Here is a 575,063-nt window from a genome sequence, read left to right as displayed (position 1 = left end):
TGCTCAGGCACAAAAAGGCACTGTTTCAGAGGTTTTCCAGAGTTTCAAGAGGTCACTGCACAGTGTTTGCCAATCAAACTGTTGTTCTGAAAACCCAAGCAATTGCTTCCACAGCAGTTTAGGTTGTTAAGTTGAAGTACACCCGTATTCCTAACTATGCCTACATGTCCAGCGACCATTGAAAGCAGGGCGGGCTTTAGGAGACTTTGGGGCTTCTTCAGTAAAATAAATTTGTCAAAGCAGTTTGTTTAGGTTTGTAAAATTCTCCTTGTGCTCACTGTACCTGGTACACTTGGGGTGCTCTGATCTATAGCAGCCTTGAAGATACACTTATTATTTGAGGCACTTAATTCCATGGAATAGCTTTGTCTGAAATGTTGAGGTGCAGTTCTATGGTGCTGCTTCTTCCCCCATGTGGTCCCCGTGTCTCACCTCATTTGCCTTGTGAAGCTGCTGCCTGTGTTGGCTTACTCACCGCAGGGTGGTTTTTTATTGCTCTGAATTCAGTGAAATTCCTTTGAGATCCTTCTCAGACCTCCCTTTGTTTCTCTCCCCAGAGGGCAGGTAATGCACCAGAGCCAGCTCAATGTTTAACTAACATCTCATAGGTGGGAAGAAAGTGAGAAAGAAGGGATGGGAGCATACGTCACAGTGGAGGAGGAGGATCACGGAGAAAAATGAGCTCTCCTCAGCTCCAGGCGTGCACAGGAACGGGCTGCCAGGGCCTGGGTGCTTCAAGGCAGGACGAAGATCTGCTCTTTGTGGACCATGATGGAGGAGACCACTGGAGTCCTGAAGGAGGGCTTCCTTGTCAAGCGGGTAGGTGCTGTGACCTTCTTTGCACTGTTCCCTCCATAGAGAAAAGCCGCCTCTGAAGGGCCTGTTGGTGTGGGTTTGAGGGCTCCCCTAGGCTCCTATAGGGGAGCTGCAGGACCCGCAGGCCCTGACTGCCCTCCTGCGAGTTCCTTGTGCTAGGTTAGACCAGAGGGGAGGGAGCTATCAGCATGGCTCAGTTATCAGAAAATTGGGCACACCTCTGCAAAGAGCACACAGAAATATTGCCTGGCAAAGGCTACGTGGCAGCAGGGAAGTGGCCATGGGAAGGCTGGACGGAGGCGTTGGACAGTCTCCTCACACAGCATGTGCCTTCTTTAGTGGGCGCTGAGCAGGGTTTGCTGTTCTGTATGGGAGGATGGGGAACAGAATGTCCCAGGATGAGAGCAATACGAATATAGAAATGCGTCCTAAGCAGCTGCTTTCTTCTGCAACTCCAAGTTCCAGTGTAAGAGATGAGAAAACAACTGGACAGCGTGACAGGTTTCAGCCTTCCCCACTACTTCACAGAACCGAGTCAGCCATGGCAGGGACACCAGGGGGCACTGAGCAGCCTTCAGAACAAAGGCTCAGTGACTAATACGGTCTTTGCACAATCCAAGTGCAATTCAAAGGTTTGTTCAAAGCTTTGCCACGCCTTAGGAAATGCTTTTCTGCACTACGTGTCAGCACTTCTGGTGCTAACTCGATGGTAATCCTTGCCAGGATCTGTGCTGCTGGGGCTGCTGCGGGCCACGTGCGGTCTGAGCTGCTCCTCAATACCCCTTCCATGGAGCAGGAGGAGTAATCCCAGCTCCTGCTCTTGTGTCCAAGCTATGGTCATGCTCTGTGGCTCTTACATGCCTATTGGATTTGGGATGGGAAAGAAAGGCACTGTATCTGTGAGAGGAACAGGGCATTGTCAGTATGCTGAGCTGAAACTACCAAAAGTCTGTGAAATTGGATAGCAAAGAGACCAGAGAGAGGATGAATAAGGGAAACTGAGGGAGGAGGGAACAAGAATGGGAAGAGATTTGGAGAAAAATAAGAAAAAAAGGGATGTGATCAGGTAAAGGAAGATTTCTTAAGGAGAATGGAGTTGATACAAGGAGAAAGGTTCAATGAGTTAAAAATGACTGAATTAAGTATTGTAATGTTCTGTACTTCCAAAGTAAAATATGTGAGAGTCAGATAAGGTTAAAGAAAAAGAGAAATACTACCTCCTGAAAAAGAGGAAATCTCCAGAAAGGAAAGAGTGATAAAAAAGGAAAGACAGCCAAGGGTATTTGCAACAGATGAGAAAGACTATGAAGAAGGTGAAGGGAAGAACAAAACCAAGCTTGATAGTCTGTGTTTAATACAGACTCAAAAGCATTAGATCTAATGTGCTTTGGATTTTAGAGACTTTTATGCTTCCTTTATTGGAAATTGCTGAGCTTCTCTTTCACTCATAGCAAGTTAAAGGGGTCTGATTCCTGTCACGTCCGAACCTTGCATATTCCTTCCTCCTGGCAGTGCCTACTTCTCCCAGCCTCAGAGCTTCCTATGCCCAGCACTTTGCCTGCAGTCCAGGATGCTCCCTCACTCACAGAAAGGCAGCCAGCTCCTGACTGGGCCTGACCTGCAGAGAGAACTGAGCCTGCCAGTACCCCACCTCACTCATCATGCTCTCCTATGTACTATTTTACTTGCGCAAAAGGCAGCTGGGGGCTGTTTACAGTGAGGAAAAAGGAGGTATTTTATTCTGTATAACCTAGAATGCATCTGACAGCAGCCTTCATTCAGTCTTTTGCCAGTAAAGAGAAAAGCTCCTTTGCAGGAAATGGTAGCACAGGGAGTGTTTCAGCCCAGGAGGCTGAGGTAGGCAGCCTCCCAGTAGCAACACGAAGGGATGCAAGGACCAGGCAAGCCACATTTCTACACTCACTCTGTGATTTTGTGTAGATGGAGCTGTGTTATTTCGTTACTAAATATATGTATTTTAGGGAGAACAGGACTCACAACAACTTCTCATGGTTCTTTTCAGTTTGTTGTTGATTTATGGTATTTCACAAAAAAGAAGGAAAAAAAAACATTTTTCCGATGCTTGTGTTAATATGTGAATTTCTTCCCCTCTAGGGACATATTGTTCATAACTGGAAAGTAAGATGGTTCGTTCTGCTACAGGATAAGCTGCTGTATTATAAACTGGAAGGAGGCAAGAAGGAGTCTTCTCCAAAAGGCAGGATCCTTTTGGATGGCTGCACTATTACTTGTCCATGTCTGGAATACGAGAACAGACCGGTATGGCTGGAAACATGTATCCCTCCTCCTGACACTCACTTTCTAATTTCTCCCTTACCTTTCCCCTCCTCTTGATTTCTTTCACTTTTGCAACCATATCACTGAGGTATGTATTTCCAGGAGTAGGTGCAGCCAAAAGCAAACAGCCATTTGCAATGTAACCAGGACTAGAAATTAACTCTTTCCTTGTGTCTTTGTCATCCCTTCTGCTCAAATCTGGGGAACATTCATAAAAACAAAGTCTCTCCCATGCACACTGGAACAAATGCATCAACCTAAGAGTGTGCAAACAGTGGACACAAGCAGCTCAACAAAACCTGAGGAGGACTGGGAAAAAATGGCAGCTCATCACCTCAGTAATTGCCCTAAACCCAGCTGTCTTCATGGAGTGCTCCTGGCCATTTCAGATTCCCTTTTCCACTCAGTGGGACTTCAGTGCTGTGGAAAGTTTCCAGCAGAAAGGCTGTGAAAGGGAAAGTGCTTCCCGTGTTTCTCTGCTCACCAGTGGGTGACACAGACCTCTCTGGAGCGGGGCCAGAAGGAAATGACTCTGTAAATTGTTTGCTATTTCAGCCTTTCTCATGGCAGAATGATCCTAGAGAGAGCCTGTAGTTGCTCAGAAAGCAGAGATCTGGATGTGAAGGCTCTGGGGTCAACAGAATGCTGCTATGTACTCTGGAATCTGGGTGATGTGTTCTCTTCCAAACTTGTGCTCCATGCATGAAAACCATGCTTATAACTGAAAACTCAGGGCTTTAGGGGGAAAAAAAAAAGTTCTCTCTCCCCAAAACAGAGCTGTGCCCAGCATCTTTCAGGTCAATAGTTTCTTGCTACCACCCAGCTGGGATGCCGTAACACAGCAATTTCTTTTACTTGGACCAGTGGTGAAAGAAGCAAAATGCAAGTGAAGAGCAAAAGCTAAACATTGTTACTGCTTTGCACTTCTGTCTTTGCAGTTACTTATCAAACTAAAGACAAAAACCAACACAGACTATTTCCTTGAATGTTGCTCTAGAGAAGAGCGAGACTCTTGGGCTTTGGACATCACTGGAGCTATTCATGCTGGTCACCCAGTACAGGTGCAAGAGCTTCACAGAATGAAGAACTCTTTCAAACTGCTAGAGAACATCAGCCTCCAGTAAGTGTTCATGGTTTCTTCTTCCATTGTTGCTGTACTCTGCAAAGCACCTGAGCCGCTGGATGGGATGGTGAAGGGAGGCTTCTCTCAGCACAGATCTGCTCCTTCATCACCAGGAGTGTCTACATTGGCTGCTCCCTCTGGGTTTGCACACACTATAGCTGAGGCATGGGAATGCACTTTTTCCTGACCCTGATATTTGGATGTATGGTGGTTCTGCACAGGCATGTCACTGCTGGCTTGAGGGCTACTCAGCTGCAGAGATATTTACGCTGGGGTGATCTGTTATCTTGGAAGTTGTAATGTCACAGAAAGACTGAGAGATGACTTTGTACATGCCATGGTGGTAAGCTTACAGAGCTGACAGCCACCAGAATCCAGGCTAGGATTTTTAGGGTACACCATGTTAAACAAGAGTTTCTATTAGGGTATAGAAAACTGGCATTAATTTAATTTAATTTGTGTTGAGAAAGTATATGAAATCTGGCTGTGGCTCAGTTTGAAGTGTTTTAAAATGAAGGACACATTATAAGGCATCCTGCTTAGTGTTCTGCATTGGGAGAATAAAGTTTTGCTACACCACACTTAGCACTAAGGGTCAGAGAGGTATGTAGGTTGTTTCACAGCTTTGTGCTGGTAATCTTCAGGGCAGCCTAAGCACAGAGAGAAGCATGTGACAATTTCTGCCCATCTTTCTACTTATGCAACTTTGTCCTATGTACTGTTTTACAGCCACATAGTGGATAAAATGCGTGACAGCAGTACTGGAATTAAGCTGACCCTCAATGTGGAACAAGGCAATAGATACAAAGAGACCTTCACAGGTATGCCTGCTGCCTCACCTCTGACATGTTGCAGGGACAAGGGAGACGCGGCACTGCTTTTGTGGTGGGATCAGTTATGGCCCAGTTGAAGGTACTGATGCAGCTGAATTGTCCAACGTCTCTGTTCTCTTGCTCATTGGATATATGGAAGCACAGCACACAGAGGACCCCTCACTTTTGCCCCCCCTACCCTTCCCTGACAGCCTTTGTGACGATCCCAAAGTGTTTCAGCAAAGGAAGGCTTGTAAGGCAGAAGACCATTTATCTGCCCTTGGAAGAGCGTGTTCCCTTGGTCTGAGAGCTGCCTTTCTCCCCGCAGGTTCCGCTCTGGTGGACTGGCTCATCTCCAACAGCTTTGCCGTGTCCCGGTTTGAGGCTGTCACCCTGGCCTCCATGCTGATGGAGGAGAACTTCACCAAGCCCGTGGGGGCACGCAGCACCGGGGCCACGCGCTACAGTGACCTCTCTGAGCAGTTCCTCGATGACTCCACCGCACTGTACATGTTCGTAAGTGATGGGCTGCCAAGTGGCAGCTCCTCTGCCCTTTGTCACGTGCTTGATCTGAGGCAGCGGTAAAGGGGACATGCACAGCATGCACCCGTAGGCAAAATATGCAGGTGTGAAAATAAACAGAAGCAGAAGCTTCAGGCTTTCAGACATTTAGTACTGGAACTTTTGCTGGAAACAACTGCAGGGATACAGAGAAATCTACAAATCAAGTAATTTGGTATTAAAAAAGGTGTAGAGCAGAATTTGCTTGGGAAATAGTAGCTAAAAGTAGATCAAATGCAGAATCTTGTACTTAAGAGTGTATTTAGATGAAAAACAAACATGAAACCATCTATTCTGTGCTTGCAGGCTGAGACTGGTAAGAAAATGCTCAATTCCAAAGAAGAGCTACAATTTAACATCTCCGAATTAAGTGGCACAATTGTGAAGCAAGGATACTTAGTGAAACAGGTAAATACAGTCTTTGAACTATCACTTGGAAGCAAGAAAAAGGACAGCTGTTACAGCTCAGTGGAGAATGAATGTGTTTCAGGAGCACAGCAGTGGAGTTGTGTCCCACAGAGTGGATCTTGCTTACCATCATGAAGTGGAGAGTATCTGGTTATAAATATATAAGTTATGGAACTTGCTGCTCTGGCAGGATTAATTGGATATTCCGTACGTGCTGAGTATATACTGAAAGGCATAAAGCAACAATCAAGAGTCCAACGCAAATTCCACCAGAGCTGTTACAGTCACACCAGGTGGATTCACTGTTCCTCTTTTTTAACCCATCCTGTGGGGATTTTCCAAGCAGCCACAGTATTCTGGGGACCATGACTGAATTCCAAAGCTGAGCAATTCGATTTTAGCATGAAGGGGACATTAACTTATGAGCAGTCACACAGACACTCACACAGATGCTCTAGTGGGGGTGAGTCCTATTTTTTTTCCAGACACAACTACCTGTCTGTGGTAATTGCTTATGTGATCCCACACTTAGAGGTGAGCAAGATGAGGACCAATCCCTCTGGTTCACGGCAGAACACAGCCAGACACAGAGGGATCCCCACCTGCACTGCACAGTCACATCAAATTTGAAGTTAAGAGCAGAGCTGTTATGTAATCTCTTGGTCCTTTCACTCTTCTTTCTCAATTCTCAGCACAAGAAAGGAATAAGAAAACATTAAAGAGGAATATGAATAAGGAATAAGAAGGAGGTTAAGCAGAAAACCCTGGGAGTTATTAAGATGTCAAAAAGGCTTTTTTCTCTGTTGGCTGCAAAACATCTGTTTTTCAGCACCCTATTAAGGCTGCCCAAACAGCCTGCAGGAAAATGGCCATTGCAGGTTGTATGTCCTGTCAGTAACATTAATTCTTCCATTTTGTAGGGACACAAGAGGAAAAACTGGAAGGTGAGGAAATTTGTTCTGAGAGCTGATCCTGCTTTCCTGCACTACTATGACCCCACCAAGGTATGTGAGCGGGGAGCTGATACCCTCAGAAATCCTCTTGCAGACCTAAATATCATCATGAAAATACAACACAATTATGTTGTAAATATTTCTCTCTCCCAGATCTCCTCCTGGATTCTTCTGTTGATTTCCTGAGGAATAAGGCCTCACTGGCCTTACCTATGGAGTTGCCCCTGTATGATTCTCTGTCCCTGAGTCCCCTGCCTACCTTTTCTCCATTGAGATTCCTTTTCCTTAGATGTAGGGCAGCAACCTTGGGGTTACTCTTTTGCTGTACACACAGTCTGTGACAATGCTCCTGCAGGGATTCTTCCTGGGCTGTAGTCTTTTTGAACTGGCATTCCATCACTTGAGAGCAACACTGGGATTTCCTCTGTTCTTTTTACATCCTTGAATAGGGTTCCCTTGATCTCAAGGTATTTACAAGAATTTCTGCCACTCAGATTTAAATTTGCTCGAGGTATAGGGAAGTTTATTATTTTATCTTCATGGATGTTACATCCATGTTACATGGAAGAGAGAGAGTGAGCTAGAAGGGCATGTGGATCCATCAGTCCCAGTCACACAGGGTACCACAAAGCCCATCAGAATACTAAGATGAACATGTACAGGAATGTTTTATGTGATTTATAAAGGAAACAAATGGAATAACAGTTTTAGATTTTATGGATCTGGTTCACCTTTTTTTTCCCCTCCCTCCCCCTCCCTGTTCTTTTGAAGTGTGTGTAGGGGGTTGTTTTTTGTTTCTTTTGGTTGCTTTTTTTTCTTGTCATTCATTTGTTTGCTTACATTGCAGCTTGCCCTTGCAATGCTATACAATCAGACTGCAGAGTCAGAAGTTCAGGCATAAGATCCTTTCATCTTACAAAGGAAAACAGATTTTTTTTCCATACAAGCTCAGTGAAAAGCTGCAAGCTAAAAACTTGCAGATATTTTTTGTTTGTTTTAATATGGGTTGTTACTGATAAAAGTGCCTAAGTTTGAAATGTGATTGTTGACTTGCTTTTAGTGCTTTTAAATTAGTCTCCACCATTCTCAGCTATAGCAGAGAAATGTCTGAGGCTGAAACAAAATAGCAATGCACCGAATTACATGTTCAGATTTTTGTGACTTGAACGTTTTATATCCAGAAAGACCGGTGTTGCATCCCTACCTCCATAAAATAATTGGTGTACTCTGGGAAATGATTCTAATGATGGTACTTTGCAGCTCAGTCTCATCTCCTTTGTGTTGTGTTTTTATTTGTGTTTTTGTTTGTTTGATTAATTATTATCAGGAAGAGAACAGACCAGTAGGTGGATTTTCTCTTCGCGGCTGTCTTGTCTCCGCTCTGGAGGACAATGGAGTCCCAGCAGGTAAAGAGTGAGCCTCTAGACTTTGCTACATATGTGCTTATGTGATAGCATTACAGTTGCTGGGAGTGGTCTGTTGTTTGGCTGGCTGTACAAACACGGGCTAGCCTTTCTCCTCCCCTTGCAAGGGAGAGAAACTGTGCCATCAGGAGTCCCCACACTGCTGGGCTGGGCAGAGGGGATGTTATTTGTTTTGGTTTGGTTTGGTTTTAATTGTTTCTGCATATCTTGAGTGTTCCTTTTTTAATGAACTTTTCTTATTGAGGTGATGCATGAGAGAGCTCAAGGAACGCATTATTATTCCAGAGTTAACAGCTAAAGAGGAAATGTCTTTTTGGATGTTACTGAACTCAAAATCTTGAGAAAAACCCTGATGCTGTCTTTTTTTTTTTTTTTTTTTAATGTCCTCTCATTTGGATCTGCTAGAATCCAGATTTAGAAGAGACAGAATGGCCTTAGCTGTCTTATCTGTAATGAAATGGAGAGATCTGACACCTTAATTCACTAAATTAAAATTCTTCCATATCAGGAATTTTCACCTGCTGCAAAGCTGTTCTCTGCATTTTCCTAACCTGTCACTTTTTTTTTTTTCTGTAGGTGTGAAGGGCAATGTGCAAGGCAACCTCTTCAAAATAATCACCAAGAAAGACATTCATTATTATATCCAGGCCAGCTCCAAGGCAGAGCGAACAGAATGGATTGAGGCAATCAAACCACTGACATGAGTAAGATGGACTCCATGCCAAACAGTGTCACATTTGTGACCAAGTTCCCTGCTCTCTTTGTCTGGGAGTGATGGTTGTTTGTTTTTTTTTCCTTAGACATTATATTTTTGTTATGTGTGTTGTCATAGCACCTGGCAATTCCTGACAGATCAGAATCCCAGGTGGCTAGGATCACACAGATCTGGAAGAATTTATGGTCTAACCAAGAGACAAAGAACAACAAGTGGTTACAAATAAATCACACTTTACAAGGACTTTACATCCTTCAAGATGGAAGAAAAAGAATCTCTTGTCTGAGTATTCAGTCTACATGTGACAGATTCAGACTGTGCTTTATTCTAAAGCAAAAAATGTCTTGCTCCTTTCTCCTTTATAAAGGGGCTTATAAACTTAACTAGTTCAGACAGACTGAATCAAGGTGAATGAACTGAGTCACAGTCATGAAAGACCCTGGTGTCTGAGTCTGTCTTTCTTGATACACCGTTATAAAACCTTGCTCAAGCTTCGCTCTGGAATCATTAAACATACACCACAAAAAAAAAGTTCATTTGATTCTCTTGTGCTCTTTAGATACCATGTTTCTCAGAGATCAGTAGGAATAAGTGAAAACAATGGTTTCATAGACCTTAAACTCATAGTACTATGGAAAGTGAGAAACAGTCTGTAGTGGCAGAATAGAACTGAATATTTGAGATGATTGAAACATCCAACCAAACTGCTGATATGCTATTTTTATAAGATTTCTGCTATCTGAGTAGCTGTATCTGACAGATTCCGCAGAGTCACTAAATCACTCTAAAGACAGAACGCTATAGATTGTCCCTAAAGTCACAAAGTCTCTATCCACAAAACCACCTCTTTCTTATTTGTATATTTATTATAATAGCCATATATTTGGGATTCTCTTCTAAACCTACAGCAATGAAATAGCAGCACAGCATATGCATGCATTCAAATATTTACAAAAGCTGGTAAAGAAGTTTGCTAGCAAAGACAGTTTTAATCATATGCAAAAATGGATGACACAGTTTCAGCTACAGATACAATTACATAGGGTTGGTCCAGAGAAGGCTGTGAAATCCACAGCTGTTGAAACCTTTCAGTTCCTGAGAACTCTACCTGCAACAGATAGGGATGGTGCTAAGGCATCTACTACTGTGTACTGTGAAACACATATAGGTTTGTGCTGACTGATTGGAGATTCCTGGGCAAGCAGTTCCCTCCTGATAACATGAGCCTTGCTGGGAGCCTCCAGACTGTCTTATTGACTTCCAAAGATATTTCCCACTTCTCCTTTCTTAATCCCACTGCTTGACCGCCACTCAGTTCTAGTCATTAACAAGACTAACAGCTGCCACAAAAGACTGGGCTCCATTAGCTGGCTTGCCTGAGGGGTTAGGGAACCAAGAGGATATGAGACACTGCCTAGCATCAATAGTATTCTAATCTGGGAGACCAAGAAAGTATTTCAGTATAGGCCTTCTGACTTAGCTGGACCAGCCATATCTCTGCAATTTTTGAACATGGATGAGAAAAAAAAGTGTATTTCATCAGCAAATGAAAAAAGACAGTTCCCGTTCTCCAACATTAATGAGGAGAAAAAGATAAAACATTTCTCAGACAGAAGAAAGTGCATTTGTTTCCGTCCCCTGGTAATATTATGAACTCTTTTTTTTAAGCCACTTTGGTAAGCTTGACATCGCCTGTGATCTGCAAAGCTTTCACCAGGTTCAGGGGCTGAATGCGGTGAGTGAAGTCACAGAGCTGCCGTCCATCTAGCAAGACCTTTATTTGCTGATGTTCACATAACAGCTCCATCTGCAATGGAAAAGGACAGGGGAGGGTGCTAGAGGTTGGCAGCTGAGCTTATTTCACCACTGTGAACTTAGAACCCCTGTGTAATAGGTATGGTGAAGCACAAAGTCTATCAGCTCCTCTGAAATGCCTCTAATAAATAATCTACTCTATGCTGAAATAATACAGTAAAACTCTTTATAAAGAGCTCTTTCAGTAGAACTAGAGGAATAAATGAATCTCTCCTGCAAGGGCTTGAACTGTTGCTCTGTGCTATATGAGAATATATCAGTGTTGTTAACCCAGCAATTTCAGTAGTTAGTCATACAGCTCTCAGCCCTTCTCCCCTCCACCCTATTTATAGTACTCCCAAAATTACCTTAAATGTGTCCCCTGCTATAAATGGGAAGTAGGGTATATTCTTCTCTTCTATCCCCCACTTCCCATCAATTCGTGCATTTCGTGTGATGGACTTCTCGCTAAAGTTAACTGTGAATATCATCCCAACATCTTTGTTTGCATCCACTGGATCACAGAGCAGAGTCACTGAAAAGCTGGAAAACAATTAAATGGCAGTGTAAAAGGGAGTGTGGAGCACAGCAGACATTAACTGTTTAATTATTGAAAGACGGGTCTGCTAAAGAGACTGCTCACAGGCTTAGGAGCTGCAGAGAAGGCTGAGGGTAGGCCATGCTTTCTTTCTCCTCCAGTTTCTAGAAGGACAATAATAAGTTCTGATTTTGTCTTCTGTCTCTTGTGAGTGAAGTAAAACAAGTATTGGTGAGTGACTGAATTCCAACATTTCCCCAATAGAAGTGCTGGAACTGATTGCCAAATATGAAAAAAAAAAAAGGTAAGGATAGCATAATTGCTGTCATCTAGATTAAACAAAGCAATACACATTCACTCCCTGTGCCAAAACTGCTATTTTTCAAGTGGTTTTGATTTCAGTCACCAGCAGACAGACTAGATACAGGTCCTATGTTGAACCTGTTCCTAGGAGAGAAATGTCATTTGTTCACCCCCTCTAGTTCATGTCAGATAAAGGCAAGGAGTAGAAAACGGTGGTAGAGCAGTCAGAAAGTTCTAACAGTGAATTGTTGCTCCACTTTCTCATCTCAACCTAGGGGCAGGAAAATTAAATAGAGATATAAACTGTGAATCTGTATTCCTTCCTTCCTTCCAAAGACACAAAAAAAATCTTTTGAATTTAATACAGATAAGAGTATATGACATGGATGACTTCTCCATCAGCCTCTTTACCTACCTCTTGGGGTTGGAAGGTACCATTCCTATGACAGTGAGTCTCATGGCAGGTCTCAGTCCGCCTTTAATTTCACCAACATACTGCTCCACCTACAGGGAAGAGGGGATATGAGCTGCAGTTGGTCACCTCTGATAGTTTTATTGTATTTTTATATGTAAAAGGGGATTTGGGTGGAACTGCCTTTTCCTCATTCACTCTAGTTGCAAACTCCTCTGGCAAACCAGAGCTACATGTACTTGTTTCAAGTAATTCTCTGGCTGCTTCAAGGATCATTGGAGAAACTAACAGAGGCACTGGTTGGCAAGGAAAACTAAGATACACCTTGCAAAATAAAGTAATGGGGGCATTTGGAGTATTATGCTGTAGCATGTAATCATTCTGTGTACATCGCAGTCAGAGAGAAGCTGCTGTGAAACACAAGTGTTATTAGCAGTTTGTGTAACACTGATAATTTTCCAAGCCAATGCACAACAGACACTCTTCCAGATAACAATGCATTTCGTTATTCCGGTGTTCCAAAGAAAAAGTTCATTTTCTTCTAGAAGACTTGCACAATATATGTATGATTTAGTAGTTTGGCTATCAGAACCTCTACATTTGCATGGAAACACATGGGCTTCCATTCAAGTGTACATTGCCATGGGTATTTCATACATGTTTTCAAATTCAGATGATTGGAAAATATGTCCAGTGTTAGAACTTTGAATTACTGAATGCTAGCTTACTTAATGGGAACACAAATTCAAGATAGAAAGCATTTCACCTATACTGTATTTCCTAATTTCAGTATACTAGCTATACCTTTTGCTAAGATGACCTTAAGCAGTTCTTTTTCCCTTCTTGATATTTACATCCAGCCAACATTTACCACACTTCAGATGCATTAATAAACCCCTAGCTCCTAACAGTGCCACTGTTGGAAAAAATGAATGAAAAAAATGACACCACTACCACTACTGATGATTGTTAACAATGTACATTTACCCTTGAGAGCTGGGCAGGTGACTCAGTAGGTGTGTTATGAATCCTCATAACAAAAGCAAAGTATCAGCCTCCTCATATTTTTAGGTCGGGAGCAGCTCCTCAAGTAAGGAGACTGGCTTTAAGGAGATACTTAAAATCAAATTGGAGAAAGTAGCTAGTAGAGGCTAAATGAACTTCATCATCGCACAGGTCCTGTGTCACATCACAGCTCCTTTCCTGCCTGTGCAAGATGTTACCCCCAAATTGAAAGTACAGGTTGAAAAATAGTTGGCACACTGGTGCCCCATAGGAAGAAGAGTCAGTAAAGGCATATGGGATCAAACTAGAATAGATCAAACCATAACCATAAGGTCTTAACATTTCCAGCTCTTCCAGCATGACTGAAATCAGCTCAGGAGCACAGCTGTCCACATGCAGTCACTCAGCCAAAGCTGAGTTGTTAGTACAGGTGAGAAATACTCAAGATGCCATATAGCCAGCAGCAGTACAAGCCCCTGCAGCACCTTGCAGAGTGTGCAGGTGTGTGTGCAGGGACATGGCCCCCTTCCCCTATTTTCCATTCAGGAGCCCTGGGGACCCCTTTGCTCACTTACTTTGGGACACCTCTCCTTCTCTGTCATCACTGCTGTGTCGCACACACTGCTCTGCTGTAGGAGTTCCTGGAGGAGCTTTTCTCTTGTGATGACAAAAACAAACAAAAAGCCCAGAATAAAGGGAGGATGTCAGGAGAGGGGGCGAGTTATCTCTGCTGAGCAGTATCTGGGCACCACCCAGCCAAGCAGCTGAGTCACAGCCCACACGCCTGGGCGCACCACAGCCAAGGGAGTGAGCAGCAGCATGAAGCACCCTGCCACCCGCCTGGAGGGCCAGGCATATCCTTTGTGTCTGCGTGTACATATTGAAGTAGATATTGGTGTGTGTGTATATTGCAAGACACTGCATTTGTTTATACAAATATACGAGGGCTGCTCTGAAATAAATCCCTCCTGTTTGTGATGTTGGCCCACCATGTCAGAAGCAGATGGTGGTAGGGCAGTAGAGGCTGAAACTTCCCACCAGTATTCTGTTACATTTTATCACCATGTGACAGACGGCAGCAGAGGGGCAGCCTGTCAAAATGGCATTTGACATGGAAGAGCATATGAACCAAAGGTGTGGCATTGAATGCAGAAAAAAAATGGCACCCATTGGCATTCATTAGCATTTGCTGAACATTTATGGAGACCAAAGAGCGGATGTGAGCACAGTAAGGTGGTGAGTTGTGCTTTTCAGCAGTGGTGACAGCGATGTGATGGACAAACTGTGTTCCAGATGGCCATGCAGATTTTTACACATGCGGCATGCTGGCTCTTGTTCATCACTGGTGAAAATGCACAGTGAATGGCGGTGAGTGTGTTGAAATATAGTGTTTTGTAGCTGAGAATTTGCTTGATCAAATGGTGTTATTGTGCTTTATACCCGCTGGAGTTTCCATGGAAATAAATAGGAGGCGTTACTTTTGGAGTGGCCTACACAGTACACACAAGCATTGTGTCTTCTTGTAAAATACATTTTTTTTCTTCCACTCCGGCCCTTTCAAAGGAGAACACGTGCTCTGCGTCCTTACAGAGGGCGGCAGAGAGCCGTACACACGGCGGTACGCACACACACACCTACGAACGTACCCCTCAGTGCACGCCTTTCTCACACCCTGTAACGACGTATCATATATTTACTCCCTTGAGTAAGGACAGAAACGGCATCAAAACGTAGAGTTGCTTCTACCCGTGTATGTTTACCCATAAATATTCCCCTCTGTGTACACGTACATACACACCCAGCCACAGCTGTGCCTGTCAGCCCCCTCCATCGCTAGCTGTAACTTTTGCTTAGCCCTGAGGCAGCGCGTTGGAACACGAGATACTTAAAGGCCCCTTCCAACCGAACAGCTCTAACCCCGAACCCTCCCACACACGCCCGCCTACAGGCACGCACACCGTACGTTAACCGCACGCACCGCGCATCACCGCCCACCCGCCGGGAAGCTCAGCAGAACAGGGCGCTGAGGGGGCGGAGCTTCCCGCGGAAGCCAATCGGAGTGGCTGTCAGAGAGGGGCGCTGGGCGTGCCGGTGGATGGGGATGGGAGTGGTTACGGGGAGGGCGGGGCTAGCGCTGCCCGGAGCCCTTAGGCACCGCCCGGCTCCCCAAAGAAAGATGGCGGCTTGTTTACCTTCTGCCCCGACCCGGCCAATGGGCGCGCGCCTCCCCATGCCCGCCCGGCGGCGCGATCAGCTGAGGCCCCTCCCAAGATGGCGGCGGCGGTGGCGGTGGCGGTGCTTCGGTAGAGCCGGTGCCGCCGCAGCGCCCGCCCCGTCAGGTAACGCTAAGCGCTGAGGAGGGGGGGGTGGCGGGAGCGTCCCGCGGGGCTCTGTAGCGTTTAACGCCCCGTCGGCGCGGCGGGAGGCCCCGAGGGCTGGCGTCGGCTCCGTGTGAAGCGAAGACCTGGGGCCTCCCAGCCTCCCGGCATCGCTCCGCGTGTCCCCTGGCCAGGTGCCGGGAGAATGCATCCCTTCGGCGAGGAAGAAGCGGCCTCTCTGGAACGGCTCTTCGGGTTCTTCTGTGAGTGCGTGCGAAGCGGGCGCTGGGAGCTGGCGCAGGCCTGCGTGCCACAGCTGGGCCGGTGGCGGGGCGACGGCCCCGGGAAGGTGGAGGCCATCCTGGAGGCGCTGGTGGCCTGTCCGCGGGCGGCCAGGTAAGGAGTGCCGCTCTGCGTCCGATGGCTGCTGGCTGCGGGAGGCCGGCGGGCTTCTGCGCTGAGACGTGTCGGATGTGTCCAGGCGTTTGGTTCGTAGGAACGGTGCCTTTCCAGCGCTGCAGGGTGTGCTGCTATCCGGGGAGGGTTAAAGCTTTGTGTGGTCATACTTCAGTTAAGGTTTGTGCAACGGTAAATGTTCTGGGAAAGGCTGCTATGCTATCTTTTTTCTTTCTGTTTTCTTTTCTTTTCTTAGTTCTTTTCTTAGTTCCTTTGATGGTGCTGGCTTTGAATACCAACTTTGAAATGTCTGTATAAGTGGAGCTTATGAAAAGCTGATACAAGTTAGAAGGTTTTTTGTTTGTTTGATCAGTGTAGTAGGTTAAGTTTAATTTGGACAGAGAGCTACGCTTGTGCTGTTGTGATGTAAGAGTTTGCTTCATTTGGGGGGATAGAACTAGACGGGACAGGAAATAGCAGCTTGACAAGCAGTCAGATTTCAGAGAAATCTGCTGAAGCACTGAAAGTGGATTCTATAGCCTGAACTTTAGACCAGAAACACATTTCATTGTTTTGAAGAAGAGAACTATGACAACAGTATTGGTTTCTCACAGACTCAAAAGCTGTTATTTGCACAGCAGAAATAATTGAGCAAGCGTGTAAATAATGTTAATGTTCTGTGTTCTCTGTATTCTTTTCCTGCTAGACTCTTCAAAAATTTAGTCATTATATGGCATAAAGAAATGAAAATAAATAAATAAAAGTAAGCTCTAACTAACTGATTTGCACAATCTAAGGAAAGGGAATGTCATTGTATAATCCGATATATCCACGTTTATTGCTTTTACAGATGTGAACAGAATTGCAGCCCATGGAGAGCTGCCTGGCTTTGGCTTCTTGTGCTGGAAAAATGGCTTGCAAGGAATCAGGTACAGAAGTTAGTTCTAGCTGTCTTCCAGATGTGGAATATTTTCCTTGTTACTTGTTTGTAACAGTAGGTTTTCCTGCTGTTCATGAAATCAGGCTTTCAGGGTAGCTGATCTATTGGTTTTTCTTTTACCAAACTTCTCAAGAAACAGCTGTTAGTCTTTGAAAGTGACTTTCTCTTCTGCATGTTGGAGATTAAAAACTAATGTTTTTTTTGTTGTTTCCTTGGGTAATAGAATTTTTTTTTTTATCACCGAGTATTTCTGTAACCAGAAAGGCTTGAGTTTATCAAGCTCTGCATTTGTGTAGCACCTTTCTTACCTGAATGAAGAAATAGTTCAGGAATCAGATAATTCTTTATTAGCTTTTGATGCCATGGGAGTTTAACATGTGCTTCCTGTGTCGCTCTTTTCAGAATGACAGATGTGTCCTGCTTCATGAGTGAAAGAGAAACTAGTCTTTTTCCTTATTTGTCTTTGTTTTATTTGTATGCTGGGTACTGTCATCATGTATGTGTGTGTGGGGTTTTTGTTTTTTTGTTTTTCCATTTTAAATTCACTTGTTCTTGACACTGCTGAAAACTTTAAATTTCTTCACTATTTTAATGGAAGATGCCTTAAATTGATGATATTATAATTCCTGAGGAAGTGATATTTTATCTCCTATTCCAGTGGAATCTACTGGTGCAGCAGCACGTTCTAGATGTGGAATAGTCTTCAGTTGAGAGTTAAGTTTCTTCAGAGAGATATTTGTCTGCCTTAAAAAGTTAATGAAATAGCTAAGATTCAGTTATGATAGTACAGATAAATAAAGCTTATGTTGGTTAATATTTTCCCCATTCTCTTTTATTGTTTCAGAAAACTGTACCTGTTGTTCTTCAGAGAGAAACAGAATTTTTATTGTTCTTGGAAGAATTGCAGAAAGATGTCTCTGAAGAAGTCCTCAAGGTGAGCTGCTTAGCATATCTGGCTTCTTGTTAGTTACGTGGATTGTGCAACCTTAACAGTTTTGTGTATGTTTCCATCTAACCTCCAAGATTGTAGTAGATTGCTCGCTTGTCTGTATTGTTGCACAGAAATATGATATTCATCAACTTCATCATTGTAATTTCTTTCAGGGGTGTAATAATAGATAGTTATCTTTTGAGCCAGCCAAAAGAAAATAAAAAATAAGGGCATTGCAGACTTGTCTTCTAGCGTTTTGCTAAGAGATAGAAGAGGGTAGCACATCTGCCATCCTGTAGGAGCTGCTGGTGTGAACTAAGACATTGATGTAAACTTATTTGTGAGCATATGACCAGTGAGTGTAGTGTAGTTGTGTGTTATAGGTTTAGTTATATTTTGGTATGTACTTAAGCATATCCACTCTTCTAGGGAGACTGCTGGATGATGTAGACTCCAATTAGTGAATTAGCTAGTGAATTTCATGTTTCCAAATTGATTTATCTTCTTGCTTTCAAGTTTATCCTATTTGGATTAAAAAAAAATAATCGTATATATGGAGTCCAGAAGGTGTAATCTTCTATTCTTTCCCTGTCAGGAGCTGTTGGAAGCATATGTGTGCACCCAGAACAGACGTGCTGCAGACACAAAAAGAAGAGATGGCTGCTCTCAGAGATTCAGTTTGGATGTTGTTTCTGCTCTCCGAAAACTTTTGTTACGAGCTCCACAGAGGGTACAAGTCCTGCTGGAGTTCTTCCAGGAGGAACAAGACACACACAGCCCTTCAAGCCAGCAGTACTGCTCTCTGCAAAACATCTTTGTTGAATTTCTTCGTGACTCCTTGAAATCTCTGCAGAGATTTCAGTGTGGTTCTGAGATTTCAGAGCTAGATCAACGAGAACTAGTAGATATAATTTATTCTGTTCTCAGTATGGTGACTTTTGAGGTGGAACACCAGGCTGATGAACTGCAACACCTATTCAGGGAGCTCTTGGATGTATGCTGGGCTGAGGGAAGCCCACTGAGGGAGGAGAAGCTACTAAGCTGTATGCTGAGGAAGCGGAGCCGTGGCCTGTTAAACCTATATAGCAGTGTTCTTGTAGATAAAACAAGAGAAAAATTTCTGGTATCAAGATCAGTAGGAAAAGGTTCGTTTTTCTTCTTTCATTGTTGTGGTTTCTTGTTTAACAATCCTGTTTAGGCATTAAACAGACAAGGAATCAGGCAGTGCTCTTGCTGAGGTGCCTTAACTTACAAGCTGTGGAGTCCTGTAAAAGATGATGCTAAAATGACTTAAAGCAAGGATCTGACATAGGAATACTGGATCTCTTCCTACATTTCTGCAATCTGTATGGCTCTTCTGTCTGAGCATTTCCTTCACCACCCCATACTGTGCTCCATTTTAATTTCTTGAGTGTTTCTCTGCTGAAGTTCTTTCTTGGGGGAGAGGGGAAATTGCTTGTAGAAAATTGGCATTCCATGTGTATGTAAAATTCTTATTGGTTCAATTCCAGCTCGTGGTGAGCAGTGTTGGAAGGTGTTTTATTTCAGGCCAATTAGTTTTTTTTCAATAATAGAGATTGCTGAAGGGAAGTTCAGGCTGGTATGATGTGACAGATTGGCGGTGTCTGGTAATAACTACAGGTAGGGCTTCCTTGTAGGACAGAGGAATAGATATGTGATCCCTTTCCTTCTTAGTGGAAGCATTTGAATTTTCACTTTGCACAGATCTAAGACAAGGCTTTGCTAGGCCCTGCGAGCAGCACAGTGTCTCAAGACAGAAGTGGGAATTCATGCACGAAATAGATAAGGAGAAAGAAATGCATTATGACCTGAGCTAATGCGAGCAACCTGCGTGCTGTACAGGCTTCTGCTATGTTCTCAACTGTCCAGTATCCTGTTTTCCTATCAGTCCTATTTCTTGTTTACCATACTACTTCTTTCCTTGGTTTTCTCGTGATCCAGTAACAGCATCTGAGCATCTTAACAGTTAACATATAACAGCATTCAAGGAAATGTTGAAGGGTCATCAGTTTAAATTAGCAGCAACTATGCTTCATTTAAAGATACTGCTCTATCTGTACTGGAAGGTAATCCTGTGATATTTTTTAGGATCGTCTGAGCAACTGGATGCAGAGCGAACCATGATGAATTTGTTTTCAGATCACAGAGAGGCTTCTTCATGGAAGACAGTGTATTTCTACTGCTTGAGCAGTAGCAAGCACTTTCTGGAACAGATTCTGGTATGGCCAAAAACACACTTAGGGAGAACTCCAGTGGCAACTTAAGTCAGTCCTTGTATCTGGTGTTGCCCAGAGGAGTTTTTTCAAATGGTGTTTATTAGGATTCACAACTTATAAGAACACAGAGGTGACTGATGATAACTCCCTTACTTCTAGCTGTGTGATGTGATGAACTCAAAGCCTTCAATGAGATTTTTTGGAAAAGCACTTCTGCATGAGATCAAATCTTAGATCTTCAGATTTTAAGAAGTCACATTTTGCATTTTTGTTTGTTATGCCTGTTGATTTACTCTGTGGCCTGGGTCTGGTTGGTTAGCTTTTCTGATGCTGGTAGCTGGGGCGGTGAAACTCAGGAGTTGGCAAGGTAAAACTTTGTGTTTTAAAGAGCGTTAAGTTCTGGCAAAAGATGCTGTGGGAAGATTTAAGTTATTTGAGCATATTTACATTGAAGCAATAGCATCCGGGTTGGTGATAACTGTTTGAATGTAGATTTAAGTTTTTTGACTTGAATGTAGTTGTATTTCTAGATGGCCTGCTCACTCAAGTTTCTTACGTGGTGCTCTTGACAGAGACATAATCCACAGAAAGCAAGCATTTGAAATGATGGTTTTTTTCCTCCAGTTTTATGGAAAAGTAACTTGATGGCTTGTGAAATACAACTTCAGGAAAGTTTCAGGTGCAGAGCTTCTCTGTTTTAGTGAAGATAATGTTGAAATGCCTTCTTACTTACATAACCCATTAAGTATTATGAATCTTTGCATCTTGGAAAGATAAATGCTTCTTCCTTTTGTTTTCTAGGTGACAGCATTAGCTTTGCTGAAAAGAGAAGACTTCTCAGGCCTGAGCAGCTTACTGAGGAGAGAATTCAATCCTCTCAGCCGCCTCTTGGTGTTGCTAGGATGGACTCACTGTCAAAGCTTGGAATCAGCAAAAACATTGCTGTGGACTCTTCACAAAACTCAGGTAGTCAACAGAAAGCAAGGGACAGTGTTCCAGTCTGAATCCAATGAATTCAGTTTGTATTCTTAGGTTGTTAGTTGAATTTCTGTGTTTGTTTGTTTTTAAATTTTCCTGTAATTTGAAAGAAAAATTTTCAGCCTCAAATTGTGAGAATCTGAATTGCAGATTTTCTTTAAACAAAGCAAAATAAAGAGTTTCCAATCTTTCTCAAAAGGGAAGTTGAGTAAAAATTAAGATGCTACAGTTGTGTTAGGTAATGCAGTTGGATGCTTTTCTTGTTACTCCTTAGCTGTGATATGTGTATATGGTGACTATGAAAGTTTATCTTACAGAAGCTGTTCAGCCCTTTGCTGTTAACATAAGAGGAAGACAGATGGTGACAGTTGTTGTCTAGTTTTGAGAAGAGCCAGAGGACGTTTGATCAGTGTCATTTAATCTAGTAAATAGTTTCTGGATGGAGACTGATTGTAGTCGGAAGTAAAGTGAGATCTAACCTGTAACAAGGGAGCTTGGAAACTTCCCATACCCCTTCTCAAAATAAGGGAAAATCACTCACTGGATCTGTGACTGAAATAACCTCTTCGTTTGATAGTCTTCCTCTTTGATGAAGACTGACAGTTCTAAATCTGAGGATGTGGTGCTGCTCAGGTGATGTTTGCTTTGCAGACAAGTGGCTTGAATGACAGAGGTGATGGAACAGGAGCCCTGCAGTGCTGGATCTTAGGGGCAGGTCTAGTATGATACTGCCTCAAGGAGGTTACAATCTAACATGTATTCAGTAGCCTCTGAAAAATGAATGCCTTGAATCTGGTTTTAACAGGCAGGCATCTGCAGTAGAAGAGCATGTGGAAAAGGAGAGTGAGTGCTATGTAATTAATTCTAGAGGTCAAAGCATTAGTTTTGTTTTTAAAAGCTAACCTTGAAAAGCAGTGAATTCATGTTTACATGGTCTGTAAGTGAATTGTGTGGAGGCTGATGGATTTTAATGTTCCTTCAGAGAAGCTCTTTTTTTTTTTTTGCTGCCTTTGTAATAAAACTGGCAATTTTCTGCACTTAAAAGCTACCCCTGGGTAGAAGTCTTATGAACCCCCATAAGTGACACGAGCTTGTTCCTGCAGTTGAATTAGAGGATTTATAAAGGGATTCTTTTGTTTGTCTTTCCATTTAGGATTTGTGCAATGATTCAGTACTAAAAGATTTCTGTGATGGGCTCTGGGCTCAAGTGGAAGTTCTTGAATGGTGCATACAGCAAAACAGGTAAAGTAGAACTTTTTCCAAACTGTCTTGCTAAAGCTGCCTGCCTGTTAGTCACTGTTATGTACAGGTAGAAATTGTGCTCTCTTTTGTGAATACTGGCTGCTCATCTCCTGGTATCTGCATAAGCCAAGCTCTTGAAAATACTCTGTGGGCGCTACTTACGTTATTTGTTTAACTTCCTAACTGCTGTAATTGGGTTGAATGCAAATTAGAGGGGGAAGTGTATCTTTAAACATGGTAGAAGGAAAGACCTGAATGTATGTCACCTCTTTGTTTGTTCTCTCTTGCAGTATTACTATCCCAAGAAAGGTTCTCTTGCAACACTTGCACAGTCTAGATTGCCATACTGCGATCTACTCTCTTCACCATCTCACTAATCTTCTGACTCTAAATGAAGAGGATGTTATTGAGCTGCTTCAGAAGGTTCCTCCTAGAGACCGACAGTTGCAGGGTAAATGAGTAGAATAGAAATAACTCAGGAAAACCCCTGGTCCTGCTCAGTATTTCTGCCAGGAAGAGTCTGTTCTTATGACCTATTTCTGTAAATGAGGAAGATATTATTTATTGATTCTTTTGGAGAATAAAACTAGAGATCATGTGGAAATTAGCTTAGAATCCTTTAGGAGACTAAACTGTCTCCTAGGAAGGAGCTGTGAGGTCTCATTAATCTCACAAGGACACACCTTTGTACAAGTTTTTTGAAGGCAGTAGGATTTTGCACATGCTTGGAAATTTACATGCACTTTTTACTTCTTGTTTCAGAAAAACTATATAATGGTCTTCCTCTTTTGTTGCTTGAAGCGGAGTGAATTCTGAAACTATTTTTTTTATTCACTGTTTCTTACATGTTGTATAACAAACGTGGCTTGAATTGTGTGTTTTGAATTTCAGCTATCTCTGCACTTCAATTTAAAACCAAAGGACAAAACCATATGAAATTGGCAGTGTCTCATGCTGTAACATCTTCACTTGTAGAAGATATGAAATATTGTTGGTTTTTTTTTCCTCCTTTTACAATTAAATCTTACTAAATTTAAGATTTACCTATTTACCTTCAGGCTGCGTTTATGTCCCTCTTTCCTCTATTCTATCATTGTCCCACGTCCCAGTTTGGTGCCTAGAATTACCTGATACTGCTGGTTACGTCAGTTATCTTAGATGTGACTGTCCTTACACACTTGTTTGTGTGCAGCTTGTGTCCAGTTTTGACCACTGTAACTTTAATACTGTTTTCTGACAGGGCCTCTTAACAATGGTACAGAAGCTCAGTCTTTCCAAGTATACCAGAAACTAAGAAGTTGCAACATTTTGTCTTGTTCCTTCTTTGCACATTTATGAATTCCCCCCAGTTTCAACTCCAGTTACATGGAGAGCTCTCAGTGATGGAGCTTTTGATGATTGCTATCCAATATCATGTTATTAAGATGTCAACTTCTAGTCCTGTATTTATTGACCTTGTTAATGTTGCCATGACTGTTATCCTGAATAAGTCTTAAAAACAAACAAACAAAAAACCCCGAAGAAAACAGCCTTCATGATTGAGACCTCTATATAGACTCCATATCCAGAGTTCTTGCTTTTTGAAAATAATTGTTTTGGTCAGTGTTAATAATAGATTGTTAATCACTGGTAACATTTCAATTATTTTCTCTTTGACTTCTGTTATATATCCTTCAAAGTCAGGAAGGGGCAGTCCTGTCAGTCCTGTCTTCTGGGAGCTGCGTGACTGTAGCAAATGAACTCTAGCTGTAGTTTTTCTTCTTTCAGATCCCCTTAATTTGCGGAACTAGTTAATGAAGGCAAAATTTCAGTGTTCAAAATTTACAGTATAATTTAGATAATTGCATAAGCGCAGTTTTATAGAAACTCCTTTAAAATAATGTTTTGAATTTTTAAGGGAGGATTAGAGTAATAAAGTTCTAAGTTCTGATTTTATAATGTTAACAGGTATTTTTCTCTCCTCATCCTACTCTCTTCCCCTTCTTCCTTCTGTTGCTGACACATCTGTCAGCTGCAGTGGTGAAACTGAAATAGCAGTAGTGGTTGACAGTTGGAAGGTACCCTTCAGATCAGTGCATTACTAGTTTGTGTGTCATCAGTCTCGGTAACAAAGAATTCCCGATGTGTGAAAGAATTCAACAGTAAGGTATTAATGTTTCTAGGGTAGGAAAGTCAAACGCTTATGGTTATAGGTTGTTTTTTCAGTACTGATGCAAGGAAAAGGGTTGGTGTAGATGCAGATACTAACACAGGTACTCTCCATCTGAGTCTTTCTACGAGCATATGTGGAAGGCAAAACTAAACTTCATTGGATTACCACTGTATATCTTACAGTGACTCTGGCTTGCATCTTGCTTGTCATTGCACTGTATCAGACCTCTGTCTCCACATGCCTGAAGTTCTCTTAACACAGTGGTGTTGAGAGCTTTTCAGGTGCTATATAGCAGTGGAGATCTGGTGCACTGTAGTGGTACTCTGTGTGAATTCTGAGAAGGATTCATGCTTGAGTGTTTTCTCATTTGTCTGTTGCTGATGCTACTGTTTTCAGCAGTACTGCTGCTGTTCAGAATTGCATTGATAGAGAATAGTGGATTTTCAACTGTATCAGCTCTCAGGGCTGTGTTTTGGCTGTTCTGCAGTTTTTGGGAGGGTTTGGGCTGTTTTTGGGCTGGTGTTGTTTTTCTTTGAAACCGTGTCTGAACCTTGTGGAGGACAGTACCAGAACACTTTCTAGGTAGTGCTCTTCAGTCTCAGCATTTGGATGGACACCTTACCAGTGGATGGAACCAGTCTCTGTTTAAAATGCTTTGTGAGTGCTTTCTCTGCATGACAGTAGGCTGGCAATCTACCCCTTGTATAAGAATGGAAAACAGTGGACTCCAACACTAATTTATTGCTGATTTTTTTGTTTTCCATTTTTCACTTTTGCATAGTAGGTTAATAACTCATTTAAAACTTATAACAGAATATATGACTGTACATTTCCTTCCTATTTTAAGGAGATGCTGACAGTACTTTTGAGTAACTGCAGCAGAATATCAGAGTTGTAAAGGGACCATGTCTCTGGCATGTGACAATGATACCTCCTTGCCTTTGAAAATAGCAAAAGGGGAAGGAGTGAGAGTAGTACTTTAAGCTGCTCTAAGTCTCACTCAAACTGTGGGACTGTACTTTTTGTTGCAGATCACATGCGGTAAGTGTGACCAGTGGATAGAATCAAAAGGCAGCATTTATTAGTACAAATCTGTAGAAGTGGTGATATTCCAATCTCACAAGTCATAGCCAGTCTACACTGTCTTCTGTGTTGTCTCTCTACTTACCTATTGTGTGATAGAGTATGAAACTATAAGATGTTGGAACAGTGTGTTGTAAATGCAAAAGTGCAGCTTAACCACTTTTCTCTAGTGAGACTTTTCCTGAGAAGACTTTGATCGTTCTTGCTGTAGCCATATCTTGTAACACAAACTTGCAGAATATATTATTTTAAAATGCTGTGAGGTAACAGTGAGGTAGAGCAAAGCTGGCAGGGAGGTGACACTGGAGGAGAAGTTCTTTATAGAGAGTGGTGAGGTGCTGGAACAGGCTGCCCAGAGAGTTTGTCCCATCCCTGGAGGTGTTCAAGGCTAGATTGGACAGGGCCCTGGGCAACCTGGTCTAGTATTAAATGGGGAGGTTGGTGGCCCTGCCTGTGGCAGGGGGGTTGGAGATTCATGATCCTTGGCATCCCTTTCAACCCTGGCCGTTCTGTGAGAAAGACCAGAAAGTGTGGGAACTGCAAAAGACAATTCACTTTTTTTTTTTTTTTTTTTTTTTTTTTTCCCCAAAGCTTGCTACCCTCTTACCAACCTTGTTTTCTTCCACAGCAGCACCACTCCCTAATGCTCTCAGCCAGCAACGCAGTCTGGTGCTGTTCAGAGCATTTTGCGCCATGAAGTATGCTATCTATGCTCTCTGTGTGAATTCCCATAAGCATTCCAAGTGCAAAGATTGCATACGCAGCCTTCTTTGTGATATCCCTGAAGAAACAGCTTCTGGAGATCCAGCAGGTGAACTGGCTTGCTTTCTCAGTTTCAGTATCTTATACTTTTGCATTTGTTGAGCTCTGAATTATCATGTAATTGTACACACAGTGTGTATTCAGTGGGCTATGCGTGTTTTGCAGACGCGTATGATGGCACTTCTGAGAGATCCTGTTACCTTTGGTAATGATGGATATGGATAGAACAAGGATCTGTCTTGATCTAATAAATGCTTTACAACAAAATATAGCGCAGAAAGGAAATAATGGAATGTTTGTGGCAGGGATGCTTTCCTAAGAGCACACAATTTCCAGGAAATCCCAGTTTCCTAAAATCTGGGATTTTTTTTTTTATTATGACTAGAATGCCTGTAATCTGAGTTTGCACATTGTTGCACAGGGTGGTGATTGATGCTGCTGAGAGGAAAGAGGGAAGTCACTGTTTTGCATTTAAAAAGGTAAACATATGTACTTGATTGTGAAGAAATGATCACCCCTGAGCTACTGGGAGAGTTATCTTGGGGATTTCCTTAGAGGGCAGATATGGGAGGAAAGAACTCCTGGAAAACATTGTAAGTGATCTTTATTTTTGTTTTTACATGTACAGATTGCTCTCCTGTCTTTTCTCAATATCTTGTGAAGTGTCACCAGTTCTTAAGGAGCATTCCTGTCCCGCTACGCCTGGAGGTTCTGGAGAACATCTTCTCCTTGCTTTTTGTTTCCTACAGTGACCTCCACAGTGACAATCTTCTACCTGAGGACTATGCAGAGGATGATGATCTTGACAAAAAGAGTTCTGCTGTGAGTGTAGAAGGCAGTGCCAGTCGGCGGTCTTCTGCATCAGAAAGTCCACAGCACCTAATAAAGGCTGGAAAGAAGTTAGAGAAGTATCCGTTAGCTGCTCGGACAGATCACTTGGACGCTCAAAATCTTCCTGACTTGGAGCAGTGTGGCAAAAGCCGTGAATCCTCTAGGCTAAGCTACCCAGATTTGAAACACTTCACCAGTGGTGTCACTGGATTTTTAGTGGATGATGTGGCCATGGATGCCTTCCTCTCATTGCTCCTCAACCATCTGGAAGAAATTCAGAGTTCTCTCCCATGGGACTCCAGTAATGTTCTTCGTGAAGAGCTGGAGCTTGTTGAGTGCTTGAACCTTTCTGCAAGCAGAGATGGCTTTGGAAGTCGTGTATTACAGTTCTCCAAATACCTTTCTGAAGCTCACTGGCGTTACAAGGTAGTGATGAGCAACAGAAATGCAGGTAGGCTTTGTGTTTGGCACTTTCTGGTATATGAACACTGTACAGTTACAGCTCTTCAGGCAATGCCCTTGAGACTAAGTTCCCTGAGCATCTTGGTGAAGGAGAGTGCATTTTGGCAGGTATTAGGAGAGTGACCTAGTTAGAGATCACCTGGTTCCTGCACCATTCTCTAAAAAGAATTCTCTATTTTAATCAGGAAGTTCAGATTTTCATTTCCCTCTCCTCCCCTCATCCCCTCCATTGCTGTCAGATTTTTGCCTGAATCGGAGTGTTGCTTATTGCATATCTTAGACTGTGCAAAGTCTGGGCAGTATGGACCTCAAATGCTCCAAGCACACAAGTGTGGTTGTTGGAAAGAAAGGGCAGTTATATTTTGGAAATCTGTTTGAAGTGCTTGGGCACAAGTGTGGCACTGATTTCAGTTGCGTAAGATTGTGTTCTGTAATCACAGCTGTTTGATTGTAATTAGACCACCTCAACCCTGTTGATAGCAGTTGCTTCACAACAGTGCTACTGAAGCAGGGCTGCTGGTGTCTGCTGGTTTTTACTGCACTGTTAGGGAAGGATATTCTGTTAGTGTTTCCAGCATGGAGTTTAAAATGCATAATATGCAGATTTTTTTTCCGCAGAGATGAAAGCTGGTAAGGAAATCCCAGTGTGTGTTATGCTACCGCTTTGCTTTTCTGGGAGCAGCTTTCCTTGGAACAACTGTGTTCAAGTCTTAATAGCAAATCTAACTATTTGTTTTGCTATTTTTTTTTTTTTTTTTTTTTTTTTTTTGCCTTGTTTCTAGCTGCTTGCGTGCTTGGATAATACCTATTTTTCTGTATAGTTGCACACATTTGGAGTGTATGGAAGGTAGAGTTCGTTCCAAGAAACATCAAATGCATACATTTGAAAAAATGCATGCGTTGTTGAATCGTATCAAAATTGCTTCAAGCTACTGATTTCAACTCTACAGCAGAAGAGCTCTTTAGCTGACACCAACTGTGTTTCCTTTATTTGGAGATCTGCTACCATAGCTCTACCGGTGTAGATGTGCTGATAGATTCCTCAAGGTAGACGATCACTGTGATAGTGGGCTGTCTAGCTATTTGGTAATTATTTGTTTAAATGTCTCTTTTACAGAACATCAGCCTGCAGTTTCTCGGAGATGCAGCTCTTTAGTTAGGTGCACCAGTTTTAGGAAACGAGGTAGATCTCAAAGATACAGAACAGGTGAGTTGAAAAATGGCTTGGAGAGGGCATCTCTGAAACATGCTGTGCTGAGTTCACAGCTGAATGCAATTAGATTTAATGGACTAAAACCAGAGAACTAGACTTGTTTTTTCAACTAGTTTTCCAGCTAGTTTGAAGTGTCTTAGTCCAGTTCCACTTGGGTTGAGGCTATTTCCCTAAAGCTCACCTGCAGAAATAAAAGATCACTTATTTCAAATTCAGCTAAGGAAGTAAATTCTTTAACGTGTATTCTGATTAGGGGTGGGGGAAGAACATTACAACTTCTTTCCTCCTATAAGAATTCTTTCTTTCCTCCATTATATCCAATGACTGCTATATTTTCGTTCATATCAAATTAGTATTTAGTCTATGAATTCACGGTACCTTTGTGACTTACATTGACAGCCAAGATAAAGATATTGACAAGATAAAATTTTCTGTTTAGACCTTAAAAGGTAAGCCTGGTTTTGGTTTAAGACATTGCTGATAATTTATCACTGATGGGCTACACCACCTTACTATCTCTTGCCTAGCGTTTACTTTTTGTTAGTAGACATTTTGGTTTTTTTGGTGTGGTTTTTTTTTTTTTTTTTTTTTTTTTTTTTTACATTAAACGTGGGTAGTCAGAGACATCTCATTTGTGAAATAATTTTGAAGATCTTTTGCAGTTGCTTGCCTGTTATCTGCAATAAATTTTAATTACCTTTTCTAGAAAAAATGTGTTTCACATTCTTGTTTTGATTTGTTTTTATTTTAGATGGGAAAGAGGAAACTTCCAGTCCATCATGGGAAAGTACAAGTAGTGAGCTAAGTGCCAGTACCTCAGGTATTAAGCCACAAAAGTGGTATTTCTTTGTCTTGCCATGGTATTTCTTTGTCTTGCCAGTGTGCCACGATGAAATACTTGTCTGACTGATTAATGTAAATTACTTCTCTGTACAGGACAGAGTTAGAACTGTTCAATGTCAGGATTTCCATTTTTGGATGACATTTTTTTTTTTCTGATTAGAGTAATACGCATCTCTTCTTCTAGAATAAGAAAATAGCATTTTTTTTCTGGGTATGTTTGGCTTGCAGGAAACTATGTTCTGACCAAACAGTGTAATCTTAGGAGAATCTTCAACAAGGAGCTTATGTTTCTCTCTTTACCTTAAAATTTCTATGTGATTCTGCTCCTGTGTTTCTGTTTTAAATATGTATAGTGCTGCTATCTGGTAGCTGGCTGCTAACTAGTGAAATGTTTTTTTTTTCTATAACGGTGTACTGATTCATTCTCTGTCTTGCAGAGGGAAGTACCAGTAATGTGTCTGGGTCGGGTGATTTGGAAAGTAGAGCCAGACCACAGCAGCAAAATCCCTTAATTCCTATGATGCTTTCCCCACCAGAATCACTGTTGGTTTCTTGTGTTTTGAGAGGAAACTTTGTGGAAGCCCATCAGGTAAATAGTGTGTGTACCTTGTGCAATTTAGAAAATAGCTTGGTGTTGGCATTTGTGCTTATGGTGGCTGATGAAGTTCCTGCTCCTCCTCCATTAGCAAACACAGAGCTGAAGCATCTGCATTCCGAGTGAAAGGGTCTCTGCAGAAATAGGTGCGAGCAAGATGAGCAAAGGTAATCCAAATATAAGGATGCCTTTTTTTTTTTTTTTTTTTTTTAAACCTATTTTATGAAAACTACTCTTCTAAGACTGGTTTCTCAAAGCCAGTGACAGTGTTTAATCAGAGCTGGCCAAGCTTAGTATTTCAGCAAAATGAAAAAAGTCAAGAGGTCATGTGAAGCCAGATGAGGAAGCAACACTTGAACAGCTTGCTTCAGTCCAATGAATCAAAATCATGGCTATGCTTCTTTTAAGTGGGGTTAAAAAAAAAATTAAAATATAAAATGGAGCCAAAATGATGACTGAATTTATTTGTCAGGAGGTATGTTTTGAGACTGAAACTTAGAGTACTGAAAATAGACTTGGAACTAACAACCTACTCATCTGTAGTTATGGTTGGTTGTTTTCTTTTTTTTCACTCCCTCAAGGTTAGTTTTCTTTATGTGACTTTTGGATTTATGCTCTGAAAAATATCTTGAGGTGCATTTTGAGCTATTAGATCAAGTGCAAAAAGCAGGGACCTGGCTGATTTTTCAAATAGCAATATTGAGGCAGTTAATATTGTTTCAGTTACTGCACCAGCAGCAAGCTGCTACTCTGCTCATTAGTCCTGTTTGATGTCAAGCATGCCGCTTCATCTTTCCTATACTTAGATGGGCCAAAAAGCATTTCATTTGTTTTGTTACTCTGAATGTCAATATTGCTGATGGTAAAGAATTAAAGGTTGGTTTGCATTCTGTTGATGGTTAACTAATAGGATCTTGCACATCCATGCTCATCTACTGTGTTAAAATTTCTAGAAAGTATTCGTTGCTGAATAAGAATTTGTTTAAATAGCTTAGTTTGGAGGTCTGACTTGCTACATAGCAAGTATTGCCATGTAGTAAACTGAAATCCTTGCTACATAATAATCTGAAATCACAAAGATGCAATTATGAAAATTAATTCAACTCCAGTCTTGCTGCAAATAGTAGATGAACTTTGTGTTTAAAAAAAAAACAAACAAACAAAAAACACATGTATGAAGTCTGAAAGTGTCTTTAAGGCTGTTTTTCAGGCACTTTAAACTTGGAGGGGGAAAATAAATACTATTTTTGCCTGCAGAGTGCATGGTTTTCAGCTGAAGTACCAGTCTCATTTTATTCCCTCAACTCCTGTAGAAAACTCAGTTCTTTGACCCTTGAGAACTTCTTTTGATATGCCCTGTAATAGCATTTATTGTTAATTTGAAAGGTGGCTTTGATGTTCAACCTGGATACTTCACCTTGCTATGGTGAGTTGGTTTTCATGGAGCGCTACCAGGAGGCAGTACGAGAAATGGCCAGAGTGGAGCACAATATTGAGAATCAAGTGTCAGATGGTACTGGAGGCATCAGGAGGTCCGGCAGCGGCCGCTCAACGTTGCAGGCTATTGGGAATGCAGCAGCAGCTGGTAAGAACTGTGGGTTTTTTTTTGGTTTTTTTTTGTTTGTTTGTTTGTTTTGAGTACTTCAAAAAGATGAGGGAGAAATAGAAAACAGAAGAAAACAATTCAAGTACTGTCATAATTAGTGGAATAATTGTTCAGAAAGGTAAGTATCTCTTCTTTGACATAAAAGGAAATCCAGAATACTGAAGCTTACTGTTGGTGCTCTGTTAGTTTTATCAATTCCACAGTAAAAATTTTGTAAAGCAGGCCATCTAATGAACTACTTTCATAAAAGACTGGAAGATAATTATCCTTGCCAGGATATCTGAGATAAAAATCGTGTATAATTAGTGATTGTTTGTTTTGCTGACTTATGTAGGTATGGTGTTTTATTCCATCTCGGATGTTACTGATAAATTGCTTGCAACTTCTGGAAGTCTTGCTCCTACTCTCCAAGAAAATTTCTGGGTCAGCAACATCCAGCTGGAGCACACTGATCCTCTCTGGGAAGTCCTTGAGGACCTCAGTCCCTCAGCAATGGCAGCGTTTGATCTAGCTTGTACGCAGTGCCGTCTTTGGAAGACATGCAGACAGCTTTTGGAGACAGCAGAAAGAAAGCTGTACAGCAGCCTTGAAACTCGGGGTAGGCTTTTGACTTGTAGAAAAAGCCTTCATTTGAGCTGGTGTTTGTGTTAGCACCAGTGTTATAATCATACAGACAATATGAAAATAGATTTTTTTCTCCTTTTTTTTCATTCCTAACTTTTATTTTGCCCTGTTTGTCCAGTGACTTCTCCAGGTCACCGACCTGATTTTGTTTTGCTGCGTTCTGAAAGTATAAAGGGTTTCCCAGCGTTTCTTCAGCAAATAAGTAAAATTCTCAACTATTCCTGCACATCGCAAGGGCAGTCCAAATCAGGTAGTTTACTTTGCTTATACAACTTTATGTTGGAATTCTGTTGAATATTTCAGATTCTTGCCTTCTGTTGCAATGAGAAGTTAAGAAATTTTTCAGTACATTACTTAGTATTTAATGAAAAGGGAGGGGAAGAACAACAAAAAACATTCAAGCTCGGTTTTGAATTTACTGAGTCACTCTAAATCTGGCAAACTAGTGGTATTCCACTGTAGTTTTGGTTCTGTAGGAATTTTTCTGTGCAATGTTATTTCTTTATTTGTTGGTGGTTCTTTCTATTTCTTTGTAGAGCTCTCAGAGGAGAAAATAAGCAGTTATTTTCGATGCAGTATTGTAGAACTTCTGCAAGCTTGTTATCCTGCCTTGACTGAAGAAAGTATTACTAATGAGATTATTTTATCACAACATTTGGATCAAATTCTAAAAGCACTGACACATGTTGAACGTTCTGTAGGTGAGTTATTTTTGTGGTCATGAAGACTGACAGATGGATCTAGATGTTTATTGCGTCCCGAAAACTATAAATCTAGTAGCGATGCTTTTTGACGCATGCATAAATGGGTAATTAGCTCTGAAAGTAATGCCTCCTATTTATTTCTCTGGAAACTACAGATTCAAAGAGCACAGTAACACTATTTCATGGAGCAAATTCTTGGCTACAGAATGATTTTTTTTTCAACATAGTCACTACCATTAGCTCTGCTTTTTTGCCGACTGTGAGTAAGAGCCCCTTGCCATGCTTCTAAAAATCTTCACCAGCAGAGGTACCACTGTTGCTGTTGCCACTGCTGAAATGCACAACTCACCACCTCAGTGTGCTCACAGTCTCTATTTGGTCTCCATAAATGTTCAGCAAGTAGTGATGTCAGTAGGTGCCGTTTTTTTCCACTTGGAGCAATTCACTGACACATTTGCTTCATACACAGTTCTGTGTCAGACTGTCTCTCTGGTGCCATCTGTTGAACAGCAGCAAAATGAATATTGGTGGGAAGGTTCAACCTCTACTGCCAACAACATCCACTTCTGACATCATGGGACAACATAATAAAATAGGAGGCATTACTATTGGAGCAGCCTTGTATATTATCTTTAAAATTATGAATACAAAATATGAGACTTTGTCTGTAATTCTTACTGTTCAAGCATTTCTTTTCAAAACTAAAATTGTGATCTTGCCAGAGAAGAATGGAAAATGTAAATTTGAGTTGCTATTTTATTTATACTATTTTCTTCAATCATAGCAAAGAAATCTTCTAAGTATGTTTTAATCTGGCTGCTTATACTTAATTAGATGTATTCTTATTGCTGCTTTTTCTGTAGCTTTTAGAAAAAGAAGGTAAACATGTAAAATGACTGTAATATAACATACCTTCTGGTTTTCTTAGGCCTAACAAAAAAGGGTTCATCCTTTTCTGAAGGAGTCTTCTAGGATTGTGTTTTTTCTGTCTTTTCTCAGAGTTCACTTTATTTAATTGTACTAGAACCATTTATTTGTTTGTTTTTTTCCATTTTTCTGAACTTTCAAACGACATGCTTATGTTTAATGTTTATAAAATATTTCAATTATTTTATGTTTGGGCAAACATTAGGAGAATTGTAAGGGCTGAATGTTTTGGAACATAGTGAGTGGTCAACAGTTGTGTTTTGGAATAAGCTTATCTATAATGATTCAACCAGATATATTTTCTGGGATGCTGTTTGCAAGGATACCAATTTAGATGAATCATGTTCATCAACACTAAACCACTTCTCTCTTTTTTTTTTTTTTTTTTTTTTTTAATGTACTTTCTCCAGTTCCACAACCACGCTTTTTTGACATTTAGTGCTTGCTTAGTCTTGGATCTGTGTTTTCTTTTTTCATTAAACCAGACTCTAAAGGGAGCCTGCTTGGCACCTTGGTGGAACAGGCCTCTCTGAAACCTGTGGAACTGGAGAAACACCTAGTTTGGAATCAAACGCAGCTCTTGCTGAGAACTCTTGATCAACAGTTCCAAACCTCACCAGAGAGCAACACGACGACAAACTTTGTGAAGATCTTCTTTGACTACATTACTACACTGGCTGCTGTTGTGTTACGAAGTCTGAATACAGAGCTAGGTAAGGTGTTTCTGCCTAAAGCCTAAGTATAGGTGAAATAGCTAGGCTGTGTTGTTTGTCTGACTCTAAGAGCTAACTATATAAAATATCTCTTTCCTAAAAAAGCCTACAACCTGTACGTAGGTCTTTTGATTTCTACTTATTATTGTACTACTTTATTTCTTAGTATCTACACCACCTACAGCTAAGGTAAAAGTAGCGGATGGCAGTGGATAAATCAGAACAGTGATGTTAACTGCTGGTGCAGGTTCTGCACTTTGTTTGAATGAAACAAATGACTCCTGCCCTTCCAAGGTTGCTGCCCTACAAAGCAAGAATGATTTTTGCATCCTGTGGGGGTCAGTGTGCTGTGTACTTCTTGGCTCTCTTAGCAGTAACCAGTGCCTTGCTGCCTTATAGGATAGGAAGGGAATGTGCAGACAGCTGCACAGAGGTAAGCAGGCAGAATTTTTTCTTGTGAAATCGGTTGATCATAGTAGTAAATGAAAAGAATTGCATCATCAGCATATAAAGCTGTCGGAAGAACAGAACTATTCACTGAGAGGGGACAAATACTGCTTTGTTTTTAACATTGACTCTAATTGAGCTGCACTAATGTGAAATTTCACAACATTGCTTTCTGAGAATACTTTCCTAAGAGGATAAATGTGGAGGATAAAGATCCATTTCCAAACATGCTGATTCAGCTGAGGCAGCTGCCATACTTGTAGCCTCTATATAGACATAATTCAGTCCTCATGGGCTAACTGCCAAAGCCAAAAAATGTGTACTATTTAAAGGCTGAGTGAGTTTCTGGGGAACTTTCTTTTACTAGAAGGTGAATGGAAATGGTGAACTTGTATGCCGAGTCTCTGTAAGCAGACTCTCCTAACTTAGTATGAAGGTATTTCAGCAATACCAGCTAGACTTTCACTCCTTCTGTAGAGGCAGCTGTATTTCTGTAAATCCCCCTACCACCTTTGCTCACTTTGACTTGGACAAGACACAAATTTACTAATCTATATCCACAGACTCCTCAGACAGCAATATTACGTATTTTTGTGTCTCACTACAAAGGCATAGTATGGTTCAAGTATACAGTCAAGTGGAAAAACTGTTGGAATGTAGATTTTACTTAAAAGCAAAAGATGCTCCACTCTGCTAGTTCTGGTAACTGATCTGAGAAAATGTGAGCCAGAGGTGCCAGGTTTGTGAGGGGTATTGTAGTTACAAATCCCTTGCAGTTCACTCTGGGTTTACTTCACTAATGTGAACGTGGACCTTTGTAAACTTAGGAAAAGAGATTTCAGATGCAGGCTGTTAAAATTTGTGTTCCTAATACGAGACCTGGTCATTCTGTTGAGCTGATGAGTATTGTAATAAATGTTCTATATTGCCCTGATTTTTTTTTTTATTTTTTTTTTTAAAGACTTAGCTGCTGAAGTGAAAGTGGGGAATCCTTTCATATTGTTACAGCAGAGTCCATCTCAGATACTTTCTCAGCTCCTGTTCGAAAGGCAGGTTCAACCTGACAGGTTGGTGCTTTTCAGATATTCTTCTCTAGTTGTTTTGATACTTGTGATTTTGGACCTTAGCCAAGTTTGAAGTTCTCTCTGGCTTCTCAGCACAGCTCCCCTTTGTTACCTCCCATTTGTAGGTCAGTTAATGCTGCAAGGATGTACCTGGTAGTAGTTTCACTGCCATCATGAAAATTTTTGCTAGGGAGCACTAAAACTCCATATTTTGGACAACTGCCATTTGTTTGGAAGAGGCAGTGTCTTTATATAGATTGGTTTTTTAATCAAATGTATGACAATTCAGAACACTGGACTTGCATCTTAAATCTGTAGTGCAAAATGAAAGATACCAGTAAAACTACTTAGGAAGCATTAATAGCAAAATGTTTTAGTATTGTCACACTTAGGTGAAAGTCAGTGCTTGAGTATTAAGTTTGATTTCTTTCAAGGAATGGCTGCATAAGCTCTGAGTTATCAATGTTGTGTTGTATAAATTTTGTTGTGCTGCGTAGATAAAAGATGTGTACTCTTGCCATAGGAAAAGAATCTAGGACTGGGCAATTTGAAAGATTTATGAAAATCTGTAACTGTAAAGTACTGCTTGTGTATGTTGGGTAAGCTGGTTCTGTTTTCTATCCTTGCAGGCTTTCTTCGCTCTTGGCTAGAGAAGAGTTGAGCTTGAATGTGCAGCAAGTTATTGTTAACTGTTGCTGTGAAAGGCTGTCCTTGTGCGATTCAAGGCAAAAGAGCCAAGCAAAATGCCTTCTGATAAACATCAACAACCTAGCACACCAATGTACCAAATGCTGTCTGCCAGATGTTGAAATACCTTTCTCCAATCGCTCAGTGACCTCTGAGGATGTCTACACTCAGGCCTCATCCTCTGTGGCTGACTTGAGCCAGAACACGCTCACTGCCTCCTGTCTGGATTTCCTTAAGTCTCAGTCGAAGCTAACAGCCACAGTGGCATGTCTAAGTACATCTAATGTACAGAAAATTCCCAAATCAAGTTTATCCTGGATGGAATTCTGGGACAAACGGGAATTGCCATTAGGTTTGGAACAGATTTCCAGGGAGTGTGAGGCATTGCTGAAGGAGTTCCCAATACTGGAAAGATTTCTGCTTGCTATGTTTGAGCCACTTCAGAATCAACAGGAAGAAGGTGGCGGTTTGGCTGGTGTCCTTTCTGGCAGGGCATACATACCTTTGGTTCTCCTAGGATTGCATTCCTCCACAGCTGTTAAGGTATTAATGGAAGTCTTTGAACAAGCACTTGCTGCAAAGGATTGGACAAGAGCTTTGAAGGTCTTGGATCTGTACAGTCAAGATGTGGAGGAGGTGGTTGATGTGAAGGATGCTGTGCTGAGCTGTGCAGCTGCTGAAGGTAAGGATGAAGTTCAGCGTTCCGCTGCCTTTCTCCTCCTTTTTCATTTATGGAGAATGCATCCTGAAACAAGGGAAAGAAATGGAGGTAGTGGTTCTTGAGCAAATCTGAAGACAGAAGCAGATCCCTCCCTGTCTTTCGTGCTAAATTTGCTTTCTCTGATGTAGTTTGTTTTGCAAATTTGCAAATCTTGATAGTAAACTTGCCCCAAATCAATGTAGTATGAGAGAACTGGAAAGCATCTCATGGAACCTGTATGTGAAGACCTGAATATGTCAAGAAATTCTGATCATAGTACTATTCTTACTGCTATAAGAGCTGATCCGTTGTAATTGTCACACTTGGATGATGAATCTTGTGGAAGGAGAGGCCTTTTAAGAGTCTAAAGGTAGTAAATGTTCTATGTTGCCTTTGGGTACTTTATGAGAATCTGGCACTTAGCATCGGTCTTTTACTGGTTATTCCACTATTCACCGTTTCTCTTGGTGGTGCCATCCAGTGCAGATAAGGGTTTTTTTGTCCTGTTTCTTTTATCTCTGCCAAATTACACAAACTGAGCTTTAAACTGAAGTGTTTTTGTTTTTGTTTTTTTTGCAGGTAAGGAAGGTTGGCAGTACTTATTCCCAGTAAAAAATGCAACGCTGAGAAGTGTGCTGGCGCTGCGCTGTTTGGACAAATGGCCACTCGATGCCTGTTTGGAAATTCTAGCTTATTGTAGTTCTGATTTGGACATAACTGATGAACTGAAAGCAAATCTGCAGAGCAGGAAGAAAGAACTTCAGGTTTATCAAAAGGTACAAAGCCATTCTTAAAGTAACCAGTTTCTTTAAGAAACGCAGCAGGGAAAAAGTATGCTTGCCCTTTGAAAAAAGTTTTAGCCCTTGGATCTATTTCAGTTGTGATGTGTTCTTGTGGGTTTTTGTGGTGTGTGGTTTTTTTTTTTTTTTTTTTTTTTTTTTTTTTTTTTTTTTAAGTCTTTTGTTTGAAACAGCTCATGTGTTTTCAGTACTATAATATCCAACTAAAACTCTCTGCAATCTTTTGTAACTTCTCCACTCTGCTATGATAATGCACGTCTGAGAATAGTATTTTGTATTGTTTTTGTGATGCCATTAGTTCATTTCAACTTTTAAAAAGTTTTTGTTTCTCCATTCTGTGCCACTGTGAGGACCTTTAGAAGCTTTCCATGGAAAGTCATGGCTTTTATTTGCTTGAGAGATGTAGATATGTATGGTGTACAGAATTACTGGTCCAATAAGCATGCTTATATTGCAGGTAGCTTTTCTAACTATGGGATAGTTTAGATAACCAAGTGAAGTCAGACTAGCTGGTCTGGAGTTCAGCACAGGTTGAAAAGGCAGATGGAGTGTAGAGGAGTCATAAATCCCTGCTGAGCTCTGTGTGGTGGTGATTCTGCTGGCAATTAGTTTGGCTTTCACACTCTTAGCACCAGCAATGTCTGTGGTATATGTGTACTTTTCCATCCATAGTTATTGCCCTGTAGTCTTTTGGAAACTTTCCCTTACAAACCTGCTTTACAGGAACAATGATAGATAAATACAAAGGAAATTACAGTCTTTTTCCAGTTGGAAGTGCATTCACATAAAGGGCTAGAGATAAACAATGTTGACTTTTTGACTTTTTATTGGTACAAAGTAACTCCTGCTATGAGGCACTCAACCTGTTTTCCTAAATTTGATGATTGTTGTAAATAAAACTTTAAAATGTGTACTGCAATAATATCAAACTTTTTCAGATTTTGAATTTGCAAAATGAACCACTGTGGAGTGACTGGCAGGATCTGAAAAAAGCCTGCACTGACGATCCCCAGGCCATCATGAATATCATTCTGAAAGCAAAGGTTAGGCATTGTCACATGAATGTTGTTAAGCTGGAACCATTAGACTTTGGATAAAATGCCAGTTCAACACATTTGAAACAGCAATCAGCAAATAGTACCTCTAGAAGGATTCTTTTACTCAATTCTTTACTACAGAAACAAATCTGTGCTTAATGTCAAGCCTTATGCACAGTTAATAAATCCTTTAACTCTTATTCTGAGCCATCTTTTCTGTTAAAATTTTGAAGATTTTAACAGTAAGACTTTTGGTGTAATAATATCTTGATTATTATGTAAGTGCTAATACAGTAGATCTGGTTAGCTTGAAAAGTGTCTTCCTAGAAAGTCAGTTTGCTTTCTGTGAGATGGGAAAGTATTCTCAATGCCGATTGTGACTCTTGCAAATTGAGTCATCGTTTTCCCTTGTCATTTTAATTATTTGTGTTTGCATGAGAGAGGGGAGTCTGAGCTATAGAATTTCTTGAAGCTGATCAGATCTTTGGAGGAACTGCTGTATTGGGCAGAAGAGGAGAAGAGGGTTGGACTGTTTTTTTTTTTTTCCAATTTGCTTAGTTGCTTTTGTTTGTTTTGTTTTATTCTTTAGGATTATGAGTTATGTGAAGAATGGGGACACTTGTATCCTGTCCCAAGAGAAGACTTGATCAATCTTCACCGTGAGCACCTTCTCCATTTACTGGAGATGGGAGACATGGAAAAAGCATCACAGGTAACAGCAGGACTCTCTCAACCTTACATTTCAAGGTCAAGTAAGTTGAGAATATGGTATCCAAACTGTTGACTTTATTTCTTCCTTTAGGGAAAGTTATTTTCTTAGGTATTCTTTCAAAGTCCTGGCTTTTACCTGGTCAGCTTTAAATGAAAATCCCATTGGTGGACCTAGAGTTTCTATGTCTTCACAGCTATTTTGATTAAATGGGAATATAGGGCCCCTTTTACTTGAAAAATCATAATGAAGTATTTTGTGCTGCTTAAACAGAAGAACCAGAAATTAAACTACAACGCAAATTGTTCAGTTGAGCTTCAATGCCCAAATCAGCAAAGTGTGAATTCTTCTGGTTTTAATAATTATGAAGCTGTTGATAATAACAGATTAAAAATAATATGCACTCACTTTATGTGTACTCTGAAAGAGTTTTAGAAGCAAGGAAGAGTCTTTTCAGTACTATATTGTGTATCTTGTTTCTTAATTTTTTTTGTTTTGATTTTAAAACGGTTTTGTTTGTTAAATGGAGCAAATAGGCAGTGAGTAGTCTGTAAGTGGATGATCTCAATCACCACTGTGTGTGTAAGATACTTGTGGAGGTTCATTTGCTTGCTGGACCATTGTATGGTCCAATCTGTTATTCACTGACTGGTATAAAAAAATCTTCTCCGGGAACATAGTAAGGATTTATTGTATTTTGTATGTTTCTAGCTGTTACAAAGAATAGAAGATCCTGGTATTTGCCTTGCCATCAGTGAACAGTCCCTTGACCAGCATCCTAGCTTGGCAGCATCTCACTTTTTAGCTGATTACCTCACAACCCACTTCTACAGGAATCTGACAACAGCACGTCGTAATGAAATTCGAGCACTTTACATGGGATCAAAAGTAAGTAAAACTTCTGTGTTGTAGGATTAACAGCAATATAGCTGTTGAAGTATCTGCCTGTAGATTTTACCAGGGAATTCTCACCCTATGAGGCTCAAAATTCCAAGTCTTAGAATCCCAAGAAAGGTTAGAGATGACCTAAAACCTTTCTCTTATAGTTCTTGTATTCTAAGGTGGTTACAGCTTCCAGTTTAAACAGAGCATTCTTCTGTCTGAGCTGTGAGGAGGTAGGTACCATACAGACTAAAAGAAGGAAAAAAACCAGCCAGGTATTTATCAGGGCAGTTGCTAAGTTTGTCTTAACGGAAAAGAAGCATCCTCAACTTAGTCTCTGATGTATCAGAAATGCCATGCTTCCTTCCTATGTGTAAACTAATACATAGATTACATTAGAAATGTGATCACTTGTATGGTGGTCTTTAATACTTTCACAGCATGTTTCTTCCAGATGTGCTTCCAAAGGCAGTCAGTATCACTCCATTACTCCAGTTTCTGTAGGACTGTTGCCTTGCAAGTGTTCTGTGCTCATCCTGAAAACGCAAATTTAAACCAGTAGATTATCATAATAAAATACAGCATATCTGAAGAAAATGCAGATGTTTCTGCAATATACTCTTTTTTTTCAGGACTACACACGGCAGCTTGCTCCAGTACTTTGCACAACAGTATCAGCATTTGTTTCTTTATTCTTGAAAACATGATTTAATTTGTAAAGAGTTTATATGAACTTCCCATCTTCACAGGGAACTGCTCATATTTTCATCATCTCATTTTTTTCTCAAAGGATGGAAAGATAAGGATAATGCTTTAGGTTTTTTTTTTTTTTTAATAGTTGTATTTTAATAGGATAATGTACTTTACCCCACTACAATATGTCATTAAATGCTTTCCTGTTTTCAGCTTCCTCTGAAATGAGACAGTGTTTGATAGAATCTGAAAACAGAAGCAAAGTAAACTGCTCACTAATTCTGCACAGAGCTACAAATAGGCCCAATAAGTCCTATCTCCATTTTTTTTGCCTCTGTGTGTTATTTTTATTCCTCATGTAAGCTGCTTGGTTAGTTTCTTGTCTTAGACTCACATTAAATCAAATTTGGAGGTTGAAAAACTTCAACTTTTTTTTAATCTACTTCCCAGGTACTGCTGACTCTGCCTGAACTCTCTCGTGTTAACTACTTCCACCTCTCATCCAAGCCACTGCTTATGGTGGAACAGCTGCTCATGAATATGAAAGTGGACTGGGTATCTGTGGCTGTGCAGACACTGCACCAGCTCTTAGATAGACAGGAAGTTGGCTTTGCTGTAGAAGATATTGACAATTTGCTCTCAAAATATGCAGAGAAAGCTCTTGACTTCCCCTTCTCATTGAAAGAAAGGAGATCAGGTGACTATTCTTGAGAATGCTATTTTCTTTTTGGGCAAGAAGGGCAAGTTTTCACCAGCAATTGCTTTTCCGTTTCTGCTGTAACACTTTTAGATACTTGCCTTTAGTTTCCTCTTAGTCCAGAATATGTTCCGAAACTCCTTGTATTTCTTGTAGGACCCAAGGGCTTTAAAACTTTCTTAGTTCCTTCTGTTGCTCCTTTCCTTCCTTCTTTTGTTTAATGCTCTTGGCATAGCTCTCTTCTGATGTGTTAACCAGTTCTCATCCATGTTGTCTTCAGTTCTGCATTTTGCTGTGCGTTTGAGGGTTTTGCGACTGGAGCACCAGAGGGTGCTGCAGATTGAATCTAGTGGTTTCACTACATTAAAAATGCATGATGAGCATACTTGTTTCTATTTGTTTACCTGTTTCTACATATATAGTACCATCTTGCTTTATGCTAGTTTCAAAATGTTGATGTCATTTCATGATTTAAGGATAAGGCTTCTGCTATTACAAATGCATCAGACTTCGCACGCCCCTTCATGCAAAATGGCATTTGAAGTTGCTCGTGTATTCCTTCTGCCATGTGAAACACTTAATATTGTTGACACAATTTGTATCTTGTGTCAACTGATGGTTTTCACAAGTGATACTTCTTCTCTGCTGAATTATTTCTGAGCCTGTCAGTAATCCATTGCTTTAAGGATCCCTTTCTCTGTGTTTTATATAGTATTGCTGAGGGATAATTTTCTTGCAAGATAATAGTTTGTAATTATACAGCTAATCCAGTTTGTACTAGCATTGTTATATATTGCTCTGAGTGAATTCTTGTAATGTCTGTTAAAAAAAAAAAAAAAAAAAAAGGCAGGTTTATCACCAATATTGTTCTGTTTTTTCAATTTTTTCCTGACCTAGATTCTGTGATACGTATCCAAGAAAGTCTCTGTCAAGTACTGGAGTGTGAAGCAATGTCTAAATCAGGATCATCAGAACTGTCTCTTGCCAGCCTTACGGGTAAACTCTTAACGCCACTTTTTTGTGTGCTCTCTGGAGCACAGAGAAAGACAGAATTTTTCTTTGAGTCCATTACTGTGGTAGTGCTTCCTGTTCTTTGCTTAGTATCTTTTTCTTTTCCATATTAACTTTTGGTTTTACAGTTGAAATCTCATTCTTGTGTCTATTTCCTTCTTTCTTTTGGTCCTTGAATTTAGTTTAGTAAATCCTGCTTGCGACCATAGGAAAAATAGTATATCTTATTGTCTGAGGGGGCTCTACTTCCAATATAATGAAAACAATGTAGCTTAAGCCAAAAGAACTGAAGAACATTTGTTCCTTTAAAAGAAAGCACAAGTTCTTCTATAGTTTCCATTCTGCATCTAATGCAACAGATGGGCACTCATAGGGCGCGTGTTGTAAAAGACGCAAGGCCAGTGCTCTCAGGAAATGACTAGCAAGGGTTATCCTCAGCCTGGTGATTCTCAGCAAGTAGTGGACCTGAACTAGGGCTTATCAGTGATATCCTGACCTCCAGGTCAGAGTTTATTGTCCTGTATCCTGAACTGGAAATTCTATTATTTGCTCTGCAAACATAAGACAATAGCAATGTCTTGGATTTAGCTGTGCAGCCCTTCACTTTCTCTCCTAATAATATCACCACATTGTTGCAAAACCTGATTGCATTGTTCCCTAATGTTCCTTGGCAATTCAGGTTCCATCTGCGTCAATTAGCTTCACTGGAATGGAGTTTTTCTCTTTTTTTTCTGTTTATTATCCTGCTATGTGGAATGTGGCTTGTAGGGCTTCAAAGAGTCGTGGAAACTTTTAGTTAGCCTGAAGTGTAACTGGATTACACCATATAGTAGCAGACAGACTTTTAGTTTATAAATTGGATTAAATGAATTCTTCTTTGGCTCCAAGGATAATAAAGGCCAAAGATTAAAATTGTGGCAGCTTTGAATTGATTTACCAGCAGCAGATTGTAAAGCAGACCAGATCAAGGAGGCGTACAGTATTGCTTGCTACGCCATACTTCTCTTCTGATAATAAAGAGAAGTTTAAATCTTCAGGAATGTCAACTTGAGGATTGTATTTTATGGTGTATCCACTTAGTGTACATACACCTGTGTGTTTTTTTTTTTTTCATTCCTCCTCCAAGTCTCTGTTTGTGATATAAGAATAGATGTTGATAAGTATGGTAAAGGTCTATTAGTAACTAAGCAATCTTGGTCATTAGTATCGAAGTCTTATAGTTTTAGCTCAAAAACATTAATATTCCTTACACTATGTTAATCTGCCATGCCTTGTTGAAGGATAGCAATAGTCTTGTTGCAAGTCTCAGTAAGCCTATAGTGTTTTCTGGTATTCAGAATACCATTAAATGTCTTGCCCTGGCTTCTTTGAAGGTGTCACCGTGTCTGCAAGTCCCAGAGAAAGAAGCCTGCAGCAGAATTTTTCGGAGGAATTTGTGCCACCTGAGAAGCCACCTCCGAAGCAACAGTGGATACCTGATGACACTGAAACAATATGTATGGTTTGCAAAACTGAGCGCTTTACTATGGTAAGGAGCAAAAATTAAGTTCTCAGAATGGTGACCACTGAATGTGAATTGTTGCTCATAGTGTGCTTCTAAAATTTGTTTTTGCACAGTGTACTTAAGTAACTACATTGGCGCTCTGAGGGAGAAGATTAATTTGAGTTTTGAAAATGTACTGGCAGTCTGTTACATTGGCTAGAAAAAAACAGAATTTATTCACAATGTTGCTTTTGAATTTGGAAGTGGCTAAGGTTATGTCAGAAAAACAGTTTACTGTTTCTGACTTTTTCAAGAGGTAATTTAAGTATCTTGGTGATCAAAGCTGGGACAACATCAGCTGTAAAAAGTCCAAGGCTGCAGCAAGTATATTTAAACCCCAGTTGTTCTGTGTGTTTTTGCTGTTTATTTTTTTTCCCCTCCCTTCTTCCCTTGCCATAACCTCCCTGGTAGGGAATTCTGTCAGTGAGAATAGACCACTTTATAGTTCCGAAAAGTCTTATGACGTGCTGTTTCCTCTTGTCAAGTGAAGTAAGTTTACTCATGAGTGGAGGCAGACAGATGTAGGAGGATGCAGTGGAGGCATGTACGGCGGAGGACTTGAGTAAATCCTTTCATTTGCCTACCCATGACCTTGTGTGCTCAGTTTAACAGACGTCATCACTGCAGGCGCTGTGGCAGGCTGGTGTGCAGTTCTTGCTCTACCAAGAAAATGACAGTAGAAGCTTGTAGAGAAAATCCAGCTCGTGTGTGTGATCAGTGCTATAGTTACTACAACAGAGAACATCTGCCTGGCTTGGTACAAGACACAAGCATGTAAGTCTTTCCATTCTAGCTCTTCTCAATGGAATGAGAAAAACTCAAATCCTGGTTCTATCTGGATATTATGATAACATCAGGTTTTGTGGCAGACAGCTGTTGTGTGTTGAAGGGACTACTGTACCTCAGTTTACTTCTCATACTGGCACATTAAAGAGCCAGTCAACAAAGTTCTTTATTTCTTTCTTTAAGCATCAGTTCATCATTAGACATAAAAGTTGAATGCTTTTTTGGAAAATGTATTCAACAAAAGCTGCTACGGTAAGTCACTAAGTTGCTTACAGTTTATTCAGCTCTGGATTATTACTGCATGGTGACTGGTTCTGCTGCACATATCATTGTTTTAATGCTACTCCGTAGTCTCTTGATTATGGCTTCTTAAACCCAGGGAGATTCAGAATCAAATTCACAATTAGGTAAATTTTGAAACTGTGCCCTTAATGAAAGGGCTGCCAGCTGTGATGACAGATTTTTATGATATAGTTGCTTTCAGCTGACAAGTACATTGAGATTCGTAGGCCAACTGATGAAAAATGTGAGTTTTACTAATCATGACCTCATCAAGCTGGCTACTTAGAAGTCTGGCAGTATCAGCAATCTTGCTAGAAAAAGCAGATCTGAGAAAATGAGCAGTCACCTGTAGGTAGATTAGCTAGAGTTGGAATGGTTGTTTATGCTACGAGATCAGGTCAGCAGTCAGCAGAGCCTAGCTGTGAGCTTGGTTACATCTTAAGTGCTTAAGAGTTTGGTTTTTTGAAACCACCTTATTTGTATTTTAAAAAAGAAATATATAATAAAATCAAAAACAACAACAAAAAAACCCCCCACACACCTAAATCTTAAGGACAGAGACCTGCATCCCAGAGAATTCATTTGAGCTCTGATGTATTCTGATATTGGGCAGTTTTTGTTCCCAATGTTGTCTTTGCTATGATAGGTGCAACAGAAGGTTATATTCCTACAGAAGGATATAAGAACTAATTACTTGGTGTAGTAGTGTAGTTGAAACACGTTATTTAGAGGCAGAATCATATATTTCCAGACAGTAGAGGGTAGGGACAAGGAATAGGTTGGGAAGGGTAAGGAGAGAAATACTAGATTTTTACAGTACATTGTTCTGAAAAGGCTAGCCATGTTGATCCTTTTCAATTTTTTTTTTAACATATGTTTTCTTGTGTGTGCTGGACTAGGCCTGATGTTCCTTCTTTCTATTGCAGCACAAAGGAAGACCAGGATGAAGTGGAAGGTAAGTAGTGGAGTGGTATTAAAATTCAATGTTTTCTGAGCCTGATTGCCAGTGGAGTTAGAGGAGGCAAGCTGACACATCTAGCTGTAGCTAAAGGTTGATCAAAACTTCAGTTGCAAAAATTTCAATGGTGTTTTGTATGAGCAGGCTGAAATTAAGTATTCCAAACTTCCATTAATGGGAATACAGTCATGGGGAGATTGCATTAAGAGTAGGAATTGTTAGCTGAGTACTGAGCTGTGGCACCCTCCAAACAATTGCCAGGAGAAGGGTCAGTAGGTGATGAACCATGTCTCACTTCAGAGATGGTCAGTGTCTTGGAATATGAAGTCAGTGAGGTGTCCGTACTGAGGATCCGACCTATCCAGATCTTGTGTAGACAAGTTCATGCAAGGTGAGTTCTCAGAGAGAAGCTGCACTTTGGGTAGAATGCAAGTCACTTGAGATATCTGTCATTAGAGGCATGAGGGGATGTAGGACAGTACCACTTGGAGCACCCAGTAGATGTTGCTAATTTCTTTTTCACCTGGAATGGCCGATAGATGATGGTGTTTCTTGTGTTCTAAGATCAATTTTTTACTTTCTCAGGCGTTTTTGCTATTTTTCCAGCTACAGCAGTCATTATCTGCTGCAGATTCCTACTTTGTCAGGCTGTTTTCCACCATGCCAGGTTTTTTGGTTTGTTTTTTTTTTTTTTTTTTTTTTTAGCTTTCTAGATAAGTTTGTTGTTGCTTTTTCTTTTGCTTTTATTGAGGATATCTTGGAATGTCTCTGGTTCTCAGCTATCCAGGTGCACTTAAAAGATACTAGCTGCACTTCTCAAGGATGTTCTGGGTTCCCAGGCTTGCAGAGATTTCCTTCTGTATTTCAGTAGGTGTCATCTTCTGTCAGTAATTTTCCGGTTATGGCAAGGTTGCCTTTACGGCTGCTCTCATCACATATTACTGGCAGTAGTTTTTGGTGAAAGGATGCTGATGATAGTGAAAGTGGGCCTAGGTACAGTTTGGTTGCTTTCTGAGGAATGGAAATGTTTCTGTAATGTGTGTGGTGGACAGATGATACTGACAGGAACTGATAAAACTTGAGGGATCACTGTTGACCCTGAAAAGGACCCTGGAAAGGCTGTGGGAGTACTCTGCATCATGAGTCTTCAGCCTTTTTTGTTGTTGTTGTTGTTGCTTATATAGTGATACCGTGTACTTTTTTTCTTCCTGGCTGCAGAAACTCCTAATAATGAATATTCCACAGTGGTGCGAATACCGAAGGCAACTGCCCTTGAATGGCTTCTTTCCCTGAACGAAGAGGAGAACGAAATTGTACGCAGTGAATTTTACTATGAACAGGTGAGGCCTGGAGAAGGAGAGTACAGTATAAGCAGTTTGCTGGAGAACTGCCTTAACAATTGTGTTTGTCTTTCTTTCCTCCAACTGTCAGGCTCCCAGCTCTTCCTTATGTATTGCCATTCTTAGCCTGCACAGCAACAGCATAGTGTGTGGCCACCAGCTGATTGAGCACTGCTGCAAATTGTCCCAAGGGCTCACTAATCCTGAGGTAGATGCTGGACTCCTTATGGACATCATGAAACAGTTACTCTTCAGTGCCAAAATGATGTTTGTAAAAGCTGGAAGGAGCCAGGACCTAGCTCTCTGTGACAGGTGATTTATCAGATGTTCACTAGGATGTATTATCTTCAGTGGGGAGTAGAGAGTGGGAGAGTTCCTTCAGTTGTGCCGTGGGCATTTCAAACAGGAAGGGAAGTTCATAATGTAAGAATAAGTGCTCAAGTGACAGAACTTCAAGTATTTTAACTGTGTAATAATTACTAAGAAAATGCTCAGAGTAGGAGAAATAATTTGCAATGATTGGGGTAAAAATTTCACTTCTGTATTTTCTGCTTTCGGTTTGTATTTCCATTTACGATTCTAAAGCTGTGCTTGCTGAGAACTAGCATATTAATCTTTCCTCAGTTTTTGCCCTGGAGGGCTTAAAGTGGCAGGTGCAGTGTATGAATTTCACACACACCACTTTGATTTTTATAATGTTCGTTGAGGTCTGCAATTACCCTCTTCCAGTGCACCACTGCATGTTAGGAAGTAAAAAAAAAAAATAACCTGAATGAGAAAATATGATGGATAGAGAAACCTCATATACTGGGGATTTAGAACTACTGTTCAAAGAGCTGTCTTTGACACAAAGTTTTCCTTTAAAATTCTTTGTGTGTATGTCAATAGTGAAAGCATATGCATTTGTTTAACTTGTTTTCCCCTAGTTACATCAGCAAAGTGGATGTGCTGAATATTTTGGTTGCTGCTGCCTACCGCCCAGTACCATCTTTAGATCAGATTCTTCTCCCAGCAGCAGTTACGAGATTAAGAAATCGGCTCTTGGAAGCAGAGTACTATCAGCTAGCTATAGAGGTAATGACAGTAGGAAGATATGAATGTTAATCATCTTTCTCTGGTGATTTTTTTTTTTTTTTTTTTTTTTTCTCTCAGATGGATGGGATATGTGTGAAACAGACAACATTTAAACTGTTACAGACTGGGAATAAAGTTTTTAAACAACAAAGAATCTTTTCTGAGTGCTGGAAAAAAGGTTTTTTTGAGAAGGAGCATGTCTTCTGCTGTGGAGCAGGCTCCAAAAGGGAAAGATAGGGGCTTTGTTTCCTGGTACAATTAAAATTGGAATGGGCTAACTACATGGAGGAGTCTTACATCCAGTAGAAGGGCTGAGGCATCCTTTGTGGCAGGATTTTATCTGAAGTTTGTGTGTTTGATCTCATTTGTCTGTAATAACACAACAGATATTAGTAAGGCACCTTTTACAAGAGTTTACTTAGAAATTGGCAATAATGGCAAATCTGTCTATTGGAGCTCATTGGGTGTGGTTTATCTTACCCTGCTCCCAGTATTTTCTAAGTCTCTTTATGGCATTGCAATTTCTTAGGAAGAGAATTATAATTTTTAACGGATGATTTTAAAAAACCAAACAGAAATAAATAACATATTTGAATAAAAAGATTTCATGTTTAAAGTCAGACGATTGACTAAAAAACATCAGGAATAAATTTGATCAGCAGACTTAGAAGTAAAAATTTCCTAGCAGTTCATGAGGCATCTGCTACTGTTTTGCTTTTAAACCACAAACTCACAGTTCTTTATGCAGTTTTTCTATGTAAAGAAAAACAATTGCTTCTTATGACATTTTCCCATCAGAAACAGATTGTCTTCTAAGTTTTAAAACTGCTGAATTGAAGTTTTCCAGACATGTGATTACTTAACCTTGTATGATTGAAAACATTGATTTGGACATTACGGATGTTTCAGTAGATGACATTTCATGCAATAACCTAGAAATAATCAGCATGTGATGTTTATGTTTGTTCTAATGGGAAGTACACTTTAGGAAGGACATCTATATCACAGTCACAGACTGCAATAAGCCAGCTTTCCTATTTTCTGTATTGCAGTATTAACAAATTGTTTTGAATTAAGGTTTCTACAAAATCTGGGTTGGATCCAAGCGGAGCATGGCATGCCTGGGGCATGGCTTGTCTTAAAGCTGGAAATTTAAGTTCAGCAAGAGAGAAGTTTAACCGATGTTTAAAGCCACCAGTGGATCTAAACCAGCTGAACCATGGTTCGAGGCTAGTCCAGGATGTGATACAGTACCTGGAGTCCACGGTGAAGCCGGTACTCATTGCGGTGAGGATCTTCTGTCTGCTCTTAGAGCATATAGCAAAAATAGTTTGCTTTAATACACATTTTGCAGCAATGCATGATACAATATCGGGTACTGGTTTCTTCCCCTCTTTTGTTACCTGCTGTAAGCTAAATATCGTTGAGAAATTCATGAGCTGCTACCTCACAATGAATTGATGACTGAGCAGCAGATGATAGGATTTTTTTTTAGTAACTGGGGACATACTTGGTACATGTGAAAGAAGCTATAGTGGTTGAAATATTATTACTAGAGTCTCAGAAAACTAAACTTCATCCCACCAATATTTTGTTCTGCTGCAGTAATGGTATTTCTCTGCTAAAGCAGTGATGTAGCAGGAGTTCAAAGCCGAAGGTACAGATTTGAACTCGCTTGCTTCTTCATTGACAGGGAGCACTATTATATGATTTGGGATGAGCTCTGGAAGTTCTAACTAGGTGCATTAAAAAGCCTTTGAGTATTAAGTAACTACAGAATCATAATGATGAAAGACCTTGAAAGTAGTATTTTCAAAAAATAAAAAAGCCTATTTGAACTAGGTTATTGAAGCAGCTGCTGTGGAGTGCTGTGTTGTGTTTAATAAACAAGCTTCCTGTGCATCCCTGGAAAGAGAGTTGTGCTAGCTGCCACAACTTTCAACATGTCTGTTGGTAGCATGGCTCCAATCTAGTGTTTATGAAAAACATTACTGGAGATTAACCCCTCCAAAATGATGACTGTTTTAAGGACAACAACAGAATAACTTGGTCTGGTTCACAGTTGAAAAGAAAATTTTCCTATTAGTTGTCACCTATCACTGATTCTGTTCTGACAGCAGGACGATGATTACTTTGCTACACTGAGGGAACTTGAAGCAACGTTGAGAACGAGAAGTCTATCCCTGGAGATGATGTCTGAAGGGAAGGTTCAGTGTAACAGCTACTATCAAGAGTGCTTGTTCTATTTACATAGTTATGGCACTAATCTGGCAATAATAAGCTTTTACATGAGGCATGACTGTATGAGAGAAGCACTGCTTCACTTGTTAAATAAGGTGAGTAATCCAGTGTTCCATCACTTAAAATGAAATTCAGAAAGTAGTTGAGAGGTCTTCAAGACCAGTTGAAAATGACATGGAGTATCACAGCATTCTGGGTGCTTTTATGCACAGGCGTTTTTTCAGTATCCTGAATGTTATCTCTCAGGCTATTTAGTGACTATCTATAATTCAGTGATATAAGAAAATAACACAGATCTTTAGGCCTTGTGTTTAATCTCTCTTCCTCATTGTGTTGAAACAGTGACTTCTATAGAGAAGAAAAGTGCTCTGGTTTTCCTTTGTAGAGTCACTATTATCAACAGTGCTTTTTTTTTTTTTCCTGCAAAGCTGAAAATTTGTACCCATTGTTAATACAGTTTAGAATAAGGAAGACTTTGAATTCCAACATGCTGATAACTTGAGACACTTTATCACAGTGGCTCTGTCTGTTGGTACTGCTTGTTTCATCAGACGCCTGTGTTTGCACTTCTGGGTGTACTGGAAGTATGAGTAAAGGACAGAAATCTAGAAAAGCCAAAAAATGGTTTCTGATTCTGACTGCAGAAAACTGTATATAATAGGAGGGCTTAAGAACAACTGGATAATACAGTTTGGTTGGTATTTAATGACATTTAAGTTAGGAAACTACTCCAATGAAATTCTAGCTTCGTTTAGGCTGCTTCTTAGGATGTGTGTTGATATGAGTTCATTACATTTCCCCACTTTGAAAACTCCTGAGTGTGTGGGTGACTGGGGAAGGAGGAATGATTAGTTTGTATTTGTATGTTTCTGTGATTGTTTCATTTAATATTTTTTATTAATTCTTGTTGACGATGTACAACTGTAAATACTGAATTCCATTATCTTCAATTTGCTTATAAGCTTTGTAATAAGTTGTTGTATAGGCTTTGCTTTTTCATTATGTCGTCAATCATTCTGAGCTTCTATTCCAATCTGCATGTTAAAATTGTTTTCCAAATGTGTCTTTTATATCACTTTAAAGAAAAGTTGCATGTTTTGCTGGTGACACAGTTTTGTGAGTTAGGGAGCAGACATTGAAACTGCTCTTGACTGACAGTGGGGGCTTTGGGCATGGATGCCAGTAGTGATCATGTGAACTAGAGAGCAAGAGTTATTACCTTAAGACCATAAGGTACTGAGTTTCTGGCAAAACATTTTGCATTTGAGTGTTATTGAATCTTGTTATAAGAAAAAAAAAAAAAAAAAAGTAATAAATCCAAATCATGCCTTTAAAAAGTTTATGTGGGAGCCAAGAAATAACTCATGCTTCTTTCCATTGTAACGTTAACATACAGGTCTGGATGATGATCAGGGCCAAGAAGCACAAGGCATATAGGAGGAGAGTGGTGGAGATAGTTTTCTTATTTGTTTGTGGTGGTTGTTTTAAGTTTGATGAAGAGCAAGCGAGAAAATATCTTGAGTGCTGATTTCAACCATTTCATGGGTGATGGTGGAAATGGAGTCAGGCTTGTCTCGCATGCATGGTACGAGAAGCAATGAACACAATTTGGAGCAAGGGAAGCTCCAGTTGAATACATGGAAAATGGGAATTTTTAATTTTTAATTTGCAATGAGGATATTTAGACATGGGAGCGGGGGCCCAAGAGGCTGCTGAATCGCCCCACTTGGTGATGCTCAGAATCTGACTGGACAGGTTGAGAAACCACTGTTTTGAGCAGGGATTTGAGCCACATGACCTCCAGAGATCCCTTCCAGCATGAATTATCTGCTGATTCTGTGATCTGTCACTTGATACTTCTTTTGTATAAGGAAGATCTATGTGTGACAGCTGCTTTGCTTCAAGCCAGATTTCTGATGTTTATGTAGGAATCCCCATCTGAAGTATTCATTGAAGGGATCTTCATTCCAAGCTACCAAAGTGGAAAGCTGCATATGTTGGAGAACTTGCTGGAAACCATTGATCCAGGGCTGGAGAGCTGGGGGATGTATTTGATTGCAGCCTGCAAATACTTGCAGAAAAAGAACTACTACCACATTCTGTATGAGTTACAACAATTTATGAAGGTAAGTTGAGTGTTTGCACATCTCTTCCAGAGAGATGCTGAATGTTTTCAATCTGTTGTTTATTTACTGTGTCTGCTTTGTTTGAGCACTTCAGTAGAGACAAGGATTAGAGAACGTGGTTTCCTCTGATCCATCTTAGCACACAGTATATGTCTTCTAGGATCATGTTCGTGCTGCCATGACCTGCATTAGATTTTTTACTCATGGAGCAAAATCCTACACCGAACTGGGAGGCAAACAGACATGGCTCATAAAGATCAAGGACCATCTCAAAGTCTACCTGCAGGAGGTCTCAAGAAGTTCAGGAAGAAAAAAAATGGTATACACTTTCCGGAAGAAAATGTCTGCTACAGATGTGTCAAGGTATCTATAAGCAGCAAGCTACATTTTGGTTAAGGGGAAATTCAGACTTTTTGTCTTAATGATTCTGTTTGGGTTGACTTCAGCTAATGCATCCCAGTTGAGCTTGACCCAAATTTGGCTAGCTAGTTGCAATTATAAGATTCCCATTACTTTTATATTACTAATAATCCTGTAATTTAAAAGAGCGAAACGTAATGCACAGGCAGATATATTTTACTAGCTATATTTAAATTTTAATTCAACTAACAGGTGTCAGACTTGACTGAATTCTTAAGTTATGAGTGTCAGACTTGGCTGAATCCCTGTGTTCAAAAATCAGATTGTAAATTCAGCCATATATCTCTTGCAGTTGGTTTTCTTAGAATTTGCTTTCCTTTCATGTTTTTCAGGCTAGACATTAAGCTTAAAGTTGGTGAGGGAGTGAGTGTGAAGACATCAAAAAGAGGTAGTGGTTACTGATTTGGGATCCACTTTCTGGATTCCAGATTAAATGGTCTGGTGGCAATGTGACAAGGGGAAACAGTTCTAACCTAAGAGGGGAGATTCAGGTTAGATTTTAGATTGAAATTTTTTATGCAGAGGGCATTGAGATCCTGGAACAACGGGTTATCTGGATGAGTTGTCACAGCTTGATGGAGTGGATGGCAAGCCTACTCACAGCAGAGGTGTTGGAACAGGATGGGCTTTAAGGTCCAATCCAGTCTGTGATTCTCTGAATCACTCTTTAGAATAATACAAACAGAGCTTCCCTGCAGCTTTCATGTCTTGAGTGCGCAAATCTATGAAGAATTTATTGCTGTAGATTTGGCTACAAAAGTGAGATAGTCCAAGGGTAACTAAAAAAATTAGTAATTACTGTTCAGAAATAAATATGGTATTTTGAAATGTGTTGATGGAAGTAGTAAGTTTAAAAATGATAATGAACACTTTCTCTGTTACAAAATCAAGTGAGATTTGTTTTTTCCTTTGTTCTAGACACATCAATACAGTTGATCTGCAGATGGAAGTAACTAAGTTTTTGCATCGATGTGAGACCTCAGGAAGCTCTCAAATGGCAGCTTCTTCCTTGCCAACACTGTTTGGAAATAACAACATGAAAATGGATGTTGCTTGCAAGGTATGTGCCACTATTTCAAACAGAGCATTATTTTTTACCTTTGGTGCCAATGTGATACACAAGTTTAAACATTTGATGGTTGGAGCAGCTTCATGAGCAGATTCCTTGTGCATGTACACAACCTACAGTTAATTAAGAATGGATGCTTTTTTTTTCTCCATGTGGCAGGGAATACTTTAAACACTTAAGCACTGTTGCTCAAAATTCAAGCTCTCAGAAGAGGAGGATCCCAAATGCTGATAGAAATGTGCCTTTTGATTGTATATCGTACTTGTTTTGAGGCAAGGCAAATAATGCTGCTGCTGTTACTTTCCTTAACGTCAGCTCAGCTTCATCTGTTGCTTACCTAGCATTCCACAATGAATCAGTATAGAGCAATAGACCTTACATTTCCTGCACTTCTTGTTGGGATGGTGCAGTTCTCTGTTGAAGTAATTTCATGTCTTTTGTCCTCTAGACAGTATCTATAAATGTGAGCATTATTATTTAACTGTAGATTGCAAGAGGGATGTGCATCCTCAGAGTTGTCTGATGCCTTTCTTTTCAGGTCATATTGGAAGGCAAAAATGTTGAGGAGGGATTTGGGATTGCATTCAGAGTCCTTCAGGTATGGTAGAACAGGTACTACTATTAAAAAATAACTTCCTGCAAACAGCAGCTGTTTAAGCAAAAGACTTTTTTTTTTTTTTTTGCCAGTTGCCTTCTAATCCACAGAAAGGGAAAATCTCTTAGGAGAAAAGTCAATAGTTCAAGTCTTAAACGTGCATGTATTTGGAAGAAGTTTGGTAAAGAAAGGAAGGTTCTGCTACAGTAGGACACCTCCAAGTTAATTGGCTTCTACAAATGAATTATGTAGAGCTTTCCCTTTGTCTTGCACCTTGTTCAGTGACTTGATGCTGGCAGACCACAATTACTGTGTGAGTAGAGAGCTCTGACATGTTAGGTCTTTGCAGTTTGGATAGCCTCACAAACACACCAAATATCTCTCATTGTTCTCTGAACTGTAAGAGAGCAAAGCTGAATAACTGATCACTGTCTCTGGGGACCTCACCTACTTCGTGTCTGGGTAGAAGTTGAGATGCTTGCAAATATCAGTGTAGAACGTTAGCTCCTGAACTTTTCTGTTTTGCTCATTCCTTTGTTGGTAAAGCAGTCTGCTAATTGGGGTAGTGGTGGGTTGGGTAGAAAAGGTCTTTTATCAGAAGAAATAAAACTGACTTGCTGCCCTGGAAAAGGTGACAGTGCCCTTGTTGAGCAGAAGAGGTGCTAAAGGATATTGCTTCATGTTGTGCAGTCTTGTTATTGTCTCCCATACGGGACGAAGGATATAGCATGGCTGCTTCTGGACAGAGGTGGCCCACTGAAGCAGTATCTGTGGCCTTGTTGCCTGTTACGTTTGTGACCAGTGCATGGTGGTAGGGCCTGCTTCTTTCACAACAAGAAAGGCAGAACAAGGTAAAGCACCTGTCTGGACTGAGGAAAAAAAACAAAACAACAACAAAAAAAAACCACAGCAGCAGCTGTTGCTACTTTCCAGTAAGAGATGGAGCAGTAAGTCCAACTGCTTACCATCTCTTCTATTTTCTTTCCTTTTTTTTTTTTTTTTCTTTATTCTTTGTCTTCATAGCAGGATCAGTCTTCAGCTTATATTTCTTTCTTCATATGAGAGAGATGTAATCAGATGCCTTTAGTTTTCCAGGGTGGCTGCTGTCAAGGGATATAATGGGAGCCTGCTAAGTGAGGTAGAGGTGGGTTGGGTAAGAAAGATCTGTCAGAAGTAGTAAGTAAAATTGACTATGCCACCCCAGGAAAGGAGATGACAGTGTTCTTGAGCAAAGCTGAATTTTGGCCAGCTGATTATAAAGAAACTTTGATTCAGTCCTGAGCAGTGGTGACTTGAAAATCAGAGGCTTTTTTTTTTTCTTTTTCTTTTTTTTTTTTTTTTTTTTTTTTTGAGCATGCTATGATATTTTGTCCTCAACGGAGATTGTCTTATTTGTATAGGGTTGCTGAGACTATACTGGGAAAACCTGCTGACAGTATTTAACATGTTCCTCTGGTGTTCAACCTACCTCTAGGATTTCCAGCTGGAGGCTACAGAAGTGTACAGCAAAGTAGCCAAACAGCTGGTGAAGCAGCAAAAGTACAGTGAGATTCGGCAGCTACTCAAGTGTGTCAGCGAGTCTGGAGTTGCAGCCAGGAATGATGGGGATACCATTATCTTAAATTGTCTAAGTGAATTCAAGAACATACCTGCTGAGGTAATTCTGTCCTGCCTGATACTCCTTTTGAAGTACAATGGGTTGTATACAACATAGGTTACAGGGACTACTCTGTAGTGCCTGTGTTGCCCTTCTAGTGATTCTGATATTCTGGCGTGTATTGTTTGAAGGTGGGAGTGTGTTTTCCTTCCTTACGCTGACTTGTCTGAGAGAAAAAGATAGATAGCTTAGTGTGCTCCTATGCAGCGCTTCCCAGGTGTTTGTGATAGAGAGAGAACCTTTGTCTGACAGCACCCTGCCAAATGCTCTAAACTGGAGTGGGAGGGGTGGCCTTCAGTGAAGCTTCCCTGGCTAATACAGAGTATGTATGGAAACAGAAACATTCTGCCTTCATAGGAAGCCATTTTAGGATTCCTTTTACCTACCACAGCATGTTTTCTGTCCCAGTGAAGGAAGCATAAGTCACAGAATCTCAGGGTGAAAGAGACTTTGAGAGATCATAGAGACCAACCATCCACTAAACAGTTACCCTACAATAGGTTGCACTGGTAGGTGTTCACAAGTCTTGAATATCTCCAAAGAAGGAGGCTCCACAACGTCTCTGAGCAACCTGTTCTTATGCTCTGTCTTACTGTAAAGTTCTTGTGCATGTTGGTATGGAACTTCCTGTGCTCAAGTTTTGGGCCATTATTTCTTGTCTTATTGCTGCACACCCCTAACTTGAATGATAGAACTTCTTAGGGGACAAGATGTTGACCTCATAGTGTTCTCTAGGGAGGCCCCTGAGACTTGGGAGGCAGAAGAAGCTGTGGTAAAGGGAATAATTTATTTTATAAATAAATTATTAATATATAAAAGGATTTTATATTTTCTACATGTGTGGCGTTGGTTGGGATAAATGTAAACATCTAGCTGTCATCTCAGCAGCTATTTCTCTAGGCAGAGCTTTGGTTCCTTAAGGAATAAAAGTTTGCAAACCATTGTCGCTTAAATGTGAACACCTTTTCCCTTTTTGGCTACAGGACCTCGATAATCTGATTCAGGATATGGACAGTGATGAAAACAAGGTAAGTAAAATCACAGTAAGAAGAATTCCTTTAGCAAGAGCTGAACAGGCCAGTCTTGAACCCCAGGATACGTGCTCTCTTCCAGCATTTTCTCTCTCATCTTCATTCAAATAAAGGTTTTGAAGGCTACTTTCTAGACTGTAGAAATCAAAGAGCTGCTTAAGGCTGCGGTGTTTTCAAGTGTAGAACTGCGAGATGAAAGAACTGATCGATCTTTATCCTCATAGTTCTTTGAATGAGGATTCCTTGGAATGAGGAATGAGGATTCCTTGGAATGAGAGCTAGGCATTAGTAAGACTGGAGGGAAAGTATTTCCATGTTAGCTCTGAGATGGCCATTTCAGCTTATCATTCTTTCAACATTTAAACTGCTTTCATTGTGGTAAGGAGTTAAATGATAAAATGTATATCAGAATTGAAGGTTTTTTTTTTTTCTTAGAGGAAATGAGGCCTGCACTAATTGATTTCTTCCTTAGCTTAAATACCAGCCTGCCAAGCTTCTGGAAAGTTGCATATAAATAAGGAAACTCTGAGTGCATATTTGTAGATGAAGTGGCTGTGGATCAGAGTTACAAACTTCTGTAGATCCCAAGTGGCATAATTAAGGATAAAATGTTAAAATTTCTGACTTTACTCTGTCCTTTTCCAACTGACAAACTTGGTGTTTCATGTAGACTGAAAAATGGGCTTTTAATTCATTTTATGAATGATTTATTATTGAAATATTCATGTATTAGCTGCTCCAGAAGAACAACAGAAGAGCAGTAGAAGGCAATGACTATTTTATAATCTTTGCCGTGGGGTTATGGAAACAATGCACAAAATAAAATTACTAATCTATATTTCTTGGTGATGCTTTAGAAGAGTTTCCATAAGAGACAAATTTAATGAAATATATACATCTGTTTATCTTTTATATTGGGATCTACACCATGCGATACTCTGCCTCATGTTATGCTTATGTTGCCTTCTATGACAGGCTCTTGAGCAAGATAGTAATCCAGCGAATCCTTGCTTATTTTGTTAGCTTACCTTAACTTTCTAATGGAGTTCTGCCTGCCCTTTTCCCTCCAGATTCAAGCCTACCTGATGTGCAACAAGTTGCGTTCTGCATATCTGGTCTCGGTGAGACAAGAGAAGAGCAGAGCAGTGCAGCTTGTCCAGCACGTGCGCCAGCTGGCCGAGAGTAGTGGAGAAGATGTTGTGCACGCCATCTGTACCCAGTGGCTCACAGTGCACCAGCCCAAAATGAGAAATCGGCTTGGCCAGGGCAGCAGGAAATAACATTCACCATCATGCAGAAGGGGAAGACTTCAAAACACCTTAAAGGCACGTGGTGCAGCAATCACTTGGTAAAAGGGAAGTCTTCTAACTTGTGTCAGTAGCAAATGGAAGCTGCCAGTGTGCCTCTGGTTAAAAGGAAGGGAACTAAATTACAAGTGCCAGTAATCTCACAAATAGTCACTACCTCAGGGTGTCTTTTGGCCCTCTTTAATTTGGGTAGGGGGAAGGGTGGCAATTTCAAACAGAACAAGCAGGATTTTTTTAGGTCTGTGAAAGAGAGCGCTTGCGTTTTTTAGAAAGGCACTGATCTTTTCCCCCCTTTTTTTTTTATTTCTAATCCAGACAACCTGCATAGAAAGAACAGGAAAATCTCAACAGCTCAGTGTAGCCTAGAGTATAACACTTTCTGTGATTATAGGTTTCCTTTAGGATTTTTTTGAAGATTTCAGAGATCTTTTACAAAGACTGAAATTCAGAGATGGTTGTTTTTAAAATCTCTACACAAACTATTGCTAACTTCTTTCCCCCACTCCTACCCACTGCAATGTGTTCAACGTCTTTCTTAGTTTGTTGGACAAAGTACAAACTGATTCTTCATGGCAGGTTTCTACTTCCCAGTTGCACTGTCTGAAATACATATTGCACGTGAGTCCTTACAAAATGGATAAAATTGTAAGTGGCATATCCTGCAAAGGGCCTACAAAGGGAAAAATCCTTTAAAATAGTTTTTAAAAAATCACCTACCTCTTTCTTTGCTATAATATCCAATAAAATGTTGTGATGCAGCTTTATCACTGAGCAGATGCCAGTGAACTTTAGGTATGGCAGAAAATATGGAAAGATAGAGCTGTGGCAAAATTCAGCAGTCTGTATTCCTGTCACACAGGAATTTTAGTTTTTTTCTTATGAGAATAACCTGTCCCTGTCAGGTACAGCAGAATGCATTGACTAGACATACTGTGTATATTATAATGTCAGGCCGGAGTGTGTTAGGACGTGTGAAAAGGCAGTATTTTATAGTGCAAGGAATGGAACATTGGCTCCTGTGCTAAACTTTTGTGTGTGGTAAGGTGCTTACTGTGACAAGAAACAGAGCAGAGTTCTTAGGTTTAATCAGCAAACTTTGTGTCATTTCTGCATTGAAGGATGCTGAAACAAGCAGCTGTTGCTCTGCAATGATGACTTGGACACGTGAAATGAGCAGAAGACAGACAGCAGTAGGACCTTCTAAAAGAAACAAAACTTAGCCACAAGAGTATGTTTGCAGTTAATTTTTCCTTCAGCACAAGATGGGAAAACTAGTTCACTTTTGTTGTTAACTGTTTAGCATTTGACTGACTTTTGAGGAAACAGAACAGTTTCTGCAAGTAGTTTTAGTACATAGAATAACTGAGACTGTCAAGTATGGGTTTTGTAATGTCTCCAGACTCGGTGCAGTGACAGAACAGACTTTGATAGCATTGGGAAGGACTTGCTCCATCCCCTCTGGGTGCTCCACTGCTACCACCATCTCTCCCAGAGGCGCAGTATTCACTAGAGCAGGGCTAGAAATGTCTCTCAGCCAAGTCGTCAGAAATGACTGCATTTAGATGTTAGAATCTCCCAATCACAGATTTGCATGATCTCATTAGTGAGCAGTACCGATGAAAGCTGCTTCTGTTTTCCTGGCCAGACTGACCCAGCTTGCCATCAGCTTAGAGCTGTTAGGCTAATCCTAAAACGTGACACTATCCATCTATTTGATGACTTCTAGCTCTCTAATTATGGGGGAGGTTCTACTGTTCATGGGTATCCAGTTATGCTTTGCTGTAACACTGTTCTGCTCCAGTTCCTTACAGCTATATAGAGCACAGAGAGGGGAGTTCGCCATGCAGACCAGTCAGTTCTGTACCTGCCTTTCCTCTCGACTTCTTTGCACTGTACTTTATGCACTTTATAGTGTTTGTTGTAATTTAATGTTCTTAACCTGGAATTGTAGGGAATGTTTCTCTTACCAGCAGAACTGGAATTCTGATCCTGACCAACTGCCTTTTGTCATGAATAGTGCAATTATCAATGGTTTGAATTTTTGAGCTTCAGAAATGGATTGAGTACTGCCAATTTAAAAACTCTATAGAAATGACCATGGGCTGTTTACAATGGGGGGGTGTGTGTGAAAAGGAGAATAAAGTGTTATGACTGAAAGTTTCAATGTATCTTGTTTGCTTTTCACCTCAGCATAGCAGAGTCTTTTATTCTAGATCTGTATATTTTTATGTGGTTATGTTCACCAGATGAACATGGGGAAGAGTTGCTGTCATACCAAAGTATGCCTTTGCTATAACATTCTCCATATTTAAGAGCAACTGTGCTATCATCACCTCTTCAGAGGTCACCTCGGTAGCCAGCTTGGCTTATATGTGTACTCTGGCAGACTAGTAATTCTCTTCAGGCAGCTTTGCAAGTTAATGCAACTCTCCCTTACAATACTCCCTTTAAGGCAGCCAAATGAGCTTAAGCACTCATTTTACAGATTAACCTATAAGCTATAAATGACTTAGCCAAGGTCAGAGAGTGAGGAGACGTCCCTCTATGGTAATATGTGGTTAGGTCTTACAGTGACTCTAGGATCTGATTCATTTGTTTGAGAAAGACACTGACCTAAAAGGGGAAAATATGGCCTAGAGATGCTTTCTGCTTTTTTTTTTTTTTTTTTTTTTTTTTTTTTTTAAATTTTTTATTATTTTTTTTTTTTTAATGGCTTGTTCCTGAAATCCCCTTTGATCAGAGCCTGCATGGTAGGTAAACAATCCACTGCTACAGTGTTGAGGGAGGAAAAAAGTTCAAAAAAAGCACAGGGAGAAACAGAAAGGGACTTCAGAATATCAGCTAAAATTATTATTTTTTTACATTAGTAAGGCAGTGCAGATACCAGCAAAAACAAGTGAATTGCATCATTTCTGAAATTTTCTTCAAAAAATTGCTGTAAAAAGGAAATGGCTTTATTTAGTATTGATCGGAGGTAGCATGGGACTGATGTATGTGGATAGCTTCCAGACATCATGAATCATAACATGAGCATTTGCTTCCCAACACTGGCAGTTGGTCAGAGGAGTGTTCAAACATGGGTCTAAATACTTCTGGATTTTTTTTTTTCCAGAAAAAGATAATCCTGTGAGCTATGGCACTTGTTGAGTTAAGCAGCTAAAAAAAACCTATTTTTCAGAAACAATCTTGGATGATCCCATTATATCAATTTTCACTAGAGCTCCAAGGGAGTAAGCTCATGAGGACATGGATTGACTGAGCTGCCTTTTGACCATGCAGGCTGTATGGTACAGTGAGGTCAGGCTGGTAGCCATGGCTAGCTGTGGCCTATAGCTGCTCGGATTTGTTTTCTTTTTCTGTCCTGTGACTAAACTGACCATAATATCAGGTTAGCACTGGCCCCTGCTTCAGCTATTTAGCTCAAGGTAGTTTGCTGTCAGAGCAAATTCAATGCTAAAGCCTCAGTGGAAATTAATTGTTGTTTTTCAGCGCAGTTAACTTTTAATTAAATCTGCTTTTTTCCAGGTTTGTAAATCACTTAAGTACAGCTTAGATTTTTATTAGGACAAGTTTTATACCATCTTTGCTTAGTGTTTCCACAGCACAGACTGTTAACTGTTTTGAATAAAATAACTAGCCACTGCCCAATTTCACCATTCCTGCAGGTTTTAACCTTCCAGCTAGCTGCATTGACAGCTGTGTTCCCAAAAGATGAACCAGTCTTACTTCACAGGCTAGAGGTGTTTAGAGAACATGGAAAATAATGCTTGATCCTAGTTAGGCCAGCACTTGTTTCTGAGTGTTTGTAGCATTTATATTACATGTAATTGCCAGAAATATGACAACTTGTACTCCGCCCTGTCAAATATTAGGAACAAAAAATGACCTTGTAAATCTAGTTTTTAACGTTTTACTATTGCTAGTGTGGAAAAAGAGACTAAAGCAAAAAGCAACTTTCAATACAGGTGATCTAAAGCTAAGATGATAACCTCCATTTCTATTCTAAAGCCACAGGACAACAGCCTCTAACTGTTGTGAGTTACCAATGATTGCTCACAGTATTGGTGCTCTAATTTTCCAGCTACAAAAAGGGATGCTTTGCTTTCTAATCTCAATCATTAAGTGTAGCATTCCAGAAAATCATACTGGACTGCATCCACAGAACCATCACAAGGGCAGCTGAAGTACCAGTGTTCTTGGCAGCAGTGCTCTTCCCAAGAGTAGCATCACTGTGCTCAGCCACATACACACAGATGGCTGCACTGCTCAGTCCCACTGGATGCCGAGGAGCTCACAGCTCACATTCCAGAGCTTCTTTGCTGTCTCATCATCCCGACCCCGTGGAGATACATACGCTGGCCGGCAATCACTGTAAGAGGAATATTATTATTATTTTTAAAATCAAAAATCTCTAGCTGTACACTGAAATGGCTATGATAAAGTGAGGGAATTGCTTTTAATCCATGAAGCTTCAAGACCACGTAAAGAAGGGTAGGGAGGGTGGGAGTTAGATTGGGAAGAATCTTTCCCGGTGGCACCAAAAACTAGCAACTGAGTATAGCTCTATCTGCCACCTTGATGTTTACAGAACTTTATTTATATTCTGCTGTATACTCATCACTGTGAGTTCTCATTAGCATTACTAAAAAAGATTATAAATGCTAACCAGGCTGCGCAGGAGTACTTCTCTAGCAAATTATAACTAAGTTCCTCAAACAGACCTTTCGAAACTGGTTATCCCGTCCTATTCATCCCACTATATTGCCACTGCATGAAAGATAAAGCTGCCTCTGAATATAATACTGTAATAACTATATATGGTTTCACATTAATGCCATTTTCATTATCCTCTGAACTACAGCCCCTTTCTTCTCAGCTCCTGCAATCTGGCAGTACATTGTCTGGACTAGGGATTGTGTGTTCTCATCTGTAATGCTAGATGCTACATGTTACATAGAAATTTAAGAGAACAAATGAAATTGCATCTAATGAAATGTAAGATTTCTATCCTTTCTAGTGTTCTTATATCCCAAAACACACAGTCTCTAATGCTCCTGAAGACTGGCAGGCTGCTTGTTTAATATACATACATTGCCTGGAAAGTCGAAAGGCTTTCAGGCCAATCCAGTGTAAAACCAGGCCTGTGTGAGATTTACTGTGAAGGCTATTACTTTCCTATCAAGTTCAAAACTCTGCTTTTTTATGACTTTAAAATCTACCAAAGCTTTCTGTACTCTAGTGCAGTACCCCACTTCTATTCTCAGAAAAACAGTGAGTCTTGCACAGAAGGTTAAGGCATCTATTTATATATTCAAGTCCGATTAAGATAAACAAATACCCAAGTGAAGATCAAAGTCATTACAGAGACTAATCTGCTTGCTTATCACAAGAAAGGAGAGCTCTGAAAAGAAACTAAGATTTCAGTGTTGCTGTTGCAAAGGCAACAGTATTTTGGGGGGGAAAAAAAAACACCAACTATATTAATTTCCTAAATACAGTATTGTTGTACTGCTCTACACCCAGCAAGAAACTGACATACACAGCTAAAGGAAACTGTTGAAATTGTAGTTTCCAAATTTAGGATGATGACGACGTAGAACTGTATGGAGCTGTAGATTTTTAAGAGAAAAGACATGATTATGCAGTGTCCTGGAGTAGGTGAAAGGAAATTAAGAAACAATCAGGTTTGTAGAGAGAGCTACAACTAATGGTTTAATACTTTGCAGGCAAGAGTGATAAGCATCCCAGCAGGCATCTCTTGTAGCTGATGGTCTGTCACACTGGAGAATCAAGTTATTTTTGTCATGTGCCAGTCCTGAAAATCTTACCTTTTAGCTCTGCAGCACCACCAGACCTCCCCTCTCTTTGGGTGTACAGGCCCTTTTTGCTCCAACAGGGTAAAACTAAACTGATCTCTCCCTGACTGCCTTAGGTGACCTCATTAACTAAACAGCTCTACTGCAATCTAAGGATTAGAGCGCTACAATCGTGACAGCCTTTCCTGCACTTGGAGTCCACTAATACTGCTGGCATGAAATAAAGTGTTGCATAGGTCAGAGATCCCTTCTAATGCAGTATCATCTTCAAGAAATCTAGAAAGGATAGTGCTCTAGTATTTCTCTCACCCTCATTCCAGTAAGATTGAGTTATACCAACCACTTATGTAGTCTCTTCTTAATAATGACAGTAATACTCATTTTTTCTGCCAGTGAGGCTTCACGGTATATCACTCCATCAGCTTGTACCCACCTGAAATATTGTCCTGTCACAGATTCTAGCTCCTCTGCTACTGCACAGTACACACTGGTCTGAGCTCCTTCCCATGGAGTCTTCAAGAAGAATGAAAATATCCTCCACAGCCATGACATTACAAATGAGTGCCGGACCAGCTCAGAATGGACAGAGCCAGGATGCAGAGAGTTTGCTGTGACTTTAGTGCCTATGGTAAAAGAAAGTAGCCCAGGACAAAATTAATGTGTTAGATTGCCTTTAAACAGTGGACTAATATCTTCCTCAATTCCACCTGCAACTATTCTGCAACTTACAGAAGAACTGCTGTGGATAAAGGGAGTGTTAATGAAATTTTTAGTGCTACTGCTTTCTGGAGCACTCCCTTGTCCCTTCCAAACAGTGCTGTCACTATATGTCTTCTGCACAACAGTGTACCAGGGAGCCTGATATTCAAACAGCAGCAATTTCTAGTGGGCTTTAGACAGCAAGAGATTTCTTTGACTTACTGTACTACAATTAGAGAAGATACTGCTTAAGTTTACAAAAAGGACTGAATAACAAGGCCAATACATATGTTGTGACTTAAGAGATACTGTCTAGCCCTGTGCTTCTATTTTACGGCCCTTCACCACTGGAAGGCGGCTACAACTGCCTTAGTTTGTCCACAAGAGATTGCAGTTCGACACAAGTTCCTTTGTTGTTGTTTTTCCCTCTTCAAATTCTACTCACATAGCACAATTGTGTGCTTAGATGCAGCCAGTTTTTGACAAGTGCCAAATTAAAATCAAATCCATTCAACTGTGTCAGGCCACTGACCTCCCATGCCCTGTTGCTGTTAAGATAATTAGTGCTTTAAGTTTCCTACTTCCATGGATGAGATACTTTTTCCCTTCCAACAGAGAGCTCTCAGTGACCCTTGTCTCAAACCATTTCATTTTTGCACAGGCTTTTTTTTTTCCGTCCTCTTCACCCACACTGCTCAAGAGCCAAGGAAACCACTCTCTGCTGGGACTTGCCTTGCAGCCGCCTTGCCAGCTCTCGGGTGAAAAGGACATTGGCCAACTTGCTGTGACAGTAGGCAAGGCCACGATTGTAGCTCTTTTCACCATTGAGGTCATGGAAGCGGATTCGGCCTCCGTGATGAGCCAGTGAGGACACGTTCACAATGCGGGATGGTGCAGACTGCTTCAGACGCTCCAGTAATAAGAAGGTTAAAAGAAAATGACCTGGGGGTGAGAAGAAATTCAGTTCTTCTCTGAAGGGTTTCCCCACTGGAATCACAAAGTACTTTCAATGTGCTTATTATGAGCTATAGCTTTCCTCCTTCCATTCTAACCACAAGAAGGAAAAATGAAAGCACCTGGAAGCAGGATTTCCCACTGGCTTTTTCCAGAGATATGAAATGAAAACCTGACTCCACTGGCCTTACCAAGATGATTCACTCCCAGGTGCATCTCAAAGCCATCGGCTGTTTTGGAGTAAGGGCATAACATTACCCCAGCATTATTAATGAGGATATGAAGTTCCTTCTCTTCTGCAAGAAAGAAAAAAGACATCAATAATTAAATACAGAGATGGAATACAGACAGACACAAGTCAGACAAAAAAGAGAACCCATGCCCAAGTGGCAGCCACACTGCTTCTGTAAAATAAGGATAACTCTCCTACCATCAACTCGCCCACGGCCTCCGGCAAGCTCCTGCTGTAAACCACAACAGCCAGCATGGCACAGAGATGCATGGGTCAGGAATCTGATGTTAGCTAAAAATCCCTGGCACCATAACAGAACTCCCTTCTTGCCTGAAGACACCAACAATAACGGAGGGTGGGGCTGCCTTCTCATTTTTCTGCCTTTGCTCAGAATAGATATTGTTGCACAGAACAATTCCAGATACTACAAATGAAATCCATACAACAAAGGGGAAGATGCTTTCATAGTCACATCAGCAGTATGTGGCATTGTACAACACCCTCAATTTCTGCTTTAAAACCCATGGTATGCATGTGGTCACACAGGAAGTCAACAGCAGCGTAGGAATAGAGCAGGGCAATAGTCCTCCCGAGGTACGCTCTGTTGTACCCCTTCCTTAGCTCCAGAAAGCAGATAGCAGTTGCTGGGAAAATACGCACACTGAAAACAAGGATCCAGAGGTCATACCTGCTAGAAAGCTGTTTGCAAACTCCCGGATGGACTTTGTATCAGCCAAGTCCAACTTTTTCACAATGACTTCCTGATTGTTTGTTTCAGCTCGGATTTCGCGTGCTGCAGCTTCTGCCTTTGCTATGTCTCTGCAGGCAATAATCACCCTTGCGCCTGCAAGGAGGAAAAAGCAGAACACAAACGGATGTCACTGGGAGCACAATGCATGGCCAAAGATGGGACAAGGGCCGACCACTCAACGCTTACAATGTATTGTTTCCTATGGAACTGACTTCAGTTCAGGGGAGAAGCTAACAAGCACAAAAACTCTTCTCATAGATTGTTAGCTCCAAGCCAGCCCAGAACCTCTTTTCAGACAAGGAAAATGCACATCTAAAGTGCCTCTGTCCAGCTTCTCCCAGTCAGGTGAGTGCACTGCTGCCCTGGTATGGCCAGTTTGTACATGTGGCACTAAGGCCTACAGCACACAGAGATGCCTGGACTCCAGCCAGCGCAATTTCTAACATGGGTAGTTTCGCTGCCTTGATAGGTTAAGCCAGGAGAACGGATTAACAGCCGCTGCGGGACACCGACTGCGCAGAGAGAATCACGCAGCGATCCTGTCTTGGGCGCAGAGAGGAGAGCCGCACCCGCTCGCAGCGTGACGCTGACTTGCCTCTCCGGGCGAGCTCCCTGGCGGTCTCTTTCCCGATGCCGGTGTTGGCGCCCGTGATCACCGCCACCTTCCCGTCCAGCCTGGCCGCGGACCCGCACCGCCCTCCGGCCACGTACCGCCTGCAAGAGAGCGGCGGGACTCGAGGGCGGCTTCGACTTCGCCAACCGCTCGGGCACCGCGGCACGGCCGGCCCGGGCCCGCCGCAACGCCCCGCTCCGTCCGCGCCGGTGGGGCCACGGCTCCCATTGGCTGTCAGCGGGGCTCCGAGCGCCGCGGCCAATGGGCTCCGCGCGGCGCCGTGGGGCGAACCCGGGCCACCGGCGCCAGACCGCCCCGTGCCGCGGCTGCCACCGGCCCCTCGACGGGAACGGCGCGAGCAGTCGGCTGCCGCCACTCAGACACCGCCGCCGGAGCGGCGTTAACAAAAAAGCCCTTTGTTATTTCTCCTCCCCCCAACAAAGAATCGAGAGAAGCAGCCCAAACGCGAACCCCGACGGCACGGAGCCCCCGCGCGGCTCCCCCCAGCGCCCCGCACCTGACATAGGGCGCCGCCGCCAGCATCAGGAGGGGCACGGACACGGCAGCGCCCAGCACCGCGCACCAGCAGCTCGGCATCGCCGCCGCCGGCTCCATCCACGCCGCGTCCGCACCGATCGCGCCCGGAAGAGCAGAGTCCGCCCCGCCCGGGAACATGGGCGGTGGCCGCGCGTGGGGCGGGCAGGGGGCGGGCTGGAGCACCCAGAGGCGGGGCCGTCCCGAGACTGTGTGCGGCCCTGCGACTACAGCTCCCGGCGGGCAGCGCGCTGCGAGGCCCTCCCTCCGCTGCGGCTGCCTCGGTGCCGCTCGGAGCCGGCCGCCGTCAGGCGTGGGGACGCCGCGTTGCGCAGGCGCGGGACCCCGCGGTCGATGGCGGAAGCGCGGCCGGGTAGCTGCGCGTAGCCCCGAATCGGCGGGAGGCGGCCGCTCGCTATGGCGATCCGCGGCCCCGCGTCCTCGGAGCACCTGGAGCGGCTGCACGAGATCTTCCGCGGGCTGCACGGGGAGCTGCGGGTCGTGCCGGAGCGGCTGCGGGGCGGCGCGGCGGGTGAGGCGGGGCGGCTCCGTCTCGTCGCTTTTGTCGGCTTCGCGGAGGCTTCGTCCTCGGCGCGCGGGAGGACCGCGGTGCGGTGAGGCTCCGAGGCCCGGCCCGGCGCCGTCCGAACCGCGGGGCTCGTCTGGGCCCGTTCCTAGCGCCCGGGCTTCGCTTACGCTCTCGGCTGCGGGCTTGGCGGAGAAGGGGAAGTGGCCGCGGAGGGCTGCCCCACTGCGGGAAGCACCGCCTGGGTGTGAGTGAGGAGCGAGGGCGGCGGCGTTGCAGCAGCGCGGCCCTCGGGCCTCCCAGTGTCCGGGCCGGCCTTCCTCTGCGCCTCGAGTGGGTCCGTACCGCATTTGGGCGTAAAGTCATAAACCCGAGAAACAACGGTGTGCTCAGAGTACGGCAGTCTGTGTGCTCAGTGACGCCAGGCTATGAGTAGTGCAACGTTTCACTTCTTTTCCCAGCTTCAGTCTAATACCACTTGAAGTTCGGGGTCGCCATCCTTGTCATTTCCAGAAAGTACAGCAGGAGAAAGACTTAAAACTGTGAGCCACAGCTTTCAAGAAGAGTGTAGATGGGAGGAAGAAGAGGTTGCCCGAAGAAGGTGTGGAGTCTCCTTCTCTAGGGATATTTAAGACCCTCTTGAATGCTTTCCTTTGCGACCTGCAGGGAACCTGCTTTAGCAGGGGGTTGAACAGGGTGATCCCCAGAAGTTCTTTCTGAACCGTACAGTTCTATGATTAAGAACTGCCTTTATTTTGCTGGCAGTCACCAAGAAGGAAAAGCATAAAGGAAGGAATACCCTTTTGTGGAGAAGTTTGATCTGGGCATCATTTCCGTAAAATTAGTGGGAGGTGGTTTGCAGGGAAGGGTGAGATTTTGTGCTGCTTGAAATCCAAACTCAGCCCATTGTTGGGAAAAGAATGGGGAGAGCCCACCCTCACACACATTGAAAAAATGCCCCAGAACACTCGAGTTTCAAAGAACAGAGATTTCTGGTAGAAAATTCTCATTTCCTTGCAGAAAAGACAGTTATCAGTTTTATGGAAAAAAGTAAACCTTTGCCAATTCCCAAACAAGGAATTCTGAGCAGTGGCTTTAAACAGAATATTGACAGGCAGCAATTTCTTCCGTGCTTGAAGATCATAAGCAGACTACAAACATTTTTCAGACATGCTTTGAAATGTTAATATGATGGATTTATTCCTCAAATTTGTTGCTGAAAAAAAGAACACTGCTGTTTTTGGGAAGTATTGACAAGGGTGTTAAGTGAAGTCAGGAATTTGTCTCTGGTGAAGGCATTTGTAAGGCATTGTTTGCTGCCTGTGCACACATGGGTGTTCATTTTTCGCACTGTCATGAAGTCTGTGGGACAATAAATGGTGTCCTGTGTACTCTGAGATGACTGGTACCTTCCCAGACTGCAGGGAAGACAGAATGTGTCATTGTTGAACTATCAGGGGCAGAAGTGTGGAAATGTTCTCTCACTCTCCGTGAACAAGAAAATAAATTCTCAGATCTGGAACCAAGCATTTTCTTCCTTCCTAACTTACAAGAAGGCATTTTAAACAGCATCAATCAGTTTCAACTGTAGATACGGTCCTCTGAGCAAATGGTTAGTTGTCTTTTTCAACTGGTTCTGTTTCGATTGATTGAAAGTGAAGTCTCACAGATGTTCATGGACACGTGGGTGATGTTTCTGTGGCTGAAGTGCAGTGCTGTACTGATCCGACACCCAAAGAGGGTAAAATACTGCTTTAGGTCTCAATTGGTTTGAGACAGCAGCAGTTGTTCAAGAGGACAGTGTGTTCACCAAGGGAGTAAAGTGACCTGCACGAACAGAATAGTGACTTTAGAAAGTTGTCTGTTGTTGCTGTGTGCCCATGTCCTCGCTAGCAGCCTGGCCATTCAAGCAGTTGCATCAGCACAAACCTACATGGCAGAAAAGCAGGGGAGGAGCTGAGGGCAGTCAATTTACGAACCCCCTAAGTCAGCATTTCCTGCAATGTGAAACTTATTCTGTCTTAAGTGCACTACAGGTCAAGCTCAGGAGCTTAATGGGGATTTGAACTGAAAGGGAAGGGCCGTGATGTGGGCATGGCGCATCCACAGGATGAGCTGTTTTTAAGTGTTTTGATCAAACAACCAATGTCATCCCTGAAAAGAGAAGTATTTGGACAACCTGATCTGGTGTATTGATGTTGGCTTTAATCTCAGAGCACTCTGTAAGGTGCTTGTCTTGTTTGAGTGGTTGTTTTTAAAGGACTGCAAGGATGCAAAAACCCAATTTGCTGGAAATCAAGCTTTCAAGTTCTGCTCTGATTTTGCCTGGGCTTATCTCACATGTTGCTTTCTCTTCTGCAGAGGAGAAGAAAAAGCTAATTCGGGAGTTTGATGAGAAACAGCGCGAAGCAAATGAAACGGTAAGCTGAAGTCTGGAATTGCGGCCTTTCTGGACAGTTAAAATGTTGATTGCCTTAAGATGGACAGTATCCCAAGTTTTACTTTAATGTTCTTATGTTGGCAGACAAATGTATTTTTTAATTTCTTTGAGTCATTGGTGTGATTAATATGTCTGTGTTTGTTATATAGAGAGATGCAGACAAGGATGCTTTTTCTGTCCGGTGCTCTGGATATTGCCTTCCCTTTGTTGAACAAAGGAGAGTGGTAAAGCTGCAGTTAGAATTGCTGGAGATCACAGACAGGACACACAGGGAATCTGCTTTATGTTTTTTTTAATTGCTGTTTGGTGTTTCTTTTTTTTTTGCTGCCTTACCTTCACATTAGTATTAACCACATCTTTCTGCAATAATCTGGTGAATGGCCAAATGTCAGGGACCTTAAATGTTTGCAGCCTCTGTTGTATGGGCTTCCTGGGCAGCAGGTGACATGGGACAGAGCAAAAAACCCGAGGACTTGTCTTTCTAGGCAAAACTGCGTCACGCTTTGTTTTCTTACTGATGTGCTCCTATGCTGACTTATAACTCGATGTGTGTTGTTTGCTTGTTTTGTTTTACCACAACAGTTGCAACTGAAATCTCCTCTGGCTCTGCTGGGAGAACTGTTTCTGAATTCTTTTTGTTGAGGCACTGTACAGCTGAAACCCCAGGCGGGTTGAACTACGTTGCGGGAGTGGTGTAGTTGATAACAGATGAGGGGCATGGGGTTAATCGTTCCCCCCTACACCCTGTATCACATAAGAACATGTGAATTTCTTCATCTAGTGATGAGTACTGGATACAACTGCTCATAAGAATAAATTTGATGCTGTAAAATAAATTTTCTTTCCTTTAAGCTCCGGGAAATGGAAGAAGAACTGAAGTATGCACCTCTACCGTTCCGCAATCAAATGATGAGCAAAATCCGGGCATACAGAAGGGACCTCTCCATGTTCCAGAGGGAGATAAGAAGCACAGATTTGGGATTGGGCCCCGGAAGTCAAGGGGATATGAAATATGGAATCTTTTCCACAGAAAATGAACAGAGTGTGAGCATCTGATAGAAACTGTATTTAAACCTTCTGTGATTGTTTACAGTAATGTTTCAGATATATTGCTTACAGTGTTTCTGGTTTTAATCCACTTGCTTTCTTGTATAACTGTCTGTGTATCTCTTTGTGTGTAACAAGAGTATCTTGGGAAGGGGAAGAAAGGCCTAGAACTCATAAGAGAGCTTTTCTGTTCTAAAACACAGATACAAGTGTAATCAAAATGGTAACATGTGGTTGATTGCCTACCCAATGTGTGTTTAAGAGACTTGTTAAGGGTACTGAAATACTTTATTTAATCACTACCCTGATGAGAAGAATGGTAAGCTGATCTTGATTTTAACTCCAAAATGGGATGAAAGTCACATACACTGTATAGGTTCTTCGGTAGTGTCTTCTCTAAAGCAATCTCAGTTTTTTTATACTTTCTGGAAACTATTTAGTCTTCCTGTATATTGCACAGTATGGCTGTGTTGCTGCAGAGCAAGAAATACAGTGGTTTACCACATCTTTTTAGGAATGTCCAAGAGCAGAGAGACTGAATTTGCTTACTGTATTCAGAGAGGTGTCTGTATAGAAAATTTGTGGAAATGCTTTTTTTGTTTCTCTGCCTCAGTTAAGAAAGGTTTGAGGGAATTTCCATAATACAGTAGCTAGGTGCATTTTTGCATTTGATTCTTCTTGATTGCATCTGGGAGCAGGATGGTGGGTCAGACTTTTGAAGCTTAAGAAAACACTCTATGTTGAGCTACCTCTTCACCCTGAGATCAGCAAACATTTCTTGCTCTCTATCTGTGGCTACTGGCTTGCAAAGAGGAGCTTTGTTACTTAGCAGTCCATCTGCTAGTGCTTTTTGTCTGTGACTGAGTAATCTCTTAATCTCCCTGGCAACTACCTGTAGTGTCAGAAATGAGACTGACATTAAATCTGAACAAAAGGGAAGCATCAGTATGAGCCCAGATACTATTTGCATACAGATGTTACTTGATGGAACAGTGAATTATTACAAAGATTGTAGCTAAATGTCTTAACTCTTTAGCTGCGTACCCTTCTTTCTGAATATGTCAGAAGCCTGGTGTTTAATGGTTAAACATATGTTATTTTTCAGACTAATCTGCAGTCACAGAGAGTGCTGCTTCTCCAGGGAACAGATAGTCTGAACCGAGCCAGTGAGAGCATTGAGCGCTCACACCGGATTGCTGCTGAAACAGATCGGATTGGCACTGATATCATTGAAGAACTTGGGGAGCAGCGAGAGCAACTGGAACGCACCAAGAGCAGAGTAAGTGGAGAACCTGTGGGCCGTGCGCTCACACAGCCCAGGGTTTGATTAGGGGGAAATGTATGCCAGTCATTGTACTCGGAGATCCCCAGATGTGGTGAGCCGGTTGACGCTTGAACATACCAAAGGCTGCCACATTGCTGTGTTGTGCTCTTAAAAGGAACATCTTCCTCTAGACTGACCCAAAGCATCTGCTACTCTGTCTGTGCAAGGCCGGGTGATTAAACCCATCTACTGCTGCTTTAAAAATTTAGCATTGTTAAAAAAACTACTGATCTAAAAAGTGCTAGGGAGTTGCCCACCACGTAAGATTAACAGTAAAGGTTTAGATTTGGGAGACATAATTTCCTTTAATTAAGTGAAATTTAATGGCAGCAGCTAACACTAACCTTGCAATATTTGTATGTTAGCTGAGGCAACAGTTTGGTTCATTTCTGAGCGTTACCAAGCTGAAATGGATCATCCATTAACAGTTCAGTGGTCAAATACATTGGGTCACACAGGCCTGTCAGGGCAACATGTTTATTTTCTTTGCTGGAAACTTAATTGCTTTTCAAACAGTTCTAGATACGCACTAGAGGAGAATATGATAACAGATGGCAATTGTATTGACAACTAGATTAATTAAGCCAATTTAATAAAAGGGCCTCATACCAACTTTGTAATAATTGTAGATAGGGTGTTTGTAAATTTCTTGGAATCTTTGTGTGCACTTAAAGGAATATATCCCTGTCAGCCTAATTTCTGCCTTATTAAGGAGACAGCTGCTCCCTTTGTACTGTGCCCGCAGAGCAGTGTTGTCTCTGAATTTTGAGACTATATAGTTAACACTGATCACATTTGTTGGTGTTTAAATGTTACAATTAAGAATTGCATTTGCATGTTTAGAACTGTATGTTTTTTCAAGTGGCAAATAACTTTTGTTTCTTCTTAGTTGGTGAATACGAGTGAAAACTTGAGCAGGAGTCGTAAGATTCTGCGTTCCATGTCCAGGAGGTGAGTAGCACCTGACTTAGAATGGTGCAGTATTCAGAAGGTCATGTTGTTGCTTACCAGTTTATGGAAAAAAATACTATAGTGTTAACTGGAACTTTGGGGAGATTTTAGGGCATGTGCAAACAGATTGTGTGGTGTGATGATGCTAATTTGTATTTTTTTCTTTCTGGTAATTACTTAATGGAATTGTAGGTGAGTGAACACTACTGAATTTGTGCTGCAAATTATTTGTATCCAGTTTTATTAAGATAATACTGGAGTTACAACAGTCAGGCATGATAGATTGTAGTGATGGGAGGGATTTTGTCTAAATTACTGTCTGTTTCTAAAGGTAACTTTTGAATAGTGTTTATTCAGATTGGCAGACACTGTGCCATAAATCACTGCAGCATTAAGTGATTTAGATGTCTGATGACAGAGACAAATCTGTTTAGCCCACAGGAATGCCTTAGCATAGCTAGACTGTTATTTGAGAAACACTGAGCTTGACCCTACCCTGCGTTGATGACTAAAGCCTTGGTTGCTTAAGTGTATTTACGGTTTAATTGTGTGGTTTAATTATTCTCATAAACCAGTTCATGGAATATTTTTTCAGTAGGTACTTATGGTCTAACAAGCTTTTTCCTTTATACTTACCCTAATTTCCGTTAGCAACGATTTTCAAAGAGAAAAGTACATTAAATTGAGATTTCTAATCTTAATTCAACTGTGTAGTTTCAAATAAAATTAGCACAATATAAGGTTTAAAGCTGCAGCAGTTCAACTTAAATGTTCCTTTGTGCTTAATTGAATAAACAGGCACACACAGAGCAGGATGCTCTGCCCTACTGGGGAATGGGGGCGGAGGAAAAGAACAGAACTACAGTTATTGAAATAAAAGATGGAATACAAAATTTCAGGAAAAATTAAATGGGCAAACACTAAGCTTGCCTTCTTGCTTGTTAAGTTCTATTTAAAATAGTACTAGCTGAAACAGGGAAGCTACTTTCTGAAGGTAAGAATCAGCTTTTTTATTGTAAAAACAACCTTGGATTATTTGTGTTTTTTATTATTTTTTAACTCTAGAATAGCCACTAATAAGTTGTTGCTGTCGATCATCATCATCCTGGAACTAGCCATCCTAGGAGGTGTGGTCTACTACAAGTTCTTTCGCAGTAGATGAACCTTTGTGACTTTGTTTTCCACTGCTGAGGAGTAGGATGGGATGTCTTCCCTGTGATTGTCTAAAACTGAACTATCTCATAAGACAGCATGCACCGCTGAAACTGTCCTGACACGGAAAGAGAGTGAAAGGAGGTAAAAGGAAAATACAGAGACAGACTAGCAGACTACTGGTGAGATTACAGAGAAGGTAATAAATATTTTATTGCCTCAATTTGTATATACTTAACTAAATGAATAAATCTTCATATGTAATACAGTAGCCACTGATCAAGTGGAAAAACTACTTTTATTTAAAAATTGACAAGTTAACAGTATTTGCCGAGTGTTGACAGTCTATTCGCTCGCGTGTCTCAGCAGAGCTCTTTCATGTCTAGCGTACCCAGCATTGCGGGTTCTTAAATCCTCACTTGCTCTTCACTGTCAGATTCATCTGGAGAACTGGGTGTTGGGAGTTCATCAAAAGCGGTGTGCGCCCCTTCTCTTGTCTGTCCAAAGCACGTTGCTATCACATCAACTGCAAGACTAGCAGTTGCATTCACTTCCTCTTGAGAAGCTCCAAGCAGCGGATTGACTTCAACCATGTCTACAGCTGAAAGCATTCCTGTAAAAATTACGTACAGCTTTGTTACTATGTGTAGTAGAAATGCTAAGTTGCTGTTTGAACCAGTGATCGATCACCTGGTGGGAAGGCAGGGCCAACCTAGGGGAGCTCGGCTGCATGCAGTGTGCCTGAGTGACCAGAAGGGGCAGAGCCTGGATCCACCCCTTCCATTTAAGTGTTGGCAGTGGAGGTGGGGGCATCTCATCTGGAGATCCCTTCCTCCTTCAGGACCTTACAGACCTTCCAAAGGTAAGCAGTTTTTCTTTCTCTTGTTTCTGTGCCTGCTGCTGTCCCGTCTAGGCAGATACTCACTCACTGTAGCATAAGACATTGCTGCTTTGGTATGTTGTTATGCTTTGTATCACATTACACTAAGAAAAAAGGTTAAAGCTGTAATAGGGTTTATTTGCAGCCCATCGTTCTTTGCAATGAGTCTGATGTTTGAACTTCTGACTTATTCTGTCCATTGGACAAGTAAAATTGGCTCAAGTGAGGGAAGAGGTCATTGCTTTTAGATGCAAGTTTTTTTCTTTGGTTCCTTTTGTTGTTGCTACCTCTCTTCATCCATGCTTTTAGCATTTGGGAAAAATTCAGGAGTTTGATCTTTCACTTACAGTTCTGAGGTGTGCTTTGTTACATAAAACCATTTTATATTCTCTAGCTAATTTTTGTCATCCTGTTCATGATTCTGTGGAGGTTTCTGCTTTTTTTTTTTTTTTGTTTTTCTCACAACAGTTTTTATTGTAAATAACTCATCACTTACACTAAATGAAGTCTCTGTGTCACAAGGAGAAAACTCTTAAGTTAGTTGCTGTGTATAATTGGTGAAAACTTGATTTTTTTTTTTAGTTTTGCATCCTAGAATAGGATCTCCAAATTATTTAAGATGGTTTGCATCCTTTTTCCCCACGTGTATCTGGTCTCGTGTGAGTAGGTATAGGGGACAGTAATTGTAGGATGACAAAACCACTTTTTGCACTAGTTGTTAATGTTTCTATTTACTTTTGAGAATGTTGATGGTAGAGCTGTTTTCAACCCTCAAGTACTGCTCAGTGGGAGGAAACTGTTCTTCCATTATGAAGGTTGAACTGACTTCTCAAGCACCTCGATTTTGGCTATATTCATCTTATTTGGTTACACACGAAAAATACAACTGGTACAGGCTTTATGTAGTCTGTCCTTTCTGGCTTAGTGCAAAAAAGCTTGTGAGCTCTTACCTGTGTTGTGTATTTCTTCTGCAATGTACATGCCTTCTCTGTAAGTTAATCCTCCCAGAACGGGAGTCCCAGTTGCCGGAGCCAGTGAGGGATCAAAAGCATCGATGTCAAAACTCAGGTGAATTGGTCTCTGTCTCCTATAGACGACAGGATAAGAAAAGTGATCTCAAAAACTTAATACTTTTTCTACATGTATTTTGTCACTGTCCCAGCCGATCAGCAAAGTAGCATCCTCTTGCAAGATCTCTGCACAAAGTCCTCCACCATGTCATATTGTATGGGAACTGCTGAGTCATGGCCTGAACCTCTGATTGATCACCTGAGGCGAGCCATGAGTCAGCCAGAGGAGCACAGCTGAAGGCAATTCACCTGTGCTGCAGGAAGGGATGGAGCTTGGCTGCACCTCTCCTAGACCCATTTAAGAGCTGACTGCCAGTGGGGAAGGATCTCTTCTGGAGATCTGCTCTGCTGGTGTTTTGTGGGTGAGCCCAGGATAAGGGTAAGCCTCCCATTCTCTTTTGTTATCATAGTCTACTTTGCCTAACTCTCTTGTTTAGTTTGTGATTATAACATCCTAATATTCTTTGATTATACACATATGTATTTGGAAACATGTATATTTTTAATCTTTTGGTTTTCTGAAACATCTCTTACCTCAAACTTTTTTCTAATATACCTTGGGAAAATAGAAGTTTGTCTTTCTAGTTTCACTGGGCATCTGTTTCAGTCTAAGGAAGAAGCTGTTAAATGCTTCTTCCTCATTCACTGCAGCTGAATTCAGTTACTAATATATATAATTTTGAAAGGGATACTCAAGGCTCAGAGTTGATTCAACAACAGCAAAATACAGGATTCCTCAAGAAACAGGACCCATAATATACAGCAGGCTTTATTAATTGCTACTGCTGTAATTCCTCTCGATTTTTGCCAAACACTGTGAAATGGTTCTGTTCTAAAATGTTCAAGTCAAGGATTCAAGTCAATGCTACGGCTTAATGTTTACTGGACACTTTAACGCTTTGCTTAGGCCACCTTACATAATCAGTGACCTTCACTTACATAATTCTTGGGAAAGTAAGTACTGGGCCAGTTGATAGAGTAGTTAAGCCCATAGTTTGTTACCTGCCCATCAGTTGTTCAAATGTCCTTTCCATAACTTTCTGGATCCCAAGGCGATCAACATCCCTCATGGAAAAATACTGGATGTCGTAGTTTTTCAAAATATAGCTGTTAGAATAAGATTTTAAAAATAATTGCAATTATTAGTGGCCTAAACGTAAACTGTACAATTCTTGTGAACAGCCAGGTGTGTGATTTCAGTTTACGAAAATCCTTTAAATCAACTTACTATTCAGCAGGATCCACATCCCTCAACCCAATGTACACAATATCAGATGCTGAAAGACAGGGCTTTAGCCAGGAAAAGCCAGGAAGTTGCGGGACCTGCAGGCAAAGTTTTGGTGTTAGATTAGTTTAATGAATTATATAACAAACCTATATTTAATTCTTCCATCAAAACTTTACTTATAGCATCTTCTCTCTGCCTATAGAGAAGAGTTCACTACTTGAGTGTCTTGTTTCCTGATGTAATCAGTCCCTGCCAACGTCACATCATCTCACTTGAGCTGAATACATTAATGGATTAAATTTTTTATTCAGTCTGAAAAGGAGGAGAAAAAAGCTCAAATCCATAAGCAATTGGTAATTAGTATTGGTGAATATATTAGGAGATTAGAAGAAGCAGGAAACCCAGTGTACATAATGGCAGTGTGAGGTGACTTAGCCAGTACGTCCTACTACAGTAGGATAAAACCCAAGGTATCTTTACATTTTTAGGAAAGTCATCAAGAAGTCAGGCAAACTCTTGCAAAAACAGGGTTAAAGAGCAGGTTTCTAGGTGGGGCAGGGAAGGAGAGTCTGTGTTAGGCTTTATTGTGAGGTAAAACTCCAGAGAACAGGTCTAGAGCAGCAAGGCTGCGAATGGAAAGATGAGATCCCACTAAAGGTCAGCTTTGATAGTGAAACAGGTATACTGTGCAATTTTGTTAAAAATTTAGTCAGTAACTTCTGTTAATTTCAAGAGTGCTTTAAATTATCACACGCTACTCTTCCTCCTCTCCTAGCTCTGAATGTGTCTAGAGCCAACATAGCAAGAAGGTTTTGCTTCCCTTATATACTTCTCAATTACTAATTATATCCCAGCAACAGCATTTGAAGTCATAACGCACTTACAGCCACACGCAGTGCTTTATGTAAGTATTGCTTTCTGATAAGACATACAACATTGTTCACCTTAGGTGAGCTTCAAAATTTTTTTTTTTGCTCTATTTCTCCTGCAAAAGCAGGCACAACTGCCAAATAAAAGTCATCCCCTTTAACTTAAAGAAGAAAAGACAAGAAATACAGTAGCCTTCTGTAATATCTTTCTCATGTTGTGGAACTATTTCACAAAGCCCTATTCATTATGCATTACTTAAGGAATTCTAGCAAGTTTGAAGTGACCATGCAAGAATTATTAGCAAGAGGAAAGTATTTGAAAGAACCAAATAGTTATTCACTTGCAGATGGAATTCATTCAAATGAACTTGCAGGAGAAAGGCAGAAGCACTTCACCAGCTGAGAGCAGTCTTTCTATGCCAGACAGGTACTAATGTTACAATCTCTTCAACAACCATAAAGACATTCAGTTACTCTTGATGTTACTTGGAAGAAGCATTTTATCAACACAGCAGCCAAGAGATTTATCAGGGAATAAACAAAATTCAAGGAATGACTAGCACTGCAAAGTTCCAAAATAAAATCAAGAGTCAGCTTTTGTGCAGATCCAGTGTCTGTTCCCAATATGCAGTTGCCAGTCCTGCTCCTCTCTCTAGCCTGATCCTTAACAGAAACTTGTTACTTTTTCTAAGTTCTGACCCTAAAGGCTTCTGCTCCTGACAAGTGCACAGGACGCCACTCTTGTGTCTCCAGTAGATCCTACAGGGTCCTTGTAGCATCATAGAACGGTTTGGGTGGGAATGGAACTTAAAGACAATCTAGTTCCAACCCCCCTGCGTGGCAGGGACACGTGGCAGTTAAGAAAGCACTCAATGCCAGAAAAAGTAAAATATGTAAAGGATTTCAATGTAGGCTGAATGTCTAAGCAAGATACTTACTTTATCTTGAAGTTCTCTCAAGAGAAATGAGAGAGGCTGTCCATGGAGGTTTCCAGACTGAGTGGTAAGAGGAGTGTTAATATCAGCATGTGCATCCACCCAGATCACACCGAGATGTGGGCACTGTCGTGCGTGGCCACTGATGGAACCAAGTGCCAAGCTGCAAGTACAGTAGCAAAGTCTTTACTCAACTGTGCAAAACATTGTCCTTGTAGTTGTTCTGAAGGGGAAATAGGAAGTCTCCAAATTCAGACAGCATCATTGTCATGTTTCAATATATTGAACATCCCTGTGATGAACAAAGGGTGTGTGTTGTACAAACTACTACTGGCATGCCACTTCTAAATAACTCTGCAGGACAGTACTTGTAATGAAAGATTAAAGAGAGCTCTTCTCTCTCCATTGCCAGCCTTCCCAAGCTAAATTTTGCATGTTTTAGCTCCAAATGCTCTTAGGAAATCTGGTACGCTCACTCAGTAATTTGCTGTGTGCCAATTTTGCCATCTTACCTTCACCTCAAATTCATTCTTATGTGCCTAACCTTGTTCAATCACTTCTTACACTGAAGGTTAGTGAAAAAGAATGGAAAGACAGTCTTATGTATTAAAACATTCAGTCAAAAGTAGCCAGTGTGTGGGCATTGCAGATCCTTTCTAAGAGATGACATCCTGAGAGCTAAGGGGTCAAAACAGACATGTCACTAAACATTCACCAATAAAGAAACTGCAACAATTCTTGAAGGGACCTGATCACACAACTTTCCCAAATTAGAAAATCTCATTTGTATGTTTACAGATTAAGAACAATCTGGAATTAAGCAATACTACCTTTAGGAGACCAGGTTTTTATAAATGGCTTTTATGTCACGTCCCAGAAGCCTCAGAAATCAAATCAAGATGCTGCTGTGGTACTGTCAGGGAATGACCCCCTTCTCACTGCCTTTTTTTTTTTTTAATTTAAATTCTTATACTCTCCTCTAAGTATTAGCCTGTAAGCATGCAACACAAATAGCCTCTGGCTTGTGAGCATACCTGTGATCACCTCCTATAGTGACACAGCTGTGTCCAGCAGCTACTGCTCTGCTTACGGCATCAGCCAGTACCTGGCTGGCTAACCCCACTGACCGTGGGTAATAAATCAGGTTGTTGTACAATTCATCATTGGGAACTTGAGTGAAATTCAAATCTCCAAAGTCATACAGTTGGCATCCTGGAAACAAAACAACAAAAAGAGAAAGGGAAGTTATTAAACAAGCATCCAACGGAAAACACAGTCTGAATTGAAAATATGGTCTCTTCAAAAAACTAGTTGGGCAAATATGTAAGGAACAATGGGAATGGAACCAATTCACTAGACTGTTTGTATGCCCTGCCAACAATCATCTCAGAAATCAGAAAGCTCAGGATAATGTCACTTTGATTTATCAATGATATAAGAGGCCAAGCATAGAATGGGCTTTGTTTTGATTACTGACAATTTATAGCACGAAAAGGTATAGTTTCTATTGCTCTCTTTCTAATTAGCCAAGTTGCATACAGTCTTAAATTAGTTGCTGAAAGATGCCTAGAACTGTATTTCATCAAGTTTGAGTCCTAATAGTTACTTACCATTCCCAGACTCACAGAAACCCAGGCATAAAGCATGGCAAGTTAACTATAATGGAGGTGGTGGAATTTTTTTGTTTGTTTGTTTGTTTTAGAAGAATACTTCCCGTGCAACTGGTATCTTGTAAGGGAACCTGACCATTTTCTCAAAACAAGATGTCATAGGAGATAGTTTAATTCTGGGACTTTGACCCCAGCCCTCTTTGAGATCCTGTCATTGCCAGTTACAACTTAAACAGCTGTTGAAACATGACAGTGTTATGAATCTAAGACTTATCCTAAAAGATCTTTCTGTTTATTTAACAAAAAGAAGTCCCTTCATAGACTAGGAAACAAGGGAATATTTTTGGGTGTCATCTCCCTTCTCTCACCCAAATGAAAAAAGCTTATTAACTGGCTGCTTCTAAATTCTCTTCCATCTCACTGCTTCACCTTTGAAGTTCTGCTGTCTGATACCACGTGCTTTCATAACAGTCTCTCAGATCTTGCAGTCACAGTCTTTCAGTTTCAGATAGGCCAGCTGCTGCAGGCACTGATGAGTACTGTAAAAAGTATTTACAGCTATGCGAAGAGTCGCTTAAGACTACCCTAAATACCACTCATGCCTCTCCAATTTGTTCCTCAGAATCACTAGTTGGTAAACAGTTCAAAGCATCCAGGCTGGAGCTTGACATTTTGCCTTTTGCCATTCAGTGACTAACAGGGAACTTTGAAAAACTAAGGCAAGCAAATCAACATGTAGGAATGTCCCACTTGGGACTCTGTGGTTCCTGCCTAACTCCCATGAAACCATTAGCTGTGAGAAAGGCTCTGAATTTGGTTGAAATAAGGTTGTATAAGTTGTATTGAGGAAAATATGAGTTCATTATCATTTCAAAGGGTTTTTGGACTGATGAATGGAATGAAGGAAAGAGTTTGAGTCTTGTGAGAATTAGGCTGCTGGGAAATAGGCGAGCATACTTCGTATATCAAGGACATATACAAATGTAAATCTGCTAGGAGAAGATATGGCAGCTGAGCACAGCTATTTGCTAAAGCATTCAGTAAATACAGCATCAGCTACTCTGCGAGAATGCTCATTAGGGTATGAGTCTCTACAGAGACTTAAAGTAGTAGCTGGACCTACTACTATTCCATAGATCTCAAAAGACAGCAGAGGCATACAGCAGCATTTTTCTCCTCCCTTACACAATTCCTAAGTTCTCAGCAGAACAACAGCTTTGGAATTTTGAGCTTTTTTTTTTCCCCAGGTTTCAGTGCATTATCTGATCTCTAGTGCAAACATTTCCCCCCACTGTTTCATTCTGTTTCCACACAGAATCAGGAAAGCATCACAACGTTCACTGTACCTTAAAGAATTTTTTTTTCATCTGTATCATTCTGCAAAACTACTTCTCAGGTACATGCACACTATTCCACTATTATGTATAGATTCAATGAAGGTATTCGAGTGTGGTTGAAGATGAGCTTTATAATAAAACTTCAAGGTACCACCATCAGCCAGTTGGTACCAAGAGCTTTGGAAGACTACAAATTAAGTCTTCCACATTCCTTTGATCTGATGCCTCTGACATGCACAGGGAGTAGATCTGCAGTTGAGCAGCCATGTTTAGTGATTTGCACAGCGAGAGCACGTTGTACAATGTAATGGAGGAAAGGACTGCCACTTAAGACTTGTTCTCTCTGCCAGGATTTTTACCCACTGAAGGACCAAAAAGAACGGAAGGCAATTATACCATGGTGCCCCATCTTTAGATCAGTATAAAACAAAGAACTGACTGTGCCTTTTTTCATAGTAATTCAAGGAGTCTTTTAAGATCCCTGAGGTTATCATCAAAGCAGGGCAAACAGCAGATTCTAGAAGTGATAGCTAAAGGACTATCAACTTATGCCTGAGATCTTCTTTTTTGTTTGTTGGTGTTTTTTTTTTTCCTGTTTTCTTCTAAACCCCTGAAGTATATTCAAGTTCTTGAAAATGGAAAAAGATGTGAGCAAATAGGAAAACTGGATTCTTTGGACTCATTAGAAGGCACAGCATGCACACCATTTGCTGGTGCAGCAGGTCACATCTACTCAGGAACAGCAGGGGACATGCCTTGGCATTCACTGATTCATTCTGCTAGGTGAAGCTTTGTTTTCCAAAAATTAAAGAGAAAAACGCACAAAAGGACAACACACCAGACACTTGGCGGCTGTGACCAGCAAGTTCATTGCACCTGTGACCTAATTGGAAGGCTATGTAGAATGAAAGCAGTTTTCCCCCTCCCCAGCTCTAAAGATTTGCCTGCATGTGTTTTTATTTCAGACAGTCACATTCTTATGTGCCAAAAATATTCAGTAGGATAGATGAGAATTCTTAACTGCTCAGATTTCCTTTAATGTATTCATCAATGTTACCTCATGTCTATAAGCATTTAGATTATTAGATTTTTTCTGACTCAAGAAAATGCAGTAAAAATCTCACAGTTCCTTTCTTTAGCTTACTTTTACAGTAAAAAGCATCAGGTTATGTTTGTTTAAAAAAAAAAAAAAAAAACTCCAACCAAGTAGAATTATTTTCAACAGCAGATTCTTTCAAATTTAGGCTTTCATTTTAAATCAGATAGTACCAGTCTGTACTTAGAAACTAAAAGCCACAGATGTTTTGCTAGTAACTAAAGAATGTGAAGTTAAATATAATAAATGAATTTTTTTTTTGCTCTCCTTCAGATCTCTTCACAAAAAATTATGTTAAAATGAAGAAATAGGTTCTGTTCTAGTAATTAGCGACTGATCAATGCAATATACACACACGCACACACACCCCCCTAAATCAATACAACTCAGCTTTATCAACACTGACTCACTGCCTATTTTAAGCGATCACTGTTTCAAGTGAAAGGGTAGGGGGTGGGATTCAGCTGTTGTAGGAGCTTGAAAGGGGTATCAGGAAAATGAAGGTGTCAGTCTGAATACAAACACACAGTGTAAGTACATAAACAATACATACATTTATGTACAACAGTTCTTCTGTTAGTATGCATGATTAATGTAAAGCCACTTTGGGTGCACAATTCAGCCAAAAAGGAGTAAGTTAACTTGGAACGTTTTGCACAGTTGATCTTTCCTAGCTGCAGGGGAATTGGCAGGTCACAGCCTGAGCCGATGGTGGAGCACCAGGTGAGAAGCTGTGGTTATCTCAGGGGGCTCAGCTGCATGCAGTGCAACAGAACCACGGAAAGGGGTGGAATCTGAGTCCGCCCCATCTCAACCTCATTTGAGGGTTGGCAGCCAAGGGAAGCAGTCTCTCTCTAGATAGAGACTGCATTCCTCTTGAGCCATTACCAGTCATTGGAAAGGGTGAGCCCGTATTCCTTTCTTTTTTCAATCTGCTCTTGTTCTGTAGGGTTTGTATCCTACTAGAAGGCACTGTGATAACCTTCTTTGGCCAGAACAGGTTAGAAGGCCAAACAAGTATCCAACCAGCAGATGAGGGGATGTGGAAGCTTCTTTAGCTTGCAGAGCCCAAAACAGAAATCTACATATATCTAGTAAAGGAAATCAGCATTTTTCATCATGAGGAGCTTAACTTGTACTTAGGAAAAAAAATAGAAATACAAATTAAGAATGTATTTAAGAAAATAAAGTTTCCTGTATGCCTTTTCAGATGAACTGCTAACATCATAATGGGGCTCAACCCAATGCAAAAGCAGGTGGCATTTAATTGAAAAACTACCTGGGCACCAGCAGCAAGGAAAGCTTCCCCATCCTTCTCTGCTAGGATGCTGCACCCCACACAGAAGCAAGGATTTGACAGAAAGAGATTCAGCCTTCCAAGTCCAGGCTATCTGCTGACATTGCTGAAAGGCACATTGCTGTAATACAGTTATAACAAGTCTCCTAGGCAGCAAATGGGATTTGAAACAAAAGCAGATGAAAAATGAGATTGTTTTTATCTCTTGACAAATCCTAAATTAAAATGGGAAATTCCTCTTACGGGTTTATAAATCTGCCTGGGCTAATTTAAAAAGAATCTGGAAGTGCCACTGTTAGTGTATCTCACTTTGTGCTATGCATTATATAAAACTGCTCTTATGAAAGCATCACTCTTGCTTACATAACCGAGTTGTTTGCTCAGATTACAGCCTCCTTAGTACAGAGAGGCTTTTCAGGATGTGATGAGTATTATGAACAGTGTTTATAGATAACGTTTTACTTCCTGGGAACAAAGGGCTACAAGCTGTTACCACTATAAGCTTATTGACTAGTATCAACTTAATTTTGTAATGCTTTCTCAGAGACACAGGCAGTGTGTTACACAACAAATTAAGGACTCATTCAGTGTGAACAGGGCATTCTGAAGCCTCTTTTAAGACAGTTTTAACCCCCCTTATTCATCTCAGGAGGGGAGCGTAAGCAAGGGCTTATTTTTGTTTTATAGGAATAGGATAGTAGGCTAGCAAAGTTGCAGCTGCAAGGGTCTAAAACTTCAGCAGCCTAGTTTAATCAAATCTTTTTGCTTTGAAGTTCATTACATAGAGTTTGAGTTTCTTTAAATAAATGTTGACTTCTAATAGGAGATTTCTTCCAGTAAGTATTTGATGGTTCCCTAGTGAAAACAAAGTTTCACTAAGAAGGAAGTTTACATCTCAGGAAGTTCCATCCTGCCATCCTGCTTTTTGATGTTCAGATAGGTCTGGCTTAAGGCAAAGTAAAAGGCTTCTGCTCAAACAGCAACAACTGCTTCCCCACATCTCTAGTCTGCAGGTGTCTCCTTTGCTTACTATTAGTCAAGAAATATTTTTTTTCAGCCACAAATCAAGAAGCTACCTAAATTCCCCTTTGTAACTTTAATCTTGCGAAACCCAGTGCACTTGACCTGAAAGAGGTCTCCAAAAACGTCAGCATCAGGTGTTGGGAAACATTTGCACTGTGGCTTGCATCAGAGACAAGACAAGGGGGCAGTTGTGATGGTCTGTCACTCCGCTGACCAGCCCAGCACAAGTTCCATTTTCCTTCCAATATACTTAACCCAGAAACAGTTCCTGACAGCAAGTAAGCACTTAGGGCTGTAGGAAGTTAATACCAAAACAGCTTTCAACGATGAAATACTTGAGAATGTTAGAGAAGTGGTTATTATGTTAGTTAACCATCCAGGCAGTAACAAGGAAGGAAGAGCAGAAGTAGATAGAGCTCACTGATTCTCTTGTTTCTCCTTATCTGCTGCAATGAACTAGTATCAGACCAGCTCACTTATTCATGTTAAAATGACCAGGTATTGTGGTGTGTTTTTTTTTTTGTTTTTTTTTTTTTTTTTTGGTGCCTTAAACCCAGCTTTTCACCAGCTGGGGTTACAACTTCTATCCAAAAGTAATCTTTCATACCATGTCCACTGAAGTCCTTACCTGCCATAGGTACCTTATTCTTGCAAGTCTACAACAACAGTTAGAAGTTTCAAAAGAAATAATATGAGATTACACACAGCCAACATAAAGCAGACCAAAAACTAATTCACTGTCCAGATTTTTCAGTCATCTCCCTGTGCCTCTCCCTAATAACTTCTCTCCTTCAACACCATTCGTAATGAAAAATTGAGTAGTATCTGACTTGAATTTATTCCAATCCGGATAATTTTGTGGCTGAAGCAAATCAGCTAAGCCATGTATTAAAATGATTTTTGTAATAAGATGTCAAGATTGAAACACATTGTTCATAAAACTAAATGAAATACAAGACAAAGAACACCATTCTTTGATCCTTTTATCTCATCTTCCTTTTCTGAAGATCAGAAATAATTCAGTTTCCTGATCTGCACCAGTTTAGCTGAGTATTTTTAAAGGTTTATTTAAAGTAATTGTTTGTCGTATCAGTTTACAATTTAAGCAACCAGTGTGCTTTATTCTAAGTTAAGTTTCTTTTAAAGCTTATTTTGTAGCTAATTCATAGCCTGGAATCTGCACCTAAGGTGGTGGAGGGGGGGAAATAACCTGGAATCTGCACCAAAAAGGGGGAAAAAAAACCACATATACATAAAATCAAAGAGTGACACATAGAGCTTTTCAGACTGAAGAAACAAGCAGATGGTATCTTCCAGCAGCATGAAAAAGGAAAGAAAATCAGCACTGACCTATCAGAAGGAATGCCTGAACTCCATGTACATCCACTGCTGTTATTTCTCCAGAAATTTCTAAGCCTCGTGATAATCATGCAGACATCAAAGTGTCCAACTTTGAAAAGGATAACCCATAACTGGCGTCACAACATATTCACCTACTTCTAGCTTAGCTTTCTGGGCTGAGAGCCAGCTGTGAAAAAGCAACCATGAAGCAGCTTCCCTGGAGATGCTCCCAATGCAGCTCTCCTGCAAAGCCTCCGTGGGGTTCCTTCTGCCTGCATGGTTATCAGTCAACTCCTGGCAGTCTGCTGTCACCGAGCAGAGCCGCACCTGCCCTCAGTGCATTCTTACAGCTGTCCAGATGTTAGAGGCATGCTGCGGGTGCCAGTTAGGACCATGGCATTTAACTTTTCCTTGACTTTGGCCATACAGGTATCAGCAGTCTGTGAAATTAACCATTTGTGGCTTAACAACATTTGAAAGCTATAATTTTAAAGAAGGGTCTCTTGAATCTCTGTGTAAGTAAGAGGAGGCAATTTATTCCAGTTCTAGAAATAAGCTGTAGTGCTTCATAAGCATGTTATACTGGTGTTAAATAGGGGTTTTTGTGCATGCTTTTGTCTATGAGAAGCAAAGGAAAAGGAAAGAAGGCTCCCATTTACCTGCTTTGTTGGGCATGGAGAGGAAGTGTGCCTGGGTTTAAAAAAAAAAAAAAAAAGTTCCCAATTCTGCTTGGTAGGGCAGATGTCTTAGCTATTACTGTTTACAACCTTATGCTGTATCCTAACCAGTTTTTAACTTGAGAAAGTACATAGCAAATTAATAGACAGCTTTGACAGTATTGACAGTAGATGTGATTAGAAAGCACCCATGAACAATAGTATTTTTCATCTTGGCAACACAGGAATTTAACAAAGCATTCTACTTAAATTTTGAGCAGTAGTTTACTATTTTGTCTGCCTCCATTTTAGCCTCATCAACAGTGAAAATGTGAATAACAACACTAAAATAAAAGGGACGGATCTTGAGTTTACCTAGGGAGGAAATTTAGACTTTGGAATTCCACAGATTAAGGAGACTTGACTGGCTCTACTAACCTAGAATGCCTTAAAGGATATAAAATACTGAGTTTTGAAGAGGAAAAATAGAGACAAAACAGTACAGATCTAAACTAGATTAGAACACCAAAATACTGAATTCCTGACAAAATCTGTTGTTTTTAAATACAAACATGTATTTTTATTTTAATTTTTTTTTAAAAAAAAGGCCAAACTATCATATTGACTTAAATTTAAGGAAAGCAGAAAGGAACAGTGTAGCCAAGTCTTAAGGGACACAGGCGATTCTTTAATTTAATTTTTATCATAGTTACTAGATGTGCTGATGAAAATTCTTTTCCTAACATGGCAGCTGTAGATGTTACCAGTCACCTCTGCTGAACTCCAGCACCAGTGCTTATTCCCTGTATACAATTAAAAAGCTATCTTCTTAAGAATCTTCACCCGAGGAGATGATGGTGGATATGTCAAAGTAGCTGCTTTGTTATTTATTTTTCATCAATCCAGAAACTAGTCTTCATCTGAAATTATAACTTCATCCGTTGGTGAGACAGGAAAACTGAATTACTATTTTAAGGAGCTGATGTCAGCAGGGATCCAGTGGTTTTAGGCAAAGCAGGAGCATCTATCTCCAGTCACATGGGGATTAGCACCTCCTTTCCTCTTTTGATGAGGTATCTCCTTAAATTTTCTGATTCACTGCACTGACCTCTTGCATACTATAACAGGAAATAAGCTCTTTAGTAAAACAGAAGAGCAGCAACATGATGGTCATTCTTTTGGACAAGTCTAGCTCTGCTAGCGTTGTAGGCTTCGTGACTGCAGTCTATCAACTTGTCAAGCAAGCAACTCTGTTCCAGTGTTTTTAAATGCATTCTAGAGTAGTAGAAACCCAACTGTGACTAAACACAGCAATCCAGCCACATTTGGCTCATTAAATAAAACAAAAATTAGCAATAGTCAACATATCAAAGTTCTTCCAAAGTCTTCGTTCTTGTACCAGCATTATTTCCATGCTAGCAAAACTAATGGTGCTCTAGCTCACAACAGCCTTTGAAGTGACTGAGAGCTACTTACTGCTTACAAAAACAAACAAACAAAAAAACCACCACAGCCTGAGAATGGTCCTTTTCTCTTTCAGGTAAGGGGACTAAGCAACACAGAATTTAAGGTTAATCAGATTCTCTGTATAAGGTACAGCAGAAAGGAGGTGTCAAAAAACAAACCTCTGAAAAGAGTACTTTCCAGTGGAAGTCCAAGAACCTCCTATTTGTGCCTATTTCTATTAACTGCTAGAACAATACACAGCCCTCCAAGTTTTTGTGTTGTCTCCTCCACACCACAGAGTTAAGAATCCCTATTTTCATGTGATATTTTTTTCTTTTCTGGAGAGATTGTAGAATCCTTTAAGGTGTTAATATTTTAGTTTCCCTTTGGAAAAGAAACAATGCCAAAAGACAAACATCACTAAAGTGATTAAGAAGCCCACAGGCTTAGTCAGTTGTGTTTTAATTATGCTTGCTACAGACTTGCACACCCACTGTTTTTGGCTTGAGAGCTGGACTCCTGCTACCTTAGCTCTCTCTCTTCCTGAGTATACCTTAAGGTAATACCAGAAGGTAACAGTGTTCTCACTCTAAGGAGAGCATAAAAGACAAGTTAGTGGCTCAGATTTGTCTCTGACAGGCTAGTGATTCCATCTGCCTCTCAGCTCCCTCTTTGTATTTCAGCCTAAGCATAAACAAGCTGCTCAGCAGCAATGATCATTGTAGACAGCCCAAAAGATACCATGCCATATGCCTACAGTCAGTATCTTTCAAGGGAAAGATTCAAGAAGGCAGAAAATAGAGCAGCAGCTCAGGAGACTGCAATGGAACTATAAAAGTATATCTGTTAAAATAGAATGAGGGGAACAGAGAATTCCCTTCCAAACAGGAGAGTGCCAAAAGGAAGAACCTAAGATGTGGTGTTCTCACTTTCTCTGACATACCTCAAGCATTATCTACCAAAGTTATTCAGTTAGATATACACACATGCAGAAAGCCATGCAGTCCTTGATATTCAAAGTAATCAAGTATAATACCTGTGACTTAAACAGCGCATGGATCTTACTATCCAAGTGCTACAGTTCTCAAGTGAACTTAAGAGCATCTGCATTTTATGCAGGTCAAATTGAACATGTGGATGGAAAATGAGAAAGACACTTTACAATTTCAGGCAAACAGCAGGTTTTAGCAGTCTCTTCTATTTGAAACAAATGAGTGAAGTTTTCCCTATAGAAATGACATTTCCTCTTCCCATTTATGTTTCTTTTGACTTCTGTGAATCCACCTCGCTTTCTTGCTGGGAAGCATCACCCCACAGCTCCAAGTTTGTAATGACAAGGGCAAACTGCAGTCATGTCTATAGCCATCTCCAACAACCCTGCTGGAAGGGGAAGCAGTGGGAACAAAACAAAACAGTACCTGCAACTTATTCATGTGAACGTTTCAGAAATAAACAATATATATAGGAAAATAGAAACCTCGTATCTTAGACATTTTTAAGGAGAAATCTTTTCTGCTGCAATTATCTACCTGCTCCTGGAAAACGAGAAGCAAGGACCCATGAGAACAACCAATTCTTTTAGCAGAACAGATAGATAGAAGACTCCAGTTAATAAGAGCAGCACTGGTTTTTTTTTTTTGGTTTTTTTTTTTTTTTGCCTTCTTCAATCTTAAGAAGAAAATATAGTGTGCTAGGAAGGTGAAAACAAAGGAAGAAGTTTTAATGCCAGTTCAGCATACCACAGGAGGCCAAGCAACGGCACTATCACATTACTCCAGGCAAAGCTATCCTGCCAGCTCCCACACAAAAACTGATCATTAGTTAAGTTTCCACAAATAGATGTGCACAGTTTAAAAGGCTGCATTGTAGTTCTCTCCTCAGCCTATCACCCAGTCCTCCAGCAGATGGTCTCTGCACACTTAACAGTTCCTCAGTCCATGCCAGGGACCTGCCCTCACACAGAACATGTTACAACGTTTGTGCCATGTGAGCCAGATCAGGGGAGAGGTGCAGAGATTCAAGAAGCAATAAACATCAATGCCAAATGGAAAGGAGCACTACGCCAGTGGAAGAATGCTACAGAAAACTAAAACTGTAGGAAGAAAAAATGCCAGAGCCATTAAAAACTTTAAAAGGAAGAGCAAGAAAGCATCTCCATTTACATTACTAACAAATTAGCAAGCAGTCCATATGCAACTGAGTAGTGAGAGTACTCTTCATCTTCTGTTTATTTCCAAATTTAGTTTGCTTCATTTCTATCCTTACTGTTTGTTGTTGTTACTGAAGTCCTGAAAGGGATCCTCCTTTCTCCTCATCTTCAAGTTTCTAGTGAAGCGAGCATGTGTCATGCAGAGGAGATTTTATTTCAAAATAAGGATTTCTATAAAATGCGAAGTATTATATCTGAACTACTTGAAAGAGAGCTTTCCAATGGGGAGTTCTGCTGTCATTTATGTCAAACCACTGCCTGCCTTCTCACGAACGATAACATATCCTTTCAAAGCTGCTAACTTGTTATTCTCAATAACTTTAAGGTCAGCAATATCTTGACCTGTGTTTATTTCAGCAGCTCTTCTATTTTTGTTGTGGCTATCGATCATGATTGCTAACAAGTCAAATATTGCCAAGGGTATGCAGGAGATGAGCAAGACTTCCAACTCCACTTGGCATAGGACAGGACAGAAAAAGAGCATCTATTCATTTGCCGGCAAATTGGGACTTTCCAGCTTGTGAATCACAAAACGCACACAGTGAGCCCATAGGGCTGTACAGAACAATAGCCCTAGAACAACAGGTATAAAGTGGTTTCATAATTCAGATTAAATTTGCTAGAAGGCTGTTAAGCGATTATCTTTCCTCTGCACACATCTGAATTTCATTATCTACAGTGCATGCGATTAGTGTTAATGTGGTTCTTACTGTTGTTGGTCCACCCCTGTGTTTCATCTCTGATAGTTTTCAGCACTACCTAAAGATTCTCCAAGACCGCTTTAAAGATTTCTGTCCCTTACATCACGTTTTGAATGCTGTGTCACAGTTATTAACGAGTTCTCGGCTTTTAGAAACAATAGGTGCAAGAAACTGAAAGACAGACATGCTAAGCCTTCAGACAGATGCAGACCTGAACGTTTCTCCAGAAAGTTCCGAGTTTCATTACTTGAAAGTATACAACCGTTGTGGGAACAAGCGGAGTTCCTAGCAACGAATATGGACAGGGACAAAAAAACCGAGGGGCGCGGTCAAGGGCATCCTTTGACTGCGTACACGGAACGCTTCCTACGCGGCCCGATGCTTCTCCGGCTTTTGGGAGCAGCACACGCTCGCAGCCGAGCGCAGAGCGGATGCGGTTCCCAGGAGCCGGGAAGGCGGGCTGGCTGCGGCAGTGAGCCCTTTGTTCCGGGCATCCCGCGAGCTTAGCGCTGCGGCTCCGGCTGTTCGGTACGGGAGATCGGCGGCCGGCAGCCCCTCGCGCAGCCTCTCCCGGCCCCGGCGCAGCGGAACGCGGGGCGAACGATCGCTCCAACCCCCCACCCCCGCGCGGCGGTGCCTCACCGAGCCCGGCCAGCCGCTCCACCAGCCCTGCGGCGCGGAGAGTAGCGGGGCCGCGGTCCACTCCGCGTCGTTTCTGCCAGACAAAGAAGAAGAGACGCGTTAGCGAGCACCGCCCGCCACCGGGCTGCGGCCCCCCGGCCCAGCTATACGCCCACCTGTCCCCTGGACAACGGGGCGCCCACCAGCGCCACCGAATGCGCTCGCCGGGCCGGCCGCAGCCCCGCATCCGCCCGCTTGAGGAAGAGCCGCACGAAGCCACCGCGCAAAGCCATGGCGCAGGAGATGCCGAGCCGGCAGATGATGCCCGCCGCCGCCGCGCCGCTCCTTTTAGCCGGCTCCAGCTCCGCGCGCGCCGCCCGGCCCCGCCCCCGCCCGCACACCCCCGGGCCGCCCGGCCAATGGCGGCGCGCGCGCGCGGAGGTGTGTCCCGCCCACAGAGCGGAGCGGGGCCCTTCGCGCGACGCGGGCGGGCGGCGGCTCCTCGTCACGCGCCCGCGGCGCTGGTGTTTTTCCACTCCCGCGGCGAGGGGCTCGCGCACCTGCCCCGGGCGCTGTGCTCCAGCCCGTGGCGCTGGGCGCGGATGCGGTGTCCTAAGAGCGGGAGCCGGCACTTTGGTATTGCCGAAGCTCAAGTTTCTATGCGCGTATGCACGTGCTTTGAGGAGAGCCGAACGAGCGGCGGTGGCACGGGGCGGCTCCCCGCCTCTCATCGACGGGTCGCTCCGCTCCGTCGCCTCGCACGGCGCCAGCTCCTGCCCCGCGCCCACCTCCTCGGCCGTCGCTTTTAGCACCTGCTCTCCTCGTAACAACGCGCAGGCCCCGTCTCTAATGTTAGCGTCCCATTTCAGCCTACGCAGGCTTTTTTTCCCACCGGTTCTGCCCTCACCCCTTCGGCCCCAATTTTCGCCGCTCCTTTGTTTACACGGCACCCACGCAGGGACTCTGCAGCCGCCACGAAGGCAGGCAGTTGCACACGGAAAGTTGGTACCGGAGGGAGACAAGCGGGGGAAAACGCCTGCCCCGCTCCGTCACGGTGAGAGCCACACAGGAGAACAACGCAACCGTAGCCCTTAAAGCCAGGCGGCACACAGGCTCCCGCAGCTCCGCGCACGCGCCGCCCGCCTCTTCCTTTCCCCTCTTTTTCCTTCCCGGCGGAAGCGGGGCGCTGTGCGGATGGAGGAGAGGCGCTATCAGTCGGCGTCGGGGGCGCCGCTGGCGCTGCGGTGCCGCCAGCATAGCGCTTCCTGCCGGGAGCTGGCCGTGCGCTGCCCCCGCCTGCAGCTCCGCTCGCTCAGCGCCGTCACCTCCGCCGTCTGGCTGGCGGCCTACGGGCTCTTCGCGCTCTGCCAGGTACCCTCGCCCCGCCCCCCTCGGCTCCTCGTGGGGACCCCGGCGGAGAAGGGCGGCGGGCGCCTCCAGGTGGGCCCTGCGCGTCGCTGCGCTCGGGTCCCGGAGGGCGCCTGCTGGGGCTGCCCGCGGATCCGAGCGAGCCGCACCGTGCCCTGCCCTGCTGGTGCGGGGTGGGAGCTGCGGCCGCACTGCGGCTGTTGCGCTTCCGTTTTGGCCTCAGCGGTCTTTTCCGTGAAACGAAGGCAGGAAGGATAGCGGGAGTCAGTTGGCAGTGGTTCGCTATGCGGTAGCTACTGCCCGCTGTCGTCCAGCTCAGTTTTACATATGCTCTTGCGGCCCGCGTGTGGCTGCAGTCATTCCTTTCTGCCAGCAAACCGGGTCTGAATGGCTGTCTTCGTGGATTTCAATTCCTGTAACTCATGACTGCCTTTCCATGACAACAAACTGTGGGAAAAGCTGTGTTTCCATTCTCTTTGTATGTTGCCACGGCTTCTTTCTTATCACCTCACATGGTGATAGAGTCTACTGTGCGCTGCTTGCATGGCAGAGCTGTGCCGTTCTGTTAGAGCCTTGCAGTTCTAGCCCTTAGGAAGTGTTAGGTTTAACTCGGGCTGATGAGTGTGTGGCCTGGTACTCTCTGAAACAGATCCCAAAAAGCAGCTATAGGTTGAAAGCCTTCAGGCTTCATTACCAGGTCCTTCATTGATGCTGCTGATTTACTGAGAAAAGATGACTTGTGGAACATATATTTGTAAACTTATGTATTGTTTTATGTAGCAACAAGCCCAAGGTTGCAGCATGCAAAAAACAGTTTGTCCTCAGGTGAAGCACAGGAGGAAGCAGACATTCTCAAGCTTGATGTTTAAGGCAAGAAGAGAGGCAAAGTTTGAATGAATTTAGACTTCCCATGGTAAGAAGAAAACTTGTATCTCCTAAATAGGCCCAGGCCAGTGTTTTTTGCTGAAAGATTTTTCTTCGAATCACCAAGCTTAGTTCAAGTAAACATTTAACAGCATTTCTGTATCCCTACAGATACCTGTATAATACACTGTCAATGATGTATACAACTGCATTTGGATGGGATTTATCCAGTAACTTTACAAGGGAATACAGTGTTCTTGCTGATTTCATTTTCAGTCGTTCTTTCAGACCATCCTATGAAGGGTGATGTTTGGTGACTTAAATCCATCATGCTCATATCAGCCAGCCTTTTGAATGAATGGACTCCATCTATGTAAAATCACCTTGTAAACGTAGCCATTATATTATGATTAACTGTTCAGTATTTACTTATATACTTACATACTTATACTCTACGTTCAATTAATTTTAAGACTAGAGCCCTGTCTTTGCTTGGTTTGTGTTACAGAATAGTATGGTGCTTTCTGCTGCTATATTCCTCACGCTGATCGGCTTCATCATCTACCTGCACTTTGTGAAAATTGACCAGGAATCCCTACTGGTCATCGGCTCACTTGGCATTCAGGTGACTTCATCTTACGCTTCAGGGAAGGAGAGCACAACCTTCATTGAGATGAGCCAAGTGAAGGATGTGGTTATCAATGAAGCCATCCATATGGTAATCATATTGTCTTTCTTGTACCCACCTTTCTTGAAGGTGCGCTCATCACACGTATTTTCACAGGACTGGTTTGGCATTGCAATTGAATACAGCTGCATAAATACAAATATGTAGACTTGACTGTGCTTTGGAGTGACTGGGAGATGGCAGACGTACTGCACCAAGCTGCTTGCATCAAGGGGGGGGTTGAAAGCTGTAACTTCCACAGAAGGCTGAAGCAGGCAGTTGTGATAGCTCTTTAAAGTGACACCCATAAATCCAACAGATTAATGTATGTGAGTCTGAAGTCATCTTCTGCTAGACTTACCCAAAAGAGAGTTGTTTTGCCTGAAGAGCACTCTGGGAAGACATGGAGATTTGCATAGGTCTGTATAAAGTTTTCTAGCAAAAGGAAACAAAGGTTTCTCATTATATGCAAGGAGGCAGAAAAGCCTTTGCACTTGCTTGTCAGTTTTATGTAAGACTTGGTGTGCTGTGCCACCATCACTGTTGAGTTCAAACGGTTACAGAGAACTGAGGTTGTACACAATGTCACTGACGTGTGTGAAATCATCACAGATGAAAACAAATTCTTAGTAAGTCTCCACAATCTTCAACATGGTCCAGCATTGTATAACTTCTTAGAAAGGCAAAACAGGTAATTAGTAAAATGGTCTGTATAAAAAAAAAAAAAAAAAAATAAGAGAAAGGCATTGTCAGCAGGAATGTTTAAATCCTATGCTGCTTGTTGTTTTTTTCCTGTGTTTTTTGTTGTTATATGTTTAGTAATATCTTGAACTTCAGTAACTTGAGTAGACTTGGGTGAAGAATGGCTTTACAGAAAGGATGGGTTTTCTGAAAATCCCCCTGCAACCTTTTCAATTCAAAATGAGAAGTTCATGGAGCAAAACCATCTTGATATTTTTAAGGCTGAACACAAACAGGAAAAAAGAGAAAGGGACTGATTTCAAGCTGCTTTATTCATAACCTTGTAGCAAGAATTTTTACCCTCTTGAAACACTGATGTTTCTGCTGTTTTATCTTTAGAAAATGTCACACATTTTGTTCAGCCCGGTGAGCTGAAGCAATTGCTCTTTCTGTGATGACTCCAGGCACTTTGATAGCATTTTCAAACTTCAATTATTTGTTCTGTTTGTCTTGTAGCAAAAAGTTATCTATTACCTGTGCATCCTCCTGCGCGACCCTCAGGATCCTCAGGGAGTGTCTGAGGTTGTGCCACTCTTTCAGGTGAGTGTGACTGAATAACGAGGCAGTACAAAGCTGTGTTTTGTGTGTGTGTCAGATGCCTTGGCGTACCTTTGTTCCGCCACATGTGGGACAAAGGGTTACAGCTGCCTTTCTCTGACTGCGCATTCAAGTTGGATCTTACAGCAGTGTGCTGTGAGCAATACTCGAGTCTCACAGAATTAAGTACCAGGGAAGTTTTGTTTGTTGGTCCTCCATGCTAGGAATAGGGCGCTATGTAGTTTTGAATCTGACCAGTAGATTGCATGAACTGGAAGTCTTTGGCTCACTGATGGTAATGAGGACTTGCACAGCTTTCTGTGTAATCTCTTGCTCAGTGTTACCTTTGTAATTGTATTGCCATAGTTGATTTATCTCTCGGCAGTCTGTGCCAAAAAGATTTCATTAAAATCTCTTTGGCTTACAATGATAGCTTCCCCTACAACCGCTGACAAAGATCACAGTACAAGCTGTGAGCAATTTGCTTAATGTGTAATAACTTGTTTGTTTTAGTCACACCCTGTCTATCTCATACCCTGCTTTACTCATACTCTGTCCTTTCTCTTCTCTCGCTAACCTGTTTTGGCTGTTCATAATCCTGTTTTGGGGATGGAATTTCTTTCTCTCTCTGTGTGTACTTCACTCAACAATACACTGATCCTTGAGTGTAAGTAAGGAGTACAGATGTACCTCATATTGTAGACTGCTGATGTTGTGTTTATCTTCCTCTCTGTTCACCAGCTGCTCATGAATATCAGTTTGTAGTCAAATGCATTTATGACTGGATACAGTTAAGTCTTCAGCTAAATACTTAGAGGAATAAGTGCACTAATCCATAGATATTTACAACTGACTCAGTCCCACAATTGTGAAGACATTTACTAACAGTAAAATAAATGAAGTATTTCATGTATGTCCAAGGAATTCACAGTAAGTGTATTCCAGGCAGCTGCACTCAGGATTTGTGTTCCTTTCCAGCTTCCTGGCATTAGTGTGTTAGGTTTTTTTCCCTGTTTTTTTTTCTTTTTTTTCCTCCTTAACTCAAGTCTGAACGGTGTTATTTCTTTGGAAATATCTTAATGTTGGCAGTGTTGATTCCACCAGCAAAGGATTAACAGAAAGAGCTATGTCAGTTTGCAGTTTGTTACCTGCCAGTAATTCTCACTTTAAAGTTACTTAGTTTTGAAGGAGCAGTAATTAGTAACTTTCTTGCATCTCCTTCAGTGGGTCTTTGCTCCTCTAAGGCATGTCAGCCCTCAGAAACACAACTTAACATGTCACTGCACCCAGGAGTACTTCTGTGCTGAGTTGACCTATTGTTCTCTTAAGCAATGGTTGCAAAGAAAGGCATTAAATGGACTTTACACGGTAATACTGTTTTGAGATCTCAATAGTCATGGAGCCATAGGGATCCCAGAACTGGGAAACTTTCACCTTCCTGCTGATCCAGGTTAGGAATGATGAAAAATCATTATTCTCTGACTATCATTCCTCTATTAGTGTGAAATTAATTGATGTTTTCAGTTAACCTTCAGTTGTCCTCTTGTTGACAGTAATAACTGTGGCTAAGGGCCAAGCATGTAAGCTCCTTGTTCTGAAGGTCATTTTTTCAGGGTGGAGATCATTGAGGGAATATTGTCTCACAGATAGGCTAATGGTTTGGAAGATGTGGATTTTCTTCTGTATTTTCACTGTACATTGTGAGTTGAAAGGAGAGGATCTCTGATTTGGTGAGAGATTCAGGCTGATTGGAGAGTGGTGCTGTGTGTTTTAACCTGACAGCTCTGGGGACTGGTGCTTTTCATCCCTGAGCTGATGTGGCTGATTCTTTTGTCGCAACTTACATTAAAAAGCTCCTGGAATTTGATGAATTCTAGATGAGCATGTAAAAAGGAAATCTATTCTCAGTTGAGTTAATGTGAGATAGTAACTAGAGATATCTTACTGTTGCATTCCTTATACGTGTATGCTTCTATCCATCAGCTTTGTGTCAGCTGCCTCCACATTCCTTTCTCTGTCCGACAAATCTCCTTTTTACAACTGGTTAACAGTGTGATTCTCTGTTGTTTGGCTTGACTTCTAGAGTTCCAAACCACGTCTGGACTGCTTGATAGAAGTGTACAAAAGTTGTCATGAAATCCTGGATCAGAGAAAAACAGCTTCGCAACCAGATGGAGTAAAATAATAAATACTCAAGATGGATAACTTGCAGCAGGACTTGGAGAGATGTATGGAAAAGCAAGCAAATCTGATCTATGGCTCTTTAAAATTAAATGTTTAGAATGTGATGCAGTTGTAAGAATGACATTATAGATAACAGCCCACACAGACTCACAGAGCTGTTATAGAAGATGTCAGCTGAAGTGCACAAGTGAACCTAGAAATTGACTGTTATGAAAAACAGGTGAGCAACACTTATAAAAGAGTCAAACAGAAGAGGTTTTTCCATGCATCTCTGGAAGAAGTTATTGGAAGGGGAGACAAAAATATGCAGCAAATGTTTATTCTTTCATGGATCCGAGATTTCTGACAAAAACAAATTGTAACCTTGGGAAGACAGAAAAAAATACCTTTTTTTACTTTACTTTTTTTTTCTTTTTCTTTTTTTAAGTTTCTTTGTAATCCTTTCTTGGAAAGAGTATCAAAACAAAGGTGGGCTGGCTCAGTAAGTTTTCCTGATCCAATGGGGAATTTCAGATAGAGAATGACAGAAAATGAGAATATACTGTTGCTTTGATTTATATTTATGGAATTAAGCATAGCAGAGGATACTTTAGTTTCTTCAGCAATCTGCTTGAAAAAAAGTCCCGTGGTATGGGACCCTAGGGAGAAGAGTGTCCAAGATTGACACTCAGGAATCACTTCCTCCAAGCACATGAGTAGCTCATGCCAACAAGTAAAAAGTTGAGCAAAAATGGCTGGAGGCCTGCATGAATAGGCAATTTATTCCTGGCAAAATTAAAATACCGAAAGGTAGAAGTGAGGACAGGTAGCCTGGGATCAATATAGAGACTGCCTCACCATGTGAGGTATGTGGTTAGGAAAGCCAAAGCCTATCTGCAATTGAATTTTTCTAGAAATGCCAAGGGCAACAGAAAGGCCTTCTGTGAGTACTTGAGTAACAAAAAGGCAAGGAAAATGTGAGGCCACCTCTGAATGGTGTAGAGGTGTGGTAACACCAAGACCTGAAAAAGAATGGGGTACTGAATGCCTTCATCATTTCAGTCTTTACTAGAAAGACTAGACTTCAGGAATTCCAGGTTGCAGATAGCAAGGGAAAGTTCTGGAGCAAGGAAGACCCTTGATGGAAGGTGATCAGGCTAGAAAATACTTAAGCAAACTGCATGTTTGTAAGTCCATGGAACCTGGTGGGATGCACCTACAAGTGCTGATGAATTTTGCTAATGACACAATCTCAGAGGAATGGCTGATATGTCAGAGAAGTGTGCTGCCAGCCAAAGGGACCCAGACAGGCTGGAGAGATGGGTATGCAGGAACCTCTTGTAGCTCAACAAACGGTCCTGGAGAGGAATTACTCTGTGCTGTTCCTTCCAGTACATGCTGGTTCTTTTTCAGAAAAGGATGCGGAGGTCACAGTGGACACCAAGTTGAAGAGGTGCCAGCTGTGTGTCCTTAGTACAAAAAGGCTAAGAGTGTCCTGGATTGCGTGGGAGATGTAGCAGTTCAAGGGATGGGATCCCTCCCCCTTCCTCAGCACTGGTAGGACCACAGCTGAAGTGCTGCATCCATTTCTGGGCTCTCCAGTATGTGGGCATGTCAGGTGCTAGAATGGGCTGCCCAGGTAGGTGGTGGAATCACCGACTCTGGAGGTGTTCAAGGAACGTTTGGACGCTGTGCTGAGGGACGTGGTTTAGTGAGAACTATTGGTGATAGGTGGATGGTTGGACTGGATGATCTTGTAGGTCTTTTCCAACCTTGGTGATTCTGTGGACAGTGAGGGGCTGCTTACATTGGCGTGGAGCTGGAGCCTGAAGAAAGACTGGAAGAGCTAGGGCTTTAAGCCTAGAGAAAAGAGGGTGTGGGGGCAATCGTATATAAGTACCTAAAGGGAGGTTATAAAGAAGATGGAGTCAAGCTTTCTGGGGGCTGGAGCAGAGCTCACTTCCAACCTCATTCAAAAGAGCCAGATCAATTACTATGAGAATATGAGAAAAATATGTTATAAATTAAAATTATAATAATGACTGTGTGAATAAAGTAAGTTAATGTAGAGAAGTTCTTAGTTGATTATTTAAAAGTTACTGTAACTTTTAACTGGTATTTTTCTGTTCTTTTTTTTTTTTTTTTCCTCCATGACTTCTTATTAAAGTAATTAAGGCAATTGAGATATTGGGAAAAGCAAAAGCTAAACTAGCAAGCTGGCAGAAGCCTTGGTCTCAATCTCCATACAACACTGTGCTATTGTTTTGTACATTCCCTAGAATTAAGACATGGCAGCACATCATCATCATCAACATGTAATGTGGGGTTTTTTTGTTTGTTTTTTTGCACTGTGCTGCAACGTTCAGGTTAACTCAATTGACAGGAGTACTCTGGCTGTTGAAGCGAAGGGCAGTGGCTTGGGGATGCATGGTGGCATTTGGGCAACCTTGTCTGGGTGTTCAGTTTCTCCTGTGGTTTCATTACTCACAGATGCTTTAAATGATGGAGTTGGCTGGATTTTTAAGTCTGGTTCAGTTGCAGTGCAAGTTGGTAGGTCAGCCTCTGAGGTTAAGGATGCTGTACCTGATGTTTGGTGGCAAGTCCAGGTAAAGCTGGGGTATTGGGGAAGAGGCAGAAATTGGCTGTTGACAGCAGAAGCAGGCTCCAGAGATGTGGCTGCGGTGGAGGTCCTTTGGCTGAACCTTGTGGCGCACTTAGAGCTGGGTACAGAGCTGCCTATAGACCTGCTTTGGGCAGGGTATGTTTCTTCATGGGAATTAGAAATGATTGAGAACACTGAAGAGCATTTATAGCAGTGGGAAGATTTGCTGATCTGTGGGAAGAATTTGTCAGAGGAGAAGTTATCTCAGCAGAGTGGGCAGACTTGGACCTAACAGTTTGCTGGGAACTCTGGCTATGCTGTAAAAATGTCATAGAGTCTGGAGAATGTGAACTGAAGAAATGAAAGAGAAACTGTATCGCAGGAAGAAGTCTGGAAAATCTTTTTAGCTATCTTTGGGACGTCCCATGCATGTGGCATTGCACTTCAGTGATCTGCTCAAGCCAAGTTAAAAGACAGAATCAAAGAGTGGGAGACGGGGAGCTTTGCTCCAGGTATGTCTATGGAAACTAACACAGTCTTTGACCACATACATTTACTTCAGGGTTATTCTGGCTTTTGAGATAAATAGTTTCTTTCACTCTGTGAAAACATACGAGTTCATTCAGGATAATTTCATTTTATTAAGATCAGAAATCTCACATATCTCCAAGACAGCCTTTCACATACACACAGCAGTTAGGGAAACAAAGGCTGTTGTCTCATTCCATACTGTTGGAATTATCATCACCAAAAGCATTGATTAAAATAAAAACTTTATCAAGGAATCATACAAAATAGGTATCTACATAGGGCTTTTTTTTTTTTTTTTTTAATTTGTTTGCTTTATTTTAAAATCAAGTAACCTATAAATAAGAGGTATATGTGCATCCATCAGAGTGGAGTGGTCTCTGAAATACTCAAGTATTAATATTTGGAAAAAGGAAAAGTCACATTTGCCATGTTTGTGAATTTAGAATGAATTTATGGCAGAAAACAATGAGCTTCATGACAGCTCTTGCTTATTAACATTTCTGCTTCCCATTTCCCCAGTACAAGGATGTAGGTGTTAGCAGTGCAAGGTAAGCACAGTCTCAGAACAGTGAACTGGAGACTTTCATGCCTTGAGCATCCTTATGACAGATGACAATGAGCGGAGCTCATTTCGTTCTGAGGCAGCTTTGTTACTGGTGGGGCACAAGAAGCATGCTGCCAAACAGACCTCCAGATCCTTACTAAGATCAGAGAGAGAATGTGTACTTCTGATATATTTTCAATAGAGTGATCAGTAGTATACAAGGAGATTACATAAAGAGACTAAAACAATACCTTAACATTATTGTTGACTCAGAAAACTACTTTTTCAATAAGTTCAAGGGGTGGATCTTAAATTCATGACAAGTGGGTAAATTGCAGAGTGGACAAATCAGGTCTCTGTGTATATATAATCTCCTACTTCAAGTCTATTGTATAATTTCCACAGGCCACTTTTTTTTTTTAAGTGTTAAAAATATGCTGACAAGTGATTGATTAGAATGATTGTTGTCCCATGTAGTTTTGATTTTTGGCTTTGTACACACAATAAGCTTGAAACAAAAACTTCTTGTAGTTTTTGCAGTACTTCTTGCAGTATCAGCTTCACTGTGTATTGGATATTTCAAGGTTGGTGACAGATACTAGGAAGTAAAAAAAAAAAACACTGGTATGGTTGGTTGATTCATTGGTGAATCACTTTAGTTTGTTATTGCTGAATTCTTTATGATGGTTGGATTCACACTGTTTTAATTTGAGAAAGCTGCCCATGGATGCATTATTATGAAGTTACTCAGGTACTTTTGAAAGGACTATTCTTTACTTCTTAAAAGGTTTCTCAAAATAGCTTAACTCAAGCCAGATAGATAGCGAGTTCTTAAGAAGAATGTCTGGGTTTTTTTGTTTTTTTTTTTTTGTTTGATTTTGCTTCCCAATCAGAACGAAATCCCTTTGAAACCAATCAGAAAAGCACTCTTTAGGAAAATCTGAAGAACAATATTAGAGTATATGTTTGCTAACAACCTCCTCATTGAGACAGTAGCATGAAGAAAGGAGGAGATCTAAAGGAACAGCTTCTGTGAAGGACAGAGCTGGTTTGGGAAGGTCTGTTCCAATTACTGAAAGACGTAAAAATTGAAAGGTTTGCTTGCCTTGTCTTCCTTTGTCTGAGGTGACATGCACATCGTGAAACATGTATCAGTGATTAATGAAAAGAGTCTGTATGTGGTGGTGGGGCATGTGACACTTTCAGCCCTGCAGCAGGGATCTGGTGTTCATCAGTTGTATAGAGCAGCATCAAGTGTCAAAAGCCATCCATTCTACAGGAGCCAGGGCACTGTCTGACACTGGTCCAATCCCAGCTGCTCTGAGTCCTCAACATGGAAGGACATCAGGTTTAATCTTCATAAAATTAAAGTTGAAAAGATTCTCACGTACCGCTGAATTCTTATTCTATACTCCCTATTCCAGGTCTTAAAAATCACCCCTGACATGGCATCAGAAGTCTTGTCAGTTCAGTTCCCATTCCCTTTCAACAGCTGTATCTCTTTTTCTTTCATGTCTGGGGCAGAGACTTGGAAAGTTTCTGTCTTTGAATTTTGGAATCAGTTTTAGGGAGGAATCAGTGCAGCTTCAGGAAAAAATAAATTATCTTTTTTGTGTTAATTAGTGGCAAAAATACAAAAAACTATCTTAGTCTCTTCAAAAGGACTATCTTGATAGCAAGAGTAGCAGCAGTGAATTTAAACACAGGTCAAAACTTTAATGCAATGGCTATTCATAACCAGAGCACAGAGCTGAAGCTATGTCTAAACTACCTGATCAAACTACATCATATTAATCTTCACACTCTGGAATAGCCTGCCAGTGTCTATCTAGTTTATGAGGAAGTAATATGCTGCTCCTTATGCAGGCAGTATTCACCAAGGTGCATCCTTATGCTTGGCTTGTGGCACAGTATCCAGAACCACCTGTCTTTAATTTTATTGAGGCTGTGTCCTCAGTCCATTTCTGTCAAATTCAAGCTTACGCACCACTCAAACCTGCCTTGCAGAAGCTGCAGTCTGTTTCAGGTAAAGAGTGAGCGAGTCAGTGACTGATGTAAACAGAAGATTATTGGAAATAATGGGAATAATACAAAGTTACTGATGAGGACAAGAGATCACAAGGAGTTCAAGAACTGGGCTGAGGTCCCAGGCGTAGGGTGCAGTGCAGTGATTTAAATGCAGGTGCAAAGCTGAAAATGGGAAGCATTAAAGAAAATGTTGCTTGTAAACAAAGCTGTAAGCTTGGGAGATGGAAGAATACTTGCAGCAAACAGAACCAGAGCCCGCATTAAAACAAGGTGTGTAACTGGCAGAATTGTAGCAGTCTGCAATTTGGTACAGAGCAATGGGGAAAGCAACAGCACACTGCAACCCCACAAATGAAAAATTCCCAAATCGGAATGAGCCCTCAGAGCAGGGTGGGCCCCTTAGTGCTTCGGGGCACGGAAGGGAAAAAACACCGACTTTCAGTCTCCCAGAGCCTGTTGGCAGGTGTTGTGCTTCCAGAGGGCTGTGCGGAGGGTAGGAGGGGAGTTGTCAACCGGGAGTTAATGTAGGTGGCAATAAGAAGTGTTGCTTCAACAATCTGGGGGAGAAAAAGAAAATGATTAACTGTAAGTCAAGGAGAGGGAAAAGTGCCCTTTGAATTTATTTATTTTTTTAAGAACCTATTGACCATGTAACATTTGCAAAAGATTTCTTTCTCACATAGAGTTGTTAAGTTCTGAATCGAAGGACTGTCTGTAAGAGGTAGAACAAGTCTCTCAATTAAATGAAACAATTTACACGGAACTTCTTGACTGTACATAGCTAGTGCAGCAGCCAGAAGTACCAGACCCAGGGCTTGTTCAAAATGCCTGGCTTAGATACTGCCAGCTGGAAAGATACTCACTGTTCATTTTGTAATTACCTTTGGAATTGCCATTGTGAAAAGGAGCTTTTCTGTGCTGCTTTTTCCAGAACTCCTTTCTTTTATTTGATTGACTACAATCATGAAGTCGTCTCGACAGCCTCCAAAGGTCAACACAGAAGAGTATGTGTAAGAGAATTTCAGGTGCTGCAGACAACAGAGAGATGAAGTCATACTTCTGTAAAAGACAAAATGGCCACCTCAAACTAGTGTGTTTGCTATTTACTGCAAGCAGTAATAGGCAATTGGCTGTACAGATAACAGCTGGTAGAGAAATCTCAAAAGAGAATTGCATTTGTAGGATTTTTCTAGCTTGCTCCATGCCCTGATGCTTCAGAGCCAAGGTGCAAACTTTGTTAACTGGATGGTAGTAGTAAAGCACATAGCACTTAGATCTTGCAAGGTGCCTATACTTGTTTGTTGCCCATCATCAAGGCAGTTAGCTGTTACATGAAACTTTACCTTACACAGAAGCTGTAATTTTCCTTTGTTTATGTAGCTCTAAAACATAGCCCTCACTTCTTCATCTCTGACTTCTACAAATTAACTTCTGGATCCATTTGAAGTTAAACACAAACTTCTACTGACTTTAAGTGGATTCAAGGGAGGTCTTCCTGTGGGAGATGTTTTTTTGTTTTTTTTTTTTAAACAGTGTTCCTCACCATACCATAGTGTTATAATCCAGTACGCTGATACCATCTTCATTCACAGCTATCCAGACTGGACAGTCTTCTAATGAGGAAGGCAAAATAGGCTAGAGAAAAAGAAAATTTGATTTGAGTCATTTATTGAATACTGTAAATAGGCAGTTTCTGATACAAAACTTGAGTTTTAAGGATAAAGTGGAGGTGAAAGAATCCTCTAGACTTACTGATCTAACCTGATTTGACTTTTAAGAGATTTTTTCCAAAATCTGGAAAAATATTTTCAGATTGACATAGAATTTGGGAGACTAGCAGTACATGAGATGGAATTGAATCTCAAAATCTTTCTCATTGTTGCATCAGTGTAGTTAAAAGTGAGGATGATGCTGGGACAATAACAGAATGGTAGTTCCACTTTGTTCTGGTTCTTGCGCTACTGCCTTCCATCAAGCAGTAAAGCCCATTGGCTTCAATAGTAGTAACGCTCAGAGCCATCATATCAATGCAGTTTTCTTTCTTACTGATTTTGGCAAATGTGTCAATTATCTGTTCTGTCTAATAACATGTATCTTTTCTGGAAATTTGCTGGTGTATGGCTGTTTAACTATTGAAAAGTTACATAATATAGTAATCAGTTATCAGTAGGTAGTTATCAGAAATACCAACGTTATTTAACCCATTCTTATTCTACACTCTCAAGTAACCTTAAATACCAATAATATTTCTGCTCTAATGCTGAAAGTGGAAAACATGATCTTTATTTTAAAAAATAAATTTTTGCGTATTTACTTGGATTCTCTTTTCATCATTAGATGTAACTATCACAACTTTCTCTTCAAAGTAAGAGACATTAACCATGGGCAAGACACTCTCAGACTTTCAATGGAGCAGAGTTCTGTTGGGTTGGAGAGGATGGTTAATGCCAAAACAAGACTTCTCAGCATGACTGTGTTAGGACATTAGTTATGGCAAGGGTAATAGGTACAGAGCTCAACTCTTGGCTGGGCTGAGGAATGGTACAAGCTTCTGGAAGAACTATTCCCACCTATGATTTTTTGCTCTCCTGCCGATGCCCACGGGCTGGCAGATTACCCAATATATGCTTAATTTTTTACATTTCTGCTACAGGACATTATCATTGCTTGCCTGTCCCATGTGGCAAGAAAAGCAGCCTGCTCTTGGATAGAGAGCAGGACTGAAATACTCACACTTTAGCTAGCATCAGCTGCATGGTGTGATTTATGGGGGACTCTTCCTTTTTTCCACATGGGGGTATGTAAAGACTACTCTTTAAACTATTATTGCAGCTTTATGACCAAGAAAATGCCTTTGGTAAAAGCTGTGGTAAGGATTCAGAGGTAGTATTTTGTATTGTGTTGAAAGGATAGTCAGAAAAGTTTCAATGTCTTATTTAGTGAACGCTAGCAACCCCTAGTGTCTAGAATGTATGTCTTCCTTCTTTCTGAACAAATGTGGCACTAGAACTTGTTCAGAACAGAGCATTTTTAGTTTTTTCCACTTCCTGTAGGAGCATTTTCAATCTTTCAAGGGTTAACAGAAAATAGATATGGCTCTGCTCATAGACTTCATTCTTAGGAGGAAAAAAATGTGCACTCCTGTTACCTTAGCAGTAAATAGTTTGCTTCCAAAGAGAGGCCATTTGCGGGCCACTGTCAAATAAATTCGAACACATTCCGGTGGAGAGCATCCCTGCAGCACCATCCACTTTGTTGCCAGCCTGTCAGCCAGTTGCCTTTCAGAGTCCAAGAAAAAAGACAGCACTATTTAATAAAGTCTTTCAAGGGAACATGAGTAAAATTATACTAATAACTAAACCTACCTCTCATTCCAAAGGGCTGCTCTATACAAGCATTGTGGACAAGGCTGTTAGCACTGTTGCTTAGGGTGTGTTGTACAAACTGAGTTTATTTTAGCAGTTTCTCTACTTTGCCAGTTATTTTGCTACTAGTTATACTGTAATATCCAGGAATCCCAGTTGCATGCTGGTTGTTCATTGGTGTATGTACTCAACAACTCCAACAGCAAACACTTTACTGCAGCTGTTGCAGTAAAATCCTGCCCAGCTTCACATTCAATTATACTCTCACCTTCATCTTAACCTGTCTATAGTGTGCTCTAGATGCTCTGACAACACACTTCTGCTCCCTCTTGATTTGTCTCTCCTAGGTAACTTAGTTCCACCTTTGCATCCCTAAGTATGTATTCACAAATAGAATTCATCCTAGGCTTAAACTTCTTGACTTGGGGAAAGTTAGTCTATGATTTGGCTGTTTTTGTATGAGTTAACTACTGTTCTTTTTTTAAAGGAATCTTTTTTATGATTCTGGTGTTCTGTTAAAGCTTCTACATTGAAATAAGCTTGACAGGGCTCCTCTAAACTTCTTAAGTATGAAGAGGGCAAATGTACCAAATTGTGTTAAGAGAACAAACAACTTACTTGAGCTGTTCATGAGCAATATTTTTCTTGTAATGTTTAGGGTAGAATTTATCCAAGACCTGATGGAGAAGATGCTGCATTTTGGAGTGTGATGTTCCCCCAGGACTTGAAGATGCTGTCCGATCCAAATCCCCATATTCTACCTGTATGGGAACAGTTAGGTCATGGCCTGAACCAGTGATTGAGCACCTGGTGAAGGGGCACAGCCAGCCCTGAGAGCACAGGTGGAAGCAATTCACCTGTGCAGCCAGAACCTCCCTCACCTCATATAAGGGCTGGCAGCCACCAGGGAACCATTTTTTCCTTTGGAGTATTCAGCAAGCCCTGATCTTTGGAAAGGGGTAAGTTCCTCTTTTATTACTAGCTAGTGACCTCTGCTTTTCTTGGGTGATCCAAAATTGGTTTACAGTAACTGTATCTGTTACTGCCTATCCATTCACCACTTAAAATAATGTTGGGGTTTGTAGCGTAACAAAGTGATGAGGTATTTTAGTGTAATAGAATGTTGCATGGATTCCCACGCTGATATCTGCTGTGTTTACTAGTCCTGCAAAACAGCACCATCAGGATGGGGAATTTTTGTCTGTAGCATTTACTACAATAAGCGTACAACAAAACAGCAATAGGGGACATGACTGCTCAAGGAATTCTTTGTTGCTCTGAAAAAAAACAACAAAACAACATCTGGGCCAGCACCTGTATGAGGATGCTTCTGCCTAACTGCTAAACTTTTGAGTTTTGTTTTCAACTGGCCAATTAAAACAGCAGCCTGTTCGTAAATAGGATGGATAGTGTTTCCAAGCTTCTTCGCCTCAGTTTACGTTGCTTTAGCAAATGCAACAGTTTCAGCTTAAGGAGAAATGATTATCCTGTTCATCATGCCCACAACTCATGCTTTGTGTTTCATGTGGTAAAATGCGAAATGTAAGCCTGGAGTTTTAATGAAGAATCCTGGAAAACTCTGTTTCTGAGTGCAATGGTGAAAGCTTTTACTGTTAGGAAGACTTTTTAGTAGAGGTAATATTTCAATATCCCCAGTATGGCCATAATCAAAGCACTCTGGGGGACAGTCCAGCCTCACTGTGTTTTGTAGTATTTTTTGCAGAACGAAAGGAGACTTTGTCCTGTAGTAAATTTCCCTACAGCAAAAGCTGATCTGTCAGTATAGGTTTGCTGGTGCACTGAGTCTGGCGCAGTACTCCTCAGAATACATATTTAATAAGAAATATCACTTTTGGTGCAAAACATAGCTGCTTCCTCAAGATGTTCAGTGTACAGGTGTACTCCCTAGAGGACAAAAACAAGGATTTCTGCCCACATTTATGCTCACCTGAGCCATCAGAGCAACCATTTCCAGAGCTAATTCTTTATTAACTGGGAACCTTCCACTGGCTATTTCATTGCTGACTTGGAAGGCCAGCAGCAGCCGCTCCCGGTCTGTCTCACCCTTGGCTTGGCTCCGAAAATACAGCCTAAAATGCAGAAGATTGTAAAGGTAAAAACATGTTGTGAACTGAGAATAGAGTTGTGAATTTTAGTCAAGGTGAGTAAAAATGAACGTTTTGTTTGTTTTTGGTCTAAAGTGACTTTTGTGTCTTAGAGGGTGATTGGAGAAAAGTTCAGAAGCTAAGGTGTTTCCCTTATGATGAATATTTAGGCCAGGAGTCTCAAATCGTGTTGTCTACTTTGGCAGCTATTTGAATTCTGTGAGCCAACCAAGTCAAGATAGCAAAGCGTTATTATACACAGGTAGACGAGCATCGTTCCTATTAACCATTGAGGCAAAACTTAAGAGATGTCATTCTCTGCTTATCACAGATTACAGAGTTAGAGTTTTCTCTGCTGTGAGGCAAGAACTGTGTGACCTTCTACATGCCAGCCTTGAAGACTTGTTACATTTGCCAACTTTGTTTTGACTGCTTACATTGAAATTGTTATTGAAAATTCTTCAGTTTGCTTCAGAAGGAAATAAGAAACCCAATTATCAGGCATTACTGCAAAAATGAAAGAAGCATTCTTGCAATACTACTAAGAAGCTTTGATTTATTCTTTTTACACTTAATTCTTTGACCTGGTACAGCAATATGACTAATGGGGGTTGAAGATACAAGTATGGGGAATGCTTCCTAGAACGATTTCTCATATGAGTTGTAAATAGGCATGCATCATCTAACTCAAATACTAATTTAAAGTTACAGCAATGACTGTATATTCCACGATACCACACAAGATATTCATTCCAGTGGATCATTGTATCAATTTTTATGACAATTTAAGACAACACCATTAGGACCATAGTGGCCTTACATGTCTTATCATGGTCCTTCAGTTTTGGAACAGTCCAACCTTGGAAAAGACCTTATCAAAATACTATTTCTACCCAGTCTAGCCACATTCCAGTCTTAACAAAATAATACTGCAAAGAGTTACTCCTTAAAAAAAAATACTTCTTGGTCAAAAGTAATAACTTCTGCTTCTATTACTGTTAAGCCAGCTAATAGAGTTCCCAGAAATGTATTTCCATCATTATCACCAAAATCACCAAAATCTTTGTGTTCAATACAAAACTTCGACTTTTCTAATTTAGGTGAGGCTTAATTTCCCTGAAAATGGAATTAATGCGCAGAAGGTCATTACTTGTTCCTATCCACAGATTTCTATTCATTTTAATTCAGAATTCCTCTCTTTGTTATAAATGATGAACTTGTTCCAGCTTTGTTTTGATCTGTGTTTCATAGTTTTCTTCTCTATCTTTCATCGTCTAGCTTTTAACATTTCTGTCTTTATGAAGTCTGGGCATTGCTACTACATGTCTTCCCTACAGTCCCTGCCATGTATAATGTTGTTCTTGTATGCTTTTCAACTTCATGATTCCTCACTTAATTGCAAGTTTCATTTATAGTGGTGATATTTTCCCCCCAGGTTTCTCATCCTCTCACCTAATGTTATTTAATTACATTTTAGGATCTAGGCAAACAAAATTTTGCCAAGTTTGTTTTTTTGTATTATAGCTAGTTCTTTAACCCATTTTAAGACTATCTCACCATTGCAAAGTGTTTTTAGATTTACTCCTAGATTGTGTACTCTTTTGTACATGCATACTGCACACATATAAAAGAAATTGCATCACATGTAGGAGTTGACATCGTATTTGCTAAAATAGCTTTGGTGTTAACAGTATTGTACTTCACTGGCTTTCTGCACAAATACAGGCATTCTAGAAATGTTTAATTAACAAGAGGCCGACCTCTTGTGAGGCCAACCAAGAAAACACAGTACCTGCTCTTATAGGTCAATTTCACGATTCTTGTGCCACCTTCATATTTACCAGGATGCAATTCTTTTAAGGCTTGTTCCCATTTAGAAATGACGTCACAGATCTTTTAAAGATATTAAGGAGAGAGAAAAGACAAGCATGAAGCGTATAGTCAAGGCTTGATGGGAAAGTAGGGGGGAAAAAAGTGCTGTGGAACACAGATTATACAGAAATAGACAGGTTCATTATAAAGACAGCCAAAAGTGATAAATTGATTCCTTTTTCTATTACACGTATGTTGAAAAAATAAAATAGTTGCAACTAAAAACTCCGTCTCTGAATCTGCAGAGGGACACTGTGAATTCTGGCCTAGTATCAGGCTGTTATGTCTATGTTAGCAAGTTATGTAGATCGGGGAATGGATGTACACAACAATGTGCTATTGTTAAGACTTTGAGCCCACACTATGGTGTTTTCCTCTGCACTAACTTTAGTTTGGTCAAAAGACTTGGAAGTCCACTAGATTGGATCACATTTTTCACCTTGTTTCATATGAAAAGAATCTAGTTCCTGCTAAGATAGCTTCACAATGTGAACCAAAGCATAGTTCATAGGAAAGATTGGTAGGATTGCTTCCAAAGTGCATTCCTGAGCTTACCAAAAGCTGTAATGTATTTTCTGAATGGCAGTCACGTGCATGGTTGGCTAAACCACAGCCCTGTGAACGTTCAAACTCTGGGAACATTTGGATCTGGATTCCAGCTTCATACCTCACATATATTCTTAATAACAACATGGTTAACTATTTTGGTTCAGTTCAGATTCCAGTCCTTTCACAAGTGGTTTAATAAAGGTCCGTAAGTTCTCTTTTGATAGCATTCCAGTAAAAGGAATGTGAACATAAGAAACCATGTGAAATACATAACCAGATACTCCTATCTTCTCTTAAGAAGGTATTGAAGTTGCCTTGGTCACTAAGTAATAACTTGTTAATAAGGACTAAGAGCAATGCCTTTGGTTGTCTCAGTCTCCTTCTCTTAGTCTAATGCTTTATCTCTCTGAACAGCAATTTGATTTCCAGCAAAGCTTCAGATTATCTGATCTGCATCAGGCCACAAAGCAAAGTTTGTTATTTGGCACTGTGTTGTAGTTTCCTTTTTAAATTGTCAAATTTAAAGTTATTGGCCTCTACTCCCTATCTTGGAAGTAGATGCCTTTATTGGCGTCTACTTGCCCAAGTGAAATTTTACACTGTGTGTAAGTGAATTTTGATATTCCTTTACAGATGTCAGGGGTTCTTTGAAGTTGTCACTGCCACTAGATCCTGCATCAGTACTGCATAGCAAATTTCTCTCATAAGTTAATACAAAAACTTGATGTCTTTCATTTATAGCCACTAGTCTACACAATTCAGGTAGCTGTCCAGCTGCAGCGTGAGTAAAAATCTCTGTATGAAAGACGTGTAAGTTAATACTTGAACTGTTTTCCCTTGGTCTAGGCACTCCTCTCTTAAAGTGAAGGTATGCTCAGCAGAGCTTTCTTCTCCTAAGAATACTCCTCAAGCAAAGTTATCTGGAGGAAGCAAAGAGAGAGATACTTCATAATCCAGTGTTTAAGATTTGTATAAGCATGCCATGAAAATCATAGCCTGATCTAAATTTGTCTCCACTGGGAGTATTATACTTGATGCTAGTTATGATATCATGTCAGCTAACTCAATCTTGTTTTAATTCTGTAGTTGAGACAAACTAAACTTTAGTATGAGCTAAAATCTGTCTTAAAGCCTTTTTTTAACCAATTTATCACCCACCAAAACAACATGCTTTGTCTTAACTCTGTAGCTTTGATGATATATTAGTATTTAATCTCTGAATACTAATCAAGGGAGGCAAGATCCACATGTATTTGATCTTCTTGCATTAAGAAAAATTTATTAGCCAATTAGCAGCTCTACAAAGCAGAGGGGGAAAAAGAATTACCTTCATGTTGCCCTGCAGACAGTGTTCCAAATCCCTGCCAGAAGGATCATCTGTGAACAGAGAAAATCCCATGTGGGATGGTTTCCGCATTCCTGTCTCCTGGTTCAACCGGTGGATGAATTCATCAACTGTTGAGGAACCATCAAAACCTACAACCTGTGATGCAATAGGAGCTAATTTAGTATAACTTTCAAAAAGGATGACGCTGAGTATCACAACTAATGAAACCTAATTTTCTACAGATCAGTGTATCATGATTGATTGTGAGCTGCAGTGACTGCATTTATATTATCTGTCTTAACATTGCATTCTTTCTCAGACTGAGACACTTTCCACATCTCATCCCAGATACCTTTTCTTTCTAAGTTTTAAAGGAAAGGTACTGGATTCCTTTCCTGGCTAAAATAGCAAGGAAGAGAAATAGTATCTCTAAATGCCTGACATGTATAAACACCATGGTGCTACCCAGAAAAGCAACCATAGTGACTCACCTGGTAGGTTCCATTCATGAAGTGCACTGGGATGCTGAAGGGGAGTGAGTGATGGTAGGGATTCCTCAGCAGGATGGACACAATCTCCATTCTTGAGGGCTTGGCTTCCCGTTCACCAGTCTGCACAGTGCGGTCCACTGATCTCAGGCAGTAGATGGCATACTTGCCTATTTCACTCCTAGGCAGGGAGAGAGAAATAAATAAATCACAAACATGCTTTAAATATGTCACTTCCTTCCCCTATGCTGTAGCAAAGCATTTCTCAAGATTCACCTTCGAGTTACATCTCTATGTAGATATCCTATCTGATCTCAACTGAGTAGCTCAGGTGAAAAGTTACAACACAAACCTGAGCTCTGCAGCTCTGTGAAATTCAAGTATACAGTAAGCTCTCTGGAAAGCACATGAGCATTCCCTGCTCCTGGCTGGACTGGACACAGCATAGGAATGCCCTCTTTTGTACCTTGTTGACATAATAGTATTTGTTGAACCAAGACCAGGTAGTTCACCCTTAAACTTGCTATCATGCCCGAAGAACTTGGTTACTATCACTGATAGGAACTATCAGTTCCTGATAGGAACTAATCATAAACTACAATAAATTAGCTTTAGTGAGGGAATTATATAAACTTTGTTCATTAATTTGCATGACTATATAAACTACAGGTTTTCATTTATGAAGACTATCTGTCAGTCAACAGGGATTGTTCATTTATGGCAGCTCAGATTTGTTGCTAGTTGAATACAGTTCAGGGACAGTTAGTAACGTGATCAGTTTATTGCATAGCAAAGAATTGCTCCACTGACTTGGACCAAAAGGATTTAAGTGTCTCTAAAGCCAGGAAAAAATGGTCAATTACCTGTCGGAAAAATGTTTAAAATGTATACAGGGAATAACTTCTGAAACTGAATGCAACCCAAGGATTTATAACTTCATAAGTTCATAAACTCCCACCATTTTGTAGGTGAAGAGGGAGGAGAGCAGTTCCATTCAAGATGACTTCAGGAGCTCGCTCTGTACATGATTAAAACTGTAGTTAAACCCTTGCAAGCAACGTGAAAGTCAGGAGATCCAGGTTTTCTCTAAGATGCTACTCACTTCCCCAATAATGTGTTTTTCATGAGGAAGAATCTTGCTTCTATGAGAAGCTGCTGTTTCTGACTCCCAGATGATCCTGAGCCATCTTCTTGCCTAGAACTGTGCACAACTTTTCTTCCACTTGTAGAGCATTAGATACAAACTTAAATGTCACCTTTTATGGAAAGTAATACTTAGAATAAAGGTCTTGGCTAAATCTAAATCATAGGAATTATGCAGCGTAATTTGGGAGATGATAATGCACGTAGCTGAAGAAGTGGTTTCTGGTACTAAGCAGAAGAGCCCTAATGTATTATCTTAGACAGTGAGAGTGTGAATTCTGATGAAATCTTGACATCTGTTTTTTACAACAACAACAAAAAAAAAAACAAATAAAAAAACACTTGGTAGGAGTACATAGATTCCCTTTCCAATGCCAGGAAATGCTAGACTTAGGTCAGAAGTTTTTGTGAGCATTTGTCTGAAATGAAACACTGTTTTACTGATTTCTGAACAAATACTGTTAAAACCAGACAAAGTGACATCTCTACTCATGACTGTGCCAATGACGCAGTCAGACATGCTGAAGACCAGATCACCGTGAAAACACACAAAGACCACAGCATGAACACCAGAGAAAAGCTTAGCCCTGCTACAGTATATATTATCCTGTGTAACATGCTAAAAAGGTAATAAAAACCAATAGAAGAATGTATTTCAGGTTTGGTTTTTTTTATAGCTTTCTATGGTTCCCCAAGTTGTTATCTTTTTGTACCATCAGTTAGCTAACATGACATAAGAATATCATCACCTAAAATTCATTCTGAGTTTAGTCTGTAACTATGAATAAAAGGAATCAGTTGCATCAGCAAAAACAAGGAACAAACAAAAAAAAACGCTGGGTAGCTCCAATTATATTTGGAGAAAGTTCTGCTGGTTTTGTGAACTAGTTTAATGTAATCGATAAAATGAATGTGGATGGCTGACAAGGAACAGCTTGATATCTTTAGGAACCTTCCATCCCTTTCCTCAACTTGTTTTGCAGGTAGGATTACAAAGCAATTCCCATCTATTTCTGTAGCAGATGCGATTATCTTAGCAAAACAAAACAAGAAAATGCTGTTGAAGCCTTTACCTGGGGTCGGTGTGGCGCTGCAAGTGCTGCTTGACGTACCAAAGGAAGTGATGCTGGGGCAGGAACAGAGGAGCACATAAAGCCAGGAGCTGCCAGCACTGCAACACAAAGCTTGGTCATAATTGTTGCTCTGTACTTCCTGTCTATTGCCTTTCACAGAATACTGTAAGCAAAATGTTGGATGGTGAGTAGTGCTTTCGGGAGTGACCATTTTTAGACATGCAGTTCATGTATCAAAATTCTCTTTCCTCCAGCACACCTTTTGCATTTTATTAATATTATCAATAGCATTAATATTTACAGATTTGGATTAACAAAGAAGAGTTCACCTGAATGACTGAGTGGTTCTGGGGCTGTCTGCAATTCGTCTGTTTAACAAGCTGACAGAAGATTTCATTCTGCAGCTCAGTATGTGTCAAGCAGACCTGCAGTGCTGTCTGGGCGAGTGACACGTGGTAATCAATAGAGGATGCTTCCACAGGGACATTGATGAACAGCTGGCAGGACTGTAAAGTGTGGAAGTTAATCAGTGCTGTTAATACAGTGACTCTTTGGTACTTTCCAGCCCAGATTCCCCAAACATGTTATAGACAATTCTTCTAAATAAACCTGAAAGGAAACATATAATATTAGATATTTTTATCCCTACCTCTCTTACATCCCTTACAGATGTGGCAACTGGAAAATTCACGTAGCCTTCTCCAATCAGAGAAGCTCACAGTTCAGCAGAAGGATCAGGAAATTGTGCTTCCCACCTTTCGTGTCCACACTTTACTTTGCTATGATTATTTACTCTTAGTGCTGATCTTACACTTTTGAAGTGCAAGCTAGAAGTGCAGGCTCTGAGCACCGTGATCTAGCTGTAGGTGTCCCTGTTCATTGCAGGGCTGTTGGACTAGACAATCTTTAAAAGTCCCAACTCAAACAATTCTATAATTCTGTGAATCAGATCTCCTTCATGGCTTCACCACTGATGTTACTGCCACAGCTGAGTTTGCCAGAACAATGTTTTCTTCAGTCCAGCTGACAGAGAGGAAAGAGGAAGGTATGGCTAAGTTTGAAGTACAAAGCCTGCGTGGAACATTGCTCCTAGCTTCAGATTCTCTACAAGGAAAAGTTAAACTTCTAAAAAATGAATGACACCTGATGTAATTGAATGACCCAGTAGGCCTGTCTAAAGCAACCAACTATGATGGTAAATGTTAACTAACAACATGACCAATGCTGTGTCCCAGCAACTGAGCAAAATGGCTGAAAAATATTATGTCCCTTTACCTTGAAAAGTTTCAGAGCTTCAGTCTGCAGAGCCTCAGAAGGCAGAGTGGTGAGGGACATGTGCAGCCCATCTTTACTGTAGCACAACATAGGGTGTTTCCACAGTGGAGAATCTGAAGTACCAGATAGGCAAAAACATGCATTGTCAGAACCAGAAGATAGGTAACAGTCCTCATATTGAAAAGGAGCCTTGTTGAGGAAGCAAAACATACTGGGAAGCAGCACTGTGCTATGCTATATTTATCTTTGAGGCAACTTGGCTGATCATGGCAATGCCTCCTGTGAGAGAGAGTCCACCATCAGTGTTAGGCATCAGCAGAAAGAAGCACTTCCATCCATGACACAGAGCTCCTTGTCAGTTAGTTTCTGGTGAGAAAGTGCTCAGTTATCTATTCAAACAGGAGATACAAACTGCCAGGACACTTATGTGCTATGAGAATCTTTATTAATGCAAGTTACAATTCTACAGTAAGCAAGATAGGTGTAGGAATATGTGAGTGTGCAAGATAGAGTATAAAGAACAAACATACTTGTTAATATGCATGCAACCTACTCTAGGGAACCTGCTTTAGCAATGGGGTTGGACTTGATCGTCCACGGAGTCCCTTCCAACCCCTGCAATTCTGTGATTTGAGAACGTGGTGCACAAGTGTACGTGAATGAGCAAGTGCCAGAGACGAGGAGGAAAAGATGAGCATGGAGGTAGATGTTAGGGTTTATACATGTGGACAAAAAAACAGATCTGAAGGCAAGTGTGTGTGTGCGTGTATTTAGAGTAGAAAAGAGAGAATGTGTTTGTACTGTCAAGATTCCCATGAAAGGGATACCAGGACCAACAAATATAGAAGCAAAAAAAAAAACAACAAAGCCCCAGTTATTTGAATTTGAGTAAATATTACAGAAGTTTCATATGCTTTGATAAAAGACGTAACGCTGTTACAGACTTGCTATGTCATTACAATGCCTATACTCTCCCAAGATGTTATTGTGCTAGTAGGAGGGAAATGCACTGTATCATATGCTATTCTACTGAGAATCTCCTTTCTTCATCTCTGACTGAATTAAAATTGAGGATTTAAATTACTTTTCTGTATGTTTTGCTACTGTACAAAAAGAGTTTGCTGTTTCTACTTACTAGGGTCTCCCTCTGCATCCAACAGTTTTCCAATGAGTTGCTCGTATGATGTGCCCACTGTGGCATTCCTGCTACCAGCTGCTACTGTCAGATGGTACAGCCAGGTATCCTAGGCATGAGGATGAAAACAATATGGAACAACTTCAGTCTTGTTTTCTACACATAGCTTTATTCCCCATACATTGTTTGATGACAAAAACTCTCTTGCTCTCCAAAAAAAAACCATCATTCATACCTTCTCCTGTTTTGTGCGAATGAGTAAGTATGTGGGACTCTGGTCTTGTGGGTGAATGACCAAAGTGCAGTGGGATGAGAGAAGTCCTCCACCGGTGGTTTCATAATCTTCATCAGAGTCACAGGAACGGTCTACTTCTTCCACTTTGGACTCACGCATAGGTAGATGCCCTAAGGGACACTAGAAAGATGAAGCAAGCTAGGTAACTCCAGCTAATGATCTGCTATGGATAAGGAACATTGGGAAAGAAGCTCTATCTCAAATTGTTAGCAGTTCTGTAATATGTGAGTAATTAATTATAATTCAGTCCTTAACAATAAAGTTAAATCATCTCACACTTGTACAGAAGCTTCTCCATGAACTAAAGTATTTTCAAACTCTGGTATTACTTCTACTATATTTCTTTTGGGGGGCATTTACAGGTCAGAATGAGCATATGAAAATAAAAAGATGATTTTCCTTTAAGCTACTGCTTTCCTCTCATTAGCTCTTTTTGTACCATTAGTTTTGCAGTGTAGGATGTGAGTTCTGATGGTCAGCTGCCCAATATCTTGAGCCATTGGGTTCTAATTGTGGTCAGACTTTTTGGATACTACTGGAAAATAAATACTTTTAAATTACATAAATTGGTAGATTCAGACAGACAGAGGATATCTATTGTGTTAACTCTAGAAGTTGATCTCAAGTATGAATCACAGTGTTCCTCGATAAGCTAAAACTTGGGTTTAGACATTGTTTAGAAAAATAATGGAGCACTGGGCCAAGTTTTCTAGAAACAGAAGAACATTACGCTGATTAAATGACTTTCCTCATTCCATCTTGTTGTCACTACTTCATTACAATATGCAAAATTTATCAGCTACTGTACAACATAGCTTGCACTAAAGTTTTCACTAGACCTAATGTAGCAATTGAGAAACAAGACCCATGGTGATCTCAGAAGCAGCAGTCACTTGCCTTTCAAGACTTTTGTAATTTTACATGATGTGGGTTTTTCCTTTAGCTACTTCTGGAAATCATGTAGAAGAGACTATTAGAAGGGGAGAAGTACAAGCAAGGAAGAGTTAGAAATGTGAGAGCCAGAAGCAATAAAAGGAAAGAAAATTTCGTAAGTGGGAATGGAGGGCTCAAGAAGAGTTACCTTATCCTCATGATTTCGGTAGTAGTAAAAAGTTTTTCCAATCAGTGCACACCAGACCAGCTTAGAATGACCATGCTTGACCTATATGGAGGAGAAAGAAATGCACAATGTTTTTAACATCAGCAATGCTGTTGCCACAGTTTTATAGAAGTTCCATTTTCAATGAATTATTGCTTATAGTACAGTATAGTATGTACAGTATAGTATGTACAATATAGTATATGGCAATATACTATATTGCTTATAGTATAGTATAGTATGTTAATATAAGCTCCTCCCAAAGCACACAGGGCACCATTTCCAAAAGCAAGTAGGTAGATCCCAGTTAAGTGTCTGGGACATAGGTGTTTGTGGAAATGTCATAGAGGAGAATAATTTCCAGAAACTGTACTTTGTACCAATGCGGTTGCAGTCTGTTACCGTGGAAGCAAATCTTCTGCTAAAACTATACAAGACGTGTCCTTAAAACTCTCCTACATCACCAATTTCAGATCAGTTAAATGAGAAGCTTTACACTTTCTTGGTATTTGTTTATTAAACTATGAAATGTTGTGATTTATGTTGAAGGAAAGCCTACATAAACTATGTCTGTTACTACTTTATTATCCGACAAAGTCAGTATCTCTTCATAGCCTTGTTTGTCCCATTCCTTATCATTAATGTAAACCTTCATCTCTGACAATCCTAAGTTTACTGCCAATTTTCTTTGTTTCACGTTCTTCTAGGAAATATTAAAATGCTAACTTCTTGCTGACATTTACTGTACAAACCAAGAAGCTGGTACTCTGTCGATACTGAACCAAGCTGAATAAAGTCAAAAGTAGTATTTTACCTTAGTGAGCCAACCTTTCACAGTGGGTTTAGTATCACTGTGAGGAACTCCAACAGGACTGGTCACTTGCACTCTAAGAATACTCTGTAGGACATGAATCCATTCCTCCAGGATGTTGGGAGAGTCTGCTGTCAGGAAGTAGGTTCTTTTCTCTGTCATGAGCTGGAAGGAGAAGGAATGAGGAAGTGTAAATCTGTACACCTTCATTCTTGTCATTATCTGATGAATTTCATTATCCCATTAGATTTTTTCCTGGTAGTTGAGGAGGGATATTTTTGCGTAAGAAAAAAAGTGCTAAAACTCCAAGCCTGAATGAAATATATGAAACTCAGATAGATAGCAAATTCCTGTGGGCGCTCTTGCTGTTACTCTTAGATACTGCAGCTTTACCTGTCTCTCATCCTGTTTTGTTTTCAGTGCTGATTACAGAATTAGTTGGAAGGGACTCTTAAAGGTCGTCTAGTCCAACTCCTCTGCAATGAATAGAGACTCGTACAGCTGGATCAGGTTGTACTTCTCCCTCTCTGCCCTTACTATGTGGCATTTCTGAGATAGCAGCTACTTTCTTAGGTCAGTGAGTACCCGGACACAACGACCCCACTGATGTTGACAAGTATTCATTTTAAAAGTTGCTGCAGAAATATTTTTTGTTGCTTTAACTTTGTATTAAATAGTTTGGCAATCCAAGAAGAAAGACGCCATGAATTTAAGAGTATTAAGCCTTAGCAACTTCAATTTTGTAAACGCGGAAGGTAGTTTCCAGGCCAGGCAGTGTGGCTTTCAGTCCAAGTATGACAGAAATTTTAATGTCTCCATTATAGTGAACTCCTTTAAAAATAAGGGCTTAAAAACCCAGTGAAGAACTGACTTGTAATGTTTGGAAACTGAATTCTAGTAGAAATCCAAAGCTTTAGGTATTTCTTCAGATTCTCCATACATAACCTTAGCATAGTTTGGGTAGGAAAGAACCATTAAAGAACATCTGATCCAGCTTCTGCCATGGGCAGAGACATCTGTCACTACATTACACACGTAAAGTCAGTGAGAGGAGTCTTGCAGAGGAGATCCTATGTACTCTCTGGCTTTAGTTGTTGTAAGAATTGCTTTTCTCTGTAGTTTACAAGTTCTCAAGTTGCAAAAAGGAAAGTGCTATAGTCTAAAATCAAATAAGGGAGAATTTCTTTCAACATCAAAAAAGCTGCATTTGGGTTACAATTTCTCCATTATTATTAAAACTTGTCTTGTGCCAGGAAACAGGAGCCAAAGTTAGCTCTTATCAGTTGAGATGTACAGTACCATTCTGCCTGAAATAAGTGCTCACTCACCCAGACATCAAGTGTATTGTTACCTGCAGGATGAAAAAGGAGTGCTTACCTGGAATGTTTGGGACCCTTCACCTCTGACAATTTGGCATGAGGAATTTAGCTCCATCTGCCCTTGTGGTTTGCGGATAACATCACTCTGGGGAAAGAAAAGCAAATAACATTTTAAGTAGGAAGAAATTATATGTATAATTTATATGTATAATCTCAAAGTAGTTAAATACAGCATTAAATAAATCCTTGCGCAGGTTGAAATCTGAAAAGGACAGAGGTTGAAGATTGCCAGGTAAAATAAGACAACAATGTGATCCCTTTACAGTACTGAAATAAGTCTCCTTAGCAGTGACAGACAATACAGCAAGGGTAAAAGCAACAAGTAGCATCTTAGGAAGCTCATATTGGACATTAGGAAAAAAGAATCAACAGCAATAAAACTTTCTTACTAGGAAGGCAAGACAACTCAAAATAGGTGCCCAGATTTAACGACTTTCCACCTTTGGAACTTTTTAAGACTCAGCTAAAGAAAGCCATGGCTGATCTGGTCTATAGCTGGTGATAGTTCGCTCTCAGTGCGCATCTTCCAGAATTCCCTTGCAAACAACAGTCTGGATTCTTTGCATGTATTAAGTTATGTATGTATGTTCTATATGTACAATTTACTTGTAAATCATGATAGATAAACATAGTAGCAGAAATAAAGATGCATTGTGCGCTAAGGTGTATTTTTGTATTGTCAGGATATGATGAAGAAAAAAAGTTGGAAATATATTTTATCAGTGTTTCTGACTGTCTGGGAACTGTTTGAGCACAGCCTGAACCAGTGATTGGGCATCTGGTGAAGAGAGTGGTGAGCCCTGGGAGCACAGCTGAAAGCAATTCACCTCTGTGACCACAAGAGGTGAACCCAGGGTCCACCCCTCCATAACCTCATTTAAGGACTGGTAGTCAAGGGGAATACATTTCTGAGAAAATTTCCTTCTGGGAGCTTTTCACTGTGTTCTTGCCCTTGGGACAGGGTAAGCTATTTTTATTTATTTATTTATTTATTTTTTTAGTAGCTTCTTATTCCTATCTTACGTGTAGCTTTGTTCAAGAGGAGAAAAAAAAATAAGGAAGGTGAATATTCCTAAACTAAGGTAACTTCACTTAGGATGCTTCCAAGTTATTAAAATATTTGGAAGAGTTTGAATGCACGTGCTCTCTTGATATTGTTTCATTAATCATTGTAAGGGAAAACATTCCATATGAAAACCTTTTTTAAATTGTATCCTACTTTCCTAATGCTTCCTTATCAGTTTGGAAGGCTCTGTGAAATTAGACAGCTTGGCTTTCCCTTCAGTGATAGGGTTTGGTTTTTTTTTGTTTTTTTTTTTTTTTTTCTTCTCCCTCTCTTCAAAGCACCCTATATTGGCTTGGCAAGTACTGTGCTCTCCTGGTATTTTCCTTTATTGTCATCTTAAACCTTACCAAACAGTATGCCTTCTTTAGTAATCTATATGGAGTCAACTAGAGGCATCAAACACCTGCATCTGTGAACAGCCCTCCATCTCCCAGAAGCTACATCTCCAAGAAGATTTCCTGCCTGAGCAAACAATCCATGGTTGAACGTGTGGGTGAAACACATAACTCTCTGACAGGGTGCTTGGTGATAAGCTTAGCCACAGCTGCACATTGTGCCAGTGCTGTCTGGAAGCAATTTAGCAGCCAGCCTTCCTTCTATGCTTCCTCACACAGGTAAATATCTCTGTGACTCACCGGAGATTTATAGTACATGATTTGTCTGTTTCTTAGTACAAACCATCGTCTCTTCCACATCTTCACCTGGCTGCCCATTTTCAGCAAGTAACCTGATTTCTCCATGGGTTCCTGGAGGTAAGAGAGCAAAGTAGGATTAGCATGAACCTTTCAAAATGCAAAGAAAAGCATGAAATTGAGCTGAGACATTTACTGTATCTTCTTCACATTCCTCTTTACTCTGCCAGATGGAATTAGCAGCCATTCAATGACAGTGATCTTCACTTAGTTCGAAAAAAAGCCCTACACCACGTGTCCAACTGTTTGATTTGCCTGAGCCACATATAAAATATATAATTTATATATATATACATAATAAACTACTTCTAATTTTTAATTAAAACATTAAAAGAAGGCAACAAAAATGTAAAACTAGTGGGGTATTTGATTTAGTTTTGTGAAACTAATGCACAGATCAGCTGTTTGTTTTGGGGTTTTTTTCCACATTGAAGACATTTATTTAACTCTTTTAAATGGCCAGTCAAGTTCACTAGAACTGCTAAAGCTGTGAGCCATTTTAATCACAGAACAGTAGAGGCTGGGAGGGTCTTCAAGACATCATTGAATCCAGCCCCCTGCTAACTCAGATCCCTCGAATAGGTTGCATAGATAGGTATCAAGATGGATCTTGAATATTTCCATAGAAGGAGGCTCCACAACTTCTCTAAGTAACCTGTTCTGGTGCTCCATCACTCATACCATTAATAAGTTCTTCTATGTGTTTGCATGGAACTTCCTGTATTTTAGGCCATTTCTATTTGTCTTATCACTACGCACTACTGAGAAGAGCCTGGCCACATCCAACTCCCAACTCCCTTTAGATATTTATAAATATCTAATCATCACAGCATGATGTTTAAGTGAAGAAGTCACTATCCTTTCTTCTTCCTTTGAATTTCCAAACTTGCTTAGTCATAATGGTATAAGGCTGTCACTTAAGGAAAATATGTCTTCAAAAATACAATATAGATCATCAGGAAGGAATACAGTCCTCAGTGCTTATACTTTTCTCTTACAGTGCAAATTCCACCATCAGTGGAATATGATGATGTCCGTTGTAGCTTGTGCTCTGGCTCTGAGTAATCACCATCCAAGGAATAGGCATCAGGAGGGACAGCATAGTCACTTTCAGAGCTCACTGAGGACATAGAAACACCTGTTGAAAACAAAGGAAAAAATTATAGCTAGATAGAAGCAGGCACAGGTGTAGCATGTATTTGATACTGCATACTTTTAAAAAATTCTTGAGTTCAACATTGAAGTTTCTTTGCTCAATAACATGTTATATCAGAAGATGGAAATTCAAAGCACACTAACCAAACTTCGGAGACTATTCTTTATGTAGGGAAAAAAAGATTTCTGTGAATGTTTCACCATTGGTGGGCATTGCTTACTCATCACAACAGATGTTAAGACCACACGTAATGAGGTTATACTTTATTGACTGCAAATTGTAAAGAATTTTCTACTCTAGGATCCAGTTTAATCTCTCCAGAAAACTGCCCTAGCCAGGACACAAATTACTTGGTGCCTCTCAAAGGTAAGAAACTTTTCAATTAATTATCAGTAAATGGCAGATTTAAAAAACAAAGCAAAACAACCAAACAAAAAAAAATTTTAACATGTCAATATAAGCTTGCTTACAAGGAGAAGTCATAAAAGGGAGGGGTCTAGAGGGCAAGACTTATGAGGAGCAGCTGAGGGAACTGAGATTGTTTAGCCTGGAGAAGGCTCAGAGGAAACCTTGTCGCACTCTACAACTATTTAAAGGGAGGTTGTAGCAAGATAGTGGTTGGCCTTTTCTAGCAGGTAACAGTGACCAGATGAGAAGGGATGGCCTCAGGTTGTGCCAGGGGAGGTTCAGGTTGGATACAAGGAAAAGTTTCTCAAAAACAGTGGTTAGGCACTGGAATGGGCTGCCCAGGAAGATGGTTGAGTCACTGTTCTGGTAGGTGTTCAATAAGCACTTAGGTATTGTACTAGGGGACATGGTTTAGTAGGGAAATGTTGATGGTATGTGGATAGTTGGACTAGGTGGTCTTGGAGGTCTCTTCCAACTTTGGTGATTCTGTGAAAAGCTATCAATGCTCCACTGTATGATGAATTTGAGGAATAATCCTTATCATCATCTTAGTTTAGCAACTGTCTGGATAGAAAGCTGCTAGCAGCAAAATCCATCTAAGAGGACAGGTTTCTGTTGAGTATCTGTTCATGTCTTCATGCATGCTGTGAGAACTTGCATTTGCCTGTGTGCCACTGATGTTGTTCAGGACAATTTGTAGGGAGAACACATGTGCTGCTCAGTAGCAAAACTCCCACTTTACCTCTTTTTGTTGCACGAGGGCTGCCTGGCACACTAGTTTTCCTGTTTTCGGATCCAGCAGCAGAATTCCTGAAGCTGGCATGGGAGCCACAATCATCATCGGAGCCTGAAGACTCATCTAAGAAAGGCACGTTGCTGATCTGTGTGGCTTTCTGGAAAACAGGCCTATATGGTCAGCATGTAAGGGAGGAGTTTCTCCAAGACAATCCCTGTTCACATTGCTTTGACTAATACTGTTCCAGGACTCCTCATTTTTCACCCTTTCACTTTCTAGGCTACAACCACTATCGCTGATAGGTTTCTACAATCTCATGGTGCAGGTTGCAACTTCCTGTACCAAAACTTGCTGCAGCATTCTCTATTTCCTTATAAATTTATCATTTCCTGTTCCTTCTACATTCTTTTGATCTCCACTCCTTAGCATTCTTTGATTTTCTTTTCTTCTCTGCGCAGCTTCAATCCATTCTGTCTCAAACTAGTGGTAGCCCTGGCCCATGCTTTTCGTAAGAGGGAAAACTGAAATAACTCCTTACCCCCTTCAATGTAGTGTAGACTGGAACTGTGATGTTTTTGTAGATGAGACAGGTAAATGGCCCAGAAGCTGAATATGAGAAATTTGAAACTGGAAAATTCAGAGAGAGAGAGAGGGGGGGGAAAAAAAAGAGAGAGAAAAAATACAATCTGGTGAAATGAAACAGATTTTAATGAAGAGGTACATATGTTTTGAAACACAATGGAGGACTGCCATCCTGGACTGTTTGGCCTCGGAAAGCCTAGAGGTTGCATTACTTGTTACATACTGCTATCAGAGACAGCTGCAATGTTCCTTTCATTTAGCCTGTAAGACATCTTTCCCCCCCCCCTCTCCCCCCATGCTCTCCATGATGTGATGGCAGTTGAGCAGACCAATTCTGAAAAGGTTAAAGCCAAAAGGGGCAACTTGTTCTCTGCTTCACTGGGAACTTTTTCATAGCTACCTTCCCTGGCTCACCAACAGGGAAAAGTAACAGTGAAATCACATGGCCAAAAGCATTTCACTGGCACACAGGGCCAGAACAGTTTCAGTAAAACAGAGATAACAGAATCCTGTGGAGATGTTACTGAATACATGGGCTTAAAAAATTCAGCAACAGTCACTGCCCTTTCTTTCGCTGTTATGGTTATCTGACAAATCAAATTTACTTTGAAAACAGGCAAGTAAATGAAGAAGTATAAATAGCCTATGCTGTCACTGTAATTGCTCTCTAAGAATGGATCTTGTCTAGAACTTACAGCAGCTGGGAGTGTCATTCACAGTGGCCACTTCAGACATCCTCATGCCAGACTTGGCCACGGCATAGATTCGGCTCTCCTGGAACAATACAATACCATGAACAGCAATGGTCAGACAAAAACACCAGTCCTGCAAAAAAGAAGTGCTCTTGGATCACATATCCCTTTTGGTCAGGAAGGAATGGCTCTCCAAGAAAAATTGTTCCATTCCACCAGATGTTGGATAAATGACTGTTAGTGGAAATGTGCATACATGTAATTCCCTGAACCACAACAGACTTGGTGGACAAGAGTGCTAGAGATGACAATTGCAAAATGGAGCACATACATAAAATTGTAAATAAGTAACTAAGTCTCAGCTTAGAATAGTTTTTTTTTCCTCTTCTTTTGTAAACAATGCATTGAAATAATCAAGAACAGCTCTAAAACAGGATAATTTATTGAAGCACCACCTGCAGAGGATTTCCCTTCTCTGATAAGGGAATGAGGGAAACACTTAAAATGATCTTTATGAGCTTGTGACTTAGCTACATCAGCATACAGAGTTTCATTTCTAAAGAAAGAAAAACTTTCATTTCTAAAGATCTCCAAGCTCTTCACAAATTATTTTCAATGGAGGAAACTTAAACCTGTAACTAAAAGCAGTGTTCCAATTAAGACAGTGTAAATTTGATAGAATCAAAGCTGGAAATCTGGATCCTCCTGCTGCTCCTTATAATGTACAGTCACTATCAAGTGTCAGGCAACACACGTGCATATACCTTACAGTACCTGATGACTGAGAAGTCAAGCATGCCAAAAACAAAAGTAACCGGCTTAGTATTATTTCTATATTTATGCAGTGTTATTCAGCCTCTAGTGAAATGCGTGCACTTTTTTCCCTACATACTTCCTATTCGGGATACAAAATCACAGAGAGTGGCTGAGACTGCAAGAACCTCTGGGTTCATCAGGCTCAACTCCTGTTCCAGCAGGAACATCCAGAATGCAGTTCTCAAACCCAAGTCTAGGTGGCTTCTGAACATCTCCAAGGAGGAGACCCCACAACCTCTGGGCAGCCTGTGCCAGTGCTCCATCACCTGCACAGAAAAGAGCTGCTTCTCAGTGTTCAGACAATCTTTGAATCTTCTGTGTTCCAGTTTGTGCCCACTGCCTCGTGTCCTATCACAAAAGAGCACCAAAGAGCTTGGATCCACCTTATTTGCGCTCTCTTTTCAGGTATTTATGCACACTGGAAAATCCTCCAAGCCTTCTCCCTCAGCCTTTTCTCATAGGAGGGACGTTCCTGTCCCTTAAGCATTTTATTAGTTCTTTACTGGACTTGCTTCAACAGCACAGTACTCCAGGTAGGTATCATCTGCCTCAGCCTGCTGTCAGTGCTTTTCCTAATGCATCCTAGGATACTACTGACCTTCTTGGCCACAAGGGCACGCTGCTGGCTCACGGCAGTCTGGTGTCCTGGTCCATATCTGCAGAGCTGCTTTCCAGGTCAGCCCCAGCTTTTTTATTCCTTCCTGGGAGCAGGATTCTACACTTGCATTTGTTGAATTTCAAGAGGTTCCTCTCAGCCTAGCTGTTTAGTCTGTCAAGATCCTTCTGAATGGCAGCACAGCACCCTGTGGCACCACCCACTCCACTCAGTCTCAGCAGTAAACTAGCCGAGGAGAAGCTTTATCACTTCAACCAAGTCACTTAATGATCAGTCTGCTATTTAATAATGATACTAAAATACACTTCCCTGACTCTGTTCTGAAGAGAAAATAATGGATTTTCTCATTAACTTTTCTTCGACTATGTTGTCAAGTTTCGTTCCCAACATGGTTCCATATGGACTGAATACAGGGAAGTTCTTTCAGAAAAACAGCTGCCATTATACTGGGATTTAAACTGATATCATAAAGGACACATCCAAAGATCAAAAATTAAGATTTCATAGTAAAAATATTATAAAACATGAGAAATAACACTGCGCCTTCAATTTGCACCTTCAATAAGCCACTTGTTTGCCAACACCTTTAAAAAAGCAAATTGAAAAGAATGGAATTATCTCCTAGGATATTGTATTGTTTTTTACCAAGTGTATCAGTTGGATTGACAGATTAGGAAGAGGACAGCCATTTGAACTAAATACTAAGAACATGACAACAGAACTAAGGATTAAGTTTTGATGACTCATAAGGATGAAACACAATGCAACACTTCTTGACTTTCATTTTTTTTCCTGTCTGTGTCTTGAGAATTATTTTTCTTTGACTGTTTTTTTCTTATAAAGGAAAAAGAATAAGAAAACTATCAATGGAAGTAACATGCCCCATGATTGAAACTATCAGAATAAGTGGTTCAGAAATGAAATCTATATCACCAGGAAACAGTTGTCTGATATCAAAAGCTGCTCTAGTTAGCCACTGGGCACTTCTCAAAGATGAACAACACCTCTTGGACTGTTGTCCCTGCATTTCTTACCCAGGAAGGAAATCTGTGCAGAGGTGGTGTGGGAGGTTTACCTCCTGGTTCAAGGACACCAGCCTTAGAACGCACAACTTCTCTCTGTTCTGTAGGTAAGTGGTTAATCTCACACATTCCAGCTTCTTCCCTCACCAAGTCACCTTCTGTCTCCATCTTCTCCAGCAGTGCGTCATCGTCAATGTCTGTCTCCTCCACTGGCCTGTGACAGACTGGGGAATCTTTTATGGGCTGGAAGGTGCTAGCCTCGAAGCTCATTACACGAGAGGAAGAACTAGTACCTGACTGTGGTTGACTGTAATGTCTTTTGGCTAGTTGGATACTGTCTCTTGGTGTACTGGGAGTTCGTATTTTTGGAAAGGTCATACTTGTGCTAAGTCCATGTTCTCTCTCTGGACGGGTGGAACATGCTGTAATGGCAGATGCTGACACAACTAGGGGTGGCTCAGCAGTTTGAAGATGGCCCTCAAAGATGCTCATTATTTCTCCTGAGAAAGAAGAATCCAAACAGTGGGAGTGGAACCTGGCATTCAAATCATCAGGGAAGCTGGCTCTGTCCAAAGTCACTTGTTTCAAGGTGCTCACAGTGCTATGGTTACTTGCTAAAGATGATGGGAAAGTCAAAGCCCCTAGGAGTTTTGTAGGCTCGACTGGAGGGTCCAGTGATGTGGGATCAGAGCACCCTAGCCTGTGTTTTGAGCTTATGGCTGAGAACGTGTCTTTCTCTGTGGAGAGATTCCAGCTTGTTGGGTCAGTCAAGAGCTTCAGTGTGTTCTGGGAAAGCAGAGATTTATCCTCTTCTTCCTCAGTAAAGTTATCACTGGCCAGGACTATGTTTGTTGTTGAAAGGACACGTTTGGTCAATCCTGTCTGACACACCTCTCTGAAAACAGGTGCAAGGAGCCCAGATTTCTGGTCAATCTTCTCAGGATAAGAGACCTGTGGTGCTCTGGGCTTCAGAGAATTACAGCTCCAAAGAGATTCCAAAGGAGGAATGCTGGTCATATCTATGATGAAGCAGAATACATGGTTAGGGCATTCAAATTCTTTACCGTCAAAAATGTTTCTTGCTAATGTAATTTCTTCCAGTTGTATTTCAGCAGCAGCCAAATCAAGACAGGCTAGAGGAGAGGCTCTGACCTAATCAGAACTATAGCCATCTCTCTTCCACAGGGACAGTTACAAGAGAAGTGTTAAATATTTAGAATGGTACAGAAAAGATGAATAGGAAATGATTAAATGATTAATCACAGTTTCTTACAGAAATGGAACTGAGAGACACCTAATGAAATTAGAAGGCAGTGTGTTTGAAATTCACAAAAGAAAGGATTTTTGTTTGTTTGCTTGCTTTTTATTGTTGTTTATTTTTTCTCCCTGGTCAACCAGAAGACAAGATACTGACCTAGACAAGCTTTCAGTTTAACCCAATAGAGTAGTTGTTTATTTCCTACTTTTATCCATATTCATGTCTCTTCTGTTAGAATTGCTCAGGTTGGAAAAGACCTTCAAGATCATGAAGTCCAACCACAACCTAACCATACCACCCTAACTAATAACCCTCTGCATAATCATGTCCCTGAGCACCACATCCAAACAATTTTTAAACACATCCAGTAATGGTGACTCAACTACCTCCCTGGGGTGTCTACTCCAGTCTTAACAGCCCTTTCAAAAAATAAGTTTTTCCTGATATCGAACCTAAACTTACCCTGGCACAACTTGAATCCATTTCCCCTCATCCTATCACCTGTCACAGTGAGAAGAGACCAACCCCGCTCTTAAGACAGGCATAAGAAGGAAATGCACCTGTCTACACAATGTTCTGTCAAAAACCACCTAGGTGGTCCAGAATACTGGTTAATGTGGATCTTTCATCTTCAATCCTTCCATTCATTTCTACTGAATGAGAACTTTAGAGGATGGGAAAGTGTGGATACAACTTTGAGTAGCAGAGGATATTATTTATCCAAGAAACCTACGCTAAAGCCCTGCAAATTTTCTGTGGCTCTTGCTCACCATAGCAAGCTCCTGTGGTATTCCACCGGATACTATAAACTCAGACCTTTATTTTCTAGCACTAAGCTTAAGAAAGAACACCACAAACAACCATGTTGTAGGTTCAGTCTTTCTTCTGTACTGTTAGAACAGGGACAACAAACCTCAAGGAGCAGCCATGCCTGAAGAGGAGATGAGGGGAGGCTTCATGGCGGCTTACAGCTTTCTCATGATGGGAGTGGAAGGGCAGGTGCTGATTTCTTCTCTCTGGTGACAGCAACAGGACCCAAGAGAACAGCATGGAGCTGTGTTAGGGGAGGCTCAGGTGGGGACAAGGTTCTTCACCAAAGTGTGTTCAGGCACTGGAACATGCTCCCCAGTGCAATGATCTAAAGCCTGCCAGAGTTCAAGCAGCATTTGGACAGCACTCTCAGACAGAGGGTTTGGGTGGTCCTACGAGGAATCACGAGAGGGACCCAGTGATCCTTGTGGGTCTCTTCAACTCGAGACGAATTCTGGTATTCTGTATTCTGCACTGCATCTGTGCCAACACTCCTGCAAGGCTGAAAGAAGATTGGGAAGAAAAACTCCCCAGATCTCCCTGGACCAGGCTCATCCGTGTTTTGGTGGTGGTTTTTTTGGTTTTTTTTTTTTTGGTTGGTTGGTTGATTGGTTTGGTTTCTGTTAATCTAGAAGTCTAGAGCTTTGACAATTTAATCTTTGGTTGTGATAAAACCCTATTTCATTTTTTTCATGTCTAATCTTCTCAACTACTCTTTTCTAGACCACTAGAAATTTCTGGAAGTCTAGCTAAGTTACATACATAATTTCCTGCAAGACGGGATGTGGTCACTTAATCACTTAGTGATTTTCACTAACCTTAGCATTTATATTCTGCCTTATTGAAAAGCAGCAAACCACAACATGCTGTATAATTTGCGTAAAGCTGTGCAGAGTCACATTCACCACATATTACTAAAAGCGCTGCCTGACCAAACTCCACAGGAATTATTTAAACTCCAGAGAGATTTAAGAGGAAGTAGAAATACACTGAAGACACAAAGTAACAAAGGGAAACACAAACAGCAGAATAAATCACAGTTAATTGTGGAGAGGCCAAAGCCCACTTTCAGAAATACAGCTGAGAAAAAGACAATCAGAGCTGCTCTGACCTTGGCAACTGATCCCAAGAAACTGGATGCTAACAAAGCTATTCCTAACACACAGGCCTGACATGCATTTTTGTTAGACTGAAAAAAGGCCATTCATTTTAAGTAAAATTGATAATTTTGCAGCTTGCTAGATGTGACAGTAGTTGAAGCAGAAAAGCTCTTAGTATTAGCATGGCAAGCAAAAAGATTTGTCCCTCTGCAGGGGCCTCTGAATTTAGCCTGGCATGGCGAGACCAGTGGGGAATAGAGCAGAACTATTTACTGCCCAGAGCACTGGGCTACAGGGAACACTTAATACCAGATTATTAACGCAGCTTACCAGCCATTCACTTTTTGTAAACAGCTAGAGCCAGAGGGAATGAGAAAAACCCAGCCAATAAAGCATTTAGCTAGAAACATGGTGGGATTTAGAAGGAATCTTGCCCTATTATTTGTGGAGTAACAGGAATGCCAGAAAAAGATTTCTGCAGGAAAGAAGTACCCCCTGCCTGCATGCGCCATGAAGTTCTGAAAATCAGCTCATCTTAGGTGATCAAACCAAGCACAGTGAAAAAGGGAAAGAAAAAAGTGAGAAAATGGTAAATATTTTCCTCTTTAAAATGTGTTGCAACAAAATATGCTGATTTCAAATTCTGGAGACCAAAGATCTCCATCTATCCTCCCTTCAGGAATCACAAAAGTGCAAGCAATATAAACTGCTTATTTCACCCCAACCTGATAGCAAAAAAGAACCGAGCTTAGAAAGGCAGATAGGACAGCTGCTGCCTTGGCCCATTCAGTATTCAGTTACTCAATTCAAATGTCAGCAGAGGAGGCTGGCCTCTGAAGATGAGGATGCTTCACATGAGAAAATGAAGTGAAATACCTCAGAGGTTTCTATTCTGCACCACTGATGTTTTCCTACAGAGTGCTTTTAATTCAGGATCTCAGTGGTTTACTTCATTGGCAAAATGGGGAGTCTACATTCAATCCTTCACAGAAAACCAATGAAGAATATTTTAAGACAGCTAAACAATGTTATTCCCATTTTAAAAACAGACCCTTTGAAAAACAGAACAACTATACTTCTTGCTCAGTGATGTGTTTGTTTCTGACAAAGTGAAGAATGTAACTCAGGAAGGCTGACTTCTACTCTTGAGATGGTTAATAGGCTACAACACCAGGTGAATGTAATTACCTTGCAACGTGTCCTGAAGGGCTTCAATTTGCTCAGTCAGTCTCTGATTACAGTTTTTCAGGTGGTAATTTTCTAGCTCAAGCTATGAAACAACAATAACAAAAACTGAAAATTAATGCATAATGTGTATGTGCTTGTGTTCCTATACACAGAACAAGTCTTCAACTTCACTTACATTCAAGTATCTGAACAGGAAAATGGAAAAAATTAGGTGAATTCTACCAGTCACCTCCTCCTCAGCAGCACTACTTACACTTACCTGCACTTTCTTAAATCACCTGTCTATTCTATTTGTACCCCTCAGATAGATCTTTTAGTTTTGTTTTCTGCTGTTGTTTATCACTTATTCCCATTTCAGAAATAACTGTTATGAAAGAGACAATCAACAGCACTTTTCCTCTATGTGTAAACATAGATCCCCATCTGCTGTAGAAGACCAAGGAAAAAAAAACGTTATACATTTGCAGTTTTGCCTTATGTCTGTAAAGGAATCGTTAGATCATGGCCTTAACTGGTAATTGAGCACCTGGTGATGGAGTATGGCTGGCCCAGGAAGCGCAGGTGCAAATAATTTATGTGTGCTTCCCACATGACCAGAAGGGCTTTCCTGGGTTCCTTTAAGGGCTAGCCTGTAAAGGGAGAACATCTCCTAGATGAAGGCTGTTTCCTTAAAAAGGATGTTTCATAGCCAGAGAGTTTTATCACTGCCTGGGTGAGTCATTTATTTATTTATTTATTTTTGTGTTTATGTCTATTGATATTTCTAATGATGCTTTGCCTGGTATTGTAGAGAATTTGTCAGAGGCAGTTTCATTGCTTCATAGAGCAAACAATGTCTTTGCTTGAAGCATATCAGTGTGCAATCTTGAGCACAATAGTGCACCCAACGAGGCTTTATTTTTTTGATTATTTTTGAATTAAGGTTGAAACCGTACTTGTGTTGCTTTCTAGAGTACTTCATTTGCAATGTAGATATTAAGTCCTTCAGTCACCTATCATTTACACACGTATGGTGTGCACCTAGGATCATCACACGGCATGATCTTATTGCTAATAAAGACACAAGGTGAATTAATAGTTCTGGATTCTCAGCAGTTCACTCTAAGTCAACCACTTTGTTTCCCTTAGGTTGTATCAGTCAGTAGTGTAGGTGCCCCTTAAGTTACCTCATATAGGAGAATTAAAAAAGCAGCAAAGTTCTCAAGCACACAACTGCAGAGGTAATCTAATGAGTTTACGGAATCATATCTCAGCATAACTAGTGTCCACAAAGACTACTACTTTCAGCTCCAACAAGGTGTTTGTTTTTTTTGTTTTTTTTTTTTTTGTTGTTGTTGTTGTTGTTTTTTTAAATTTTTTTTTTTTTTTAATGTATTTCTGGTGTAAGTTCTGAAATGGCTTTCCATTAGAATGAAAAAGAAAGGCTGGGTAGAATCAACTAAGGCATATTTAAACCTGAGCAATGACCCATTGTTACCTTTTCATTGCTCTGAAGAGTATTGAATTGCACCTAAATGAAGGTGTATGTCCGCAGGATGGTTAAATATGAGAGCATAGGTATGAAAGAATGTTAGGTAGGACAACAGGGATGTAGTGTGTCATTGAATGGCAAACTACGAAAGAACAAATGATAATGATTGTGTTACAGCTGCTTTGTCAGGAAGAAACACAGAAACTGCAACCTCAGAGAAGAAGGGAGGTAGAGGAAAACTGTGGAAAAGCCATTTGTGTTTAGTTGGTGTAATAACATTCTACAGAGCCTGTTTGGGCACTAGTAACTTAGCAGTCATTCATAGTTTGTCTAAATCAGTAAAGTAACCCTGAGGGGTGACTCTATTCCTGTAGTTGAATGTGTGCACTGGGGAGAAAAAAGGCTGAAAGACTCTGGCAGACTGACTGTCTTCAGACTATTGTTCCTATAGAAGAGCATACAGGCAATGCAGCCACTGCATTTACCCATAGCCTTGAAACTTGGTAGCAGGCTGCAGACTCACCTCTTTCAGCTTAAATGTTACCCACTCTTTAATCTTGGCAGCTTTCTCTTGAATGATTTTGGCTTCCTCAGTCCTCAGCTGTTTCTGTGTAAAAAAGAATTCTATGCATTAGGATGTTACAACTGACAGTTTTCTCAGTGGTTTACTGCATGAGTTGTTCACTGACAATCCTATTATAAACGTAAAACTTTAAAACTCTGTTTGGACATTGCTGTCTAGCTAACCATTGAAAATCAAGTTCTTTAAGTCACCTTATGTAGTCCCTGGAGTCAAATTCACAAGATTATTTTAAGAGCCTGTTGTGGAATAGCAAGCCTAGCTTAGGTAATGATTGCCCCTCTCCCATGGTTTTAAGTAGTCTCCAAGTTTTCCTGTTTTAGGTGGTTTTGCTGTGTTGAGCATCTGTAGTGTCCTTCCTCTCACCACCCCACCCTGCAAAATACACCTGCTGGCTGTGGTTAATGAAGAATTAAGCAGTGCCAGTACGTGATTCATAAAACAGTGTAATTCTTGCAAGCAAAAGCAATTCATTTGCTGCAAGTACTTGTGTACAGTACAGATTAAAGACATGAGATGGAAACTAACACACAAACAAATTGTTAGTAACGTGCAGTATTAGTAATTTTCTTTGAGAATGTAGAGAAAATGAGTGAACAGATCTAAAAGCTTAAGAATCTGATCTTGAAACAGTGAGATCTGCCAGGATGTTTTTTGTTGGTAGAAGTAGTTGTATGTTTACATATTGATGAAAGCAGTTTTTATTCTACAAAGCAGTGCTATGGAAATACAGTTGACTTGTACAATGAACGTTTTTCTCCCGAGTAGCTGATTGAGCAGCATTGCTACGTTATTTCTGCAGGTGTGTTTTCTCAGCTGCATTTTTCTCCTTTTCTGAGAATTTCTTCGGCAAGGCACTAGATAGGCACTATTGTCACCTGAAGCCTTCTGTTTATCTCCTCTATGGGTTCATCAGGAGCACTGTCGTAGAAAGGCCTCCTATCTACATTGTGGTTTAAATGACTACAAGGAGAAACTAGTACTAGAGGCATGGTAGGGAGGGGGAATATAATCTATGTGATATATTCAGCCTTTAATTTCTTTCCTTAAAGGGACAAAAAGTAATAGTTACTGGTAGCAGTTGGTGTTGTCAGCTTTTCTTTTATTTGCTGATGTGTACAAATATCACTAATTGTGAAAACAGAAGTGAATGTATTTTTTTTTTTCTGTTTTCTGAAGAACATAAGTTCAGTTACTGGAACTACTGTATTTATGTGGAGTTCATTAAGTTGCCACATCTTAGCATCACTCTCAATCACTGCATGTTTTTAGTCACCGTAGCTGCACATTTAAATGCTTTTATTCAAATGAGCTTCCTGACCTTAAAACAGACCCTGGCAACACTATGGGCAGCAATAAAATTTGTAGTAGAGCACAATGAAATAAAAGTAATCTAATCACGTGCTTCAAGAGGAGGATTTATTTAGTTTTTTTTCTCTCTGAACATAGCTGTGTGTGTTCCTAATTATCAGGTGCCAGTCTTTGCTAGAGTCATAATATTATACGTGACTGTTGATCTGAAATGATCAAATAAATATAGTGGATTTAACTATAGTCCTCTGAATAAACATCATATAGTTATGCTTTTGAATCCCTAATAATTCAGGAAGCAAGTGACAAGTGATTCAGAATATTGCTATACTACACAGTGAAGTACAAAACCATTATTTCAGTTAGGGTCCTAAACCAGACTAGCAACATTACGACAGCATTGTGACAGAGCTTACTAAGCCCAGTCTCCAAGCAGAACCAATTTGCTCAGGCACAGCACCCACAAATGTAGTTATTGTGCCTAAATATCCAGGAGCAGTTAGGGATTCATTATGTCCCATGCTATTGTGTGGTGCAGACATGACCTCAGTGTCCTTTTATTAATACTGTGAACTCTACAGCTTTCCCCAACCTGGTGAAAGCAAATAGAATGGCAACATTACAGCACTAAATGAACTTCCAGAACTCCCACTATCTCATTCCACTTTGAAATTAAACCAGTGACCCAGAGAGAGTGCTACTTGTCTGAAATTGTCCTCTTTTTGCTGGAATAAAAAGATTTCTGCTAAAAGAAATGCTTTTCCAACTTCTGTTTATTTATTTTAATTTAATCACACCTTGTATTTATGGGTAAATCAAAATTTCTTTCATCTTTGATTGCAATGACTGCTTCTAGACTTTAATCGCTCTTATAGCTCCTTCTCAATGTCTTGTTTTTCTTCCAGAAGAAAAACTTCATCTACGTTGTTTCTGAGTAAGATGGACCAGGGAAGTGACCTGAAACCAGAGACCTGGTGCCTGACCTCCACGCACTATACTTGATCTCAGTAAGTACCAACAGCTTACCAATCTACTTTGATTTTGAATTATTTATCAATTAGTTAAATTGAAAGTGCAATTCAAACAACAAAATTTTCCAAGTAAATTTCTGATAAGGAGTTTCCATTAAAAAGAAAGTGATTTACATAGTAATATAAGATTATCTCATTCCTCATATTCTAAAACAGACTACAGGGCCAAGGCCTTTACAAGAGCTGAAATTTCTGCTGTCAGTTTAGCTCCTGTCATCCACCAAATAAGAATGGAAAAGGCTAAGAGGTTGTCTTTTATACTGAAGGCATCTGGCAAGATAAGAACTGTGTCAAAGAATCCCTGAAGACTAGGAAAAGCCCCTTCCCAAGATGCAGCCCACACTGAGTCAGAGATGAGCCCTGCAATGAATCTGTAGAGCAATCTATATGCTAGGAAGCCAGACAAATACCTAGATTTGAGCATTACAATTTAGGGTCTCACCACTGATTCAACAGTACTGTAAGCCCTTGAATGATATCTATTAATCTTTTGTAATGAAGAGACAAGTGCTACTGGGGCTGAATGAAGGGTTTGTCTGAAAAGAGAAAGGAAGGAGAAAAATCTCACTGAGGAAGACATCATTTGAGTTACCTTCAGATCCTCTGCAAGAGGCTAATGTGTAATGCAGACAAGCTGTACCTTTGAACCATATGTTACAAAGTCCCTCTAGCTCACGAAGTCTACAAATCTGCGTGCAGAAGAGGCCTTTACCTGTTTTGCTAACTGTGTCTCCAGTCTGCTAATCACATCTTCCTTTCTTTGCACTGTACTCATCAGCTCTTGATATTTCCTGTACAGAGTGCTGTTTGATTCACTAGTCTTCATGTTGGCTAGTTTTATCTCCTCTCCCATAACTCTGACCTGTAAGGACAATAAGAGGGAGAACAAAATAAAATAAAAAAATAAAAAAAAAGCAAATGAAGGAGCTGCTTGTTTAGTGGTAAGACCCTTACTCGCAGAATATTTATTATTTCATATTTTTGTAGTCAGAATAGGAAGGAAAAACCTTAACTAGTGTTTACAATAAGGATATTGTCCATTTGTTTGCACTGCAGAAGGTGTAACAGCTGCAAACTGAAAAATGAGCACAAACGCACTGTGAATTGTTACATACTTACATGTTATCAGTCAGAGAGACTGTGCAGGCACTAAAGTCCGTACAGATATTTAAGCAAGGTACACCACGTTTTCCTCCTTTGCAATACTACATCCAGCTTTTTAACCCCATTCAGCACTGAAGTATACACCAGAACAACTTTTCTCTATGATCTCCAGCTTAAGATACTGTTTTGGTAACTTCTGACAATTTGGTAAGCATATTTTTATAGATCTGCCTACTCTTGAGCTCCTGTGAGTGCCAACACTTGGTGATTCTCCTGCTGAGATAAACAATGTAGTGCCCCCTCACTACTGACAGGTTTCAATGCTTTAAAATTTAGTTGCTGCTGGAGCCTTCTAAATTTTTAATTAATTTTGTAAACTTCACTTTCTTCAAAATCAGTATCTCTCAATATCCAGTCTTTTTTTAATCTCTACTTCATCGTAATGCAGTGGATTATAAATCTTCCATTCCTAAAGTGGATTTCTGCTAGCTTAATTCAAATGTTAAATGCAGTATTTAACAACAAGAAGATATCTGACTCCAGTGCATTCCAGACAGACTGAATCTGCAAAATAACCAGTTCCAAGTACTGTTAATTTGCCCTGAGTTTGGAACCAGAAAGGCAGGCACTTCACAGGGCCCGTGCAAGTGAGTTATTCATGCTCTGTTGAACAGACTGCACCTCGTACTGGCAGCTGCGTTTTGTTCTTCTGTCTATGTTAAGCAGAGAAGCACAATGCCTCTTACTCATTCTGAGTAAGAAAGGTAGGCACTCAATATCTGAGCCAGAAAACTGACCCTGCTGAGTCAGATGTTTTCATTAGAGTTTAGGGTGATTATAGTTTTTTTTTTTTTTTTTTTTTAAAAAAAAGGCTCCTTCTTTCTCTATGATGCCCAAATGTTGACTCTGTGCTAAAGGCACAGAGTGGGGACTGCAAATACATGATTTCTTTAATTGAGGTTGGCAGCTTCAGGGAGCCCATTGAATTAACAAATCCAATCCCTCAGAATCCTGGAGTGAAAGAAAACAAGGGATTTTACACTTGATGCAGAGCCCTCTCATTTGTAAGCTGCTTCTCATTCATTAGAAATACATTTGTTAGCTGAAAGGAATGGCCCTACTCTATTCTGTTGTATCTTCCGGCTCTTAGGTAGCAGCAAGGAATGCCTCTAGCAACATTTCTCTAGGTGGGGTCAAAGTGCTAGAAAGGCAGACTATATAGCTTTGAAGGTTGCTGGTCTTTGGGACGTACCCTATACAAAGCTGCAGAACCTTCATTTGCCTTAGGGTGCTCCTTCTACTCCTTCCCAGTCAAGTACTGTTTTGCTCATTCCCTGGCTTGGATTTGACTTTCCCTACATCTGCCTCTTGGTATCATTGCATCTTCCTATATCACGGATGCTATTCCTGATGCAGTAACAGTCAACATTACCTTTGTTCATCTGTTTTTGTGTGAACTTATTGATATTACTCTCATGAACAATTCTTGTTCTTGGTTGACAATTGACTGATCTTGCCTAGAGGCCAACAGCATGCAGCTAGTATCCTTCCTAAATTTAAATTGGTCAGAATAAAGAAATCTCACCAATACAGAACTGATGGAGGTTTGCAAAACTACATTTTACAGATGGAAGTTCCTAATTCTGAGGTGGTGTTTTCCAGTGCTTGTAACAGTCTGTTCAGTCCTTCACTGCCAAAATGCTTGACAGCCATTCCCAACCATCTTGGATAGTTCTTAGTTCCATGCTTTAATCTCTGACGCTATGCTCAGTTCTGTAGTTTTTGACCAGCTGGAGGGAGCTGGTTCAATTCAAAGCCTCCATTTAGCTGTTGCTTGCAGTGATGCAGGAGCCCAAGCCACCTGGCCCTTCCTGGCTTGTGTTACAATACAATTGTGTTTTACAGTGCAGACTGTGTAATAATATGCTTCCTAAAGTTACGTTATTCTTTGTCCACAAGTATGAAGCCTTTCTGTCTACATAGCCATTACTCAAGGAACACAGAAGTACTAGCTTAGAAAACACACCTAATTTTCCAATGGCTATAGTACAGTGCATCATATCTTGCTCTTACTGCTTTTCTCTGTCTCATTTAGTGCAATTACTGATGAGAAGAAAGACTAAAATAACTGATTGGTTTTGCAGAGATGCAATGGTTCTTCTGCAGAATTTTTCTACTTCTAGACATTTCTCTACCAGTACTGCTTATATATTTATTTTCTGAGGACCTGCCAGACAGCTTTATCTCTGCAGTTTAATCCTGAGGTACTACATCCCCTAGCTTTTCCTAAAATTAGTGTGCCTGTCATAAGTGAGGAGGTAAAGGCTGTAAAGTAGAGTGACATATATAAAGAACTGGTTTTCACTTCATGTGGATGCATTTGGGAAGCTGTTCATACTTTAGACTCAAAGACCAGGAAATATGACCTGAATATCCATTTAGTGTGGTAAATCAATGTTCCCTAGTATAGTACAAGGTGCTGTCTGTATGCTAAACTGGAGGGAGTTTAGAGTAAGTTCCTACTTGGCTTGCACCAGAGCAACATAAGAGAACATCTTACCTGTTTCTCTGCATCCTCAGCTCTTTGTTCTGCTTCTATCACTCTCTGTTCCAATTCTTGCATCTTCAGAGCCAGAAAAGAAGTAGGGAAGAGGAGGGGGAAAAGAAATAATAATCACCTGGAGATTTATTTGTTAGAATTCAAACCTTCCATTCCTTAGGTAGGCCACAGCTTTTTGGCATCTCTTGGGTTAACTGGTCAACTCTGGACTGCGGAAAAAAGCCTTTGACCTTTCTCAGTCATCTGCCCCAGTCTGAATTTACTGGAAATGTTTCCTCGTTAGTGAGCTTCATCATTCATTACATGGGTCAAGAAAATAGTTTCAAATCCTTGACCTCATCTCTACAATTTATGTGCGATAGGCTGTTCCTGCAAGAAGCCTGCCTACAGTTCACAGTTTTTTCCTGTTTTCATTTCATCTCAAATTTATGATGGTGAAGAAAATAATCACACCTTGGAAGTCCCTCAGAAGGTTCTCTATTATGTCCCTTTATAATCAATGAATATTTTGGTTTAGCTTCAGAAGTATCCTAGACTTGTATCTGATAGGATTATGAATGTTCTTAGTTTTCATTTTAAAGAACTTTGCAAACTAATGGTACTTAATCTGAGCATTGCTTCTACTGAAACATGATCTACAGGTAAACAAATAGCTTCATTACTTGTGAAATACAGATGCATTCAGTGTTCTTCTAACAACTTAACAATAATCTCCCCCACACCTCTGTTTTCATGTTTTTATTTTTAAATAGCAGTAGGATTTCATTTGATGTTTGCAAGGTCATCTTCCATCCTCACCCCTATTTAATGGGTCTCAGGTTTTAGTCCAGTAATATCTATGTCACTAAGTTTCAGCCATTGAGCTACACTGAATTTTCAGCATTTACTAGTGTTTTACTCATGAAAGAATGAGAAAGAAATAGCTTCAGTAAATTAAAAGAATCATGCCTCAAGCAGGAAACTTGACTATAAGGGATACTGAACTTCTCTTTGATACATTTTATGACTCTGGATAAAAGTCAAGTTGGACACTATTGGAACAGTATCAACGCTTTTGGAAAGGGAACTTCATTCATCTTGAGTTGATTACCCTGAAGGCAGATGTCAGTATTCCTATGTTTTCATTTACCATCCTTTAGATGGCAACAAGACTCCTCTTCATATGTTAATCATGTTAATCAAAAAGAGCAAATTGATACCTACTGAAAAACTTAGAATTATATGCACATAGACACATCAGTGATCATGTAACTAAAAAAAGCCATGACAAAGGAATGCACACCATGGAAGTTAGAAAGTGCCACATGTAGATACCTATCAGATACCTATCTGATTATTATTATTATTATTTTCAGTATAGCAGTCAAGGACAGCACAGTTCATGGAGCTTAATCTCCAAATAATTGAGGGCACTTCCTTGGCAGAGAAGAGAGATGCTACGAAAGATTACCCAGACAGCTGAAGTCATAGAAAAGACAGAGTATTTGAGAAACTTAAGAGACTGAGGTCTAGGCAGTTAACGTTACAGCAGTTGTATGGGCACAAGCCTTTGTCCATTAGGAATAGTGGTCTCCTCAGGCATTTTTCTGTCAGTCTTGGAATAGCAATCACCATAGACAGGTAATAGCAATTGTGCCTGCAAGAGACATGCAAACTGGAAACGTAATACACTTTAGAAAGCAAAGGCTGTTTCTAACAGTAGATTCTAAGTCAGTTTCTTTTAGTTTTCTCATGAAATGATGGGAGCTACATTCTCAGCGCAGTTTGGATGAATCTGTAGACTTTTCCCCAAAGGCTATTCTCTTAGATGTACAACTGGATTCTTCACAATGGGAGATCTCCATGAAAGACTCAAGTTATTTTAAAAAGGCAGCATTGTTCTGGCTGAAAGAAAAATACTTTATTGTTCCAGCCTCAAGACAATTTGTTTTTTATTAGTAGTTGTCCTGGTTCTTGATCAGGATAAAATGAATTATGTTGGGACCATTCCTGATCACTAAAGGGTTATGAAACTTCTTGTGCAATCAAAATGATCTGGCTAAGTTCCAGGCAAATCAATTACATCCTGTCACCCTAATCCCCTCTGTAACCTTAAATGAACTTGCACTTTTCTTAACTTCCTCTACTACTTTGTTGGGTTGCCCTACTATGAACTGTTAAGTAACCACTGCATTTCTTGTAGACGAAAATGATTACTTCACCCATCCCTGGTGCCAACTATCTCACTGGAGAACATTAAATTTTAATACATCCATGCTTGTAACGCTCTTTCAAATCCCTCAATGAACTAATAGTAATATTTGGTATTTACATGGGTCCTTTCATTCAAAATGCTTTATAATTTGACAAATGCTACTAAATAACTTGACCCAGTTCACATAGAAAAAAATTAGTGGCAAAGCAAATCCAAGTAACTCTTCTCCCATACACTAGCTTGTATGAAGAGAGAAACAGGCCCAGTTGTACAGCCCTCTTTGCATGAGACAAAAGAGGCTTTTTTAAGTGTTCATTTTTATCGAATTAGTACAGAAACTGGTAAAAGCTAGACAGATGGCCCTTAAAAGCTGCAAAAGATCCTTCTATTTGCCATTCAGATAGGCTTTCTCTCTCCTGACTGCTCAGAACATGCAAAATAAAACTAAGTAGAAAAAAGTTCATGCATGTTTCAGCCTCAATTTCCTCTTGTTCTCTTCAAGACCTCACTTGTAACCAGGTCGTTGTGCTGCCAAGACAACAGCTTGCAGTGTCACTCACCAGCAGAGCAGCCAGAATGGAAATAACTGGCTGATTCCAGAGACAACGGGCCCCTGCTGATGGCTGAACCAAGTAGGCATTCATGGCTATTGCATGCTAGGGGAGTGCAGGAGGACAGCAGAGTGCTGCCTGGGGCATTGTGCTGAGGCACCTTGGCATGCTCACCTGCAGCCAGGCGTGAGCCAACCCAAGCAGTGCTGCTGGAAAGCTGAGCCCAGGTTACTGACGTGGCAACTCACGCCATGTGAACTGCGGTGCTGGCAGTTAAACTGCTGGGTTTAAAATTCTTCTTGTTCTGAACAGTGATCTAGATTATTTTGTCTAAGCGGATTTTAAGAATCTGAAGGATTTAAAATGTTAGCATGCATTGTACTATGAGTGATTTTTTATTTATTTTTTAATTTAGTTTTTTGAGTTAAAATAGTAAAATATGCTTTTAAATCCAAAAATCAGTTGAAGAATGATTTAAAGTTGAGAACCAGGTTTCCAAGCCTTCAATCAGTAGCTTTCCCTGACAAAGCCATGTTTGATTTAAAAAAAAAAAAATAAATAAAATAAAATAAAATCCCATTGCTAAAACCATATCAGGGGTTCTCAGGAGCACCACAGGTTGGCCTCACAGTTTCAAATGGTGTCCATTTCTCGAGATTCTCTATCTTCCCTCAAAACTCGTAAGAAATGCAGTATAATTTCAAAAATGTCTGTATTTCTTCATTCTCACAGATGGACCCAATTATAAACAGAATCACAGTTGCTATAGAATAAAAATATAGATAATATCTCTAGATATTATGCTATAGATAAAAATCCCTGGAATTGGCATTATAAGGCATAATACATGCATCTTTTTTGGTTCTGCATCACTGCCTATCTGAGTAGAAGGAGGCGCTGTGGACAGGAACCTTGACATACTATGGGGCCTGTAGGGAAGAGAAATAAACCTCTGAGGCAGTAATTGCAGAACAGTTGGGAACCTGAGACAGAGGAGACTTGCCATCAACTGTGCAGTGGGAACATCACATGCTTGAGCGCCTTCTCTAGGTTCTTGAGTCCACCTGTGTCAGGAGAGGACACGAACTGACCCACATTCGCTGGTGCTCTGCCCTTCCTGTATGACATTCAGAGTAGGAAATTGCAAGCCTGATAGCTCTTTGACCCTCCAAGTGAGCCTACAGAGTGCTGTACACGTAGTTACAGAGTAACCTGACCACTGAACCAAGCAGATCCTTAATTTTAACAGAGAGAATGTTGCTTTGACCAAATGGATGGGTGAATTGTCATAGGGCCCTTTCCTTGAGCAGCCCCACACAGCTGATTACAATTTTGTTCTCTGCTGTGGCTTACAGACATCCCTAAACAGACAGTCCGAGAGGTGCCTGCCAAATTTGCTCTCCGAAATATTGATAGATGGGTTTCTCTGTTCTGGAGAATAGTCAAGAGTTAACAAAGCACATGGCTACTTCTCCTGCATTATGGAGTCTGTGGAGTGCTGCACATCACAGTTGTTGTTACCAGACTTGCACCGCATGCATACATGATTCTTACACTCTTTTGTCTAAATCAACTTTATGACTACTTTTAACATTCTCAAAGGCAAACAATATCTAAGGTCCACCTCCAAATCTGCCTTCAAAAGATGAACAGGGTACTAGAATTGCATTATTTCTTAAAACAACACGAGAGGCGGAGTCACTGTCTCATATAAAGTGTAAAGCATTATTGGAAATGTAATTAGACTGAAAGCAACAATAAAAATCACTCCCCTCTGAAGTTGTTGTCATTTAAAAACACAACAAATAAAACCAGGCAGGCTTAAACACACAGAGGTTACGTAAGCCAAAATGGAGCACATCTATCATCAGGTATAGCTTAAAAGCATTCAGAGTAAACTGCATTCAGTCACAAAGATTTCAACTTTTATTTTTATTAGCAAAGCACGACTGAAAGGAATTGTACTCACTTTAATAACAGCGATTGAATGGCTGAATAATCTTTAACTGGACTGAAATATTGTAAGTCACATTTTGAAACAAGGAACTCCACAGTGAATTACAAACTTGGATAATGTGCAAATTAGAGCTTAATGAAAAAGCTTGAATTCAAATTGAAACGTAAACTATTTTGAGATAAAGAAAATGTACACCATGGTGGAAACAAACAATCAGACAAAAACAAATAAAACAAACAAAATCCCCACCAAAAATACCTATATCAAAATCTCTAATCTTTGCTACTCCTCTCCCCTAAGATTGCAGGCAAGTTCATATAAAGCACTTCAAAGAGTTTGGTAGGAGTTGCCTCAAAACGAGATACTCTGCAAATTTCTAACATTGTGATCTTGAAAAGCATCTTAGTTCTAATCTTCAGCATCTCCAGAATGTTTTGACTGGTTATGCAATATTATTCTAACATTATGGCAATACATGTACCACTGCCCAGTCTTACAGTATAATTTCTCATCTTATAAACTTTTCTATTGCCAAGCCTACTACTATAATTACAAGAATCCACCTTTGCTTTGTAGCTGCCTCACACATTAGAGGTCCAGAATCTTGCTATGGTGTTTTCCAGTAGTCAGAATATCTGCTGATTTTCCAACAAACAAATCCAAGTACTTATTTTCACTAACACCATTTTATACCACTATGGCAACATCCCTGTACCTCAAGAGATATAAGAAAAGTGAAATGACTTAGTGTAAATCAGAAAGAGATCCCTACTGCAGGTAGGACTTTGCCTGATGGGCCAGTATTTAGAGAACTTTTGCTTTCCTGCTATCATTCAGAATGAAGCCGAAGTCACCGCTGTCTCACCTTCTCAGCTAACAGCTCTCGGATCTTGCTTGCCTGCAAGCGGAATTTGAAGAGCTGGGACTCCAATGCAAGGCATCGCTTTTGCCAGTCCATACAGCTGCCACTCTCCTCTGTGAGTTCAGCCATTGTGAAGTTATTTGTTCACCTGGGATACCTTCTCTGGTGCTCTAAAAATCCTAGAGAAAAGAAGGGGAAAAAAACCAGCATTTTAAACTGGCAAACTTTTCATTCCTTAGGCCTAGTCTTCCTCAGTTTAGTCAATAGGACCGGGAACAAAGGCGATTTCTTCCACAAGCCGACTATGAAGTGGTGCTATCCCAAGTTATAGACATGCCCTCTGCCAGAAGTTTCTCTTTCTAGTGCTGTTATGGATAAACTGATCATACAACAGTAAACCAACTTGCGCTGACCTTGCTAATGGTCAGGATGTGGGTAATTATGTGAACTCAGGAGAACTTGCCCTCATCACCCTCTCAGTGGGGAGAGAATGATGGTTTCTAGCTGATGAGCAGGGATGAACTCTAGTGAGCAGTGATATCTTCCACAGACACATGCATTTGGAAGAGGGTGGAAATCTAGAAAATGAAAGAGCACAGCTGCATGCAGCTACAGATATTACAGATGAGCATAGTGAAGCATTTAATCATACAAAAGACAGTCATCAATGGGTAACAGATAAATATTCAAATAAACTTTTACCTTTAGACTAAATAATTTGCTAGTGCATCACACTGCAAATTTCACAGCCATTTTGCCATCCTTTCAGCCCTGCTCAGCCTTTTCCTATGAACTAGAAGTGTTTTTTCCCCCACCTTCTTCATACCAGTGTGGTTGCAAACTCTCAAGTCAATAAAACTTTTAAAATATAACTCACTCATTACCAATTTGAGACACCAGTGTCTTACATCATGTAGACTGCTAAGAGAAAGTGACATATGAAGTAACACTGTCCACAAATTGCATCCAATTCTTAGTTAATCTCAAGAATTCCTCTTCCCATCTGAAAAAGACAGTGAGCTGTCCTATCAGCTCTAAGTCTCAGAATGACTTTTCAAGTCCTGCTCTCTGGAAAATGTAAGGCAATGCACATGCTGCTCAGCACTGACAGCAGAGCTGGACACAAGGCCTAAGGAGGAGCTAGAGATTCTCTTGTGCTTTGTAAGGTCTGTGCTCTCCTTACCAGCCAGCTGGCATCCAGGTTTTGTCATATCATAAAATAAACTTTTCTAGCCTTGAACAGCCCCAAGTCTGGGCAGGACTCCTCTCCACCATTTTGGCATATTTGATGTTGCAATAGGACCTGCCTACAGACAGGGATAAACAAAAAATCAGAAGAAACAAAGTTACACAACATGAAACCCTGAAAGCTTGTACATTTTCTCATTCAAGACTCAGGTTAAAAACACAAACCTTTACAACACGACCATGCCTCTAACGTTATCGAGCACTGCAGAGAGTACAAGAGAAAGCCTTGAACATTGGAAGAACTAGACACAGTTACTCAAGACACATTCAACGCAGATTATTCTTCTACACACATCGTGTTCCTGTTTAACTCTCCAGGTACACATTTAATGCTGAATTCCAGAAATAAGAGATGGAAAGAACCTACTGGGTTGAGTAGACAAATCTTTTAAAGTTAACCACGGTCAAAAACCAGGAATTTGTTTTTTCCTATGTTTACAGACCTTTTATATTATTTTCCAATAAATACATTTCTAGACCTTTTTTTTTTTTTTTTTTTTTTTTAACAGTATATCTGAAAACTATGAATATGCAAAAAGTGCACTCGCATTAGAAACCTGATGTATTCCATGCTTTCAGTCAGACTCTGAAATAATATCAGAAGACCTTATCCAACAAAAAGACCTAGGAAGCAAAAAGCACTGTAAGTCCTTATTCACACTTGCTGACTAAAATGAAGCTTGCAGAAGAATGGAAATGCAAACTGCTGGACAGTACTGCTTATGAAAAAGATACAAAGAAGCATACACAGAGAATCCATGCACTGAAAGCCTGTTTGCTGCTCTGTGTACAGGCTACCAAGAAAAGAAGTTGCAGCTTTTTAAACCAAAACCTACTTCAGGTGACCTGAGCATCTCTATATACAAGCTTGCAGGAAAAAAGCTAACAAGGAGAAAGAATATGATGTGGATTTCCAAGATGCAGATAGGAAAGCATCAGTGCAGCTTTGGGACATAGAGCTCTTTTTCCTTGCCTCCCCCCATCCCCCACTGCAGCACCATTCAATCCCTCATTTCCTCCATGTCAACAGCAGCAAGAGGAATCACGTATTCCTGCTCACACATGCTGCTGTGACAGATGGTCCATCTCTTCAGCACAGACAAGCAAGCAGCTTGTGGTCAGTTTGCCCAAAGTTCCTTGTCCAAAGGCAGCCTGTCTCCATATCACTGCTGGAAATGACATCCATCTTGACAAGGAGTCAAGAGACTTGAATGCTCTACTATTGTCAGTTCTGTTGCTGACCTCTTTATTTCTGTGTTTCATCCTTCCCAGTCTGAGGAAGGTCAGTGACAACAAGTCCATTATCTTGAACATTTTGAACAATCTAAGCTAAGATTTAAAGCACTCCAAAAGCTCCACCTTTACTATATCTGTTCCTGTGCCACTAAGCAGGCTTTAGTGACTACAAGCATCATATGGGTGTCTTCAGACTGAAACATCATATGCAGAGCATTTCGTTTCCACATTTGTTTTACATTACTGTAACAGAACACAGGCAGTGAGAGACAGAAAACACAGCCTCTATGCTCTGAACATCGTTTTTACTGCAGCTTAAAGATTTCACTTTGACCAATCTCTGCAGCCATCAGACATCCTGTGAACATGACAGATAGTGGAAGATTATCTAAACAAGCACTTCATTTAAACAAAGAGATAGACCTAGCTAGGAACAAGCGATGTCTGAAGACAAAACTAAAGATGCTGAAGACATCAAGAGCTGTAATTCCACAAAGTGGAGAAAGCTGTGGTTTAATTTTGTTACTTGGTAACTGTTTAGAAGTTTTGTTTTGCTTTAAAATGGGCACAGATTATGTAAGATGTGCATAATGATAGTGCCTTTAATCAAAATGAGAAGTGGCTGAGCATTAACAGACATTATAATACCAAATGAAGGTGTACAGTCCAGCAACAAGCTGTGCAACACTACGAGAACAAACATTTGCAAAGCCAAAATAGTTATTAGTTCATCAGCTTCATTAAAACAATGAATCTCAAACTTAAAGGGACTTCTCACCTGCTCACGGGCAAACTCGGAGCTTCCCTGAGTTGGAGCCAAAGCAACAGGCCAAGACTTGGGAAAGAGCAGTGAAGTCACTCAGCCTTACTGCTTGTACATCTGACTTTGTAAGGTGAGAATGCTTAAGATGTCCCTCTGGTTGTATCTGCTCTTCAGCACAGCTGGCTCATATTTTGCAGGTAGGAGAGCTTGAAGTTACCAAGTATATGTAATAGTGTAAGCACACATAACACAGCAGGCCACTTAATTCAGAACAGCAGGTACGTAGATGAATAAAGGAAGGCACATTTTATCCCCTTTAGCTACATACAGCAGCTGTTAGTTATTTTGTAGGCAGGTAGTTTTCTTCAGTAGTAGGAAGTTTTCCAGACAATGTGCTGGGAGGTGGAAAAGGGGACGAGGAGCAAATAAACAAAAATTTTAGGAAGGAAAGCCAGCATTCTTCAGCAAGCACCAGTACAGCTTATAGAAATACAGTCTTTTCCACAGTCCAGCCCAGCAAATTACTAGAATCTCTAGCCCCAGTTCCTTGCCAGGCATTTAACTAGGCTTTCACACACTTCACAAGAGTGTAGGATTTCAATCTCAATTACAGGTATCAGCCATTCTCAAGCCAAAAGAAATGCACTAGTTGTGGAAGGATCCTACAACACTAATTCTTTTTACTGGCACCTCTGCTCTGGATGTAATACTTCAGCTCTCAAATGAATTTTTTCATATAGGCACAAAGATATTTTAGTCTTTTTTCATACAGTTTAAGTCCACTGATATTCAATGAACCTGATTTACTGCACAGTTTATGTCAGAGCAAAAGTAACTTCCTCAGCTAGACCAAAACTGCTGGCTGATCTAAAATACCCAGATCTAAGTCTGAGACTAGGAGAGGTGTCCCAGGTCTGTAAGACTCATTCCCTCTAAACTGTGGACAATGGCATCATGTAATCCCTTTTGTAAATAAACATAGCCATTCCCTAGAACCACACAGGCATTTTTGCTCCCACTATTCCTGTTCTAAAACCTCACCCCTCTAATGAGCCGCCTTGTAATTACCAGCATAAATGTAATCATAACTAGCTTGTATCTGTTCATTCTTGCAAAATATTGTCCTTCAGCCTAACTCGTTTTTTCCCCTCCCCTCCCTCGTATTTGCCCCTTGGTACATTCATAGATAGCAAAAGCGTCTCCTTAGAAAATTCATTTTACAAGGCCAGAGATAAGGAGCTCTTGCAGTCTTCTAAAAAGCTTACCACCTCCTTCTGCACCTGTTCCAACTTCAGTGCATATAAGAGGTGGCTTTTGTCTTTCTCACTCCCCTTCATGTACAGGTGACCACAACTGCAGCTGGAAGGCGGTGTGTCACCAAAGCTTTCTGTGAAGACAATAATTCTCCTAGAGAATACCACACCTGACCACATTTGCCTTTTTATGACCATATTGCACTGGTGGTCAACACCCACAGACAAGGCAACACTGTCAGAGCAGAGGAATCGGAGCTTGCCTTCCTTCACAAGTGCCAGATGTAAGAATGTGGGGGGTCTCATTACAGAGATCCTGGAATAGATTAATAAAACACAGGTCTACACCAGATTTCTGCAAGGTCAAGGATCTCCGTACTGCAGTCTATTTCAAATTTTAGCAGGCCCATTTTTATCCTGTGATCAATAGGTATATTCACACATTTTCCTCCTCTGCTGTTTCTAACCAATGACCTCCCAGGCTTTCTATACATTTTGTTACTACAGCTAATGCACAATTTTATTTTGTTCCATTAGCATTCACTTCATTCTTTACTAAACCCCATTCAACTCTTCCAATAAAATGCCTTTCAACATCCCCTCTTCAGCACAGTGTCACATTCTCTTCCATCATTTCTTCGCACACCTTATCATTCTTCTATTAATCCCCATTTTCTCAGCATTTGCTAATCATTTTCCCAAGTGTCATCCTATCAAATGATTTCAGAAGACCAGAGATTGGGTTTAAATCTTCTTCTCTCTAGTAAAAGCTGCACCTTTTCAGAGAAATAAATCATTTAAGGCTGAGTGAGCAGAGTCTGTTCAGCCTTGAGAAAAGAAGACTGAGAGGGCACCTGATCCAGGTCTGTGAGTATCTGAGGTGTGGGGGGCAGAATGGCGAGGCTGGACTCTTTTCAGTGGTGAGTGGAGACAGGACAAGGGGAAACGGCTGGAAACTGCAGCATAGGAAGTTCTGCACAAATATGCACAAGAACTTCTTTACAGTGAGGTGATGGAGCACTGGAACAGGCTGCCCAGGGAGGTGGTGGAGTCTCCTTCTCTGGAGATGTTCAAGACCTGCCTGGATGCCTACCTGTGTGACCTGCTGTAGGGAACCTGCTTTGGCAGGGGGGTTGGACTCGATGATCTCTGGAGGTCCCTTCCAACCCCTACGATTCTGTGATTCTGTGATTCTGTGATCATATCACTCTGGAACAACATCTACTACCTCACTCTTATCTTCATCTGCTAAATTACAACTGTCCTTCAAACTTCTGAATTCTCAGTTGCTGTTGAATACACTGCTCCTCCCCACCTTGTCTCTGGAACAGAAGCATTCAATTTGTGCTTTGTGAATTACAGTATCAACTTTAATCTAGCAGACTGACATGAAATCCTTTCTATTGAACATGAGAGTTCATATGATTTTTTTTTTTTTTTTTTGAACTCTTAACTATGTTGATCCACTAAGTTTCTGGATATGATTTTTGTTCAGATATTGGTAATTTTCAAATCAGATAGATAATTTATACAGTTTTATGAACAATATTTATATGCTTATATAAAATTGATTCTACATTTTTTCCTCTGGCATGTGAAGAAGTCAGGAAACATACTTTCAGGTGCAATATGCTTTCTATGGGGAGGTGGGAAACAGAAAGCAGCCACATTGTTCAGAAAAGCTGAGATCATCAAAACTTGATTCTTAAATGCAGGCATCTCTTGAAGAGCATCTGCATCTTCAGAGTGTTGAGTGTAAACAACTTACAGTGAAAATAAAAGGAGACTCTCAGTTCTTAGAATCTTGCAGGAAACGAAGTCAACTGAACCTGAATGCAGATGTGAAACTTCTAGTTCGGACTTCCATATATAAAAGTTTTGATGATCATCAGGGACAGTTTTATTCCAAATGCTATAACCAAAACAAATGCAATTGGATTTACATTGAGTGCCCAAGGTTTGATCCTGATGAAGCTAAAATGTCTAGCAGAAACTAATGTTTTCTTCTCTAGACTGGATTCAATCAGTATCCTAGAAGTTCTGAATTCTACATTGGATCCAGCAGCACTTCAGACTTTATATATTTTCACCTGAAAAACCTCCTGAGAATCCAAGGTCACTGATTACAATGAACATTTTCAGATATACAATATTTACATGTGAAGTGTTTGCAGCTCGTTCAGTCCATGCAAACAATGAGAGAAGCAAAGCACCATTTCCACATTGCGGACGCAAGTGCTTGGGCAGCTAAGGAAATAGCTTCCTTGGGCTGCCACGGGGAACCCAGTGCAGAAGGAACACAGTTCTTAGCACTTGCTGGAAAAAAGCACCCGCATCTGCATGAACATCAGAGCCAAACCGTGGTCTGCTACCACCTTGGTACAAAAAGGAATCGTCAGAAACATGACAGAGGTAACACCGAACGGAGAAATTTCCTCCTATGTTGCTGCTCTAGACAGGCAGCAGGCAGTGGTATGGGCAGCGGGCAAAACCCAGCTCTTCTTGTTTTCCATCTCACAGCCAACTTCACCCCCACGTTTTTAACCCCGAGGCCACTGGATCTGTTCAGCCACAGACTCTTTGTCCACTCGCTAAAGTGCCCTGGAATGCACGGAGAAAGCACGGTGACAAAATACAGATAGGGCTTGCTGTACACCGGGAAACATTTGGCAAAGGGGAAAAAATAAAATCTCTCTCTGTGAGTGCAAGGTGGCTTGAACAGAAATGTCACAAGGCAGGAAGAGGGCTCACGGCTCTCGCATTCTGCTGCCGAGATCTCGCCCTGCACACCGGGGCTTACCATAAAGTCCGAGCAGACGGCAGGACGCAGATATAGCTTACCTCGGGCTGCATCTCCCCCCAGAGCCGCTGTTCCTGACCGCAGCCCCGCTCCGCTCAACTGCAAGCGGGCAGCTCCGCCAGCTCCGCACGGACCGACGCGTTGGACCTCCACCGCCCTCTTCCCACCCGAGGGCTGCCCTTCGGCAGCGACGGAGCCCAAGCTGCTCCTTCCAGAGCTCACCTTGCCTGGCGCGGGGCTCGCTCGAGCGCAGGGCAGCGTCGGGGCCGCCGTGGGGTGCAGGCAGGTGTCCGGCGCGACTTCTGTCCCATTCGGCACTTCGCCGTTCTCCTTCGAGCGGGAGAGATGGGCTCAAATATCAGAGCCAGCCCTCCAGAGGAGCGCAGGAACTGACATCACCCGCCACGGGCTTTAACCCCTTCTCGGGTTCGGCAGTGGGGCAGGTGGGACGGGCAGCCTGCCTCGGGGGACGGGGCGGACCCGGGGAGAGGAGCCGCAGCAGCGCTCTGCTCCTGACGGGACCGACCGCCCTTCCCGCTACCCTCGGGAGCTGCCTCTGAGATAGAACGTGCTGAGAGCGTGCCGGTACCGGCGGGGCATCCCGGGCTGGGCTCCCCGCGGCCATCCGCTCGGGGCTGCCCAGGCTGGACGGCCATCTTGTTGTGCTGTAGGACAACGGCAAAAGTTGCTGGAACCCACCCAGGGCAGAACTCCTGGCGGCTGAGAGCGTCCTTTTCGGCACCTGGAATTCCCCTTGTAGTCATCCCTCTGCTTTCAAAGCCAGTGCTCCCAAACCGTCCGCAGCCCCGAGGCGCTGCAGCGTTCTGTGGGCGAGGCGAGCCCCGTCTCCCGCTGCTGCCCTAAGCTCCTCACGCAGCAGTGACCAAAAGGTGTGCGGGCACCGAGGCCTCCGCAGCGCCTAGCTGTCCTCCTCTGCTGCGTGGCCGAATCACCCACTGGAGCTCCTCCATGAGCTGCAGGCATCCCCAGGGCATGGGTTCATACTGGGAGAGATGAAAACCAAATAAGTGTCCTAAAAGCTCTCCTGGCCAGTAGATGTTGTCCTTCCCATGTACTCGGCCACTTCACATATGATGGCAAAAACACACCAGCCTGCAGCTACAAACATTTCTATTGGGAGCTGGCAGTGCACAGAATATTCTCTTCAAGGTTAGGGACATCACTTAGGGAGCTGCTTTGCCCATAGCATGCACTTACGTGGATACATATTGACATGTGAATACATATACCTGTTACATCAAGCTGGCAAACTGCTGGGGAGTGCCAGTTGCTGCCCGTTGCTGCTCTCTGCTATACACTGCCCATTGCCTCCCCTCCCCAAACTGGCATAGCTGAACAAATTCTTGAATGCAGCTACCTGGCTTACAGGTATCACCTGGTCCAAGATCCGCTGCTTATTAAAGTGTTTAGGTTAGATATTAGGAAGAAGTTTTTCACACACAGGTTGGTGACACACTGGAACAGGTTGCCCAAGGAGGTTGTGGATGCCCCATCCCTGAAGGCATTCAAAGCCAAGCTGGATGTGGATCTGGGCAGCCTGGTCTGGTGGTTGGTTACCCTGCACCCTACAGGGAGGTTGAGATTAGATGACTGTCATTGTCCTTTTCAACCCAGGGCATCATGTGATTCTATGATTCTATATGATTTGTTGTAAACAACTGGTAGTATGTTTTCTCTGGTGTCTCAGCAGAAGACTGGTGAAATCACTTATGTGACTATGTAATCAAAGATTTAAAATATAACTAAAACCATTAGGTCTAGATTTGGACACTGAAGTGACTGAAGGCAGACTCTGAAATCTATGCCTCACTATTCAAATAGACAGTCAGATTTCCAAAGACTCTGTGGGCCTTGCAGTTCTCTCAAGATTATCTTGCTTTGATTTCTCATCCGTTTCCAGTTTCTCAGGGTTTTAGCTGAATGCAGCTGCCTGTTCCTTTCTAGCTACTAGACAAAGCATGCATTTCTGAGCTGGTTCAGGCAGAGAGCAGGATAGAACTACACAGAGATGGCCAGTGAGCCAAGAGAAGACAAGGATAAGGCTGAAAAGAAACAGGCATCTGGCAAGGAGTTCTTCCATTTGGCCAGCAGGGACAAGCAGGACTAGAAGATGAGATGTCTGCTGTGACAGTAGATTTCTCCAGCAATTTGCAGCACCAAGGACTCCAATTGCCTGCAATGTGTATGTTTCATGCATGCCTGTATTGACTGGTACTCCCAGTGAATGAGGAGTTGTAATAAATAACCAGAATCAATGTCTCTTGAGGCTCCCTACAGGTGTTTCAGCAGGGCAAAAGGTAGCTTCATGCTTCACAAAGTTTTCTTCTGAACTGAGACTGGCCAAAGACTAAATGGGAAAAGGAGTTATTCCCTGCATCCTTTCTATACAGTTTCTGATTTCTTTTGGCCACAGCATGCAACCGCAATGTTCCTTACTCTGAATTTTATGAAGTATTCTTATTCTTCCTTTAAAATTACTGGTCAAATTCTCTCCCTTGCATCAGCAAAGCCAACATGGCTGTATCACTAGCTAAAACATCTGGCCTTGTGTTTTTCCCAGGCATTGAAGCTTGACTGCCAGGACATTCCTCAGCCAGTGAACTTTATACAAAGTACCTCCCCAGGAACTGCCTGCACACACCTTACTTTAACCCTTGGAGGCCCAGACCCGCATCAGCGCTCACAGAACCACGTGCTTCCATTTCTTTAATGCAGATATTCTATAAAGCTGTACCTCTTTATATCTGCTGACCCTTCAATTAAATAATTTTACACAATAATTATTTAAAAAAAAAATTAAGTGCTTTCTATGATACAAAGCAGATAGAAAAACTGTTTTAACTTCAGAGGGAGGACATCATAAGAACAGCCAGTAGTATGGCACAGTTCCCAAGGGACTTCCCTTGGCAGTTATCTTTAATATGTCTGCTCCAGCATTTTATGTCAGTTCTTCATAATTTGCAGACAAATCATTCAGCAAAAACCCCAAAATTTACTATAAACAGCAAGTATCTTATTGACAAAACAAACTCTCCAACAGTTCCAAGAGAACTAGCTTGGCACTGTTAGGCTATTGTTATCACAACACAAGCACAGACTGCTTTGTTAAGAGCACCTTATCTGAGATACCTAAATAGAAGGGCAAGAAGATACAAGAGAACAAGGTGTCAGTAGATGAGAGCAGAAAAACCCTAGTAAGCAAAGTTGTTGCAATGCTGCAGATGGGAGAGAGAATAACGTTCCAGACATGGCACTGCTGAAAACTTACCAAAAGGGCAGGAACTCCAATCAGACCTAGTCTGTGTGCGGTAGCCCCACTGAGGGCTCAGTCCTATGTGGGAAAAGACTTGTTCAGTAACAAGACACTGCCTTGAAACATCTATTCAAGGTACTTGTCTCTCTCCAACAAGAACTTAGGCTTCAGACTGTAGCTTTCTAAATTCCAACCAAGTTGTGATTTAGGGGCTTAAAGAAGTTTAAAATGGCCTTTGTGCTCTTCTCATGCTCTGTTTCTTGTGGGCTTGCAGTGTGCTGACAGATGCAACACAGACTTGCAAACTCCCGCCTTGCTTATCTTCTAATTAGCAAACACAAGTTCATGCAGCAGAAAATGAGACAGTCAGCTGTGGATCACTGCACTGCATAAACCAGTTGCTTGTGGGAGGACCCAGTGGGAATGCCAGGAAGACATTGCCCTCCAGTAGGTACTATATCAGCTGGATTTGATTGTATTATGGTCATTTCATCACACATGATACACTGGACATAAAGGTCCTTGTGTGTTCTAGTCACACTAGAGCTCCTGCTTGAGCAAGAGTGTATGTTTTGTATGCACAGTCTTGACTGGCAGAGAGCAAAACAAATGAGAATTCCCATTATCCTCAGGGAGTCAGTCCAGGGGTAACTGCATTATTACTACCAGCATTAATAGGTTATGCCTTGTTCCATCTCTGTATTTCTCCTATTTCAGCCTCCAAGAATCAGATTTCATTAGATCTTTTTCTGTTAGATTAAGAAGACATCAACTATCACGTATAGACTGTGACAGAGCAATCGAACAACAATCCCAAATAAACAAAAATCCAAACAACAAACCCTTAACTTTCTCTTCTATAAAACACAAACTTAAAATCTTCATAAAAACTGTTTTCTTTTGCCTATACCCTCATAGTTTTACCTAGATCATAGATTAAACAGCTCATTAGGTTCTCACAAACAACAGTGCTCTTTGAATCTTTTTCAGAGTCCACATGCTATAGAATTAAATACTGTGCTAGTGATACCATAGATTATGTATCTCACAAGAAAACTGTATCAAGCCCAGATGCTGCAACTAATCAGAGCTTGCTCAACAGCACTTAACAAAACACTGCAGCCCCGAGGATGGGAGTCCTGAATGCTCCTGCCAATGAGAAGGAGGCATGGAAAGAAGGGGGAATGGAGATGGAATGAGATGCTAGGGAGAATCAGAAAAGTTGGACCTGCTACTCCTGCAGCCCCAGTGATCTGAAGATGGTCACAGTTCTGCCGCTGCAAAAGGGAGTATGTATCCCTTGCCCTCTACTTCCAGAAGCAGCAGCAGGTCTGCCAACCTAGGAGTGTAGCATAGGCAAAGTAGGCAGCAGTTAATGACTATTTTGCTTCTCCAGGTTTCGTGTGAAATGCCAGACTGGTTCTGGAAGCGCAGTGCAAAAAGCTACACTAGAGAAAAACTCAAACCTTGTTGGGAAAAAAAGTACAAGTTGGGAAAAAGAGTACAAGTTTGCACTTGGGCCAAGTATTAGAAATAAAATACTGCTACCCTCTGACAAGCAGCAGCAGAGATGGCTTTGTGGTCAAACTAGTGTTCTCAGCCCAATTCTTAAATATCAGATCTCTGTAGGACATATTCACTAGGGCTGAGCACTGAAGAGGCAATAGTGTGTGCTGCAGGTCACTGGACAGCAGAGCTCCACTGTATTGCAAAGAACTCCACTACTACTATGGTTGATCACAGCTCATCATCCATTTCAACATGGCAAACAGCTTCTCGACACATTCAGACAGGATCATGAGGAGTGAATTGATGTCTGAACCCCATTGGTGCTGTGAGAAGAATTGCAATTGGATGGGAGAGAGTTAGCTAGGCCAGCTAGAATCCTTGTCCTTGCCACATCTGTGTGGCAGCACTGGATGGAAATTCCATTTCATCAATACTTTCTGTTAGGAGGAAGGTAGGTCCCAGCTCACTTTCCTTTTGGGTGCAGATCTGAGAACTCTGGCAAAGGCATTGGGGCAGCTCTGTGGCCAAAGCAGGAGATGCTGCACAGAGCATGACAGAGGATCCCCGCCTGCCCAAAACTGGTTTACTTGCTGAGAGTGGGGCAAAGAAGACTAGTAAGAGATGGAGCTAGTCTGTGGGAAGGGTTTGGCTGTTTTCCCAGTTTTGCATTGAAGTCAGGCCTACAGCTACCAGATGTCAGGATGGGGTGTGGAGAGGAATGTGGTTTCCCACTGTAGTACTCCTACTTGAAAGAGCCTCTGCTGCTGAACCAGTGGGCAGGCTGTTCTACAGCAAGTGCAGGAGGGAGGCTACATTTCTGGAAAGGCTTTTGGCTCCTTTCCTGGTCTCACACTGGAGCCAGGCACACAGTTCTTCCCAGATGTTTGTGATCTCTGCTCTGCGATTTTTCAGACTTGTCAAGGAGTTGTGTAAAGGGAGGAAATATTTCACTCCTATGCAGAGGGCAGATATGCCAAGAGCCCCCATGGAGGTCCCTCCGCCTGCTTCTCCTAGGAGGGGTCACCCACAGGTGAGCAGCCTTGGAAAATGCTTCACCTCTCAGCAGGCAAGATCTCAAGACAAAGTGCTTTGACAGCAGCAGTTGCTGAGCCTCCCTGGCATGGCTCTGTTCCTGACAGTTTCCATGGTGATTCACAAAAACGGCAGAAAAGCACTGATCTCTTTTGGAAGGCAAATAGTAGGATGTTATAGTGCTTGTGGCTGCAGAGGTGGGGACAACTCTGCCTTTATGCCATTAACTGAGCGCCTCAGGGTCAATCCTGGGGCTTACCCCACCAAATTGGCAGGAGAATCATTGCTGTACTATTCCCAAAGGGTGAGCAGCAGCTCAAAGCAATAACTCCTGCTTACAAGCTGCCATAGGCAGGTTCAAAACATATTTCAGACTGGTTTTTATTTACAGCGTTGGCAAATAATGTCAGCAGGCACCTTGAGCAAGCAGTATTTGATAGTACTTTGACTGGAGAGGTTTAATAGGAAGTGCTGGTGGAGAGCCCATGATGTGCCAGCACGTGCCACAGCATGCAAGCACAGATGCAGGTGTTGCATGCAGAGAAAACACACACATTGCCCTCTCTTCTGTCATGTCTGTAAGAACATGTACAGAATCTCAAACCTTTCGTCTTAGTCATAGAAGGAAATTAACCATGTGCAAAATACAGATACATAATTCTTACAGCACAGTATCATTTCACCAGGGCTTCACCCACTGCCCTGAAGATCTTGCCATGATGTCCTCTCTGCATTTCGAATGCAGCAAGTGTTACACAACTCACTCTTCCCCACGCAGTCCGTAGGTGTGTGCTTGCTTGATACCCACCCATTCTCTTGCACACAGCAACTGCCAAACAGCACAGCCTCCAGGAAGAAATGACATGGAGGAGATGGTGGAGGAGTGGCTTTTCTGATCTGCACCATTTTTGTGATACAGTTGAATATTTCCAAAAAATTCTAGGACAGAGTAGTAGTTGTGAAATTGTTAAAGGGCAAGATGACTTTCAAACACAGTTAACAACTATCTTAAAAAGTAAATCTAGTTTTGTGTGCCACAACCTTTGGAGAAAATGTTCTTGGCTCAGTTCCAGAAGTGCTGGGAACCTCTGAAAACAGGCCTCAGGGTGCCTGCAACAAGGTGACCACAAAAAAAAGGGTCAGTTTTGAAAATGTCCTACCAATAAGCATCCACTGGCATGCTCAGGGACTGGACCGGACCATTCCACTTGCCTGAGGTCAAATTCCTGTCATCTTGGAGGTAGATTTCAACAGTGTTCAGATCTCACTGCCTGGCTGCAGCCATACCAATGACTCCTGCTCACCTCATGCTGTGCTTCCTTGTCCAGAGCCATGCCAGCCTGCAGAGGAGCCTCTGGAAAGCAGGTCGCTGTGCAGCCTCTCCCTGTCAGTGTGCTTCCCTCACCTCAGCCCCAGCATGACAGTATGCTCGCGCCCTCAGAAACCCAGACCAGCACACAGAACAACAGCTAATTAAAACGATCAACACAAAGTAGAGCTGGGATCTTCTGCAAAGGACATCACGGGGTAGTTTTTAATTATTTGTTTAATTAGTGTTAATTGCACACAGCAGGAGAACAGAGCTCAGTCTGCAGTGCCCAGTCAGCTGGCAAGCACAAGGTCTGGCCGCTCTGGTAACTCCAGCCAAAGGCAGTGCAGGAGGGAGGTGCACGCTCTGCTGCCATGACGGAGACGGCAGTCGGTGAGTGAAATTCAGGGGATTTTTTTCTGGAGCAGAGAGAGACCACGCTATCTGTTTAATTGCATAATGTCCGCTTTGCTATGATAATAAGCGTATCATATACAGTAATCTGGAAAAACCACACAGCTCTCTTCGGACGCTCGTTGCTGCCTGAGGACCATCGCCCCACGGCGAGCGCAGCCCGCGCGGCCCCGGCGGCGGCGGTTGGGAACGGTCGGACTGCTGGCGCCGCGCTGTCCGCAGGCTGCGTGCTCTGGCGCCACCTGCTGTCCAGTAGCGGCGCTGCGGGAGGGTGGCGCCCGGCGGGAAACCGGGGTGGGATTGAGGGTGTTTAGGTCTGTTTGAACAGATATTGCGGAGCGAAGCTGTGCGGTAGCCTCATTCGGCATTGAAAGGTTTCAGCGTGCGACGTTTGACTGGATCCCAGTGCTTTTATAAGCTACGGAACCTCTGTTGAGCTGTGCTTCCTTTGTTTTGCATTTCTCCACGAGCCTGAACTTCGCAACGGTCAGTTTAGACCCCCTGCTAATTACAGATAAGAGAGCCAGAATTCAAAGCCTGATGTTTCCATACAAGATTCTTGTCTCCTCTCGGCCATGGACTGTTTTCTCATGCGGACAAATAGCATTAGAGTTTTTAGCATTTGTTGTTTTCCCAAAGGTTATTTGGGAAGACACCACAGAAATTAAATGCCTTATATAAAAACTTCTAAAATTTAAGATCCTTAGCAAAACTGTGCTGGAGCAAAATTATAGTGTGATTTTTCTAGTGATAAAAGTAGTGCCACCATTCCCACAAGAAAGAGTTTCTTTTAGATCTGAGAGAGATTTTCTTGTGATTTCTAGGTTTAACTTCCCTCTACAGATAAACAGCAGTGCAGAGTACTCTATCCAGATCTCCATAGTCTTTGCATGAAACCAGTTCCCACATTTTACAATCCTGGCTTTGATTTACTAGATCTATATGGAAGGTAAACCTACTGTCATAGTAAATATTCTGAATGGTAGGCGTGCAAGCAAAAAAGGAGAGAAGAGTCAGCATTTATCTTCCTTCACAGGACCAGGCAAAATCCCCCATGGATCTGTGACTGGGCCGTATCTCTCAACCTCTGCAGAGGAGGCAGTAGGTTTTGGATAGCAGCAGCCATATGCGTCTTGCAAGCTCATATTCATTCCTCCCAGAGACCAAAATCTCTGTCCTGATTTTCCAGTAGCTGTTTATTCTGTTATCATAAAACTGGTCATAGATGGTGCTTTTGATCTGGCAGTTTGGAAAAATAATATCTTGTCTTATATTCTGAGCACATCTGATTTAGACTCACTGAGTGGAGTCGTGACTGTCCATCATGTTGTCATTGATAGGGAAACATTTTCCTGACTGCAGCTAAATTTTGGGCCAGTATGAACATTTTCAATTAAATAGCAAACTTGAACCTTAAATAGTTACACTTTGCCCTTGCTGTTTGGCTCTCTTGCATACCAAAGACTTAGCTCTTAGCAACATGAAATCCCATCCTAATTAGCTTCTGTTTAACAATACCACTTTGTACCATGCTCAGAATGTCAAACTCCTTCCATTCTGGGGCTTTAGGAGAGGAGAATATTTCATTTCAAGCCTGATGCAGTTTAAGACTCTTCCTACAATTTTTTGAAGTTTGAAGTAGTCCTTAAGTTAAACCTCAACCACTCTGTGTGAGTAAAAATCACATTTGAGAAATAAAATACTTTTAACCAAACATAATTCAGTATAAGAACACAAATGAGAAATTCTGGAATATTCAGCCAGAGAATAAAACACATGTATGATTCACTCTCTGAGGAGACAGTGAATATTTATGAAATGGAACAATTCTCAAATGTACAAGTAAGCCATCCTTTGCATTTGAACCAAACCTTCCACCACTTCCCAAACACTTCAGTACCAAAGGTACCTCTGTTTAAGACAACTCTTCAAAAAGAAATAAGGTCTTGGCACATATAACCCTATATCACAGTCACAGTTTCATGTCCCCATGCAAGATGACAAAATTTCCACCATCAGTTGTGGAACTGCTTATTCAGTCTGTTGGCAAGACGTGTTCATGAAAATATAAGCAAACACACAAATGTTGAAGAGAAAAAAGATAAAATAATTATGAAGATCCCGTGATGGCCTCAAATAGGTCTATTTGCTTTGAATTTTTGTATTTGGTGATTATACAGATTTCTGTCATTTTCTGTGTATTGTGAAGCTGTACAAGCAACATATTGCATTCCTTAAAATAAGGCTTTTTATCTTACAAAGTAAATAAAAATACTCCTTTAAATGATTTTGATGCCTATTTTAAAGGAAAAACTCCACTATCATATGACACATTCCTGTCTCTGTAGGTAAATATAGAGAAACATGGAAAAGAAAAAAAAACAAAAACAAAACAAAACAAAACAACAAAAAAAACACAACAAAAAAACAGCTCAAAAATCTTTGCGTAGATACATTTAAGGTTGCAGGTTTGAATGATCCATTCAAGTCATTGAAAATTGGCATGATCTTAGTCTTGAAATATAATATCCAGCAAATCTTTATTTTTTAGACCTTTCTGCCCATAAAGTTTTGGAGGCAGTGATTGCATTTTGTTGGGATAGTTTCAGCATGTTTTGTCTTTTACACTCAATGGCATGAAAACTGCAGACAGGAATCATGCACCAGTGGAACCTTTGACCTCTTGCTCTGTGTGGGTGACAGACAGCTGTGTAGAGCCACTATATTTTACTCAAATGACAGAGCTAAGAGACTGTGTGTGTAGTCAGGTCTGGGCTCTGAGGAAAGGCCAGCTGGTGGAAGTTGCAGATAAAGCTGCTAGAAATTATCCAGTCACAGAGAAGCCTGTATTAGCCCCAGTGAGTGACAGTTTCCATTTGTTACTCTGCCTAATAATTTGTACTTCTTTGTCATTACTGCTTTTGGATACCCAGAAATCAGCATGGGCAAACGTCTGTTCTGAGGCTGTGAGAAGAGCTTTTTGCAGATTATTCTCTTTCCCTCTGTCATCCAGCAGGTGGGAGGAGATAGACGCAAATAGTGAAACGTAGGGTTGCTGAATGGATTGCTTCCCAAAGACACCTTGTTTCCCTGTGCACAAGTCCTCTGGGCAGATTCAGTTGCCCTAATTTTCATACAACTATGCACCAGCCCCAGGAAACATAACAGCACTAATTTTTACTCTTTTGGAAAGAAAGTATTTAGGTATCGCAGTGTTAATTTTAATTAATAACAACAAAAAGACCCTACTCTGGCCCTAGCAACATCCCAGCAATACCTACACTAAGGAACTGCCAGTTGATGTTACAGGACTGGTGTAAGCAGACGGGATATCAACTCATCTATCTGCATCCTTTCATTAGTAGTTTTCTACATTGTTTTTAGATGTTTCTACATTTATTTCTGCAAGTATAACATTCTGGGATGTCTTCTTGGGGGGGAAGTGAGGGACAGCATAATCTAATTATGGAAGCAGGGCTTGTGAATTCCTAATTTCATTGTGTTTTATTTATGCCACAGGGATGTTTGCAGATAATTAATAGCTAAATGTTCACACAGAATTATGAGCACATAAATGTTTTATACTCAGCGCAATATAGCTAGTAGTGGCAATTCAAATCTGGGATCATGCTGGACAAATAGTTCATTTGGAGAAGATATAACATATACAAGGATAGCTCTGGAAGTAATGCTGTCTATTTTGTTACGTTGTCCCAAGACATCAGAGGCAGATGTTGATGGTATAGCAGTAGAGGTTTGTAGCAGAAATGCTAAGTTACAGCATGAAACTGACTGAGCATCTGGTGAGAAGGCAGGGCCAACCCAGAGGAGCTCACCTGCATGCAATGTGTCTGAGTGACCAGAAGGGGTGAAGCCAGGATCCTCCCCTTCCCAGACCTCATTTAAGGGTTGGCAATGGAGGCCAAGGTGCCTTACTGGAGTTTCTTGTCTATCTGATGTCATTTGCAGGTAAGAAGCTCCTTTGCTTTATTTTTGTGCCCGTGGCTGTTGCATTTGAGTAAACTCTCACTCCCTGCAGCCTGGGACTTTGCTACCCTGTTGTCATTGCTGTGCTTTCCATTGCATTCCAAGATCAAACCTTACCACTAATATTCCTTTATGTTTTGTTGCTGTGTGACAAATGGCAACAAAAGGGCAGTCAGACAAACTTGCATCTGATATGGAAGTGTGTATAAAGCTGAGGTGTTTCATTGAGTTTCTCCTTATGGGAAAAATTTTACTCACTGATGCTAAGTGAGTGCTTATGTAATCCAAGCAGTGGATTTGAGCAGTGGGATAATGGGTGGTGCTCTCCAGTAGTTGTGACATTGGAGTGAAAAACAAATTACCTTCTGGATGGGCACATGCAGCTGTCACACCAAAAAATAAAGAATGTTGTGGTCAGCTTACCCATGTGAGTTGGTGGATTACTACCAGCAAACTGTGCATGGAGCTGAATATCATCTTCAGCACATTGGAAATGATGCTGATAATGTTGAAACATTGCAGTTTGTGTCAGCTTGGTCCCATGTAGGCTTACAGAGGGATGGAAAGAGCACCCTATGCAAGTTTGTTGGGACCTACTGATCTGAGTCTGGAGGTGACAGGCTCCTGGATCATGTTGTTACTGGTGATTGTAAGTGGTGTCACCACTACAAGCTGGAGCCAAAACAACAGCTTATGGGATGATGACATCTGAAACCCCCTTCTAGGAAAAAGTTCAAGACACAGCCCTTAGTGAGTAAAGTGATGAGCTGCCTTTTGGAATAGTAAAGGGGTGATTCTACTGGATTTCCTGGAAGTCAGACAAACCATCAACTCTGACTGCTGTGTTGTGACACTGGCTAAGCTGAAGGCTCAAACTTCCAGAGTCAGGCTAGAAGGGAAGACAACTTTTCTCTTACAACCCAATAATGCCAGGCCCCATACCAATTTGAGCACCATGGAGAACATTGCCAGTCTTGTCTGCATTGTCCTACTGCACTCGTCTATAGTTTAGATTTGGTGCCTTCTGGTTTCCAACTGCTCAGGCTAATGAAAGATGAACTGTGTAAACAATGTTTTCCAAGTGACAGTGCTATCATAGCATCTAACAGTTAACAGCTAACATAATAGCTAGCATAGCAGCTATCATAGCAGTGAAACAGTGGGTCACCTCTACTGGTGCAGATTTTGGGTGCGACATGCAGGCCCTTGTTCATCATCTGTGAAAATGCAAGCTAATTGTGATGACTATATTGAAAAACAGTCTTTTACAGCTGAGAACTTTCTCTATCAAATATTGTTAATATGTTATTTGTATCTATCATAGTTTCCATGAAATAAATAGGAGGCAAAACTTTTGGGATGACCTATGTAGTTCATACTCTCATCAGAATAGATGATTTGTGGTTGTGCTTGTACCTAAGAGACTGATGAATAGAGCATCCTTAGCTGCTTGCATCTCTATAGACGTCCCTTAAGGAAAAAAAAGCCTGCTGAAAATACAGCAGACTCCAGAAGTATCTTATATGCTGATATCATCTTTGGCTGTGCTGAACTATAGTTGAATATTTCTCTCTAATAGCATGCCCACTGCTAAAACATAACTTCAAATGTTTTTGAATTGAGAAGCAATTATGATTTATTTATTTATTTGTTTTGCTGAAGCACTATTCAGTACTGGTACCTTTATTCTCAAATTTGCCTCCTATTGTAATTTTCCTTTGGAAGGATATAAAAGAGGCAAATTAGTTTGTTTACAAAGTCAATTATGCAAAAAGTGGTATAGGAGTGAAAGAGGTCAAATTATGGAACAAGTACTATTTACTTATGCCTAATTGGGCTTCTTTCTAATCTTCATTTAACCTGTTTAGGATATCTCATGCATTTAGGCAGGGTGTTATGGGACAGAAGTTATCCAGTTTGACCATCAGTGTGGGATTAGATTTCCTGTAGTCGAGCAACTTGTCTGAACTTCTCATCTGGCACTACCTATCATCAGTGGAGAAAGGGGAGCTTGTTCCATCCACTTAGGATTGGAGTGAATCCAGCCAGACGCATCCACCTCTCATGATTGAGTATACAGGGAGTTACAGGAGTTGGAGGGCAGCAAATTATAATATTCTTGTAGGCAAGTGACTTTCACAGCTGGGGAGACAAAAAAAAATACATAGATATCTTTGCTCAAGTTTTACTTCACTTAATCTACTTTTGTGCTTGCTTTTCTGAGGTTGACTTCTCGTTATCAACATTAGTTACACAAGCTGTAACTGAAACTTCTGTAGGGTTACTGATTGGGATTATTGGTATCTGAAGGATAATTTCTAGTCTCTATTAGAATTGCAGTTTTTCAAAAGTAGAGTTTTAAGTATCACTGCACTTGATGTTGTTGAGCCAGCATTATTAGGCAGTGTAGAAACATCTGATAGTTGTATATTACAACATGATAAAGTCTCATAATACTTATTTTGAAAATGTCTTGAACTAAATGATCTTTGGGGTAGACATATACTTAATCCTATTATGTTCTTCACAAGAAGTCTCCTTAAAAACTTTCAAAAATACATTCTTTAGACAGCATGACCATTCCTATGCAGTCTATGCTGGGGTGATGCCTATTGATGGGAAGTTTTGTTATATTAGATAAAGATGATTTTTTGATGAAGTAGTTATTTATTAATTGTATCTTAGAGGCAGAAAGACTTCCTCGTGTGATTCTTCCTAGTCATCAAATGATTTGGGACCATTTGGCTCCTATTCCACCTGACCTGTTAACATTTGTTGGGATCATGTGTCTGTTGTGGGACTACTGCTGAGATGATGACAACACCTGGAAGGAAAAGAAGGAAAGGAAGAAGCCACCTTCTCACAAATGCAGAATAATCTCATGGGTTATCACTTTGATGCATTATTTACCCTAAAAATGTATACAGGTAAGGTTAGGTGGCTGCTCATCCAGGCCTCTGGGTATTCTTTCCAGCTTTTTGTGATGAGCTTCAGAAAAACTTCTCTGCACTTGAGGTGACCTGCTTGAGCTCTTAATGCAAATACACTGTAGCAGCTCAAAACCAGAAGTATTTGTTGCTAAGAAGAAAATTAATTTAATCAACATTCTGAAAGCTGCTGAAATGATTTTATATATATAATCTCCTGATTTAGTTTCTCTCCAAGGAGAGAATGAGTAGAAGAGGAAGAGACAGAATAAGGAGGATATGCCTTATGTTAAGGACAGTGATTACTTATTTTAGAGTTTTAATAACCAATAATCATATGCTCCTGAATGTACTAAATAATACCAAAGCATAAAGTACCACTGGGGGAAAGGAATCTCTCAGAGGCCATCAAATCAAATTAAAGGGCAGGATGAGGCACTCTATAAGCACATCAAAACTGATGAAGAGAAGCTTGGGCAGAAAAGTCTGAAAGATAACTCTTTTTAAACAGCTTTCAGTTACTAGATGAAAAGAAAGAAGTGCCTGAATTTCATAAGCATAATAAGCATTGTTTAAAATTCCATCCTGGGTTAATGTGTGAACTGAAGACATACTTAGAAAATAAAAAGCCTACATAGTAAATGGATAAAATGGAAATTCTAATTTATATTGATTAATATATAAATTATACAGTGTAAAAATAGACAGAAAAAGACAACACAAAAATTACTGTCTGTCAGGACTTGAAATGAGTTAAGAGTATATTCAGAATAAAAAGCCCTAACGAGGGTACATACAGTTGCTTGACGGGGATGATAAGATGATAATGCAGCAGAAAATGCAAAAATATTCAATAAGTATTTCTCTTCTCCATTTGGAAGTAATAAAAATGATGATGCACTTACATCATATGGGCTGATGGAAAAACTTTCCACTCCATTAGTGACCGGGAGGAATGTAAAGTATGTACTGGGGGTAAATATTTTAAAATCAGCAGGCCTAGAGAGCTTACAGAAGAATACCAATAGAGCTTATTTAACTGATTTCTAGCCTGCTGGTATTGATATTTAATAAATTCTGTAATAGGGAAGTAATATTAGAACAGTAGAGGAGTGTTTATTCTGTGCCAGTATTAAAAATGACAAAGTCCATAATCACAGAAGATGTGTGCCAGCAAGGTTAGCAGCAGTTTGGGGGGGGGAAGTATTAACTGATAAAGAATCATCTCTCAAAGAATGAGAAAACTTAAAGATACGTATTTCCAACAATGGAATAATCTTGGTTAGAAAAAATGTCAAGAATTAGCATTAAAATTATTGCCCTGGTAAGGACAATGATTAGGATGTTCATAAAGTGCTTTCCAGCCCCATTTTTCTGTGGTCCCATGGTGAAATAACTTGATTACCAACAGAGTCCTCACTTGATAGGAGTCAGTGTATGTAGGCAGCACTGGATCTTTGTACCCTATGAATTCCACTCATTGAGAGAAACGTGACAACAGGATTGTTGTTATTAAAAAGTTCTAGCTGCAGTTTTATTCAACACTTTATTCATTACAGTAAATAATAATTACAAGCTCACTGGTGACAAAATATGCAGATATATAAAGCCTCGTTAAATGGTAATGATGAAGGGAAAGCATTGCTATAAAGCAGGCTCAATCACTTGACAGATCAGACATATTGGATTAAAGAGCCTTTTGCTACTGCCAAATGCAAAGTTATGCATGTGGGAACCAGATAGGAGGCTAGGAGATGTGTAATCAGAAACTCTACCCTAGAAAACAACGGTCTGAAAGGGATCAGGGTCATAAGGAGCAGTTTCACTCCAGCAAGATACTGTGGCGAAAAGGGTGAAATCAATCCGTGCATGCATAAACAGGGAAATGATGAGTAAAAGTACCAGGATGCTTTATTTTGCCTCTGTGGTACTGGTGAGGCTAATCATATGCAGGATATTTATTTTCAAAGGCTGCTGAGAAACTGGGGAAGGTGTGGAAGAAGCTTTGCTATTATTCAAGATCTAAAGAAATTGATTTACTGTATTAAAAAAAAAAACCCAAAACTTGCAGTGCCCAACTTATCTTCCTAACTGAAAAGGAGATGCCTTGATTTATGGTTTGATTAATGAATTGGTATGGTTGGAGGAGTAAAACATGAGAAGGAAAGGCCTCTGAGCAGAGTAAATCTTAGTGAGGTCTTAGTGCAGGGGTTATAAAGCCAGACAAATTCAAGTGAAGAATGAGATAGAAAATGATTAACCACCAGGACAAGCTCATGTGGTGAATCCTTGATCTCCTTATGTCTTCATCTCGAGATTAGATGTCTTCCTTACTAGCCGACAGCCAGATACAAATTGTCAAGCATGATTTATAGTGTTTAAACTGGAATATCTCTGTGAAAATTAATGGTCTATGATATCTAAGAGGTCACTGTAGGTGATACTGATAACTGGGATCCATAATGCCGCAGGAGAGCGTGTATTTGTTATGATGATTATGTCAATAAGCTGTACCTAAACATGTGACTTTTCTCATGTTCTGTCCTTTTAAGTGCTGTCACTTAATGATAGCAAGATGAGTCAAGGTAGTCGAGGTAACTAGTGGAAGAAAACTAGTGAAAGAAACTGGAGGACTGTATAGAGAAAAATCAGTCAGGGACTTTTGTTCTAATATTCCTGTAGGTGGCCACTTTGCCAGGTGGACTGCTATTATACATGTGAAATAGAATGTTGAGCGATTGCCTTCTCCCTTCCTTGCTCTGTCTAGAAACTTCTTTCTTTAGCTGTGATGTGCACCAATGGCAAGTAAGTAACTCAGCCTCCTGCACACATCATATTAACAAAAACAGATGAAGTATTTCTAAAAGACGTGAATGGAAGTTGGGATGCAGAGGAAAAAAACAACAGTGGGTCATTGGACGTGCTTTTCAACATTATTTAGGTGCTTGAACACAGGAACCTTATTTTCCAAAATGTTACTTGATATTTGGATCACCAAAATGAATAATCATGAATTGCTGCTGAATTGCTTTTGAGATTCCCTATAGTAGTGACCTGAGTATCTGGGTGCCTAAATACTTTTGTGATTCAAGTCCCTAAAAACTTCCCTCCTCCCAAGCTCTTGGGAGGCATTCATGGCTTGAGGACAAAGCATGGATGCTGCTGATATTGTGCAGCCATTCCAAATAACAATTTAGGAAAGAAACTGAAGAATCTCATCACTAATGGAACTTTAAAGGAAATTCAGGCAATGCAGGATGGAAAAGGGAAGAGCTGATAATGTATTTATAGTAGACAGCTTATCTGACAGATTTAGCTCCTCTTGCTGCTTCAGCCCTACTTGTGAACAGCTTTCATTCACCCCAGATGTTTTCATTATTCAAAACCCTTGGCCTGTAGAATGTTCTCAAACAGCTCCTTGTAAGTATCTGATACATGAAAGTAAAGAGTCAAACTGATTCTTTGCTCTGAATAATTCCTATGTATTCCTTTGACTGATTCACTTTGCACATCGTTTCAGATCTCAGAGGAACATTTTTTCTATTTCTTTCATACAGTTTAGTTGCTCCCAACATTCTTTATTGATCTTTTTTTATATTGTAATTCAAGTCTTTTCCATCATTTTCCCCCATCCACTCCCCTCCTCTTCCTGGTTTATTATTATTACTTGACTAATTTTTTCGAATTGTACTGTAATTACTTAGAGCAAGCACTTGTCATTTTACCGTTGTGCAGAGCACTTTGCAAACAATGTCGTGTTGTATAAATAAGAATTACAGCTACAGAAATGCTTAGTCTCTCAACCATTTTGCAGTATAATGCATACCAGAGGCACTCTATGAAATAGAATTATTTATTATAATTATCCCATCTCTGGTACTGACATTCAAAAGTATTTTAGGTGAATCACGCTCCTTCTCTTTTCTCTTTGTTTTTTAGCTGGCTCAGACTTGCAAGATATGTTGGAAGTGATAGCACTGGGTTGCTTCTAGACACTCTAGAAATCTTTGAATATAACATCTCCTTTCTTTTCCTGCTTTCTACTGGCATACTTCTCAGCCTTTGAGAGAAGGAAATAAGTTCTGGTTTACAGCTGGGGAAGCAAACACAGAGAAGTGAATCTGGGGCCCTTGGGGATGCTTGAAGCATGTCTGTGAGCAGAGACCAAGTCTCCAATGCTCCTATCACCTGACACTTTTTAATGGACAATGCTTTCCCACAAAATAAGTTATTGGGCTGAGAAGGGCTGTGCATGTGCAGTGTTGTATGGTTGCTTTCTCTTCTCCAAAGTGATGTTTGAAATTTGTTAAACCTGGGAAAATAATGGAAAACAGAGATCCCTCTAAACTCTTCTGGATCTGCAGTTTTCACATATGTGGTATTTACTTCTGCCTGGCAATGAAGCCAAAATAGAAACTGTAAGGGCTTATTTATTTTTCCAAAAAAGGTAAACAGAATCTTACTTTGTGAGGCATCGGTCGTGATGCACCTTGCCTGCTGCTGGCTCTGCAGCTCTTGCTGGTCTGTTCTGGCTGATATCTACTCAGTCCACCTGAAAGGATGATGGCAGCAGTGGAGGATACCAGCACCAAACAATTTATCTGTCAGTCCAAAGTGGTCCCTAAACAATACCTGAGAGGAAACTCAAAAGCTTTGGTTTCTGTGGAAATGTTCTGCTGCAACATTCCTTCCCATGCACATATTGAAGTGGAACACTTGTATTTCCTAAGCAGGCTGCCTGGACAGGAGGAATGCTCTGCTGTGTGTCACTTTGGTAGGATCTCTTCCCTACCCATCCTGCATAGTGAGAGTTCAGCTCTGAAACTAAACCATAAGGTATTGTAGGTATCTACAGCAGAAAGTATGCCTTTTTTAAAAGCATGTAGCCCAAAGCATGCGAACTTTACTATTACAATTAATACCCAGAGCAAAGAGCATGCTCCTGGAAGGGAATTATTTTAACAGTTTCAGAGAGGAAGGAAGCATTTTTAAAAACATCTGTCTTTTCTGAAGTTTGCTGCCTAGCCTCCAGCATTTTGAGGCAACCCCAAGGGCTGTACCTTACTGGCGGAGTGCAGCATATGGTCCCACTGCAGAACCTGGCATGCAAGTGGTTAAATTAATAGGTGTATAAATGCCTTGAATTTGGGGCAGAGATATGATAAGAACTTGTGTGGACCTAAGTCCTACTTCAGTCCCTTTGTAGGCCATGGATCTTGTCAGGAATGGTATGATGTTAGTGCCTGAAGTCAGGAGAAGAAAGCAAATGTGCTTTGATAGGGCCTACAGTGGAAAAAAAGAAGTCCAGCTACACAGAAAAAAATAAAAAATAAAAAAAAACACATTGCATGAGGAAATCTCCACTTTGAAGGTTTCATATTTGAAAAACTACATTTTCTTCCATGAACTCCCTGGAAGTGTGAAGGTAGTGAAAATCCTTGGCTTATGGCTTTCTCTACCTTCAATGAAAAGATAGAGGGAGCAATTTCCATGTTAACGCATTAAAATCTGTTCAAGCAACACAAAAAGTAGTTTAGTCTGCTCTGAAACCGCATGTGACTTGTGGTAGTCTTAAAAACACTTCCTCTTTCTGTCTGGAGAACATGTGGCAACACAGTGATAGGGGACCCCTCAGAAAAAGGGGGGGGTGGGGGGAAGGAGAAATTCTTCAATTTCTTTGTAAGCTTCAGGATTGTTTCTCAGTTTTCTGATAGAGAAGCCTGTACATCTGTGAGGGATTTATTACATAGAATAGAAAGGAGATGCTCTCTGTTTATTTACCCAGAGAGATGAAATTCTCAATTCCCAGTTGCAGGACATCCTCAGGTATGCAGGAGGGGGGAAGAGTAATTTCATGAGCCAGGTGGTTAAAGTTCTCACTGGAAAAGTTTTTTCTCTGGCAAGTCCCATCCTCCATTAATTCCAAAGTAATAAAAGTAGAAGTCATGGAATTAAAGTGGAAGAAAAATAGGAGTTCCTGATTTCCCAGGTGCTTTTCTTTTTTTTCTTTTTTTTTTCTTTTTTTTTTTTTTTTTCCCCTCTCTCCACACTGAGGCTGGATTTACAGAAGGGATGAGTGTTCACAAATGAAATGTAAATATAAGAAGCCGTAAGAAGCAAAAATCTCTGGAGGAAAAGAGAAGGCTCAAATTTATGATTCCTTTTGACTGTGACATGTCTGGGCTTCAAACCCCAGTCTGCAGAGTGAGATCTGATTTCACTAGGGATGACTGTGCTCACAGTGGTATTTGTGATGCACTCAGACACTGCTGTAATGACCGCATTAAGAGTCCCTGAAGAAATAAGTCATCCTTTTTTTTCAGTCTGACAACTTTGCCATAAATAAAACACAATTTAGAGTGGGAGAATAGGCTCTGCTAGTCTGGGGTGGATGACTGAGGAACAAGCCTGAGTATGTCCATGCTGTACTCTGAGTGTGCTCAAAGACTAGACTGCGGTACCAAGCAGATGTGATTATGCCAGTTTTTGGGATGTTTATGTATGTTCAGGTGTGATACTGCACCAAATGAATAAATCCTTCCAGAACTGGTGTAGTGCAGAGACCTCTGGCTCTGGATGCACATATAGAGGATCTAGGCCTGGTGCTGCGTATGATCTCCCTTTTTCCAGATAAAGACAAAGCAGTTGTGGTGCGGTTATAAGACAGTTAATAGGATCAGCTGCATCTCTGCTGCCTGTTTATAGATGGCTGCAGAGGTGCTGGGGCATCTGTAGGTCACTGCAAATTTCCATCTCAGAGCCAGCATCCTGCACACACTTGAGTGTTCTGCAGAGATCAGTGCTCGTTCCTGGCTGGCCCTCAAGGAGCACACAAGTGGGCAATTCTGGGGATCCTTATGCCTCTAGGCTCATCTTACTCCATATTTCAGCATTTTATAATTTTGGTTCCATTAGCTTTTCCATTACTAGCTCAGGCTAAAAGAAGGGAAGCTGGATGGAGACACAATAGCTTTTCTGGACCAGCGAACACAGGCAGGGGCCTGACCAGCCTGAGGGACACAGCACCACCCCAGGTGCTCTCTGGCTGTCTCCCTCCTACCTGTCACTCAGCACAGAGCAGCCCTAGTCTCCATCCCCCTGACCCCTGCCTTGCTGCCACTTCCTTCCTTACTCTTGGAGCCCTCTCCTTTCTCCTCACCTCCTCCTTCCTCCCTGCTTACTGTGACTAGGGAGGAGAATGCAGATTTATATGTTCCCTACGTGTGCTTCTCATTTATTTTGGTCTGTCTCTGGCTGTTGATTTCTCCTTCTTGTAGGTATCTCTTAGCTCTCCTCTTCCTTTCTCTTTGACCTTTCCTCTGCTCCTCGTAAGGCATTCTCTGCTCTCATGCTGTGAAATATTCGTGCTGCCTCATGCTGTGAAATGATCTCTCTCATGCTCTCTCTCTGGCACAATGCTCAGCACTTTCTGGAGGATGCTGTTTCACAGAAAATACAACAGCATAGCATCTGACTGCTGTCTTCTGCATCTGTTTGATCAGATACAGTATTTTAGAGGTGCTTCTACAACATCAGAGATACCTTATCTATCTTAGCATTTTCCTTCCTGGCTCTGTTGAAATATACATCAAACAGTTTATTTTTTTAAGCCAGCCTGAGGTCACTGGCATGCGCTACCATCCCAGCTGGCACACCTTGACTGGGATAGGGCTGGTCGTGTTATTCTCCATTTCCCCTTTAAAACACTCCATCTTTCTGACACTCCAGCTCTCGCAGAGAGATTGTGTGGTCAGGTGACACTCTGACAGGCGCTTTGCTGCAGTGTGGCATCCTCGGAGCAGCTACAGCTCTACGCACAGTGTGTGGGCCCATGGAGCATCGGGGCCACGATGGGGCCGTGCATCCATGCAGCACCTGTGGTACCAGTCTGTGGGCAGGCTTTTTGGGAACCCATTCCTGTGAGTGCTTCAGGCCTGAGCTGATCTGGTGCTGCCTCATCACAGTGATTGGTTTTTATTGATCTCTAAACCGCTGAATCATTAAACAGAGGTCATGAAAGCATCTTTATTCTGCTGAAAACATGAGCTCATCCTTCCTGGTATTGCAGGGGACAGGGGAGAGAGAGAGACATGGGGGCTGGGAGAAACAAGGTGCAACAGTGACCTGGGCAGAGTGGGGAACTCAGAGATGTGGTGGCTGAAACGCAGGGCCAGGAGCTGGGCCATTTCCCATCCCAGGAAGGAGGTAGTCTCCTACCCCATGACACACTGGGTTCTCTCCGTAAAGTAACAGACACAGAAATCTCTTTCCCTTCTGGAAGAAGGTAACACATTAACCTGCTGCTGCCCACCGCAGCCCTCCCAAGTGGCGGCACGTGGCTGTGTTGCCTACCCTGCCACAGGGCACTGAGATGTCCACTCCTCAGCTCTGGCTTGAAGTTGCAGTCTCCTGGTTTCTAACCCTAGAGAAACGCACTTCACTCTCCCATGTTCTCGTGCTGCAGAAGAGTTAATGCGGAAGGAGAGAGGAATTTAATCTGCTCTACTATTTATGCCTTAAATTTATTTTCTTACTCTCCTTCTTTAGGCCATTTTTTTTCAATCTGGAGAGGTCCTTCTGGGTAGAAAAACACTTCTTGAGGGGATTATGTTTCACTCTTTACCAGCTAAGCTACAGACAAATATTTCCCCTGATAGTGGTGTTAGACGTCCCTCTGCTCCCGGCTCCAGCAGCAGGCGGTTCAGTCTGAGCCCCACGGCCACCCGGGCTCTGCGGGCGTGGATTCCTTCGGAAGGGTAAATACGAAGGACCGCACCTCAGGTACCGCGCACCCGCAGAGCAACCGCTCGGGAGGGCTCCCGGAGGGCTCGGAAGACGGGTTCTGCGGCACGCACCCACCGCGCCGTGCGGGGAACTCCGGGCCCAGACCCCGCAGCCCCTCTGCGGTGCGGGAGGGGCGGAAGGCGATGCGAGGCAGTTGGGAAAGAGTTAAGGGAAGGTGGCGGGGAAGGCCGGCTGTCGGAAGCGAGCATGTGCAGATTGCAACCGCATCCACACTACGGGCGAGTGTCACGGGCGCGTTTCGCCTCTCGCCGTCGCCGGTCGCAGGGCACCCATGGACCCCGGTGAGGCGAGGGCCCGCGGCGGGGGGGGACGCGACGGCCGCCCGGCACCTGCCCGGGAGGCGCGCCGGCGCCTGGCGGCCTCCCGTCAGCCGGAGATGCGCCGCCCGGGGCGGAGGGCGGGCGCCTGGCTCTACCGCTTTCGGTTTGGCGGCAGGGGCCGCCTGCACCGCCGGGCCGCGGCCGCGCCTCCCGTTCGGCGGGCGGTCGTAGGGTAACCGGGCGGGCGCCGGTCTCGGGCAGACAAAGGCGGCGGCGGCGGCGGGATCCGCAGTCGCCCCCTCCCGGGAGCAGCCGTGGGGAGCCGCGACCCCGAGCGTAGCTGTCGAGGGGTGCGGCGGTACGGGGGTGCGGAGGGAGAAGCGGGGATGGGGAGGCTGGGGCTGCTTTTCTTCTGAGTTGTGACGTGTTTTGAACAAAGCGAGATGTTGTGAAATGTCTCGGTTGTACTGGTTTCACTAACTCATTGTGCTGGGAAAGGACAAATCCGTGTTCAGCCCCCCAGGACAGGGCGGGGGGTGGGGGGCCGACAGCCCCCTCAGTGATTCCTCCGCAGCCCTGGGAACTGCTCGCGCTGCGGTGCCGGGAGGTCAGGAACCCGGATATCAGCACCACTGAAACGAGGATATCCTTCTGCCGCTGCTTTTACATTTAAATCGGTCTTGGGATGTTTGTTCTTGTTCCATTTTTGGTATGGAAAACATCCAGAACAGCTGAATTTTTGCGAAATGGAAAATGTGCTTCCTCCCGCCCATCCCCTGCAGCAGGGTTCTGGCTACTATCCCCTGGTTGTGCGGCGCGGGGACGCAAGGAGGATCGCCCTTCCCCTGTCCCCTCTCCGTCTGCCGCTGTGCAACGCGGGGCTTCCCGGGGAGCTCCGCATCGCCGGCCCGGGGGGAGCGCCGACGTGCAAAGTCCCCCAAATCATGCAGCATAGGCGGCGCATCTCTGTCAGATGAAATGTTTGGTATTGTTCTCTGGTATCATGTGCTTGGCAGGTTTGTTCCAATTCCCTCCCAATTCCCAGGAAGAATATTACCTGCAGGGGATGGGGATATTTGCAAGCGAGGTGTTGGCAGTTCCACGATGGAGCCTTATGTTGGGATTTGCAAAGGGACCGGATTGCCCAGAGTGTTGTTCGTGGCTTGTGAGTACACTGATGCATCAATACATGAGCTGCATCAGCTGAAAACGGGGCTCGCTGCTGCTTGGGGATAAATAGAAAGCCCTGAAAAGATGAAACGTCTACAGGAAATAGCAAAAGAGGAGGGACTGAGATGCAGGTGTGAGCCTCTGTGGCCACTTTTGCAGGTGCTGGGGAATGCACGGCAGGAAATCTGCCCACAGGGCACCGCCATGCTCACGGTGTACCCTGAGGGCTCCCAAACTGTGGTGCCCCTCTGTACATGTGGTTTTCTGTGCCTCTGAGGCATGATCCTGCTGCAGGGCAGGAGGCTGAAGCAGCTTCCTCTGGGGAGGTCTGATTTTGGAACTCTGGGTGCTGGGTCCCACGGCAGGCTGCAGGACAGAACCAGGGGCCACAGTGTGAGTTGTGGGCAGTGGTGGATGGGGGCTGAGGGCAGCACAGGGCCCTGCACAGGTATGGAAGGTGCCTGGCCATGGGGCTCTGCAGTTCTACTGGCAGTGTCATAGCGCGAGGTTAAAATGAACTTAACCTTGAAGCGAGGGGGGAAGGGTTCTTTAGGTGAGGTGGTGGATCTGGCAGTGTTTGGAGCCTTCAGACTGAGGTATCTTTTTAAGATCTGTACTTCAGTTCAGCAGCTTGAAGAAGTTCTAAGGAGTGCAGATGCAGGATCCCCTTGGCCTTTTAATTTGTTAGTCTGCTTATTCCTTCACATCAAGAGGGTGAGTTGTGCTGCAGTGTCCTGAGATATGCACATCACTCATTCATTTGGGTACAGTGATGGCTGCACCCAATTCTCACACTACAGGGCTGTGGGTGGTCCCTTGTGCTGTGCAGGAACAGTGCTCTCTCTCAGTGCGCAATTCACCCAACAACTGCAGTTCTTGTTTTCCTCTGCAGCACCAGCAATGAGCCAGGTGAGGCTGATTGCAGTGGGAGGTCTGGGGAGGTGGGAGGTGATGGCCCTACCAAGAGCCATCTAAACCCCAAGAGGAGTTTCTGGTCATGGAAGATGAAGGAGAAGCAATTGGGAGAGCATCCAGAGAAGAGAAGCCCAATGCAGTGATATGAAGGAGTCCTGATGGCTGGCCTGGGAATTGCAGAATAAATGGGAAATTTTATTGTTGGCATTTGTGCATTAAGACTCTTTGTTTCTGGGTTGCATTTAAGGATGTTGTATTTAAGGAAATGAAATCAAGTTGTTTGTTTGTTTGTTTTGTGGATTTTTTTTCCTTAGTCTCTGGCTGCTATTATTACAAGGTAAAACAAGAGAGCTACTAACATGACTAATTAAAGGGCAGTAGTGTGTCGTTCCCCTGGGCTAATTATTCTGTAGAAAATGGGTCAATTACTTGGATAAATTGTTTGCCAGCAGGAGGCAGGAAAAGGCCCCGCTGCTCCCTGTAGAATGCTGCCTATCTCCAGGTGAAGGCTTTGGAGAGTTGCTGGAGGCCAGGGTGTTCAGATGCTTAGTGCAGACCAGGCAGGGAGTGGAAATGTCTCACACTGTACAGCAGAAATAATGGTCCTTGCGTTTCTGTGACAACACATGAAACAGGAGCATCCAGATGGTATCTGAGCTCTTGGTGAAAAGACTGTGCAGGCAGCCAGAACAAGGCTAGTGAAGGCTTAGGCTTTCTGGACAGATGACCAACATCTCTGCTCATTTCTGATTAGTCAGAGGTCAGAGTTCCTGGTGGGAAATGGTGCTTCCAATAAGATGTGGTGCAAGATAGAGCCTGGACACTTGATGGGCTGTTTAAAACAAACCTGAAGGGCATCTACCTGCAGGTATATACTGCTCTTTAACGTGTCCCCGTAGGCTAAGTAAAAGTTCAGCTGCTTTAGAAATTTATTTGTAGCCACATCTGAATGAGATTGTCGTGTGTGTATGAGTTCAGAGGCCTCTAATTGGTCTGTATAAAAGAAAGTAGCATGTTTGTTACCTTTGTTTTGTTCTAGATTTTTATTGTTGCCAGCACAGAAGTTTGCCACAACCTTATCTCAATCCCCTCCGCCCTCGCAGGCTTCTGTCAAAGCTGGATTAGATTACAGAGAGAATCTTCTCTACCACAAATATGTGCCGTCTTGCTTTCATTGCATAAGATCCAAGCATTAGGAGTCATTGGATAAGTGCTGATAGCACGAACAACAAAACAGGGAGGGCTCCTTCCCAGCTGCCCCATGCTCAGGTGCGCTGGTGCTGAGCCTGCACCGGGGCTGCTGCCAGGCACTGTGTTGTGCTTCTCGACTCATGTGGGAGAAAACGAGGTATTTCTGATGGGGGAAGCTCTCTTCTAGTACGGACAGCTGTGACACAGCATGCTCTCAACTGCCTGTTTTCCTTGGTTTGTTTTTGCCCGGAATATATGAGTGGGAGATGGTCAGACTCACCCAGCTCCACCAGCTTAATTTGGCTAAGAACTTTTGGCTGAACTGCATCCATACGCAGCTCTAGGTGGGGTGGGTTCTTGCTGCAATTGGTGGTGTTGGCAGAGCTGGGTGTGCACAGCCTGCAGGATGCTCTTCAGCCCAGGGGTCCTCCTTGGATCTCGGATTGGCTGAGGCTCACGGTAAGATGTTTCCAGCATGTCCCAGGAGAGAAATGATTTCTTTTTGTGAGAAATGATTTCTTTTTGTGATGCCTGGTGTTTTCAAAATGTGCATGTGGTTCCCACTAGCGGCATGATAGGTGCCATGTGATTGGGTTTATTTTGATCCAGCAGGTCTTTCCAAGGCAGGTCTCTCTATTAAGCTTTTAATTGGTTGTGGACTTGCACAAGAGCTGCAGGATGTAGGGCAGAGTTTATAAAATTGCTCTAATGTCTACTAGCAAGAGAGGAGCTGCGGTGAAAGTAAGATAATTACTTGGTAGCAGTATAGAGCTTGGCTGTCCTTGCTTGGGGTTTCTCACTGCGGGTTAATGCTTTGCCATGGGGATGAGATACTTGGTTTCCAAAACTTTACCTTTGGTTACTTCAGCTGACAGGAACTATGTGCTGTAAGTGGAGCTCCAGGCAGCTGAGCTGCTTTCTGTGCAGTTGAAGACAGAGGTGCATATATAAAGTAGACACTTTATGTTTTAATGGAATATATCTCATGGATATGCAAAAGATCTATCTCTATGGTGCAAGTTCTTTTTAGAGCTGATTATAACCTTTTGGAAACAGTGCCTAGTTTTGATATTTGTGTTGTTAGCTATTACTGCTCACTGCAAAGGCAGCTGAAGATTCAATTCTTTCATGGATTAGCTACAGTGTAATTAGGTTTTCAAAGAGCAGATCGATAGGTACAACATGTTCTTTTCTAAAAATGCCATGTATGCACATGTTCTGATTTACCTCTGCTTTTTCATAGTAGCAGCTCCAGGAGCTGCAGCAGTGCTTAGTACTGCAGCCTCAGGTTGGGGTATGTACTGTGGAGTGGGGGGGAATTTTGGATTTTGTTTTCTTTTTTCTTTCCTAGGTGGTGAAAGTAGATTCTCGTGTTAGAATTGTAATTTGCATGGTGTGAGACTGGACAGTCCTTGTTTCCCTAACAATGTTATGACCATGACTAGAATTTGCTGCTCTTTGGACCAGGGCTTAACAATGTTTGGAGTACTAAATAAGCTGTAAGTGCTAACAACAATGCTTCCTCAGCATCTTTCATCTGAAAATCTTACTGTTCTTAATGAATTTTGGTGCCTCTCTGTGAGGAAGAAATTACTACTGTCATTTCGCAGACAAGTGGATAAAATAAAATGCTTTCATAGAGACATTCTGAAAGCCATTTATATTCAGGAATATTAATGCTTCAACTCGCTTTTGAGCTGCTATATTGTCTTTTCTCTTTTGCCAGATACAGCTATAGGTATTAATTTTGGTAGAAGTTTGGTAGATTTTTTTTTTTTTAATTGGGTTAGGAAACATGAAAGTGAGACATTATTATGCAACATCTCTAAGTGTGCATGTGATACTTGAAAAATGGTAATCAGATAAATTGCTAAGCAACTGTACCCTGCCTTCAGTTACCAAAAAGCCAGTGACTTTGCTTTCATGATGTAACATGCTCTATACTTCTCCATGAAGCACGTGTAGGTGGAGTTCTGTGAGAGTTGCTCCTTTTAACTCCCCTCCTGCTTGACTGCCATATTGTGAGGTCAGGTTTGACCGTGGTTTTACAGAAATGTATTCACAGAACCTGAAAGCGACAGAACAAATGTTAGATGAGCTGTTCAAAATAATGAAGTGTAAGTAAGTGTGTATATAAGGAAACAGCCATTCTCTCCCACGGGCCTTCACCAGCTTGTAAAGAGCAGGCCATAGCTCATCCCTGGGAACGCGAGAGGTAAGAAAATGAGTGAGAGGCTGATGTTAAAAGGCACGCATCAGGGAAATGTGGTGAGCTGTGGGGAACCTTGAACACCACTGCAACCCATTTGACCCAAGTGTTGAGAGATGCAGTAATGCACAAGAACCTGTATGTAGAGCCAGCTGGTTCGTTCTCATTGTCTTAGCAAGAAGGGAATAGCAGGAACATCAGCAGTGAAGTGTGCATGGAGAAACAGTAAGTAGGACTCCGATAACATAAGGCAGATTTAGGGGATTTTGTTTGAAACCTGACTACCTGATAGATTACAGGATCTGTCTTAGAAATTCTGCAGGGTAACTGCAACAACAACAGAATAGACTCTTGTTGGTTATTCTAACATTCTGCTTCTTGTTGGTGACCATCCACAGCAGCATTTGCAGCTCCTGTGGCTTGTGAAGCACCTGCCCAAGGTTCTCCAGTTCTCGCTGGTGTCAGCGCTTTTAGGAGCACTCTGAGATTGTAGGCCTTCCAGAAGCCACAGTGTGCTGATGTGGAGGTGTTTGGGAAAGGATGCTCCTAATCTTGAAGGTGCTTTGTTTTTTTGCAGGTGGCCGAAAGCTACTTTTTATGGAGTTTTGCAATCTTGTTGCTGTGCTCCTCTTCCAGCCCAGATGTCATCTCATGGGATGGTGCAGCCCTACCTCCTGCCTTTGGGAGGGAGTGCCATGTTCTGTGCTCTAAGTACCTTGAGTCTAGGGATCCCAGGGCCTGGCTGCTCCATGCGCAGCTGGAAACCCCAACCAAAGGACAGAGGAAGGGGCGTGCTGGGTTCATTTGGGTGACATCTGCATCACCCTCCGTGGAGGTCTTGCAGGGGTTAGAGGGTGGGGGTGCATTGCTGAGAAGTTGTTTGCTTTCTGCTTTAGATAAACTGAGCCTGGGTGCTGCTCAAGGGCTTCACTGTTGGTGGAACATCTCAGTTTAATTACCAGGTAGTGGCATGGACAGGAGTTTCCTTCTCAAGTGCACTTTGCAAATCATGAAAAAGCATAAGCAAACAGGTGAAGGAACACGCAAGTAGCCACTTGGCAGCCAAGAATTTCATTTCCATCCAGTTCTCACTGGATGAGTGCTGCTCCTTCGCTTACTGACGTGCAGCACTTGCCTGCTGGTGTTGGCATCTGAGAGGAGCCCAAGTCTTGCATAACAGTGGGCTTCAGATTCTTTCTTCCTTTTTTTATTGAATGGCTGCACTACTGCTGAATATTTGTTGTAGTTGTTGATTTTTGCTAATACAAACATTACACCTTTTTAATCATTAGCATTTCAGTACAAAAAGTTCACTTATCATTTATGTGACCTTTTCTGACCAGCCAAAGTGCTGTGAACTCCAAGGTCAAGCCTTTATCTTCAATGCTGCATTTCTGCTCTTATGTTACCGCACAGTCTTTGCTAACAAAGAGTTTCTTTTTCTTTCAAGTGTAGATACACGTGCGACTGAAGCGATGGTTTCTCAAACATTTTGAGCTCATAGAAATGAAGGAGGCTTTTTTGTTTGCTTTTCTTACTGAAAAAAAGGATCTCTTTCCTGCTGGGTGGAGGCCTGAAAGCCAGATCTGGGAGGTGATATGGCTGAGTACAGGGAGGTTTTTGGTAGCAGCGTTCAGATGAATGGCAAATCCCTTGATTGGAGTTTCTGTGACACTGTGGGCGGCCGTGGGGCTGGTGCTAGCAAAAGGGCTGAGCTGCACAGCAATGTGCAGGACAGGACAGAGCTGTCCCAGTGTTGTCCCCCTGCCAGGAGAATTTCTCAGCTCCGCTCTGTCCTCACTCCCATGCCAAACCTTTGAGTAAGGAACGGAGCGCTCGCACCGAGATATGTGGAACTCACCTGGCAATAAATATACCCTTTTGAAAATGTTGTACTTTGTTTTTTTTCCAGGGTGTGCCCAGCCTTGTGGCAAACAGTGGGTGTATGTGTTTATTAGCTGGCTTCAGAGATGGGAAGCAAAACAAGTGACCCAGAGCACAGCTTCTGGTTTAAAAGCAGTGGTGTGTTTTTTGGTTTTCAGGTTTGTGCCTTGAAGGAGTCAAGAGTGTTACAGCTGCTTATTTTGTATCATTTTGTTCTTCTCTCTTTTATAGAACAAATTATAGTCAAATAGATCTGAGCATGTAAAAAGAGTTCTCAGTGTTATTTAAAATGCATTTCTAGGAAATACTTTTTGAAGTTTTGTGTGCAAGCATCTGATAAATAGCTCAGTAGAAACCTATACTCTACTGTTACAAAATGCATACAGTGAAAATAGCATACGTGTGAATAACTTACAGGAACATCAAGTTTAGAGCAATTTAAATGAGAGCTAATAAACAACAGCCGCTCTTTCCAGTGTGACGTATAAGTACCTGGCTGTTAAAATAGCAGCTATTCCTCATGGTAAGAGAGGTTCCAAAGCAGACGTTAACATCAATGCACGTGCAGGAAGTGCTTGGTGTGTCTCATGATACTCAGGTTACATTGATTTAATTAGTAGTTTTATGCTATTCATCACTCTGCTGATCTTGGTGGGAAGGTTTTGTTGGGGGAGGATTAGTTATTTAATCTGCATTTTTTTTAATTGGAATATGTTTGTAGATCAGTGTGATCTAAAGGCAAATGGTGTATTTCTTCTATTGTTTGTATTGTATTTCTTTGTTTTTAAGAGAAAATGTTTCTCTTGAATTACTGTTGGATTTGTGCACAAAATTTTACGTTCATTGGGATCTGATAAATGTTTATAATATCTAAAGGAGGTGGGGTGCAGATGGATGAGGCCAGGCTGCTCTTGGTGCAGCAACAGGACAAGAAGAATAGCCTAAACTTTTATGTAACAATCTCCATAATAACATGTGGAATAACTTTTTTATGGTAAGGGTGATGGAGTGCTGGAACAGGCTGCCCAGAGAGGTTGTGGAGTCTCCTTTTGTGGAGGTATTCAAGACCCATTTGGATGCCTACCTGTGTGATCTATTGTAGGGTACTTGTTTTAGCAGAGAAGTGGGACTTGATGATCTCTTGAGGTTCCTTCCAACCCTTGCAATTCTGTGATAACGTGAAGATCCTGTTTGTTATGCAATCTGGCACATAGTTGTTCTTGCTCTGTAACTTCGTCACATGCCATTAATCTAGAAAATTGCTGTGTGTAGACAAGCCCTCAGAGTGTGAGATCTGTGAGACTGAAGTGGTTATGTGCTGGATATTTTTGTGTTGGAACTGGCACTTCAATGTGCGACTTCTGCACAAAGCAGCACAGTGGCACCCTGAGCGACAGTGCCTGAGAAGTGGAGGGCAGCTCAGGCATGCGGCTCTGCTCACGGCCTGGGTCTGATGTAGGGGCAGGTGGCAGCCGCCTCACCAGGGCATAGGGGAAACAGGCTGGGGGCTGAAAAGGGCCTGCCTGTGTGAAGGTGTGGAGCAGAAAAGGGAGGGGAAGGAATATGTGGTTGGAGGGGGTATAGGGAGGCAGTGTTAGAAGGAGGATTGGGATGAAACTTAAAAAAGTAAATTAACATATTTAAAATGGTTGATGGGCAGGAAAAAAAGACTGAGCGGACACTTTCTGGTAGATCCTCTATGGTTAACTGAGCCCTTGTCTGAGATGGCAGTGGTGAGGAACCTTTGGTCGTTGGCTCTAGCGCTATGCTCCTAATGTTTGTCATGGCAGGGATCCAGAAGGACAGTATGGAGCAGAAGGACCCAGCCCAGCTTGGGGAGTGGCTGCCAGCCCGGGACTGGGGCAGGGGCAGCACTCATCCGCACTTGGTAGAGGTTGGCCATCCACACAGCCAGGTGCCAGGGCTGAGATAGATATGTTGTATTTTGGGTGTTGGAAGGTTCTCTCGCATTGTGCCGCATTAACATTAACCTGTGCTGCTTTGCTTTATGAAGGCTGCCTGGTCGCCACACTAGCTGCTGGTTGCACGCTCCTGTCTCGAAGACAGCAGCTGTCTGAAGCGGCTCGGACCTGCGGGGACAGCCTGGCCTCACCACGGATGCTGTGAACTGGGAGCTGGCCAAAGTGGGAGAGCTGCTGGATCCCTCCCAACAGGTAGGGTTGGGGGGTAGAAGGCAGGAGTGGGCTGCAGCACAGCAGATATGTAGAGTGGGTGAGTGTGGACAGGAGGTGAAATTATTTCCACGAGTTCAACCTGCAGATTGCTTTTTGGAAGCATGAGTAAGGTTGCAGTTTGCATGCATTGTCATTGGTTTCTGTCTGCTTCATGTCATGCTGTTCTGATCGCTCGTAATTTATATTGCCGAGCTTATTCCAGCATTATTGTCACTTTAAGACCTCACCCAGAGATAGTCTGAAGAAGTCACAGCAATCAGGACAGTGGAGCACTGCCTGAGCTAAAGAAGAGCAGTAGGTAAGGAGCAGGGGCTGCTCTCCGCACAGGTGTGAGTCAGATGATGCAGAGTCTATTCCTGCCCCTGAGGAACTGCAATCTCTGCACTCAACAGTGCTACTCTGCTGATCACAGGCTCCTCTTGCCTGTACCTATTGCAGCCTGCTACAATTGCGCAGAGTAAAACGCTACCAAAGTGAGAGGTTTTACATTTGAGTGAAGAGTTGCATTGATCCTAGTAGACAGGCTAGGCATTGTGGGATATCAGCAACAATCCCTGGACCCTGCAGAGTTCTCATAGTACTCCGCAGCACAGTGCCCTAGCAAGAGGCAAAGTCAGGTGCTCTGGTGCAGCTTTCAGCAGTTTAGAGTACAGTTTCTGTTTTCTAGATTGTGGCTAAGGCCCTCATGGTAGGTCATGCACAGTACTTCTCTGACATGGAAATCACTTTGAGTTCTCCATGTGTAGCACCTACATGTTCAGATTCACATAGCACCTCCACCATAGTCTGCTCTCTGTCTCAGGAGTCTCGTGGCCCTCTCCTTGTGGTGGTGTCCAAGGGATCCCTTGTGGTACTGTCCCAGTCACACAGGTTGCCTTGCTTGATCCCTGCCCCTCTTCTGGGAATGGGCAGCAGTTCTGGACAGCTACTGAATAAAAGCAGTGGGCTGAACAATGACAATGCAGACGATGTGGGTAAGCAGGGTCAACAACTGCTTCAGGCTCTGCGTATGATCTTGTTGCTGGTTGTGCAGTTATACACATGCCCTCAATTGGTCAGAATGTCATCTCTTGAGCAGCAAGGTTCATGCCAGTTCTGCAGGTTATGACAAAGCAAGAGTCAGCAGCTTCTCAGGAAGTTTGCTGCTGCTGGACCGTGCCTTGGAGTGCACCCAGACATTCTGTCAATGATGCAGCCATGGGTTCTTCTGGAGAAAGCTGTGTCTGGCATGTGCCCTGAGGTATAGTACTGTTGCTGTGAGCGGAGCAAATGCCGCTAATCGCCTTCCCTCAAGAGCCATCAAAGGAGGTGCAGACATCTCCTGTTACTGTTAAAACAAAAACTGAGCACTGTGTGGGCACAAGAAAACATAGATCCATTGGCAGCAGAACAAGACTATGAATAATTAATTCCTCCAATGCCTCCTGTATGTGCCATCTACTTGGGCTGCTTGGAATGCCATCTGCTGGAGATGCAGACAGATTTGCTCCCAGAGCCACAGGGACACGACCCTGCACACTGCATCACTCTTCCACTCAGTCTGCCCTTCTCCAAGAACCTGTCATATGCACTGTTGTGACATGTTGAGGACACAGAAGTAACCTTTGCTCATTCTGTGGGCTGTTGGTAGGAACTCCCATAGCACCAATGGAACTGGAATGTGTCTGATCACTGATAGAATCCTGGAATGTCTGTGGGAGGGAAATGAGGATCAAGAAGGAAGCACTGACTGCTCCCTTTTGTGAAAGCTGGTAGGGGGTAGCACCTTTAGTGTGGCTGCACCTTGTTTTTGTAAGAGAATTTATGCTATGTTAGGTTGTTTCTATCTATGTCCTACTGAAAAGCCAGACTCTTGTCTGCCGAAAGTCCTCTGAGCATAGCTGGACTTTTCTTTCTTTACAGAGTACCTTAGCATAGAAGAGGGTGCTTATGTGCTGTAAAAATATATACCTTTTCTCAACTCATTTACCAGTGGGCATTTGCTCCATAATGATTGGAAAACTTGGCAGCTGAAGCTGAGAGGTGCCAAGGAGTTGAGGAACTACATAGGCTAAATTCTGAACTGCTGTGAGCTCTTGGGATAGATGAGCTGGGAGGTCAGAGGGAACTTGCTGAAGACGTTTTCAAAGGCTCACCACAAAATTCACAGACACAGGGGAGAATTTACCCTCTCTGACATGTTAGTATGAAGATTCTATCAGCCATTTCACATACCTGGGCTGCAGAATGCACACCTTATTTCAGACTTCTAAGTATTGTCCCCTATATTAATTCTGCGTCTTCCAGATTTGCTCTTGGCTTCAGGCTTTTGATGAGAGATTTAGACTTTTAGTGTGGGAAAAGTTACCATTAACCAGCAACTTCTGCAGAAGTAATGGGCTTCTTTGGCAACAGTTCAGCCCTTGTGTTTGCAGCTGCCTAGCAATGTCATCTACCTTGATTTTAGGGCAATTCAAATGTTCTTCCACAAAAATGAGCTTTGAGGAAAGAAACTGGATGTTTCGATCTAGGAAAGACACTATAGCTCACATCCAGAACAGTTTTCAGCTTTCAATTTAACCTTCTCACTGAATTTGCCCTAAAAGTCACTCACCTCTGGGGCTGTCCTAGTCCAGAAGCTGAGGGAAGTTGTAGATGGGAAACAAAAGTGAAATCCCAGCCTGGGTTTTGAGAGTGCTTTTTGAAAGAAGTGGAGTAAGTGTGCTGGTGAAAGTCTGCCCAGCTAGGTGGAGAGGTGGGGCCTTTCACAGAGTGGCTCTGAAGGAAGAAGGTATTTTTCCTGAGGCAGGTAAAAAGTGTTTGTCTTCCTGTGGTCTGGATAGAATTGTGGAGATTGGAAAAATAGGGGGTTTTCTTTTTTTTTCTTTTTTTTTTTTTCTTTTTTTTTTAATCAGATAAGGAAGCAGACAAACAGAGCAGGAGGTGGATGTGTGGTTTCCATAGTGATGTAACTGTGGAAGCTTTTGCATGCTGAGCTTTGCCTCACTGTAATCACACTTAAAGGCTACGAGTATTCAACTCTTCTACAAGGGGAATGTAAATGTACGAACACAGAAATGAGAAAAATGCAACTACATGGCCAAGAATATATGGATGTTGGGAACCTTATTTTTGTCATGGCTTGTTTCTCCTTTATCTGTTGTTCTGTGCTGAGTCAACACATGTGATAATACTGTTATAACACCACATTTCTTGCTGTACCAGTCCGTGATATGCTGACTTGTGTCCTTAGTTTTCTTCTCATCTGTACATGCAAGCATTCCACAGCACTGATAGCTGTCACTCTGTTCACCCACAACAATTTCAAACAGGTACTGATTGAGAAACATGTTCCAAACTCTTTCAACATACCAGCTGATCAGAGCACCACCCTCTACAGCTGGGGGGAAGGTACTTGATGCTGCTCCTAACCATCACCTCAGCTGTTCCTGTAGGCTGTGGAAATGAACTGCACGTGACATTAAACTGTAGTTTATTTGGGAATTTTTGAAGTGTTTTACTATTAAAAACAAACAAACAAACAAAAAAAACTTTGGGGGATTTTTTTTGTTTTTTGCATTTGGAGAGAGATGGTTATGAGCTTAAGTGGCTGAATTTGAAAGCATTCAAAAAAAAGATGGGGTGCCAAATTTTTCAGCATCTCAGTTGATGGAATATCAGCAGGTCATAGAGGCAGATAAAGAACATATCTGTGTGCAAATGCTACACATTTACACATCTGACAACTAGACACACCAATCCTGCGTACCCACCTGCATAGTCTTCATGAGTCACAGGCATCTGTGCCTCCTCAGCTTCCTCTTTTAATGGCGTTGCTGGATGCTTCCCATGCTCTTCCTCTGAAAAAAAGTTGCTTACCTAGGGCATTTGTTTTGCTTGTCTAATGGATGTAATGGGTCATCTGTTCTCTTTATAGAAAGGAATGTTAATTATTTTCAGAAAGCTAATTAGGTTGCTAATGAGAAGCTCTACTACAGTAATATTTCCTTTAATTATTCACTCTTAAGTGCTGTACAGAAGAGAAGAAGCTTATTGAACATGCTGTTAAATATGAATATGTGAATCCACTCAGAGATGCACCCCCGGGCACCCTGGAATAAAAAAATGCCTTGGTGAACTCCAGCATCCATGTGACACAGATGACTGAGTAGACAAGGGTGATGCTGGAGCCTTCCAATCCTGCAGCCTTTCTGATTCTATCTGGATCTAGTACTGCTGCAAGTGGCTGATTGCAGTTGCTCTCTGTGTTCCACTGGTGCTGGATGGTTTTTGGCAGTATCAGTAACCAATTGTGCAACCTGCCAAACCTATCTGTAACTAAATGCAGTTCTTGTGGCAGCCAGAGGCATAGCAAGGTGGGGTGATTAATCCACAGCTGTATCTCAGAGTGCTGTGAACCTCAGCAAAATGGAGGTTTCATGAGTCCTTTGTTACTGTGCAGTACAGTTTAGCCCGTCACATCTCTCTTGTGGCCACTGCATCTTTGGTTTTGCACCAGTTTGCACATTGTTTTGTGAGGCAGCACAGCTTTAAGATACCCAATCCATGTGTTCACTTTGGCTCTGACTTAGGAATATCATTTTACTTCTCCATTTGAGACCTGGGTGCTACTCATCTAATTTTTTTTTTTTTCTTTCCACACCCTTCATTGTAGAAATCTCAATGGCTTTTAGAATTAATCTGGAAGAGCTATGGTATTGCAGATTTAGGTGTACCTCCACAATGAGAGACGTTGGGTAGATCTCCAGTATCTCCTGATCTGTAAGTGCTGAGCCTTCATGCCGCATCACATCTTTGCAGCATTCTCTGATGTGTAGTCCAATTCCTGAGGCTTCATCCCAGCCTTCTAACACCTCTGCCACTTGATTTCTCCTATGCTCTCCGTCAGACTCCTGGAGTCCTTTGTGTGCTATAGCTCTGTCAGGAGGGGAGCAGTACTCTGTTAAAAGGGGACACGTCCAGGCAGCAGCAGGAGCTCCCTGTGCCTGTGTGCTGATCATCGCAGAGCCTGTCACAGAATGAAGGGAGGTTCTGCCGGTGTTGTGGCTGCAGTGTAGAACTTTGTACGTTATAATGTGCTGTCAGTGTCTAAATTCAGATGAGTGGGAGTGACCTAAGGCCTAAATAGCTCAGAAAACTGTTACTAACATAAGGTTTTAGAAGTCACCCTTCAATTCTAGAGTGTTTTCAGGTACAGATGTACTCTGTTCTGTGTTACACATGCACTTGTTTAAAAGTTGCTTTTACATATGCAAAGTGTAAGTTAACTTTGTATATTGTTACAGCTATGGGAACTCTGAGAAACAAGGAAAATAGAGTGAAGCAATCTGGTTAGGTGCAGGATAGGTTCTAAGTTAGGACAGGTTTAAGCACAAGGAGCACACTTGAAAAGTGCCTCAGTAGCCATTCTAAACACCTTGGTTTCGCTAGATGCTGCCATGCAAAGTCGTGGCACTAGCATGAGTTGTCATGAGTGCAGTGTGACAGGTCTTTTGTTGTATGGATTGAGACTGCTCATATAATGGAAGCACATTCAGTCTGATTTAGCCACGGTAGGTGATAAGAACTTAAATTCTTATTCATCCTACCAATAGTGTATGCTCAAATACCTGCTGATTGACATAGAAGCCCTCGCACACTGCTTGGTATAAGTGCCTCCTGAGAGGAACGGACAGGGTGACCAGTGTGTGTGCCTCCAGGGCTGCCAACAGCAGATGTGTGATTGAAATGACAGCTCTTAAGCATTTTACATAAGCAGAGACAACATATGCTGCTGCTCTGGTTCCATTTGCTGTGGATCATCTGATGCTCTGTTTGTTGAACACATGTTAAAGATGATTCTAAAGGAATTTAGGTATGCTTTTTTTTGTTTTGGAGAGGTTTTTTTTTTCTTTCTTATGTTTTTGGTGGCTGATGTGAGTAGGATTGCATTGAAGAATTCTGTATTACTCTTATCACAAGATCATTCCTGACACGCAGAGGAGAGCTGTCCCTTTGCCCAGAGGCATGAGGTGCCTATTGTTGCCCCAAGGAAAATAAGGTAAAGAAAAATATCTTTGTGTTTGATAAGACCTGAAATTATCCCACTTAATCTTGGGTAAACTGGGGTAAATAAGTGATGATTCTACAAGCTTCAAGTGCCTGTAGGGAGGTATTGGGAAGGTGCAGGAATAGTACCCTGGTGATACCAATGCGCAGGCTCCACTTTTGTTTCCACTATGTCCACTTGTGGCTGCCATCACAGCTTGGGTTGACTGCTAGCGAGAGGCTGCAGAGACAAAGCTTGTAGCCAAGGTACCTGGAAGTGTCTGAAGTTTTTGAGTCCATCCTGGTCTGTATGTGGTGAGAAAGTTTATATGAAATTCAAAAGCTAGTAAAACTGCCATTCAAATAATTTGCCAGAATCGTGTTCTGCTGTAGTAATGGTGTAAAGCAGGTGACTGCAGCCTGAATCTCAAGGAAGGTTCTTTTCAGTTAATATTAACAAGAGCTCTGTGCCCGCACAAAGGAGAGGTCAGTTCCTCACTGCTAAACTAACAGCTGTGTCTCCTAAATAACATGTGGGTTGTTTTGGTTTTTTTTTAGAATATGTCTTTATCTTTTATCTTCAGGAAATTGCAAAATAAAAGCTGAAAACATAAGCCAGGTATTAGGGGCACTCCAAACAAAGAGCTGAACAGAAAGTCCCAAACAGAAAATAGCCTGGCTCTGGAAAAGCCCTGTTCTGCTCTGGAGCCAGTGATGGGTTGCCACTTGGGCAGGATGCTTCTGTCACCTCTTGCCAAGGCCATTCTGTCTGAACACAAAGGGACAATTACACAGTAGCTGGATGAAGCATTAGGTTACAGCAGGATAAAACGAAGTCAGGTGAATTGCTGTTCAGTGACAAGGTAGGGACCACACCATGGGCTCCGGAGGGGCAGTTTGCCTTCATTTTGCCCTCCTGCTGCACTGTGGTGTGGCCATGGTGTTTTTCTTTTCTGAGTGTTCCCCCCAGGGGGAAACTGAGTCCTTTTTACCAGGTGCAGAGCACAGTAGGCTTCCTCTGGCAATGTCACTGAAATTAAGGGACGGCTTGGTCATTGTGAGAAACTGGTTATGGGAGGTATTAAGAAAGAATTGAACTCTGTGGGTGGAAGCAGTGATCTGACCACTTCCTCTTGCACATACGAGTGGAATGTAAATGTCTCTGTGGAGCGCAGCCTGGTAGGGAGCATCTTTTCTCATCTTGCAGCTGACAGTGTCCTTGTACATCACAGGATTTGGTCACTAGGCTTTGTGAAACTTTCAGAATTCTACTCTTGGGAACTGGGTGAGGTATTTTCTACTCAGAACTCCTTTTCCTTCAAAGATTAAGTGCCATAGGGTTTCCTAAGGAGTGGTAATATGTTTGACAGCAGCTGATGCTGGTGGGGTGCTAGAGCAGGGGTGAACAGTAAGATTCGGGTACTCGGCTGTGTTTGGGCTTGGAGCTATTTGTTGTGTCAGGTTTCTGTCTCTGATCTGATCAAAGTAATAACATCAAAAAGTTGCTGAAAATATGTCTGGGTCTTCGGTGGGTCTGATCTTCTCTGGCACAAGCATTAAGCATCTTGCCTGTGCAACCCAGCAGTGAAGACAAGCCACGTGCATTGCAGAGCTGAAACCAGGCAGACATTGACTGCCAATTGCTCCTCCATAGTCATGTCCCTGTGTGTTCTGGAGGGCCCTGTATGCCCATCAAAGTGTTTTTGTGAGTGTAGTTTGGTGTTAGTGAAAGGTAGTGACTGGACTGTTCAGAAATTCTGAGACTGAGAATGTGAGTTTTATCTGTTATACATCAATATGAGAGGCAAGTAAATGAATACAGAGTCAGCTGGTGTCTGGTCTCTCTTTTGACATGGCCAAGGTTCCTGGCTAATTAGTGCCTGTGGTTGGATTATGAAAAATCTTTGTCAATCATTTGAAATATAAGAAAACATAAGAGCTTTGTGTCTTGGAACATCTTATTTTTGAAGCCCAAATAGCAAAATAAATAGGATTCTAGTTTTTAAATCTCGGTCTTCCTGCAGCAACAGGGAATTAAGAAAGATGATGTAGTTTGACATGTTATTTTAGGTACATACTGTTTGTGTGTTTGTACAGGCCTTTGTTACTTGAGTTTACTAATACCTGTTTGTATCCTGTGATGGAAATACTGGGGGGGGGGGGGATGAAGTATTCTGATACGAGCTGGAAAGCAAGGAGTTCATCTGTCTTAACAAACTTCTATTCTAGAAAGGTGTTTTTTCTCTCCTTTCTTTCATTTCATCCTCAATGTTGGCATCTGAGACAGGCAGATGCAAGGCAGGATCTGGCATTTGGCAATTTCAGTTGTGATGTGTGCTGCTAGCCCCGGGCTGAGGCTGCAGGAGATTATGACAACAAAAGCCCCCTCCTGCTGCTGATCTTTCTGCTGGGCATTAGACAAATGATAGCCATGCCCCACTGCAGCACCAGGTTGGTGGAGATGGGATTTAAACAATTGACTTCTCTGTTTCATAAGGCCAAAACAGGTCAGTGCACACAGTCTGGCTATACTTAGTCATTTTCTGTTCTTCCTGCATACAGCAGCTTTTTCAGACAGAAGGGAATGCTGAACTAGAGAAGCACAAACAATCTCCTGCCTGCAGAGCAGAGCAGAACTTAGTTTTCTGAAACAGTGTCTAATACCAAGGGAAACTGTTCTAGAGGCTGTTGACTTAAGGTTGATAGTCAGAAGTAGGGTAGAACATGTATGCAGATTTTATCTCATCACTGCAGCAGCTGTGAAGAGCTATGGATCTTCATTATTATCTGTGCAGGTGAGGTTAGTGGTTATGAAACAAGTGATTTGTTTTCCCAAAATCTGGCCCCTGCAAGGATTCTGCTTTAATACACTTGTAAATTTACTTCTGTGTGTGCACTCTTCCTCATTTCCTTCAATTCTACAAATTATCCTGAGTCTTTCCAACTATCTTTTTTTGAGCCAGATTTTGTTCCCAAGGCAAAGTTCTCATGAGGTTTTTTCCCACATTATTTCACCAAATCACTGAATGGCTTATGTTGGAGGAGACCTTAAAGATCATCTATTTCCAACCTCTCCCATCTGGGCAGGGTTGCCAACCACTAGATTGGGCACTAGATCAGGTTGCCCAGGGCCCCATCCAACCTGGTCTTGAACATTTCCAGGGATGAGGCATCCACAACTTCTCACCAGCTTTCCCTCCCTTTCTATGCTTTAACTCTTGGGTCTTAAAGGAGACAACACAAATATGGTAGCAGTTTCAAGCAAGAAAATTGTTCTGCCTTTTATTGTGACAGCTGTGTGTATGAACTCAAATCCAAATCTCCCTTTGTCTTTGTGTGTTGACCTTTTGTATCTGTGCCATCTTTCTCCAGCTGAGAGAGGAAGATATTTTCTGTGTGAATTGGCAACCAATAGGAGTGAAGAGGTGAGTATTATTTTGACCTCCTTGCTGAGTTTAGGATTAGAGTTAGTAGTTCTTAAGGATCTTCTGTTGTAAGGTGGAGGCTTACTAAGGTGGAGGCTTAATTCCTTTCTCAGGTATTTATCAAGTAAGCTGTATTTACATGACACAAGTAGTTTTCAAGTAGTTCCAAAGAAAATGTTTGTTAGGTACTATTCACTAGACATGGTTTTGAATTCTTCTGAAGACTAAATGTGTACATCAGATCCAGGATAAGGGACGAATACGAGTAGGCTTTCAGCACATGTCGCAGCCACAAATGGCCAGATCTTCAAAGCAGAGGTATTGCATTATTTTATGATTTGGGCCACCCAGATAATGAAATCTATGAATGATTAATTCCTGGCCTTGTCATACGGCAGTGTTCAAAGCATCCCTGTGCACATCCTTATCAACACGTCTTGTGTCTTATTTCAAGAAGCCTAAAGGCCGATACTGATGTTGACTAATAAATATAGGCCATTTTTGGAAATGCTATACTGCATCAGAGTGATGAATCCATTCACAGGTTTTATCAGGAATACCGTTCAATAAAGCACAGTCATCTGGGCATGCTGCAGTCAAAAAAGGAAATCTGAAAGAAAGACGTAGATCTAGCATTAAATGTACCTGCTTTCATATGGGATCCTCCCTAAAGGATGGAACTGGGCATTCCCTGCGGAGCTGTAATATGTGGTTGGCAAACTGCAGGCAGGAATCCTGAATCTAGCATTTTTATATATCTGTACATCTGTAGGTAGATTTAAAAATTGTGTAAGCATAGTGGGTTGATTTGCTTTAATTAAAACAAATCAAGATGTCTGTGGTTCAGTCCCAATTAGAGCGTGAGAGAACAGTTCAGGTCTGTGATTTGGGAGTGAGGCAGCATGAAGCTCAAAAAAAACTGGAAAGGAACCAAGGTGAGGTCAGCTGCAGACAGAAGAGAGGCAGGGCATCCTTCTGACCCAGCTCCCTGGCTCACAAGCTGGAGTTTGTGAAACTGCAGCTGGAAGCACACTTTTCTGCCTGGAAGAACAGTACTGGGAAACATTTCTGGGACTGTGCTTTCATGAGGTGAGTGACTTGAAAAGGAGATAGATGTAGGGTGAGGCAGTAAAAGCTTGAGGGCCAATGCTGAGTTAAGAAACTGATGACTAAAGAGGTAACAGGTTTCTCTGAATAGCAGGAAGAAGCAGATGCCCAGTTCCACATGAAGCACAAATGTTTAGTTACTCTTCTATTTGAAAAAGGCTGTGAGTGCTTGGCCAACCACTTCTTGGAAGGTTGATGATTTCAGTTAGTTTTTCCAGTGGGAAAGTGCCACCTTCTTGAGGCACAAATCAGACGGGTGACTTTGATCTGAGAAGAAATACGAACCTGTGAATTTGAGGTTTGTAACAGATCTGTTTCTTCATTGTTACAAAAGAAAAAAGTGGCAAGAGTGCATAAAAAGTGAAGATGGTATGAATGTATTTGTAACCCAGACAGAACAGAATCATAGAATCGTTAAGTTTGGAAAAGGCCACTGAGATCATCTAGTCCAACCATCATCCCACCCCTACCATGCCCATTAACCACGTTCCTCAGTGCCATGTCCACTTGGTTCTTGAACATCTCCAGGGATGGTGTCTCCACCACCTCCCTGGGCAGCCTGTGCCAGTGCCCAACCACTCTTTCTCAGAAGAAATTTTTCCTGATATCCAACCTGAAGATAATAAGCTTCCTGATACTTTGAGGAAATAACAGCGCTGAAAATGTAAGTGTTCTTTTTGCAAAGATGTAAATGGCAACTACCCAATGCAGCAGGGGGATATGTTTGCTGTGTAGGAATTTGGCCTAGAACCTAAGACTTCTTTTTGTTGTTTTTTTTCTTTAATTTCTTATTAAGGACAGAAAAATTTGAGTAGTCTCTGAAGACAAATATCCTCAGTGATAGCACTTACAGGATGCTTGCAGCTTTTTCTGAATTGAGCTAAACCTGAACAGTAGAGGCTAAAATTCACTAATTTATTTGCTCCTACAATGTATTTCAACTGCTGATTTTTGTGCTCTGCAAGCCAGTTATGGCATGATTCACCCCTAAGGTAAAATGGAAGCTGTTTCAGAGGAGCTGCCTTCCCCAGCTGTAGGCAGGGGTGCCTACCTGAGGATTTTGTTTGACACGGTGGTCAGTAGGACTCTGAGACTTAGCCTCTGCTGCCCATCCTTCCCAGATCATTTGCTGCCTCTCAGGATCTGCATGAACTTGAGATGAAGATGAGACAGCCACCGTCTTGGGGGCTCCACTAAGATTTCTTCCTTAAAAGAGAACAATTTAGCAATGTGAAATCTGTGAAGCTTCCTCCTGCAAGGCTGTTAGCAGGAAATCTCAGGCTTTGCAGCATGGCAAAAGCAGAGAGCACTTTGAGGTTCTCATTACTTCACATTTCAGTGGTAGTTTGATATTAGGAAAAGTGTGTAAGTAAATAAGAAAAATACGTATTCGCAGAATATTAAAGGAGGAACAGTTAGGAAGGAAAAAAAATGTAGAACTGCCATCAACAGAACTTCAAGAAGTTTTCTTCTCTCTTTCCCCTTTTGATGGCAGTCTAAGGTCCCACTTCTGCAGGTGCTTGAAAGTGTTCTCTCTTTTATTTCATCCATCTCCATGCAGCACTTTCTGCCTGTGAGGCTTGAATCTATCTCAGCATAAGCCCAGATGCTGCATGTCTTCATGGTTTGCTGCAGATGCTGTTCCTCTCAGGTGAGGAGTGGCCACAGCTGCTTGCTGTGGGTGCTTGCACTGCCCAGTTACCCACTACCATCACTTGAATAGTAGGGATTTATAAAGGTTTGTGTGCTGGAGAAGAGAAATGCAAGGAGAAGGAAAAAGTTTTTTGCAGCTGTGTATGTAGCAAGAATTTTTTGAGGCTGCTCTCTTCTTCTGCAGTAAAAGAAGTACCAGACTTCTGAAATGCTGCATTTAGTTTCTTCTGCAGCAAACCAGGAGACGCTGCCTCGGATCTTCCGATAGATCTAATGTTTGGGGTTTTTTTTGGTCTTTTTACACACGCAGTTTTTCTTCACGGTTTTAGGGGACTTGGATTATCTCACGGTATTAGCAGGCAAGGATTTTACATACTTTTACTTCAGTGCCTTGATCACAAGATTCTTTTCTGCCAAGCTTCATTTTCGATGCAAAGTGAGTTTGAATTTCTTGATGTTCTAATTGCCAAACCTGGCTTTCTTCCACTGCATACTGATTCTGGCTTGTAAGTGAAAATTGTTCTGAAGAGCTGGGCTAAGTGCTTGTTTGTTAGGACTGGTATTGATCTCAGAGTTGTCTAAATCAATTTATTATTGTGAGGTTGTTTATCAGGAGTAGAGTGGTGTGTATGCTTTTCATTTTGCTTTGGAAAGAAGACGAGAGGGCATTTACTAAGAAGAAAAAGAAAACTGCAAAAGAAGAGTTGCCTTAGATTTCCTTAAGAAATCATGTAAGTTAGGCAATATGCCTTGATCTTAATGTTTTTTCTATCTTGTGTTTGCTGGCTCTTTAGTGGCAGAGGAAATGATATTGGCTGTGGCTTGTAAATTCTCAGCATGTTTTCAGGATAAATTCTCTCTCCACTCATCACTCTGTTTTGGTTGCTTTTCCTTGTAAGCCATGATGTGCATTATGTTCTCTGAATGTCAGATTTGCTTCAGTCAGCTAATGCAACATGTTAAGCCCAAGCTTTCAAAAACAGCCGTGAATTTTGATTGCTACTGTGCGTGAGCACACCGTTGGAAGTGCATGTCCGTGGCCGCAAGCAGTGAGCTGACAGCTGCCCACCAAGAGCTACCAATGCTCAGTCCTGAAGTTACGGACTGTAAACTTGCAGCAGCTTTGGAAAAATCACTTCTGGAACTCAGTTCTGCCCTCACCACAGAGAATAAAGTAAATTTATGCTACTGTTAAGACTGAGAAACCTCTGCAGGCTGATAGATGCTCTGCCTACTCCTACAGCTGTGCCCTGGCTTCCAAGTGTTCTATGTGCTGGGGCTTTGGTGGACACTTTCCTCTAGTGCCAGTGCATGTCCTGAGGACTCAGGGCAGCTTTTTCACATGGGAGTGAGGCAGGTGAGGCGGTGTTCTAGCAACTAGCTAGACAGGGACTTGATTTTTGCCTGAAAAGATTTGGACAGACTCAATGATAATAATTCTACGTGTTGAGTGTGATCTCAGCCATTTTTCACAAATTTGCCTTGTGAGCACCCTACTTGCTTGACTCTAAAGGAGCTTTTTGTCTGGAACATAAGAAGCATTCCACTTGGTCACTGGATGTGAAGAGCTGCTGCCTTAGCTTGCTCTCAGGTTAGGGTGGTTGCTGTGGGCAAAGGTCCATTCCGGTAACATGAGGCAATGCATGGTGCAGGGATGGCAAGTCTCATCTTCCTGAGCTTTTTTTTCAAGAGATCACATTTGTCAGAAAAATCTTTAAACTAGTAATGCCTTCTTGTTTTCTATTTGTTCCTTGAAAAGCTCCCTCCAAAGAAACCCCCATCTTTCTCCTTATTATGAAATGGTGCCTTCTGGGCATCCCACATAGGCATTACTGGTAACAGCTACACTTCTCCACCCCTTTAGCTTAGTCTGGTAATTGGATTCATTTAATCTTCTTTTGTCGTCATTCCTTTTTACTGAATCCCAGTTCTCTTCTGAACAGATTTGAAAGATAGGCAGGGTCAGAGGCTGCCAGCAAGTATAAGAATGTACAGGGTGAAGGACCCAGAAGATGATGTACCTTGTAAGGAGAAGGAGCTAGAAACAAAAAATGAGGGGGAAAAGCAGAAAATTGTCTTTCTTCCTTGCAATATAGTAGACCTCAGAAGAATGGAGACAACAAACATCCCAATGGAGTGGAGTCCAGAGAGAGAAGGAACAAAAACAGATCAATATATTTAGAAGTAACCAAAATCCCAGAGCTCCAGATCCATCCTGAAAGTGCTAAGAGTAAGGAAGGGCCATCAAATCTGTCAAGACACATATGTCTGTGGCTCTCTTCTAGCACTCATTATGAGGCTTGATTAATCGATTTGCTGGAACTGTTCCACACTTTAGAAGAGCTAAAATTCGATTTTCTGAGATGCAGTTAATTGAGGCTCTCAGTTACCTGGAGGATGGCTATCTCCTCAGACTTATGACTTCAATGCATAAGTACTGCTGAGACTTTGCTGCATAAATCTTTAAACACTAATGAACTAATGTCTTGGGGCCAAATCCAGCACTAGTGTTCCGTAAATCTTTACTTCTAATGATCTGTGTGAGATTTATACAAAAACACTGAAGATAGATACAGTTGCAGCACGTTAATGGTGTCCCTGGTTGCACAAGCATTCTGATTTGGAGCTTACTCAGAGGGAAAGAAGAAAGAGTAAGAGATACGCATTTAAAAAGGTATTGCCTCTAAAATGTGTGTTGCTTTTCATCAACGTGTCCTCGTTGACCTACTCTTTGTTAAAGCAAAAAGGCTTTATTTGATTCTCCCAGCCTTAATGAGTAGCAAAGTATCTTCAAAGATGTCCCAGTGAAAATCATCGATAAACTCATTAAGAACAGTTACTTTTATGTAAATACTACTTGGGTAAGAAGGAGCATGTCATAAACGGAAGGGTTTATAATAAGGGAGTGGCAGGTGCCACTGTTTCAGAGTTATCTACTCACAGTTGTCTCATTTGGAAAAAGGGGGAAAAAAAGGACAACTGGAAGGGAGGATGAAAGTCTTCCTCTTGCACAAAGGATCTTGCACTGATATTTACATCCTTTCTGCTTATGTGGCCTCATGCAGCAGGTTTGACTGCATCTTGCACACCCTAAGCAATGATGGATATCCCATTTGGAGTTGATATACTGAAGTGTGGAAATATGATCTTATTGCTGTTACAGTATTGTTTTCTTACAGCCCTAAACCAGAATTCTGCCCTAATTCTTCTGAACCAGGTCTCTGTAAAGAATCACAGCCCTTCACAGTCTTCCCCTGTTCGACCTGTCCTTCCTTGTTGTAGGCAGAGGAGCTCTTGTCCTCTGTGTTACCTGCACAGGCAGCACGTTCCTCTAAGGCCTGGGTGTGGTTTCCATAGATCTCCCATTTTTCTTGTAATTCTATCATCAAGTTGGAAAAGAAGGTCCTACTTGAGAAAAACACAGTGCTTCTGAAATGTTTTTGCTCAGTCTTAATAATGACATTGTATTTGAGTGAACCATTTCTCTAGCTGCTTGAAATATACTTTTCTGGTGGAAGATACTTCCATCATCTCGAGCTGCTGTCAGTGTGCAGTCTCCATGACTTGCTCTGCTGAGACAATTGCACAGATGGCAACTGTGTTTCTTGTTTTCTGGAAGCTGCTGCTCATTCCACCAGAGCTACCTCACTGATGAATGCCATTTGTTTTTCTCAGGGGACTGAACAACTATCGTATACTCAGAGTTTTTTAATCTGTATTACTGTCACTCCATTAAAAGTATTGTATCACCAAGATCAATTATCTATTTCAAGCTTTTCATAAATGTGCATCAGTTACAGTCTTGGCCCTCTGTCTGGACGCTTGTGCCACTAACAGCCTGCAATTATTTTGAACATGGTCCTTGGGCATTAACTGCTATCCAATAAGACAGCACCATTTTCCCTCATTTCCCTTTTAAGACTGTCTTTTTCTGTACTATCTGCCAAGCATGAGCCACTTTGGTATGGCTGAGAGACAAGATACTTGGGAATGGCTGCATTGTCAATTACTTTTGTAATTGCTCAAGCAACTTGTCATCATGATGCTGTACAATACGCAACTTGTGCAAGGATGTAGCTTCTTGTATACGCTCTTGGCATTGCCCGTTCTGTTATATTTTTTAACGTATACTTTGGTGTCACCTTGAATTGAATGTTGTACAGGAGAAACTGCGTTGACTGAAGGACTTACTGCCTAGCGCAGTGGAACCAGATTACATCTGGGCTTCCCCAGTTCAGCAACTGCCCTGTCTACAGGTGCTTTTCATCAACAGGCCGTCTGTGAGGATTGTCCTTCAAGGACATCAAGAGCAGGAAGTTCCCATCAAGCTTGTGCTGACTTGGCACTTGACAGTTGAAGGGAAGTGCTGAGACAGTGTCAGCACTTTGATGCTTTACTTCTTGCAGTTACAGTGAAAGGCTCGGGATTCATAATACATCAGTGGTGGTTATAAATGGGATCATTTGTACTGTAGAGGTTGTCTCAGACCTGCTTTCAGTTCAGCTATTAGCCAAAAATTTCAGTATCAGGAATTGATACTTAGCAGAGTCTTTCACCCACTAGTTCAAAATGTGCTGTTGACCCAAATGTGTAGCATTTGATGATAGTTCAGTACCATATGTGAAACAGATTGTGCTGTTAGGAAAAGAGTCTTTGTTCATTCACATCATGTGAGCTGACAAGTCTATGGTTGTTTATAGGTGATTACTTAAGACAGGAGTGAATTCATGGATACAGTTCTGTCCTTTCCACTTTCAATATTCCCCATTGGTTTTCATTGCTAAGAAACATACCACAGTTCATCTTTCCTCCCATAGGTACTTTTTCAGTGAATATTCTCTTTTGTGCTCTCCATTTTCATTATTCCACTTCCATTTTCCTGATGATTTCCTGGCAGTTTCAGTCACACTGCATGTTAATATTTTGTCCAGAGAGGCAGTGATTACAAAGCAGGGCAGGAACAATCCACTTGGAATTGCACACAGGACATAATGTAGTCCTTACTTAGCACACTGTACCATGGGGTGACAAGTGCAGAGCCAGTGAATTAAATAATGCCTGATGAAGTTGAGAAACTCAGCCTGGAATAAAAAGTTTTTTAAAATCCAGAAGATGTCAAATTCACCCTAGAGCATAGGTCTCCCTTCAATAAAACTGTATCTAATTAGCTTCTGCCAGTGAATATAGTGTGGGAAAGCAATGCTTAGGACCTTGTGAATCTCTACAAAGAAGCATGAAAATCAACTGTGTTTAAACTGCTCAGCGATAAGCAAATTATGCCCTCTCACAAATCACTTCACCAAGTTTCCTCCTGTAGAGACAAATAGAGTTTGTTCTCATTTCCTATTTATCATGACTAACTACCTCTCTCTATGCTCAGCTGTTCTTTTTATTCTCATTCTTTGTGCTTTGCTGTCCTGAAGCGAAATCTGTATGGATTTCAATGGCTCTCTTGTCTTTTTTTGACTTGGTACTGGGCAGTTCGATAGCATAAGAGATGATTCTTTAAATCCTAGGTATGATGCCAAAATTCTCTAACTGAAAGAATTAAGAAGAGATAACAGTTCAGCTGAATGGATGCAAGGTGTATATGGGGAAGTGTAAAACCTCTGAGACTTTCTCTTCTGGTTTCCTTTCTGTAGCTCCCATCAAATCTCAGTCTTTCTCTGCAGTAAACTTTCTGGGTATGGAGACTGTAGGAGACAGATTAAAAAGGCTCAGATTTTCAATGCTGTGCTCAGCTAGTCTTCATTTTAGAGACAGAAATAAAAGCAAAGGACAGTACTGTTTCTTGAAGAGAGCAAAAAGATGATGTGAGCTCCTTCTGAGAAGCCTGTATTTTTCTGCTGATGATCATCCAGTAAGTTCTTTAGTAGCCTCACTCCTGGCAAAGTCCTTGAAACTTTCAGTTCCCTCTTTACCATGAGTGCAGTAACAGCTACATCCCAGTCTTCATTCAGAGTAGTCCAGATGCATTCTGAGACTTAGAGGCTGATAAGGTGCCACCTTTCCCCAGGGCTTAAATTTGCTGTAGTAAAAATGATACAAAAATGCACTTTTCTTATTAGAATTTTCCCTTTGTGGATGTTACTGATCTGTGCATGTTGCAACGTAGGTGGTAAAGACTTGAATTCCTCATTGACTCCTCTCTCTGTCTTTGTTTCAGAGTGCCTACCGGGGCGCGTGCGGAAGGATGGCTGCGGCAGAACCTCTGACCGCTTTCTCCCGATGGTACCTCTATGCCATTCATGGCTATTTCTGTGAGGTCATGTTCACAGCTGCCTGGGAGTTTGTGGTCAACTTCAACTGGAAGTTCCCAGGTGTTACCAGTGTGTGGGCACTCTTCATCTATGGCACCTCCATCCTCATTGTGGAGAAGATGTATCTGTATCTCAAAGACAAGTGTCACATTTTAGTTCGCTGCTTTATTTACACCCTCTGGACGTATCTCTGGGAGTTCACCACTGGCCTCATCCTACGCCAGTTCAATGCCTGCCCGTGGGACTATTCCCAATTTGATTTTGACTTCATGGGCCTGATCACCCTGGAGTATGCCATCCCATGGTTTTGTGCTTCTTTCATCATGGAACAGCTGGTGATCAGGAACACCCTGCGCTTGAGATTTGATGAGACTGCCGAGCCAGGGGCTCCTACTGTTCCCATTGCCTTGGCCAATGGCCACGTGAAGACGGATTGAACCATGACTCGGAGCCACCCTTAGCAATCTGAGAGAGCCCAGACTCTACCACAGGCTGTTAGCTCTGGCTTCGAGGTACTGCTCCTTGCTGTATGATAAGATTCATAAACCCCATTTTTCTAATGGGGGTGTGCATGGGATATACCAGAAAAAAAAATGGAACCAATAGATTTTGTAAGGATTTTACTCTTTGGGTTCCAAGGACCAATATCAGTTACTTGTTAGTTAGGTCATTTCTGATTTTAACTTATTACAGATGAAAGCAGTCCTTTTGCTTACACTTCTGTGTGGAGAAAGAAGGAGGGAAAAAATACTAAGGTGGAAAAGTATTCAACAAGGAAAAATGGAATCATTGGAGGATGGTCATGGACACGCCAGCAAAGTCAGTGATCGGCTTACTCCATTAGGCAATATTCAGGTGCTTGCTTGCAACCAATACCTCCTGTGGGACCTGAGATGCTGCAGGAACAAGGAAAATCCGTCTGCTATGGAGAAGAACCTAAGGCTGGCAGTCTGCTGGGGAGGTAGATGGTGTTCCCCTCATGAGGTCCCACTGGCCTACCCCAAGGTTCTTTTTTTGCACCAGAATATAATATGGTGCTGGACATCTTGCTGAATTTATACAAATCTTGTACTTTTTGAAATCTCGGTCCTGATAATAGATTTTTTTCTTTTTTTTTCTTTTTTTTTTTCTCCTTTTTTTTTTTTTTTTTTTTTAAGAAAAAGCCTTTTTTGCTGAGTGAATTTTACCATAATCTGTGCAATCTGAATCTTGGCAAAAGGCACAATAAATATGTAAGTCTTCCCATCTCCTCTGTCCCCCCAAAGCAGAACTTGTCTGAAGGGCTGCTGCAGATTCCAGCTCTCATCCCAACCATGCAAACTTTGTAGAGACTATACATGCCACAAGAGTCTTCTGCCTTCCTTCCCAGGGATTCCTCTGTTTCTGGTGATGTTGATGACTTAATCTGGCTGCAACTCATTGTATTTGACCAAAGGTCAAAATTTTTTTGTGGCTGAAGTGGTACCCAGCATTCAGTCCTCTAGCACTGATGGTCACCCTCCGTCAGCACTGGCAGCCCAGTGGTCTCCTCAGTGTTCCAAGAGGATTTGCTCTTCTTTCCCAAATTCTATTCTAAATAACTACAGCAAACCTTTCCCATGAGAATAACTGCAGGCAGCAAGAGATATACCATGCTGTCTGATATAGGGAGACACATTACTTCCAAAAACAAACACAATTCTCCCTGAGGAGCTCTTCTTCACAGTTTGAGCAAGTTTTTGGGTTCTAGTGTGAGAGAAGCAATAGAGAGCTGTAGGAGCAGGGAGTGCTGTGGCTCCATTTTGGAGCTGCTTGCATGGGGGCAGTTTGAAATTTAACCTCCTGGGAACACTTGTAGAGTCCGGGAAAAGCTGTAGAACAGGAAAGGTGCCTGATACTGGCAACCACAGGTTAAATAATGTGCTTTGGTAAGCCTTGGCTGTCAGAGCCACAAAAGTGGAATTTCCTGTTGTCAGAAATATCGTGCTCGTGACAGCTTTACCAGGCAGGTTTGCTGTAATTGTCTCATAGGACAGATTAATTTTGAGTGTTCCTATACTGTAATCAGCAGAGCTGCAGCAGGGATGAATTTGGCTTGAAACACACGTGTTTGTCTGGTTGTGGGTTTCCACTCTTGCACTGTAAGCAGCCAGGTTATTTTTGTGCTGCTCCTCTGTCTCAGGTAGAGCTCAGCTGTGAACGTTGTCCCTGCGGAATCTTCTCCCAAGGGGAGAAGCACTTCTAGCCCTGTGAAGGGAATCATTGTCTGGTTCTGCCCCTAGAAAGCCAGTGTTAATCCTTTCTGTGTTGCACAGTGTGCAATTATTTTATTTCTCTCCTTCCCCCTTCTCACATGACATCCATTGCTGGCAATGGACACAAATCAATGGTGTCAAGGAGTTAATCACATCTGCCCTAGGATACACAGTGTCTCTTAAAGCACTCTGAATGTTTAGATGGGTATTTAGGGTTTCCTTTTTATAGACCATTAAGTTAAAAGAGAGCAAATACTGAGTAGATGTATATACTTTTTCCTTGCTGTGATGGCAGTATTATAAAACCAGAGAAGCACTATGTTGTTTGTCCGTCCTGATGGTCTCGCGTGTACACACCCAGGCAAAACAGTCACCTCATGTAGTGCAGGGGGCAAAAAGAGATGAGCTCTGCTGAATTAGAACAAGAACTGCAAGGTATAGATAAGAGCTGGGATTTCATCCCATACCTGGAGGTGTTCAGGGCCAGGCTCGATGGGCCCTGGGCAGCCCTATATGGTGGGTGGCAGCCCGGCCCATGGCAGGGGGTAGGAACTAGATGTTCTATGAGGTCCCTTCCAACCTAAGCCATTCTATGATTCTGTGATGTCCCCGCTTTGGCCCTAATTCTGTCAGGGTCATGCAGTACCTGGAGCCGGGCTGTTCTCTCACAGCACAGCATGGCTGTGGTGTGATGCTGCCTCTTATCTCCCCATACCATCTGAAACCCTCAGTTTCATAGAAGCATTCCTAGGATCTCTGCTTTCTCCTTAGCAGCTACAAAACTCTCAGAAGTGTTAGAAGGAGCTAGTAGCATCATTTGGTGACTCTATACCAGCTGCAGGTGGGACTAAGGGAGGAAGAGTTCACAGAGCTAACTTGGTACACAGCCATGTGTTGTGACTGCAGAAGTTTCCACCAAATGGTACAGTTCTTGCACAGTGATGTAATATTTGGGTGCTCAGGCTATGGAGGCGTCTCCCAGCAGCTACAACATCTTATTCTATTATCCCTATTGCCTATGCCATTGTAACCACTACTCTGGTTTGCTTTCTAGCGATGTCTGATGCGTACCACCTAGATATTGCATCCTTAGAGACTTGTAACTTACACCCAGAAGTGCACTTCTCTTGCAGTTTGCACACCAGAAACAGGAAAGGACCCAACAAATTATTAAATAATTTCAAATAATTCCCTGGACAACAAACATTATTGCAGGGTTTTGCTTTAATACCATGTACCTAACAAAGCAGGGTTAGCTAGACTTCTTGCTAAGCAATGTGGCTTTGTCTCTTCTGCAAAATCTCTCTTTTTAATACGTGTGATGCTTCTTACAACATCTTACAGGAGAAGTGCCCAGAGCACGTTACTGAGGTCTTGGTGGCAGCTCAGCATGAGCTCAGGAGCTGGACTGAAGTGATACAGACACTTACATTGTGAAGGAAAGAAAAAAAAAACAACGCACAAGGCCTAACCGTTTGTTTGTATGTGTATCTTCCTTGGTAGATTAAAGTTGCCTGTTTTGAGTTCACCAGCAATAAAAAAAAAACTTGTGATTTATCCACCTCGTCCTAACTCTGCAGCAGGAAGGAGACAGGGGCCCTGTGCTGCTTTTTGAGGAGGGTGGGGAATGGGAGTGGTGGATTTTGGGCTCAAAGTACCCCAGGGTTCTACTTTTGACTCCCTGGTATTGCTTATCCCTCTCTCTGTCCATCCTAAGGGGTGCACACGTACATGATAAAATACAGTTCTGCATCCTCGGCACACGGAGCAGTTCAAGCATTGTTGTGATGATGTCTGTGCACATTGCAGTGATCTTGCCAGAGGGAAACAGTTGGTTCAAAGCAGGACGAGACCACATTTTGATATTGGCGTTATAATTGAGAGAAATGTGTACATATGTACCAGGTATAATTATGCCTTTGGTCTGAGTGCATTTTCTGATTAAAGCAGAATAATCCAATCAACCTTTTGCTTGACTAGTCCTGTGACTAAAAGGTAAAAAGTGGCTGAAGGATTCAAGCTTCTGGAGAATTAGGAAGCTGGTGGCAGAAGTTCTCCTGCGGCCAGTAGTGTTGCACTGCTACTGACTTTTTGTAAGCAGCACTGAAAGAAAGGGGATTTCTTCATTCACAGGAACGCCTGACCTCTGACTACTATGAATAAAACATGAACCACCACCAAGACGTGAACTGAAACCAAACAGATTTCTGTTTTATTTTTTTGCTGGGCCATGAATATGTGCACTATACCCTGAATTCAGGGGGACCTGCTCTCTTTGCTTCAGGCTTTTTGCTTGCAAACTGCAGCTGAACCACCAGACAAGGAAACCGCTCTCTTCCCCTTCCTTCCTGTGTGTTTGCAGCTACCGCCTCCCCCTGTAGAAAGAAATTCTTCCCTGGTGCATCCCTGCTCAGTCAGAAGTCATTCCCACTGTGACACCTCACCCAGCTGCTTTGGCACCCATGCACAAGTAGGCTTATGGAGCTAGGGAGGCATGAGGAGTGCTGTCAAATGGCCACCTCTCATGCCTGCCTTCCTGCACACCCCTGATGCGTCTGCTCGCAGCCCCAGACGTCCGACACAGGTGCTGGAGGAAGAAGTGCTGTCTGGAAGTAAGTCCAAGGGAGGCATGGGTTTGTTGGTGTCCAGCCCACCATTTCTTTAAAGACAAAGCTGCCCTTGCCCAATGAGTTCTTTACTATAGGTTGCCCAAACCTCCTCTGAGGAGGAAAGGAGCTTCAAAATCTCATCTTTTTTTTTTTTCTCAAGGAGATTCTCTCCTACAGCTCCATGGAAAAATAGTGATATGCGAGCTGTTGCTCATTCAACTCACAGAGGTACTGAAATGCCCCCAGCTCTGCGCTCAATCTTGGTAAGGTAGCCGTGCTGAGACATAGGACACTTCAGCGCTCAGGGTGCTGCCTGTGGCACTCTCAGCACCTGGATTAACCTATGGGCCTACTCAGGAATGCATTTTGCTGTATAAGTTGTACTCTTAATTCCATGGGTTCCGAAGGAAATGTTTTTCATGTGAAAGCAGGAGGTTAAAAGAGAAAGACTGAGATACAATACATCTTCGTTACCAGTTTTGATCTCACTTGAAAGCATTTTGTTTAAAGTTCCAGATACTTACTTGAGCCTCTAGATACCAAATGTGGGAAGGTGTTTGCCAAGGCCATGGAAGATATCACTGGTACCACTTAATGCAGGTGTGCTGTGCATGGTGTGCTGCACTGCCCCAACGCAGCCTGGGAGAGCTTCCAGTGCACGAGGACTACAACCAGAACTGCTGATGTAAGTGCTGGGTAATGGCAGCCCTGCAAGGCCTGCTGGTGACATCTACATTCCCAAATCTTCAGGATCTGGACGGGCTGGAAGCAGCTATTTCCTGTTCTCCGTGTCTGGGACTTCTTGCAGGTGGAAAGCAGTGTGGCAGGGTTTGTTCTGGCAGAAGCAGAGCATTTCCTTGACTCCTTCCTCTAGAGCCCAGGCTGCTCACTGCTGTTGCAGCTATTGGATTTCAGATGTGAATGGCCTTTGTCAGCTCCTCAGAAAAGAGCAGTTTTGGAATGGTAGTTACAAATGCTTGATGTTAGTTTGTAGAATGGTTTGTCAATTAAGGAGCTAACGACACGTATGTATCTGCAAGTTCTTATTTATATGACTGAGTGGCATGCTGTCCTGCTTTGATGCTATAAAGAAGGAGAAAGAAATATACTCTCTTTGTTTTTTAATAATTAAAAAAAAAAAAGAGTAAACATGCAGTTGAAACAATATTTGTTATATAAGTGAACACTATAAGCGTGGTGATTGTAGATATCTGGCCTTTCAAACTCAGGACATTTTCCAGTACAGAATGTGTGATTAGCTCCCATTGCAACATATCTGTACTGCTACTTTGGCATGGCTCTTCTCATTGTGTTTTGGGGGATGAGGGGAGGGAAGGAAGGGAAGGGAGCTCCCTGTATTGGACAGAAACTCATCTAAGAAGCTGGGCAATCCCTGGTTATGGCATGACACAGGGACCCTGGGCACAGGGTTGCTGTAGAGAAACCTCTCTTTACCAAGGGTTTGGACTAGATGATCTCCAGAGGTCCTTTCAACACCTCTGATTCTGTAATTCTGTGGTTCTGTTGTGACGCATTTAGTTGGAATTTGGGAACCAGTTTAGTGCACCGCATTAGGGGAGTCTTTTTTTGTAAGACATGTTTATTCTGCTAGCCTGGAGCACAGAGATTTTCCTTCTTTTCAGAAGGCTGTTATGTTTTTTACTGCTTGGTAAATGGGCTTTTGATAAACACAGCAGTCTGCCTTCAAAGTTACCATTCCTGTATTTGAATCAGCACCTTCTACTCTTATCCACAGCAACTTCTATCTCTACTTTTCCTATTTCAAAGCCAAATTTGGCTTGCTTTAAACCCTATGTCTCCTCCATTGGTGTGCACAATTTTGGTTCCAGACTGCCCTGTGTGTTACAGCCCTGGGAGCAGCAGGATGCCCACAGGTCAGAGGCTTGTAACTGAAAAAATTCCTTCCGCTTTTCACTGGAGAGAAGTTGCCAGCAGCCACCTGCACGCAGTCTGCCCAAATGCACATGAAGGGGCTATGAATCAGAGCTGATACATAGCATGGGTCTATTATGTTCAGAATAGAACTGCTCTCCCTCCCTTTACTACATTATCCCATCTTCATCAGCAGAGTACTTTGGGGTATGTATTGCTAAGGGCAATAAACTATGTTAGAGACTAAGAGATGACCATCTGCTCTATCAGCTCTAGTTGTTGCAGTTACTGCAGAGCTTATCTACACTGCTCCTTCTGCTGACATCTTATGCCACAGCTCTTCCTTGTGCCATTTCTCCATCAGCAATTTTGGCAACCTGTCACTTTCTATGCCTTACATCCATTTTGCAAACACAGGTACTCTAAGCTTCCTTTCAGGAGCTTTCCTTTGACAATTTAACATAAATGTGCTGATTATTGATGAGCTGTAGCATCCACTGAAGCCCACAAGAGCTGCAGTTGTCAGAGCTTTGGAAGCTCAGATCAGAAAGCACTTTACACGCCTGTCTTCAGGCACTGGGATAGCTGCAAGCTTGCAATTAATTTTCAGTGCCTTTGCTATCACATCCCACAATGGCATAAAATAGGCTTTCAGGCCTAAATTCAGCTAAAAGGTTGCCTTGTCTGTCTCTGAATTTCAATGTGTGCAGAATAATATGCAATTTCAAATGATCCTTCTCACAAATGCCTATACACATAGTGAGTGCATGTGTGTTTAGATGCACAAACACAGCCAAGGGCCTCTGTACTGCACCACTGACTGCATCAGAGCTTGTACTGGTGAGGAAGAACTGTAACTGCTTAGTGCAAGCAGCACTCTGGCCCATTTCCTCTGCTCCTCCCTGAACATCTAAGAACCAGAGAAGAGTCAGGATGAAGATCTGTGTGCTCATGGAGCAGGCTAGGAGAAGTGCTGTGTCTGCATGTTTTACATGGGGCTTTAAAATCAGATTAATATCTAAGACAGACATGCCACACCCCTTTAAAAAGAGGTAGTTACTGCTATGTGGACATCCTCATAGAAGGACATTTTTTACTTAATTCGAACTCATGACAAATCCCCCATTGAGGTAGAACAGGTCATTTCCCCATGTGCTTTGTGTCAGTGGGTTGAGGACACTGAGGGCCTGGGACATGCCCCAATGGGCTGCATGGCTCCCTCAGGTCACTTCAGGCAAATCTAGGAGGGTTTGCAACTCCTCCGCATGTGGCTTCTCAGCTACACGTTCTTGCTGTATGAACACCACCTCCTCAGGCCCGTTGGTGCTCTCCATTCCTCTGTATTAGATCTGAGCATTCTGTGATCCTCTGAGAAGCTCTTCCATGCTTTCTATTTCATCATCTTGTCCTCACCCCTGCAGTCCTCTTGCTGTATTGGTGCTGCTGTTACTGTGCCTGTTTCTTGTTCCCCATCCCCTATGCAGTTCAGCTGACCTGTCAGAATATACCCTTCTCCCCATTCCTGTCTGTCATGCCAGCCCTACAAACCCCAGCAAATTAGATCATCTACGTATCTATTTCACATATTTATGAGTGAGATGCTAATCCCCACATAGTGGAAGGGTCATATGTACAAAAGGGGAAGCAAGGACAGCAATATTACAGGGAGAAGTGGGGGAAGGGAGGCAATGGTGAGGGAAGGGCAGATGTCAAGGATAGGAGTATTGGAAAAAAATGCATAAAAATGAAATGTACAAAGAAGAAAGCAGCAGACAGCACTCATCACTGTGTCTTTTTGATACAGACACCCCTCGTTCTCTTTCACTGTGCCATTAGAGCTGCTCTGCCACACAGACCCACACTGCAGGGTGTCCTTGCAGAGCCCTTGCCTAACACCTGCCAATTCCTTGGCTCCCAGTGCAGCCACAAGCCACTGCCGGGCTCCCTGCAGGCACAGGATCCACAGCTCCATCTCCCATCTGTTCTTCCTGGAGTACAGAGCAGGTGAAATGGCTGTTGGAAACCATAGGCACCTCTTGGGCTGCAGGAGGGGTAAAACAGCAATTCTTAAAGAAATATAAAGCTCTTCTATGGTGGAGCTCCTTGCAGGAGGGACTGGATTTTACTGCCCTTTAAGTGATTCTGCAGCCAGTGATCTGGGGATTTGACAGTTGGGTCTCAGTCATATTTAATATGATGCAGACAACAGATGCTTCAGGAAGATTATATTTCTTCATGTACATCAGGTCTCTGAGGAGATTACATGTTCAGGATCGAGGGCTTTAGGGGCAGCCCCAGAGGAGGATTTTTCTGTTTCCAGCAAAAATATCTGTAAGTACAGGGTGTTCTGCCAAGCCTTCTACATGGAGTCAGCAGGAAATGCTGCTCCTGAGGAAGATTTCACCTGCAGCTCTGGCAGAGATAGCATTTATTATAAACAGAGCAACTGATCAGGTATCTTACAGAGTGACAACACCTTGCAGCCTGAGCATCAGGGCTGATCCTGATCCGAGGAGCAGCATGATCAGGCTGCAGAGAGGTTATTTATGTGGGTAGAAACTGTCTCACTCTAAAGGCAGGCCGTAGCAGGCACTTTGTAAGATGCTGTGGCTTTGAACTGCAGATATCTTGGCTGAGACAATCAGCTGTCCAGCACAGATTTTGCAGGGGAAATAACGATGCCCAAAGAGGCAACTAAAGTCTTCCCAGTGTCTTTGCAGTAGACACTGACAAGCCAGAGATGATCTATATCTCTAAGAAGCTTCACAAAGAGCTTGCCTCCCCCTCCTCCCAGTCCTGCACCACAGTTAATTGATCTGCTCCAGATATTGAGGGATTAAGGACTGAGCCAGCCCTACCAGAGGGGGAATTTCAGATTCCACATGTCCTAGAAACACAGGGAACAAGTCCCTCCAAAAGCCACTCCTGAGAACACCCACAGCTATCAGTAACATCCAAGCACAGTGACAGGCGCCCTTCATCCCACAGCAGCTGCCATGTGCTATGGCCCACTGCCTTGCAGGGGAGTAAATTTAGCCTTGAAAAAGGATGGCTCAGGCTGTCTGTTTAGATATGTTTTCCTGGCTCCTAGCCCACTCCTTGCATAGTAGCAGCAAGACAGTGATACCTATCTTTGAGAGTTGGGGTACCAGGACATCCGTGTGACATCTTTAGGAACAAGGGATCTGCAGTCATTCACTGAGCTCTCCCAGTCAGCAAACCCAACATAAACATCACTTCTGGCCATGGTATTTGGATCCAGATCTGGCCTTTTTCAGTCTTGGGAGAGAACGTGTTCCTGAGGGGTACACGTGGAACAGTTATTCAAAAGCAATATCATAATACCTTTCATTTTACTCATGTCATTACTCCTCCTACCTTGGTGTATTAGATCACAGTCTTGCTCCTGCTGAACTTCCTTGGTGTCTACAGTTTTGCTCTTTTTTTTCCCCCTCCCTATTCTGAGCAGGCAGAAGGAGGAACAGTGGTGCTGATAAGCAGGTGGAGGTTGTAAAGCGGAGGAAAGATTGAAGGAATTCTTGTTCATTCTAAACTATTTTTTTTCATTTCTTCTAAAATAATGAATTTAATGTTATATGTTGCCTTAGATTTTTGACAGATTGCAGGAAAAGAGCCTATATGCTACGCTAGGCATTTTTGGCAGATATGCAGGAAAGCTATCAAGATCAGCAGCTAACCCACAAAGCTTAATCTCCAGCCAAAAGCTTAATCCAACAGAAACCAAACATCTGCCCTTCTTGAGCATGCTGGGATGGAGACAGCAGCCTTGGCTTCTGGGGCTGCCCCAGAATTGTTCCTCTCCTGTCTGTCTGGCTGCAGAGCAGAGCACGTGTACTCACTTTGTGGATTAGGTAAGAGATGGTGATGTGGAGTGGCAGATGCCAGGCTCTCAGAAAAGCAGCCACAAAATCCCAGAATGAACCATGCAGAAATAGATTGAGTACAATAACAGTACCTCTCCCTTGCCCTGTAAAACCTTATGCTATTTCTGTCTTTCCTCTCCAAGAGTCTCTTTTCATATACAACAAATCAAGTCCATTATCCCAGAAAAAAAGAAAAAAAGAGTGTTCATGCTGCTTTTCTTTGCAGTATCTCATTTCTGACCTCTGCTGCTTTTTTTTTACTATTCTAGTCCTTATCATACAGAATAGGAAGCCCAAAGATTTTTCTTCACATCTGACGTTCATTCATCCTCACCACTTCTTTATCTCCCCATGAGATTAAAAGCAGGGAGAAAGAAACAGCAATAGTATTGTGGCCCATATTTTTATACCCAAAAGCCTGATTATGTTCTTAGTCTCATTTTATCCTTGTGTAACTATTCATTTCACCGATGTAGTTCTGGATCCTTCCAATGTAAGATGGAAGTAGGGTGATATATTTAAAGCGTATTCATTTCAAATACAAAATCAAGAATTAAGACAAACAAGTCTCATGCTCATCTGCCCTTTCTCTAGTCCTGATGACTGATGTATATTCCTGAGCTTATAATTCAAGCCAGATATATGAAAAGTGACCACAGATTTAGAGTGACTCAAGTTTTACCAGTTTGGGACATCTCTATCCTGATTTTCAGAAGGCTCCAGTTAAAATCATGGCAACTGTGTACTCCTGGGGCTGAACGTATTTCAAGTTGGAAGCACAAAAATCAAGACAGCTTCAATCAGAGGCTTTTAAAAATCCTTTGGCCTTGGTGTATGAGTTGGTGGTAGATGCAAGCAGGTCCCAGTGCAAGCTGAATGAAAGCCAGATGAGTTAAACCTTTGGCTTAACTGTAAGGCCACTGGTCACACAGCCCAGGATTCACCTGTCCCCACTGGTGCCATGACAGCACAGCTGTAATGAAAGTCAGACATGCATGCAGAATGGCTCCAGCTTCCGTCATCTCAGGAGCACTTTCCTTGTGGTGCACCTTATTTAGCTGGGGTGGGAGTACTGTCATTTCAAGTTTTGATTCCTCTTGGACATGAAAACTCCAAAGACTTAGGAAAAATATGCCTTCAAATGCTGAAATAGATTGGGCTGACTGTGATGCTACTAGCAGATTTATAAGTCTACATTTGAAGGACCATCTAAAACATAAGTTTAATTATCTAAGAATTAATAGGACCTTAGTTCAGCAAAACAGTTACTGTTGCATTCATCCTCTGCTGTACAAATGTCCTATTTTATTTCAATTAAGTATATGCTTAATTTGCTACATCTTTCATTTAAATCACTGTCACATGCTGCATTGATTTAAAAAATAGCTGTGACACTGTAAAATCAATTTGTTATGGGTAGTCAATGTAGGGGGATGATAATATGATCACAGTGATGGCATCATGCCCAAACAGTGAACAGCAGACATGCTTGCCTAGATGCTCTACAGTAGTTGAGTTTGGGGTACTGCTGTCCTGGGGTGATACTCAAATTATTGCTGTGTGCTCATCCCAGTAAAATGGCTAAGAATTGCCATTATCCAAGGTAAAAAAGTCCGCATAGAATTAATTTAATTTCTACTTTCCTCTGTAAATTCTTCTGTAATTATCCTTTAAAAAGTCTCTCATATCTGTTCCTCAGCACTGGTGAGACTCAGGATATCAGGTCCCTAGGTCCCTGCACGAAGATGAGTGTCTGGAAGTTGATTTTCTCTGCTGCTGTTATCAGCAAAAGCTCCTCCCTCTGCAGTGCCCACCTGCTTCTGTTTGTTATAGCCACTGCAGATCTCCGTGGAAGGAGTGAGGGTCAACCTGAAAGGAACATATGTCCTAACGGAGCCACGAAAGCTCTGCAGGTACTAATTGCAGTGGTGTCTGATTCTCTGTGTACAAGGGGTACATGGTGCCATTTCTCTGCTCATCCCCATGAAATGGTTGGATCATCTCAGTCTAATTGCTGCTACTCAATGGAGACTGGATGCTGTGAAGGATCACAGGGTGACTTGCTGGATGCACACATCTACAGAGAAGTGAATCGATCAAAGGAGAACCACTGAACTACTAAACACTACTGAATATCCTTCTGTATCTGGTCACTGTGAAACAAGTCTGCTTCATAGGACATAAACCCTATGTTCAAGTTTCTGAGTAATTGGAAATGTTGCACTTTTCTGTGGTTTAGCAGAAAAAAGCTACCGTGGACACCAAAAGATTGCCTTGGTTTTCTTTGTGCAATGCTCCTAAAGCTCTACTGCTGCAATATTTGTCATTTCTTAGCAACTCAGGGAAGGATGCAGGAAATGTTGTGGTATGAACAGCAAGGTTGGTAACTGCAGACACTGCAATTGCAGCAAGCCTAGTTCTTCAGTACATGGAACTTCAAGACAAGACAGTAAAAGGGGTGATGATAAGGCAGAGATAAAAGGGAGGATTGTCTTATGTAGGATAAATTGGGTTTAGCTATAAAGATAGCAACAACTTCACCTGTATTATTATTCTGCTACTTTGTTAGTTCATAGATTTCTCATCCAATTTAAAAGGGAAATGTGAAAAGCCCAAAGACTTGAATGAATCCTGCTGTCCCTTAAACCAGAAAATGCTAAATGAAGTAGGAAGCTGATCTTGGAGAGCAATCTGCTTAGATGAGTACAATCTAAAAGTGGAATAATCCCTGAGGTCTCTCATTTTGCTTGCTATAATTTGGGCAGAAAGCAATCACGTGTGAATTTTTCAGAGCTATAATGCGCAAGTGGTTCTGTCCTTCTGCCTGCAGTGGCAGTGAAGGTGGCTGTTCTGCTGTTCAGCAAAAGAGTGGGAGGTACAGAAGCTCTTTCAAAAACTCTACATTGCTGCTGAATATTTCTGAAATTGTTTTAGGATGATGGATAATTCTGAATACTTCCTCACAGCAGCATCTATGAAGAGGTAGAAATTGGAGAAATGTCTTCTGATTGTCCTGAGAGATAAGCTTCTTTTTCCTGTGTGTAAATGCGTATGGTTGGACAAGTCCTCACTAATACCTGAGGAGGATTCATTATAACTGGTTTTAATCCTTCCTGAGGCAGGAGGAAAAAGGTTAATTGCCTGGTGAGAGGCATTTAACTGGACTACAGACTGCTCAGAGCAATGGGGGAGGGAGGAATGGTCAGAATGGTCAGAATGGTCAGAATGAGAAGATGGGCTGATATTTCACAGCTCTATTGTTCTTAGTCTGCTTATTATAGCCACTGATAACAGCAAGGTTGTGCTGAGCAGTTTGTAGAAACAATAGAAGGATGTTTTCCTTTCCCTCTGCTCCATCTCTGCAGCATGTGCAGCTGGGAAAGTCTCAAGTGAGGTGAGGTGGCTTTGGTAAAACTTTGCCAAAGTGTGTGTGTGGAAAACGAAGTGTTTTTAATCAGGGTGTGCCTCCTTGTGATATCACTTCAGTTCTCTCTTTTGAGATGAGGAGAACACCAAAGAGTTGGAAGTAAATCTCCATCTCCTTCAGGGAGACAGTAATGGACAGAATATTTCATTGGCGGTTCCTCTCTATGTCATTATTGAGAAACCTCTTGGGACATTAATATCGGGAAAGAGTGAGATGGTCTCATAACTGCTTTCCAGTCTCAAGAGCACATTAGTTGCTTTTAAGAATGTGCTAGGCATTAAGTAGATATCACCAAGAAATAAGAATACATTAGATTAATTAGGCACTATTCAGCAAACGTAAGGTAGGGAATTGCTCTGAATGTCTCTCTCTCTGACTCTCACTCTGACTCATAGAATACAGTGTATTCTCATGCACTGTACTTTGGTAGGGAGCTGTTTTCCTTTCACACAGGTAGTAGAGCACTGCCACTGCAGTTTTAAAGGAGCAACTGATAGTTGGAAAACTGTAATTAATCTGAAGAATATAGTCAATATCAGCAGGCTGATGCTGTTTTAGAAGTTAAGTGAATAAGTGAATAATGTGAAACTTTCCAGCACGCAAAACTATTGTCTGAAGTTACTTATAAAAGTCTGTCTTAGGTTACATAAAGACAACTTTTTTTTTTTTTTTATTCTTTTCGAGGAAGGAAATATTTTGCCATTATCTTTTGGATTCTGGAGCATAGCAGAACTGCTTAACTCCTGAGAATTTATTTGGATAAGGATTGATAAGCATTTCTTTTCATTCTGTATCCTTCAAATCAGGTTCTTGCCCCCTTTATTTAATTGTAATTTTATTGTTATTGCTGTGTTTGTTGATAGACAACTCTGGTTCTATGAATTTAATAATTGCTGCTGTTACGCTTTCCCTTTCTGTAACATTCTTAGTCCACCGCTGCCAATTTAGTGGACCATCTTAAATCAATGTGGTGAGGCTCAGTCTTACAAAGTAATCATCTTCTCTTAGCTTTTTTAATCCCTTCTTATTATGAGTTCCAGAGGCTGCTAAAGGCTTAGACTGGAGCTGTGCCACAACCAGCACATAATTCTGTTGGGCCAGCAGTGCTCACTGTGTTTACAGTCTAAATAGGTAAAACCAAAAATGAAAAAGAAAACAGATACCCTATCATTACAGAACTTGACCAAGGTCACAGAGCAGAGGCAGAGCTGTTAGTTGAGTGCCCCAATTCCCCAGTGACCAGCGATGCCCCTGCCAAACACGAGTGTGATGGTCACTGCTCTGTTGCTGCTTGGGAGCTTTGATACATGTAGGTGCATACTTGTCTGAGTATCCTCAGGATGTGTAAGACTGAATTTCTCAAGTCCGATGGAGAAGACAACGCATGATTATTTCCCACTAGATCTGGAGGTGTAGCAGAGCAGTCAAGAGTGGAACAGCTGTGACTCCATTGAGAAACAAAGAACTCACAAGAGAGACAACAGGGTGCCTGGGTTTTGCTTACAGATCCTCCAGAGGAGCTATATGGCGAGATGTGTTCTGGTTTAATACAGATATCTGTTTTTGTGGAAGATAGGAAGGAATCTGTAGCCCTTGTGGTAAATGGAAAGACCTGCTCCAACTGAGGGAGAACATCACCAAGGCAGTGTTACTTTTTCTTCCATTTCTGATATAGAGTTTGAGGGTCCCGATGGCATTAGTAACAAGCTGTAAATAAAGACCGTAGCAGAGTTATGCTGCAGTCACGGCCCCTCTTTCCACAGAAACGAACACGCAGTCACAGCCAGCCTTTCTTCTAGCACGCTTTTTTTATGCTGAATTGCGACTTCCCGTTCGGAAGCCAATTTTTACAGAGAGTGTCCAGCAGGAGGAGCTCTTTCTCCATTTCTCTTCTCCGCGCTCAGCCCGCTGTTCCCCGTACCCCGCGTTGCTTTGTGGGCTCTGCGCTTCCCTGGGCGGTGAATCCAGGGGATCCGTCCAGGGTACGAACGAAACACCGATTCTAGGGAATCTCTGCTACTACCGCTACCGGGCGCACAGCCCACGGGCCGCTGCCCCAGCACTGTCAGTCCCGACATGCCCCGCGCGCCGCCGGCCGTCAGGGCTGCGCGCCATCGCAGGGAGCGCAGCCAATGGCGCGCGCGGGCCTCGCCGGGCGACTCCGCCTCAGCGCGGCGGCCGCGGGGGGACTTTGAAAAGTTGCGAGCCGGGGCCCGGCGCTGTCGGACGCCTCGGGCTTGTGGTGTGGTTGCGTGCCGGCGCGGCTCGCTCCGGCAGGGCCGAGCCTCCGGTTGCCGCTGGAGCTCGGGTGTCGGAGGGCGTAAAGCCGCGTTAGGCGCTCCAGATGAGGCGGTAGTTTCAGGCTCTCCTGCGGCACCCGTGTCGTTCGGTGTAAGTCCGTACCGCTCCGTATGGTGGGGTTTCTCCCGGCCCGGGCGCCATCTGCGTGGCCGCCTGTTGCCCTCAAGCGGGGGCTGCGATGCACGGCTGGGTGCGGCCGTCCCTGTAAGGGCTGTTAGCGGGGCTCCCCCGGCGCTCGGCCTTCCGCCTCTGCTCCGAAGGGGGCTGTGGAGGGCGGGCGCCTTGTCTCCATCTCGCGAACGAGCGAAGGTCTGCGAGTCTGCAAAGATGTAGGCGGTGTAGGCTGCTTAGAAAGCTTTTGGTTTCGCGTGAACTTCTGTGTGAACGAGTAGTAGGAATATCGCCTAATAAATATGTGTAGGATGTACTTGAAAGCCTGCTGGCGGAGTTGAGTGCAACCACGTGTGGCTCTGCTAGCAGGATGGTACAACTCTCCCCTCAGAAAATGCACACGGCTGGGGGTCAGGGAGGCTTCACAGAGCAAACACAATCGCATAAGTTAGTCCTTAAGGCTTATCCAAACTAAGCTACTCTTTAAAAAGAAGTCTCAAAACAATAAATAAACCTGAAGTGGCTTGTCTACATCACAATACCTCATTCCAGTGATGCGGGTTGTTTTCTTGGGTTTTTTTTCTTCGCTGTTTTTAATTCAGTAATATTTACATTGTAGTTCCAGAGTTCACAAACTTAGCTTTGACCTCTAGTTTCTTTTATGCCATTGGTTAAGTAGAAGAGCCCCCTTTTAAGCAGTATTTTCTATAAACTTACCTAGAAGGTTATGAAATGGCTCTGAACAGTTTGTCTGTCTTGAATCTTGCATGCTAAAGCGTGTTTCCAAACCTCTGGTTATTCTTTTGCCTCCATCCTGCATCCTTCCCATCCTTTGACATCTCTGTTGCATACCTGGTCACCACAAGTGTGTTGTATTTTAGCAGTTCTAGGTCTAAGTAAATCCTGTCATTATTGTTCAATTTTAGCACCTTGGGAGAATCTTCTTTCCTTCTGGTGCCATTTAGCACAAGGAATTCCTTTTCAACTCATTGCTGAGTGGTTTTGGGCTTGCTTTTTTCTCAGAAATCCGTGTCATACAAGCAAGCACTGTGGTTTCTTTGTTCTTATTGCTGTGATCTCCTAATGATCAAATATTAGGAGATGTAATTAAACAGAACTGTTTTCTCTGTGGTAAGATTATTTTCTTGTGACTTAGGCTTTCTATACATGTATATCTTCTTTCCTACTCTTTAGTGAGGAAAGGGTGTAATTGTTTGCACAGGCGTGTTCCAAGCAGCCTTCAAAAACTGTTTTATTTGCCTTGTAGACCAAGTGAGTATGGCTGCTAAGAAGCTGAGAAGAGCAAAGTTGTCTCAGGAGCTGTGTGAAAGACTAAGCCGCTATCAGATCACTACCTGCCAGGTTAAAGGGTTTCTCTATGGCTTTGGATTATTGAATTTCTATGTTTAATTTACATGAAACTATACCATCTAATAAAATTTCTGGCTCAGTCTGCTTACCTTGTAAAAATGTTGCTTTAAGATGAGGGATAGCTAGGGCATTTAAATGTTGGATATACTTAGTATCTTTCCTTCTGGAAAAAAAAAAAAAAATATTTTAAGAGAGGTGTGTAGCTACTTCCCGTATGAAGTCAGCCTGCATGATCCCTCTGCAAAAACACATGTACATTACATAATCTAGCATCTATGAATGTGTTATGAAGCTATTCTATCAGTTATGGGTTGATTCGTCAATAAACTCAGAAGTTATTGTGTATGTTTCTTTAAAGAGAGGAGAGACTCTGTGCATTTCAACAGCACGTATGGTAGATGCAAGATCTATTCCTAGAATTACAACCTAAAAAGTGCAATGCAATTTGAATGTTTTTTGGGTAGACACCTCTGTGGGGGGAAAAAAGATGATAACTCATTAGAACTTCATCACAGTACTTACATTTTTAGTTTATGCTTTGTCTTTTAAAATATAAATACAATTTCTTCTGTGATAACCTTATGATCTTTGAGGTCCCTTCCAACCCAAACCGTTCTATCACTGTCTTATTGGCATAAGAGAAGGGTAAAAGAGGTATGAGAAAATACTACGTAACGTGGCACAGTTGGTAAATCTGGCCTTTGGAATGTATCCTAGTAATGTATAAATTGTATTAGTTTAGTCCTTAGTCTTGATCTCCCGGTTAAGCTCTCTGAACTGTTTTATCTTCTTTCAGGACTTCTTATGTCTTTCACTCTTGGAGCTAATGAAAGTGACAGGACAGAGTTACAGAAATGTGCAGAAGCTTCTTCGGAAGGTCAGCCTCGCTTGTGCTCCCAAAATGCAGACAGTAAGTATGCTTGTGTTGGTTATATTTTTAACTTTTTGTTTGAGAAAAAGCTAAACAGTTTTGCTTGTGTATTTATCAGAGAGTGGGGTAATCTAGCTTTGTGGTGTCTCAGTTTGATTGTATAATGAGATAATAGTTTTATGTCTAAATTTAGATCCATGAGTGACTTCAGTTTGAGACGGCTGCTTCTATTAGACATTTCAGCTTAAGGAGATTGTTTAGTCTTACAGAATTGGTCCTGAGTCCCATAGGGTAGTTTACCATTCTCTCTTACATTCCAGTGTATAAAAATTGCTTCATTTAAAGGAAGCATTTACTAATGGAAGCATGGAATAAGAATCACTGAATGAAGTCTTAGAGTCTGTGTTATTCAGGAAAATGAGACTGGAAGATTGTTTAATGTAGAAAAGAAAAAAAAATACACACACATATATATTTATATAAATATAGCTTTGCAAATCCTCCTTCATCAGTGTCTGTATTCACTCTTGAGTGCTTCAGAACATAAACTCTTAATGAGGTAAAATGTATTATTTGTTTTGGCATGTTCTGTGTCTTGAAAGCTATATTATTGTATTTGTCTTTAATAGAATAACAGCATGTATGGAAGATTTTGGAGTATTATCTAATGTGCTCACTCATAAAATAAAAATTCAGGCTGTTCTACTCTGCTGGTAGAACTAGCTGAGAATTCTTCGGATGAATGTTGTAGAAAAATTGCTCACTCTTTACTCAACAAGTGCGGACTAAAACATCTATGATTCAGTGGCATGGTGGTTTGTTGATGATTCCTGTGGAGATGCACCACAGTGCACTGTATTTCTAGCCGGCTGATGACATCATTGGGTTAAAACTGATGCTAGTATTTCTCTTGGGGATAGAGAAGCCTCTTGGAATTTTAGGGACTGAAAGCAAGCCTCACAGAATAGGAGTACTTTTGAAACATTGTTACAAAACTTAATGTTTAATGTTGTGGTGAATGAGGCACAAGAAACAAACTTACTCTGTGAATTGTAAATAGGATATAAGTCTAAAGAAGGCTAATGGGATGGGATAGGGAGGAGAGGACACTGTAACTGAAAATTGGAATGGTTAGCTTACTTGCAAGTACTGAATCAATCTAGGCTGATGAAAGCAAATGTGCGAATTTCACAGCCTGAACCACTGATTGAGCACCTGGGGATAGGACCCCGTCAGCCCTGGGAGCACAGGTGAAGGCAATTCAGCTGTGACCAGAAGGGGTGGAACCTGGTTGCACCTCTCTTAGACTCCATTTCAGGGCTGAGTGCCACTGGGGTAAGGATCTCTTTCTGGAGATCTCTCCTCTGTGGAGTCTTTCCTGTGAACCTATATCTTTGGATACAGGTGAGCATTCCTTCTCTGTTTGTTCCTTTTCCCATTTTCATCATGGTAATCTTTCCAGCTGTAACACCATCAAAAAAAGCATCTTATAACCTGTGTTTTTTTATTTTTTATTTTTTTATTTTTTTATTTTTTTTCCCCCCTGTTGTAGGCTTATGAAATGAAAATGAGGAGGGCTGTCAATCCCTCTGTAGCCTTTTTACCCACCTCACTGCATAGTCTGGATAAAGTCTTGCATGGTGGAATACCTTGTGGATCCCTCACAGAGGTAACTTCTTAATGTATTTTAATGCAGTTGCACACCACACCTAAAAATCACAAGTCACTGGTTGGCCTGTCTTGTATCAGACCATTTAAACACACAATGAACAAACAAATTTGCATGAGAAGCACTTTTCGGGGTATTTCTTCTGCAGCCTGTCAAGTAAGTAAGTAAATGGAAACAAATAGGTGATTTGGTGACTCTATTTTCTTATGAAAAAGATGCTAAATTTTCCCAGGAAGACTGGGAGAATTGTTGTTTGGATTTTATGGTGAGAAGGGTACAGTGTGGTTTAGTGGTCAGAACATGAGGTGCTGAGTCAGAAGCCCATCTGTTTAGTACCTTCTTACTGATTTACTAAGTCTTCAGGTGTTGGGAAGGAGAAACAAGCAATTAAAACAAAAATGTGAAGGATACAGGAGTAGAAATTATAGATTTTTATGTGTAAATGTAACTGATTTTCACAATAAATATGTAATGAGTAATTTTTTTGAAAAGATGTTGCAATTAAGGCTTGTATCATATGTGTATCTATTATATAACACTACAAGTAGCATATTTACAGCTATTACTGTCACTGCCTTTGAATGCAGTGCTACTTTTTTTTTTTTTTTGCTTGGCATTGTCCTTTAAGAATAAAGTAGTGTTTCATCATTTAGTACTTGAAAGCTGTATGGCCTTGCTTGTACAGTTTCTATAATCCAGAAATGCAGAATTTACTTAAATGCTTGTGGGGGACATTGAGTTTTATAAAACTGGACCTGGTCTCTGGCTTAGGAAGTTTCTCAGCCACAGATGAAGGTAGAGAAATGTATTTTTTGGAGGAAGTGTCTATGTATGCCCTGTTCTTACTGTGTTTTCTAGCTATTTGTTGTAGGCCTTTGTTAGAGACAGAATCCGGAGCTGGGTGGACATTGTTACTCTGCAGCGTGGTCATACTTGCCTTCTCAGAGTGGAGTTCTGAATAGACATGTCTCCTATGCTCTAAATTCAAATAGATTGAAATACCTTTTCCTTGAACACTTTAATAGTTTCTCTAAAGTGGTTTTCTTTGTCAAATTTCAACTTGGAAATTGCTGTGGCAGAGGAGTAGAAGTGAAAAGATATAAAAAAATATACATTCTTTTTTCCATAATCAGTGTAGATTGCTTTTGATCACGGAGTAAAATTGCCTACAAAATCTAATGATGACTTCAAAAATGCTGAAATTTAAGCAATGCTGCGTTTAAACTATGACAGTTGGTGCCAGAAGTTACAAGGTTTTTTTTGTTTTGTTTTTTTTTAAAAAAAGTATTTTGTTTTTCTCTTAAGTACTAGCTTTGTAAATTGATTTAGGTACATGTTAGGGGTTTCTCTGCAAGTGAGGGAGCAATTCACTGCACAGACTCTGGTTTCTGTCATTTAAAATCTGATTCTGGAGTAAAAGCATTTTTGTGAAAGTCATGAGATCAGAATTAGTTTCAAAGCTGGCAGCACTGCAAGTATTTTTCAACGTGATTGTTAGATGAAATTGCATTAGGAAGCTATCAAATGTCAGTTGGTGCTGCTGTGATGCTTTGCAGTAGCTTGTGAACATTTCACAGGTTGTGTTTTGCTTGGACTCATGATTTTGGAGCTTCTGATTTGCACTTCTATAACTTCCTGGAGGTAGCTGCCCAGCAGATTATCCTCTGGTATTTTTGTTGTTTGGCAGATGTTCCATGTCTGAGAGAAGTTCTCTCCCAAAGTGTGTTGTGTGCAGCACTTAATTCCTGACTGATGTGGCTTAATCTTGCCTTCCTTTTACTTTACCCAGCAGTGAGGGTGGCTGGGAACTTTAAAACTTGGAATTTGAATGGTTGAGCCACAGAGTCGAGTTCTGGTGGTTTCTTCTAAGCCAAACCTACTCACTTTTTGAGTGCCAGAGGGATTTGATTTGCATTTCACTGTCTCGGATCACTTTTTCCCAAACCTCTTGTAGATTTTGAGTTGGAAATTAAATCATAACTGAAATTTTGTGGTTAAGCGTCAGAACTTGTTGCCAACTCCTCTGAGAGAAAATTAATGACTTTATGAATACTGAGGGTTTGATTCCTGGATAGCTGAAGGAGAATTAGCTCCTTGTGACTTTATCCAAGCCCTTCATGAGTGCCAGGGAAAATAATATATAACCTATTGAAAAACAGAGTGTATTTTATTAGACAGAGGTAAATAAGCTGTTGTATGCTTCACATTTCTGCCTGGGTGTATTTTTGGTTTTCAAAATAAATTTAGTGTAGCAAACTGAGCAAGTTTTTTGCAGTCATTCACTTTAAATTAAACCAGAGGCAGCTTAGGTGTGTTTGTGGTGTTTTGTTTTCTTTTTTTTTTAAGAATGATGATTGTATTGATCAAAATGCTTGCTGAATTGATGCTAACCATAATAAAATGTGATATCTGTATGTAATTGTTTATTGTGGATTATTTTAAATCCCACACTAATGCACTTACGAAGAATGATTATAAAAGATGAATCGTTTGGGGAAAATTCTCTATTGCTCCACTGGATTGCTTTCTCATACTACCTATTACTGCTGTGCTCCCTGTCTTCCTTTGATCTGATGCACATATTCTCAGACGTGCTTACAGCATCTCTGCTGCGTTAATGAGCAGTGAAATAAATGTTGATTCCGAGGCACCTCCCGGGCAGGCCTCAAACTACAACCTGTCTGAAGTTTCCTCACAGCTGATATTTTAATATCCAGATATTTTAATTCAGCACCTGGATTGATGCCCTTCTCTCATTCATTTCAAATCTTGTTAACTGGAAGCAGCTGGTGAGACTCCTTGGCTCTTACAGTCTGAGAAATGTGTATGGTTTCTTCAAATCTTATACACATTTTGGGGTCACGTGAAAATGTGGCAAATACTGTGGAGATGGTATCTTGTAATTTAAATCCAGTGGATGGATGACGGATAATTGCTTAAGTACAGCTCATTCCTGGTCTTTAATTCACTGAATGAAGTATGTGTTTCTAAACAAATGCTAATGCTTCTCTTGTGTTGAAGTTTGAAGTGGATTGACTGATATAACTTGGTTTTCAAGCCTTGTTTCAGCTGAAAGCAATGCAAGAGATTTTAATTAAGAACAAAAACTTAGTTCCTATTCAACTGTGCAGGTGCAGTCACTGGGGCTCCTAAAATCTTTCTGATGTGTGGTTCATAGTGCACGTTCAGACTACTTGGAATACAAGCTATTGTCTTTGTGATTTCCAGGTTAATCTTGATTTTAACAGAGGTAATCATAATAGCATGTTGTACTTTGCATCTGTGGATTCAATGGCTTTTGACTGACTTAGAGCTGTAAGGGTAATTTGATGTCAAGTGAATGTCAGCTGTGTATCTTTTAATTGTGCTCTATTATAGAGGATAGCACACAAGAGGAGGTAGAAGGTAACAGGGGATGGCTCTGGGGAAGATCTTGTAAGAAGAGGGGGAGAAGACTTCAAATATGGGAGAGCAAAGTAGGGAAAGAAGGATGGGAAAGTACAAGCAGAATGCTGCATGTGAAGAGTTATTCTTCAATGATGACGATTTTGACTGCAAGGCACAGATCCAAGGCTAACTGCAAGTTGCTCTTTGCGGGCTGCATTTTATCTTTCTTGTGACTGTTGTCTTTGATACCTAGATGAACAGAAGAAGAGGCATTCTTGCTGATAGGCCTTTTTAAAAATTAAAATTAGGGTGAAATGGATGTGACATCTCTTGGTTATGATGTTACCAATCTTTTTTCTTCTAGTTAACAAGCCCACCGGGTTGTGGCAAAACTCAGTTTTGTATTACAATGAGTGTTCTGGCTACGCTGCCTGTAAGCATGGGAGGACTAGATGGGTCTGTTATATACATTGACACAGAGTCTGCATTCAGTGCTGAAAGGTAAGATGCAAAACTGTAAAATACACACTTTGAACTTCTCTAGCACTTTTTATCTTTGAACCTTCATTTATTTTCTGAGCATCTATAAAATAAATACTGTGGCTATTAAGCATTCATCTGATATATGCAGTTACTCTGTAACTTATGAAATTGTTTGAATAGGATGGTTTGCTTACCTTCCTGATTTGCAAGGTGTTCCAGGTTCCCGCTGTGCAACAAGCTGGATAGCACTCTTTCTAATTTAAAAATGGTCTTAGCAGTCCCAAACTGAAACATGTTGCAGTTTAGTTTGTGAAATTAGCAAGATTTTGAAGGGGTAAAGGCCCAGCATTTTGAGCAGCAGTAATTTGTATGTTGTCTGTAATTTATGTATTTTTCTATTGCAAAAAAGCTGTAACGTTGTAGGTGGTGTCTGTTGTTCAGCTTTGTCAGAACATGGGCACTGGAGCAGTAGATGGAATGGCCATAGTGATTCTAGAAATCAGAATTGTTTTCATCAGTTTTGTAGTAGTTCAAGTCACCTCTTCCTACCTAGCTATTAACTGGAAATGCACCATACTTCTGTAGAAAGTCTGAAAATGCTCACTTTTCTAGCTATGCCTGTTGTCTGTGGGTAAAAACACAGGATTCAAACTCCTGTGAACTAAAGCTGAGAGCAGCGATGGATTTTTCTATCCTGTGAATCTCTGCTCTCGTAGCAGGGAATGTGTTCTGTGCAGTTTTTAGTTTCATCGTGACAAGTAGGATTTATCTTTTAAAGATCTTTGCACCTACATGGTACTGTGTAGATAATACTGTGATCACAGCAAAATTTGTGTGTCACTCAAAGGCAATTCGTGTAATATTGTTTTCTTATATGTATGCCTGTTAGAAACTGTAATGAAGTTTCATTTCTTATGGACCACTGAATGACTTTCAAATTGAATGATTGTCACCCAAAAGGTTTACATAATTAACTGTGCAAGCATAAGGAAAAGATTCCGTCCTTGGAAGTTCAGGACAAGTTTATATATATATATATATATATATGTATATATATATTTATATAAGCAATGTATTGAATGAGTTTCAAGTTACACTGAAAGTGCTTGTTCAGAACAGATATATTAACATTCAAGCCTAATTGTTTTAAAACTCAAAAAATTATTAAGAGGTTGATGTTTTTTTTTTTTTTTTTTTTTTTTTTTTCCCTGAAGTGGCTTTTATTGAAAGAGGCTTAAATAAAAAGATGTCTGTAGACATAACTTTCTGGTTATCCGCTAGGTGTCATTCTTCTCAAGCATGTGGGCTGCAGAGTAAGGCAGCTTAAAATACAACTAAGTATTTTTTGTTTCTGTTCTCAAATCTTCATATAGTTGGAAGGGGAAATGTACAGTGCTCTGGATTGTAAAATGTGTCTAAAATCTTGGATTCATCTGTAAGGACCTAGATAAAATTGCCTTGTGTTCACAGGTGTGGGACTTCTACTAACTAATAGGAAATTAGCAGACATGATAAAATGTGTGCTTTTTGGGACTTTGATTTTATGTATACAAGTTGATTGGAAATGTGGACCTCTCATCTCAACTTCTTGTGTAGACTCTGTGCAGGGACTTATTACGTCTTTCCTAAATGTACCCTTGACTTTAGCATCATTTGGAGGAGAATCTAAGTGTTCTGTTTTCCAGTATTTCAGTCTGCTGCTCAAGTAAATTTCCCCTTTGAAAAAGATTTCCCATACTACATGGTATCTACTTATCTTTCAGAGCTTTCGTTTGTTTACTTTGTGAAAGCTTGATGTCTCATTACCTGCACATGATTTTTTTTTTTGTTATGCCTTTTGTATCTTTGATAGGTTGATAGAGATAGCAGGAAACAGATTCCCTACTTATTTTGACTCCGATGAAAAGCTATTTTGCATGACCCGTAGCATTCATCTGTATCGAGAGCTGACCTGTGACAGTGTACTGAAGAGGTATCCTTTTCTAGATCTTCAAGGGAATGGTGGGAATGGATTTTGGCTGGGTTGTCTATGATAATATATCAAAGCTCTATGAAGAGTAATTCATTACTTGGAAGCTTTTATGTTGATAACAGTGTGGTCCCCAAAAAGGAAAATTGCTACTAAAAGACTGGCATTGCTTTTCTCATTTTGTAGTGCTCCACTAATCTGCTTGATGTTTTACAGTTTCTGAGAGAATTTCTATAGAATTTGAACATCGTAAGCTTTTAAAGAGGAATGTTTGCCTGACAGATCTGGTCTTGGTTTGTGGAGATATCGTAGTGTTAAGAGTTATGTTTGCTGTGAAACAGAAAGGAGGTATTGGTCTTTCAGAGTGCTGCTTAGTTTCAGAAAGACCTGGACCACTCCAGCAGTTGAAGGAAGGAATTGCTTAGAAGTCATCATCCTGAAGGCAATGTTGTATTGTTGTCTTGTTAATTTATGTTGGTTTTTGAGCACATACTGTAATGAAAATGAAAGTTGAGCATCAGAATCTTCTTGTGTATTTTGTTAGAGGGAGTATTGTAAGAATAGTTTCTTCTAGTACGACTTTATCACAGAGGAACTATTAGCATATTACATATTAAGTTTGCCTTACCATCTTTGGCATATAGAAGCAGATCTGACTTTCTGCGTATGTAGGCAGCAGTTATTTTGCTGCTACTGTATGCGAAAGGCACTGTCTCAATTCTCACTTAACTTGCTGTCTGTGCCATTCAGAGTTTAGGGAGCAGAGTGTTGCTAAGCAGAGTGTCTTCTGAATTTCTCTTGGAGGGGCTTGCCCTGGGTTATGTGGCTGTTGGAGCCTGAGATTCCTTTCTAGACCTCTTCGATGTTTGCAGATGTTAGTGGGGGCAAGTTATGAGGGAGAAAGAACGGTTGACTTAAGATTATTAAAGCAAACCTTGCTTTTAAAATAATTCCAGGATTATTAAACAGTTATATTGTATAATTAATGTTATTGATGGCTTTATTTTATTTTATTTTATTTTATTTATTTATTTTTTTTTTTTAGAATTAAGTCTTTAGAAGAAGAAATTATTTCAAAGAAGATTAAGCTCATAATAATTGACTCTGTAGCTTCAGTTGTCAGAAAGGAATTTGACACAAAACTCCAAGGCAATCTGGCAGAGAGAAGTAACTTTCTGGCTAGAGGAGCATCACTGTTGAAGTATTTGGCAGAGGAGTTCTCAATACCAGTAAGTTCTTCCTTTTTAAGTTTCTGCTTTATGGTTTCAAATAATAAAATGCAGGAAGAATGGAAATGACAAGATGGTGAAAGATAGGTAAAGCTCCTGCTACAAATCTTCAGGCTGAAAAACAGTACTGGAACAGGAAATAAATTGGTGTTGCCTGTATTGCCTTTTTCTCAATATTGACTTTAGTCTTCAAAATAGGCTTTACTGATTGTCTTTCCAGCTGTTGTTTTTCAGTGCTTTGTTGCTCAGTTTTCTTTTTAAATATCATGTTTTATTCTATTGGTATTAAATATCATTTACCCTGATGGTTCCCATCCTTTGCCTCTTCTACTGAAGCTGATAGAATCTTAAAAGTTCTGATACCCTGAAGTTTTGCAACTAATAATGCATGCCAGCTGATGTGGGAAGGAAAGTAACAACTCAATAAATCTGTGTGGATTTGCCCATAAACTGCTATGGAAGGATTTATTGTATCACAGACACACAGTGAGAGGACTGATTAAATCATTAAAGAGCACATTAGCAGATGCAAGCTCCATAAATGTAGGTGTCTTTTTGGGGCTGAGGTTTTTCTCTGTGATGTGATCTGTGGGTAATCAGAAGCAGCAGATGAAATGTGATTGACATTCAGCTGTAGGAAATATCTCCTAGCATAAGTAAACTTTGAGTCAGAGAGAAAGTGTTGAGATCCTGATTTAAACTGATGAGGTCTCTTCCTTTTGCTGCTTTTGAGAAATATACATGTCAGAGTTGTGGAACTGACTTGGCTGAAGATGAATGGATTTCCTTCTGCCATGTTCTCTTTTTGTGGAGAGAATTAAACCTTGCTTAAGTTCCTTTAAGTTCTGATACAAAAGATAGTGTCCTAGTTAGAACAACTAATGAATATACTGCTTACAAAGCCAGGGAAGATGTGCCACATTAAGAGTGTACACTTCTGTATTTTGGGAAATAAGATGCAATCCTATGAAAAAGGAGATGGGTTTTATGGGTAGATACTGTTTTTGTCTGATTTTTTCTTTTGGAAACCCCTGTCCTCCTCACCTGCCTACCTCAATTAAAATGGTAAAGCTGAGCTGGATTGCAGCCTCTTGACGCTTCAGGCTGCTGCTCTGCTTACATTCAAACAGTGTTAATATTTACAAAGGTCTTAGAATTGGACAACAGTAAGTAGTGTAAGACTGATTTTTATTTCATCCTACATAGAGAGGAAATGAAGGTTGAACATTTAAAGGTTTCAGTTACATTAAATCTTGTCTGTTTGCTTCAGGACACTTGTAATGACTGGTGTGCTGGTTCTCTTTTTGTTTCCCATTGTGAATGCTCTGGTAAGGAGTCTGGAAATCTTGGCCAAGAATACGTGCTTCTGACCACAACTATCCTGTATTGCTGTATGAGATGTTTTACCTTTTGAGTAAAATCTTTAAAGTCCTGTGTACTGTTCTAGGAAGGCCTTGGCTCAAGATGGAGGTTACCACAAATGCAGGTCCCTAGGCAGTGCTGAGTATGTGAAAGATGTGAAATGCAACAACAGTGTTATGTATCTACAAGTGTTTGTACATACGTAGAAGTAAGTCTATCTTGTGCTAACCTCTGCTATTTCAGATCAGGGACTATCTGAGGTTTTTACTGTAAACAGCTGTGGTGGAAATGTTCTTAGATGTTCTTCCATATCAGGAGGGTTATAGATGTAAACTTGAGACTAAAAACATTAGGAAGGGTTGCAAATGATTTGGATCATTAATAAGTTGGACATGTGAAATATGTGAAATATGTGACACTTTATGGCGGTGCTAGTACACCTAAATATTGAGTTGAATGGCAAATAGTTGTCTGAATTGAGGGCTCTGAAAAAGATGTGGAGGTAATAAATGATAGGACTTGAGGTCAATTCTTTAGATTGGTGAAAAATTGAGTAGGTGAGCCAGGGAATTTGAAATGATGACAAATAAGGGTCCATAGACTAGCCTTGAAAAAATTAGGGATTAGGGGAGAGGAATTTCAGTAACGAAGATGTAAGAATCTTAGTTTGTTTAGCTTGGCTAAGTGTTAAGGGTTTGTTTTCTGTAGTTAATATGTACTTGAGAAAATGTATTTGATAGAAAAAACCTTGTCAGCTGACAAAGGTATTCTACAGTTCTGTGGTTGGAAGCTGAATCAAGCAAGTTCAGAGTTCAAGAAAGGGATGTGTTCTTCATAAAATAATTAATCACTGTAATATGTTACTAAACTGAAATAGGTTCTCGTCACCAAGTATTTTTAAGTGGATTTCCCCCTTCCCCATTTCCTGAAAAAGAAATTGATTTAGAAAGGCTTTGATTTGGGAAACCCTGTACTACCATGTTATGCTGGAATTCAAATGAATTTTATGTAGCTCTTAATGTTGTAAATGCTCTAGCTAATAATGATTATGTACCCATGTTGGGCATGTGCTGTACTTCATTAGCAAAAATCATAGGTTTTACTGAATTCAAAGGGACCTGTTTCATACCCAGGTAGCTTTATGTGTTATGAAGTATTCCGGGGGGAGGAATAAAAACCAAAACATATCTTACTGCCTCAAAACTTATGGTCATCATTCAGTAATTTGTCTGCACTTCTTTTTTTGGTTTTTGAAATAGGAGTTTGGTTGTGAGCGTGCTGAGGAAGGTTATTGTTACTAGTTGCTCCAAAAGCAGACTGTATTGTTGAGCAACATATAGGCTGCCACTGGGAAGTAATACTTCCCAAGTTCACTTGAAAATTTTAAATAATCTGTAGCAAATGAAATTCTAATTCACTTCAGAAAGTGAGGAAAAAATATTAAACATGTTAATTGAAAGGCTTTAGCACTGAACTAAACAAAATGAGAGTATTGTTGAGTGTGAATTTTTGCGTAGTGAGATTTCTTTTTTAATGCATAGACAGCATAAATTAGCTCTTGAGAAATGAAATATGATGCCCTGTTTCCTGTTTTCATTCCTACTTCTTCTGAACATTGTAGTAAATTTGGTTCCATTCTAGGTGCTTTGAGTGGTGCCAGGAAGAGAGGCAGCATGCAAGCAAGGTTTTGAGGGCTGCTGGGCTATTGACAGCCTGCCAGCAAGCTGTGCTGATGACTGAACAGTCACTGAGTCTATTCCCTGTGGGAGTTTATGTAGTGGTGTCCCTTTCCATCCTTCCCTGCACATTGCAATGACTGAGAACTGTTCTGCCTGGATTGGTTGAAACAAGTCAGTCAGCCCAAAAGTGATTGCTGGAAACGAAGGAAGACAGTTTGACTGTAAATCAAATAAAAAGCCCCTCTATTTTGAAATCTAGTGAAGATGTAAACGTATGTGAAAGACTTTTGTTTTAGAGTGTTGTGTATTTGAAGCATTTAGATCTGAATGTTTTCTGTGACAAAAATTCTGGATTGATGCTGTCTGCCAGATGGCATGTTTAAGCAGCAATCATCAGTCCTATATCTCTAGTTGTTTCCCAAAATCCTTAGCCCTCCTAAAAGGAATAGGAAGCAAAATGTGTTCTGGGTATTACTTCTTTTCTTTTTCTTCCATATTCATAGGAAAATATTTATTCAGGAAAAAATAGGTCAGTGTTCATGCTGTTTGGAGAAAAAAAAAATGGTTCTTCCATCTCAGTGAAGAGCTAAAACTGAATAACAGTATGACTAGAATTGCTCCTGAGTTTTAGCTGCTCAGCTCATAAGTTATTATAGAATCTGGTCGTCCTGTTAGTAGATGACAAAATGTGTGAAGCTGACTAGAGATCTCTGTGGAAAAGCACTCAAAAAGCAACACTTGCAAAACCGAACTGCCTTAAGTATTCTTTTAAATGTCAAATTGAGACCAGAGATTAAACTTGCTTTGCAAATCCCTAAGGCTGATCAAAAATTACTGCACTGTCTGTACTTTATTCTTTTGTCTGGGTTTTGTCCTTAGATCCATGAAGAGAAACTGTTATTGTGATAAACATAGTGGCTATCATTACCAGTAGCAAATGTATAATGGTATTTATCTTTATGCTGTTTTGAAGAACATGAAATAGCTTAAGAGGAACAGCTTTCTCTTCTCATTTGGAATTTTACAGTGCAAATGGAAAGCGAACTTCGATTAATTTGTGATGGTTTTTAATTGCTATGTGAAGTTAACAGTAATGAAGGCCTTTATTTCCACAGGTAGTACTTGGTTCCTTTAGATGCAGTGTGCTCCATCTGAAAACAATGAAATTATCACTTTATCAGTATTAATAGTGGCAGCAATTAAAGCTGACAGTTTCTTTTGCTATTCTCAATTCTCGCACTTCTCATTTCAATACTTCCTGCTCAATCATGTATTTTGTCAACTTTAGACACAAGGTTTTCATTTGGTATGGAAAGCTGAATGTTCTGTATGCTTGGTTTTAGCCTGTGAGTTTTTCTTCTCAAAATCAATGCACTGAAATGCACAAACTACTTGACTTCTGCAATGCCTTTTCTGCTGTCTGCTGTTAAGTGTGTTTAAGTGTATCAACTGAGCTTCCTGCAGTAAGGTTTCTCAAGATTTGAAGTGCTTCTGTTGTCAAAAAGAAGTGATGTTGGAGCTGTTAATTTTCATTCTTTATAAGCAGGTATTTCCATTGGGTGCCATCCTTGGTTCTTCTTTGCTTTGGCTGCTTGCATCTCTGCACCTTTATCTCTGTTGTGCTAATTGAAACTACTGGTTCATGGAGAGCTAAAGGGATTCCAGAAGGGAAGGTTTGTGGAGAGAAGTTGTTTACCAGTTCAAGCAAGAAAAATTGTATTAATGAAATTAATGAATGTTGAGGAAAAATTTATAGAATTAGTTTTCATGTTGTTGTATGTAACAGTGCTGTATGCAGATGTTTCCAAAGCTGTGGAGATGCATTAGATTTCTAGATTCATTTGTCTGCATCTGGATCATAAGCTGCTGAATTGCAGACTTTGTATTTCTACTTAGCTGTGAAGTGTTCTTTGCATTACGCTGTCAGGACTATGGGAATGTTAATTGGGTTGTCTTTGCGAATTTAAACCTAAAATAAGCAGAACTTTACAAGCATAAAGAGGTGGCTCTGTTCTGAAGTTTTCAAGAAAGAAATATTTTTAAATAAGTTGCACCACATCAAAACACGGGTTTCTTAAATGAGGAGCTAATCTTATCAGGAGAAAGCCTTCTACAACTGAGTTACTGAAATGTTGCTAGCCATTTGTAGGCCAGATGTGGTTCAACCGGTTTTCACTGGTTAGAATTCACTGAGAAGTATGGATTCTTGTCTTTGAGCTGCTAATGCACATGAAAGTGTCTTGACCCTCAGCTTCCAAGCGTAACTTGTGTTGGTGCCCATATGCGAATACCCCTCCCAGAACGATGCTTAACTGCTGCTTGCAGTGCTGGTAGTTGCTCTGCTGTTTGCTTACTGCAAAATATTGAGGTTTACCCAGTAATGTAATCCTGCTTTCTGTGTGAGGCTGTTTTGTTTGTTTGTTTTGCTTTTATGCTTTTATTTCCAGATGAGTAGCTTTGGTAGCTTCATGAAGTCTGTATTTGTTTTTAAGGAGCAGCATGAAAGTTAAAACAGTTTAATTCCTTAGACTGAGAAAGCACTTGTGAATCTGCATTTTTAAATATCCATTAACTTCTGGGAGAAAACTACGTGTTCTTCTGTGACTTTGATAGGGTGAAAATGAAACAATCATGTTTCATGCTGACCATGTTTTGAAAGTTATCTGTAGAATAAAAACTTAGAATTGGATAGATAATGCAAATAGCATGTTCTGCTGTGTTCTGTATGAATTAAACATTCAACAGCCTCATATGAGTGGCAGGAGAGAATTGTGTTCATGCTAGCTATGCCTTTTGTAACTTCCTTAATATTGATTTAAAACATTCTCTTTGCTATAGAGGAAAATACATAATCTAATTAGTCATGTTACTTCAGTCTGAGTAACAAATGGTTGTGAAACAAAGCATTTTATATTAAGGTTTCCTTCTCTGTTGTACCTAGCTGTATTTTCATGCCCACAGCTAAGTCTGAGCTTTGTTCTTTTACCAAGTATTGTAGTGTTTCCCCCCTGCGTTATTTTTCCCTTGCAAAAGCCTGCTAAAAATAGAACCATCAGTTTCACATATATATTAACCGTGTTCTTTGTAAAATGTGGTTTGGAATGAATTTTAATTTGTTGTGCTTAATTAGGAAAACAAAATGGCTAAAAGCGAATTACAGACTACAAGTCTTTCTTTAGCTATAACTTAAGAACAGTTCTTGTTGTTGGCATACTGTTCAAATAGTGCATGGTACTGAGCAAAAAGTAGATTAGAAAGGAGTTAATCTGACTGCAGTGCTGGTACAGTGGCCGAGTTAGATGGTTTTGTTTTCTAGTGTGCCTGTTCAAAAGAAAAAAGTATATATTCTAAGAAGGTGCAGTTTTGGTTTAAAATGGTTGTTGGAAATGTAATTATAACTATCTGTCTTCAGTACTGCTGCCGTCTGTGTACTCTTTTGTACATGTCTGGAGAATATACATTTCTGCAGTTTTGGGCCTGTCAGTCCTTTTGGGCTGTCTACACTCTTAAATGTTCAGTATTGCTGAGAAAAGGAACAAGTAGTAGTAGAGCAGTGTTTCCTGTTCTTGTGAGGTGGTGAAGTACAGAGAAGGCAGTTTTAAATTAGGCTGGGATTAAGATATCTTTTTCTTTTAAAGTAATCCCTCCATTATTTTTTTCCCACTTCATGTTACACATGACTTTGTTAAAGGTGTGGTTTTCCTCTAAATTTTGCGTCTGGTCTGTAATAGCTTAATCTAGGTTATACTACTCTGGTTTTCAAGTAATAGACATATAAGAGATGCTCTGCTACTGAACTAAGATCTACAGTATTTGTTTCTGGCCTGCCGTGTTTTTGACAACTTGGAGACTGACAACAACAGTAACTGTGCTGGAGTCCTTCATGCCTTTTATTGGGAGGTCAGTATTTGCCAATATGAATGGTTTTCACTGTTTAAAAAAAAAAGCCAGAATCTTTAGGCCAATTGCCTGCTTGACACTGCAGAGAAGTACTTCGCTTTTGAGTAGTCCATTTAAGTTTTCTAGGAATGTTTCCCTTTAGTTTCACACAAACTGTAAGTTTTTTGAGGAATATTTGTGTTTGCATAATATGTAAAAGAAGGGATGCTGGTCTCTCAATAGGATAACAATGCAAGTTCACTAGGTTAGAAGTTGTTGGATAAACCTTACTTATGTAAGCCCAGTGTAGATTAATTAGTGGTTTGGTTTCTAGATATCCTGAGTTTGTTTACTTTGTGGTTACTTGGCCCCAGGGCTCCTGTGAGTAAATAGGACCTGCTCTCCAATCATTGCTCTTAAATCAAATTGTGCCAGCCTCCTGAGGTGAGAAGGGAAGTGGGATGAGATGAAACAGAGCAATGCACGTGATGTTAAAATTACCAATGTGCTCACTGACCAGAAGTTAAAGTGGTATTTGTTTGAAAACAGTAGCAGATGTCTGATAGGCTCAAGAAGGAAAAAGTTATCTTGGAAATTGTTTGTATGGAGCTGGGTGTGCTGCTGGTTTTTCATTAAAAATGTTCTGAAAGCTTCGTGATGCAGTCATGCTGCTGTTAACTAGAGAACGTGTCTTTTTAAGCTTCTGCAGAGCTTCCTCACTTTCACTGAAGACTTGGATGGTAATAATGGACAATCAGACCAAACTATTGCAGATAGTTATAGACATTATATGGTCCTGGGCTGGCTTGGAAATAGGAGCATCTAGGCTAATAGGATAGGCTTTTCAGCCTGCACTTTCTCTTCTGTTTTTGAGGCTCCTGTGATCTATAAGTGGATTTTGCTCTGATTTTCCTCCTCTGTTTTGTGGTTGAATTGGAATCTGTCTCCTGAGTAAGTTCTATGATTTTTCTGCAAGAAGACTCCATCTTTTCTATTGAGAATATCTGTGTTTTGCATCATTGCTCATTGTTGAATAATGGAATTCCTTTTTTAACTAAAAAAATGGGGCAAATCCATTGAAGTATCTGCCAGTTTGGTGTATACTTTAATTGTCAAAAGTTCACTGTAATCAAACTAAGGGAGACTCTTCCAAATATGGCTTCCACTGAGAATCTACATGATTTTTGTAACTTCTTCAAAACTGGCATATTAGCTCTCTCTAAAATGCATAGCAGCATCTCATTTGAGAATGTAGTAGCTTTGTTGTAATATTCTAAGAATGCTGTGGTTAGAAGCTTTTGTTAGACAAGCCTGGAAAGTCCAACTTCAGAGTTTTAATTAAAAAGGGATAAATGACATGAATGAGCAGAATGAAATGTTTTGTTGTTGTTGTTAGGACTAAATCTGAATTGCAGTAAGACGAGCTCTTTTTCCCTCCCCCAGTACTCTAACTTCTTTGATGCTGTGATTTGGATGAACTGCCTTCTCCCTCTCAGAATGCAAATGACTTTTGTCTTTGGATTCCAGTATTTTCTTTACTTCTGTACTTACCCTATCTCGTACCTTTGACCTGAGGCAGAGTGTACTTTGCTCTTCAATGATATCCCTGGGGTCTTGACTAAATTCTTGGCAGACTTCAGTGTCATGTTTTTCTATGGTGGGCTGGTTGATAATGCATGAACTAATTGCTACTTTTTCATAAAATGGAAACTTATACTACTTATAGAGTAATGCTTACTGCTTAAAGTGGTTTTTTGTAGCTTCATTTTGGTCCACCTTGGGATAATGACGGCTTGCTTATGGATGCAAAAACATACTGGTTCTACAAGTATATTATTTCTCAAGATCCTTAGTTTAAACAAAGCAAGTTGAGACGCTGACAGTCTTGGAAATGCCAAACTGAACGGAATAATGGAATTCCTTTTTTAACTAAAAAAGGAAGGAGGCTTAAGTCTCCACAAATGAAGTATTGTGAACTATTCTAGCAAGCTCTAGTTGGATAATGAGAAGTTTGATGCAGGGTTATGTGTCTGTTTCTCTTTCACTCTTAGTTTTATGCATTGTCAAATGTGTGTTTTTTTTCCCTTCAGCACTTATAAGAGATCACAGTGAAAGATAAGCTGGGTATGACACACTGATGTGGCTTTAATGCAATTTTTGCCTTCTGCTGTTGTGTGATTTCCTGAATTGATGTCTTACTCCACAAAGCCTCAAGTCTGCTGGAGAGGTTTTGGAATATGTTTAAGAACTGTTCCCCCTTGTCTTCAGCAAATTCTCTCTGGGAATGGTAGAGAAGCCTGCTGTTTGTTTCTCTTACTTTTAGTGATGTTCTTTCTTACATCATTTTCAAACTGAGGACAGTAAAGGCTCTTGTTTGAAAAAGGATTTTACTGGTGTAACATCAGTTTATCAAAAAATGTTTCTGGGGAAAATTTGTGAGGGGGGGAAAAAAAAAACCAAAACAACTTTCTGAATGTGCATTGTGATAGAATTTCTTGGCGGTTACACAGCAGTTGCCAAAGGCTAATTTGTGTCTGGATTGCTTACTTTTCTCTACTTATATGGAAGAACTCTGCTGTGGCCTTATTTATCGTGATAGAAACGGTCGTGCCTGGGCAGACTTGACAGTGAGTACAAAGTTTCTGAGGAGGCCTTGGTACAGAATGTGTGTGCAGAACTAGTATGCTGTGGATTAGAACAGATATGCCTTGTTTTGTTTCTGTTATACCTGTAAAAACGGGGCTATTGCAAGCAGGCAGATGCTGATGAAACAGTGCCAAGTCTGCTTCTAATTGTCCTGCTTTCAAGGAGCAGGTTGGCAATAGTAAAGGATGTTGTTACTGGCTGGAGATGCTGTTGTAGGGTTGACAGCAGAACTTATTTCTGGGCTTCCTTTTTCAGTTGGCTGAAGGATGTGTGATAGGTAGGAGCTGGCAACAGGTTGAAGCTGCTGCCTGGAAAATTCACTGACCAGCAGCCCTTTTTGAAGCTTCCTCTGGGAAAGGCCAGCAGATAAAAAGCTGCAAGCAAAATATCTGTGGAAGTCACAAAATTGCATGTGGCACACGGGTAGCAAGTTAACTGAGCTGGTGTTACGGAAAGTGTAATCCGAAATGAAGAGCCGTCAGCCACTGTCAGGTTAAACAGTGGAAACAAAATGTGCATTTTTTTTCTTGCCTACCTACATTGTAACTCAGTGCAGTGTTGAGTTTGCAACTGTCTCGCACCTGCTGATGAGCAAAACAAGGGTAGAATGTAGCTGGAAAGTAACCAGGAGGAAAACATTAGTGGAGAATTGTTGCACAGCTGGACAGGTGCTGATATAGGCAGAAAGAAGGGGGGGGGTGTGTGTGGGTTCTGGGCAACTGCGTAGATTTTGACTGTGAAGTTGCACCTTCAGTTTTTGTGTTTTAGTCTTTTTTAAAAAAAAAAAAAAAAAGTACTAACCAGCTGATTATGAGAACAAGAAAAACATTTGGTGCTTAACAGCATCTTTTTTAGCTTTAGACAGTTTTAGAAAAGATTTTGCTGCATATTATGATGTTTTGTATTTTGGAAGTGAGCACCTAATCCTTATATTGCTTATGTTTTTGGTTTTTTTCATCATTAGGTCAGCTTGCTGATTTTAGTCTGTGTTCTGGTTTTAAAATATGCTGTAATATGGTGTATTTGGAGTTGTAACGTATACATAATGAATTTTAGCTGAGGTCAGAAACCATGCTGAGTAGTAGATTTTCAAACCACTATATTTCTCCTTATACTGAAATTCAGCATGAAGTGTATAGCAATCCATAAAATAGCTGGTAGGATTCATGACATGCTTGTATTCTTTCATTATTGATAGTTTCATATCTATTTGTCAGCATGCTATTGCTAAACCATTACCCAAATTTTTGCAGATGTTGTTACACAAGTGTGTAAACGTAGTTATTTCCAGCTCCTGTTTTTTGTCTATCGGTAGGAGGAGTCTTTATGGAGAATTTACTAAATTGTGTAAGACTAAGTTCACTTCTAGGCAAAATTCTGTGGTCTTGATTTGAACTTGGTCTGCAGCATTTTCCTCTTGCTTCTCTTGTTTTAATGACCTTCATTGCAACAGTTGTTTCGAGTACTGGTGTTTTGTTTAATCTTGTTAAAATTCTGCACATAGTTGTAGTTCTGTGTGTTTGTAGTTGTGATTTTAAGAACATCCTTGTGAAAATTAGTTGCAGATTTCATCTGAAAGTAAGACCCTTAGAGATGAATCGTCTGTTCTGAGATGAATGGGTCTGCAGATAGTGTGTTTTGGTGTGGTTGGTTTTTGTTTTTTTTTCTTTTTGCTTCTCCAATCAAAATGTGGGTAAATCCTGTTTGTACTGTTTGAAAATACCTGTGTGGAGTAGGAACCATGTAGAATGCTGCACTACTTGGTGTGTGAGACTGAGCAGCTGCTGAATTACAGCAATTACAATTATTTCTCTATTGGTATTGTTTCATACTAGTTACTTGGAAATGCAGATTTCTAGAAGTACCTGTGTGATGTCCAATATCCCTGTGTGTGTGTGTGTGTGCACTTTTAAGACTTTCACTTCTGTCACATTCCCAAGGCCGCAATTCACAGCTCATGATTCATATCTGTTTTCTCTCCCATTTTCGGTGCCAGATTAAAATATATATATATGTTAAGATAAATGTGAAATTTCTAAATGATTAAGTAAAACTTATGTATGTGTACAAGGTTGTGTGACCAAGAATAGCATTATTTATGCTGATAGAATGTAATGAGATCTTTGCTGTCTTATAAAACGCTGTGCCGGGAGGTAAATTGCATTTTGAATCTTTGACTGTCCCATCTGAATTCAGTCCAATTCACTTTCCTCTGACTGGACTACTAACATGTCAAACTTCTCACCAGGTTAATACAGTGGCTGTTAAAATAACAGGCTATGCTTCCATTAATTTCCAAAGATTAAAGCTTGTTATTTTCATACCTAGACTTAACTGTTATTGCACATGGTTTGAGTGAAGGTGCACCAGTCCATTACTAGACTTGTAATTCAAATGCCTTAATATTTTATTTTTCTAGTATTCCTCAGTGGGGATTCTGATGTTCAGTGGGCTCATGTGGAAGAATATTTTTTCAGTTACTTTCATACTTATTATTTTTTTTTTTTAACTTCAGGTGCCCTTATAATAAGAATAAGACATACTGCTATTTTTAATATAATCTGAACCTGGCTTCACAGCTAAAGATATAATTGACTAGCTTTAATAGTGATTTATTTCTCCTCTTGAGAACAATTTGTGCAGAAGACTGTAATGTTTCTACTGCAATTGAGACCTTCCTCTGGATGGTAGAGGTAGGATTTGCGTTTCAGTAAACACGCTATGAAGTTTTGGAATTATGACCCAATTACTGCGTTTTTTAATATGGCCTTGCAAGTGTAAGGAGAAGTTAAGCAGTGATCTGTGAATAACTAGGAGAGGAGAGCTTAGCTAGCAATACCATTTTCAAAAGTTAATTTGCTCTTTCTGAAGTACAATCTCTGCAAATGGCAATAGTATGTTTGAAATTAGCAGTGCAGCCTGAATGTTAGGTGCTGCTTAAACATGGGAAACTGGCTGCAGTAAACCTGTAGAACTTCCTGGAGTTTAGGGCAGAAAACATAAGATCTGAAGCCATCTGCACATTAAACAGATGCTCTTACGGATTCTCTTGATTGTAACATCCATCTTTAAGTAAGATTGGGTTTTTATAGCTGTAATGTTCCCCAGATGTTTTTACCAATGCCAAGGTTTACAATAATGCATGGACCAGCACAGTCTAGCACCTCAGAATTTTAATTACCCCAGCTTTTCCACTCAGCTTCAGTAGGTCTGCTGCTTGTTCTAGAGTTGTTGTAACTGGAGGAGGCAAAGAGAAAGTGAAGAAAGATTGTTAGGGAGTGGCGTGGAAATCTTTTCCTAGCTGTTACCAATTTAATGAATAAAAGGGAGAGTTTTTTCACTAGAAACCTGAGGAGGAACCTGGAAAAGCCTGTCTGTCAGTTAATATGATTAAAAAAATAATAATACTTCTCCCTGTGAAGGCTATGTAGTCTGATTGAGAGTCTTTAGAGTTACTGATGGACAGAGGCATTCGACTTCCATAGCTTCCCTAATAGAAGTGTCATTTACAAAAAAAAAAAAAAAAAATTCTTTTAAATTGCATTTTTGTAATATTCTGGAAGATAGCGAATGTTTGTGGGCATTTGCATCCTTTGCATTTGAGTAATCCAGTATGGTATGCTGTGCCAATATGCTGATCGTTTAGCATCGATGATGTTAAATCATCAGTGATATTCTTTTTCCTTTGGAATCCATTCTTGTGGAGAAGGCTTGTGGAAGTTCTAATGGAAGGATGAGGTCAACAGTGTTTGGTTGTTTGTTTGTTTTGAAAGCATTGGGAAGTAAGAATCTGTGTAGTGGACTTTTGATGGTACTAAAATGAAATCAGAAAGCTACCTCACTTTCCCTTCCTGCATCAAATTTTTTAGCAACTGGAGGTGAAAACTGACACTTAAAAACCTCTCATTCTTAGCAGTGATCACTATGGTTGTAATGTATGCTTGGTGTTCCATCTGTTGTATGAAGCAGCTGAGAACATCTGTATTACACATAAGGGTTTTCTTTCTTTTTCCTTTGCTTCAGTTTGTACTCCAGGAGCAATTAAAGATATCTCCAAATTGAGTCCTGTTATGAGAGTGGCTGTTATTTTTTCCTTCATTGATTTTTTTATTTTTTTTTCTCCTTCTTGCCTCCAGTAAGGTGATAAGAATCTGCTTTTTAAATCTAATGTTTGTTGTATCAGTTACAGCATTAGATCTACTTGTAACATCAGGACTCAGTTGGCCTTGGAAATGGCAAAGACAGTAGCAGAACAACTTGAACTCCTGTGTTTTACTTGTCTTTTCTTTTTAATTCCTTAATACTACTTTTTGTCTCATCTGTTGAAGGCTGAGGAGCTGTTAGCCATGTACTTTGCAACAGCAGTCTGAATATGCAGTAAATGTACAGCGCTTATTGAATTTCTCAGACTAAGTTTTCTGAAGCAAACAGGATTGTGTTGTCTGAGTTGGTTGGAATGACAATGTGGATGGCTGACATTCAGACTGTATTAATCAGATTTAAATTCACTGATTTTTTTTTTTTTTTGTATTTTAGAGTAAAGGTGAAACTTCATTTTAAACTCTTTGACACTTCAAACTCTTTTCTCCCCTCAAGTATCTATCTGGTCTTCTGAGATGTTTGAGGCTAATCTTATTCTGTCATATTCATTTCATTTTTGGTGCTGATGCACGAGCCTTCTGTTGGAATGGTGCAGGGGACTCTGTTGTGGAAGGAACAAATAACCAAGAAGGTTCAGAAGAAAGAGGAGGTATTGATTGAGCCTGTATGCGGAGTACTGCTGCTGAACATCAGGCAGGAGTTTGTTCATCTCTCTAACTGGAATATACTAATTGGACAACAAATGTTTTTCAGTGATGTGGATAAAAACTAAACTTAAATGTACTAATTCTTCTCAGATGTGTTTTCTGTGTGAACATAATGGAATGTAAGTATGGCAGGTGATTTACGAACAAGTAATTTCATCCATGATCTTTAATTAGACTGAAGAGAGCTGACTATACAAGAGCTGGCTTTGAGTAATCGGAACATGAGGACTGAATTAATGCCCTGTGCTGTAAGTTTTTCAGATTTTCTCCATTTGTAGGCCTTTGGGGGGAAAAAAAAAAAAAAAAAAGCCACAAGAAACTATGGTAACATTATCAAGAACTGTAAGCAGATTTCATGTTCTTGGGTGATTTTCTTTTTTGCTCATTCTATACAATCTGTATACACATTTTGGCAATGATGGTGGAATGCGAAGATGAAGAAAGAGCCTGACGAACTTTTAGAAGAGTAACTGCAAACATTTTTTTGCTTTCTGTTCTTTCTGAATTTTGACTAGACAGATCTTCTGAAGTGTATGCTGTTATTGTGTTTTCTATTGGTATATTCATTTTTATTGCATTAACCTTAGAATGTGGCTGCAGCATTTTAATTGGGTGCACAGACACTGAACATTTGGTTTACTTTCCTAGGTGTGTTATCTGTTATCCCACCTGGCCCAATTGATTATGCAAAGGAGAAAAGTTTTAATGGAGAAATCCACAAATGAAAGATTGTTTGTGGCAAAAACCTTTTGCTGTCTAAATGAAGTACAGTTTTCTTATTCTAACTTCCAGTGTACTGTACCATAAGTGCTGTGTGTATTTTGGACAAAAATAATGGGCTGTGTTTGCACTGTGCCTAACAGAGCTCACTTTTGATGCTAGTTGGCTATCGCTTATGAAAAATTATCAGATAACAAATAGAAGTAATGTGCAATAAACTTCTTATTTATAGCACAAGTTAAATTCCTTACTTCAGAAAACTAGTCAACTTTAGTTGACTTAATTTTAGAAGAACTTCAGTACTTGCTTTGAGTCTAAATATAATAGAGCTTTCATTATCCACTTTTGTTGGACAGACTGCCTTGTTAAAATATGCTCTGAGTTTTTTTTAATTAGTAATTTTTTTCATCATAACAACCTTTGGAATTTCTGTTGACAAAGATGGGAAATGGCTGTACTGGATTTTTTTTTTTTTCTTTCAGCCTTTCTCCCTGAAAGGGAGCAGCCACAAGGTGGTGCCTTTTCATCACTGGAAAGGGAAAAATATTTCATTTTTTAAACGAATTTATGTTGGCTTTGGGCCTGTTACTTGGCAGAAAGGGGAAGCTCAGGTACTGAAGTGACAGCTTTGATCTGTTTTGATCCTTTTCTCCCTGAGTGCATGGGCACTATTGTGCGGTGTTTTTGCCAGCCTTTAGGATTAAAAACTGTTAGATTGTGATGCTTGAATGTTCAAAACTGGAAGTGAAAGGTAGTGGCTTGTAAGTCAGAATCAAACAAAATCATGAAAAGATTGGCCTGAGAATACTGAAGTTGTGTAGGTCAGGGAGGATGTAGGCTGCTGCCCTGTGAAATAAGGCTCAGAACTGCAACAACTTTTACATGTCATGTTTAGGCCACCTTGGTGGGACTGTGTAAGAGCCTGTAAGTGGAAGAAGTGCTTTATGCAAGTCCTACACAGTTCAGGGTAGTGTGGGTAAAGGGTAACTGGCACAGCACTGACGATTCATGTGGTTGTGTCATAGCTGGTCTTTGCAAATCAAATTCAGTTAAAGGGGGAGACAGTTGGAAAATGACCTGAAATATTATTCTTTATTGCTGAATAAGAGCTCGCAACAGAAGTATATGAAGTCTTCCACATGACCTGTATGTAATTCCCAGCTGTGAGCCCACTGGCAGTGAGTGTGAAATCCAAAACACAGCTGATAAGGGAAAAGGTTGTTGTCAGCCTGGGCTGAGCACTTGAATATTCATAGTGCGGTGCTTTTACAACCACACGCTGAAATACATTACAGTAATTAGCTTTGAGATGTGAGCAGAATGTCCTCCTAGCTTAGTGCCTTTCCACACACAGTGATGATCAGTGCTGAAGGAGAACCAGGTGTGCACCACATTATACTCATTTTCCTCCAAACTAGCAAGTCCTCGACCTCCCCACTCCCCCCTTCATACCTTTTTGCCAAATTTCCTGCTGTAAATTGGTATTACAAATTCTTATATGTACCCTATGACCCCTTCAGAATATTTGTGGTATTTTTAAACCCTGCATTGTGTGCATGACACAGTGTTTAGTTTGGAAATGAAGTTTAGTTTAATCGTACATGCTGATTGTGGTATTTATTTTGGAACCAGTAAGTGGGAGGCACTGTTTTGTGTTTTTATTAGTCTGGATGAATTCTCTCTGTTACTTGATAACTGTGTATAAGCTTGAACTAAAAATTGATGTTCAAAGATGGCATTTGAATACATTCTCTTATCTGCTTTGGGTTAGGATTCTGATGGAAAACTTCTTGGATATCTGTGATTCACTGTGGTGATAGCGATAGTGTCCATTCTGTTTTAGAGGATCACAAATGGTTTCTCTCTGCGCCAGCTGAGCTGTTCTGGAAAGAGCAACATCTGCATTGGAGGAGAGACCTTTGCTGTTTGCCTTGTGCATCTGCTGCAGACAAATGGGGCTGTGTTTGCTGAGGGAGGTTATAGATTTGTGACCTTGGCCTCGTTTCATTTGTATCCCATGTGGCTGCATTTGCAGCAGAGTTAAGCAGCTATTAGAAACTGATTTTCTGCCTTTCTCCCCCCCACACTGTCCCTATGACTTCCCAGCAAAACTGCTCCCATGGTCTGTAGTTAATAATGCACGTGGTGGTGATTCTGGCCCAAAATCTTATCTGTTGATGAGTGTTGAGGGGTTTGGAGGGGAAAAAAAGAAAAGAAAAAGTAATGAGTTTCCATGAGTCCTCTTTAATAACACGTAATAGAAAAAGAAATTTAACAAAGCACGAAGGAATACCAGCAAATTTTACGATATTGAGAGGACGCTTCTCTCTTCAATGTTTTTGACTGCTAAAGCACAGCGATTTTGATGCACAGCTCAGTATGCCGTGAAACAGCAGATGTTGTATGAGAAAGTTGGAGCTGTGTTATGCAACTAACTTCCAAGCTGTATTTTTCCTGTAATTGTTGTCTTGTGATCTTCTGTTAGAAACTTCCCTTCAGGAGGAGTGTTGGAACTCTCTCCTGACTTGACAATGCAATTAAAAGGCAAGATATACTAATTGAGGGTTTTTTGAGATAGCATGTGTTTTTAATTCCAAACTCCAATGTATCAGAGTAACAGTGTTATTTCCACTACGGTTTTCTGGTGGCTACTGGAAAAGGCTGTTGGTTCTTTTGTTAGCTGTAAGTTTTTCCATGTCTGCTTTCCTTGTTAAAGTAAGCTGGGTTTTATAGAAGCATGACTGACATGAGAAAGAGGCTCGCTTTTGCTTTTACTTAAATTTAACTCTGAAGATCTCCTTTTCATTGTTATGTTAACTTGGATTGCATGCATCAGAGGTGACTGTGTAGTCCTCTTAGCATAGGATGTGTGCTAATGTTCAAGGAGGGCAGTATTTGAAGGCATACTATCAAATTTGTCATAAAATTGATGACTTATTTCTGTATAGTTTTTCTAGTAATGACTTTCATTTGTTGTCTGTAGAAATGCTGCACTTGAGTGCAGACACAGTAGATGGCACTTGAGTCATTAGTTTTGCTATGCTGGAAATAAAGCCAAGCTTGGTTATGAACTTAGCTGTTTGTAGAAACGGGCGTATTTTACTGGAAGATGAAAGCAGAAATTTTGAAGCTTCAGTTACGTAAACATAGAAAACAGTAAAAGAAGCATAGAAAACAGTAAAAGAAGCATCCTTTTTCTTCAATGAAAGCATCTGTTCTCTCAAACTTTTTTAAATAAATGGACAGGACATGATCAGCATGAATCATAAATAAGAAATGACAGATTCCCCTTAAACACATTGCAAATGTTCCTTTTTGGCTTGATAATTCATTATTTACAACATTCTCTAAAAAAATTCATTTCTTTCTAGTCTTGCTTATGTCATCTGGTCATTTGTGATATGACCATGAGAGCAGGGGAAGGGTAAAACCAGCCAACGAAGTGGAGATTTTCTAACAATATCAACTTATTCAGAGTAGCTTAAGTCCTGCATTCCTTCCTCTGGCAGTGTCTTACAACCAAGTCTAAGAGTGTGTCAGTAGTTCTGCTAATCAAAATGTAAACAAATGCTTGACAGTATTCTGAAGTAGCTGCTTTGTGGTGTTCATACTGTCTGCTGGGATGGTACTACTTGGTCATTTACTTATTCTCAGTGTTTTCCATGCTGGCCAGCAGCAGGCAGTGGATTGATGGTCCTGTAAGCTAAAGCAGCAGTGCAGACTTTGTAATATCCTGTCAGTATGATTCAGCAATCATGTTTAGTGCTGAGTTAAGAAGGTGTAGTTAGACTTGGGTCATGATTCATTCTTTGGCCTTTGTGCTGATGCTCTCCTTTTAATAAGAGCGCAGTTGGACTTCAACCTTGGAACTAGCTTCGCTTATGTTCTCTTCTCTAAGTCATTTTACCACTGTCAATTGCAGATTCGTAGAAATGCTCGAAAGCCAAAACAGGATGTTTACTTGCTAGAGGACAGAGGATTTTAATTTCATTTTGTTCAACTACTTTTTGTAACACAGAGGTATTTATATGTACTTTTGTGATGTTTATGGTATTGCAACTACCTTTGGCGAAGTGTTGCAAATCAAACAGGTGTTACTTGAAATTTTTTGGTCAGTGTAACTTCGTAGAGAGTGTAGGAAGCTTACCCTTGGAACTCACTGTCTCAAGTCAAAACAAGCCATCCCTCAGTACAGTTTTCTGACTGTTTCTGATTACATAGATATGTACTGGACAGAAAACTTAAACTGAAAGAATTGTTAACTTCATTTGAAGGCTTAAGTGATTGTGGAGAAGTGGGGGTTTGCCTCTTCGAGGTAACCAGCAGTAGGACAAAAGGGAATGGCCTCACGTTGCACCAGAGGAGGTTTAGGTTGGATATCAGGAGAATTTTCTGCTCAGAAAGAGTAGTAAGGCTTGGAGCAGATTGTGCAGGGAAGCAATGGGGTCACTGTCCCTGGAGGTGTTTAAGGAAAGGGTAGATGTAGGATTTAGGGACATGGTTTAGTGGGCAGTATTGGTGGCAGGAAGACAGTTGGACTAAATGATCTTAAAGATCTTTTCCACCCATACTGATTCTATGATTATAATTCCCTGCTCACGTGGTCTTTGTGCTATGATTAGGACATCTCTAGGTACTGTAGCTGCAGCTGTCCCTAACTCAGAATGTTCTCTTCAGGTTAGAGAGTATTGAAGTCTTTCTGGCAGCTAGCTGGTTCTGTTAATGCATTTTTTTCTTCCGAAAGTCCAGCTTTTTTTCCTCTTTGATTGAGACTCCCCAGCAGGAGGTACCTTTTTGCTTTGCCAGCTGGAGAAAGCCCACATACATTTACATAGACTATACTGGAACTCGGAGGCATTTCATTTTAGTTCCAGGCAGCCAACCCTTTGCTGCTGCCTTTGGAACAGCTCAGCTGTGGAAGAAGTGAGCTAATCTGGAAATTTGAAAGTGAAGTACTTAGTGAAGCCCTGGGGTTTGCAGTTGAAGTAATTAAGGAGAGGAATTGCACATGCTGTACTTGATTTTTGTTTTAATTAGTGTTCCTTTGATCTCTCAATTCAAATTTGAAGTTTTAAATCATCAACCTGCCCCAATATATTGCTCAACACTTCTCCTTTTTAGCCTGTAGAGGAGATGTAGAGTCTTGTTTATACTTTGTGTTGTATTTTGTTGCAGGAAGGTTTTGGCTGTCACTCCTGCTTTTTTTTTTTTTTCCTTGTTTTACTGGGATTCTTCCCCCCTCTCCCAACCAGACTCTTCTCCATTTTCTCTCCCTGCCTTCCAACCCACTTTCTTTGTCCTCAAGCATTTCCACCAACTTTCTATTCAGTTCATGATCCAGCTGAGAATTGTTGTAGCTTTTAGAAATCTGCTTCAGGTGTCCTTGTATTATCTCCTTCACTATGAATCAATCCTACTCTTTGTTCTTTCAAGTGACTTCTCATTTGTTGGAAGAGTTAACTTCTTTGTGGCTGTTGCCATTTGGAATTAGGCTTGCTGCACTTCTCCACCTTGCTGAATACGCTCTCTATTTTTCTTTTATTCCAAAAGGCCCTCAAAGTCAACCTTGTTATCTGAACATCTGTTTCTGACACTTGAAGCTTATGTTTATTTCACATCGCTTTTGTGATACCGTTTGTATTTACTTGTGCATTTGCAAAATATGTGTTGAACTATGTCTAAATCTACAGTGATTATGCTATTGATGAGCCGTTTCTGTTTTTGTAGCAGATTTTGGTGGTACACTCTATGTCACTGAGCAGGTTTCTCGGATGGAAAGAAAGAAGCTACCAGCTTGTAAGGAGAATGCAATTTAAATTGGTAGCACCAGGCCAACCATCATTTCTTGGAGAAAGGTTGAAGAAAAAATTGATATCAACGTGAAACAAATAAGCCTTTATTTTTTTTTTAAAATATTATTGAGAACTCTTTCCTGCCAAAAAGCTGCTGGGCAAATGTGGTACATGGCATAGTAACCTGGTCTATCTACTTTGGAAAAGTAAAATGTTATATTGACACTACTGGTATTTGAGCTTTGTTTCTAGGAGTAGGCTTTTTTCTATAGTTAATCTAAGCTTTGTTACTATGAAATTTCTGTTACCTCTGAGTGCATACATGCTCTTTTCCATTTTGTAAATAAGCAGAAGATATTTGGAACTTCTGTTACAGCAAAACAAACAAACAAAAGAAATATTTAGGGATAGATGCTGTAGTTGTGATTTGTTTTTGGCAACCATTTTTCAAGACAGTTCTACTGACTTTTCTGGGGCTTTGATCACTGATACAGTTACCCTCTTTTCCCATCTAAACTGCCACGTGTATATTTTCCTGCTAGCTTTTAAATGTTCCCTTGTTTAAGGATTCTCTTTTGCCACAGGCGGTGAGAATCCACACTGCAGCCATGCCATGGCTGGGGGAGGTGCTGCCTGGAGAATGGAAGGGCTTTCCTGTATGGTAGTGGACTCTGACTACTGCTTGCTTTTAAGAGCAGCATTGCAAGGTTGATGTGAGTCTTCTGGCTTTCTTATCTTTCTCATCTGCTTTTCTAATTACGTCTGTCCCACTTTGAATTGACAAATCAGGATGAGAATGTGTAGAATTTTTTTCGGAATGTAGCAGACTCTGTCATACCTGGCATTTCTCTTGGCTTCAATAATGTAGAGTCTGATACAGTTTTAGTTGCATGTGATTTCATTGTAGCAATATGCTTGGTTGAAATACGCCAAGTATATTTTTCCCCTTTAGATGGTGAAACTGCATGTTCTTATGGCCCTAAGGCAAGCAAGTAAAAACATGATGGTGTGCTTCAGAAGCAACTGTGGAGAGCCATTTTGTTGGCTTGTCATAGGATATTTCAGGCTATTGCTTCCCAGGGGTTGTCATAGTCTCTACCTGGTAATGCCAGCGAAGCTTTGCTGCTGCTGTCAAAGACTTTCAGTCCTGCAGGTTGTAGGAGAACTAGGAGAGAAGTAATTGAATCTTAGTGGGCTGAGGTTTTCCCCTTACCTGTAGCTGGTAATTTGAAATACAGATTGTAGTGTGTGTAGCTGGTTGTGATGGTGTCTGAGTTGACTGGGTAAGGATTACAAGAGGAGGAAGACAAGTGGGAAGTCTCCCAGTTTTTCATTGTGCAACACAGAGCAGAAACTTACTGTATCTTATCTTTTGAATAAAAGCTGGTTAGATGACTATAGTTACTGTCATAAAGCGTAAAAAAAAAAAAAAAAAAAAAAAAAAGAAAATACATTTTCTTAAGCCAGAGGTCTTTGGAGGCAGTGCTGAACAAGGAGATAAAATATGTCCGTACTATATTGACTCTATTTTAACTTGGAAACAAGAAGTTCAGGCAGTAATCTGATGAACTGTTTCAGCTCTGATAGAGAAAAACAGTATTCTTTTCTGCTTTTCCTTTTGCTTTAGGTTGTTGGTTCCGTCACAGAAGGAACTTGAAAACCTCACGCATGCACTCATGCTTTGCACTCCAGAAGCATTCTGTACTGTTTTCTCTTCTGATCTTGCAGTTTGCCACAGGTTTCTCCTCAAGTACTTGAAGTACATTTGCTTTCTTTGAGTAGGGCTTTGATTGTTTGTTACAAGTTTTCTAGAAAAAAAGCAATGAGATGAGAGGCTTGGAAGTGGAAAAATAGAGGCTAAAAAGAGGAGCTTTTCCAAGGTTTTCATTTCTGCCAGAAATAAAGATTAACAATTCTAATCAGTCATAATATAATACAAGAACTATACAGTTAGTTACAATTAATTTTCACAAAAATACAGATAATTATTTTGAGTACTCTTTAAAAGTCTCTTGCATGCACATTTCTACATGCTAAACATTAAAAAAAACATAACGTGTGAATTAAATGAATTATTCCAAAATGTGGAAAATGTAGGAAAAGTTTCTGCCAATTTAAACTCAGTGAATTTGATGAAGTACCACACTGTGAATTAAACACATTATCTTCATTGCTTGATTTTACTACAAAATGCAAGATAATGCTTTTCTGATATTGACCTTTTAAATGAAACTTAAATGGAAGTATTGCAACACTGAGTGAGTCAGTTTAATTCCAGGTTTTGAAAAAGCAAAGGTGAGGGGCAGTTACAGCTGTTTGTTGTTTTGCCTTAACATCAGATCAAAATAAGCTGAACTCTGAAGAGATCATGGAGGTTTAGGATCCAAATTACAAGGAAGTCTCAGACTATTTGGGTATGATGGTCAAACCAGTCGCTCCCATGCATAAAATATCAATATCTCTTGTATCTCTCATTTAAGTCCATTGCAGAATAAATAAGAAGGAAATAATGTAAAATTGTCATTTAAGGAGTAAGCTGTTTTCCCTGTAACCTGTCTATCTTTGTTTAATCTTGGAATGCTATTAGCTTGAGTATTCCATAGTACAGGATTTAATGGGAAGGAGCATCTTAAAGTAGAGCTTTCAATAACATGATATGGAATTGTGTGTTTATATCAGCAAAACAGATGTTCTTCGTAAAGGGCATCAGATCTTTTGACCTATAATTAGTTTTCTTGTGCTTTTCCAAAATAACATCACCTGGTAACGTGACCCTGGAGCTTAGGTTGTAGTGATTGTGCTTTACATTGAGATTTTTGTTCTATCATAATTTTATTTTACTTCGGGTTTTTCTGTTGCTTTTTAAAGACACTTTCCCTTTTCTGACTTGCTAAGAATGATAGCAGTGTGCTACTCTGTATGACATCGAGCATTTTGCTTTGAAACTAATTACTTTTAGTTTAGTTTCCATAGCTTTTCTTAGATCTATGCAAATGAGGTGCCAAGACTATTTAATTTGTGGAGGACACAGCAACTAATTTAAGGAAGCTATAGGGAGGAGGTCATTCACAACTGATAGAACAAACCTATCAGTTCACAGAGCTTTAAACCCACTTCAACTGAATAATTTGAAGGTTGTGAGTATGAAAATGAGAGCTACTTGAGTAGGTATAGTGGGAGAGTTGGCATGTGGAAGCGGGAATTGCTCATTGGCTCCGTTTTCATGGTAGCAAAGCTTCGTGGTATTTCATGTGCATTTCTTGTGCTTTTTCCCAAACCTGGTTTGCCCCATGCTCCATACTGATAGCACAGTTTTCCACCCTTCGCTTTTGCTGATTTCATTCCCTTTGGAATTAATTCTGTGCTATTTAACAAAATGTATTAGCTTAGATTCTGTGATATACTTTTCCTTCTTAAAGGGGTGTGTATCATTAGTGAGGATGTGTTGGTGGGGAATTGGATGTTTAAGTGAGTCTTCAGAAGGGTGATATCTGGGGAAAAGGAGTACTGTTTTTTCCCTTCAGTTAAATTCTTAGTGTCTTTGAATGGATTTGCTTTGTACTACAACAGTAGAAACACTATTTGCAACAGACAAATTGCACTTATTTTTGTAATAGTGTCAAACCTAGCATGTGTACCTCAGTAAATCTCATTTAAGGAGGAATCTTTCTACTAATGAAACATGCTTCATGAGGTGACAAATATTATTAACTTGTTGAAAACAACTGGCAAGAATAAGCAGACTTTCTCCACCAGTTTGATCTTATATATGGATATATATGGAACTGCTATGCTGTTGCAGTAGCAGTCATCTCTGAGTTGAGACAGCAGTCAAATGATGTGGACAAAAATGTGACTGATTTTGGTCATGTCTATTGGTTTCATTAGAAATGCATTGAGGTTTTTCAAGTCTCATGTGAAAGATGACAAATTGAATTAAACTCTGTTTACTTTCATCTGCGTTCTGCGCATATTGAAGCTGTGGTTCCAGGATGTTTAAGCATTTGAAACCTAAGGCAGAGAGTTGTTAGTGATTTACTGTAACATTTAATGGAGTGGCAGTGCTTTGCTGTAAATCTAGTTAGACATCAGCTAGTAAATGGAGAGATGGAATGCAAGAAAATGAAAATACTGTTTCATTTTAAAACATTTATGCTTTTGTTTTCAAATGCAAATGCTGAAGGGAGATTTAAGAACAATAATAAAATGACCCTATATTCCCCCTTCCCCATTTTCACTGAAGAGCAGATCTTTTTAACTGGTTGTCAGGTGCTCTGATCCTTTAATATTCAGCCCAGAAAGATTGGCTGACAGTTGGGAAGGTTTGGGAAGGGAACATAAAAAGGGGGAAAGTAGAGTGAGTGTGGTACAACTTTACTTGTCAGAGATGAAACTATAGATACTAATGCAGAACTGGGTAAGAATTAAAACTTCAAGGAATGTACAGAAGTTGTGCTGCTTTGAGTAGAAGCTGTTTTCCCTGTAGGCATTTGAATCTGAGTGAGGCTTGTTTTTGTGTAGCTGAAGATTTGATTTCAACATGTCCAGTGGGCTAAACCCTGGAAGCATTTCATAACAAAGATAACCAGAATATATGGTGTATGGATTCCATATTCATTTGAAGGTGAACCTCAAAGTAAACATCACTGGCTTCCTGAATGTTTAAGTGGTACTCTGCTATGTTTGACTACTGGGTGTTGCAGGGCTGAGAATCTCACGTAGCAGAATGGAATTCATAAAGAATAACAGCAAGCGAAACAGTCCAGTGAGATCTTCTTAGTATACTTTTCTTGTCCTACTTGTGAATTACAAGAAGATTGTAAGTGATCATTGTGTAAGAAAATCTTTGAAATTTAAAATAAGTGTTTGGATGCTTGACACAAGTATTTAATCTCTTAAAAACACTGTTCTGTTTGAGACAGAACTTGGTGATAGCCCACATACTTATTTTAATATGAAATACTTTGAAGATTGTAGGAATGGAAAAATGCCTGTCCAGCACAAATGTGTGGCCTTGATTCTATATAAAGGTAGGCTATTAAGAAGAAAAATGGGACCATTGCACGGAGTTTTGAAAGGGGAACAGGCTGAAGTATCATGACCTGTTGTACACCTTTTCTTCAGCTGAGCACAATTTGCACATTTCAGCAGCAAAGCAAAAGAGCAAGAATATTAAGGCTTTGCTGTAGATGATACCTGATCCTTCATTTTATTACTTTCCTTGTTAGAAAAGCTTATTTATTGCAAAAGGCTTACGTTCAACTGACAGTGATATATTTTATGACAACTATTTTAGGAAAACTATTTTTAAATCCATCCATTTAATGTGGATAGTTTGGTTGTAAGATACACATCAGTTGTCAGATTATAAGGATAACACAGGTCCTGTTCACCCCTCAGTGCCTGAGATTCAGGTCTCAATAATATTGCAGATAAGCTCCAGATGTTGCTGATTTCTGATTCATGAGAGGAAAGTCTTACAGTTATGCCTGTGAATTGTTTTTCAATATCTTTCTCTTAACTTTTTTTTAAGAAATCAATTTATCAGCTACAACAGCAGTATCATAGAGAACCCCTCAGCTATGATAGTGTTCAGTTGACCCAGTTTGTGCTGAATTTTGCCAGTTTGGATACTATTCCTGTTCTTAATCTCCATTGAAATGTGGTTATGATGGCTGCCTGTTACTTTTCATCCTTCAGTGGCTGTGTGTACTGCACATAATTTTTTAAAAGACATAGGGATGGTTCTTTCATATCAGAAACTCAGTGGACTTCAGTACTGAAATCTCAGCTAAGAGAAAATTGGCTGGTGGAAATCTGGTATAAATTTGTTTTAGATCCTTTTGTGGAAATTTTAAACTAAAGAAGTAAGATCTTAGGGCTGGAAGAATGGTGTGAGCAGTTTACAGCATGTTTAGTTTACATGGACTTGCTCTCAGTACACAGCTCTTAAAGCTACCTTTGTGTGCCCTTATGCACTACTGCTAGAGTGCAGAATTTACTAGCCTTGCAGAACTTGCTGGGCTTGTTTGGAACTTGAAGTGAAAAAATGATTATGGAACTTGTACAGCACAGTTGGGCGCTTTCTGTAGGTGCTGCATAGGGTGTGATGTTCTCTTTACCAACTGTACCTGTATTAATGGCGTTACCTTGCTTTCCAGATCTGATTTTTATTGGGAAGCACCACTGACTTGATATGTCGTGTGTTAGTGACACAGGTACATCCATGTTTGTAGGAACACATCTTAGTTTCCTTCAGCTGAAGGTAAACGTTTTAATGCATCTGTACTTGATACCTATGGACTGTAAATTGCCAAATCTCTTGGATTAAATTAGCGGAATAAAAATAAATGATACATAGTAAACACATTGTTTTACATGTGTGTATAACCATGTATTACTGGACTACTTCCTGCCATGCTGAGCATATGTATTCATTTCTGGACTTGTACTTGAGGTACCAGTAGTATCAATTCTCAACATAGAGTTACCAAAGTTGGAAACTAATGTAATTTGAGAAAGTACTTAATTTTCAAATGTTACTAGCATCTCAACAGCTTTGCAGTAGCTTTCTACAAGATCTTTCTGTGTAAAAATTATGATAAAAGAGCAAAATACATGCCTGCTAAAAGGAATAGAGAACAGAATCCAGCTGCTTGAATTTAGCAGTGGTAAAGAGGCTTCTAAGTATCTTGCACTGAGTTTGTACCTTCTAATGGAAATTCCAAAGGGTAACTACTATGTACAGATGTCTGAGGTGATTGTTGCATGTTCTCCTTTCAGTTTGATTTAAATATTGTGACTCTGTGTTCTGTTATTCAGCACTATGAGGTTAGGAGCTACAGTCATCAGCTACTTCAAGATTTATAATTGTTTGCTGCGGTAATGAAGTACGAGGTCACCCTGACTGATTTGTTTTCACTCACCATCATTAAATCTTGTTTTTCAAGTTTTATACATATATAAAATCTTTTTTCCCTTTGTCTCAAGGCTTTTGGTGTCATATTTGCATCTGGCTTTGCTTTTCTTGGTTTTGTTTTCATAAAAAGAAATCTATAATCAGGTAACAAACATTTAGATGGTTTGGGGGAGACCTGAGAGGCAGATGTTCTTTCAATTTGAACTGGCAGAAATGTTTGAGTCATCTTTTAAGTTCTTTTTTAATCTTTACTGTTCCCTCCAAAAAAACAACTATTTCTTCAGCAAGGATGTGTTAATATATGGAAAAGGACATAAGAAAACCTTGTTTTCAGATTTTGTGGCCCACTTAGACCAGCAAGTTGTTTTATCTGGTTCAGAATAGATAAAGCAGATTAATACAGTAGTATAGGAACTGGCATTTGTTAGATATAAGTTGAGTTACTGTTCTGGTACTGCTATGCTAAATACAGGGTCTATAAATGAAAGTAAGATTTTGGAAAGCATAATTAAGGCAGGGCTTGGACTTTGTTTTTATTAAGGCATTAACAGCAACCAGCTTAATGTTCTGTATTTCAAAATATGTCTAAATATAAGCATGTTAGATTTCTACTGGTGGTGCTCATGAAAGTGTTGGTGTGTGCTATGGAATGTGATAGTGATGCTTGCTTTTCTGTGCATTTTTTTAATTATAAAGTCTATGTCATGGCATGTATGATGAGCAAACAATTTCAATTAAACAGCACAAGCAATCTTTCAGTACAGTAATCTTTTGTGACTGACAAGGGTCTTCTGAAAAGGATGGGGGCAATGTGTGTAGTTTTTGTTGACCATATGCATCTCAGGTTTTGCGAAAACTGCACTATCACATATTAAACATGAACTTAAAATATATTCTGTTACTTTTTCCAGTGGATGCTATTTATCTGAGTTACATGCGCTTTGCTCAGCCCTTGTTAGGCAATAGAGTGAAGATAAAGATCATGACTGTAGGTACCTGGTCTGAGATGTGGAACAGCATAGGCAGACACATGAAGTAAAATGATTGTATGATGTTTTTACTGATCCTAACAAAAAAACCCTCCATTAACAACTGATCCTCTATAGCAACCTTATTTGTGATCCTTTTAGGCTGTCTTACAGCTACCTCAGAACTCCTTTTGGAGCTGCTGTATTTGCACTTCTGTAAAGTGAACGTGGAAAGCCTTTGGATGTAGAAATTACTTTTGGAGTATGGTACATTTTTTTTTTTTTTTGACAGAATGTTAACCTGTTTTCAATTTTCCTGAAATAAAGCTCACCTTCCTATTTATTCCAATGTGTCCTGATGCCAGTATAATATGTTATTTGATGGTTTACTTTGTCTAAAAGCGCATTAGAATTTGGAATTTACAGGTTTTTGTTCTAGATGTCTTACGAATACTGATACTTTGGAAGATATTGAAGCAGTTCTGAAAGAACTTCTCTTCATAATGACCATTAACATCTAACTAACAATGAGGGAAAAATAATAACCAACTCTAACAGGTTAATTAGTGTTTTTGTAGGCTTTCCCTTACCTGACTATTGTTTGGAGCAAGATGTGGTTATTTTGATGCGAGTCCAAAGCTGAATGCTTTACCAGCTTTCTTCATTTAAATCTAGATCAAAATCAATGCTTAACTTTAAAGTTTTTTAAAGTTAAAAACTTTAAAAAAGTTTTAAATTTATTGGTTTTTCTTGGTGCAAATGGTGTGGTTTTTTTTGTTTTTGTTTTTTTTTTTTCTTCAAAGACGCAGAGCTTAAAGTAAAATTTGCTATTTCCAGTGTTGGTTGTTTTTTTTTTTTTTTTTTTTTTCTGGTATCTAGGAAGTGTTTTTGATGCACTTATCTGTCAGAATTTAGTGAGAAGCATTCATTAACTGAGAGTTGGTTCTGCAATCTGAGCTTGGGCTGCAGACAGAACAATCCTCATCTGTGTTAAGGGCACAGTTCTGTCGTATGCCTCTGAAAATTTATATAGGGGTATGTTATTTCAGTCCAGAATAGCTTACTGCTGCTTCTGCTTCATGTTAGCAGCCTGCCTGAAAGATATTCTTTGTCCTAAAATGGTGTTTCAAGTTCATTGGCATTCAAGTATTACCTCACGAGTGTGAAGCTGTTTCAGGAAATGATGAGTCTCTTGGATCCCCTACAGAGTTGGGTAACTTAACATCCAAAGAAGATGTCTGCAAGTCCTTAATCCATGAAATGTGTGAAGAATCATGTTTAATGCACCTCCCAGTTTCCCAAAAGTGAGAAGGTGAGCTCATTCTTTCAAATGTTTAGTGCCAACAAAATCATGGAATAAAGTGCTGTTCACATAAAAGCAGGAAACAGCTCTGGGAAATGCCTCTCTTTGAGGAGGTCTGTACGACTTTGTGGCACCCCTATGTTCTCTATAGTATTAAGGATTTAATCTGACTAAAATGTATTTATGCTAGTATAAAATGAAATATCTGTCTGTCTGCAGTTTTAATGGGTTAGCTTCTTGAGCCAGTGTCCTTACTACCGTCTGCAGTCCCCGGCAAGTATGCCTGGCTGCCATGACCTTACATAGAGAGGTAGGAGTAATGCAATACCTGCTCTCCCTTACACACTTTCTACTTGAGGGTATCAGTAGATGGTAATATCTAGATGTTTTGAATATGGAAAATTGTTTCTGAACATCTTGCCTTAACCAAAACTTCATTCACCCAGATTCTCATGTATCCTTCTATTTTAAATGGCAGAACAACTCATATCGCTATCTTACTGTAGATGCAATAAATAGAGAGAAAGCTCTGGTGATCTTTCCTGAAGGTCTGCTAAATCCTGAATGTTCTAATAACATGAGTGAACTAAGGTAGTGTAGCTGTGTTTTACTGCTGTGTTGCATTTATCTGTTCCTTTTAAGGTGATTTTTGTTCTCCCCTCCTTCCCGGCCCGCACACACAGTTCAAACACTGGCAATATCCTGAACATCTGTAACACGGCTGGCTGGAACTCCTTGCATCCTCCCAAGGTGACATTATGCAATTTCTGGGGCAGCCAGAGACTGTTTTCACTTTATTGTTTTGAGATCTCTTAAGTCTAATTCCATACGAAGTGGCAGCTATCTTAATATTTGTCAGAGGGGAGCATGTGATACAGACAGTAACTTGGAGAAGGAAATGGCACATTTCTCAATTGCTGGGATTCTTTGAGTTGTGGTTCATGTATCCAGTCTTAAATGCAATTTTTCGTTACTGCTTTGCAGTGTATGGAGAGTGGTAGCTGAGCAAAAACCTCTCTCCTCTGTTGTCATGAAGATAGACAAATCATATGCATGTCATTCAAATACTGAGGTTCCATATAAAGTCTAGGTATCTCTACCCTTTTGCAAATGGCTTTGCTATGAATTTCTTATTGTTCAAAATGGTTCCCAGAAGCCCTTTTATATTAGCAGTGGATTTTACCCGGAGTATCTAATGTGATAAATGTCATTGAGTGGGCAGAGTCAGCATTCAATGTGCACTGAAATGTCTGTAATTGACTCAGAACCACCTGAGAGCTGAGCTCTGATCTTGCTCTTTGAAATGTTGTGGTGCAAATCACTGTGGTGCTTTCTCTCTTTTTGTGTACTTATTTTGTCTGCTGTTTACAGTTACCTGTTTAAATGCTTCTACATAGGCTTTTTGTGTGTGGTAATAGGTGTAGGTCAATTTTGGAAGAGGAATCATTGACACCTTCTAATTATTACTATGATTGGAAGGAAAAAATAAAGCCCTCCTAAAGCTATTAATTGAGGATGAAGTTTTCAAACTCTGAATTTCCTGGGCAATTGTCAGTTGGTTACACAGCCTTAACATAAATGTAGTTTATTTGATGCTTAAGTTGTCTTTAATGATAGGAGAAAGGAGATTTGACAGATCTTTGTATACTGCTGTGTGCTCAGGAAATGCTTTGTCTTCCTAAATGTGGTATTTGGCCACATATGTAACAGAAATAGCTGCTCTTACTTGCTGGATATTCAGGAGGGACTTAAAAGGAAAATACTCAGTCTCCAGGAAACTGGTTGCTCTATTCATGTACACCTTTGGCCCACTGTAAAGGATTTGAATGCTAGTTGAGGGGGCTGTCTCAGAAGGCTGTGTTGTATTGTGCTTCTCTTTCTGGAAACTTGTGAGATCCTATCTGGTATCTATATCCTCATGTTCCATAACAAAACCACAGGTGATGGGGAGGGGAGGATTACTTGGATCAGTAGTTTCTAAAACCAAACGAACCTACAGCGACTCTTGGTGATAGAAGTAAAGGAGATTAGCAGTAGAATTCCTGTGGTGACCTGGAAATTCAGTTGGAAAGTCAGTTTCTATTGCAGAGCACTACTCTTAATATGTACTAGAAAAAGAACAATTGTGTTCTTACTCTTTATATGGGTGGAAAAAGAATGATGGTGGTCTAGGTGTACTTGTGAGGACAAAGATTTGAGTTCATTTACTGAGTTTAAGTACTTCAGGCTAGACAGAAGCAGTCTCTTGAATTAATCTGCTATTAGGCTTTGTGAACTCTGTAAGAATCACAATGTAAATGTAATTCTGATAGACAAAAAGTAAGGTGGTGCAGTAAGGTTTATTTATTTTAAAGCTGCCCGCTTAGTTAATAACACTTGCAAAATGTGGTGGCTTGCAACTGTATTCTAAATAACTAAGTATTTAGCTTGAAAAAAACACAGAATAAAAAATACACATGTAGGGAATTGATTTTTTTGTTTTTGGTTCTTTTTTTTTTTTTGCAGCCATTCATAGTTCCATTGAAATCTCTGCAGGTGTTCAAGGATTACATGTTTGAACAAAAGATGATCTCCATATCTCTGATCTGTCTTTAAGTTGGTAATCTTATTTTTCTGGAAGAATTATTCTTTGCTCTGTTAAGTCTTGCTTCTTTGTGTGTTGGCAAGTTGTCAATGTCCTTTTCAAGAGCTGATGCACTTAAGTGTTGTTTATAAAATTATTTGTTTACTTACTAATGTAATGAAATACTAAACTCATTTTTCCATTAAATTGGAAAGCCATTTTTAAGTTTCAGATAAGTTGCACTGCTTGACCTTATCTGGAAGTAGATTAAGTTTTTCTAAAAGGGAGTGGATTTTAGTTTGAGTTGAAATTTACAAAGAAGGAACTTATAAAGCCAAAAATATGGATTCTTGCAGATTGATACATATGAGGAAAAAGGTGATAGAGACATGTCTTGTGATGGTTTCCTTCTTACTTATGAATGGTGTACCAAGTTTCCCTTGTCCGAGTGCCAGAAGAATAACAGACCAAGTTTCTTTTCCAGTATTTCACAGCCGCTTTCAGTCAGTACTTAACCCAAAAATTCTCTGTAGCACTTTCAAACTCCCTGCAACTTCCTTTTCCATTTATTTCCATCTGCTGCTTTATTTATTTTCCACCATGGAGAACACTGAAACATCTATTCCAAACAGTTATCAGCAAATGGCTTTTTTCTGGACTCTCACAAATCTTTAGTTTTCAGCAATGCTTGTAAGTCATTTTAGACTTCCTTTGCATAAAACTTCTGTCATTACAGTAACTTCAGTGCAAAGTATGATCTCAAACTTGAATAATGTTTGATTGCAATTAAACTACTATTTTGCAATTTTTTTTATATTGTGAAGGCAGATTAAGATGAAAGACTTTTTTTCCCCCCAAAGTACTGCTGTAGAGTCTGAATATACAGGATTTAATTACATCTTACCTTTTTGGTAACAGTGTGACTTCAGAAAGTAGAGCAAAGGATTCTTCCATTATGTGCAAACTGGAATAGTAACTGTGCCACTTTCCCAAGAACCAACTGTCTATAGTTGTGGTGTTGAAAAGAATAGTTTTTTAACAAGGTGACTTGCAGGAAGAAATAATGGATCTTCATTATCTTACTAAAAATATCAGGTGTGAAACAGCATTTTTCTTACTTTTGAACAGTTACAAGAATAGCTTTCAGATTTCTCCTACAGGAGGAAATTACAGTTGAAATAACCCTCTTAAAGTTCCTTTTGACATCTGGATTGTTCACAATTTACATTGTGCTTTGACAGTTCTGTGGCAAAGCAGGAAAGGTGTTTAAAAAACAAAAACAAACAAAAAACAACAAACAACCAAACAAAAAAAACTTGCTTAAAATCTAAGAAGATCAAGTTTTGTGTAGAACTACTCTTCTTTGCAATGCAAACCAAAACTTGTCTTTGTGTGTGGACTTCGCTATGAACTTCAGATTCTAGAGGACCTGGTTCAAAATCTGGTTCTCAAATTTCCATTTGAAGCAACTTTGGGTTAAGCTTGGAAGCAGTGTAGTAGAATGATTTGGGTTGGAAGGGATCTCTAAAAATCATCCAGTTTCAACTCCATGTTCAGGCTGGCATGTAAGTAAATATACAGTGTCTTCAAGCTGAGAAATAACTTATTTCTTTGTATTCAATTGACCTTGAGAGACTAAGGGTCTTTTATTTTCTGTAACACTGATGAGCCAATAAAATGTACTTATTCTTTGTCTTCTCCTGGTGGGTTGGCCCTGGTCAGCAGCACATAATAGCTACTCACTTGCTCTTCTTTCCCCTTCAGTGGGATAGGGCAGAGAACTAGAAGACTAAAACAGAAGTCCTCAGTGGTCCAGACAAAGGCAGTTTAATGGGTGGGGAACAAGAAAATGTAAGTAATGCAGAAGCAGTTGCTCACTACATCTCATCAGCAGGCTAAAAAGCCAGCCAGCTTCTGATCAATAGCTATGTCCACTGCCATCCAAGCATTATTGCTAAGCCTGTTTGATGTTATCTATTGTTGAATACATCTTTTTGATCAATTCAAAGCAGTTGTCTCAGCTGTGCCCCCTCCTGGCCTACTGACTGTGAGAGTAGACTGTCAAGCAGAGAAGGCTTTGCTGTCTGAGCACTGCTCAGCAAATAGCAAAAACACCAGTGTGTTATAAACACTATTCTGGTCACAAGTCTAAGCAGCTCATATGGTGTTATGCTTGTAAAGTTTGCTCCAGCCCAGCCAGATATGGTATGTGTGCTGATGAAGCTCAGAATCATCTTAATAGGATATTAGGGAAGTAATCTTCCTTCTCTGGTCATAGGATATGCAAATAATGAGAGCTACTGTCAGCAGGGCTAAGATGTGGTGCTGTGGAGCAATTTCTTGTTTTAATAGTATTGCTGTACTGTCTAGCTTTTAATTTTATCTGTGTGGAATTTTAGAGAAAGAACGTCAGGAGTGGACTCTACTGCCTCTATATAGGGTGCAGTGGAGGGGGACTGGCCAGCAGTTCTGTTTAAAAACAGGCCCTTAAAAAAAGGACCAATGTAATTTGTCATCTGAGTGTTGAGTCATTTCAATATTTTGGGTAATTTTCAGACCGGTTTGTTTTAGGTTAGTGTGCACATTACAGAGGAATTTCTCATCTGCCATTAAGAACAGTACTTGTTGCTAGGATGAAGCAAAGATGACTTCTTTTGGGTATTTTTACATTTTTACTGAGGTACATCAGTGGGACACCTGTCTGCATTATCTGTTCTGCTTCTGCCTGCTGTTCATTGCTTTAGGAGTGTCAGTCATGAATTTATATGCACTTCAGTGAGGCTGGTATTTTTTAAGTTTAAATATTTAAGGTCAGTTGTTGAATTAAGAGACGGAGTTTGTGCTCCACTTGAAGTTTGTATGTTCTCTGCTCAGGAAGTCGTGGCACTGATATTTATGTATCTACTGCTTTTCTTTTTTTGTAACATGACTTCTAAACAGAACAGCTCCTCTTTATTTTTGCTGAACTGTCCATGTGCTTTGTAAGATATTTTATAAGATAAAGCAATGCTCTAATAATTGTTTTCGTTAAAATATTTTATCTTGATCTCAAAATGTTTTGCAAATGCTGATGAATAAAATCTCCATTCATTTCTGTGAAGCAGATGATAGTATTCCCATTTAATGTATGGAATGGAACTCAGATGTATTAAATTACAATCCTGTGCCACAAGTAGCAAATCATCTCCTCCCCTCTATTTTTACACAAATCGTCTCTGCTTTCCAACTCTTCACTTTATGAGATTTTTAAATGCACAGAACAGTGATTTACTGTTGATTATTTTTCTAACATTTTATTCTAAATGAAACAACCCTGTACATTACGAGTTGCCAAATGACAGAAAACAGGAGCTCCCCCAAGTTCAAGCTGTTTTAAAGACTGAAGACTTACAAAAAAGAAAATAATTAAGTGAATGGTGTTAGAGAGATCTGGGTTTTGGTGTTAAGCTGTCACCGACTCAGCTGTTAATATCTTTGTATTGACAAGTTTGTGGTGCTTCTCTTATTAAAACTTGGTGAACTCCCAACTGATGTGGAAGTCTGTCCTCTCTGATTTTGTAAACTATCTTTCAGTCGCTGTGCCTAATGATGTAGCCATTTTGTCTGATGGCTATAGCATCGTTCTAGAATTGCTGACACAATTTTGAATAAACTTAGCACATCTGTGTTGTCCTTTAAAGCTTCTAAGGAGGAGACAAATATCTGTTCCTGGGAATGTTCTTAATGTGTGAAAGACATGAAGAAAAAAAAAAAAGACATTGTTTTGAAGTAATTGTGTCTTGTGGAAAGGTCTTTTACTGGTCACACTGCTGAGCATCTACTTGACTTGAGTTTGAAGAAATAATGGGAGATGCAGGCATTTGGGAAGATTCATCCTTAATCTACAGAGCAGCAGTTGTACTTGAATATAGTCTAAGGAGTTAGTCCCTACCTAGTGCTTCACTAATAAAGTTTAGATTCTGCACTTCAGCGTTATTGTAGAGCAGGGGTTTGGAAGGCTGTAGCACTGGGGTACTGGAAAAACTTATAGATGCCTCAGTAAGCAATTGCATTACATTCTGTTAGCGTAATCTCAAGGTGACTGAGCTAGCTAAAACTGACCTTGATTTTTTTTTTTCAGGTTAATAGATTTGTTTGTCTTTCACCTAAATGGATATTTTTAATTGTTGTTAAACGATCATCAGCAAGGCTGAAGTGGAGGACAACTTATACAAAGCTCTTGAAAAATGTAAAGCTGGTGTATAGAGACCTTTTCTCCTCCTCAGCACGTTGTACTTTTTCCAAAATAAAGCATTAGGAAGGATGAGGAAAACTCTACCCCTACAACAAGCCTTAATTCAATCACTGCAAGTACTGGTCAGTGGGTTTGTGCCCTCTGACAAGCATGAGTGGGGAGGGGGGGGGAAAGATGCCAAAAGTTAAGGGAGGGAATGAAAAGCAGAACTTTTCTGTAAAGGCAATGCTTGAGAGAGAGCAATCATTAGGGAATTTACTCTGGAAACCAGTCTGATTTCTTCAGATTTCTGCTAATACCTTATAAAAAAATATATAAATAAAAAATTACCTGATGATGAGAATATTCTGCAAACACTGGCTATGTTTAGGGGAAGACCTCAATGCATTGTAAGTAGACTTTGTAGTTGCTACTGTGTTTCCTGGCACATGGATCTTTGTTTCTTACTTTGCCTTACCTTATGCTTGTTAGGAAACAAAAAGTTAGTGTGGTCAAGGGGATCAAGTTCAAAGGGATTTACTTTTAATATGCTCTTTTGTTTTGTTTTCTCCCCACTGGAAACAGGATTAAAAAGCAGGCAAAAAAAATTCAAAACAGTCAGATTCTGTGCCTGCTTGCAGAAAACTAATGGTTATGTGTAACAGGCCTTATACTTTTTAATTGATGATGTGAAGAAAGATCTGGAGTGGTTGAAGTTTGAGGAAATATTTTTGAAGTAAGAATTGTTTTAGAGTTTGTTAGTAGGCAAGCCAACCTTCAGCCTGGCCATGTTTATCTGTACTGAGGGAAATTACTATTGTTATGTTAAATCCAAACACTTGTGTAGAAAATGAGGTGTTGATAGTGGTGATATTATAGCTAGGCTAGACTGATTCTAGATCCAGGGTTTGGAGGCACGTAAAACATCTTAATGATGTTTTACACCTCATGAGGCTGTTCCAGATCTCTCTTTTTCAGATTGTACCAGATGTACCTCCACCAGGGAGGTGGTGGAGTCACCGATCCTGGAGGTGTTCAAGGAATGTTTGGACATTGTGCTGAGGAAAATGGTTTAGTGAGAACTATTGGTGATATGTGAATGGTTGGATTGGGTGATCCTGTGGGTCTTTTCCAACCTTGGTGTTTGTATGATTCTATGACAAGTCACTTCAGGAAAACAGGGAATGACTTTGCATTGAGAAAGCATGAAGTCTAGCTGTAAATGCTTACCAGGAATTGCAATATTTCTGTCTGAGGTTTGTAATGGGGAGCTGTGTGCATACTCTCCGGGGAGAAGCTGGGGGAAGGAACTGAAGAGAGTATCAGAAAAGGTGAGAATGAGCTACAAGAATATGCTGCAAGATTCTCAGTACTTCGTATCCCTTTAATCCACTTTCAAGACTGTAAATAAGCTCCTTAAGAGTTTTTTAAAAGTTGATTTTGTTGACCAGCCAATAGTACTTGAATGCTAATAACTGATTGCTGAGAATGCACATTCAATGGCCGTTGGCTGGGAGTTGGTATAAGTAGCTCCACCATGTTGGTCGTAGCAGATGACCTGAGAATGCAGATGTGTAATTCCACGTCTTGCTGCAACCCTAGCTTTCACCTTTTCTGTCTATTGATTTCCTATCTATTGAATTTCAGCATTAGGGTTAGGAAGCTGGCAGCTTTGTCGTTTTTACTTTGATGGGCACTGATTAAGAGTACAGTTTTTCTTTTTCTTCTAAATACTACTGAAATACATATTGTTAGTTTAAAAAAGCAAAATATTTAATACAAATTCTTCCATAATGACAAAACTTCTTGTTGCTAATAATGTTCTGTGTTTACAACCTTTCGTATTCCTCAGAGACGGATGGTGTCACAGATGAGGTCAGTTTTCAGCAATATTGTCAGTGCTGGCAGAGCTTAGTGATGCCGATGTTAACTGGAAACCTTTTACATTCCCTGTTAAAAATGTCAAAGGTCTTACCAATTAGGGAATGCCCCCTAGTATGTCTTTTTGCAGAGCTTGTTCATTGTTCTAGTTGATGTGAAATAACAATAAATACAATGTAGAAAACTAACAAAAACTCACAGTAGAGTCCCATGTTCCCTCCCTGCATCTAATTAATCTAGACAACTGAAAGAAACAGGACAAATGAAGCAGGCCTCCAACAAAAGTATCTTCTGAAAAGTTAGGTAATTCTTCCAGGCAAGTTTCTTCCTCTCCCTGTTCTGAAAGAGAGAAGGGGAGAGGTCGCAGGAAATGAGAAATGTGAATAACAGCAAATGAAGTTTCCAAAATAATTCAAAGCAAGCTTGTTGAAATAATATCCTTTCAAAAAAATGTTTTGTAGCTTGTAGAGTATTCCAATATGGTCACAACAATTACCTCAAGTTGTGCTGAAAGTATCTTTAGTGCGCTCCACCCAGCATCAGCTCAATTAGTTGGCTCTAAGTGAGGCGAAGTATCTTGCTATTGAGATTAAGAAGCCTGAACTACAGCTGTTGTCTTTGCTGTGGCTGGGAGCAATGCAGTGCGACCTCTGCCCTTGTGCTTATATTCTTAAGTTAGAGGAAAGCAGCTTTTCTGTAACTTCCACTTGATTGCTCCTTTTTTGGTGATCAGCTTGAATAGTTATACTTTTCCTTATATCAAGTCCAATTAAGGCAGAAGGACTCTGCACCAGCTTCTATCTTGATTAAACAGACTTTATATGGGATAGAACACGAAGCACAACCTGATAACAGCTGTAGGTTCTGTTGATTAAACTAGGTGCAGACAAATTTACAAGGGAAACCATTCTATGAAAAAAAAATCCAGCTCTGGCATAAAAAGGTGTCCTGACTATTTTCTCTCTCATTTCCTTGGTGTTGGTTTTTTTTGTTTGGTTTTTTTTTTTGACCAAGAAAAACATACGATTTCTAGCAAACTGTTGACACTGAAGGTTCTAAATTCTGAATATTTTATAAATCATTTGGGTTTTCTTGAATCTTGATAAACAAACATATGTATCCATGCAGACACCTGGAATTACTCTTAGCTCTTGAAGACTGCATTCTTTTCGAGTGAGTGTTCAGATCCCTGTGTGGCCATAGCAGATTATCTTTGCATCATCTACTGAGAAACACCACAAGGTAATGCAAGTTGCAGGATACTGTGGCCTGACTTTTGATCGTTTAGTGAAATTTCTGGGGTAACGATATATGCAAATAATTTGGACAGAAATGCCATGTGTGTCTTGACCTTGTTAAGCAAGACTTTAAACATTCTGAAAGTTTAAGATATTTTATATTAGTGTCTTAAATCACACTGTAAACAAACATTCCTTTGGAAACTTGTTTGATTAAAAAATAGATTATTCTACAGATAAACTGAAGTATGGAGTGAAAAAAATGCCTACTTCAAAGGTCACTGAATCAGTGGCAGACCCAGCATTATTTGCAGATGTCAGATGCTTTGAACATAAAGTCAACAGTGAGACCAAATGCAATTTGAAGTGATAGTGTCAAATATGTCATGTATAAAATGAGATCAGTATTTTTTTTTACTTGTGTGTAAGGACCCACACTCATCTGTCATGTTTGAGTTTTGGGCAAAGATAAATACATAAAACCACTTTGAATTGCTGTTGCTGTTTGAGCTTCATAATCTGCTTTATTGGTCTGATGTGTGCTTGCAGTATTCAAACTGCAAGTTAGGTGACTAACTTCCACCTGCATTTGCTTTGATCTGATATGCCAACCTGAAGGAAAAAATTGTGTTGAAGATCAGTGGTAGGGAAGGAAGGCAAATTATTAAGAGTTGCAGTTTTTATTTCTCAAGTTATGACTTTATATATACACACTGGAGCTGAAAAAAAAAATCCATACTCTCAAGAACCTAATGGAGTATTTGGTACTGATTCAAGTAATTATGTCCACACAAATTTAAACAAATCATGCCAATGCAAGATTACCTCGCTGTTTGTAAAAGCTGATTTTCTGAAGTGAATAATACGTAATCAGAACAGCTGAATTCTTCCTTGGAGAATCACATATGCCTTTGGTTGTGTAACTGTGCAGAAGCATGCTTAAGTATTGCTAAATATTCCAAGCAGATTTTTCATAGCTGATCATTGATAATGCATCTCATTTTCTGGATATTAGATTTGTGGGATTAGAAGTAAAGTGCTCACACCTACGATTACATTCAGTAGAAGCCATTTTTTAACAAGTCTAATGTTTGAACATGGCATATTAAATTGGATAGTCGTGTCTTGAGTGGCTCAAAGCAGGCAGCCAAAACTCTAACTTAATCTGTCCGTGGCTCCGTTCCCTATCTGTAAACTGAGTTAATCCCCTTCTCAGTACAGAGGTATTCTGAATGCAAAGCAGCTATGAAGCACTTAATGTTGCTTTCAGAAGGAAAAGAATGATTTGGTCTTCATGACAGAACTTTAGTGTGTAGCATGAGCTTAGATTACAAGCTTTGGAACGAAGAGGAAAAACTGAGTAATTTCTCCTTGAGAGCTATCCTGCACACACGTAATTGTCTTTTTATAGCCTTGCTTTAAACTTGATCTTTGAAAATTAAAACAAGATGACTTTGGTCTTGCAGAACGTTACTGAACTTTAAAATCTTACAGTGGGAAGTTCTAGCTAGCAGGTACTAACTGTACTAACTCTCAGGTATAGGAGCCTAATGTATATACGTATATTTTCTCTTAGACTTCATTTTCTTAAGTGGAAGCCTTGTTCAGTAAACAGTGTTATAATTCTGGCATCTTCTTGTTTGAGTACCCAAAGGAGAAAAAAAAAGAGTTGTCCTCTTTTCTGAAAATTTTCTTCATGTAATGAATTTCCTGTGAAAGAAGATCATTATAACTCTTTCTTCATTTCACTGTCTCCCACTGCATTAAGTGTAAACTAGTGGTGTTTTATAGTAGCTGATAGTGTTAGGATTATATTGGTATGCCATTTGAACTTTTGTTAAATCAGCTGTGATGGACATAGCATTGTCATATTGGGAACAGGAGAGCTTGATTTAGATGGATGCTCCTGCAGGCAGTGCTCAGGAGATGCGGCTTAAATGTCTAAATGAATCTCTATCTTCTGCAACACAAAGGGCAACTATTTAGGACTGAAAAGAGAAACCAACATGTTACTTCAATCTGTTTTGAATAGTCTTACATTTTTCAGTTGTTCTCCTGCTGTGGTGCTTGTGAAGCCTGGGATTGACATCATTGTAATTTTCTCCTCCTTGAATTGTTAAAATACTTCAGAAATGCTCATTAGTTTTTATTACAGCGTTCTACTTAAGAATGCAAAAGTTTTTAACGTTGCTAATAATTATACAATACAAAAGAAATACCCTTTTTGAGAGCACCTCATGTCACTGGTCCGTGAGTCACATAATGTAGCTTAAAGCTGAGGCTTATAGCGTATGTGAAGCGATTTTGTTATTTATGAGAAATGAAGCACGTGTTTTCTAAAACAAAATAATTTTGTAACGCAAGTTAATTTGTAAAGGCCTTTAACCTATTTTCTCCAGGTGATAGTGACATTGAAATAAAGTAGACTTTTCAAACTTTCTTCTCATTAAAGTTCTTTGAAATAGTTCAATGAAAACCATGTGAATTACTCTGCTATTGACCTAAATTTACTACCGAATTTGTCTAAATCTGTTCTTATGTATCTTTCACTGCAGATACTGCTGCTTGTGTTAGCCAAGGCGAATTCAGCGGCAGTTAAATGCCTGTGCTTAATTTACATTTGACAGTATTTTTGGGGAGAATAACTCATGTTTTTAGCTTGGAATTGTTCTTTGAGTTGTTTTGCAGTATAATAGGGGAAACTTTGCAGCCCATTCTGAGCCTTATATAGAACTTCACCATCCTGCCAAGTCTGTAAAGAAAAATATTTTGAAGGAGGCGTGTACCTCACTGGCTGCACTTGCTCTGCTGGTCAGCCAAGTAAATCAAGCATAGTGTGTTGTCCACACATAGTAAACCTCAGGACAATGACTCAAATCCTTTCTTCTTTCTGAAATAGTTGTTGTGGAAAGTAAGGGTCCAGGATATGAGGTGTGATAAGGTATAATGTAATGGCATTCTATCTTGAGATGCCAGTGTCATGAAAGCTGTATGAATGCATTTTGATGTAGAGAAAGTAGATTGTGACGTTGATATTCCAGTAGCAATAGATGGGATAGAACTCAAATGGGGCCGTACTCTGTGTGCTGGGACCGCGTCACACTGGATGAGGAGAGATTTCCTGTGTTTGGCGATGTCATCAGTCATGGGAGCTTGCTCTGATGTTTCATGTCAGGTTGTAACAAATAATATGAGAGCTGTTCAAAAGCAGCTTTTTAGAGCCATCTGGAATTCAGCTGCTGCAGGTCAGAGACTAACTGATCTCATGTTGGCAGGTAATGTAGCGGTGGAAGCCTAATAGGAAAGAATCACTTTTGTTTGATCTTCCTGTACTTTTTTCATAGGCATTCATATACCACTTAATAACCAAGAGCATGGTTAAGTGCTAAGGGAAAGGAAGTAGTCCAGCTGCAATTGCAGTCATCAACATACACTAGGAACTCATTATCAGCTGTATAAACAGCCATCACAATAATCCAATCAATGCAGTTTCACGGGAAGTGGCATTTCGTACCAACTATACCACTTCTTTCCCTCCGAGCATGTAGGGAAGTATTACCCTAATGAACATATTTGTGCATCTTTGTGTTACAGAAATGATAACCATGTAGAAGTCCACCAGCAATTGCAGTTGCTAAGATGTGCTGCTTCTGTCTGTCAGTCTGAAGTATTAGCTTGAAAAGTTCATCTCAGTCCTACTGATCAAACTCAGCTTGTTTTGCAGAGTATTCAGCAAATCAGCTACTTCTCGTTTTCTCATTTTTCCCACTCAGCTTCAACGTATCAGGAGGTCACTTGTATCTGAAAAAATGCAGTGGACTGTTTTGTATTCAATTGTGTTTCCCTGTGTGTGACAAGGATTGTAGCATGTGTGAATGTAAGGCTCTTACTCTTGCAGCAGAAGCTCTGTTGTGCTGTCTGTATAGCTTGGCCCTTCCTAATCTGGGAATTTTTAGTCTCATCCTTGTCTTCCCATGCTCTGTATTTTCCTCTGTTTTGGCCTCTCTTGTTCATTTAGAAATATGTTTGCTTTGTATTTGCATGCAGACTGTTCATGAATACTTAAATTGGTGGTTTCTGGGAAACAATGCATTCATGAAAAGGGTTTCTGCTTTGTAAGTGAAGTAGATGTATCTACATTCATAATGTAATCCTCTGCTTTTTGTAGTATAAATGTAAAATAGTTTTTTAGAGTGTCTATATGTTTGGTTGTGTTTTCTATGTTTTCTATATTTATATAGGTGCCACATGGAATAGCTCAGGTTGGGTAAGACCTTAATGTGGCACCTTGGTCTTGGTTTGCCCTGTAATTTTTTTTTCCTCTGGCTTTTAAACTTTACCTCTTTATTCCCTGCATGTTTATTTTTATTTAACTATGCTGTTTTGCAATGTTTGTTCTCTTCTCTGGGACTTTTGCTTGTTTGCATTTCCTTATGTCCTGCTGGTTGGCATGTGAGTGCCTTTCAAAATGTGGTATGTGTTGCTGAATAAATGTTCATATATCTTTTAGTTAGTATTTAGGTTAGTAATCGTATTCATTGGAGTCCAGTGTCATACCTGTCGTAGACTGCTTCTACAAATTTAACAGTAATTTATGGTTCATTTAAAGCTATTGTTATCAGTTCTGTTCAGCTCCATAATAGCAGTGTCATTCAATATATAACAACTTATTCTCCTATGTAATTTTTTTAAAAAAATCTTAAATATTGAAAAAAATTTGTGCACTGTGGCAGACAAGGCTACATGTATGGGTAAATTTTGCATGTCTTGATGAGATGGCTGAAGTAGAGTTTGACAGTTTACCACTGTCACCTGGCTAAAGGCATTAGAGATTTTAGTTTATAATTTCTAATGTAACGCATTAAAGCTAACACATACAACCACAGTTGTCATGACTGACAGATATATAGGTGCTGGGGTGATATGCAGGGTCGATTAAGAAGTTTTTCACAAATGAGAGAAGAAGCCACCGTTGTTCAAACTCAGTTAAAATATTTTTCAGATGTTGACTGCAGAAGTGACTGGATTATAATCTTTGAATGTAATCATGCCTTATGGAAACAATTTTCCATTTATAAACATTGTGAATGCATTATATCCTTTCAAAAGCATCTAATCTGTAAGTGTCAGTAATATATTTTCTCTCTCAAGAAGGGCAGCTGAAAGCTTGGCTGACACAATCAACAGTTTTGACACTTGTGAAAAACCAATTAGTTTGCAGAGCTTGCATTAATGTGTTGCTGCTTTTTCTCCCCAAAATAATTAGTAATCAGTAGTACTTAAGCACCGAGTTCTCTCCCACACATTTTATATGACTACGTTTTATTCTTGTTACTGAAGCTATCTACTTTCTTTTACTGTTAGAAAAAGAAAATCAGATGTGGCAAGGTAAAAGATACTATACAATATGTGTTGTAAGCTGTCTGTTGACCACGTCTTGTTAATAGTCATATGTACTGACAGCTACTGAATTACACAAAAGAGTAAAAAATGCTAATAGCTAAGTTCAATAATGCTGGTTTCTTTAAGCTAATACAGTATTTTTCACCAGTTTATGTAGGTGAGTGATACTCTTTAGAGGTTAGTGTTCCATGAAACCGAAAGACATCTCAATCTTGTTTGTTTTTTAAAGAATGAGTCATTCAGATTTTAATTTTTTTTAATCTTCTATGCTTGTATACATATACCTATAGATTTTTCTCTTGCTTTGACGTCTGCTTTCATGAGAGAGCTGCTTTACTCTGAGTTGAATAAACAGTTTAATAAGTGTGACTTTGTTCTACTCTTGGGGAAACTCAGACTTATCAGCATGGGTCTATTGAGAAAGGTGAGCAAAGGTCTTCTGGGAGTGCCAAGTCAGCAGTCTGTACATGCTTGGGCCAAGAAATTTAATAAGGAGGCTGCAAGTTTAACAAGTCAGGACATTTTAACTATTTCCGTATTTATCAAAACTGTCAAGGAATCTGCTCACAAGGCCTTTTAGGGATTAACTACTCTGCTCTATTAGTTTGATTGTTTTGTGTTTTTGCTCTTAACGGTGACAAAAGCCAAGTTTTCAATGTGTAGCAGCACTTTCATATCCATGAATGTGATGAAAGATTGTCTAATCTTGGAGATCTGTTCTGAATGGCAGGCAGCAGACTCTAAATGTCTAATAGCAACCTGCAGCTGATGGGGAATTGTGCTTTGAGAGGTGACTTGTATTTTGGCACATTTCCTGTGACCAAAAGACTAGAATAAATTTTTAGTGGTGTCTGTAAGTATAGATCAATCAATCAATAATACTTTAAAGCATACATGAAATCAATCTAAGCAGTAAATTTAATCCCTTTAGGCTTGCAAGTGTTATTAAGGTGTTTTGAATACTTTGGTTTAGTAGTGTGCACAAGATTGCAGATATCAAAATGGAAAGGTTCTCTTTCTACCAGTTCTGAGAGCTAACTAGGAAAGAAGAACAAGGAAGCCCAGTCATGTGGGAGAGATGTGTCTGTGAGCACACGTAGGTAGTGTGCTTGCAAAATGAGTTTGATTCCATGATTAGCTTGCTCACCTCTAACTCTAGGGGTTAGTCAGCAGATTGATTTGTCTCTATGTACTTTTGCATTAATTCTGAACAGGATGATGGTAAATGAAGTAAAAATTGTATATCAACTGTTTAAAGGTGAAAAATACATAAGTAAGTATTGGAGCATGTGGAAAAATTTTTACTGGTGCTTTATCTTTTGTTTTCCAAAAGCTATATTCTCCATGCTTGAACTTTACAATGTGAATGATGTTCCTATAAGTAGAGGTATAGGTATGCTTGCAGAGTTTTGTTAGTTTTCTTTGGCCGATTTAAGACAAATCTGACAGATGATGTGAAAATTAATAATTTTAAAAATTATCTAAAATGTTATGAAAGTAGGTGGCCAACTTGAGAAGATGAAAGAAGTTGTAAATGCCCATAACTGAGAGAAAAGAGCCGAGAAGTTCTCAAGGGTCTTAGCCTGTAACAAACAAACAAGGAAAATGGGAAGGACGTGCTTAGATACTTCTTTTTCAAATATGAGAATGAGACTCATGAGTGTGGTGTATCGTGTTTTGGCTTTTAAACTTTTGTAAGTATGAGGATGACTTCAGTTTGAAGAAGTGTTATGTTCTGTTTAAAAGCTGTGAAGTAACTGGAGCCCATCCAACTTGTGTGGGAAGATACCATAAAACAGTCATTTTTATGTTAATGATGTGAGTAAATTATTGCATATTATTTTCATCCACAGTGGTTAAAATATTAGCTTCAATTAGAATCATGAGGTTTTTTTGCCTTTTTTTGTGTGTGTGACTTAGAAGTTTGCTGGAGATCTAATGTGAGCAGTCATTGGCATTGGGTACGATGCCTTTCTCTTTTCCTTCTGATCTTTTCTTGTTATTTTAGCATTTTGAGGCATGTTTGTGTTTTTTCTTCAAACTGTTGCATTTATGACCATGTATTCTGGCTGGTAGTTCAAGGGCTTGTTCTGTGTTGCACTTAGTACCCGTTGCCTTTTCCTGGAAGGGAAAGGGAGTCTCTATTAATGCTGTGCTTGCAATTCTGAGACCTGTGTGTGGGCAACAGCTGTAGCCCAAGTCACCTCCTTATCAGCATGTAAGAGGAAGGTAGAGGTGACCCTCCTGGCTGCACATTTATGATTGCTCTTTCAGCTGGCCTGCTTCTGCTGTGAGGTGGGGCAAGTGTAACTAGAGGGCAGAGGAGATGTTTTGAGCTTTGTTGAGTCGTTGTTTATGAAGCAGCGTAACAGTGTGCATGAGTTTAAATAGTGAGTTTGGAAATACTGTTTGGGTGAGTCCTTGGTAAAGTTGTCTTTTGTTTGTGTTTTCCTGTAACAATTTTAGATGAAGAACAAATGTGGCCAGTGTTGGTCATAACTCTGACTATTAACAAAATCATCAACCATGGTGGTTCAGTGATTTTATATTTATAAATATCCAGAAGGTGCTCACATAGCTTTCCTAGTTAGTATAGGAAGGGGAATGTAAGCATGCTACAGATTTGCAGCAGTTAGCACGCGTGTTGGTTGTACTGAATTTCAAGGCAGGAACTGATGATGTACAGCAGTGTCTGCCTGCACTGGTTAAGAAAAGTATTTTAGCATCTTCTGGTTGCAGCCTGTAGCTATATATGGTTCTTGCTGAGACAGATCTCTGATACGTACTGGGCGCAAGGATGAAGTAAACATTTGCTATTAAAATCAGGGAGAGAAATGAAAACAGTATTACTTCTACTGTTACACAGCACTCTTCATCCAAACAATTTCAAAGCACTTCAATGCAATTTAACCAAGCTTTAAGATAGCTCTCTGTTATAGACCGATTTTTATTCCTTGTTCACAGAGAGGAAGAATATAAGTCCAGTGCAAGAAGTTGCAAAGGGAGTTTTTAATAACAGTCAGGAATGAAACCCCAGGAATCTTAACTCTGTTTCCTATTTTGGGCTTGATTCTTGCAAACACTTCTGTAGGTGTTTTAATTCCTGTACTGCTCACAGGGTTGAAGTTAAATACTAGAACAAGTACTTGAAGGAATGGGGAGCTAACAATTAGGATTCTTGTCTTTTTCAATCTGGGAAGGGTAAAATGCCAGACATTTCAAGCTGTTCTTGGATTTTACACTCAAAAAGTATGCATTTAACAATAATCCAGTGAAAATTTATACTACTGAGGTGATTATTTTCTTTCAAAAGGGGAAAACCAACAACAACAACAATCCAGCTTCTTACTGAATATAAATTAAAATGCAGAAATTTTAAGTACCCCCATGTGAAGTCAGGATGCATTCAGATAGAGAAGTGTTCTTAGGTCCTGCAGCTAAGAGATGCTGAGTGTTCTAAAGGCTCGCATTTCTCATGTCTCCTGTGCCCAACAATTTGCACACCACTTATGCACAAGGCTTTAAATATCTAGGAGTTGGCATTGTGCAATGTCGGATGTATTTTCAGCCCTTCTTTTTTCTTGTTCGTTATGTTGTCAGTTTGAAAGTGTGGGGCTGTTGAATTTGCACCACCACTGTGGTTTAACTCTCCCATCAGAAACCAGGACAACCACTTCTGTAAACTTAGAGATATGCCTCTGATACTTGGAAACTGTGGTAAGAATCTGAATCACGTGGTATGATAGCAGAAGTAGGGAATGTAGATGGCTGAGTAAGGTTCAGGCAGAGCAGGGTCACAGAGCCGCGTCTAACTTTTCACTTCAGTGCCCCTGTCTCTGCTTCCTGTCCCTTTTATGCAGAAAATTCTTTTGCAGGATCCCATGTTTGTTTGTAATTCTTTTTGGATGTAACTGGTTCCTGCCATCTCTTCTGAGAAATTCAGAGAATCAGATGCTGTCTCACTAATACCTGTACTTGGAAGAAATAACGTTATCACTGGTGAGAAATAGAATGCATGGAGTTGTGTTGCAGTGGGCAGGTATGCGCAGTGTTTTTTTTACAAAAGGTAATTTTTTGTTTTGTTTCCTTTTTTTTAAAAGAAAAAAAACAGTAATGAAAACAACTACTCATTTCACCAAATCTGCTCTCAGCCAAGGTTAGTTATTAGTGTTTACTATTATTATTACTATTAGTGTTAAATTAATAGTAGGAGAAAAAAATTTGAATAGCAGCTGTACTCTCACCATTGATGACTTGGTGAGAAAGCATGGATCCAACTGAAGTAGGGGAATAAACATCCACAAACAGAAGCAGGAGGGGGAGAAATGATAAGTGCATCACACATGAATTGGAGCCAACAAAAAGCCCTCTGATTTCCTTTTTCTTCCCTAGGGTAAAATGAGTGGAAACAAGCAGCTGAAGTAAAGGCAAGTATAGAGAAGGCATGAAGGTGGCTAGCTGAGTCGGCTGAGTCTGTAGTTACCTGTGCAGTCAAGCCAGTCACACATTTCTCTGCCTCACCCCCCTCTGTCAGCTCCTGTGCAACTCCAGGCACTGGGTTTGCAGTAGCAGCCATGTTCCTGACCAGGAGCATCATGGCCCCAAGGTGTAGCAGATCCTCTCCTAGGATGCTGACAGCAAATCTGTTTGCCAGCAGCGACCAAGGAAAACAGTGAATGGAAGCAAGTTAGATTTTATGTCTGAATGAGTGAATGAAGTGTTGAGATGGGATGGATCTTGTTCACAGGCAATTATAAAACATATGATTGTCTTGTACTGTATTAAAATTTACACTATTATTTGTCTTGGAGGAAAAAAAAAAAGTCATGCCAAGTAGGCTGGCTGTACTTAGTTTTGTAATATTTAAATCTTTTTTTTTTTTTTTTTTTTTTTTGCTCCAGAAGTAGGTAGGATTGCATAATGTGCCTAAGCCTGGGAGCCCATTAGGCATGTACAGTGTGTGTGTAGTGGGTGAGATGGTTTAGCCACAAAATTCTTACAGTCAAAGTGAACGATGCAGTTTGGGTTTGTTTTGAAATCTTAGTTCATGCAGATGAAAAGAGAAAAGTACTCAAAACGCAATTTAGAAATCCTTACAGCTTGGTGTCATGTGTTTCAATGGCTTTCATTTCTCAAGAAAAAGATCAATTAATTGAACCTATTGCTCCATAACTGTTACCTGTGTAATTTCTTCACAAAATCCTCTTGTACAAATAATTGCAGACGCACAACACTGGACAAGACTGAAGAGAGCAGTTTAGTTCAGTTCAAGAAGTCTCTCTTCATTCTTTGCTTGGACTGGAATCCAATCTCTGGGATAATTCATAACAATGTGGGATGTGCAATCCCCACAGAGCCTCTGACCATTGTTTTCTCATTCTTCATTTTACTTCAGCTCATCCAGACAAATTCAAAATCAAGCTTGCTGACTGTTTTGAGGCTCCTGTTAATGTTTTGCAAATATTCAGAAAGAAAATACAGTGCTTCTATGTAAATTGTATACTTGAGAGAGATTTGACTTTCTCAGCATTTCAACTATTCTGAAACTTTTTTCTCAGTTTAAAGCAGACAGGCCATTTTCAGTGGTATGTTTTCCTTTGTGTGTGAATTGCTTTTTTGTTTTCAGAAGCCACTTTCAATTATGCATTAACTGTAATTTCCATATCTGTTCTCTGAGCATTCCCAACTCTTGGTGTGGTGAACACACCAACTGTTTGGTGCCTACTGTGTACTGCAGGCATAGTATTGATCACAACAGCTGTTGAGATGTCCTTGGCTAAAAACCTTTCTATTTGGTTTAAGTGAGGGGAAAGGGATATCTTGTGCTTGATTTTTGGGGCATAATAGACAAATTCTGTCCTAAATAATGATTATTGTTGCACTGGCTTTTGAAAATACACGAAATGAATCAGATGTGAATGTTGGTTCAGACTTTCTTGGCTTTGTTGTGTGGGGAAGGTAACCAAACAAAATGGTGTATTCAGAGGGGTTTCTTCTGAGTTCCTGGTTAGTTCTGGTCGAATACTATACTGTTATATTTAATACAGTTTACTATGCATTGACAAAAATCTGCCTATTCATTCTCAAATTCTGCCACAAAAAAGGAAGATTTGAAAATATTTTTTTTAAGAAAGTTATTTAGACTTTGTGTCTTATGGTGATGTTTTTTGTATTCATTCACTGGAGAATATGTCATGAAAACCAGCTTCTTAACTAATATTTTCCTGTAGTAGACCCTTTTGAAGGCACATTTCTGATACTGGAAGCACTCAAAAGACTGATCCTCTAACTTTCATTAGTTCATAAGAGTAGTTCATGAGAAGCAAAAAGAAGTTAGAAGATTAACCTGCTAACACAACTCTGCTTTCAGAAATTTAAAATGGAGTCATGGCCAAAATTTCTAATATGACTTTTGCTGGTATTTAATTAAAATACAGCTCAAAAAATATTCTACCAAGATTTGTGATATGTTTAGATGAAAATACATGCTATTGCCTTTTCTTAATCTATACTTAAATCGATGATTAAAATTCTGCTTCTAATTTGTGCCAGAGTTCATCTCTCCATTCTGTCCTTCATATTCTGTCTTTATATTGGAAATGTTTGTTTATAGGGAACAGTGACAGGAAGGCAATAGGACCAAAATGCATGGATTGCTCAACCTGAATGTTAACTCATGGTTTCTGTTCCTCTCAGATATGGGAGAATGAGGATCTGTGTATCATTTGTTGGTGAAAACCATGTTTGAACCATGTTCCTGTAATATAGTACTGAAGTAAAGAGTTGGACAGGATGGAGTGGTGTTGCTGTCACCAGGCTGTAAGCAGAGTTTGTCCATGTCGGGACACACTTCTGTCTGTGAAGCAGATTCTTATTATAAATTCCTGTCAATAATAAGCTGCCTTCTTAATGGAACAAATATACACACACAAAAAAAAATCACTAGTTTTCCTATCTTCACATCTTGGAATCTTTTAAAAATGAGGTAGTTAACAACCACTTTCTGCTAATTCAATCTGAAATGACTTTCAGGCATTTAAAGCAGTCTTCATCTTTAGAAATTCAAATCTTATTTGTTGCTTGATTTCACTTCATCTAGGCAGAAGGAATTTTGTTTTTTAGGATTCGTCTGTTCAAAATGCTTTCTTGCAGACTACAGATTAATGCTAAATTTTATATAGGCCAGGCAGTTTTAGTTTTCCTGTTACATGTTAAAAAAGAACCCTGCCAAATACTGTAACCTCAGAAGCAAACATAAAATACAAATATTTGCCTGGAAGATATAGACACATAGGAGGGGAAAAATAATTGCTGAAGCTTCCCAGCGTTCTAGAATGCTTTAGTCAATCTTAAGATTAGATTTATTTCTTTAGGCCAGTTTCTTTTTTCTGACAAACCCAAAGCTGCACTGGAAATGCACTGCAATAGAGACAGAAGACACTTTAATAATAAATATCTAAATTTCCATTTGAGTGGAAACTCAGCTGGGAAAGAGGCTTCACTGCAGTTTGAGTGATTGCAAAAAGGGCTTTCGAAAATTAACTTTATCTATAGATGTTTCACATGCCACCTCATTAACATTGCAATCTGATGAGTCTTTCTATTTGTGACTTCCAGAGCTGGAATTTCTAGGGATAAGGCTGCAGCTATCAAAAATACAATTAGATCTAATTGTTGTGAAATAAGTATTTTATTGGCACAGAGGACGGAGTTGAGAAATATACATTCTTTCATCTTTGCATTTTAAATCACTTTCCAGCTGAGCTAATTAGGCCCTATAGATAATCAGATGCAATTTATCAATAAATAATGGGAAGTGACTTGTCTAGTATCACGTAGCAAATCAAAAACAGTCCAAAATAAAACCTAGGAGACCTGGCTTGAAATTTCCTGCTATCAGCATGCAGTCAAGCTGCAGTTCCTGATGTTGCGCCTAAATAAGAAATATTTGCACGGGACTGTGAAAGTTGAGGGCAGGAATTCTCATGCCTGTGCTGCAGCTTGTTCTTCAATGTACAGTGTATCTCAGGATTGCTGTGCAAAAAGAGGGGAGCTCCTTTGTCAAACGAAGTCGTGCGTATTTAAAAAGGCAGGCTTTGTCAAACCTATGGAGAACGCCACTATATTTCTGCAACAAGGTGGAACCTTTGATGTTATTGCTTTGAATCCTGCTTTGGGAACAGTTTCTAGGTTAAATAAACAGTGTATTGAGGTTCCTCTAGCGCAGTGGGTTTAGTCTAGCTTTACTTGAGGCACTACCTATCCTGATTTTTTTTTTTTTCAAGCAAAAGATAACACTGAAGTTTTGGTTTTCCTCTGGTATGTCAGTAGATTACCCTCTTTTTTTTTTTTTTTCTGTGAACATTCTCTTGGAATCCAGAGTCTGAATTATTATTGCTGGAATACTGATGATATTGGCAGACTTTTTATACTGTTTGTAGCAAAGACAGTGAAGATCAACCTTCCCCTGTGCAACTGCATGCCTATAGTTTGGGATTTATTGAGGCTCCAGTGCCTCGTATGTAAGAGATTAGCATACCTGGAGCTCTTGTTCAGAGCTTCTAAGTGTGAAAAGCAAGCTAGTGATTGTGCAAAACTCAGTGGTGTACTGTAGTATGTAATGATATTCAAAAGCAGAATACGTCACTGTGGGTATCTCTTCTACTTTTTGAAATAAACTTTATAAAGGCTTAAAACATATGTTAGGCTTTGGCTTATTTTTTGTTGTTTGTTTGTTTTCTTGTTTGTTTTTGTGTGTGGTTGTTTTTTTTTCCTAGCTGGCTGGTCTTTTGCTTTGGTGCTTGTGCACCCTCTGGAGTACCCACATGGGATGAGAAGGGATAATGTGTTGTGTTGAGCCTCTTGAAGACAGGAAGAGTTTGGACTTCAGAAAGGCTTCTAGCTTGTGAAATTGTATCCAGCTTATTTGAAGTTTTGGTGGGAGTCAGTGGGGGGAGCGGTTTCAGGAACTTGATTACGTTTCTTAATCAGGAATCAGTCTGGATTCTTATGGAAGGACAGAATTTGTGTTTTCACATTATGTGGATCACAGATTATTTTTAGATGGTGTTTTTCCGTATAACTAAACTTTGAACTTCGTAATGTTCATGTTTTTGAGGATGGTATTTTGGCATAGCCTGATCTTCTAGATCAATAAATAAACATACAAGTTGTCTCTCTAACTAAGAATACAGCTTATATTTTTTTCCTTTCCGTGAAGACAAATACCCTGAAATTAAATAATATGAGAGAGTCTTTCAAACTGTAACTCAGCATTGATAACTTTATTTTTAATTAATAGGAGTTGTGTTTTGCATAGAGGGGTAAGTGTTACTTGGCAAGGATTACTTCTTACCACATAGCTTTTAAGGTACACCAGTAGAAGAGCAAACAAATTTCTCATGGGAAAAGTGTTGTTGATGAGTGTAAGCAGCAAATCAGGATATTAATTTAAATAACGTTCATAAACAGACTGAGCAAAGAAGCAGTGTGAACTGTAAGGAACAGTGATAAATTAGTTTACCCCACAGAGAAGGCAATTAAGTTACAGACACCGTAAGAAAAAGAACACTCTAAGTAGCTACTGGTAACCAGGCAGCTCTGCTGTCTGTGCATTCTCTGCATGGGAATGTTTATGTAGAGGAGTTAAAATAGTTGTGTTAGAGCATTGATTGTTGAATCTGGGACTTCTTATACTAGCAGTCTACATTTCCATTGCCCTTCCAGAAAATTATATTGTATTCTGAAATACATTTCTGTTAGCTTCGTTGGTGCTACTTTGCACAAAGAAAGCTACTGCTTAATGTGAGTAAGGCTTGCTGGCTTTGAATATGTTGCGATGTTTTCAAATTTACAGAACTAGTACAGTTGCAAGAAAAATTAAGGCATTTGAAGAATTTCTAGCTCAGTTCTGATTTAGGATGGAACCCTTCTAGGTGCCAAAATAACCAGTAACTCAGTGACTCATTATGAAGGCTGAATTCTGTCCTCTCACATTCATGGCAGATGAGGAAAACAGAGATCAGATCTGAGGAGTCAGCCAAGCCGAATTAGCATTTTGTTGCTGCTGAGAGCAGCCCTGCTGCTTTTTCTTTCTCCCTAATTTTGATGCGATCTGTGCCCTTGGGCAGCTGATGGAGGTACTGACTTGCTGAAGGTTTTCAGAATGCCAGGCTGTCACTGCTCTTATATCCAGACTTTGAATTGGGACTACCTAAGGAAACCAGTGCCTAGACAGTAATTCTGTCCTACCGGCCTTGAGTTATTCATATAGCTGGAGATAATAGACATTCTGCTAGTACACTGGATGACATGGGGGTTTTGCAAGAAATCTTATTTGTGAACAGGAGACACATACTGCATCTCAAAGCCCTTGTTTCTTGTTTGCAGGTATTCTACCATCCCTAAAATTACTGTGGTTGTTTTGGGCAGAGATATGCAAACATCATGTAATATTGCAGTGTTTATGCTGAGGCATTGGTCCTGCAGTCAGCGTTTCTGGGCTGGGTTAAACAGCCAAGTTTTGCTGTGTGTGCTGTAAGTGTACCAATGATATGTGCAGTGCCCATCTCCTTAGCCCAGAACTCTTTCATGAACTGACACCATAGCAGCATTCCCCTGTCTTTATGGTTCCAGGACTACGTCTGCATTATTACTGTGTTGAAGCCTTGAGGATGTGACACTGTCTTCTTGCTGCCATGTTACTGATTTCCTTGTATGTCTAAGTGTAAAGTACTACTCCAGTTGCGTGCTTCTCAGTAAGCATTTACAAAGTGAGAAGGCAGGATGGACGATCTTTTGGGGCCAGTATTTAAACTTAATAGGCTTACATATGTGATTATAAACATAAGCATATTAAATTAGCCGTTATGTATGACTTCTGTTAGAAGCTTCTTTCAAATAAAACCTGAAACAAATCACAGGTTTGCTGAAGTACCACAAAACAGGACAAGGAATTAGCTATGTAGCATTAATTGCACATTACATCAGTACAACATTTCTCCTTCCTGAGGCAGGCATCTTACTGATACTGAATTAGGGATTATTCTTTCTTTCTTTTCAGGAGCTGTCAATTGTAGCTTGCTAAAGCTTTTCTGTAGGAGTGCTCATACCTCCTGCCTACACAAGTTCCACAAACAGTTAAGCATCTGCCCTGTGAAGTTATTCTCAGTTTTCTGAATCTTTGGTTAGAGACTCATTTATAAATTTCAAGGTAAATTCAGGTATTACCACAGATCAGCCAGCCCCCTGGGGGGGATTCCACATACAATAGGTGCGTTTATAGTAAGCAGAGGTAGTCTTGTGGTGACAGTCTAGGAGGAGATATCATAAGCTTTGTTTCTGCTTTGTTTCTGGTCTTAATTCTTAGTTTAGAGAAGTCACAGCTCATCTCCCCTGTGAATTAGGGGTTATACCATTAGTTTGTTAGAAAGGAAGGAATGTTGTAAAAAGTGCAAAGTGCCATTTCAACTCTGTGTTTCATCAGGACTCCAGATATCCAGGGTGAGGGAAAATGAGTATCTGTTTTATTGCCTCCGACACCTTTGGATCCAAAAGTACTGCAACTGGGAAAAGACTTCTCATCTAAAGTATCTATTTTTTTCTTCCTCCTCGCTTGTCTTGAAAGTGTTCTCAAGTTGCTGCATCTGCCTCTATCAGTTATACTGATGAACTGTTTGTATGCTGCTGCTCTCTTGACTAACATGTTTTTCTGTTTCAGACATGCCATACTTTTTTCAGTGCTTGGTCTTAATGCACTGCTCTTCATGTGCTACAGCAGAAGCTGTGAGACACTTTATTAATGGCAACTGGCTTTTTGCTATTTCAAATTAAAACACAGAAATAAGAGGAATGCATATATTAGTGATACCTTTCTCTTTGTGTTTCTGTCCCATGGGGACTTTTGACTACAGAGCTAAATGTTTGTGTAATTTTTTGGTATTAGTAAGGAGATTTTGAAGCCACTGAGTTTTGGGATTTTTTGTTTTGTTGAATTGCTCCTTGGTTTGGCTTGTACGAACTTTCCCACTCAACTTCGTTTTGTCCAGTGCTTTATTGCTTCCTTGCTTTGCTTTTTGTAAGGAAGTGAAGAAAATGAATAAAACAGTTTTTAAAACATAGAAGGTATTGCCCATGTATTTGATGCATATTGGAACATTCAACACTGTGCTGTTGGCATTGGAAACTTTCATGACTCACTGGTACATGAATTTGGAAAAGGCTGCTCCTGTTAGTCCAAGGGAAAGGTAGAGGAAGGTGGCAAATTCCTCTTCAGCCTTCTCACGTGTTCAGTTTTAGTGCTCAGTACTTATAAATGGTCTGATTCTATGGCTAGCGCCTTCCTGTGAGTGCTACTAAACCTCCCTCATTGCACTGAAAACTTGAATTTAATCTTATACTTTGTGAAAGAGAGATAAAGCAACTAACAAGGCTGTAACAGCCTCTTGACAGATCAAATCTGTTCAGACGGCTTTACATGGTGTTTGTAAGTTGCTGCAAGTTTGCTTTCAATGCACTGTATTTTCCACTTTCTTTGAACTATTTTGATAACTCTTTCTGGAGTAACAAACAGATTAACAGGTTGTATAAATATCAAAAATAGCATATTGTTCCTTTTTTCTTTTCTTTTCTTTTTTTTTTTTTGAAATTCGGATTGTTGCTTGTGTGCCTGGTAGGAGTTTAGAATAACAAACATCCATCAGTGTTGTGCTGGTTCAAATGCAGAAGTGCATAGCGGTACATGGAGGTGGATGCGTTATTAGGAGGAGCATATCTAGAGAATTGTATCTGAGCCAGTGTGATTTCATTTATTTACAACAAGCCACATGGGAATTCTTTCCTTAGAACCTGAGCTTTTGGCTGGTGTTCCTCAACCTCTAAGCGTGTAATTGGGCTTAGGGAGATATTCTATTATTTGACACTTGTGCAGCTTGTAGGTGTATAAAGAGCTGTGAACTCAGAGTAGCACGTCATACTAACCCAGCTGTTTCTGAGCTATGCTTATTGCTATTGATCTCAGTGTGAAGATCAATCAGCTCTGAACACTCTGAAATCTTGGCTATGACTGCCTTAGAAGTGTGAGTTAAATACAAGTGTTAAATACAATGTGAGTGAAATACAAACATTAATCTGGTTTCTAGCAGCTTTGTTTATACTTTTTCCCCTACCTCCTCTGTTGCTGTATTTGTAAAAATTACTGTAACTTACTTGAAGGAAATGGATGATTAACTAATGTTAGGGCTTGTAACCTTTTTTCCCCCTAATTTGTTTTGCTTAGGCAATGAAAGATCGCATTGCAAAAAGGAGAGGTAGTTCTTAAGAATCCATTTATCCTTTAAAGGGAAAGGAAATAGCAACATGCAGAAACACTGTGATGGCCAATTTCAACAACAGATACAAAGTTTTTGGAGTTTGGTGTAGCAAACAGTGAGCTGTAATCTGTAGAGAATCAGGTTTATATACATGAGCTAACTGAACTATTAAGAATAAGAAGTCTCTGTCCAATAAATGTTCATAATGTTTTAATTGGGAAGAGGTATATAAATATTTGTGGTTCTGAGGAGCTTTGTGTTCATCAGAGGGGTGAAATCAAATAATGGGGTCTTTTATTTGCTTCTTAGTAATTTTGAAGAACCACTGACACATAAGTGTTCATTGTAGTCAAACACAAGACAACATCCCACTTTTTCACTGAAATCAGGATCAGTCACAATAGGAGTGCAGTGGTAAAATGCTTTGGAGCTTAAATAGCAATAAAAAAATATACACCAACAAAAATAAATGCTAACAGAACAGGGTTTTTCTGTGTTTTTTTGTTTTTTTTTTGGGGGGGGGGAGTGCAATGTTTGTCACCATGCTTTTTCCCTCAGTAATTGTTAAGCTGAGATTTTTCCTTTATGTTAAAGGAGTCATACCTTCAGATTTCCTTTTTATAGAGACATGCCAGCAGTGGTTTTTGTTTTTGTTTTTTGGGATTATTTTCTTCCTCCAGGTTTTTTAATTATGAACATTCCACTTTTTAAATAAACTTTTTCATTTATCATTTAAATATATTAGTTATTTATTTCTTGCTCACATTTTTGAAACTTTTATTGTTGTTTGAATTTTCTAATTTCCAAAGATTGGGAACTTGGCTTGAATCTCAGGAAATTTGAAGTACTTTCTTGTATCTTTGAGAGCTGTTGCTGACTCCTTTTGATGAGCTTTGAGAAAGGAGGGGTGGCTCTGACCAGAGCCTGTGAGAGGTTGGAGAAGAGTTGGGGCTGAAGCTTTTTTGCAGTGTGTGTGTAGAGACTCAGCTGTGTTTTTGGTTTGTGCATGATCCTGTCCTGGCTGAAAGAGGGACTTGTAGAACCACAGTTCAACCTCATTACTTACAAAAGTAGTTATCCTCAAGGATATCCCTAATATAAGCAGTAGCCTTTAGGTATTTTTCAGGAAAAAAGCTACCTTTGAAGGCAAATAATGTCCTTCCTACACTGTTGCAGTTGGCCACAGCAGGCAGCTCCATTGCTTTCTCCACAGAAGGACAAAGGAGAAAATTTGAAGGGCAAAAGCAAGAGAGAAATACTTGTGGGTTGAGATAAAGATGGTTTAATAACTGGATGGAGGAAAAAAACAAAGCCATTATACCAAGTGATACAAACTCATTACTCATCACCAGGTGAGTGGTGGACGGATTCCCACCCAGGATCTGAACAGTAGCTATTTTGAAAAAACTCTCCTGCCCCTTCATTTTATGGCTGAGCACAGCATTATATGATACGAACTATCTTTTTGTCAATTCAGGTCAGCTGTCCTAGCTGTGTCTTCTTCCAACCTTTTGCCTATGCCCTATGACCATAGATAGAAAAAGGCTGTAGAGGCCTGTCTTCTCACTTTGCCACCCTAGTAAGTAACAGACAGGGAAGTGATGCTGGACTGATGTTCAGCAATGGCTAAACCACTGATGTGTTAACAGCCCTGTTCTGGTCACCAGTCTACTGCACAACACCATCATGGTTGCTGTGGAGAGATTTACTCTGTCAGCCAAACCCAGTACAACTGTGCACTGTTATTATCAATGAGTTTGCTTCGTGCTTCATCTTAGAATTTGTCTTATAGCCAGTGCATATGAACATGTTTCTGGTTGATACTGAAGGTTCAAGCACTGCTTACATATTGTAGTATATCCAGTCCAGTAGCTGAAATCAGACTAAATTCTTGAATTAAATGGATGAGTTTCTAGCATAATGAAGTGGAAAAGACCTGGAAACTGAGATTCTCCATTTCTGCTTCGCTTGTAGCGCTTAATCATTATTCAAACCTGACTTAAATATTTATCCTCTTGGATTCAATATCCTCAACCATAAAATGATAGTAATGATAACGCTGAATTCCTAAGTGCATGGTAGTAGAAAGGTAGCAGTGCTAAAGGTAGTATTTCTAAGGATCCTTTATCTCTCGGGAATAGCAATCATTTTAAAGTCACTATGTTATTACCATCCTTGGATTTTCTTCTTCTGAAGAAAACATTCTTGGGAAATCGCCATAAATTCTCAAGTTTGCCTTTATCTTGAGACATTTGAAAGCAATGCCAAACAACATTGGAGCTATTGTTAGAAGGGAACCTGATCTTGTTATTGTTCCACTTAGATGGAGTTGTGTGAGGAAATGCCAGCTCCCCTATTGAGGGAACTCAATCAACTGGAAGAGTTTTTGGTTTCTTGCAATAGTAGCTGCCAAACAAATAAGAACAACTGATTTAATTCAGGTATGACAGCCTACTTAACAAGCATCTCTTGGAGTCACATGTCTCCTCTGCAGAGATTTCTGGACTGTAAATCACAAGCAGGAAACAAGTAGGTTTTAAGCTGGTATGTGCATAGATGAAACTCTGTATCTTTTAAGATGTGATGAAATTAACATAAAATGAGTCAACACAGTGTTTCATTTAGAGTATTAGCAGGAAAAAATGTTAGTTGGGATCAGTTGCATTTCATGGAATTCAAAGTGAATTTATTCTTCTCTAGAATCTTATTTCTCAGTGTTGCAGTAGGTAGTATGTGTCTTAATTCACTCTCAAATCAGGGGAATAAACATCTTCAACTGACTTCAGTGACAAATTAATTGTCCTGAAATTGCATTGCGTTTTTTTTCCTTCTAATTTGGATTTTGCTAATTTGGACCTACCTGTTTTTTTTGAGAAAGCTCCCGTAATATTAGGAGAGCTGTGTGGAGTCCTGGAGCTGCAGGCAAAACAACATTGTTTTAAGAAAATTTGGCAGGCTGTAGTTTTCTAAGATTCTTTTCTATGCAGAAACTATTATGGAAAATACTGCTAGCACTAGGGCTTCGATTTCTTTTGGGTTTACTCTCTGCTTATCTTCAACTTCTAAAAGATGCACATGGAGTGTTGAACAGAAGTTTGAATGCCTTCAGCTTTCTGCTTTCTGCTACTAGAAGCAGCACCAGCGGCCAAATCAGCACGAGGTCCCTCTGCTTCAACTGCTCCTGTCTACTGTCTGTTCCCAGTGCCTTCTACTGATTTCAGGTCTATAGTTTTCAGTGGTGGAAGATACCTAGGGAATACTGTATTAAGCTGCAGTAAGTATTTATCTAGTATAATGAAGACTATGAATTAATTTTACTTACATTCCTACTTGTGGTACTTAAAGGAAGATTCAGCTGCTTCTACAGAAGAGATTTTTTTCTTTTTGTTTTAAGACATGCGTTAACTTTGAATTTTGTCTTTTGAATCAATGAATATATTATCTTTATTCTCCAAGCTGTCGTCATGAACCTGCCTGCTAGCTTTTTACTAAAAGCTTGTTTATTTTACTTTCATATATTTCAGAAGTAGATAAACTCTGTCAACGGTGACCTACTGCTCCCCAGATTTTTTTAGAACTGTTGGTTTCACTTGTATCATTCAGCTGCTTCAATTGAATTTGGTATTTAAGCCAAGATCTTAAAGCAAAAACAACAACAACAAAAAGGTGGTGTTAGTGAAAAACTCCCACAAATTGCCGCATTCTGCAGGTTCTGAAGATTTTCTGCAGTTGGGTAAAGTTGAACAATTCCTTCTGTAGGTTGCAGTAACATAGTTTTTAAGATGCATTTTTATTTACTTCTGTGGCAAGTGTGAGGTGTCTGTTCTTCCACGGCGTTAACAGAGAGCCTATGAATGTTTCAAGTCAGCAGTGTTAAAAGTTCCCTCTTTAGCTTCAATATGCATACTATCTTCTCTTTGAAGTCCTGTATCCTAAAGTACAAGCTAGAACTGTTTGTAAACAAAGAGTTTAGGGGTGTGTTGTTACAAGCAGTGCCATACAAGTAGAGCTACTGTTTGGTTTAGACTGTTGGGAAACACGCTCAGATAATGTTCAGCACAGCTAGAAGTTTCAGTGCTGCTTTTCATGCATGCTAACTAGTCATAATATAGCAAGTACAAGGAAGCAACCAAACTTAGTAATCTTAATTATTATTAACTTTGTAACAGCATTCACTTCGGTGCGGCAGATTCCCTGAAGGTAAGAAGGAGATGCTGTTAATGGGGCCCTCCCAGTCCTTCAGGGGCTGTGCAAGGGCAAGAGTGCTTGCATTGCAACTGCCACAGTTCATTTATAATTTTGTCTTATTTTCCTGAGCCTGGAATTGGTTTTCAGTTTTTTGGGCTTGGATTCAGTGCATACGCCTTGTTTCACAGGATTCTGTGGATATGTATTCTGTGTATAAGAAAGAAGAATGAACACAATCTTGGCAGAATTTCAGTAATGTCTGTGACAATCTCCAAATGTCAGCATTCCAGTATGAACAACTAGTTAAACAAATGTGTGTCCCTTTCTCTCCTGTTGTAGCCATGAGCTGTGCTTAGTGGTGTGGCTGCGTTTCTCTGCAGATAGTGGCTCACATGGGTGGGGCTCCCACTGGCAGCTCATGGAGGAGAATAATGGTCATGCATTTCCAAAAATGTCAATTGCACTATGTGCTATTTGTTGTTGTCCACACTACAGACCAGATTCCTCACTGACCTGTCAAAGCAGAATGGGCTGAGCAAGGCTTCCTGACTTCCTGGCCATCATCAGCTTGCTGGACAACTGGTTCATTGCAACCAGGACAAGTGATCCATTAACACAGACAAGTCCCAGAAGCACAAGGCAGTGATGTCAGATGAATGAGTCCATGCATTTTTTTTAATTTGGTATTTTTAAGGTCATGAAGTGCAGAAGTTCCAGCATTTCTTGCCAAGCCCTATTTAAAGGGCAGCCTCAATTTCTGTGTGAATGGAAGTTCTGGTGGGTCAGCAGTACTTAGGAGTAGATAGTGTGAGCTTTATGCTGTATTGTGGTCCTTTGATGCCCTGATTGGAGGGTGGGAGCTTCACCCAAGGGAAGTTTAGTCTATGGTTTCTTCATAATTCAGATGATTATATAGATGTGGTATGCAAAAAAATGTTTTAAAATGAAATCTAACTACGAAAAAAACTCAGATATTTGAGTAGTAGAGAAAATATGGAGATGCAGTGAGTATAATGATAGTTACAGAATACTGAAGAACGCAACTGGATGTGGTGATGTGGATTTTATAATATTCTTATATATGAATTTCTGGGTGGTTTTTCTTGCATATGAGAAAGGCAGCATTGGGGAGAAACTTCAGACGCTGAGCAAAGAAGAAAAGCTTTTTACTGAGCTTGGAAGAGCTAGGAATGGTACAGTTGAAAAAGGGAGTCTGAAGGGAGAAGACTTGTGAATGGCTGGCAGTGGAAATGAGCCTGGTTTGTCTCTGATCTCTTTCCCTCTCTTTTCCTCTCCTTTTCCTAGTTAGCAGTGGTTTCCCTTCCATCTCGCTGACTGCTCAGCAGTTAGAGCGATGCCTGAGAACAGGCAGACAGGCTCGTATCCCTTTCTTGCCTGGTGGTTATCTGCTGAGCCAAGCCTCCCTCAGCCCTGGGAAGAGGAAGGGGCTGTGGTGGCAGGAGACGGCTCTCACCCTACCCCTCCCCCCACCCTCCCCAGCCTGCAATGGAGTTGCCTGGAAAAAGGGGAATGCAGGGTGGGCTCACTTTTCTGCGTGGTTGCTGGCCCCCAGAAGCCTTCATCTGATGGAAGTTATTCTAAAGCTGTCCTTTTATGGGAAGGATTTGCAAAGGACTTGACACATTTTCAAGTGCTTATTTTTCTGACAAAGCAGGAACTGCTTTATCTCTAGGCAGTATCACTGTTGACATCACAGGCAGGCTTCGGTGCGGGTATAAGCAGGTGCAACTTATTGGCTTGGGAAAAGTTGCACACATTTTTGCCAGAGGTGAACATCTCCTGTTTCCACCCACATAACAGTTGGGTAAATAATGATGCACAGAGTTCTCATAAGGGGATTATAGCAAAGCCACAATGGGGTTTATTTAGTTTTGATATGATCAAGTGACTTCACTTCATATGCTGATAATGCGATTTACTGCTGTAGCAAGGATTCAGGTCTGAACCAGGTACAACTCGTTTCGCTTGTGCATACCAAGCATTTAGCTGAGTTTGAGATGTGTTTTCTGCCAGCTCATTTGAGTTATTTAGTGCAAGCATGTTTAGGATTAACTATCCAAGGTTCCCTTGTGTCTAAAATGGACTAAATTAAGAGCTTGTGATGCAGCAGTTTTTACTGGCATCAAATGTATACAGGGGTAGAAATAAAATAATAAACTTTTCTCCAGTCATGTCTTAAGTCACATTGGTGTGTTTATTTGGGATTCGACATGCCCCTGCTTGTCTTTCCCAGGCTCTGTACACACTTCATTAGGGTTTCTTTATTTATATTGCAAGGTCAAATGTGACCTCGGTGCGCAGGCCTTCTACTTAAACAGAAATCCCCTTGATTGTCAGTGAGATTTTTTTGTTTTCCCCAAGTCACTTTCTGATGTTTAGCCTGATTGAAAACAGGCAGAAACTGGCATGGAACAATATTATGTCATCCTTTGCTTATATTTCCTACCCACTCATTCTTTATTTTAATGTTATATGAGGTCTTCAGCAGAGTGTGACATATTGTTATAATTACATCATTTGGAAATGTGTTTATCCCCAAGAGTCGTAATTTGATTTAGGAACTGTTTTCCCTTCTTTCAGTCTGTTATTCATAGCATGGCATGAGCAGCAGGCTTCTGCAGCAGGACTTGACACACCACTTTAAATATTTGCAGACCAAAACACAAGAGCCTATTGATGCATGTGGGGAGGAGAGAAGGAAGGGGGACATGATTTAAGAGTCGATAAAATTCTTGCAGGTTGAATAAACTCTAATAATATTGTGGTAGTTTCTGTCTAGGGTATTAATTCATTCATATCTCTGCCATATAAACAAATGCATTTTTATGAGTGTTTTTATATGTTTCTGTAGGGTGCTTGTAATGGAACTGAATGTCTGGCCCTTGGCCTTGTGCAATGGGAAGCAATAGCTCTTTAACATGTTTGTTAAGAAAACTACTGTGACTTTTAGCCATGGCTTTTGATGCCTACGGAAAAGAAATATATTTTATTAGAACAGAGAAGCACGGAAATTTCAGAGTAGTGTTCAAAAACATTTCAAGATCTGCCTTCTGAATGGGACAGCTGTGTAAATGTGGGAAAATGCCATTTTAACGATGATAAGAACTGGAGTCCCCTGGCGCCTGCCAGGGTGGAAGAGCTGCCACCAGGGGGATATCGAGACCCTCCAGAGAGGTGAAGTTACAGCTCAGCCCATGTCTTTGGGGTTGCTGTTACATGAAATGTTTATATCATGAGAATATATCCAAAGGTCCAGGAAAAAAAATGAAGTGTGCCTTCAGTAGGAAACTCTAGCTGTTCCTGCAGCGTTATTATGCTGTCTCTGGTAATCGTTAAGGTTCATTGAACTGCTTGCTTTTAATCTTCTTGCTTAATAAATAGTTATGGGGGCCTTTTTATATTTATATACACAACATGAGAGAGAGAGAGAGGGAGCATTGAAACAAACAAATGATTTAAGGCCCACTTCGCCGATCTCTTTTGTGAATAGTTTGTGATTACTCATATGAAAGGAACTCTATAGTTCTTTTCTTTACTGTACTCATAACTGTTTTGTTTTGTATCAAGTTATTAGAGCATAACACTGTATTTTAGTAATGCTCTCCTATTTACCACATTTTACCACATTCGGATCAAAGCCCATGGTTCATATGCAGAAGGAAGAGGTGTAGTTCATCTTTGCACTTGATTCTGAACTGTGTCTGCATGTATTTGTCTCAGTGCTGGGCCTGAGAAGGTAGCAGGCATCAACTCCTGATGTACTGTTTTTCCAAGATCCCCAGCCCAACACAAAGCAAGCAATTTAGGCGTTCTGCGCAGTGCTGTTATACAGATCCCTCTTGGGGAATTTAGGCTGCTCTCAGTCTGTGAGACTCTCAGTGAGAACCTATCTCAGCTTTACAAAAATGTGTTGCTAACATCTAAGAGTTTATTCAAAAGGCAGTGTTACGACTGCTGCCTTTTTCCCACTATCCTCAGGGAATCTAGAGAATGCAGGTATATACAGGCCACTGAGAGAGAAATGAAGATCACTGATTTTGTGTATGCTCATCTTCCAGATCTGCTTTTTCCTCTCCTAAGTGCTAATTTTAATCATAGACTTGGGCTGCTGAAGGAATGCAGCTGACGTGGTGTCTTGCACCATCCTTTTCATCTCCACTGTTGCTGGGTGTCCAGAATTGAGGTGTGAGGGAGGCTTTATTCTGCAGGCCGTGCAGTCGAGATCTGAACTGCTGTTATCCCATGAGCATATAAGCATGTACCTTGGAGAAATTTAAGTGGATAAACTTAATTTCTGACTTGTGTCAGTCTATTAGACTATGAACAAACATTTTTTATAATCCACTTGCCAGAAACTATGAGTTTTATATCTGAACTGTTGGACTCATCATCAGCTCAGGCATGTGTCAAACTTCTTGCAATGCTATGTCAAGCTCCTCTTAGAAGGTTTTGGTTTTGTAGCGTAGGTTTGTTTTATATTTAAGCACGGGAAACAAACTCAGGCACTTTCCTTCTCATTTGTTTTTCAGTCTACGCTTGCTCACGCTACTTTTCCACTGGTTTCCAGGATCATCTTTGCAAGATTTCCAAGTCATAAACCCACTAAAGAAATAAGTTTTATATCTGCATGGAGAAACCTCCATGTTATCGTGCTATTTGTAACATCACGTTGTTCTTTTATCCAAGCTTTGCAGTTAGGTGCATGTGTATGAATGTGCCTTGCTTTTTGCACTTCTTGGAAAATGGACAAGAGGTGTTACAGTAATTTTTATTTTATTGTACTGATTGCTTCTAGATGTTTTTTGTACTTCCTTCTGCCTTGCAGTGTTGCATTTCTTCATTGACCATTATCTGTTCATCACTGTCATTTCAAAGTAGTGGTGCAAAGTACCTATCTTTCTTTAACTAGGATTTTGCCTTTTTATTTATCACTTGGGAGGCTGCTGTGACTGGTTTCAGACTAAAGCATGACATGCTTGTAATAAAGCTTGGCTGTATCTCTAAAGCCAACAAGGATCACTTATTTGGTCATTCACACGCAGAACTTGAAATGATTTTGAGAGTTACATAACAATGAAGTGCAGCACAGCTGCTGGAAAAGGACTGGCTGGAGATTGGTGTTAATAACTCAGAAGTTATGCTGGGTGGGAGCAACTGGAGTCCTTAATCAAGAAGTCTGTTTTGACATTGCAGGATAACATTGGTGGATAAGAATTTTTTAAAGCGAAAGTGTAACTTTCAGTATTGTGGACTGTTTTCTTTAAAATTCAAATAATAAAGTAAAAAAATAACATCATAGTCATTGAAGCTAATGGAATCCTACTGTACTCGAGTACTTTTTTTATGTGAAAAAGTCTTTTTTATTTTTTTTAATACCATCATCTCCCCCATCTCCAGTGTTGTCTTCCCCCCTTCATGCCTCCCCCCAGCTTTGTGATAACATCTGCTGTAAAAGGATGAATATTCAGGATTGATGAAGTGACCTCTTACATATTTTGATGTTTTAAAGGGATATCTCAACATACTTGTTTGATTAATGATTGACTTTCAAATGAAAATTATAGTAGCTTGGATCCTAGGCCTTAAACTGTCTATCAAAAGTTAATTTTTAAAGGTTAAGGAACCAGCAAAACAGTTTCTTTGAGGCTCATTTTTGTCTTAGGTAAAATGGGACCCTGTCCTCCTCTCCAGAAAGTTAAGTATTAAATAGCTGTTAGCTGAATGTACTCTGTAATGTGATAGTGTATTTGCTATGAGGTCATCAAACTTGTCTTGCTCCTTTGCATATCAGTCTGAAGTTTATTCTGCGTGGATCTGAAGTCTGCCAAAAATGTTTCATCTTGAAATATTTTTTCTAAATGATTTTTATTCTATGAAGTGGTGGTTTATGTTAAGATAAGCTGAATTTGTCATTGTCACCTCATTTCTGCTGTGCTTACTTGTGATAGAGTATTTAAAAATTACTTGATACAGATATTTCATGAATGTCATGGTCAGAGTGGGTCAGCGAAGAGTGGTTGTGTTTTTTCTTGTCCAGTTTCTGGTATTAGATTCACATTTATAAGTTGCTGGATAAGATATGCTTACAGGAAAAAATTCTGAAGAACAGGAAGAAATGTTCACCTCACAAAATGAGTTACAAATCTCACTTCCTTTTGAGGTAGATGTTGATATACTTTTGCTACAGTTGGTTACTATGTATTGACCAAATTAATCTGCTGTGAAATATTTCTAAAACAAATATTACTGCTAAAACAAGTAGGGTTATATGAAACTAAATTTGATCTCTTCTGTGTGGTTGATTAAATAATTAATGCATTTCTCTGGGCAGAAAGAGTAGGTGGAATTAATGAAACTGTTCTTTTTTTCACTAAGTTATCTTACAGTTAACCTTTGTGTTTGTCCAGCTCAACATATTTTCCATACTTTTCACTAAGACAGTGTTTTCATTACATAGCGAAGTGAGGGAGAGTAACTGCTTTCTGTTTATTAGTTACCTGTGAAACCTGCAGTTCGTAAGCATAAAATGGCTAGCCACTAGATGGTGACTTTTATTACCTCTCAAAATTAAGTCCAAGGTCCCTTCAGCCTCATATTATCAATTTTTGTGTACAGAAGTACAAGCGTTTGTTGGGTGTTTTTTCAGCCCCGTGTTTTGGAAGCACTCAGGAAGAGCAACACATTGATGTTGTTACTGAGATACTCATGAAAGAATGCACTGAACAAACAAATGCTTAAAAGAAATATGTCCAAAACCCAAGGTTTTCAGCCTTGTGTTTATTGTCATCCTCAGGCTCTTGGCTAATTTCTAATTGTGTGTAATGTCTCAAACCCAGGGCTCTAATTCAGAAGTAATCATCATATGATCAAGCTGTAGTTGTTATTTTAGTGCAGACTTGGGAAATAAAAGCCTACAGCTGTGTTCCAGCTGCATTTCAGCTGCACTCCATTAAAAAAAAAATAGACAGGAGAAGCAGCTGTGACAGCTTTGCAATGTTTTCCATCATTGCAGAGCTCAGTGCAGTTGCCTTATCGGGTTGTCCTGTGAAATACTTGTGATGCATCTCTAGAGCTTAAGTAAATAAAACAAGAAAAGAAAGTTCAATAAATAGATGGAAAGTCTGTAAGATGTAGGCAGGACACACAAATGCACGTACATGCATTTGACTGTGCTGGATGCACGAGATCGGCTATCGGTTCCTGCTAAACTTTTGAGTAGGGTGGATCAGAGGGGTCACTTCCCTTAAATAAACCCAGTTCAAGACACATTCAGTGACTTCCTCTACACGACTTAATAAAAGCTGTCATATAATAGATATTTAGAAAACATATTTGAAGCTTTTACTAGTCTGTTTTTTCTAGAAGAATAGTGTTGGGTTGCTAATGTCTGAAGTCAGATATACAATTTCCTAGTCAAAAATGAAGTTCTTGATATGTTTAATGTCCTTGGATGCATGTGTATTCACTCTTGATGCAGAGTTCTGAGGAACAGATCATGTTAAAAGTAAAAGCAAAGCTGAAAGTTGGAACTGTAACTGATCACTCTGTAAAAATGAAGAATGCTCAGGTTCTGCAGATCAGAGATGAGATGCTGACAAGCAACCCAGGCCACTTGACTTGCTTCAAATTAGAAATATTTGACCATCATGGGGATAAACCTTTTCAAAACCTGTTGATACAGGAGCTAAAATTGCTGTGCGGGATTGTATGTTAAGGCAATGTCCTGTATGTTGTGGTTGCTTTGATACAAAGTTTTCTAATGCTCTCTGTTATGGTTTGCTGTGTTTTTCGTTAGGTCACTTAAAAATTCTCAATGTGCATTTGTATTTCAACTGGAGAAAAAAAAAAAAAAAGATTGTCATATCCTTTATCCACTAATGAAACCTGAATCCAGATACACTGTGTAATTGAAAGCTCTTTTGCTTTGAGAACTGGATAAAGCATCTGTGGTTTGAGTATTTGAGAAGTATCAGATGTTTGATTTCAGAATTATGAACTGAAGTACTTGTGAGTTGATATTACAGAACTGCTGTTTCTCAATTTTCTCTCCAGTGAAAATAATCTGTCTTCTAGTGAAAATAAAGATGGCATTCCTTTGTGCTGCTATCATGTAGGAGAAGAGATCTGTCTGGAAGAAGTAGGAACACTGTGGTTCAGCTCTGGAATGTGAATCATTGTGCATCTGATTTTTCTTTTCGTACCTTGTAATTTGTCATCAAAACTGCGAAGGCTTGACTCAGTGAATGGCATAGCTAGTCATTTAATCTTGTAGTGCCAACTAGAACTGGTGTACTGTTGCGCTGTGTGAACACTGGGCTTCTATAAAGAAATGTTACCCATTGAAATCCAAGCACAATAACATGAGCATGTGCTTTCAGGTTATGGAACAAGTGAACTATGTTGGTAAGGAAGTATTTGGTTGATACTCTTGAGCAACTTTGAACTTTGAGTGAGGTTGATGAATAACATCCACAAGCAGTGTGTGCAATATCCTGACAAGGTTCATGGCAGCTGCACTGGCCATCTCTGCACCTTCTTTTGCTGGGTGTTGCAAGATGCATCTTCTCTGGTGCTCATGGGTGGAAAAAAAACACAGTACAGCCAAAGTTGTCCCTTCGTTTCTTTGCTAGGTGCCCCAACTCCTGCTTGTTAACACAGAATAGTGTGACACCAAGCAATATCTTGTGTCAAGCAAGGGAAGTATTGGACTCTAACTTATGATTGACCTATCTGTCTTTTTCATACTAATTATTTCCAGTCTAAAAGCCTAATTATTATACACACTGTGCTGAATTCTAGTTTATTTCCACAAGGACAGACATGTAGATCTGTGCTAGAAAAATATTTTTCTGCTGGATTTTCTTTATTTATAGTATCAGCTGTTTTATTGCAAGAGAATAGGGTGTGTTTGGTTTTTTTTTCAATTGCTTTCTCTATGAGAGCAATGCCATGCCTTTTCTGCTCAATAAGCTGAATTTTGAATGTTACCCAAAAAAGAGAGTTAGCGAGGGAGGGAGCTTCCTGGTCCAGCTATTATCAAACCAACCAGGGGTGAAGCGTTACTAGACCTGTCACTCACCAATGCAGGAGGAGATCATTAAAGAGGCTAAGATTGGAAGCAGACTAGGCTGTAGTGACTCTGCCTTGGTTGAGTTCATGATCTCAAGTAATATGAGCCTAGCAAAGAGCAGAGTACTGATCTTCATCTCTTTAAGGAATTACTGAATGTGCTCTCCTGGGAAACTGTTCTTAAGGACAAAGGAGTGGAGAAGATCTAGTGGCTCTTTAAAGATATCTTTTTGAGGGTGTAAGAGCTCTCCATCTTCCAGTGTAAGAAATCAAGCAAAAGAGGCACAGGAAACTGGTATGGCTCAACAGGGACCTGCTGGTTAAACTGAGGGATAAAAAGGAAATGTACAGGCAGTGGAAGCATGTGTGTGCCTGGGAAGAATATAGAGATATCTTCTGCTTGTGCAGAGAGGGTCAAGAAAGCCAAGATGCAGATGGAACTGAACTTAATGAGGGTTGTGAAAAATGACAAGAAAGGATTCCACAGGTACACTGGTCAAAAGAGATGGACCAAGGAGACTGTAATCCCTCTGATAAACAAGAGTGTAAAGGCTGAGGTACTCAGCGAGTTCTTAACCTTGGTCTTTACTGGCTGTCAGACTTCTCATGCCACTCACATCCCTGAACCTTCAGACAGGGGCCTGGGGAACAAAATCTCTTCCAGTGTAGGAGTGGAAAAGTCAGAGACTGTTTCACGAGGCTGAATGTGTACAAGTCTATGGAGCCAGACAGCATGCATCCTAGGGTCATGAAGGAACTGTGGCTGATGTTCCACTCCATCATATTTGAAATGTCATGGCTATCAGGCAGGTGGTCTTCTGGTGACTGGAAATATGAAACATCATTCCCATTTTCAAGAAAGGATGAAAGGCAGACTCACAGAACTACAGGCTGGTGAACCTCACCTCTGTGCCTGGGAAGATCTGGAAGCAGATCTGGAAGCAAAGTTGGTGCATATGTGAGATGAGGAAACAATTGAGGCAAACAGCTCAGCTTCACCAAGTGCCAGATCATGCCTGGCCAACCTTGTGGTCTTCTATGATGGACAAAGGAAGGGCAACTGATGTTGTCTGACAGGACTTGTGCAAGGCCTTTGACGTGGTCCCACACCACATCCTTATTTCTGAATTGGAGATACACGGATTTGAAGGCTGGAATATTTAGTGAATAAAGATCGGAGGGATGGTTGCAGCCCCTAAAGGGTTGTGGTCAATGGGTCTGTGTCCAGGTGGAGGCTGGCCATGAATGATATCCACCAGGGATTTGTCTTGGGACTGCTGTTCTTCAGTATCTTTGTCAGTGACATAGGCAGTGGGATCAAGTGCGCCCTCAGCTTGCACAACAGCAAGTTTGCTGATGGTGCAGCAGACACAATAGAAGAGAAGGATGACACTCAGAGGGACCTGGATGGGCTTGAAAAGTGGGCCCATCTGAACCTAATGAGATTCAACTAGGTTAAGTTCAGGGTACTATGCTTGGGTTGTACAATCTAGGAGAAGAGCTCATTGAGAGCAGCCTCTTGCTGAGGGAACGCTTGGGAGTTCTGGTGCATGAGAAGCTTCACGTGAAGCAGGAACGAGCTCTTGCAGCCTGGCAGGCCAACAGTGTCCTGGGCTCCATCAACAAAGGGGTTGCAAGCAGAGCAAGAGAGGTGATTGTTCCCTCTACTCTGCCCTCATGAGGCCTCAACTGGGTAAAGGGGACAGCTGAAGATTCTTTAAAGAAGTTTGGTGCTGTGTTTTTTGATAGCATAGTCTAGATATGTCTTTCAAATGTGATTCAGGTCAAGAACGTCAAACCTTTTTAAGTCAGTGGGACGTTGCAAATTGATGCATAGGCAAGTTTTTAAGAGTTGAATTCTTCAGTTACTTGTGTTTCTGAGTAGCACAATGTTTGTGTTACCTCAAGAAATTTCTTCTAAAAAGCCTGGGAATTTAGGCCAAGTTTATCAGTCTCATGGCAGTCTGTTGTAGAAAACATATGTTTAGTGACAAACTAATGCTGGAATTATAGTATGGACTTTAAAATCTGGTCTGAAGTTCATACTTGTTAGATGCAATGCCTTTCATCATTTGTGGTGGTTTCTCCTTTTTGTGGCTCATGCATATTTCATGACAGGTTAGCTGAAAAGCAGGAGTGGCCTGTTTGACTTGATAGAACACATCTTGCTGTTTGGGGACTTCAATGAATACGTTGTGGAACATTTTCCAGCTGCTACTCACAAAAGGAAAATTATCAGAGCCTATTAAGAAGGCAGTTATTTTCTAAACCTGTACTGAACTCTGTGCTGTGAAACCTAGTAAATAATTAAACAGCCTGTGTAATCCATGTAGTCTTGTCAATACACTTCATCCTAATTTCTCATCTTGCATTGTCATCTTTATGTTTTGCATTTCATTTCTTATTAGAATGGGAACTTGTGGATGGCTCCCTGTTGACAGAAATGTTTAAAAATAGGTAACAGAAGAAAGCGATCTTTCCTTCACCTCTAGATAATTACATTTTTCATTTCAGATCACATGAGCTCCAATGAAGTTTTTCCCTTTTGTCTGAGCACACATCCAGGCCTACAAAACTATTCTTTGATACCAGTGCACATAGCAGGTGGAGTGTAAGGTCCTGCCTGCAAAAGTCAAATGAACATTTGGGAAGGAATCCAATTCCTAAAAGATTGTTCCTTATTATCACATGACAATATCCGATTTTGCACCAAATGCATTTGAAATGAATGAGCAAGTATCACAAAAGAAGATAGAATTCAAATTATCCAGATAAGCAAGGTGGAAAAAAAACAGTAAAGCTCCACGTGCTACTTAATAATCTTGTATTGCTGAAGTAGCTGCTTTTACTCAGAAAAGCCCTTGTCACGTTGGATGTATTGGATGTTGGTGCTGTTGTTGGAGGGTTAAAACAATGTCTAAGCTGTCTTTTTTCACAGCCTTTTACTTGGTTCAGCACTGATTCACTTTAAAAGATACTTATATGCGTGTGACTGGACATTGATAGCTAACAGATTTTTTGTTGTTGTTGGTAACATTGGATAATTTTTTTTAAGTCAATGCAGCTTAAAAACCAAAATTTTTCAAGAGATTACTGTTGGCTGGAATGATTTTGAGACAAGTCCACTAGGACTGAGACTACTATCAAGGAATACTTCAGACTTCTGTGCAGTACCAGTGTCAGGCACTATTCTGCACAAAAAAGATGTGTGAGCTTGACGCTTAATAGCGGGAGGTGACTTGATTTAAAAGCAGAGATGGGCTTGGCAGATATCTAAAGCTGAAATATGAAGGAGTGAGCCAGAATATAAATTAGCACTAGGGTATATTTTCAGGGCACATATTCAAGAAAAGGGATTTTGGAGTCCGGTTTGGCAGAGCTAGGAAGAAAAAAGAGTCAAAAGAGAGAAAAAGATGCAGATGCTTCTCTATCCACTGCAGTCTATTTCATGTGTTCTATCCTTCAGTTGCTGTTTAAAAAAAATCAAAAAAGCCACCGGATAATTTTTTTTCCTTCCAGTGTCATTGGGCTAGATGACATAGTATCCTAGCTGTGATTTTTTTCTTTGTGTGAAAGAATCTCAAAAATTAAAAGCAAAGATTTTTTTCTTTAAACAAACGAACAAGAAGCTGTTTTAAACTGTGTGTGGTATGTGAAATAAGTTCTGGGGAATGAAGTTTTCAGTTAAGATGTTTTCCATTTAACTGCTTTTCTTTAATACCCTTTTTAAAGAGTGACAGGCTTCATTATCACAGGGGTGGAAATTAGAATTGTGAATGCTTTGTGAGGCAGATGACATAAAATGATTTGTTTTGTAAATCCGCTGTTAAGTTTTATTGCATCTTGAAAGTTTATGACAGCAGTGGATGGATAACTAAGAAAGAACAGCCGAGCTCTGTGAGTGTTGTTTTGCTTAGTCTGCAATAATTCCACACTTGTGGGAGGAACCCGGTACTCTCTGTCCCTTCTCCCAGTTGGGAGAAAGGTGCCTTTATCACGTAGCAAGAGGGTTTGCTCACATAGCAAATATTGCACAATGTCAACTCAACTTTTTGTCTTACTGAAAAGTGCTGAGGAAAAAAACTGGAGTAGTTGCTCTAGAAATCTCTGGTAAACTTTAACACTCTCTGTGCACTGTACAACACTGAATAGTGAAGGAACAACAGTCAGTGAGGCACTCAATTCTGGGCCATCTTAAGGAGGCGTTGCTTGACCCCTGCCCCGGACCTTGCAGAAATCTAGTCTGCTTCTAGGCATGTGTTTTCGTGTGCAGTTTGTAATAGTTTAGTCCTTGAAGAGCTCTTTACTTGTCTGCCTTTCTGAAAAGATGACTTAACAGGAGAACTGAAGTCCTTATACTCTTAGGATGCGTAATCTTGAAGGTTTGGGTGTAAGCTGCTGTATTACCCAGTGCTCATCCTACAGAGTTTCATGGCTTTCCTCAGATATTGCTTCCCTTCTCTTTGTTTCCTTGAGATCCTGACGGGAGAGGCAGACCTCTGTAGCATTTTGAGGTGGAATAGCACAAGAAATTGCCCCCAGTGTTGCTTGATATGCAATTTGTTTGCCAAGTTAATGATAATAAGTAGCCTTTAAACTATTCATCAGAAAGTTGTCTGGATTGGCTTAAGACAGCTAGCACGTGTGAGTTTGCACTGAAGCAGACAAGGAGTTCTTAGACCACCTGATCTGTTAAATTCACTGTAGAGGTATAATGACCACTGGCAGAGGTCAAACTGCTTTCCTTTTTCAAAGGAAATTTGAAAGGATTTGTCTTTGTCCTAAATTAACACTGACCTGTACTATTTCTGTCTTGTGAGTGGGGTGTAAAATAGTGCAGTGAAAACTAATTCTGCTGTCATTCATTTCTTGGCACCCATCATGTGAAGAAGACTCTTTTTCTGAGTTGTTGGGTAACTCATTACATAAGGAGTTTACTCTGAGTATTGAAAGCTACGTTACGTTTTTAATTGCAGACTGTATTTTTATGGATTAGTAGAATTTAAAAGGCACAGTTTATTTGTCTGTAGATATTCGGAAGAGGATTACTGCTTACGTAGCTGAAATTGAACTGTGATCTGCCCTGGGGAGAAATTGGGTACAAACCAAATATTTCTTGGGATTTTGTAAGAGATTGGGATGACCTCAGCCTGCTGCACAGGACGGAGTTGTTGTGCCAGGTGATGTTACTGACTGCTCTTCACAGAGCTGCTAGTTCAACTCTGTGTTTGTTTGAAGTATTTGCGCAGCATCTTCCATCCCATCTAACAGACTGATTTGACAACTAATGAGGAATTAAAATTAACTTCTTTTTTTTTTTTTTATCACCACTTGCTTTGTTCTTTGATTCTGTCTGGTGCTCTTCTTGAATTAATGATGAGTGTACATGTTATTGTATAGTTTGGCAGCAAGCTTTTTCTCCTGTAACATTTCGCTCACAAAATTAAAATAAGATTGCATTTAAAGAATTCAGATCATTTTCCACCATTGCGTGCCTAGCAGTGGCTCTGCAACACTAACAATGTATTACTTCTTTTCCCCCTTAGTGCCTTTTTGTCTTCTTTCTTGCCAGCTATCCTTTCTGATGCTGAAAAGCTCAGTTCTGGAAGCTGGCTGGTGATGATTAGCTTGCAAAATTTGTTTCTCTTGGAGGAAAGAATGCAATGCAAAGCACAGTGGTCATTTCCAAACTGAATCTGTTAGAATGTATGATACAAGGAAATAACCATTTAAAGAATTTTGAGCACCCTTAACTTTGTTACCTCACAAATACGCTTCCTTTGATATATTCAGGACACTTGGGTTGGATGTTACTGTTATATGCAGTGTGGATAATCTCCATGAGAGCAGTTGCAGTCCTCTTCTGAGAATTTTCCTGTCTCCCCTCCTTAGTACTTGTTTAAAATGTTCTACTGTCACATTTTAATTGCTCTATTTTGAGCAGTGTGTTTGAAAGAGTCTCTTTTTGACTTTTTCTTTAGGATGTTATCTTTGGTTCTGCCTTCTTGCATTAAGTATTCATGTCTTTTAAGGCTCTATCCTTTCCACTGCCTATTTTTGTGATCCTGTGATACTTTCCTCTTAAAAGAGGAGCTGCTCTTTTAAGACTGAAAGCTTTTAGGCCTGCCATGATCTATTTCAACTTGAATCTGAAACCGTTCCTGAATCTTGTGCTTAGATGTGGTATAGTCTCTAAATCCTTGTATCTTCTCCTTTCCACAGTTTCATGTGTAGAAGGTGAAAGCCTGACAGCAGTTGGGAGGTTCTTTTTGAGAAAGAGTCTGTTTGTGATTCTCAGCTGAAAAATGAACATCTGAAATGCATGACAAGTGAGGATTGAACTGGCTCCTTCCCAACATTACAACTATGCTGAATGAAACTGGGAAACTAAAAAGGTACATAAGGGTTACCTTAGTTATTTCTGATCAGAAGTTCAATGTTGAAGAGCTACTCCATCAAATATGTGTGGAGAGTCCTGATATTGATATATTGGTCTTAGTTGTTGTTAGCCCTTCCTTCACATATAGCGTGTTTCCCTCTGATAGGGATTTACTTTCAACCATAAGCTTGTTGTTCTGCAAGACATTGTGAAATAAAACAGTTCAGATCAATATTTACAGTTCTGTTACTTCTGCAACACGTTGCCCAGTTTCATTGCAACAGTGCAGCTTCTTGTGTTTCAGAAAGTGATTCACAAGCATTGTAATCTGTCAAGGAGCCTTCAAGAATGGTTTGTTTTGTTTCTTTCTAGAGTTCTAAATTCTTTCAGTTAAGACTTGTATAACTTGCCATGCTATTGGTTGTGCCTAGACTTCTGTACTCTTTTTCAGAAACCTTCCAGTGGGAGTATTATGTTATAATTCTGAATTTTAATAGCAGTATCATAACGATGTTTCCCCATCAAGTTGTTTATACCATGGAATGCATATACATGACAGCTTTTGGTGCAGTTTTTAGGCCTTTGTAGTTGAGCGTGTGATCTTAGCTCTCAGTAATTTTATACATAGGATTCAGTTACTATTCTGTACGTCCATCTCCTGTGTCCATGCATGCCCGTTTTAAAAGCTGTACTTGCAAATAGATGTTTTGTGTGCAAATGTTAGTAATTCAACAAGGACTGTTCTGAAACCTTTTTCTCCCCTTCCTTTGTTTAATTCTATTTTTTTCTTATTATTTCTATCAATTGCTTCTTTGTTTAATATTATTTTAAACCTCTGCAAAGCTGGTATTGTTTGAATCCTGAGGTTTATGAATTCTGACAGAGTTTAAAGATTGGATTTTCATGTGGTCTCTGTAAGGCAATGCAGACACATGTAGTGTAAAAACAAACAGAGGCTGAACCTTGCTTTATCATAAATACAGGATGGAATAAGAAGTTGTCACACACAGCTGGTTTTTTTTGTTTTGTTTTTCATTTTCTATCCAGACTGCTTTGTGTTTTAACCATAAACTGCGGTGTTCTGTGAAATTCAGTGTTCAGCCCCAGAGCCAGAGGGAGGTAGTGTGTGTTTTCAGATCATTGGACATGAAAGGCATGGTGGAAAACTGCTATTGCTGCTTTCAACCCATGTAATTAACTTCTCTTTAGGGAAGCAGAGCAAGATAAGAAAATAGTTTGACCTCAACAGAACTTAGGCACAGGAACGTATGTCTCATTGAACAGCACGACCCCAACACAAATATTTCAAGGTGGGGTGAGCAGCCCAATAGCAACTGAACCGTGCTATTCACTCCTCTGCTTGAGAGGGGCAGTGTATTTATTAAAGGAAATGACTCTGCCGAACTAGTGCTGGTGCTGTTCCAAGTCCAGTGGTGATTACGTTTTCCATGGGGATTGAAATGAATGCGTTATATTTTAAAATAAGCTTATTAACTGCTGCTGCTATTCAGAATTTCTGTCTGTTAGTTGTTTGTTCAGCTGGACATAACAGCTTCTCTCTTAACTGCACAGAGAGGCACTAGCTCAGGTTTAAGTTGGCTTAGGTTCTCCTCCCCTTTTTCCCCTTCATATTAGTGAGCTTATTTTCTTTCTAATCTTCAGCTCTGTAGTGCATAAAGATGTCTGTAAATACTAACCCTAAATATAAAGTGAATCGACATTTATTCTGTATGACTGGAAAGAAATAATGTGCTAATTACTGAGATCCAGGAAGTTCTCCTACATTTCTGACTATTTAACCCAGACCTCAAAAAGCTGCTGGGCTGGAGCCAGCTACTGTGTATTTGGAGAGGATAGGGAGCAGCAGGGAGTAGAAGATCAAAAAGGGGAAGTTGTCTACAGGGTCAAAGTCACCCATGCTGGATCTGGAGTCTGATTCAAATCTAACTTTCCTCAAACTATTTGGGGAATGACCTAAGACTGCATTTCAAATGAGCAAGCTTGGACTTCTAAAGGAGAGACCATTGTTCTAAGGTTCAATTCTGAAATCAGAAATACATCAAAGAGGGTACAGATAGAAACTAACTTTTACATTTTGGTTCATGAGAATCTCTTATTTCATCATTCTTTACTGCATCAAGATAGTAATAATCAATAGTAATGTCCACACCGTGTTGCAGGCTGCTTGAGCTTTGCTAGTATGTGAATGCAGATGATTTTGTCAAAGAACTGTGTTTATAAGTACATGGCATGTTTCATTTCATGTCTCATGGAGGAAGAAGTTGCTATCTGTAATAAGTAATAAATTGCTGTCAGTTGTTTAATTGGTCTTCATGTAGAAGAGGTTTGCTTTTTTTTTTTTTTTCCCCTGACTATTTAATCTCAGCTGTTTGTAAAGGAGAAGACAACCCTAGTAAAAAGTTTTGATTAGGCTACAAATAAAGAAAGCTTTTGCATTGTCCTATGTTGTCAATACTTTGTGTCCTTGTTGTTGGTTAGACACAAATTTTTCTTTCAATTTGCATAGTCTAGATAACACGGATCTCCTTCCGGGCACGTGTGTTAAAGGTGCTGCAGTGGTATTTTTTAAAGTAAATATTTGGGTTTGATGAACTCTTCCGAGGCACCAACCTCAGTGATGAATAGCTTGTAGGTAGGGCTCTATATATTCAACCCTGTTTCTTCTAGCTTCTCTCTGTCCCCTGGTTTCAGACAAAGGGGTAGGATTCTTTGGTGATGGTATGTGATGAATAAATCACAGAAATAGTAAGAAGGATGGAGAAGGTCTGAAGTGAACACAAACTAGTTCAAGTTCCTGTTTAAAATAAATTTGCAACTCTGGAGATACCTAGTGTAAACTAAGTCAAGTAGATATAATGTGAACCATTCCTTTCTGAACATACTGTAGAGGCAGCTAATAAAAACTCTAGTTACAGGAATTTTACAGTATTTGCACCTTATTGTATTGTGCTGGGGATAGTATATAGGATCTGTTTCTTAAAGAAAGGGAATCTCGTTGCTACACCTTTCTCAGCAGATGATCGTGGTTAATTAGATACTGTTAAAAACTGTTATTTGGCAATGCTAGATACTTGTTCTTCTGTGTTCTGGTGAACTGATTTATGAAGAGACTGGATAGTTGTTAAAGTTGAATTGCATATAAGTATGCAGTATAAGTATGCATGCAAGTATGTAGGAAGAATGCTAATAACACAGCAGCACTTTCAGTGTATTTATATGTTTTGTTATTGGAGTACCATTAAATACAATAAAACAATATTGTTTATTCGTGGGGTGTCATGACAATTGAGGAGAGTACCACCATTTTCTGAAAGGCCATTTTATAAAGTATAATAGTTGTGAAATACAGTAAATACTCTATGAAAAACTAGTGAATTTTTGCCTGCAGATCACTGATTTCTTCACTACTCCTCAAAGTCCGCTGGGTCTTCAATGTTCTTCAAATATTTCCAGATTCTGGGAAGAGCCATCAGTTTCTCCTCTGATTCGATTTTCTATTTTCTTTTCAACTGTCTTCATTTTAATGGCAGTTGTCTTTACCTTAATAACTTTATGGTCCCTTACAACTTGTAAGATAACTGTATTTTAATAACAATTTTTCTCTATCCCCCAGCAGCAACTCTCAGAGCCTGTATTCTTATTACTGATGGCCAAGCATTGACCTTTTTCTTGTCTTCCAGCATTTGTAACTTTGCACAACTACCACATCCTGGTCACATAGGTAGAGATTTAATAAACTGACCTGATTGATAACTATTACTAAAAATATACTTTGTTTATTCTTCTGCCTATTTTTACAGTTAAGGAAACAAAAGACAGAGAAACATAATGGATGACTGGCTTGCAAGTGAGAAAATTCTCTTTTATTAGAAAACGATGATTTATATTAATAAGTATGTAAGAGCTTTTGGCACAATTTTTTAACCCAAGTACTGCTTTTTTAATTGGCAATAAGTTAAATTAAGTTCCTCATTTTGATTTGTGTTTTGTCTGTGACGGTAACTCATGAGCTGTCTTCCTGCCCTTACCACAAGCTTTTTCATCCCACAAGACTTTTCATCTTTCTTACTCCCCTGTCCGGTTGAGAAGAGGGGGTGAAAGTGTGAGTGGAGAAGCACCTGAAGACCAACCAAGGTTAACTTGCCACACTGGGGTATTGCACTGGTGTTTAACATGGGCCAAAATTTTATAGGTAATTACTCAATTGTCTAAACAAGATGCATGCACCAGGTTGGACTACATTATAGGTGAATGTGAAGCGTTGTTACAAAGCTGACACTATCATCATCTGTTTCTGGAAATATGAGATTTAAAGGAAATTACCTCTTTGTTAATGTAAGGTATGATTTTTCTTATAGGACAAGTAATTGGTACCTGAGCATCTTGAGGAGGGAATGCTCAAACTGGCTGTGAACAGTCCAAAAATAAAAGCTGGAGCAGAGGATGATGATTGGACTGGGATGTAACAGGGCAGAGGGAAGGGGCAGACTAAGTGCAAAGGAAAAGCAGGTCTGGAAAAAGGCCTGAAAGATACTCAGCTTTTATGGTAGCTAATGTTTGTAATCTTTAGGCACTACTTAATAATTAATTGAGGTTAGTAGCATACATAGAACATGAGTTCAAAACTGTTGTTCTACTTTTCTGCTACTAAGTATTTCCATGGGTAACACTTGCAAGCTTTATTGCTGTGTGTATAGGGGATGATATATATTACAGTGCTCTGGTTTTCCTTCAGACTTTAGGGTGTAGCTCCAAACTTTGTTTCCCACAAACAGTATGGCACCTGCTCTGAAGATTTTTCCCACCCTCGTAGGGTTTATTCAAGGCTATAGAATACGTTTCTCTAACAGTTGACTTTTCGTGGTGTCTTAATGGGAGTGGAATATTTTAATCAGCATTTTAGGAAAAAAAAAAAAAAAGAAAAAAAAAACTGATGAGAGAGAGACATAAGGCAGGTAAGACATACTAATTTTGAAAAATTAGTTCATTCTGTTTTGAAATACCTCAGCCTGTGGATTAATGAAGATGAGGAAATTTGTGGACAGGAAAGAGAAAAAATAACGAAGCACATTGCGTTGGGTACAGGGATGATGGAATCAGAGCTTCACACGTAATCCAGACATTCCTGAACTTTTATATTTGACTCTTAAGGAGTGTGAACACTGCTATGATAGTACTGAATATTTTCAAATAGGAAATCAAGCATTATGATATTTGTTTTAAAGCTTCAGTGATGATACTTTTTGGAGGTATTATATACCATCAACATATCGGAACTGAATTTAACTGTTATGTAGTACTTTTGAAACTGGATATATTAGTATCAAACATTGAAGTATCTCATCTGTATCCTTAAAAGACTTAAAGAATTGTTTTCATTGTGTTCTCACAACTCCAGCTTCCATCAAGAGAGCTGAGGAACAAAAATAATAACTTCTAACTTGCAGGGAACCAAGTCAGAAATTCCAGGTAAATTCTTCTTAAAATTAATTTTACTCAGCTGCTCTGCAGGTGTAGAGAATTTTGGCCAGAGCTGCAGTTCTTGCAGACTACAGTCGTTACTGAAGCTCCTGAGCACACGTTTCTGTTGGAATGCAACTGATGTCATGGAAAAACAGGACCTTCCTGGTAACACTTAACAACCAGAAGTATAGTAAACAGTAAATGTTACCTCCTCCAAGATACTGGACTTTAAAGAGGCTTAATGGGATGGTTTCCGTGTGCCAAGAAACATAAACTTTTACTGATTTAACTACAGTTTTCCTAAAAGCACTAGCCTGCTGCTGAGGTTTAGCTATGATTCTGATATGCCTAATAAAACTAGAAATAGTTCTATTTAAATCTTCAAATAGCCTGAATTTACCGTTCTTTCCACCACCAAACAGTTTTATGGTCTTTCACATTAGAAATCAGTAATGGTATGTTAGTTACAAGGGAAATAGCACTGTAATTTTCATGATTTGCAAAACACTGTTTCTTTCCAAGGTATATTTTTCCTCTAATTAAATGAATGAGCTGACTTTTTTTCATATGCAGCTGTATAGAAGTGGACAACAGTTCAACTCCATTTTTTGTTTTTAAAAAATTTGTTCCCAGCTTAAAACGGTTTTGCACCTGTAGCGTTGCTTATGACTTATGGGACAATTTAGGGCTTTGCCATTGGGGAAGCATTCATTTATTTACAATGTCTGTGCGGTTTACCTTTTTATCTGTAGATAGAAAACCACACCACTTTGACCACTTTGACAACTTCTCTTTTTAAACAGACGTAATGGAGTAGAGAAAGTTGAATAGCCCAGAACATACCAGCACATTCTTTTTCAGAGCACCAGTATAGCTCTTAGTGAACTTTCTAATGACCAAATTGACTATGAGATACCATATGCTCATCTGGTACCTTTTGGCTTAAATCTTGAGATTGTTGTCAGTTCCTCTGTGGTTCTAGAGAAGATATACAATAAGTATTGTTACTCAAAGATACTTTTGGAGGACAGAGCTAACGCTCTTTTTGTTGACTTCAAGCCATGCTTTCCTTGTACATAGATGACAACCTGAAACAACTTCCCATAGTGTAACAGTGCTATAGATTTTGCACTGCATACTTCAAAAACTTCATTTGCACTGGAGTTGGTATTCCTTAAGATAACTGCAAATAGGACTTTGAATGTAGGAGCAGAAGACTTATAAATAAAAATGCAGGGAAACACTTGGAAATATCCAGACACTGTGCATAAGGTTTGATCGTGCTTTAGAATAGTAAGAGAAATGAGGGTTTTCTTCTCTAGTTTTCAGAGTTTCTTTATTTACATTTGAATGTCCAGCTCTTTTTTGAAAAAGGATGTTGCAATGCGTTCACTGGTATCTTAATGATCGGCTTTGTGAGTCAGCTTATGTTTGTCAACATTTATCTGGCAAGATCAGATCTGCTGTCTGTGATAAGGTCAAAATACTGCTGATTCGGTGATCTGGTATCTTGAGTCTCCCCAGCACCTTGGAAGAAAATGTTCTATGTTCCACTGCAAAGCTGTGTGCCTCCTCTTTTTATTAGAATTAAGTTACCTGATTCTAGTAGTGACAAAGTAAATGTCTATTTCTAGCTGTTGTGACTTACCCGAATATTAGGAATCCATTCTGCAACTTTTTTTTTTTTTTTGTCACTGCTATATGCTGTAATAACTTGTATGTTATAATAATGTAGTTCTTCCTGCTTACCCCGTTGGAGTTTAAAGCACAGTAATTTTTGAAGTTAATGGAAAACTGACATTTTGAGGCAGAAGAAGGAGAATGAGGAAACACTTTTTGGTAAATTTATTTATTTTTAAATAGCAACAGTTCAAGTTGTTTGAAAGTTAGAAATATTAGAACTAGACCTAATATTATTGAGCAATCTATGAGCAGATCAGTGAAATGACACAAATAGGAAAAAAAAGCCATTTCTTCCTCAAAGTCTAGTAGAGTTCAAACTGCATGGATATCCCTCACTTGTGTAGGCCTGTGTCACATTCAGTTCTGGACAGACACAAAAGTTGGATATTTTATGATCTAGGCAAGAGAGAGAAAAATATGTTTTAGATCTTCTGATCATCTGAACAGCATTCTTCTTTTAAATCATTGGGAAAAGGAGAACAGGGAAATCCAGGAAGAATCTTAAGAGTCAGCTGGGCTTTCCAAAGGTGCCTTCTATGCTAGCAGTCAGTACAGTGGGTCTCTCTTTATTTAACCTCTGATAGACAGGGTCTACAATATCTCTTTTTGCTTAGTGTTTTTTTCTGAAGTTCAGATGCTTTCTGGGCAGTTTGAGGAGCTTGTTGGTTATTGTATCCTTACATTTTTGTTTGCTTAAATACCTGCAAAGGGTTGTGCTCATAGAGTCAAAGTTGATTATCAGTGGCTGTAAAAACTTAAGAGTATTCCAAAACTTCTTGATTTAGAGTAGGAATCGTACCAAATACTATTCTCTTTTTTTATTTTTTTTCTGGAAAGTTTGAAAGTACATTCGGGTGAACAGGAGGCTTTTTTTAGTGGTATTACTGAAAACTGAAAATTGCTGCTGATCTCTTGGCCAGAGCCTGTAAAAGCTTCTGTACAAATAAACTTTCTTTCTTGGAATATCCAGCTGTCCCCTTCTTCTGATATTGCAAATTTCCCATGCTTTTTTCTTAATGAACACTACAATTAATAACTTTCCAGTTCACATAAGAATATGCCAGATTGTTTCCTAGGTAACCACCATGTTTGTGTTTCAGTACTCCCTCGTGCTTGACTAAGGGAGGAAAACTTGGAATGGGTGAGGGGAACGTTATACTCCAGAGTGGGGGGCACAGTTTCTCCAAAGATGACTTTTCTGACTGCTAGGGATTCCTTTGTGCAGTTTATCTCATGCGTACTTCTAATGCAAATTACACATTAAAGGTTAGTGAGAGAGTTGCATAGACAAAAACCCTAGGAGGATCTTTAACTCCAATTTCCATCAACTTCTCATCATCTTTAAAAAAAAAAAATAAATAAATAAATTGCTAACAAAATGTCTATTTTTCCTGTTAAGAGCAGAGATTCCACTGACCTCGCCCCACCTGGGGGATGAGTAGAAGGGATTCTGATGAAGTTGAGCTGGTTTGAAAACACATTTTTAAAGACTAGGATTTGTTTCCTGTGTAGAAGTATAGCAGAAAGTTTTTGGGAACATTTCACATGTCTCTCTCATTTCGTCCTCCTTCTACCACATTTGTGAAATTTACTTTTTGTCCTTCTGTTAGGAGCTGAGAGACTACAGCTGGCAGAGAATGAAACTTTTTTTAGACATAAAATATCAGAGGCAAAATAAACTTAAGTGAGTCAGAAATTTGAGCACTTTACTCTGTCTTTATTTTTGTCTTGCACAATAAAGTGAACTCCTTAAAAACCCACAGCAATTTAAAGTCTGTGAACCTGCTCTATCTTTAGTAATGAAAATAATGATCAGTTACATTAAAAATTTCAGTCAATTGCTTCCTCTAGATCTAGAGTTTTCTCAGAATTGGAAGCATCTCTGGTCATTGCTGTGCTGAGAACAGTATCTTGCACTTCATGTAAAATGAACAGCTGCTACCCTCATATAACAGCTTAGAAGAGACTAAGCCTGTTGTTCACACACTAATGAAAATTTATCTTTCTTAAGCAATTTGCAGAGGTTCTGACCAAAAAAATTCACCAAATAGAAGATTTAAAAGATTTACTAAATCAATCCTTGGGAAGATGGTACAGCACCATCTGCAGTTACCTGTTGCTTTCTCCAGTATTAAATAAGCCAAATAGTGGCCCCTCTACAGCTTTTCCTCAGTCAAATTCACAGTTTATTAGCTTTATAGTTGTGGAGTTTTTCCCAGTGCATGCTACACTGCTATTGTCCTTCACTGTAAATGACCTCTTGGGTCTTTGTGGTTTGAACAGCAGCACACTACAAGTCTTAAGCATTCTGAAGCTGAGGCAGCAACCTCAAAATGTAATAATGGCTTAAAAATAATTTGAAAATCTGCGATATCCTGACGTTCTTTATCTTGCTACCTTTTTGTGAGTTTTTCATTTATGTAATTGAGGTCAAAAATGCTTATAACAGTAACAAATGTATTACTAAGTAATACACAGAATTTAAATATCAAGAGAAATACCAAGCATCTGAGACTGGCAGAATCCCCAGGTGTTATCCTCTGCCACAAACAATGTGTTCTGCGCAGAAGCCAGCAGTTATGAAGCAGAACAGCCGTATCCCAAGGAACAGGCTGCTGGCATCTGCTGGCTGTGCTACCCGTGTTCTGCCCCAGCATCCCTGAAAGAATGGGGTTCTGTCTGTTGTTAGGGGGCTGCTGTAAAGTGAGCATTAAATACAGAGAATCCCCTTGCCTGTTCCGAGTTTTACTGACTCGTGCAGGTGCCCTCAACTTACTCTTGTAAAGTCTTTGATGTTTATCATTAGGATGTTCCTCTTAAATTTATGTGAGGTCAGGCAGAGGTCAGAATGTCCTGTCCAAATACCTGGTTTGCACACCTCTAGCAGTTCAATAAAATTCTTGCAGGGTCACGTGGTGGTTTGCCCTTGCAACTTTATGTGACAGGCTAGGGAGCATTGAAATGCATACTTTTTTTGACATTTGAATTATCTTGTGTGCACCATGACTTTGAGTAGGTGCATTGTTGTTCCCATTTATTCCTGGGGCTATTTATACATTTTGTTTACTTGTAGTTAGGATTTTAAGCACCGTTATGAATGTGACTACAGGCAGAGCCATTGCTTCAGTGCCTCTCGTGAAATTAAGCAGTGTATGAAAGTGTTCCAGTCTTTCAAGATCACGTGGTCTCCAAAATAATGTACTCTAACTTTGGAATCAATGAATGAATATTCTCATATCTGGCTTAAATATCTAGAGAGATTTTATTAGAAGAGCACTGGTTAAGTAGTTTAGTTCAGGGAACAGAAGCAGGAATTGCTAAGTCTGCATTGTGATGATGGGAGGGAATTTGTGCCTCAAATCTCCAGGGCAGGCAGAAGGCCAGTGCTTGAGATTTGTAGCAATGCCTTCTGAAAGGTTATAACCAAAACTGTAAGATCAAGGGAATTAAATGGAGGCAACTGCTGGAAAAAAAATGCCTAATTTATACTGCCAACCTGTAGTGGAGTGGTTTAAATAAGAATGGTTGTGTTCACTGGGGAAAGGAAAAAATAGCTTAATTCTCTATTTTACTTCTATGGATCCAAAAAAGAAACGAAGACAATTTTGTCAACTCTTATCGCCTGGCAGATTGCAAAATGTTGAACATAGGACAGCCAACTACTTGTCTGTGCATGGAACATTGTATAAGAAGCTGTAGGTCACTGCAAACTTTCTGTCCTTTCTGTGAAGTTTTGGGCATTGGTCATGGCTAGAAGCAAGATTGCAGATAAGGTAGTCAATGGCCTTGGTTATCCAGTTGCTATGGTCATAAGGGTCATGAAGAAATATTAGTCAGGAAAACCAGAATTTGTCTCTGCTCTACATGTCAAAGTTTGATATATGTCTGTTATTGTTTGACTTCAAAATCATCTGCACTGTCTTTAGTGTGCACTGGAACTTAGATGATGCATTAGAAATTAAAACCTGCTGCCTTGCTTCTTTTTAAAACTGAAAACAAACACATTTCAAATTTAGATTTCCTTTTGTAGATTGTTTACTGCAAGCTGAATGGAACATTTTTACATACTAGCAGAGGAATTCACATTAGACAACTTATTTTAAAATCTTCTCACATACTTGTTTAGATTAGAAGGGAGGTCCTTGTGATCATCTAGTCCAGCCTCACACATCATCTAAACATTGAGCTATAAATAAACTGATATTATCAGTCAGTGTTGTATGCATTTTTTTCTCCCTGTGTTTGCAGCAGATTTTTGAGGAGATAACAAAGAAAACAGTTAACAAAAAAGCAGTAATCCTAATGATTATACGAGTCCTCAGGAATCCATTTGATATGAATCATGACTTCTTGATAGCGTTCTATTTCATTTACTTTCCTATATACCTAGGTTGTTTTAACGAAGAAAAGAAGGATAGTGTTATCACTGGCGAGCACTTTGTATGGCGTTTTGTACTGTGAATGTGGTGCTCACAAAGCAGGCTTTTCCATCTGAATTGTGATGGTGTGTCTGAGCTTATGGATGTAAAACCCCCTGATATTTCAGTCCTGGGCTCTTTGTTGTGCCTTTGAGCCTCCCATCTCTTTCTGCATTTGTTAAAAACTTAAACACAATGACACTGTGTTATTTTCCATCAACGTATCTACCTGAATGCTGACACAAAGGAGGACCAGGTAATACAAACGACAGGGGAAGCAAGGTGTTGCTCCTTTTGATCACAGCGGGCTGATCAATTTAGGCAAACTCAGTAAGAATGCAGCCAAATGAAAATATCCTTCTATGGAAATAAAAGTAAAAGTATATGAATGTGTCTTAAGTGCTGGATTTCTTCCTCCCATTCTCAGATTACAAAGAAATTGTCACTTGTGAACGAACTTCTTGGTTTGAGCTATGGACTCCTTTTTCTGGTACCTTCTGGTATACAGACGTTTATACAGCATGTAGTACTTTCACCCCTGCATTTAAGTTAACTGGAAATATCTGCTGGAGATTTACTACTTGCTTTATTGCAGTCTCTCCTTTAGACCATCAGGTATAATTCCAGCTAGGAAATAATAAATTGGAGAACATTTAGTTTGCACATGATGTCTGATTGTTCACCAGTTGGGCTGATGAGTACAGTAGTAATTTAGTTAATAGGCAATATAGGCAATATAATTTCAATAAAGCACGTAAAGAAATCTATATTGCAGTGAGGCAGACTTTAAGATGGTGTTATGGCTGATGTTCAAAGATTAACCACAAACTTTGTGTGCAGGCAACTTATCACTTCCTGTGATTGTTTTAATGTGTATTAAATAATACCAAAAGCGGTGGTTTTTACCACAAGAACACTGTGAACTCTCAGACTTTATTGCAGGCTGTGCATAAGAAACAAATTTAGCGTTTTCTCTTAATTGTGGTTCCTGGTGCTTGCTGCCAAAGCCAACAGTTTCCAGACCGTGGTTTGGGAATCAACTCTGCAGGTAGTGGTTGGAAAAATGATGTTAGAGAGATGGTGAGCCAGAGTGTGTGATGTGGAAATAGGAAAACAAGTACACTCTTCAGGGTGTTTGACCTAGAGAGTCCATGTGGATAAAGATCAGAGGCACCAGGAGATGGCCAAGGGATGCGATGGGGTGGCTGACCTGTGGCTGTGGCAGCCCTGTGACGTGAGAGCTGTAGGCCTGTGCAGCACTGTGACACCTGGCCTGCCTGCACGTGGGTGGCCCTGTTCTGTCATGCCCAAGGAGGGTCTCTATCAGCTGCCCCTTGGGTTTATTCTTCTCTGGAATAAAGTGGAACACCTTGGCAGGAACCCAGTGGAAGTGTCAAAACTGGTGATCTTCTTCACTGCCACCACCTACTGCTCCTGTCCTTCAGGCTGTGGTTCATTGTCTAACACCAGAAGCTGCTTCCTCTCTACTGGCCTGCCCACTTCTCCGTTACCTGATGGGAAAGAAGCGGAAAGTGGCACGTATGTTTGTACCCACCCTTGTTCAGATTGGTCCTTGAGCTGAAACAAAGGATTTGAGAGGCTTAAGATCTTGTGGATGCCTCCTGGATTCCTTCCTGCTGGGCCATTTCCTTGCAGCCCTGTCTGGTTCTTTAAGCTCGCCTGGCAGCATGTGCAGGCAGTCAAACCTGTATTGTGAAAGAGAAATAACACACTTTACATTGGTAATAATTAACTTCCATTGCCTTGTTTGCTACCTCTTTGTCATGTTTTTATTGTAGCTTGTTTGCTCAACTCTGAGGAAATTCCTTTTGGCATTTTATCAGTTTTTATGAACCTGAGTAAATGAAGAATTAAACCGTGGGGCTCAGGTGCAGAGGAAGGTTTTCTTTCTTTGGCAATTCACCTGTATAAACACATATCAGGGATGGGTGGAGTTCAATGACAGCAACAGTGGAGTGGAAACATAAGTTTCCCATAGTGTTTCTTGCTAATAGCCTGCTTGAGAAAGGCCTGATCATATATTCCAGACTGATAACCTCCTTGTCCTCAGCTGGGCGAGAAGGACTGGGTGAATTGCTGTGCTGTTTGTGTGATCAGTGCTGAGCTCTGTGGAAAGGTACCTGTGATCTGCCCTTGCTTATGTGGACACGTCATGGCAAATAACTGCTGGAACAGAAAGGCTGGGTATTGAACTGCTGGGCTCATTGGCAGGAAATGCTGAAAACCGTCAGCTTGAATGTGTGAACACTCTGTTATCTTCAACTTCCATGGGGACTTTTTAATGCAGTCTGAGTTTGAATGTCTCTTCTGTATACACGTGGTGCTTTGCAAAACATTGGTGCACTCCTAGCAAAGTGTTGCTTGGCAGCTGAGAGAAAGGAGTAGTTCGCAGTGTTTGAGGCATACTTACTTCAGTGTGTGAGCATGTGGGTTTGGCAAGGAGGAGAATTTGATCTTTTGTGATTTTTTTTCTATTTATTTTTAAGAGGAATGTAATATGTCTGGGAATTTGGTGTAAACAATATTTTTTTTATTTTGCTACAGACTATATAAAAAACTGGACTTGTTTCTGTGTTGAAGCACTCTAAACAGACTTTTGTATGCAATCGCATTCTTCTTATCTACCGCTACATGTACAGTGGTGAATTGTTTCTCTATGACTTCCCATAAAAATGTTTCAGAAAAATTCAAGAGACTTGCTTAGGCTGTGACTCCAAGGACGACATGAGCTGATGTAGCAGTCCATTCACCCAGCCTTTTGCTCCTGTGGCACACCTTGCCCTAGTTTCCACATTCATTGCACCCAGCAGAACCAATCCTGGACAGCTTTTTAATCTGCCCTTGCACTGGCTTGGATGCTGTTAGCTCTTCTTCATGTGCAAGAGCACAGAAAAAAATACAGGCAGCAGAACAATGCAGGGTTATCAGGCTGAAATGCCTTAATGTAGGGTTCAGTGAAATGAGAGGTCAACAGGAGTAGAGTGGAAAACACTTGAGGTAGAGATCATGGTATGAAAATGTCCAGAATTTGAAGTACCCTGGAAGCTAAAAATGATTCTTTGTGTGCCCGTTGCTGCTGCTAGCACAGATGCTATTTTGCGATTTCATTTCCTGTGTGAACTTTGTGGATTTGCTGGAACCATTCTGCTTTCACAGGCAACTATGATAATCATCCCCTTTTCACAAGCTAGCAAAATTCTGTCTCAAAGCTTGTTAGGAGGTTTCTTCATGTTTCTCCGGGGAGGAGAGGAGGTTTTAGAGCCCTAATTCTTAGATGATTACACATTTCTTCTGTGTTTTCTAATTTACACGCTTTTGTTCTGCCTAGTTTGTACCTTTAGGAATGTATTGAACATGTTCTCTTGTGTATGACATACTTTGTGCCAGTGTAATTTGTTTTCCTCTTCTGAGATTACTCCCTGGAAGTATGTGTTAGTGTTTCAGTGTGGTTAAGTGAGGTGGGCTGTTCTTTCTGCATTCAATTCAAATTCTAATTCAGATTAAATTAATTCCTTGTGAGCTAGACTCTCCATTCCACTTTCCAGCTATCCTCTTCTGTTTTAAAGTGCGTATTATTCCAGGTGGTATCTTGTTGATGTCTTGCATAATACTACAATACTTTCTCAAACAAATAGGAATTGCAGAAACAAAATAACCTGAGATACATCCAGAGTGAAACTGAAGGATCACATACTTGGTATGGATTTCAGATGGTAATAGGTGGTAAGACCAGAATATATGCCAGTCTAATACATGCAATAGCGTACTTACAGTAATGATCAATTGACTAAACAGATGATATCTAACTTTCTAAGAATCATTTAATGTTTTATGTGTCGTTTTCTTATTTACATTACCAAAGAAGAATTGATTTTGGAGCTTGAAAATGTTTTTCTTATTACAGAAGACTGTATTCAAAATATTATTTTTCTTCCTTCATTTCTCATCCTGTACCTGTAAACAGGAATAGAGCTGTTAATAAAAATTTAAGCCAACTGATGAGGAACTTGTTGAAAAGGCTTTTTTGTTTTCTAATAACTTGTGCCAGCTGATCTCATAAAAACAGAATTACTGCTCTCTACAAAATTTGCTTGCTTTAATTGTTGATAAAATGTTGGCATTTTCTTTTATTTGTGCACTTGATTTATCAGAGGTTTAGAGATGAATACAGCTATTGGTTTGGGATTTAAAAAGAAATAAAAAAGGCAAACTCCCTTATAATGAAAGCTGAACTTTAAGGTCTACTGACTTCAATGCATCTATTTAAGCTTCTGCCTGAACTGTGGTAGTGAGGTGTAGTACAGGTAAGTTGTTTCTTTTTTTGTATTTTTTTTTAATGGGGCTAGTTAGAAAGGTGAATATTTGTTCCTTTCTTGTGTTTGGGTTCAGCATTGGTTTAAGTGTTTATTATTTCACTGTGTGGCACAGTTTGGGGAAGAAATCCAGGCTAAAAATAACCTTCTGGAAAAACATGCCAAGAGACATTAATAACTAGGTGAAGGTAAGCAAGGATGGTGCTTTTTAAAGTCTGCCTTGCTGCCAAAACAGAATTCTCATGTAACTCCCTCCCATCCACAAGCAGTGCAGATATGGCTGTGACAGTCTTTGTGGCATCCCTGTGCCCTGCTCACCAGTGACCTCTGAAATGTCACTTCTGGCCTGTACTTCTCCCCTCCTCCGGACTGCAGGGCTGGCACAGGACTTCCTGAGGCCACCAGTGGGCTGGGTCAGAAACGGAAGGCAACTAGAAGGAACTGATCAAAAAGGTGGAAAGCTGGGGTTAGTTGGATAAAGTTGGAAATACAATTGATGCAAGCTGCTCAGGTTGTCACTGCCACATGGGGAGGGAAACAGCTGTGGGAGCCCTGCCTGAACTGGCTGCTGTGCTTGGTAGATGAGAAGGACTTAAATAGCTGGAAGAAGCATTAACTCTCAAATTTTAAAAGCATACATGTAAAAAAAATGGTATATCTGACTGCAAATCTGCCATTTCCTGTGTACAATGTATAAAATAAGGTTTTCCTGGCAGTTAGAATGTAGTAAACCCAGTCCAGCATAAGTTGCATGCTTAAGAATGTTTATACATGATGAAGAGAAAGCACGAAGTATCTCCTAACCTGCATTGTGCAGCTCAGGCTGTAATCTTTTACACCATCTTTCAGTACGGACACTTTCATTACTTCAAAATTCATATGCTGGATATAGTAAAAATGAGTAGTGAATTTCACAGTTCAGAAGTGAAAAGGCAGCCAATAACACAAAGGGAGAACTTCAAGCACTTCAGTTGTTACACGGGGGAAAGATTCTTCGTTAGAACTCTTCTTTCGTATCTGAAACATTTCTGTGAGATGTTGTAATTGTTCTTCAGTATTTCCTAAAGTATTGCAATTATTCTGTGTCCATGTGCTATGCTCAGTATAAGTAACGTTTTCCACACTCATGGGTGTTCTTTGCCTTATGCTGACATCTCAGTGCATCTTGCCTATTGCTTCTTGGAGTTTCGTGGCTAGGACACTCCTAATTTTTGCCCAAAACTTCCCTGTAGTGTTTGGAACTGTAAATACACTGTGCTTCAGCTTTGTTATGCAACTATTTCTATGGATTTACGTTTGTTTAAAATGATAAAAATAGACTTAACATACTGCTCTGAAAATTATTACTGATTTTCCTGTATGTAGGCCATTACATCGTAAGGAAACCAAAGTATGCTATAAGAGCATTTTATTTTTTTTCCCCCTCTTCTCTCGAGGTGGTAATATACCAAAGGCAGCTGTTGAACAGTGCTCATAACACGAGTAGAGGAGAAATGAAATATTGAGAAAAGCTTCATCCATATCCACCAATACAGTGTAGTAAAAATTAATAGTATTAGTAGTAGGAAAACTGTGCATCGGGGCTGTGTGATCTGCACCCAACCTGTCAGTATGACTGTTTTCTAGTGCCTTCCTTGTAATAATTACTAATATCTTGAGTGAGCTGCTGTATGTCACCATAGAACTGTGCTTAATACTTACATATTTTACTGTGCAGTGCTCAGTTTATGCACAGAATGCACATTTCTTCTCAGTGAAGAAATATTGCTTTGGTATTAATAGACGTCTGGAGAAGATTATGAACTGTACCTCTCTTCCATCACTTTCTACTCCCACAGTGGCCTCATCTGTGCCCAGGTGAGCACATGGGGTGCTGCATGTGGGAGCTTCCTTTGTGGCCGTCTATGTACTCTTGGTGAATGAATATAGGAACTGAAATTGCTTTTATTCAGAACAATTTCTTCAGAGGCCAGTGGATAAGTAGATAGCTTATAATCTCCTTTAATTGTAGTATATAAAATGCCTTAAGCCACCAGATGCTCAGTTTTTTTCAGAGGATTGCCATTATTACTATTGCAGGTCCACTGTGATGTGTGTTTTGAGTAATTGTCTGTGGAAGACGAAGGTCAGCTGAAGTTAGAAATAATGTATTCTCTTCTATACTAAATGCTTTCTGCTTGCGAGAGGCACAACTCAAAACCAAAACTCACCCAACCCACAGAGAGTTAAAATATTTTCGTCCTAAGTCATCACGTCTGGCTGAGGAGCGACCTCAACCTTCTCCTGCTCTGAATCACTGCTAAGATAGCCACGTGCTCTAAATAGACCGCAGTGGATTGCAGTGCCAGAAACTGTTTGTCTTTTCACGTGTCTCGGATGGCTAAACGAATACAGCCTTGACATTGTTAGAAAGGGTGCAGCTACGCCCAGTTACTGTAGGTGTAGTAGCAGATTAACCACTCTAACTGCTTTCATGTGCGTAATCTTTCTAATCTTGATCTGGTGGCCATGTTGCTCTTCTCTTATGGCACGTAGGCAGTGCTTGGCTTGGTTTTAATCCTGAAGTTTTCACAGCCATAGGTGCAGACAAAAAACTCCATTTCAAGGAGTTGCAAAAAACGTTACGTTGACAAGAGTAAGTTACATTTATTTGAGCCTCTCTGCCCCCAGATTATATATTTGAACTGAAGAAAGCTATTGAAGTGATCCTTCAACTAATGTCTGAAAGTGATGCTTTTCATACTTACCCATTACTGTGAACTCAAATTCATGTAAGCAAACCAGCAAGCAGTTTCTGGCAGTAGCCGAAACTAGTACTTCAGAGGGACGAGAGATGCTGGAAACAAAGAAATTCTTTCTTGATTATTGTATTCTTGCACTTACAATTAAAACCATAACTTGCACAATTACAAAGCTTACTGTGAGAAAGCTATCAAAGCCTTCCCTTACTATCACCCACTTAGGCATGAATGAGAACTTGCTGTCTTTTAAAAACAGATGGGAGAGCTGTCTCTCATCTCATACTCATAGTTCTGTCTAGGCTCTTTTGAACACACAAGGTGAATATCCTTTGGTTTTTATCAGTTTAGTTTTCACTTCTGACAATAAAGAAAAAAATTTTAGAAATTTGTTGGTACTTTCTTAGTAGCTTCCAGCTTTTTGTTTTCTCCTACAAGTTTGTGAGATGGTGTCTGAAGTTTTGATTGTGTCTCTGAAAGAGAAGAGCAGTTAACCTAAATGGCATTGTTTTCTTTAGACAGATTTCCTGAGCTTGCAGTTTTTTGGAATGACGTTGTCCTCTCCTGTCCTCACTTTGTATATTTGCCCTCTTTGTGACCAATTCAAAACATATCAAGAACTGCAAAGGTACAGCCTAGACTGCGGTGAAAAGCTCTAGTGAAGAACATGTTGTAATTAAAACAGGAATACATTAATTGAGTAGCTAAGTGCTTTGTTAACTATGGCAATAAAACTGTAGTTATACTATTCTTGTAGTTTGGAAGAATAAACAAGAAGCATTCAATTTAGAAAATGTGCAGGATCAAATAAAGCAGCAGTTGCCATTGGAGTTGCATTCATAAACTTCTCAGTCATGGGGAACGGTGCCTTATATTCTTCTGCTTTGCGTACATTCTAATGCTACTTTGACACTTGTCATATCTGAAGATGAAATTATGTTAATATCAGTAAGGCATTAAATGCTTTTATTAACAACTGTTTTATGCAATTTATTCTCTTTTGTATGTCATGTACTGAAATGTGTTTTCCAACGTCATTTGGAGACAATTAATAAATTGTTTATATTAGATGATGTCTGGGAGGTACTCCTAATGCATGTTCAAGTATAAGACATTCCTTTGCCTAAAACTGAAGAAGAAATTTCCACAGGAACTTTAGCCATTTGTTGCCCTTGTGTCCCTGAATAGAAGGGACAGTAAGGAGCTGTGAAAGAGAAATAAAAGACATCAGGATAGAGGGTATCTTTGCATAAGCATGCTTTTTTGATTTAGAAAGGCCTGCAAGAAAACTGTGCCAGGCGGCAAAGCAGCTGTGCTAAATGCTGGGGCAGAAGCAGCTAATGTCCTCTGACACAGTCCAATGGCTTCAAGGTATTTGCAGTGTAGAGTGGGTGTTTCTGGACAGAGTCTGCACAAAGTATGGTTGTGTGAGGTATAAGATGTTTTCACTGCCCCTTGTGTAACCAAATCAAACATGTTGGAGATGGTAAAGATAGATCTGTGTATAAATAGAAGAACTGGCTTTTTCTTGCACTTTTTGGAAAATAATCACTGTAATTAACGTTTTAACAACATTGTGGTGGGCATAGACTGTTAAATAAGAGAGTGCTGAGAGCAGGGGACTGGAACAGGTGAAATTTCGTCTTTTTGCTTTCAAATGGCACATCTCTTTAATGCAGTCCATGTGTTCAGCCTTGCTTGACTTAACGTGGTAGAGTTTTGTCATAGGGGGAGGTAATATTTGCAAGTAACTGTTCTGCAATTTGTAACTAAGATAGCTAGGCAGGTCCCTTTGCCTTACACAGGGAACAGAAAATGCTGTTATTTGAGGGTTTACTATTTGGCTTGATTCCAGTGCTCTTAGTCACTCAGACTAAGACCGTGGCAAAAAATACCGATTGTGTATGCGTTGTGTGAATAAAAATATGAACAAGACTGAAAGCAGGTGTTTGTTTTACAGAGGGGAATGTTAGAACAATATTTATCAGTTATTTGTTGAGTGGCTTTTTTTGTTCTTTATTTTGTTGTTTGGTTTTTTTTTGCTTGTTGTTGTTTTATTCAGGTTGTTTGTTGTTTTCTACTTCAGCATCTATCTAAAGCAGTAATTCAAAGTCCAGTTTTATTTGGAGGGCCAGTTTCAGCCCTGCTACAAACCCACACTACTAAATGATCGTTCACGTAAGATGTATTAGTTCTTCCTTACCTCTTAATTTTTAGCTTATTTTGGATTCTGCCAATGGTACCTAATTCAGGTGTTAAAACCAACTGTGGGTACTCATGATCAGTCTCATTGGTGTATAATGGAAATACTCAGCTTTCATCAGAATTGTGAGATTGGTCCACTGGTGTCTTTGTCAAGGAGGATCAGTGGTTGAGTATGTTTAGCCAGTAAATGGATTTGTTGTGCTTGTTTGTCCTATACTGACTGCCCTGTATGAGAGTACAAGGCCTGAGAGATGCTTCTGTTAGTTCTGTGACTATAAATTGCTTGACATGCTCATTCATGTTGTTTTGTGAAAGCAAGTGGAGGGTGAACCTCTTCAGCTGGAAGGATGCTGATAGAAGATAGGACGAATAGGTGAGTTAAAGTTTAACTAATACGTATGGGCACAACATGGATAGGAACTTAATTAGAAACAATAGTCTTTATCAACTGACAAGATCAATTGCACTTTTTTTGTTTTGTTTTCAAACCCTGTGAGGGATGTATTTCATGCGTTGGCTTAGTTACAGATATAAGTTTTATAGATTTCAGGAGGGCTTGTATGACTTCAAGAAAACAATAAAACAAGGCTGTAGTTTTTTCATGAATAAATCATTAATTTAGCAGTGAAAAAAAGTGATTTATTACTGGCTTGATATCAGAGACGTGACTGTGTAGAATGTGTAGGTGTGTATTATTTTAATAAAGCTCACCTGGGTATGTTAGACTGGAATCAACAAGGAAAAATGGCATTGGAGCCTTGTCATGTCATTTACCTATTTGGTTTTCTGGTAGAAATTGTAAGATGCAGCCATGTTCAAGAAGGGAAGAATTAGCTATGTGAAGAGAAAATGTATTATAACTTTATACATTTAATATCTGAGTATAGGATTACTCTTAAAGGGTTGTTTGGAAAGCTAGTTAGCAGTGCAGCATGTAATTTTTAAAATCCTGATCCTGTGTGCTGAGATTTCCATGACACCATTCTTCAGGTACAGTACATTTGTTATTGGTGCTAAATTGTTTCCCTTTGCAAAAATTTGCAGTCTTTGAATCTCCCAGTGGCTGCTATCCAGAAAGAGTTGTTGGTTCTGCCCAGTGTCTGCAGATGTGTGATGATATTTATATCCACTGAGGTGTTCTGACTTCAGCTAGATCTGGTAAAACACTTGTAGCAATGACTGAGACCTTTGAAATCAAGTTCTGTCTTTGAAGGCAGGCTCTGACTTCCACTGCATCCCTAGTTACAAGATGGGAAAGAAGGTCATTCTAGCTGGGTTGGAATCAGCAAAGATTTGAAGAAAGAAGTAAAATTCAAGGCAAAATGGTGTTTAAACATCAACAAAAAGAATATTGATAACTTAAAGGCAAAACTAAGACTTAAAAGACACAGTCCTTTTTAAGTGGTAAAGTCTTTATAACAAACTTTATTCTACCTAGCAGCAGAATCATGCCAAAAGTTTTCATTGATGAGACTTCTAAAATCAAAGGCTACCTTTCTAATATTCTTCTAAGCTGGCGACAACAAAGAGACAGATCACAGAATCAGCAAGATTGGAAAAAACTTCCAAGATCATCCAGTCAAACCATCCACCTACCACCAATATTTCCCCAGTAAAACACGTCCCTCAGTGCAACGTCTAAATGTTTCTTGAACACAAGATTTTTCACTTCTTGGGGCATTTCCAGACCTTCCTCTTTTCCCTCTTCAAGAAGCTTCCACATAGAAGAAAATGGGAATTGTGTCAAAAACTCCTTGTTTTGGGAAGCATTTCCAAATATGAAAAGAATACCATGTTAATGTTTTTGAAGAGCAATTTTTACTTAAATCAACAACGATTCACTTGATCTTCCGCTGACATTTCTTAGAGCTGTTCACTGCTTCCTTCAGATGTGATTTAATAAAATAACAATCTTGAGTTTTTCTGTATGGTGTTCCATTTATTTTCAAAAAAAAAAAAAAAAAACAGTGAAGTTTTGGCTCTATACTTGAGAAATCATGAAGAAAAGAATTGTCATTTCTCCTTAAAACTTTCTGACCTTTGAGTTGGACAATCTGCAGTCTGATTGGTAGATTAAGGTATCTTGCAGATTTAGCCCCATTCTTAGCTTAGCTGTGTATTTTCTGTATAGTCTTCAGTAATGCAAGTGGTCAGTCCGACTGAAGATTTTCCAATATCTGAAAAAAGACTCACAGCTGCCTTAGAATGGAAATCAAGAAATAGGCACTGAAGTCAATGAAAACTGACTTGGAGATTCTTAGAAAGATGTTGGTGCATGGAAGTAATTTTCCTTGAATATGCATTCTCTTTTAACTTACACTTTTCAAATAGCTTTTATGGCATTAGATGTAGAAATAATTTGTACTGGATGAAACATACGTTGCATAAAACTTTTTGGCTTAGTTCTGTACATGTGATTGTCACTGGCTGAAAATCCAAGTACCACTGAAAGGATGTGGTAAATTTTCCTTACAGCTGGCAAACGTTTCTGTATTTGGAACTTTTAAAAGCAGACTAGATTGATATACTGGAAAATATACTGCAAAAACAGTGCTTTATTTGTAGGAAAATAGGGTAGATAGTCTTGTAGGCCTCTCTGTGTATGGCCAATGAAGTTGTAAATGATTGTTATTTTAATCCACCTTCATTCTCCTGGTGTTGTTAGATGTTGCCAACAGAATGACTGAAGTCCTGAGTCTCATGCCAATGAAAATGGCAATTGGCATTTCCTAGTTTAGTTCCTCTTGTTCAGTGCAGAGTGAAACTGCAAGGGTGTAGCGAAGAAAATTTTTTTTTTTTTTTTTTTTTTTTTTCCATCCAGATGAAAACTTGCAAGCATTTGCCCAGTGTGGTAGGGTAGAGAAGTTATCTTGATTGTGTAACTTCAGTCTTTGGCTCTGCAGCCTTGAGAACACTTGAGCAATAGCTGACTGCCATTTGCTGCAGGCTAGATAATATTGTTGTTTCTAGGCTGTGGACTGCAGACTGACTCTCTCATGAGCCAATGGCATGGGGCTTTCCCACACTTACAACATCCCTGGTTTTCCAACGGTGTGACATGACTTGTGTACAGAAGTTAAACTTCAACTGAAATGCCTTCTGCTCAGGTCAATCATCAGTTGGGCAAAGCTGTGCTCCTTACCTAAGTCAGCAGTGTGTGTCAGCACAAGTTCACAGTGTACAACAAAATCATTTTGAAATACTACACCATAGGGTTAAGGCTATTATGTTTTTTCAGCCTCAGTTTCTTAACCAGCTCATCCCCAACATGAGTTTCTGGAACATCTCCCTACAGCTGAAATGACATATTGCTCAGGGACTAGAGAGCCTGATACAGTCTGCAGGAATGATTTCACTGAGTTTGGGTCAGAGCTTTACAGAGAATTGGGCGTGCAGGTGCAGGTGGACAATGTTGTGTCCAGCAGGAGATGGATTCCTGGGCACACAGGCTGCTTGAAGCTGCTGAGAGACCTATTGCAGAGGTCCATGTGCATGCATGGAGTACCTGTAGCGAGGGTTTGGAAGTCTGTGTTTTTGTTCAGCTCTGATGCTAGAGGGTACTTGGTCTTCTTTTTGTTCGTGGTCTCTGACCCTTGGAAATGGCAGATGCAAGTCTGGGTGGTCTGGAGTTAACACTGATTTAATCCATCTAAATCCCCCAGGAAGTTTGTCCTGTGGTTAGAACTACCTACTTGTGCTCAATAGCATGGAATTAAGGAAAGGAATTTGGAAAGGAGGAAATGGAATTTGGAAAGGAAAGGAATTTAAGATCTGAACTGCTGGACACTGAAGTCAGCGGGAGTCATACACTGATTTTTGTTGTTCTGCCTTAGGAGAACTTTTTCAATACAGTAGCTAACATTTCAATTGTCAGCCTAACTTCATAATTTCGAGGGATTTTATGCAATAATAAATGGTCAAGAAAAACTTTCTGGTTTTATCAAGAGCACATAACTGTGGGGTATTGGTTGATGCTTGGCTGAGCATGAGCCAACAGTGTGCCCAGGTGGCCAAGAAGGCCTGCGGCATCCTGCCTTGTGTCAGAAATAGTGATGCTAGAGGAACAAGGAAGTGATCATCCTCTGTACTCAGCACTGGTGAGGCTGCACCTTGAGTGCTGATTTCCATTTTGGGCCCCTCACTGCAGGGAAGACATCAAGGCCCTAGAGTGTGTCTGCAGAAGACAAAACTGTCGAGGGGTGTGGAGCATAAGTCTTATGGGGAGCAACTGATGGAACTGAGATTGTTTAGTCTGGAGAAGAGGAGGCTCAGGCGGGACCTTATCCCGCTTTTCAATGACTTGAAAGGAGGTTATAGTGAGGTGGGATTAGACTTTTCTCCCAGGTAATAGTGATAGATGACAGGTAATGGCCTCAAGTTGCCCCAGGGGAAATTCAGGCTGCACATAAGGAAAAATTTATTCTCCAAAAGAGTGCTTGGGCACTAGAATGAACTGTGCTGCCCAGTGGAGTCATCATCCTTGGAGGTGTTCAAGAAATATTTAAATGCTGTGCATGGGCCGTGGTTTAGAGGGGAGATATTCATGGTAGGTGGATGGTTGCACTTGGATGATCTTGGAGGTCTTTTACAACCTTAGTGATTCTATGATTCTGTGATACTGTTCATGTTAGCAACATTGTCTTTGTTTTCACCTGTGAGGAAGCTGGCAATTAACATGAGTAGTAGACAACTATTTTGATGAGATAACTCAGCAGGATTTGTTGTCTGTGCCAGGACTAGAAATAAAGGTGACGGTTTTGGAACACCCTTATTGTTATTTGAAGTAGAATAAATTAAGTAGAATGAATTTATGGTACGTGTGCCTGTGGAGATATGGTTACAAAGGATTGGAAGAGAAAGGAAGAAGTAATGGGCTGATGTTTTCATTGGAGGATAATTTGGATCTTCTGTACTCTCCAGCCATGGTTGCAGTCTTCTCCCCAAATTTTGTGCATGTAAATATGGCCTTTTGGGTAGTGCTTACATTAGGTGAGGTTTTGTACACACTTTTGTCAAGGGATCAGAAAGTTCACTGATCCTTTTTTATCTGCAGCTTTGAAAAATACTCTGGTTTCCCAGAAGGCAATAATGTCGGCTCTTTGATGTTTATTGTAGCTGTTTTTTCCTTTTTAATAATCATAGCAGGAGGAAATGTGTTGGACTAGCTGCATGACAGAAGCAGAGGAATTCATTAAAGAAAGTAAAAGGAATTCTACTCAAATTTCAGGCTTCGTGGTTGGAGTTACAAACTAGTCATCAGTCTGGTTGTTTTTCATGTTTCTTCTGTGGCACTTTCCTTGTCCACGAAACTGATATTTACCATTCGTGTGGGTGAGCCTGAGAAAATGAGCAGTGTTGTTGAGACTTTGAGCGGTGTAAACATTAACCAGCACCTTTCTTTTGTAGTCTCTGATGTGTTTGTCAAGGCTTAGGGAAAGAAACTGAATGAATCAGAAGATTATGCAACCTTCCCCTGTAGTTTGCCATTTCAATTACATCCCAGCTTGGTAGTGGCTGGAATACTTTACCAACCAATGGCGGTTTTATATTCTAGGTGATGAAAATCAGTAAACATTTGCCTTCATGCAGGGTGTTAGAGAAAAACTCTGAGTCTTGGAACAAGATGAATCTGTGGGCCCTTTTATCTGTTTTGAAGTTAGAGCAAGGCGTCAAATCTGTACCGTGGCAACACATGCAGTTTCTTATTTGTAGCTAATTTACTTGCCAGTCTCAGATCCAGGGAGCACATCTTTTTATAACCAGCTTTACACACATTGTAAAGCACACATATACATGTTAGCCCCTGGTTTCTGTTTATCCTGAAGAAATAATGCTCCCTTGGAAGTATTTCCATCCAGCTTTGAAGGAATCCTGAGGAAGTATGGATTCCAAACCTGCATCCGTAACTTGTTGGTGGAGCTGGATCTGAGTTTTCCCCACATTTTCTTCCCTCTCTACAAGGGGTAGTAATGTTTTATTACTGTAAAGGCAAAGATGATTGATTACTTGGTAGGCATTTATGCAGTTCCTTACTATCACAACATGTATGTGACTAAGACTGATAAATAACAAGCTTACCTTGAAAAGGTAGCTGTGTAAACATGAGGAAGTGCATTAGCTGAGCATCTCGTGCATTTGAGCCATGAATTCAGCAGGGTGACTGATAGGACTGCAGACCTTATTGCTGCACGGTGTAGTGCCCCTTAGTCTGAGCCACTGATGCAAAGAGAGTAAAATATGTGTTCAAGTCTGTGTCAGTACATAGTTTTAAATTTTTTGTTTCAACTATCACAAGGAAATTGTATTTTGTATGTAGATTCTCTTCTGCTTTTGTTAAATTAAGCAAGTACCAAAGGCACAGTACAATAAGATGTGGTAGCTGAACCGTAGAGCTGACTTGTCCCATGTCAACTTTTCTGACTTTGGCATATCCATCCTGGCCTTCATATCTGTACAAGCTTTAATCACTCAGGGAATATGTTTAAATCTGATGATGAGTAGTTCCTGTGTCTTATTACAGAGGAAGCATGTATGTGCAAGTCTTTTAAGTTAAAGAACTGGACAAACGATGTTTTACCCAAGAGTAGCTTGGAAATTTGCAAATAGGAGGCTGGAAACAGGGGAGTAGTTGTGTTATTTATGGCTAAAGAATGTGTTTCTGTTAATTCCAGCAGCAGTGGTCAGAAGAGCTTTAAAATCAGATTATTTTTTTTCCAGTATTGAAAATGAAAAAGCCTAAGGAGCCGCCATCCATAAATCAGGTGATGCAAATGGGATTAGGCAAGTTCATGAATACATGGCTCTCTGGGTCGCACTCATGGGGCAATGACCGTGGGTGAGTCTCTGGACTGTTGGCCAAAGGCTGCAGGCAGCAGCCTGAACCTGGGTCTGTGAACCACTGTCTGACTGCATACTGTTCTGGTGTTAAATTTGATCACAGTGGTGGTGGTGCGTATGGTTATTATAGAAGCAATTATTTGAAAACTGTAATTGAGTTATATGATGTATTGTGAGATGTTAACTGAAGTGTTGATAAATACGTGATGTTTTCTAAAGTGTTCCTGAGGACATCAGTGATTCTGCAAATTTGGTGGTTTTGATAGCTGTTGGTTTTAACAGTTCCTGTAGGACAATACTTTATATTTCACATCAGTCACTTTTTAGCAGGCAAATAGGCCTTTCTTAAGGTTGGTGTTGAGCCACAGCAACATCCTAAGCATATCATAGGGTGTTAGAGCTGATGGAACTGGATGCTAAGGAAGTTTTCCTATTCAAAATGGAAACATGCATGAACAGCTCTAAATAGTTTTTTTGTTAATATCCTCACAGAAATTGGGATTAAAAAGCAACAAAGGAAAACATTTCAACTGCTAGTAAATATTTCTTGCCCCCTACTCGCTTCCAAAATTCCAAGCTTTTTATTATAGCTTGATGTAATTCACTGTTAGAGGGATATGTCAGCATGTCCAGCATGGTGTGGTGTGGACTGAATGCTTCTGTGGTCCGTAACATGCTTTGCAGTTCCTCTGGTTTTTTTGGGACAACAAAATCAGATCCTGGCAGTGTTAACCCTTTGTCTTTCCATAGCAGGGATGAGTATTCCAGGGCTCTGAGTATCTGCTGGTCTTCCTCCTCTGTTTATTTTTCTTCACCTTGGTATTCCATTACTGCAAGGTTAATGAAAAAAGTCATCTGGTAAACCTCACTCAGGCAAACAATGCATGTGAGGCACCTTTCTCTGAGGGAAGTATAAACAAGGAAATGAATCCCGCCACAAGTGCAATTCATTGTAGAAGAATAAATAATTTGTCACTGACAAATTTTTTATAAATTTGCTTTCTGATCTCCTTTCTGACACTTTGAATTACTATTTAAAGAGGCCATGCACGGTTGCTTCTTTAAATTTCTCCCTAAACTCTTTCAGTCATTAAAACTGACATTTTTTTTTTGTCTTTCTTCTGGAACTTTTTTGCATCCCTATCTTTCTCAGAACAGAATAGAACATGGTGTGCTGTCTGCTTTAAAAACAACTAACTTTGTGCTAGGTCTCATCTGCCTGCCTTGCCTGCTCTAATTATGAATTTGCCAAACAGCCTAGGATAGGAAGAATGGGGCTAGGACACGACTTGAAAGAGAATTCTGGTCTCCACAGAATCTTTAGCGTATAGGAGATCCCCATCATAGTGGGACAGTAGATGTTGGAGTATGGTTTTGGAGAATTCTAGTTTTAAAGGTTTTTGTGATAAAGAATGAAGCCAGGACCCAGGCTAGTTGATATAATTAAAGCATTTCTTTTAGGTTTTCACATAATTTGTTACTGTTTTTTGCCTACCTCTGTTGTTCTTGCTGTAAAATTTGGCTTCTGCCCTTCTGTGCTGAACCTTCGGATAACGTGTAGAGGCTTTCTACCAACCCCAGGTGTGGCTATACTTTAAAGACAGTGGAGAACTTAGGTTTACACACAGGGCTCATCCTGTAACATCCAGGCCTTAAAGATACTTAAATGTCTATTTATGTTGCACACAGTTTTTGAGGTTAAAGCGGACAGTGTTACTGGAAAAATCAGTGCCATCCTCTCCATCAATTGGTCATGTATTTTCTCCCTGTTTTCAAGGGAACAGCACTATTGGTCTAAAACAGGTTAAAGTCTTCCTTTTGGCATCAGTGTCACCCTAGGCTTGTGTAAAATGTGAGTGGAAACCCAGCCTACAGAAAGGCTGTGGAAGTAGCTCTGTATAGTTTTGTATTTTGAGATGAAGGGTCTGAAGAAATTAAGATACTCGTGTAACAGCTCTTGGCGTGCTGTGTGTTATAATCCAAACCTGTTTACTTAGATGAGCAGCTTCAGATCTTAAACCAATTTTAAAAGTATTTTCTCTGCAGCTGCTGACAGTGATTACCTTGGAGTTCAGGGGGATTTGGAACAACCTTGGAGGATATGATTTGTTTCTTAAAATTCAGGAATACTCATACTTAATTTATGTAGATATACCTTAAGGGACTCACAGAACAGGGTAGACAGCAGAGAACCATTCCACTGAACTTAATTTCCCCTTCTTTCACTGAGTACTGCTGGATATGTATACATACATATTTTGTTGTGGTTTTTGTTTGGCTGGTTTGGTTTTGGTTTGTTTTTTTTGTTTGTTTGTTTGTTTTGTTTTTGTTTTTGTTTTGCTATTGCTCAAAACCCGATCAAGCTTTGTGCTGCAGTGCTACATTTTTCACTGGTTGAAAAATTGTGCACCAACTTTAATGCAGGACTTCAGGAACACCACATATGCCATAACAAATTACGTTTTGTAGCACTCCGTTATTATTTGGCTTATTTAGTTAAAAGTATTTTAAGTTTGGAAGAATCTATTTTGATGTTTAGGGAAAATCCTCAGACAAACGTGAATATTGGTTGTTTCCTTTCCCTTCTTTATTTATTTATTTTTTTAAATTCAAATAAATATCTCTTGAGATAAATATATTTTCCCTGATCCTCTAATTTCATCTCTCCATTAGGATTCCTAGCTTCAAAAGATAAGGTGCTACTTTTGGAATATGGGACCATAACAGATTGATTTCTTGTTTATTACATTTACGATATATCTATAGTACTGCTTCAGGCAGAATTGCAGCATGTGTAGGCACACCTGGACCAGCAAACTGACTAGGTACCCCTTTTTCCCAGCAGCCTGAGGAGAATGCCCTGGAGCCTCTGCACCCTCTCCACCTTGCCCTGGCTGATGCTGGGGTGGTGCAGCTACCAGGGTGGCTGCTTCTGATGCAGTCATCCATTTGCAACAAAAATGGACCTTTACAGTATGCTTAATGCAGTATACCCATTGTATTTTTTTGAACAACTTTTTTGTTGTTGTTCAGAAAGCTTGCTCCTTAAACAAAAAGCCCAAAGAAAGAGAGTAGTTTAGGATTTTCTTGCTACTGATCAGGCCGAGGCAGGTTTCAACCAGCTTTGCCAGGGATTCCAGTTGTCTACGCTTCCTTGACTAATACCGGTTAAGAAGATGGATTGTTAAAATGTCAACATACTTTAAGCACCTAGAATATGGCATGTCCCCTGAAAGGCTTCATCCCTGATACACATCATCAGATGAAAGAGGTTTCCTGTTTATTCAAGGCTGTATACAGCTGTGCCTAAACATAAGGAATTGTAGCTGAGCAAACGACAGTAATCCTGCCATAATGCATCCTTACCTTTGCTAATGTTGCATAAAGGATACTGTCAATTAGGTGCTTGTACATGATGTCTCCATGCAGGTTTATCTGTTTTGCCATGTTACTAATCTTTCTAACAATCCAGGAAATTCTTAATTTCATATTTACTGCAGTGATTTTAAGTCTATGCTTATATAATGGAAAATGATCACAAAAATCGTGATCTCCAAGACACATCGGCTGTCTGAACTTCTGTATCAAACATGCACAGTCACCTATGCAGAAAATGCACTTTATTTGACTGGTGTTACAAATCCAGTGTTGGTGATTCCTTGATTCTACAACTCTGTGCCTTTGGGGATCCTGAGAAGCCAGATGTATCCCTGAAAACTGGGAAGGGGAGGGGTACCGTGAAAAAAAAACAAACTATGGCCTAAAAATATTTATTCCACAGTCATTGCAAATGACATCTAAAGTGATAAAGAGATTAGAGAAAAAATAATGTTTTTCTTTCTTTATTAGCCATATTCTGTTTTCTTTAATAATCTTATACGTTAAGCCATTATTTTTGTCTGGATAGTTAGGCAGCATTCCCACAAAAGTTTTGGTTGGTGAAAGGAAAGCTGCTGAGAACTTGAAAGATTATTTGTTTAAATCCGTTATTAAAATTACAAGCTACCAAGCAAATCCTTAAAATATGTGTGTGAGCATGTATAATTTTAGTATTCATTCCCTGATGCTTGAAACAATACAGTCCAGCTTGCCTTTCTGTAACTGCTTTGATGCTGTTTGAACAAACTGAATTACTATATTGAGTTAAAAATATTTACTGATGGCATTTCACACTATAGCTCAATGAATGTTCTTCTTTGAAATATAAGGAATCATAGAATGGCTTGGATTGGAACAAACCTTTTTAAAGATGATTCAAATTCCAACCCCATGCTGTGAGCAGGGCTGCCACCCAGCAGCTCAGGCTGTCCAGGACCCCATCCAATCTGCTCTTGAGTGCCTTCAGGGATGGGGCATCCACAGCTTCTCCGTGGAAAAAGTTCCTAATATCCAATCTAAATTATTACGCTTTTAGTTTGAAACCATTGCCTTTTGTCCTATCACTATCTGCCCACATATAAATTTTGTCTCCCTCTTATAAGCTCTCTGTAAATATTGGAAGGCTACAGTGAGGTTTCCTGTGTGCCTTCTATTCTCCAAGCTAGACAAGCCCATCTCCCTCAACCTTTTTTCATAGAAGAGGTGCTCCAGCCTTCTGAGAATATTTTGTGCATCCAGTCCTGAGCCCTCTTCACATTTAAGATCAGAATGAAAACATTCAAGGTTGTTAAGGAAAAGCAAGTCTGCCTTTACCATATGGTTTCCTTTAAAGGTATTTTTGCTTGAAAAGTCTGTGTTGTATTAAATTTGAAACTGAACTTAAATGCAGTAGTGTTTGGCTCTCTTTCAGAAGGATAACCTTTGTAACATAATTCTCTAATGTAGAAAACCTGCTGTTAAGCATTGTTGTTCATCTATAAATAAAGTTATATAAAAGAGATTTTGCTTTTCACAGCTTTTGTTGGAACAAATTAAAACCTAGCAAGAGAGCCATGGGTTGGGTCATGCCCGTCCTTCTGTTCAGCCTGATGCACTAAGAGAAGAAATATTTTAAATTTGTACGGATTACAACTTTATATAATATCAGAGTAAGACTTTAGGATCAGAACTACCTATCGATCAGAGCCATAAATTTCATGTGCCTTTCAACTTTGATATTTGTAGTCAGGGAAATTATCAGAGTGGAGAAAGTACGTCACTGTCCTAAGGGCTAAAATTTCTGCTTTCACTGCCTGCCAAACAGAATGACAGAGCAGAGGCATTGCAAACTTTGCCTCTTAAATAGGCTAGCTATTATCTCGTCCTGAAATTGTGTCCAGTTCTGCAGGAGGGAAAGGTTTAGACATTCAATTTTGTTTGGTCCTTCGCCTGTTGAAAGCTGCTAACAAGGGCAGTGCTTGGTGCCAATTGCAATGTTTTGCTTTATTTTTCCATGATCCTGAAAAATGTCTAGTACAAACTGAACTGTGACCACCCACTCATTTCACATGAGCCACAGACCACTTGCCAGTTGGCACAGAGTAAGAAACATGAGATTTACTACAGCAGATCAGTCTGTCGTCCTGTCTGCTGCTTTCTGCTGTTGAGCTCAGAGTAAGGCTGAACTTAGTTCCTCTCCTGGCTTAGTAAGCATCTGGTAATGGAGGGGAATGGGGAAATATCCCCTGGTGTCTGGAGCAACTGTTTATGTTTAGAGGCAAGGCATTTCATTGGACTTATCTGAGTTTGCATGAATATGAAGTTAGCTTTGGTTACAGTCAATCAGCTCTTTTCCTAAATCAACACTGCATTGTAATTTTGTCCCAAGCTGCATTATAGAAAATATAAACCTGTAAGGGCCTACCCCTACCCCCCCCAAAACTCGAGGATTGAAGTTGTGAGAAATATTTCTGTTGTATAAAATCTCTATTGCAAAAGGTGTTTTTGAGTAATGCTCCTTGACAACTTGCCACACAAATGTTGCTTTATTAATGATTATGTTCCATTGTGAACTGACTCAAATGAAAATTCATCAAAATTCAACTGCTCACCCTGCTTTTGTCCAAGCTGACTGAAATGCCTACAGTAAGGATTGAAATTAACTGAGTTAAAATGGAAACTGTAATATGCTGAATGATATCTCTTTTAGTAGACTACATTTCTGGTCCAGGAAAATTCAGATTTTTAATTCATTGAGCATCAATACGTGGTCAAAGCCTATACTTTTTAGGTTTTTTTGAGTCATGCTCTCTGGAGAGGCCAGTATTTTTGTTTTGCATCTGGAGAAGTGGAGTTAACACAAAACAAGTGCATTATAAACTTTATACTTTTCAGACATTCTAATTTTTGCAGTTCAGATGTCTGGAGATGTTTACATGTTTCTACTCTTGAAGAAAAAAAAAATTCTAAAAATTATTCCAAAGACCCTTATTTTATGTTTTGTCTTAGCTACTGCAGATGAAGGATTGTGTGCTAGAAGAACAAAACAGAAGTGCATATCCTTTCCTCCCATTTTGAGAAAGGATGCTTTTAGGAGAAGGCGGGTGGGCCATGTGTTGCATGCAGTTTGTGCTGAGATCACTCTGATCTTGGTGTACTCAGAGTCCTGTGTCGTTATTTCTTCGCTATAGTGCAGCTTCATCATGGGTAATGCTCTGGGGATATCCATGTCTCAGTGATCAGAGAATATTATTGGCTTAAAGCAAAGCTTTAAAATGTTCTGGAGAGAGGGAAGTGTAGCAGGTAGCTTCTTTTGTGGTGGTTTCTTGTTAGTTGATCTTGCCTTATAAATAGGCCATCTGATAATTACGGCTATTGGACGAATCTCACCTTTGCGTCTGAGGAGGAGGAACTTGAGTCGTGTCTCCTGGAGCTGTTTCAAGGAGACAAAAATTGGAACATCTTTACCCTATAGGAGAATTGGTTTTGATCAGTAAAGAGTACCTTTGCAGTTGATAAATGTGGAATTGGTGTTAAATCCAGCCAAGCTTGTGAACAATTCTCTACACGGGTTTGAGAGACAGAACTCAACAGTAAAAGGCCAAGTCAGCTTTTTTGGCTAGCTACTTTTTCCTGTGTGTTTTATTTATTAAGATGATCTATCTTGATCTGAAGCAGGTTTTCACTTGTGTCTGGAACAGACCACATGATGCTAAACAGAAGGTGTAAGACATGCAGGGCACCTTGCAAATTCTCCTGTGGGTCTTCTGGATGTTCATAGAAAGTAGATCTGGCAAGGACCACAGCAAGTCACAGGAACCCTACTCTCCCAATGCAGAATGCATTTGTGTGTGTACTTGCACACAAACACTAGTGAGGAGAAGACATGGGCTTGTGCTTTGCTGAACTTAGTCACCTTGAAAGAAGAAATTTGTTTGCTGCGATTGTGTGTGAGCAGCTTGTGAGGGAAGTGGGAGCCAATAAAGTAGTACAGAATTCATAGTTCTAGAGCCTTTGTACTAATCAAAATCACTTCATAATTTGAGGTGATGAAAACTGCTAGGAGTTCTTACGTTATAAATTCATGCCTCCTTAAAGCCTCTAAGGAGGCTTTTTTATGAAGGTCAGCTCTTAAAGAGGTGGATAAAGGCCCACTTTAGCTAGAATCACTACCACTTGTTTCCTAGTGATTTTTTTCACTGGTAAGCCTTTTGATAAACTCAAGAGCATTGAGTGGCTTTCTTTAGGAATGACCGCACTGACCAGTGTTATGGATGATAAGCTGTATACTCTAAACCACATACTGATGCTTCCAGTGTTCCTTTGAGCTGAATTTTCTCCACCTTTTGAGAATTGTAAAGGGGGAGATTGCAAAGTCTGTAGGACACTATATTTTGAATTCATTTCAAATGACAATCCTGACAATTTCAAATGTAATTGTAAAGAGGTTTGCTGAACAAAACTACAGCACAGCTGTAACTCTTTCTGTGTGTATGTGTGAAGGACAAAAAGAATCACAGAATGGCCTGGGTTGAAAGGGACCTCAAGGATCATGGATCCAACCCCCCTGCCACAGGCAGGGCCACCAACCTTCCCATTTAATACAGACCAGGTTGCCCACGGCCCCATCCAACCTGGTCTTGAACACCTCCAGGGACGGGGCATCTGGGCAGCCTCTCTGGGCAGCCTATTTTAGCACCTCACCACTCTCTCTGTAAAGAATTTCCCCCTGACATCCAACCTAAATCTTTCCTCCCTCAACTCAAAACCATTTCCCCTTGTCCTGCAGTTATCGACCCTTGCAAAGAGTTGACTCCCCTCCTGTTTGTAGGCTCCCTTAGGTACTGGAAGGCTGCAATGAGATCACCCCACAGCCTTCTATTCTCCAGCCTGAACAAGCCCAGCTCCCTCAGCCTGTCTTCATAGGGGAGGAGCTCCAGCTCCCTGATCATCTTTGTGGCTCTCCTCTGGACCCTCTCCAACAGCTCCCTGTCTTTCTTGTACTGGGGCTCCAGACCTGGACACTACTCCAAATGGGGCCTCACGAGAGCAGAGTAGAGAGGGACAATCACCTCCCTGTCAAAGAGGCAAAGAAAGAGAGGGCAAGGGAAATAGTTTGCTTTTCGAAGTTTGAATCAAAAGTCTAATCTTATCAGTGACTATTTACTTTGGTGAGCCAAAAAGCAGCAAACTAGAATCCTTTAGATCATTGGTTATTACCAGGTGATGAGGAACCAGAATGTACTGTTGTCCTTTCATATTCAAGTGAAATGAGTTTGAGGTCTTAGACCTTACTAGCTTGATGAAAGTTGCAAGCACCATCATTTATTCAGCACTTGAAGATACGGTGCATTGCTCATGGGCAGTGAACTCTGCCAGAGGTGATTTGGCAGCTCTGTCATAAAGGAACATGGAAAGAATATTTTGCTATGTCCTCGCAGTAACTAATCTCTGTAGTGGAGCTCTCACGGTCTGTGGCTATAGTAATAGCAGCACTTGGAAGCAATATATTTTCTTAAAAACTGAACAGAATACCAAAGACAAGGTATCTATGTGTGTATATGTAAGTGCTAACATTCAAATGCATATTACAAATTAGGGAAGTGTGCAGCATATGAAATGAAGAAGGATTGACTTTGCCTTTTTCTCTTCCCTGGAAATAAAGCAACACATGATAGCACTTTTGGTAGTTAGAATACAGAAACTAACTGTAATTTCAGTTCCAGGCTTCTTTTAAAGCAGTAATGCTACTAACACTTATATTACTGCTATATGATTTGTGTGGATGGGCTGCTATCATTCTTGTTTTCTGTTATTGTCTGAGTCTGTGCTTTATTTCCTTTGAACCTCCAGGTGGCATAGGTGAAAGGCAGAAGCACCTTCCTTTGCTTGTGTTTCTTCTAAACTAGGCAATGGAAGCTGGTGCAAGATACCTCTTTTAAGTCTTTCTTGTCTTTCTTATTTACTGCTCGTGCACACTATTTTCCACCGTGCCAGGTCAGTATCAGCCATGTTACGCACTGTGGGTTTGCTGTGCTTCTGCTTTGAACTTGTGAAACAGGGCACTGTGTGTTGGCTTGGTCTTGGCATTGCACTGACATGATTTCCATTCTGCTGGGAGCACAGGCACAGTGGTATTGTTTGCCTGCAAAAGGTTGTATAGCTGTATTCTGTAGAATCTCTGAAACTGAATGAACTATCAAAGACAAATAGGCATTGTCTGTCTGCTGTTAACATCACGCTGCTGAAAGAGAAAGAGCAAAGTATCCCATTGCTGTTGGCCTGTGGAAAGTCCCAGCTTTCCAAATACTGCAACCTGGTCTTTTTGAGGTTTTACTTACAGCAGTTTTCTCACAGCTTTTAAACCTCTCCATGTAGATTAATCATTTTCATGTCCTGACTCATTCAACCTTAAGGAAATAGCTTCAGGATCTGGTGTCATTGCACTATAGATCAGGCAAGCTGGGTAACAAATAGGCTTGTTGTTGATATGTGGAGGAATGGAAGCACTGCCAGAAGTGTCTCAGCATGTTATGCTGAGATGCTGGCAGACGTTGCCAGGGGCTGCTGTAGATCAGCCATGTATTCAAAACAGAATGGTAATTGAAAAGCCTTTTCATACGTATTATGAAATGTTTGTTTTCACATTTTTCAGGTGCTGCAAGATGTATTCATTAATAGGTTGCTCCATTTACTCTTTCTTTAATGACTCCACTTAAAGGTGCATAATGTGCAAGTACATAGCTACATCACCTCAGGCTGTGATTTTTGTCACAATTCATGAGTTAAGTAGGGTTGAGTCTGGTCAGTATATGGATGGGTAACTCCCCCCTAACCCAAGGGTTGTGTGTGTGGGTTGCAAACTCCAGGAGCTGTTTCTGGCAGTTTGGTTGGAGGCATGCTTCCCTCTGAGTCAGGTCTGAGCCAGTGTCCCAGGGTGAAAGATTACTGCTGGAAAGGACACGTGGTCAATGGGATGCAAAACTGTGATTTCAACATCTTACGCTCAGTAAAGCACTCTTCTTTCTCCTCATCTCCATCTCTCTCTCTCTTTTGTTGATTTTTGTTTGTTTGTGTTTCAAAACTAGGTGCTCCAGGTAAATTCCAAAAGACCATCTCTGTCTTCCTCTGTGGAATAATCTTCCAGATTGACTTAGGTGAAGATTTTTCACCTTCCTATTCATAACTATTGCACTGTACTTTAGTTTCTTTTTAAAAACTTAATAACGGTGATAGATGCACTTCAGTGGGGGAATAAATTATTTCTTCTTGTGTATATAGTCTATAGTAGTTGAAACTGCATTATGTAACTTTTCTATGTGTGATAAATTATATAATAGATTTGATGCTGTTGGTGGATATTTTTTAATACACTGTACATGAGCATTTATGATATTCTTTCTCCATTACGATGTTACAGCTTATTGGTTTATATATAAATGTATTTTATAGATATATGTATATACATAAGAGTAAGAATTCTTAAGAGTTTCTTAAGGACTTACTCCAGCATTGCCAAATGGGTTTCCTTTTGTCTTGCTTCTGGTGGTCTTTTGTTAACACTAAGTTAAAATGAGTACCAAGTCAAAAATGCCTTTACTCTTATCTTACAGGAGTCTGTCACGTGTAACTTCTGCCACTATCAAACCCAAGATGATTAACATTTTAAATCAGCAGGGGCAGTCCCACAGCTCTGAGCTGTCACCTGCTTGACCTCTCTTGTTACACCTTGTCCAGGTGTGTTCCCTTTCAAAACTCAGGTCTCAAGTTTGATCAAACACAGGTCAGAGAACAAATTGATCAAATGATAGGGTATGGCCTTGGAAGTGCACTTTGCTTTATCATAGATGATCTGTCTTCAGAGCAGAAGAGTCTCATTATCCCCCCTGTTGAATTATAAAACAGAAGGAATAACATTCCTTGTGGAAATTCATATGGGAACGTATCTTGTGAGGGAAAAACTCCAAACTCAGCATATTAGAATGTAATAAGGCAGGCTGGAAGAAGTGATAGTTGGCTTTCATTTATTGCACAGACAAGGAAGTTAGGTTACAGTAAAAACTGAAACATCTGCGTAAGGTCTTAATGTAATAACTGCATTTACATATGCAGAAAAAGATAACAAAATTCAGAAACAGAAAAAATATTGTTTATACAGGATGGTGTTCCATTTTGGTACAGAAAGCACAACTCTTTGAAACCAGATCTACTAAAAACATCTCTATTTAAAATTGATTTTTATGCATATGTGCACTTTTTCCAGGTTTATTTAGTATTGATTACAAAGGGAAGAGGCCAGGATCTCTACTGGGACCTAGTTTTGCTACAGATTTTTCTTTGACTTTCTAATGATTATTCTGCTTCAAAATGTAGAGCTATTGATACTTACCATGTAGAAATTATTTGATGCAGGTGGAGATAAAGTTGATAGGCAAATATAAATACATTAAAATTTAGTTAAAATCTCATTGCTGTGCTCTGCAAATTAAAAATAGAATTTCATATTGAAATTAAAGCTGGTAATACTGCAGGTCTGCTCATTGAGTTCTGTAATGAGACCCAGTGACAAGAAATAAAGGCTGAAAGAGAAAAAAATGTAGAGGAGCTCATCTAACTCTGCCAGCGAGTCCTGTTCCAGCTCATTGCTGTGTGGGAGCGGCACAGCCACTGCTTTCTGCACCTGCATTGGTCCCTTGGCTGCAGCAGCACCTGAGCCCTTGGTTGAGATCGGGACTGTGTGCTGCAGCAGAAAAAAGAAACTGCTTGAAAACCTTAGTTGTAAGAGCATTAAGTTGCTGTATGAATGCTGCTTGCAAAAAGCAAGGGGTGTTGGTTATAGGTGAGCAGCTGCCATGCTTAGTATGGTAAATGTCACTAAAACCTTGGTCTAAATGAAAACAAGAGAAATATGTCAGTTTATTATAAGCAGTGGTTAGACACACTGTCTTGTACTGTGATCCCCCCAGTCGTGTGACTAAGTGATTTCAGTGCAGTGCTGTTGGGATGGAAACTGTCAGGGATCTCCTGGCCTGGTAATGAGAAGAGACGTGGGACCAGGCAGGAGTAGAGCAGCCTGGTTTGCTGGTTTGCTCTGCACAATCAGTGTTTCCTCCTGCGACGCTGGGAGAGCTTTCTTGTCACTGCCATGTTGTTAGGAGGACTTGATCAAACTTTATAAATCCTCAACTGCATTACTGCTAGCTGAAGGTGTAAGAGAATTTACCTTTCCAATACCACTGGTAATGTTTTACCTACATCCAGCTCACGCAGGGAATGACTGATGAATTTCAGTATTACTCTGAAGAAAGAAAAAAAAAATAAGATTGTTGTTTTGATACCTCCCTGCGACAGTTATTAGGGTCAGAATTTTAAGCTTAGGAGACTTTTAGACAATTTTCCCTATGTGAATTGTGAATTTTAGAAGATTCATAAAAATATTTCATTTTATGAAGTTTTCTAGTTCATTTTTAACCAACCGTGCTTTTCCCTTGTCTCCAACTTCCCTGCATCTTGGCAACGAGCACTGTTTGGTTCCCACACTTAAGAAATCAACAAGGTCATAATAATATATTATTAGTTCATGGATAATAATTAGATTTTTTTCCTTGTGAGGAAATTACTTTTTTTTTTTTCTTTCTTTCTTTTTTTAATTTGGGTTTTTTAATAGTAAATACATTACATTAAAACGTTTAGTGTATCCAGAAAGCAACAGTAGGTGGCAGAATAATTTCACTGGAAGTCAGTTTCTTGATATGCTGAACTGTTTTTCAATCAACTTCAAGAGAAAAAGAGATGTATCTATATGAGATACAAGCAATTGCTACTCTAGATGGTTGTCTTAAAAGAATTGGTCAGACAGTTCCAAAACATGTGCTGCAAGCATTAGTCAGATTTTAATGGTTGTTTGCTCTCTGGTTCTGCAGAATACTTAAATGCTTGTGAAGAGTATTTCAGAAGAGCTTGTACGTGGTGCCTTGCTGCTGCCGAACACACATGTATATTAGTCACCAGCGTAGCAAATGGCATTTTTAGTGGTGTAAATAATACATGCATATAATCCTTTCCTTTTAGAGAAAAGCACTTACATAAACATATTGCTATGGAATGTATTGCTCTGCAGAACAGCTCTGCTGTCACCCTTGATGAAAAAAATAAGTTCCCAGGGAAACTGGTAGTAAATCATGACTGAGATTCTTCAACAAAGAGTAAAGCATCTATGGAAGATGTCACTGGCAGGAAGAGGGGGAGAGAGAGGTTGCAGTTGTGTCTTGCATTGGATGTATCATGGACTCTGTCATTCTCCTCTATGTCTCCCTGGAAGTAGCTGTAGCATTCAGAACCATGAGCACTTCCAAACAATTCAGTTTAAAGGAAACAGAACAAATAGACCACCTATGGGGAAACTACTTCCTCCACCTTTCTAGCAAACCATGTTATCTTGAGGTATGCCTTGCCCCACAGCCATTTTTTCAGTCACAACTGTCTGATCTGAAATTTTGAGAACTACCAGGACCGGAAACAAAGATGTAGGTCAATGGTATTTTACTTTATTGTAGCTATGGAAAAGAGTCATAGAATGGTTTGTGTTAGAAGGGACCTTTGAAGATCACTGACTCCAACGATTCTATATTTAATCAGAACTTCTGTTGTCCCTCAAACATCTGCAATCATCCCATCCTTCTTCCAAGTAGACTGGGGAACTGACCTGAGTTCTGATCACACACGGCTAGTTTTGAGCCACATTGGTCCCTTTGGCCAGTTCACCTCATAACCACACAGATGTTTTGATGAATGGCACAGTTTGGGGATGAGAATAAGAGACAAAAGAGAACAGGGTAGCTTCCTCTTATTGTGGTGTTGCCTCATAACACCTAAACCATATGTGAAACTACAGTATCATGTAGCAATTGTTCTGTGTTGAAAATACACTAGAAATAGTGTCTTTAAAGATCACAGAGTTGTTGGGTTTTTTCCCATAATGGATACCTTTGAAAATATCCCCAAAGTAATGTGTGAACAGTGGAGAAAGCCCATGGTGTGCTTTCTTACTTTTGAAACATGTCTAAAATGAATTTGCTGAAAAATTACTTCTTATTCAGATTGCATTTTGACAGCTGGAGTGTCTGGAAATGGCCTGTGTACACAAATGACAAAACCACAAAGATAAATACTGCTATCCCAAAATTATATATATGATCTTTATAATACAGTGTGCGTATTTAAGTTTAGCATGGTCACACATAATGAAGTGTTATACAAATCGAAGGATAAGGAAAACAGTGCCCAGATTCCTGGGGTCTGATACCTGGGTCTGAAGAAGGGGCAGAGTGCTTCATTTTCTCTGTGGCATTTCAGGAGGGTTGTGTTGGGATGTTGTGGTGACTCACCAGCATTCAGTGTTACACTGTGGAGTGCATTTGGTGCATCAGATGGTGATCTTGGGAAGATCTAGAGAAGAACGAGGGGAGAAGAATTGTAGCTGAGACTATTGTGACAACACATATGAGGGAATTTGATTTTGTACCGTGAAAAACAGTAATGCTACAGAGGGTAAACCTGCAAATGGGCAAAAAAATACGGTGTCTGTATAACGTGGGAAAAGGAACCAAGGCATGTTTATGTGCGAGTGTTTTGATACAACTTCATTACAGTAGATTTTTAGTCCGAGTTCCTTCATTCTGAAAGTGAGCTTTGCCAGGACTCACAAGTGTCTTCTGTCCAATTCTATGGATGGATTTGTCTTTAACTTGCCACTTCAGTATCTTTTTGATCCAGTTCCTGGCAATACCTCATCTCTATTATTTGAAAATAGCTGTGGGATCAGGATAAGTATTTGTGTAAATTTTGTTTTGTTTCACTGAGGACATATTTAACATTTATTTGATATTATTTCTGTAAGTGCTCCTTGTCCCATTTCTCTTTTTCTTCCCAGCAGATTCTTTGTTTGCTTGCCTTAGCTTTGCTTCAGGAATTTATTTGTTTTTATGTCTTTGTTTATTTGCTTTTCCAGTTTTACCACAGTTCTGTAGATTTTACTCTTACATGTCCATTGCTATAATTTATTTTCCTCTCCATGAGCTGTATTAGTTTGAATGTTCATATTTTAAAGTCTGCTTGTCTCTTGAAAATCACGTTTAAACATCTCACTCGATTTATTATTAAGGCTGTCTGTTCTCTGAGATTAATGTTTGTATTATACGAGGGCTGCTCTGAAAGTAATGCCTTCTACTATATTATACTGGCCCATGATGTCAGAGGTGGACATTGGTGGTATGGTGGCAGAGGCTGAACCTTCCCACCACTATTCTGTTACATTTTGTTGCTGTGTGACAGATGGCAGCAGAGGGCCAGTCTGACAAAATGGCGCGGAAGTGCGTATGAAGCAGAGGTGTGCCACTGAAATCCTCCATGCAGGAAAAAATGGCACCCATTGACATTTGTGGATGCTTGCTGAACATTTGTAGAGGCCAATTATGGAGTGGATGTGAGCACAATGAAGCAGTGAGTGATGCATTTCAGCAGGGGTGACAGTGTATGCGAGTGACCACCACTTGTGCTGGTTGTTACAAGTGCAGTATGCAGGCTCTTGTTCATCGCTGGCAAAAACAGCCAATGGTGGTGACTGTGTTGAAAAATAGTGTTTGAGAATTTGCTCTACCAAACAGTGTCATTGTGTTCTTTGTGTCTGTTGTAGTTTCCATGGAAATAAATAGGAGGCATTACTTACGGGGCAATCTACCTACACAGGCCTTTCTGTTACAATTACAGGCTTTTAAATTTACTTTTGAGCTGCTTTTGACTTCATTTCTTTTCTGAATAAAGCATCACTAAACTGGCTTCTAAAGTTTTCAAAGGGTGATCACAAGTATCAGATGGTTATGCGTTTGTAATTTTCTTTGGATATGTCAGATATCTCTGAAACATTCCATTCTGACTTTTGATGAAGTAACTAAGAATAATAATTCTAATGGGTTTAATTACCTTGGTTATTCTTATTATCTGTCTGAATTTTTTATGCTTTGTGTGCATTTCTTGTACATACGGTATGGAAAAGAAATACAGCATTATCTACAGAAATACAGAAAAATAGTTGTTGTCTTCTAATGATTGGGTTTGTATTTATGAAGATTTAGCAGTATGCCACATTCTCGGCTATTATTTTGGTGTAAAATTACTGTGGTCTACCTGAAACCTAGTCACTGTTTGCCTAAATCCTTTTCTGTTGCTGCATCCTTTAGCTATTTTTTTGCTTTAGCTTTTTTTTTTTTTACGTTTTTTCCTTTGAGCTCTTAATACTAGGACATATTTATTTTTGAAAATGTGCATATTTAAAATATTTGTTTTCTTGAAGCTTGAACTTAAAACACATTCTTTCTATGATCTCAATCTCTTCATGCTTCAGTTAAACTACAGTGTTTTTTTTCTCCCCTTGAAGTACTCCTTTTTATGATTCTGTGCAGTTTGGTAGCTGCAATGCACACTTACAAGAACATTCAATCTCTGCCTCATATGGCCTCCTACACAATAATCTCTTTTGCATTGCAATAATAAGTAGAATGCTATAAATGCTGCCATTTTTTCATTAACATCTGATTGAATTATTTGACCTCAACACAGGAAAGCACTTAAATGTATTTTAATTAACATTTTAAGTTTATACTAAAAATTGAATGCATGCTTAAGTGCTGCCCTGAGTGGGAATGCTTTTTCAAATTGTTCTTTGGCTTTGTCTCTCTTTCTTCTAATAGTTTATTTTCCAGAAATATACAGGAGTGCTGTACTGTTAACTCTTTCTAGGACTTACATTTTTCAGCCACCTCCAATGAATGGAGTTGTGACTTCTTCCTGTTCCCTGGGTCTCTTTAGGTAAACAAATACATTACACTCCAGAAGTACTTCCTTTCCTGCATAGCCAGAGCAAAGTGCCAAAATCTATGCTGTTAGACAGCCACATGAATTTAGGCCACTTTGACTATGAACAGTTTGCTCTGAAAGACCTTTTTTGGAATTTTGAATTTTTATTTTTATCTCTCAGATGAGATGCTTTCCTTCATCGTGATCTCCACTTTCTAACAGTTTGTTGTCTAATTTCCTGTTTTCTTCATAGAAAAGAAAGAAATCCTGGGCTTTGTGCTTTACACATTTTGGGAAATCCTTGTTTAAATCTCTACTGCTTTGCATCTTCTGAATTTGAGTTCCATGTTCAAAGAAAATTAGAAGGCTTAGTAGAAAGCCTTAACAGAGTTAAGAGGTTTAGCTTCATGTGACACTGGGAAAAAAAAAAAGCTTCAGGTGATTTTGGAAAGCATAGTTATGTCTCCAGTTCCTCCTTAATCTTTAACACTTTGGTCTTTAATCTGCTATAATTTGGGGGGTGATGTTCTTCTCTCTTCCCCTTTAATACTGGGACACAGCTAAGTCAGATAAGTTTCTTTTATCTCGGGAAGAATTCTAGGGAAGGCAAGGAGTTTTAACATTCAGGAGAGAACATATTCATAGGTATTTCAGCTCCCAGCAAATTCCCCAGCAGTATCAGACAATGTCTCTCTTCTGTTGCTGTTCTTTTTAACCACTCCTTAGTTCTTCAGATTTGCTGCATTTTTATTGCTGTGTATATATTGCTGAGCTGCCAAATATTGATACTCTTTTATGTTGACAAGGTCTTCCAAACTCCTGCTTTAGTTTTCTGGTCTGCAAGATGAATAGAATAATTTCTGTCTACTACTACTGTTGAGATTCAGTATTTAAGTGTGTGCAGTGTTTTAAGAACATATGGAAAAATATTGTTAAAGGGCTAGCATGAGATGAATTGCAATGCACTTCTCCATCCGGGACTGACATACTGCAAGAGAAATTTTTTTAGTTCTGTCTTGGCCTGCAACAGAGCAGGTGAGGAAGCAGTGATCTGAGTTAGCAAGCCTAGACAGCAAGATTCAGATCTGGGACAAGAGGCGCTAAGTCCACACATACAGCATTTGTATGCACATGTGTAAAATCATGGTCACAGGCTTCAAAACTGAGGTATGTCATGGCTTGACTTCCTGATAAATTCCTACTGCAAACAAGCCCTTTATCATTAGTTATTTTTTTTCCTGTTTTGTGTTGCAGGGTCTCAACAATTTATTATAAATCTCCCCCTTTTTGTGGCTTGAGGTTAGTTCTGCAACTTCTGCACTTATTTCAGAGTTACTCTCTCCTAAGAGGAAACTTTAATCTCCAAGATTGGAGAGAATCTGAATGCTTATGACACAAAACAGAAAGCAAGTAACAGTACAGTCCTACCTTTATGACACTTTCTTGATGCTCTCAGAGTACTGTGAATTCTAAGGAAAAAGAGTGGATGTTGTTTGACTTTGCTAGTTTGTCTCAAATGGATCTTTCTGATGTTCTGGTCTACAGAACCTAATGTTGCACATCTGCACAATGCAATTGGTAGCTATCTGCATGTAGATTATCTTTTAGTCACCTTAATCCAATGATGTGGAGAGAAAATTAGAAATACATTGCACAAATGTTTGTCATAGAGTAATGAGTGTGGAATTTAGGCTCCTGTAACCTCTTGAGCTGTTTGTTGTGGAGTATAAGGGCTTGAACTGCAAAGCTCGTATTCAGCTTTTTCTTAAATGCAGAATTTTATACATCTGTGGGTTGTGAGTTGGTCTGTGTTCTGCAGGTTGGCTCCTGCTGTCTGTAGTCAGAATGGAAATGATTACAAAACAAATGGTGGATCTTCCTGCTGGTGGGCTCGCAGGCATATTAAACGCTTTGTATGGCTGATAGTTGGCTTCATGCATGTGTGAACAGCTCTCCTGTTCACTGCCTTGCTCCTTGGAGCATAATGAAACTTCAGACTCTTTCTTTGCCTCCAGATCAGCCCAGTTATCAGTCTGACCCATCATTTTTATAAGTGCTGATTCCCATGCTTCAACTTGTGGTTGCTGTTGGTATCCACTGTGTTTTATATTCTTCTCAGAAGTTCTGTGATAGTAATTCCTAAGTCGCACCTTCCCCATAGCTATCCATGGCTCTTTCCCTTTCCACTTAAAATTCCAGCGCAGGATCAGCTCTTGGTGAAGTTGTCTCAGGCTGCAGTTTCCTCAGCAGCCATTCCCATGTTGTGTATTTCTAAGAAAGCTGTCAAGATATAGCTTGGGCTAAAATCTATGTAATCTCTAGTGTTTGTTTCATCCTGTTAAAAGCCAGCCTTGAGGTCTGAGACAGTTTCTTTCTTCAGCACTCGCTTCTCTTTTTGTGCATATGTGAGTCTCTTGCAAAGAGCCACTGAATATTTTTCCATGCTACTTACACCATACATCTCTGGCTCCTTACTGATCTTCATATTTTAAGAGTAGTTTGAAGTCTATCTGTTGGTCTTGCAACATGCTGAAGAATAGCTGTTATTTGCCTTTTAATAGCACAAGAAATATCTGAACTACCCAGTTCAGAAAATAAATTAGCACAAGCCTGATCTGAAGCTATGCCACATTACTCTTATTTTGTTATCTTCACTGTTCTGGATCTGTAATATAGTTCTTTTAAATACCATCAGTAAACTCAAGAGAGTGCAAAAGTTGTTCACTAAGTCAGAGTCTCAGCTGGTTTAGATAATAAGCTGGTATTTGTTTGTTTCTTCTGTTTCTAATGCAGTACTAATGCTTTACAGTATATTGTACAACATACCAAAAGTTGAGCCAAGAGTAATTCTTCAGATTTACCCTCCCCTAATGTGCAGCACAAACCAGCAATACTTACAGTCTTGACTCACTCAAAGGGGAAGGATTTAAAAATAAAAATAAAATTTAAAAAAAAAAAAAAAAAGAAAAAAAAAAAGAAAGGAAGAAAGCCTATCTATGGATCTCCTTTGGGGAGAGATTTTGGGAGTTTGCAAGACTTACAACCCCATGCACAGAACTTTTAGCAGTCAACTATATCTACTACATTCTATCTAGATATTGCCCAGCTGAAACACTGGAAATGCCTTAAAACACTCAGTGTTTTTATCACCGGCATATAGTAAGTTCAAAGCATCAGCAAAGCACTTTTATAGGGTAGGCATTATGTCTACTTTGGAAAATAGTGTACAAAGAATTCATTGTATCACTAAGCTGTCACAGCTACTTAGTGACAGAGCTAGCATTAGGAAATGTGTGCCTGGACTTCTCTCTCTTATTACCTTTTGAGAGAGAACAAAGGTGTATGCAGAGTTAATGGTAAAAGAAAGAAGAAGTCTGAACTTTTTTTTTTTTTTTTTCTCTGCAAATGTATTTAGGGACAAAAGGATGAAGGTGTGTTTCATATTGGTGTCAAGTCTTTAGGGCCAATAAAATCAGATCAGCATTAAATCTTAGTCAGGAATGAAAACGAACATCAATAAAATTTAAGATAGGAACTTGTCGGGCAGCTTCTACATTGAAGTGGATATCTAATACTCTGGAGGAGAAGATTAAGAAGTGGCTGTAGTATAAGAAGTGCATAGCATGAAACTCCTTTCATATATTCATATTTAAGGCGTGGTACAGCAGTCATGGGTTATTAGCTTTTTGTAGATACTTTTGACAAACAATTTATTGTAAAACAGACCATAGTTATCCTTAATAAACTCAAGGGAAAGCCAATGGCAGAATAAATTTGTTGAACTAACAACACTACTACTGAAAACACTTTTCTAGATGCTGCATGTTTTGATGGTTCCTGGACTCAGACAGCACAGCTAGAGGCATGTGCCATAACTATCATATGACAGCAGAAGCTGTGTGTCTCCATACCATGTAAAACATTTTGCAAAACAGTGTAGCCCAAAATATGGAAGAGTTTTTACCAAGTTTTGAATATACTCGAGCAATTATCTTTCACCTGTCACACACACTGCTCTCCTGCTGCACCTTGAAGTCCAAGCATCTTGTTGTGAATTATTTTTATCTTTGTCTTAAGAACTCTACAAATTTATCCTACCCTTCCCTGAGAAGGTCTCTTCTGGGCTACTCTCTCATCAGTGAGTGGCATCACAATCTCAACTCATGGCATCCAGCAGCTTCTATGCTCCTGTCTCAATCTCCAGATCTGAAGATACGCTTTTGTCTTATCTGAACAGCCTGTTATTGATTTTCTCCTGGTTTTCCACAGTGTTTGCTGTGGAAGGAAAGCAGTGTCCTGAAAATATCCTGCCCCAAAACACTTCTTTATCCTAGGCTTCCTTTCTCACATGTTTGCCCATATCTATCTTATCCTTTTGGAAGAACAGCTAGTTCAGCAGAGGGACTGCAGAAAGCCTGTTGCTAAACATCAGCTATCCAAACTAGGCTATAATTTGTTTCTCTTCAGTTTTTCTCAAAACTGAATTAAAGAAATTAGTTCCTAACATTACGATATTTGCAGTTTAATATTGAACTTCACACTGGAGGCTCAGCTGCAGTTTCTTGAGAAATACTTCAGACTAAGCTGTTGTAAAGAATCCAAGGAATATGCATGATCTTGTGAATTTTAATAGCAAGCATGTGAGATATAAAGAGTTGCTAGTTGCAGTGAGCAATTAATGTAGAGCTTCATCAGAATTGCAACTGATTGCCCAGAGTGCATCAATTGCTGTCATTTGTGAGTTTGTAAAATGCACAGCATGAATCTCAAAAGATGTGATCCAACTGTGTTCACTTGGGTTAATTTGAATGATATGAAAAAATAATTCAGTACTCTTAAGTGTAATTCTCCAAGAGTAGGCGCTTTATAATTGGGAAATATCAGAAATCTTGTCCTAACATTGTTTACTGTTACAAGAGGGCACAGTCTATTTTTCATCAATTGACTGCAACGCCCAGCTGTAGTTCCAGTAGCATTTATGATGGTGTTTCCAAATAGTTGAATAAATCTCTTCTTTTTTTTGTTCTTGACATTTTCAAAAATTTACTTAAAACTAAGATACCAGTAAAAGAAAAAAATAATGCTGTTAGACCCAACCTCATTTCTGGTAGAGTCAGTGTGGATGTCCTCAGTTATCACAAACTTCCAAATGAAATTCTCTTTTTTTTTTCTCTCTCTTAGAGAACACTTCGGGCTTGGATTGACTTGGTTTTGTGTGAATTTCACTGCTATCAGTCCAATTGTGATTTATCTTAATGTTGGAGTAAGGTTTGCCAAAATAACCTGCAGGACTGATCTTCCCTGCAAAATAAATAACGTGCTTCGATAGTGCTGTCTTCTGCATATATTTAAGCAGTGACCTGGAGGAGTGGGTTGTTATTCCAAGTAGTGAGAAATTACCTTGAGTCTAGCTTCTAAGGTGTGTGATTTTATTTGGATAATCTCAAATGTTATTTTTTCCGCTATTAACAAAAGCCAAAGGGGGATGTGTCATGCTGTGATCTCAGCACAAAAATGGCTTCTTGCATTTTTCTGAGTTCATTTTCTGTTCTGAGTCCTAATTTTCAAAGAGGTTTCATCTAATGATTCACATTTCCGTTTTAAGTAAGTTATGTAAATATAAATTTGTCGTTCTTAAATTAGAAAAAGCTCTCATTTTATCAAGGAAATACTAGCTGTATTTTCTAGAGAAATTACTAGGAAAAATAAGATGCAAAGAACAAGATATTCCAGAATTTTAGTGACACTACTTTGAGCCATAAGATATTTTCCCCTCTTTCTCTTCCCCCCAAATATTGATGAGAAGAGACATGGCTGATTTATGTCCTGTCTCCTCTTCTTTCCTCTGGATAATATCAGACCAGACATGTTTGGAAAACAATAATGCACACTCATGTATTTTGTTCTACTTTATTATGGACTGTTTACCTATAAGTTTTAGACTCTTTCTATATTATTTATTTGTCTTTCCCAATACGCTTTTGTGGAATAAGCACTTAGGATAACGAAGCCACTGAGTAGCAAGGCTTCACACACCACTGTAAGAGATTTCAAAAAGTGCCAGTAAAACTTCTTAGTACAGTGTACCATTCTACATTTTTAATAAGTTGCATTTCTTTTTAGGACAAATTCCTTAAAAATACCTTAGTTTATAAAAATGTGTTAAGTGTTGTAAGTGGTAGGAATTTAAAGTTTAAAGCCATTACATTTAAATTTGCAGGCTTAGGAGATAGAAGAAATGCACCCAAGCAATTTTCCCTTGTATCAAAGTATTGCAAAATATGTCGGATATCAACAGCTGAATGGTAAAACCTTCAGTTCAGTTGGACTAAAAGATGTTGACTATTAAAACAGCCTCAGCCCAGTATTCAGACTGCTGTGTGCTTAGCTGGCTTATTGTTCAAGTCTGTTGCATTTTCAAACTGTCTGAAGCTATTGATTAGTTTGAAATATTACTGATATTTTGGGTAGAAATTGATTACTGGTGAAACTGCAGATTAGGCTGAAAAAGAAATGAAATAAAATGAAATTCAGTAGACAAAGATCTCCATAATGAATTGTTAGTATGTACCTACAGCATGTAGAACATACAGTTCACAGCTGTTCATTCACACTTACTCTTTCATATATTTCTGAGCCTGAAGTTGCAGAGAAGCAAAACTTGTGGTGGCTTAGGAGGGGATGTTGGTTTCAGCATATGGGTGTTTTATCTTCTAGGTGATTTCTGCTCCCTTTTGAAGCCACTGCATCTATAAAGGATGATAACTGAATTTTGTTTAACGTTTCGAAGTAACCAGGGATCTATGTGGGTCTTACTTGCACTAAGTGACTGGCAAGTTTTTTCCTTCCTTTCTTAATAACCACCTCATTTTGTAAGATTATTGGTGTATTGGTTAGTCAAACTTCTGTGCATTAGTGGTTACTACCCTAATATTCTACAGACCTGTTAAATTACCCTGGACAATCGCAGATGGAGTCATATATCCAAATTCTCTCTTCCTCTTGTCTTCAAAATTGACTGACTGCTACATACAGTGAAGTAAAACTGCATAATTACTTAAGGATAGCCATGAAACAGGTCAGTATAAGTAGCCAGCCTGTGTCCAAAATGCATTCAGTGAAAGTCAGCAATTACCACAAGAGAAAGAAAATTCTTTAATGAACATTGTAGAAAAAGTGTTCCATGTAATCCTAGACAAGAATTACTTCATTTCTGCGACAGTAATAGAATACATTGAGCACTAAGGACATATGCCATGCAATGTTCCGTGGTGCCGGTAGTCATCTGCCTGTAAAGGCTGATTAAATAGAGGGCAATTTTTGGACCAGGGAGAGCCAATACTCCTGTAGTCCCCTGTTGTCTGCTTAAAAGGTAAATGGAAAGGCTCCAGTGCTGCAGGGCAGGCAAATAAATGTGGTTTGTTGGGGAATTAACAGTAAAGTGCTGAGGGGAATTCTAGCACCTCCTAAAGCTGCTTTGTGCTGCTTCCTTGCAGTACCAAAGAGAGCAGCCTGAACAACCACTGTCCTCACTTCTAAAATGTTGGCACTGTGTGACAGTGTGAGATACGATGGGGTTAGGGAGAGTGTTTTAAAATGGTTCAGAAAAGCTGTGTAATTACAGCAGCCCATTGAGTTGTTCCAGTTTGCTTCCAAGACATGAGTTTGCCGTGACCCACTGTCTTGAAGGCCTGAAGGAATTAACTGGGAGGAATCTACAGAATTAATAAAACTAATGACATTGAGTTGTGCCTTACATTCCTCTCCACACACCTCTCCAAACTTGAACGTCTGTAATACTGCCTTTCTGATGGGCTTGTCAAAACATCAAATGAAAATGCTGGTACTGTGAATTATCTGATTGAAATCGGCCACGAGCCCTAAATAGGGCTTTGTAAAAAGCATTGCATTAGTTTAGTTCATATTCCCATCTAGTTGTTAGGAAATAAACTAGATACAGAAAGATACAGAAAATAGATAAAAGCTAAATATAGAAAGAATTATAAATACATAGCTTGCTAGATAAATATTAGTTCTCTCTGAGGTGCTCTGAGATGTTCATCTGAGTGTGGGGCTTTAGTATCCACCTTATGTATCCAGGGTTTAGGAGTGGTGGTAATGATTGGTGATACCTTTAGTAAGTTCACTCTCTTTCTGAACACTTGTCTCTACATCAGCAAACAGGGGTAACAACATGTTCGTTCCCACAAAGGTATTGAGATTTAATGTCACTGAGCTTAGGAAAGACTGTGTAAATTTGAAGCTCTGAACCAAGAAGGGGAGGTGTGTGGCCTAAGATCTGCACTTGTCCATCAAAACCAAGGACCATTAGCAGCTGTTGAGGAAGCTAGCAAGTATGAATTAACTAAACTGTGTTTTTTACTGAGGAAAAAGGAGGTATGTAGATTCTGACTTTCTTGCAGTTCTGTTAAGGAGCAGGAGTTGTGTCTAGCTCTTCTCTCAGCCTGGAGCATGGCGGTCTGGCAGAGCAGAAGTGAGGCACTATGTGACTTCGGCAGCATTCCAGACAACGCTGTTTCCTCATATCTATCAGTAACAAACAAAACAACAAAAAGCCCTTTTGTTGAGAACATTGTGTGATCTAAGAGTGAGTTCAGATTTTTTTTTATTTTTTTTTTTGTAAGACATTCCCTTTTAAGCTGTGCTGTTTGCTGCTTGGAGAGTGAAGCAGGTCTTGGCTGTAAGATCTGTCTGTAGGTGTTTTCCTGCAATGTACTCCAGCTCAGCTAGAATCAGGCCAGAGGCTTTTATGGAGGTACATAGCTGACTTGGTAAAGGAATAAGTTGAATTCAGAGAGCTGTCATTATGCGGAGGCTGCAGGGGAGGGCGGAGGAACATCAAGGCCTGTTGAAACTATCTAGAGCTCTGGGCCATTGGCAGAGCTTGAAGGAGGGTGGCATTTCTTCTAGGGGGATGACTTACACATGCAGACAGGTCTCTACAGGCTGAGGCAGCACACAGCACGGGATGTGAAGGCCTTTGGGGCACACAAACCCTTTTCATGGAGCAGGGCAGCACAAGGGTGCAGCAGTGCAGATTTTGAAGGTTACATTTGTGTTGGCTGCCTTCCTTGTTCCCAGAGGAGGAAAGGCTAAAGACCTCAGGCTATCTCTGGGTGGTAGCTGTTTCAACTTAAAGGCATGTAGCTGCTTGAGAACAGCATGCTTTTGTTTTGTTTCTTTTTTTCTCCTGGTGGAAATTTTATCAATTTATTATGATAATTTTTAAGCAATTGGTGAGATGTGAATACACACTTCTCCAGAAGGAGACTTGCATAACTTTGTACTTTTCCTATGCAAAGCAGAATAAATTGGATGTAAATACAGTGGCCAGTTTCTGAAAGATTCCTCAGTTTCTTCCAACTCCTATTTATATTCAATGAAATCCAGTGCCTATAAAATTACTTCGGCTGCTGTGAATTGCCTTACTGAGGGAGGAAAAAGAAATTTGGGTAGAGATACCTGGCAAAGCAGGAACTGGAAGTCCTGTCCAAGGAGCTCTAATATGGTGCAGCTAGCAGCACTGTGTCTTGTGCAACAGGTCTCCAATCCTTCTTCTAAAAGGTGCTTGTGAGACTTTTAGAGAATCATTACTTTCATGTTTTCATGCTGTTGGCTGCATAACCAACTTTTTTTTCCCTGGATGTGATGCACGTGAAAATAGGAACAGATGAAATAACACTGAAGCAAGGCCAATGCTTTTTGCTAGATTGCTTATTGGATTAGGAAGTATTTCTCATTAGTTTATCAGTGGTTTGTTTGTGTGCGTATGTCTGTTACTCAGGGAGTTGTGCCAAATTCTGTTGACGTAGGTTGAGAATACAAATTCTAACAGCTCTCAGCATAGAGGCCTTGTCTTTGCCGTTAGTGGATGGTAGGTACCGTGCCTTCCTATCTGAAAACATCCATCTGACACGAGTATCACCATTCTAGCCTATGTCTCTGTCATATATAAATGTGTGACTTTTGTTTCAATTGATTTGTATTAGCAACAATTACTAAATGTGAGCACTTGTCTGTTTATGTTGTGCTTTCTTTGTTAGACCACAACCATTTCAGTACAATAGGTAAATACCTTTGTTATTTAGGTCATGACCAAGTGTCAGAAGCAGCATTTGATTTTGAGCATATTAATTTTGTATGTTACAAGGGTTTTTTTTTGCTTGTAATGACTTGTCTCTGTAGCATGCTTGGTGTTGTCTTTATTCATCCCTAAGGAAACTCAGTGTGATGAGGCTGAAGACAAGATCAACTTGGGAGCATGGGACTTCTACTTGAAAGAGCAGTGATTAGATGTGGTGATTTGCTTGAATTTCAGAAGATAAGAAGTTGGAATTTTTCCCTTGTATATACTTTGTATCAGTCAAAATATGTAGTAATAGTAAAATTTGTAGTAATAGTTGTGATGTAAATATGCTTGGTTTGGTTCTGCAGCTCAGGACTGTCAGTTGCTGTAGTGTGGAAGATTTTCATCAGAGAAGCTAGTTTTCCTTTGGGATGAGCTCCTGTGAGCAGCACTGCACTTGACATTTTCTCTTGAAAACTTTCATTTTGTGTAGGAATTCTCAGTGTTGCAGTTTAGACTTTGCCTCTTTCTACCTGATTTCACTAAAAATGCTCAGTTTTATAAGAGGTTTAACCCTTGTGAATATTATAACAAATCCTGCTGAGTTCATTAGGATCTCTGAGCAACTCTTGTAGCAAATAGTAGTGATGCTGAAAAACACGTCCCTGGTGAAACAGAAGCGAAAGAAAAAACAAATTCAGTAAGTAGCCTAGTTGAATATTACAAGTACCCTGCTAATTTGACAAACTGGTAATTTAGAGTTCTTCTGGGTCGACTTGTGCTGGTCTCAGGGAGCTGCAGCAGGTTCCTAAGGAGAAAGCTGTGGTTCTCACAGCTGTTTTGAAGTGTGCTGCCTTCACTCCAGTTTGCTCACCGTTCTCTTTTTCTGTTTCAGGCTTGTTGCCTGCCCATCTGGCTTTGTGGTGTTGCTTGTCGTGCTTTCCCTCCACTGGTGCCTACACACTGCACCATTGTTTTGACCTGTTGCTGAATGCCTCACTAAAAGCTCTGTGCTTCAGGGAAAGGGAGAGGTTCCTTCCTAAAGACTGGTGTGAAAAATCGCTGGGGAGCAGTAAAACTTCCGTTCTTTCTCCTCCAGCAAGCTGAGTCAGCACCCCAGCCCTACTGGCTGTCATTCTTCACGTTCTCTACAGACGTTGAGTACAGTGAAAACCACAAAATACATAGACTAATAAGAGTAGAGTAGTTTAAGTTTATTGCAAGTCTTCGTGTGCTTACTCCTACAACTCAATAGGAAGACTTTAATAAGTGTTTTCCTAAATAGTGTTGCTTGAAAAACGGGGAATTCTGCTCTATTCTTTTAACAAATAGCCATTTCATGAGAAGTTGTTTTTTCTTCCTCCTCTCTTGGTACATGCCAGAAGACCTTATACCTTCACTGGTTTCTGATTGATAGTTCTGCACTACGCTGCCTTTAATTTTGCAGTAAACTAACAAGGAGGCCGCGACCACAAAGTTTACAGAAAATGACTTATTTACTCAATGGGATTTACAAGGATGACAAAGTCAGATTTAGTAGTTGCAGTGTGGTCCTAGGAAGGGCAGGAGGAGGAGTACTTGAAAAACTGTACTGTATAAATAATCAAACAGAAAATAGTTTGCTTATTCTTCCATGTAAAGCAATCATATTTCAATTCCTAGACCAACTCTATCCCAGGACCCGCAGAAGTTTTCAGCATGTGCAGGAATTACACTATTCCCAACAAATATTGGTGCTGGGAGCTCACATACCTTAAATAAGTGTTTTTATTTTTCTATTTCCAGAAGATTGACATTGAAATTGGCATTGTGCTGAAATCGCACCGCAGGAGGGAGATGTTATTTTCACCATGGATTAATCTTAGAATTAGCAATGACCTGTCTTAGAACAGGAACACTGCTTTCCTAGAGAATTTCTCATTTCCTTTCCTATAAAGATGAGGGAGATAATCAGAGAAGCAGGCATTTTTTTAAGCTATCTAAAATTAGGAACTTCAAAATGCATTCTCTCTTTCTCTTTGTGTTTCTCTTCATTCATTTCACCAGCTGCAAGTGAATAGACTGAAGGGTCAAAAGGTTTATTGACTTTCATTGGAAACTAACTGAAGCAAATTTCCAGTGTTACTAAACGAACTAGCTGAATTTTTTTTTCATGTACAGTCATGGGCTGAAGAAGTCCCATGTTCTTCATTTGTTGCCAGGGAAACAGTAGGAACCAGTAACAAAACCTCCTTACTGTTGCACACAGGAGGACACAGTGGAGTGCAGAGAGATATAATGATTTTGGTGACTGTTCGTGCCATCAGAAATGAAAGTACCTCTGGTAATAAAAATATTTTGTTCCATTAATTGAAGCTGAAAACAGAAGCTGCTATTAAAATACTATGCATTTTAGTGCGATAACATTAAAGCATTATGTAGCAGTTTTCTTATTGTTGAGTATTCTGCTGGAAGAAAACAAACACATGATGGGCATTGAGCCTCTCAAGTGGAAGCTATACTTGGCTGGTAATGATGTCCACTATCTGTGGAAAGGAACCGCAACAGAGGCAACTCCTTCTTACCTACTTAGACAATGGATTTGGCAAGTCTCCTGTCCTAAACTGGGTATATCTGATCTGTACTTCAATGGCAGATCTCCAAGGAGAAGTTGAGGAAGTGCTACTGTTCATTCAGTGCAAGGCACTCTTTCTAGTAAATCTGCTTGGACTTGTGACCCCAGACTGTTTCCAGGCACTGTTTTGAATGGAGAGGTAGTTTCTTTCAAATGTGGCCTCTAGCAGACCGAAGGAAAATATCTAGTCTTCATTCATCTAACACGAGTTATTTGTAAAATATGGAGACGTTATGATCAGAACTGAGTACTCAGTTTTCTTCTTTGAAATATAAGTAATCATGGAATGGCTTGGGTTGGGAGAGACCTTAAAGAGCTTCCAGTTACAACCCTGTGCTGTGGGCAGGGCTGCCTTTCATCAGCTGAGGCTGCACGGAGCCCCATTGAACCTGGCCTTGAGTGCTTCAAGGGATGGTATGTTCACAGCTTCTCTGGGCAGCTGTGACAGTGCTTCACCTGCCCAATGAGCAAATAATTTTGTCCTTATGTTTAATATAAATCAGTCTTCCTTTAATTTAAAACTATACCCACAAAAAAGTGACACAGCTTTTGCACTCCATATCTCTTTTGCCTGCTTGTATATTTTCTCCCCATCACACCCAGTTTTTTTTTTAAATTCTCTGAATAGATTTCATTCCATCTCAAATGATATTCATATAAGCATTTAAAAATAATGGAATTAAAGTACATCTTTTAGATTCATGAAAGAGAGTTTGGGGGAAAGTTAACATATTCTTTAGATGCGATGTACTAGAGTCCTGTAGTATGAGCACTCAGGACTTTAAACAATGTCTGTAGGATTGGAGAGTGCTGAAAACATACAGCTTTGCATGCTAAAGCATCATTGATGAAATTTTTAATCTATGAAAAATTAAATAAACCTTTGCAATTTCCAGTAATGATTCTGTCATTGGAGATATGAGCCTTTATTAGAAGATGTATGTATCAAGGGAAGTTCTCTGAATTAGAGTGTCCTACCTTTTTTTTAATTTAGAGATGGAGATGAATAGGGGTCTGCTTTCCTCCTGTTAGCTTGTAGTTTGTGGTTTGTCAGTGAGAGCTTGGAGCACTGTGCATACCTGCAGAGTGAGATTCAAACTGCGTTATATTGTATGCACAGAAATAAATATTGGTTGATGATACAGGAATGCACAGCTGCACCTGATGGAAGAATTTTGCAGTAAATGAGGCTGCGGAAGTGTGACAAAATTTAATGCCACGTTAAGTGCTTAGCTAACAGCCCCTTGATTTGTACTTACAGGAAAGCTGAATGGCTCTGCTGGCTCTGCCAACTTGCAGAAATGAATAATAATTTTTAGTTAATTCCAAAATAAGCATTCTAAATATGCATATGGCTTCATCTCCGAGGGTATTCATTTTCAAGATAATATTTAAACATAAGTTTAAGTAGTGTTTAGCTATCAATGAAGTCATGGAACTAAGATTACTCTTAATTCCCATCCTCAAAACAAGTGAGAGAGGAGCATTTACTTGGCTGGGACTGCACCTTTTTAAAGTCACTTTTTAAACAGGTGTCTAGAATATTGTTAGTGTTGAATGCTTATTGAAGGACACATCAGAAGTTGAAAAGTAAATTCAGAAGTGTAACCAGAGTTAAACATAAAGGGTGAAAAAATGTACAGTCCTACAGCTAACAGAGCTGTGGAGATCCCAGCTGAAGAGGAAACCAAAACTTCTGAAAGATTAAAAAAAAAAAATGCAGCTGAATTTGTCTCATTCATTTTTTATTTTGATTTAAGTGTCTAGAATTAGTTTTCTTTGAAGAAGAGCAACAAAAAGTCCGTTTAAGTTGTTTCAGTCTTTTTGTGTCTTGTTTTAAGAATGAGCTTTAAATATGGTAGCTTTTCTTTAGTATGTGATACATAAATAAAATACATGATGGTACAGTGTAAGATTATCTTGGCACAGGTTTGGGATGACTACATCGCTTACAGAGCTTTTGACACTTGTGAATAATGCAAAAGTGTGCCAGTGAAAGGTCTTTATCCTACCAATATATATATGCATGGAGGTTTTTGTTAGTGTGCTCTGTTTCAGCACATTTTTTAGTATTTATTGTGAAAAGCTTTCACTTCTATGTGATATTGCACCGTATGCCTGCCAGAATAGCCCCTATGGCTTCAGATTTTGTGACATGGTGAAAATGAGCAGCTGTGATCTATTCAAAAGGATAAGGCTTGCATCCCATTCTTTATCTTTCCCTGCTCTTAGCTGCCCACTTATTTCATTTGCCTTGAACCAGTTTCTTGTGTGTTTGGCAGTATTGCAAGATATACCTTAAGAATCTTAGCTTAGGTGCCAGACCAAATAAGCCTGTTACCCACCATATGTGCATTCACTGCAGTGCTCATAAATGCGCTGTCCCAGTCGTGCAACCTATGGTTAGCCTGGGAAGGGTGGTGGTAACCAGCTGAAGTTCCAACAGAGCTTGCAGTCTGTGGCAGAAGAGCACAATTGATATTACTGTGGGACTCTGATGGTCCTGAACTCCTGTGAGTAGATCAAGACTTGACGTAGAAGGTTTTCAATTTAGTCCTGACTGATGCAGTCTGTAAAGCTCTTGGGCAGCACCATGCCTGCAACCAAACAGAGATGGGTTGGCTGAAATGAGTGGGGAAGAAGAGCGGCAGCCTTGGAAAAGGCTGTGCTGACTCCATCACATTTTTTGTAGCTCACGTTGTGCTGGCTGGCAAGGATGCAATGCCACCACTGTAGCTATGAGTGTGATCTGACAAGAGCTTATGTGGGATCATTAGAAAGGGAAAATAGTGTCATGTCATACTACTTAGTGTTAGAAAGCGGGAGGAAGACATGATCAAAAGGAGGGAGCCACAATGGAGGAAAGAGGAGAGAAATTTGTCTTCCTTTTAGCAGTATCAAGCTATTAAATTATTCCAGTAGCATCATGAAACCACATCCAGTAGCATGTAGGATTGTTGTGGTTTAACCTGGCAGGTGGCTCAGCAGCACACAGTTGTTCACTCACCTTCCCCTTCCCAGTGGAATGGGAGACATAATTGAAAAATAAAATAGAATCTTTGGGTTGAGATATAGCTATTTACTAAGATAGATAAAATGAGAAGGATAATAGTTATGACTATATAGAGATGACTATTTATAACAAGTGATCCACTGCCTGCTGACTGATGCCCAACTAGCCCCTGAGCAGCAGAAGGGAAAAAGATGAACTCCTACCCCTTTCAAAACTTTCCTTCCACGTGATGTCATATGGTATGGAATATCTCTCTGGCCAGTTTGAGTCAAATCTCCTTATTCTGCCTCCTCCCAGGAACTTTTGCTCCCTTTTGTAGGTAGGGCAGTAGAAAATTAAAATACATTTGGCTCTGTACGCCAACAACTGGAAACATTGGTGTGTTACCAACACCATTTTTCTCCTAAAATCAAAATGTAGCATCATCCCAGAGACAATGAAGAAAAGGAACTCTGTCCCATCTGAAACTAAGACAAGGATTCCAGTTTCCCTTTCTCCTGTCAAATACAGCTGAAAACAGGCTGTTTCACAGAGTTTGTCAAGAGTGGACACTGTTTTTGATGCAAGTATGAGGATCATTTTGATTCTTTACAACAAAAAACCCTACATAGTATATTTTCTGTAACTTCTATCAATCATGTAAGTAAAGACCAATTGTAAATGCAGAAATGGCAGCCACATAGAGGTCCAAAACAGGTGAGAGTCAGAGTAGGGAATTGTCTGAACGCTGTGTCTTTGCCTGAAGTATTCCAGTCCTTCCTGGGCTGCTCTCTGCCTTTCTAGATCTGTAAAGATTAATTTCCCTTCCTATCTCTGCTTGTCTGTTTGCAGGTTATCTTGACGAATCAGATTACCACATCGTTGAGCAATGGCCTTGCAATCCCAGCAGACCTAGTGTCTCCAGCTCATGATTTGTCCCTGTCTGAAGGTAAGAGATTGCTCCTATTAGAACTGAAACTCTATAGTGACACAAAACCATATTGTAACTCGCAGTCTTCAGTATGATGTATAGAGGTCTATGAGAGTCAGGTTATCAAACCTAACATGAAATAAAGGGAACAAGTTATTTTTCAATTGCTTTGAAAATTAAAAAAAAAAAAAAAAAAAAAACAAAAAAAAAAACAAACAAAAAAACCCACAAAACAAAAGAACTATTAACTGACCCTTTCCTAGGGGCCTGGAACAAATTTTCAAGCTGTGTTCATTTGTAATAATGTGTTACTTGACATTCTACTTTCATTTGCATATATTTAAGATTTAATTTTTCTCCTTCTGGAGTTGTAAGTAGAGTTAATGTACAGGCTAGGCCACAAGTTTAATTTTTTTAATGATTATTGGTAATTCCAAAGAGAAACAACTGGATACAAAGGAAGGACAGCAAATGCTCATTCCTGTTGCTTCTATTATGCTTGTCCTGTTTTTCAAACCCAGTGCCTCAAACTGCAAGTCTCAATATTGTGTGAATGTAATAAGAGCTTTTTGTGTGATACCATGTACTGCTTTATGTCTTCGTGTAATGTAATGCCGTAATTTCGACTCTTCCCACTGGAGTAGCCAGAGTGCCCTTAATTAGGGACTGATACAGAGGAGCCTGTTACTTAGAGTTATGTTCAATTGTAGGCCTAAATGTCTGATGAGAAGCAATGCTCACCTTTCCTGCAAAGGTGTGATAATTGAATGTTGAAATTTTACTTTGTATAATATGGTTATCTATTTCCTGTCTTTCTTCATTGAGCTTCCCGGTGGCTTTGGTCAGCTTATCTTTGTTCTGGCTGATCACAGCAGCCCTGTCAAGCTTGTCTGACCTAATATCAGAAAGCTCGGTGGCAGGGGTAAAAGCTGCCATTATTTCTGCAGCTCAGTAGATGAGAGGAAGATATTGAAGATATATTAAATGGAACATTAAAGAGCAGCAAATAACACCACTGTAATGCTTTGACACTGACTGTTCTCTTCATAATGTTGTCAATAGGAGCCTGGGCAAAACACGGCTCATTAAATAATTTTGAAATTGCGCTTGTGAGTTTTGTTGGCTCCATCCATTGATAAAGCATCTCTCAATTTCATTGCATGAATTTCACCCCCTATGTCTGTCAAAGAGTTGAGATTTGGTAACTAGATTTGAAAGGGAAAGGCATCATTTTTTCAACTGTATGATTTCTTTCTTGGCACAAATATGTTACACATTGCCTGATTGTCTCCCAGGGTTGGTCTGACATCCATAATATTTATTTCTATTTTGCAAGGAAAGAGTAGTTAGGTGAGTAGTCCATGCACACAAAGCAAATATGTTGCAGTCAGAAATAGACGCCAGATTCATGACTGTGTTCTTACCTCATTCTTCCTTTTCACTCATCACTAACTTAAGCTGAGTTTGAACCAGTGACCTAGATGTGAAAGGACCCGTAACACGTTATTAGTTCTGTAAGCAAATCAGACCTCTTGGTTTTGTATATGTCTAATATGTTGTTTTAATCCTATCTGAAGTCAGTCCTTCGCTGTAAATGGTTTGCTAAAGGGGTGATCTTTCTGAGAGGCAGAAATGAAAATTTCAAACTGAATGTATCATTAGAAAGAAATGAAATGTTTACAGTGGCTTTTGTTTTTGCTTCTGATCATGCTTTAGAAGGGAGTTTCATGGGTTACGTGTTAGATTAGGCAAGGAACCAAGGAAGCTGTTCATTTGATGTGTGACAGAAGGTTAATCTGATGAGCAAGCTGAAAGGACATTGTCAAGCTGTTTCATGTTCAAAATTTGTCTTCTTTAAAATCAGAATCTAACATATGAAAACTTGTCCTAAAAACTTTAGATGTTTATGAGAATAATAAAGGCTTTATAAAAGCAGAGTGTAAAATCTCCCACACTTAAGTAGCAATGTAAGAGCTGTTGAATTGTGCTTGTTGGTATTTCTTGTAGGAAATGGTTACATTCAGCTAAATGCCCTGATCTGTGCATACTTCTACTTTAAGACAGAAAAAAAATGCTTAGTTTGCTACAAATTAATGTTGAATAAAATAGGAAAGTTTCTGTAGCTATGAACTGAGTCCTTGCATTCATTTGGCCTTAATGTGTTTGCCAGGTTATCCTCTGGTTTGGTATGTTTCTCTTCATACCATATGACACTTCAAAAGATTCGGACACAGAAGTCTGTGACTTCTTTTCTGAAAGAGAAACTCATATTTATTAGACATAGTGTTCTTACGTGGCCTTATTGCAAACTCTGTCATCACAGGGAATAGACTTGGTTGAGCATGATGAGAATGCTGCTGTTTGCTTTTTATGCTTGCTTTGTGGATTAACTTTTTAACTGTTCTAGTAAATGACAAGTTTAAGATGCCTGAAGATTGTTTTTAATTGTGGAGATGTCAGACCACTCCACGACCATCACTACACTTCAGAATGTGCCGTCAATAATTATTTAAATAATCATCTCTCTAATAATGAGATTTATTAGGCTAGGGGATTAAGCCATTATTTGTGACTGTGACTGTATTATTTTTATTTTTGCCAAGTTCACATGATTGGATTTTACCTAATATAGAGGATCTTTAGAAATGAATTCATAGGCAGTCTGTTTGAGTGCTTGCTGGAAGGTGATGTTTCTGTGTTTCACAAGTATTAGTCTTACAAAGCCCAGGTTTAGCAAAATTAAGCATATTGTTCTGTTGTATAAAGAGATAGGACAGTATGACCTACTTGATGTCCTTTCTAGTCCACCAGTGCCTATCCTAGTAATATATCTGTCAGCTGCAAGCTCACACTTCCTCTTGCACACATCAAAGATGAGCCTCACCTTTCTTGGAAGAAGATGAGGAGTGTGTTGGCATGAATGAGAGCAGAATCCTCCTCCAACCATGTACAAAGTGTAAGGCAAAAAAAAATCTGTCTCAGGCTTCTTGAGTCTCAGCTGGCACCTTAAAATATTTATTTGAAAAAGTCAGAATTATTTTGTGTTTAAAGTTGTCTGTAAACTCATGCTAACTCTGGGGAGGCCACCGTTCAGTCTTCTGCCATTTCTGTTCATCAAGCAGTTTGTCATATGCTTGCACGTTTTCAATGCACAGTGTGAGCAATGAGTTTAGTTTAGTCTGACCTTTTCATCTTTGTTACTGTGATCTTGAATTCTTTTAAGATGCTGAGCAGAAGTACCATAATATCTCTCACCCACAAAATTTTCCTGCTTGTGATCATGGGACTTCAGTCTACAGGCAGAATATTTTAAATTAGAATGTTTGGCTTCTTTGTGTTGCTTTGTCCTGGCCATTCATCTATCAGATTGTTGAAACATCTTACCCTTCAAGCCTTGGTTTAAAAGGTGTCCGATATATTTTTTTGCCACTTTTTTGTTGGTTGTGTTGTTGGTGGGGGTTTTTTGTTTTGTTTTGTTGGGTTTTTTGTTTTTTGTTTGTTGTTTTCTTTTTAGTTTTTCAAATTACTCTCAAAGGGAAAATAGTAAGTTGTAAGTTGACCTGCTGTTCACCTCAGAGTAAGATCAGTAAGATCTGTCGTTTACTACTTCTCTTCCTTCAAATCCCCTTTTTCAGTCCTGGTGCTGAATGGGAAGAAAACAGTGAAGGAATTGTCAAGAGAAGTGAGGTGGCGCCGGAGATGAGAGGCTGTTGTTTGGTTTTATTATTTTTTTTAATTTATTTATTTATGTGTATACAAATTGAAAGTTGGACCTAGAGGTGACTTAATAAAAATCAAAAAGAATATTCTGGGGAATCCAAACATTGCTGTTTTGCAGGAACGGTGAGCTTATGAATAGAGCAGCTGTTAAACAAGCTTCTAAAACACTTCTTCCTTGTAGCTTTACAGATAATGCAGAGTAAGTTATGTAGTACTCCAGATTTATATGAATTCAAATAAAAGTATAGCGCTTTGACAAGCTTTAAGCCTCTAATATTTTAACTGCATACTCTCTGTTACAGGCTGATTTACACAATTTTTTTATGATAGAGGAGGTGGTTTCACTTGTATCAGTGAAAAACTACTGTTATTTAAAAAATGAAACTATCTTAAGTGATAAAATTCATAAATTAATATCTTATCTTTTTAATAAGAATTCACCCTGTCTTTCTGAGACCCAAATATTTGGGAATAGTTAGTGAAAACATTACCTTTGTCATTTTTGTTATCATTATGGAATAATTTGGATGTGTGGAGAATTCTGTACTCAAGTTCATGTAACTTGAGTACAAGTTGTAGTACAGTGGGAAAAAGATCTTTTAACTGTGACCTCTTAATAGATCCTGTAAAGGTCAGTGAATTTTAAATTTGCAAAAAATCTATGAGTACAAATAACACTAGAGATACTTCCCAAGTAACCTGGCATTGAATTCCAACAATTAATCCACATCCATGCGTACCAGAGGTATGTTACCCAAGGCTGATGTGGCTGTGTGAACTCGGAGGACTAAAACACATACCTGAAAAGGTAATAGAGTTCTCTGTTTTTTTCATTTATCTTGATAGTGAAGTATTCAAATACAGCTTTTGCCCTCTACTGTCATGATGGAGCAGGGAAATATAGTGAGATTTGTATCTGTTTTTACTTCACAATATAAATTGCTACCGTCTATGTGATGGTGTTGTTGCCAGGCCCAAGACCATTTTCCCTCCATGCTGGGAGATCAGATCTAGATGAATCCATCAGCTACAGAGATGTGCATTCAGGTCTGAACCCAGGGTGTCTATGACTTTGTGTAGGAGTCAATCAACTTGCTCAACTCATTGATTCCAGTTCATGTGAAGTGTAACAGAACAGGTGGAATTGTTTCTAGTTCTTTATTGTGCTGCTGGACTTCATATCTAGCTGTCTTCTAAAAAACTACCCCAACACAGACCCTGTGATCCAAGTCAATGACACTGTGGGAAACTTTCTCTTCCTTCAGTCTGTTCTCTGCCTTTGAGTTATTCAGTTATTTTGATAGTATATTGAATGAGGAAACAAACAATCTAGGTTAGATGCATTTTCCCCTTGTGGATCATGCAAAATCTGCTCAAGATCAAAGAAGCTTCAGGAAGTCTTCAAAAAGAAGTTTAAAAGGCTCGTATGCACTGAAAGGTGAGAAAAGAACTCATCCTTAACCTGGTGGGAGCCAGGGTAGTATGTAGCATTTTCACAGGCACCTTTATAATTCAAATTGATAAATGTAAGAGAGGAGAAGAAAAAAAAAAAAGAAAAAAAAGCCTGCCTTATATAATGGGATTTCTTTCTTGTGCTTGGACTGTGTTCATGTTTCTAGTAACTGCTCCCAGTAATAATGGAGTAGGCACGTCAGTGCTTTGAGGAAGTGCACCATCATTACAGGGCCTGGAACAAATGATATTAACCATTAGGGGAAATGATATTGTGATTGTTTCTACATGATGCAGAACTGCGGTGGTATATGGAGCAGTTAGATTTCATGATAACATGTCAACCTGTACTGATCTTGATTGCTGTGTTTCAACAAGTGGGGGAAGTAGTGACATTTAACATCCAGCCAAATTTTAACGACTTTTTAATTGAAAGATAAATCTCTCAGTAAAACAATGGTACAGAGTCTATACATGTTTATGGAAGTTTCAAGCTGAATGACAGATGTAATCACTTGATCTAGACTATGAAAAGCTTGAAAACTGTCAGCAGGAGCATTCAAAGGCTTCTATACATCAGCTGAAGAGAATCTTTGTCCCTCCTTTTCTAATTGCTGAGATGGTGGAATACCAAGTTTTACTGCTTTGTTGTGGTTTCTTTCTGAGGGTGTGATATGACTTCCAATCTTTTAAGTGCAGTTTGTAATCCAAAATCCCTTCAGGTATATTTGTTGGGAATCATTCATCTATACATGATAACAGAAGTGCTTACAGTCATAGTTGAGTAGTTAGAAGATAGCATGTCAGCTGAGACAAAGCTAGACCAAGTATGTCTTGCACCATACAGCACAGTGAGATGGATTTGCATGAGAATTCTATTTCCCAATACTAGTTCCTGTTTTCCTTCAACTGCAATAAACTGAGAGCGTGCGCAAGTCAGTCAGAGAGTTTCATGGTATACAGATAGAAAGCATTATTTCAAGATTGCTACTTGTCATACCTTAACCATTTTAAAACAAGATTAACTCATGTTTCAGTGTGGGTGAATATAGACACTATGTTCTAATATAGGTTGGAATTTAGAATCTTATTTGTAACGTAACAGTAGCATTAGGAGACCTGGTTATATAATGGTAGTAATCCCATCTCCTTCTCCATTACCCTTGCCCTTTCTCTCTATTATATGCAAAATAGAAAAGAACCTGCATTTTTCTGTGGTCCTTCAAACTGGTGGCTTAAATCAGAAATACAAGACATGGTTTGGCTCTAGACTCATTCTGCAGCCCTACGTTGTACCCCAGTTTTGATGGAATGACCTTTCAAAATGCGTTATGAAAATGAATTCAAGGGTAGGAATTAAGTAAACACCTTTTGTCCCCATGCACTATGACCAATTACGTTTGCTTTATGCTGTTCTTAGGTTCTTAAGTTCTCCTTTAATCTGTATGAACAGAGGCTGAGGAAAAAAAAAAAAAAGAATCTTCATTAATTGGTAGCATCCAGTCCCATGTCTTGTGGAGTTCCATAGTGGATCTCTCTCCTGGTGGGACTGGCAGGGATCCAATTAATTTCCATACCTGAGGAAAACATTACAGTGAAGCACCTGAATTTGGCTTGCAGCATTACATGAAGCATATTGCTCACCTTCAGAACTTGAGCCATTCTGTGTGACCTTTGGTGCAGATGTTATGCAGACCATAAGAGGCAGGAAGAAAGGACAGAGAATGATTTCAAAAGTCAGATGTCTACGTTCTGGTTGTAGTTCCAGCTGGATTTCCTCTGGATTTACTGCAGAATGTTTGAAAATGTGGCTCCTTGTTAACCTTGAGCAGCCTGTATGATTGATGATTCCCCTTAGTCATAAAAGGAAGACATTGGTGTTTCTGCTTAATTTGTGTGTATTTCTTGCTTTATTACTGTAATATGATTTATTGTCTTAGATGATGGAAGTTTTATAACCTATTAGCCTTTTTTGGAGATTGAAGCTGGGTGCTCTGCTATGTGAATGAACTTCTTCGTAGTGGTGTTCTGCTGCTAAAAGGTTACATTCAAACCCAAATATAACAAGATAATAAAAACACAACGTATGGTTGGTGCACAATCTCTTTTTAATGAAAATAGGCAGCTTGAGCAGATTTTGCATGATCCACAATGGGGAAATGCATCTAACCTAGATTGTTTGTTTCCTCGTTCAATATACTATCAAAATAAAAAACATATAAGCATTCAGAGAAGAGCAACTGAAGTAGTCATACTGCTGTAGAGAAAGATAGGTGAAGAAGTGGTAGAAAGAAGAAATGCCTGGAGCTTAACTAGAGGAGGGCTTTGTGTATTCCGGTTTCTACTCCTAAGTTTCCCAGCATTGCTCCAATCTCATAGGCAAGCAACAGCCTATGGAAGATCTGTGCCTGAGCTGGTAGCTAACAAGGCAGATATCTCTGAAAAAGAGTAGAAAAGTTGGGGGCTTACACATGAATGATTTCACTATTAACAATGGAAAATTTGTTTGGAAATAAAACCGAAATCAGGCGCCACTACTGGGTAAGCAGCCACGACTCTTTGAAAGTAATTTGAACCATTTTGGTACCTGGTAGGGGAGCTGTTGTTTCAGGCTGGCACATGGACCTGTAACAGAGTCTCACAGGCACAGCTGAGTATCAAGAAGAAGCTTCTGAGTGTGAAATCTGTTAGACCAGCTGTTCCCAAATGGTTTCTGTTTGTGCCTCTGTTTCTGGTGATGAACTCACTCCAGCCGAGCTTGCGACCCTAAATACTAACATAAACAATCGAATCTCTGTCAGGCTTGCAACCCCACTCTGCGCTGCCCTGACCCTGCCGGAGGTTATGACCTCGGGTTTGGGAACCGCTGGGATAGACTGCCAGATAGTCCTGCAGGGGAACTGGTGATATGCCCCTTCCAGGCCAGGATCATCACAACAAATGCCTTTGGATCGCACAGTAATTTGTAGGCCCCTACCACCAGTTGGGGATTGTAGCCTATTAGAGCTGACATGTCACTTCAGTACATCAGGAACATCTCGGAGATCAAAAGGTCATAGTCCTCCCACGCTGCTAGAGCCTTTCTTCATGGACTCTCCCCTTCTCTCGCTCCCCTGTCAGTTGGCTGGCATCGAGCCCCAGCTCCCGCGCGGCGTGCTGACTGGGCTGCCAATGCTGAATGCCTACCAGCTGCAGCTCCTGCCCTGCCACCTCTCCTTCGCCTTGCTCTGCTCACAAGTTCCCAAACTCTCCTTGCTCATGTTTCTCTTTGTTGAAATAATTAGAAGCTATATTCAATGTAATTAAAAGCTATATAGGGCAATGCTAGCAGAGGTTTGCAAAGCCTTTTCCTGTGTTTTGTAGAAGTATAGTTGTTACTTACCTGTAGATGCAAGCACAATCTTCCAGATGCAGAATGCTGATGGCAAAATAAACAATAGAAGGCCTCATGGGGATGTTGTTGTGGTTTGTGAAATGAAGAGCTTTGATAAGACATGCAAGCAGCCTTTGTGGTATGAAACGCAAACTTAAAGATGGCCTAGTTGGAGATTTTTGTGCTTTGTTTTACTGCAGTCTTACAAGGGGCTTATAAGCAACAACAAAAATAGATTTCAAATGGGTTTTTCAAAAGTACTGTTTACCAGAGTGTAAAATAGTGACATTTTAATAGCTAATTGATTTTGATAGTCAAAGGCCAGTGACTTCATCCTATGCAGTCGTGGAAGTCAGGCTGTGGCATCGCTGTGTGACCTGGCAAGGTTGGGGCCTGCAAAAGGTAATTTATCTTAACATTTTTCTTTTTTGTGTTTTGACCCTAAAAAATGACTGTGAGTGCAGGAAGGAGAGAGGAGAAGATGATGCAGAAAAATTACTTAAAATTTGAATTAAAAAACTGTATTGCATAAAGTTTTACTCAATTTAGTCTATACAAGTCTTGAGTTTGAGCTCTGTATAGAGCGCTTTGTTTAGAGATGTTGCTGGACTGGTTTTCTGTCAGGCAGGTGCACGGAGAGCATTCAAGTGAAAATGAGAACAGAAAAATCAAGTCATGGAGCTCATAATCTACAGTGCCACTCAAGGAAAGAGTCAGAAAATCTTATGGAAATAGTTATTGTACACAGCACTTCCATATAAAAAAAAGTTGTTTGAAACTTTTATCTGTAACTTGATCATTCCTTAAAAACTAATTACATGTCAGAAAATGGAGCATAAAGTCTCCTCCATCTGTCTAGGTTTGGATATGGTGCGCAAAGGAGCATATCCAATTCATAGTACCTCTTAGGTAATCAGATTAATATCTCTTGAACTGAATTTACCCTTTTGATAGTGAGTCTTTCATATGCAGTGTTTCACATATCACATTCTGTTGAAGCTCTGTGGCCTTTCAGTAATTTCCTTGAAATCTATATCTGGTATGTCTGCACTCTTTGGAGCTGTTTTTGGGACATGCATCAATTAGATGTGTTTCTGGCACTCTCTTAATGGCATACTTTCCCTAGAGTCAAACGCTGCTCCAAAAACTGAGATCATTTGTTTAATTTAAAAGCAAAATGGTATGGAACTACAATTTAAAGCTTCATCAGCTATCCCCCTGTAGTTTTCAAGAAAAAAAAAACCAAAAAAAACACAACTAATATATGTGGTGTATTCACACACAAAAAAATTCTCGGTTCTTCTTAAAATGTCTGATTTCGTCCTTTTTTTTTTTTTTTTTTTCTTTTTTTTTTTTTTCCTTTTTTTTTTTTTTTTTCCCTTTCTTACCAGTTAATTTTAATTTCATTTTTTCTATGGTAGATTTTCAACTTCTTATCAAATTTCATTCTTTGTTGGTTTTGCTCAGCAAACCAGTGGATTCGATTTTGTCATCTGCTACTAAGGAAGAACCGTAAATTATCTAGGTTGAGTCTTAATTAAAATAACTCATAATCAATCTGAATCCACAATTACATTTTATGTGGTTGAAGTTTTTGGCTCTAAGATTCTCTGCAAATCCATATTGCACAGGAGTTGGCTGCTGTTTTTTTTTAAAAAAAAACACATTGACAGTTATATGCATGTAAATTCCCATATTCTAACAGATCTATCCAATGAGATTCATTCTGTGCCTAAAATACCTCTTATCCTGCATCTGCATTAGTATTTGGATTGACACCATTGACATGGTTTTCAAGCAAAGCGATTGAGAACTCAAAATAACCCAGCCCATGTAATTAGCGTGATTTTGAAATTATTATGGTTTCAGCCCAAGATTTGATTATTGTTCTTTTGCATCAGTATTTAAGGTGGGGGAAATTCACCTGCAATTTGCTGTAGTGTCTTTACATGTATTTCAAGCAAATAAGTAGATTACTGTGTCCATAAAGCAGTGGACTTTCATCAGGCTTCATCATGATAAAGGATTTCTTGTTTTAGTTATGCTGAAAATTTTTGCAACAACAGTAGTTTCTATGAAGAAAAGTTTAATCAAGTGACATGTTTTGTTTGTTGTTTTTTTTTTTTTGTGGAGTTGTGTTTAGCCTGATAAAATATGTCTTGAAGATGAGAGGAAACTAGACTGAGGTTCTTGGTCAGAACTAGACGTGTTACACGAATTAACATCTGGATTATTCTCTGTCTCCCTCTTTCTCTCTCTTCCCCCCTGCTTCCTCCCACTCAAAAAATGTTGTTTTGTGAGGTCTTCGTTTTGCTATATTTTTGAAGAATACAATGAAAATAAAATTGTTTACCTGACAGCCCTACTTCTTACCTTTATGTGAAATTATGTGGTGTTTGTCCTGCATTTTGCACAGATATATGTGGTAGTGGTATACTATATTCTCATCTCTCTTATTAACAATTACCTGCTGGTGGTAGCCTTGCGCGTAGCTGTGAGCAAGCTCTATACTCAATAGTGCCATTAAAAATGTTTGAGAGCTTACTACTCAGTTTTGGCAGTTTAATTACTAATGATGTGTTACTGCTTCTAAATTAATAGCTGTTTCTGGATATGATAAAGTTACTTTAAACCTGCAAGCTTTTTTAAACTGAATTTGTTGCTTCCTCTTTGCAATGTGGTTTCCTCCTTTGGCACCTTTAGAATGTTGTGGTCCTGGGTGTTGCTGAGGTGGCATGTCATATTTACCCTCTATTGGAAAAGACTGCGTCATGGGCCCTTGAAACTGGAGTTTTCTTAGTTCAGATACTCAGAGTTGACTTCCTGTAACCACATGATTACTTATTTTAAATGCTAAAATGTTTTTCTGTATTGTTGTACTCAACTTCATGTCCTATCATACCTATGCCTCTTTAGGCCAGGGTCTTGCATCTTCCCTTTCTAAGATTTTATTGCCTTTAACATCTTGTTCCTATTTACATAATAAAGCAAATGATGATGATTTTGTTCATCTATTTTATCATCTTTTGTCTTACTTGACCATGTAGCAGCAACAAACAGGATATTCATATGATGATCTTCCTTTGCTCCAACTCTGATAATGTTAGAGAAGCCCTGTGCAAGCAAGTTCTGCAATCAGAACAGTTCTAACAGAACACATAGTCCAGGAAACAAAACTTGGAGTGTTTATCTGAATGTTATAATCCATTAGCCACTAAGTGTGCTCCTGCCAAGTCTTTCTGCCATCTCCCAAATCTCTGCAATTGAAATGAATAAGGCAGCCACATGTTAGATGTGTATAGCTGGAGGACTCTTTGTCAGTTTCTTATCTGAGGGAACTACAGAGCCAGTCAGCATATAGAAAGTGTCATTTATTGCTTATCTTCAAAGTTTTTAGCAGATCTTCTACTTTTTATTCATCATTTTCTGTATATCTTCTTCACTGTTGTGCTGCATTTGTTACATCTGCTTATTAACCCATACGCAAAGTTATACATTTTGATGACTCTAATATGTATTTTATGTATTAACTGAGGCCTTATGTGAAAGACGAGAATTTAATTCTTTTAATCTCCAATTCCTTAATCATAAATTATCATAGTCTACTGCTGTTAAATGTGCTGGTGGTTTGAAGGTTATCTTCTATACCAACATGGGTGAACAAATACTTCTTAAATTTTTAGAAGAAAAATTGTTCTGCTTAAAGGTGAAAGATCAAGAATACTGTCTCTGGAGCCCTCTGTCTGATGCGCGATTGTTGAACTTGAAGAAAATGTGCTTTTCTCCAAATTCTGAACTCAGCAGATAGGATAGTTCTGTCCTTCTTGAAATAAGCGATGTATTTTTAAATGGAAAAACTGCTTTTATTGGTATGCCTTAACTAGTGATTAATAGCATACATAGAGACCTAGGACATCCTGAATTTTGGCCTAATGAGAACTCTGCCCTGCCAAATCTCTTGCAGTACATATCCTCTCATAACTCATAGTCTACTTTTCTCCTCTCTTATTAATCCCAGGATAACATTAAACTACCAGTAAGTCGTAGCCCTCAAATGTTGACATTCCTTGAAAAAGTAACTGGATATAACGCCAGTGACGATCTTACTGTAACTAACCAGATGTAACCAAGGCGTGTTTTAAAAGTGTTTTAAATCCCACCTCCTGGTCAACATTAACATTTTCCTGACACCTAATATAGCCTAGATGAAAAGAATCTTGTTTCTTTCAGGGTATTGACACAAAAAAAAATATGCCTTGTACTTCCATCTGTAGTTAGGAAAATATTTGCTGAAAGCAGACAGTACTTCATAGATTTTAGTGGTACTGTAAGACATCAAGCTGAAAGCTATGTAAACCATAGTTGTCTTTTTCTTCTAATTGGACCACTAAACGCAAGAGCTAGTAGCAGAAGCTGTTTTACTGATTTCTCATTGTGTTTCAGCTTTGATCTGGAGACTTCACTACCAACCTCAATCAGAAGGGAAACTCAGGTTCCCATTCCACCTTTTGTTGGATTTCTAAAGCTGTTGGGAAAGCTGTTGGTGATGTAGATTGCAGTTCTGCCATATTTTGCAGTAAGCTGGCAAATCCATTTTGCATGACTGCATGCAACGTGTGTTGGTTATGACATTTGGCTGTTACTGACCTGTAGTGGATCCAAACTAGTGACCTAAAGATGAAACGTACTTTCTTCTAGAGTCAGTTGGTCTCTTGACTTGGGCCAAACTAGTGAACCAGCAGTGAAAGCACTGTCTCTTTGCATAATCTATGTGCTGTAGTACAGCAAAGTACTGGGTTCAAAACTCCATGTTAAATCCCGCTGATAAGTCTCATTTTATTCAGTTTTAATGAACCTGGGCAGAAAATACTTCAAGAAAGGTACAGCCAAAAACTGGCGGATAGGTCTGATTTTCTGACCATCTCTTACTAACATTTCCCAATTGTTGTCCTGGGTTTAAGGCCTTCTCTATGATACATGCATGTATGTAAGTGGATATGTTTATACTAGGCTGTTTTGTTTGTTCTAATTGTAGTAATTTCCTTGTTAGTTAAGAAGGAATGTGTATGTAAACAATGGCTTTTGCTCCTTATCCAGATTTCTCCTGGCAGTCCTACTGATAGGGTAATCCAGTATCTGTGAAGTTTGTCTGTGGCAATGCCAGGGAGCCTGATTGAAGCCCCTCTCTGAATAAATCTTGCAGAGCATAAGTCACTGATAAGGGGGAATCATGATGTTTGCACTTCTATGCTTGCAAAATGTAGTTTTTAAAGTGTATTTGGCCTTTGGCCTTTACAAATAAATATCTTACGTACCGGAGGCGGACATGTTTCCCATGGAATTCCCAATATGGAGGGTGGGATTGAAGGATTTCTCCTTTTTCGCTCAATGACATGCTTGTGCACAGCTTTTATAGGACATCCTCATGGCTTAATTGGTTATTTCATTTATCTCCTTGTCTGGTTTGCAGCTCTTTTTTAAGGATTAGACATCTGTGTAGTTCTACTACACCCAAATAATGGTGATGTAAATGAGAGGAAAGAATGCAAGTTTGTGCATACAACATAAGAAACTCACTTAAACACTGCTTTGGAGATTATTCTGAGGTGGAAAAGTAGTTGGAATTTCCTCAGCAGAAGCAGTCTTTGCTCATCAGCTTCGGCAAAGAAGCTCTTAATGTGATCCTAATACATTTTATCAGAATTGCCAGGGAGAAAAAAAAGGAATGCTGTTTACTAGTCTTGGGTACAGTAATAAACTGTACAGTAATAAACTGTTGGAGTTTGTCTGATCCCAGGACTTTGAGGAGGATATGAAAATACAGGAGGAGAGTTCACAAGAGGATCACAAAAAACAATCCATCTCATAGCAAGGCTTTCCAGTGCAAGGCTTCAGGAGTTTGGTGACAATCTGAGACTGTAGAGGTCTTTATGCTTGGGATTGCTATTTGGCAATTCAGTCTTCTCAGCTGTGTGTCTATTAATGTGAGGTGAGCTGAAGAAGAAATGGTGAGCTTCCACCTTAGAAGACATTACCAGCAGTATGGTTGACTGAACTTTTGGGCGGCTCCTATGGGAAGCTATTACACTAGCTATTGCTTCACGTATTTAAGACCACATTAAACATCTGTATAAAAACAGTCCTTAACCCAGCTTTTTGCAGAGCAGACCAGTGTAAATGTTCACAGGAAACTCTTTTGGCTGTACATACTGCCTTGATTTTACAGTCAGGAAAAATGAGATTGGAAAATGAAAGGCTGACTAAATGTGGTCCATTTGATACATCTCCTAGGTGAAGGCACAGAAGTTTTCTTGAACTGTAATCATTTGGTTTTGGCAGAGCCTTGTCAGAACCTGGCAAAGAAATGTATCTGTGGAAGAAATTAAGATCTGAAGTCATATTGAGGCATGAAACAAAGTGCATACTTAAAACTCTGCACTTCTCTAACAATATTTATATGAGATTTTCTAGAACTTTTCAAGGAAAACTCTTATTTTGCTTTTGCAGGCTACATGTTTTAGGAACATGTGCATCCTCTCAGATAGCATGTGTATATACTGCTTGTTTCTGCATGCAGTGACAGTAAGCTCAGTGAGGTGCACAAACCAGCCTTGTGTATCTATGCTGTCTTTTGAAATGTGTCCTGACTAAGCTTTTGGGATTTTGAGAAGAGGAATGCATGGATGCAAATTGTAGTTTCCAGTCATATGAATCAGAATTCTCATACTGATATTTTTTGAACTGTGTAATGGAAGGCTTAACTTCCTTTTTAGTGACTCTACAGGCAGAAGTTTTCATAGCCTCTCACTGTATACAGCTTTTCCTGGACACATGCTGCTCAATCCTTTGTGTTTTTAGTGGAGATCAAAACCATAGGAAAGCTCCTTTGAGCTGTGGCAAGTAATATTTACCAAGAGAGAAAAAAAATTATTCACTCAGACAATGGATCACGAGATAGCTCAGGAAGATCTGCATACTTGCCTGTGTGCTGAATACGGAGGACTCAGATGAAGAATGTCAGTGAGATTTGGAAAGTTGGATATGAAAGATGTAGATTAAGGTGTGACTGCTGCCCTGTTCTCATGGGACTATTTGAATTATTCAGCTGAAAGCTATCACTGTCATTGTTCAGGTTGTTTACTTTTAATCTATAGACAACAAAAATAGACCCAAAATCATACCTGCCTCCCGCCAAGTGGGATTTCTGAACTGTGCTGAGACCATCAACAACTTCCACAGCAAGCAGTAAATGCCATTGCCCTGGTTTGGTGGTCTTAGATCTCCGGTGCAAAAAGTACTGAGCCAGTAAAGAACAAGGTCCTGATGAGTCTAGCCATGTATACAAACTGTGATCCTATTCCTTTCTGGTTATATAACTCTCAACGTGCTGTAAAAAGTTTTTTTGAGGAATGTATCTTCTTCCGTTATGGCTTATGAACACAAGAAATTTTCAATAGTTCCCTTACTTTGAGGAGGAGAATTGAGATGAAGGAAGCAGAATTGCACTAACTCCAAAATCTTTAAATGCTGATGAAAAGCTCCGAGTTGAAGAACATAGCCCAAATGCACATGTATCTTTCAAAGCAGATAAACTTTGTTTTACTCCTATAAAAAAACATGTCGTGATACAGATCATAAATTTATTCCTTGAACTCTCCATTTAGAAATCAGCTTGGTATATCTGAAATTAGAATGTTGACTTCTGGTTGGAAACATTTGACAGACTTTGGAGGTGTGTAATAGAAATCAGTATCTTCTCCCATATTATGTCATGTCACATAAAGATATTGAAGTTTTTATATATGGAACCAGTATTAAAGCAATGGAATTGATCCTTAAATCTTGCTTGCCAGCTGAAGAAGTAGTCAGCTACTTGTCAGTCAGGAGCTCATATAAAGACTTTTGGAAAGACTACTTACAGAAGCAAAAATTTTTCAAATGAAGCACTGAAATCATTAAGTCAGAGGATGGCAAGCATAAACCACAGGATAAATCCTCTGCATTTATCTTTCCTTTGGTGACCAAATTTCATGTGTGTCGGATTAACGAGATAGAGCCTTAGGGAATGCACAAAAGCAAAGAAGAAATTTTGGAAGCTGCTTCACTCAGTTCACCTTTCAGAACGTCCAGAACAGTTCCTTATGGTCTCTACAGAAGTGTTCATACAGTGACCTGTATTGGAATACCTGAATGAGGTGGGGTTTTTTTTGCTTGTTTGTTCGTTTTTAATTTTCTGAATCAAACTCAATACCAGTTACAATTTGTTCACCTTCAAAATGTTCTGTTTTGTGTATAGGGTTGTCTATAGGATGGGAAGAGGAAAAACTCATTCATTGAACATTACAGTATTGTGTGTTTTCTGTTCAATAAGTACCTTATAATAAAAGACAGATAAAGTTTATTCAGTGGGAGAAAGTAAAGGATCATGGATGAGAAGAGGTGAAGGGATCCTCTTCTGTTAACAGGAATAGGCTTATTCCTATTATATATTATTGTTATAGCACTTACTTCCCACCATGCCTGAGCTCTGCTATGTTTGGAAGCAGGATTCAGATTAAAAGTGACCTTTTTTGTGTGACTTTATGCCTTCAGAAGGAAGAAGTTATCAGACTTGCAAATGGTATGTTCTTGCTACAGTTGGCAAGAAGACAGGAGAGTCAGCAAACCATGGCTATTGCTTGTGTCTAATTCTGAATTAGCATCTCATTTTTTGATTTGGTTTCCTGTTATGTCAAAACTCTCTTGTGCAACTTCAGTTCCTCTAGAAATAACTGTCTCTCCTGAATATCTCATGGTGAAGTGGTGGTTTTAACTTCCTTTTGACCGAGTTCCAACTTAAGTGATAATGGATCTTTCTTTTCTCTCTGGCTGCTGCTCTTCCTGCTCATTTTCATCATCTTTTATTACTGAAGTTGCAGAAATTAGGTTTATTTCCCAGTACATGCGATGGTGTCTTCAAATGGTTTATGTCAGGGAAGATACTTTGAAATGTCCACTTATTTGACAGGATCTCAGGAAGCCTGAAGAAGGAGGTGTGACAGAGTATGCCTGCACCAAACACATGGAATTCCAGTTCCTTTTGCCTTTGATGCCTTGCTTTTAGCCTTGTCGAGTGATGTTCATATCCATGGGACCAAGGTCATACCAAATTGTCTTAACTCTGCCACCCAGGGATGAACAGATACTTATCATGGCAGTGCTACAGACTAAAATCAATGCAAGTGCTGTCTAGTCCTATTATTTTAATCCTTTTTGCATTCAAATGTTACCTTATAAAACATGACCCTTTTCTTCCTGGATTTGATCTTTTCATCTTTTTTTCTGACCACTTGTTATTTATTTTTTGTATCTGTAAGTGTTCGTTACAGAAAATAATTCAATACTTTTTTTTTTTCTTTTTCTTTTTTTTTAATTTAAAAACTATGCTTGAAATCATAGGCCTGTAATAATGGAGGACTTTTTTCTTCTTTACTAGTACAGTCAACGTGGCCAGTTCACACAGCACCGTATCAATAGATAAATTATCTTCTCTTATGGTGCTATTTCAGCACTGAATATTAAAAATGTTTGAAAACAGCTTCTGTTCTGAAAAAACAAACCTACAAAAGTAGATCCCTAACCTTTAGGGATCTAAGCTTCAGTTTTGAAAGAAGTCAGTGTAGTATTGTGAAAAAATGCTGGAAGTTTTAGGAACTTAGGTATGGTGTTGAGTTTTTCTGAAAGGTGATTAAGTCAAACCTCCAAATAATGGCTGTGATATAATGTCTTCATAGGTGCGTTTGTCAGAGTGGCAGAATGTCAGAAGGGAAATTAGAGTTCATAAATACAGGTTTTGCTAGCACTGGCATTGCATTTCTCTGTAAAAATTCTCTCTGACTCTGCTTGGCACCTCGCTGAATACAAAGTCTGACCTGATATTGCGTTAATCTTCAGAAATAAAAAAGGAAATATTCCTTCATACTGGAGTTACGATACGCTATATATTTTTTTTTTTCCTTGCTGTTTAAGAATTTCAAATTAGCTAATAAATTTCAAATTTTAGAGTACATCTTCTGAAAACATGAAGGATAATTTTAATGTTATCTGGCAGTCAGATGCTGGTAATGACTCTGGTGCTGCTTGCAATTAGCCCGTGATGATTGTAGTTTCTGCATCCTAGCCAGGGTCACTTTGTGAAGCAGAGCCCATCTCAAAAAGTTAGAAAGTTATTTCTGAAATACATGGTCTTCTGAGCATGAAGGGCAGAAAAGTCAGCGGAAAAGAATATATATATTGTGAACTGGAAAGAAATCAGTGCCTTTGAAATTGTATCCCTTGCTTTGCCCTAACTCTGGCTGCAGCTTTTAGCTTCCACCACATGTTTACATTGGAATCTCTCTTTGTGCATATAGAGTTTGTTCTCTTATGAAATTATGTCTCAGGGGAAGGATAATTTAAAGCCATTTCCATTTGTTATGTCTGGACCGAACTAGGCTATTAGAGGCAGTTAATGCTGGATAAACTCAAAACCTACAACTACCTTCATGTATGGATTACAGAATCTGTCCAACAAATTGCACGCTGGTATTACTAGCATAAGGAATTATGGACACTTTCAACTTATAGCTGGTGCTGGGGTGATTTTATATTGTAGCCCATCTCAGGGATGTGCTGCTAATGATAGGTGGGCATCTGAATTCACTTTAGGAAGACTGAGTTTATAAAGGTTAATTTTGATGATAGCCGATGTTATTCTAGGTTTCTTGGTTAGGAGCTCTTGCTGGACAGCCTTTGAGAAAACTTGAAGTGAGTTTTTTCTATAATTCTAGACCTAGCATAATCTTATTCTGTCTTTAAAAAAAAAAAAAAAGGCTAATAATAAGGTCATGCACAGCTGTAAGCAGGGGACAAGTTGTAAGCTGTAAGCTGTGCTTTGAGTGTAACCACAGACAGCACGAAGCACACTGCTAAGCTGAAGGCTTTCTTTCCTCTTGTCTTTGGCATAAGAATGATCTTGTAACACTGTAACATTCACTTATTTTAGCAATTCTTACCATTCCTTTGTTGCTTCAGACAATAGCTTGACCAATGGCATGGCTAGGAGCCAAAAAATCACCACATTCTCTTCATTCACTCTGCTCCCATTGTAGTGGTAAGCCTGATTGACTGCACTGATAACTGGGATCCAAGACCCAGGGGCCAGTGATGTCCAGTTTGAGAGACCCTCATTCCTGCCTATGAGTGTGTATTCCTAGCCAGCTGTAGCATTATTCTTATCAAAACTGGTAAGTTCAGATACCAGTTATCTGCTGTTTATAATTAGAAGATCTGTTCAGAAGACTTATATTTGCTGCAGATGAATGCTTTTGTAAGTGGAAGCATGTCTCTGTCGCTTATCTAAAATAGTGGGCTACAAACATCACTAAAGCTTGTTTTCTGGAGAAAATCTGCTGCATTTTGTTTTCTTTGACTGTGAGATGGAAAAACAAATCACTCCTTTGGTATGTCCCAGATTACTCCAGTCATGCAGATACATAAAGGTGAAGAAGAACAGAACAAAGCTATAATTCACAGAGTATAAAATCTGTCTTACTTAAAATTTTCCCATCGCGCTCATGTGGTAATTTTCTTAAGGCAGTAAGGGCTTAAGGCATCACTGGGCTTCTAGCTTCCCTAAAATGCCTTGGATGTTTTAGCTCACTATGAATAACCTGAACTAAAAGGAGTGAAATAGCCTGACCAGTGATTATTATTTATGGAAGCTTTAGGAGCTTGCATTGTTTTTAAAGTGTTCTGATTCTTGCTTAATGACACAGAAGTTGTAAATTGTTTGACTCATTCACATAGATTACCATCAATGGCTGTAAGTAAAGCATGTTGATTTTGTAATTCCAGAAATATCCTGTATATGAAACACAGTAAGGGGAGAATTAGTTTCATGTTCCTAAGTTTTCCATCAGAGTGGTGTGGAAAATTGTACCTACCAATTTCCAGTCAGTCAGGGCAATGGTCCTGATGATACTGGATAGCTGACTTTTATCTGCTAGTACAGCTGTTGATATGTTATGGAGTTTTTAAATCAAATTTATGTTATTAAATTTCTTTACCTTTATAATCCTAGTATTACTAAGCTTACCTTGCTGTTTGAATGCCTTCTTTTTTTTGAAGGTGAAGGCAGCTTTGATGGGAAAGTTTAGTATTGCTTCTTGCAGGGCACAGTCAGGAGGAACTGTCATGTATTTCTCAATAGTGCATCAGTTACAACTGCAGTGTTCAACAGAGGTGGGGTTCTTGCTCGGGAATGCTATCTTAAACCTTTTCTAGCGGGATTGTATTAAATATAGTAATCAGTATCAGTTGTAATAAATGCCTATAAATGAAATTTTAAAAACTTAGGGAAGGCGGGGATTTAAAATTCAGTAGAAACTGTCCCTCAGGAAACAATTTAGTCCAATTGCCTTAATCATTACTGGTCGTTTGTGATTTTTGACAACAATTTCATATTCAACTCTTCAAAGTGTGTCTTTTTAGGAATCAAAGTAACAAATACATAAACAGTGATCTGTTCTTCGATTCTTTTTATTAGAGTCATTGTTTGCATGTTCTGTTTTTTAATCACTCCTGTACAAATAGTGTGGTGTGTCTGTATAAACTCACAGCTTCACGTTTGGCATTCCTCTGTGTAATAAACTATGTTTGCTGAGAAAGGTTATCCTAGTTTATGAAAGCCAGGGGCTGCTTTTTGTGTAAGGATGCTGTGTGGAATTTTGAACTTGTGCTCAAGGTAAAAGATCCAAGAAGTTAATTATGAGGAAATTAATCTTCCCTCATACTCACTGGATAAAGATCACAGACTTTAGGTTTTTAGGAGACAGGATAAAAAAATTCTTCACTGTCAGCGGCCATGAGGCTGAAATGTTTTTATTCTCTGGAGAGGCAGAACTCATCTGCAACTTCCCCTCATTTAAACTCATGACACTTCAGTTTCCTGTTTAGCTTGCATCTAACTAGATTTTCTTTTAGATTGCAGATAGTTGTTTGTGTATACTTTGCTGAGGATTATTATTTTTTCCTTTAGCTGGTGTCTTGGGAATTGCCTAAACAGTGTTGCTTTATTGAAAAGGATTATGTGCTACCTTGGGTAGGGACTCCAGAGGAACAGATATCACATAAAATCAAAACACAGTGTTTCAAGATTGCCGGTCACTGGGTCTTTCAGCAGTGATCTAGGTGAAGCAATCTTGAGGGAAAACAAGTATTTAGAGGTTCTTAATTTCTGTAGCACCACTCACACTGGCAGAACATGGAGAATCTGTGTTTCTTTTTGTGGGGCAATCATAGTGAATCTATGGGTCTCACACCCAATTGATCATGGTAATGCAGGGCAGTTGTTTTTTTCTTTCTGCCTGGATTAATGTCTTCCATCAGGCTGTAGACCATCTCAAGTGGGTTTTTACATTCACTTTGTGGCCTTCATCAGCTTTTTTCTTCAGATGACCATCTGTAAGGCTAAATGTAATTTTTCTAATGTCATAAGTCTTCAAATTAGCCCTTGGAATTCCTGGTTGAAATAGGAAGACAGTGTTAACAAAACTGGCTTATGTTGCCTGGCTGTAAAAAGAGAGGCTTTGTTCCTTTCTATTCATGCTAAAGTCCCCCCATGCCGGCCACTTCTAGAGGATTCTTCTAAGATATTAGCTCTCCTGGGTTCTGTGCTTCTTTTCTATCAGAGAAAAAATGCCCCAGCAGAATGCAGTTTTCATAGCTCATGTTGCCATTTTTCTATGGAGGCTTTGCAGACTGGAATATTGAAGATTGAAAAGTATGATGTAAATGGTTCTTTTCAAAAAGTTGCAAAAGCATGGCTTAGAGTTATGTATTTCAAAATACAGCAGGTAAGTCCATTGTAATTACTAGGCTATCATCAGAAGGAGGAGGAAATAGGCAGTTGCTTCTCACTGAGATATGCTGCTTTGACTTTTAAAATCTGCAGCTGAAGTGTTCATGTGCTCCTCCTTTGCTAGTGGATCCGCTATTGGTGCAAGATCACAGAAACCTAGGCCTGTATTCTTTTCAGTTTGATTCTTCATTGATACCTTAGTATTTAATTTATTTCTAGAGAAATGAGTAACTTGTTCTTGTGGCAAGCAAACATTTGTGACACCTTGTAATTGTCAGCAACATTTCCAAGGAGGCTTGCACTGGGAAGAGGCCTCTACAAAACTAAACTGAAAGAAGGACAATACTCTAACAATCTACTCGATTTCTAAGCCAGTGCTGTCACACAAGTGTTCGTATTGGAAGGTTCTCCTCTGTTAGGCAAAAATCCTCTGCTGGATTGCCTAACTTGGTTTCGTAGTGGACTAGAACTAACAATCTATTACACATCTGTGTATGCGCTGTGGAAGAAAGAAAGAGGACATAGGCGCCAGAGTCTGAAAGAATGGAGTTTGGAGAGAGAAGAAAGAAAACTCATCTGGGCCCTTTTTGAGAGTTTGAATTTTGCTACTGAGACCCAGGATGGAGAGAGCTACAGACTGTAAACCTGATTTTTCAAAAAACACGCCTCTTTAATCCTCTGCATCCGCTGAGGGCCTCTTAGTATTGTCATAAAAGGTCTCTTTTGCAGAGTGATTTGATTCCCATAGCCACGGGCAAAGGCACCCAAGCAGCCCTTGTTTGATTAAAAAGCTGAATTGTTTGCTGATGTCTGTAAACACAAACAGCTGCTTTCTGAAACCATATAAAAATGAGAGCCAGATTGGTACTTCTGCTTGCAGTACAGAGCTTTAAACAACTCGCTAGCTGAGAATATATTCTTTTGGAAAATTGTTGTGATGCATGTTAATAAATGCAGGCTGAAAAGCATGTGTACTTAGATCGTCTTCCCTCTGCCCTGATTACTTATGATACGGACTGACTCTCCAGTGTAAGAACAGAACAAAAGTGACTGAGCTTGCTTTAGGTAGTAGCCTTTATAGAGACTTCAAAATACAACTGTGATGAAGAATGTGTAAGATTTACAAGATCGGTCAACACTGACTGTTTTCTGTTTGGCAGTGACTTCACTTGACTGGGAAAAGAGAGAAGGCGTGATCAATGCAGGCCTTATTACACTGAAGTAATTCTTCTTGAACTGATTTTGTTGAATTTATGATCGTACTTTTCTACCCACAGAATACATAAGCAAGTATACTCTGAGTATACTCAGAGTGGGTATGAGTGTGCTCAGGGGTGTAGTCTCCTGGTTTCCATGTTTATATTTAATATACTTTATTGTTCTTTGCAGCTAGGTATTCCTAAGATTATGGACTGCCTCTCACATGCCACTGCATATCTACTGTCCTTGGCAAATATCGTTTCAAAGGTTGTGCAATCATTTTAATTAACTTTACCTATGTGTAGTTACATATTGAAAGGACTGTCAACAAGATGAGTAGAAAACATCAGACAATTCCCTACCTAAGATTACTAGAACCAAAAGGCTGTGCACAATCTTGTTTACTACTTTCTGTTGAAGTGGTTTTTCATTTTACTCTGAGAGTTCTTGTTTGCCAAGAACAAGGAACATGAAAGGCAGTATGCAAAGCGAGCTTTTTTTCAGAAGTATAACTTTGCATTTCTTAGACAATAGCTCAGACCTCTTCACTGCGATTGGATTTCCAGCCTTTCAAGATACAGCCCATGTATATAGTGACACATTTTACTATGTGGAGATATTGCTTCCATACGCAAACAAGTCTTTTCAGAAGTATTCTAAAATTACAGGACTAGCCATCAGAGACCTGGCTTCTGTACGTGGTTTTACCATAAACTTCCTGAAGGACTTAGGCAAAGTTGGAAAGTTTTTTACACAATTACATTGGACAGTATATAATCCTGTTCTGGGGAATAACGTTGTCAGTACAAATCTGTACTGTATGGTGGAGACATCTTCTCCATCAGTGCACTGTGAGAGTTAAGATTAATGAAGGCTCTTTCAGCTTTTTATCTTTCTTGCCACTGGACTTTCTGTGTCCTGCAGAGCTTGGTTTTTTTTTTGAGTCTGTTTAGCTCTTGACTGGCTTTAAGGGAAGCATTTCTCTCCTCATCTAGTCTACTTTGCAGTGTAACCTATAGGTTGGTAACCACTCTAAAGATGTCTTTCTGCTGATTCCCTTTGAATGTGCACTGGGGATAATGCAGCCTTTCTAGAGAAGACCACAAGACTTGATTCATTGATGTTGTAGCAACTGTCAAAGTCTTGTGACAGAAGCGGAAAATTTTGTTGACATTGGAAAGAGGTGGCTAGAGCTGCAGTCTGGGTTCCAGCTGTAGGAGTACTTCTATTAACTAAAAAGGGATTCAGAACCTTATTCTGAGATGTTTTTATGAACTTAAAATAATTGAGAACAGTTTTTGTTTAGCTCTGGGTATTTCCTGAATGCATATGCAAGTCAGACAGTGTAGCACTAGGCTTAAAGCCTGGCTCCAGCTTGAGTCTTATTAAACTAAACAAAGAAAATGTATCATGGAAATGTATATAACACTTTGAACATTTTCAAGCTGTAATTAGTAGTGCTGTTATAACAGTTACACACTTTGTAATTGAAAATATAATCTATTATAGGATTGTCAAAGCGAAAAAAACAACTTTGCAATCCACAATTACTGTATGCGCTACTAAACTGTCTCAGCATCCCCTAAGTATTTTAAATGCAGAAATAATGACAGCAATCATACCATCTTCTTTTTCAGCCTGTAAAGAAGATAATTATTTCAAATGTTAATTACTGCATGAACTTTCTAGCGTATAGGTAGAGGTCTTGAAGAAATTCAGGGCAAGCTGAATTGCTGTGTCTTTTGGTCCAGGAGAATTCCTTTCCTGGTGCAGCCAGGAGCATCCTCTGGCTCTGACAGCCTGACTTGTGCCAATCTTGTGGGTAGCTGAGGGACTGCAGAGATGTGATTACTCACAGAGTGTTGGCTGATCTACAGATATAATAAGCAAGCAAAAAAGATGAAAAGTCCAGAAAGAGTAAATGAGGATGTTTGGTATTCAGGGTAGTTCAGCATTTGAGTATTGTTTAGGTCTATGCTAAGCATATCTTATGGAGGTCCTCTGAGCATATCTTATAATTGGCATGGGATAAACATCAGCTCTAGCCACTTCTTTCCTCTGTGTGACACGCATCTTTCTTTCTCTCACTTCTACAGTGCTTCCTTTAGTTCTTGCTGGTTTCTCTGTTGACTGATCTCTCCCTACCCTTCTTACAAGTGAAGCAGGATTCTTTATCCCCTGTCAATTGTACGAAAAAGTAGAATCAAAAGGATGTCTGGAGGACACTTCCAACCATTAAGCTCAAGTAAGCAGGGTGGTAAAACCCTTTGTGCTCTTGGAAGAGGCAGTCCTATACTCCCAGCTGGGACTCTGGTTTTGTTGCTGCCTGGACGGCAGCAAAGATTTGGAGGCCTGAGAAGCCCCGTGCTGTGTCCAGGGATGGCACAGTGGGAATATCATTGGAAGAAGGGGCAGCGCAGACGCTGGTCCTCCCACAACAAGGCTTCCCTTCCCCCTTCCTTTTCTTTCCCAGTTGCACACAGTGCTGTGCCTCGGAGGTCATTTGTTTCCCACAGCTTCACAGAACACTGTAGCAGAAAGGGGGACAATGGTCTCTTACAAGGGACGATATGAGGCTGCCTTTCATCTCTAATAAACCCCTTCACTTGCATTGGGAAGCCTGTGGTGCATGTGTGTGCATGCACAGTTCCAGTGTGAAATAATCTATAATCTACAGCTTCAATTGATGTAAAGCATCCAGGTTTTTTTGTTTTGTTTTCTAAACAGGCAACTCTTGGCTTGTTCCAGCCTGAAGTGGGTTTTCTTTTCAGTACAAGCACATCAGAGACATCTCTTCTCCTTTTCACATAACTGTTAAAACTGAGACCCTGTCTGGTCAATGCCAGTCAGCAGAAAGACTTAACTAGGAAAGCAAGGAGAGGAGGAAATGACTGTCTTTATCTCCTCTCTGCCAAACATCAACTCCTCTTGTTGCTCTACCTAAAAGTGTTTGCTAACAGAGCGTGGCGGGAGGATGGCAAGTTGTTGAATGGGTTGTCTTGGCAAACTTTTGGGGAATTAATAGTGAGAGAGACTAAAAATAGTGATATCTATCCAGTCCAAAAACAAGACAATTAAAATTCTGTAGCTGCTCTCTTGAGTCTGCAAATAAAATTGCTGGTTCTTTTGACAGTGATGGAAAACAGAGTATAAAAGACAAGAAGCTGGGATTCCACCTTGAATCCTCATCTGTCTTTCCATGCTTGTTGACTGAAACACTTAATCCCTTTTATTATCATGTGAACACAAAGGTGCAGACAGCTCTAGAACCCTTCCAACACCCTCTCACTTCATCATAGGTGTATCTACTCACCCCTTCATCCCTTCAAATTCTCCTTATTTCTTTGCTGTGTTCTAGTGAAACTAAGCTTATAGGAAGGTTTTTAAATAGAATAAGCATTCCTTCTGACAGGACAGGTCATTTTTTGCTTTTTAGGTAAAGTGAGGAAGTAATCCAGAGGATCTCTTTTCAGAACATCTGTCTTTATGGAGGGATATTTAGCAACCCCATAGCAAAGCTTCCAATTGATCTCCACTGCCCTGTTAAAGCACAAAAAGACCAATCTCCAGGACTGAATGGATCAAAGACTACAAAAACCTCTATAGAGAATTTTAGAAATCACGACCAATACAATTTAATTTAAAAAAATTAGAAACTTGACAAAAACTACTGTCGTTGATGGAAGTATAACAGTGTGGCATAAGCAAATAACAAGTTCATTGCTATATGAACGTTCGAGGGATCTTAAGCTCTTGTGACTTTCAGCTGGTATGCTAGTATCTTTTTCCCCAAAAGAAAACCATAGAAGTTGCTTAGAACTGTCTATATATTTTGCAGTCTGACCTGTGAGAGATTTAAACTTCACTTGGAGCAATAAGAGAAAAAACAGACAAGATGACTTGTGGGTCAGTGCTCAGTTCATTTCCACAGTGTTACTATACTATCCTTTCAATTTTAAAATGTACAATGTATACTGTTTAGACTGTGCTATAAAGTCTTTCCTGTTGTTTTCTTGCATGCACTCAACATGCTCATTGCTTTCTACTGTCCTCTCAACTTCTTGTGATGCTTTGCTAGCTGTTTGCCATTCCCTCTTACCAGGCAGTTCAGCTCAGTATTGACTCTCCACCCTGTTCCCCTTCCTTCTGCTGACCCCATTTCACTCTTGCCTCTCCCCTTCAACTGTAACATTTTCCAAATGTTCTCTTTCTCTGCCTCTCTTGCTGTTGGTGCATTGTAGCAGAAATGCTAAGTCATGGCTTGAACCAGTGATTGAGCAGTTGGTAGGAAAGTAGGGCCAACCCAAGGGAGCTCAGCTGCATGCAATGCACCTGAGTGACCAGAAGGGGTGGAGCCAGGATCCTCCCCTTCCCCAACCTCATTTAAGGGTTGACAGCAGTGGGGAGGGTATCTTGCTGGAGATCCCTCCTACCTGAGGCTATCTGAAGGTAAGCAGCTTCTTTGCTTTATTTCTGTGCCCACAGCTGTTTCATTTGAACAGATCTTCTTTTGCTGCAGCTTAGGACCTTGCTGCTCTGCTGTCATCACTGTGCTATCTATCACATTACGTGCATCCACTCAAAAAGATAATGTACGTGGATATTCATGCAAGATTTGTGTTTCTAGGTACTATCTAGCAACTAGATATACCACAGAGAGCGGTGAGATGTTCACGAAGTAAAGATAAATGATAATCTGCATATTTTACTAAATGGGTTACAAAGATGAAAAAGTGAACCCATTGTTCAGAGAGCTGTTGATACGTACTTGGGAGAGCAATTTAATCCCAGAACAGCAAATTAATTTATTTGTACGTTGGGCCAGCGTCTTTAGGCAAACAAAATCTTTCTGTTAGGGTGTTTTCCATCGAATCCATCCAACTGTCCTCTTTACTCAGGACGTGTTTATTCTAAGCAGAGTGCATGATTCGTCCCCCCTGGGAGGTAAAGCAAGGTTTGGTGCTGATCTCAGACAATTTTTCTTCCCCCCATCTGCCCCTCAATCTGACTGTATGAAGCAGTTTTGTACTAGGAAATTACATCACTGATAAAATCTCTCAAGGGGAACTTCCACCAAGTTATAGCATAGAAAATAATAGAGAATTTTTGCTGTTGAGTAGTGGTGAGGTTAATTTATTTATGTCTATTTTGTACAAGGCAGCAGGCGCAGATGGTGATGGAAAGGGTGACTTTAGTATGGAACCTCACTAAATCTATAACACAATGCACAGTACTTGGGATACATGTAGAAGTATCACAGTATCTGAAAATTCAGTCATACTTCAGATCCCTTGAGAGTATAGTTCCTTTGCTTCTGGGAACTAGCTACGTAGTAAGACTCTAAATAATCATTTTTTGAAGGAAACCTAGCTTGTTACCTTTCAGAGAGTGTGGGATGTAGATTTGTAGTAGGAAAATAAATATATGCCACGTATTTCCTTACTGTACCAGAGCTGCTGGGACTTAAAAGTCCCACACTTGTATACTTGATGTGACATTAGTCAATTAAATGAGGCATACAAGAAGAATGAATAGCCAAGTCATTAGCATTCCTTATAGTGTGTTTGTTGTCCAGCACTGTCCAGTATGAAAGGGAAATGGTTTATAGCTGAGCTGATAAATATTTATTTCAGTTATATTTATTTCAGTGGTTTGCTGAAATGGAGAACACATGCATTCTGAGCAGCATATTATTCTAAGCCAATGCTGAAGCTGTGCGTGTCCTTCACAATGAACCACTGCTGCTAGCCATACCAGGTTTACTATGAAAAGCAAAACTGAGACCCCAGAATCTTTAAAATCATTTAGGAACTTATGCTATGAAAACTGAAGCAGCGTATTAATGGAATTAACATGGCAAAGCTCCCGTATGGGTAATAACCTAAGCTGTGCAACATGCTTGCCAGAAAACCCAAAAGGTACGCTTAGAATTTATTTGTGTTTTAGAATTCATTGCAAACTCAGTTAATCTAAGGACTCCATACAGTGTACTTTAAACTGTTTCTGGTTTTCAGATTTTACTTGGTTGTGATTCTATTTGGATTAAACTCTGTTTTTCAAGTGAAATTTGGTGTAGGTTTTCCAGACAGTGTTTGCATCTGCTGCTTCAAAATGTAAATCCAGAAACAGCAGCAAGGTAGTGCAAGGGCCTGCCTTGTAGTTATCCACTTAAAACTAAAACCAACCAACCAAAACTACCCAAGATTTTGATTGTTATAACAGGATGGTTAATAAATACACTATATTGTTATGACTTGTCATAATCAAGATTTTGCTGTTTTCTAGGATGTGTATTCAGTGTGATAGGCAGAGTTCACTGGGCTGTTCTGCAGGTGTATGCATTGTTTCTTCTCCGCTATGTAGATTGCTCCGAAAGTAATGCCTCCTATTTATTTCCATGGAAGCTTCAACAGCTATGAAGAGCACAACAACTCTGTTTGATAGAGCAAATGCTTAGCTACAAAACACTTCTTTTTTTTTTTTTTTCAGTGTAGTCACCATCATTAGCTACGCCCTTTTGCCAGTGATGACCAAGAGCCTGCATGCCTTGTTTATAAAAATATGCACCAGTGGAGGTGACCCACTGTTGCCAGGTGGGAAGGTTCAACCTCTACTGTCATACTAGCAACATCCACTTCTGACATCTGGGCCAATATGATAAAAATGGGGACATTACTTTCAGAGCAGTCTTTGTGAATACAATGCGATTCTTCTTAACCCAAGCTTTCAAGGTAGCTGTAGAGCTGCTAGGCAGGTATTTACATTCCAGCTTAAAGGAATGGCATTAAGGGAAGTGAACTGTATGCAGTAGGGTGTGTAAACAATCTTTATGTGTCAGTGTGTTCAGACTTGTGTTCATCATTTTTGCTTTACAAGTAAACTTCAAGTCAGAATACATAAAACCTGAAATATTTATATCTGATAAGAGTTGAGATTAAAGATAAAACAGTAAAAGTCATAGATCTGAAAAAAATCCATGAAATTTAAAGCAGTAAAGAATCAACACAGTTACAAAGAATCAGTTACTATCAGCTATTAGCTGATAGATTTTTGAAAGTAATTTGCTCTACGAGCAATCTACCTGGCATGTATCAATATAGACTGTCAGAAGACTTACTGGCATCTATGTGTTTTCACAAAATGTTAATCTATTAGCAGAGTGATTTTTAGTTTATTTATTTATTTTTACCAACTTTGGTTTGGAAATATTTCATCATAGTCACTATATTGGAGCAAAGAATGTATGTTATACATTCAGTGAGTATGGTCATAGCTCTGGATGCAGGTTGTCAGTATGTTTCTGTTCATCAGAAATGGCTGCAAACTACAGGTAGAAAACAGTTCTGGTGACTAGGCCCAGATCTGCTACCAACTACATCCCTCCCAGTCCCACTGCCTGCTTTAGCAGCTGGCCATAAATACCTACTTGCAGGTGGCAATCAGTAAAGTGAGCAAGTTAAAGTACAAGTGGGTGTTTCCATATTCTGCCTTGTAGTGCATGAAGCTGTCACTTCAATAACAAACTGTTTGAGAAAGCTAGAAGGGTAAATTTATTACACTCTCAACAAATTCTGCTCTTACATTTCCATAGTAAATTGATGTTACTGACTCTGACTTCTGAATTGCACGGTGAAATATTTTTGTTTTCTGATCTTTCTTTTTATGATACTAGCAAGGTGGAAGCTTAAACCTGTGTTGTTATGGGTCCAAAGTAAATTATGGAAATTCTGTTGCTCATTCACAGAACCTGTTATTTAATTCCATAAGATTCATTTTCATTTAATAATTTTCACAAATCATCTTGAGAATTACTTCTCCTTCCAAAAAAAAAAAGGAGGAAGAAAAAAAAAAAAAAAGTATGCTAGGTAAAGAACAGTCCATTCTAATCATCTAGTTCAGGTCATCATGAGTCTCTTCTAGCAATTTCTTTGGCTAGAAATGCTAAAGCACATCCTTTAAAACCTACGTATAAGGCTTTGAAAAATTCTTGGCCTCCAATAGGTACTAGATGTCTGGACATCCTTTATTTTTGGCTGAAAGTCCTAATTGTCTAAATGGATACTGCCATGCAAAGCACTTATTGCTTGCAGCCCTTCTGACAGGAATGGAAGATACAGAGTGTCATGGTAATCAATAATATCCAGGGGATGCCTTCCTAACAACTGCTTTGTAAAGAGTTTTCATCATGTTCATAGCGTGACTGTGAAATGAAGCATGTCCTTGAATTTAGAACTAATAGTAGATTTTATATTGTATGTGTGTAGAGTGTATTTAAATATGTGAATAAAGCGCATTCATATCATCAAGCCACCATATTAAAACTATGACTAACCTGAGATCCAGCATCTGTAAGTTGCTCACAGACCTTGCCTTTAGGAAGAAGGCTTTTCTTCTATGCTGCTATTTCAGGAATTCTACACAGTGTCACTGCTCACTAGACTTTGTCCTTTCCAGGTCTTCTGTGGCTTAGTGGCAGGTGAGCCTTCTTTCTTCGTACAGCATCCTCAAAGGCCAGTCCTAAGAATGCTTCCTTGTTTTAGGTTGAAAGACAATGACTGTATCTTTCCACCTCCTCAGACCTTGTTTTTAAAGAGAAGTTCTTTTTTCTGTGTTACTTGGGCCTTCAGTTTTTGCTGATGCTTTAGTTCACAGATGAGATGGGATGTAAGCTTTTGAGGTATGCCTGTGTGCTACTGCAAACTAGCTCTGAATTTCACAGTTGTCAATCTTTAAATTATGGACACTTTCTGCCACTGTATACAGTTTTTCTGAGAGCTCGTGTAAGAACAAAATTTGAAGTTGTTTTCACAAGAAAGAAAACGAAGTTGCTCAGGGCTTTTGCTAAGACACTCCTTAGTCCGCATTCAATGCTATATTGTGTATGTCAAGTTGATAGTATCTTTAATCGTTCTCTTATTTGGAAACAGAGTTACTGAAGTACTTGTTCTGCTTTTTAATCAGCATTCTTTTCAAAGTCAAGGGCTCACAACCTTATTACGAGTTCTACTTGAGAAGCATGCTTAGAATTCCCCAGAGATTAGACTCTGCCATATTGCTCAGATTATTTGTTTTATATACTCCTAACCCAAGCGTGAAGAAGTTTGAATGATCTGAAAGTGTAATGTAATCCAATTTTAGAGTTAATAAATTGGACAGACAGCTCAAGAAGAGGTGAAAAAAGCGGCCCTTAGCTGTTTCTACTATGTGGTATAGATGGACTCTATCTTTTGTCCCATCGAGCAGAGTGAATTTGCCCATCATGTTCTTTTCCAGAAGCTTCACTGACACCAAGACAAGCATGAAGCCAAAGTGAATTTTATTGCAGAGGGATGGATTAAATATGTACATGAAGCAGAGATACCCTAAATTACATTGTTGGTTAATGACTAGCATTACTTTCTGGCAATTAAGTTATGCTGGAAAAATTCCGTGTGCACTGGATAGCTCTCCTCTGTATTTGAATCTTCAGAATTTTCTGTGCAATGTTAGTATTGGAAGGACAGATTTGGCATGACCAAGGAAGCAGTCCTTGCTTGCAAGTTGCTGCTGGCATAATCATCAACCCATAGCCATTCTCCTGGTGAAAAAAAGTAACAAATACATTAGTAAAATGATGTGTTAGTTTTTCATGTGTCGTATAGTCTTGTTTATTATGAAATGGATGCTGTAGCATAGCATTTTCTCCAAATCTCTTTCACGTTTTTCACTTCTCAACCCAAGCAGCAGTTTTTGCGGATTTTATATGAATATGATTTTATGTGATTATGTAAATGTTAATTTTGCCATCTCAAACTTGAGAGGAATTAAGTCCTTAAAATACAGCTTAAACTGTACTGAGGGCTCCCTTTTACTGGGAGAAGACATTATCCTCTGTTAATTTCAAAAGTGATGTGGAGATTTAAAGTCATTTGGTGTTTTATACATTATTTTTCGTGCAGGAAAAAAGCAATCCAGACTCAGTTGATTGACAGTGTTGTAGGTATCATCTCGTGAATAATAATGTGTGCAAGTTGGAAAAAAAAGAGTAGAAATAATCCTTAATGTTTGTAGATGCCATTTGTCTTTCTAGGGGTAGTATCAGAAAAACAACTTACTGAAGTTACTTCCTGAGATGTAGCCTGCTTCCAGTTTTGAGAAGCCACATAGAAATGAAAACTGTAAGGGTGTTGGCAGCTCATACTAGAGCTGGAGATTGAAAGCCTGATGACTTTGCTATTTTTACAGCTGTTTATTTTGCTTCTATAATACAATAATACATATTTAAAATCCTAGAGCTTTCTAGCTTGGAGGATAAGACAAGTGTGGAATGCTCAGTCTGAAGTTGTCTGGTCTCAGCTAAAACATACAAAAAAAACCTTACATGATTTTCAGGAATTCATTGCAGATAATGAGAATTTGTGTAATTATTACACCTAGATGGATTCAAAATACACAGCAAAATCAGGTGACTGCTTAAAGTCACATAACAATTGATCCCGTGTTCATATCATGCATTTTAAATTGAAATAGTAAAGCAAGGTTGATACATCTAGTACCTTAAATTGCTATTGCTGCATCAATATTACTAAACCTTAATAGACTCAGAAAATTGAAATTTAAAATGTATACGTATTTGGGATTCCATCTCCCCTCACTGTTCAGATTCCATTTGAACACTCTTAATGTTGCCATAGGGTCATCAATGACTTAAAAATATTTTCTTTTATCTATTATGAAATAACATCACTGTGACAGCATCATGTGGAGAAACAAGATCAAACACAGTTTTTGAGGAAAGACTGTCACATCCTCACTAACTGCTGCTTCTCTGCACTGTTGGGCTTTTCAGCTGTCTGCCATGGAAGTAAAAGCATAAGAACTGAACATGGAAGAGCTAATGTAGCCCTAGGTAATACCATGGTAATAACCAAGATAATACCTTATGAAACTTGATGAAGGAATGCAGCTGTTCTCTCGGGTATCAGAAGCAATTTATCAGTGTTAGTATGGTGTTCTGTCAGACAAAATCCTCCTGCTCTAAAGGCAGCTTGAGCTTACTTCTGAAGCTCTGCACTGTACATTACCGGACAGTAATGTGTAATTTAATACAAGTACTTTCTGCCCAAGTGTTTGTTAAATGGTCTGTCTGATGCACTGCCTAACAAGGTCCCCAAAAATAAGCTTTTGTTTGGACTGCAGAGCGCTTTGAAGGGGCTAGCTGTATGCCTCTGAAGTAGTTGGCTGTGTAAAGTCATCTAGTGACACATCTATATGCTATGGGCATTCTGGAATATAGTACAGGCTTTCTGTTTCTGGAAAGATAATGATATTTTCTGTAATGCTGGTGAAAAAGCATTAAATCTTATTTTCTTCAGAAGAATTCAGTTTAAAGGTTCAGAAAGCCTATTCATAAGTACAAAATATCGTTAGCGGGAATTTTGTTGAAACCTACTGTAAGGACTCCTTTGGCCATGCTGCTTGTTCTCATGAAATTGTCATCTTGGCTGTAGAAATTCATTGCAGAGTGAAAATGAAAAATGCACTTTTTGTACATAATTGCAGCTTTTATTCTAACTTTTCAGTGAGTTTTCAGCCTTTGGGCAGCCCTTTGTTTCATTGAGTTAAAAATCTGTGCTTCCAAATTATTTTTTAGAAATGTTGGGTTTGCAAGTCAAGTGAAACTCGCACAATTCTTACTTCTTGGACATGGCCTGGTGTGTTCCCTGATGTCCATTCTGCAATTTCCTCTCTTCTCTTTCCACTTCTCACTGTAGTGCCAGCCTGCTAGAGGCCTCTTGGAATTTGTAGTAAGAGGTACAAGTTTGACACTATTAAAAAGAAAGCTGAAAATCCCTTCTTCCTGGGTCTGTTCTACTTTTTATTTGCCCACTGTGTTCTCGGCAAAGGCATCACCTCCATGTGCGCTCTTATCCAGCACTGTTGCTGCTGTGCACTGATAAGATATTTTGCCTTACAGTCAGCATTGCTCTAGGCCTGGAAAAAGGTAGCTGTCTTCCAGTATGATTTGAGGGAAGTTTGCTTAAATGCTTAACTTCCAGTCCTGCAGTCCTGGCACCACTGGAAGTGCCAAGGCTGCATGTCCTGGTAGTGTTTGAATGCAGTCACACAGTGATGTCAGTTCTCCTGAGGTTGTGGGTCTGTCATGCTGACACCCCAAGAAATATTTATCTCTGGCTCTGAAAAGGTTTCTTTTGCATTTAAAAACAAAACAAACAAAAAACAAACAAACAAAAACCACATCCATTTATTTGTATTACATAAATGTGGAGATCTCAGTTATACTGCTAATCTCTCATATGATTTAGTCACGCTGGCAAAGAGCTCGAAGGAATGCCATTATATTATTGGACATGACATTGGTCATGCAGTAGGGGACAGTCTCCTGTCAGTCTGTAACAAGGCAGTACCCAGTGGAGCTGCAGTGGAGCCAGACATGCCAGCTTCTGCACTGAGATGCAAACCAGATTCACAACTGCTTGTAGTTACTGCCATCTCATAACATTTTTGCTCTCAGTGAAAGTGTTAACCCTCACTAGCTGTACCAGCTACAGCCTGGCAGTCGTTTTCAGCTTCCAAAATGGTAGCTCAGTAGTTAAACACTCAGTGCTTTTCATTTCTTGGTCTCAGTTATTGACCAGTGGCCCTGCTCATCAGTGAGCAGAATTATTTGCAGCCATTTACTTGTGAAGTACATCTGATCAGGTTCGTTCTTGTAAGGGGAAAAAAAATAATTCAGTGTTTCCCTAGATTCTGCTTAGGCCGTACCCAAGCATGTATATAAATCTTACTCAGATTGTGTCTTAGTGAGTATTGGAGATGATTTGGGTTTTGTTGTGTGTGTTGTTGCTGTTTTGTTGTTTTTTTAAACAGAATGGTTTGTATGGTTGTAAAAGTGTCATTAATTTTTTTAATTTTAATTCAGCATACACTTTGCTTAAAACAAACAAACAAGAAAAGCACATACTCAAGTTTATCATGTGTGCTATTACAACAATCATGAGTTAACTCTGAAGTTATCTTTTCTGTCGGGCATTCTTTAATGATACACCAAGTGACGTTTGAGCTCTTTTTTGAAATGCATCAATTTGTCAGAAGGAACTCATGTGGCATAAAAGGTCAGTTACTGTGTTATATATAGCTTTTTGTTTTCATCCCCTCTGTTCTGGTGGGGAACTCAAAATGCGTTAGACAACAGATGTGAAACACTTAAAATATTTGGAATGTGTGGGAATATACTGAGGGACCACCTGTCCTGCAGTGTGACAGAATCGGTTTGTGAGCCCTGTTCATTACACTGACAGTGACAGAGAACAGGAGGAGACATATGACAAAAGTAAAGCAGAGTGAAAACTACTGCACAATTGTTCGAGGCTGGCTGTACTCGAGGAAGTATGGGAAGAAAGGCAAATTAACAAGTTCAACTTCATTAATACTCAATAATCAATATTTGAGATTCCCTTAGTAAGGATAACCTGAAGCAGGTTTTTTTTTCAGTTCAGGAAGCTAACAATTAGGAAGAAAATAAACAGACTTTATCTGATTTAACCTAAATAAGGTGTTTTATTTTTTTTACTACTTCTAACAGTCAGATCCTATCTATTTAGTTATAGGTTAACAGTTACAGCTGATAATAGCTATATTGGATATCTTTTATGAAAACAAACAAAACCATTCATATAGTGTAGAAAGCCAGAACTTTGATAGTAATTTGGATTCCTTTGGAGCCTGAGGATTTTAAGGTTGATTTGTTGCTGCTGTCTGTTTTTCTACATATTTAGTATTTATTGACTAAAGTTAACAAGTGCTGTTTCACAGATGAAGGAACAAAGGCTCAGATAGGATCAGCATGCAGCATTTGCATTTCTTCATTCTGAGTTTTGGCATGTGAACACCCGCAATTCTTTATTATCTCTTTCCTTCAATGATTTTTTAAAAAGAGGATATTAAAATTGGGATGATGGCTACTTCCCTGCCCCAGGGAAGAGTTGGGGAGATAGTTAACGTTTACACCCAGAGCTCCCTCTTTTCCTCCCTCCAGTTCCTGCATGAGATTGCCACTGCTTCTGTCCCAGTTACAGAGCAAGGGGAAAGTATTGTGCAGGGGTTCTGCCCATGGACAAGGATAGGCTGGGAAAAACCACGTAGCATGCTCTGCTCTAAAAAAAATAATGTATATTTATTTAATGTATAGAAATTAGAAACTTACACAGATTCATTCCTGCTACTCAAAGCTGATAGTGAATCCTGATTGCGCTGAATGGCATAGGTCTTGCTGTAAATGTTGGGAATGGATGTGAAGCTGACCTTCAAAACTGTAATCTGCCTGATACTAGTCACACAGAATCAGTGAATGAAACAGCCGTTGCTGAGTTCTCTTGATGAGGACCGATGAAAGTCAGGACATACACGAGCTGTTTCCCACAGTGCATACAATACTCCCTACCCTCCTGTATAATGGCTCACTGCTGTACACTATGCAAACAAATTACGTGTACTGTGGGAGCCACAGCTTTAAATTTATCAACCTTTTTGCATGCAAAAATCTAGAATTAATTATGCTTTCTTACTTTTAAAGTTCTTCTTAGCTAGCTGGAGGGAGGTCTTTGTGATTAAAGGAAGCAGGTTTCACTGAGTTAGACAAGTTGTGATCTGTCCTCTCTTTCACCTCCCCTCAGGGCAAAGACCAACAGCTTGAGGGTGACCCCTTCAAGAAGTTTCACTGAAAAGGAAGATGAGAAAGGCTGGACAAGCTCTTTCTAATGCTCTGCACTGGAGCCAGGAAGAGGCAGCTGTTTCTAGCCTTTCTGCTTTCCTCCCCCACTCCCCCCCCCCCCTTTTTTTTTCCCCTCCCTTTTCCTGATAGCTGAGATCTGGGCTTGCTGCCATATCTGTTTGTCTGTCTGTCTCATGTTGTTTTTCTCGGAGAGCTTCAGAGACCAGTTGCCCATAGTCAGTTGCTGGGAACAGAGGTTGTTCCTTGTATCGTCTTAACTCCCCATGCCAGTGTGTTCATGCTTGAATAGGAAACAGCAAGATCTGTCAAAATAGCCCTTTTCTTTGGAGCTTTGAGGCTGCATTCTCCACGGCCATCTGTTCCCTTTCACCCTTTTGGACAATGTTGCTATTTGAAACCAAGCACTCTTTGCTCTCTCCCTTTCCCCTTGCCCTCCCCTCCACCCCCGAATCTGGGAAAAAGGGGTAAAAAAAAAAAGTTGTTTCTGGCCTCGCCTGGCCTCTGGAGGGTTCAACCATTTTGTAGTCCAAGGATTAAAAAGTGATATTTTGCTTTTTTTTTTTTTTTTTTTTCACTGACTTTAAAAAATGTAATACATCTCAGGAGAGAAAAGTCACTGCAGTGAGAAATTGTTTTGGATTTATGCATTCGTGGAGCACTTCAGTGTAATGTTGGTGCCTGGTACAGCTTACAGCAAAAACCTGGCACGTCTTGGAATACTTTGTGTTATAGCAGTAATGGAAGGAACCTCCTATAGTTAAGGCCATATAACTGTTTCCCTTCTTACCCTCTGCATTCAGTCAGAAAAAACTTATCAGCATGAAATTTTCCAGTCTTGGTTCTTGTCCAAAATTTATTTGGTTATTTGGAGATAAAGCAAGTCATTGCTTTTTGAGAATGAGAAGAAAAAAAGAATCTACCTCCTCAGGGCCTGGATGGGAACTGCAATGTGAGGAGAGGGCTGGGTGGGCTATGGGTCTTCTGCAAGACCTCGGTAACTGAGGACCAGTGGCCCCATTGTCCTTCTTTTTAACATTCTCCATGTTATGTAGGGAAGTATATATATGTATATATGTATATGTATATATGTACCTGTGATTTTTCAGCCTTGTAAAGGAGTGCATTCTGAACACTGTGTGAGGTTTGCCAGGCCAGCAAATAAAGTAGAGCAGATGGGCATCAGCCTGTAGCATAGGCCCCACTATGCTGGGAGATAGGTGCAGCCAGTGAGAGGGATACTGACAAATACAGACTTGTGATTAAAAGCAAGTTAAGACATTCCACAGCCAGCCCTGATGCTATTTGTTGTGAAAAGTAAGAATCCTTATTCTGCATTTGATAGGCAGAGTTACAGTTGCATATACCATTTTTTTTTATATTTAATGTTTCTTAACTTTTATGTTCCTTATCAAATAACGAAAATATTCTTTTAATTTGTTGTTTTGTGGTGTTTCATTTTTTTGTTTTTCTTTTTTCTTTTTTTTTGATGGATAATACTGAGAGTTTGGCCAAATCTGAACTCCAGATGTGAACAGCTGTAGTTTGCAAACTGTCATCTCTAAGGCCCCAAATGTTTGGCTGACCTCTGCTTCCTTGTTACAGGCTGAAAGAGAATTGTTTCATGTTGGAATTTCATTTTTTTTTTTTTATAGCTTTGGCTCATGATCCAAGCTGTACAGCTCTAAGACTGTTTTTATTTACACCTGGAGAGAACTGTTTTAATTGTTAACTGTGTGACTGATGTTAAGAACAGTGAAGGCTTAAATTTTCAGATAAATGGCTGCGGTCATAATGCAAATTAAAGCAGTTTACTCAGTTTGCATACAAGAAAGGTTGTTAAACATAACCCTTGTGGTTAACAGCCCCACCCTGAACTCTTATATTATTGTATGTTCCAACCTTTTACATCAAGAAATCGCCATTCACTGAGATTTGAAAATAAACCTGAAGGAGGGCTAGTGCTGAAATAATCCTGTATCTACGAGTATAAAGGACGGATAACTTCATTCACCGGTTCAAGTGCAAGCCTGTGATCAAAAGCTGTTGTTTGCTAAGGCTTTTTAGTCTGCGCTGAGTATTTTGGGAAAGGTGCAGCGGCTGCAGTGCCGCTGTGAGCACTCGTGTTAATTGAGCTAATTCACATGGTTGGCTGCAGCAGCACAGCATCCTCTGTGGCTTCGTAGCAGAATATGTTTGCCGAGGCAGAGTTTAGTGCACATTTAAAACTAGCTTACATACCCCTACTGTCCTTTTCCGTCTGGCATGCAGACATGCCATCAGGCTACTCTCTGGGAAGTAGACAGCCGTGTCAGAATCACCCTCAGAATGGTAGCACTAATTGGTTCATTTATTGGTTGCTTTGATGGAGAACTCAATGTGTGTTCAAAACTTGACTCTGTCCTTTCTCCCCCCCTCACCCTTTGCGCCCTGCCTCTCAAATGTAATTTAAGGTTCATTTGCAGACTGGCTCCTGCCTTGCCTGAAACGCTGCTGCTTTTGTCTGCACTGTGTCAGTTTTGTGTGTACCAGAAGTAAGCTGCCAAGACACTGTTTCTTTACCAGAATATATTTTATGGAAAAAATGTCGACTGTGGGAATACAGTCTGTGCCTCAGACCGCAGGATCCTACAATGACCATAATGCTGTGCACTGCATTTTGAAACTCACTGCTATTTCAAAATTCCATCCCTCTCTCCTGCCCCCAGCTGTATTATTTTTTGTTCTGCCTTTCTGGGACTTAGCTGTTTAAGACTTCCAGACTTCAGACTGTTATGTTGGGGGTTTATTTTGTCCTTGTCAGGGAGGAGTATAGCAGCTGGCTCATTTGGTTCTAGCCTGGAAAGTTCGGAAGTGGCAAATCCAGATGATGGGTAAACACTAGCAGAGACTGATGAAGTTTAACAGCTGAGATTAAGCATCCTGGGAAAATCAGATACTATAATGCCACGGCTGTGTAGGTCAGAGGGCTGAGGCTTGCAGCATGCAAGGTTTCAGTTGCTTTGACAGTGTGATTTTAAATCTTCGTTCTTTATTTAAGCCTTAAGGGGCCAACACATGTGTAACTCTAGTGTTCTGCCCCCTCTCTCCTACGTGCCTTCTGATTAATATCATGATCTGTTTAATTCCCCGAGGGAACTTAACAACAACAAAAAAGCAGCAATAACTTGTAGTGTGATTAGTGAGGTGATAATTAAAAGCATTTTCTGGTTCACAGGGCCCCTGGCATTGCCAGACGCCATGACTGGGCAGGCTTTGTTTTTCAGCCTATGCATCCTTTATATGTGCAGGCAGGCAAAATTCCAGCTTTTTTTTTTTTCCCCATTTTTGTCAATGGCTTGGGACTCTGTTTTTCTAGTCTTGGAGAGGCAGGAAGAAGTGACTTGCAGACGGCATGGTAGAAGGAAGAAGCTCCTTTAAGGTTTAGTGGTGAACAATGTGTGAAAGAACTCTGGATACCGAAAACAGTGTAAGTTCAGGACAGTTTTAGTTTTTCTAAAATTTCTCCAGCTCTGTCATTAGAAAGGAGGGTGAGCTGAGGAAAAAAGTATTTATTCTTTGTTACAGAAGAAAGATCAACTTAAAACCACTGTCTTCTACTTGGTCTTCACAATCCATCCCACCAAATGACTTATTCAGTTACTTGCACTCCAAGTGCAAGCAGTGGAGTCCAGAAACCAATCAGTTTGTGGTACATTGTCAGGCCACAGAAGAAGAGAAGAAGAAGAAGAAAAAAACAAACAAACCAACGTACACTGCTATCAAGAAAGTATCTGTTCCCAAGCATGCTAATTCCCTGTTTCAGGTTCTGTTTCAGGTGCTATAAACCAGCTGCCTTCTCTCCTTCACAGATCTCCTGAGACCTGAGCATTTTTTTCATGGCTGGTAGATTGTCTGGCAAGAAATCAGACCAGCTGGATTTTCTCATTTCTTAATGTTAGTTCCTTTTTTAGGTCAGCAGACAGGAGTCTCAGTACTAGCATGTGTATTTCCCTCTCTGTCCGTCTGTCTCAGCTCAAAACAGAATCAACATGAACTCACTGAGGTCAGGAAATGTGAGCTGTTAGTGCAGCACACACTGGTTATAGTGGGCACACTGGTCAGCAGCAGTGGGAAGAGATAAAAACAAGCCAGCATCCGGCCAATTCTCTGGAGGACCCTTCCTACATCTTTGGCCTGGATTGAGGTCCGAGCTGATTTTTCAGGATAGGGTAATGATTAATATTGCTTGTTTGAAAAACCTTCTAATGTTTCATGGAGAATACTGAAAGACCCAACTTACTGGGCTGTCACATGCTTTGTTTATTTTCCATCCTTCTCCAGGGAGGATTGCTTGTAAGTGGGGAATAATCAGCAGCAGCTAAAAGACTCTTAAATGGCAATTCTTATGAAAAGGAGATATTTAGTTCAGGAGCTGTCTTTTTCTTCTGCTTATATGGTCCTTGTGTATTGCAGATGAGAGCTTTAGGAGCTGTCAAAATAACAATAATAAAATAGCTGTAAAAAAGCAGGAAGGACCTTATTTTTTTCATGGGACATCAGATAAGAGAATAAACAGTTTAAAGGAGAGAATTTTTTACATGGCTAATTTTGTGGACAAGCTTGATTCCTGCAACAGCTGGCTTTCCTGCTATATGTGCTAAGTAATAAAAGACTATGTGAAGGTGATGCTGTATTCCAGCAAGTAAGTTTTGATTTTTCTCCTAAGATGAACTGTTTGGATTCCTGCATAATACATTAAGTGAAACTGTACAGCTGAAACAGAGACAACATTTTCTTCAGCGTCCGTACAAATGAGTAACTTGTGTTTGGTGATAACCTAGTTATGTGTAGATGTGCTTTGTCTCAAGTGAGTGATTGTAAATGGTAGTCTAAATATCTGCCTCGTATTGTTCTAAAGGACCCAGTTTTTATCACCCTTAGTCGTATCCTCTTAGTTCAGTGTGTGCTGAGGGCAGAAAGTGTATGGTGGGAAGGGTTTGTGGTATACCGTGGCCCACCAGTACAGAGTGAGATGGTCACCAGCGTGGGGGAAGAGAGTCAGAACTGCCTTTTGCCTAAAGAGATCATTGCAGAGAAGGGCTGAGAGAAGGGCTGCAAATGGTGGAAGTCAGTGAGTGGGAGTTTGAAGAAAGCTGTGGTTAGTTACTTCACAGATGAGTTTGTCTTGTGGGTTGTATTTTTACTATGTGATGGGTTTTTCCACCATTGGGTATTTTTATACTTGTACTTTCTGAAGAGGTGAAGATGGAAAAAATAGATAGGTGGTTGTTTTTGTTTTGTTTTTCATTTCTTTTTTTCCCCTTCTGGTGTCATTGTTAGAGATCTGCACCAAAAATGCAGACTAAATGCAATGCAGGTGAAAAGCAGTGATCTTTGAGCTCCACCAGTGAACCAGAACATCCATACAGGAAAACTACGCAGCCTGTGTGAGAGGGAAAGTACTTATTGCAAGATGTGCTGTTTTTATTATGTGCCTTTTTTGTCCATCTCAGTAGTTTACTTCTTTATAAATATTTTCTCTGTACTTTTGGAGGGTTTTTCCTCCTTTTTTTGATAAATCGGGCTTTCATCGAGATGATTTTATGTTGAAATTTGGGGATTGGTAGCTTCTGTGTTTTGTTACTTCCATGTCCTAATGTGTATCAGTCCCTTTTTGCATTAATTGAAAAAAGATTTTTAAATTATGAAATGATAGAGATTGCAACCTACTATCCCCATTCAGACTATCTCAGTGTTAAGGAAAGTCTTTAGGAACGTTCATTTAAATTGCACTGATGGGAGAATTGGACAAAATGATTTTAACTTTTGTATGTAACAGGACTAAGTGCTGTAGCCCCAATTCCTCTGACAGCTTCTGTCAAGGCGTCAGAGCCCAGAAGATATGCACCTCAACCTCTGTGTGGAGATGACACTGCAGCTGAATAATCCTCAGTTGAAGAATCACCCTTTCTTCTTTGGTCTGTTACTTCCCTGGTTGTGCAGAGTCATTCACTTTGCATTTGACCCAAACCACAAGAAGCTTTATTTTCACTTGACAGCTGTTGAGTGAGAGTGAAGGAGACGGTTTTTGCCTTGTTCGTGCTTTCCAGAGCAGACAGTCACTACTCTAGTGCCTCTGGTGGTGCCCTGAAGAGCCCAGTTTCACGGGAAACAGCAGAACAGGTACTGAGTGCAGTCCTGCTTGCCACTGTGCTCTTTGATCCCTTCAATGCTGGTATGTTTTGTGTGAGGAAAAATGGAGTGTTTACTGGAATCAAAGTCACTGCTGCACTTCATTTGAGCTGGATCTGAATACATGGAGAAGGGTTTATTTGGAGGTCTTCTCCTACCCTCCTACCATGCACCCTCTCCTCCCTATCACAGAATCATAGAATGGCCAGGGTTGGAAGGAACCTCAAGGATCATGAATCTCCAATCCCCTGCCACATGCAGGGCCACCAACCTCCATGTTTAATGCTAAACCAGGCTGCCCAGGGCCCCATCCAACCTGGCCTTGAACACCTCCGGGGATGGGGCATCCATCCGTCTCTCTGGGCAGCCTGTTCCAGCACCTCACCACTCTCTGGGTAAAGAATTTTCCCCTGATGTCCGACCTAAATCTCCCCTCCCTCAACTTAAAACCATTTCCCCTCGTCCTACACATATCAGCCCTTTCAAAGAGTTGATTCCCTTCCCCTCTGTAGGCTCCCTTTAGGTACTGAAAGGCTGTAATGAGGTCACCCTGCAGCCTTCTTTTCTCCAGGCTGAACAAGCCCAGCTTCCTCAGCCTGTCCTCATAGGGGAGGTACTCCAGTCCCCTGGTCATCCTAGGATCCCATCTTTGTGCTTCTGCACACCCATTCCCTTTTCACATTTACTGTCTTCCTTTTGTCCAGCTGTGAACTGAGATTTGCCGTCTCTCTCTCATTAGATTGTCAGCCCTCCCCCTTTTCCTCCTCTCCCTATCCCTGAGCTCCCTGTATCTGCCATATCCTGAGCAGAAACTTAGTGACAGTACTGACTGGGGCATGAGCAGTGTGCTGACCAGGCTGGCAAGATAGAGGTGCTGCCCATCAGCTGGGACCTGCTATTTTATGCCTCTCTGAGTGCTTCAGGATGGACACTGGGAGGACTTCTGAGCAGAGACCTATGTCTTTTAGAACCAGGGAGCCTCTAAGAGCCAGGTTCTTCTTGGGCCAAGGTTGGTCTATCCCATCTCTAAATATGAAAATGTCAGAAGGAGAATCAAGGCAGTACATACAAAAAATATGCTCTCTCTAAACAGTTTTATTTATCTATTTTCCTAGTGCTTTTCATTAATGACTAAGTAGTGTTTGAATAACGGAAAAGATAAACTTGGGATTTTAAGACCATGCTTGAATGTAAATATATTTTCTTAGCATGTACCCTTTCCTTCTTCTGAAATCATTGCTATCTTTTTGTGTTTAGAGCAAGGGGAAGGAAAGAAGTGCGTACTGTCACTGTTCTTGAACTTTTCTGCAAGGCTGGTGCAGCTTCCCCTCCATTAAGCTCGCTTGTTGGTGTGCTCCTCCTTTTGCCCAATGCATCATTGCAGGAGCATCCCTTATAAAATGGAAATCTTTCCTGTGAGGCATTTCTTCCCACCCTGTAAACAGTCCTCACTGTAAATTTGCTCCAGGCTTACTAACCACTTTGCACCAGTCATAAATTTGAGTAACTTCATAGGAGAGGATTTGCCTGAAAGTGGGTCACAAGAAGTCCTCTTCAGACGGGATGATACAGTGTGGTGCAGCAGAATTTCTCCTGTATAATAAAATAAATACAGCAGTTAGCTTGTTTGTTCTTCTACAAGCCTTATACTTCTAATACTTCACTTTGGTACAGGTTTTAGGCCTGCAAGAAATGCAGAATTAGGAATCGTTATGGTGTGATACCACCTGTATATCACCAGGTTCCAAACAGTTAACAGCAGCTGCTTAAAGCCAGCAAATAGCTACTTAATGTCTGATGTCCCTTCAGCATGGGTGACCACTGCCCTGTGGAGTGAGCAGGGCCTTCCAGCTGTGTGCAGGAGTATGCTCGTATCAGCTGTGAGGAGTCACCTCTGTACCACCAGAGCTCACTCTGAGCTGCTGTAGCTGAATTCTGTGATTCCTACCTGTTGCTAGCTGGTGGGAAAGGACAGCATCAACTACCAGTGAAATTTGAATCTTATTCCATGTAACAAGGAGAGGATTGCAAAGCCTTAAAGCTGTTTCTCTTTCTTTTATTCTCCTGTAGCCTGTTTATACAGTGGTGATATTTTACTTTTGAAGTGTATGCAGTTTGCAGAGCTTAATGAACTTAAGTGACTTAGTTTAAATAATAGGATGGAATACAGACCTCCCAGCACCTTGCTTTTAACACTTGGATGTATTCTCTCCTCCAACAGGCAAATTAAATCAGGAATGCAGATAAAGAGAAATTATCATTGTCAGTACATCCACTTTCCCGATACAGACTGGTTAGACTGATTAACAGAATAGCCTTCTTGATACTGAAACTTCCAGTTAGGAGCTCCTACCATGAGTCATTCATGCAAAAGTTTGATGCTTATCAGGATAGGGGTACTTTTTGTTCTGAGGAAAGGAAAGCAGTCATCCTTGCTTGAGGAAAGAACTGTAGACTGTTTTCAAACTGGAATACATCTTGTTCAGGAGTGGTCACTGTGCATGCTGCAGTGAGTTACTGTGAGGGGGGAAGCGACTCACGAGTATTGAGTCCAGCTCCTATCAAACTATGGGCTTGAACCAAGTGCTTCACCACATTCTTTCTTTAGTGCACCCTAAGTGTTTAAAGACCTAATCCAAATTCCAGCAACGTCACTGCAAATCTAAATTATTCTGGGATGAGGGCAGAGGGGAGATTTGATGTCTATAGATGAGTCCTTGAGTGCACTGCAGTGATTCTAAGCCCCTGTCTCCAGTCTGCTACTCTCCTCCCTAATACATTCTCCTGTAATTATTTGCAAGCTACTAGTAGTGATATAAATAATGATCTTTACTGCAGTTTGCAGGAGATACCTTTGTCAGCCCAGTACACAATCGCTTCCAAAACCTAGTACTTATAATTCAAGTTTCAACATTTACTCTGCACTCCTGACAGAGTTTTGACAGAAACATAAGGCTTTTCTGCGATTTGTAATGCAGTCATTGCCATATTCTTTTCATAGTCTGCTTTAACCATGTGAAACATAAGCTACCTTGTAAGCAAGGTGAAGAATTTCTTTTAACTCTTTGACTGGCTCTATGAAAGTGTAGAAGTTAGTGTGGCCCTGTCATATAATCTGCTCTCTTCCACAGTTTTTTTTCCTCAAAATCTTGTCTGATGTAATATTAGTTGAGTCACTTGACAAGGATTTTATCGCTATCCTGGGGAAGCAGTTTTAGCTTTTGCTTGATATTGCAATTTTTGTTGTCTTCATTTTGTGGCAGGTGACAGGAAGTTCCCTGACTTTAAGTCCAGCTTTCTCTCATTCAACTTCAGGTCAACACTCATCACTTTTAAACTTTATGCACTGACTGTCACAAACTGTTTTCAACTTTCAGATTACCATGACTTTCTGCAAGTTGCGGTCATATACAAATACATTTTATATATCTGCAAGTAAATCCAAGCAACTTGTATTTTGTTTCCAAATTTCGTTGACTTGCCTGTTTTGCACTCCATTCTTAAAGTGTCATTTGAAGTATAAGCAACACAACCATCTATCTGTTCATCTTATGCAGAATTTGCTGTAAGCAAAGATGGAGGTCTTGGACCTTTCTGCTTGTTTACTGATATATGTACATGAATGGGTTCTTTGGTTTCAGTGCTGAAGAAATCAAGTGAAAAGGCAGTTCAGCAAGCTGGGTCATGCTGCATTATTGGAAGCACTTTACATTATCATTGCTGATCACAGCAGACAGCATTTTCCTTTAGGGTTATAAAAAGTTCATATGATCTCCAAAACATCACAATGGTATTTACAGTTAGAAGGCTCCCTTTTTAAATTTTAGAAAACATGAGGGATGCCTGCTTGTGTGAAACAGTATTTTAATTTTTGGATCAGAGTATCATGGCACCACATCCTGCTCCTTTAACTTCCCTTTTTGTTATTGAGTTATACACTATCATGCTTGCTTTACCGTGCCCATATAAAGCTGGTTTGCTGGGAGTTCTTGTGTTTGAAAAGGACAAGACAAGTGTGTCCCAGTGCACCTCCAGATATTCAGGAGTTTCATGCAATACTGTCTGTTAAAAACAAAATTGTGACAGCTTGAGATGATTGATTAGAGTTTCCATGCTGAAATCTTTTCTGTGATGCTGTCCTGATGCAGTTTCTTTTGTAATCAGTTTCAGGAACTTCTGGAAGTGGGAAGAGGGAATCTGCTTGTGTGACAGCAGCCCTTGGTAACACGTGGAGTCACAGTGTCAACACCAGGCTCATCCTGCAATATCACGACTTGCTGACAAGGCAGGTGAGAACTTAAATAAAGTCATCCAAGCAGTTGTTTGCCAGGTGGGTAACTGTATGACAGCCAGCATGGTTAAGTACCATGCGGTGAGAATGGGCCAAGTGCCTACCTGGGATGCAGGGAGGTCACTGTTCTTTGCTTTTCAGGGATGGCCAGTCCTCCATTGCCTCCCCGTGTTAGAATGGGCTTATCTGAATCAAAGGATCTGGTGTGTGTTGGCACAGACATGCAAATTCCTTGAGTTTTTAGGGCATTGCATATTGTGGAGATGAAGGTAATTCTTGAAGTGTTCTCCTGCACTGATTTTGGGACAGAAGTGGGAAGCTAGTCCTTGTAGTAGCATGACTGTTTTGCTGTCGCATCTTTCTCACTCTTCTGTGCCAAATTTCTTCTATGGCTGTTAGGATAGGGAGTGCTCTATCTTCTGCAGCTGCTGTTTGCAAGTGGAGGCTTGCTGCCTGTACCAGCAAACTCATTTTGTGCATTAAATATGGTAGCAACTTTCTAGTAGTATGTCTGCAAAAAGGAGATAGCTAACACTTTTACTGAGGGACTTTGTGCTTTTGAATGAACTATAGTACCTTTTTTTTTTTTTCTTTTTTGCCTGGCCACCTTCACCTTTTAATTAAAAAAAAAAAAAAAAGGAAAAGTCCTCCTGAGGGAGGACTTTCTGGCTCTACTTTCTTTTCCTCTGGAGGAGGTGAGGTCACAGTGACAGTCTAGGAGAGATCTTCCCATATGTCTGACTTGCATGGTACTAGAGCCAGGGTGCTTGTTTTTGCTGGGAAATCTTGCCCTCAAGAGCAAAATAAGCACTTGAGATTTGCTGGGCTGTGAGTCCAGAGGGTAGTATTCTTCAAGATGTGAAGATACAATCATTAAGGAGGATTCAAGCCATCAGTTTACAGGAAAATGTAGAGTACAGCCCACTGAATTGCTTGATGTTTGTTCTCAGCCTCACAGCATTGAGTTCTGGGAAAGCTCAAGGCCAGTGCAGTAGTCCATAGACCTGAAACTCTACAGGATGCCAAGGCAGCAGGTGGCATAAAGAGTATGCAACAAATCTGGGGAAATCAAGCATAGAATTCTTACACAGGAGTTGTTTTTTCTTTTTTCTTTAAGCTGAGTAAAAGATTCTTTCTTTTTGTCTGTTTTGCAGCTGTTTTTTTAGCCAACTACCAGCCCCATCCTTCACATGTCTTTTGAACATTAATAAGACAACAGCCAATTCAGCAAAGTATTGAAATTTCTGGAATATCCCACCTGCCTTAAAATCTGTTAGGTTTGCTTTATTGCTTGGGTAGGACCAGCTTTTCCCACTTTCCAAAGCCTGTGTTCTGGTTTCATTTTCCTCTAGCAGAGATATATTGCCACAGGTGGGAGGACAAGCACAGGTTTGCAGCCTTCTCTTGGAATAATTGTGCCATCAGAATCCATGTGCATGGGCTGCAGTCAGTCTGCTGGCTACTGAGGTAGGGCTGAAGCTGAACGAGGCACAGAGCAGTATGGAGTCATAGGAGCTTGGGAGAAAGTGGGAGAAGTTAATCATTTCACACAAATGTGTTCACAAAAGGAATTTGCTACTATCTGTCCAGTATATGGATAGTGATAGTCGGTTCTCCCTGAGGAGTCTTGTAAGTCATTAACCTTGACATGTGTTTTCCTGAATTCCATATGTAAACATGCAGGGCCTTTGAAGTTGGGCCAAAACTAACGAGACTGTGCCACAAACTATGAGATTCCTCAGTTGCCGCTATGCTTATAATGATCATGCTTTCCTGAATTGGAGTCAAAAGGCTTCCAAGCTTACTGTTTTCATGTGTGCTCAGCTGTCTTTGGGGGACAGCATGGTAGGGTTTAATAATTTGACGTGCTATATTTAACATTTTATTCTTGTCTATTAGAGGCAGGATGCTGGATTAAGTGAAACACTGACCAGATCTGGTATGGCAACTAAAATGTGCCTGGTTTATTTTATAGTTTCCAAGGGATTTGTGAGACTCATATTGTAACACTAATGGCTATAATGTGTTTTGAAATACTCAGATGGAAAGTGCTGTGGAAGCACAAGGTGTTATTATATAACAAATCAATGTTATCGCTTAGTATTTTAAAGAACTTTCAGGATTGAGATAGGAGATAGGGACTAGGGCTTTCAAGCCATGCCAGGTAGTTGTTGTACAGCTGTTTTCCTGCTTCAGGTAAAGTGTTTCAAATGGATAAGTATATGATGACTCAGTCTTAAAACAAAACAGAAAGCCATCTCTTATTCTGATTAATGCCAGACATAACTTTGTTGTGTCCTTGGTTACAGACCAGCTGTTTTGTCTTGGTCTGTTCAGTATCATATGAATAAGCCCTGAATAAGCATTCCGAAATTGTGATGGCAAAGTAACCATGGTACTTGCTGGCGTGGAGAAGGGCTGGGAGAATTAGAAGGGGGGCGGAGATGAACTTTTATGTGTATGGGACTTAAGGCTTCAGAATAAAACTAGATTTATGTCTCCCTGTAAGACCTTGATGGTAGTTGTTAGATAGACTCTATAGCTGTTGGATAGTTGTCCGATTTTTAAGATAACATCAGTTGAGGTTTTCATCTATAAAAAGGGAAAGCAAATAAACCACAAAAAATAAAGCAATTACAAACAAAGCAAGTAGGCTGAGGAAGAAAACGTATGCTAAGTGCTGTCTGGGTTTAAGGCCTTCTAATTTTTGCCTTAACCTAGGCAAGAGAGAGTATAGTAATGAAATCTGGAAAAGAGAATTGAATGTTTGCATGTCGAGGCTCAGCGGAAGTTTATAGCCTCACATTGTGAAGACTTCTGATTGCTTTGAGACTGCAGTGTTTACTGGAAAGAAAAAGAGAAGTGATGGAATGTGCTGAAATCACTGTGAAATGAAAAGAATAAGGTCCAATGTAAATAAAATATAGTGGTAGTGTGTTTTCTTCTGTTAATTTTGTAACAATTATAGATACATACTAAACCAAATGAAGATGCAGAAGAAGTAGTGTAAACATATTTTTTTCAGTAGTCTTAAAATACCTTTGAACTCAGATGGGGAAGCTGGAGGTGATCCGTTCAAGGCAGACAGAAAACTTTTCACCTACTTCAGCAGGGCTGATTCAGTCTTTGACGTGGTTGGAACAAGAAAAATCCCACGGAGAACTAGGCATTGAAATCAGTGTTTTGCCAAAGAAGGTGACTGAGGATGTTCACAGGTTGCCTGTGTGAGATGTGAAACGAGGTTCTTTACATTCTTTACATGTCTTTTGCCAAGCTAGGATTTGGGGAGACTCAGAAAAAGAAATTTCTGTACCTTAAGAACAGAAGAGAGCTCTGAATGTGCAGTTCTCACAGAAGTACTAGAACAAATGCAATGCTGTTTAGTAGCCTCAACTGCACTGAGAAAACCTGACTGCATATGCTACACGAATCATGTACATGGTCATGTAAATTATATACATAATTCAGTTCTTTTTTCAAGTGTGTAGATGTGAATAAAATCAGCAGATGATGGCAGGTAATGAGCTTCAGTAAGAAGTAGTAGAAAAGAGATGTGGCTATTGGGTTGTTTCAGAATTGAAATGTTATGAAGTGTTCATCTGTTGTAAGCCATTTGTTATATAATATGCTTATCGTATGGCAAATCAGCTCTGTGAGAGCACAGAGAGACTTCTTAAGACAAGGAAGAGTGATGACATGGAGTCATATGAAGGGTAGGAAATTTTGCAGAAAAATAGTTTTATTCAGGTGAGAATTTTTTTTTCATCAAGAACGTTGCTTTTAAAGAAACAGCTGTGGGAAGACTCCAAGATCACTGATCCAAACACTGTAAACTCTTCCATTCAAAAAAAAAAAAAAGCAGTTTTTTCTAGGGCTGTTTACTTTAGAGATTTCTGCCTCGTCCTTGTCATCTTTTGACGCTTTAGAATCAAGATGCAATGCAGGTTTTTGTAGGTTCAAATTTCAATGTGTGCATACAAACCACATCCCTTAAGCTGATAAATAAGTAGCTTATTATGTTTTTCTGATGACAATATCCCTAGACTAGTGACTCTCACAACAGAAGTCTTTTGCTTATCCGTAGGTCGTATACAAGCATAAGCGGCAATATAACATTGAGTTGCATGTGAACAGGATGAAACTGGTCAGTGCACAAGTGTAGCATAAACAGATGATTATCGAAACAATATGATAAGTGATTTAATCCAGCAAAAGTACCAAATGAAAAGATGCCATGAAAATAAATAAGATTCATTAACAAGTGGCTAGAGCTCAAACTTCATTAGGTCACTTTCCCAACTTGTGTGTTCATGTTGCTGTTGTTTTCATTACGCTTTCTGCATAATGGACTTGTGGGTGGTGGTTGTACAATATAAGCATCACTGCAGTCCTGTCCAGGGCTGGATTTATGGCCCCTTCCTGTTGACAGCACACTTTTACAGAGGAAAAACTTTTCCATCAGTCTTGAGCAATCAGTCATTTACTCGGGTGCTTATATAACACTATTCTGTTTGTTATCTAAGAATCTAAATAGAATTGAGGTAGAACTGAAAAGAACAGAAGGAAACTTCAAAATAATTTATATTTTTCTGATTTTTTTTAATAGCTTTGCAGTTTTCCTTAATGAAGATTATTCTAATGCTAGATTAACAAAAATGTAGCAGCAGCTGTTAACTTCAAACACACAGCTCTGTAGTTCAGAGCATCCCAAACAAAGAAGCAGGAATATCCCTGAGGTTGCAAGGGCAAACTCATTAAGTTCTACCAAGTCTTCCTCATGAGCTTGGTGGTACAGGTGGTCACTCAGTACCTGGAATTGAGCTTGTACGCATGATCCTTTGTTACTTTTGACTGAGAGGCCACTTAGCTCTTCTTTGAATGTGGCCAGCCTGCACTGGTCATGGAGTTAACCATGTCAAAGTCAGAGGAAACAGGAATTAATTTGTACCCTTGTACCAAAGCTCTGGAGACATGTCTGGAACACTGTGTTTGGCTTTGACATTTGTGTTGAAGTAGCTGTGTTCAAACAAGTGCTATGACAGAATAATAAGAATGGGAATGGAGCTGCTGCTGAGAGAGAACTTGTGTGTGTTAATACGTGTGATGCATGGTGTTTGATAAAATGTGTTTGCCCGCAGTAGAAAATTAGGTTTAGTAATAGAGGAAATCTCTCATACTTTGTATTACTGTCAGAATAATGGTCCTATGACAGTACTATGAAAAACTCACGGTGAAGTTCCATGCCTTTTCTCTTTGTATATGTCTATGTGTTAATTTCAGGTGATTGTATATGTTGAGGATTTTTTTGCATCATTAATTGTATTTTCTTCTTCATTCTCTCTTTCCACTTTCTTCCCAGGTATGGTCTGTGCAAAGCAATATATTTCTTGACATTGCAACAACTTTGAGTTGTTGCTAGTAAAAATGAACCTCAGATAAAGCTTGTCTGGTTTTTAAACTTTGATATACTGACATTGGTAGGCAAAACGCTTTGCATATGTTTTGAAAAGGTAGGGATCAGGCATATGATCCCTGAGATCCAATGCAGTACAATTTTAATGATGCTTTAGTTATGTTAAAGGGGAATCATCTAAGAAGTTCGTGTATGTAGGATATTACTCTTTGAAATATTTGCTTAATGAAATTTTTGACTTCCTTATCTCACCCAAAGATGTTCTTGCTAGATGAAATCTGAGTCTTGTAGAAAGATTGAAATTAGACATAATTTTATACTTACCACCTTTTCTCAGCACATACAGTATGATAGTACTCCAAAAGTGCATTCATTTCCTCTCTGTTTATTGGCTCACACATCTGTTAGTATTTTCTCTTGTCCTTATTACATGATGCACACTGAAATCTAAAATGTTTTCTACTGAAGCTCTACTTAAGATAATACTGTCTTTCACATGTGAATTTAGCAGTGGTGTTTTTTGATTATTTTTTTTCCCTGAAGACTTTGCTGAAGTGCACACACTCAAAAAAGCTGGAAACAGTTCTTGTTTATTTCATATCAAAAGCATTTTGCAGCCACTAGTGTGTGTCAGAAATACTTATGCTTTAGTCTTGGACTTGGTTGGATTCCATCTCTTTTTGGCCCACACTTAGGAATTTAGGATTACGCCTTTACATCAAGGAGGTATGAAGGACGTTGTTTTTATTGATGTCTGAAAACAATGAATACAGGATGGGGGAAGAGCACACTTCTGGGAATCACCTTTTACAATATATTAATTCGCTTTCAATTTGTAAACAAAAATCTTGAGGTGTTTTCATCATTTATTAAGCTAAAACAAAATGGAAGGAGGAATGAATATTAACTGAATAAAGATTTGAGAAGCATTAGAAACAGGGATAAGGGTTGAATTTGTTGCAGATATTTTTTTTATCTGTGGAATTATGTTAAAACTATCATGAAGAAGCTTCACAGAGATCTGAAGAATAATAAAAGCAGTAAATCATTATGGCAACGCATATGCTAATTACATATTTAAGAATGTATGTTCCTTATGTTGTGGTTAAGACTAATATCAAGTTGATCTGTTCTGTGTTATGGTGGGGGCTGAATGCTGGTTGGATCCCTACACAGACTAACTTTTTACGTAGTCTAATAGTTATAGGACAAGGGGAAAGGTTTCAAACTAAAAGAGGGGAGATGTAAATTAGATGCTAAGTGGAATTTTTTTTTTACTCAGGATGGTGAGGTGCTGGCAGAGCTGCCCAGAGAGATTGTAGATGCCCTATCCCTGGGAGTTCAAGCCTGGGTTGGATGGAATCCGGGCAACCTGATCTGGTGAGGAGCAACCCTGCCTATGGCACAGAGTTAGAACTGGATGGGCTTTAAGGACTCTTACAACTGCAGTCATTTTATAAAATGTGGCTCTGCAGAGAAGAGTGTGCAGCTACTGTGCTTCCATACTTGTCTCTCAGCTGCTCCCTTCTCTTAAGGGCAAGTCTGGCAGGCATAGTGAAAGCAGCTACACATCCTTTGGTGCTTTTATGCTGCTCTCTTGTGAGTCCTTCCAGATTTGGGATGCATGATGCAGAGGATACAAGATACTATTCCAATATGTGTCATAAATAACAATTGCATCTTTCAGTCCTCTTCTTATTTTTAGAACCAAAGTCAAGCTAAACAACACGGAAGGCTCTGAAAAGCTTCATAAACTGTTTCTGTTCTTAGCACCAGTGAGTATACCGTAAGTCCGATGAGTGACCACAAGCTGAGTGACACAGGAGAATTCCCCCAGGAGGCTGTGTTTATGCTTTATCCCTCCCCAGCACCATCCCCAGGTTCTTTTTCTTAGTGCAATTTCTGTGTGGTGACTTGGACATGCTGGCTGCTTTCCCACTGAGTAAAAGCTGCAGGCTTCTTCTCCTGAATTACCCTTCATGTTGGGTACTTACCAGGGCTTTGGGCCTCAGCAGTTTTATAGCATAGGAAATCTTCAGGGCCAAGTTTTGTGAAGTATCCTGACCTTTTAGAGGACTCTTCACTGGGAAAATTTGGAGACTCAGAAAAGACAACAAAATTCAGTGTACAAAATGGGGAATAAGGTACGTGGCAGGGAGACAGAAAGTGATTCTGAGAAGAGGAATTTCACTGGGTCTGGAGTTACATGAGCAGAAGGGGGCTGACTGGCCCTGCATACCAAGCATTTCACAGTGGGGAGCTTGCACCAGATGTCCCAGAAGCCAGAAGTCTCTATGGCTTAAGTGGAAGCGTACTAGAGGCAGCCTGGTTTGTACAGTTCCCAGACCAGGCTGTTGCAGTTCAGACATGGTTCGGATAAACATCTGGGAATGTATTTTCTTCTTCAGTTAAAACTTGAAATGGCCCAATGTTTGCCTGGGCAGTGCAGTTCCCTGCCTCAGAAATTATTGTGAATCCTTAAGTCATCAAGCAGGAAAAAGGCGACCTGGCTGCAAGAGCGCGGGACCGTATTCACAGTCTGGGAGAGGATAAAAAGCCAAAGAAGCATTTTGTTCATTTGGCCTATTGCAGTCAGGACAGTCGTTGCTGTGGAGCAGAGCAGAGCAGCTCACCTTAGAAAGCTGTGTTTTTCTTGCCTGTGATTATCTTTGATACTCATTTGAGGTTTCCGTGGTTTCCTTCCATAGAAATTCTGTTTACTCACTGCAAGGGTATTTGGAGCTCTTCACTAGCCTTGAGCTAAAGCAGAGTCCAAACGGCAACCCTTACAATATACTGAGCTCTTTCACTTGAAATTCAGTATTTGGCTAGTATTTGCACACTGCAAGGACTGGAACAATTTCCAGTCTGATCGTGTGGTGTTAGCGACTACATGAATAGGATAGATTTAGGACCTAGAAAATGTGGTAAATTAATCTCCTATCAGGAGTATTATCAGGAGTATCTGGTGAATGCTTCCTGCTTATGGGCAGTAAGCACTAGAATTTGAAGGAGAAATCATTTGGAGATAGAGGAGAACATTACAGTCAGCAAGTGCCTTTGCTCTGGTTTTATTGGGGTTGAGGTGGAGAGAGGGTTGGAATTGTCTCTACTGAACTTGAGGAAACAGAAAAGAGTTGTTAATTGATCGTTGTGCTGTCGCCTCTGTGTGGGAAAAGTAGGCTGTCTCCAGAGCTGTGCCTACCTGGCAGAAAGCTAGTATGAAGTTGCTGCAGATATATGTTCCCGTGCTTGGTTTTGGACTCAACCAAAGGAATGGGGTTTGCTCAATGAATCAGTGGGAGAATTAGGAAGAATACCTGACTCCCAGATGCTGGCATTGTGCACTATGAAAAATCTTTTAAAATATATATTGCTCTTTAGAAGAATGAACTGAAGCCAGCCAGGTATTGCAGAACTTGGTGTCCTTGTTCCTGGATTTGTTCTTAAAAGATTCTTGGTTTTCATTTCTATCTCCTCCTTTTGTTTGTTTTCTCTCCATTTCTTTCATTTGCAAGTATTGAATGTCTCCTCTGGGAGTAAGCCTAGCCACATGTGCGTGCAATGGTGGTTTATTTTTATTGGAGTCATTGCCTGTGACTGTTATTCATTACTGTAGGAAGAACTGCACTAACAAACTGCTCTGAACCTTTATTCTTTTTTGGGGGGAGGGGGGAGGAAGGGGGAGCAGAGAGGGTGTAAAAACTCCTGGTTTGTACATAGCTACTGAGAGTATCTCCTGCCATTGTTAAGATGCTGGGAGCTTAGAGAATCACAGAATCACATGTCCAGAGTTGCAAAGCAGAATTTCCACTTCTTTCAGCTTCCTTGCAGTTGTCTCCTTTCCGACAACTTTTTAACCTTATGTACATCTCTCTGCTACTGAAAAACTGAATTGGCTCATGCTCATGGAAGATTTTGAGGTTGTGCAAGCCTAGTGCAGTCACTGACAACACTGAAGTTATGGCTTCTTATGGTAAAGGCTACAGCTGGAACAATGCCTATTAGGACTGCCTAGCATAGAATGGCTGATCCAGAAAAGGCAAGTCAAAAGTGCTGGAAAATGCACCTGTACTTCCAGTCTTCTCTTGACACTGGTAAAGTAACATGCAGTCATATCTCCATCACTTAATTTCTAGTTATTGCACATTTCTGTGCCACCATGGGCAATGCCACAGTCTACTGTGGTGTTCATCTCTCTTGAAAGTACTTCTTTAAGATTAACCTGTGGCATAAATAATAAAATGATTGACAGTTAAATTAGAAGCTAAAGCTTACCAGAAATATAAGTCAGAGCTCAGAGATGGAACAAGCCCAATTGGTTTCTTATAAGTACAATAATTTTAAAATCAGTGATTATTAATTAACTACTCTTGAGATCAGAGTGGAGCACAGTGAGGAAAGAGAGCTGATTTGTCTATGCTTACCCAAAAGAACACAGAACCTTTTCCTGAAAGTTAACATTAAGACAAAGCAAGCTGACAAGAAGCGATTTATCTGAAATTTGTCTAACATTGCATAGATTTCTAGAGGTTTATTTAAAGTTTCAGGATCTCAATTTCCCACTAGCATTTACATTTGACTCTTAAAATCAAAAGTAATAGATTTTGGTGAGATTTGATCTCTGTTTTATCTCTGTTAAAATAAGTGTCATGCTGCTTTTTCAGTTTTGAGATTTCTTTGAATTCTTCATCCCATCTGAATCCATCTTACATTTTCCATCAGGCTTATGAGGTCCTTCCTTTTACAAACTTTCTTACTCAAATCATTGACCACTGTAGCTATGTCCTCTGCAAAACTGTCCTAAATGTTCATATTTCTGCCCTTCTTTTTCTTAAGATGAGAGCCAAGTACTGCTTGACTTTGCAGTCTTAGCAGTGCATTTCAATACATGGAATTTCTGTGCATTGCATTGAAGGAAAATGCAGATGTACTGGTGTGTTTTGGGACTAAGACAACAGCAGGATGGTCAACTATCCTTTGTTCATTTTCCAGTTGTTTCCAGATGTGCTAAAGGACGTTTTCAGGATATACACACAAACTCTACTTACCTACTTTCCTGTAGTAATTGCTTTGGATTTATGGAATGCCTCTCATAAAGCGTCTCTTGCTGCTGTTGCTGCTTTTCTATAAAATAGTAGAAAGGAAACTCATTCCTAAATGGTTTCCTCTGGACAGGATTTTCTCGTGGGGGAGGGAGAGATGCAATCCATTTAAGTTGCTCCATAAAGACTTTTATTGAGCTGTGGCCCATTAAATTGGACTTGATGAAAACCTTTCCAAACAACTGGACTTCAGGGAGCCACAACTCTGAAGCGCTGTGCATAGCACAAATTAAATGATGCTTTCATGAGAAATCATTTTAATCCAAATTGTGACTTGTTTTCTTTTATGTGTACAAAAGTTATAGGGACTTCTTGGCTATTTCTTGCACTGAGGCATGTTCATAGTCCCATCTCTCATCATTTGTTCTCATGCTCAGGACATCTTAACCTTTCCCCATTTTCAAGTCACCAAGTCTGTTTTTACCAGGCAGAATATATGTGTAGAATCTAGATGATTTGGAGGACTGCAGGATAACTGTATGTATTTCCCTCGACCTGTCTGTTTTCCTTCTTTATTCACAGCCTGTGGCCTTTTCTACAGACAAGGAAAGCACCCCAGAAGAAGCCTTGTGGTGGGGCACAATGTGCAGGTGTGGGTGGTACTGCTGGCGTGTCTCAGCTTTACCTTCTTGCAAACAGGGAAGGTCTGTGCATAGAGAGTTTACCTTGCAAGCCTTACTAGGATTTGGTGAAGTGGTGAAGTTTGGCAGCAAACAGACTTCTGCCTTGTAAAAGGCCACTGCCCTGAAGGACATTTCTGCAGAAAGGGAGCAAGGAACAGCTGCTATGTGAATCCTGGATGCTGCTGTAGAGCTAGTGCCTGGAGAGAGCCCCTGAAGCTCTCCTCAGGCAACGTTCAGAAGGGCTGGTGGCAGTGAAACCAGTGAAACTGGAAATGAGAACAGGCCTGGGTACTGGGTTACAATTCTTGCTCAAAAGCAGATGACCTACAGAATAAGGACCACTGGTTTCATTTCTAGAATAGATCAAATTCCTGCACAGAGGGCCCAGGAAGAACCAGCAGCAAGGGGAAGAAAAACAGTCCTGAGGTCTGCTGGGATATCTGATGCAAAATCAACTTTGTTGTTATCCTAACAGGCTTTTTCCTGGGCTCTGTTGCAGCTGAAAAAACAACCCTTGTAATCTATAATAAGAAGGGAAATTCTGGCATGAAGATTGTCCACCCAGACATTTTGGCACAATTAGAGGAAAGATTTGTTTAGCTTAGCACTGCTTTTATTGGTATGTAAGTCTAACTGAACCTGCAGAGGTAGTCTTTTCTTGTTGAATGATAGTGTTAGTGGTGTAGGCTTCCCTCTCAGCGTTTCTCAGTGTTTCTCAACTAAGCTTTCTGTTCTTCTGCAATTTGTGTTCCCTTGAAATGCTCTGTTAGCAGAGATTGTTTAACACAATAGGACAAAAATATGAATTAGCAAAAAAAATTGTAACAAACAGGTGCTGTTTCACTAAGGAAAAGTATAGTATACAGTCGGAAAAGGTACAGGCTTTTTTCACATATGTGTTATTTGCTAATTTGTCTTTTATCTGAGTTCCAAAGTATTGGCTGTTAGTGTAATTTGTTATTCACTGCCATCATGAGCACAGAAGTATCTTCAAGCTCTCTTGAAGATAAATAAGGTAAATTCAGCAGAAAAGAATATCTAAGGAAGGAAATAACAGAGTTTAAAAATCTGATATACTTTAAAAGAAGCTTTACAAGCTTTCACTCATGTTCCTCAGTCATCACTGAGAACCTGTTCCTTAGAACAGTCTCATGGGGAAGGTGTATGTCTTCCCAGTGTAAACAGAAGTGATGTTGATGTTAATACAACTGATTTTATTAATGTTTCATTAAAATATCGAAAGTCCATTATTTTTGTTAAAATCTTTTCTTTTCCATGATAAAATCTTGGGGCTTTTTTCTTACCATATGAGAGCTCATAGCCCAGTTAAAATCATCTTATTTCATCACTTAGTTTATCTTCCTGGCATTTTCATAACTAATTTGATGTATGATCCCATCCCCTTCATCTTTTCTTTCTTTCCTTTTTTATTCTTTTTTTGGTAAGGCACTGGCTTGATTTCTGCTTATTGTGGACTACTTCTAAAAGTCCATCCAATAAATTTTTCCAATTCATTGCATTCTCTGCTATTGACAAGGAATGTTGTCCTAGTATTTAGTATTTTCTGCTGGACTTCTGCAATCAATTTCTGTGATTCATCTCTTTCATAAAGATTCTATAATAAATAATTATTGTATAATTCTAATTATGTATATAAAATAAATATTTATTTACAATATTTTATATAATATATTATATATAATTATTAATTAAAAAGCTTTCCCTAATTAAAAAAACAAACTGTAATGTACATTTTTCTGCAGTCATCATCAGTTTTCTCTAAGCCTTTTGTTTCTCAACTGCTCTGCCTGTCTCCCATTTATCTTCCTTTATCTAATCTAATGACATCTCTCCAGTTTCTATTCACTTTTCATCAGGGCAATATATTTTCCCTTCCATAATACCTTTGTGTTCTTAACATGCCTTGTGACAGAAATCATTTTTCAGTTATTTAATGTTTATTCTACATTGTTCTCAAATAATAAATAATTCTTACAAACCACCTGATGGGGGGGAAAGGCAATGCTCAAAGGGAAAGGAAAATAGGAAAGGAAGAAGGGGAAAGGAAAATAAGAGGTTTGGCCATTTTCTAAAGTTAAGAGTTTGAAAAACAAAATAGCTTGGATTTCCTAAACCTCTCATCCATCTTTATCTTTCTCACTTCAGTAGGTTTGCTGCACAAGAATAGCAGCATCTGCTACTTATAGTCCATTCCAGAAGTTCATGGATAGCCCAAATCTGATTCAGTACCGTTTCACCATTTGGCAATGTCTATTTTCTATTCATATTTCACCATTTAAAAATAAACTCATTTCAGCGTGGTAACTTCTTAAGACTACTGTTTACTGCCACTGTTTACCCAGCTCAAATTGCATTCTGCTTTTGGTGAAAGTGTGACCGAAAAAAAAAAGAAAAAAAAGGACAATTTTCTGGTAATAAAAAATAAAGATTATACCAATAAACAATAAATGAAAATTGCCAAGAAAGTATCAGTAGGAAAAAAATTCTGATGAGGCCAGGGTTTTCTTTGATTCCTAGGTTACATAGTACTTATCAGAAGAGATGTTTCTTAGACTTGTCTGCGTAGGAGACAAAGCAATAAATTCCTTCACATGCATCAAGAGCATTTATAGGATTGTATATTCCTTTATCTTCCAGAAGTGAAAAGGAATATATTTCTTATGTTTCTTAGTCTAATTTTGGGAAAGTATGTCTGTGGAAACAGTTTTTGGTCTCAGCACACTCTACAGCTAGCCCACTATGGAGGATTGATTTTCAGACTCAGGTTCAGGTAATTTCTATACTCCTTTCTATACTCCCTCCAAATTTTGCCCAGAACTGATTTAGAATTGGAGCAAGACGTATGGTTAAATGTATGTCAGTTTTATAAATGCTTCTGAGATATCCTGGAAGCCTCCCTGTGTTCTCCCCATCCTCAGCTGGTTGCTTGGATTCTTAGGGAGAGCAGCAGATGCTCAGCAGAAGATAGGGAGAGAAGACTTTAAATAAGAAATTCTATATTTGAAAACCAGCAGGGTTTCTCCTTTAACTAACAGCTAAGATCCCTAGTTGCATGCGGGCCTTCAATTGTTAGCCTGTAGGCTTCCAGCTCTGTCAGTTCTCTTAGCATAGAAAATGAATTGGTAGTGCTTTTGTGTTTCTCAGTCTGCACGTAGCACTAGATTTGATAGGTTATGGAGCGCATCACAGGCACTGCTTCTTATCCCTTTCATAAATATTTTAGTCTGAATCCTGAAAACAATGATTATTTTTTTTCTAGCTCTTTGAATTGAAGGCTGTTCCAGAATCTTACTTTACTGATGGTTATAAACTTTCAAATTTCCAGCCAAAATGTATTTGTGGCTACGCGTTTGTTCCTGTGCCAGTGTTGTCTTCCAGTCTGAGAAGCTCTCCTCTTTCTTTCCTGCTCCATTCCCTCATGTCCCCATCCTACTTGCTGCACAGACAGCAGACAGCCGCCTTTTTGGCAGGATTCACTGAGCTCATGTTTTCTGGTGGCCTTTCCGTGGCTGCCTTCTCCTCAGCAGCACATGGCTCATCTCTTGCAGCTTGAGTTCCTCAGTGACCTGTGCTGTGCCTCGTATTCCAGAGTAAAGCTTGCCAGTGCCCTGTAAATTGTACCAGTGCACTGAACAGTTGGGATTGCTGCTGGCCTCGCTATGTTATGGGGTGGGTTTAGTAACCTTGCAAGGTATACTACTATAGCTAAGAAGTGTTTTCTTTTCAATAACTGTTTTCCCTTTTATCTTACAGCTTCTGTGCTTATTTTTATTTTCTTTGTCATTAATTATGATTCAAAGCTTTGCGAGATCAAAATAGATGAGATCCAATATATAATTTTTCCTAAAAAAAAAAAAAACAAAACCAAAAAGCAAAAAAACCCTCAATGTATGTCAGAGAAAGATGTGCAGTGTGTTTAGCATGACATCCATGTTACATTCTATCCTGTTTCCCAAGTCTTTAATTATACTTCTCTTCAACATTTCTTCTAACACCCTGCATGGTACTGATTCAGATCACAGGCCTCAATTCACAAGTTTACCTTTATTTTCCCTCTTCCATTTGAGGTCTATGTTTGCAGCTTCTCAGTTACATTGCATCATGTTCGGTTTTACAGATGTATGACAAATACTGGCTATCAGGCCTCAATCCACATACAGGTTCTTACCATTTTGTTTTTTCCAGTTGGGTTTATCTGTTTCCTGTTGAATGTGCTGAGCTCCTGGGATTTTCTTTCCAGTCAGTTGTTTCTGCTTCCATAGGTTTGTCTTCTCCATCGCTTCTTGCCTTTCCTCTTTTTCAGCATTCTTCTGCTTGTTGAAAACCGCGTTTTTCTTCACCAATTTCTAGAACATGATTAATCACTATCCCAATCTCGTTTGATTATAACTCAGATTTTAATTTCCTTTTTGATACTGTTAATATTGTTTCCAGTGTCATCAGTAGCGTGATTTTTGGCAACTCACATCATGGCATCCAAAACACCACTCTCTTTTTGGATCTGTATTTCATTCTGTGTTTTCTGAGATCCTTAAAGATGCTTAAGAGCCTACTCTGTGTTGGCCTTTCCATCCTGAGGATGGTTTACAGTGACTTTTGTAGTATTTTGTTTCTCTTTGATCAGAAAACAAATGTAAATATGTAGGTTTTTTCAGTTTATGTTAATGCAGACTTAGTTGTTACCAAAAAAAAAAAGTGTATCTGGTTGTGAGGTGTACAATTGTACTTTAAAGGTTATTGTTCCAAGTAAACAATCATTCAAAATAATACATTGCTTTTGAATATCGTGAGCTAGTTCTGTTTCACTAAAAGGAAAGCTAATGCTGAGCCTCAGAGGTAATTGGAGCAGCATCTCAGAGGGGGCCCTGCGATGTGCTGCTGAAAGGACATGATTTATTATGTTTTTTCATTGCTATACTTAGTTATATGCATACTGTAACTACCTAAAAATGCAGTAACAGAATGTACGTAGGGTTATTTGAATGTCTATCCGTTTGCACGTACAACTGTGCCTTGCGCACGTTCATGTGTAGGTTAGTACTTACGTGCAGAATGCTGCGCAGAATGCCAAATATCTGACCTTAGACATCAGGTTTGTAACTGTTTCGCTTTGGGCCTATCTGATTAAACATCCAGCTGTTGTGGGAGACTGTAGCTGAGCGTTTGCACAGTTTTTCCACCCCATCCTCTCCCTTGCATTCTCAGAGGCCAGCAGTTTTGGCCCCGCAGGCAGGCTAAGCACCAGGAGGCACTCTGCTGTCTCTCTGGTAGATTGTCTGTGCTTCCCTGTGAGGGAGGAGGGCTGTCTCTCTGGGAATCGTGATGGAAAGGAATTCTGGTTCTGTCAGGGTGCATCGCAGATGTGTGATGGGACATGCTTCTCCTTCCTCCAGAAGTTTGTTGCAGTAAGAGTAATAATTAACATGCAAGAGGGGAAAGTGCTAGCACCACAGTTTTCCTGCTTGGAGTAGTTCAAAAGATTGTGTCACATCCTGGGGTAGCTTTGCCAGCTTCATAAGGAAAACATTGATATTCAGACTAGTCTGATGTTCTCTGGCTGTATTTATGGTCTTCATGTGCCTTCCTTTATTTTTTTTACTGTCTGAAGAAGAAAGGAAGACTGTATTTGGTTTAAATTCTGAAAATCATAAACCTTTTACCTTGCTGTGGACACACGTGGGTTGTGATGGTTATATTTAAGGACCAGGTGTGAGGACTTTATTTCTTCATCCTGTGTCACAGTTGGATGAGGCAGACATGATCATGCTGAGATTTCTTGTGACTCTGCAGACTACAAACGCAAATGAAACCTGCCTTCCAAATGGATGTCCTTAACATTTAAAACTGTGCACATCTTTGTTTTGCAGCATAATTTGCTGCTGAATCTCTTGTTACATTAAGTATGCTTTAAGGCCCAAACTTCTGATGCTTGTTGGTGTTAATATTGCACTTAGCAATAAATATTCTAGATCTATGTATCTGTAAAGTGGTTCAATACTGTGTGATGTTTTAGGGAAATGTGAATAGTTTTGGGGAGTGTGAACTTCCTCATTTTTCTGTAATTTCTCTTAAGTTTTATAAAACACTGTTTCCTGCTGATCGTTATATGCCTCCAACCAAAATTTGTATGCAGCAGTCTTAAGCCATTCTTGCGTGGTTGATGGAATTAAGGCATTACCTTTGGAAATTATGTTGTTTTTATTCCATTTGAAATCAGTAGGAGCTATTGGTGTTCCACACCTCTACAGACAAGATCGTTGTTGTCTGTAGTTCTGTGAAATTTGGATTTGAATGCATCTGCCAGAGATTGCATGTCTCGGGCTGATGTGGTGCAGTGTATGATCTGGGGAGGCTTTGGAAGTGTAAACACTGAGATGTGTGCTGCTTCTAAAATACTGTACAGAGAAAGCTGTGCTGAGGTTGAGTCAGGTAAATCAATACACTGAAGAAAAGGTAATAGACCTGATGGATTTCCTGATCCGTTAAGACACAGGCTCTGTGCACAGACCTCTGGAAGGGATTGAGGTGTGTCATGTGGGAGCAACTGGGCTTCATGGTGCCCTTGGGTAGACAGGCTTTTATGAGCTGCATGCTGGGAGAGCAGGTCTTCAGTTCCCGGGTGACGTGGGGATCATTAGACTGGTGTTTGTGTTGACTGTGCTCTAGCCAGACGTTATTAACTCTGTCATATAGATGACAGAGTGGGGGTTATTTTCTGGCAAGCTCAGATGGAGCAGTCCTTAACTATCAGCAAAAATCAAACAAACAATAAAACCAGGCATGTTTGGGTGATTTGACAGCACCGTGGATTCCACATCTGAGCCTTGCTAACATATCCTTTTCTGTCTGTCCAGAGCTTTGCTGCAGTTCGTCCTCAGTAGTGGATGGTTCCTTGCAGTGGAGTGAGGAAGTTTGGCAAATTTCTAACCTGGCCAGCATACCTGAATACCAAGCTAAATCTAATTGCACTATAGAGCCTCAGGGAATTTCAGGTCATATTTTGAGACAGCAAGGACAAGATTCTTGAATAAAATTCTTCTTAGCCACTGTCCCTTTTTCAAAAGAGCTTGTCCAGATCACTGCAATGCTATGTTACCTTCCCTGATATGATGACCTGCAGGTGGATTACACTGCTTCTGTGGCAGCAGAAACATGGTAGAATTCTTGGAGGAGCCAAGGATGCACAGCTGTAGGAGTGTTAATGGCAATTAAAATTACACTGTATACTGGCAGTTAGTGCTTTGCTCAAAATTGTCTCTTGCCTGAACCAGCAGGAGTGATTAGGCTTAACAGAATGACAGTAAGACAAGCAAAATGTTCTGTTTGTAAGATGGTAGTTTTTTTTATTACCTGTGAATCCTTTTAAAATTGCAGCATAATCTCAACGTTCCTAGGAGAACATCTCAAGTACTTAGAAGTGACAGCTTAAATCATAGTACCTTTGTTACTTCTGTGGTCTGCTCTTCTCTTCTGGAAGTTAATCTAGTGAGATTGTCCTACAGATTTGAGCCCTGATCAGTATGTGATAGAGACGTGTACTTACAGATTGTTTGTTTGTTTTGCAGATCCTGGTTGCAAAATCCCCTGTTGCTCCATTTTCCACATTTTTCTACACCATTGAGAAATCAGGCTTGGTTCTTCAAGGTAAGATGAGAATGCTGACTATTTTGCTTTTACTATTAGTATTTTAAGTAGGCTGGAGGGAAATAAAAGTGACTATTGTTGAAATGGTGTGTTTTAACAGTCTGGTTGAGAAGGGCAGTCTTCTGCTTCTTTCACTGTCTTGTCTTGGATTGTATCAAATTAGTTGTTGCATATTTAATGTGGATGCCGTATGGTCCTAAATGGACATGGGTGTCCATCCGTTTGGCTTGCCTGGATCACATTGAGTGAAGAGGAATTGTTGTGGGCTGAATATAAAATATATAATATAGTTAATGTGTATAAGCTACAGAACTTTTAAAAAAATATATTTTTAGTTAAAATGTAAAAAGGTTGAGTAGCAGAAACATGTAACTAGTTGGATATTTGGCCTTGTTTTTGATAAACTAATGCATCAGTGTCAGGTTCAATGGTAGTGGTTGCAATTCTTAGTGAATTCTCAAGGTGCTTGTCAGAAATTTTTAATGAAATTTTAATCTTTCTGTACTTGATCCTTGAAAATATTTGTTTACAAATGTACATACTGCCAAAAAGCGATGACCTGATAATGCGTGACTGTGATGCCACAGATATTTTTCTGTGGTACGAGAGGTCATATAAAGGTCTAGTAAAGAGACCTGATAAAAATTTTTTAGTTGAATATCTGATTGCAACTCTATATTCCATTTGAAAATTTGTAGCTAATGTATTTATGTTAACTGCAAATATATTTAAAAAATGACCATTTTTTCAGAAATCTTGAAACCTTTATCAAAACAGAAAGCACAGCTGCATTTTTCGCTCTTCACGGGCCTGTGTTTTGCCCATATATCAAAATGCTTAAAAATTATTTGCTGTAACTTGAGTTAGTGCTGCACTTCCTGAGTCCTGGTTTCAGACGAAGTGGTGCCAATTGTACAGCAGTGTTTGGTGGTTGTGAGCAATGGGTGTGTGCCTAGGGCTGGGCTGAGACATTCGGCAGGGCGAAGCTGCTGCCACAGTGGTGTGAGGCAGGGAACAGCTGTGGAATGGGTTGTGCTGGGCTGGGTTGGACATGGCTGCTCCAGAGTGTGAGTATTGTACTAAAAAGCTGGATACTGATACCATGATGACAGAGAGCTAGAGTTCTTTGTGGCAAAAATATGTATTTTAAAACTATGTTGAATAAGAGAAACGCAGTCCTTCACTACTTTTCTCCCAATAAATGTTTCTTCAGTGTACCTACGTTTTGACAGATGTTCATAGACAAGCTTTGTTGAGTTGCTCGCTGTTGATGTGCAGTCTGGCTCCTGATTGCTGCATCAGTTAAGCAGATCAGATAAAAGTAATCAGTACCTGTCAATTTTTGTTTGGAGGATACACTCTCATATGCAGTCATGGTGTTAAGAAAAAAAAAAAAAAAAAATTGTTTTGCTGTTTCTCAGGTTCCAGTGATTGAGAATCACTGATCCTTTAAAGCACTAGAAACCTGTAGTTTGTGTGAGCAGTCTTCTTATAAAATAGCCCATTTTCCTCTTAGAAACTGGCTATACCAGACCAGTAGCATGATTACATTTATTGATGACTAGATAAGCTTAGATATCTGGTGACAAATAATTTAAGAAAAAAAATAAAAGGAGCAAAACTTGATGCATCTACACAGTGATAATGTGAGGGTGCTCTGGTTGTTTTCTAGATTTTTAGATATTACATACAGTATATTCTTAGATGGCATTCTTGCAATTTGATGTGCTTTATTTTGACCGGTAATTATGAACAGGCTGCAATATCTAGATACAATCTTTATCAGTTTAAACTGTAATGGCTTGCAGAACTTGCTCTGGACGTACTTTGATTCAGAATAGAGTATAAGACATGCTACTTTTGGACTCAAATATCTTCTGGGTTGCAAACATGTTTCTGGTCATTATGAAATAATACTATTTCCTGCTCGTTCTTCAGGCAATAGTGGGAAACTTCAGGAAAGAAACATTTCTGATTTCAGAAATGGCAATCACTTACTCAGAGAGGATCTTTGTTTCACTTTGCTTCTGTGAGCCAAGTGTACAGCTTTCTGAGGACTGAATGCTACTTTTAGAGAACAAACCTGCCTGACAACGTGTAATGATGATGGAGCAAGGCTTTTTTGGTAGAAGGATCCTTGAAAGCGCTGTATTAGGAGTACAACAATTGCTCTTCTCCCTGTTTCTGGAGCACATATCAAATAACCTTCTTTGTTTTTCTGAAATCATTGTGGATTTCTCTAAGTGATCAATTGTATTCCCATTAGGCATTCTTTGTGTAAGCTTATTCTTAGTCACTGTCTACAACATTGTTTCAATTTCAGTTACTTTTTTTCTGAGATGGATAGTAAGCAAGGTCATAATGGCTGTAAGCTGGAAAAGGGCAGATTTAGACTAGGTCCGAGGAAGAAATTCTTCACTGAGGATGGTGAGACACTGGAACAGGTTGCCCAGTGAAGTTGTGGGTGCTTCCTCCCTGGAGGTATTCGAGGCCAGGGTGGATGGGGCTGAAAGCAACCTGGTCTGGAGCGAGGTGCCCTTGCCCATGGCAGGGTGGGGGTGGGTGGGGGTGGATGGATCTAAATGATCTCCAACGTCCCTTCCAACCCAAACCATTTTATGATTCTATGGAGCTCTTGCTGCTTTCCAAAGAGAAACTGGATTCAAGTAAGATGTCCCCAAAGCAACTGGGCATGGTTTTTTTTGGCAAGGTAGTTGTTCCAGTGCTGCAGCCTGTAGGATGCTGTACACTGTGAACAAGCAGAATCTGTCCCACAGCCTGATTGCAGAGGCAGCCTTCCCTTTCAATTTTTGTTGTTGAATTCAGTTGGTGTCAGGAGGTGAGCATATTCAGGGTGTCTGAGAACAAGTGGATGGGTGTGGGAACCGGTGAGAAGCAGCAGCTGTCTGAAATGCTCAGAATTCTTTCTTCTTACTCAGGGGGTCCCATCCCAGGACCATTAACCAACAGGCCATAAACAAAATTGATATCGGAAAATGTGGCTTGAAGCTCCTTGATTAGTGAGGGTGAATAGGGAATGAAAGACAAAGTGAAAGTGCGATTTAACAGTTGCACAAGCAATTTCCATTACCACCTCTGAGGGATTAGAATGTGTGGAATAGGCTAAAAACGAGGAGGAGCTCCCTCCCTTTTGTTCTTTGGGCTGGAGGATAATAAAACGGCAGGAGAGGCAGTGCGGCTAGTTAGGGATTTCACAGACTGCTATTTGATGCAGTTTAAGGAGCCCTTCTGCTATTGTTGCAGTTGAAATGGGAAGCGGAACTGTTCTCCATTCGCAAAAATCTCCAGCCTCCTCAGGAAGAGGGCTGAGAGCAAAAGGCTATTAAGATGGTAATGCTGCCCCATTTGGAGAAGTGTATCAAAATCCTCTTTGTCAGTGTAAATCGCTGCTCTGTTTCCCTTGTGTCTTTGCATCTCATGGCCCAGTGTGAGCACAGAAGCGTTCAGAGGAGACCTAGAGAAGGAAGACCTGCTCCCCTTGTATTGTCAGAGGAAATCTCCAGGCTGCCCAAAAGTGCCACAGATAACTTTTTTGTTTTTACAAGCTTAATGTGTTTAGGGGTGAAAGTAGTCTAACTGTTCACTCCTTTTATTTCTGCTTTCAGTGCAGATAAATGAAATTTGATTATTGGAAAACAAGAGTGGCTAGTGAGAGATTTAGCAAGGAAAATCAGCTTTCACTCTCTTCCTTTCATGGCTTCAGTATGGCCTGTGCTGTGGAGGAGGTGGAGTGCAAACCCAAAAATACCCTCAGTTGTCTTTACACTGTAATGTGATGTCATGTGCTGCCACGCTGCACAGTATGACTCTGTAATGGACCTGAATTACGATTGGAAAATCCAGTCTCAGTTTTATAAAGCTGCTTTTCTTAGAGAGGCAGAAGCCTGAAATTTAAACACTGCAAAATAGTGGAAATTTTACTGTCTGCATGTGTATTCTGTTTAAGCTGTTGCATTCCTAAATCAGTTAAAGTGAATGACGTGATTCTGTTCAGAAAAGAATTGACAAAGAAAAGGCTTCAGATCTACTTGTTTAGGGCTGCAAGTCACAGGATAATTTTTATCACTGACAGCGACATAAATTTTATTTTGGATTGGAAATGATTAGCTGGTACTTCTGTTACTGGTGTGTCAGGCAGAGCAGATTTGGGGCTGATGTTGCCCAGCTGTAGCTTCAGAGAAGCTGAATATAGCGCCTATTGGGCTGGGTCAGCTGGACTACAAGATGTGACTTGCAAACATGCATGCGTGTCCAGAGAGGAGAAATTCTGAATAGCCGATTTTAAGCTGTGTTCTGTGGATGATCTTCTGATTTTGGGAAATAAATACAAGCTAACAACAGACCCTATCTATTAGCAACTGGCAACTCAGCTGTCTGAAATGTCTCATTCCATCTCACCCCTGTAAATACTCTCTGTTACCAAGAAGATGGTGTGGCAAAAGGTGACGGGAAGCGTGGTGGCTGCTTGCCAACTGGAGAGCTTGTTGGGACTTTTCACTGCATGATTTTACCAAGTGATTAACATTGCTCTTCACAGAATGAACTCAGAAGCATTGGAAACATAAGGCTAATAATATTAGTGAGCTGTAACTTGCTTTAGAGTAATGATTTATTTTCAGTTTATAGGGTTTTTAAAGAAGGATGCAATCAGGTCATCCAAACTGACCTACGTAATTCACACATTTCCTTCAGCAATCTGATAAGTTATGTTACAGTGAAACATTTCTTCTAGAATTGTATTCATTTTTATTTGGAGATTCAAGAAATGTTCCTACTTTGTTCCTGAGAGCTGAGTTTTAGCTATCTTGTTGCTAAATACTTGTTCTGTACTTTAGATTAGAATTTGTCTGCCTTCAGCTTTTGGCTTCTGTTCTCATTATGGCCTTTGGTGCTAAATAAAGGAGCCCTTAAATTGTTGCAGTTTTTTCATAAGTGTACATGACCTCAGGATTTATCCTCCTACATATTTGTTCTTCCATTTGAAAGAAAGTTGTAAACTATCTGCAAATTTAACCTCAAAACTTCAGTGTCTCATGCTGAGTGGCCCACCTCACTACCTCAAGAAAGGAAGAAGACTTTGTACTGCCAAAGTGAAGAGTTTCATTTCTGTGTCAGCAGGACTGGATTATTAGTTGGTTGATTAATTCACTGTTTCTCCTTCCTGCCCTCTCTTCCACTGCACTCATATTTGTGTGCACAATCACACTCGCATTGCCTGTGATGCCTTATCAAGGAAAATGACTTCTCTTAAGTTGAAACGTGGCACTCTGAGGAGAGTTTCTTAGGTTTTCAGTTTTACAGAACTAAAGAGCAAGAATTCTAGAAAAAGCTAAATTTTGGCAAACCCTGTTACGTTACATTGCTTCGTTTGTCACTAATATAATGGAAGAAGCTCATTTTGGTCTCAAAATAGCACGGTCTGGGTTTTTAGTGCTGCATGGCAAACAGTCTCCAAAGTGCTATAACTAATGTACGTAGCTGAAGCAAGTGAAAAGTGCCCCATTTTATTTTGTAAAGAAATGTTTTGGTAATGAGTAGTGAGGTAGAAAAAGAATTCTGAAAGAAAGGGCAGCATTATTTGTATTGTATTGTGCGAGTCTGAACAGTGAGAGACAATGATTTACTGCATCAAAAGCTTTCATTCAATTGAAGAACTGTAACTATAAAGTGACCTTTGTCTGGAGCAACATGGATATAATCTGTAAAATGAAGCAGGGTTTTACTTGATGTGTGAATGGATAGAAGACAGATTAATGGGAATGAAGTTGTGCTTTGCTGTTGAGATGGTAACAGATTTGCAGTGCCACTGGTAATTTCCGGCCCTATTGGAGGGATAAAGATGAACTGATCATTGTTAGGATCTCTGTGGGGTGGAACAGTTTTTGCTGAATTCCCCACAGGGCACTGAAAGGCTCATGCTACTTGTAACAGTTTTATAATAATGGGAGCAACAAAGCATGGTCGGTTTGTAGGCTAGGTCTGTCCTGACAGTAAGGAATGTGGAAAGAATAGGACCCCCATCATTCCTATGCCAGTAATCACCACATTGATGCAACTGACATTAAAAAAAGTCCAGTTCTCTGCATTCTGGAGAGCGGATCACTAAACCTGACCCAAGAATGCTGGTCACTTGCATGAGCATCTCTTCGCTAGGTGGCTTTGTAGGAGTTGCTCTGCTGCTCTGCAGCTGCAATGGCAAAGCCTCACTGGAGTAGCCCAGCTCCACGTCTGTTACAAGAAGGAATCCAAAGGAACAAAGCATGGAGATAAAAACAATGAAAAATGGTAATGAAGAGAGAGGGAGGAATTTTTTTTTTTCAATTGTGAAGGAAGACTAGAGGTATCTTGGGTTCAGATCTGACAAACAAAATAAACTCTGACATTTTAGTAAGTTTAAGTGTTCTTCTCTGTGAAGGTGGTCTTTCTATCTGCACAGTAGATAGGCAAAAGGTAGTTAAGTTTCTGGCCACACTTTTTGCAATGACTGTAACTTACAGAAGGATGTTACACTGAATAAGTTCAGTTTATCATAAAGTATTGAAGTATCTCCTTATTTCTGAATATGTGTATAAAGGTGCTGGAAATAACAGTACAGCTCTCTTGCAGCAAAAGCCAAACGTACACCTAATTGACAAACAAAGTAACAGCATTTTATTTTTCTTGTTTTGCTAAACGTAATATGAAAAAAGCAATGTGTCGAATCTGTTCTCATTTGTGTCAATGGCAACTAATTTATTTTAATCCAATGTTGTTTAAAAAAAAACAGTATGAGTCTCATTTGCAAAGATGCAGCCTCTGTTCAAGACTGGCCCTTACTGCGGGCTTCCTGGGACAAAACGCTCTCACTTCAGAGAAATCATTTCCTTACTGGTCTCACAGTAATGAATTCCTGATCAAAGTGGGTAGCTCCCCTGTGTTTTCAGCACAGTGCTAAAGCAAATGGCCTCTTCTCCAAAAGGCCTTTAACATAAGGAGTGAATGTGCATGTTGATCAGAGGTAGTATCTGGTGATTTGTGACGTTATATTGTTCTGGGAACTAAGTTTTCTCGTAGAAGTCCAAGACTCTACTATTGATTGCCTGCTTTTGACATAGATGATGTTACATCTTTCAAGCTACGGATTTGTATAATAAGGACAAATGTACTTACAGTGTACTTAATGTTCTTAAGCAAACACATTCATGAGTAGGAGGCCAAGAAAATGTCTGTCTGAAAACATGTTTTTCAGCCAGAATAAAGTCATATGTTTTTGTGTGCAGCTTAGGGAGGTAAGAGGCAGCTAAGTGTTAACTGACTGATCCGTTTCTCACACAGGCACAACTGGATTTCTTTTACTGTTGTCAAAGTTTGTCTGTTCTGGCATTTTTGCATTGCCACTGACATGCTTGTTGAAGCCACCTCTACCTTCATTCAATCTTGTAAAATGATAGTTAACGAGAGAGGGCTACGTCTAAATGATTTATCCTTTGTAGTGCCTACAACACTTCTTTTGCTGCAGGACCTGATGCATTCTGAGCGTTAGAATCTGAACGTGCAGTTTGATTGCCAAAGGGAACTGCTGGAAGCTGTCATTCCTTGCACTGAGGAGGGGAGAGCGATGCAGAGATCCAGCGGTTAGCTCCGGTCTAAACCTGTACATCCTCACAGTGCAGCGCTGTGTGGACAGGCACATTTGAATAGCGCTTCACAGAAATGGGAAAGCTTTGCCTGAGGGTAGGCTTATTAGCACAGGGATAGCCTTGCAAACAAGGTTCCTGCTGCTTTGGCCCCAGCACTGTTTGTCTTTGAAACTTTCTCTGTGTTTCTAGGATTAGTTCAGCAGGAACAACCTCAGTTATCTCAGCGTCTGATGTGTAGACTTGCCCTGCCTTCAAAACTGGATTAACCACAAAACTTAAATTATTTTATCACGTAGGCTTCAGTCTCTCTTGATGAGATGAAATATATGGCACTTTAATGCAGACAGACATATATGATACACCCTCCCAACAAACAGGTTTTTACTTCAAAAGGTTTCTCTCATTACAGTCTTCCCTAAAATTAATAACACTGAGTGGTTGTGTAAAGTGTTTTCTGTTATATTTGTTTGAACTTTTAAATATTTATCAACCATGTGTTTGTACCGCTTTTCTCTACCTTTCAGTATTCATAAATAATAAAGATAAAAGGTAATGTACTAGCTGAGATTTTGTAACTATCCAAGTGTTGCTGTTAGGGAAAGGCAAATTTCCATATCGTAATCAAGCGTGGGCCATGGAGCATTCTGGATACCTAGTAAAAAGCTAAAAAAATATTACACTACGTACATACCCTGTTAAAATAGGCTGAACATTACTAACGAAGACTTGCAATAGACAATACAGTGACAAGCTATAAAATATTTACCTACAGAATTTATTGAGTGATTAATTCAGTTTACAATAGGTCTGAGTGTAATATTAGTTATATGGTGCTAGTGATTGTTTCAGCATTTCTCCTCACTGTTTGTGTTGTGAAACTAAAATCTGGCCCTTTGTCATTCAGTTCTATGAAGATCCTTGAAAAAGTTGAGTGATTAAATTTCAGGACTTTATTGAGTTAACCAAGGGCTACAAAAGATAGGAGAGAATGATTTGTTAGAGTGTGGTATCAGCCCTGGCCCTCCTTTGTTTGCCACCTGAATAACCCTCCAGGGTCTGCCTGAAGTGTAGCCAAGGCAAGTCAGAGCACACATGGCTGCGTGAGTGAAGAGGCAATGTGGCAAGGTTATATTAGAATTAACAGTTTATCAAGAGATGTGTCTGGGACTGGTAAGGAATGTCTCAAATCAACATGAGGCAATCAACACACTGAAAAGATTTTGCTCTACTCAACACTGGATCTGACTTTATTTTGACTTCCTAGTTTTCCATTACAGAAGCAACGTCTTATATTAGTCCAAAGCCCTGTGAAGGTGATGTGCTTCTCCCAGAAGCAGCGGAGAAAATGTGGGAAGTGACATTTCTAAAATATGTGCCATAACTGTAAGAGCTCTCTCGGGCTGTCTGTGATAGAGTGACTTCTCAGAGTGCCGTAAGCCATTCTGAAAAGCGCAGCTGCAGGATATGCACAGCTGAGTGAGTAAGCTTAGAATAGGCTTCTGTCCTAGAAGTCCGGTGTCCTGAGTCCAAACACTGCACTCTTGGAGATGTTCTTAGTTCTTTTGCTTAGTGGCCTACAGAAAACATTGCGTTCTTCCCTTAGGGTGCATGCATTTGATGAAGGATTTCAGTCCTGAGGCATGTCAGGTTGAAACTGCATACTACAACTAAGTCAATTTTCAATTAAAAATACCCCTCCTTGGACTTCTTCATTCTGTATTTTTGCTAAGAGTGAATTACCTGGAGCAAACTATGGGTCAGCTAGCCACATATATTGTAGTTGCTTGTTTGTAGACTGTATCCTGTCTGCCCTGATCATTTGGTGGGGTTCACCCAAGAGTGGCCACATCCTGTTTGTTTCATTTTCTTTTGTCTGCCCTGTACCAGCACAGGGAGAATATTCCTATATATCTTTTCTTTTCTGCTCTGCAATTGGATCACAGTACTCATGATTGTGTTCAATAGCTGGAAATGCTGAGGATATCCGATTGCTGAGATCTCTTATTTTAAACTCCATATGCCAGGAAAAGTATGTGGGATCCCACCAGCTTAGCACTGGAGGGTGCAGGATGCATCAACAGGAAAACCAAACAAAACATGAAGTGAAATTCATTTGGAAAGGGAAGGGACTCATATACCACCCATCAGCAATGTTTAAACTATTCGTATCCACACAATAGGCCTTCTATTTTCCTCGAGTTCATCTTACTATGCAAATTGATCTCAAATTGATTTTTAGAGGTGCAGCTGTCAGTAAAGTCCGTGGGAGCTGTAGGTGCTTTGTTACCTTTGAAAATCGAGCCAGCATATTCTAATGTGACAGCAAAAGCCAAAACCACCAAATTGGAGTAGTTGAACTGTAACTCTTAGCACTGTAAGGTGATCCCCAGCCACCTTTGTACGTGATACAGAGGCAAGACCTTGTGCTGTGTACACCAGAGCCCAAAGGTGGATTGCTCTTTCTCTGCCCGTGGGCCGTCTACTTCTGCACTGTGCGGTCTAAGTTTTAACAGAGCTAACTTGTGTTCGTCCGTAATGCTTTCATTTCCCTGTGAAATAAGCGTGCTCTGCAATTTTCTCCACAACAGGCAGTAAACAGTACTGGGGAATGGTCGGTTCCCATGCTGACCTGTAGCCTCCTGCCCATCATAAGCACAGAGAGCTCTAGCAGCCACCTGAGGCAATGCTGGATTTTTACTTTGAAGATTTTTTGTGCCGTGGGAGAGATTCCTAAGCAGCGGCCACAAAACAGAGCAAGGCCAGATCTCTGCTCTGTGAAACAAACTGAACTCTGCTGTCAAGCCTGAGTGTGTGGGGAGAAGGGCAGCACTCCAGCTGGGCCCAGCTGCCAGAGCTCAGCAAGGACACTGCTCATTACTGCAGCACTCAAGGGCACAGGAAACTCAGTATACAAATGCGGTCTGCAAAGCGGTAAATGAGCTGACCCACCTGAGGGCTGCAGCTGACACCCTAGCATTAATTGAGGCCAGCTTGCCTCTTGCTCTTTCAGCCTCTGTCTCCTACAAACTGATCTCTGTAGGCTGAGACCTTGCTGAGGGTGAAGCTGTCTGCCTCCCTAAAGCTGGCACATTTTGCAGAGCAAAAACTGGGTCTGAATGAAGGCATATGTCCAAGAAATAGTTTATTTCATTGCCATTGTCTTCATGGTTATTATGTGTCAGTTGATACCTGTATGTGCTTTGGCTTGGGGCAGGGATTTGGAGCAGTTTCACAGACTGAGCGAAGGTGAGAGGGAACCCATTTTTTTGTGTGTGTATTCCTGCGTGATCCATGTAAATAGCCTAATAACTGTATGCTTCAGTTTATCTGTCTGTAAATAAGTTGTAATACCTTCTGTCCAGGTTTCTACAACTGTTATTAGAGAAACAGCTACTCATCTCTAATACAAGCAAACGTACGCTTCAGGTACAGCTTGGGAAGCAGCAAGCAGAAACTGAATACGTGTATTAGTCTAGCTGCTGAGAGCTAGGTGGCAGTTGTAGGTATTGCTGTGTTCAGAGGAGTTAACCAAGGTTAACTTTTGTAAGCAGTGCCATGTACTGTGGCAGGAGAAGGCCAGAGGGCTGGAAACTGGCAGCTGATTGCCTGGAATTCTCTTCCCTCCTCCTAAATTAGGCAAAAGAAGAGTGATGGTGAACCAAGACTTTCTTTTCCTTTTGTCTTGACTGGAGTAGATTAGTGAGAAATCAGTCTGAGTAGTTCAGGAGCTGGAGCTGAAATCTTGACTTTGCCTGAATTGATTGTCCAGAGAGGACTGCAAAGTTGTTATTAAATTTGTTCATCAATCCTTCCTTTAGTATGAAGAGTAATTGATAATTTAGTCATTTGTCCAGAATGATTACTTGTCCAAGAAGAATAAAATTTGCAGGAGTGTGCAAATGATAAACCTGTGGTAAATAGGGTTTGACAGCTGTCTGTTACAGATCAAAGTATATGGATTTTGCTAATGTCCTGAAGACTTTTTTGTTCATAAAGTAATGGATGTGGTAGGAAAAAGGTCTACTGCTAATGGTCATTTCAGGAATTGTGATCAGTATATTCCAAGTCTAAACTGTGGTCTTCTTAAGCCCTTGCTTGAATAGTTGCTAAGGATTAAGTTGTTTTGCTTTTCTTTATTACTTTGTTTGTATTATTTTTTTTTCTTAGTGCTCAGAATCAATAGCTTGACTGGTTCAGAGAAAGCTATTTTAAATGATTTTTTTTGTTACTGCTTGCACCCTAGATTGGCATTTTTCGCAGTTCACTGGTTCTGTAACGTATTTTTATAGTACCACATATTGTTAGTAAAATAAGAAGGCTTTAAAATACAGGAAGTGAAGGTAATGTTGATCTTGAAATACCAGCAATTGAAAGGACTATTCAGAGTTTCCTTCAAAACAAAACCAAGTGGTAAGATAATGCTAACCAGGGCGGTGTGCCCAGCAGAGCATTATATTAAATGTCCACTGTTATTGTTCAGCTCAGTGTTTGTTCTTCATGTGAACAAAAGGAAGGAAGAACTCTGTTATCAGGCTAGAGAGGAAGGAGTCTTTGTTGCCCTTGGCTACCCTAACTTTAAATGTGAGGAAGCACAGGGCACTGCAGCATAACCTTTCTGCAGTATTGGACAGGAAGAATTAATAGTTTGGGAGGTGAAGGGCAGACACTCTCTTTACTTAAAGAATGTTTCCCTTCCATGATAGCCCCAAATCAGGTATGGCAGTCCTAGTATTTTATTTACATCATGTTGAGTCAGAGGTTTCAAACCTGGTTCCTCTGCTTTGCTGTTTCTCCTACTGTTATGTTCTTCCTCTGTGGTGCTCAGCATCAGAACAGTAAGGGATGCAATTCCCTTACTGAGTGTGGCAGGCATTGGATGTCCTCAATGTGACGTTCAGACTTGTTGCTGAAGCATCAGGAATGTATCTGCTGGAGATGAAGCGAGACAGGCTTACTGTACTTTGCTGCTGCTCCACCCACAGAGTTGACTGCTGAAGTGACAGAATCCCTGCCTTCACTCTCCCCCTCCTTCAAGTCATGAGGCGGACGCACTCTCAGATTAATGAGGAAGTTTACCGTGCTCACAGCCATTGTTTCAGAACTTCAGATGATTCAGACAATGATTGAGTCATCAGCTATGCCTGTGTGTACTCTTACTTCAGCTTGTCTGGTCTGTGTTCCACCTCTTTAAGTATCAAGGGACATTGGAGAAGTAGATTTTCATCCCACTAGAGGCAATGTTCTGTTGTTAAGGTGTTTGAAAAATTTTGCATTTTGATTGTAATATAAAGGCTTTCTTCCTTGCAAATGATGCTATTAAATTTCTGCAACCAGAATTAAGGAAGCTCAGAAATATTTGTTGTCTTTGCATTTAAGATGCGCCCATGGATTGACCTGTTCATTCAGAGGCTGCCCTGATGCAAATGCTGTACAGTATTCCACATTTATAGGTTTATGACAGTCTGTTTCCATAAATCCACAACCTAACTGCACATTCATAACTGTTCTACTGGTTAGCTCAGCTAAGGGCTTGACTTCTTCCAGCCTGTAAGACATGAGTTTTGGAAGACTGCTTGCAAACTTTTATAATAGAAAACTTCACAGAACCTAAGTCCTGTGAAGGCTCTACCAACATTACTGTAGTCAGATGAAGATTAGGCAGAGCAAGAATGCTAGTTAGAGAAAATCATTGTGTTCTGTTTAATGTAAGCATTTTAGGACATGTTAAATAGAGTGGAAGCATATGACAAGAGAATGCAAAGTGTAAGGAATATTCTGAGGGGTCAAAGTCACATACAAAACTAATGAAGGCGTGAGAGTTAGGGCCAACCTCAAATCAGATGTATTTCTTGTATGGCAAATCTGGATCTGGAGGTGATCAGCTCGTGTAAAACCACGCTGGATGCAAGAAGAAATGAAATACTCAATATTATTTTATTGGTACTGTGGCTCTGTAAAACGATGAAGTTCAGCAAAGAAAATGGAAAGAAAACTTTAAATGTCCTGGAAAATAAAATTAAGAAATAAAACGAACTGAGACCACCCACCAAAGTAACTTTGTAGAAACAGATTGATTTTTACTTAGCATAGTAGATGTGAAAGCACAGTAAAATGCTGTGCTTCCCCCGAGATGTAGCAGTGTGGGGAAAGACACTGCTCAAACTTGTATTTTACATTACTAGCGTCTTAATATGTGTCAGTTCTTTGAAGAAAAAATCCAAGATTACATTTAGCACATCTCTGTCAAACCACAGCAAGTATACTCAAATTGAGCACATGTGTTTAGAGATTTCTTTTTATTTTCTAGTAGCTAATCTTAGAAATTGTTGTCTAAAAGAAAAAATAGTTATTTTCTTTTTATGTATCATGAGTGATTTTAGTGGCATCAACTGTGTCTTCCATGTCAGCTAGATCTGTTGTCTGCAGTTATGCCAATCATGGAGTTTTTACCATTTGCAGTTACAGTGCTTGTATTTGAGTGTTAAAGCTAAAGAGGGGCAGAGGAAATAAAATCTACTTTTTGGGGGAGGAGGGGGCATTTGCTGAACAGAACTAGCAAGGCTGACTGAGGACTGAGTTCATCAGTGTGACTGAAGCACGGCACATGAACTTTGGAGTGCTCTGAGGGAGCAATTCAGGTGCTGCTTTCATGTCTCTGCAGTTTGAGCTGTCTGGAACTGCTGAGGGGGCTTCTTTCCCCTTCCAGGGCTATGTGGCTTGGCAAAACCTCCTCTGGGATGAAACTGTGGGATATTTCTCTGTAATGCCTCACCTATTCAGTTCCTTGGAAGGGACGACCTATTGCAAAACCATCTTACCTTAGAAATCAAAAGGCATCTCTTAGTTGTAATCCCCTTTTCCTACGATAGAGGCTTATTAACAGGAGAAAGTGGTACTAAGTTTTCAAGTGAACTAATCTGGCAAGAAAAAGACAAGAGTACTTGTTACTGCAAAACAGTGCTTCTTGAAGGAAAATGATGTTGTTTCCACAAGGTAGCAAGAGAGAGATATTGGTTCCTACAGCAGGAATGCAGTGGCATCAGATTCACCAGCCTGGTTGTTTACTGGTAGGAACACACTGGATGAATATTTTAAGTATTCCAGAAAGAAAAGGGAGACTGAAAACTTCACCATGTTTTATTAACATTCTCTTTCCAACACAAATCATAGTGAAGAAGACAACAGATAAATCCTGATTTCACTTCATTAATAGTTGTTGAGATATGCATTTATTACGAGAAATGGGAAACAGATTACACCAGCAAACACATCTGGCCTCAGATTGGCCTTTAAGCCATCCAAAAAGAAGGAAAAAATATGGCGTTGTTTACAGCCAGGCTCTTACAATCCCACACAGCTGTGGGGTGAGAGGCAGACGAATAAACTCTCAAGACAAGCTGACAACAGCTCCACTGCTGGGGTGCCCCTTTTACAGACGAGACAACAACAGATGAAGAAATCTTGAGTGACCCAGAGCAGTACTCATTAGTGAATGAAGCGCAGGCAGGAAATGGGACAAGATTCCTTTTGTCATAGTTTTTCACCCAGCTGTCCACCCACCCCACTGCCACCCACGTGCAATCAAGTATAGCCCTGCTTGTAGTCAAAGCGTGGAAAAGTTAAGCAAATAAAATCTCTGGTAGTTTCATGCAGGCCCCTTGCAGTTATGTTTGCCCGTTAGCAAAGAATGAAAAATTGTTGAGTTTAATTCAGCCATGTTGATCACTGCAATTGAGATTTATTACAAGAAATTGTATTCAGGTAAAGATGATTAGGGTTGTGCAATTCCTCTTAGTCATATTTATCTGTCTGTCTGTCCATTCCTCTGTGTATCTACTGTGTATTATTCATTACCAGCTCTTTTGCTATGTCTATAGTATTTCCTTCATGTGGCAAAAAGAAAGATTTTTATTTTATGTAGGTAAATACTCTCTTGATTTGTCTAAAACAGATGCGTTTGATTCCCAAAAGGACAGCATTAGCACACATGCAGAAGAACATTTCTGGTGTTCTGAAATAGATTCTCTGTGGATTCAAATGCTCTTTGGAGATTTTAAACTTATGAAGACATAGTGATCTGACTTCTTGGAATCTTTTTGATTGTGAGGACAGCTCACTAAAATTTTTTTTTTCTCACACATTGAGTGTAGATTTTTACTTGTATTTCTCAGCTGAAGTTCAATCACAAGTCTATTGAAGACAACTCTGTAAAGGATTCTCCTCCTTCTGAGTGGTTTCCATCCTCTTCTCCAGCAAGACTGTGACCAGTGTGAAATTGCAGTCTACTCCCCTGTTGGTCACAGTCTCTTCACACTTGACTTTGCTCCTCTGTGGTTGTTTTTAAATAGAATACTTTGGGTACTAAAGACAAATTAGATAGGAAGAAGTCACAATTGCTGATCAACATAAGTTTAACTGGGAAAGGATGCTGCAACTATCAGAACTGTCTTTGCAAAATCTAATTTGCTACTTTTGGAGTCTCATTACTATCTCTTCTATGTTGTCAAGATTGTAATAGCAGCTATCAGATAGCACTGGATCTCCTCTTAGCAGTGTATCTGGGCTTACTATCACTGTAACTTCTTTCCTCAGATAGCTCTCATTTCTCATCTTTATTTGAATCATAGGCTTGTTCAGTAGGTCAGCTAATGGAGAGCAGATTTTTTTTACTCATTTTGTTTCCTTTTTTCTCCTTTTCCCTCTATTTATATAACACACAATTTGTAATCTTTTTAAAACCAAAGAAGAGAGAAGTCTTGAGTTCATCTAGATTAAAATCAGCTGCAGACCATTAATGGACTCAGCCCAAGACTGAGACTTTAGGAAACAAAAACACTGGACTAAATTAGACTGAACTGGCCTCTGTGTCCTGGTAAGGGGATTCATATAGCAAAAGGAAAGGGGGAAAGGGGGGTAAAGGGAGAGGATCTCCATGTGGCTTTAATTCATTTTGATTCTCTTCCTGAAACTAATTTACCCAACACAAAGGCTCTGTAGTGGTCAGCCAGCTTTTTCGAAGTTTGGCTTTCACTGATAAACAACTCAATTCCTGTTCTGAAGGTTTGAGATAGCTCAGACCTGTGTGTAATCAACAGAGGTTTCATGTGGATATTTTGGTACAGGGTATTTCGGTTACATATTAGAGCTCTTTCATCATCTGTCAGATTGCATCCTGAAGACTCAGATAATTGATCTAACTTCTCCATTCATTCCTCCCCAGAAACAGACAGTGAATTGTCCCATTGAAGAACCAGATCAGCCAGGGATGGGTCTGTCTTGCCACAAGCACTTCCACTGCATTGTCAGAAGGCAGTGCTTAGCTTGTTCTGGGCATAGGAGACTATGCTATCGTACTGGAAGCACTGGTGCTGAAGGGAAAATACTAGAATGTTCTATTCATCCCCTTTGCTATTAAATCTTTTTCATTGCATTCTTAGCCCCGTTGATGTGCATGTAGTCCTCTAGCAACATGCAAGAAATTATATCTTTGCCCTAAAAAAGCCAGACAGTGGGTGGGGAAGAGAAGCAAACAGTAAATAATTAGCTGGAAATTACTTAAGTGATTGTTAGGCACAGGCAGTCTTTAGTTACAGTCTTCATGTATATAGTGACAATGATCGGTAATCTAAGCAAAGCTCAAAGGAAAATGGGAAGGTTAATGGAGGGATGGAGGAAGGAGTGGAACCAGGCCTTGAAAGGGAGGGCTGGCTGAGACGATATCTGTGTGTGCATGGTTTTGCATTGCCTCAGTCCCATGTGCAAATGTTTGTTACACTAAATGCATGTATGTAGGGTATTTACTGCTGACTAGCTAATGAGTCGTGATCATCCAGTACAGTTGCTTGCTGCTCTTTAAAATGTTCCCCATGAATGAGTAATATCAAAGGAAATATAGTTGTAAGGTTGAGATGTGAAGATACCTGGTTTCAGCTTCCAATTTTTGTCCAGTTTTGTGTAATAGTGGAGAAATGTGAAATAGTGGAGAAACGTGGAGAAAATCCACATTTTGTTTTCCATCATCTTTTCTATGTTCAGCAGCGTGTGTAGTAGCATACAGTTACCCAGAAAGCCTTACATTTCTTTCCAAGGAGAATTTTGCATTGTTTTGGCAGTCCTACTTTCATAGTCAGTTTGACCAAAGCTTTAAGTAGACACATAATCTCTTGCACTTTCTTTGACTTCAATCATTGCTTACATCTAAAAGAGCTCACCTGGGGACTAGGTTGATTGAGACCTAGGTTTCCTCACGGGCTTCTTCTGTAATCCTTCCTCTTTCTGACCATGTACCTCACCCTCAGGAGCCTGTCCACTTCCTCTGCACTGCAGTTCTCTGAAAACAGGGCAGGGATGCTGCAGAACTTTGGGATATTAGACTAGTTTTATGGAAATCAAGTTTGGTTTGATGTGTCAGTGCTGTGAGAAAGACTATTTGAATATGAAAGTGAACTATTAATCTTAGTAGTTCCTGTCTATGTTTTTTATTGCCAGAAGTTGAGACATGGTATGGCTGAAATTGAAAGACTCAAAGGCTTTTGGAAACTGTTACGTATTCCCGTTTCTTCTAAGCCTTCCCCAAATGCTGTTACAAACTGATCTAGTTCATTTTATTCTTTTGCTTTTATTCTATCACTAAGTTTATTATTTGTTTAACACTCGGACAGATTGCTTCTACCTTTCTCTCCAATGCACGTTAGATACTGATGACTCCAACAGAGGTGGTATTTATTCAGAAATAACTAGAAGTAATTAGTTATCTAGGATTTGGCCAATAAAAAAGATGTAGTTAAAAGATCAGCTGAAATCCTAGTCATCTTCTTAACAGGGTTCAGATTTTTGTTTTAAGGGTTAAAGTAACCTATCAGTATTTTGAGGGAATAAATGCATTTTGAGTGGCTGCAGATGGCTTTCTTGAAAAAGAAACCTATTACTAGTACTCTTTAAAAAAAAAAAAAAAAAGACTGTTTTATACTATTAGTATTCCACATGCGAATGAGACAGCTAGCAAAATACCAAAGTATTAACTATGGTAGTTTAATGCAGTAAACATGATGTAAGCCTCACCTTAGAATCTTCGTATGTTGAAAGAGGGATACCACAGTCATCCTCAGTCCTTGATTGATTAAGGTTCATCTGTTCTGCTCCTCTCAGAGCAGAGCTGTGCTATTCCTTGCACTGCTGTCCACATTTGGGGTATTTATCTGTTCCTGTGATTCACTTTGTCTTGTGAGGTCCTGGCTCTGCCTGTGGAGTTTTTGTGGGGCTTTTTGTTTGCTTTTTTTTGTTGTTGTTGTTTTGGTTATTTCAGTCTCTTGTTTTTAGCAGTTGCTAAACAAATAAGTACACCACTGTTGCCTTATTTAGCTTGGAAGAACTCAGTAGCGTGAGATCTACAGGTTTCAATAGGTTTTAACCCTGCTCTGTATCAAAAAGCCAAGTCTCTTTCTTCCATTGATCAAAATCTGAAGAAACAAGGAATCCTCAAACAAAAACCTCTGGGGAAAAGTATGAGATTCAGAGAATCATTTCAAGTCACCAAGACATGACATGGAAGTTATTTGTGAGAAACCTGTTTTAGTGTGTTTGTAAAGACAGACAACTTAGTCTATTGCTTGCTCTGCATTCGTGATATAAAAATTGTCTTCACAGCCAAGCTAACATGTCATTCCATTACAAAAATTTTATCTTGATCTATTCTGAGCCTGTCCATTTTGATCCTTCCCTGTCACACAAAGTAGGGGTAGCAGTAAGGTCTTGGTCCTGGAGATTCCCACAGACATGATACACCAAATGGAATGTGTTATCTCTGAGTGCCTGTACTAGACTGAGCTCAGCTACCCTTGCACTGTTAAGAGCCTGTAACTCTTTTGCTCATTTTTTACACACAGAGAGGAAAAACCTCCCAATTTTCCAGTTTTCACCTAAAAAAAAGATGAGAGACATCCTGCTTTCATGGTCCTTTAAGCAAGCAACACAAAATCTCTGTAGTCAAATGCACACACGCAGTTCAGTGCTCTTGTGCACACTTGGGTAACATGAATGCAGAGTAAGCTCCACTCCTCTAGCTGTGTGGCTGGTAACAGAGTGGGAAGCATGGCCTGTTGGGAGGCTTTGTTTTAAGAATCTGCTGTGCAATTTAGGTTCCTTTCGACTGCAGTGTTCTTTGTCAGCATATGGCTGTTCTCTTAGGGATTCTCTGAGTGAGATGTATGGCTGTTATTGTTTCTCATTTGTCTTGCTGTGCTTCAGACTAAGGTATGGTTTCAGGTCAAGCTGAATCTCACATGGTAACCAACAGTATTTCACCTTAGCCCATAGATATCCGACCTTTTAACTTGCCTGGGCCACAATTTGTGTAGATAACTGTCTTGGGTCACCGTATGCATAGGTTGCTCCAGATAAAATGCTTTCTATTTATTTCCATGGAAACTGCAACAGATACAATGAGCATAGTAACTCTGTTTGATAGAGCAAATTCTCAGCTATGAAACAATATTTTTCAACATAGTTACCACTATTAGCTATGCATTTTCACCAGCAAAGAATAAGAGTCTGCATGCCATGCTCATCAAAATCTGTACCAGCAGAAGTGACTCACTTTCACTGGTCAGTTTGGTTGGATAGCAGTGGCTGCAACTCTTATTGAGTTCTCATGGTGCTTGTCAGAGATTTTTTATGGAATTTTACTCCTCCTTCGCCTTCATTCTTGGGAGTAGTTGTTCACAATTATATGTACTGCCAAAAGCAATGAGATTAACAAGGCGTAACAGCAAAGGGAGAGACTTTTGTCTTCAAAAGTCTAGTAACGAGACATGGTCAGATTTTTGAGTTCAATATCTGATTGCAACTCGATATATTCAACTTGAAAAATGTATTTGTGTCAAATGAAAATGGAGTTGCAAATATAACAAAAATGATTTTTTTTTTTTTTTTTTGCAGTCTTGAGACTTATTCTCAAATTTCTTTTATGAAATCAGAAAACATGGCTGCATGTTTTTTTACTATTCACAGAACTGTGTTTAGCCACCGTATCACAATGCATAAAATTATTTGCCATACCTGGAGCTGGCACTGCACTGCGCTCTCCCCTTGCCTTGGTTTCAGCTCAGTCAGCATTAGTAGCACACTGACGAGTTGGTTGCTGGGAGCAATGGGTGCATGCCTGATGCTGGTCTGGGCCTCTCGAGGGCAGAGCTCCTGCCTTTATAGTGCTGGGCAGGGCAAGCTCAGCTATGTGACCCATGGGCCGTGTGTTGGACTTGCTTGCCTTAGTTGCTGTCAAACCTTTTTGATTTTATTTCAAATTTCTTCTACTACTGTAACATAACTTAATTGAATAAGTAAATATAAATAAATTAGTCCACTATCTTACCATAAAATGTATGTTATTCAGGAAGCATGTACGTGGGGAACTGTGTACAAAACTTTGCAAAATGGTTTATGAACAGAAGGCAGAATAGTGTAGAAGAACATACTGTAATATTTATTTTTAAACTGAAGTACTATTAGAAGTACATCTATAGTAATTACTGTACTTTGTCTATTTGTCTTAATCCTTTCTGAAATGAGATGGCTTTGCTACATAGAGGACTCCAAGCAGAGAATTTGTCCTTAACCTAGGAGTTCTACTGCTACTCTCTTCTAGCTGTCATCTGTTATCACGGCCTGCTGGGTGAACATTGCATTTTGAGTTATTTGTTTGCTTCCAGCAAAACAGTGGATAAAGAATGAAGTTATTGGCTTCAGTCACCAGGAATTTCCAGTGAAACTCTAAGATGGCTCACTCTGGTGCATTTACCAGGAGCTGGACACATCATTCATAGCTGACAACGTTTTCATGCTGGGCAGCACTTATTTTGTGAGTCTTTTGTACCCACAGGCTTACAAACAATATAGGCTTCCTGGCACATTTCAAATTCACTTATGCTTTGCATCTTGCTGCTTGCAATATTTTCCACAAGAGTTTCCCAATATAATCAGGTTATTTGTTTTTCATCCTAATTGCAATGAGTTCTAAAAAATCTCATACTGTTCAGAGAGTAACGGGCCAGACAGTAAAGGCAGAACTGAAGAACGGTTGGTTGCACCACAGCTCAGAGAGTCAAGTCATGCTGGTTTTCTGAGCCTGCTTAGCGTTTTGCTTTGATGTATGGATTCTGCACAGTGAAAGGTGAGCACAAAAGTAGAATTCTGGTACTAGCCCAAAACTTCAGATGTTTATCATCTGTTATCTGAATTACATATACCTGCAAAACTAGACTTGAGAAGTGCACAAGGGGAGTTTTCTTTTGAGATATTTGCTTTGATTTGGGTTGGATCTATGCAGAAAATGTCTTGTGGCATATTATTTTAATTGTTGCAGTTTTTTCTGCATCACAAAATAAAGTTCCTGAAGTTCTGAGCCAGCAGAAGAAGGTGAAATAAGGTGGAAGATGATCATGTAGACAATTCCACACATGTTCAGAGGTTTAGTCTTTAGATTTTTGCCAAGTCTGAATAAAAGTTTGGGCTGGCCCTGATGTCATCCACAGTGATTCATCTGCTTCATGCTGTCTCCCAAGTGGATGAATCATGCTGTATATCTCCAAGACACTGTCAATATACGCAGGCAGAGAGAGGTACACTAGAAAACTCACTGTTGTGAAGTCAAACTCTCCCCATGAAGATGACAACCATCATATAAACAGGCATGTTCTTTCCTGGTTTTCTACATAGTGTGTTTTTTATTCCCTCTACCTAGAGAAACGCGAGGCCTACAGAACAACCTAACATGTCAGAAGAGTAAGTTTCTTTCCTGATACTGAGCACCATAGGAAGATTATTTTCTCCTTCCTCCTAAGTTCCCTGGCTCTTTTTTTTTATTTTTATTTTGACAGTATCCATTGGAGAAGATTTTCCTGTTTTAGATGAAACTTTGTTTTATTCTCATCCTCACCCCTCTCATTTTTATTTTTATTTTTGTCCTAGACTAGGAAAGTGTATCATTTGAGGAAAAGAAATCAAGCTTCTATTTCTACATCTGCTTTTCTCCCCCAAGCTTTTATCTGTTGGCTTGACTGATTTGCAGCTCTTCCTTCCCCCCTTGCTGTTAACTAATGGACTTTGGTACTAAGCCAGCTTTTCAGAGCATACCACCATGCCAACGCGAGTGTGTGCAGCTATTCTGTCTGCTTCAGAAGGCTACAGATGCGGCCAGAGCTAGAACAATTCCTGTATTGATCCCGTGCTTGTCAGTTAATCTGTCATAAGGCATGGGAATCGTAGCCCCTTCCACATCTGCTTGCATAACTGCAGGGGGAAAACCAATTCTCTGAAGCTCTCACCAGGAAACAAGAAAGCAAAGAGAAATGGGAGCTTGCTGGGAGCGCAGGCTGCAGGCTCCTGGGCTGCAGGCTGTGAGATTGCCTACCTGCTCCACCCTTTCCTTTCCTCTCTTTTCATCCTCCTGCAGGTCAGCAGGATCAGGTTTATGTTAGCGAACCATGAAGCTTATCAAATAAATGCTGCAGCAGCAGGTGTTTGGCTGTCTCCACAGGCCAAGTCTAACAAGGTTGATATTGTGTCTGTGGCCAAAGTAATGCAGTAATTACTTTTCTGGGCTTGGAACCCCCAAGAGGTTTCTGGGAATCAGTTAGAAAAACAAACCTTACTAAGAGCAGGGGATTTTTAGAAAGAACAGTAGTGCTGCCTGTGCCAGAGCAGAGGACGGGCATTTCAAGCACGGTGCCTGCTTTCCCCTCAGCTTGCCTCACAGGGCCAGGACTGGAGCAGCGTGTGTTGGGCTGATTGGCCCCAGGGGCAGCTCCTTCGGTCCCACAGCAGCATGTGGAATGGCTGCTGCTTTCTGCAAAGACCTGAACACGGTGCTGTGAGGACAAAACCCAGGGTAGGGGAGCCTTCGAGTGCTTGCAATTCTAGCAGCATAATTCAATTTGACCAGGAGTTGTATAGCATAACTTGCCACTTTTGAGCATTTCTCTTGTAAGTTATGAATGCAGGAACTGAAGTTTGACAGCAGTGCAGCCTCATTTCAACAAAGGACTAATGTGATTGCTGCCACACACTCCTTTGTCTCTGGTCATGTTTCCTTGGCCAAGGAGAAAGTTAAGGCTTCTACAGTGGTAGTGCCTTTAAGCAGCAACCTTCATTGCTCCTCTTGGGAAGGTATTTATTTTTCAGGTCAGAGCTTTTTGCGTGAAGCTGCTTATTGTTTATGATAATGCCTTCTGTTGTAAAGTGATTTAAGCCAGGTTTAGTAATTGAAAAATTTTCCTGAATTACTGGAAATTTCTTCCACTGCTTCATGATTGTCCAACAGACCTCAGTTTAAAAGCAAGAAGAAGAAGAAAGCAAAACTGATTAGATATTCATCAACACATTAGATTTGAGCATACTTTGTCTAAAAAATGCTTTCTATTAAAAAGAGCCTATCAAGTTCTTACAACTTGTAAGAAATTCATTAAATGTCCTTCTCTGCTCTCCATTGAAGCTAGAAAGCAATGGCTAAGCTAGATGGCATAGTTGGTAGCAGTGAAGGAACTTTCTCAATTTAGGAAAGTTAATATTTCACTAGTGTCTGGTAACACATTCTTACTGTTAATTTTAAGCTCTGTTTTTGTATGTTAGCTTATATTGCAGAGATGCAGAGCTTAGGTGATGGTCTAAGTGTATTATGGTATTCACAGTGTTCTTCAGTGTTTCTTGCTTAAGTTTTTGGGTTTGAGGATATTGTTGTGCTGAACACATTGTGCTGAATGCTAGTCTCCAGTGTTTAGTTTTGTGCCAGGAATACTGTGCACTTGCAGGAGTCCTATAGGTAAGTTGGACACTCGATTCATCAGGGTACTTGGTGTCTTCACAAGCACTGCCTGAGTGTTAGCAAGCAAAAAAGTGCTGTGCTTGGACTGTGCACATTGCACAGACAGCAAATTGCCTATGTTATAAACGCATGACACTTGCCAAAAGTCATCTAGTACAGCTCATCCTGGTTCATCAGGCATAGTATTTACTTACCTCCTAATATGGCCAAGATGGTCCTTATGGAGCTCACCACTTTGGTTGCGCAGTATAGAGAGTTTTGTTTAACAATGGTACTTTAATTTGATGTGCTATTTTTATCGCTGAACCACTTGTGCAACACAACTTGCAAAACAGCTTAACTAGGATAGATTTTCTTCATCGTGTATTTTGCAAATGTTCAAGAATAAAAGTTGTAATTTGGAGGAAGTGATGCTGCAGCATTTGGTACAATTATGTTTCTGTACTGATGTTAGAAATTCTGGGAAAGAGATGAAGGCCCATATATTTATTTTTTTCTGTAACAAATATATACCAACAATGGCCAGCTATAATAAGTCATGTATGTTATTAATGCTGGAGTGGAATAGCAAGAATCCATTCAGGACTGAGGTGTATGACAATGTCAAAAAGAGGCTGAAGCGTGTTAGGAGTGGTGTTGTAGTGGCAGAGCTGTGTATCAGAGCTTCACACATGACTTATCAATGTTCACCTGAGTGTAACCAGACATAAACCAGAACATATTTGCTATTAATATTACAGCTGTGATTTTTTTCTTTTGTAATTAGAAGAATGTGCCAGCTTGTGTGTGTGTTCTGGCAGGGGAAGGATGCAAGTGCCTACAGTTTTCATATGAAAGCAAAAGCGTACCTTTTCTAGGCCCCAGGCTTTAAAAAAGTACCTCATAAAGCTCAAGAAATAATGTCAGAGAAGGAAACAAGTGGCAGCAAGTTAGGCCAAGATATTTTATATACTGTGATGTTTTTGTGTAGTCATCTGGAAAGAAACAGAAAAGACCTTTTGAAGATCATTGATTGGAAACAATCTTTATTACTGATCAAGTTCATCTTTGTCAAAAAGTTGACTACTTAAATATTAGACGTCTTTTACTCCCATGGCACAAAACTGATTCAAAGACTTGACCTGATATATCAGTTGCTAAATGGCGGATTAGATTAGATAAGGGAGTTGGAATGTATTTGATGTTAATATTACATCCCTGCATACCATCTGAAATCTCTCTTCATCTATCGTCTGATGAAATATATTACCCCAGTATTAGATGTCATCTGTGTGTTCTGTAGAGTCTTCTAAAGGCTAAGGATTGGATATTTCTTTTGCTTTTACTACTATTTTTTTTTCCAATAGAAAAATAAAATGCTGTTGGCTATAAATAAAGAAAAACACACAGAAATTTTCAGGAATTTGTAACAAACAACAGAGTTCTCAACTAATAGCATACATTTAAATCTGGGCTGTAACAGAAAAAAAAAAAAAAAAAAAAAACAACTAGTATGAAAAGAAATTATTTCATTCTGTTCTTTAACAGAGCAGATTATTCCTGACCTTTTACATAGATGCTGCCGGTATGAATGGAGTTGCATGGACCCCCTGCAAAGTCTCTTCTCTTAAATCATAGAATCACCAAAGTTAGAAGAGACCTCCAAAATCATCCAGTCCTACCATCTACCTACCACCAATATTTCCCCACTAAGCCATGTCCCTTAGTACAAAATCTAAATGTTTCTTGAACACTTCCAGGAATGGTAATTCAACCACATCCCTAGGCAGCTTGTTTTCAGTGCCTGACCACTCTTTCCTAATAAATTTTTCCTAATATCCAACCTGAACTCCCCTGGTGCAACTTGAGGCCATTCCTCCTAGTCCTACAATAAAAAAAATAAAGTACCATGTATTGTCATTTTTCATCAGATTCAAAATTCTTAAGCCCTTAACACATCCCATGATTTCTGATTCTGCTGGGACTCAGATCTCATAGTAACATACACAACAACCGTCAGACGGAGTGTGAGAGTCTATGTGTTTTAGATGTCATTTAGCTTTCCCTGGTATTTTCTATGCCTGTGATGAATATCAGTAGTAGTTGATCACTTACTAACATGGTATTTGCATGTATTTTTTATTTGAAGCCAATCCTAATTTGACTGCGAAGTATGTACAGAGATTGCTTACGCAGAGATTCTCTTCTCCTGGGTAGAGTTGTGTATAAAGCTTTTAAACATCATTTGAACATCCTTCCCAAATGCTTTTCTGTATTCTCAATGTGAACTTTTTTTTTAGTGACCTGCTTTCAATTAAAAATGATAAAATGGGTCCATGACATGTTTATCATGAGCTGATTTCAAGTGCTCAGATATTCCGAAAAGCAAGTCTGAGGCAATAGTTGGAACGCACTTACTAAAACACGCAGATACAAACTCTTAGAATAAGAATTCTCTGGGGAATCTGTTTTGAACAACTGCTTGTGCAGGATTGTTTCTTGTCACCTCTACAACTGCTTACCAATGTGATTTAAAGTCTCTCGAGAGAGTGAGACAATTTTTAGGAAACATTCTGCAGAAAACAAATAGTGCTGAGGTCTTTATTTAGGTTAATCTGATTAGCCTTTTGAATACGTACAAAACTATATAACTGTGAATGTTGTGAGACTGGAGATGACTCTGTATTTTAAAAGTTTGAATAAAATTTCTGAAAGTTCTAGCTGGCATGGTGAAAGTTTTCCTGTTCGTTTTTTGGATCTCAGCTATCTTATAAGTTGTTCATGCTGTTAATGCTAAAACCATAGAAGTTTTGAGAACCGTTTCGGAAATACGCAAAGTCTGTAGAGTCAAAAGGAAGTTCAGTGTATCTGGAATTTATAGAATCCAGTTTTCCTTGTTAAACTATCAAGTTTGTCTCTTTTTCTCCTCTTCTGAAGTTGTCTTGCTCCAAAATCTCTCTTTACTCTGTTTTTCCTTATGCATGTCTTTTCTGTGCTAGTTTTTAAGGAAGTGGTAAGAATATTAAAATACATTAAACAATCTATTATGCAAATATAATTTTTGTATATCGTATATTTGGTATTAGCGAGACACATGTCAGTGAAAAAATTCCTTATGCTTTTTGGAATGGTGGTCTTAGGCCACAGTTAAGATTCTTGTTTCCCAACTGTTTAATAATGTGGAAGTTTAGTCAAGGGTATTAAGGTATGCCCTTGGTTAGGGGACGGTACTTTGGGAAACAAATAGTAGGAATGGCAGAGATTGGAGGTCCTTTAATGTGTTTTCATTAAACAGGCTAGAAAGAAAGCAAATATAAAAGAAAGCTAAAGGAAAGAAAAGAACCATAGGGGAGAAAAAAATTAAAATGACAGTAGAAAGGTCATCAGGGACAGAGAATCAATCGCCTGAGAAACTGAAGGGTGGGGAATGGAAAACTGGAATTAGGAGGGGGCCTTAAAAAATCAGGCCTAACACTTTATCCATGCTGCCAAAAAGTTTATTTTGTTCAATTTTGGCTAAGCAAGACAAACATTTTTTCTGGCAGGTATAAGCGGTGGCCCAAATTTGTTTGTTACAAGTGGGTTGAAAAAAAAAAAATCTTTCAAAAATGCTCTTCCCTAGTCTTAGTGAATTGTGCTAACTCATATTTTTACTCTGAGTCAAACAAATTCAGCCCCACGGAGACAGGCCAAGCGCTGAAGCAGATCAGACACGGTTGGATTTCGCAGCTGTTTTTAAATTCTGTGGTTTTAGCTGTGTGGATGCAGCCTAACTGCAACATCCCGTCAGAACTCCCCAGGAAGGCGCACCCCGAGGTAGCATTCTCAGCTCTGCCAAACATCAGGAACCGCCTAAAAAGGGAGATTTGGCACTTCATAGTCTTCATGTCTGTAGCATAAAATCATGACAAACATGCCTGCAGCAGGCTGTGCAACACACACACAGAGCAACAACAACAAAAGCCAAAAAGGACACAGACAATGAATATGAGTGTACTTTTTCTATGCGTCGTGTGCTTGGCTCCATTTTGTGCAGCTGTGGTGGGGATAGATCCCAAAGCAGAATCAAGATCTGCCTGGAAAGGTGGTGTAGTGGAGGGAGGGAAGAGGCCGAATGTTCACTTTGGCTTTGTGACATTTTGGTACTTGCTTAGAGTTGGCCTAAACAGGGTGCCTGCTGTGTGTTCCCATGGAGGTCTTTTGCTGAGCGAGGGCTACAGGGTGCAGAAAGTTAGGCATCAAGGCAGCTTTCAGGTGCTACTAATTCTATCTCTTATGATCTCCAGCAGTTGTCCAGCTGAAGGCCAACTCCTGCATTTATTCTCATGCTTGTCTAAGCCCACAAGAGGTCAGAAATCTGCTCAATTCATAGGTACAGGCTTTTTGCTGCTTTTGCTTCATGAACGGACTTTCTGAGCAGTAAGATGAGCATTAGTGCAAGGGAAGCATCAAGGCAGGATGAAAAAGAGGTGTGGAGGACAGCACATGCCCATTAATTTTGCCAGCTGTTCACAGTTATGGTGATTGGTGCCAGTGTTACCCCTCATTTCTGAAACCAGGAAGTAAAGCTTCCTCTTTCAGGAAAGTATGCCTTCGGCTCAGGTGGTGCAGTGGTGCAAAAGATTGGTAGCACAAGCCCAATAACATCTGTGTGTTTTCACTTTTTCCTATCAAACAGAGAATTTCCATCTTTTTTTGGAATCTCTTACAAATATCTGAGTATAGTAAACTAAGAATGTGTGGCTTGGTGCAGATCTGAACTTTGTGCTCAGTATCTACAAATTCTCTTGCAGTTGTCATAGTTAGGAGTCTTCTGTGGATCTCAGGACATCTTGTAACATCTACAGGAACTCTCTTCTCTATCCAGCATTGATTTTCACTGAATTTCTGTGATCTCACAGATATCTGAAAATGTCTAACAGACTTAGATGAAAATAATCAGTGGTTGAAAAGTTTGTAGACTGAGATATAGAACATGATTACAGAGCGTTGTCTGTGTAGAAAACCATACTAAAAAATAAGAGGAGGAAGATGACACAACTCAAACAATTGTTTGACTGCAAACATGATTTTAACATTTCTTCCTTCAAATAAAGTCTAAATGTCCAGCTGTTCAGCAGAATGTTTCAACTTGAACCTGATTATTTTAGTTGAACTGACAAAAGACTGTGGTTATAAATGTGGATCTAACTTTTTTTTTTTGTTTTAATGTTGGTTTTACTGCATACAGAAGAGCTAGTAAGGACTTGTTAAAATGATTCTGGCATCTGGAAAGGTGGTCTGTATACCTGGTCTGTAGCTGATGTAAGGTGTTATTTTTTGAAAGCTAGAATCATAGAATCACTCAGGTTGGAAAAGAACTAGAAGATAATCGAGTCCAACCATGACCTGACCATACTACCCTAACTCTAACCCTTTGCTAAATCATGTCCCTGAGCACCATATCCAGATGGTTTTTAAACACATCCAGGGATGGTGACTCAACCACCTCCCTGGCAGTCTATTCCAGTGCTTAACAGCCCTTTTTGTAAAGAAATTTTTCCTGATATCCAACCTAAACTTACCCTGATGCAACTTGAGGCCATTTCCCTTCGTCCTGTCACCAGTGAGAAGAGACCAACCCGCTCTCGCAGTCATCTCAGATATTGGAAGAGAGCAATAAGGTCACCCCTCAGCCTCCTTTTCCCCAGACTAAACAGCCCCAGTTCCTTCAGTTGCTCCTCGTAATGCATATTTTTTTCCAAGCCCTTCACAAGCTTTGCTGCCCTTCTTTGGACCTGCTCCAGCATCTCAATATCTTCTCTATACTGAGGTGCCCAAAACTGAACACAGTACTCAAGGTGTGGCCTTACCAATACTGAGTACAGGGGCAGGATTACTTCCCTAGATCTTCTCACCACACCATTCCTGATACAAGCCAGGCCTTCTTGACCACCTGGTCACGCTGCTGGCTCATAAAAGCATCTTTGTCACATTTTCTCAGGCATGATTTCATTGATGCATAACTGGAGGAACAACAGTGAATTGAGGTGCTGAGCCTCATTTTTCTGACAGTCTGAGTACCTGGTTATTGGTTGTTTGTCAATAGCATCTCTGACCTCTTTTCAAATATTTTCAGAGCACTGAAACATAAGGCACTATGTACATCCAAAGAATAAAAATGTGGCCCAATTCAAATGTGATTTATGGTTCCTCCAGCAACTCAGTATGTCAAACAACACCAAAACTCATGGCCAACAAAATCATAAACTGTGTGAGAACAAACTCAGCTTAAAGAGACCATATGAATCACCATGTGAATGTTGTTCTGTTGGACACTAGAAACATTTCTGACTTCTGATTGGCATGTTGATAAACTCCTACAACCAACATCACGTGACAAAAGGGCAAACCCAACATCCAGTGTTTCCTAAGTGATCGTAAATGGGATCACACTTCTTTATGAGCACTCAGAAAGTGAAAATAGATTTTGAATTGCACTACTGGCAAATAAAAAGGGCGAAAGGGGAAAACCAAGAACAATATCTTCAGTTTGCAGTAAGTGCCCAAAACCATAGAATGAATACCAATGCTTTATGAAAGAGTACTGCAAAAAATTTGAGCCGTCCGTTTTTCTTACTGACTTTTTTAGCCATAAGCCATTCTCCATAGATGAACAGTGATCTCCAGTCTTTGCCAGACGAAGAGAAAAAGGGAAAAAAACTTTGTGCTTAAGTTGTTGTGGTTCTTTTAGGACTTGCAGGAGTTTTGTAAATCAGTGCACACAATCATTCATTCTGTTTTCAGCAGTGTCCTTGATCATACTCCCTGCCAATAACAGGGCCTTTAAGTCCAAGAGAGGAGAGAAACATCTTTTTCTTTTTTTTTTTCTTTTTTCCCTAACCAGCTAGCAGAGGATGTGCTGAGCCAAACTAGAAATAGCAAGGTCAGGTCAGGGCAAGGCCCTGCATTTCATTAGCCAGACCTGGCTAGGAGTGATTAAATGCGTACAAGAGGCTTTGACTGGATGGGGCAGGGAAGATGACATTGTGGAATACAGAAAAATTCTTTAGTGCAGACAACTGACTGAATACAGGATGGCACTTAATTAGAGAGATAAAAGGAATTTATTTTAATTATTTTAATTTCGTAGAAGAGAGGATTTTTTTTTTTTCTTCTGAGTCTTTTGTAAGAGGGGGAGAAGATCTGGACAAAAAGCACAAACCTGGATTAACAGAACCCAGACATCCCCAAGATACATGTTAACCTAGCCCCCAGTTCTCATGGATACAACCCAATGAAAAGAACAAAATCATTCTGGTAATGTAACCAAAGCTCTGTTAAATTTTGGAGGTGCTCTGGCTTGGAACTGATGACCTTCTGAGCACATTGCACTGCCTGTTTCATTAGACCAGTTAGAGAGAATTTGAAAAAACTGGAGCTTTGAAGCAGAATAAAGTACTGTGTCAAGTGGTGCATTGGCTGCCCAGCTTGAATTTGCTGTTGGGATTGCCTGACTTAACTCACTTTTTATAGCTGTATTGTAATTCTTGTATGACGATTGCATTGTTGCATAGGCACCTAAGCACTGAATGCAGGCTGTCTGTTGTCCTTTTCCATAGAAACTAGCAGCCCAACTGGAAGAAATGAGACTATATTTACATTTGTCCAGAGCACCTACAATTATGTCCTTGCAAAAGAGCTTTTTTCTTAAACTGTCTGTAGGAATTTGTATCTCAATTTTATACCTTTTCTGGAAGATCATTCCTCCAGCAGCATGTCACTGCTAGAAGGTAGATTCAGCATCAGCTAGGTATTTTTGTACATTCTTTTTTGCATGAATCTAATTTAGACACTGTAGAAGACTAAATATGGTTACGTTAGTGGAATCTTTCTGGACAAAAACATTTACAGACTGGTAAAAAGATATTTGTAACACAGTTCTTGTTGCCTAAATACTGCGTTTTTCATTACTATGCAGTAATTGTTTGTCATATCTTTGTTGCTCTACAGTAAATAAAGCTTATAAAAAATCTTTTCTGAAACATTTGACAGTGAAGCTGACATTATTGGTCACTAGTGGAGTATTATTGTTTTATTTATATGTTTCCTCACTCAGATGTTAGATTGACAGCCCTGGGAACAGAAATACTCAGATAATTGCCCAAACATGCAGCATAGTGCAAACTTTGCCAACCTTTCACAGCGATAGTATCTTGATCCTTGAGCGTGAGAGCATATCTAAGCCTTCAGAGGGCATTCAGAGCTGAACCCGATAGGGCCTAAGAAGTACTTTTTGTTAGATCTCATCATGATTCATGAAGGTAAACAATGACCGTGAGGTTCTTTTGTATAAAGCAATTGAACGGCCGGCCTGCCAGCAATAGCTGGGAGTCAGAACTAACAAGAGCTATGTTTCAAGCTATGGTAACTTTGTCCTAAACGGTTGCAGATCACATTTTCAGTCCCATGAGTCAACACTTGCCCCCAGTCATTAGATCTAGCCCAGTTGTTCCACTACCCGTAATGATCAGTTGTGGGCCTGAAAGTTTAGGTTGCACATTCTTGGAGATTTCTAAATGAGCACTAGTGTAAATTTGGACTCAGAGGCTTGGTTAGAAGCAGTATTTGTCAATAGATGGTTGCTGAATCAACATTGCTGTCCCTATGCACCCATCACAGCAAGTTTGAAATGCTGGCCGATTGTGAAATTCCTCGTTCTTTCTCTGATTCTTTCCATATTTGCTCTGCTCCTCCTATACAGCCTTTCCCTCTCCCATTTCTCTCATCCATTCCCTTCCTCATGTCCCTTCATCCCTCCATTCACACTTTTCCCCTTTTTTTCTCCTTTTTTTTTTTTTGTTTTTGTTAATTCCAGTTCTTCTGCCTGGCCCTGTTCTCATTTCTCTCCACTTTCCTGCATCACATTTTTTCTCATTTATTCCTCTTCCCGCTGCTTCCTATTGCCCTCTCCTCATCAGCAGGAGTAAACAGTGTTGTTATGATTTGACAGCTGCTATTAACAGCATTGTACCAAAATATCCTGCATCATTCTGGTTTTTTGTCCTCATAATTTCTTGTTGCCAGTTGCCTTAGCGGCGACATAACTAATATACCAGATTTTATTATTTTCCTTTCTTTCATTTGAGAAGGAGGAGTGGAATGAGGATATACATATTTGTCCTTTTCTCCTCCCCTGAAGCTCAGACAGTTCTACCATGGCCTTTTTCTATGTGTAAAAAGCAATAGAGGCCCTGCCTTGAAAAACTTTTTTTTTTTTTTCCTCCCTTGAGGTTTTCTTCCAGGTCCTTTTTTAAGTGAATGGAGAGGAGTGATTTTCTTGTATCGCCAGCATTCTTTTCTCTCCCTCCTCCCCTCGGTGCAGTCACGTCCCTAATTAATTGAATTCCCTACTAGACCTTTTGTGAGTCATTTCAATTACCCATTAGTGAAGCAGCCTGGGATTTCTGCTGTGTTTTCACTCATCTTCCTGGAATTTCTCTCCTCCTCCCTCCCCCCTTCCCCTTTTAGTCACTCTGGTCTGTGAAAAGCATTAGATGGACTTCAGTGCCGGGTGCCTATATTGTTTGCAGGCCCAGCTGCATACTTCCACACTCTGCCTCGTGCGTCACAGCTATTCATCTTGTTTTGTACTTGGCTCCGCTGCAGATGCTGTAAATATGGTAATTTTAGATTCCCTGATTGGAAAGGGTTGCAGGGCGGGTCTAAGTGGTAGGAGTGCTGCTTGATTTACACTAGTTCATTCTAGTTTCATAGAGTTTGGAGTTTTGAGCATACAGTTGAACTAAAATGTATTTTTAAGTGCAATTTCTTTTTTAGAGTTAGGAGATGGAGAAGCATGAGGATAGCTTTGTGTACTTGCATGCTGAAGTGCTTCCTGAGAAACTTCAGGAGACTGAAAGAAAAAAAAAAAGAGCAGGAGACAGTACCACCTCAGATAACATCAGTTCCTTCCCATGGATAGGTGAAAAATATGTATATATATGCCTGAAAACTGCAAAATGAAAAAGATCCAAGGAAGAACTGTGCAAGGCAAAGCTGGAACTTGACAAAAGTGTCTTCAGTTCTGAATTTCTGTAGATGGCAAACTCTGAAGAAAAAGAAAATTATGCAGCTTATTTCTAGAAGATTTTGGAAATGCTGGGTATGACTCTACCAGATAATATGCAGTATGTTCCTAAGGAATGGGATCACTTTGGGCAGTGATAAGGCCTGCTTGCTAAAATTATGATGGATGCGGTGACTGTCTGAAATTTGATGTCTGGAGAATCACGTTTCTGTTCTGAAAATGAATTTGTACAGCACATGAATCTTTCAGACTCGGGGTAATTCTCAAGTGATGCGAACATGCAAACAGCATCACCAGGAATCAGCGTATCAAAAGTGTGCCCCACGTGTCCCAAGTTACAAAAGTAATTTACAGTGCTCAAGCTATTACAGTGCTTTCATATTGTTATGATAGTTGGTCCTGTGAGGTTACCGTATTTCACAAGGGAAGTGCCTTTGATAATCAGACTGCTGTGAGAAGGCTCCCCCTCCCAGCTTCCCAGGGGGCTTCCTTGTCAGACGAATGGGAAGTGAATTTATGAGGATTCCCTGGTCATCAGTCTTCATAGGCTTTTCTTTTTCCCCCTATATCCTTATCCAGTCAAAGGAGAGTGGAAGGGAATGGTGTGAAAATACAGCTCTGTATGGATGCATAAAGATGTTAGTAAGAGACCTGCTGGATGGCAGTTTAGCTTTTATGTCTTGAAATCTTGTGACCCCTGGTAAGCAGCAGTAGATGTCAGGGGTTCATTAGATGACTCGGGAGATCTGCGACTTCATGGGATTATATTATTCAAGTTTAAAACAAGAACCTGCCAAAAGAGAGGAAAGCAGATAAGGAGGAGCTGTGTACAAGAGTCCCCTGTTTCTGCCTGACACATGCAGCAGCAGGGCCTGTGCCATTTTATCCGAAGTATCAGACCTTGACATCACCTGTGTTAGATGTCTCTCATGTTGAAAGAGGCTGTGGATGCTCTGTCCCTGAAGAAGTTCAAGCCAGGTTGGATAGGGCCCTCAGAATTCTGGTCTAGTACCGGATCTGGAAGTTTGTGGCCATGCCTGTAGCAGGGGGATTAGAACTTGATGATCCTTGAGGTCCTTCCAACCCAAGCCATTCTATGATTCTATGTTCCTCTATTTCCTAGCCCACAAACCATCGCTAGTATCACATTAAATGCTGTTATGATTTGGCAGGTGTACACCTTTTTATTTCTTATGGATCCTCTTAGGTTGAGCCTCTCCCGTGAGGTTAGGGCTGCAAGGGCTGCACCTGGCTCCTGGCCTTCCCAGCAGCAGGGCTTGGGGAGCCTTGGTTCTGCTGTCACATCACCTGATGAGGTGTCTGGTATGTGCTGGAGGGTGCCAGCATGCACTCACTGAACTACCGGAGCTCAGGGTGGCTTTCTGCATCCTTCCATAGCACTGCTTTTCTTTTCCTGATGGTGCCCAGAGGAACAGCAAAGTTCCAGTGGCATGCACTGAGAAAAGCAACTGTTCGTCAAAGAGCAGGACAGCGTGATGTGCCCCAAAAGGCAGCAGGGAGCCTCTGAAGTCTGAGTGACTCGAGGATAGCTGCCCTGGCCCAGCCAACCTGTCCTGGTAACTTTATCACCAGAGCTAACTGCAGTGCAAAAATAACAACAGACTTCTTTTTTTAATCTTGGACATTCTATCTCTTACAGCACTGAGAGCACACTACATAAGCTATAGGTGAAAAACATCTTAGCCTTTCCACACCAAAATGCATCTGAATTCCATTTACCACATGTGCAGCCTAAATTCTCCTCCTGTAATATTATTAGAATTCTTTATGTAGTTTTTGCTGTTGCATAGCTCTGCTTGGCTCTTACAAAGGACTGCTGTGTTTTATTCCTGAGCTGCTTGCATCCTAGTAGTGGGTAAGAACCTGAAATTGACAAAAATAATCTAGTTCTTCTGTTGGTTAGTAAAGAAGCTACAGAGATTTAAGTTTATTGTATTCCTAACCTCTCCTGAAGTTTTTACAGTGTTTCTATGTGTATAAACAAATCCACAGCTTCTATAGCATACATTCTATTGTGGAACTATTTTTGACTTGCAGGATTCTGGGCTGTAAAACTCCCTAGAGCTTGCTAGATTCCCAATTATAGGTTATGCTGTTACTATAATTCTTCTGAGAGAGCAGCAAGAAAAATGTTGATTGTTTTATATTTTCTAAAATAACTGAACAGTGATGAAGTTTTCTATTTTTAGTACTGTTTTGATACACAAAAACTAGGTTTACAATACCATACCGGCTAAATCCCTCTTCACTGCAAAAAGCAGATGATAAATATGATTTTAATTCCCCTTGTCTCAGGACTATGCAAGGGACTGGTTCAGTCTGCGCACACGTAACACGTGCTAGTGCTTGACCTAGCATATGCCCATTTATAGCATTTCTCTAACAGCACCTACTCCCTCCTCAGCAAAGGATCACTGCTCGGGCTCCAGATGAGGTGTGCTGTTTGGAAAGGGACTTAAACGTGTGTGACATGAGAAACACAGTGTGCCAAAATAGTTTTCAAGGAGCTTTAATAATTACAGCAAATTTACTGCTAGCTAACACGTTATGAAAGCATACTCAGATAAAGAAATATCATCTGCCCTATCTTTTCCATTGCATGCTGGCTGATTACTTAATGGGATTGAGGAAGAAGCAGTCCTTTGGGTGAGATTTGCCAGAAAAAAGAGAATGGCACTGTTGTGTCATCACAAAAAGAATTTTCTGCCGTGTGGTTTGTAGTTACCCATATCTCTTTGGTGGTTGGTTACTCCTCAGAGCTGGGTAGCTTGAAGGCAGGATGTCCCTATGGTGAGTCAATAAGTAGGGAGGGAAAAGAAGGGTAGGGTTGGTGAAAGAAGTGAAGGAGATCAGGGAGAAAAGAATGAATAAAAAGAGGCCATTCAGGGAAAGAAATGATGATGTAATTATGGGAAAGAGAAGATCTTGGTATCTGCATTGTTTTTGGAAGAATAAGGGATCAGATTAGGATAATTGGAAAGATCTGCGAGGAATACCTAGTTAACAAAAACCAAGCGTTTAAGTACTACTCTTTGGGTGATCTGTTGGATATATTATCTATTTAAGTAGGCACATGCATGTCAAGTACATGTTCCCTGATATTTTGTAAATCGATAGTTAATACTCCATGCAGAGAGTTCTCAACTTGTCCTGAACCTTCCAAACACCTTTCAAGAACTACTCAATTATATTTTTTGTTCCCAAATTCATTTGCTTCAATACCACCCCCAGCTCCACTGGTAGCCATCCCCAGCACTGAGTTGCTGAACACACACAAATTTCAGGAGGTTGGGCTTTATCTGCAAACCGCTTGGAAATAGTTTGGGATGTGCCTGCACAGAGTGAGCCCATTGCCAATTTAAGTTCTTCCCCTACCTATTATTCCATTGCCATGTAACAGTGATGCTGAACTGTGTGTCTTACCTAGTCATAAACTGGGTTAGTATTTGAGCGTGAGACGGTACTTGAGTCAGTTTGATCCAAAATTTCCTAGGTCTCGGTTCTATATCTAACTCTTCTACAGGTCAGGTGTCTAATCTAGTCTGTTCCATCTGTTGAGTTGCAAATGGCAGGCCACATTACATATAGGAAATAGAGTTACTGTGCAGTGCATGTAACAGGGCATGAAGTTTATGGGGAGAAGATGGGAAAGACTTCATTTGAGTTGATTCCCTTCCTCACCAATAAACTGTAAACAAATTATCTCCTTACAAAATAAAGTATTCATCCCACCTTTTGTTTCATTTCATTTTGATCTAAGCAGCTTGATGAGAATATGGCCTAATCATCCATTTCTTTCTGGGTCTTGTGTTTGATTTTGCAAGCTCTGGGTACTTGAAATGAGTCAGATTGCATTCCCCTCTCTTTCTATTATGCTGTGTGCTTGGAGGGGTTTGTGTGGGCCATCATGCTCAGCTCCCATGAGATCACACATCTGGTAAGGGATGGAGTGTGTGACCCCACTCACAGCCTCTTCCTTACCTCCAGCCTCCCCCCTCCCATCATCTGAGAAGGTTAAACTAAAAGCAACATCTATGATGGCAAAGGTCCAAGTTTGAAATGTGGCCATTGTATGTGTTCAGTTCAAAAACAACATATCAAGGCGAGTGCAGTCCTTACAAGTAGCACCCCTGGGCCTTCTTTTATTCCAAAGCAGAGATATTTACCCAAGGAAAAGAGGGAAGTGACGGGGTAACAGAGTACACATGTTGTGAAAATATGCAGGCAGAGACTGAAGAAAAAATAACATTCTGCCACAAGTAGCTGCCTTGTTCCTCAACTTTTTTTTTCCTTCAGATTAGAACCAGCCATTTCTTGTGCTCTTTCAAGCACCTTCTGTGGTTTCCTGACAGCTGGCTGGAGTGGATTGAAATCTGGCCGAAAAAATGGGCAATGGGTCATGTTATTTTCAAGAGAGAAGAAGTAAAAGTTCCTATAATGGTCTTTGGTTTTTTGGTGGTTTTTTTTTGTTTTTTTTTTTTGTTTTGTTTTTTATCATTGTTGCTTGGTTTTTGGTTTTTGTTTATTATTATTATTTTAAGAAAATCAATTGTGGACACTTTAGTGTATAACTTTAGTTTGAAGTGATTAATAAAGAATATCCAGAAAATCATCTCTTTTCTTCCTGCTGGCTGATTTATAATGGCAAGCAGTGTTTAGTGTGGAGTCAGTCTGTGCTTTTAATCAAGACTGTGAGAGGAAGGTGCTCAGCTGTATAAAAGAGAATGCTGGGGGTTTGTGGAATTATTTTGGGTTTGTTTTCTTTTTTGTTGCTTTTGTTGGGTTTGTTGTTGCTGTGTTTTGTTTTTTGTTTTTGTTTTTTGTAATAATGATATAACATTTTTCTTGCAAAAACCATTCCATTAACAGAAAGCGAAGCCTGAGTAACAACATGCAGGCTGGTGTTCTTGTTCTTGGCTCTCCTGAGCCTGGATTGACAATACCAATACATTCCCTGCTTTATGTTCATCAAATGGTTTCTGTTAGGAGTTATAAATCTTTTTTTTCTTTTGTTCTCTGGTGAACAGGTTCTTTTTTTCAAATTGTTTTCAAAGTGAATACTTAGTTCACAGACTTGCTAACTAACCTGACCTGTATTGCAGAGCACGGGGCTTCCCCTTGGGAGCTGGGCTGACTAGCCAAAGGACACAGCCCAAAACAGTAGTGCTGTCAGCTAGATTAAGGAAAGAAGGGAAAGAAAGTAGAAGCAGGGTGAGAGGTAGAAGAGAGAAATCTCAGCAAGAGACAGCGAGTTCAGAAATCCAGCTGTCATGCCCTGCTGTATGGAGAGAGCCAAGAACTCCAGCACAAACCCAACTGGCTGTAGAATGGAAGGAAAACAGGAGTGTTGCTTGCCTCCTGACTTTTGAATGGACTGAGAAACAAACAACCTTGGGCATTTGCAGAGCATGCCTATGACAGGTACAGCAGCAGTGGGTGTACAGAGGTTGCAAGAGTGGAGAACCAGGACCACATCCTGACATCAGTGTATGCTCTGTGTCAGCAGCACCGCGTCTGCTCCTCCAGCATTGTCCTGGGAGCAGCTCTCTGTGCTTTGCTTTAAAGTGTTATAGATCCTTCTATGGTTGGACTGGTTGGGAGAGTACTGTTTGTATGGTACAGTCTATCTGTAACACTTCAGGAGGCTCATTTAATGGTACTGTTAATAAGAGTGGTTCTTTATTTGGAAACATTCTCTAAGAATTGCAATGGAAGCCTGCTACATACAGTTCACTGAATAGAGGGTTTCTTAATGGGTAAATCAGATAAAAATAGTCATCCATCCTTAAACACAAGTAACTCTTTTAGAATGAGAACAAGCAGTACAGTCTAATGGATAGAAGATGTTGATGGACACCAGGAATGCCTTAGTTCTAAAGTTCACTCAACTCTGCGCTTGTTGAGTGACAGTGGATAACAAGCACGGGTCAGCCCTTTCAACCAGTAGTTAATAATTCTGAAATCCTGTGTGAAAATCTGGGGGACAAATAGTTAGCACTTGCAAAGTGTTTGGAAAATGTCATTTTCCATATTTATGTTAATTATTTTTGACAGTGCACCATGCTGCATGATGTAAAAAGTGTCTGTTAAATTAACTAAAGAGATAAATGGGTCTCTTCAAATTCCCTCATGTCCATGCTACAAATGGTAAAAGCACACTAATAAAAGATGAAACTGATTCAGGCAGATTTCCTCATCATGTCACTGAGTTGCCCTGATTTATATGAGGCTATGTCCTTCATTATTGATTTGGCTTACTGTGTCCTGTGACATAGTAAAAATTTTTAAACAAAATTTATAAATGCAAAATTTATAAAGCGAGAAGGTCTGCTGTCATTGCCTTTCTGTACTTCCAGTAGGAATTTCTGCACCAGAGGTACAAACATCATTGTGAAAAGATCTATTTTATAGTCTTCAGTTGCAGATGAGCCCTTTCATTAGTATTAACTCTCCCACATCCACACCAGAAAGTTGACTTTACTCCTGGAAGTAGCACCAAATGCCAAAGCAGATTACTTCCACTCGATAACCAGCTTTCACCTGTTTTTGGGTTCAGAGGCATTAACGAAAGAATTCATCTTGGTATGGTTTAGTGGTTAGAGGAAGGTAGTATGGTTCAAGGCTTTACTAGGCAGTAGCTCAGGTCCACTACAGGGTTGTTGTGTGAACTGCTCAAATTATCTGTAAAATACATTTCCAGTCAGAAAAATGGGTGCAAGAATGTTACTATTCTGCTGGCTTTGTTTCTTGTAAGTTCTTTGCAGGGACTTCATGCATTTTTTTTTATTCATTTACTATTTTTACTGTAATGTGTTTAAAACTCTCATTTTTCTAGTTTTTCTGTGATTGGCTATCATGGCAATAGCCCTGTTTTTCATGTGACATACTGTACTCACTATTGTTTGAAATGGCCATTAGAACACTTGACAATAACGTTTTCTTTCCCAACTGGTTTGTATTTTTTCCAGCTCTGATTTTTTTTTTCTTTCCTGTTTATCTCAAGTAGCTGGAGGAAAGGGACACATTGCGTCAAGGCTGATAGGACAAGAATCAGACCTACTGTATGTGCTGCTTGTATTCAGGCCTACAAATGCTTCCTTTCTCCTCCCCCTGTGCCCAAAGCCAGCTCTGCTCCATTCTTTGGAGCCAGCAGGATATTGAGCATTGCAAGACCTCTACCCTTTGAAGTACTGGGAGACCAAGGTTCCCGCGCAGTTCTTCACAAAGCTTGTCCCTGAGCCTGAGGAAAATAGGCAACATGGTGGTGAGGATGGAAACCTTCATATTCCCCACATTTGAGATAGTGTGTAAAGAAACACAAGGTTTGCTGCTATTTGGCACTTGGGATCAGTTACATCTAAAACTTGGTCTAGGCTTAGTGTAGAGCCAAATTCTTATGTGATTTACTCTTGCTGTGTGCATGTTTTCTCCTGCATGAATATGTATGTAATGGCAGAATTTGCCCTCCTGGAGTTGCAAAGGATTTGTTAACCCACAGAAATCCCCCCAGTTTAATTTAAATCAGTTTAGCAGATTTAGTGAAACTCATGCCACACCCATGCTTAAGCTAAATTTCATGAAGTGCTTACACAAGCATTTACAATAGTTTAAGTATATTGGATACAAACTGTCCATTTACTTAAATCAGTGCAATTACCAGATGTAAACAAGACCAGTCCCAGCAGCTGGAGGACAGTCACAGCTCGGGCTAGGCTATAGCCTCAGTGACATACAGGCCAGGTTGCCTTCAACCAGCTTACACAACACCTTACCAATTCCTACGGAATGGAAAGCTTATTTAATTTCTGAGCAGAGGAGCATCAGCTTGTATCCAACACTGTGCCAGTGTTCAATCTGTCACATGCCAGGAAATTTGTCTATGGTAAATCATTTCCATTTTCCAGTTAGCGCAGAATATTCAGCAGAGAAGTTTTCAGGCTGAATCCAAAGTGACTCCATTTGCCATTTCTCTCACAGTAGTTTGCTCTCTGTAATTGTAATTCTGAAATACCTTTATATGGCTGTATTTTAGTTTCACTACTCATTTGTTTTTCGCTCTGGTTGCCATAGCTGCCCAAAAGCTGCAGAATTTCTTTCCACTGCCTTCAGTGGAAAAGAGTGGAGCAGGGCCCATTTGCCTCTGTTGAAACCAGGGAAGATCTCTTAAAAATATCTGAAAAAATGTTCTAGCGTTAAGGAGTGATAACATAGGAGCTCATGGGCTAAATTCAGTAGATTTCCAAAGTGAATCCAATTGTTTCTTCTTGTGTTTTGCTAGAGTTCAGCCCCATAGAGTTTAATCCAAACATTTTGCTCCTTGTTCAGCTCCCAGCTGTGTGCTCCCCTCTCCTCTTGTACTGGCACTGGCACTTTCCTGACCTGAATAATTGCAGGAACTGGCTTAAGACAGCTGAAAAACAATCCTGTGAGATTTTTTTAGAGCATTCAACTAGGACTGGTGGAAAGAGGTGTGGAACTGCATCTTTAGATAGTTGTTCATCAGTTCCTCTAGGCTTCCCAGCACAGTTTCTGAATTTGGTGGGTTTGCTTCATAGCTGCTTTACAAATATAACTCTTCAAAGTAGACAGGACCCACCACAAAGAAACAGCAGTATATATTCTTAAAACATTTTAAAAGAGCATCCTGAGTTAATAGCTGTATAGGTTGTTTAACATCAGGAAGTGTTTGATTTCATGCGGATGATATAAGCCTGCGACTTACATTAGGCATTGTTTTCTGTAAGGTTGGACCTACTTTAACAAATAACAACAGGAAACTAACAGCGTGAAGGTATTTAGCTTTTGGAAGGGTTGATAGACCTTTGTTTGCTGTAGCCTGTTTCTCTCCCCAGCCAGCAGGAAGCTGTTGGCCACCTTGGTGGCTTCACCACAAGGAATTCTAGCTTTATGTGGATGCAGAGGACTGCAAAGCAGACCTAGAACTGTGCTCCTACAACTCATCTTTTGTCTTTCTGAAAAGAATCAGGGGTCCCCTTGTGATTAACTAGAGGTCAGGACAGGAACTCTGGCTTTGATGTCAGCAGAGTAGTCCCTAACTGAGTGGTCGGAAGCCAGAGATCTTGTCTGTAGCTTTTCTCAATCTATTTCGGTCACCACAGACTGGCAGATAAGAGAAACTTATGCTGCTGCTCATCCGTGAAGTGTGTTTTGCAGTTAGAGAGCTTCTGATCCCAGTATTCTTAGGCTTTTTACTTTTTATCATCTCTAGACTAATCTTCAGGTAGAACAGAATGAGAAAGTTTACATCAGGCAATCCTACTTTAATTTTGCAATGTTTTTGCCATTTGTTGAGTAATTGCTGGCAAAAGAAGGGTGCTGAGGCATTAACTGAAAACTGTGTTTGTAAGCATGAAAGTGTATATCACTACACTTGCAGAAAAGTGATTTATTTACCACAAAGGCATCACACGAAAGCCCAGGCAGTGACCTCCAGAGGATATGCATGAGTTAAGACTAGCGCACATAGAGAATTGCCCCTGTCATCTAGGCAACTGGGAGCATCTGGATAGACTGTAGCGTCCCTAAGTTAAGGAATTTAAGGTTGGTTTGGACGTGTTTGCTTGTTTTGTCATTTGAAGTTGGTGTCCCTGCGTAGCTGATAGAAAGGCGGGCATAGCTACTCAGGTCGCTGCAGTTGTCTCATGCATTCCACTACAGAATCTTATTTTCAACTAATTCTAATTTATCATAGCATTTGGGCCAAGAAGTGTTTATATAAGGGACTTACTTATGGATGGTTCTGATGGCAGGTTTCTTTGGAAAGTTTGATAGTTTCAAGTACTGTCGGGAAAGATGTTGATTTACCAATGATTAAAAACAACTCTCAATTATTTAAAAAAAAAAAAAAAAAAGCTGTATTGCCTTCATTTTTGGAATACAGATTGCATTTTACTGATGGATGAAAGGAATTTTAAGAAGAAAAAAAGGGGAAGGATTTTTTTTAAACTGTAAATTTATCCAAAGAATGATATTCTAAGCATGCTCCAGATCAAGGTAAATCTATCGTCTTTTGAAATTCTCTTTTCTAGCCTTTAGGAACTGTTGTGTCACAGAAGGGTGGTATTTGGGAAATGGAAGTTAAGTTGTATACTTCAATCCATAGTACTCCTCCTGAAGAAGCAAGAATGGAAAGCAGCAAGGAGTGCAACCACAACAGAGATTGGCCAGGAAAGAGTTGAGCAGAAGAATGTAGGAGAGACAGCTGTGAGGATGTTAAAGATTGGGGTGGGATAAGGAAGAGAACCACATAGGGAGATACAGCTTAAAGGGACTCGTCTCCAGACTTCAAGTTTACACTGAGGTTTTTAAATCACACCTTTCACTGTTACATAACAATTGGCTGACAAGATACTTGCTTCCTCTCTTGCTCTTAACAGTATAGCTGATATTTGGGCAAGCAGTTAAATGTCAGCATTTTTCTGTGGTGGAATGCTGGGGGGAATACGATTTGCCATTTGAAATTAGGAAGATAAACAGAAAGCTGGTATTTTGGCTTTAGGTTTTTGTCCATCTAACACAACTGGAAGATAATAAAGCCAGTACTTTTGAAAATGCCTTGTACAGCAACAAGGCCAGCTCCTGATGACTTTTCACTGATAGGTCCATTCAGTGAAAACATTATGGGCATCTCCTTTATGAATTCTTAATAGACAGAAAAGCAACAGGCAATTCAGTAGTTCAGTCCAGAGTGAGGACTTTTGGTAAGCTATAAGGCAATAATTTTACCAATACCATAGTTTTAATTTAAAAATTCTCTTTGGTAAAATGGTACTTGCTTCTTCAGTACAGCTTTGTCCAAGATGAGGGCATTTTTTTATTTCATCAATAACTACATTTATTTCTTTCCATAAGTTTCTTTAAACTTGCATATGTAACTGGGGTTTGACCTATTTCTAGCAATCACAGAACTCTTACTTGCTTCAAATTCCGGCTATTCTGAAACGCTCTGTTTTGATATTGGCACCGTATCAACCCTTCTCATCTTCCCACTAAAACTGGAAACTCTTGATTTGCGAGGGGTAAGGAGTGGCCCAAAATGATAAAAGCGTCTTAGGAGACTATAAAATTTATCATGAGACGGAGATCTATTAGCCTGTAAAATTTTCTTTGGCTTGATTGCATCTCAAAGTTTACCAGAACATACACAAATAGTTTCTAGTTCTAAGAACTGTGCAGACCTCAGTTTTGCATATGGCCATCTCTCCAAACCACAAGTCACTGAAGAATGTCAGCGTGATGTCTGGCTGGCTGGAGGAGGCAGCTCTCCTACAGCAGACTTGTGGTTTTATCCCCACAGTATGAATACTCAAACGTTAGAGAGATTATTTTCTTTCACATGTATTACAATTTATTTCTTTTCCACAGTCTGAAGTAGCAGCACCTGTGTAACCTTATTTAACTGCCTTCACACTTCTTCTTTCCCTCAGCTAGTATTCCGCCAGTGCGATAAACTTTCCTCTCTTTGAACTGCAGAACACAAGGAAAGCCTGCATCTCTCAACCTTGTCCAACAATGTGAATGTCTGCTGTGCGTTGTTCTTGGGACCTGCCATTTTACTTATACTGCAAAAACGTGACCACTACCAAGCAGAATAAATTTAACATCTAAGCTGTTACTATTTGTTTTTTATAAAGATTGATACATATGAGGGTCCCAGACACAGAGCTTTGCAGATAATTCACTACTGCTCTTTGGTTAAGAATTTTTTCTCTGGTAGAGGCTGAGAGGAAGCTGTATCCACATATCTGAATGCAGTCATGTTTCCTTACCTTTGTGTTGACAGAAATAAAAAAATAGCATGCCTTATAATCTTTAAGTCCTTTCCTACCCTCTGAAGTCCTGAAGGATGTTCATTCCGTTTCTTGCTTCTCCACTCATTCTGCCAGCAAGGGTCAGCTAGACTGGTGCATCAGAAACTAAACTGAGGCTTGTCACGTATTTAATTTCTGTTCTCAGGGACGCTGCAGAAAAATTGCAATTATCACAGTCTGCACCATAACCAGGGCACCTCGCCTCTGTCCCAGTTTATTTTCCATTTCCAAGTATATATCCTCCTCTGTCTCTATAGTGATGATAGTTGTCAGCAAATGATGGACCATTTGGGTAAGTGGCATTCAGTTCCTCACTTGCTGCTCTCTGCCATCTGGTGCAATTATTTTGCTATCTGTTTCTTCTTATCCAGCCTCACAGAGCTCACTGTCTCTCAAATGGCTCAGAATTAATTTCAAAGAAATGCAAGACTGTAAAAAGATAGATGCAAGTCCCTAGCAAGTGAAGGTAGTTCATAAACGAATTCATTCTTTGAGTCTAAAATACCTGCCTTCCAGTGACCAGAAAGCCTTACTTTTACAGCGAGCAGCCCTTTTGTTAGAGCTCTTAGCAACAGAGGGAAGGGAATTTGTTAAAATACTAATTTTATTTCCATACTGTCACTTTAAGCATGAGCCAACTCCATGTTTTCCTGAAAACCAATGAGGCTTGAGATTTTTTTTTAATTAAAAACCAGCGAAGGTGGGGTTTGTATTTCCTTTCCCATAGAACTCATTTGAAGCACCTCTGTCTCCAGCTGGCTGTGGGAGCAGAGCCAGCCCATAACAGTTCCAAGCCCAGTGTGTGCACAGGGAGCAGGGCTTTCACCTGATTGATGGCTCTGAAAGTGTGCAGCACAGTGCTGAAGCTGGTAGCACCAAGGTTGTTCAGAAGTGAGGGGAGAGAAGGTGGCTGTGTTTTTTGGAACCTGGCAATTCTTCTCTATCAAATGCAGCAAATGGTGCATGAAGGGGCTCATTTCGTCTGCTTGTGGGTGCTCTGCTCCTTGAAACCTTTTGAAGTGGTTGCCAGAGGATGCTGCTGAGATTGGTTGAACTTCCTCAGTGTTTTTTTCCCTGGCCCTACAGCCATGCTTTTGGCTGGGCTCTCTGAAGCTCTGTTACTGAAACTATATAGGAGGCATTGGTAAGAGTAGGGATGAACATAAATCGTTTACCCTGGTATCACTTAAGAACTTAAAGTAATGTGACATCTTCCACAGTATCAGTACATTTTCCAACTTTACATAACATTAATTACCTCCTGGGCTTCGTCTCACTCCAGTTTTAATCTGGATTTCTTAGGAAATTCATAGTATCTTTACCTGATCTGTGACACAGTGGCCCTGTTGTCATTTCTGTAGTATGATAGTGACATTATTGCCTCAAGTGACTTAAAAATTGCTTTTAGGGCCTTGCAGCTATCTCTATAGCACCTCATTAACGGCAATGCTTCCAGCATTATGCTGGAGAGGGGAAATGGAAATGTCCTTCTTGGTCAAGGAGCCGGTGTCCCTGTCACAGGGGCAGTGGGAGGTGCATCCTGGTCATGTTCACAGGCTGGAGGAGCACGGAATAAGGTGGGAGTGACCCCACTGTCCCACTTTCAAGGACTTTTCTTTTTCATTAGCAGAGTGGAGAAGCCATACTTGAAATTATGAAAAAGGGAGAAGAAATATGGAGACTAGAAAAAGGGAAAGAGTCTGGGAAAAGAGCACACGGCAGGGTAGCACAGACCTTGCTTACTGGAGTGCTTATCTGTAAAAATGGCGCTGAAGAGCAGAAAATGTGCTTTTCTGCAGGTTTGCAGATTCGGGCTTCTTAGCAGCTCAGAAGCTGAATGTGTGGACTGTTCCATGACAGCTGAGTGGTGCTGGGTGGACCTGTAAAGTGCAGGCATGCTTGAAGATGGGCAGGTGGCAAGAGAAATTATCTGAGCTTTATTGAAAACCAGAAATTCTGGGAGACAGACGCCTGATTTCAGTTCTGGGCAGATGCTCAGGTCGAATCTTATTTTGTCCAAACCACTTCCCCTACCCTTGGGCGTGATATTTTCAGAGTGAAAGGACAGGCAGAGCCCGGGGAGATTCCAGAGCAGGGCTCCCCGCACAGCTGCTCGGGCCGCACTTGCCGGCTGCAGGGCAAGATCGCACTCCTCCCGTGGAGAGCCAGGGCCTGGGCTTGTGCGCACACACAGAAACATGCAGACGCGTGCATGTGCACACCAGAAAAAACCAGTTCTCTCCTGCCTGCTGGGGAGGCTTTGGTTACAGGCTCTGAAGCCAGAGATTGCGCTTAAGCCATTCTGACTCAGAGCGCTATATCCCTGCCTTCCTCCTTCCTTTCTCAGCAGAGAGCCAGAACAACACTCCTCCTCCTCCCACCTTTGCCAACACGCCTGACACAAAAAGCAGCCCAGGCTGGCCGCTGCAGCTGGTGCGTGTCAGCCAGGACACACACATCAGGGCAGCCTGGGAACCATCGTGCGACAGCGAGGGGAGCGGGAGGAGCGGGGCCGCAGCCCTTTTTTTATCGTTATTATTATTATTGTCTGCTCTTTTAGAAAGGAAAAGGAAGAAAGATTACAGCAGCTTTTCTATTAAATGAAAAGATTAGCGTGCCGTGGATGCTTTGCTGGGGCGTGATGAGATTTGCAGCAGATGAGCCTGTTGCTAGGCAATGCTAATGAAAAGCAGGCTTTCAAAACTGTGTGCGGTGAGGGCCCAAAAGTTATCTAGCCTCCCGCCCACAGCCCCCTGCCCCGTGCTGCTTCCCAAATATTTCTCAAATCCTCACTGGGAACAGAAAGACACAGGCTGGGCCGGTCAGCTCACTGTGCTGGGGCTGCCCGTGAGACACGCACACGCGTGCCCAGAACTTTGCTGATTTTTCTTTTCCTCTTTACAAAGGAGGAGGTAATTGAAGACAAAACAATAGCTTAAAAAAAAAAAAAAAAAAAAAAGAAGAAGAAAAAGGGGTGGAGGTGGAGACAAGAAGCAAAGTGAGCAGTGGCTCCCAGACTGGCTTGGGCTCTGGTTGTGGAGATCAGGCAGAGTGTAAGGGCTGTGCGCGTGCTGGGTAGGTGCGTGGTTGTTCTCTCCCACTCTGCTCTCCCAAGCTGGGCTCTGTTGTGCCCTGCTCTGTCCTCCCGCAAGCTGCTTTCCCTTTCAAGGTCTTCCCACACAATGGGCCAATTTTCCCATGCTCCCGGGGAGCTGGGCTACGTGCATTAAAGCTGCAGCCTCTAAGGACCCTTTAAATACAAAAGTTGAACGCTGCTGAAGTTACAGACAGGGCTTCTGCTATTTTTACAAATGACCCGCCTCTCACTCCCCTTCTCAGAGCATCAGCATTCTTAGATATCTTAGCAGCTGTCCCGCTCAGTTGTTTTTTTCAAGTGAGCTTAGTGTTGTGCCAGTCCTGCAGGCTGTTGCCTTCTGCTTTTACCCCGTGTTCTTCTCACTGTTGCCGTGCCTCCAAATTAGAGCAAAGTAGCTTCATAGCAGCAGCAAAAGGTAGATTTCCATGGGCTGTTCTTGGCTAAAGCTGCTGAGGAGCTTTGTGTTACAATAGGATTTAACAAGGTCTCGTTCAAAACAACCTGACTAAGTTGTACAGCTCTGTGATGATAAAGCCCACTGACATTCCTGAACTACCTCGGGCCACAGGATGCAGTTTGGCCCCTGAAACAGTGGCCCCACCACACAGCCCACTGGACTTTCATCCTTCCCTTGCCCCATGGTATCATGTTCAATGGGAAGGGCCATGTTCTCCCTTCAGTGCCAGCGTATATTTTTCATGAGTGCTTTTGGGGAGGCAAGAGGTTAACATGAATTGGAAACAGAACTTAAATTTATTGTGGAGAGTGAATACAAGAGTCTCATATGGTGGTCCCATAAAGGTAGTCCAGCTCAGAACATTAATGATCTTGGTTGAGGTCTGCAGAAGCCACTGGCACTTGGCTTAATGAAAACAAGAGCATGTGGGCGTTTTGTGGGATTTTTTGTTTTGTTTTGATTTAAAACATACTGTAGCAGCTCTGTTTTTCCTGGATTCTTTCACACTGATGCCAGTATAAATTGCTAATCAATAAGAAATTCCTTGCATAAACAGATTTTGGGGGGCTATATTACACCAACCTCTTTACGCTGTGTTTCCCGTGATATAGACCTATATGTTTGGGTATGTTTTTTCCCCCTTTTTTCTACTCTCAGCACTGTTTCAGTCATATTACACGAGATGTTAAACCCAGGTCCTGATCGTGTGTGGTCATTAAAAATCTCTAGGCATTCTCTCCAGAAGTTAATCTTTCAATTATCAGTTAGGAGAATTAAATTTTGCTTCCATAAATTCTCCCACTGTTTCAATTAAATAGGGATGGCCAATTTCTTAATGCTTGGGAATACAGCCAGCTGCTGTGTGTAGACTGTGGGATGTCTATTCAGGTAATGTCCCACTATTTGAAGTGTGAATCCTGCAGGACATGTTATAGGACATGCTAGGGAGTGCAACAAGGGCAGAGCAGTAGGGGGCCCTTCCTCCTGTCCTTTGCCAGGCCTAGCAAAATGCCTGCATGCCAGGGCTGCACTGATGTGCCTGCAAGGTATTGTTGACCACTGTATAGGGAAACATATTTTTCCCTTTTTTCCAAAGTTGTTGCGTAGTACTGTTCAGGGAGGCCAACCACTACCCCTAGAACCATCTCAATAGTGGAAGTGAGTATTCCTTTGTGTATTATTTTGATATCTTCCAGAATAAAAAGCATGTTAAATAAGGGCATTTCTGGAAACTAGCCTTATGTGATGTTATATGTTCTTAATTCAAAACCCAGCATGTGCCTTTTCCCCGTAGTTTTGCTCCCACCATAGTGGTGTCCAGGAGCCATGCATAGCTGGGTCAGTCTTTTGTGAAAGTGCTGCAAAAATGCTTTGATTTTTGATGTTAACAGAATTGGGTGATGAATGTACAACATGGCCAAACAGTTTTCATTCATATGAGACTGATTTTTTCACTTTTTTACACTTTTGCACAAGAACCTACTGAATTCTGATCAGTCAGGCCTTTACCAGTGCGATGGTTCATAGGAAGCCCATTTAATAGTCTCTCTGTGACTGCTGTGTGTGCTGCATCTTGTATTTCACGCTTACAGGAATTCTTGAAGGAAGTGCTCTCCCCTCCAGGAAAAGGAACAAGATCATGTGGTTTATCTGTATTTACTTGCAGGAGATAAAATAGGAATAAATCTGGTGAAATGTATTATCCTGTAGGCCTCAAGGTGTTTAATGTGTTTAAAAAGTAGCTGACACATTCCTAGTGTGTACCTGGAAGCATTCCTGATGGTGTGCCCCTTGGACTTTCTGGGGAGTAAGATAGGGTGTATAATGGATTTGAGGAATAAATGCTCATAGATCTATATAAGCAGAACCACTTTTGCAGACTTAGAGATAGCAAAACATTTAATTCCACCCTACAATAAATGCTGTGTAACTGAAATTAGCTTTGCTGGATTTCTAGTTCCACAACTGCCCCTACTATCTCTACCAACTGTTTAAAGAAGGTCCTCTGCAGATTCACACACACTCAATTGATCACGAATGAATGTAAGAGCAGTTATTAATCTTACTGCCTGGTTGCACTCTAAACCCTCCTCTAATCCTGCCTCTGTTCTCATAGACAATGACTGCAGTGAGACGAAGGCAGGATCAATGCCAGCATGGAGCTGCCCTTTTTAGTAGTTATCATGGCAGGGTTTTATACATCAGCAATAGTGAGTGGTTCTCAGCATATTGGGGGGAGAAGGGAGTGAAAATGAATTAAAAGGGTTAGTCGTCATGCTTCTGAAGGGATGGCAGGGTCCCATCCCCACTCTTGGTCTCTGGTGAATTTTTTGATTTCTTGTATTTAATGACTGACCTAATGAGACACTGCAGCCCTACTGCCCCTCAGAGATCCATGAAGAGCTGAACACAAACTAAGAAAGGGCGCATTGTGTCTTTGATCCACTGGGCAGTATTTCACAGGCTGGCAGACTTAATAAAATCTCAGAGGAAACTCAGCTCATATTTTAAGAGGCTTAACATTGAGTTAAAAGTTCCTGCATTGTTGGAGACTGTTCTCTTCCTGCGTGCAGCCAGAGGACCTGTAGGGAACTGGGGCTTCATGAGCCCAGATTGGAGGTAGGCAGCTGTTTGAGACTGGTTGGAAATCTGCAGGAGGAATAGTGGGAAGCAAGAAGCTTCGTAATCCTTTTTGTGTTTCTTATTCTTTGAAGTTCTCTGCTGCTTCACATTCAGTGTGAAAACTTTGCTCCATACCTGAAAGGAAAGCCAAGCTGCTGATAGGGCCTTTTGGTCAGTCGTTTGGAACCGTGTGACATGATAAAGCTAGGTCTAGTACTGCTGCTTCTAGCAATGTTATTTGTACCACTGCTGACAGTAAGTAGAGATAACTGACTCCACAACCAGAAACAGGGTTGCTATCAGAGAGTCCTCCCTGACATAGTGTTTCTAGAGATAGCCAGAAAGCAAGTGGCAAGGTGGAGAAGATCTTAAAAAGATTGATAAATGGATCCTCAAAGCTTCACGTAGTGCCCTAGTTTCTTATCCAAAGCTGCCTATCTTATGGAAAAAGCAAAAGATGGTGAAGCAGAGAGCAAGGCAGGCTGGAAGAGAGCCATTCAAGCAGCATGCTTTCTTTGATGTTCAACCCTGAAGACTAGGGGCATTTGAGCCAGGAAGCAAATCACAAAGTGCCAATTTGGAGTGCAGACAGAGGTCAGAATCTGAAAACTGATGAATAGTGGAAACTGCAATGTTTGTTTTTGAGTATCTGATCACTTTAACCACTGCTCTGCTCCCTCCCACTCTGCTTGCTTCTGTTATTGCTACAGAGCTGGTGGTTATGGACTTCATGGATAATATCAGAGCAAGAGTGCCAATCTAAATCATATGTCAAAACTTCAGTCTAGCTTTACATAGAAAAACTAGTGCTAGGAAAATGCCAGTTCAAGGGAGGGGCAGGATTTTACTTAAATTTTCAGAAGTGCAGATAAATAGTTCTGAAATCCCAAGCACTTGAGTATTACCTTTTTTGAGAAGTGAAATATAGTTCTTATGGTATTTCAGTCATCACTGCCTCTAAAACAGGATCCTTTATAAACTCAGAAATTCATTGCTACATTGCTGCCCACTCACATGGATAACACACGCTGCTGGAGTTTTGGATGTGAAACAAAAATGGAATCTTCTACCCAGGGACTAGTAGTTAAAATTTGCTTTGTCGTTGACTGAAGTTTCGCTTTTGTGATGGATGAAGTTTCATACTTTAAAAAGCATTCATATGACCCGGTAAGCGATTTGCCAAAATTGACATCTGAAATGATTGGTGATCAGGAAGGGAAGGCTCCAACCTTGCCTTTTAGAACTTGTGCCAATTTCTGCTTCTCTTGTAACATAGCAGCTGTGGCCCCCATTTCATTGAGCCTTGTTCTCAGAACCATGTCTTCCTGCAGACAGATGCAGATTCTGCAGAGGCGTACAGACTACAACTTCCACAAATATTCTTAACATAACTCTTTTCTTGAGAGAAAACAGCAGAAGGGAAGAAAAAAAAAAAATCAGGTAGAAGAAATAGCTGTTTGCAACTGTTATGCCTAGGGGTGGTGCTGAATATCAAGAGAAAATAAAATTTAATAAACTATCGCAAAGGAAGAGGCAGTCATGTAAAAGGCAAAGATGATTTGTGAGATTTTGCAATGCCTTCCCAAGGGGAGTAAGGCATTCTGCTTTGAGACATTTAAAATTAGACTGGACAGGGCAATGGAAATTCCAAGCACTGGGCCCTTTGGAGCAGAGGGGATAAGCCACTAGGTCTCCCCTTGTGTGCTCCTTTACTCTTTTGTAACTCTTCATGAATACCTCCATTCCAAACAACCATTTGTCTTCCCTGGACACCCATCCTGGCCCTCTGTTCCCCCTTTCCCCTTTAAGAAAGGAGCAGGGGTTGATGCATGGTGTCAGTTCTCTTCCAAGCTCTGCACAGATCCCAGGGGCAGGAGAGCGTGGGGCTGATGAGGGTAGGGGTGATCAACTACAGGCTTTCCTGTTGCTGAGCTTGCTGCAGGCCTGGCCGTTTTTAAGACTTCAACAGATGTTTCTGCTTAGAAACTATTGGCATCTTTATGGACTGTTTTTTCCATTCTTCCCTCCCAGCCTGTGTCCCTGCAGCAATGAATTATGTAAGACTACATTCTAGCCTTTTCTTTATTAATATTTCTGTAGACACATCTCTAAGAAGTGTATCTGCAGTTCTCTTTCCTAGTTTTAGGTGCGTCTGCTTTCACTTTGACCGAAACATGCACCTACCTCAAAACATTCCTGTGCCTTTTTATTCTCTTTCAGAAACAGATGCCAAAAACACAAACACTGAAATCCTTGCTCCTGGCTTCAGATTCAAGGCATCTCTCGCTGTTCATACTGGGATCTTAATTGATATGCCTTGTGCTTAAAGGTTAACCCCTTGGTATGGGGGCTGCCTTTATTTGTCTTTTACCCCACACTGATTGCGCTGCTGGTGCTTAACAAACAGTAATTAATAATAAGTAATGGAAGGAGATTTAGAAACTGCTGTGAGAGCTCAGAATGGCTCCAACAAGAATCATCCCCACCTGGCTTAGTGGTCTAGCTGACAATTATTAGAAATGAACCAGTTTTAGACAGTTTTGAGTGGAATAAATGCATTGGACTGGTTTATTTGCACTGTTGATAAGCACTTGTAATCCCACAAAATACGCAGTTTAGTGCATGCAGGGCACCTGATGCAGTCTGGGTAGACTTAACCCTTTTACCTTGGACAGAAAAACTTCAAAGCTTGAAACTGGAGAGATTAAGTTTCTTTAAAAGGTGAAGTGAATAATATGTGCAAGACCACATGCAGATTACTTTAAATCAGGAGAATGAAACCTTCTGCACTGAAAAATTTGACACGGCACCACCAGGCTACTCCTTGATTTCAGACATACTGTAGTAGCACAAATAAGCAGTTGCCTTCTTTGGAAACTCAGTACCAGAAGGAAACAGAGTAGCCTTAGCCAGTGTGCCACAGCCAAATGTGCGAATTTCATGCAGGCCTATATCTAATTATTACAGCAAAAGGTTCCTGTAAATCTCTTGATGCACTTAGTGACTGAATTCCCACTGAAAGGAAAGCACATCTTTGCCAGAATGGTAAACTCGCATTGTTGACCACCTCAAATCCTTTTTGTAACTGTACTGCTCTGACAAGACTCATCACTGCCAGTGGTTCTCTAGCATTTCACCCTTTCGTGAATTTAATGCCAATACAAAATTGCTGAGTGGATGGTTTCCTTTAATTTATAACGTGTGTGTTCTCCAGTAACAGCCAACCAAATTCACCTTGTCCTACCCAGGTGCTTCCACACTGGTTTTGCAGGACCGTTATGATAGCTGGAAAAAGGCTCGGTCCCTTTTTGACACCTTGTTTGAGATTGCTCAGTGAGAGAGGTAGTACTGATGAATGTGATATGACTTTGAACCAGTAAGCAGATGATCTGGAGTCCCTCTCCAAAGAGAGCAGAACGTGGTGCAGCTCAGCTGGCCTAGGTGACACGAAATCCCTCATCTCTCAGATTTTAATCAAACTCCTATGGATTTCCCTCCTGGAAGTAGAGCAGTGAATCTCATCTGGTGAGAGGTAAAATGTGTATGTTGTAGAAAAACGAGAATTAAACTTTGTCATAGCCTTTTTCTATCTCTCAGTGAAAAAAAAGCTACAAAGATTGCCAGATCAGCCAGTCTAGCATCTTTCATCAATAGTTGTATTCATAAGAGACTCACATACGGTAAACACAGTGGTAGATGGGAATTTTTAAACTTCAGTCTGTTTACTGGGAGACAAGGCATTGCTGAGGGGAGCAGGTATTTCCCCTCTTTCGGACAGGAAGGGCCATTACAGCGGGCAGCATTTTTTTGACTGATGTAGAAGGGAGACAACCTCCATGCCCTCATGCCTTCAGAAAGCTTGACATTGCACAAACATCCTTGATGTACGTCTTCATTGCTTCCTGGTTTTGCTGTTATTGTTATTTTTAATAACTAATGCTCTCCTGGTGGAGAGTCACATAGTGAAATAGCCAAGATCTGATCTCAAGAATTCCTGTGCTTGTTCCTTTAGACCATGCTGTTTTTCTTAGGAGAATTTAATTCACTTCAGGGTCCAGGAGGGTTGTGAGCCAAGCTATGAGCTGTTATCCACTAGAAAAAAAATCTGCAATAATAGCAAATGGAGCATGTAAACTGCCTTGCCAAAGAGCTCGATACTCTCTTCTCACAGGTCTCTGAGCTGAGATCTCCCCAGATCTCTCCCTGTTAAATACGAAATCTTTTACTCCTTAGGGCCCACTACTGACCCCTTGGCTAATGGCTTTCTGCCAGTCCTGCTTTGCACGGTTATTCTGTTGGCTGACGTTGCATTTTTACAGTACAGTTTTGTTTCTCATAGTCTTAGAAGTGGCCGTTTGCATTGTCAATAAATACATCTCTTGCCCAGTACACAGTATTCTCCTAGTGGTTTGGTGCTCAGACTGTAGGGAGCTGTAAACAACACTGTTTATACTTTCTGCTGATAGCAGAACATTAGCATATAAATAGCGGAGAGATTTAAACAGGCTCAAACAACCCTAGCCTGGCCTATTGGGAAGGGCGGACAAGCTGCTTTTCACTCTCCTTGCCAAGGATGTCAACTTTTCTGTGGGACTATTGCAAGAATGAAGGGCTTAAAGAGATGGGAAGCTTTTATCTGACAAAAGAAAGGTCGATGAGCTTTAGAAATGCAGAAATGGTCTGAATAATAGTCTGCCTGTTGAGATTTCCTTGTAAGAACTGTTGGTGTTAGCGTGGGTATGAGGAGTGAGGAAAACTACTCACTTAAAAATCGCTGCAATGTGGGACAGGAGCTTCCTTTAAAGGGGGGTGACTTGCAGTAAAATATTAAAAATATTATATGTGCAGCTGGAATGAACTTACCTGGAGAAACATGTCATGCAACCTTCAGCATTCTTTTAGATACAATATATTTCAGTAATGTGGTACAGCCAAATACTAAAGCAAATAATCTATCTGTTGAATTACGAAAATTTCTCTCACCTTTGGTGTCACTGAAAGACAGGCACAAATGCTGCAGTTATTGTCAAATGACTTTGGTTCTTTTTTCAGTTGAAGTTTTATTTTATTTTTTGTAATAGAATATGTGAAGGGGAGTTAACAGAAGTGTAGATAGAAGCAAGGGAGAAGTTCTCAGTTTAAGAGTCCTTTGGAAACTAGAGACCAAGAAAGGGTGAAAGCAAGCCATAAATGTTGTTTCCAGATGAGAAACAGATTTTAAAGAAAGCTGTCACACAAAGAGTGGAAGTGAAACAACCAACCAGAACTTACCTGTACCAGAGATCTGTCTTGGGCTTGGAGATATGCCTCAGTGGCACCTTCCTGGAGACCTTTGGCTCTCTAGACCCATTCTGGGACTACAGATTTTTGGACAGTGGAGCCTCTTGTTCTCATCCCTCTGATGGGAGGGAGAATGTTTGAGATAACTTTCCTTATCAGAAGCAATGAAATGTTCAAAAACAAGAAGTTCCTATGATCATTTTGTACTGTCACCTTTCTGAAGCCTGTGGAAAAAGCTGTTTCAAAGTTAAGACCCCAAAACTGGAAGAAGTACTGGGATTTGTGATATTAATCCAGAAAAGTTGCTGTAGGCACGCTGTGTAGTCACTATAAGTGTGACAGTGAGAGAGGAACGTGAAAAGGAGAGAGATGTAAACCAAGCAGGCTTTTATTCTCTCACTAGAGCTATTAATTTGGTACATCGGTGTTTACTCCTTCCAATGCCTTCCTGGCTGATGGGTCAAAATGAAGATTCAGACCTGGAATAACTGGCAGTAGTGGTAAAACAAATCAAAAGGCACTTCACAAAACAAACCACAGTGCACATGCAAGCTTGCTAATATAGGCAGGAGATAAATCTCTCTGCTTTGAGGTGCAGGTTACCAGCAGATAAGCAATTGCCTTTGCGGTAGGAATCTCTGATTGCATACTGCTGGAGGAGCTCAGGGAGAAGAGGAGATACTTCTGAGCTGTGAGACCATCAATGTTCCAGAAAGGGTGAGGCATTAGAGGTTGAAGGCTGCAAAGCATTCCTGTATTTCAGAGAAGACCTCAATCACAGAGCCACCACGTTCTCCCACAGGATTAGCTGCCCTTAGATTAACCTCATTAACAGTAGTTCTGAAGGCATTTCCCAGGCATTTCCCTGTCATCGTTTCCCCTGTATCATGCTGTAGGACATCCTCCTCCTGCTTCTTTTTATCTGTCTTGTAGATTACTGTATGGGAACTGCTGATTCATGGCCTGAACCTCTGATTGATCACCTGAGGTGAGCAATGAGTCAGCCATGGGAGCACAGGTGAAGGCAATTCACCTGTGCTGCCGGAAAGGGGTGGAGCCTGGCTGCACCTCTCCTAGACCCATTTAAGAGCTGACTGAGGGGGGAAGGATCTATTTTGGATCCACTCTGCTTAGTTTCCTAAGTGAGCCCAGGATACAGGTAAGCATTCTATCTTTTCTGCTTTGGTGTAATAACTGTATAGCTAAGCTCTCTGGTGCATCTCGTAACTATTGCCTCTGTACATTTGTTGACTGTATGATTAAGTATGAGAATTCTTTGTTATCTCTCAGACTTTTTTTCTGCAATGTAAACTGACCAATTTAAGCTCTATACTGTAGTGCTCTCAGTTCAGTGCCTTGCTTTTGTTGGGCGAAACTTATTGTTCAGATAATTGCTTTAAAGCCATCAGCAATACAATTGTCTTTTGTCTTTGGGTTGGGTTCCCATTAACCTGGGCTTTTCTCAACCTTTAGTGAGTACAGATGTGGCAAAACGTTCCCCATTTGGTAGGAGTCCTGGACACCTGTTGGGAAGGAGATAGCTAGAGCATGAGTGCCTTGGTAGGCTGTGGGAATAAGGTACCAATGTTTACAGCATAATGTTTGAGGTAGGATGGTCAACCAAAGACTGAGCAACAGAGAGAAGCTAGCAACTGCATATATAGCTTGCCAAGTTGGCTTATTTGGAGGGTATGTGTGCTCAAAGGACAGAGAATTCTGTTTCTGCTCTATTCACTTGGGTTATGCCATACACAAGGAGATTAACCTGAAAAAAATAAGGGCTGAGAAGACCCTGTTGTATATACTCCTCTCACCAGAGAGCAATGAAGTCAAGTTTCTTAGTGTAGGGCTGTCCGGTATCACCTAAGCTATGTTCCTTGTGTGCTGAAATCCAAAGAATGCCACCTGATGCAGCAGCAGTGTTTGAATAGAAAGGTGGCACTGGGTCATGGTGACTTATGCATAGCAGGTGGCATACAGGTAAGCAGATTGCCCCAGTTGTCCATTAAAAAAAACATGAGATACTGGTGGGAGGACTTGGCAACAGTCACTGCAAGAGAAACTGGTGTTCACAGCTACTTTGAGGCAGAGAAACTTATCTGCATCTCAGTAAATCTGCTTCCAAAGTGGCTTTAATAGTCTTCATTAATTAGCCCAATGCACTGCAGGAACAGGGTTGGGAGACCAGACTTAAATTCAAAGCAATTGAAGTCAATTTGCAGCACACCTCAAAAGTGGAAATGCTATAATGGATGGGAAGGGAAACTGGAAGAGGTCTGAGTCTGAGCTGGTGCCAGTCCTTGGAGGATTTAAAAGGGGGCTGTTCTGAACTGATTCAGTCAAAAGTGAATAGGAGAATCTAATGGATGGAAATAACTGCATTTATAATGTCTTCATTCTTTCCATTACCTTTCCTCATTCTCTCTGGAGCACTGCTATTGCATCTCACAGAACTGAACAGCTCAGCCAAGACCTGGCACTTGGTATTCCGGTCAGACCCGGTATTTTTTGCAGAGTGCCAAACAGCCACAGTGTAGATGCCTCAGCCCTCCCCCTCCAACCCCAATACACACAGACGCATCTATGCAAAGCCTTACAAAGCCTTCTAAATGCCTTGCAAATAGGACAAAGATAGGAGGAAATGAGATCTCTTCTCAGATTTCAAGAGTCCATTTAAAAATTCCACCATGTGGGCGAACTGGGGTTCTCACCAGAAGGCTTTGAGAAATGAAACTTTTGCATTTGGGTGCTGGCTTGACTTTGATCTACGAGGACACTTGCAGCTACAGTTTAACGCTTGACTCAGACTGCTGAAGAAAGGCGTGTTTGGAGGGTGTTTCGAGGGATGGGGAGACTTTCTGCAAAGCTCAGTGGCCAGGCTGCAGCCAAATACCACTCGTTGAGACATTTCTGGCCAGAGAGGGCTGAGAGCAGGGCAATCTAAGCAGCGGCCCAAATCATTGCCTGGGGTGACAGCTTTCAGGCTCCAAGGCTATCGGTCCTCCACTGTCCGTGTCTATAAGTGTACGTGCTAGGAGAGAGCTGGCCTGGGAAGATGGCGATGGGGCCAGGCTGAGTTTAGGTGCCCCGCTGGGCCTTCCCTTGCTTGGGATTGATAAATACCCCACACCTTCCCCCGCCCTGCTGCCCATTTTCCAGAGCAGAGAGCAGGCACAAGGGGACTCTTTCATCTTGGCACATCCCCTTGCTGATTAATGTGATGCAATGTTCCCACAACAACACTATGTCGGCCATGTAATTAGGCGGGAGATAATGAATGCTTCGGAGACTATTGAGGCAGCGGTGCCGCCTCCCTGCCGAACAACCTCCTTTCTCAGCAGTGAAGCCAAGTGGAAGGAGCGACAACAGAAATGCCATTGGTGGCGGGCCTAATTGTGCAGGAACTGGGGGCTCTCACAGCAGAAAAGAGAGTAAGGGCTGGTGTGGGAGAGATGGGCAAGTGGGTCCACTCCGGTATCTCAGGGCCAAACTTTTTGTTGTGTCTTTTCATGTGTTTGACCTTGTGGCAGGAGAAGCCTTAAACGTGCACATCTCTGGCTTTGTGTGTGCTTTTTTTTGTTTGTTTCAAATCATTAGGGAGAGCCGTCATTTAATAAGCATAAGAGCCTGTCTTCTCAGTAACCCAGAGGCAAAGATGCTGGTGCTACTTAGTGGCCTTTGAAATGTGGGAAACACACTGGGGACACAATAGGCTTATTCTCTTTTAGGGGGCTTTACAGTTAAGCTGCCATTGTCTAGCTAACATTAGCAAGAAGGATACTCCCCTTCTTCCCCAGACCCCTATGTAGACTCTGGGAAAACAACCAATTGGTTTAAAATTCACTACCCAAATGTCTCCAGATGCCCGAGAATAAAGCCAGCAAGTAGCTGAAAGTCTGTCTGATCAGCTGGAAGCCAGTGAATCTACTGTCAAAGGTCTTAGCAGAAATCTATTCTTCTGCTCAAACTGCTTTCTGCATTTTTTTTATTGCTTGCTTGCTGATGCAAAATCTTTTTAAACCTCCTATTGGAGTATACAATGTGTAGGCAGTGCAACCTGGTGTAGGCAACTGGTAAAATTTGTCCTGAACCTTCTTCAGTAGTTGTGAACATAAAAGGTAATTGAAGTTGTGTATGAGGTGGAAGTAGGCAGGAAACATCAATTTCTGATGGCAGTGAAGCAGGAAAGGAAGATGATTGTTTCTCAGCAAGATGTCATTGCACACTGGAGCTATCAGAAAGAGCAACTAACAATTCATTAAAATCAAATAATTCATATGCACGTTCGTACTTAAGCTTGCTTCATTCCAACAAGTTCTGAAGCCATAATGTGCCCTTTTGTAAATGCATACGTTCCCAGGGTGACCCACTGAACACTACTGAATTAAATGATGTACTTCTTTTTGCATTCCCTCTTGAAAGGCAGAAGGATGTAAGTTATATTATTCTACTGCTGAGGCCCATTTTCTAATCAGTTTATTATATGAAGTGCACTACTTCTCATTGACGCACTTTTTGACTCTGCATCAGATAGTGTACCAATAGTTCTTAAGCCTTTCTTGTCCATGCTGTGTCAAAAAAAAAAACCTCCAGATTTCTCTGAGAATCTTTCAGTGCTGCAAAGTAATAGAAGAGTTGTGACAGAGGGGGGAAAAAAAAAAAAAGAGTTCTGGCAGGGAGAGCAGCTTTTATAAAAGGCAATCCGTTCCACTGACATGTTCACAGAGCTGTCTGGTGGTATGCTTAGTCATGTGCCTCTGTGTCATGCAAACACTGCATTCATTTGTGCTGTACCATTGCATCCTAAAGCAAATGCACGTACTCTCACTATAACCCTTAGATCATGTGTCCTCTATTTCCCCTCCCTCTGTCACATGCACAAACACAGCCTACAGGGTCTATGTGTGAGACAGAGTAGGGGAGTGCTTCTAAAATTGATTATCAGCATTTTATTGTGTCAGGAACTCAAAGATTGGAAAAAAAGAAAAATGTAATCTGGAACTAAGGAGTCCAGTTGTTGGTACCTAAAACTGAGAAAGACCTCTGTCCTGAAAGGAGATTAAGATGTTTTACTTCTGTCTGTGCTGCTTGCTGGCCAAGTGTGCTCTAACAGGAACTTAAGTTAGTACTTCTCCCAGTAGCACAATGTCCTCCAGAGGAACATAAAGTCAATGTCATCAAACTGTATCTATATTAATGAGTGTCAGTCCTTTAAATTGACCTGGCTGATGTAAAGGCACTTCATTATTATACTGACCGTGTGGGGAGGCATCCTGTATCAGGGAATGCGTTTAAGAAATATCAAGAGGAATGAGCACAGACAACTCATGCAGGATCTATGAGACCAGCTTCCTCTCATAAAGTGGAATATCTCCTTGTGATCTCTCTTTTCCCTCTGCCTTATCCAGTAACAAAGCAAATTGCATCAAACTCCAGCAAGAACTACACATCTGGGAGAGGAGTTTCCCCTCCAAAAGCCATTCAGTCACCCGGAGTTCAGTGATGTGACCTTTCTCAGGGCAGCTTTCATATAGATTGGCACTCCTAGAATTATGTGATGTTGACAACATCTGGAGTTCAGCTGTCTCCAGCAAAAGCACAGATGTTTTGCTTCTGCTGGTCCCAAACTTCTCCCCATGTTACTGTTCTAATTTCTGCTTAACATTGCATCCAACCAAGAAATGAACATAAATTTGCTTGGAAACTGTTCCAAAGAATTTGCCATCTGAACTTGAAAATGTTTTGCTGCTTTACTTGGTTTTTGACAAGCTCTGAAATTTGTCCAGACCTCTAGTTGGAATGGAATTTCTTTTGCATCTCTTCTATTGGCCCAAGTGATGCAAGGACCATCCCAGTGAAACCATGATAGTGCACTAACAAAGAACGGGATAAGGGAAGATGTTGTCTGGTAGTTCCTTTCTGCTCCCAGATCAATGCAGCATCTACGCTCCCAAATGATACTAAACCTTGACTCTGTTTTGGCCTATTTTGAGTGTTACAGAATAAACCAAACTCCTAGTGTAGGCGAGAGTTCATACTCGGTCTTCATTTGCTGTGCAAACCGTTTACCCTTAGCTATTCAGGCAGGGCAAAGTTTGTGGACCAACGTATTCTGGATTGTTTCAAGGTTGAGGGATCCCAAGAGTGGTGCATGAAATTGAACCAGGCAACACAGCCAAACTTCTTCTGCTCTTCAGCAAACCTCTGCAGCCAGGACACAGCTTTCAGCACAGCATGGAGCAGGTGTGAGAGCATTTGTGCCAGGCATGCTGTGCTGTAGGACAAGTTCGCTGGGAGCAGGGAGAGATGGGGAAGCAACAGGAGGCTTGGTGTGGTGCTGGGCCCAGTGCTGACTGCTTTGCAGCGCTGGCACTGGTGCAACTCCTGGCCCTGAGCTCTCTGCCCTCCCGTGCCCAGCATGATATTGGCCACGTGAGAAACTCCTGCTGACTTACACCTATGGCCTGGCATGGTCTTGGCTTTGCTTGAGTTCTCTGCTCTGGCTGTGGTCACATTCTAATACAGCATCCTCTCTGCCAAGTGTCTCCCTGTCTTTTGCTGTCCTAGCATTACGTGTATGCCCATTGCCCAGCTGAAAAAGGTGCTGTTGGCCCACCTGCTGCTAACTCCCTCCCACTGTGGCTCACTAGAAAAATGTGTTTGCTGGGCCAGGAAGGGGGTTGTGGGAAAACAAAACAATGGTGTCAGATAAGCACCCGTGTACAAGAGGGTAGCCAAAGCAAGCCTGCAGCCTGCCTTGCTCTGCCAGCCCCAGCAGGCAGCTGCTCAGGCAGCACCGAGCGCCGAGATAGTGGAATGCGAAGGAGTTAAACAGGCTTCCAGGGAAGGCGGGCTGGGGAGAGAAGGGGGAGAGGAGGAGCACTTGCGAGTCCTCTTGTGCACAAACTTTCCAAAGCCTCACTAAGCCCCAAGGAACCACAGGCCTATGCGTAAGATGCCTATTTATTTAGATCTGTTGATCTGTGTAGATCCCATGTTTGGGATCTAAATAGTTTGTGATTTACCCTGAAAGGTATGTATGGTGACAGGATATATATCTGGGGAGTGACTGTAATTCAATCCTTAAACTCAGCTTAAAATCCACCTGATAGCAAGGGAGTCCTACAGTCATATTCAGAGACAAGCAGTTGTTTGCTGTGAGTCATTAAGAGTCTTGAGACTTGAGAAAGTACCAAAATGGCTCTGACATGCACCTATATGCATGTCACACACAGATCTTACTGGTTGCTAGTAGTGGGCCTCTTTTCAGTTTAATTTCTTCTCATTACCCATAGATAAACCCCCTGTGCATTTATTTTCTTAATGAAATGTTGGCTGTATTGCAATATCAACTCTGTAGAGGTTGCCAGAACATATAACAAGAAAAGCCATAAACTACATTCATTATTGTTGTGGTATAATGCCAGGTCCAGTACTGCTTCCAGAAAGCAGGAGAAAGAGAACAGAACTTAACATGTCCCTGACCTGTCCAGAGGGACAAACAGAGAGCTTTTATTTTATTTGTTTCTACAGTGACTCAGTCTGTAGTAACTGGGTTAAAGTCCACTTAGAAACGAAAAGAACAAAAGGCCTCCTGTTAGTGCTGGACGTTTTCCTTCTTCAGATATCACCAAAAGGATTTAGAGGAGAAAAAAAAAAAAAAAAGCCCTCCAGCAGAATGCAGGAAACCACAAGTTTATGGGAATGTAGCAGCACTTTGGAAAGGAAAACACTGCCTCAAACTTTCATCTGCAGGGCTACCTTTTTTTTTTTTTTTTTTTTTTTTGGCTTTTTATTTTCCTTACCTTCTTTTCATCTCCTTACAGCTAGAAGCATTAGCCAGGTCAACACAGAGCCTGGAGAAAACACTGGCTGGGAGAGGAGTTAGGTTGCAGGAGGTCATTGCCAGATCCCAGACAGAGGGGAAAAATGGGTTGTGCAGATCGCAGCAGTCTGCAATGGGGATCCAGCACAGAGTGCGGTGCTGCAGCTGTCCTGCACCTTCCAGTCACATGGCAGGCTGAGGGCGTTTCTGGAGTCAGGCTCTGGATGCTACAGACCCTACTACAGGGGAGGAGAAAGGCATTTTCTTAATTTTGGTTTAGTACCTCTGACCCGGGTTTGTTTATTTTATTTTGTTTTTAAAGCTTAGCGACATCTTAGTAACAATCAAATCACATAAATGTTCGGCAAGATATAAAAAGTATCTGAAATACTTTCTCTCTTCCACGTTGTGCCTGTCTCTTAAAGCGAACATTTTCATGCAAGCATTTGCAACATTTCATGAATTTTTGATTCAACATTTTCCTAAGGAAACTGTCCTGGCAGTAACAGAAAACGCATGCTGGAATTATGTTTTGTATGTGAGAATGAGCACTTTATTTTGTTTTCCAACATTTTTCTTTCCTTTCTCAAAACTAAACAAACAAACAAAATCAAAGCAACCCCAAAACCTTCAGAAATTTGCGGCTGTCTAAAATGAAATGGAAGAGTGAAATTCACTTCTTACTTCTAGCTTCAGCTATTATTGTGATCCCAGATTGTAGAAAAGGAACGTGTTACCTTTTGTTAGGTGTTCTGTGCTCACCTACATCAGTAAACAGCTTGACAAATGGTCTAATGAGCAATGTGCTGGGTGTAAGGAAGGAAAGGGAATGCATAGCCAGAGCCAGGCCACATAAGTCGACAGCTTAATTTAGACTACTGTGGAGCCATAATCTCAAGTGGTAAGCTTCAGAGCGACTTGACCAAGAACTACATAGCACATAAGTAGTTACCTTACTTAGTTGGGTGACTAAGTTAGAGAAGTTGAAGGCTTTTGTGTGTTGGCCAGGGTCTATCTTGTACTACTTGGCTTAAGAGTGAAAACAGTACTCTAGTATTAACTACCACATGGTTCAATGCTATTTTGTCCTCAATACGATCACATTTAAAGCACGTTTTAAAACTCTGTACAAGAGCTAGAAAATAAAGCCTGACTAGCCAAGATGTTTGAAAGCCCATTTGAGATTTCTTATACTGAGAAATTCCAGTATCTTACACCATTTATTAACTGATACACGTTTGAGCACTTTGCGGAAATAAGAAGGGTGGTCATTCCCACGTGAATAGTTTTTAGCTCACATCCTAGGAGTTAGTAGCTCTGAGACGTAAGTTTAAACATAGCCATTATATTTAGCAGTAAACATCAGTAAGCAGATGTTTTAACACAAAACCATCTTCCAGTGTAAGTGTACTTGTGTAAATGAACTTGAAGCATGCTCAGTAGCTTTTGCAGTTTATTACATGTGCTTTAATCGCATCCTTACACATCAACCATCCAGCTGGAAATAGAAACATGCTGCTGATTCATAAGGGAGAAGGCTTGCACGGCTCTGGCTAATAATAAAAAAGCAGAGCATGTCAGTCTCTGTGGTGTCACTGTAAAATCATTGCACTGCCACACATAGAAAAACACATTCGTTGCTTTTTAAGATCCAAACCATCCCCGATAACCAGTGTTGCCAAACAGTGCTCCCAAGGAATAAGGAACAGCAAACATTCCTTGCGATTTGTTTGAGTTCAGAGCTTCTAACTCCACCTTTCTAAGCCTCGAGAGAGAAGCATTTTTCCTCAGCTCCATCTGGTTTGGCACTCTGGAAAACTTCAGCTTGGCCCACGCCCTCCTCAGCCCCTGAACTTTCTAATTTTTCAGCTGCCAGAATCACTAACTGCCCGGTTTTATGTAACTCCAAATATCTGCAGTAGAGCTGGAGCATACACACATGGAGGAAGTTCTGTGGCTTTTAAGCTATGCCCAGAAGTTTGCCTTAACTTTCTTTGGTGGGAGGGGGAGGAGGAGGAATGCAGTGAGGGTATACACAGGACTTTTCAAAATAGATCAGAAATTCTGTCTGCAGGGAGGATAGGTGTAGTTTTGGTTTTGAAATCTCCTCCTTTTTGGAAGGGACTCAAAACGCATTCCTTGGTTTGAGTGTTTTTGCTGTTATGTTTGATAAGTGTAAATAATCCAATAAGAATTTTGAGAGATTTTCAGTTCCTCGTGTCTGTTGCCTGTCGCTCTAGGGGACCAAATCTAACTCATAACAGCTATTACCAGTGTTTGTACAGCCAAAAGGGCCAGTGGTTTTCCCCAACTCTAACTAACAGCTTCCCAGATCAATCTGCTGTGCCTGGGCTTCTGCAGCCAAGCAAAGCAAATGGACATGCAGCTTTTATGGCACTTGAAGCTTTACACTCCAGTACCACAGAAAAAAATGTCAACCACTCAGAGGAGTCAGGCAGGGCATGGAGGCTGGCGTTTCCAGGGCCCATAATTCCTTCCTTTTCCCTTATTCTCTTCCAAATTGTTTGCAAACTCCAGTGCAATTTTTGTGTTTATTGTTTCAAAATAAATATGTTGTGGTGATTTGTGTATTTGCGTAAAAGATAGTGACCTGGAAGAATGGGAGAATGAGGTTTAGCACTGTAATAACAAAACAGCAAACCGCCTATCAAACCAGAGACAACCCTGCAATAAAGTAGTGTATCCAGACCTGTAATCACAAGTGACCTAGCAATAACAAATCAGTGCATGCCTATGTGTGTGGGAGAGAGATGAGCAGAAGTGAGAGAAATACATTCCTAGGAGAGTTAGGAGAAAGAGAACAGAAGAAATGAGGTGTGGAGAAGATAAACAGGAGTGGCACATGCTTTATGCATATCATTTTTGCATGTACAGCATAAGCAGATGAAGTTAAAACTTTCTTCCTGTTTCCTACAACATACAAAACCTACATGCTTCTGCCAAACGCTGAAACAGGAGCAGGAAGTCAGCATCAGTTCCTCTTGAAACAAAATTGAACCTGCATGCAAACAGGTTTAACACATCATCCAAGTTGGAGTTGCTATCTGTGGGCAAGGTGTGCCAGTGGTCTGTAGCCAGAGGAGCCAGCACTAGGAGCTACCATAGTCATACAGGGATGAAACTAATGAAAAGTAAAATGGAAGCTTACAGAAATAGGCTATCAGTAAGGTTAGTTTTAAAGGGGTGTGGTTAAAGATAAATATCAAACTGTGCATAGTAGAGCTATGTTAATGAATTGCAGACTTTACAATGACAGAATGAGAGTCCTTACACAAGTCAGATTGTAGATGTGGAGGTATGATGCTCTTGCCATATAATTGAAAGGTTCCAGTCTTCTCCTAGACTGAAAAACTGTCATCTTGGATGTGTATAAAATTGAGCTTTTGGCTTGGGCAGCTGTGTCTCTCCCAGGGAAGCGCCTGAAACATCACGAGAAGAGTAGATGTGCTTACAAGTGCAGGGATTCATGACCACGTGTATACTCTGCCAGTGGGAGAGACAAACGTGTCAGTGCAAACAGAATTACTGCTTCAGGCTCCTTAGTGGGATTTGTTTCTGAAACCCCTTTGGGACCCTGCTGTTGCACAGCCTGTGTGCTGTAGGCTGAATTCATTCCTGAGTGCACTTAGTATTTAAAGACATTAATAATTTAGAACTGTCTGCCACAGCTTCATTTGGTGTGATTGGAGCTGCTGGCCTCTTCAGGCTCTGATTCCCAAAAAAGAAAGGGACTATGGTGTGGCACACAGCGGTAGAATGTGTACCCGTGGGTGAACCTTCCAAAGAGGCTGAGTGTCATTAATGCATGGTGAGGATGGGAGGTATCTTACCTAACTGCTACTTTTTTACCAGATGTCTTCACCACGCTGATTTCACCTCATCAGAGAGGTTAGAGGTGCAAACAATGTTGTTACTGGAACAGTCCAGCTCCCTTCCTGAGCTGCTGGGTCTCCAGCATAGAAGCCCCTTTCTCAGCACTGTTAGGTGCATCCGTAGCCAGTCCCAGGCTCAGAGGGCAAGAGTGCAGCCTCAGAAGGCTCAGGTAGAGGCAGCGACAACACTGGATTCACAGCTGAGGTCAGGGACAAGAGAGCTGCCCAATTTTTGGAGAGGCCACAGATGTTGTCAGATTCAGACTCTGTGGAAAGCACCAGAACAGTATAAATGGATGTGTCTGGCTTTTTCTTCCAGGACTGACTTGAGGGGCTGAATAGCTGAGAGCTAAGCGTATACTGAACCTTGTATGTTCTAGTCAAGGCACTGATCAAAGGTGGACAGTGGCACTGGTTGTGTGGAAGCAGGAGGTGTTATGCTGTGTCGTCACATTAAAGGCCTTTTTCTTCTGAAATCAAATGTGGGCAGTGTATTGGCATAGGACTCCTTCCTTCTCCACCTTCTCCACCTGGCTCAAGTCTCTAGAGCTTGGCAAATGTTTCTTGGGCTGGGTGCATATCGGCAGTGTCCTCCCTCTCTTGAAATTCCACCTTTCTCTTGAACTGCTGCTGACATAATGGAGTTATTTGTGCAGAGGGCAAGGAGAACTAAAAAGAAAGATGAGGTCAAGAAGTGCAGCTTTGAACACACATGCAGAGCTGCTCTGAAGTGGAGGCAGGAATGACAGAAATGACAAGGGGTGCAGGCTTGGCTCATGGTGCTGACGTGGGGCAGAGGGCTGGAGCCCTGTTCTTTCCCTGAAATTGCACAGGAGAGAATGGCCCAGGGTCACTCTTACCCTCCATAGTGGGATGGTTGTAAGAGGACTAGGAGGTGGATGTTGGTGGGGCGCATTACTTTTGAGGTCAAAGTTGACCCACGTCCCATTAGCTGGGAAGAGGAATTTCTCTCAACACAGAGAAGGCATACATCAGGCTCTCACAACCTTTACCCAATTGCTTCTGCCTTCACCAACTGCCAATTGGCTGGAGCCAAAATTGACCTTGCCTTATGGTGCCAGCCCCAGCTCAGAGGATGTGCATGTATTTTTCTAAGCTACACAAATTGACATAGCAAATAGTCCCAGCATGGGAGGAAAAGGTAAAACACTGTGACCTCATTTCAACAAAATGTAGTAATTAAAAAGCATGGTGACTAAAACATGCCAGCAAATATCTTCAGATCCTAAGTATCTCATGCCCAAAATAAGCAGTGCATGTGCACATTTGGAGAAAAAGGTAGTGCTGGGTGTTTTCCTCTTTCAGCCTATGCAGCTTCTGAATCCTATGCAGTTTGCTGCTTTGGATTGCTTTGTCCAGGATAAAAGGTTAATTCAGGAAAACCATTAAGTTCTGTCTCTTTGGATGATAAAAATGATGCAGAAAAGTTACAGTGATCTTGACTGTATTGGGAATGAGTTCATGTCCCAACTTCTCATCCTGCAAATTAGCACTTTCATAATGAGGACTTACAGTATCTTGAGAGATGAGATTTCAAAACTGCAGATAGCACATTCTTGTAAGATTCAGCAGCAGCCTTCTGGAAGGTGTTCTGTGAAAATTCCTTTTTTATTCTCCCCTTCTTATTTTTATTTTCCTTCTGTTTCTTTTGCTAAAGATGAAACAACAGACTCAGATCTCTAGCTTTTGGAGAGAGTCAAAAGTATTCACGTGGCGTAACAATGGGTTAAATCAAAACACGCACATAAAACCAAACATCTCTGTTTTCTAAGAAAGTTTGCTTACAGATCCACACATCATATCTAAATTAAATTCTTGTTTCACCACTACTAGCCAGAAACCATGGTGAGATAAGTAAGATCAGATGGGGGGAAAAAAGAGGTTCAAATTTATGGCAGAAAAGTTCTCAGTGTAATAGCGTGTCTTTGGCTGCCCTGTCAAGGAAGGAAAAAGAAGAATCTTTCTGTCTACTCCCATTTTACAACTGGCTAGGTGCACTCACTTTTTTAGCTTTCTTCTGAATGAGTTTTGCTGGGAACAAAATATTGGCAGGATCTGGTAACACAAACCTATGTTCCCTTCTGCCTGGCCTCTCTTACTGGGAAGATCAAACTAACTTTAGATGAAATGCTGCATCCCTTCTCTGTCTCATGGCCAGTTACAATCAATGGCTGAGTTATACAGGAACTGTAAGGAAAGCCTCAAGCTCTTACCATGAGACTCACCCAATTGCAGAAAACAGACTGTGCAGCAGGGTGTGTGAGGAGGCCAAACAGGCGGCCAGGTGAAAGGAGTGGATGACAGGGGAAGTGGAGGCTGAATTAACTGTGTATTTGACCTCTGCAAACTCTGCTGGGAAAATTCAGTTCCATTGTTATTTGTGCTGAACCGAAAAAGAACAAGAAAATCAGTGGCAGCGAAGGAAGGCTAGATCGCATCAAATTGGAGATGAAAGAATACGTCAGTGTCTCTCATTTGAGGCCCTGGTCTGAGTACAGACTCTAGGATCCCTCTCCCACTCTTTCCCACAGAGCTTTCTCAAGCTCACAGCACGGCTGAAAGGAGTGCACCCACTGTCTGTATGGCCACTGTGGGAACAACAGGACTAGGGTTAGGGACCCACACAGTGGGTCTGGCTGTCTCCCATGACTATTGCCGAGGGGTGCAACGCCATTAACACGGTAGATCCACACTGACTTGTGATAAGGTGTGAAAGAGGAATTCAGCTGAATAAGTCCGTGGCAATTCAGAGAACACTGCTGAGGACTTCTGAGGGCCTTGCAGAATTTTGCATCGTGACTTTGCATCATTTCATATCTGTACTGGAAAAGGTGCACACAAGCCTTCTGCAAGCAAAACCTTGACAGCGTTTTCACTTTCCTTGTACTGCTTTGGCTGGAATCTCCTTGCTCGCTATCTGAGTGCAACTTCTCATTGCACAAGAAACCACGAACGTGCTGAGACATCGCTGTTGCAAACTGAATGCAGCATGGCCACATCCATGGGTATGGAGCATGGGGTTCTTTCCTCCCCCTGCTCACCAATCCCAGCACAGACGCTGTCAGCTGTCCGTTACTCCAGGTTGATGTGAGCTTGTTCCCTGGGTCTCCCAAAGTGCAGCTTAAGTTTCCAGCAGGAGAGCTTCAGGGACCAAGAAGGAGACCTTTTGCCCGCTCCAGTGACTCCAAGTTGTGCATGCCTGGTGCTGACCTTCCCTGCCCTTTGGCCTCTGCCCTTTCCTCCTGACCTTGCAGGATTATTCCTGCTGTGCCTGCTCCAGGACAAGGCCCCTTGGCTGCAGCTTTCATGTCGAGGGTGACTGCGAGAGGAAAGCAGAAAATCCCCCTCTGATGAGTGGCTTTTGTTGAGGGCAGTAATCAATACCCTGCACCGAGTGCAGTGCTGAGGAGAAGTGCGTTAAGCCTCCACCTGCTGACCTCCCCCAGGTCGCCATCCTTTTTCCACAGCACACTTCTCCATCCTCAGGATATCAAATGATGCCCGTCCTGCTCTGTTTTCTGGTTTTGGCCTCAGGAGCAAGATGGGAGGCAGAGTTCACCCTGGAAAAACTGGCGATGGATGAGGGGAAGCCACTCCCCTCACTCCTGCACCATCGGCAGGGGCCATTTTGTGTTTGTTTATTTGCTTTTCTCTGAACCCTGAATTACCGGGCAGTGCTGATGGCAGGTCACCAGACTCAGTAGACAAGATCTGTTTTTGCAAATTCTCCCTTTCTTCTTAGCAGAGCTTGAGGCCCCTGCGTCGTATTCAGGCTATTCCAGTGGGGGAGTGAGAAACTAGGCCTGCATGTTGCATCAGTGCTCTTTTCTTGGTCATGCTGGTTGGTTATAATGAGAAAATACTCCAGCTTCCTAGCAAAAATCCTTTCTTCCTTTTGTTATTGCTGGATCAGACAAGCTAAGCTAGCACTGCAGCACTGGATGGTTGGCAGTGGTGTCAGGGTGGGAGGTAGGACTCCCAGATCCCCATCCCAGCTTTGTTTCTCAATAAAAAAAAATAAACCTGAAAATCACCTAACTTGCTGCATCTTCTCTTGTAGTGGGGCATGTAACAGGATCAGCAATACAATCCCAAATGTTTAAGACCTCAATTAGCAAAGGTTAGTGAAAAGATCCTTCAGTGAAAGTGATTGAAATGCAAAGTGGTAGGGCTTTCTCAGACTTGATTTCTGAGCAAAGCTGATTTCAGTTGCAGCAGCACGTGTCTTAAAAATTCTCAATCCTCATCTGCTGTAGAAACTTAACACATGTTCTGGACAGTAAATTGGATTCAAAATTGACAAAGGCTTCAAATTCCAAGTGCCTTGCCTCATCACTGAGGCATAAGTTGTGAGGTGTTGATGCTGGTAGCCAGCAGTGCAAAATGCTGTGGAGAATGTATCAAATCTTCTTGCTGGGCTGTGCAGTACAATTAATTAAGTCATTTTATGATTTTGCAGTCACAAAATGTAGCATATGCTCAACAGAGGCTAGAAGTTTGGGGACCCAAGATTTGTGTATATAGTATCTTGTCAGTCCCTGTCCTGGTAAGCGGAGATAACCTTAAGATTCCTTTTCTGCATATTTCCCATTTCCTCTTTTATTTTCACTTGTGCTTCAAATCACAATTTTCTCATACTTTCTAGTCTTCTTTTAATATTTTTAAAACATTCTTTAGCCTCAGAGTAGTCCCTGTGAGTAAACGTAATATAAAATTATATATTTTACATATGGGGAAACTGAAATACAGAGTATTAAATAATGTAGTAACTTAATGAATTCCAAACCATTTACAAACTTTAAGATATATTTCCCTGTCAGCCTATATCTTATATTTTAATATTAGAAAGCCATCTTTGAGCATTCTTTAAATGAAAATTGATAATTGTGTGATAATGGGCAAGGTATGGGTAGTGAACACATTCATTTTGGAGGAAATCTGTGGGAATTCCAGATACTCATCATATCTCCATGTAGCCAGAAGGTCATATTTTATATTGCATTATTTTCATTGGTTTTTGAAACAGTTTTGAGACATTTCCAGATGTCTTGATTGGAAAATGTGCGGCTAAGGGTTGAAGCCCTGATAACTGCAATAAAGGTATGCGAATCTGATGGGAAAAAATACATACCCCTCTTTCTTTTGGTGTTCACATAGCCCCTATCCACATAATATCTGAGCATCTCGTACATATTTAAAAATAGAAATAACAATAACAAACCCTTCCTTCCCAGCCTGCAAGCGAAAGAACTATATCTGTTCAAAGGACTTTTTCCTTGTGGGTTCTAAATATTTAGCCGTGGTTTTACACGGTTTATCTACTGTTCCATTACTCCATGAAGAGGGGGGAAAATGATGCCATTTCCATTATTTTGTGGAACACAGAAAGCCGCAGTGTTATGTATATTCCCTCTGCTGATTCCCATGTAGAGTTTAACCAATGCCATTCCCAGCACTGTTCATTCATTACTTTTTCTGCTGCACAGCCAGGGATGTTTGGGGCAGGATTAGGTGTTGTGTAGACCACATGTGATGTCAAAAGAAAACTTCTGTGTTTGCTAATTTCAGCCGTTCACAATACTTACAACTTGATAAAGTAACATTTTTTTTTAAGCTTTTTTTTCTGCTTTGTATTTATTTTTGGCCTTCATCACCTTAACATAAAGCATGCTGTTTTAATAATCAACTTCATTTCTCATTCAAATTTCTACTTTCTCTTTTGACATAGTAGTGTGTACAGATCCATGTCTTCCAAATTTAATTATTGTTCAAAATGCACTGTACAGGAGTGCAAAGGATTTTCCTGAAGACACCGAGATTTATGGCCACTGTTAGACCCTTTCCTAAGGCAGTTCTGAACATTCATCCCTTTCACGTGTCAAATTTCTTACGTTCATCTCCCTGAAAAGATCTGAAAGTCTTGAACTGACCAGGTAGTCTGCACCGTCAGTTGTGCTGGAGGAACTGGATTTGTTGTTCAGCCAACAAGGTGCTGCATGAGACATAAATTCTAATCTCTTTAAGTCTTCTCAAATGTAGTGACTACAGAAAGCAAAGTTTGTGGCCATAAAGGTACAGTTCACACTGTGTTGCAGGCCTCAGTTGTTCACTCACATGTGCATGGCCTTAGACATCCAAACGAGGCCACCTTCCATAAGAGTCACCATCTAGATCAGCTTGTTTGTGTATCCTACATCAGGGAGGCCTGTAGAGAGACCTTGACGTTCTGTGTCACTGTGGCAGCAGCCTGTTCTTTCGATACAGCATGATAATTGCTAGCATGTCTAAAATTTCACCTCTTCTGCCAGCATTGTCTGTATCTTTTTTTTTTTTTTTTTCTGCTTGGCTGAGTAACAGGGTTTATCTTCACCTTTTATTTGAGCTTAGGGATTCAGTTGGATGGGAAGTAGTGCTGTTGTTTTGTGAAGACAGTATACAGATAGGTGTCACAAACACTCTCCTGACCTCCAGGGGTGCTGTGTCTCACACGTTTGTACTTACCTAACAGTATGGGGAAGATTGTGGGCTTCTGTGGTTGCAGAAGTGTCTCCACTTATCACGGGAGGAGAAGGAATGTGAGACAAGTCTACTTTTTTTTTTTACATTCACATACAGACAAGCATTAAGCTGAGACAGCCGCATCTTGTGATCATTAGAGCTGAAGGCTGCTGAGAAGTCCTATAATCTGAGTACTTCCTGCCCGTTTCCTCATGGTTTAAGACAAATTTCCATAACAGAAAATATTTCTTTCCAAACTCTCACATTATTTCCAAGTTACACAATCTAGCAGTAGAAAAAGTAATTAAGAGTAATACTCGTTTCCAGATACAGAACACTGATACTTGTCTGAATGTATCATCTGTACTGCATTTCATGGAACATTTGACTTTCCCATAGGAACCTACATGCTTCATCCTGTTCCTGTATACCCCTGGAAAAGCAGCATTCTCTTCTGCTTTCCAAAGGAGGATCTCACAACTAGTAACAACTCACAACTAGTTCTATCAGAATTTAGGTGAAAACTTCAAAAATTGCCTTCCTTTTGTAAGTTAGTTCTGCCAAAATATTAATTTTTCTGTAATTAATTATTGAAAATAGTATTAATTTGGGAATAGGAGATCTTCTGGATAATCTGCTTGCAGTATCTAATCATCAGTTTTATGTTTTGGGAGAGATTCTCCTATTCTTTACAAACTCAAGCATGTCCAAATAATCCCAGCAAGAGTCTACCTGTTGGTGTGACACAAAAACACCTAATTTCTCCCCTCACTATTCTCCAAAGTCCTTTATGTACTCCAGTCCATTTTGAGACCAATTCTGAAGTCACACTCACTGGGGTAGGAATCTATGAGAGCCTTATGGAGGTTTAGATCAGTGCTTTTATTCTAGCTCACTTCTCACTCACCATGTATCAGCCCATGTGTACACTTACCCACCATTGCAACAAATTTCACCCTCCTCCACCTTCTTTTCTCTCTGTCCACCTTATTCCAGATACCAGCCTCAAGTACTTCCTCTCCACCTGCAGCTCAAACTACACTTTAGGAATATAGGAGTAGGAACTCAGAGTGTGAGAGCAGGAGCCCAGAAGTGCTGTATCCTAATCATGCCTCTGACATTAAGATGTTGGGCAAGATGTTTTAGCTTCCATCTCCTTGTTGTTGCCCTGGATGGCTAAGCAGGAAAATAATTCCTGGTTAATACTTTGCAGAGGGCTTAACTATTTGTCTGTGAGTTCACAATATTAAAAATACAGGCAACTTTGTAGCTGTTGAGGATTTTAACCACAGTCATCTCTTTCAGTGTCTGTCATTTTTTTAATTAACAGAAGTTAGTCTTTTAACCATATAACTTAATAGCTTTACAGCTTGGAGTCTCTGAAAGACACCATAGCAGATCTTCTCAAAATGTAATTGTGTGTTATTATAATTATGGCTAAGAAATTTACTTTGTGCGTTAGCAGAACAGGAAAGTAAGACTGCTTTGCCCTTGCTACTTGGCACAAAAGCATCCAAAACTGCGTAAATTTATGCCTTGGTCCTGCACCAGATCTGTACACGTTATACAAATGAGAGGTCCCTTTGCCTGCTTAAAGCATTGCCTGATTATAGACAACACTTTTTAGCGATTGATCTTGCAAGATATACACTAAGAAGGGCATGTCTTATTACTGCCATTGTGCTGGACAAACTGCATAATACAGTGCATTGCAGAAAGTGGCATTAGCTAACAGGGAGTTCCTGTCTGCCTTCTCCACAGTCTAACAAATGGGCAGTAAGAGCAGTCTCTGCGTCCTTTCATTTTACAATATGGAGAGTGAATGATAGTTCTTGAAATAAACCTTTTTATAGTTACTGCTTAAATCAAGGGAAATACATAAAATTACAGCATCAATAAGGACTGAAAAAGTTTTGTAATTCTTTCATGTTTAATTGCTTCTGTTGCTTCAGCAACATAGATACTTTTAGCATGTACATCCGAACCCATTTGGCCACAACACATATTCAGCCCTCCGTGTCTGAAGTTGCATGCATGTACAACATGGCAGAAATGCATATCTCTTTTAGATTTACTAATTTGTAGGACTGAAAGGGTTAAGAAAAACTTCTGCACATACCTGGTATATAAAACTGTCATATAATCAAATGAGAGGAATGCACTCCACTGTGTACATTAGCAAACACTCCATGCAAGCTGGCTGGCTGAGGCTCAGGGTTTTCAGTGCTGCCTTGCACTACAAAGCCCTTCTTTGTTCTCTCAGCTCTGTTTTAAATATCTGATGACTATTCCACACCATGTCGGTGCCAAATCCCCTGCTTCACTGCAGGCTCTTTACAACAGCACATTGTGGGCAGATCGGATGGGGATGGGCTGGCAGAGTGTGGGTATCTCCCCGTTCTTTGCTTCTCAGGCAAGTCTTCTCGCCAACTCATATCCCCCTGTAATTTCTGTAGCCCCTTATGCAGCCACCTGGATAGTTTTCAAAGCCAGAAGGAGTAACTAAGGAGTGCAGAAATTCAACTTGGATCCTGACATGGCAGCTGCATTCTGTGAGTGTGCATCAGGATGGGTGTAGTCAAGGTTCAGCCAAGGAAGGCAAATGAATCAAAGAGTGTTCTTGCAACAAATATTTTTGTTGAAACTTGTTGTGCCTATACGGTTGTTGGCTGGATTTTGCCTAAGCTTGCTAGCCAAGTGGGACTGGGCTTTGAAAAATATTAGATGAAAGATTTCCTATGAACATGCATACATAAAGGCAGGAAATAATGCTGATGACTCAGGAGATGGTGATGTTCCTTCTTGATTTGGAACCTAACTACTTCCCCGGAAGGTTTTTAACACTGCAGCACATATCTCATCCTCTGTTAGATGAGATGATGTTGAACTAGGCTCTCGTTAAGGATCCAGTGGACATTTTCATATGACTTCTGTCTATATTTTATTTAGAAAGGTGATGTAGCTTTTTGTACAAGGCATTTCTGTGGTGGTGCCTTAATTGCTGCATTAATGCTGGTTCTGCACAAAATATGTATTTTTCATTTCAGGGAGGAAAAGAAGGAAAAAAAAAAAAAAGGCTGCTTTTGTACAAGGAGACCTACAATGGGAATGTAACATCTTTTTGGTCCTAAACCTACTAACTGTGTTCATGAAGAGTACTTCTATTTTTCTGGATTAATACAGGGTTAATGTTATTTCCTCCAGTACTCAGGATTTCTGTGCATATGCAGTGGAGTAGGAAGTAAAGAGTGAGCTTACTGGGTTAAGAGAAGATCTTATACAATATTATTTTAGTAGTGCTGCCCACTTTTGGCGATTAAAGTGAAAAGAAGCTGAACTGCTCGATTTCCCGTTCTGTTTCTTGTTTCCCTTCCTGAAGCTCCTTGGCATCCAGTTCTGGTCTGCTGGAAACCCTGCCCTGCAGTGGGTGGCTGCAGTGCCTTCTAAAATAAACAAACCTGTTTTCATTCAAATGTCTTCATTTCACATGCAAATATTTCCTGGTAGACTCAGTAAGAAACCTTTTTCTAAAGTAAAACGTATTTATTAGGGGCCACTTGAAGGTGCGCTGTAATGCTTTTGCTTAATCATTTAAAATCCGTGAAAGCTTAAATCACTGAAAGTATGGTATACAGCACTGTAGAAGTTATGCACGGCCATATTCTCCATTAGAGCTCTTTGGCCTAAATAGTCCCATTCAGCCCACCCTGCGCTACTGTGTATCAGAATCCTGCAGGGGACTTGCTGTGGCTGCATGGGACATGCAGGTGCAATCACAGAGTCATAGAATGGACAAGAGAAAAGACAAGTCACTCTTGTTTTTGCCGTGTTTGTTTCAATAATGCAGGACTGAGTACTTCACAAAGAGAAATGAATTTTCTCTGTGTGGTAAAGAATGAATACGTGATGGGGAGGTGTTACTGTCATCTCACTCAGATGTGATATAGCAAGAGTCAAAAGAACTCTCCTAGTGGCATATATAAGTCTATACCAGAGTCAGAAATTAATTCCATATGTCGCATGATCCACTTCAATGCTTTATTCATTAACCATTGGTTCTCATTTTGTGCAGTACCGCCCATCACATACGCAATCACAGGCAAGTTCACAAATGTGATCCTTTCCCATTAGGCAGAGAGTAATAAGCCAGTGAGAGCCTCACTTTTTAACACTGTGTCAGAGGCTATGAACATGGTATGTGTCCCTTTTTTAAAAAAAAACAAAAACAAACCATGATATATTTTTAATTTGGTGAAAATCAGATTAATGATTACTGTTTTTTCAGAGATGAATCAATTAGCTTGTTTATGATACCTTAAGATATTCCTGCTTCCTCTCTTTGCCCCAGCTTCTTCACTGTCTCTCCATAGAGGTACCTCTTTGGAAGAGAGTGGCCATCCAAATTGGTTTTGGTCAGATCTCCACAGATGAATGAGCAAGACCTCCAAAACAGACTGTCACTAGAGAAGTCTTCTACTGTCTGTACCAGATTCATCCTTCTGGATTCTCCAGAACTTTTCCTCCCTTCTTTCTCATCTTTATCCATCATTGGCTGCTCAATCTCCCACTTCAAAGCCTTTGCATATTCCCAGTGCCCACCCAGCTGCTTGCATAGTGGTACTCCAGCAGAGGGACACGGGTTTCTGTCAGGGAGGTAAGAACTCGCTCATTTGCTGCTGTGTTGTTTATTTAGGTCTATTATCAGCTTATTTATATGGTGGTTTTGACCATCTTAGCACAGGGAGATAGTATTTCTCTCTTCTAGGTTTATCATTCACCAGAAGAGTATTGATTTACTATATAAAGGTATCTTAGGTGACTCTCAGCAATTACAAAAAAGTTAGGTTTTTCAGAGACAATGCTAAAACCAGTACCCTACCTTGCAAGCAGATGCTTTGTCCTTCAACACAGGCTGCCAGGAAAAAGGATCAAGTTAGATCTGGAAGAACTTGGGAAATGCTCCAGCTTTAAAATGCTCTAAAAAGCAAGTTGCTCCCAGGGGGAGAGCTGCAGCTGACATAAACCAAGAGATACTACAAAGATCTGAACCAAAAAGAAGCAGTTAGAGAAAGTAAAGACAAGGCTGTGTATTTAAAAGCTAACTATATTTTGTTAGGAGTGACAGAAGTAGGCTGTTTTCCTGGCAGTCATTGTTTGGTGGACTGAAAGAATGAGCCAGGTATTATGCCATTACTTCAGATGGGACTTCAGGGAGAATTAGGTTTTTATATATTTTATATATAAAAATATGTATTTCATAAATCTTTATATTATATATTTTTAATTATATACTTTTAAAATACTACTCAGCCTTAACTCAAAAGTAGCGAGTTCAAGAATGAATGCAGAGCCAGAACAACTGGTATTCCTGATTCAAGGTGATTGAAACTGAACAAAGAATGACCACTTCAAGTGGAGCTCTCTTCTAACTGCTAGTGAGCACCACGTGCTCCTGTGTCCCACATCAAGCGTGCTGGTCCTGTTTTCTGTCAGACTAATTGAGTGTCTTTCTTTCTCTGATTTGGTTGTGTCTGAAAACAACTTCTTGTTGCCAATCACAAGAAGATGCAGTCTTGATGAAATACAGCTATGTCTGCCCAGCTGCCATGCTCATCTACTGTCATCTGCTTCATACCAAAGCAGAACCTCCCACTTTGCTTTCAGTTTCCATGACTTTCCCTACTACAGTGACAAATGCCCTTCTAACTACATCTCAGCTTTCCAACTTTCTTGCACCAAACTTCTTTGTCTTTCCTGTGAGCTTCTTGTTTGGGCTCAAACCTTCAGTCCCAGGAGTCCCATATAAGTCAGCCATTGCATAGATCTCTGCTGCGACCAGGCTCTCTGCTTTTCTCCAAACACAACTGAGCATGGAACTTTTATCAACTGGTGGAAGTTGAACTGTGAATTGGAAGAAGAGCTAATGAATGAAAATTCCCCAGTACATACACGCAGTGTAGGAAAAGCCCCAGCTAGCCACTGGCTGAAGAAAAATTTACTGGATAGAACAAAGTGAGAACATCTTTCCATCTTTCCAGTGTAAAATAAATGCTTATTAATAAGTAGATGGTGCTGGGGTGATACGTTGTGAAGTGTGAAGTTTTGTTTTCTTCTGAGAGCACCACCATACTGCTCCAAGGAAGAAAAGGATTTCAAGTGGCCTTTCTCCACTTTGTTGTCAAGTCAGCCTCTGAGTCTCCCGGGATAACAAGAGTGCCTGATACACTGAGCAGATGCACCTTGAAGGATGTGAGGACAGCTACTATATTGGGATCAATAGCATACTTTTTCTCTCTGCAGCATGTAAACATTAGATAATGATAAATGCTGGATCTTCTTAATCTGCCTCTTCCTTTCTGTTTGTCTTTAAAGAACATCTGAATCCCATATCCATACGTTGAAATAATATTTTATAGTGAGTTGAATGAGTTTTGCTGCATTAAGAAAAGCTATTGAGGTCAACAGCGACAGTGTTTCAGAGTGAGCAGCTGCAGAAAACCTTACAGTGGCTGGATGCTTATTGCTTGTTGGGAAATCTATCTGTGTATGTTTTCTGGAGAAGTACTGTGTATGTTTGCTTAGGAAATCCAAGTGAAATTTAGGTGTAAGAGTGTTGGTGGAAGTTTTATGTTGATTCAATTTACGTTTAACAGAAATTAGGTTGCCTACTGCAGTCAAAAGAAATAGTTTTATTTGTACCAGTAATGTGTAAGCTGCAGTGTGCTACAGGCCGTGCTGATAGGACCTCAATTCATTAACGGGGTATTTTTAATGCATTTGTAGTGTTTTGAGGGACTATTGTGGAATGATGCTTCCTCCAGCAATCTCTCTTTAGAAATTTTGCACTTTGAGATACACATATTCACAAAGTGAGTGAAAGACTGTGTTCAGTTGCTAATGACTTTAAGCAGGAAAGCTTTTCATTTAAACGAAATTGGAAAGTAGCATCACTGGACAATGTTTTATTCCTGGGACATATTCTGAGTATGTACTCATGCAGTGCTGAGGCAAACAGCAGCCATCTGTAGGTGCAGCAGAGCTGAATGAAGGTCAAGGAATAGACTCTGCAGGTGTCTTCCCTGAGGGAGCTTTTCATACCTGTTATTCCGTGCAACCTAGCCTATTATATAAGTGAGAGATTTGCTCTTCTGAAGAATGTTAATGATCCTCAGGGACCATGCTGTGTTGGCAGGAATGATTTAGAAGGATTCAGAGTGAATGTGAGAAGCAAAAGGCAACCTTCATCTACTGCCATATGTTGGATGGTGCTGTTTGACTACGAAGGTGTCTGATCCTTCTCCAAAACATCAGAGATATAATTGCTTTCCAGCATTAATAGATAAATCAGTGAGGAATATATATTTTCTTTTCCCTTTGTGCCTATTTTAAAGTAGTTTTGATCCTGATGAAAAGCCCTGGAGTGACAGACCCGGTGATTTCATTCTTGTATTCCAAAACCACGATGAGTAAAAACCATGGGAATGCAAAGTGCACTGGCCTGGGAAAAGGACATGTCTTTTCACATAGCTGGTATCCCCTAAGATACAGTCTGGAGCAAATCTGGTTTATGAGCTGCCCTTCTGTCAGTGGCAAAAAGAGGAGGGAAGGTAAAGACAGTGCTGTAGTACTTGGCAGAGGAACAGCACACCAGCCTTTGAAGAATTGATTGCAGTTACAAAAAGAACTGGGTAAGGTGGCCATTTTGTATCTTGTTTCATTTTCTCTGGGTAGTGCTAAATAACCAAAACACACAGTAAGTGAGGGCTGATATCAGTAAGAATGCTATGGACATGCGAGAAATCCTGGTATTGAAAGAATAATTGCACTGTGTTGTAGGGACCTAAACATTATAAGGAACTGAAATGCACGCAGTTTCAGCCAGAACTACTTCAGCCTCTGCCTTTGAGTCAGTTCTTACATTACTGATTAGAGGTTAAGAAAACTTTTTTGTTCTACCATAGGATCTCTCGGATCTGTCTGTCAGAACATTCTAATATATGCTCTACTTGTTCCTGCTCCTAACAAAGGACTGTACTGCTGGCAGCTCAGTACATCCCATGCACAGCTTTATTTTCCACCTCTGTTTTTTAGCTCTTGCTGGAGTGATATCATACAGAAAACAACTATCTTGAGTAGAGAGGTAATGCTGGTCTTCCGACTGAGAAACCAACCCCAGACTTACAATACAGCATATAAAGGGCTGTTGTAGATGGCTCCAGAGTGGACACGACATTAATCCACTGGAGGAGCTGTGCTGACATCCTGGACCCTGAGAGGGCAGCTGAGGTGGTTTAAGAGCAACAGTGAAGTTTCACGGGGAAAGCCAGGCTTTTATTATTCACACTACAGTTAGCAATTGTTTTCCTTCTTGTTTTTCTCAAGATATTTAGACATGTCTGGTGGGCAGGAAAGTGAAAGGCTGGAAGTGCCAGCTCTGGGCAGCCACAGCACTCCCAGGTACTCTGCAAATAACCTCACACTAAGCAGGAGAATCATCTTCTTCTGCCTTGTAGAGTTCTGTGCAGTTTGTTTCCTTTTCATTTTTGCTGAAATTTGCTTTTCTTGCAGCTCTGTTCCTGCTGTTTCAAACCAAAGCTATAGCTCCTATCTGAGCATTTGGTCCTGAATCTCACAACCTCCACCTCCAGCCTAACCTGCACTCGTTTGTCTAATTTTGATGTGTGTCATCCCACACAACTCTGTCCAATCATCTCAAGTTTAGTCAAGAGCGGCTAGGCCAGGATGTGTTCTGAAATGAAATTGCATGAAGGGTGTAATTATACAATGTTCTGTAATGATTTTATGATAGCAGCTGAAGACTAGTGTGATCCTTTAATTTCAGCTGTTTCTTGGACAGACATGAGTACCTAAACAGAGTCTTGCTCATTAAATTAGTCTTCACAGTTTCAAAAGGATACTATTCATGAAAGCAGAATATCTGTTAGCTGAATAGAATGCAGCAATGATTCTCTGGTCTCTTAAGTCATATGAGAGTACAGAATGACCTTAGAGCTGACAGCTACCCAGTAGAGAATTCCTGCTTAGGGACGAGAACAGCCAACTGCCCGGTCCTCCCTTGTAGTAAGATGTGTATAAGAGAATAATTTGAAAATAATTTGTACGTCCTTTATCTGCCAAATTAACTCTTTGTGTGGAGTAGTTCTGTTACGATCAAGACCTTGGCAGCTCAGTAATAAATATCTGTAGAATCTTCTCTCCCTGTGCCCTAACTTCTCTTCCAAGCCGCTGTGAGAGACGGTGAAGAAACAAGTCCATTTTTACAATATTAAAAACATTTGGATCATTGCTATTATCACAGAACTCGTGACAGTTCCACCAATATCCAGACGCTGATGTTATGCTATCATAAAAGTGTTGGGACCAGCTTCTTCGCTGATATAATCCACAGGGGGGAAATTGAGCCATAGCATGGATTGTGTTTTAGAGGATCAGATCACTGCATAGATTCATGTGCCAAAAACTTCTTTTATAGCACTTAGGGTGACACCTTTCTTCCACAGTCTAGTTTGCTCAGATTGTTTGCATGTGTGCACTCAATTTTCCATGCTAAGTGAAAGTAATCTAATTATAAAAATAAACCCTCCTGATGATGGAGGTGGAGGATAAAGCCTTGACTTACTACCCTCTGCCATCTTGTGTATTTTTTTCCATTTCTGAAAGGCAAAAGCACATTGGCTAACCCCACATATAGGATCCCACAGCAGGGAGTTGTGGGGTTTGAATGAAAACAGAATGTCCCACACTGGTCAGAGTCCCCTGCAGAAGGCATCAATGTGTTGACTTTGATAGGAAGGAAAAAAAAAAGATTTTAAAATAAGAATGTTAAAAAAATCTTGACTCCCCAAGCTACTCATGTTTCATCAGCTCTGTCATGAGTGCTAGTTGCAAAGGTAGATTTCTAGTTTGAAAGACTAGTGATATGTCAGTGCTAAAATGCTGGAGCTTCATGGACAGCATATCAAACTCCCAGGACTGCTGTTGCTGGCTCCCTGCAAAATCAGTGAGAGATTTTAGGTATATAATATATACCTAGTATTATAGATGTATTTACAAGGAATTGTATTTATTATTCCACTGTTGAAGTCTCCAGAACAAGGAAACAACCAAATGCTCTTTATCTAGGATACTTGTTTCAAAATGGATGAGCATTCACTTTACTATTCTTTTCTATTATTTTCATATCATTGCTGGTTCACAAAGATACAGCGCAGGGATGAAGAAATGCTTTTAGTCTCCCGCACCCAGTATCTCTATCATGAATTAAGGCGTTATGCTGATGGAGCAGATTGCAGGCGTGCCTAACAAAATAATAGAGAATCTAGAAGTGGGTATCTTACCTGTTAGTACTGCTCTTGTAAGAAAGAGCTGATGGAGTTTGATGAATTGAGCCAGAAATGTTTTATGTCCACTTTCCTCTAACTACAGGCTGTAGTGAACACCTGGAGAAGCTGTTCCTGTTTTGTCCAGTTCAGTCTTCCATGCCCAAAGCTGTGGGTTTTTTTTCACTTTCTTCTGCAGAGTTGATGTTTTTTGAGCTCTTGCTGTGCATACTGTCTGTGGGAAGTGTCTGCTCACACCTGGGGGAAAGATACAAAGCCTTTAATTGCTTCTGGAACAGTACAGAGAATTGTTTAGACTAGATTTACTTTTCTGATTTGTGCTTAGAGACAGAGCTGACCTTTACCATGACTACAAAGAGCACCCAGCTGAGATGGTTAACATCTCTTAGGAAACAGTTCAGGAACGAGCCTAACTCACTGCCCAGTGTTGTAGTGATTACAGTAAATCCTCATCTTCTGCTGACTTCAGCAGGGTATTTGTAGACAGCAGTTCTGATTCTAACAAGATCTCAGAGCCTAAAGAATGTGAAGCATGAAGGCTTCAGTATCAAAGTCTGCTTGGACCTTTTAACCGTTTTCTTTAGCAGCTTTCATTTCTAATGCTTCAAACTAGTATGTTTTTCCTTTAAAGCATCCATGACATACATGAATGCTCTGCCTGAGTGAAGCATGTGGAAGAAGTTCTGCATCGTCTTTAAGGAAAGGTGTGGAGTGTTTTTATCTTGTGTCTCAGGCACTGTGAGCTTGCCTAGTGGAACAAGACAAACCCACTGGAGAGCTCTGCACAGCCTCTTACTTTACCAGTTAGATGTCCTTATTTCCCCGGTCCTTGTATCAAGTTTAGGGTTGCTATAAAAATTTACATGATTGTTTTATAATGTTGCCCTTGCACACTGCATCATGCACTGCTCCTGTCATTGCCAGTTAAATCTCTAGCTGTTATCTCAATCTCTGCCTTGTTTTGTTTGGTATCCTTGTCTCCTGGTCTGTATGTTGCCCCATTTCTCTTTCGCTCCTACCGTACAGAAGGTGTCTATTTTTCTATTCCCCATCTTTTCTGAGGTATGGCCGTATAAAGAGATACACTGCTTCTATCACTCCTTGTTCTGCATTGAAAAATTAGAACATTTAAACTTATGCATGTCTGTGGTATTACTGGTGAAGAGTGTGTGAGCGCACTGCAAAACGGTACGTCAATTACTGCTTTGCAGCTTCTGTGCATTGGTTTGGTTGTGCTCCAGTACCTATGTATGTGTATCACAAATGCTGTTGGGTTAGTTGATGGAGTACAGCCTAGAAGCTGTGTAGTTAATATAGCTGGAAATAAGATCTCCCTTTTTTCCTCTTAGAACAGTCCTGTAGGGCAGGATGAAGGACGCTGGCATAGAAGTGATATTGCTGTCTAACATACCCAGAGCCAGGAAGAGTGTATCTTAAAACAGCCTTTATCTATCTGTACACAAGGCACATGAGAACATACTAATTTAAGACAGCCACAACGTGCAGTTTGTCATTAGGTGAATATGCAGATCCCCTCAAATGCTAGCTAATATTGAAGCCAGATACACGGCTGCTGGTTTTTACGTTTTTCCCAAACTTTCCATTTCAGAAAGACACTCTTCTTTTTTCATTCTATTATTTGTATATGCAAGCAAAATAAAGATGGAAGGCTAAAGCAACCAGACCTTGACAAGCAATCCCTGCTTCTCCTCAAACTGGCTCTTCAGTCTGTGCTTCAAAGGCAACAGGCTGCTCTTCTCCTGGTAGTGCGGGGAGCAATTGGACTCCTCTGGACTCCAAGGTCCCACTGTCTTGCTCCATGTTCCAGGGACCTCATTGCTGTGCAGTGGCACACGATGCTCACTTTCACAAACTCCTGACAGCACATTGCTGCCTAAAAGCTCTAAGCTAGAATAATTAAGCACCAGAAGATGCTTTGGCAGTTATGACTGTCTTTCTACCATTTTGTCAGTAATGCCGTTTGTTTTCATCTTAGTTGTCCTTCTAAACTGTGTGAGATAAGACCTCAGCTTTAATGAAAATTTGTTATTTGAGATGTCCTTTTAAGAGCTAAAGATGGAGAATCTGAGGTACTGAGACCTCAGGTTTGAGAAACCACCTGCAAACAAGAATGATGCTGAAGAGAATGAAATGAAACGTTCAAATCAAGCTGTTTAAGCTGCGGAACGGGAACATAGTTGTTCTATGTCTTGTTTTTACAACAAGATATGATGAGGAATTCAGAAATTTTAGATAACTAACTTTTAGATTATAAGATGAGGAATTTAGAAAGTGTATTACTATCTTCATTTTGAATGTGCTGCATCTGTGGAAGGTTGTCTTCATGCTTTTTCTGTTTACAAGGCCTAGCAGAACGCATGGTAACTGAGGCATACTTGATGAAGACTTTATAATGCTTGTAGTTGCAATTACCTTATGGAAAAAGTTTCCCATACACCACTAAGGAACATATTTAGGCCATTTCAGCCATGTAAAGGAAATTAATATACAGCAGAGGTCAATGCCCTAACTGTTGTGTGCCAGAAATCCTTTGTACATTTTTTGAGGTGGTATTTATACTGAAGTATGCATTATCTGTAGCATGTTTATAAATATGCCTGCTAATTCTACACAGTGTTTCTGCCTGTAGAAGCTCTTATAATAACATATACCCCAGGGTTTAACTTATTCTTTTCCCAGCTTGATTTTTCTTTTTTCTTTATAATTCATTTAATTGGCTAACACTGGCAACTTAAGTTTTGTTGTTTTTTTTCTCTTTTTTGTTCTTTTCTTTATTTCCCCCTCACAAATTATTGCAAGTCATTGTGCACTAAATATAGTTCTACTTTCTGTTTTCCAGATGTGGAGAGCTTGGCATACATCCTTAGAGCATTCCAGCCTAATTCTTTCTCTCTCTTTTTCTCTCTGTCGCACACACACGACTATTCAAAGAAAATTTATTGAGTTCTGTGCTACAAGAAAATCTTGATAGTCCTCTTTGCAGAAAGGAGATTAAGTTTTAGTAGAACATGTTACATTTTTTGTGGGCTTTATGTTCGATTGCTGTACTCCATGTTTGTTGTTGTGATGGTCCAATACATGGTTCTTGTTGACTGATCTAGGTCATGAAAATTTTCATCTACACACACCTCAGTGTGTATTTTAATGATTTAGACCTCAAATTCTGCAGTCTGATCTAGCTGGGCAAATTTCTCTTTTGATGCAACTGGAGTACAATAGAATATCAGGGCCAACTTCAGAGGTATTTCAGCTCAAAATATGGAAATTCCACAGCAAAAGTCAATAGAGCAGAAAAGTATATACATGCCTGAGCCACAGCTGCAAATTCAGTTTGGATGTGATTAGAACTTATTACAGTTATCCAAAGCAACATTAATTTTCAGGAAAATTAACTTTCTGCTCTATTTCTTTTGAGAACTAGTGCTGGTATCCCCGTAAGGCAAGTGACTGGTAATGATCAAGTAGTTCATACATTAGGATATGTAATTTTCCTAGCTTTTAAAGCTATTTAGTATAGCAAAGCACATAGAAAACAGGTATTTCATTTTGATTTTATCAACAATCAATAGTGCCTTGCACCAGTACAGTATATTTTTATTTGAAAGTGCCCCAGTTTAAGACAGGCATTTATGCTGAAATTTGTTAGGATCAATTTATTTGGATCTTCAACAGCCACTGAAATGCAGCTGTGATGCAACATGGCAGCTGTTTGCAGCAGGAAGCAGGGAAAATGTTGTGCCTAATCAAAGCTGCAGTGGGAATTGATTGGCAGAATGTATTTACTGTGAAGATGGGTCTGTCCCGTCTAACACACTGAGTAATCCTGACTGGGGCTTTGACGTACTACTTTAGTACAAATGCAAACAGCTCTTCATTTTGAGACTTGGTTAAAGCACAAGGATTAAATTTCTCTGCAGTCTTGTCTAAACTTCCTCAAATCTGCGCTGATCACAGCCCCTTCTCCCTCAGGACAGCACTCTGTCCCCTCAGCATGTCTGCTGGGAGAAGAGCGAGCCCTGCCCCACCATTCACCCCTTCCTTCTGCTCCTGCGGAAGGGAGCAGCCTCACTCGCTGTGAGCCTGGCTGGGAAAAGCAGAGGGCTCTGGCAGCATGCCATTGCTTGATTTCTATAATGCTTAAGGTCATAAACATATAGAGCCTACAAAACATCAGCAAAGCTGAGAGGCCAGATAAATCTGGTTCCTGGGCCTGATAACGTGCACTGCTCAGCTGATGATGAGAAGCTTCCCAGGAAGCTTCCAACCCTTGGGATTCCAGAGGAATTGTAGTACCAGATGCCGCTGCCAGGGCCATCCCACAGCAGCTTGTGCAGAAATACCGACAGCAGGCCACGGCTTGATCATCACCTGCTTTTCTCCCAACACAAGGAGCATGTCATTCCCAACAGAAAGTACCGCAGCTCAGCGCAGGGCTGGCCAGCAGGATCCCGCAGGGCGTGCTGCAGAAGGCCGCTGGCACCCTACTCTGCTGGAGGGCTGGAGGCTGGCTGCCGGGCGGGGGCTGCAGGAGAAGGCCACTCTCGCAGCCTAACAAGGGACCGCATTGTTTCAGGGCCTATCGGCTGGTTTCTGATTCACCCGCGGCCAACGCACCATGATCAGATCACAGCTGGCCCGAGGATATGCTTTCCAGTGCATTTAGCACTTGGAACAGTCCCAGGTTTCAGGAACACATGGGAGGAGGAAGGGACAGCTGTGAGACAGAGAAAGGAGCTGATTTCTGCCTTCCCTCAGGATGAGCTTTTACTTCATAATTTGATTGAGTTAGCAGCACTCGAGATCGTAAATTAATTTGAAGCCTATCTAGATTTGAAAGGAGGGGTAGATTGGGGATCAAACAGGCAGCGCACTCTGTCCTGCTCAGCCATGGCACTGCTTGAGGCAGCTCTCAGATGGCTCCTGCGTACTCACCTGCATGGTCTTTCAGCTCAGGGCAGGACAGCTCTGCTTCCCTCTGCCCAGCGGGTTACGTAGCAGCTGAGATGGTGAGAGCAGGGAATGACCCGAGTGTGACTGGGAGTAGTGCTGGGCTTCAATGCCAAGCTGACCTTTTCATTTATCACTGCAGTACAGCACAACACTTTTGAGTGATTCCTGACGTTTTTGTTCAGATTTCCCGCTGAACGGTAAACAAACCATTCCTCACCTTCTAAACTAAGCTCCCCCGTGTTTTGCATGCAGCTTTGCTGCTTCACCTAGGGGCAGCTGCAGCTCAGGGAGAAATGAAGTGGTGCCTGTTTGCAAGTCCTCTAAGTAATTCTGGAACCTCCTTGTGATCTACCAAGTCCTTCACTTCCCAGCTGAAGGCTTTGTCACTCTGTCTTGCTTCCAGAGCTGATCCAAGAATGGCGGCTGTGATTGCAGGTGCTGCCATAAGCTTCTTTGCTCCACTACAGAATTTCAGTAGTAATCTATGGCTGGTCGGGGAAATCTGCAGTTCTCTACCTGTGGCCTATACCATCTAGGTCTACAGAGTACCGTAGTGCTTCAAAAAGTCAGTCTGTTAATCAGCAAAAATCGTAAGCCCACTTTTTCTGTTTCCCCTTTCAGGGCCCCAATTCTGTACAGTCATGGAAGTTAAACCTTGAAAAGACCTGCAGGGTAGTTCAGTACATCTCCTAGTAGTGCGGGATTGTGCTCTGTTAAAGATTTCTATTTGTATGTCAGTTTGGTCTTAAATAATCTCTGCAGTATGATTTACACATTTTCTTGAAATATGCTCAGCCTTATACATCCCCAGTTTCTTGAAGATCTTCCTGAAAGTTATCTGAATGGTTTCTTTAAAAATTAATGCAGTTTCTCTCTGTTAAACCTTTGCTCTCCTGCCAGCATGGTTCATTCTACCAAAAAAAACAGTTCAGTTTTCCTTTTAAAGGACTACTGGGGCAGCCAGCCTTCTATTTGGCTGGGCTGCTTCCAGATCTCATTTCTCAACCCCACCCTTCCCCTTTTCTGAGGAGGAGGGGCAGCCTTCATATTTTCCCTTTAAGCTGAGCTACAAAAAATAACTGTTTGCCAAAATGTTTTACCTTGGTCGTATACCTTTACTGATGTTTTCTGCAGAATAAACAAAGCAGCAAAGAATGTTGAGGGATGGAGGAAGCGAGGTGGTTGGGGTGGAGGAGAGATTGCACTGGAGAGTTACGGCTGCAGCCACTCAGCTGTAGCCTGCCTTTCAGAAGTGCTCAAGATCTGCTCCCACTGCTCAAGGAGCAGAGCCAGTTGTAAAATCATGTGCAGCTTGATATAACATGAGCATTCAGCCCTGCAGTCTAAGCATATGCAATGCACACGTCACCATAGCATATGTGCAAATTAAGAATAGTGACAAATCAGTCTGATAATACCAAGATCTCAGCTGTTCTTCAGCCATTTTCCTGTTCCAACAGACACAGTGCCAGCCATTGCCATAAGGAAATAGGATTTCTGGGAATAAATATATTGTACTTCGTGCCCTCCAAATTGGAAGCTCTGACTTTGCACCCCACGTAATATCTGCAGTGCCCCAAACTAGGGCTTCGCCATGGGCTATGCCAGCTCTGCGTGTCCAGGTACTGCTGTTGTCTTAGGGAATCAAAGACAGCCTTGTTCACTTTTACAAGCCTTGAGTACCACAAACTTGTGACATAAGAGCATTTTCTGGAGCAAGTGAAAGATCCTGAATTTTGTTGAGATTGTCAATTCTGCTATCTTTTGGAGCAATCAAAATATCCACAGAACTGTGAAGTAGGTTCCACCTCCTGGTTTTGAAGGCAGACAGGAGCTGTTGGGATAAAGACCTCATGTGAAAAGGAGAAGCTCTTTGTGAAAGAAGTATTTGTAAATGTTGCTGCCTATTGAATGAATTCAGTATGGTTTTAATGACATTTTTGACAGCAGGAAATGGTGGCAATTATGCAGTTGTTCACCTCTGTGTTGTCTAAGAACAGTGCTTTGGGCTAGTGGAAACGTTTTTACTGTAAACAAAATCAGTTATTGTTTAGGAGCCTTGAAAGCAGATTCATAATAGCCAGCATAAACCACTTAGTGCAGATGAAAGGGGTCAGGAATCTGGGCAATTCTTAAACAATTTGAGGCTTGAGAGGGAACCTCAGAATCTCTGCTGTGGTCACATACGAATCACAAAGAACATACTGGTCATGTTTGTGTATGCCAGAGGATCAGTTTGTGAGCTCTCCTGCATATGCTGGTGGGTTGAGAGGCACCAGAACAAAAGGGACCATGGTTGGAAAGATCTGCATATTAAGGAAAAGAATGTGGAATGTATGTATTATGTGTAGCAAGAGTGTGGAACTAATGGCTTATGACAGGGATACAACTATGGAATTAATGTGTTTTGGCAGCCAGGCATTAATATGGAATGGACAATTTTGGAGGAAGCAGAACAGGAGCACATAAGTAGTTGAAGCTTGTCCTTTGCATAGGAGCTGTATTGAAGAAAGATTTCTTGCAGATGTATGTATGCAGTTTATCCATATATCATTGCTAGGAAGTAGATAAAAATATTTATTTGTATTTATAGAGTGTGAGAAGCTTTTACTCTCTGTTGAGTTAGCATGAGGAATCCTTTTGAGCGCACATCCTGCCTTTTTGTGTGGTTACAATTAAACTGCCATCATAGTTTCGTTGTTTAGGATTCCATTAAAAATGTTTAGGCTTTTCTATGAAGAAAATGGAGATGGAAGTATTTTTGGCTATCAAATTGGGATTATGGTTGAAGAAATGGCAGAGATGAGGATGTTGCAACACTGTGCAAGCTGGCTCTGAATGGTGGTGAAAATGAGTGTGCCAGGAACAAACCATCAAAATCATAGAATCATTGTATAATTGTAGAATGGTTTAGGTTGGAAGGGATTCTAAAGATCCTCCAGTTCCAACCCCCCTGCTGTGGGGAGTTGCCACCTACTGGCTAGTGTCCAGCTTTCTGTCCACCAGGACCCCCAAGTCTGTCTCTGAAGGACTGCTCTCAATAAGTTTTTCTCTCAGTCTGTACACATATCTGGGATTGCCCTGACCCCAGGGCAATACCTGCACTTGGCCTTGTTGAACCTCATTATTTTCTTGTGGACCCACTTTTCAAGCTTGTCCAGGTCCCTGTGAAGGGCGTTCCTTCCTTCTGTCGTATCAGCTGCAACACTCAGCTTGTTGTCATCAGTGATCCCACACTGGATCCCACTGTCTAGGCCACTGATAGAGATGTTGAAGACTGACAGTCCCAAAACTGATAGTTGAGTGGAGTGCGGCATAAGGTGCACGCATGGTGTTGTGGAAGGAATTGTCACTTACGTGCATATTTCTGCTCTGTTAGCCTACATAGAATTGTCCCCACTGAACTATTAGCTAGAACTCAGTCTCTGCTGTTCCATTTGATGTGGGAAGCACTAGATATAATTGACTTGAGACTACAAAAAAAAAAGGTGTATGGCAGCCTTCAACTCAGCCATAAGCTTGCTCTCTCTGAGCAACACCTCAGCATACCAGTAATGCACGATAGCATTGTTGCTTTCACAGCTGCTATAAAAGTGGCACAAGAACACTGCAGGAGCCTAACATTTTCTTTGCTGAAACCTTGGTGGCATAAGGGAATTGAGCAGCATCGTTGTTCCAGAAGTACTACTGCTTCATAAATGGTATTTTGTTATATTGCTGCCATCCAGTCTTTGATCAAGAGGAGGCATTACACAAAGGACTCTGTAGGATGAAAGCCTACAGATGGTAATATCTACCATGCCTGGATTGGTTGGAGTGGTATGTGTAGAGTGTGTAGATGTTAGATATGGAGTGTGTAGACGTTACCATCCATAGGCTTCTGTTCTGCAGATTCTGTCTGAAACACTGCTTGTCAGCTTAGCTGTGCAATCCCTATGAGACTCAAGGTATCAGAGAAATGCTGGTTAAAAGGGACCTCTGGAGATTTCTAGCCCATCATTCTGCTCAAAGCAGAACTGTTGCCTGGACTTGAACAGGTCAGCAGTGCCTTTGTGTAGCCAAGCCATGGAAATGTCCAATGATGAAGAATATACAACCTCTCTTGGTTATGCATTTTGATACTGTACTACTCTCCTAGCAAAATGTAAGATGTAAGATTCTACGCATTCATTCTGACGTATCTTAAAGACCTAGAGGTGGAATGAGATGTACTCAGTCCTCTGAAAATTTTCCCTTGCAGCTCTAGTTTCTTACTAGAAGGAAACACTGCCTTGAGAACAGTGTTTCTGTCTTCTTGTCACCTGTCCCACTCTACCGCTGGAGACTATGAGATGTCATCCTAAAATCTACGATGAATGAATCGAATGTCTCTCTCTCTACTACTCTCTACTACCTACACAAACTGTCCTTCCCACTTTCCTTTTTCTACCAGAGAGTCGTCCCTTTCTGTTTTCTTAGAAATAAGATCACTTTCACATCTGAAGAAAAAAAAAAAAGGTTTAAGAAATATCTTCAAGATGATCCCCGGTTGAATCATCAGCACCACTTCCTGCTTCACCCTCCACCTCCTTTGAGTTCTCTCAGTCACATACCTGACCTGATCCTAATTAGTCTGTGAGAGTTAGAAAGTTTGCCGCCCATGGTGTGGCTGTGGGCCAGGCAGGCAGAGTTCTCAGTGCCTGGTACTGTAATTGTTGTGAAATCTTTCTTGATGGACAGAAGGTTATTCCTTGTTTAAGATTTTTTTTTTCCAACAAATGTTCTGGAAATATGCAGGAGCACATTTTGGAGCTCAGAAAGTTGACTCTTTAGAGGCCACAGTGGCAAAAAGAAACCCATGTCTTTAATGTTGCTCTCAGATAAGGAGGATCAATAGCACTTTTCTTTCCAGGAATGTTTAAAACAATCTTCACACATTTTGTCCTGCTTTTACAAAACTCCTTATTGTTTTCTAAGTTCTGTTTATGCCTCTTGTCTGTGGACACACTGGAGTCTTTGTTAAGTCCCCAGGAGAAGTATATGTACTTCTAAGATATTAAGACTTGTTTCTCTTGCTTCTCTTTACCAAAACATCAGCTAGTTCTGCAAGACCAGCTCTTAAAAACAGCCATACCTAGGAGATACAGGATGGGCCACTGGTCTTTCTATCATGCTATTACACTGCTTTGTGTAGAGGGGAAACAAAGCACAGCCTGATGGTTTAGGCCACTTCATTTGTATCTTGTTTCAACTGTGCTTTTTTCCTATCCTCTACTAACGGTTCTGTAAATCTTCCAAGGAATGTACTTCTGAACAATAAATGTGTCCATTTGTTTGCTTGGATATTGAAGTGCTGTAATCTTTTCTCCCTCCTGAATTGTCAGTTTCAATATCCATCAACATTTTTGTTGGGGGAATGAAGTACACTGAAAGCAAATGCCTAACAGGCGCTGAAGAATAACTAACATTAAAACCATTATATCAGTGACTTTAATTCCATTGTCTGTGGATCCATCAGGGTGCACTGACTGCTGAGGAATCTGCAAAAGATAACTGGAAACAGCAAAAACATTTTCAGGAAACTTAAATTTGCAACATAATCATCAATTCTGCTTTGGAAAATGTCTCCTGTTTGTTCTTGGTAATTTCTCCAAATGAGCAGAGAGCTGAATAGCAAGGAAGAAATGATCAGGTATAGATCATTATCATGTATCCAGCCTCAAGGTGCTAAGGGTGCATGGGAGTAGTTCCCATCTGATAACAATTTAGGCACCATTATAAATGAGTTGTTTCTGTCAAGGTCCTTGAGAATGGATGGCTGCATCACAAAAAGCAGCTTTACATTTTGGATTAAATGGATTGATGATAGTAATCCCAATAGAAAAAGCATAAGAGGAGAACTGTAATGGGAGCTCAGCAAGCCTCTCAGTTCTGGAATTGATCCATTGGTTGGCAGAGTGGTAGGGGCAGACTGAATGGGTCTTGAGCTTTCTGCATTAAAAATGTATTCAACTTCCTATCAACGGAAATTTTACGTAAAAATGAAGGCTGCAAAAGTTACTTAGTTTTAAAGGTCTCCAGTTCTAGAAGTGTGTTCCTACCTTTTCTGTTACCTTTGGAAATTGTTGTTTATCCATCATAAAAAAATTTGTGGACAAATTCTGCCTTCAAGATCTGTAAACCTGATCAGTGTTTTTAAACCCCTGGAAGCAATGCTTTGTTTATCTCCAGAAGTCCAAGAATAAGCTGATTTTGCTATTTTTAATCTATCCGGAAATATGCAAAGAGGAGAGCTTAATTGCAAACAGACCAAACCTTATATAGGAAATGGGTATGTCCCTTGGGGGCACCTAAAAAGTAATGTCTGAAATTAAATTCAAACACTCTTCTCCCTTGCTCCCTGAAGCACGTACTCTTGGAATGAAAGAGAATGCTGTATGCTAGCATAATATCCCAGCAGTTTCTTTCCATTATAAAATTTAGGCTATCTTAATATTCAATTGACAGATGTTTCTCAGCATGTATGAGCTCGAGGTGACTAGTTGGATTGTTGTTTGTAATGAAATCACAAACACAGAGAGCAGAGGAAAAAGTAGAAAAATAAAAGCTTAATTGCTAAGATCTTAATTTGGTTACCAGAGAAAAAAGAAGCAGGAACACTGCGATTCCAAAATTGCACCCACACTTTTCTCAAGAGAGTGCTACCACACCGAGCCAGCAAACAACACTAAAACTTGGCATCATGAAAGTTCTTCCCGTCACCTGCCCAGTGATTCTGAAATTAAATTACACCCTGTCATAGTTAGCATCCAAAGATGGACCAGACATGTTTAGCTTAACTAAAAATCTCCCCCCGCAAAAAAAATAAATAAATAAAAGGAATTACATTGTTTTTATACAGGCACAGAAGCAGGCTCTGACTGTCCGTGCCATTTTAGTATTAGCTCTTCTACGGTTCACAGCAGGACCATTGAGCACATCGTGTTATTCTGTCTGGATGTGCCCTACACCATGTCATGGGGTTTGGCTAGAGCACTGGACCAAAGCTGTGTTCCTACAGGTTTGCAAACAACCAAATCCGGGATGTGCTCATCCCAGGCATTCACACTGTTGCACATCTGTCAGTAGAGCATGTTTTGCTATACTCTCACCAGCTGAAGTGGCACGGCTGCGCCACCTGAAGAACACAGCATGCTGACCTGCATGCTGAGTATTGCCTTCAGTGCAGAAGGGTCTGCCGTGCCCCATACCATCAGTAGCACTTCCCTGCTCTCTGCACACAGTGTCTCTTGAATCTGATTCCTAGCCTCCCTGTTCCATGGCCTAATAGCCGTAGTGGTCTGGGTAACGTCCTGATTGCTGAGCGGCCTGCTGGCAAGAGTGCACGCAGGGGACCCAAAATCTGTAGATTTATTGCTTCTAAACCAAAAAGTATATTAAAAAAAAAAAGAAGAGATAAAAATAGATGAGGAGCTTGGGGACCGGAAAGGCAGCCAGTGGAGATTAGATGCACTGCTGGTTGACTCATCCAGCTTATTTTATTGTAGCACAGCTCCAATAACGGCTGTATTATTTCAGCTTATGTGCAGTGAGCAGACATTTGTTTTGCATAGAAGCTTTTTCACATAAATGTGCTCCATTTTTCATTTCTCCTTGCATCTCCCAGCTTTTCAGCTGGCAATTGCAAATGAGAGAGGTGATGGCTCCAAAAAAATGTTAGCCAACTTCTCAGCTGGTATAAATCAGCAACACCCCCTGGTCTTTAATAAAGCTATGCAGCTTTATACCAGTTGAATCTGCCCCAACTTTTCCTTTAAAACACGTCCCACCTTATAAAGAGCTGTGTTTTCGTCAGTGGTGGATTCTGAAATTAATGAAAAGTACTGGCCCAGCTGCCTCATAGAGCAAATACAGCGTGCATCTTGGCAGGATCAGCTTTCCAGTGTGTGGCTGCTTTCAGTCGGAGGGACTTCTTTGCCAGAGAACAATAACAGCCATCATATGCTGCCTGTGGGACTTGAGCCGTGACCGAATATCCTGCAGAAGGTCTGCACACGGGCCAGACACTGCATGCTACCCACTGCCTCCCAGCGTCTTTAGCCCCTGCTTCACTTCAGTTCGTTAAAACTGTTGTGTGCTTGCATGTAAGTGGCTACGAGGAATAGCTAGGGAGAAAAGACGTGGAATGTGTGTCAGTCTTCATTAGCTGTTCTCACCTTGCTTCACAGCTTGAAAAGTGCTGCCCTGCCAAGTTGGGCTGCATTCAGAGGCAGAGATTGGAAATAACTACAGGGAAAGAGAAGAACAAGTATTTACCATAACCTGAAAACAGGTGAAACTACACCTACCTCACAGGCTGTGCATTTGTTACAAGACGGTGGTGTTTTGCAGCTTTTAGGGTGTATACAGACTGAAGGAATACTTTGGAATCTGTGTAGCTTTTTAGAGAAGGTTGTTAAAGGGAGATTTTCTGGGACAGAACCTGGTGATCAGGAGGGTCATTTCTGACCCACGTTCCTGTGCATCTCATTATCAGTTCTTGAGCAAGCCAGACTGTGGTGCAGGCAAATGTTGTGTGGCTGCTTAGCTGTGGTAACGAGAAAAAGAGCCTTTATCGCTCCCATGTTTGAGCATTTTTTTTTAGCTGAAGGAAAGTCTGTGGAAGAATCTGCCAAAATGTGACTTTGTTTTGTCAGAATCTTCTCCCTTATTGTGGAAGCTTTATGGTAACAGGCTTTTCCACGGCAATGTTGTGGCCAGGTGCAGAGCTTGCATCCCATCTCTACCAGAGACACACACAGATACTTTAAAAAAAAAAAAAAAAAAGAAGAAAAACCTGAAAATGTAGTGTTGCCATTCAGACAGCTATATAACCAAAAAGAAGGTCCAAATTGATATACAGTCAATTTATACAAGTGCATATGAATTAAATTTACAACTACCTTTGTAACTATCAACTATTTTCTATCTTTAAAAAAATGTCTTCGTTGTTTTTTCATAAACTTGTCAATCTCATGAATATCAAGTGACAGTCTTTTACAGGAATAAGTGGTGAGGTAACAGCAGCGTTGTGTAGGATGAGATAAATTTGGGTATGAAATAAATGACGACCTCCATAGGAGGTAGAGTTAGGAAACTAGTGTGTGGGAAAATTGGAGTGAGTGAGAAGGCAGCAGGGAAAAGGAAGCCACAGTACAAATTAAAGATTGGAAGTAACAGGGCTGGATGCCAAGAGCCTCAGAAAAGAAAAAAATATATATATCCTTGATTAGCTAAACTATTTGTTTTACTATATAAAAACTGACCTCCTCGAAGAGCCCTCAGCCCTGGCCTCCTGGGTGTCTGAGTACGTGCAGGCGAGTCGCTGCCATGCTGATGGCAATGCAAATACTTCAGCAAGAATCTTCTGCCCCATGGATTTCCAGTAAGACCAGGTGCAAACACTTCAGCTGGCAGGATCTCTGCCCACGTCAAGCCTTACATTTTATTCAACCTGGCAATACACACTTTCCTTTTTTTTTTTTTTCCTAAATTGCTGCAATAATCCATTGCAGTTCCATTAGCTATGTGTGACTGTGTGTGTTGAAGGGAGCTGCCGTCTCTCAGAGCAGCCCAGGCATGACTTCCAAAGGGACCAGCAGATAGCACAGCAAGCATAATGAGCCCACTCCCCCAGCTGAGCTCCACACAACCACAGGAGGGACAGGAGTCCCTCAGTCTCCTGCACTGAGGCCTCCATAGGCCCCAGTTCCATTGCTGCAGCCAGCAGGATCCTCCGCTGCCCTGCAGGTACGGAGCTTTTCTGGTGCCCTCATCCTGGGTCCCCAGGGATTATTTCAGCTCTTCTGACCTGAAGACTTTGCCCTACCCAGGAGATGCTTTTAAGCACTATGTTCTCATGGAAAGCCATGGACCAAGCCTGGACCATGGACCAATTACAGTGGGTAATACAAATGACCACTTACATTAAGATGGTGTCAGATGTTAATGTAAGTGGTCATTTGTATTACCCACTATTACTGATAATGTTTTTCTCCCACTCATCCATTCCCAGTGGCATCACCAAGTTGAGTCCAGCCTGTAGAAAGGGAAATTCGAGAGCTACAGAGAATGTGCTTGAGCACCTAACCTGGGTGTGCTTCTAGCACTTGCTGATGCTTTTTGAACAGGAATTGTTCTGCCAAGGATACAACACGAAAGAAGAGCTATTGCAGACAGAGCTGCTTAGAGAGCAGACGGGGAACTGAAACCTTTTGCCAGCAATTCCCCCTGTTACTTGTTCTCTAAAAACCCATCTTCCATCACTCTGTAACTACAAAAAGTCATAAGAGAGGCCAGCTTGTGAAACAGCCTGGTACAATTTAATTAAATAACGTAAAGACTGCAAGTGAAGAACTCTTTAACAGAGAATGGAAACATTACAGGACTTCTTTATGATGGAACAAGATTGAAACAAGCAACATTTAACCTTTGTAAAAACTTCTAGAAGTGAACCTCTCTAAACACCTCTATTACAATCCGAGTTTTATAGGTGGAGAAACAAACAGGTGATTGTATTTACGAGGCCTCTAGCAGGTGTGTCTGTACACATAGTCTACATAGAGCTCTGGTCCTGGAGCTAGAATCTATATTCAAGTTCGGGACTATACCTGGAATCATGGTCAAAAACTGGAGTCATGTGGGTATCTAATTGCACATTTTTGGCCATAAACCAAACCTTTTAATCTGTACTAGTTCGTTCAGATTGCACAAGGCTACAGGGTGAACAAAACATACTTGTATTGAACTGTTCTAGCTTTCCTTGTTTGAGTATATTAAGGAAGATGAAGGCAGTTTGCAGGAGCCTTGAATGCAAGGCTTCCAAGCACTTGAGATTTACTGTGCTTAAAGGTGTATTCCAGCATCCTTTCTCAGGAACAAAACAGATTTGAAGCCCAACCAAAATCAAGTCCCTCAAACAAGCTTAGCTCAGGAATGTGAGAGCACAATATCAGCAGCAGAGGGACATCACTAAAAAAGGAAGAAATAATATCAGCTGCTCTCTGTTCATACTAGATTGTTCTTCCAAGAATCTCAAGTCTTCTGAAATGCCACTAAACTCTCAGTATACCCTTTGGATGGCTGGGTGTTACAGATGAGGAAACAAAAGATGGGAGGCTGTGCAGCCATTGCATGACACAGTGGCATTCAATTTGGGGTGAAGCTGCCTTAGGCAGTCAACACATACTTAATATAGATGTCTATATATGATGTCTATTTTCAGCTGTACTGTACAAGACCAAAAGTGGTCCAGGGCTTCTAATCTCTTTATTTACCTATGAGATTACACAGTCACTTCAGACATTTTTTGCAGGCTTCAACAAAAAGGAATAGAACAAGTTACCAAATTGTTCCAGAAGACTTTTGCAACTGTTGGTGTGTAGGTTTGTTGTTTCTGCAGAGGCAGGAGAGCATCACAGTAGAAAGTGAAGGCAGGAGGGGCTCTGAAAGAGATGCTCATGCACCACAAAACAGTGCATAGAATATGCTACCTAATGGCTAAAGTACACTGAGTGTTCAAAGCCACATTAATGCCACATGAATATTGGCAGCCATTTGTTGGCCAGGAAGAGAGAAATGGAACATTAGCAGTTTCTGAACATGGGCAAGATGCACACATAGGAACAATTTTCATTGCAAGTTTTTAATTCTGCTGGATTTTTTTGGAAGTATCTGCCTGCTGTTCCACCATGATCAGAATGAAGACAAGGAATTGCAGTATGATTGTGTATAATCAAAGAATATTAGGATGTTATAATCACAAACTAAACAAGAGATTTAGGCAAAGTAGACTATGATAGCAAAAGAGAAAAAATAGAAGGCTTACCCTTATCCTGGGCTCACCCACAAAACACCAGTAGAGGCAACCTCCAGAAGAGATCCTTCCCTACTGGCAGTCAGCTCTTAAATAGGTCTAGGAGAGGTGCAGCCAGGCTCCACCCCTTCCTGCAGCACAGGTGAATTGCCTTCAGCTGTGCTCCTCTGGCTGACTCATGGCTCGCCTCAGGTGATCAATCAGAGGTTCAGGCCTGACTCAGCAGTTCCCACACAGATTGGCACAGCAAAACTAGGAAACAATACAAAATGGGAGTTTGTCACATAAGTAGAGTGTGTTAAACTGATTCTGTATAGTATTTTCATCCCGAAGTGCTTGAGAAGTTTGCATATAAATGAATTACTTCCCTGTGGCTTAAGTGCAACTACATTTGGGCTGAAATGCAATTGTCCTCATTGTGCATCCAGTGCTTAAGCTGCTTGTGAAAGATTTGCTATGTTATGCATTTGTTTTTATCCAGCTGTTCAGAATAAAATGAGGGCTTTGCAACACCTGATTCAGATTCACAAATTGGAAAAGGCAGTTGCTAATGCCAGAGGTCCTCCACTGAAATTTCCAAATCAGAATTCAGAGATGTGTTAATACATGGCTGTAAACAATTACAAGCAATAGCATGTAAGCCCTGCTTGATGAGTCTTGAGGAACTGGTGGCATCGCTTGCATCTCTGGAAAATCGCTACTACAGTTGTTAGGGGTGGCAGGTCACTTCGTTAGGAGTTCACTGTGTCCTGGTCTCTCTCTACTCTTCCTCTTCTTCCAAACACCTGTGACTTAAAGAGAAGCCCTGAAGTTGAGAGGGAATTGAGAGGCTAAAGGAATTAAAAGAATTTCATGTTATTTTTCCATCATATAAAATATCAGTAGTTGACGCACTTCCTTCACAAGTTCTACCTTTATATAAGAGATTTGAAACAGCCTAACTCCACACATTTTCTCAGTAGTTCCCAACTTCTTTTGATACTATTTCCTAACTATTCATTTGATGAGGAATAATGAAGCTAGAGCAGTAGAACTACATCTGTATATATTGCGGATGTCTTACATTTATTTATTCCTGCATTATCAGAGCTTGTTTCCCTTGGCAAGTACAGTATGTATAGTAACAAGAAGCTTGATGTACCCTGCCATCTTTTTTGCACTAGTTCCTTATAGTAAAGTTACCTTTACTCAAGTAGAAAATAACAATCAAGAGAGGTGATATCATTTTTTGTACATTCATACTTTTTCCAAAGTCAGTAACAAAGCTGAGACTATTCTGTGATTGTCTCTTATATTTTCTGCTGGATTTCATCCCCACCATTTTTAAGCAAATCATCACCTACAAAATCTAGCTCTGGACTTTGCATCATTGTATTTTCATCAAATGCTCCAGGGATTAAGTTTGAACCTGCCAAATCCCTCCCAATCTGCAAATCATAAATTTGTAAGTGAAAAAAAATTCTTTGTGTTTGTGAGGAGAGGGGGTTTGCCAGACCACTTTGGCAATCACAGCAAGTGGCTTATGGTCAGTTCTCTTAAAAATTAAACAATAATCCAGGAAACCTTTTTACACTCATGGGCAAATGCCAAATCCTTTCTCTCTGACACTTGGATTTTGTTAGTATTCACTGCACAGAAATTACTGTCCTCCAGTTCTGACTATATTGCAAGAGGATTAGCTCAATTCTCTTCTGGGGACAACTCTGTCTCGTGTGTGCCGTTAAGATACCATGGGGCTGCATCCTCTTCAGTGACCTCTTTCATTTTCTGCAATTGTTATCATTTGTAGTCAGAGTCAGCTGGATGTCTTATAGCAGTGCCCTGGGGTTGGCAGGTCACACGATCAAGTTGCACACATCTCCTAGGGCTCTCATTTCAGCAAGTCTTTGTGCCCGCTGCTTCTGCATGCATCTCAGCTCCTCCGTAACCCTGCTGCATACCTGGCTCTGACAGTGTCTCTCCTCAGTGTTTTATAGCTGCTGTGAGAAATTAGCATTTTTGTCTGTCTAGCCAGCTTCGTTTCTTCTCAGGCAGCTCTGAAGCCCTTTACCATGTTATTCTGTGTTGTTTTTTTTCTGCTGATCTTAACATCATCTGATCTGTGTAAATGCTGAAAACTTGGTCCATCATCAAACATCTGCTGTATTTTTGGAGAAATGTCTCAAGTTTGGTGAAGCAATCTAAATCACCAGAAACTGTGATTCTCAATTTGCACAAAATGCGTGTTCTGTTTTTTAAGGGCTTCTGCCAGACCCTGCTGACACATGAAGCATAAGAAAATATTTGGCATCAGCCACTTCCCCAGAGATTTTTCCTCTTGTAGGTAGTGGAAAATGATCCCTCTGTACACATGTATTCAATTCTTTTAGGTCTATTCGTAAGCAAAGGTTTCGTCTCCTTTTTTAGAATACCCATTCTGATGGTTTCACTATGCAGCTTGCGGTGATGAATAAATTCACCTCCTATTTTTACCTCTCCTTTAGGGCATGGGGAAACCATGCCAGTGTTGTAGATTGTGGATGTGGAGGAGTCTTCAAACTCTTTTTCAGGGACTTGATTCCCCCTTTTTCCAAAGCAAAAGGCATCTTGATAAGGCAGAAGACGGCCTCCCTTTTCTCGTATGTTATTGAGGTTGCTTGCCTGCCTGCCTTTCTAGCCCTGCTGCAGGACTGAACTCACCGCATTGCTCTAGAGTTTTACCAGTTTCTGTTGCGGCATGGCTGCTGGCAATGCACAGGCTCACGCACCAATAAGTGCCTTAGGGCCAACACATGCCACTCTGTTACAGAGCACGGGAGGCTCTTTGTACCTCAGACACCTCCATAAATCCTCTCTCTCATAAACTCTCCATGGTGTTTAGTGCTGCTGTCCTTCAGGGCATGCATCTACTGGTGGCACCTTCTAAGGAATGATGGGGTCCTGCCTGTTTATGTTCTCTACCTGGCATATGCCCAACACCTCCACTTACTGAGAAGGGACTTGGGTTTTTGTTGCATGGTAGGGAGAAGGTGAAGCTTGGATACACTGATCCTTTTCCCATCAAGTTCAGGAGAGATCCAGGCCCAGGCCCACCTTTGGTTACCTAGGAAGGAAACAAAGCAGAGTTGTAAAGAGAGCCAGACGCGAACAACGTTTAGGGCTATGTGGCCCCTTCTCACAGGACTATGCACTGTCAAATCTCAACAGCTCACCCTCAGTCACATCATCATGGATTATGAGTGCACAACTGTTGCTAAAAGAGAGCGAGTGAGAAAAAATAATAAAAAGAGACAAAATGCAAGAGGCTTAGGAGGCCCCTGGTTTCCTTAATGGAATTAGCCCTTCCTTTATGAATTCCAGGGCTAAACTCTGTAAATGTGATTCACATACTCCCTCCTCTCACCAAAGCAGAAAGATCTGCTAGACACATGTTCTAAGTGGAGCAGGGGAAGATATGATGTGACTCAAGAGCCTGGAAGGCTAAAAGGAGTAGATGGGGAGAGCACTGCAGCCCTTGATCTTTGCAAGATTTACTGCCTTTGCCTCTTGCAGAGATCTTTTTTTTTTCCCTGGAAAATTGCTAGCTTCTAGCAATTTGAAAAAAAAAATTGGCTGGGGCAGTAAACAAGATCTTTGAAGGGGGAAGGAAGCCAAGAGAAAGTCAGGCCCATTAGTCACGCAGCTGCATTTCCTGTCACAAAGGACCCCAGTTGAGTAATCACTCAAAATATGCTTGTTATTTTTTCCTATTTTACTTCAACTTTCAGCTTGCCAATATCTACTGTAAGAACAAATTAAAACAAGAAAAAGAAGTCTTTTATTCTCAGGAGAGAAAACAATGTAGAAACAGACACTGATTTACATTATTTTTCCTTTCTTTAATTTTCATGGTCTAAAAACACTTCAATCATTTGAGAGGAATGTAAGTAGCTCTGAGTCTGAGGCAGTCCTGGTGTTTTCAGGGTATATCATTTCAGCAGGAGTGTGGGTGTTAGAGTTCCTTGGCTCCATGTCCAGCTGCTACCAATAATTTGCTGCACAACCTTGATTGAGTCATGAATTAATTTATCTGTAATTTATTTTGACTGTATGAAAGGTGAAGATGATAACAGCTTCTGCATAATTGCTTCGTTAAGCTTCACTAATAATGCTTATAAGTAATACTGGGTGTTCTGAAATTTTTGTTCAAGTTTTGTCCAAATATTTGTCTAAAGAAAAACTGGAGTGAGGACTAAAACACATAGACTTTTAATTTAAAGCAGAACATTCTTATGAGCAGATATTAAAAGAACTTAAGTGAAAAAACGTTGGAAATAGGAACTGGACTATGAAATAGGAGAAGGAAAATCTTGCTGACGCAGTATCTTGAGATGCTTAGAGGTAGAAAAATAGAGCAAATGTGTCACAGTACAACTGCTTTTACAGTGTTGGAAGAGGGGGTATAATTGACCAACAGTACCACTTGCCCACATCCAGATCTTAGATTTAAAGACAGTGGCTCTGATCAGTCTGGGACCATCATCAAAAGTACATCACCAAGAGTACATGAAGAAAGTAAAGCCAGAAAAGTGCCCCTTTTCCAGACTGTTCAAGAAAAAAAACTACCTCTTTTACCAGCAAGTAGAACTCCAAAACACCAAAGACCACATTTTATTTACTCAAAACTAATGAGTATGGTGACCAGGCCACCTATGAAGAATGACTGTAAGCAAGCTTCAGGGCACATAACAGGTTGTCACTTATATTCCTGATTGGAGTACCTGCCTATATGGCTACAATGAAAATGACTGCAAAGAGGAAACTCCTGTTTGGACTGTTGTGTAAGTAGAGAGTAGGTGACTGTAGTTTATGGTACAGAATAGCGCAACTTAAAATAATACCACACAAAAAATGACACTTACATTTGCATGTAAGTGACTGGTAATGTCATATAATTCTCTAATTTGCACACATTTGATACTACAGATGTGTGGTGTTTTTAAAACCACAGCTTATGAGCAGATGTGATTTACACAGCAATGGAAATCACAGCCTCCTAGAGCTCATAAAAGGGTGCAAACACAAACAAATGTGAGACTTACGCTATTTGATTTAAGAGAGACTTTGAAAAGCTGTTTCTATGTATTTTGTAAAGCAAGTCAAAATGATAATTTCTGCTTATTTACACTGAATGGAAAGGTAAGAGTCTTGTGAAGCGCGATCCAAATATGAAAAATTCAGCTCCAAATTATGTTTGTAAAGTTCATCCTGTGTCTCTCCAAATGGCAGGCAAGGCAGATGGTGCTCCTCGAGAGGGCACAAGTGGACACTCCCTGGTTTGTGGTCTGAGCTAGCACCAGGCTGTAGGGGTTCCCTGCTGTTCTCACACCAGATGACTTTCACCACTACATACCCCAGCCTCCCAGATCCCCATAGTATCTGACATTCTGTGCAACAGCCATAGCTTTATGTTCCTAAAACTTGCTCTGCTGTGATGTGAGCTTATAAAGGCCATTTCCAGTGATTGTTGGTATCCTCGTAGCTTAGAAATTATATACTGGTATGTATGAATGAGTGGAAATAATTTTTACAAAAGCAACATAAACTTGGAACATCTTCTTCTATGAGTACCACTGTATGTGTACTTAGTGTTACAGGGGCATATAAATCACACATCCGCTACATCAGACTATATAATATAGTATATATATATATATATATATAAATAACCATCTATGGGATTAATTATTCCTGACAAGTATTTGGGCAGCAACTAATATTTATCTATTTACCTACCTGTTTATTTCAGAAATTTGTATGGCTCTGTAGACATAGTACTCGAGTACCTGCAGACCTCTGAACTTTTGATGTGTCTGTTCTGTCCACACGAGTCTGATGTAGATTAATACAATTAGCTCTGTGTAAGTGTGCCACTAAAGTCCTAAGGAGAATGAGTAACCCAGAATAACCTCTGAAGTGTGACCTCTTGATTCACCTCCTGGCTGCAAATAATTTCTCTCAGGCTTACATGGGAAACTGAGTCATAAAGAGAAAGGTCAGATGCCCATAAGCACATAGTTGGCAACAGACAGGGAAGCAGACCTCATGATGTACAGATCCTCAATCTGTGGTGTATGTATTAAATTGCCCTCCCTTGTCTTCAGTGAATTGAAATTGCTCACGTTGTTGGCACTGCAGTGCAGGCTTCTGTGATGTGGATGGAGAAGACCCAGAAAATAGTCACTTAAAAAGAAGCTAAGTTAACTGGAACACAGGGCAGTTGCTTACTGCATTAACAATGGAACTTGTCAGCCTTTCCACTAAATTGCTGAATGAATCTGGGCAATTCCTTCACATCCACAAGCTGCCATTTTTGTAATTTAATACAGGGATAATAACACACTTGGAGGTCCAGGCAACAAATTTTCTATATAGTGCTGCTCCAGTTCTCATTTAAGACAGTGAAATGAGAACAATGGAAAGGAACAGAGAGAATAGTAGGTTTCCCATTGAATTGAATTAAGTTTCTATGATACAACTCAAAAATCTCACTCTGGAAATAAGTGTGGCTGGTGAGAACAGTTGAATTTCCAGTCCCATGTTGATGCAGAGCTGTTGTGCTAGCAAGGGTGCAGCTTTGCAGCTGTGATTTAGGGGTTCTGCACCCCTCACCTGTCAGCATTGAACAAGACTCTTGAAGAGAGGCTGGTGGTCCGTGGTCTGCAAAATACACAAACCTCAGGGCTGAACAGAGCTCATCGTGGAACAGGGGAGAGAACATGGAAAACCTTAGAAGTGGAGACTGCTTCTGCATGTTAACATCTATTTATTAATATAAAAAAAAATGCTGAAACAGAATCCTCTGGGTCTGCCTCTGAGCTAGTTTTCCTTTCCTCCAAATACAGTAGAACTGAGCTGTATGTAGATACGCTTTCAGAGAAAAACTGACTACGAAAGAGTTAACCTGACTAGTGGCAACACTTCAGTAAAAGTGAGAGAGGTGGAACTCAAGTCCAAGTCTTAATAAAACACAGGTGTTTTATTGTTAGGTTAAAAACTCCTAGTCTAAGACTCCAGCAAGCATTTAAAAACAAGGAAAAAATGTGCTGTTGAATAAGAAACTTGGAAAGGCTACAACTGGCCACGTTAGGCATTTATGGAGAATGCATCATTCACTGGCTCAAGCCTACCATAAAGTTCACAGTGGGAAAACAAAACACGTATTACATGAAGGACACCTCTTACAAAATGCATCTGGCCTCCAATGTGTTACACCTGGGATTAACTTCTGATACTCTCCATCACCCTGGCTTTGCTCTTACTACACCCTGCAGAGTGCTCAACACTATCACCTTCCAGCTCCAGCTCTTCTTGTTTCCTGGTCTGTTTGTGGAACTTATGAGGTGGCAGGCAGCATGAACATCACATTCAATGCACTGATAGCTCAGCTCTTACAACTGCTTTTCTGTCAGGGATGGGACCTTTTCCTTTGAATGAGAGAATGGTTGCTACTGCAGAACTAGTGAAAAGATGCAAGGAAATCACTCATCTCTTTATTCTCCTTTTCCCCATTCCCTCCACATCCCAAGGAAGCAGAAAGTCTTAGGAAGCATCTTTCAGTAAACTTCACTGAGTTTGGGTCACAGTGTAAAGTGATTGCTGTGAGCTTTGAGCTTCAGCTTCAAGTTCCTCATGAATTTTGAGAACAGAAGTAGTTACAACTTATTAAAGAGAAGTGGAACATGAAGAACTGGGGAAGTCCGAATGCTCTTACAGTGGTCCGAGGCCTAGGATTGCTGCATTGCAGTACTGGGGCCTTTAATTAGTGTTATGGAGATGGACTGGGTATTTTTGGTATCTGCATAGTGAAAATTATTAAGTGCGCTCAAAGAAACTAATTCACGCAAGAGAAAGTCAGGTATCAGTTTCTCTGGTCTTGGTCTTAGTGATAGAAATCAACTGTCATTACTAGAAGAGAAGGAAAGAAACAGTCCATAAAGGACCTAATAGGACAAGAAGCAGAAGAGTGGCTTTCAGGAATTAATGCAAGATTTTAACAACTGCAATTTAATAGGAGAGAGAGAGGCAGATGTGCAGATGGTCAGAATTTGACATCTTCATTCCCAGCCATCATCAAAACCTGATGTATTTTGAAGAAGCTTTTTGTGAAGATGCAATGGAAACACGGACTGCAGATTAACAGAGGCCTGGGAGGAGAAATCTTCATTTAGAGTATCCCAAAAGTCCTAATAGGAATCTTTATGTCAGCCTTAATTTGCCTAGGATGAGCCCCTTGAGGACAATCAAGAGAAGTTTCTGTCAGCATCTGCTAGCTACTCCTAATTTTAGATCTTCCCTGGCCTTCTCCTTTCCCCCTTCACCCTCTAAGACTGCTTTTCATCCCACTCCTTTGCAGCTGCTGGTTCCTGTTACTAACTTGCGTCAGCACTTCTCGATCTCAGACAACTCTGCTGTCATTTGTGCTTTGCTCTGTGAGGGAAACAACCCATGCTTTCTGTTCCCTCCTGAAAAGTCACCACACCTCAAGCTCCATCAGAGCTAGGTCAGACCCTGTTCAACACAACCTCTGGCCAGCCCAGCACATCAGACTGCAAAAACTGACAAAGCCACTGGTCTCAGTGCTGGGAAATAGCCAAGATCAAAGCTAGAAGCTCGGTTTCTTTTATCTCTCATCAAACTGGCCTTTATTTGTTCTTTACAGTCTTAAAATTACTGTTATCTTTTCTGATGTGTGTTATCACTGTGAGTCACTGAGAAGTAGAGGACAGATTTCCAATAATACGTGTATAGCCAGACTGAAGTGTTGTCAAATTGGCTTGTCTCAGCTCTGAAATAATAATGATGTCAGTTATTGAAATATTCGAGAGAAGTACTTCTATTTGACTTAAAGTGAGCGATGAACTTAGCATCCCATTTCTTATTATTCTCATTGCATGTTAAGAATTCCTTTTCCGAATTTCATTTCCTTTATGCATAGTTATTTTAAACGCCTGGAAACAAAAATCCTTTACAGCTTTCTTCTTTATTTATCAAATGATGCAGTTAACTGCTTGTAAAAGAAACAAGGATCCCCATCTGAGAGAATAATAAATAGGTAATTCATTGCAGGAGAGGGAAAGGAGGGTGACAGGGCTGAGATTTTGCCAATAGCACAGAAAGCAAAAAAGATTAAATTCAGAATACTGAAGAAAGTCAAATCCTTTCCTTTTTTCGGTTCCCTATCTGTACCATCTTTGTGGGTATGTTTTAAGGAACAACTAGGATATGATTAATCTTTTTTGTTTTTTTTTTTTTAAAAAGAGGTAAAGAATGCTTACCCTAACTACTCCTTATTTTTTGTTATTGTAGCCTAACCTAAAAGATTTCAGCACCGTCCCTTTCATAGGTCATCTGTAGCTCTTCTATGGGGAGTGAAAAATACCTGAAGCGCTTGTATGTAGAGCAGCAGGATCCTGTGGCCTTCATTAAACAACAGGCTAGAAATGGGCTTTAGGGGCAGCGGTGCAGATGCTTCCATCCATGGCAGGGCTCACAAGGGATAGGTACAAGTGAGTACAAAACTGTTTGTTTTTTCTTTCCCTTGCATTACTGTGGGATACTTGCAAACATTTAATTAAAGCTATTGTATACATGCTTAACTTGGAGATGGTGGTTCCTTGAAACCGTTACACAGGAGCACCAAAGAAAATACAAGGGAGTCACTGAAGGAAAATACAAGTGAATTAGAAAAGCATAGCAACCGAAGAATACATTTCCCATAATACAACAGTCAAAGGTCATGAGGTCCCAGATGCTCAGTTGCTCATGCATATCTTCTATTCTCTCCACTTGCATGCCTACTCCAGAGAGGGCAAAGATTTAATGAGGATGGGGCTAGCTTTAGCAGTTCTCACCCTTCCTTACACTCTACATCTGAAAGACCATTGAAAACCTCTTTGAAGTTGGAATAGACTCAAATTGAACTGTCCCAGTGCACACATACAATTTGTTTTTTTCTCATCAGGTAGAAAAAGACAAGGTAACTGTTCTCTTCCGGCAGTCCTGGATACAAACAAAGCTGTTGAATCAGACTTATTGAATTTAGGATGGAAAGGAGTTTCTCCAATCCATCTGTCTCTTCAATCTGCAGTAGCTGCCTTTCTCAGAGTCAAACAGTTTCTACTAGCCAGGTCATTTTTTTCTCAGTCCTTAAGAAGTTCAGTCAAAATAGCGTACTACTTACAGGAAGGTTGGCAGGGTCAAAAAGTGACTGCAAAACCAATCTCTGGTTAAAACGCATACATTATCTGCTCAGATGTAGATACCATTAGAACTCAGAAATCTCTGATTTGCTATCAGGACCTTGAAGGTGATTTCAGAGTCAGATTTGTTAAACTTGGCGGCGGTATGAACACTGTCATTTGTCATTAGCAGAGCTAACTGAGTTGCTCCAAGTCCCACTTAATCTATCCAGCTCACTACCCTACAGCTTCTGACCTACTTAGTCACTTCCTGCCTCTGATTTTCACCCAAAAACCTCTTTTCTGTGTTGGTCTGTGTCTGCCATTTAATCTTAATCAAACTTCCTTAGGCTTCCATTACTGTCAAGTACAACTCCTCTCACTGCAACATGCACACTTCTGAGTGCAGGAAAGTTGATTTACAGCCAACAGTCTACCTCTTCTCTTACGCTCTAAGTTCAACTTAGCTTTGTTTTTCTTCCTGTATGAGTCATTCCTTCCCCTCTTTGAGACACCATGCCACACTTTCTGATCCACCTCCATTCTCAGGGGCTGAGAAGCTGCAGTATACACCATTCTTGTTGAGATCTGGATAGTTATTACCATGAGTGCACAACTACTGCATGCAGATTCAGAAGAAACTGAAAACTAAGAAATTTAGTTGGTCACAGGCTGCTACAGAAAGTCAAGTATTTTAATGTGCTTTTGCTTCAAGCCAGAAATTATAACCTGCTCTTTCCCTTTAAGTCTTTCTAATGAGCTACTAAAGCAAAACACAACCACTTTGTCTGTGTCTCCCAAACCTTGCATGTCCCCTGGTGCTTCGGGGCACCTATTGTAGAGATGCTGTATTACAGAGATTAATGCTGAATTATAGAGATGCTGTACACTGGGCACCAGCTTACGGATTTCCCAGTTGTCAGGGGTTTGCCCATGATACTGTAGTGTACCTTTGAACCAGAGTTCCTCAGGCAGTTTCCCTTTATGACCAGAATCCAATTTAAAGATGTTAACAGAGTGCCATGGTGACTTTTGCTTGCACAAGGGCACTAGCTGGCCTGGTCTGTTGTTTCCACAGCTTCCTTTACCAGCACAATGAAGCTCAAAGGGACTGGGCCCTGTGCTCTTTGGATGTCAGACACAGAATATTTGATGGCAACAGCAACTACGTGTAAGCCATATGAGAGACGTGCTTAGTCTCTCCTTGCCTTGTGCTCTCTCACAGCACTGTTTTCAATATAAGCACTTTTGCTTTTTCCTGTACTCATACTCACACTCTTGATTCTTTGTCGTTGATGTTAACAAGCAGAGGGTATACGATCATTCACTGAGGGTAGCTTCCTAATAAGAAGAAAAATACCATACAGATTGAAAGGAGGAATTAGCTACAGGCCGTTCTCATTAAGCCTTTCTTTCAACTTATCTCTGCTTAAATTGTATTTTTGAACTGCAGTCACTGTACGGCATTGTAAGTTGAAAACAACCACTTGAGTCCTTTCCAGTGAGGCTTTGAGTGGCCCTGATACTGTGCTTGGAGGAGAGATAAGCAGCGCATTGAAGTTGTGGTATCGCTGTCGCTGAGGGCAGGGAGTGAATGGAAACACAGCCTCCCTCTGGCACTGCCTCGCTCTGGCTAGGGGGAAGGATCAGGCCAAGCAGACCTAGTTCACATGCAGCAGGAGGCAGCGGCCTCCCAGCTGATGACAGATTAGACTCAGGGCCTGGGTAGTGGGAACACTGTGATTGGGCTTCAGCAGCATCTGTCTCCAGCACTAAAGGAATTACTGCTGCAGGCTGTGATTTTCTCAGCAAACTGTAATTATACTAGGAGCCTCATTCCTGCCATTTTTCTTGACAACTTAAGTGAAGGGAAAAAAAAAAAAAAAAAAAAAAAAAAAAAAAAAGTGGGTGAGGGAGCAGAGAAGCAGAAATTGTGAAGGGAGCCGGAAAGAGGAAAGAGATATCTGTTTTTATTCAGCTCACCTCAGTGGCTTTCTCTAGGCTTCTTAGATCCACATGAATCACAGCCCCTTTTCCTCAGAGTCCAGTGCCAAGGTGTAACTCCCAGCACTGCCTTGCACACCACTGAGTTGACAGGGTGCATCCTCCCTGTGCACTTTGGCCATGGCAGCTGAGCTGAGCATGCCCCAGCACCCCAGGCCTGGCAGTGCCCTTGACCTGTAGTAAGGACCAGACTCCAAACCCCTGAGAAGGAACAGCTGAGGCAGAAACGAGGCCATGGGGAGTGGGCAGGGGGAGCTGGAGCCTGGATTCCAAAGCTATGCCTAGGATCTGAGCACTGGCAAGAATTGTATGTGGCGGCTCTGTGTTTTAAAAGATAGAGGAAGATCTGTGTACGTTTGAATTCTCAACAACATCTGATACATTTTGCCAAAATAATGATGTCAAAAAAGAGCAAAAATGTTTGTAAGACTTCTCTACCAGAAGAACCTTTTTGTTTCTGCAATTGTAACTCCATAAAAGCTTGTTTATCATTACTCTTTTCTTTGGTCAGGATTTTTTTTTTTTTTTTTTTTTTTTTTTTTTAATGATTTAAATCTAGGAGAGTAGGACAGAAATATTTAAGAGCAGTGTATGCCACCACAGCTTCACCATCCAATACTTAAAAGGTCAACAAGGTCAAAACAATTGAAACTAATATACATGCTCTTTTCTTAACTTACCGTGGGGCTTTAATGCAATCCAGTATACTGTGAAGGCAGGAGAGCCTTGTCTGTGTCAAACAAACTACATCAAGTATCTCCTCCCCTGGAAGAAGGCAGAGCCAGCCCCTGCAGTGCTCCTGTCCATCCAGCAGCATGCTGGGGAGAAAGCACAGCAGCATGCTGCAGACCCCTGGGCAGGGAGCCCTGCAAGCAGCAAATTGGCAGCAGATCCCCATCTGCAGGCCCAAAACCTTCAGATATCGGTGGGAAATACATGCATCTGGAATTGTCTGAAACTGGCAGAAAAAGCTTGAGACAGAGTAAAGAAAGGAAGGGTTAGAAGAAAAGTGGAAAGAACACTTCTTACACATTTCACTTTCTCTTCCATCTGTGTGATGTTGCTGTGAGCTATTAAACAGCTGCAGTGCTCTGCCCCAAAAGGAGCTGTGTTTCAGTAGTGAGAGAATGAATCCTACATCTCAGTGCTTCAGAAGCCCCGTAGAATGAGCAGGGTGATAGAAATATGTTTCTTTGATTCACTATAATGCTAAACACACTGGAGCAAGGCACTTGGGGCAGCATGCAGAGGCCTGCTGGAGCTCCTCACACCTGAAGCCCCAGTACGTAGTACCTGTTCCTGACCCATCCCTTGTGCAGTTGGCAAGTCCCTCTTCTCTTTTGTCTTCCAGGCAGACAAGCAAGTGTTGCTTTCCAGCTCTCCAGCGCTGGTTCTGAAATTTAAGGAGGGCAGATTGCTCAAGCAAAAGTTGTTTGCTGACTGCAGGACTTCATAGCCTGGGAAGATAAGGGTCGTGTAGGAGGACTGGAAGCAGGAGGAACAGGCATAATGCAACTGCCAAGGACTGAGCAAGAGAACTTTTTTTTCTGCATCCATTCAGACGCCCAGCTATTTTCTGCTCCGTTCCTGCAGTCAGCATGCTCCACCTGCTTTTACTTAACCATTTCCTGTTTACTACTTCCAAAAGCTTTCTGGTGCAATCAGTACTCTGCTGCTAGACTGTCTTCGTCATCCTTTTTTGACAGGCTTCACTACATTTTCTTCTTTCTGTCTTCTCTGTACACAGACCTTTCATTCTGTAGAATTGGGGTGGGGGTGCATGTATGCATGCATGCCTGCACGTGTTTCCGATGGCCAGATTCAGTCTAGTTTTGTCAGGAAAGTATTTGTTCGCTCACACACTTGTTCTTTCTCACTCCGTATACGTTGTCTTTTTATCCTCCTGCACATTGCTTTCTGCAGACTCACCACAGAAACGAACAGTATCACTGTAAGCACGTTTACCTTACTGTAGGACAGAGGACACAAGATAGAAGAAAGACTCTTCCTGTTACTTTCAAGAGTTCAATAGTTCTCCCACAAACAAGAGATTTATTTCCTGGATAGCTTGCCCAAGATTCACATTTTCTAGTTCTGAAAACAGTAAGACAGTTCCCTTCAGTTTGCTGTTCAGTTTGTTAGACAGGTAATGCAAGGTGTGAGGAGGCAGAAGGATCACACAGAGAAAAATAAATCCCTTTCTAGATGTAGATGGCTCCCACAAGACCCCATCGCACACTCAGACATGTCTTAAAGAAATCACTACAAAATTATGCATGCTTCAAGCCTGCTCTTTTGCCATACTGTAGATAACACTGCAGCCAACACTAAAATCAAGTTTATTTGTTGCTGCTTTTGCTGTTTGTTTACTTTTTGTATTTCTCTTCTGGGGTTGTGAAAATATATTCTTCAGTTTCCTCTCGGGTTCTCATGCTCTTGCACAGCACTGCAATGTTTGGGTTGTGGTGAGCACTGCAGGGGAATGTTCCCTTCTTAAAATAAATCATGGAAACATTTCTGTTGGAATCAGGGCTTGTAAAAGTTTATGGGTTGTTTTTTTGGGTTTTTTTTGTTAAAAAAAATATATATATATATCAGGACAGCTTTGACCTGACAACAAATCCTTTTTTAAAGGGATCAGGCTTGTGATGTGTGTCAGCATATATATATGTTTCTGGCAGTACATATATATACATATATATGTGCACACACACACCAGTATATATGCCAATTATACTGGTATAAGTGAGTGCTGAAAGCATCCTCAAAGAATGCTTGATATGTTGTCCGAATCAAACAGATATGCAAATTCCTCTGCTAGCCCTGTTGCAAATTAATGTAAGCCAGTGGTGCTCAGGCTGATAGTTTTCCAGAAGAAGGCAGAGGTCCATGAACATACATTGGTATTGTCTCCATGCTGTTCCACACTTTTGAAGTGAAGTTGATGGGCTCATGCTCATATTTCTGAATTTCTTAAGAACAACACTAGAACCATCCTGCTCCAACTACATCATAGGGTGGCAACTGTGCCCATGACAGGGAGTTAGAACTAGATTATCTTTAATGCTCCCACCCAAGCCAATCTATGATTGATGCTCTAGTTGTGTGATGCTATGTAATGATAGCACACTTGTGTCTGCTAGGAGGTATGACCTGGACATCACTGATATGCAGAGAGCTATCTGCCGTAGGCATAGCACAACCCCACTTAAATCAAAATTTGCTGAAGCATCACTCAAGCAGTCTGTGAGCAGCTTTATGAATTTTGTTTTTAAGCAGATGTAATGCTATAATACAATGGAAAGTACAGCAATAATAGCAGAGTGACACAAACCTAAGCTGCAGCAAATGAGAAGACAAATACAGCAGCCATAGACACAAAAACAAAGGAAGAAAGACTGCTTACCTTTGAAAGGTCTCCAGTAGGCAGGGATCACTAGTAAGATACCTTTGCCTCTGCTGCCAACCCTTAAATGAGGTCCTGCCTCCACCCCTTCTGATCACTCAGGTGCATTGCATGCACCTGAGCTCTGTTGGATTGGCTCTGTCTTCCCACCAGGTGCTCACTCACCATTTCAAGCCATGACTTAGCATTTCCACTACATCATGAAAGGAAGCAGTTGTTTTCTGCACAGAAGTGTCTTTCAGATTGGCCCAAATATGTAAAATGTCTGCTTTGGTTCCCATCCAGCCCAATTCATTCAACGGTTTGTGTCAGGGTACTTGTCATCAGTAGCAATTGCCCAGAGTGAGTCACACCCATGCCATGATGTGTTTTCATCTTCATTTTATAGGGCACAACCCTGGCAAATTCATGGCCGTATTGTACCACACAGCTCTTATAACAGCAGCTCCTTTTCTTCTATCCAGCTGTCAGTTCAAGAGGCAGCTACTTCCAAAAGAGACTCTGTGATTCGGTGCCCATCTTTGTTTTCCAGATGTTTCTTTCAACACTCTGTTTTCCGGATACTTTGCACATTTTGTGCATTCAAAATATTTTTGCCTCTCTCCCACCCCTAAAATGGTGGAAAGTTGGAATATATGAAAATGTAAGCAGAATGAGACTGGGACTGCATAGGACTCTTTCCAGGAAATGGGTAGAAGGTTCATCAGATGAGTCACTGAAACCTTAGATGACTAAATTCTTGTAGAATAAACTGTCAGGAATATGATACTGGACAGGATATTTAGAGGGAAGGAGAAACTTCTCAAATAGCTCTTGTTTGTTTTCTGTTAGTGATTCATTCCTAAGGAAATTGCCACATTTCTGGCCGGGACAGCAGCAGCACAGAGACAGTGCCAGCCTTCACGTGCAGTGTGCTGCGGCGCCCGAGGCCTTGCAGAGCCCAGCGTTTGGAAGCATCACTTGTCCTGCCCCTGGGCAGGTCCTTCAGCTCCCTGTCCCTCCCCACACCACAGGAAGGCGGACTCAAGGCCTGACATGTTTGGATCACCCTGAAGGTCTAAGTTTTGAAGGCAGAGAGCCTGTGAGGAAAGTCTGTACAGAGCCAAAGTGAACAAAATAACGCAGGGTCACCAGTGTGCTTCTGCCATCTGAATCAATTTGCCTCTTTCTTTATATACCAGCAGGTATGAGACCAAGAGGAAATGAAGGCATTAAACCTCCAATTTCTAAGTTCCTTTTAAAAATTTCCCTTCCTCTACCTGCTCCAACCAGTAAACCAAGTTGTATCAATAAAACTGGACCAAAGCTCTGAATGTGTGTTTCAGAGAAGGCCTTGAGATTTTAAGTGCCAGTAACAACAGAAGCAGTCAGGCTCCCTCCACAGCTACCTCCAGAGGAGCTGAACCAGCATTAGCAGCAGCGGGAAATGTTTGCAGTAGTATTCGAGTGTGGAGAAACCCCAGCATTCCAGCAAGCTGCTGCCAGTTCCCATTTTGGTGAGTTTGACCTAGAGCATTTAGCATTGCAACATCAGTTCTGCGTCTCATAATGCCGCTTACGTAATGAGCTCTCATTTGGTTCCTATTAAAATCACAGTCTTCCTTCTGCAAACCACCGCTTGTAAAAATCAAGCCACCCAGCTTTTCATTAGATTTTAATATGGGAAATAAATAGTCCTAAATAGTAGGATGCACGCCATAATCATTAGACAGAGAATAGGTGTCAATTTTTCCCCTCTTGGATATATGAACTTCAGATCTCAAAGTAGGAATGAGGAAGATCTGTTAAGGGTTACTGAATCCATCTCCTGCAAAACCACGGTGTAGTTACATCCCTATGGTTATTGCTCAAACAATATACTGATAAAAAAGAGAGCCTACAGCTCTTCGTAGTCACAGCAGCAAGAATTCTCCTAAAGGCTGCAGAAATGGTGTGTCGCTCTTTTCGGATCCCAGTGCCATTACCTGTCTGAGGCAGTGCAGAGCAGTTCCTTGTATTATATATACCAGGACTTTGAAGAATTCCGTTTCAAATATCTCAAACAATGGGGGTTTCACCGCTTCCTGTGGGAGCCAGTTTTGCAGCCTAACTCACTCCACCATCTGGAGTGTTTTCCTGACTGTCTGCCTGCTTGTAATTTTCTTTAGTTTAGTTCAGTTTAGTTTCTTTCTCCGTAAAGGTGACTCGCTAAACTTTTCTGTTGTGTGAAATTCATGTTCCATGGTGCTTTTTTTCTTTTTTATGATAATAAAGAAAAACCTGAAAGCTTGATGGTTTCTTGTCTTTGCTCTTCCTTCCTCAGAAATAAGAGTAAGTTATAAATAAATTACGGCTTTTCTCTTCACTCATCTCAGAGGCTTACCAGGACTGCCAGTATGACTGCTCTCTTTTTATAGGTGGGAGAACTAAGCACAGAGCAGGAAACATCATTCAGCGAGCCGGTGGCAAGACCTGGGTTTTTAGCCAGGTCTCTACAATCATAGTGCCCTACTTTTTTTGATATATATATATATATTTTTTTTCGGTCCAATCCAATTCCTCTGGTGTTGTTGGAGTACCTAAAACAAGCTTTCTGGGAACTTTATTCAGAACTGGAACTGAAAACTCATCCTGCTGAATATTTAACAGTTACTATCTTTCTGATGTGTTTGTTAAGCATCCTAATTAAGTACTGATACATAAAACCAACAAAGCACTTTAACAGACTGATTCAGTCCCTAGGGCCTTCCGAGCTGAGTTTCCTCCAGCTAGCCTATGTTTTCCTGTTTGCAGATTGTCCAAACTGAACGCAGTGTATAACAAGCATGCTGTTATCAGTGCGCTGCAGAGAGATTTCCTTCCTCCTCAGTGCCACCATGCTTACTTCACCTGTTGTATTTCCCTTAGCAGCGGTTTTTGGTAAGCCCATTTCTCAGAATCTGGATAGGTACTGAATTATAAATCTTCTCACATGGGACAATAACACCGCAATCAGTTCAGCACAGAGTACCGTGTAGAGACTGATACCCAGGCTGGCACAGCACTGCTCATCTGGGCCTCAGCTGCCCTCAGCAGCATAGCGCCCCATGAGCTGCTTGCAGCCACGGCATTACACCTCCCTGAGGACATGCCCTACGGTCGCTGCCTACCCAGCTTGTCCGTGCCACAAGTGTCTCAGCTAGATGTGCCTGAGCACACGAGACTTGTCTTTTCCCAGCCCCCTCTTGGGGATGACGGTGACAAGCTACTTCAGTGTGGCTGGCAACCTGGTTTCAGAACTGTGCCAAGCTGATCCCACACTGAACTGGTGACACGGATCCTGTGCCCAGTGCAGCACGTTGTGTGGCTCAAGAAATGGAAGTTAAAGATGCAGTAGGCAGAGTCATATACTGTCACCCACTTTTGAAGCATGCCAGTAAGTGAGTGAAGCCCTTACCAGAGGAGTCGTTCCCCCACTTCTCCTCCAGGCCACCTTTATTCCGGATATCATTGAGCCAGAGCTGGAGGATTTACCGAAAGCTGTGAGGCTGCTGAAGGTCACGGAGCGCATTGTCTTTGCTTTCAGATTGAGTTTGAGAAATTACCGGTGGTGTCATGCCTGTGCCTCCTGGCCATGTGAATAGAGGAAGCTAACGAGCAACAACAGATTACATAAAGCAGGGAAATCCCCCTCCAACTTCTCCCCTACTATCTCAAACTGAAGTTGATTTGCATGCGTACACTACAAATAACTTTGCAATGGCTTCTAGCCTCATGAAAGAGTTACATGTGCTTGCCTACATGCGCTTGCCTATAATCATTTAGGCCAGTTCCACCAGTTGAATCACTCACAGAAAATAAAAAAGGCTGAATGAGAGCCTTTGTAGAAATCTAAGCAGTTTTATGTAGCGTCAGCCTACTTCAGGTAAGGACACAGCTGGGTAATGCTATTCCACGTGAAATAAACAGGAACTGTTCAAAACCTATTAAGAAATAGTGGCTATTCTAGAAAATGTGTGCTAAAAAACTATATTAATGTTTATAATTTGTGATTATGGATGGACAGACAGGTGGGTGGATGGTGTCTTTCTTTAGCTAAACTTGCAACTAAGCTTCCAACGCAAACCCTGCTTGGTGGAAAATGAACTCTACTGAAACCCGGAAAAAAACTGCAGCATTCTATCAATGAAAATGATGGCCAGCTACTTTACAAAATCTGAGATTCATTAGGCCTAGCACTCCTGAGCAATGCTGTTCAAGAAGCAGTGGCATTAAACATACCTTCAAAATTCCTGTGATTTCTTTTAAATGCTGTGGTGCAACAGAAACAAATGAGCAATAAGGGGACAGGATGGTGAAAAAAAATGCATATTTACTGGGTTATCTCTGGCCCAGAAATCTACTTGGTTAATCTGACATTTACAAAAATCTTTTACATTATCTTTAATGCTCTAAGAATGGCAATATTTGTAAGCCTAGCACATCATGTCTGCAGAATGCCTGGATTCTTTTTGAAGAAAGATGGTTTTCTGTTCTTTTGCTGAGGGACTTTGCCAAGTTAAAAAAAAATGTTATTTTTCCCATTAACTGGTTTCTTGTTTTGTTGAGTTTTAGAGCCGAGGGTTTTTCTATTGGTGGTTTGTTGGTTTTGGGTTTTTTTTAATTTATTTTTGATAGATAAGAACATAAAGTTTCCAAACTTTGGAAAGACTATTCTTCTACTCACTTTCTTAGCTTTCTGCTGAAATAGTTCTTCAGATGCATTTGCTGCTAATCCTCTTCCAAAGCTAGACAGAGTGCAGACAACTGCACTGGTCATTCTTCTCTACCAATGAATTCACAGAACAGATCTTCTGTACATTTTCTGAGTTTCAAACAAGCTCTACATTAAAATAAATAAAGCTGGCTAGGGAAATAATTTTTAGTAATGCTATAGATGTCTTACAGTAGATAGCAAAGTTGTTTTAAACAGTCACATTTGCATTGAGGAATTCATCAAAGATGTATAGGCCAAAGTGCATTATGACTATCATCACTGTCAGTATAGTTATAGCAGTTTGCTGAAGGAGCAACTCTTTTCTAGGGTAGCCAGTTTTCATATAGTTAACAAGGAGGGATAGAGAAGAGAAGGAAAACTGAGATACAGCTTACCTGTACAACCCGTGTAAGTCTTCTGATTCTTCTATGATATCCCCTCTGTTAATATGAATCATGTCATGACCTGTTGCAGAGGAATACCTTGCCTTTCACCCTCCTCCTTTCAGCTTTATTGACTTTATTCAGAGCTTTAATGGAGCACAATAGGGACCAGCCCAGATGGGAGTTGGCTGTTCTGTAGCCCTTGGGAGCTGCCCACTCCCCGGGCTACAACAGAACTTGTCACAATGGATCAGCTGTAGAAATCAGAAGAGATGTACATATTTGAGTAGGAGCATGATACCTTGCAGTGCACTTGATAGCAGCAAACAGGAGGACATGGCACGTTTGTGACTGCTTATTCATTTTTACCTTCGATATTTTGGTTTTAATAGCTTCGTGTGTCTCTGGTTTGTGTTCTCTCCTGTCAATTTGTAGGTCGATCAGCGAGGCTTTTTTTTCTTTTCTTTTCTTTTTTTTTTTTTTTTTTTGTCTCCTCTCACTAACAACAGTCTATTTTCAACATTTTAATCACAGTAATATAATATTCTTTGTTTAAACATTAAACTACATCCCACTACAGCATTTACAGCCATTGACATGGGACTAAGACTAAGAGTGGAACAGCTCATACTGGTTAGGAAGAAGGCTTTGCTCTCAGCCTAAGTATTACAAAGGCAGATAGGGTGCAGCCATAATATTTGCTCTGAATCCAGCACAATTTGCTAATAGTTGGAAAATACACTGGTATAAGCTGTGCTCTGTTTAACTCTAAGAAACATGTTTGAACTGTAAAAAGCAAACTGTGGTAGAGATGTCAGTCCTTTTGCAAATTCAATTCTCTATTCACAGGCAGCAGCTACCAGAAAAGTTTTACTGGGAAGCTAGAGTGACACAAAGGTCCTCAACAGCAATACACTGGCCCTGGGAGAGCTGGACCATGCGAAGGTTTGGCTCCAAAGCACTAGAGTAGCATCAGAAACTTTGCTGCACAGATTCAGTCTGGATATTGGTAACTAAAAGGACAGCCAGGCAGGCAGCAGAAAGAGGACCTCTACATATAAGTACATCCATCTTCAACCAGTCCGTGAGATTTACCTTGATTTGTTTTGTGAATTAAACTGGTTTCCAAGTGGCTGGAGGAAATGGTGACTTTGTCATTTCATTCTTACATGTTGTCATTGAGGTGTCTGTCTTTGCTGTGTGTTTCAGATGGAAAGAATATTTCAAGTTTACCCTGGGATGGAATCAATCCTGCCATGCAAACCATACAAGTGAGAAACACTGCCTTGAGAAAAGCTTTACTCAACATCACCGATGAGACTCCTGGAGATACACCCAGTCTATAGAAAGGTCAAATGCAATCTTCGCTGAGAAATGAACAAACAGCCCTGGTTTTCAAAAATCCAGTGAAGCAGATGTTAGACATTCTTCTTTTGCCTCTTTGGAGACTAAAATAAAAAACAAGTGCTGTTCTTCTTAATGTGGGCCACATTAAACCTTGGAATTATGAAATTTTTGAATATTGCTCAGGTTTAATTAAATTACATAGTAATAAAACTCTATGAACAACAGACATGTCAGTGAAGAAGCGCAGGCCTCACAAGCCTTCCTAATTCACCCCGACACCTCAGCAGTCAGGAGGAGGAGGCAGTCAAAAACATAAAGCACTGGGTTTCAGCTGCATTATTTACTCACACCGTACTGAGACTGAGAGAATGTATGACTCGCTAAGGGCTGCTGAAGGCAGTAGCTCAGCTGTGACTTACATCAAGTTGTTCCTGACATGCAATCCTCAGATCCCTAAGGGAAAGCTGTGTATGTGCTGAGTTAGTGATGGCTGCTGCACAGTCACCATCAGCCCAAGACATGGTTCAGTGCCCTGCAGTCATGGGGAAGGCCTCACTGAGCATCCTCATGGAAAGCAGAGCACCCTGCACAGAAAAGTGGGAGGTTCAGGTAACCCAGCAAGGGGATCAGCGCTGTGGTGAACAGGTTGCCATCTGCTGTTTGCTGGGCAGGTTTGGAGTGACCAAGGGTGTTCCCAGCCTTAACAAGGCCCCTGTTAAAAACCACTGTGTACCCTTACAGCTGCACTGTGGGAGGCTGAAGAGTTGTCGGGGTGAGGAAGCCAATGTCCCTTTGCTTGCAGGCACCAAGCAGGCTGGTGGGGAGAGGGCTGCTGTGTAACTCTGCCTGCTTGGGCAGCTTTGTGCTCTCCTTGAACAAGAAAGTTTCCAGGTTTTCATCATAAGCAAGCTACTCCATTTCAACGTTACTTTTAAAAGCTAATAGGTTTCACTCTGGAGAGGAGCAGTTCTCCAGCTTTACTGATTTTATGCTTTAAAGAATTTTCTTTTAATTTCATTTTAATTTTGTTTTAATCAAAGTTTAGATTTCCTTCTTGCCAGTGTTGCACTGCTGTCCAGTCAGTCAAACACTGCTGAACTTGCTTGTCGCCATTTTATCTGGATATCTTGTAAATATTTGGTAGAGCACTCAGACACAGAAGTGGTTTTTGCTCTTACAGTCACATGCCTGGTTCCAGGACCTTTCAGAAGTACAAAAGACCGAAGGCAGGGAAAATTCCACTGAGATGCATTCAAGTCTCCAAGGAGCAACTGGACTCTGTTTAGACTAAAATTTCTTGCTGCTGATTCTCTCCTTTCTTCTTTATTTAAACATGGAAGGATAGAGGAGGGAAGTTGCAGGGTAAGGGTGTTTTTTTTTATTATTATTATAAACACTGAAATACAAGTGCTGTATCACTTGTTTCTCTCATATTACAGGAACATTTGCAGTTAGAGAGGGAGATAAGCTTTTTAATGCTCTCTGCAAAACCTGGGAAATTTCCACCCTAGTTCTAAAAAGTGTTACAGATATTAATGAATTAAAGCTTAATCCCCTTCTTCTCAGTCCTGTGAAGTAAGGACTAAATACAATTTAAAGACACGGATAATGAATCTAAAAAAGTTGTAAGTGCCTTGCCTGAAATCACTCAGGCAGAGTGGCAGGAGGACTCAGGTCTTTGGGTCCCAGCCTTCTATCTTACATCACAGCCAGCATAGTTCCCTGCCTTTTCAAGGCTTGCTGTACTTGCCCTTCTGGGATATAGCGAGTACATGCTGGCATCGTACCTGGACATGTCCTTGCTTTTTTCCCCCTGGGACAACAGAGACCTCCCACAGAGTCACTCCTGTGAGATTAAGATGTTGAAAAGATCAGAGAGGGATGTAAGCAGGGAAAAGGGAAAACAAGGCGCTGCTCTGCTCTGAGCTCATCCCGCCTCTGCTGTGGCAGAGGAGTTGGTGAGCAGCCTCTAGCTTGTGCTCCCATAATGGGTTCAGGCAGGGCTGTGGTAAAATTTTTACAGTTTACAGTCAGAGGGAGATCTTGACTGACAAGAACATTGGACAAATGAGCCAGTGAGCCACTCTCCTGTATAAATACCTATGAGTTCATTATTCTCCTCATTGTGAGTCACAGTTCTTATTATCAGAATTCCACAGCTATTGCTGCAGCCATTCTCCAGGCCCTCTTCTGAAGAGAGGGATAATCCCAGCCAGTTCCTCTCCGGTGGCATGAGTCAGGTTTTTACCAGGGCGATTAATGGACAGCTGAGAAGAGCAATTCCAACACGGATGAGCCAAAAGCAACGTCCACATGACTCATCAAGTGAAAGAGTAGGAAAAAGGGAGCAAAACCAGTTGAGAGCCGGGCAGTCCCTGCTGCCTTCCCCATGGCCCAACCCTGCAGCCCCTCACAGTGCCTTTGCCCTGTTCGTGCCCTGGCCAGCCCAGCACTGCAGCAGCTCTCCTGCCAAGGACCCAGAGTACTCGCAGATGCCTTGCACAACACTCACTTCATTCCTGCTGAAAGGCAGCCAGGCCCAGACTGAGACATGGCAAGCGCTTTACTGCGCCTGGCAACACTACCCAGATGCCGAGAACAAATGGGGAAGAAGGGCTGTGTAAAAATGCAGGGGAATTTTCACATAGGCAGGATGTAATTAGCAGAGCTGGAATTTGGCCAGGATGCTGGGGTTAAAGCACTGGCTTGCAGGTAGCACAGTGGGAGCTTTCATAACTCTCATGCTCAGGATCTCCCATTTCCATCTTACCTAGAGGATGTCAGAGGACTGCTCCCCATTTAATGTTCCAGACAGCTTTCTGAGCTCTGACACAAAGGGAAGAGTATCAGAGAGTGCTGCAGCTGCAGTGTGCCATGGTGACAGCTGGCAGGACCGCACCCCGATGGGCTGCAGCACCATCTCAGCAAAGCCTGGCACTCTGCATCCTGCCTGTGGGCTCTTGTGAGCATGCACCTGCCTTGCTCAGCTTTAGGCCCTGAGCTCCCAGCAAATAGATAGAAAAAGAGATGAAAATAGGGCAGCCCCTCATATATTAATTGTGAGAGAGGGAATACTGCTTCAACCCTATTCCCTGCCACAGATCAGAATTGACATCCAGCACTCCTCCCCAGTGAGTACCACTGAGCTTTCCGAATGTGCCTTGTTAGTAATAAACTGCACTTTTTAAGAGTTCATGCCTCCTCTGTCCTTCCAGCTGAGAAATCACATTCAAAGCAGCAAAACATTTTGTTTCCTTTTGTGACCTCACTTTCCATATATGCAATCTTTGTGTTTACTACGAGGATGCTGAATGTCCACGAAAGGTCAAGGAAGTCATGCAAGAACCTCACGTGTGGAAAGCCCACACAGCATTTTTACCACATTGTGGTCCACAATGTGAAAAACCTTCCAGAAAACCAAAACCCCTGGGAGTGGCAGCCGCGCAGACAGGCAGCAGCCCCAAGTGCTGCCTTCCTTTTCACTGCGAGCCAACAGGGGTGCTTCCCCTGCTCTGGGAAGCACCGCCTGTCTGTCACCTCCCTGCATTGACCTCGGGCTTGCCATGGGTTTACACACAGTCCCCTCTCTGTTAGGTGTTAGGCAACCACTGCTCGAGCTGGGTGGGAGCACCTCAGTGAGCAGGACAGCGGAGGTGCGGGCTCAATGGAACAGCCCTGCAAGCTGGACAGGGGAAAGTACAGGCAGCTGCAGGCAACAGGAAACCTAGCGCTCATAAATAATACGTCTTACAGCCAGAAAGAGGAAATAAACAGCACCAGTACAGATGGAGAGGACAGAAGAGAGGAACACAGCGTAGCTGTGGCGCAAGAGTCGCTGCATTACAGTGAGCTCATTTTCACAGACCATCATCCCACTTTGTTGTATGTCCCGAATGCAGAGATCAGTGGGGGAGTGGGGACTGGTCAAAGAGAGGGTCTCTATCAGAAGTTGTCAACAGCTGCTATAATTAAGGAAGCAGCCAGAGCACACACAACCTGAGCGGCCGCCAAACTGAAATGAAAGCATTTTTTGTTTGCAGCCGTAGCCCTGAAGGATAATAAAGATAGCTGCAGCGTGCCAAGATGGGAGCTGCAGAGACATCGTCTCTGAGCAGCAAATGCCCCACTCCAGCTATCCAAACTCCCATGCTCTGGGAAAGGATAGCTCCCTACATGCACTGCCAGCGTACGTGTCCACAACCATCTTGGGCAGTTTCTTGCCAGGCTGGAGAGCCCCAGGCACAGCGGAGGTGATGGGTACAGCCTCTGTGAGCTCTGCCTGCTGGCTGACAAGTGCTCATAACTCTAGGATCCCCTCCTCAGAGCTTTCCCCTCAAACGCCACGGATCACCATGGCCTATGGTTTGGCCACCAGCAGCAACAGATGCCGTGCTTGGGACGTAGTGGCTGCTTGTGTTACTGTGGCTCCTCACCTGGGCCACTGCAGCATCCCAGGCAGCTGATATGCAGAGCCAGGGGGTAGTGGGACCTCCTCGGCCATGAAACACTGCTCTCAGGCTTTCACCAAGCACAGTAGAAACTCATGCGCAGGTTCAGCAAAGGGAGAATAGTCATTCACAAATTGCATGCATATTTCTTCATTCATTCATTGAGTCGGGCTTCCCTTTCATCCCCCAGCCCCGCACGCATTGCTGGCATACTCCCGCAATCCCATCTAATAACCTGAAGATCTCCACAAGCCGCTGCTTGCCGATGGAGAGCACGGCCCGCTCAGTCACGAGATGTTCCTTGTAAAGGTTTAATGCTCCTTCCTGACATCAGCCCTTTCCCATGAATCCCCTGCAGTATTTCCCTAATCAGGTCTCAGGGAGGCTTTGCACAGTGCAGGGTGCTAAGAGGGTGGCTGTTGAGCTGCAACATTTCCAGAGTCCCTGAGTTCTCCCAAGTCCTTTCCCTAGAGTTTCCAGTGTCAATGTCTAGATGGCACTGCAGGTGCTTGTTGCCTATACTCACAACCTGGAAGGACAACAGATCTTTCTCATCCCTCGTGCCTGGGATGCACAGAGGAGATGTATGCTTTTGCAAA

At 40.6% G+C, this 575,063-nt stretch overlaps 10 protein-coding genes and 2 long non-coding RNA genes across 40 annotated transcripts; 6 read left to right on the top strand and 6 right to left on the bottom strand.

The window, feature by feature from the left end:
* Positions 1–630: 630 nt before the first annotated feature.
* PLEK2 (pleckstrin 2) lies at positions 631–9,133 on the top strand. Its single transcript, XM_052695207.1, has 9 exons — positions 631–819; positions 2,932–3,096; positions 4,053–4,234; positions 4,967–5,058; positions 5,378–5,565; positions 5,917–6,018; positions 6,939–7,022; positions 8,299–8,377; positions 8,972–9,133. The coding sequence occupies exons 1-9, from the start codon at positions 769–771 to the stop codon at positions 9,097–9,099; spliced, it is 1,071 nt and encodes a 356-aa protein (XP_052551167.1). The 5' UTR covers positions 631–768; the 3' UTR covers positions 9,100–9,133.
* A 946-nt stretch (positions 9,134–10,079) lies between these two features.
* On the bottom strand, positions 10,080–13,891 carry LOC128086492 (galectin-related protein A-like). The gene is made up of 4 exons (XM_052695189.1): positions 13,738–13,891; positions 12,161–12,249; positions 11,273–11,447; positions 10,080–10,917 (listed from the first exon to the last, which is right to left on the bottom strand). The coding sequence occupies exons 1-4, from the start codon at positions 13,762–13,764 to the stop codon at positions 10,774–10,776; spliced, it is 435 nt and encodes a 144-aa protein (XP_052551149.1). The 5' UTR covers positions 13,765–13,891; the 3' UTR covers positions 10,080–10,773.
* Positions 13,892–15,323: 1,432 nt separating this feature from the next.
* Positions 15,324–62,039, top strand: ZFYVE26 (zinc finger FYVE-type containing 26). 4 transcript variants are annotated; one of them, XM_052695183.1, is made up of 42 exons: positions 15,324–15,501; positions 15,675–15,876; positions 16,727–16,805; positions 17,661–17,750; positions 18,343–18,892; positions 19,857–19,987; positions 20,786–20,950; positions 22,116–22,204; positions 22,495–22,655; positions 26,071–26,250; positions 26,830–27,483; positions 28,612–28,701; positions 29,459–29,527; positions 29,988–30,139; positions 31,532–31,730; positions 32,086–32,349; positions 32,494–32,625; positions 32,912–33,076; positions 34,492–34,719; positions 36,128–36,233; positions 36,860–37,599; positions 38,197–38,393; positions 39,356–39,460; positions 40,044–40,166; positions 40,875–41,051; positions 42,189–42,435; positions 43,333–43,431; positions 44,820–44,974; positions 45,594–45,763; positions 46,984–47,012; positions 48,234–48,355; positions 48,447–48,667; positions 49,282–49,429; positions 50,507–50,716; positions 51,547–51,765; positions 53,599–53,796; positions 53,957–54,159; positions 55,135–55,276; positions 55,824–55,883; positions 57,355–57,537; positions 58,521–58,565; positions 59,639–62,039. In XM_052695183.1, the coding sequence occupies exons 1-42, from the start codon at positions 15,339–15,341 to the stop codon at positions 59,846–59,848; spliced, it is 7,872 nt and encodes a 2,623-aa protein (XP_052551143.1). In that variant the 5' UTR covers positions 15,324–15,338; the 3' UTR covers positions 59,849–62,039. The 4 variants fall into 4 exon arrangements, with proteins under 4 accessions (XP_052551143.1, XP_052551144.1, XP_052551142.1 ...); XM_052695184.1 differs by having other exon boundaries at positions 26,068–26,250; positions 51,550–51,765; XM_052695182.1 differs by having other exon boundaries at positions 26,068–26,250.
* Positions 62,040–62,097: 58 nt separating this feature from the next.
* On the bottom strand, positions 62,098–69,630 carry LOC128086490 (retinol dehydrogenase 12-like). The gene is made up of 7 exons (XM_052695187.1): positions 69,458–69,630; positions 68,923–69,041; positions 68,265–68,420; positions 67,536–67,640; positions 67,123–67,332; positions 66,125–66,314; positions 62,098–64,244 (listed from the first exon to the last, which is right to left on the bottom strand). The coding sequence occupies exons 1-7, from the start codon at positions 69,613–69,615 to the stop codon at positions 64,142–64,144; spliced, it is 1,041 nt and encodes a 346-aa protein (XP_052551147.1). The 5' UTR covers positions 69,616–69,630; the 3' UTR covers positions 62,098–64,141.
* A 144-nt stretch (positions 69,631–69,774) lies between these two features.
* On the top strand, positions 69,775–77,193 carry VTI1B (vesicle transport through interaction with t-SNAREs 1B). Its single transcript, XM_052695188.1, has 6 exons — positions 69,775–70,006; positions 72,362–72,420; positions 73,293–73,484; positions 74,593–74,766; positions 75,701–75,762; positions 76,828–77,193. The coding sequence occupies exons 1-6, from the start codon at positions 69,892–69,894 to the stop codon at positions 76,922–76,924; spliced, it is 699 nt and encodes a 232-aa protein (XP_052551148.1). The 5' UTR covers positions 69,775–69,891; the 3' UTR covers positions 76,925–77,193.
* Positions 77,194–95,567, bottom strand: ARG2 (arginase 2). Its single transcript, XM_052695186.1, has 8 exons — positions 95,410–95,567; positions 95,255–95,327; positions 82,931–83,108; positions 81,900–82,059; positions 80,093–80,187; positions 79,867–79,971; positions 78,745–78,881; positions 77,194–77,527 (listed from the first exon to the last, which is right to left on the bottom strand). The coding sequence occupies exons 1-8, from the start codon at positions 95,524–95,526 to the stop codon at positions 77,322–77,324; spliced, it is 1,071 nt and encodes a 356-aa protein (XP_052551146.1). The 5' UTR covers positions 95,527–95,567; the 3' UTR covers positions 77,194–77,321.
* A 755-nt stretch (positions 95,568–96,322) lies between these two features.
* On the top strand, positions 96,323–103,646 carry PIGH (phosphatidylinositol glycan anchor biosynthesis class H). 2 transcript variants are annotated; one of them, XM_052693605.1, is made up of 4 exons: positions 96,323–96,673; positions 97,974–98,183; positions 99,330–99,413; positions 101,494–103,646. In XM_052693605.1, exons 1-4 carry the CDS (start codon positions 96,428–96,430, stop codon positions 101,593–101,595), a joined length of 642 nt encoding a protein of 213 aa, XP_052549565.1. In that variant the 5' UTR covers positions 96,323–96,427; the 3' UTR covers positions 101,596–103,646. The 2 variants fall into 2 exon arrangements, with proteins under 2 accessions (XP_052549565.1, XP_052549566.1); XM_052693606.1 differs by having other exon boundaries at positions 96,343–96,604.
* Positions 103,647–104,792: 1,146 nt separating this feature from the next.
* PLEKHH1 (pleckstrin homology, MyTH4 and FERM domain containing H1) lies at positions 104,793–158,677 on the bottom strand. Of its 5 annotated transcripts, XM_052693601.1 has the most exons (31): positions 158,480–158,677; positions 152,371–152,407; positions 152,141–152,264; positions 150,961–151,136; positions 145,394–145,456; positions 142,442–142,591; positions 139,331–139,414; positions 137,337–137,418; positions 132,993–133,999; positions 130,530–130,608; positions 129,791–129,879; positions 129,259–129,409; positions 127,951–128,090; positions 126,896–127,006; positions 125,193–125,279; positions 123,819–123,980; positions 122,987–123,067; positions 121,846–122,025; positions 121,611–121,719; positions 120,476–120,588; positions 119,530–119,706; positions 119,201–119,298; positions 116,988–117,165; positions 116,497–116,652; positions 114,541–114,641; positions 112,592–112,733; positions 111,262–111,404; positions 110,427–110,556; positions 108,827–108,913; positions 108,160–108,306; positions 104,793–107,835 (listed from the first exon to the last, which is right to left on the bottom strand). In XM_052693601.1, exons 4-31 carry the CDS (start codon positions 151,084–151,086, stop codon positions 107,659–107,661), a joined length of 4,350 nt encoding a protein of 1,449 aa, XP_052549561.1. In that variant the 5' UTR covers positions 151,087–151,136; positions 152,141–152,264; positions 152,371–152,407; positions 158,480–158,677; the 3' UTR covers positions 104,793–107,658. The 5 variants fall into 5 exon arrangements, with proteins under 5 accessions (XP_052549561.1, XP_052549560.1, XP_052549564.1 ...); XM_052693600.1 differs by lacking the exon at positions 152,371–152,407; XM_052693604.1 differs by lacking the exons at positions 152,141–152,264; positions 152,371–152,407 and having other exon boundaries at positions 133,128–133,999.
* Positions 158,678–181,325: 22,648 nt separating this feature from the next.
* TMEM229B (transmembrane protein 229B) lies at positions 181,326–214,008 on the top strand. 11 transcript variants are annotated; one of them, XM_052694010.1, is made up of 3 exons: positions 181,326–181,465; positions 191,158–191,317; positions 209,717–214,008. In XM_052694010.1, the coding sequence occupies exon 3, from the start codon at positions 209,744–209,746 to the stop codon at positions 210,245–210,247; it is 504 nt and encodes a 167-aa protein (XP_052549970.1). In that variant the 5' UTR covers positions 181,326–181,465; positions 191,158–191,317; positions 209,717–209,743; the 3' UTR covers positions 210,248–214,008. The 11 variants fall into 11 exon arrangements, with proteins under 11 accessions (XP_052549970.1, XP_052549967.1, XP_052549972.1 ...); XM_052694007.1 differs by having other exon boundaries at positions 181,326–181,490; XM_052694005.1 differs by lacking the exon at positions 181,326–181,465 and adding an exon at positions 181,552–181,795.
* An 11,807-nt stretch (positions 214,009–225,815) lies between these two features.
* RAD51B (RAD51 paralog B) lies at positions 225,816–570,181 on the top strand. 10 transcript variants are annotated; one of them, XM_052695829.1, is made up of 11 exons: positions 225,816–225,839; positions 227,537–227,631; positions 228,437–228,550; positions 230,064–230,180; positions 233,932–234,068; positions 235,903–236,022; positions 237,065–237,248; positions 377,045–377,141; positions 425,817–425,941; positions 444,671–444,749; positions 569,879–570,181. In XM_052695829.1, the coding sequence occupies exons 2-11, from the start codon at positions 227,548–227,550 to the stop codon at positions 570,013–570,015; spliced, it is 1,194 nt and encodes a 397-aa protein (XP_052551789.1). In that variant the 5' UTR covers positions 225,816–225,839; positions 227,537–227,547; the 3' UTR covers positions 570,016–570,181. The 10 variants fall into 10 exon arrangements, with proteins under 10 accessions (XP_052551789.1, XP_052551784.1, XP_052551786.1 ...); XM_052695824.1 differs by lacking the exons at positions 225,816–225,839; positions 569,879–570,181 and adding exons at positions 225,999–226,252; positions 452,269–452,818 and having other exon boundaries at positions 425,817–425,937; XM_052695825.1 differs by lacking the exons at positions 225,816–225,839; positions 569,879–570,181 and adding exons at positions 226,002–226,252; positions 452,269–452,811.
* LOC128086856 (uncharacterized) lies at positions 331,457–334,782 on the bottom strand. Its single transcript, XR_008209555.1, has 3 exons — positions 334,646–334,782; positions 334,256–334,344; positions 331,457–331,949 (listed from the first exon to the last, which is right to left on the bottom strand). It is a non-coding gene; the product is annotated as an uncharacterized LOC128086856 (long non-coding RNA).
* Positions 547,777–567,483, bottom strand: LOC128086855 (uncharacterized). 2 transcript variants are annotated; one of them, XR_008209553.1, is made up of 3 exons: positions 566,988–567,483; positions 550,932–551,045; positions 547,777–548,215 (listed from the first exon to the last, which is right to left on the bottom strand). It is a non-coding gene; the product is annotated as an uncharacterized LOC128086855 (long non-coding RNA). The 2 variants fall into 2 exon arrangements; XR_008209554.1 differs by lacking the exon at positions 566,988–567,483 and adding an exon at positions 551,155–553,572.
* Positions 570,182–575,063: the final 4,882 nt, after the last annotated feature.

Source organism: Tympanuchus pallidicinctus, unplaced genomic scaffold, assembly GCF_026119805.1.
Source record: "Tympanuchus pallidicinctus isolate F22 unplaced genomic scaffold, pur_lepc_1.0 scaffold3, whole genome shotgun sequence".
Taxonomy (NCBI): domain Eukaryota; kingdom Metazoa; phylum Chordata; class Aves; order Galliformes; family Phasianidae; genus Tympanuchus; species Tympanuchus pallidicinctus.
Note: the sequence above shows the minus strand (reverse complement) of the source record. Positions and strands in the feature narration are given on the sequence as shown.

Bases quoted from the DNA above. Each gene is read 5' to 3' on its own strand.
- LOC128086492 (XM_052695189.1), bottom strand. From the start codon at position 13,764: ATGACAGAGAAGGAGAGGTGTCCCAAA. The intron at 11,448-12,160 runs GTAGGTAAAGAG...ATTGTTTTCCAG, and splicing joins GTACCTTCCAACCCCAAGAG to CTTTTCAGTGACTCTGCTCT. The intron at 10,918-11,272 runs GTAATTTTGGGA...TTTCCATTGCAG, and splicing joins TAGCAGGGGACACATTTAAG to ATGGAGCTGTTATGTGAACA.
- ARG2 (XM_052695186.1), bottom strand. From the start codon at position 95,526: ATGGCTTTGCGCGGTGGCTTCGTGCGGCTCTTCCTCAAGCGGGCGGAT. The intron at 83,109-95,254 runs GTGAGGCACCGC...TTTTGTTTCCAG, and splicing joins GGAGCGGCTGGCCGGGCTCG to GATGCCAACTGTATGACTTT. The intron at 80,188-81,899 runs GTAAGTATCTTG...CTTTGCCTGCAG, and splicing joins TGAGAGAACTTCAAGATAAA to GTCCCGCAACTTCCTGGCTT.
- ZFYVE26 (XM_052695182.1), top strand. From the start codon at position 15,339: ATGGCGGCTTGTTTACCTTCTGCCCCGACCCGGCCAATGGGCGCGCGC. The intron at 48,356-48,446 runs GTGAGGCCTGGA...TCCAACTGTCAG, and splicing joins GTGAATTTTACTATGAACAG to GCTCCCAGCTCTTCCTTATG. The intron at 51,766-53,598 runs GTGAGTAATCCA...ATGTTTATGTAG, and splicing joins TGCTTCACTTGTTAAATAAG to GAATCCCCATCTGAAGTATT.
- PIGH (XM_052693605.1), top strand. From the start codon at position 96,428: ATGGAGGAGAGGCGCTATCAGTCGGCGTCGGGGGCGCCGCTGGCGCTG. The intron at 96,674-97,973 runs GTGGGCCCTGCG...TTTGTGTTACAG, and splicing joins AGGGCGGCGGGCGCCTCCAG to AATAGTATGGTGCTTTCTGC. The intron at 98,184-99,329 runs GTAATCATATTG...TTTGTCTTGTAG, and splicing joins TCAATGAAGCCATCCATATG to CAAAAAGTTATCTATTACCT.
- PLEKHH1 (XM_052693601.1), bottom strand. From the start codon at position 151,086: ATGGCTGAACTCACAGAGGAGAGTGGCAGCTGTATGGACTGGCAAAAG. The intron at 123,981-125,192 runs GTAAGCACTCCT...TTCTCCTTCCAG, and splicing joins AAGGGTCCCAAACATTCCAG to CTCATGACAGAGAAAAGAAC. The intron at 122,026-122,986 runs GTAACTCTTCTT...TCATCTTTCTAG, and splicing joins ACCGAAATCATGAGGATAAG to TGTCCCTTAGGGCATCTACC.
- RAD51B (XM_052695827.1), top strand. From the start codon at position 226,269: ATGGTGGGGTTTCTCCCGGCCCGGGCGCCATCTGCGTGGCCGCCTGTT. The intron at 237,249-377,044 runs GTAAGTTCTTCC...GTCTGTTTGCAG, and splicing joins CAGAGGAGTTCTCAATACCA to GTTATCTTGACGAATCAGAT. The intron at 425,942-444,670 runs GTGAGAACTTAA...TTTGTTTTGCAG, and splicing joins ACGACTTGCTGACAAGGCAG to ATCCTGGTTGCAAAATCCCC.
- LOC128086490 (XM_052695187.1), bottom strand. From the start codon at position 69,615: ATGTTCCCGGGCGGGGCGGACTCTGCTCTTCCGGGCGCGATCGGTGCG. The intron at 69,042-69,457 runs GTGCGGGGCGCT...GCTCTCTTGCAG, and splicing joins GCGGCGGCGCCCTATGTCAG to GCGGTACGTGGCCGGAGGGC. The intron at 66,315-67,122 runs GCAAGTCCCAGC...CTTTTACCATAG, and splicing joins GCTGGCAAGGCGGCTGCAAG to GCACTAAAGTCACAGCAAAC.
- TMEM229B (XM_052694010.1), top strand. From the start codon at position 209,744: ATGGCTGCGGCAGAACCTCTGACCGCTTTCTCCCGATGGTACCTCTAT.
- VTI1B (XM_052695188.1), top strand. From the start codon at position 69,892: ATGGCGATCCGCGGCCCCGCGTCCTCGGAGCACCTGGAGCGGCTGCAC. The intron at 72,421-73,292 runs GTAAGCTGAAGT...CTTTCCTTTAAG, and splicing joins AGCGCGAAGCAAATGAAACG to CTCCGGGAAATGGAAGAAGA. The intron at 73,485-74,592 runs GTGAGCATCTGA...GTTATTTTTCAG, and splicing joins CCACAGAAAATGAACAGAGT to ACTAATCTGCAGTCACAGAG.
- PLEK2 (XM_052695207.1), top strand. From the start codon at position 769: ATGATGGAGGAGACCACTGGAGTCCTGAAGGAGGGCTTCCTTGTCAAG. The intron at 820-2,931 runs GTAGGTGCTGTG...CTTCCCCTCTAG, and splicing joins AGGGCTTCCTTGTCAAGCGG to GGACATATTGTTCATAACTG. The intron at 5,566-5,916 runs GTAAGTGATGGG...CTGTGCTTGCAG, and splicing joins CCACCGCACTGTACATGTTC to GCTGAGACTGGTAAGAAAAT.